The 491,407-nt window shown below is 43.6% G+C and overlaps 7 protein-coding genes across 9 annotated transcripts in view; 3 read left to right on the forward strand and 4 right to left on the reverse strand.

Moving 5' to 3' along the window:
- Positions 1-17,519: 17,519 nt before the first annotated feature.
- On the forward strand, positions 17,520-42,832 carry SEPHS1 (selenophosphate synthetase 1). 2 transcript variants are annotated; one of them, XM_054178253.1, is made up of 9 exons: positions 17,520-17,649; positions 20,721-20,982; positions 24,167-24,270; positions 28,787-28,894; positions 29,758-29,912; positions 30,705-30,795; positions 33,929-34,028; positions 35,603-35,815; positions 41,868-42,832. In XM_054178253.1, exons 2-9 carry the CDS (start codon positions 20,790-20,792, stop codon positions 42,080-42,082), a joined length of 1,179 nt encoding a protein of 392 aa, XP_054034228.1. In that variant the 5' UTR covers positions 17,520-17,649; positions 20,721-20,789; the 3' UTR covers positions 42,083-42,832. The 2 variants fall into 2 exon arrangements, with proteins under 2 accessions (XP_054034228.1, XP_054034227.1); XM_054178252.1 differs by lacking the exon at positions 17,520-17,649 and adding an exon at positions 18,365-18,603.
- Positions 42,833-53,022: 10,190 nt separating this feature from the next.
- PHYH (phytanoyl-CoA 2-hydroxylase) lies at positions 53,023-67,709 on the forward strand. The gene is made up of 9 exons (XM_009900269.2): positions 53,023-53,176; positions 57,467-57,522; positions 58,637-58,747; positions 58,855-59,020; positions 59,692-59,773; positions 61,665-61,846; positions 62,937-63,086; positions 65,661-65,792; positions 66,697-67,709. The coding sequence occupies exons 1-9, from the start codon at positions 53,084-53,086 to the stop codon at positions 66,748-66,750; spliced, it is 1,026 nt and encodes a 341-aa protein (XP_009898571.1). The 5' UTR covers positions 53,023-53,083; the 3' UTR covers positions 66,751-67,709.
- Positions 67,710-72,109: 4,400 nt separating this feature from the next.
- On the reverse strand, positions 72,110-88,014 carry MCM10 (minichromosome maintenance 10 replication initiation factor). Its single transcript, XM_054177844.1, is given in 20 exon segments — positions 72,110-72,193; positions 72,668-72,710; positions 72,902-73,047; positions 73,793-73,906; positions 74,810-74,928; positions 75,669-75,828; positions 76,244-76,472; positions 77,420-77,537; positions 77,646-77,747; positions 78,780-78,880; positions 79,607-79,806; positions 80,962-81,078; positions 82,476-82,643; positions 83,106-83,271; positions 84,065-84,239; positions 84,708-84,842; positions 85,309-85,413; positions 86,187-86,507; positions 87,297-87,348; positions 87,916-88,014. Coding segments are annotated over 20 exon segments (2,754 nt in total).
- Positions 88,015-93,145: 5,131 nt separating this feature from the next.
- Positions 93,146-110,979, reverse strand: OPTN (optineurin). Its single transcript, XM_054178016.1, has 14 exons — positions 110,943-110,979; positions 109,916-110,095; positions 107,982-108,184; positions 106,032-106,187; positions 104,705-104,781; positions 102,609-102,740; positions 101,450-101,534; positions 99,059-99,174; positions 98,322-98,471; positions 97,084-97,177; positions 96,297-96,455; positions 95,466-95,596; positions 94,450-94,529; positions 93,146-94,219 (listed from the first exon to the last, which is right to left on the reverse strand). Exons 2-14 carry the CDS (start codon positions 110,079-110,081, stop codon positions 94,098-94,100), a joined length of 1,671 nt encoding a protein of 556 aa, XP_054033991.1. The 5' UTR covers positions 110,082-110,095; positions 110,943-110,979; the 3' UTR covers positions 93,146-94,097.
- Positions 110,980-137,306: 26,327 nt separating this feature from the next.
- On the forward strand, positions 137,307-179,925 carry CCDC3 (coiled-coil domain containing 3). Its single transcript, XM_054178015.1, has 3 exons — positions 137,307-138,170; positions 139,095-139,269; positions 178,527-179,925. The coding sequence occupies exons 1-3, from the start codon at positions 137,764-137,766 to the stop codon at positions 178,800-178,802; spliced, it is 858 nt and encodes a 285-aa protein (XP_054033990.1). The 5' UTR covers positions 137,307-137,763; the 3' UTR covers positions 178,803-179,925.
- Positions 179,926-201,801: 21,876 nt separating this feature from the next.
- On the reverse strand, positions 201,802-437,009 carry CAMK1D (calcium/calmodulin dependent protein kinase ID). Of its 2 annotated transcripts, none has more exons than XM_054178014.1 (11): positions 436,650-437,009; positions 334,447-334,578; positions 295,460-295,534; positions 246,065-246,203; positions 240,355-240,481; positions 232,781-232,856; positions 223,874-223,986; positions 221,210-221,288; positions 211,290-211,377; positions 210,456-210,594; positions 201,802-202,695 (listed from the first exon to the last, which is right to left on the reverse strand). In XM_054178014.1, exons 1-11 carry the CDS (start codon positions 436,739-436,741, stop codon positions 202,649-202,651), a joined length of 1,107 nt encoding a protein of 368 aa, XP_054033989.1. In that variant the 5' UTR covers positions 436,742-437,009; the 3' UTR covers positions 201,802-202,648. The 2 variants fall into 2 exon arrangements, with proteins under 2 accessions (XP_054033989.1, XP_009898566.2); XM_009900264.2 differs by lacking the exon at positions 201,802-202,695 and adding an exon at positions 204,069-206,380.
- A 27,024-nt stretch (positions 437,010-464,033) lies between these two features.
- CDC123 (cell division cycle 123) overlaps positions 464,034-491,407 on the reverse strand; it is a 38,360-nt gene continuing 10,986 nt past the window's right edge. The window contains exons 7-13 of the mRNA XM_054178521.1: positions 483,826-483,874; positions 481,261-481,336; positions 477,288-477,410; positions 473,673-473,701; positions 468,502-468,630; positions 465,756-465,893; positions 464,034-464,598 (exon numbers count right to left, since the gene is read on the reverse strand). Of these exons, the coding sequence (XP_054034496.1) occupies positions 464,572-464,598; positions 465,756-465,893; positions 468,502-468,630; positions 473,673-473,701; positions 477,288-477,410; positions 481,261-481,336; positions 483,826-483,874 (571 nt within the window). The 3' untranslated portion in view covers positions 464,034-464,571. The remainder of the gene's footprint in view (positions 464,599-465,755; positions 465,894-468,501; positions 468,631-473,672; positions 473,702-477,287; positions 477,411-481,260; positions 481,337-483,825; positions 483,875-491,407) is intronic.

A 491,407-nucleotide genomic window follows, 5' to 3' on the forward strand; every position in this document is an offset into this window, starting at 1 on the left:
CTAGGGTTTGTCCTGCTGGGAAGCAGCTCCATGGAGAAAGATCTTGGGAGTCCTAGTGCCACACCTTGAGTACTGTGTCCAGTTCTGGGCCCCTCAGTTTAAGAAGGACATTGAAAAACTTGAACGTATCCAGAGAAGGGCAACAAGGCTGGGGAGAGGCCTTGAGCACAAGCCCTATGAGGAGAGGCTGAGGGAGCTGGGATTGTTTAGCCTGGAGAAGAGAAGGATCAGAGGTGACCTCATTGCCCTCTACAACTACCTGAAAGGTGGTTGTAGACAGGAAGGGGTTGGTCTCTTCTCCCAGGCAACCAGCACCAGAACAAGGGGACACAGTCTCAAGCTGTGCCAGGGGAGGTTTAGACTCGAGGTGAGGAGAAAATTCTTCACTGAGCGAGTCATTCGTCATTGGAATGGGCTGCCCAGGGAGGTGGTGGAGTCGCTGTCCCTGGAGGTGTTCAAGGGGAGATTGGATGTGGCACTTGGTGCCATGGTCTAGTCGTGAGGTCTGTTGGGACAGGTTGGACTTGATGATCCTTGGGGTCTCTTCCAACCTTAGTTATACTGTGATACTGTGATACTGTGCCCAACTGGGAGGCCAGGTTTACCCACATACTAGACTAGGAGTTATCCATGGGACAGCAATGTGCCCCTGCGGCCAGAGGGCCAATGGTGTCCTGGGATGCATCAAGAAAAGTGTGTCCAGCAGGTGTAGGGGGGTTCTTCTTCCTCTCTACTCTGCCCTGGTGAGACCACACCTGAAATACTGTATCCAGTTTTGGTCTCCCCAATTCAAGGGAGACAGGGATCTGCTAGAGAGAGTTATGAGGATGATTGCAGGACTGCAACATCTCTCCTGTGAATAAAGACTGAGAGACCTGGAGCTGTTTAGTCTTGAGAAGAGAAGGCTGAAAGGGGATCTCATCAACATCTATAAATATCTGAGGGGTGGGTGTCAATGTGAAGGTGCCAGGCACTTTTGGGTAGTGCCTAGTAATAGTACAAGGAACAGCGGGTACAAGCTACAACACAGGAGGTTCCACCTCAACATGAGGAGAAACTTCTTTACTGTGAGGGTGGTGGAGTCCTGGAACAGGCTGCCCAGATTGGTTGTGGAATCTCCTTCTCTGGAGACTTTCAAAACCCGTCTGCATACATTGCTATGCAGTCTGCCCTAGGTGATCCTGCTTTGGCAGGAGGGTTGGCGTAGATGATCTCTGGAGGTCCCATCTAACCCCTAACATTCTGTGATTCTGTGATTCTATTTCAGAGGTGTTAGCTAGCAATTAGTGGACTTCATAGGGAAATGTATAGGAAACCCCCTAATGTTCCCATCACAAATCTTTTTTCCTGCTGGCTCAGATGGAAACCATGGTGCCTGCCAATCAGAATGATGTCTATATCCAGTCGTATAATAACTCTTGAGTATTAAGTGCTGATATGCTTCAAGTCTAATTTTAATTGAATTAGGTGCCTTTATAATCTGCACTTAAAAGGTTAAGCTCTGCTTCTATGGAAACAACACATAGGAAGGACAAACCAATACTCATCATTTGGAGTAGCAAGATGCATGCTTGGTAATTTATTATCACATCCTCATCAAATGTTGTTTAGCCTCAGAAAATATTTCCTGTAAAAACATGTTCCTGGTAATCTTCCATCAATTACAAAGAGCCAGCAAAGTGAGAGAGCAGCTCACCACACCTTTTCTGCTTTATGCAAGGAGTGCTAGGGATGAATTGCTGGTAAAAAGTCTACTGAGACTTTCCTTTCTGCTTCGGTGGCTGCACAGATCAGCATCCATGTGACATAGTGTGAGTTGGCACAGTCCCTCTCCATTGGGGAGTGTTGAAAGAGCAACTAAATCATAGATCACAGAATGATTTGGGTTGGAATGGATGTTTGAAAGTCATCTAGTCCAACCTCCCTGCCATGGGCAGAGACATCTTTGAGTAGATCAGATTGATCAAAACACCATCCAGCCTGGCCTTGTGCACTTCCAGTGATGGGGCATCCGCAGAGTCTCTGGACAACCTGTGCCAGTGTCTCATGTCCCTTGTAAATTTTTTTTTCTCTGATGTCCAACCTATACCTACCCTCTTTCAGTTTAAAAATGTTGTCCTTTGTCCTGTTGCTACAGGTCCTCTCTCCATCTTTCTTATCAGGCCCTTTAGGGATTTAAAAGCTGTGACAGGGTCCATCTCCCTCCAGAGCCTTCTCTTCTTCAGGCTGAACAACCCCAGCTCTCTCAGCCTTTCTTCATAGAAGAGGCATGCCAGCCCTCTGATCACTTTTGTGGCCCTCTTCTGTACCCACTCCAACAGGTCCATTTAATTTCTGTGCCAAGGACCCCAGACCTGGACACAGTACTCCATGTGGGGTCTCACCAGAGCAGTGCAGAGGGGCAGAGTCACCTCCAAAGACCTGCTGGCCACACTTCTTTTGATGCAGCCCACAACACAGTTGGCTTTCCGGGCTACAAGTGCACACTGATGGCTCATGTGCAGCTATTCATCCTCCAGTACTCCAAAGTCCTTCTTGGCAGAGCTTCTCTGAACTCCTTCATCCCACAGCGGTATTGATACAGGGGACTGCCCTGATCGAGTTGCTGGACTTTACACTTGGCCTTGTTCACATGGTCACACTCCTTCAACATGACAAGGTCAACAGCAATTTCCAGCACCCTCCACATGCCTACAAACTGACTTCAGACATGAATGCAACTCATCAATCATTACATCACAGTTAGGGTTCTCCAGCTTGATGGAACAAATTTCATCCTTCTCCAAAGAACAATTTTCACTCACCTGCTCTGTGCTGTAATTCACCCCTAAATGTGTAGCTTTGTTTGGCTGTTTTAAACAGGGGCAAATTCATCCACTTGTGACATCCAGTTGGATTCCCACCTTTAATCTGCAATTGGGAGTGAGAAACACTGGTGCATTCCAAGGATATGCAAGGCACTGAATCTCATCTGTGCTGCAAAGCTACCAGCAAGTACTGCTACAAGGCTGCAGTTCCACCTGTTGAAATGGCTTTGGGTTGCAGCAAGCATCATTACCAGCACCCACACATGGGCTCCTGCAGAGCACCAGCATCTTCACTAGGACATCTGGCCAATGTGTCCCTCTGTCTTGTGTACAGGACACTAGAGATTAATCCTTTGGGTGAAAAAAATGCTTCTGAAGCTTAATAGGGAAAAGGATATCCTCCTGGTAACATGAAAGGAAACTGGAGCCTGGGCTTTATAAAAAATGCATTAATTGTGAGACAAGAAGAAAGCCATCTCAAGTGCCTGTGACATGTTGGTTTAGAAATGGCAGCTGAGTTGTTATGGGGAAATGCATGATGGCGTGTTGGAGTAATTTGAGGATGGGTGGTCATGATGGACCTACTCCTCCTGGAGAGAAAACTGCTCCCCCAAAAACCTCTGATGAGGTTGTGATGCCTCACTGGGAAATTCATTTGCCCTTCACTGGGGAAGAAAGGGGGCACAGTCCTTGAAAAAACCCATGGGGGCACGTCCTCCTAGAGAGACAAGTGTAGCCAGGATTTTGCAAAACTTGTCAGAAATAACCCCCCTGTGCACATTCTCCCCAAATCTAAACCAGCAAAATACCTTGCAGGAGATGCTGAGACAGCTGCTCTCCCTCCACTGGCTCTCCCACTACTCGAACCTCCCCACAGCTGGGCTGGGGTGAGCATCTTCACCCCTTCCTGCCACCCTGTCATCACAGAGACTTTCAAGGGGGGCTTGTACAAGTAGGTCAGGTATGGTTTCTCATCTGCTGAATGCTAATAAAAGCCATCCATGTGAAACCTATAACATTATGTGTATAAATAATTTAGCTCTAGTGCATAAACATTGATTCTGAGCTTTAAAAAAAAAGATAAAAGAAAAAAAATAATCCCATCAGCTTTCCTACTCCCCCTCCATGTATGTGTCATTATCAGGGGCAGAAAATAGCTAGTACTTGGGGAATTTGGAAATTGGGGAGACACCCCCCTGGTATTTCTGCACTGGCTCCTTCCACCCAGCTCTTCAAAGGCATAGAGGAGTCAGAATGAGCAAGGCAGCTCATTAGGAATGAAGATGTGATTCTGGCTTGTCATTGGATGGTGGTGAGTGGAGTAGATGCGGCATTTTGTGACCCACCTTCTCGTCTTTGCTCCTCTTGCTGCCCTGGGCAGATGCAGGCATTGGGCTCACTCTATATAGCATCCATCCAGTCTTTCCAGCAGCTGCATTCAGGTGAGCAGCTTTGCCCCAAAATTGCTCTCAGGAGGAGTCCTTGCAGGGTGTCCAAGCCCACCTCGAGCTGGCCTTGATACTTCTCCAGCCCTGGAAGACCTCACCACAGCAGAGCAAGGAAGGTAACTGCCAAATAGCATTAGCATCCCTTGGAGAGAAAATTCAGCCATCAAGACTGGCTGTAATGGTTGAGCAAAGCCCTGTGACTGGAAACACTGGGCCAAAGACAAGAAGGAGCTGCTTTGGCTCTCCTTTGCCCTATAAGACCCTCTGGATGGATCTTTGTAGAGGATTACAAAGTGGTGTGGCAGCTAGTGCACTATTAGTTGGACCCTGTGCCCAAAAGTTGTAAAAGTGGTCCACAATTTTTCCTGAAGGTCTGGGAACATGAATGGTCAGCTGATGGTTGCTCCCCCATGCAGCTTGTCTCAGCATAACTTTGCATCAAAACATTCACAATGCTGTGGTCGCCCCTGAAGCTACCAACCAGCATGCCCAGCAAGAGCCTTCATGGGTGAAAGGATCATGATGGCTTGTGACTCCTGCTGGATCCTGGCTATGGGGACAGCTTGGGGTGGCCACCACCACTGTGGCCAGAGATCTCCCCTGGTCATGTCCATCACAAGCATGCCCAGGAGAAATGTCATCTTCAGATGCTGCCTGAGCAGGCCAGGGTGGATAGAAAAGCCCAATCCATGTAGCTCTGACACATACCAATAACCAGGTGGCCTCAAGGATCTTCCCTGCCTCAGGGTGATCAAACCAACATATGGACAGCACATGCACACATGCACTCCAGCAAGGAAGTCAGTCCAGCAGGCTTCAAAAAATAACCCTCTCTGGCAACAACACTCCCCTTCCACAGCACCCCTGCTCCGTTTTAGTCCCATGTCCTGCAGTGCTCAGGAGGAATCAAGTGAAAGTGAGTGTAGGCTTGATGTGGGCAAGGGGGACATTTGCATGTGAGGACACTGTGAGCTTTGCCAGCTTCCTGACGAGTCACCGTGAAGTTAGCATGGAGGGATCTGGACTGGAACCAGCATGTGGCTACTGCTGTTACCACAGCTTAGAGAAAGCAAAGATTAATGTAATCATTTAATCCCAGGAGATTTCAGAATTCACCAACTGTATCTCATGTCTCCATTCATCATGGCACAGGCAATGTGTGTAAACTGCTTGGCTCTTAGCTGGACCTCTGTTCCCTTCTGGTTTCCCTTTCCCTGAGCTCCTCACATGTGCACTCAGATGCCAGCTTTCCCTGCTGCCACATCTCTCCTTCCTGCCTCAGGGATGGCAGGTCCTGCCCACAGCACACCACTCACTTTGTGGCTGGTGAGAATCACAGAATCACAAAATACATCTAGTTGGAAGAGACCTCAAAGATCATCCAATCCAACCCTCAACCCAGCACTGAAGGGTCAACAGTAAACCGTGTCCACTGAAGGGTCAACAGTAAACCATGTACCAGGTCCACGCACTGCTTAAACACCTTCAGGGACTCTGACTCCACCACCACTGCCCTGGGCAGACCATTCCAATGTTTGAGAACCCTCTCTGTGAAGAAACATTTCATAATATCCAGCCTGAATTTCCCCTGGTGTACCTTGTAACCATTTCCTCTGGTCCTGTCACTTGACACCAAGGAGAAGAGGCTGGCCCCCTCCTCACTCCAACCTCCCTTCAGGTAGTTATAGAGAGCAATGAGGTCTCCTCTCAGCCTCCTCTTCTCCAGACTGAACAACCCCAGCTCCCTCAGATGCTCCTCATAGGTCATGTGCTCCAGGTGATGCCATCCACCCTTGGTTTTCTTACTTTTGTTTTTTTTGGTCAGTCCCCTAAGCCTGCAGACCTCCTCCACCTCCCTGGAGAACATGTTGACATGTCTGATGTGTGCAGCACCAGTGGGGTATTGACTTCCTGCCTTTCCATTCACCCTGCCCTTACAGGACTGTTGAGGAGTGATTGTGTCTTACAGAAGCCCTGAACCCCATTGCTGCAGTTTTGTAGGTGATGTAGGATCTAGCACTGTTTGAAAAGTACTCAGGTAGTAGCCTGATTTGCCCTGTTACCCTCTCCACTGATCCACTGCAGCTCCCTCCATGTTTGGTCTAGGGGTGCTGTGGGCCTGAGACCTCTTCTCCTGACCCTGCTGGTAGATGCATGCAGGATGTTGCCACCCACCCAAAAGGCTCAGACTCAGGAAAACCCAACCCTTGTATCCATGGCCAGGTCTTAGAGGCTCCACTTCTGGGCGTGCAGACCACCTGTGTCACACACTGCAAGTTTTGCTCCATGAAACTGGGAGGCAGGACACTGCTGGGCTGACCTTGAACAGCTCTCACATCTTGGTCCTCCTTCATCCCAGTCTCGAGGGTGGGAAGACGAACCCACCCAGCCCTGCTTTGCTTCCTTCCTATGTAAGTCCCTCTTCAAGTGCGAAGGTTAATGCACAGGCAGCGAGGAGCCCTTCCAGAGAGAGAGGGTTTGCTGGTGAATCCCAGATCTCTTCCTCCAGAAACAAATTGCTCTTCAACTATTGCCATCTTGTGGCGTTTGTGACCCGTTACTTGTTCCTTTTTATCTGCTAATGGTGTTGGTGAGAATCAGCAATGTACACAGGCAATTTCAAAATGAAATGTAAATGAATCAGAAATGCCTACGGAGAAGCCATTAGCATAAATCCAATCAAAGGGCTTTGTTTAACTTGTTAGAAATGACTAAATATTTAGTGAGTGTGGGTGGGCGAGGTGATTCTGCCTCACACTTGGGAAGTTTTAGAAGCAAACCTAATGCTGATATCTTAAATGGCTGAACTTGAAAGCTATTTTCTACCCTGAACTCTGCCTCTTTGGTTCATAACTCACAGGAATATCATTGTCTGTTCAAAGAATGTCATTGTCTATTTGAGGAGATCACCTCTAAAATACTACATTTGCTTCTAATATTGGGCAACTCAACCAAAAAGGATATTTGGACTCTATGTTGTGAGCACTCCAGGGCTCTCCTGGAAGTGGGGAGTCCCTTGGAACAAAGCCTGCCCATTCCAGACATGCCAAATCCATCTGGGTGGGACGTTAGGAGTGCAGTGCAGCACCACCAACTCCGCAGGACCACCCTGATCTGCCTGTGTTATGAACCACCAAAATCACCTTGGGCATGACAGACTAGATGTAGGGAAGACATTCTTTAGAGTGAGGGTGATGAAACACTGGAACAAGTTACTCACAAAGGTGGTAGATGTCCCATCCCTGGCAATATTCAAGGTCAGGTTGGATGTGGCTCTGAGCAACCTGCTCTAGTTAAAGATGTCCCAGATCACTGCAGAAAGGTTGGACTAGATGACCTTCAAAACTCTTTTCCAACCCAAGTCATTCTATGATTCTATAAGCATGAACAATTCTAATGTGTTTGTCCAGACTGGTAAGACTGAGTTGAATTCACAGCTCTGTGCCTGTGCTCTGTCTGCTGAGTGTCAGGAGAGATGCATGTAAGGCTAATCTTTGATGGCAGTTTAAGTGGCACAAGCAGACCTGCTGGCATACCCCATGTTTCTCCCATCCTGCATCCACTCCTCACATTCTGACATTCATAGCAACTTTTGCAGAGCCACCTAGATTAAACCAACCCCCCAAAAGGGGGGAAAATCCAATTTTTTGGAGCCAATGTCTATTCCCTGACCCATCAATTACACCATAGTTATATGGATAGTGCTACGAATGTTAATCATAGCAAGGTTTGGCTCTACAGCTTGGATTAAACCAAATAACTGAGTTAAAACAGTGGTCAGACCCAGCTCTGCAGTGACTCCTTGCACTCCACAAGCATCACTCAAGCCAGAGGAGGACTGGGCTTGGGGCAATGCTTTGCATTTGGGAAGAGAAGCTTTTTTTCGTGGGTTGGCTCTCCAGTGTGCAGTTATATCAGGATGGGTGTTAATTGCCTTTCTGGAAATCAAAGCAGCCCAGGCAGGGGTTGTTTGCTGGGCTTGGCTTTGCTGCTTTCCCCCAAGCACTGCCCCTCAGCCAGCTTTGCTTTCCCATCTGCACAGGAAAATACTTCACCCAGAGGGATGTCTCTCCCTGGGGAAATCCAAGTGGCCCTGAGCATTCACCTCTTCCCACAGGTTTATCCTGCTGCCCAAACATGATGTCCTGCAAAGGCAGATGCTGCCATGGAGAGCTTACTTAATGCCAATCCTGGGCACAAGTCCTAAGAAAACACACTCAGAGCTGGCTGCAGCATTGAAAGGGGCAATGGGATGTGGGATGTGGGAAGGAAATGGTGAATTGGGAAAATTAAATGGCATAATGATTGCTCTCCCTGTGAGTCTGATGGATTTATTTTTTTTTTAAATGCTGGAAAAATGCCCTTTAAGAGGATGTGGACCACCACATTACAGCACTGCCCACCACTGCCACACATTCCTACTGAGTGAAGGGTTGCATTTGGGGATGTAAGGGCTTTGGGAAGCCTGATGCTCTCCATCATCCATCCCCACACCCCAGCACAGTGGGAGGCCCTGCCCCACCAGAGGGCTCTCACCTCCTGGCAGCTCCTCCAATCATGCCTGTGAAACAGACTTTGCATCTTTCACTGCATATAAATCAAGGGCTTTCTAGGAGGTTCTTGGGGCAGTTGCTACCTATGGGCTCAGCTCAGCAAACTTCGCTTCCCCCCAGCTAGCTGGACTGGATGCAAGAGAGATGTTTAGGTTCCTCCTCTGCTCTGATACTGTTATGGCAACATGCTCACATCAGCCTCTCCAGGAGAGCAAACCAGCAAACCCCTGCTTAGGTGACTGGGTTTGGTTTATTTCTGCTTTTCCAAAAGGAAAATGGTGATCCCTGTGAAGAGAAATGGTCACATCGAGCACATGTGGCCTCTTCTATGACTTCTTGCCTGCAGTCCTGAGAGTGCTTTGTTAATGGTACACCTATTAAACCAATTTTTTTCACATTTACTCAAGTTTTAGCTGTATCACTAGAATGATCCTAGGGTGGGATTCAGCTCTGCTTTGGAAGGCAAGAATTCATGGTGCTAATTAGATGCTCATCTAATGGACACTGCAGTGCTAGAAGAAGGAGCAGAGATGGGGACAGACATGGAGGACTGCATGGCACCCTGTGGAGGGAAGAAGGAAGCTGAAGGCCAACAGTACCCACCACTATCCTGATTTCCAGCAGGCAAAGTAGGCAGGGTTGCTGAGGTTGTTTTGCTCCTTGCAACAGCCATGTTTGCCATGGGAGCTGCTTGCTGCTTTGCTCACACAGCCTGCTAGTCTCCATTCAGCATCAACAAGTACCTGGCACCTCAAGAACCCAAAGAAAGAGTACAACCTGAGGCCATTCAGACTGTTGGTGGCAGAGTGTGAAACCTCTACCTTGATGGGACTCGGGCAAATATCTCTAGATGAAGCCCCAGCCCCTCTGTATCAATCCTGCTGGGAGGTGTGAGAAGTCTTTTAGGCTGAAAGAGAGTAGATTTAGACTGGAGCTAAGGAAGAAGGTTTTTATGATGAGGGTGGTGGAACACAGGAACAGGTTGCCCAATGAAGGTATGGATGCCAAATCTCTTGAAAAGTTCAAGGTCAAGCTGGATGGGGCTAGTTAAAAATGTCCCTGCCCACAGCAGGGGAGTTGAGCTAGATGGCCTTTAAAAGTGTCTTCAAACCCAAACCAGTCTGATTTTGTGATTATATGGTTTTAAAAAGCATGTTTGCCTTCTGCTGTGCTCTGGCAGCAGGACAGCATTTTCCCCATGGGTCCACCTAAATTCCCACCCATGAGTACCCCCCTTCACAGTTACTGGGTAGGGCTGGCAGCAGTGGGAGGCAGAAATCCTGGATGGAGATTAAGTAAGAATACTCCTTGCCAAAGAAATTATCTGAAGCAGGTGGTTCCAGCTCAGAGGAACTCAATTTATATTCCCAAATGACATGCTGGGAGCTGCTCACAGCTCCATCAACAAGTACAACACAGGAGAGGCAGATGTTTGGTGAGTGCCAGCAGCTGGAAGAGGATCACTGGCTCAGCTCAGCTGCACCCATTGCTCCAGACAGCAATTTGGGAAGCCAGTGTTCAAGGCTCATCCCAAGGGAGCCTGTATTGAGCGGCTGCAGGTCTGGCTGGCAGGATCACACAGCCCTTCCTGAAACAAAGTGGGGTAGCAGTGCACAAAGTCAGGAGGGAGGTGAAGCTCCTGGAATATTTATAAGCTCAGGCCTTGGAAAGGATCTGGGTGCAGAAAAGCACGTGGTGCATGGGGCTGGGGCAGCCCCGAAATGGTGACAACAGGGTCATGCTGGTGCTGTGCACATTGCAGGAGCAGCACTCCCCTGATCATGAGCCCGCCAACAATTTTTTTGGCATGGGGAAATAGCACTGTGGATGCCTAGGCTCAATGTGGTGAGATATGGCTTGGGAAAATGAAGCCCTACGAAGACTGAAGAACACAAGGAGTGTGCTAACACAAAATACAAAGCATGAGGCTTGCCCACCTAAGCAGAAGTTGCTGGCACAGGTGAACTTTTGGGGCCTGAAGAGGAAGGAGGTGGCTCATGTACAGGCTGGGCAGTGGCTCTGCAGGGAGTGTAGTAGTGATTGCTGCATTGCTCAGCCCCATGCATGTGTTTTATCTCCCATGTGACCAAATGGCCAGTAACAAAGAGCAGCTCTGCAGTGTCTGCTGCCCCAGCCTGGCAGTAGTGGGATCGATTAAATGTTCCCTAGATGTGACACAGTGAGGATGTCAAACAGGTCAAGAGAGTCAAAGCAGGGGTGGGAATACCAAATCTAATGCAATTTTGAAGAGTAAATTTTGTGGGTAAAGCTAAGGAGGATTCATCAGAAATCACCTCTAACGCTACCAAGAGGCTTTGGGAGAGAACACAGGCACATCGCAGCTGCAAAGTGCCATCCTCCCAAATTGCCCACAAGGTTTCTCAGGGTCAGGCACACTTCCACCTGCATGAGCCCTGTGATGCGCCCTCCATGGCAGGTGTTCACTTAGATGCAGGGGTAGTGGGGGTCAGCCCAGCCTGAACCCACCATAGCTGAGGAGAGAGCACTCAGGTGAAGCGCAAATACAACCAACACAACCAAATACAGCCTGCAAAAATGCAGAGGAAACAGCACTTCCTTGAACTGCTGTAATACACAATAGAAACATTTAATAAAAGCTGCTAGGCAGGTATCATTTATTTGGCTTTTAATAAAATCTCACATCACAGACTATTAAAGCACCTTATCAAAGGTTAAAGGGGCAAAGTTCCCATTTGGTGACAGAAAACAGTGACAGAGAAAATCGGCTCCTTGAAGCAACACAGCACACACCGAGGCACAGCAGAGGCCACTACTGGCATCATTATTATTTAATACTCCTTGCGTATTAATGAGACATAGCAAGATAAGGGAGAATGAGGCAAGGAAAGCCAATGGCAGCACAAAGTTACTTTGCTTTGTCAAAACAAAGAGAAGTGGGGGGAAAGCTGTGCTGTGAGATGTGCTTTACAACATGAGAAATTAAATGATCACACTAGAGTTAAAGTTTTTGTCTCAAAAGCAAATGACAATCCCCACATGCCAGTGGAACTAGTTTCCATGCATTAAACCTAATACTTAGCACAAGTCAGGCTGAAACAGCTGGTCCCATTTTAGCAGCCACTTCATTGTGAATTCTGCAAGGAAAAAAAAACCAAAAATCACTTTCCCTGTCATTTCTTACCCTGGTTTCAATCAGCAGTATTTTCTCATGCTTTTGTGAGGCTGCTCCTTCTTGGTTACAAACATTGCAGGGGGAGGCTGCATTGTTTTTATTTGTAAAAGAAGTTTCTGCTGACATTTAAGAAACAGAAAAGGGAGAGTTCAAACACTGATCCTTCTGTGAACACCAGGGATGCAGAACCAAGTCAGAAGCCTACCTGGCTCGGAAATACTGCTTAAATTTAACCTGGAGGTACAGTACACACAACAACTCACTTTGGCCAAAGAAATCTGAGCTGCTTATAATCCATGCTCCAAGTCATCCAAGTGCAGGCCCTGCACAAGCGAAGGTTCAAGACATGTGTCATGTCTTCATGTCAGCACAGGAGGCAGCCAGCTTTGATGGACCACAGCACAGAGGGCTTTGCCTTTCTTTCTTTTTCTCTTTCCTTTTTGCACTTCCTAAGGTGTGCAGACCAGACTGTTCTCATGGCATCAAGCCATAATGCTCCAGATCATGGAATTTCTGCTGGAGATTTTGCACAAGGACAGCAAAAAAGCCTTTGGGGGCAGGGGGACAAAACCAACTAACCAACCAACCAACCAACAAGCATTTGATAAATTTTAATGCTAGAAAACTTTTATTTAATGCTAGAAAAATGTTACATGAAGCAGGTGGTTCCAGCAGTGTGGGAACTACTAAGGGCTTCTGGATCCATCACTACTCTTAGGGTTTTGCTTATGATCTTGGGGGAGAGTGGCTGGAAAGCTGTCCAGTGGAAAAGGACCTGGAAGTGTTGGTCAGCAGATGGCTGTGTGCCCAGGTGGCCAACAGTATGCTGGCCTCTATCAGAAATAGTGTGGCGAGCAGGATTAAGGAAATTACTATCTCCTTGTAGTCAGCACTGGTGAGGCTACACCTTGAGTACTGTGTTCAGTTTTAGGCCCTTCACCATAAGAAGGACATTTTGGTGCTAGAGTGTGTCCAAAGAAGGGTAATGAAGCTGGTGAAGGGTCTGGAGCACGAGTCTTCTGAGGAGCAGCTGAAGCAACTAAGGTTGTTTAGTCTGGAGAAAAGGAGGCTGAGGGGAGACCTTCTTGCTCTCTACAACTACCTGAAAAGATCCTATAGCATGGAAGGGGACAATCTCTTCTCCCAGGTAACAAGTGGCAAGATTACAGGAAACAGCTCCAAGTTGCACCACGGGAAGTTCAGATTTGCATTAGTGAAAAGGTCTTCACTGAAAGAGTGGTTAAGCATTAGAATGGATTGACCAGTGAAGTGGTAAAATCAGCATCCCTGGAAGCGATAAAAAATGTGTAGATGTGGCGCTTAGGGATATAGTTTAGCAGTGAAGTTGTCAGAGAAAATTGTTGGACTTGATGATCTCGGAGGTCTTTTCCTACACTAACAATCTTGTGGTCCTACACCAAAAGGACTTTGCCCTCGAAGTACAGGACTCCCTTTTTGATCCCACCTGACCACCAGGAGTTATTTTAACTGCGAGACCCCAGCAGAATTATGGGTGGGGTACGTGCATGCTGGGTGCAGAAAGAGTGACCTGAAGGTGCATCAGGTAGGTGTCTCTTGGCTTGTTTTGCTGGCCAAGCTACTGCTTGCCCCTGCAAAGACTCACTCCATCACAGGTCGGAAAGACTGGTGCACATGTCCACCAGGACACACTGCAGGCCCACCTGAGGATGCTCTACCATTGCCCATGCAAAGAAGCATGCCCTTAATTAAACAGTGCAGTCAGTTCCAAATAGTGCCCAACTCTGTACCCTTGTCCTGTTTAGTTTCAGCTCTAGAGGATCACATCTGTACCAGCACTAATGGGTTGCATGGATACTGCTACCTGTGTTTTCCTTCCTGAAGAGCCCTCACCACAATTCTGACTTCAGATGCAACCATCCCACCGCTAGAAACAACTATGGGAAGGGACAGAACAGTGCCTGGCTTGGCACCCACAAGGCATGTACCTCCTTCCCACTCCTGCATGTAACAGGATACAAGGCATTGCCATCAGACCTCCCCATCTTGCCATGAATTTCCATGTATTTGGCATTTCTTTTGGTCATGGAAATCTCACCTTCTTTATTTTTTTTTTCTTGTATTAAAGAAATAAGTGTTTTACCCTCATGGATGTGGAGGGGAAAAAAAAAAAGATGAAAATATGATTTGGTTCCTTCTCCCCTCTAAAAAAAAACCAACAACAACAAACAGGCAAAAAAACAACACAAAAAAACCCCACCAAACCAAAATCAGAAAGGGAAAAGAAGTCTAAGTCAAGGCTAAGAAATCAGCAAAATTAATTTTTTCTTTTATTTCATAGAATAGAATACATAGAATAAACCAGGTTGGAAGAGACCTTCAAGATCATCGCGTCCAACCCATCAACCTATCCAACACCACCTAAACAACTAACCCATGGCACCAAGCACCCCATCAAGTCTCCTCCTGAACACCTTCAATGACGGCGACTCCACCACCTCCCCAGGCAGCCCATTCCAATGGGCAATCACTCTCTCTGTATAGAACTTTTTCCTAACGTCCAACCTAAACCTCCCCTGGTGCAGCTTAAGACTGTGTCCTCTTGTTCTGGTACTGGCTGCCTGGGAGAAGAGACCAACATCCCCCTGTCTACAACCTCCCTTCAGGTAGTTGTAGAGAGTAATAAGGTCACCCCTGAGTCTCCTCTTCTCCAGGCTAAGCAACCCCAGCTCCCTCAGCCTCTCCTCGTAGGGCTTGTGTTCCAAACCCCTCACCAACTTTGTTGCTCTTCTCTGGACTCGTTCCAGCAAGTCAACATCCTTCCTAAACTGAGGGGCCCAGAACTGGACACAGTACTCGAGGCGCGGCCTAACCAGTGTAGTGTACAGGGGCAGAATGACCTCCCTTATTTTGTTTTTAATGAGGTGCTGCTGGTAGAGGTGATGGCTAAATGCTGGAGAAATGTTAGATGAGAGCATGTGATTACTGCCATTCAACTGCTGGTTTGGTGTTTTTTTTCAGATTGAAATCATCTATCAAGGAGCACAGAGACATGATATGAAGCCAGGGCTCAGCAAATCAGCTTGAATCAATAGCAATCAGAAGGCCTTGAGATCTTCTACCCCCTCTCTGAGTGGAGGGAGAGGCACTGAAGAAGAGTTCAAACTCCAGGACAGAACTGTGGGCACCATGTCCTCAGTTCATCTCTACTATCAAAACAGCAGCACAGCTGCTCACAAAGAAACAAATTCTGTGTGTTGAGCTTGAAATAATTTAGGAAAGCAACATAGAGGAGTCTGAAAATCAATTAATTATACAAATAATATTAATGACTTCCTAAAGGTGCTTAGTGCTGGCAGCTCCTGTGCACCTCTGGTCTTCTGCATCACAATTCAGGGGTACTACATTCACTCAGAGATAAAAAGAATAATTAAAATCAGGCAAGAAATATATCACTTTAATTTCTTCTCTTTCTGCTTGTTTTTGAGCAGGACTTTTTCAAATAGGGTTGCACAAAAGGCAGTCTTTGAATTAACAGGCAATTACTTAATTAGCTACTTAATTGCAAATTACAAGCAGCAAAGTGCCTGCTTTATCCATTTGACAATGTAAAACTTGGCCTTATGCTATCTGTAATACCAAATTCCCCTTCTTTCTAGGGAAAATGTGTCTCTCACATAAAGACAAGTTTTAAGTGACAATGATCTCTCTTTTGGCTTTAGTTGGTTAGGAAAAGGGTCTTCTGAAGCACACACAGCACTTTTAGGTAGAAAAATTGACTGAGAAGATGCTGGCAGTCAGACTTTGTTAAAGATATGAATTTAATATATATATCACTGAATTCTGACATAAGAAAAAATGTGTGCTTTGCAAATCAGTGATGGAAAAATGTTGCTTCAGACAAACACTCTCGGACAAGAAGGTGTGTCCTGGCTGTACAGAATAGCTTTCCTGGGTTGTACTGCACTCATCACCAACCACATTCAGAGCAAGATGGCATTTTTTTCTGAAGGATGTTCAATTGCAGATCTTGGGTAAGTCACCAGCTGACACATCCAGACAGGCTGTGGCATTCCTTCTGTAGTTAACTTCAGCCCTCCACAGGCTGCACACCAGCAGGGGCCATTAGAGATGACTTTTCCAGCTTCCTTGGGACAGGGATTTGGCTCTGCATCAATCCAGTCCTGTTGTAATTTCCATCCCTGGAAATATTCCAGGTCAGGCTGGACAGGGTTCTAAGGAATCTGATCTAGTTAAAGATGTGCTTCTCTTACTGCCTGGAGGTTGGACTAGATGACCTTTAAAGGTTCCTTCCAACACAAACCATTCTATGATTTGGTGAAAAATGTAATGTTGGACAAATTTTACCCATTGTCAAGTCCGCCTGACCTCCTGGTTCCTTCTTGCTCAGCTTTTGGGTGCAGTGTGGATAAAATGAGACTTTTTGTCCAGTTTCTGGGAAAAAATCAGCACTAGTGAAGGACTTGACAATAAGGTCTGGGCTGCCTCAAAACCTGTATGGCCAGCAAGTCAAGAGAAGTGATTCTGCCCCCCTACTCCACTTTGGTGAGACCTCACCTGGAGTACTGTGTTCAGCTTTGGAGCCCTCAGTACAGGGATAACATGAACCTGTTGCAGCAGATCCAGAGGAGGGCCACAAAAATGGTCAGAGGGCTGGAACACCTCTCCTGCAAGAACAGTCTGAGAGAGTTGGGAAGAAGTTCTCTACAATGAGGGTGGTAGAAGACTGGCAGAGGTTACCCAGAGAGGTGGTAAGTGCCTCATCCCTGGAAACACTTACGGTGAGGTTGAACGGAGCTCTGAGCCCCTGAAGATGTCCCTGCTGACTGCAGGGAGCTTGGACCAGGTGACCTTTAAAGGTGTCTTCCACTCCAAACCAGTCTGTAAATTCTATGAACTTGTCCCTGCAGCCCAAGGCTGCCAAGGGAACGCGGGCATTGCAGTAACTCGAGACACTTGAACGTGTCCAGAGAAGGGCAACAAGGCTGGTGAAAGGCCTTGAGCACAAGCCCTCTGAGGCTGAGGGAGCTGGGATTGTTTAGCCTGGAGGAGGCTCATTGCTCTCTACAACTACCTAAAAGGTGGTTGTAGTCCGGAAGGGGTTGGTCTCTTCTCTCTAGCAACCAGCACCAGAACAAGGGGACACAGTCTCAAGCTGCGCCAGGGGAAGTTTAGGCGCGAGGTGAGGAGAAAGTTCTTCACCAAGAGAGTCATTAGTCATTGGAATGGGCTGCCCAGAGAGGTGGTGGAGTCACCGTCCCTGGAGGTGTTCAAGTGGGGATTGGACGTGGCACTTGGTGCCATGGTCAAGTCATGAGGTCTGTGGTGCCAGGTTGGACTCTATGATCTTCCAACCTTAGCGATACTGTGATAACTCGCGCCGCAACAGGGCGCGCGCCACCGCCGCACACGCGGGGACGCGCGGGGGCACGGAGGAGGAGAGGCGATGCGCGCGCGCGGCCGCCGAAGGGGAGGGGGCGGGGAGCGCGCGAGGCGAAACGCGTGGAGCAGAGAGGCGGGAGCGCAGGGGAGTGGGGGGAGGTTTAACCCCCCCGTGCCCGGCGGCGGCCGCGGCGGCGGCATTTTTATTCAGGCGGCGCTAAGGGAGCCCGGCGCGCCCGGTGCATTGTGGGACTGGGCTGGGAGTCCCGTTCGCGGGAGGAGGCGGAGGGCGAGGAGGCGAGCCGGTAAGAGGGAGACCTGAAGAGGGAGGGAGGAGGAGGAGAGGGGGGGTGGGGGTGCAAGGCGGGGAGATTTAAAGGGGAATTCGCCACCGCCGCTATGCCGGGCCGGGTGCAGAGAGCGGCGTGGCGCCCCTGGAGCGCGGGCTGCCCGCCTGGCCCCGGGCCCCGCCACCCTCCCTCAGCCCGGCCCCGGGGGAAGGGCGGGGAACGGAAGGGGGGTTGTGCGTGCGCCTCACCGCGCTGCCGCCGCGGCCTCTTTAAAAAAATCCAGCACCGGCAACGGACGGGTTAATTTTTTTGCCCGCCGACATATTTTTTTTCCCTTTTTTCCCTCCTTCTCCTCCCCCCCTCGCTTCCCATCCCATCCTTCCCTCCCATCATGGAGCAGCGGCGGCGGCGGCGGCGGGTGGAGGGGGGGTGAAGAGGGAGGGTGGGAGACGCGCGCGCCTAACGTTCCACCAGCCTCTTCGCGCGCGCCCCGGTGCTGTGGGCTCGTGCGCCCCTCCGTCCCCCGTCCCCCTGCCAGCGAGGGGTTAACCCCGCCCGGTGACGTCTTACCTGCGCGCACGTGCGCCCCGCGCCGGTTTCGGGGGCTGTGGGGGTGCCGCTTCCCCGTGGCAGAGCCACCCCCTCCCCCCGGCACAGATTTGTTCGCTCCGGAGACGGGAAGGGGGGGGGGGAAGGGGAAGGGGGGTTGCTCTGTGCGCGACTGCTCGGCACGTAGAGAGCCCGTCTCCTCTTCCTCTTCGCCGCCTCTCCTCTGCGGCTGCACAAAGAGCAGTAGTGAAGGCCCTGGCTTGCCTTTAAAGGCAGCGGCTGGAATTTTAAGGTGTCCCTGAGCCATGTCTCTCTGCAGCGCGCCTCGACGCACTCCGTGGACAAATGGTTGTTGCAGTTCTTCACCTTGTTGGTCTCGGGCGGTTGGGTTGTCGTTAGTTGCTCTTGGGTTTGTTTTGGGTAGGTACCTGGCTCTGGTTCTTCCTCTCCTCTTTTTCTCCTGTGCTTTCCCTCTTTGCTCTTTAGGGATGTAAGGGTTAAACTTTAGTTTTCAGTATTTGTTATGTTGTTCTTTTAAAGTAAGAAACTTCTGGGTTACAAGGTGTTTTCCTTTGCTGGGGAGGGATGCTGAACGCTCAAACTGCATGCCGCGTAGACTGCCAGCAGTCACAAGAAACTTAGTTCCTCAAGCAAGGCTGCTCCCGTGGCAAGTCTCTGAAATACCTAGTTGCACGCAGCTTTGCTCAGATCTTCATGAGCAAAGTTACTGTGCTCTTGCACAGTAGATGTTTTCCGTCTTGTTTGTGTCGGTGTTTGTTTTCAAAGCCAAGAACGTAATTTATTATGTCTTTACAGTCCTTTGGGCTGCAAATGGTGCTGGTGGGCTCTGGCTTCCAAATACTTGCCTATGTAAGTAGGTGGGGGGTGCTAAGCTTATTGCCATTACTACTTAGATGCAGGAAAACGTTTCCCTTATGGGGCAGGCTGTTTTTTACAAATTTCTGGAACTAATTAGAATGAAGTGTTAAAAAAGAATGAGTGGGGGAACAAGCCACTTTCCCCCTCCTTGAAAAGCTTTTGTCTCCCATTTCTGTTGACAGATTGTTTTCCAGGCACTATCTTTTTTTTTTTTTTTCTTTTTGATTGTAAGTGGTTAGTGTCTCACGTTGGACGACAACAGCTATGAACTGCATTCATTGCTCATCCAAGACACGTTCCTGAAACTCGAGTTTGGATTACTGCCCGCGCCTGGGCTTTGGAAGATTTGTTTTAAATAAGTGCCACGCCTCCTAGAGAAGGAGGGAAAGGCCTGTGGAGGGGCGTTGGGCTCCACATCAGAAGTTCTCAGGGAGCTTAAACTTCAATTCCTAGCAAGTGTAATCAATAAATTGGTAGACTTAAACGTTTATGAAATGGATGTACGTATTACAAAACGCTTTATAGGGGACATCAGTTGCACAGCCTGTAGATTTACTTCTTTATTTAGTGCTACTTCAAACTTCGTGAATACCAGTCACTTCCATTCCTTTTGTTGTTTTTCTGTTTAACTTTGCAACACTGTGACCATCACTATCAGATTTTGTCAGCAATGCTGCTGAACAGGATCCTTGCTCTCGAGGAAACTGCCACAGACAGGTTGTTTTTAGTAATTCCTGAAAATTAAGAATTTCGTTTTATCACAGCCAGTGCTATTGTGAGAAGTCAGTGTCTCACTTAGGCCTCTTATTAGTGTTGGAGTGTGGTGTCTGTGAGTCAGAGTGGAAAAACAGTCTAAAATTAGATGTGCATTGTTAAGAATTTCATTAAATGAGTTGCATCAGTGTCTTTTTGCATTGCCAGTTTAATGGGCAGTTCTCTGTTTTCTCAGTATCATTAGTTGACTAAAAAAGGGCTTGAGAGGCAAAAAAAAAATTTAACATTTTAAAGTCTGCAAACATGCTAAAAGGCAAACTAGCCTGTTTGTAGGAAAATCAGGCTGTTCAAATAAGGCCTCTTTGTTCTTCTGTTACCTGTACTAGCAGTGTTTTCCCCCAAGGAGGACAGGTGTATTATGGAGTTTCAGCTTCTTACATCAGAACTGAAGCAGAGCCATTACTTGAACAACATCTTATTTTTGAGATTAATATGTTAATGGCTAAAATTATGACCCTGCTTTGAGCTGAGTACAAACAGATGCTTCATTGAACATGTTGCGGCTGCATCGGGGCCCAGGCTGCTTTTTGGAAATTGGCCTCAGTGCTCTGGGAACCATTATTTATTTCATTACATCTGTATTAAATGAGGGTGGTAAGTGTGCTAGATTCTTTTTTTTTTAATGAAAAACTTACACAACATACCTGGAAAAGAATTGTAAGTCTCTGATTCACCTGGTGTAAGTGTCAGAATGTAAGAAGAAGAGTTGTTCCTTTTTAGTCATGGAGAAAGGAGCTGTGCAAGATGTGCCCTCCTTGTCTTAACGAGTGAACAATGACATTCAGTGCTTTCTCTTTAACTTGCCCCATGTGGAAAACTTGTTGTCTTGTCGGTCCTAAGAATTTCTAATGTTTCAAATAATTTATTTATTTTTTTTAAATTAGACTGATCAGCAGAGAAACTGATACTGTTGCTCTGGGGTGGGAAAGGCCAGCAGTCCGTGTGGGAGAACCATGTCTGTTCGGGAGTCCTTTAACCCAGAAAGTTATGAACTGGACAAGAGCTTCCGTCTGACCCGATTCACCGAACTGAAAGGCACAGGCTGCAAAGTGCCTCAGGATGTCTTACAGAAACTACTCGAATCTCTACAGGAAAACCATTTTCAGGAAGATGAACAGTTCCTGGGGGCAGTTATGCCCAGGCTGGGTAAGTAGTTGCTCCTCCAAACAGACTCATGTGGTCCTTCTGTTTGGTCTGCTTAGTGACGTGATCTCATTGTGGTTTGTTTAATGAGTTTGAAAACTGTATGTTGTATAATGTCTGCACAGCATCCAGAAATCTGAAGAATGAATCTCATGGTGTTATTTGTTGGCACCTGAGATACGAGAATATTAATTATTTAACATCCTGCAGTGCCTTCAACTACAGAGAAAAATTGTTCAGGAATGGCCATTGTGATAAGCTCGTGCTTAGGCCTTAGTTACCTCCTCCCTTTCCCCAGTGGATGCTTTGCCAGCTGAAGTTGTATTAAGTAATTTCTGGACCTTTTTATATGCATACATTGCATTTGGAAATGTATACAATGAATGCAGTGAATTTTGGATGTCTGACAGATTAAGTTCTCCTCTCCCTCCCCTCCATTCCTGGGTCAGAGAAAGTTTGGAAGAGAAAACTTTCTCACTTCAGTTGACTGGGAGTAGATTGTTTCATGGCTGTCACTTTTCCTTTCAGTCCTTTCATTGTTCTCCACTGTAACTTTTTTGCTCACCTATAGAAGCTACCTGGGAAAGGCTGTTTTTCCAAGACCTCTTTTGTTCTTGCCAGCTTCACTTTCTCTTTGGTATTTGCACAATGATGCAAACAGTAAGGAAAAACAACCAGCACGAGCTACCTACATGGGTAACAGGGCAAACGTATGTATTTTGATACCAGCTACTATACCTAATACTGATATAGATAAATTAATGTAGATAATGTGTTTAATGGCACTTAATTCTGTTTGTCTATTTACTCAGCCCTGCATATTCAATCTCTACTTTGCAGTGCAGAATGACTTTTTTTTCCCCTCAACTTGGGAATATTAATGTAGCATTTATTCTGAGGTTATTTAATTATCAATTTAGTGTACAATAACCATATTTAAAATCATTTTAACATCACTAATTGTGTATTAGCAGACAACAGGTTGCAACCCATTATTCTGGTAGAGATTGAATTCAGAGAGAGATTAGTAAGGAGTCTGTGTTCTTGCTTAAACAATGGACGTCTTTGTATGAAATATCTAAACAGTAATTGTGTGTGGAGCTGGGGTGGCACTATAATTTAATACTCCCTAATGAAGGACACTTGCAGCTTCTTTTATCCCCCAATTGCTATTTATATGTTTTTTTCTAAGTTGTTCACAACAGCATTTTGATTTGGCAAATTTCTAAAATCAGTAGTAGTTTGTTTTAGATTTAATTATCTAGCTGTTTTTTGTTTTGTTTGTTTTTCTCTTATAAACCTACAGGCTCTAAACAGTAATGGAACTGGTAATAGATTTTTCTTCTCCACCTATATGAAAAGGTAAAAAAGTAGACTAATGCCATCAATATGTAGGTGTGATATTATGTAACAGGAAAGCTTGTTAGTAATAGAAGTTGGAGAGTTCAGGTCTCTTAAAAATATGCTTTTGTGGTGAGTAACCCTTTAACAAAGGTGTCTTCTGACAAGTTTGGTGTGATTTGCTTCTGATACTTTGTGCTTAAAATGCATAGATAGGAAGGTAGGTAACTTTACAGCCTGAGCATATATGCACCATGCTTTTGAGAGGCAGTTAGGAGGGAAATTGCTGGTAGTGGGCTCAAGCTCACTCCTTTTCAGTTCTGCAGTTTTAAACATGGCTGCAGTTTTATACATGAGTATATCTGTGAGTAAGAAACTGCAAGTTTGATATTAATTCTCAGAGCTGTCATGGGCCTTGAAATCACTATTTTCAGTCATCTCTCTGAACAGATTAACTTACTTAGTCCTTTCTTGGTGGAGCAGAAACTTAGCCTCAGAAGGACAGTTAATGGCCCCTTGGCCTGTTGGTCACACAGCACTTTTGCTGAAGTTGTGGAAAACCAAGAAATTAAATCAGTCTGGCAGCATTATGGCATGAATAGATGAACTGTGGGAAAACAGCTCCTCTGCGTGAGCCACTTCTTCATAACTGCATATGTGTTCTTCCCTGGAGGCATTTGGCATCATGCAAAGTGGCCTGGTAACTTCTGCAGAGGATGACCATCCCTAAATTACTGCTTGTGAGCTTCTGTCAGTATCCCTTATCTTCCAAGGCAAAATTTTCTGCCTCCTTAGGCTGGAGAGGCAAGGTCCTCTCCAGCTACTATCTACCTACTGCTTGGCAGAGCTTTGGCTCTGTGGCCTCAGTAGGACCTCACATGATAGCAGCTTGCCCCATCCCTGTACAGGACACTGCCAAATACTGGCTTATAGATCTTTCTATGTAGTGTGTTTCATTAATGCATGGGGAAAAGTTACTGTCTGGCATTTACTTCCTGAAAACTGGCTGTTTGAAGCCTCTTGCCCTGCAAGGTATGCAGAGTAATTGTAGGCAGCTTGCCTGCAGCCTGGGAAGGAGGTGAGCTGCCTGCCATTGCACGAGAGTATGGAGAGGGAGCACAGCTCAGCTAGCACGGTGTGAGTTGACACCTACTGCTTTTGTGCAGGCTCTTGCATCTGAGCAAATGCCAAATGGCTTTAGTGTCACTGGAATATCCACCAGCAGGGAAAAGGCTGTGCTTGGTGGGCTGGTTTTCTTGGAGGAGTTTCCCTGTCTAGCAATTTGTCTTGCTGCCTTTCAGCCTCACAGAAGTGAGAGGCAAGGTTAACACTTCCAGAAGCTCCAAGTGGGTGAATCATCTTTCACAGAGGGTCTGGGCTGTGAATTGTGGTTGTTCTCTGTGTGCCTCCTGAAGTGAGGAAATGCTCTTTATGAGAGGCTATGTCCTTTTAAAGCTGTCACCATGTTGAGATTGGAGTGGCAGGAAAACCTATTTGCTTTTGACAAAATTTATGTAGCTCCTCTTAACTCAAAATATGCATACATTAGATATGGATGTTCTTGATGCATTATTATTACACTGAAAAAAAAAAAAAAAGAAAAAAAAGGGCAAAACATGGTTTAATTCTTGCTTTCAGCAATTTACACTGTTCCAGTCAGGAGTTTCTGTTCTCTGCTTTCCTCTTGTGTGCTATGTGCATACCCTAAGGAAAGAATTTGCTGTGTCTGTTCAGGCAGTATTGTGAGTTGTATTTCACAGATGTGCTTTATAAGTTCTCTTTTTAAGAGCAACAGACAATTAAGGATAATGTTGTTCACCTCACTGATAGATTTCTGTCTTTGCAGGAATTGGGATGGACACTTGTGTTATTCCATTAAGACATGGAGGTTTGTCATTGGTCCAGACAACAGATTATATTTATCCTATTGTGGATGATCCTTATATGATGGTAAGTTGGCTAAACTTAGTTACTGTTAGCTATATTGCTGACCTGATTTGTGCTTCTCACTTCCTGATATGATGGCAGCTTCAGCTGATTCTTCTGAATGTGCAGTGCTGATCGTTTGATTAACTGCATTCGGAGTCTTTTCTAAATACATGTGAAGAGGAAAAGGCACAGTTTCATCCTGTAATCTTTCCCACGTCAGCCAGGAATGCTGTAGTGCTGCTGTGAGTGAAAGTTCTGAGAACTGCCACCTTTAATTTAAACTTCCCTCCATCTGTTGTTCTATGGGATTTGTCTTGAAAAGCCCAAAAAGAGAGATGGGGAAAAAAAGAGAGCTGTGAAGCAGCACACAGTAAATTCCACTTACAAGCAGAACCACACAGTAATTGGTTTTTTTGAGGTGCTGAAATAACCAGGTAACATGTTAGAACTGGAAATGCCTAAATGACAGTAGCTGGCAGTAGTAGCTGGCAGTAGTACCTGGCAACTTCAGCATGCTTTGTGAACACCACTTTTCTGGTTGTACTGCCTCTGCTTGCAGATGGAGAAGTTGAAATGTCTTGTTGGAAGCTATGTACACTTTAACTTTGCTTCCTTCTGTGCCCTTATTTCGTTTAGTCTATCCTTTTTGGTGGTCTGTGTAGTGGTTGGTCAAGATTGACTTGAACAGAAGGTCATGAGACTTCAAAAAGACTTATTAAAGCTGTAGGGTACTCGACAGGAGGTGTTCATTAAGTGAAAGTTAAGAAATGCTAGAATTCATGTTTCCTGTGATTTGAATGTGACTGCTTTAAGGCATGCTTTTTCTGCTGTTTATATAGTCAGGTGCTTTATTTGCTATTGGCTCATTGTTCTCTGAGACCTGTCAGGTAGGTTTTGGACACAGTTTGAGATTGGGACCGACTAGTGTTTTGGATTTTTTTAGCATGCTTGACTAGCTGTTGTGCACAAAAGCAAGCCTGGCTCCTTTGATTTCTGTTCCAGAAGAGCTCCCTTTTTGCAAGCCAAGCCAAGATTGCAGGCTGGCCTCAAGAGTACAGAGTTGTCGAGTTCTCCTGAGAAACCTGATTCAAATGGCTTGCTCTAATAATATCATGTGGGAACTTGTCAGGGACCAGAGGGAAGAAAAAAATGTTGTTGGAGAGCTCTGTTCAAGTTCATCGGCTGAGAAGATTTCTTATCTTGTGAGGGATAGTGTGAGGAGGCCATGGTAAAGGGGGAGGGTTGTTTTGTTTGGAGATACAAAGGGGTTGAGATGCTGCAGGAGTAGATAAATGAGCCTGTGCCCAGATGAGGTTTATGCCAGTGTGGTAGGAGTGAAATGTAAATTTGGCCTTAGTCCAGTTTTAGTGATTGCATTGTAGTTCCAGTCTATACTGTGATCCACATGCACCAGCAGCTCTGACTTTGGTGTTTCTAACTCTGGAGCCCTTCACTTTTCTTTCATGTCAATGTTAATTTTAGCATGGTGGCTTGCGACTGCCTAATCTGTTTACAGATTTGTATTTTTTCCTAAAAGCAGGGATTCTGTCAGTTGCCTTCTTGCTGTTTCCTGCAGTGATGATCCAGCAGGGTTGGAGCTGATGGATCCTCTACTTGGACCTGTGGGGACTAGAGTACCTGGGGGCAATACTGATTACCACTTTCTGGTCTGGACCAACATCAGTTTGAGGACAGTCAAATACAATTTGCAATAGGACAGTTAAGAGCAGAGGAATGGTGAGACTCAGGAATTTTGAATTAGTGTGTAAAGCAGCGTGCTCTGGATTTTTTGGTTCAAGACAGACTGCTGCTGCCCTGCTTCTCCAACTGCTTCTTTCCATTTTCAGTCTAGGTGCCCCCTGACCCATGCCTGTTGCTACCACTCTGTTCTTGTTATCAGTCACATACAGTATCACACTGCTTCTTGCTCTTCTGCTTTGTCTCCTCACCTAGTCAGTTCTAGTCTGGTTCTAGACAGGTGTTCCCTGACTTAGAGTCTCTTCTTTTCTCTGTGCATGGTGTCTGCCTGCAGATCCCACTTCATATTTGGGGGAAGAGGACACAAAAAGGGAAAGGCAAAAGTGCAAATGGACTCCAAACTGAGTGCTTTAACAGAAGGCATTTGAAAATGGCTGAGGAAGGCAAAAGTGCATGTGGACTCAGCTGAACTTCAGATTTCTGCTTCAGAAAGCAGCTTTCTCTCACTGCCTATTTTAAGACAAAGTTCTGCATTTACATGCAAACCCCCTCTTCCTTATTTTCCCCTTTCCTATTCTCTTGGCTTCGTTATTGAAAACACTCAATCCATGTTGTCTGAAGTATCCTTTGGATGTACACCTGTAAAATCTGTATGCAGCATACAAATTCTTCATCTTAAATGGTTTGATATTGGAAAAGTTAGAGCCAATTAAAAATAAGTTCCATAATAAATATCAGGCCACTGGTAATAGAGCTGGTGGACAGGAGCAGGAAACTGGCTGGTTTGAGTGAGCTTCTTTCCCCTCTATTCCAGGGTCCTTTTAGGTGGTCTTTGAAGGAAAAGCTTCACCCCAGATTGGGAACAGGGGTCTGATACTCCGTCCTCTGCTCTTATAAATAGTTCTTCATACTGCACATAGATACTTGTGTTTCAGGAGCTCTAAGCAAGCAGTTGGGTAGCCTGAGGGCCCCAGCTAGGCTGACCCTGTTTGTGAGTCCTGTTATCAGTGTTCACAAGCCATGTATTGTCCCCTCTGCTACTTCAGACTTGAGGCTTGCACTCCATGAATTTGTTTCTGTAGTAGGTTTGCCAGTTGGCAAAAGCGGTGTTAGACTGACCTCTGACTATTCAAATAGAGAGCTGTTGTCAGTGTGGTTTAAAAAATTAATCTGTCATTCCAAAGAGGACATAAACTAGCAGTTTGCTTGGTAAATACTGGAGATAGTGGAGAATAGGCTTATAGTCCCCCTTCCAGAAAAGGGAAACAGAAGGCTTTGGTGTTCTTAAACATCTAGAACATTAACAGCTGGTATCTATCAATCCATGGGTTTTTTTTAATGGTTTAAGATTTAAGTGATTAAAACATACTCCAGATTGAAATATAAGAGATTCCCCTAATGCTACTGGAAGATCCTGAATTTATGACAAACTGGATTATATTTAATTGTGATTTGCAGGTGTTACTTCATGGCATCAGCAGGTAAGGTGGCTGTGTGACAAAAAGTGATTTTTGCAGAAGTCTTTTATATGTGAATAGATGATAAGGTTTTAGAGATGGCGGTAATTGTGTTTAGATTCCTTCTTTAAATTTTTTTCCTTCCCCCCATTTGTCTTTCAGCAGAAGCATCTTTCTGTAGTCCAAATAGTGTCAAATAAGCATGTTGTTATTTTTATCATGCTGGTGTTGTCTGCATGAAAAACACAGATTTTAAGTCCTAAAACCAGATGATGGTTGCAGTTCTGTAGCTGCAAACCTAAACCAATGTTAATAAAATGTGTGGAGTCTTGCAAGTAAGACAACAGAATTTGTCCTGTATTTTAAAGTTATGTCATACATTCTGCATCAAAGTTTTGTATCTTCATCAGGAAACTTGGCGTCTTCTCAGAACTGGGTCCACAGCTCAGAAAACCCTCACTTGGCTCTATTAATTTAGCAAAATTAGATGAGCTCGTGTAATCCAAGTGATTCCTCCTTCTTTCTGTCAGCTTCAAGACTTCTTATAGGAATCTTCCACAGAAGAGTAGGTGTCTTGGATAAATTTTTATTACTGGAGATGTTCACACACACAAAAGTCAATTAAAATGTATGTGCTGCTGCAAAGTTCAGCCTTGTCATTTGAAGAATGGCACATGTCCCCCACCATACAAGTGTCAGGGGACAAACATTTCCTCTCAATAGCAATGAAAAGGCCAGCTTCTGGGAGCCCTGAGCTCCTTAATTCTCAGCACATGCTGTTTTCTGCCAATGTCTTCTTGCAGACTTTATGACAGAAAAACTATCCCAGCGTGACTATGTTCTGGCAGCATAACCATATCCTCTGGTAGACATGGCCTCCAGGGTAGTGCAGAGGAACAAACAGCCTACTCATCAAGGTCCCTGTCTCCCATGCATGTCAATGCAGAAGAGGTCCAGCAGTGTACGCTTTTTGGATTAGCTTCCTAGCGGTCGTGCATTGCATACAATGGTTGTCTTCACCAGTGTGTATGGTGTTGTGCTGGAAGTTAATAGGAAAGTACCAGATCACCTAAACTGAGCTTGTTATCAAGGCCAGATTTTGCTGAACTTAGCTTTAGCCTCTAAAGTTATGAATCCCACACTGAGTAAAGGGTGGATGCTTAAGCAGTCAGTGAGAGAATATGTTGACCAAGACAGCTTGGTCTGCTTACCTGTAAAAGGAAGATATATCTGCACTTCTAAATGGGCATGTTGCACGAATTAGATCATACCACATCTCTGGGTGTGTTTCCTAATGCAAGAAGTTCAGTTCCTGACAGGTGTTTGAACATTCACAACAGTCTTGTAGATTACTTTTTTTTTGGTCTCTTTTCTTTTTTCAGGGACGAATAGCGTGTGCCAATGTCCTAAGTGACCTTTATGCCATGGGGGTCACAGAATGTGACAACATGTTGATGCTCCTTGGAATCAGCAATAAAATGACAGATAGGGTAAGATTTTTGGTGCTTGCTTTTGAAGGAAGACCCAAGCAGCTAAACATGCTTAGAATGTATTTACCTTTTGTGTATTTTCTCAAAGTCTTAACCCTCTTAAAGAAGAGATGTTTTTATTTTCAATGTCTCAGTTCATAGCATGGATCTTGCCTCATAAATGTTCTGAGGTAACTTGCTAAAAGTTCAATTTTCTGTGGTGTTGTAATCTGTTGCTGTTACCTCCACAAAAATGGGGTCCCTCTCCTGTCATTTTGAGACGATATTGCTTCAAGGCAGCATTTAATTATCAGTTCATGTATCAAATTTGGACAGATGTTTCTAGTTCAGTTCTGCAAGCTCTGTAACATCTCTGTGAAGCAGAAGAAACTGAAATGGATTTGTGGAGGTTTGGTTTTTTCCTCTTTTCTTTTGTGGAAGTGACCAGCATGTTTGCTTTGCTCCAGCAAAAAAAGAAGAAAGATGTTTATTCTTAGAAGGAAGTAAATTGAAACTTTGCAGGTTAGTGGAGGCCAAATACAGTTTGATTTAACTTTGCCTCACTGCACTGCTGTGGCCATACCTGACTACAACTGGGATTGTTGTTCTGAGTTTTCAGAACTCTGATTACTTTTATATGACCTTTTGATGATGAATGTTTCTTCAGCATAAGAATGTCTCTGCACCTCTTTTGTAATAAAGCTGTAAACCCGTAACTCTGTGGGATAACATGTAACCTTCAGGAGGCTAACCTAAGGCTGGCTTTTCTGTCATGGACTATTTGTCATGAAGGCAATTGTTTTGAGTAATTAAAAGCCCATGACCAGTCTTGAAATGACTAGCACTGCTGTGTATGGAACTCTGACTTCTGTTTTGATCTCTAGGAAAGAGACAAAGTGATGCCCCTAATTATCCAGGGTTTCAAAGACGCAGCAGAAGAGGCAGGAACATCTGTTACTGGTGGCCAAACAGTGTTAAATCCCTGGATTGTTTTAGGAGGAGTGGCCACGACAGTCTGTCAGCCTAATGAATTTATAATGTAAGTTAAATCACTAAACAATCAAAGGCACTGGTCTGAAGGGATGCAGTAAAAATCCTCTAAACACCATGTTGTGATCATGTGATCTGTCTCCTGATGAACGGAGCAGTACCTTCTCTTGCTCGCATTTGTCCTTAGCACTCAACAGATGCTTACATCTCTTTTGTACATATTTGCTTTTTCAAACAGGATGTCCTTCTCCCCACCCCCAGTATCTTTTGATCCAATTCTCATTTTGACAGTAGAGTTATTGAAGACTGTTTTGGGACATACCTTTCTGTCATACTTACACATTTATTTTAAACATCTCCCAGTTACATTATGGTTGTAGAACACTACAGAATTGCTGTTTTTACAGAATTCTGTCCACTTAAAAGTAGCTGATTTTTGAATGCCTCACTGTGGCATGTCATACTATACAAATTAATGTGTTAATGATCCTAGTGATGGTGATCTTATGCCTCTAAGTAACAAAGGTTAGTTTTTTTTTTCCCCCTGTCCTATCTTAAACCTCCAGTAAACTAGAGGAAAAGTTGTAACTTCGTATGTGTCTGACTGCAAGCTTTATTCTGTTCCGAGAAGGAAGGATTAGCACTTCTATATAACTTTGCAGCATTTTGCTCAATAATATCCCCTGTCAATGAGTCCCAAAGGGTAATTCTGCAATTAGTCAGGTTTTCTTAACTGTGTGACAAGATACATGGGGCTGTGCAAACATAATTATCAGCAATTATTGCTAATAACATGTGTGAATCTCCTTATGTAATTAATACATTAATTTCTTGTTTTCAGGCCAGACAATGCAGTGCCAGGAGATGTGCTTGTATTAACTAAACCTTTGGGAACACAAGTGGCGGTAGCTGTCCACCAGTGGCTAGATATTGTGAGTACCCTGCAAATGAAAAAAAGAAATAGGGAAGAGGGGGTGAGCTACAAAGTGACCTTCCTCATTCCCTCAAAATGACAAAGTTCAACAGTGTAGCAAGTACACAAAGGACTCAGCTGGGAAAGATCCACTGCCTCTTTCTCCTTGGTGTGTGCCTTGCCTGAATATATGCAAAGCTTCTAGAGTAGAGCCAGTTTAGTGTTCTGTGCTTAGTATGCTCATCTTAATTGCATCCAATTCTTGGTTAGTTCTTAGGCATTACTGTAATAAAGTTTGTTTACTAACAGAACAACTGACTAGCACCTTGGGTAAAATTATGCCCTATTCCACCTGCCAAAGTAATTGGCAAAAGTTTATTGATGGCAATTAGGCCAAGATTGCTGTCTCTGTTCGTAGGCTTTCTGCTTGTGCACATGGAAATATATCTACATTTCACATGCATTACCCTGTGCATTCAATAAGAATTTTTCTAGCGGCAGTGTGTATGTAGACATGCTTCCATCTGTTAGGCAAAAATGTAACTACTGAACTGAAAAGTGACTGCAAAATTGGCATCTGCTTATGTTATCTGGCTCCCAGTACATGTCTTCAGAATCGTAACTGCTCAGTTTACACTTTAAAAAGATACATCTCTTCTACTTTTGGGACTACTGAGCCAATAGATTGGCAGAGGACTGAGCTGGAATCTACTTTGTCTTGGCTGTTGGCCATTATATTGTTAGATGAATTCTAATTACAAAGCCTGTGTTAGCTGAAATGGGAGAGAACCAGCTTAAACCTTTGTTGGAGTCTGAAGGATGGGAATGAGACCATCACAGGGTCTGGCCTAGCAATTTTGACCTCTGCAATTTTCCAGTGAAGTCTCAATAATCTTGATAATGAAAATAAAGTGGAACAACAAGACACCAATTTTTAGTATGTTTTCTGGACATAATCTTACTTCTTAACATACCTGTTATTGTGCTCACAGACAGACTTGCAAATTAAGGGTATTCTGAATTTCCACATATTTCAAGTACTTTTAATTTTCTTGACTGTCAGCCAGAAACACTTCCTAGTTTGAAAAATGAGGACAGCAAGGAAATCAATCCTCCTATTACATGTAAACAGCATATATCTTTGGTTGTGGTAGGAAAATTTCTGAGTAGCTGTGCTGTCTTTTCTTCAGCTTTGTTTTGTGAAAGAGTAGGGAAAGTGAAGCTAGAATTGCCCATCACAAATCCACTCCTAAATCAAATTTCAGTAGGGAATTTGACTTTGAATTGAAATACAAGAGGAGGTGCATAGCACAGCAAATTTATGCAGAGGCAGGAAAAGAAAACTAATGTAGAGATGTGGCTTCAAAACAAATGAAAAAAGAAAAACCTTAAAAGCTGAGGTATTTAAACAAAGTAGTAGAATATGATTTCCTGGTGACAAGTAGGCAAAATCTGTGCGGCCCCCCCCGCCCCACCCCGCTTGGTTGCTGCCAGCATTGTTGCCACCACATCCCAGCCATGTTGCTGGTAGCAGCTGCCACAGGGCACAAAGTAAGAGACTGCAAAGAGTCCGCAGGGACAGGGCCCCAGGGGCCAAAGTCAGAAATGTACCAGGGTGGTGAAGCTGTTTGCTCTGGTTTTGGCTGCCAGGCTGATGGTGTGGACCAATTAGGCTAGTCCACAGCTGGAAACTGGCATCCCGTTGCCTTTTCCCCTTTCAGCTGAAAGGCCTGAAAGGGCCTTGCTGTGATGTATCCCCTCAGAAGCGATTTTCTAGCCTTGCTGTTATTTACAGACCCTGCCGTTTGAAAGTCTAAGCTTGGTTTTAAATAATGTTTGTGAGCTTTTCTGTCTTTATTTCCCATCTATGAACCCCAGTGTCTGTACTGGAGAGGAATTTGCATCTAACTTGTATCCTACCTGTGTTTGTGGCTCATCTAGCCTCAGTCTTGAATTCTGCTTCCACCTCATTTGTGATTTCCATTCCCATCATCTGACCAGTTTCCATCACACAATCAGCCTCAGAACCATGGTTTTGAAAACTAAGGCAAAATGATTGCTCAGGTTTTTCAGTCATCCTCCCAGTAAGAATAATCACTTTTCTGTCCCCTCTCTAATAGCTTCATTTGTTATTTTTACACTCTCTCTCCCTCTTACTCAATTGGTAGGCCTAGTTCAACCTAGTTTCAGAATCTCTGATCTCAACTGTCTTTCCCCCTCTTGCCATTTCTGGATTCTGCCTTAACACTCCTCAGAGTCAGTGCTTATTTGTTAAGGATAAGAGCCTCTTTTCACAAGAGCCTTCCCCAGTGCAACATCGTATACCAATTCTTAGTAGGTTTTGCACTTTTGATTTACTAAGAGATTTGTCCTATGTGTTTATTCTGTGGAATGGCTGTAGGCATTGTGGCTTCAAAAAGGATATTTTTGTTTTGTTTCAGTTCTCTGTAATTTTATTTCCATTGGGGGGGGGAAGGAGGAAAATTAAACCAGTTTGTCGCTAAATGTTTGCTTTGTTTCATTCTGGATCTGGAATTACTTCAGCCTTGAATGAAACAATTGCCATTTATAAAGGTACTATTTCTGAAATTGTTCTGAGACCCTTCTGGTGTGAAAAGCATTGCTTAGCATGTGATGGAGGCATAAGTCCATACAAGGCACTGGAGAATGGGTGGAAGGACATGCTGGTATTAAACTGTAAAGGAATCTTCTGAAAGTGCCTTAGTGATTACATCCTGCATACAGTCCTCAGACCTGGACTTGTAGATATCAGTTGCCTTTCCTGATCAAAGTGTCCAGATGTGAAATTAAGTACTTGCTCTTAAGTAACCAAGAAGCCAGAGATTACAAATATCAACATCCAGAAACAAAGTTCTTTTCATTTGGCTGTGGAGTTCTTCCTCCTAGATTAGGTTATTCCATTCCACTCTGCTGCTGAAAGCAAGATTTGAAGTGCTTGGTGTCTAATGGATCTTTACATAAGCTTGGCTTAGTTACAGCAGAGTAAGGCACACACCTCCAACTGTTGAATGTTGTCCCTCACTTTTAACTGAGGTTTTTTTAAAGTACATTTTAGATGAGGGATTGGCAAGGATGTGCTTTAAAACATACAGCTAAAAATCTAAAAGAATCATCTTTATTTCATCCATTAGCCAGAAAAGTGGAATAAAATCAAACTAGTGGTAACACAAGAAGATGTAGAACTAGCATACCAGGAAGCAATGATGAATATGGCACGGCTGAACAGAACAGGTAAGAGGAGATGTGTGCATTGTGGGGGGCAGAGGGGAGGTTTTCAAGTGGGCTTTTCCAGTTTTGTACTTCATTTCACTGCCATAGGGAAATGTGACACAGCTGCTTTATCCCTTTCTTCTGTCCCATCTTTCTGCTGTTCAGCATTTGTGAAGCAAGCACATTAAAATCAAATGTCCTCTTTTAATTACACAGCAAAAATACAAAAGTTGTTGGAGATGATTATGACTCATGAGTGCTGCAGGTAACATCTGAGTGAGTTAGAGGATGTTTTAAAGGGAAATACGTTGGATTTACTCCTCATCTTCTGTGCTTGGAGAACTCTGAGGGCTTGACTGTAATAAAGTTAAAAAGAATCAAAATAGCATAAAAAGGAAAAGCTCTTAAATTTTTTTCACTTCCATTGAATTTTTTATTTATTTTTTTTTAAGTTCTGTGTGCTTTCAAAGGGTGGAATATGTAGCACATGATTTATTTACTGGTTTGGTCTTGTTTTTTTTAACCTGGGTTTGGTTTTGGGTTGTCTGTTTTTTTCCTTTTTAACAGGGGGACAGTTCTGCTTTTACCTCAGAAATTTTAATCCAGGATTTCCCTTCTTTGTTCAAAGTATCTTTGGAGGAGCAGAGAATGAAGTTAGGTGTTTCCTTACTTCTCATCTGAAGGAACAGGGATAGTTACATATCTCTTCGCTCATGTATTCAGTTTTCATTTGGTATTTGCTACGTCATTCTTTCATAAAGTCTTCCAGGAAAAATAAATTGCCAGGATGGTCTTAGGGAAAAGAACTTGGGTACTGCTCATGCAATGGGAAGCACCAAAGAAGGGCAAAGCATTCTTGGTTTTACTTTTCTTCACTCACTCTTGTGGGGCACCTTTAACAACACTTAAATATTGTTAACTGGAGCTATTGTCCTGCATGCAGAGGGACTCTCCTCCCACTCAGAGCTCTGTAGTTGCAAATGCCCAAGAATTTCATGAATGTGCAGGTGTGGAGGCTGGGACCCTCCCCCACAACCTGCAAGCTTCAGTCTTAAGCTCATAAACTGCAAGCGTCCAGAACTTGAGTTTCTAGTGTTCTACAGAGTGGCCAGAGAAGAGATGTGAGATATCAGACCCAGGACAAGTCTCAGCTTTGCTTCATTAAGGGCATGGACTAGCTCAGAATGTCTCTGGCCCTCAGCTTCAAGAAGTTTGAATCTGCAGCAAACCTCTGTTTATTTAGACCACTCATATAAATGAGTAGCACATGGCTAATAGAGCATGCTCATGAATACAACTTTGCTGCTGGATTTTCAGCATGATTTAATACCTTAAATAGAAGTTGCACTTTTTGTAGCGGTTACATGCAGTATTGGTGAGTTCCACTTCCCTTCAAGCATGGGTGGGTTGTTTTGTTGTTGATTTTCTTTGTTTGTTTGTTTTAATTAATTAGTACAGTGACCCAACCTGATTCAAATTAAAAGTATGCAGCTTCTTTCAGACCGTGCACAATATTGTAGAAGCATTGATTTTCCTGCCTTTTTGTTTTTCTGATCTGTTTGGGTTTTGTTTCCTCCCCCCCCTGTCTCTTGTAGCTGCTGGACTCATGCACACTTTCAATGCACATGCAGCTACAGACATCACGGGATTTGGAATCCTGGGGCATGCACAAAACCTCGCCAAGCAGCAGCGGAATGAGGTGTCCTTTGTTATTCATAATCTTCCTGTTCTTGCCAAGATGGCTGCTGTCAGTAAGGCTTGTGGCAATATGTTTGGCCTCATGCATGGGACTTGTCCAGAGACTTCAGGTAGGTGACAGTTGTACCACACTCTTCCTTCCCTGCACCTCCATGTTAGAATTTAAGATGATGTCAAATGTACAACTCATGTGCTTTGCATTCAAAATCACTGTTGGTTTGGCATACAGCCAAGCTAATGAGTGTTAGCTACACAACTGTTCACAATTAAATTCCTCAGCTTAACTTCCAAGCCACCATCCTACTGTGAGTGCCTTCTACTTCCTTTTGAAACACTATTATAGAAAGCCTTGCTGTGAAGTTAGTGATGATTCTGAATTCTTTTGAAATCTGTTTCGTGGTGAATGGAGTTAAATGCAGTTGGCAGCTGATCACAAGTGGTGTTCCCTGAGACTCAAATTTGGGGCCTCTTGTCTTTGATATCTTTATCAATGGTCTGAATGAGGGGCTCAGATGCACCCTCAGTAAGTTCACAGGCACCACCAAATTGGATGGGAGCATTGATCTGCTTCAGGGTAGGAAGGCTCTTCAGAGAGATCGGGACAGGGTGAATTGATGGGCCAAGGCCAAAGATAAAAAGATTCAATAAGGTCAAATGCCGGCTCTTGCACTCGAGTTGCAACAAACCCATAAATGCATCAGGCTTGGGGAAGAGTGGCTGGAGAGAGCTGCCCAGCAGAAAAGTACCCAGAGGTGCTGGTCAAAAGCTAGCTAAACATGAGCCAACAGTGTACCCAGATGGCCAAGAAGGCAAACAGCATCCTGGCTTGTGTCAGAAATAGCATGGCCAGCAGGAGTAGGGACATGATTGTTCTCTTGTCACTGGTGACACTGCACCTGGAGTCCTGTGACCAGTTTGGGGCCCTTTGCTATAAGAAAGGCATTGAGGTGCTGGAGTGTGTCCAAAGAAGCATGACAAAGCTGGTGAAGGGTCTAGAGAACAAGTCTTCTGAGGAGTGGCTGAAGGAACTGAGATTGTTTAACCTGGAGAAGAGATGGCTGAGAGGAGACCTTCTCACTCGCTACAGCTACTTGAAAGGAGGTTTAGGCCAACTGGAGCTGTGTCTCTTCTCCCAAGTAATAAGGAATAGGACAAGAGGAAGTGGCTTCAAGTTGCACCAGAGGAGGTTTAGATTTGATATTAGGAAAAAATCCTTCACTATAAGAGTTGTTAAGCACTGGAACAGTGCACTGGAACTGCCCATGAATTGGTTGAGCTTGTGGAGGCATTTAAAAAAGTGTGTAGATATGGTGCTTACAGACATGGTTTAGTGGTGACTTAGTAATGCTGTGTTAAGGGTTGGACTTGAAGATCCTAAAGACCTTTTCCCACCAAAATGATTGTGTGATTCTGTTTTTCTCTTAGCTGTTAACTTCAGAGCAGTGAATATCTGAAAATTCCAGCACAGCTGACAAAGTTTTCTTAAAGATTGTGACTAGCAGCACAAAAAAGAATTTGTTCTCTGGCCCATTTATTACTTGAGATCTCTTAATAAAGCTGCCACTTGCAGTGACAATGAATACAACAGATTTGTACTGAGAATCAGGCTATGGACACCAAGTTCATTTCAGATAAGCATTTAAACAGTCATTAGGTGATAAGAACTTCTGATGCTTGAAAGTTGCCTTATTAAGTGTAGTGACTTTGATTAGCATGATCACTGTCTTCTTCTGGAAATCTTAGTATTTAATTTTTTCCTTTGATCTTCTGTCTTGTTCCGTTTTGGTTTTCTTCTTTAATCTGACTTTTCTTTTTGTTTGGGAAGCAGAGAAGATGTAGCAACAAACCTGTCATTTCTCTTACCTCATTTCTCCACCCTCTTCCTGCTCTCCAAATGTATTATCCAAGTTCTCTGCAGTTCACAACAGAGGGGCCCCTTGAAGAAAAATAGTCCAAAGCCCTGGAAAGAAACATCACAGAGCCATAAACTTTTCCTCTAGTGAATACACAACTTACTGTGATCTGCAGAATTGTTCCTTAGCCATCTGTGTTTAAAGAGATGCTCTGTCCTGCAGAGACTGAATGGCTCAGATGATGTGTAACAGAATTTTGGATGTGAGCCCTTTCAAGAGTTCAAATCAGTCAGCAGAAACCAGAAATGTCAGTAGGGTTGGTAGAAGTGGGCAGGTTCTTACTACCCAAGAGTCAACATAACCAGAGTGCTAGTACCATTGGTTATCAGTGGCAGAATCCAAAGAATAGCAGGGACATGGATCTGGACCAAGATGCTCTTGTAGGTGAGTAGCTGTGGCAGAGGCTTGTATAGCAATCAGCATGGGAATGGTTTAGTTGCAAACCCAGTGCTTAAGTCTTCAGAGCCACCAATCCTGCACCCTGTGGATATCCATTCTGTCTTCATGCTGAAGGGATGTAAAGCAGTGTGGATCTATGTGCTGCTGTGAGAGTACTTGCAAGGGGAATACTGTTGACTTCAGAATATCTTTTGGGGCTGATAGCAAGAGGTATCTTTAAAACATTGAGTGGTTTATGTTTCAATATTGATGATAATGGAAAGCCTAGCAAGGCCTGTGTGAGCTTTGGGTGCCCCAGAACGTGCATATTTGATTTCATCACAGCATTGTATTTCTTGCTAAAACTACCACAATTAGAGGTGGCCATAGAGGTTTGTTACAGAGCAGTGTCTGCCAAATACTGGAAAGATCCATAGCCACATGGAGACAGCGGGTTTGGTCTGAAAGCTGTGTAACTGCAGTCCCATAGGCTTCAGGCTTATGCTGTGGAGCCTGGTATGCTGCAGCAGTGTGCACTAGCTTGGGCATGGTATGCTAGGGTGGCTCGTTAACATTCAGACCAAGGCTGTTGGCCCACTTCATGTCCTGGGACTGGTCATGTCTTGGCCAAGCATCTGCCTTGCTGCACCTCCATAACCAGTGTGAGGATGCCTTTTTGGGGGGCTGCACTGGGCTGTTCATCCCACATTACAGATACACGTTCTTTGTTGTCTTAAACATCCAGGAATGGTCTGTGTGTAGCTTCTTCATTTGTGAACAGATGTCTTTCAGCAGAGTGGGCAGGCAGTGAGAAATTTACTGGAAAACGATTTGAATGGATTTTAAGACTGCTGGGTTTTTTCCAGTGTGCATTTGCTGAGCACCTGTTGACAAAAGTCAGTGTTGGAAAGATCTCTTATGTCATCTGTTCCACCCTTGGACACTCTTGTTAGTACTGTATTTTCTTAAAATTTTAGTTTTGTGTGATTTTGCATTCTCTTTTAGGTAATTCTGTGGTAAGATTAAAGCTGCAATCAGGCAGTCAGCCTCTAAACACTTAATTTTGTTTATTAACCTATCTGTTTTCAGAAATCAATTACCAAATTCCTCTACAAGGGATATTCATACATACGTGTACATGTGCCAGGCCTCTTCTAATAAGCTGTGGACTGGTGTCAGTATCTCAACAACATGGTGTTTGTGCAGATTTTGTGGAAATAGGCAGATGGGCAGAAATGAAGGGCTGTGTTAGTGCCTGACAAGAGGCAAGGCTAATGATCTAAACCTTTTGTTAGTTATTGTGGGAGAAAGCGGTGAGCAGGGGGAAGGACTCCTGGTTTTGATTAACGAACTGTTAGTATCTTTGCTTTTAATTGCAAAGCTTTGTCTAGTCTGCTTTTGAAGTTTTCTGTCCAGTTCCCTGCTTGCAGTAAAACAGTTAAAACCAGCAGTGTTCAAAACCTCCTACCAGAAAAGCTCATAGATTATAAGAAAGGGAAGTCCTATGTCCTTTCAACTCCCAAAAGAAGCAGGCAGCAAGCTCTCAAACCACCATGATGGTTTTCTGATTCCATCTGCAGCCCATTTGTTTTGTTTTCAGCAGTGGCTGATGCAGACCTCAGACTTGGTACACTATGAAATTATGTTTGCCTCAGTGTAGAGTGCTGCTGCCTCTTTGTCTAACACAGGCACGTTGCTGCAGCTTGGAACTCCTGTTGGCCATGTCCTTGCACAGGTGGAAACTTCTTGCAGTTGTCTTTCAGACAAACACCAGAGCAGCAGGGGAGGCCAGTAGTATACCATAGAGTGGAATACATAGTGGAAAACATTGAGGACTTACCCAAAGGGTTAAAGAGATGGGTCAGTCTACCAGAGAAATAATTACAGTCCCTGCAGACAGGAATCCTACTACTGATCAACAGTAGTTTATAGCCTCTATTAGGAGTTATTGATTAAACTGTGAGATTCAGCCAGAAGGCAGGAAGTGATTTTTAATTGGAAAGTGGGATTTTGTACATTTTCCTGATCTTGCAAAAGAATGGTAACACAATGTGTATGAGTATATGGCTATAAGTGATACCACAATGCAGAGAGAGTGTGTGTGGAGGAGATAATTGAGTAAAGATCATTCTTGTGTTCTTTTTTATTTCCCTTTTCACCATATTACTTCTCCTTCCTTCTGGATAGCACATTCTGTGCACTGCCACTTGTAAACCTCTTCCCCGGCATCCTTGCACCATGACATAAGTTTCTTTTCAATTTGATTTAGCCTTCCATGGGAATGGCACATAATTCCCTTGCAATTGATTTGTCTGCTACATCTGGAGAAGGTTAAGTGCTGTCACTCAAGCTTCTTGGTTTTCTTCTTGTTTTTGAAGGAACAAATGCTTGGAAACATCTGAGAGGGATAGGTGTTTTTCTGGGTGGCATACTCATTCATTTCATATAGAACCTAAAAAAGAAATTTTGCACTTCTGTGTTCATGTACTTCAGAAGCTACTTCTTCCTGATGGCCTTGAATGAAAGGTGTCATTACTCACCACTGAAAGGACTGTTTGCTTGGAAAACACAACATAAAGTTGTCCAAGGTGCTAAGAAATTGTCCAAGGGCTGTGGAGGAGGAAGTGGCACTGAGCCCAGCATGGCTGACTTAGCAGGTGGCCTTTCACCCCTAGGGGTTAGCCCAGAGCCAATGGCACAGCTTATGCTGCCGGCTGATGCCCTTTGCCCAGACAGAAGACTTTGGGTCAGCTATGTCTCTAAGAGTAAGCAAGCCTCAACATGTGCCCAGATAGCTGTTTGCATGAATATAGTCTCTTGCATGCATTCTCCAAACATTTTCCAGTGGGATACGATATTTTAACATCCTTTACAAGGGATGCTGTGTGTCAGAGAGCAGTATGGTATTCAGGTGTGAGCCATTTGAGCTGTACAAGTTTCTGCAGATGAGTTTGGTGCTCTGTGTTGCAGTGCTTCACACAGCTGTAACATAGCTTAAATGAAAAAGATAAGGGATAGAGAAAAGCTGAATAGTCAGTAATAAGGAACAGTAATAAGACTCACCAAAACATTTAATGGCTTGGTTGGAGCCTCCTGGAATTTTGTGCCAGAGCTGACAATGGAACTCATTTTTGTAAATTCACTTTTCAGTCCACCATCTTCAGGGCTTAGGGATTCTCAGAATGGAAGTGTTCTTAAAAACCACAAGGTGAGCTTGCTGACTGGTTATTGTGCTGATTCTGAAAAGAATTCATCAGGAAATAAAATATTTTTGAGTTGTCACTGAGGAAAAAAAGCTCTTACAGGAAAGGCTGGAAAATTCTCAAAGAGGTCAAAAGGGTCTGTCACAGGGAGCACTGGATCAAGCCTCTGTTCAATTTTATGCCTCTTGCATTCTCTGGTAATAGTCCCACTGTGATGAATGGTTTCATGGCTTGCAATAGGATTACTTGCAGAACCAGCTGCTACCAATATGTGGTTATAGGTATCTGAATATGACCTTTATCCAAAATGTTTCTGTGTAGAGGCACTTTGCAGTCCCCTATTGGAAGTTTACAATGCCGGTGTTGTTTCAGTATGTCATTTGTTGGCATCAGTTTGATGTCCTTTTGCCAGCATCTTTTGTGTGTATTTGGCCTCATTTACATACTCAGTGAACACTGAATTCGAGCACAAACTTCTTTCTATAAAGCAAGAGCTTGGACTTCCACTGTGTCTTCTCTTGGAGTCCTTGGAGTTCCACAGAATCCACTAAAGTCACCAACTGCTTGTCTAATTAGAGATTTGGCAGATCAGGGCTGAAATGCTTCACAATCAGATATTTCAATGCTCTGCCTCTTTTTTTTTCTTTCTTTTTTTTTTCCCTTCACAGGAGGCCTCCTAATCTGTTTACCACGAGAACAGGCAGCACGTTTCTGTGCCGAGATCAAGTCTCCAAAGTATGGCGAAGGACACCAAGCGTGGATTATTGGCATCGTAGAGAAGGGCAACCGCACGGCCAGAATCATAGACAAACCACGAATCATTGAAGTTGCACCACAGGTGGCTACCCAGAACGTGAACCCAACACCTGGTGCCACCTCTTAATGTAGATGAAATTAGGTGTTTGTTTTTAAATAGATCTATTCCTTTATCATCCTACAATTTAAAGAACTGTAAAAAAGAAAAAGAAACTTGTTGTGTCTGCACATCTGGTGGCCTTAGGTCAGTTTATGAGTGGATACAATAGTGAAATAAAATCCATTGCCTTTTTTTCCTGTTACATTAACTGAAGATGCACCTAATCTTGAGGCAGCTTCTGAGTTGAGAATTATATTGTTATCCAATACTGTTGATTCATTTTGAATCTTTAGACACTTATCTCTTGCCGCATAGGCTCTTTTTAAAGGTGCTTTCACGTAGCACAGACATTACCAGTAGTAGTGTCAAATAGCAGTTTGTGTCCTTTCATTATATGTATATTTATCATAAGTCTAATTTTGATGCCTTGAGTGATACCCAGAAAGGCAATAAATGGATAAGCGGCACAGTGGGTATACCCAGTAGTATGAGGGTTGCATGATTACATTCAATCTTTGATTTATTTTTTGTTTGTTTGTTTGTTTTGGGGGTTTTTGTAAGGTTTAGTCTTATCAAGAGCATTTCCAACCCTGGACATTGCTTGGTAGTGCACTCTGTTAAACAGGCAAGTGCTCACTTTGCATGAAAAGCGCTTCAGAGTCGAAGGAGTCGTTCTTAATTTCATTATTTGTAGACCTGACAATATTTACTGTATTATCAATGATTGGTTTGGTTGGTTTTTTTTTTTCTCAATAGTAAGGAAAAAATTAATTCTTTTTTTTTTTGTTTGTTTGTTTTATTTTCTGCAATGTGATTGGATGTGCTATAGTGCAACAAAAGTTTTGCAGACCAAAAGGAGGTTACTGTATAATAATCATTTACAACTCACTATATAAATAACCATGCAAATAATTTTTAAATATAATCAAACTAAAATAAACCTCTGTTCTGTGGATGGTAGTGTTTAATACCTTTTATATTTTGTATAGTGATTACAGGCTCTTTTTGTTTCTTTAAAATCAGCTGCTGTTTAGTAGAACTCTTAGTATTATTTTGTTACTTGCTCACATACATTTTCCTGCACGCTTTTGTGATCTGTGTTTAAAATCTACATTTGCCAACATTGCAGCTTGGACTTCAGCTTGTTATTCAAAATAAATATTTAAATTTTTTTTTTATTGCTCTTGTAGAAGTGCATGAACTTTTGATTCCTAGCTGAATTACAAACTGGAAAGAGGAGAAATCCTCCTTTTTTATTTTATTGCAGGTGTAACTGTATTCATGGCTGTTACTACTCCTCTGATCAGTTCTGCACACTGGTGCCCGGTGGGAATCTAGAATATCTCCACCTGACTGCCAAAACTGGGGGCACGTAGGTTATTTCCACACGTATGATCCGCTTCACTTTGTTTTTAGCAGCACAAAGTATGCAATGGGTTTTAAATTGTTTGCTGCTCAAGTTCTCCTGGCTGTGCCTGCTGTAAGCTGGAGGAGGGTTCATGTCTGTGCTACATGTTACAGGTGCTGGAACCTCTCCTTTCTCTGATGGCACGGTAGGCTGCTCTGCTGTAGCAGGCTCACTGCTCTACCCAGCACACCGTGGTGTTCTGAGTGGGACTGAGCACACTTCACTCAATCAGCTCTTCTTAAGCTTTTCCCAGGTTATGGAATTCACTCCTTAATATTCAGACCAGGAAGAAGGAAAACATGGATAATCATTACTGCTACCAGCAAGAATTAAGAGAGCTTCTGTCTGTGAAAAATGAGTCAATAGAGATGAACCAGTCATGTGCATCACCCAAGGTTAGATTTCTAGTCTTGCTCCTGCTGACACTGCGGGCAAAACTTGGCTCATGTATTTTCCACTCAGTAGTGTTCTCAACAAGCACCTTTTGCAAAGCTAGATTTTAGGTCTTGATTTCACACCCCCACCCTCACCCCCCCACTTTGGAGTAGCCTGAACTACACAGAACCTTTCACTCCTTTTCCTGGAGAAGTTTGCAAGTTGCGTGTTCACCACACAACCTCAGAGCAGTAACTGAGTTCTTTGACTTTGCTTGGGGGCAGAATTTAAAACATTTATTAGGTTTCTTACAGCAATTCTGAAAATAAAGCCTCAAAAAAATGTTGTCTGTGCAACAAATAGTGATTTAATTCCTTTTTTCTTTTCGTGCTCTTTGAAGTTTTTCCTGTACCCAGATAAAATACTGAAGCTGGCTGCTGTTCACCTTCTTTATGGTCATGCCAGGACTGTCACTACATAGGTTATTTTATTAGATTAGAAACTCCTGAACTAGATCAACAGGTATGCAAAGCATCTGAGTACTTCTGTGTGATAGTACTTGCTGTGAAGATCTGTTGCGTTCTAAGATGGCGCTAGATGTGTGTGTGAAGCTCAACCTAGGCAGGAAAACTGGTGCTCACTCTTTTGGGCTTTTTTGTTTGATTGGTTGGAGGCAGGTGTTGATCTGTTAGAGGGCAGGAGGGCTCTGCAGAGGGACCTTGACAAGCTGGATAGATGGGCCAAGTCCAACATGATGGCATTTAACAAGTCCAAATGCCAGGTTCTGTGCTTTGGCCACAACAACCCCATGCGGTGCTACGAGCTGGGGTCAGAGTGGCTGGAGAACAGCCAGGCAGAAAGGGACCTGGGAGCAGTGGTTGACAGCCAGCTGAACATGAGCCAGCAGAGTGCCCAGGTGTCCAAGAAGGCCAATGGCATTCTGACCTGCGTCAGAAATAGTGTGGCCACCAGGACTAGGAAAGTCATTCTTCTCCTATACTCGGCACTGGTTAGGCTGGTTAGTTTAAGCAGAACATTGAGATACTTGAACACATCCAGAGAAGGGCAACAAGGCTGGTGAGAGGTCTCAAGCACAAGCCCTATGAGGAGAAGCTGAGGGATTGGGGATTGTTTAGCCTGGAGAAGAGGAGGCTCAGGGGAGACCTTATTGCTGTCTACAAGTACCTGAAAGGATGTTGTAGACAGGTGAGGGTTGGTCTCTTCTCCCAGGCAACCAGCACCAGAACAAGAGGACACAGTCTCAAGCTGTGCCAGGGGAGGTTTAGGCTGGATGTTAGGAAGAAACTCTTCCCAGTAGGAATAATTTGCCATTGGAATGGGCTGCCCAGGGAGTCACCATCCCTGGAAGTGTTTAAGAAGAGACTGGATGAGGCACTTAGTGCCATGGTTTAGTTGATTAGATGGTGTTGGGTGATAGGTTGGACTTGATGATCTGGAAGGTCTTTTCCAACCTGGTTAATTTTATTCTATTCTAATAGCTGTGTCTGTCTACACAAATGTAATGTACTTTAATTTGCATACACAGGTACCTCTGTGTGTACCAGCTTCTACCTCTCGGTCTGTATGAGAAAGCTGCTTGTAGAACACTCAGGTTGTGAGAAGAGTGGAGATTACAAATAACAGACTTAATAATTGGGATATTCATTATCCTCATCAATACATTTGGTCAGTAGCATATATTGGAGAGCTGCTATCTCTCTTTAATCTGTTGGCTTAGTCAGCCTTTTGCTTTCCTCCTGCATCTGGGAAAAGTAACATTCTTGAAATTGTCTGTGGCAGTATATAAAATCAGAACATTTTTAAATTTTGGGGGGTGGTGCCTTGTTTGTTTGCTGTTGTTTGGGGGGGTTTAGGTATTATTTTGCTTTCTTGTTGCTAGAAATTCAGGACTGACCCTTTTCCACTTAGGAGATATGAAAATTGATGTGACTGTTGGCAGGGACAGGGCAGCCTCAGTGACCGGAGGGGAGTAGGTGGGTACAGTGTGGCTACTCACTGCTGCACTGATTTTTCACTGAATGTCTCAGGTACAGTTGGGGAGAATCTCCTTTTTGGGTGTACATCTGCATTTTGAGCACAAGATGTGATTGGCAACCTCTGGCTGGTGCTTGAAGAGAGGAAAGGTTAACAGGATATTCTCTTGTTCAGCCTTTATCCCAGGTAGGGTGCTTATGAGGGAGAAGGAGAGCCTTTTGGGGAGCTGTAGGGCCTCTGTGAAGGGGAGCTGTAGGGCCTCTGTGAAGGAGACCCGTGTGTCAGCTCACTAACTGCTGAGGTCAGCTGGCATTGCAAGAGCCAACCATGAAGGAAGAGCTTGGATTTTTTTAAGCTCTTGGTGCTCAGAGCTGGCTATGGTGGATCCAGCTGTCTTGGGTACTTCTGAATGCACTGGTGTCTATCAGTGAGTGGGCAGCCACAGCTCAGGAATCGGGGACAGCTGTAGTCCTGAGACTGTTTCTCACACTGGAGAGGTCAGGCTGCAGTGCTTCAGTAGGTGGATAGGGGTTGCCTGAAGCTTGACATTCATCAGAGACAGGACTTTTGTGGAAAGCAATGCCATAGCATTTGTTTCTCCACACAGTGTCCCCTCCACATGAAGGATTTCCTCCAAGTGTGTCTAAACTAGCTTCAGTCTGGCATGCTCGGCTTCTAGCAGCAGGAGTTTAAAGCACTTCAGCACAGGCTGACCCTGACTCTGGTTCCAGGTATGCACCGCGTTGCCTGCCCCATCTCCAGATCACATTATGTCTTTCCATCTGTCTCCCAAGACATCCTTCAGCTAATGCTGATATTCCAGCTGGTTTGTGCTTTTGCTTGCTATTGTTATTTTTTAAGGTATGAAAAAACTGTTGCCCCACATCTCCAGCCTTCAGTGGGGGGCAAACAGTAACAACAGAGAAATGGTTCTGATACTTCAAAGTTAATACTAGGTTTGTGTTCAGATGCATGTTCCCTATTGTAGTAAGTCAGTGCGGGGTGCTCCTTCCACCGTAGCTGAACTTGCTGAGTAATTTGGTTTGGAACAGATGTTTTGCACTCTCCTGCTCCATAGCAGGGACAACCCTGAGGTCCCTTTAGGTTGCTGAGAGCTATGTGCAGTCAGGTTTTGAGTATCTCCAAGGACTGAAATTTTAGTGTCTGTGCACCCTCTTTCTGTGTTTGGCCATCCATATTCTGCAGAATTTTGTCTTTAATAGCAATTCTTCCTGCAGTTTGTGCCTCTTATCTCAGTTTTGCTGTAAACTTTCAGGAAGAGTTTGGCTGTCTTCTCTTTCTTCCCCCATTAGGTACTTACAGACAGCTGTAGGATCTTCCTGGAGCCTTCCCTTCTTCAAGCTGAGCTAGTTTCTCAGCATTTCCTTGAACACCATGTGCTTCAGCCCCCTCATTTTAGTGGCTCTCCACATAACTCAATCCAGGATGTCAGTATCTGCACTGGGAAGCTCAGAACCAGACACAGTGTCCACGTGTAATCTCACAAAGTGCCTAACAAAGGGGAAGAACCACTTCCCTTGACCCTGCATTCTTGCTGACACACTCCAGCGTGCAGTCAGCTGTCTTCATTGCAAGTGTGCACTGCTCACATTACAGCTATCTGTTGAGACCTTTCCTGCAAAACAGCTTTGCAGGCAGGCAGGATCCAGCTTGTCCCTCAGCACAAGGCTACTCTGTGCCAGGTACAGCACTCCACTGTACTCCCAGGGGTTCCTGCCAACCTGCCTGCAGGGGTCCTTCTCAGCGGCAGCCCTGCCCTCCAGTAGTCAGGACCAACTGTACTTCATACTGTTGATCCCAACACTTTGACCCTGGCAGTTCACCCTGTTTCCACCCATATTGCAGTCTGCTTGTCCCAGGAGGCAAAAGCCTTCCTAAAGTCAAAGTGGAGGCTGCTCATTGCCCTACTCCAGTCTGCAAAGCCATTCCATTGCAGAAGGTGAGGATGTTGGCCAGGCCGAATATTCCCTTAGTAAATCTGTGGTAGCTGTTCCCAGTCATCTTGTCCTTAGTGTACATGGACAGACACAGCGAATCCAGGACGGTTGAATCCATAACCTTTTTGGAGACTGAGATCCCTAGATCCTTTTCTTCCCCTTGGTGAAAAGGGGTGTGACATTTGCCTTTTCCCACTCATGGGGAACCTCTCCTGGCACTAGGAGAGATGGCAGCTTTGCAGTCATGTTGGCTCCTATAGATAAATTCCACGTGGTCCCATGGGCTTGAAAATATTCAATCTGCTTCAGTGGTCTCCAGCTAAATCTGCAGCATAGGTGATACCCTGCGGCCCCAGCCCCCCAATACTCAGCACTGGGAAGAGAACAGCCCATGCCAGCAAAACCCAAGGCAGAGGATTCGAGACCATGCACTTTGTCAGTATGTCCCTGTTACATTCTCTGTTGGGTTTGCATTTTCCCTTGCCTCCTTTTTGCTGCTATGTATCTGTAGAAGCCCTTTTTGAATCTTCTGATGATGAGAAATGAAGCTGCATGTTAGTGGTGGGTTGTGTTGCTTTTCTTGTTATTGTCTCATCTACATCTGTTTTCCCTGGCATCTAAGTTAAAAAAGCTAATTTTGCTGAGTTGGAGCAGCTGCCACTTCCCACCACAGTAAATTAAGCTTTCAGAAGATCTCATCTTTGGAATTACAGTTCTGATCATAATGTGGATTTTAATAGTCAGTTGAGATGCTTATTAAATTATAACACTGCTTTAGGAGCATTCCTGTACTGTGGGATAAATCTCAATCATTTAGCTTGGATTAGTTTTGTGATTTAATGAACAGAAAACATTTAAACTAAAAGCCAAATGCAAAGCAGCTGTATAAATATGTTCTATACAATTCAGGAAAGTGACAGATAGAGCTGTGAAAATACTTTGCTGTGACGGGTTACACCTATCCTGAAAGCAGGGAGGAGGGAGGGCTTGTGAGAGCTTTGCCCTCCCTGGAAGGTGTTTTCCCCTTGGGAAACTGAGTCCATTCCACTCCCCCTCCCTGTCCAGGAAGCCTATAAGAAGGAGGACACTGCAGCCCCTGCCTTTGCCTGGACAAGGACTGCTGCTGGCTCTCTGCTTCTCTGCCACATGGTCCTCCCTGCTACATCCAAGCCTCTGCAAAGGACTGGTTTTGTATTTAATTTTTTTTTCCCCATCCATCCTTGTTCCTTACTCTTGTGAGCCCTACCTGTTATTGTTATACACACACACATATATATATACACACGTTTTGTTTAAAGAAAATTCTTTACCTCTCTACTTCCAAGCCAATTCCAAATTATTTCTTGGTGGATTTGCTCCTTCCCTTTCTTTTCCTCTCTATTGGGAAAGAGGAGGGGGGAGCGAGGGAGGGATTCTCAGCCTTGCCCCCATCTGAGCTCTTAAGTCCCAGTTAAGGCTCAAACCACCACACTTGCAAAGTCACATCTTCTCTTACATGACATTAATTTTAGTAAGATGAATTCCATCATCAGTTTTTTTAATGAAGTTTTTTTTCTGAAGGCCATGAGATTCAGTCTGTACTTCAGTGAATTAGTAGCAATGGATTTGAAAACGATTCACTCAGGACTGCTTTGGGTTTTATAAAACTCAAGATGAAGATGCAAAGGACAGGGTTTTTCACGTGTCCACTCAGTTCTTATAGAGTGTGTGGCTATAGCATCAACTGGCTGTCATGCTATTGATGTCACTGTGTGGTTCTCAGTGCTGCAGCCCAGAGTGGTGCTAGCAATACCTGAGATCAGTCTCTTGCATTAAGGTTTGACTGTGGAGCAGTCACCTCAACCACCCACTCCACTGCATCATCTTGGCACAGAGTCCTGAATAATTTTGAAGTATTATACAATAGGGTGGTCCAGTGATGTGGGAGTTACTGCACAAGCCACTATTACTGGGTATTACTGGTAGTGTTACCAAGATCACCAGAGAAGCAAAGCACTTGGGTCACAACAACCCCATGCAGTACTACAGCCTTGGGGCAGAGTGGCTGGAAGGCTGCCCGGATGAAAAGTACCTGGGGGTGTTTGTTGACAGCTGGCTGAACCTGAACCAGCAGTGTGCCTAGGTGGCCAAGAATGCCAACAGCATTTGGGCTCGTGTCAGAAACAGTGTGGCCAGCAGGAGTTAGTAAGTGATTGTGCCCCTGTGTGTAGCACTGGTGAAGCCACACCTTGAGTACTGTGTTCAGTTTTGGACCCCTTATTACAAGAAGGACATTAAGGTGCTGAAGCGTGTCCAGAGAAAGGCAATGAAGCTGGTGAAAGGTCTAGAGAACAAGTCTTATGAGGAGTGGCTGAGGGAACAGGGTGTTTAGCCTGGAGAAGAGGCTCAGAGGAGATCTCACTTTCTACAGCTACCTGAAAGGAGGTTGTAATGCAGTGTCAGTCTCTTCAAAGCAACAAGCAATAGGACAAGAGGAAACAGCCTCCAGTTGCACCAGGTGATTTAGCTTGGGTATTAGGAAAAACTTCTTCACCAGAAGGGTTGTCAAGCCCTGGAACAGGCTGCCCAGGGGAAGCATTGAGTCACCATCCCTAGAGGTTTCGAAAATACATGTCAATGGTGCTTAGGGCCACAGTTTAGTGGTGGCTTGGTAGTGCTGGGTTAACAGTTGGATTTTTGAGGATCTTAAAGGTATTACCCAACCACAATAATTCCATGATTCTAAACAGGAATAACTGTATTCAATGCACAGAGAAACTAGGGGGTTGAGGCCCCTCTTGTATAAAACTGTGTATAAATATATATGTATGTAAGTTTGCATTATGCATGTATAAAAGCATCTTAGTTTTCAAATGCCAAAATCAGGACAGCAGACTCACTAAGTACTTTTTGTTTATTTTTTTTCAGGTATGAAAGACACCTTTTGCCTAAGATGCTGTCAAACACACACCAGTGGAAGAAGTATCTACATTGCAAACAGGCCTGTGTCAGAACTGGCATGTGTAGTATTGTTTCCCTCTAATTTTGCACTGGGACCATTGCCTGAATTTTGAAACAGACAAAGATTTATTGAGGTTCCTCTTTCCATTTGGATCGTGGAGGCAATTGCAGCATATATCTGAATTATAAATAAGACTTCAATGCAGTTATGACTTCAGTAATAAAACTTACTCTAGGTGCCCTTTTTTTCATCATACCCCTCACTTGAATTTGATTGGAGGGACTTTTATTATCTTTCTGTTTACCTTTGACTAAGAAGTTTCCTATTTAGCTCAGGAGTCAAAGGTCTGATTTTATTGACAAGGAAGAGCTTGGTGCTGTCACTGCTGCTTGTCAGTTGTCCCTTCTCAGTGCCTGTACACTTGCCTCTCTGCACGAAGTTGATTTGAGAGGTGGGGTTTTTTGGGGTATCTAACCTTGTCTGTCCCACTTTTGTGAGACACAGCAGCCTGTGTTTTGTCATAGCTCCCAAAGGGAGTGACTCCACCAAGCATATATGGAACTGCTTACCACAAGAGCCATAAACAGGAATGCAGCTTGGTCCACCTAAACCTGCTCTGCTATATCTTTACTTTAGTCCTTGGGAATTTTGCCACTGAGTTTTAAAGCTTTTAGGATACAGGTTAAGTTCAGAAGCACTTCCTATCCATGCTATGACTTCTGGCTATCTGTAGCACTAACAGGAAGCTTAGTATATTGACAGCTGAATCTATGTCACCTTGGATTGCAGGACAATCCATTGCAAAATGCAGTTAAGCTTCCTGAAGTAGCTGTAATGCAGAGCTTTGGTGCACACCTTATCATCATGAGACTGCCTGGAACAACCGTGGACTTACTCTCGATGGTGCATCTTTGGGAGCAGAGCCTGGCTGGATTGCCCATGAACAAACTGGCAGGTGGTGTGAGGATCTGTTTGGTTAGCAAATAAATAGCAAAATAATATCAATCTTTAGCATAATTTCCCTCCAGACCTCATGCTGCTATACAGTTTATAATATTACATGTATCTGTTACTGGGTTTGCTCCCCTCAATTTACCTCTCCTCTCTTCTCTCCTGGCTCTCTCATCCCCATCCCCAAATTCATCTGCTGGGAGAATAAGTGAGAAAGCAGCCAGCAAACTGCCTTCCTCCTACCTTCACCTTTCTCAGAGCTCTTACTCCTGTCTCACCTCTCTGCTCCATCCTGGTCAGTGATAAGTCCCACCTTCCAGCATCATCTGCTTCACTAAGTAGGGCCTGAAGAATGAACTGGCTGTCACACCAATGGCACAAGGAAGTCTGAACCACGGCAAGGGGGCCTGAACTCCACTTTGCAGAAAGGGTGAGGCTCTGCCGTGTGGTGGCAAGAGAGACCCTATGCAAAGACGATTCAAATCATCTGAACTTTGCTGCAGGTCTTAATTATGAGGCCATTTTCAGTCCCTTAATGTTCTTCTGAAATGTGTCCCTTGATGCACTCACGGTGTTAGCTAAGGCAGATGAGAGTGTGCTAAGGGCAGTGTTATGTTCACAGTGTATATGCCCCTTTCAAGCTTCAAAGGTATACGAAACCTCTACAACTTACTTTTTGCAACCTCGATTTGCAGTTGCCTATTTTTTATGCTTCTTTCCCTCCCTCTACCTCAGATTTTCCCATTTGGGCTTCCCCTCCGCCCCCTTCTCTCCCCCTTCTCTCCAGGTGCTACACTACAACTAATTTTGTTCCTTCTCTTCCCTTTCTGGAAAAAGCACCAGATCCCAAAAGGCTGGCAAGAAAGGCCACCCAGCACAATGCCCTACCTCAGGTGTGGATGTGACACAGTCTGCAGACATCCCAGGTCTGTCAGTGCAAGTGAGGTCCTTGGAAAACATGCTCCCACCACATCAGGGTGACGGTGGGGCCCTAAAAATCTCTCCAAGCTGATTCGTGGAGGAATGAGGCAAGCTGTGACAGTCTCCATAGAGGCAGGAGACAGAAAATAGCGCGCTGGCCTTGACCGTAGTCTGTGACCGAACACCAAGTGCTGCTCTCTGCATAGGGCTGATGAAATCCTAGCAGCTCACAAGTGCTGGCAGGGAAGGAGAAAAATATGGGAAGTGGGAGGACGTGCTGACCTTTCTCCACGTCCGCCCCAGCCTCCGGCAATCCCTCCCATCTGTCAGTCCCAGGCTCCTGCAGCCTCTCCGAGCATGCACAGCCGCAGGCGCATGTGCAGCGGCTGAGGGAAGTTGCGTACGCCAGCGGGACCTGGCTCCTCCCGGCTGTGCGAGGGATTGGGCTGAGGACGGAGCCGTAGGGCTGCCCGGGCGTGATGGAGCTGGTCGGGAAGCGGTCAGGGCCGGCGACTCGGCTGGACACCATCCTCCGGCACCTCTCTCCACGACTGGGAGCAGCCCCTGCGCCGGTATCCTTTCCGTTAAGGGATCGGGGCGGGGGGAGCGGGATGTTGGCTCCATTGAGCTCGGGACTCTTCTTCGTGCACCCCAGCGAACTTTGCCCATCGCTCCCCGCACCCTGGGTGCTTGCGTGTGCCCAGGTGCCAAGGAGGGGATCCGCGGTGCTTTCCCCCACAAGGACTTCGTGTCCGGAAAGGACACGTAGGGAAGGTCCCTGCCTTCTGCCCTAGTTACAGGGGAGTGACGTGCAGGGGGGTCGTGCCCCATGCAGCCCATTAGCTGCATGGGAGCGTTTCCCCTGACCGATGTTTTGAGGTCAGCAGCCGCCCCACCCTGAAAACCTCTTGCTGCCTGGTGCTTTCTCCCTGAGCTTCAGTCCTGCAACCTGTTGGGTGCTGGCATGTGCATCTGATGTGCTGCCCGGCTCCTGCCCGCCCCACATGGCACATCTGCCCCGGCACTGAGCAGGGAGGTTACCTGCAGAAAATTGTCCTACAGATTTCTAAGTTCGGGGGTGCTAAACTCTGCAAGGCTTAGCAGTTGCACAGCAAGTATTGGATTTTGTTGAGAGGCATAGACCTGACAGCAGCAGGGAAAGCTTTAAAAGTGGGCTGTGAGTAGGAGATGAGGTGGAAATGTTGGAGGCTGCCAGACAGATCAGACAAAGGAAACCAGGACTGAAGTTTTCACATTAGCCTATCCCAAAAGTGAAATGAAGATTGCTTGCTGGTTGGATTTGTAAAGCTGCTGCTGTAAATCTTCCTTAAAAAAAAAATTAATAATTTTTTTTGAGATGTTGCTGATTGTGAGTGGTGGCAGGTTACCTCTGAATTACAATAAATTGGTGAAGATGATGTGATGGATGTAGGAGTCTTTGGATGCATGAAAATATGAAGACAGATAGATAGTAGCGGACTCAGACTGCCATAAGACAAAGGTGCAGGTAGTAACACCAAACTGGGAATATGTGCTGGGAAAAGCACCCTGGTTGAAAAGAGAGTATGTAAGGACAGGTGCTGCACACCAGCAACAATGATCCTGATTGACTTTGGTCAAAAGTGTGACTAAGCTGGACTAAAGCAAAAAAAGGTGCATGGATAATGCAAATGGCAGAATTGAATAGGAGCAGCTGTGTTCGATGCACGCAGTGTCAGTGCACTGGTGCTGTTTTAATCTCTGGCATTTGTGATTTGTGTAGGACAGTCAGTTTTTCTCCCAGGAAATGCCTCTGCTTTTACAAAAGGAGAAACATCTTGACAGCAATACCAGTCACTGGCAGAGGCACAAAATGTGACAACCTCCTGAAGCCTGTGGGGGTCTCTGCACCGCCCTGTTGGGGTACAGATGTGTACAGCCACCTCTCTTTGCTTAGTAAGCTCTGCACCAGGGGTTAGCTGCCTTCTATAAGCTCACCTAGGCGTCCAGCCTTCCTAGCCTGGAAAAGAGATCATTCTGATCTTCTCTGTGTAAAACTGAACTTAGAATCATGGAATGGTTTGAGTTGGAAGAGAGCTTAAAGATCATCTAGTTCCAGCTCCCCTGCCATGGACAGGGGCACCTTTCACTAGACCAGGTTGCTCAAGGCCCTGTCCCACCTGGCCTTGAACAGTTCCAGGGAGGGGTCACCCACAACTACTCTGGGTAACCCATTGCGGTGTCTCACCACCCTCACTTCACAGAATTTCTTCCTAATATATAGTCTAAATCTACCCACTTCCATCTTAAACCATTCTGCCTCATCCTATCACTACAAGCCTTTGTAAAAAGTTCAGCCCCCACTTTCTTATAAGCCCCCTTCGGGTACTAGAAGACTGCTCTAAAGTCTCCCCAGAGCCTTCTCTTCTCTAGGCTGAACAGCCTCAACTCTCTCATCCTGTCCCCATTGGGAAGGTGGTTCAGCCCTCTGATCACACAGCACTTATAGGATGGCCAAGGGATCAGGCCCAGCCAGCATGGGTTTAGGAAGGGCAGGTCCTGCCTGACCAACCTGATCTCCTTCTATGATCAGGTGACCGCCTGGTGGATGTGGGGAAGGCTGTGGATGTAGTCTACCTGGACCTCAGCAAGGCCTTTGACACCATCCCCCACAGCAAACTCCTGGCCAAGCTGTCAGCCCGTGGCTTGGATGGGAGCACACTGCGATGGGTTAGGAACTGGCTGGAGGGCCGAGCCCAGAGAGTGGTGGTGAATGGTGCCACATCCAGCTGGCAGCCAGTCACCAGTGGTGTGCCCCAAGGATCAGTGCTGGGCCCCATGCTCTTTAACATCTTTATTGATGATCTGGATGAGGGCATCGAGTCCATCATCAGTAAATTTGCTGATGACACCAAGCTGGGGGCAGGAGTTGATCTGCTGGAGGTTAGAGAGGCTCTGCAGAGGGACCTCGACAGGCTGGGCAGATGGGCAGAGTCCAACGGCATGAGATTTAACACATTCAAGTGCCGGGTTCTGCACATTGGCCACAACAACCCCAGGCAGTGTTACAGGCTGGGGTCAGAGTGACTGGAGAGCAGCCAGGCAGAGAGGGACCTGGGGGTGCTGGTTGATGGTAGGCTTAACATGACCTTGCGGTGTGCCCAGGCAGCCAAGAGGGCCAATGGCATCCTGGCCTGCATCAGGAACAGTGTGGCCAGCAGGAGCAGGGAGGTCATTCTGCCCCTGTACACTGCACTGGTTAGGCCGCACCTCGAGTACTGTGTCCAGTTCTGGGCCCCTCAGTTTAGGAAGGATGTTGACTTGCTGGAGTGTGTCCAGAAAAGGGCAACAAGGTTGGTGAGGGGCTTGGAGCACAAGCCCTATGAGGAGAGATTGAGGGAGCTGGGGTTGCTTAGCCTGGGGAGGAGGAGACTCAGGGGTGACCTTACTGCTCTCTACAACTACCTGAAGGGGGGTTGTAGTGAGGCAGAGGTTGGTCTCTTCTCCCAGGCAACCAGTACCAGAACAAGAGGGCACAGTCTCAGGCTGCGTCAGGGGAGGTTTAGGCTAGAGGTTAGGAGGAAGTTTTACACAGAGAGAGTGATTGCCCATTGGAATGGGCTGCCTGAGGAGGTGGTGGGGTCGCTGTCGCTGGGGGTGTTCAGGGCGAGGCTTGACAGGATGCTTGGTTGTATGGTTTAGTTGATTGGGTAGTGTTGGATGATAGGTTGGACATGATGATCTCGAAAGTCTCTTCCAACCTGGTTTAGTCCTATTCTATTCTATTCTATTCTATTCTATTCTATTCTATTCTATTCTATTCTATTCTATTCTATTCTATTCTATCATCTTCGTGGCCCTCCTCTGGTCCTGCTCCAGCAGTTCTTTGTCTTTCTTGTGCTGAGTGCACCAGAACTGGATGCAGTACTCACAAGAGCAGAGTAAGGGGGTAAGAATCACCTCCCTCATCCTGCTGGTCACACTGCTTTTGATGCAGCCCAACACACAATTGCCTTCTGAGTTGCAATCACACATTGCTGGCTCATATCATCAACTGATACCCCCAAGTCCTCAAGACTTCCTTGAAGCCATTTTCCTCCCAGTCTGTATTTATGCTTGCATAATAGAGAGTTTATTACCATCTTGTTGATACCCAGTTTCCTCTTGTAGTTGCTTTAAAGGATCAGCATATGAGAGATTTGGCCTTTCCAAAAGTGTTTCCATCTCAGCGGTCACATGCATTATATTGCCTGCTTGGTTATCTAACGTGCCTGTGAATTTGTTTTTCCTACAAGGGTGTGTATGAGAGGAAGGGAAATGTTTAATACTCCATGTCTTCACCAAAATGAGTTGCTGGAGGTGGCAGCTCCTTCCCAGCCTGTGTACTTCTTGTGTTCAGTGCACCAGCAGTGCAAGGTGGCAGAAGCAAACCCACTAAGAGGTGTTGCAAAGCTTGGGAGGAAGGTGTTCAAATTTGCTCCAGCGCTTGTGTGCTGCCCCGCTGTTCTGAGAGGTGGAGGTGTGCTGGGGAGGGCATGACAGCTGGAGGTTCAACCAGTGCCTGTGTCTCCACGAGCTGTTTGGACATTTAGAGCCTGAATGGCCAAGAGCCCCATTTGCACTGGAATTTTGTACAGATTTTTCTGTATGTGTGGACAAGGCTGTCCTGAGCTGGTGCTTTATGCTTCTCTGCCAGTCGTGCTGCTCTGAAGGTGGGAAAGATTGATTACTTTTTTTTTAGGAGCAAAATAAACAAGACCATGAACTGAATGTCCAGCACAGCACTTTTCTTTAAGATGAACCATGCTGTAGGATTCCAGACACATGTATAGGTAGTTCTGCTCTATTCTGCATGAGTGTGTATTCCTTAATTTCCACCCCAGACAAGTGTTTGCACTTCAGCCCAAGTTAGTGCTGCTGCTCATCCACGGCAGTTTCGGTAAGCTGTTTATTCTTTCTTTGCAGAGATAGAAAAGAAATAACCTGCAGGATTCTGTCCTTTTTTCTACCCTAGCACATGTATTGATCATACAGTTATAGAACAGCTTAATTTGGAAGGGGCCTTAGCGGTCATCTACTCCAAGCTCCCCAACATGGGCAGGGATGCCTCTCAACTAGACTCAGGTGCTCAAGGCCTCATCCAGCCTGGCCTTGAACACCTCCAGGGAAGAAGCATCCCCAACCTCCCTGGGCAGCCTATTCCAGAGTCTCACCACCCTCATACTGAAGAATTTCTTCATAAGATCTAGTCTAAACCTCATTTCCCTTAGCTTAAAACCATTCCTCCTTTTCCTGTCACTAGACAACCTTAGGAAAAGTCCCCCTCCAGCCTTCCTGTAGGCTGTTGGAAGACAGACCTAAAGTACCCCCAGAGTTTTCTCTAGGCTGAACAAGCCCAGCTCTCTCAGCCTATTTCATAGCAGAGGTGTTTCAGCCTTTGGATCATCTTTGTGGCCCTCCTCTGGACTTATGTCACCACCTGTTTCCTTCTTATGATGAGGACACCAGAACTAGTTGCAGTATTCAGGGTGGGGTCTCAAAAGAGCAGAGTAAAGGGGAAGAACCACCTCTTTTGATCACTAGATACTGTGTTGTTTTCCATTTTGGTAGGCAATTCCCCTTTGTTCAGCTGCAGTTTAATAGAAAAAGCTTAACTATGCACCTTGAACACATCTGAGGGATAACCTTACTGCAGAGCTGTTCTGTCTGCTTCAGTGTCTCTGTTGAGACTAAAGCTGCTGAGGACCAGTCCCAGCTTTCCTGCTCACTTCTCCACTTCGGGAGGGCATGAGGGAGATGCTTTGAGTTCTGTCATATAAGTAATGGGTGGCTGTGGGCAGAAATGGTTCATGGCCATGGCCACTGTGCTGGCTCAACTGAGACACAGGAGATGCTGCATGCCTTCAGAGCTGAGGTGGGCATGCAAGTGGTGAGGGTTTCTCACTGATTCTCCCCAACAGCTGCTGACACCCTCCTCTTCCGGCCAGGTCTCACTGATGCTGCTCCAGTTGTTCTGCCCAGCCTTACTAATGTGTTTCTTCTCTGTGTCTCAGCTACACCCTGGACAATGATGTCCTCACCATGGAACAAAGGCAGTTCTATGAAGACAATGGGTATCTGCTCATCAAGAAGCTTGTTTCTGATGAAGACATTGAACGCTTCAGGTGTGAGGCACTTACCTAAAGTGCTGGAGGGCCCTGTGAGTAGCAGCATTCTGAGGAAGCTCTGGGTAGCTGGACTCTCTCAACACAGATTTCTCTCTGCTTTGCAGGAAGGAATTTGTGAGGATCTGTAGAAGAGAGGTGAAGCCACCAGGAGCTATGATTATGAAAAACGAGTCCCTGAGATCCCAGTATGGTCAGTCTGAAAAAGTTGTTAATAAAGTGCAGGACTTCCAGGAAGACAAAGAGCTGTTCAGATACTGTACTCTGCCAGAGGTAAGATGAACAGCAAAAAAGAGGAGGGTGGTGGAAGAGTCTGTATAGAGTGTATCTATGTTTTAATGCTAGTGTAAAGAAGCTTTCTTTGGTTCTGCTGAAGCTGTGCCCTTTATCCCTTAGAGCCCCTGTATTGCACTCCCGTAAGTACATATGCAAGGAAGGAATACAAGCCATCTTTTAAGAGTGTTCTGCATGAACATGAGATGGATGATGGTCAGGCCAGAATATTTAAAGCACTGCTCCTCCTCTTGTGATGTGGAGCCAGTCAGGAATGCAACTATCACAAACCATGCCAGGATGACTGGACACGAGCAGCATTTTTTGAATGTCTTTTATCCAGGCAAAACATCTGCTGTCTGGGCAGGTCCAGCTGTGTAGCCAATATTCCTGCTGTGACAGAGAGCCATAGCCTTGTGAAATTAGGACCCTCCCAATCTTTTCAACCCCACCCAGCAGCCTGCTGCACCATCTCCTTTCATGGATTCCTGCCACCATGCCTGTTTGTGTGCCATGCCAGATCCCGCCTCCTGTCCTGCATCCTTCCATCCCAATGTCTTCCCCCTCTATCCTAGTCCTGAGCTAAACATCCAGGTCCCAGTCCTTCCTCAGCAATCTTTCCTCTTGTCTTTCATGTTTCTAGTATTCTTACCATGCTTTCTTCCCTGTAGGTCCTCAAATATGTTGAGTGCTTCACAGGGCCAAACATCATGGCAATGCACACCATGCTGATAAATAAACTTCCAGATTCTGGTAAGGAAAACTTGGATAAGCGATAACTAGAGAGACTGTTGTGCATATGCTGTCCATCTGGCCAGAAACAAACTTAAAATCATAGAATGGCTTGGGTTGGAAGGGACCTTAAAGACCATGTAGTTCCAAACCCCCTGCCATGGGCAATGACACCTTCCACTAGACCAGGTTGCTCAAGGCCCCATCCAACCTGGCCTTGAACACCTCCAGGGAGGGGGCATCCACAACCTCACTGGGCAACTTGTACTAGTGTCTCACCACCCTCACTGTAAAGAACAACTGTGAAAATTTATGAGGCCACTTTGGTAATAGCTTGTTGTTGTTTGTCACCTTGGCTTAGTGAGATAACATTTCTTGTCTTTCGACATTCAGTGGACGCTTGTTTGCTAAAGATAGTGGCTGACCTGGCTGCAGCACCCATGTGTTCCAAGCAGGCAAGTAAGCTCCCTATTCGGCCAGCTACTTGCTTAGAGGCTTGAGGTTTAAAAGAGGAGGTGCTTTTTAAGCTCAGTTTTTCACATGTATTGCAAATGTCTCCTTCCTCAGGCCCTGGTAAAAGGCAGTAAACACAGAGCTCATCCTTCACTTGGAGTTCATATGCTCCTGATCTCACTGACAGTTATGTGTCCAGTACTTTGATATGAAGATAATTGAATAGGTGCCAAAAGAAGGACCTGGAAGCCTGGCTTTGGCTTCTGCTGCTGGAAGGGCAGATGGGCAAGGAGAGAGGAAGAGAACCAGGTTAACCATATTACCATTACTCAAAATATCTTTGACTCTGCAGAAGCTGTTTTGGTTTAGCAAAGTGGGCACCTGAACTGTGTTTCTTATTCTCAGGTGTGTAGCTCCTGAGCAGATAGGTAATTCATGGAGGTATTAAAACACTGAGTTTCTTCTGGTTGTCTCCATTTGTCATCTTAATTACTCCACAGAAGGCTGTGCCATTCTGGTTTGGAAATTCAACAGGAGATCTTTTTTGAAGTAAAACCAAACCAGTAATGGACAAGAAATGGGAAGCTGCTCCATATTTGCAGGCTCCACTTTAATGGAGATTGAATATTTCTGAGGACATCTGCACATCTCAGGAGGGTTTTTGAGGTTCCCCAAAATCTAAATAATATGGCAAATGAGGCAAGTGGAAACATCCTAACTCCATTGATTTGAGGAGCAAACTGAATGGCAAGAAAAGCCTTCGTATATCATAAAAAGTGGCTGGTTTGGTGTGGATGATGTTTACATTTCCATGGTGGAAAAAGAAGTAACAAACAAAACATCAGAAATACGTATTTTTGTTTAGACTTCATGGAAAAAAGCCTCTAAGGTGAAGGCTAAGAGCACTGAGGAGGCTGCAGTCCATAAATTGTGATTTATTTATATATATTTTTTAAGAAGGCTGAATAAACACCTTGGGTGTAGCACAGAGAGGGTTGATTCTGTTTGCAACACAGCAGTAGATCAAGTGACTACAGCATGGCTGTTTGAAAGTCTGTTCTGGGACAGATTTGTGCAACACTGTTCTGGTTAAAGTTCACAAAACTGGAGAGCAGCCAGAGCGTGGTGAAAACTTGGCAGGGGTTTGTTGATGGTGAAGGCCAGCAGTAGGAGTCTTGGGTGAGACTGCACAGCTAAGCAGCCTGCTGGAATTCACTGTCCCCATATGCCATTGCTGACCCAAGAGCCACCACTGTGTTTTTTGGCCCATCTTGGGATGGAGTATAAGCTAACCCATTTGTCTTCCAAGGCAGTAGTGGGCTGGAGCAGATACTGAGTATCTAAAATCTGTCCAGTGGCAAGCAGCACCTCCTGAGACATGGTACAAGTGCAATGGTTTAAGAGGAAGGAAAACCCTGTGTCACATTTGATGAGGTTGATGGTTTTGAATGTGTTGCAGATAAGCAGACCTTTCTCCACCCCATGCATCAGGACTTGCACTATTTCCCCTTCCGGCCCGCGGACCTCATCGTGTGCTCCTGGACTGCTATGGAGACGGCTGACGAGAGCAACGGGTGCCTCGTTGTGCAGCCAGGGACACACAAGGAGACTCTGAAGCCTCATGACTACCCAAAGTGGGAGGTAGAGCATCATGAGGAGCTGGGAACGGGCATGCATGAGGGAACCACATTTTGGCTAGGGAGGGCTCACCATGAAGGGATGATCTGCAGGTTATAGCTAAGGTTTCCAGTGCTGGGTTTGCTCTTCATGCGAACACTGAACGCTGACTTGTTAACTTTGGTTGCCCTCGCTCCATGTAACCTGGGTAGATTTGCCTCTGTTCCCACCTTCGTGGCATTACATCACAGTATCACAGTATCACAGTATAACTAAGGTTGGAAGAGACCCCAAGGATCATCAAGTCCAACCTGTCCAATCAGACCTCACGACTAGACCATGGCACCAAGTGCCACGTCCAATCTCCCCTTGAACACCTCCAGGGATGGCGACTCCACCACCTCCCTGGGCAGCCCATTCCAATGACAAATGACTCGCTTAGTGAAGAACTTTCTCCTCACTTCGAGTCTAAACCTCTCCTGGCACAGCTTGAGACATCATAAACTTATCTGATCGTTTTCCACTGCCCTTGCTAAGTCTGAGGACTCTGTCCTGTTCCAGCCTGGTGAGCATGTGTGCAGTCCCAAAGAGAAGTTTGGTAGTAAGCACTGAATGAGATGAAGTATCAGGCAGTGTCTTTTTCTTAAGAATAGATGTTTCCTGACCTGGCCTGGCATTGGTGATGGTTATACTGGGAGCAGAAGGTGGGACCCCAGTGGTAGCATCAGGCCTTACTTGTGGGATTCCCCAGTGCTCTTTTCTGTTCTCTCCAGCAGAGGAATGTTCTTGATTGTCTGAGTCCAGCTTCAGAAAGCAGAGAAAAGTATTTTTTTCTGTACCTGAGGCTTGAAGTAGGAAGATGGGACGTGGCACTTGAAGCCAGTAGTCATGAGGTGTTGGGTGACAGGTTGGACTTGATGATCTTTGAGGTCTTTTCCAACCTTATTGATTCTATGATTCTATGACTCGTAGGCAAGTGGGCAGGCTCTTATCTGAGCATACTGAACACACTGCCCAGTCCAGAGGGGAGCAGATCAGTAGCTGTCCCTCACACTGAGAACTGGCATTGGCTGTACTTTCATCCAAGTGATTTCAACTCGGACTTCTTTTCTAGGGTAAAACCAACAAACTTTTCCATGGGTTGCTTGATGAGGATGAGACAATTCCCAAGGTTCACCTTGTCATGGAGAAGGGAGACACAGTGTTCTTCCATCCCCTTCTCATTCATGGCTCTGGGATAAACAAGACATCGGGCTTCCGAAAGGTAGGAAACATCCCTTCTGATATTCTTAGTTTTTTAAAGCTGATTGTGATGGTTTGAGGCAGACCCCCTGCCCACCACGGGCAGAAATAACGACTCAAACAAACGGATTGCAAAAGTCATGGAAAGTTTAAATGGAAAGCATTGGAATAGGTTGCCCAGTGAGGGGGTTGAGTCACCATCCCTGGAGCTTTTCAAGAAATGTGTGGACATAGCACTTGGGGACATGGTTTACTGATGATGGTAGTCTTAGCTTGATGGTTGGACTCGGTGATCATAGAGGTCTTTTCTAGCTAAATCAGTTCTATGATTCTATGCTGTGGGGCTGCTTGAGGAAAACAGAACAGCAGTAGAAATTAAGTACTGCATCCATGTTTGAAGTCTGGCTGGCTGTACTTGCTTTTCCAGTAGCTCCCTTTCACCGTTCCCCATAGCAAACTCCTGGCCAAGCTGTCAGCCCATGGCTTGGATGGGAGCACACTGCATTGGGTTAGGAACTGGCTGGAGGGCCGAGCCCAGAGAGTGGTGGTGAATGGTGCCACATCCGGCTGGCAGCCAGTCACCAGTGGTGTGCCCCAGGGATCAGTGCTGGGCCCCTTGCTCTTTAACATCTTTATTGATGATCTGGACGAGGGCATCGAGTCCATCATCAGTAAATTTGCTGACGACACCAAGCTGGGGGCAGGAGTTGATCTGCTGGAGGTTAGAGAGGCTCTGCAGAGGGACCTCGACAGGCTGGGCAGATGGGCAGAGTCCAACGGCATGAGATTTAACACATCCAAGTGCCGGGTTCTGCACATTGGCCACAGCAACCCCATGCAGAGCTACAGGCTGGGGTCAGAGTGGCTGGAGAGCAGCCAGGCTGAGAGGGACCTGGGGGTGCTGGTCGACGGTAGACTGAACATAAGCCTGCAGTGTGCCCAGGCAGCCAAGAGGGCCAATGGCATCCTGGCCTGCATCAGGAACAGTGTGGCCAGCAGGAGCAGGGAGGTCATTCTGCCCCTGTACACTGCACTGGTTAGGCCGCACCTCGAGTACTGTGTCCAGTTCTGGGCCCCTCAGTTTAGGAAGGATGTTGACTTGCTGGAACGAGTCCAGAGAAGAGCAACAAAGTTGGTGAGGGGTTTGGAACACAAGCCCTATGAGGAGAGGCTGAGGGAGCTGGGGTTGCTTAGCCTGGAGGAGACTCAGGGGTGACCTTATTGCTCTCTACAACTACCTGAAGGGAGGTTGTAGAGAGACGGATGTTGGTCTCTTCTCCCAGGCAGCCAGTACCAGAACAAGAGGACACAGTCTCAGGCTGCACCAGGGGAGGTTCAGGTTGGATGTTAGGAAAAAGTTCTATACAGAGAGTGATTGCCCATTGGAATGGGCTGCCTGGGGAGGTGGTGGAGTCGCCGTCATTGGAGGTTTTCAGGAGAAGACTTGATGGGGCGCTTGGTGCCATGGGTTAGTTGTTTAGGTGGTGTTGGATAGGTTGATGGGTTGGATGCAATGATCTTGAAGGTCTCTTCCAACCTGGTTTATTCTATGTATTCTGTGTATTCTATGTATCTCATCTCTGGATAGTAGGAGCCTCTATCATCCAATAAATAATATTTATTTATATACCAATATGGCCATTTTTTTCTATTAAAGAGCTGACTACACATCATCTGGTTTTTTTGTATCATGGTAACTGAAACAGATAAAAGTGGCTGCCTGTGGAGGCCTGATCCTTTCTCAGCAGTGGATTCACCCAGGCACGTGAGGGAATTGTAGCTTCCAGCATAGCCACTAATAGCAGTGCAGGGATTTCCCCTCTTGCACTGCAACACAGGCTGCTCTATTTTTATTCTGTTTTGCCTCCATCAGTTACTGTCTGGCTTGTTCTTTCAGCCTCAGTAGCACTAACTGGTATGTAATTCCTTCGTCCTGCAATCCTGACAGCAGAGAGGACAAGTGCTGGGTGTCTCATTTGCTGGCTCTTGCCTGGTTAGTGGGGTAACAGTTGAGTTTAATATCCCACAGAAACACAAGAGATTCCTCTAACTGTGCCAAATCTTAATGTTTGTCTTGGGGGTGAATCAATGAACTTTCTGGAGCTCTCTGAGCCAGATTATGGACCAGGACCCTTTGAGAGCTGGCATGATCTCGTTGCAGCTTGGCGTAGCTTGTGAGTGAACAGCTTTTCTTGTGAGGCGTTTCTGTTTATTGCCTCTAGACTCTGCTTAAGCGAGAACCAATCACAAAATGAGTGGTTTGATGAGACTCTCTGGGTGCAGGAAGTAAGAACTTACACTGAACACAGAGTTATGCTCCAGCCCTGACTTTCCCGCTCTACCAGCTGGTATTCTGAAATCAAGTACAGTTCTAGCTGGAGTGTCTGGCAGAGGAGTGAAGGAAGAGGAACACATCAGCACGCAAGAGTATTTCTCTAGGAAGAGTATTTAAACAAGGGGACATTCTCAGGAGAGCTGGAGTGGAAAGGAGGAAGGACTTAACTGACATGATCTGTAAGGAAGGGGTGGAGTGTCCACGGTCACAAGGTGGTTTTTCCCTTGTAATGGTAGCAAGTGATGTCCTGCTTTCTCACAGAGTATAAGCTGTCACTTTGCCAGCTCAGAGTGCTACTACATTGATGTCAAGAACACAACACAGGAGCACCTGGAAAAAGAATTGGTTGAAATGGTTCAAAAGAAATACGACACGACTTCTGTGAAACTCAAGGTAAGACCATGTGGAGCTGTATGTTCCTTGTGACAATCCAGCTAAGTTCCCTGTCCTAAGTTCCTCTCATGACAGATTTGTGCTTTTAGCTGTGCTCAGTTCAGCAGATCAAGCTGTGCCAAGCAGAGGTGCTTGGCAGAGTAAAGAACCTGATGTTCAGAACATGACCAGCAGGCCTCTTGAAGGCATTTTGCTCTTAAGGCTGCTTCTTGCTATGCTGGACAGTTCCTCTGAGCTCTAGAGCTTCCTCCTCCAGCTTTGTTTGTCAAAATGTGTCTTTTGAACATGCTGTGATCCCATTCAGTGCTAGCTGAGCTCATGCGGATTAGGTAAGAACTTCATTTTGTGGTTGGTGTTGTAGCATAAGTAAGCTTGAGAAGGAGCCATGGATTCTCCTGTCTTGGTGGATCAGCTCTGAGGCTATTCACATGCACTTTACACCAGGGGGTCCAGACTGTGTAGTAGTGGAGAGGGCTAATATGGCAACACAGGAACAGGGAGAAGTGTATGCAAGCTTTGCCCTTCGCAGTTCAGTTTGTTGTGGGGAGTGTGTCTGAACCAGAGCTTTTTGCAGTTGTGTTTGGATTGCACAATGTTCTCTGTGCTGCTCATGTTTTGCCTTCTGCCCTCTTCCAGAACTGAACCACGGGCATCTCACCATCTGTGTTAACACCTGCAAACAATCTGTCTCCTGGGGGTGGAGGGTGCACCTCTCCTTCACTTGGGCTGTATTTTTGTTCTGATGCTTGGGATTTGAAACAACACTCAGTGAAAGTGTTGGTATGGTTTTATGGGTCTGTAGCTAGGCTGAGAATGCTCTGCAGCTTACAGAGATGGAAACAATCTTGCTCACCGTTTTTGCTGGCCCTCAAAGCTTTTCTTTTGCCTCATTTTTGTTTTGCAGGATATTTGGAGCTTCCGAGCGCGGCTTGTGCAAGGGGAAAGGATTAACCTGTAGAACAACCTCTGATGAGCAGAATGAAAAACAACTGCCTGAGAATGAGCTTCTCTGGTTGGAGAGCACAGACCCTGTGCTTTGTTGACCTCTGTATTGGTAACTTAGCCAAATGCTGCACTGCAAAATCATTTTATGCTAATATAAAATAATTACACTGAGGTTGAACAGCTGATGGATGTCAAAGAAAATCTAGCCTAGAAAAGAGAAGTTTGCTGTGGTTATCTTAGACAACTGAATTAAGGTCTTGAAAGAACATCTTCACTTTCTTCATGTTTTCATTCTTGCTTTTTCAAAGTTCCTCATGACCTATCTTTGGAACAATGCTATTTTAACATAAGATTTTATGCAAGAATTCATGTAAGGGTGTGGTTTTTAACGTTTCCAACGTCTTTTTCTATGCAAAAGAAATCAAATTAATCAAGAGTTTCATGCAAGCTCTCAGTAAGAACTCACATGGGAAGTTAGTACAGCTGAGAGGATGAGGATATTGGTTCCAACAGAATCAGTGGTTTAAAGAACTGGGTAAAGGTGAAGGAACAACCACTGATATACGAAAAAGGGACTGATGGGCTGGAACATGGTTGCTAGTAGTGTTCCTCAAACATGACATGGTGTGGCAATGTATTTTACCAAGCAGCATGGTACAAGTGAAATACTTGGCTGGCAGGGTTGGGAGCTGCTGGGCCAACAAATCAGCCTCCCATTGGCCTTGAGCCAGTTGATCCAAGGCTGTGTGAAGTGAAGTGAAAAAGTCCTCCCCTGAGCCTGACAGGTCTGGGAAAGGGAGCCTTTTGGTGCTGCCAGGTCAGGGAGGTGGTGGGATGCTCCTTGGGATGCACTGGTGTGTATATCACTCTGTCTTGCCTTTCACATTGTTTTTCCTTGCTTTCTGAAAGGTTCTTTGGCTTTCAGAATCTATTTTTTTAAAAATACAGATTAAATCCGAGCAAAACTGCATTCAAGGGCTGTGTTGTATTATTTCTGCTGCTCAGAGACTGTGATGCTGGGTGTGTCATTGATACCGCAGTACAAAACAATGATCCTCAGCTACATTCTACTTCCACCTTCCACCTGAAGGTGCTAAAACAGCTCCAGAGGCTGTGCTTGATAGGCTCTTGTGGCTCCTTCTGCTTTGTTGTCCAACAGCTTGGCAGGTCACTCAGGTGAGACAGGAGATCAGGGTACAGTCATGACCTTATCCCACAGGACTGCCTTGACAAGTAGCTGCAAGTTGAAGCTGTTGCAGTCATTTCATGCATGACAGCATAATGCAGAGCAGGCGTTTGTGCCTCTTCCTCTTTCTGCAGCATCTCTGAGTTTTCTTGTTTGTCTTCTAGAAGAGGTGAGGTTTGAGCACAGTTGTTATGCTGATTTTAAACTCTTGGTGCTGGGGTGAAGCATCTGGGCTGTTCCAACCTCAAGGCAGACAAACCATCGCGGTAGAGTTCTCATTTGACCACAGTGCAGGAAGTCTGATGAGGGAGAGACTTTAGAACATATGCTCAGCCCTGCTCAGTGGGCAATTTCAAGTGTCCTATATATAACCCTGGCTGTATTCCTGCTCTTGGAGAGCTATGCCATGATGCCTCTCCAGGCTCGGACCTTCTCAGCCTGGTCTTCGCTTGCTGCATGGGCCTGAGCGTCTGATGTCCAGTGAGCTGGATGCTTCTCCGTTGCCTGTGCTGAGCGCTGGCACACAGCCTAGCTTGTGCTCTCCTTAGGACATTCTTAGTCCTCACAAAAATCCCATCTCGCTCGTAACTGGCATTCTTGGTGTAGCTAAGCTGACTGCAGATGGAGCTGTGAGCACAGACAACAGCTACAGGTGTCCATAAGATTCCCAGTTTCCAGACTGAACTTCTCTTGCTATGGATGGGAGAAGGAAGAACGTTGGCTTTGTATTTTAAAAATGTTCACATCTCTTCCTGTGGATTTAGGCTTAAATTTCCTTTTTCAGTAGAACAAACCCATTAAGGACCTTGCAGATCATCTAAACTCAGCAGCTGTCTCACTTGATGGGAGACTTGTCCTCACTCCTTTCTGCAATAAAGGTGAGCATACGCCAAAGCCTGAGGAGGATTAAGCTTAGGCGAACTCCCTTTGACTCTATGCTAGGCCAGCTTGGCTCCATCCTAGCACTGCCAAGGACTCTAATCCCTGGCCCTCTGAAATGACCCTGGCCAGAGCCAGACCCAGCAGGGCTTCTTGGCTCCTTCTCAGCAAAGCTACATTGTCATAGGTATGGGACCATGTTTCTGGGAAAGTAAGGATCTAAAGCACTTCCTTATGGGGCATTTAAGCACGGGTTGGAGTCCGAAACATACTTCATCAGTCCATGTAAATATGACCTCCTGTGTGAGGGATCTACCTCGTAAGTGCTTTCTTGTGCCCGTTCCCACCCATCCCAGGCAGCAGATACTCTACAGTCACAGGTTTCCAAAGCCTGTGCCCCACCAGTGGAAATTCTTATCTCAAAATTCATCTGTCTCCAGCAGCTGGCATTCTGGGTACAAAACAAAGCCACCACTAGCAGTGCAGGGCCAGCTTGTTGGGGAGTTATGATGGACAAAAGGAGAGGTTCTTTAGCAGTGCATTTACAATGGAAGGGTGATAAGTTTTAATTAAGCTGACTTATGTTACTAAACCTAAACTGATTAGTGCAGAGGGAGAAAAAGCTACAGATTTAGTTTCTCCTCAAAGTGCAAAGAAAAGATAATTTGTGGCAGCAGAGCAAGGTGCTCTCAATCAACATTTCAGCCGTACCTGAGAACCTGACACTTGCTGTGTCCAAAACCCAAGCCTGATGTAGGTTATCTGAAGAAGAGCTGAATATCTCCCTGCCCATTTTAGATATGCATACAGAGCATTCTGCAGCTGAAGAAACAACCTTGCAGCTAGATGACAATTTGGCTGGGGACAGGGCCGATTCACTGTTTGCAGTTCAGTAATGGCTCTGAAAATGGCATTCTTTTTCCAGTACACTTTTGCTTAATGATTTCAGAGAGCTTCAGCACCACCCGTCTTGATTCACCAGCCATGCTAACAGCAGCAGTGGATTAATTAATCCAATTTAATGATTCATACCAACTGGTAGGGTTAGAGCAGACTTGCAGCCCTGGGCCTGCTGGCTGCTGCCTTCCTAATGCAGCCTGGCATGCAGTTGCGCTTCTTTGTTGTAAGCTTGGAGTTGTTCCATTGTGTTCCCAGAATTTGGGCAGCTTCAGCAGCAGTGTAGAGCCAGCCGAGCTCCAGGGCACACTTGAACTGGGTCTCTGCTTCTACTCCCAGGCATTGGCTGAAATGTATTGGTATGGACCAGAGACTCCACGGGCTCCTCTGGACCAGTGCTGGGGCTGTGTGTTCACGTGAAACAGCCCAGCAGGCAGCTCCCCTCGTGCCTGCTTCTGATGGGCTGCAGCCGTCTCTGGCACACACCCACTATCTCTAAATACAGATTAAGGCATGCAAAAACCATTACATCAGTCTCCCCCACTCCTGGTTTACTGTTGGGCTTTAAACAAAGCCTTGGTTTACTCCTCCTGTTTTTGCACACAAGGATGAGCTGGGCATTGCCTTCACACCTTGGCTCCCCTGGAGGCACATACACCCCTGGAGGCTGGGTGAAGATAAAGCAGTGCTTCAATTTTTGACTTCTAATTTCTGCAGAATTTTCCTTTGCATTGGCCCAAAACAGGAACTGGGAAAAGCCTGAAGCTTTCACCGTGCTGGCTGAAGGCTGAGAGCAGTATGGAATGGTAGCCTGGTTTTGTGGAGTCCAGGTAAGAAACTCCTGTTGGTCTGAGCAAGGAAACTGTGGCAGCAGGAGCTATGGACCACAAAACAAGTCGTTTTGGTGATTCACCACTGAACTCACAGGCAAACAAAGCTGTTGAGCAAGCAACTCATCCTCTTCCTCTGAAACATGACACCATACCAACTCAGGGAGTATTTATTCTGATAAGAAGGATCAACAGGAGACATTGCCAAGCAATGCCACAGTTACAGATTGAGTCACCTACCAGTGACACCCGATCTGTCACAAGACTGAAAAGAACATAACCCACTGAGCAAAGCTGCTCAGCCAAAGCACCTGTAGATGAGGGCTGCAGATACCAAGGTAAAGCTGTCCCATTGCTTCAAATGAAGTAACATTGCTCTTCCAGCCCTTGTGCAAGAAAACAAAAAAGGTACCAATAAGGCCACCAGGACTTGCAAGAGCATTGGTTGGTGGCAGTTTCACCAAATCACTGAGGTAGTCGTGGTTTTAGGCACATAAAACTACCCTGTGATCCCACAGGGCATGAGCAGAAGGGTCAGGTCCAGGAACAGCTGGCCAAATGCCACATCCATCCACAGACTGATGTGCTTTCTGAAAAAACACCTGCATGAAGACAGCCCTTCTCAGGAGGTGCCCCCTTGGAGATGTTGTCTTGAGATGATTGCTGTCCCCCAGGCAGCTGTGCCAGCAGCCAAGGTTGACATGGGAAAAATTTCAGGAAAATCTTAAATGTCAGAAAAAGGGAAAAATGCATTGAACATTCTCAGCTCTTCAAAACCACTCACTAAATGGTGCTGCATTCATTACAATGCTTTTCAAAGTGGGAGCTGTGAAGGTGCTATAGTGTGGGTGGTACTGGGAACCCAGGATGGGCTGGGTGATAGCCGAAGGGCTTTCAGAAAGGCTCCTGCTACTTGGCAGTGCCAACACTGCTGCTCTGCAACACAAAACCACTGAAGAGTTTTTCAACACCTAAGCCAAGAAGACAACCCAGGAACTGTTTGACATCTACTCTTAAGGATTTAAAGGGAGTCATTTTGGAGCCAAGAGGCTGTTCTGTGGCTACAATCTTCTTGCATCCCTTTTCAGCCAACAGCTGAGAAATCACAACAGGCTGGCATTTACACATTGTAGTATTAACTTCACAAGTGCTTAGGGAGTCTGTAGTCCTCATAATCCATGATTTAGCACTTAATTTTAGTGGGTCACCGTGCACCTGCCGTTTAACATAAATGGTGGGAGCCCTAGGGATTTCTTGGGACACATTCTGCTCTAAATATCTCTTTGCTAGGTTAAAACCTTGTAAACAAATGGTTAGTAAGAAGGAGCAGGCACCAACATGTATTTCACACACAGCCCCATTCAGTCCGTTTTAAAAAGGCTGAAGATCCTTGCCATGGCCTGGGGGCTGTCCTCATCAGGAACTGATGCTCCTGTGTATTCATTCCTAAAACTACAATCCATTTGCATTCCAGTACAGAAACATGTTTCAGACACAAATCCATCCTTATGTTGGGTGTGGGGGGAAATAAGTAATTGAAAAAAAACAAACACAAACCAAAACAATTTATCAGCTGCAGGTCACTTAAGGCTATTGAGAAATTTTGGCTGTTCCTCTCCTCTCGGTAAAAGTGTTTCTCCACCAATCTTTGGACCTTTTTTCTCCTAGAAACAAGAACCATGGATGAAAAAAAAAGAAGAGTTAAAACGTGTGGTATGAGATCTTCCCTGACATTGTTTGACAGAAGTTAGGGTAGGGCTAAATCATAGAATCAATAAGCTTGGAAAACACCTCAGAGATCATCAAGTCCAACCTATCACCCAACACCGCATGACTAAGTAAGCCACAGCATGCTTATTTCTGATTAAATATGGACAGGCACTCTAGGAAGCTTGAATTCATGCAACACTGGTCAAAAGCCAACTCTCCATAGTTAAACAAAGCAAAGATTCAGGAACAGAAAGCAAGAGAAAGTTCCTCAAAACACAGCTTGCAGACACCGGTATGTACCTGACAACATGCGGAGCTGCTTGGTATTGTTGGGAGTTCACAAGGGCACTGAAGCAAAGTATGGGAATGAAAGGACACAGAGAAGAAGCCAGAATGCTGAACTGCTCAGGAACTGCTGGCTCACTCACCTTTAGCATCCCATCTCGCTCCCACTTGAAGAGGCCACAGGTACTGAAAGATAAATGTGGGAGGTAAGGACCACTGGTGTTTGCTGCACAAGATGAGGGGCTCCAAAACAAGGCTCACACCTTTCCCACCCTGCTTAGCTTAACACTCCTCTTTTAGGGCATGGCTATGATGTGTTACCTGTGAATGGAGAGTACAGAAACCCCAGTCACTCCTTCCTGAGTCTTATGTCTTACCTGCAGGGCTTTTTTGGGAGCCTGTCAAGGGAAATGGCTCGGTTTCCACAGGGACATTTGAAAAATCGCTTGATGGCTTCATGCCAGTGGTAGTCATGGTTATCCTGCACACAGCTCTCCAGAGGCTTGAAATAGGTGTAATTACACTGTCAGGGAGGAAGGAGATAGAGCATGTGAGACCTGTTCTGTAGGTTGGTGACAGCTGAATGTTCAGAGGAAAGCACCTCTGCCTTCTTCCACCCTGAGGAGCCCACCAGTCAGAGATCATCCTGTGCTTTGTCACTATTACTTCAAAGAATCCTCCCTTCTCTGCCACCACCCTGTGGCCTCGCCCTCAGCAACTCGCGGGGCACACAGTGGCCCTATGTGCGGCCCCAAAACAGATAGGAAAGGCAGTGAGGGAAGGTCCAGCAGGGGCTGAAACTCCAGGAATGGGAGGTAACCCTTCCCTTCTAGAATCTGAGATAGTAACAATGCTCCATTGCTCTTCCTGGCCACTGCAAACTCCCTGGAAATGGAGACAGAGGTAGCCCACCCAGTGTTATTTTTTCAAGGCGCTTTGCTTATTTTAGGAGTCCTGACACAAAGCACTTCAGGGAAGAAACTGGTAAATGTTTTCAGGACACCAGCACCCAAGAAACTCACTGGCATAAACATCAAGCTGAGATGTTCAGCACAGCACTAAGCCTGCCTTGCCAGTGCCTTCAAGCCTCAGCCACTGCATGGGCTGCTCTCAGCAGCCGGCATAAGGAACAAAACTGTCTCCACTCCATCCTCGCCGTGGAGTACAGCCAGGAGAGAGGCAGATGGGAGTCTGCAGGATGGTCCAGCATCATTTTGTACTATCCATGTTCCACTGCCCTGCTGTCACCCTGGCTCTGCTTCCCTCACCGTTTTACACGTCACAACTCGACATTTCACTTCTTTAATGCTCCTCATCTTCTCTTCCAGTTCTTCCTTTTTCACCAGGGGCTGAAAGTATTGCTCCTGCAGTTCAGCCTCAGCCTGTGGGAGCATACAAAAAGGATTATGGGGAGAGAAAAACAGGAAAATCCATTCCTTTGGGCAAATTACTACCAGGCCTGCTTGAAGTAGACTGCAGTCTGGGAGGCCAAAGAAACACCAAATAACCTCTTGGTCCAAACAGTTCATATAGCGCACATGCTGTGCCTCACCAAAACTGAAATGGGCCACCCCTGAGACATACAAGGTGGGGGGCTTAACAACAGCAGGGACAGTGCTGAAACAAGCTCATGCCACCAGGGACAGTACAGGGAGAGGCCAGGTAGCTCATGAATGGAATTGGTTCTTAGCCAAAATACTATGCACCTCAGAAGACTTTAAGACAACTAGGACTTCACACCAAGAGGTGTCCCAGACAAGACAGCTGTGCCACTGGAGGTGCTGTACCTCTGGGAACATGCTCAGCAAAGGTGACCTTTGTGGCCTAGTATAGGTGATCCTGCTTTGGCAGGAGGGTTGGACTAGATCATCTCTCAAGGTCCCTTCCAGCCCCTAACATTCTGTGATTCTGTGAAAGGTCCCCATGGGAGAAACTCAGCCTCCTAGCTCTCCTGGGCAGCTACTGGCACTTTACAGGCTCCACAACTTGCAAAAGGCTTTCTTTGATAATTCACCAACAAAGAAACTTCACTGATACTTTGAGAAAAAACACAGGAAAAAAAAAAAGGCAACCTGATGGCACCTTGACCTTATTATGGCTATGCAACAGTGCTGACTTGCAAGCACTCTGCCCTCTGTGCTCAGAGAAACTTGACCTTACTCATCAGGACAATTTGGTGTCTATGACATGTTTGGTGCCTGCCTGTTTCTTGCTGAAATCATCCATGAGGAATCCAGACAGCTCCTAGTTCTGAGCCCTCAGCCATGGCTGGATTGAGGCCATACCTCTTTCAGGACATCTGTGTGCTTGGACTTGGCATTTAGGATTTTCTGGAACTCTTCTGACTCCAGATAGGCCAGCTGCTCACGCCGTTTCTTTTGGGCAGGCTCCAGTTCATCCAGACCTAGGGGGACAAAAAGGCTCAGTCCTACAGAGACCAAGCTTAAAACAAGGTTGTGATCTCTAACCATGATCACTGCAGGAGATTTTGGAAGTCTTGGGTCAGTCAGGCAGATATTCAGGTCAAAGAGCAGCCTTTCATAGTTCAGAAGGACACGAAGCCAAGTTCAAATATGGCTTCAGAAACAGTGCATCCTCTTTCAAAGCACTGTACTAGGAACTTTCACATGACTCCCAGGGAAGCAAGTAGTGTTGCCTCCCTGAATGGAGAAGCTTTAAAAGGAATGAAGCAATTCATCCAAGACCACAGTAAATTACCAGCAAAAAACTCAAGTTACCCCAGAGAAGGCTCTGAGCAGCCTGATCTAGTATGAGGTGTCCCTGACCATGGCAGGGGGTGGGGTGGAACTAGATGATCCTTGAGGTCCTTTCCAACCTTGACAATTCTATGATTCTAATTCAGATAGCTTCCCAGGTGGGACTGCTTCTTGGTTTCATCAGCCATGCACTACAAATGCTCAAGTGCCAGAAGAAAAACAGACAGAGTGCCATCAGAGATTAGATCTCACACTCTCCCCACAGGCTTAGAGATTGTTTAGCCTTTGCAACAAACTCTTTATGCTCTAAACATACCTAACTGGGCCTCTCTTTGGCACAGCCATTAAGACCTAAACCCAGCAAGCAGAGCTCCACCTATCAGGACATGAGCTTATTTTTGCCATTTTAGAAGGCAACATTACATACCATTCTCTGCTTCTGTACCTTGCAGGTGAGCAACATTTTTCTCAACTCTTTCAACAATTTCTATGACCTCATCAGCACTGGATCTTTTCCTCTTCACACGGTTTGGGTCAGTTTTAGCAAGAACCTGGCCTTTTGCTCGCAGTCGGTATATGGCAGCCAGCTAGAAAACAGGACAGAGCAGACAATGCATTGGTTACCAGTCTGGCCTGGTACCATGTTCCCACTTGCAGAAGCAGCAGAGGAAGTCTGTCAAATGGAGGAGACAAGATCCATGGGTCTGAGCACAGAGCTGGCCAAAGAGAGACTCAGCAAGGCTGCAGTCTAATGCCACAGACAGAGGCCCTGGAGCAGCTCTGGAGGCTAACTACAGGCAAGATGGTAACACAGACCTTGGTACTAACGACTGTCAGGAACTGCAAGTTTCTTGTGTGCTGTGAAGTCTAGTCTGATCCCACAATCAGAAACTCAACTAACATCAGGACTAAGCTAGTATTTCAAAGACTCCTCTACTACCACAAACCATGCTTCTCATAACCTCTCTTCCATAATACTTAGAAGATTCAGAGAGCTGTTACCTTTTTGGCTTCTGCCAAGCTGTCTAGCTTTGGTGTTGGAGGTGGAGACCTGTCAAAGAAGAGGATATCTTCTCCTTCTGAGAAGCCCGTGCCTAGCCTGGGCGTTTGAGGAGTTGACATTTTTGCAGCTTTAGGAAACTCTGCTCCAGGCATCGGGGAATGGACCAAGGACTGTCTGGAGGAGGACGGCAAAGCAGGGCTGCTGGCTTTACTTGTGTTCTGGAGAAATCTTGTAAGACAAGAACAACCCATTGAAAAAGGGACAAGCATCAAAGAGGTAAAAAGGTTTTAAAAACCAGGTAAGAATGGAAGGCATGCAGACTGATCTTCCAATAATTGGCCTTTGATTGCTAAAAAAGAAATCATGCATCAACTCAGACATTCAGGAGAGGAAAACAAGACAAGGGAAGGAATGCACTAGGTTGCTGAAATCCAGAGTGACTTGAAGAAGTCACCAGAAGGACTGAATGATTAATTGCTTTCCAAAATGACAACAACCACCAGAGAGAAACATCAAATGAAGCTGGGACATGGAAGCCAAAAGCACAGAAATGGGCTTCTTTGCAGAATGGGTAGAAAAGCAGGGGGACTCCTTGTCACAAGAGTCACATAAATAGATAGCTTCACATAGGTCCTGGTGAAGAGGTTAGACAGGTTTATGGGGAAAAAAATATTAAGAAATCTTCAGAGATACTGTGACAGACATCATCTTTAGCTTGGCAAGTCCCTGGGACTTGGCTTGGCAAGGCTGGGAGAGTACTTTGGTGAAACATCCTCATGATTGTTTCTAGTCTTATTATCCTCCTCCATGTTCTGTTTTGACTCCTGTTGAGCCTTTTGGGTCTACATCAATCTCAGTCTCACCCAGGGTGGCTCTTCGGAGGTTGTTCTTAGGTTTGTTAACAAGGTATATGCAGAACTCTAGGCAAATCTTAAGGTGCAGAAGACCCTTGCAGGCCAGCAGTGAACAGAACCAGGACTTCTAACCCCTACTCAAATTGGCCTCTTCCGGCCTTGCCTTCCAGTTGCTGGGCACTGTGCTGGAGCCCATGGTTCTCCACTGAATGCTGGGGTACTCCCATTTAAATGAATTTTCTATTAAACCAGCAAAACACGTCCCAGAGTTGTACTGAGGGCCACAACAGAACTCTTCCCATCCGTGTCAGTATCTATTACCTCCTCTGAATCTCTTCAGATCGCTTCTTTCTGGCCTCCAGCAACTTCTGTTTTTGTTGCTTGAGCAGTGCTGAAGCTGAGATAGATTGGAAACTGGCCTCTTGCTTCTTTTCAGCACCTGGGAAAAAAACCCAAACAAAATCAAAATGAAAAGCTGCTAGTGTTTGCTCAGAAGGAAGTAGAGTGTTTTCAGGAGTGGGTTTTCCTTCATGCAAGATGACAATACCTGCTTTGGTCCAGTGTTTGCAGAGGTTTCGTGCTCCAAAAGTTGGCTGTGCCAGCAGTTCCTTGAATTCCTCAGAACACTGCATGGGTCTGTTTGCTGCACCTGGAGCATAAAAGGCATAGATACGTAAGATTTGGAGCCAGGAAGGGAAGCAGATCTAACTTCAGAGATGGAGGAGAGTGGTCTAGGTCAGAAGAACCCCCTGAAAGTAATCTGAGTTAGCATTTCCTCAAAGCAAGCCAACTTCTACGTTATATTTGATTGCCCAAGGTCTTGTCCTCACAGAACACATCACAGAGACATTTCTGCCCTGCCAACAGTTTCATCAGTCAGTCAGTTCCCCATTAGCCTTGGCTGTCTGTGGTGCTCCCATCGTTCCTATTTTCAGATTGCCTGGAAGCCCTGAAGCCAGCACATCTTATCCCTGGAGAGTTAAGGGCACCTAAAAGCTAGAGACAGGACACACACTGTCTTGTCTGAAATGGAGGGAACTGAAGGATGTGAGTAGACCTCTAAGTTGCATCTAGGGCACACACAGTTTGACTAATCTGTCATCTACTCTCCAACGAGCACAGAGGGCATAATATTAAGTGCTTTACAGAAACAAAACGGAGGCAGAGAAGATTAGTGACATCCCAACAGCTATGGGCTTTGAAGATCACAAATTAAAGCACTAGAAACAGGCCAGGTACTCAGGAGATCCCCTGCATTGCAGATCTGACTCCAATTTATACTGAGTATTCCTTGGAAGCTTTCAAGATTGGCAGAAGTAATTTATTTTAATCAAATAAAATAAATTCTCTGGTTCAAAGTTCTTAGAATTCCAATTCCCATTAATCTGGCAAAGATCTTCTGTCACTGTCCAAAGACAGAACAGGAGATGTAATTCAGGGGCACTGATGAAAAAAAAAAGATGCATGGGGCCACACAGTTGCTTAGTTACATTTGCCTTGCAGCTGCAGTCTCAAGAGGGAAGATGAGTTTCAATCAATTGAGAAAGCTGCCTGCAAGCAGCTGTCTCTGTAGCAAACCAATGGCCAGATTCATTCAGAGAGTAGCAGGGTCCTGAGACACATCTACACATTAACCAGGAAGTATCTGGAAGGTGAAGAGACTACATGGGTAATTAGGTACCAATTTTCTGCTTGGTCTCCTGGACAATTGCATCAACTCCTCTCACAACCAGGTTGGAAAGAGTGGTTTGAACCTTCCTTTTTGGCATCGCAGCTGCTGCACTAGAAAGAAGAAACAAAAACAGAACATTAGTTTTCCCATGTTTAGAGCAAGGGAAAAGAGCTCAAACACTAGCTCCATGCTTCCACAGAACTCCAACTACACTAAAGGTCTTGATCCAGCTGTGACTCAGGTCTTTCTACAGCTGTCTGAAGGGGGATTTGGATGAAGGACCTGGCCCCTCCATGCTAGTTACGCGATCCATTTTTATCTGCTGTAGATCTTGATCACTCAAGATGTGGGGTGCACTAATGTCTCTTCATTAACACAGAGGTACTGCATTAATTCAGCTGAGGAAGAGAGGAGGAAATACAGAATACACACAGTCTGGGATTAAATGCAATGGGCCCTAATGAAACGGGGCAAGGGAATGGCACTGAAAAGTGCTCATCTGGATGACTCCAATGCTCAGCATCTCACTAGAAAGTTCATTTCATCTACTGAAACACAAAGCTGCTTGGCTTCACAATGCAGTATTAATTTAGAGGTCAAATCACCCCACATCACATCTTAGTGCTGATAAAATTTTCCCATCAAGTAGCAGGTCTGCTACCACAAGAAGCCAGGAGGATTACACCGAATGTGGGGCATTTTTGACTCTTTGGTGAATGTGCTTAGGTCAAAGGGATCTCTGACTAGCCAGACCCCCTGAGAGACACCTTCAGGCTCACTTATGTATTGGGGAGGTAATCTGTTCAAATGCAAGGGAAATAAGTAGTTTATCTTACACTGAGGCTGCATATGCAGCTGAAGAGACACCTCCATAGTAAAACCCATCCTGACACAGCCTCTCCTTCAAGCCGGGATTCTTCCGACCAGCTTTTCTGGGGATGCGGCCACCAGAGAAGGTGGACTGCAGATCTGCCCGCTTCGAGCTGATCTTCTTGTACTGGGACTGTATGTGATACTGACAGTATTCACAGTCTTTCTGCAAAGAAAAGGAAGAGGCTTGCTGCAGAACACTGGCAATGACAATTTACTTAATTCTTCTCACTCATGCATCCTTCTATGGCCAAACCGAAGTGACACCTCTGTTGTAGTACTCCAGCACTGGAGCAGCTCAGCAAACACATGCCCACAGTCCAGCAACAAAAACCAAAAGTAAAATTGCCCACAATAATCACTGGAAAGAAAACCTGTGCATCAAAGAGTTTTAAGGCTATTTCTTGGCTCAAGTCAACTCATAGCCCAGGACCTCTTGCCCAGATTCAGTAGTCTGTATGTGGTTTTCTTACTGGTATGAACACAAAGGAAAACTAACACCAGAGCAAGGTATTTCATGCACTCATTTCAAATTAATCCTCTGTGGGAGGTTAGAACCAACAGTAGTGAGCCTGCTAGTCAAGAGAGAGCAGAGCCATGAACATGCTTATTAAAGGTGTTGTTTAACATTTTACCAAAGAAAGAAAAGTACATCTCCATTCTCACTGATACTCATCTGCCCCAGATTTGTGTAACTGCAATTATCCCACAACCAAATATTTTTGTCACTAATTAGACAGCCTGTTCCTCTGCCAGACAGCCTCCATCTATGGTTTGTTCCAGGTGGCACTGGCACATCTCACTGATACCGAGAGCCTTGTGCACAGCCACCTCCTGCATGAAATGACATAGCCACCACAGCCATGAAATGACATAGGTCATAAGTTATTTAAACTAGTAAAAAAGTCAGTACTGTCCCCATAAAAACAATCTCAAACACTTTTTCACCTCATCTCCAGTGCCCCACATTCAGGTAAAAGTATTCTAGCAGCCTGCAAGGATGCTGAACAAGGGAACTCATTGGGTTGAAACCATCCCTGGAAACCACAACCATTTGGAAGAGAAACCTCCCATTGTTTTATTTTGGATGACCTCTCTAGTGCAGTACATGGAACCTTGCAGCAGCACAAAGTCAGGTGTGGAGACAGCTGCTACTATGTCAGCTGTAGTTTCCTCTGGGTTTAATTTCTCAGTGTCTCCATTCACTTTGGTCAGCTTCAAGTCAAGATCCAGAAACAGGTTGAACAGTTGGAACATCACAAAATCAACAGCCAGATTTCTACCAACAGCTAAAGGATGTCCTAACTACAGAGATGCTGACCAGGTTCACAATCTGTGCACAAGGGTCTCCATTTTTCTTCCTGGCTTTACAGGTGCCCATGTCCAGAGCTTCTCCCATGAGAAGAATCTTCTGGGGATGGTCAACAGACAAACACACCTAAAAAGAAAGCAGAACATGCCTTGAGGAGGACTGGATGGGTGTCTCTCAATGTCACTGGTTTAGCTCTGGTCCAGTTTGGTACCTCTGGTTTTAACAATGCAGTTTCAAAATGCAGGCTTAGTTAAGAAAGCCACATGTCCTGTTCAGATTGAGAAAAGGAAGCAAACAAACAAAACCCAAACCAAACAAAAAAACCCCAACCAAACAAAAAAAAGTCTTTCTCACAAAGAGATGAAAGATGTTGGACTTTTGTGCTCAGAGCCTCAGGAAACCAAGGGCCAGCAAAGGCAGATCTGCACTCTAAATGAGGGTCATGCACAACTGCTTGGCTTTGATGCTATTGTGGCAACCACATTGAGCAGAGGACAGGAAGAGATGTACTGGAGCTCTGTCCCTCTGTGTGTCTAGGTTCAATCAAAACAGACTCCTGTGCAAGGAGAGTGTCCACTTCAGCCAGAGATACTGAGAGTTGAGTCTGTAGGTAAGAACCACCGAGTTTTGATGTTGTTCTAAGTATGTATATGTTATAGACAAGAAGAACTATTCTTAACAGTGAAATCCAACCCTTACATGAAATCTAGAATGACTTTCTACTCACATGCAGGACTGTCTACTGCTTATTCATGGTAATTTAAGCAATTATATAGCTTAATAGGCAATTAATGAGGTTCTTAATCTTTCCTTTTGGAGAAGTTAAAATGCCAAACGCTACATCACCAGCAACTACATTGAAATTCCCCTTGTCAGTAAAAATGGTTTCTATTCCAGAGCAATTAAAAAGATATTAAAAAAATATTAATCTATTAGCAAAATGAAACCACCTTAAATGTTCTGATACATACAGAGAAGTGTTCAGCATGTTCTGCATTTATGAGTAATTGATAAATCAAGAGAACTACTATATATCAATTTACTATATAGAATACATAATTTCTTTAATAAATCAAATACTGCTTCTTCTCAGTCATGATTTTGGAACCAGGGAACATTTTGCAATCACACCTGAGGCTTAAATTAGAAGACAGAAATGAGCTTCCCCACCTTCTTCAACTTTAAGAGACCTTTAGGCTGACATAGGCATTGCCCTGAAGTAGCTAAAAAAACTGAAATACACTCCCTATATCTGTGGTGGAGCCAACTGCTACCAAGAGCAGATGAAACACTTGAACAAACTCCAGTTTTAAGTACTTAATAGGACTTCTTGAAGTACAGTCTTCCACAAAACCAGGAGCAAATACACGCCACACATATCTGAATGCAGTTCAAACTGCTTAGTCAGACTGATGCAATTCCAGCCTTAACGTCTGTTCCAAAGCCAATTCTCAAGCAGATATGAGAAAGCTCATCTCTGGGTTTTTGTCAACAGCTGATGGGCAAGGGAAAAATCCTCTCACCTCATCTGAGCCTTCCTTAGGTTTCATAGGGTTAGCATTGAGCAGCCCGATGACTGTGCCTTGGTCTGTCTTCCAATGCTCTTTGTGGACCTCACCGAACAAGAACAGTGAGACACACTGATTGAGATCCCGCAGGTCATTCAGCCGCCAGATGCTGAAGGTTCTGCCCTGGAACAGACATAAGCTTTTTTCAGTTCTCAGTACAAGGACACTGATTGCATCCCCTCTTGCTGCTTCTGATTTCTAGGGAAATGATGGAAGCAGAATGTACTGGTGCATTTAAAAACAAGAGGGCTATCCAGAACAACTGAGGGTCAGACCCCTTTTTTTTTTAGCACTGGCATTTAACATCTAGCAGTGGACAAATAAGCTAAAGATATATTTATGCTATGGTTGCATTAGCCAATGCTACTGTCCAGGACAATTGCACCAGACAAGCTAAGGACTTAGCCTGAGGACTAAAAGCAGCATCACTGCGTGAAACTAGATGTTGAGCCAAGATGTTTAATACAGCAGCTTTTCATTAACTACATGGAGTTGGTTGATTAAGTTGAAAATCTAATTAGTTTCTCAGGAAAGAAGAGCAGCATTCCACTTGCACTGAGCAAGGGATACAATGAAGTTACTTACATTGTTTGCACTCTGAGGAGTCACCTTCTTCACTATGACTCCAAATGTTACCCAGTCTATTTCCTCCAGTTTCTCTGCAGCAAGTTTGCTCTTCAGCTGGGACAGTCGGATGAGCTTCCGGTTAGCCATTTTCCTGTCCATTTCAGCAGAAGACACACGGGGTTTTCTAGGTCAAGACAAAGTATGCAAAAGAGAACACTTAGAGACAATCAAAAGCATCCAACATTCTCCTGGGGAGACTATGTCTTGCTGCAAAATGCCTCCGTGCCTTGGTTCACCCTGAGGTCACTGAAACAAACCCCCTTGGCTCAGGACACTGTACAAATACCAGAAAGCTACTGATCATGACGGATTTTGTCCAAATAGCTGCACTGCAACTTCAGCCCAAGCCTGCAGTAACTCCGTTCATTTCAGGAATGACCGAATCAGACTCTTCTGTGAGCACGGTTTGGAAATCTAGCTTGGTTTCTGGTGAGGAAACACACCGTGAGTATTCAGAGACCTCTTGTGGCCACAGCGAGTATGGAGAGCACAAGTGGCTCCGGGGTTGCGGGGTGGGGGGGGCTTCTTAGGCTGGAGCAAAGTCCGCTCAGTTGGAGCACAGCTGGCTTTGGACATGCCCATTGCTTCCCTCCTCCACCAGTGAGGACATACCATGGAATGCAAGGCTAATAAAATGCAAGGGATTTTTTTTGGAAAAGAGGAAAGGTAAAAATAGAAAAAGAAACATGGTAATAAGCCGTGGGCCTAAGTCAGCGTGCCCTGTTTACTGATCAAGCAGCTACTTGCTTTGGCTTTGTGTAACATCCCCTAACAACAACTGACTATCAAGACATGGTTTGATGATGTCTATACAGCAAATCAAGAATCCAGTTGTCCATGCACCACGGGACATTGTTGCTTTCTCTCCCATTAATGGAGGGTGATGTCCCCAGAGAGCCCAGTGATGGGCTGCTGACCTTAATCTCAGTCCTGAGAACGTTTCCACAGACACGGGCTGAGTTGTTGTACTGGAGCACAGAGGCACATGAGGAGTCTTCTCTCTGGTCACCTTACTGGGAGTGTTCCCTGCTGCAGACTTGAGAGGCTGGAATGCCAGACTGAGGACTTGCTGAGGAGGGGGAGTCTTGTTCTCTTTAGCAGGAAAAAAAGAATCTTGATAACAGAAGAAAACTTCTACATAAAAACACCACTTACTTGCACCTGACTGAGAAAGGAGTCCATATAATGAACCTAAGAAGGTGTAAAACTGTCTTATCTGTATCAGACTAGTCTTCCAGTCTGATGGGAACTGACAGCTCCACATCAGTTACATGTAATGCAAGCAACGAATTCTGCCTGCTGAGGCGCTTCCTATAGCATTTTCCAGGCAAGCTAAACTGTAGGATAGACATATGCAAGCCAGAGTGCTGTCCAAATTAACCATAGCACCTGTTACAAAAAATACAACAATTGTGTCTGTAATAAGCTCTCTTCTACTGTGACCAGGCTGCTACTGGTGCACTGACTAGTGTAAAACAATCCTGTGTGTGTCCACACTGCTGCTGTGAATTAGACACTTTTAGCAGTGTGCCTCAGTGAAGGACAGACTGAGAATGGTACCTGCTGAAGGTGCTTTTGATTTCTGGAGTCCTCGTTTGGCTGGTGGTAGAGGACTGTCCAGCTGGGCTGAGAAGCATGGTGACTCTTGCAGCTGCTGAACTTTTCTTTCCTTTAACGATGGACAGGCAGATTTACCTGGCCAAGGGAAAAAACCAATTGTATCTAAGAGATCTCAGGATCTGGATTCAAACACTCAGAACTGCTCTAAACTAAGTAATTCTCTGAACAACAAGCCCAAGTCAAATTTCCCATATAATTTTATTGCTACACCTTATGAGCTACAGCAGCAAACATATCTGTATTTTCTAGGTGTATCAACATCTACCAGTAAGAGGGACACTTCCTTTTCTGGAGTACTTCCTTTTCTGGAGTACTTCCTTCATGAAAGCTGCCCTACATAGCATCAATTTAAGATGTAGCTACCAAAACTGTGGCTTGTTGATGTAGCCTGTAGATGCAGAAAACAACCTGTGTGGAAAGATACCACATTTCCATTCTGCCTAGCTACTTAGTGTCCACTTCAGGGTTATCTGGAGTCTTGCCTGCAAATTGCATGTTGGTAGGCCAGCAAATCACAAACCCGTTTAATTTGTCTCATTACCAGGTGTTTTCTTCTCAGGGCCTGAGCTGGATTGCTGCCCAATAGCAGTCTTCTGCAACTGCTCCTGTAATGTCTTCATCTGTTCTTGCAATTTTCTCAGCTCAGCTGGGAAAGAGAGAAAAAGTAAAAGGATTATAATGAAGGCAGCAGGAAGCTATTGTAAATGGGGATTTATGAGTTCCCTGGAAGTCTGGCAGTTTCACATCATCATAGAAAATTAGAAAACAAAGACTAGAGCCACAGTACAGATTTCCTTGATTCTGCATAGCTCACAGTGAAGGGATGCTTTTTCATGCAGCCTGGAGCTAATTGCTCTCATAAAAATATTTGAACTCACTATTTTCCTTGCCATGTTTCACATTATCATTCCTGCTGAACATAAGACAATTTAAATAGCTGATGATTGCAATAATTATTGTTAGCTTCCAATGTAATCAAGCATGTGGCCTGGACACAGGATGGCTCAGTGGCCAGGTCTGCTACCTCACTGACTGGTAGCGAAAAACCTCCTGCTAATAAGTCCTAAGGGGGAAGAGAGAATTGTGCTGTTGACAGATGCCAGGCTAACTGCCCTGAAGACAGAAGCAGCATTGCTCTTCATCAGACAAGGTGCAGGTACATAGGCAACCTTCTCTGTCCTGCTCAGCAGAGCTAGTTTACTTTCCTTAGCTTACTTCAGTCTTTTTTTCCTTTTCTTTTGGGATAACAGGTTTGGTGAGTTTGGCCTCTGAGAACCGAAGACTTTCACAAGGACTTTCTGTATTCTCTGTCTGGGCACCATCCTAAACCGAGAAGCAGCAGACCCTACCTTCTGCATGCTAGCTCTCTAGAGACAAGATATATAGGATAAAACAGATAAAAGATGCTGTTACAGAAACCTTGCAGTTCTTGGTTGGTCTTCTCTTTTGCCTGACTGGAAGTTGAAGTAGGGACAGTTTCTTCTGCTTCCTCTTCTTCTAGCAGATCATCCACATCTCCAAACAGCGTAGTCAAGTTCTCCTTCTGTTCCTCAATCAAGTTTTCCTCATCATTGACCTCCTCGGTGTAGGATGCATCATCTTCTGCATCAAAGAGCTCATCATATTCATCTGGTTCTCTCTCCTCACTGTCTGGGGCATCTTTCTCCTGAGGAGAATTTCCCTCTTCAGTTGCCTCACTTTCTTCCAGCAGGGAGGCCAGCAGATCCAAGTCATCATCAGCTAAGGCAAAAATTCAACTCATCATTACTACTTTCCAATTCAAGGAAAGTTGGCATGAAATAAAGTATCCATAGTACTCTAATCACAAGCTAATGACAACCAAAAGTAAATCATAACAGTAAGCAGCATTCTTTAAAAAATGACTCTAACTTTGTCTAAAGGAAGATAAAGCATCTTCTTGCCATCTGGATGGACAGAAATCTGGTTGTAGATGCTCTAAGTTTATGATTCAGGCTGGCTGGTCAGCAGAAAATGTACAGGCTACTTCATGCTAGCTTTTCCTCCTATTCAACTGCTTGTACAACAGCTGCTGTTACAAAGAAAAGCCTTTGGACCTGTAAAGGTGTATCCAGGAGCTTTAAAGACAACCAGGTGGCTTTTGCCAACAGAAGCTGAAGAGGAAGATGCAAGGCAAGCTATACTAAGAAAACAGAAAACAAACAAAAGGATTAAGGGAAAAAATAATGGGGAGAAAAAAAATCAAAGGAAGAGAGATAGGAATGGGACAGAGCAGAAATTAACATCGGGACAGACCAAGAAATTTATTTAGCTTTTGCTACTGAAGAATACAAAACCAAGGAAAGGATAGAGCAACCTCACAGAAAAGTGTCAACAATGAAGACAAGGGGCAGCCTCAAAGGCTTCCAAAGCCTCAAAGTGAAGTCAGTGCAAGATAACTTCCTTTGATAAAAGGTTTACCAAGTGTTCTGAACACTTAAACTTATTAAGTAACATATTGGTCAGAACATGAACTTCCTACTGAACATAAAAGAGTACTTTCCTCCTTACCATCCATGATTTCACCAGGATTTCTTCAAGAGCTCCTCAAGGAAAAAAATCTCTGTTATGGGGAGATCAACAGTGATACTGTTAAAGTAGATATAGATCAACTAGAAATACACACTGTGTTCAGGCTCCTGATCAGATGATTTGCCTGATTCGTTTACAGCTGCAGATGAAGACTCCATTAAATTTAAAACCTTCATGTATATTTTCCACACCTGGAATCTGACCTGTTGTGAACTTGCTACAGAGTAAGTCCCTTACTTTTAGGAAAAAAGTCAGTAACAGACACAGATTTTAAGAAATGCTTACTGTATTCTTCTAGTAATAACCATTTCCATCTCCTCAGTCCAGTGATAGAATCATAATTAGCATTCAACTGAAGCAAATCTACTGAAAGGGATTCAGTCTTCTTTTGAAAATGGAAGGCAGAGGTTTCACTCTCACACAACACAGTTCTATGCATAGGCAGACAGAAATGGCCAAGGGAAGGCTGGATACCAAGAAATCTACTGAAGATGGATCATTCACAAATCCACACTCTGTGCTTACAGGGCTTCCTGCTGCAGACTTCGGTTTCGCCCATAAACTCCACTTTTAATAGTGCTCTCTTGCTCCAGAATACTTTCAGTAAAGAACACACAGGAGCAGGCGCGGCTTGTGACCGCCACACTGCCCCGGGCTCCCGCTGCCCCTGTCTTGCTGGTGACACTGGCCCAGTCATCCACGTCGTGATGGGAACCATCCCGAGTGGCCGCGGCGGGTATTCCCGGAATCTCCCCCTGCCTCTCTCCTGAGCGCCAGCCCCGGGCTCGGCTGTAACGCGCCCGCCGCCTCCTTCCTTCCCACGGACCCCATCCCTGCCCCAGTGGACCCCCGGGCTGCACATCCACACACGGACAGCCTCAAAGATCCTCCTTCCCCACACAGCTCCTTTGCCGCTCGGCCACCTCCCCCACCCAAGGGACTTCCAACCTCCTCCAGAGTTTCCCTGCAGGGTTTCCGATTCCTCACCCCAGCCTCTATTCTGCTTCGCCACGAAGACCGCTTCCGGGACCCTCGGAGGCGCCGCACCTCCGATCACCCCAACGCTCCCCGGCCCTTCCCTCTCAGGGTCCCGCTCACCGCCAGCCGCGCGCTGCCCGGCACCCGCCAAAATTCCAACCGGCCCCGGCCCCGCCCCCTCCCGCGCATGCGCGAGCGCCCTTGCGGGGTGCGCGCGGCTACGCCGTGCTTAGCCCTGGCAGCACGGGGAGCGAGGGCTGCTTCCTGCTATGTGGTTGTGGGCGAGCGGGGAGAAGGAGGATGTCCGTTGGTGTTTGGACCAAGCGAGCGGGCGATGGCGGCGTAGAGAAGCGCTGCTGTGCTGAGCGAAGTCATGGGTGTGAGGGTGACGCCGTCATGCCCTTGCTGAGCGCCTCAGTGGAGCTCTGTGCAGTGCCACAGCCTGCCTTGTGATGAGAGGACTGTGTACACAGCCCTGGGATGGCTGTGGGTGAGACGGCTGAGCTGCGAACCTGCCTGTGTCTGGTCAGAGTGGCCTCCAGGAGCAGTTACAGCAGGTACCATAGACGTGTGATTTACCTAAACTGTCTCAGCAATTGTGTTAACCCAGCAAACTAAGGTACTGATGTCCTGTGCAGTTGAGAGGATTTTCAGTCTGGTTCAGTATTTCTTTGAGCAAAACCGGTTCTCTGAGAAATAGTATTTCTGAACGTCTTATAAGGCCATTGTTTTAGTCCCATTCTCCTTGTATCAATTACATGCAGAAATCACCACCCAAAAGCCAGATGGCTAGGCATTCCAATCTCACAATCACACAATGTTTTGGCTTGAAAGTGCCCTTTAAAGGTCACATAGTCCAACTTCCCTGCAGTGAGTAGGGACATCTTTAATTAGATCAGGTTGCTCAGAACCCCATCCAACCTGATCTTGAATGTTTCCAGGGATGGGACATCTACCACCTCTCTGGGCACCACTCTCTGTAAAAAATTGCCCCTATGTGTCTAGTCTAAATATACCTTTTTTTTTTTTTGTTTAAAACCATTACTCCTTGTCCTATTACAACAGGTTCTATTTAAAAGATTATCCCCACCTTTCTTACCAGCCTCTCTTAAATATACATGAGGTATTGGAGCTCAGATCCCAAGACTCTTGCACTTAGTCCATCCTGCAAGACAATAAACAAAGAGAGATTGTCTCTGGTATTTGGAAGCCAGCAGTACAATTACCAAGTTAGAGACTATAAATTAAGGACAGAAATTCTGTGGTAACTGAAGGAATTGAGATGGCAGAAAAAAAATCAGAGATAAATGGTTTGCTGAGTAGCTGAAAAGTTCTGCCAAGCTGTATGGTGTGTTTTTGAGTTTTCCCCCAACTGTGTGGGGCAAACTCATTCTGGATGCACCTGCGTGAGTTATGCTTATGCAAAGGTGTTCCAGGAGTCCATGAAATGAATGACAGGGAGGAGCATGTGGGCGCTGAAGGCCCGAGGAAAGTCCTCTGTACTGCTGCTCATCCACAATAGAAGCAGAAAACTGCCTTGTGCCCCACCTTGGCATGGGTGCAAATCCATGAGCAGGCATCAGGAGGCAGTATAATTTGTATTTTCCATCCCTGTGGCTGCTAATTGCTATTGTGACCCAGACTAATCACAGAGCATCACCAACTTCCCCTACTCTCCAGCCACTGGAATAATGATGGCTTGCCTGCTTCTGCAACCTGAAGTTTGCAAATTCAGAGATACCTTGATGCTCCCAAATCTCAAGCCCACCTTGTGGGACTGTTCTGGCCCTTTCCCAGTCTGGATTTTTAGATCTAAAGTGGAATGACACCCTCCTGGTTTCTGTTCACATTAAGACAGGGTATTGATCACACTGCTTCACAGGGAATGTCCTTTGTTAAGAACAGACACGCCAACAAGCAGTATTTCGTGGATGTGTGGCATCTAGTCATCTCAAAACACAAATACATTTTATCTCCTCTTTTGTCTAAGGGAAAACAAGGGAGATGTAACCTTAAATCTGTGCTAATGAGCATCTGCTGGCCATGGCCACCTGTCATGGTAGCACATCTCTCCTCTGGACTGCAGTTAATGATGAGAACACAGGCAAATAATCCTCCCTGTTGCATAAACAGGATTCAGGCGTCTTGGGGTTCTGCTCTTTGCAGTTCTGTGTCCCCTGATCTGTACAATTAGACATACTATCTTATCTTTCTGTGAAGACCTACTCCAGCCAATGCCCATGTCTTCCTGTTAGTATTTCTGTGCTAAGATCCCCTTCTCTTTCTGAAGTCTCTTAAAATGATTAATTTTGACTTGACAGATGCATAAATAATTTCTCCTTTGGCCTTTCACATTGATTTTCTGTGTTTTCATTAAGGCTAATGCTCCTTAGGTGAAATGAGCTCTATTATCATTCTATTAGTTTGATTTTGGCCTACTAGCATTTACATCAGATTTTGATCATTGCAGAATCCATAATTATCACAAAGCACCTCTAATAAAATTGGATTCAGGGGAAAAGTCCATAAATCCTACTGTCACAAGGAACCAATTAAAAGCCAATAAGAGATTTCATCTGCTAGAGGTACTTGTAATTGATGAAGTTGCAACCAAACAAATAATTCTTCCAACAGTTTTCTGTCAGCTCTTGAGTTACCGGAAATTATGGATGAAGCTGTGTGAGAACATGAGATATATCTGACAGAAAACAAGAATCTGGATTCTGCAGGAGATAATCAGAACAGTGACAGCCAGTAAAACAATAGTGACTCCTCATTTTAATTACAAGGGCACAAAAGGAATTGTTTCTCCTGGTAATGGTAGCTGAGAACTCCCTGACAGCATGACATGAAAAAAACCCAAACACTAAAGGAAGATTTTCTTTGGCCCAGGAAACATCTGCAGGTATTTTTCTTGTGGATATCTTATGCATATTTATCTGTTCAGCGTGAAACATAAATCTTACACTATTGAGGCCTTTGATTTGAATTAATCAGGTCTAGAATAGCTTGTTTCAGGTTTAAGACAAAATATTGAGGTAAATACTGAGTCACAAAGTTTTTTATTTCCAATTCCACAATTGATCTGTTCACCAATCCTCTGTGGTTTGGATCTTCATCCACCAGATCATTTTGAGACGCACTTAATTTATGGAAGTAGGCTGACAGGAGAACGTCATGCACAAGCACAAAATATCTGCTCTGACTTGGCCCATTCATTTGTGGTAGCCAGCATCCCTGAGGCTTTCTCCTACAGAGTTGTTCCATTCTCCTTAGCTCACCATCACAATATAATCTATATATACATAAATTCCACTGCACAAGCAGCTCTCTCAGAGGCTGTACCATTCTTCTAATGTTTAGAATGTCAAAATACAGATGCATGTTGATCAGCCACATGTGACCTGATCTTTACTGTCTTTTGGAAGAAGAGCATTCCTGCCCCAGTGCCTGAGAAGCTGTGCTGCTCCCCATTAGCCATCACCGATGGAAAGCAGCAATGCTTGGACTTCGTACCACAGCTTCACTTTTCCTTGAGAATGGCCTGCATGAATTTGTCTGAGGCTGCGTGCCCAGTGCAGTCTTCCATGTGCTAGAACATCTCTCTCTAAACCAGAACCTCTCTTCCAGGTGCACAAATACGCCCTTTCTCCTCACTAGGCAAAACACTGAGCTGGGATAGATGCCATGAGCACAGTGAAGAGAGAACAAGCAATGTCAAAAAAAATAATTAAGAAAAAAAAAAGAAAGCTTCTTTCAGCTAATCTCTCTTAAAATTGGAACACAGCATTTTTGGAAGTGAACCCCTCCCCATGAAGTAAGTCACAGGAAAGGCGGTGGACTGGTTACTGCCAGACACAGAGCATAGTCTCATATTTCTTTCAAACAGATGACACACCTCCTAAGCCATGTCAGGGAGGGTGAACACACGACTCCTTCACATGCACAGCAATGCTGTGAAGGTGGCAGATGTGTAAGGAGATGTGTTTGAACTCTGGGTCTTGCCTCCCTGGTGTAGTGCTTATGGGGACAGGACTGCCCTTCTGTTGCTCAGCACCGAGAGTCACTGTCTCCATTTCTGGTGTACGTGGGAACTGTGAAACCCTAGGGTGTAGAACTAAAAACATTGCTAACTGTAGTCCTATTATAATTTGTCCTGACATTTAAGACCTTTCAATATATATTCTGACTGAAACACAGTATGTGATTACTTGCATAACAGGTACAGAAATAGCTGTAGTTTTCCATTGACGAAAAAGTGGCATTGATGGAAACCTGTTAAGTCTGATGCAGTGCCATCTCCTTTGTCCTTTGCCTGATTTACTGAATCTATTTCCCATAACTCCTGCAATGGGCTAAAACAAACACTGTCATCATAGCTGTCAGTTTTCTGTTTAGAAATTCCCATGTGGGACTACTTGAGGCTCACCTGGTGAATAACTAATGTTACAATGGTTTTTTGCCCTGATTTAGCATCTTCTGAGTAGAATTCATGTCCTTTTTAGTTAATAAACTTCATGGTTTTATCAGACTAATGCTGAAAATCTAGCATTCTGGCCAGACTGCGCAGTAGTAGCAGTTTATGGTGACTATAGTACTATCCTAAAAGAAGCTGGATACCTGAAGAAATCAACCACTTTCACTCATACTACTTCCGTGGGAAGCTGTTGAGCTTCCTTTCCCTGCAGTTTCCAACAATGCAAACATTAGCTATTTGCAAAAGACACAGAACTCCTCATTTGCATGGATCCCAGCAATTTGCTGGTTCATATTCTGTTGAGTTGTACATTTTCCTCCCCTATGCAATGGCAAGCTAAGAACCATTTTTGAGACAAAAACACCAGGGAGGGCAAGCACAGAACTAGTATTCTACAGCTCTTTTTATGCAAGCTTTTCAGCCATAGGGATTGCAATCCTGTTTCAGCCTCCAAAGTATTCACAGACAGATAATTTTACACTTGCAATAGATTTATTTTGAGATGTGAAAATCCATTATATTCTTATTTTTAAATTAGTTTACAACCATCTCAACACTTTCTAGCATAATACTGTACAAGATCAAATAAAATTATTATAATAAAGAAGAATCAAGACAATACTTGAAAAAACAAACATTTCTATAAAACCAAGTGACTTAGGTACAGCAGGAGCTACATATATCAGACCTAAATGATCCATTTTAAACCTTACCCACATCTGGCTAAAGCAAGAAGTTACATAAGCCATCAAAAATTTAACATCAGATTAGAATGGTCACAAGGGCAGCAATAAAACTGCCATCTGGAAAAGGAGCAGGGTTCATTTCAAATGCTCAATGAGTACAGCACTACTCCATTTGCTGAAAGCTTCTCAAGCAGCTTTTTTTAATGACTTGGTTTCCTGATATATAGTATGTGAGAGATGGTATTTACAGACTCAGTATTTTTAATTTTTCAGCATATACCCCATCTCCCTTCTGCCTTCAGTGATTCAGCCCTGTTCTGTGGGCTAGCCCTATGAGCAGAGTACACAAGGGGAACATTCCTTAAAGATTTCATAGCAGCAGACACACCACACATTCTTTAGCGCATCCATTTTGTTAATCTATAAAAATTCTTTTCCTAAAGCAGATTAAAACAAGATTAGTGAGTATGGGGCATGGCAGGAATTTTACCCTTTTCCCACTGAATTAGTGAGAAAAGCCCTGGAAGCCTCCTTCATGGGATATAAAGCTGAAGGTTGTTTGAGCAGGAAGGAAAAAACAAAAGAAACAATAGTGTTTGGCAGGTGAAATTCTGGAAGATTAGGAATTGAGAGTATCACTCAATTAATACAGTCCATAACATGAATCTGCAGTGTGTCCAGATCAGGTAGAATTTCTTCACATTTAGGACATGAATACATTGAGATATTCCGCTGTTCTGGCCAGTCTTGACTACCAGTTCCTGCAAGCAAAGAAGATAAACAATTACCTCTTGTATTACTTGATTTTTCTGTCCTTTTTGTGGAGTGGTGGAAAGAGGACTGGCTTGCTCATAACATCCAGAGAATCAAGGGCTCTGCAGCTACCCAGTTGCCAGAACAGCCACAGGGGAGCTCAGGAACTGTTTGCAGCCAAGCAAAGCTGTTTTAAACTGAAGACAGCCCCAGGAGCTGGAGAGGCTGCTGACAGTACCTCTTTGGACAAGGCGAGGTGAGTGTTCCCGATCTGGTGCCCTGGCTCCGTGGCGATTCTGCATCTCTGCCAAAGAACTCCTGCGGAGAGTTAAGTCAGTCAAGGACTCTAAAAGAGACTCAGTAAAAGGTGTCCTCCCTTTGTCTCCAGAAAAAGTGAGCAAAAATAAAACAAAGCATTTGCAAGCAAATCACATTGACATGGATTTAGTTCACAACTGCTCCTCATAAACAGGACCTAGAAACACCACTGCTTTGTGAGATCATGCCAGGGTCCTGATAAAATCAGGGTCATACAACTGACACCATCAGGATTTGGGCAGATCCACAGCTAGGGATCTGGAGCATGCTCCCCTGGAAAACTCCAGAACTCACAGCTATTCAGGGCAAACCACACATTTGATTCAAGTAGAAAAGCAGGTTACACCATAAAAAGGGTTCAGGGTGCAGTTACTCTGAAATGTAACTTGATTCTTCCAGTCACTCCTCTTGTAGCCACAGCTTCCACAATATGAGTGGAGGATACATAGTTAATGTTTGTTTTTAGTCTTTTACAGCTCAAAGTGCTAAAATAGTGCGATTCCAGGATATCACAGTACTTGACACTATGGGTGGCCCCTTACTGCTTCCACCTGGAGAAGTGGTAGGTCACCCTAGCATGCATGCAGCAAGCTTAGCTGCAGATTCACCACTAAAACTGAGGCCAGAACCCAAAGAAACTCACATAAATCAGCAGGGAGAATTTACTAAGCGTGAATCATCCAAACTGAAAACTTGCTAAGGCACCCAAGTAAGAACTAACACACCTTACAGGGATTCTATTGCAAAATTACAATGAGAAGTCAGCCAATTCTTTTTTCCCCCCCTCTTTTGAAATTCAAATTAACCAAGAAATGAATGTCTGCAAAATTGTTTGCCTTTCTGCTGAGATGCCAGCAAGACAGTGTTGGTCAGCTCCAGCACATGGAGTAACAAGACAGTCCAAAGGCAGCTCAGCCAAAGTAAGTCTGTTCTCACCGGCCAAGCTCTTCAAGGTTTTGCTGCTCTTTAAGCAGGTATGCCAGCTGGACAGCCAACTGCTCCTTCTCCTCATGGATCTTCTCTCTTGCTGCCCTCTCAGCATGGAAATCAGAACAATAAACTTCCATCTGATCAGAGAAATGAAATCACGCTGAGAATTTTTAACTCGGACTGAACCATAGTCATATATTGTATGCCAAACCAGCAAATCTGTATCATAGCCTGCATCTACTCAAATACTCCTAGAGCACCTACACACAGCAAAGCAAAGACCTCTGCTACTTACAAAGTGATGAAGTCTCAGTACTTTCTGGATCTTGTGTCAGACACTTCAAGTGTCCTTTCTGGGACAGTACTATTGCCCTCTATTGTAGAGAGGCAGAAGTGAGGCACAGAGAGGCAGTGAGGAGGTGACTTACCTCATGACATAGACCTGCCTGTGGCACAGAGAGTGGAAATGGGCCATGATGACAGTTCTGTGCCTTAAATATGAGGCAGACTCTTTTTAGTCACTGATGACACACGCTGGTTTGAGTAAAATCATCCCTAAAACATATGCAGTAATTCTTTGGACAGTGGTTTTAAATACACGACACATTTACTCCCAAATTTTGTTTGTTGTGCCAGACTCCAGCATACACAGTTCCACCTACAGAACTGTAGGATAGGCTGGTAAAGGCTCTGCAGGGATCTGCAAAGCAGGCTGGATAAGGACATTATGCTTTGGAACTGAGGAAATCTATTCAGTGTTCCAGAGCAAGCCATTAAACACCTCCTTCTGGTTTTTGAATGGTGGGTGGGGAGCTAGGCAGTTTCTGAAGGTGTTACCTGAGCTCGGAGCACAGCCATGGTTTCAAGATCCTCCTCTTGCTTTGCAATTATCTGCTTCATTTCATCTATCTGGAGCTGCTTTGTTGCAAGAGCTTGTTCTGCCAACTCCACCTTTGCAGTCAGTTGTTGCACCACAACTTTATCCACTCTGTCCAGCTGTTAGGAAGAGCTACAGTTATGACATGAACTCAGCATATAACTGTGGCTGAAGTGAAAGTCCACTTCTTTCTTGCCCTGCACTTGGAAAAGCTTCCAATTTTGGTCAAAGGAACTTGGACGGAGAGAGTGGTGGTGACTGCCATTTTATTTTACAAATCAGCTTTGAGCTTTCAAACTACATTGTATCAGGTTAAAAGAGAACTCCCCGATGGAAACTGGAAAGGACATTTTCCCACTTTTCAAAACCATACAGAAGAATCTGGCACTTCCATGCTGCCTCTCTTCTGAGCAAGACTTCATTGTGGCAGGTATTGTGTTTACAGTTACAGGACTGTTTAGAGGTCTGCCTTCCCATAAATTACACTGCAGAAACACCTATTTGCCTTTGATCATCACTGATGTCTATGGACTGACCATGGATAACCACGGAACTGACCTGTGGATAAAGTTTTCTGTAACTGACAGCACAAGAATCTGTGTTCATCAGAGCAATGCTGCTGTGTTTTGTGCTATATTATGTGGAAAGAGGACATTGTTCCCTGCTCAAATTTGTTCCTAGGTACCTTCTCCCATCCTTTTCCACTCCCCTTTAATTAATTAGGATTTCTTCTTGTGATGAGTTTACCTCTTTGAGTTTCATTTCATCTATTATTTTCTTTGCCTCAGTGAGCTCAGGAAGGAGCTTTCTATATGCATCCTGCAAGGTACTGTATCGTGCCCTGTTTATGACAAGGAAAGAGGTGAAAGTTTGAAACACTTAAAAATTCTTTGAAATTTAAATAATCCAGTAGAATATAGGAAAAAACCCCACACCACCAGCTTCTTGCATATCTATCTGTATTTCTACTGAGGAAGAAATCACGACTGCTCCATGTCTTATTGCCTCTTTTCCAATAAGACCATGCTCCATCCATGGACTGAGTACAAACAAACGTCCTTGCTGACCATTTGCACTTCATACTGAAGAATCCATCACCCAATATTTTAATATCGAGATCACAAATTTTGTTCAATATGTTAACACATCTCTGAGGAAGACAGCCAAGTCTTGACTCAAGAGATATCAAGTGAAGGAGAATTCATCAGAAGACCCAGACACAGATTCCCTAGGTAACAAGCAGCTTCTCCAACAGCTGAAGACGTGTCCTTAGGTTCATAGAACAGTTTGGGTTGGAAGGGACCTTAAAGATCACCTAGTTCCAACCCCAATGCCTTCCACTAGACCAGGTTGCTCAAGGCCTTATCCAGCCTGGCCTTGAACACCTCCAGGGAGGGGTCCTTCAGGAAGTTCAGCTTCTCTCTACAGCTTGGACTGATGTTTTCACTGTGCATGAAAGGGAGTGGCAAGCCAAAGCAAACAGCTCAGCTTAGCTGCCTACTTACCTCTCCTAGTTGCAAATGTACTGTAGGGACTGCATACCTCTTTATTAATGCCATTTTCCCATCACCTGTCACCATCTGACTTGTTCCTGCCCTCCAAGATGTGGATGCACTTACCCCTGACAGTCAGTGAACTATTGTCTCTTTTCTACTTCCTCTACTTTTATGTTGTACCTGACCCTGTTCCACTTTTGACTCTATGACAAAAGGAAGATTCAAGTCAGAGCTTACAGCTCACATTTTCTTAAGTTCAGTAGATAAAGAATACAGTCTGAGCCTAATGTGGAGACTCCAGATTTAAAGTGACACACACACAAGGTAGGTGCAGGCTTCTAATTCGGACTCTACAAACATAACATGGTTTCAGAGGGTGCAGAACACAAACCTCATATTTCAGATTCAATTCCCCTTTGGTCAGGTTCCCTTGACTTCCCTTCTTTGCTGACAATATCTCCCTGGAATAGAAAATCAAGCTGTACTCACTTTTCTTCATGTGTCTTGGCTTGTTCCAGCTTGACCTCTGCCTGCATGCTCTCCACCTGAAGTTCCAGCTTCTTGGTGGTGTACATTAGCTGCTGCTTCTCCTCCAATTCTGATGCAGCAGCTGAGCTTTTCCTTTCCAGTATTTGACACCTGATGGGTTTGGCACACTAGGCTTATTACAAAAAGAACATTTGTGTGGTCCACTTTAAAGGCTTACTTTGATGAAGAACAAAGAAAGATAAAAATGAATCTATACACAACCTACCAAACCAGTTTCTCGCTACTATAGATATAAAAGAACTGGACTTTGACAGAAAACAGTTTGTAACCACTTTTTATAACCTACACAATTTGCCTTCAAAGGCACAGATAGTTCATATTAAAAGGGGCATAATCAGGTGCCCTAAGCTTCTTCCCCTAAGACTGGAATAGGGATTGATTATTTGAGGCAGAAAACAGGGAAGACTTTCCTTCTCATCAGGCAGGGTTAAACCCCAATCTTAAAATTCAAGGCACTGGGCTTGTATTTGTAGAGCGAGGCTGGCAGCTCTGATTTTCTCACAATTACTGTATTACTGTGCTTTCACCTCCACTGACAAAGAAGGAGCAATCTTTTACAGCATTTCTATGAAACAGAGATTTAAGCTGGTATCTGTAGAGCTGGTGAGTTTCCCAAGGTGGGAGCTCTCATACAAACATATGTGTCATGGCAGAACTTTTGTTCTTCTGAACCTTACTTTTCTTGAAGTTTCTTCTGAATCAATTCTGCTTCTTTTAACTTTTCATGGGCTTCCTGAAGTTCTTTAAACAAAGCACAAACTTGCAAATTCAGGGTTTCTACTTCACTGCCAACCTTCTAGAGAAAAAATACAAAAATTACATATGGGCAACTCAAGATGGCAAAGTTGAAGGCTAAGAGAGGTAAGCAAGAAACATAATTCTTTCCCTAGAGAAAACAGCACAAGCCTTCATGATTGCTGCTGCTCCTCTAAGCAACAGTTAGAGTCTATCAGAGAAACAAACACAAAGGACATATCCCTGGCCCACAGTGGGCTTCCAGCCTGCTAGTGTCTATGTATTCTTTAGGAAGAGGTGTGACAGCAGCTATAGACCAAAAGCAGTTTAAAAATAAAGAAATAGATGAGGTAGGCCAAAGGCTCAGATTTTCTCCTCTCAATTATATCCTACACAGGCATTATGCCTTTTATTCTAGTTTCCTCCTTTCTTGTTTTGCACAGAAAAGAGAGAACACTGAAGTTTTTATTCTCTGTAATTTGTTTTGATTACACTTGAAATCTCTTCAGCCAAGTGGCACCCTTTCACCACATACCAGCCTCTCCCATGCCACACACATGAAAACCACAGGTCTGGAAATCTTCAGTTCTTGACTTTTTGAAGGAGAAAACACAACCCCAAATGGTGACTACATTACCACACCTTCATTAGTCAGCTCTGCAAACTAAGAAAATTATTCCAGTAATTCCTGGCCATGAATCTCTTTTTGGTGGCTGGTATAATTTGGAACTACCTCTAAAGATACAAATTGAAATGTTTGAAATTCACTTCCATACCCTGTGCATGGTAACTGCCTCTTGCTCCTTGCACACAAAAATGCTCCCTCTCTGGAGGTGTTCAAGGCCAGGCTGGATGAAGCCTTAAACAACCTGGTCTAGTGGAAGGTGTCCCTGCCCAAGGCAGGAGAGTTGAACTAGTTAATCTTTAAGGTCTCTTCCAGCCTAGACTATTCTATGAATTGGAAATCTCAAGTAAGCCGCATGTTGTTAAATCTTAGCTCAGGACAGGTACTTACTTAGAGATCACCTAGACAAGCTGGACACCCACAAAACCATAGGTACCAATGGGATGCACCCATGAGTGCTGAAGGAGATCACTAAGGTTATTGCTAAGCCACTCTCCATGACTTTTGAAAGGTCATGGAGAACAGAAGAGGTGCCTGAGGTCTGGAGGAAAGCCCATGTTACTCCAATCTTCAAAAAGGGCAAGAAGGAAGACCCAAGAAACTACAGGCCAGCAGCCTCACCTCTAACCCTGGAAGGGTCATGGAACAGTTCATTTTAGAGGTCATCTCTTAAGCACATAGAAGAAAAGAAGATTATTAGGAGCAGTGAGTACGGATTCATAAAGGAGAAATCATGCTTGTCCAATCTGATAGCCTTCTGTGATGTTGTGACCAGTTGGGTAAATGAGGAGAGAGCAGTGGATGTTGTCTACCTCAACTCTGGCAAGGCTTTTGACACATTATCCCATAAATCCTCATAGATAAGATTGCAAAGTGTGGGGTAGATGAGTGGACAGTGAGGTGGATTGAGAACTGGCTGAATGACAGAGCATAGAGGATTGTGATCAACGATGCAGGGTCTAGTTGCAGGCCCCAGTGTTCCCCAGGGGTCAGTACTGAGTCCAGTCTTGTTCAATGTATTGATCAATGATCTAGATGAAGCAGAGTGTACTCTCAGCAAGTTGCTGATGATACAAAACCGGGAGGAGTGGCTGACACACCAGAAGGCTGTGCTGCCATTCAGTATGCTGGTATTCTGAAGCGCATTAAGGAAAGTATGGTCAAGAGAGGTTCTGCTCCCTGTCTGCTGCCCTGGTGAGGCCACAACTGGAGTACTCTGTCCAGTGCTGGGCTGCCCATTTCATGAGGGACAGACAACTACTGGAGAGAGTCCAATGGATGGCCATGAGGAAGATTCGGGGACTGGAACATCTCTTATGAGGAGAGGCTGAGAGACCTGGGGCTCTTTGGCCTAGGAAAGAGAAGACAGAGGGGATCTTATCAATACATATAAATATCTGAAGAGTGGAGGTCATGAGGATGAGATCTTCTCAGTGGTGGTTAGTGACAGGACAAGAGGCAATAGGTACAAACTAAGACACAGGAGATTTCACTTGAACTTAAGGAGAAACTTCTTTCCTTTGACAGTGATGGAGCACTGGAAAAGGCTGTCTAGGGAGGTCATGAAGTCTCCTTTCAAAACCCTCCTGGACATGTTCCTGTGCAACCTGATCTAGGCAAATCTGTGTTAGCAGGGAGGGTTGGACAAGATGATCTCCAGAGGTCTGTTTCAACCCCTACCATTCTATAATTCTATGATTCTACTTACAGCCTCTGAACTCTCCTCTTCTTCCTGTTCAGTTTGTGTCCCACTCTCCAGGCAGCTGATAGTTTCCTTCTCTAGCTTTGACAGTCTGGAGAACAGAGGATGACAATAATAATGGATTTGGCCTATACTTAAAGCAAGATTCAAGAGTATTATGCAAGTGATGTTCTCTCTTTCTAACATCACAAACACACATGCAGGAAAGTCTGTATAACCATGGGGGTTCCTGAAGAACACAGGACACACAGCATTTAATTAAAGTGGATCTACAAGTCTACCGGTATGGTAAAGTACTGCAACATTCAGTCCACACTGACTGATCTTTGGTACAGCCTAAAACTGCTGACCTTTTGGAAATGGGTCAGTCTGATCACTGATTCCAGTAATTAATAATGTTTCTATTTCCCTTTCATATTTTCAGAGGCTAAGATTTCTAAGAACCATTTGGCTATGGCTCATTACCTCTTTTAGGAAGACCACACAGAAGCAGGTAGCCTGACATCAACCTTTTCACAGCAGGTAATGTTCAGGAAGTCTTACCTATCTTACTCTGTGAAGTGGGGATTTGGAAGAGCAACTACTGAGGCAACTTTCTGCACAAGCAGGAAAGCCAAGTTATATGAATGTTAACCGAGCCGAGATGGACCCTCATGTAGATCTCACTTCAAAAACTCTCTCAGGCAAGTTTGGAACTTTAGACTAAGGAGCTTTTCCAAGCTCACACATTGCAGACTGCCAATATCATGAAGAGGACTGTATATGTCCTGCTTCATACACAGCAATTTGCTAAAGGCCCCACACTCGAATGATTCATACAAAACCGCCTATGGAGGGGTGAGTGGAGAGAACATCCTCAACTAGTCATTGTATCATTCTGACACAACCTGGGGAAAGTTTGAACCCAAGAGAAAATGGGTAATTTGTCTTGATGCATGGTGCTGTAGGAAATAATAAAACAGAATTTCCCCCCACCTTGCAGGACAGTCTGTCGTTTATCCCTCAAAGGACTACCACAAAAATAAGTTGTTTTCAGGGAGTACTGGGGATATCCCCCATCCAGGTCACACTGATATTCACTTGTCTCTGATCAGTCACAGACTTGACAACGGCAGCAGCCCTTAAAAAGAACAGCTCCAAATGTTACAGTGCACCTACTCCATACCTCTCTTTGTGATCATATAGCTCCTTCTCAAGTTTTTCTCTCTTCTGAGTTTCATTTCTAAGGCAGCAGAGCAGTTGGCTCACAGTTAGCTCTTCAGACTCCAAATTTTTCAATTCATCTGCAGGTTTGCTCCTGCTTCAAACCAAACCAGATATAAGTAACAGCAGCTATGATTTACCAGAGCACTTCCTGATCCCTAATTCTGGGATCCAGACTGAGAGGTCACTGTTTCACACAGTGCTAAAAAAACAGTGCTAAAAGCTGCTAGCCACAGCAACCCTGTGTGCAAATGCAGTTCTTGCTTTGCAGTGGTTTCCCCTCATGCTGAGGGAACAATTCAATGCTCAAAAAGGAAAACAAAAGCAGTCCAGGCAACACAAAACCCAGTGCATCTATTCTGACCTACTTTGCAGCCCCTTCTGTTTCCAAGATGACATTTTTTTTTCCCAGTGGAACATGCAACATCTTTCATGTTCTACTAAAAATGATCATCAGAAATTGCTTTATTTTTCAGAAATAATTTCTTCAATGTCTCACCTCCCTCATATTCTACAGCTCTTTTCAAAACTGTGTTATGAACCAAACCAAACACACATCTGAAAAATAAGGTAATTTCCTGGTGATAAAATACTGTATTATATTCCTTCCATTTTTATATCCATTTAGACAGAAAGTCAGAATCCCCAACAACATGGTAAGACAGGCAGGTTATATACATTGTACATTCCAGAAGCTCAGGTGTAAAACAGCATGCCTTTAAAACTTTGCTTTTGTAGCTCAGAAACAGAAAGCAAAGCGTGGTCCTCCAGGTGCTCCTAAGGTCTAGAAATCTTTGGTGAGCAGAATTCAATACCCCAAAGCCAGTAATCAGCCAGGATATTTTAAGAAAATAACTTTTATCAGGGGATTTTTAGTGCACAGTTCTGCTCTTACAGAAATAAACCTGTCCTGAGTGGATCACGTTTCTCTGAACATGTTAACAGCACCAGGCTAAAGTTTCAGTGTTGGACAAATGCAAGTGGTGACACAGGAAATATTTTAAGAGGTACATATTCCCCCTCTTCTAGTAGATACGGCCCAGATACTCATTAAAATGTAAGCAAGCTCCACAGATAACTTTTCTCATACTGAAGAGTGTTCTCACAAGGCACCAGCAATGACAAGCTCAAGACTTGCAGCCTAGTTTGTGGTCAGCAACTCTCTTGACCGTAACTGTTTTTCCCCTCCTTCAACTTCTTAGCTGCATGCTGAGGGATAGGTTTTCTGTCATTACATTTAAATACTGTTCTCCCCTACAGGGCTGTAGGGAGTCACAACCTGTCCATATAGCACAGCTTTCTGGCCTGGTATGCCCTTAGCATTTTCTGTATTCTTTCCTTCCAAAAGCAAAGGACAAAGTAAATTAGAGTTCAGTCATAACCATCTAGTTGCTAAATTGGGCAGTATCCAAAATGGAAAGTTTAATAGGATCAGCTGTCTATGTCCATAAGGTGTAAAAGTTCAGCTAAGGGCAAGAAAGTCCCTTGTGTCCTGCAGGTGATGTAAAGATGAAATTTTGAGAAGTAACCTAAAAAGAATGCTGATATCTTAAGTCTTGTAAGTAGAAAAATAAGGACTAAAAATAAGGTGCACTCTCTGCTCCACTGTGATACACTTTATACCAAGCACAGACAAACAGAACTGACACATTCATAGCTGAAAGACTGTAAGATTCTTACCAACATCATTATCATTGGGTGGAAGTCAGATACACTCTTAGATGGTCTCCAGTGACTAGAAGGGAATGAGTCACTGCAGCCTCTGTCTTTATCTTTTCTATCTGACATCCCTTAGAAGCCTGAAAAATGTGCCAGTGTGACTGCCTGGCCAGCTGGCCAGAATATGCATTCCCTTTTGTCAGCTTGTGAAAACTAGAAGGAAAAAACACCAGAGAGCTGAGAGTCTTTAGGACATGGATGGCTGCTACCAATGTGGGGATGCAAGGCCACAGAAAGCAAAGACTTTCTAGTGCATTCCTCATAAAAAAGAGTTCTCTCACACTGCAAACCAAACACATTGCAAAGTCTGGATCACACATCACACAAGAACCTACATACACATAGATAGCAACATTATTGGTCGTTTCACCACGATTCTCTTGATGTTCCTTTGCAGCTCTATTTATTTCTCCTTCCTAGAAAAGAAAAAACCCCACAATTAGCTTGGAATTTGGACTAAGAGGGACATGGCTTTATTTACTAAATTTAGAAAAAAGAAAACTAGGGAAAACTACTATGGTGGCAATAAATAAAGCACAGAATTCCTACAGATCATGTTTGGAAAACTTAAAATACTTCACATGCCTTTCTCTATATCTCTTCCAGACTGATCAGAGAAAAGGAACAATGAGATTTGGCCTTCTTACCAGCAACTTTCTTGGCCACTCCCCTGTAAAGATACCTGGGCATCACACAGCAATGGCAACATCACTGCAGGTGACTTCAAATATAATCCTAAAAGCAACTCTTCTGTCTTCCAAAAGAATCATTATTTTTTCCCCACTACAAAACTCCTTCCTTGATCTTTGTAGCCCAAAGGAAAAATATTCATAGGTTTCCTGCAATCTGATGTTGTCTTTGACAGCTCCCAACAAGCTGTAACCAACTTCTCTTAATTTCTTGCTGCATTTGTACTTTCCAGAGAGGGATCTGCTGTTATGGGAATAGCAGAGACTCACATTTTGCCTGTGAAGGTTTTTCAGATACAAAGAAAAACTACTTTTCAGTAGAAAAAGCCTTCCACTCAGTTTTCTATGCCTGCATCTCTACAAGTCTGATAGTAGAAAGTCAGCCTCATTCTCAAAAGGAAATGCCCCCCTGTATGCATAGGTGTTGCCCTTTAACAAAACACAGCACTGATGCTCCCAGAAATTCCAACTAAAATAGGACTCTCCACATTCTGAATTAGTCTGAAGTCACCTGTGGGACCATGTTGGTTTTTCCAGAGATTTTTTTAGTGTGATGTAAACTACCTATGAAATTAATTTACTTTGAGCATGAGAGTGGAAGGACAAAAGTAGTTTCCAAGTCCTTCACCACTATATCTTGTAGCATGCAAGTGCTCCATGTCAGGTAATCTGAGACCACCCAACTCTTCTCCCAGATCTACCATGCCAGTATATTGTGTTACTGCTGCTGCTGGCAGTTTGCTGTTTCTTCTCAAATTGGCAGCAAGACCTCAATGACATGGGTACAGATTCACTCTTTCTACTACCTGTTGAAGAATGTCATCAAGTAAACATTGTCACCTAATTACACTCAGATCTGACTTCCTCATAGTTTAGCCTGGCATGACAGCAACATTCAGTCTGCAAAACAGAGGACCAAACTGGAACCAAAGTTTCTGGTGGCAGGTCGCTGTGTTCTTTTAATTCCCCTCACTTACAGTCATTCCAATCTCCACAAAGGAATCCTCTGCTGAAATGTTCAGCTTGACCTGCAGTTCTGAAATGATGGCTAACAGATCTGCCTTCTCAGCCTGGAGCCGCTGCACCTGGGATTTCAGCAGCCTCGCTTCCTTCTCAGGAGCCATGCAGCCCTCCTGGAATAAACACATCCTGCATTAGCCAACCAAAAAGGAACACAGGACAAGGAGCATAAAGCCTGAACGTAACAATGTTTATCTCTTCTTCTCTGTTTAGGTTTACCTGGAAAAGCCCAGTGTACAGATCCCTAAATTGTGATCTGGTCCACTGGGCAGCAAGTCTAAACTGTGAAACCAAGTTAATCGAATTATGAGAATCGTACCTCTGGAAAACATGGGCCTGGTTCCCTGGGTGTACAGGTAATTAGGATGTAAATCTTTGCTTGAATTTATGTCTCTCACTCATTTAAAATAAGTCTGTTAGAGGAAAAATGTTCATCCTCTTTCTAAACATCAACAAAGAAAAAATAAAGTAGAACAAAGGCATTCAAGAGAGACAACAATTTTGGCTTAGATGACATTGTCAGCCTGAAAATCATAATCAGGAATGAAAATATTGCTGTTTAAATTACCACTGACTGATAAAACGGTAAAGAATCACAGAACAATCACAGAAGAACCAGGGTTTACTCTATGAAGCTCTTGGAATGAGATAAGAGATTTATTTTTACTTTTGTGGATGTTGGATTACGCAAGCAGGTTGGAATGCTCTGTCAATAACACACTTTGAGTATTCAAAATACAAGAAACTTACTCTAAAACAAGCAGAGGCAGAATAAATCCTCTACTTCCCTTCAGAAGCATTCCAGATTTCTGAAATTCTGAGTTTCCCTGACAATCCTGAAACACAACTTGTAGCCTATGAAGTAAAGTCAGTGTAAGTCATACTTACACAATCGCACTATTTATACGTGACCTTCTACCCCAGTGTAACTTATTAACTAATTGGCCAAGTTTGATTTACACACTCAAAAATTTCCTACAGACTTCCTTAAAATAGGCAGTCAGGAGAGGAACAGGGACTCTGACAGTGTCTCTGCCAAGTAAAAGGCTACTACATTCAACCTCCATCAGGGAACAGAGAATCCACATGTGTCCTGGAGGTACCAAATACCAGGATTCATCAGTTTAGCTCTAAATGAAACTTCTCATTAACCACCTCTTCACATGACCATGTGGAACACAAAACAGATTTTGTTCTAATAAGCTTCATCCATAGATGGCTTCAGTACTACCTGAAAAACATAGCCTGGCTATTAAGCCATCACCTGCAGCAGTAAAAATGGCATGTTACAGAGCCAAAGGTAAGACAGGGAAGACGTTCAGGCAGGCTCAAATGAGACAGCAGAAGTACAGTACAGACCTAATCTGACCTCAGTGAAAGAGATTTCATGAGAGGACAATGATACAATAAAAATAGGTAGCAGGTCACTTGTTTTTTTGGTTTTGGGTTGGGGGTTTTTGTTGTTGTTTGGTTGGTTTCCTTTGTGGTTTTTTGTTTGTTTGTTTTGTTTTTGCTTACATGTCAGCTTCTTCTGGGAAACACAAATACAAAACCAATTAAACAATCATGAGACAGATAATCTAACAAGCAAAGGGAGGGATAAAGTCAAGAGATACTCAACAGAATACAAAATAAAGAATGAAAAGTTATCAAGAAATGTTAACTTCTAATTTCTTACATCAAGAACATTAATTATTGTTAAATAAAATGTAGATTATCTCAGATGTGTTGCAATTACTACACTCTGAGAAGCCTCACTTTATATAAAGTCAGGCTAAAACCTCTTGTTAGAGCATAAGGATAAAAATGGAGATGTTAACAAATCCCCAAACCTCCCAGTCTGTTGATGAGACACAAATGCTCCAGATTTTAAATTTAAAACCATGTAAATCCAATTCCTTACTTACCATTTCATTTCCTTCTTCTCTTTCCTTTAAACTCTGAAGTTGTTGCTGTAGCTGTTCATTTTCAATGCACTTGGCTAGCAAGCATTGCTTAGCCTCCTTGAACTTCGACTCATAAAATTCTCGTTCTTCTTTCTGCTTCTCTCGCCAGATGGAAAGCTCCTCATACCGGTCCTTCATAGCTTGGTTATGCAACTTCATGGCTTCTAAACCATAATCAGAGACAAGGCATTGATTCACATTAACACTCTGTCAATGAAACAGCAGATTTCCACCACATTGAGCTCAGTCTTCTTCAATATCAAATGGGTTAACAATAATTGGCTACAAAATGTGAACCACCTTCTTGTGTACCTTCAGTACCAAACCCAAACTAAACTTAATAGTCTGTTAGCACTATAATAAATAACATTAAATCCACTGCTGAAATGACTTCTCTACACTCCTTCGTTCCTTGACTTATACTAAATGGAGATGTACAAGCAAGAAGTATTGTTCCCAAGTGGTTTGCTGCATGTGTTAGTTACATGATCAACCCAACTGAAACTACTAAACTGAGATTCTGAAACCACTGAGATTTGGTAGGAAAAACTGGCAACTCAGACTGTTAAATGACTGCAAGAAAATGGATGCAATCAAACTGAAAGTCTCAAATATGCCAAACAATGCTCTGCTTGAGCAGTTGTTTAAGAATTGATGGAAAGCACTGAAAAAATGATTCCTACAACTTAGAGCAAAGTCAGTTCCCCCTGGCAGGGCAGCCATGTGTATGTAACATCATTCTTGGTACTGCAAAATGCTTACAAGATTTTAGGAAGAGTCAATGGCAAGATTTCAGACTTGCTTTTTTAAAGCAACAAACTCAAAGCCTGTTGCTTGTTTTCCAGTCACTTCCATTATGTCCTGATAGCATATTATAAACTGCCAACAAATCTTTCAGGTTAGGTAAATAAGTGCAGTTCTGGATAATGATTCTGCAAGCTACGAGTTCCTGCCGCTGTAAATATGGTCCCAAAACATTATTTTATATAATATAAAACCTTTAGCAAAATACCAGAGACACTTCTAGAAACAACTTCCCTAATGGATATCCACGAGACTCCCAAGAGAGATTCCAAGGGTCCAAAAAATTCTTCAGGAGGAATTTAAACACTTGTGCAAAATCACAACACACAAGAAGTGACTTTATGCTTTGCTGCCATTTAAACAGTGAGGTTCTTCTTTGCAAAGAAAGTTCCCAGATCTCTTGGGTTTTGCACCATCCATTTGAAAAATAGTAGTTTGTTTCTGACAACTAAGCTCCTGTGATTCAGAATCAAATCTATCTTACTTGAAAAATTAAAACTATCAGGTATTTTCAGGGAAATCTATCAGTTTTTCCCAGACAGACCCTGCCATGGGCATAATTTGCTTTTGAAGTACAGAGAGTGCTGCCATATTTAAATGTTCATATTCATTACACAGTACAAGACAGCCTGCTCTGATTCTCCTCTCTGCCCAAGAGGATGCAGCTCCTTCAGGGCAGCATCATAACCCAAATTGTTCTAGGCATTTGTGCAGTGTCACTCCTCCTGGTCTGTAATGGAGCTGCTCAAGTCCTAAAATACAAACCAAAAAACCTTTTAGGGGTTGACAGGCACCTCACATCCTAAAACAGACACTTCTATGCTGCTTACATGCATAATTCTAAAGCAATTAAGTTATCCACACAATAGGCTGTTCTCCCTCTAATCTTCCATAATGATTCAGTTTGATGTGTTCTATCAAATTGGTCTTGCCACTTGCAGAGTGGTTTATACAGCAAATGCTACTCAGATCTAAAATGCTATCCAGTAAGGGCAAATGAGCACAGAATTCATACTCATAGGAAAAAAAAATAATCCACAGAAGAAACTTGGGGGTTTTGCATTTCAAGACCACTTCACATGTACATTCACCTTTTAACTCATTGTTCTCAGTGATTAGTTCTTTCATTTGTTGCACCATCTCTTCTGGGGTGTAGGTACTAAGGGTGGGGGCAGCCATGCTGTTGGTTCTATTTTCTATTTTACTCCTGGGATGCTCTCCATTTTCAGCAGGACAGCTCTTCAACTTGCTGGACATCTCTGAAGTGTCTACTACAAGGTTGGTAAAGAGAAAAGTCTCATTTTCTTGCCCAGTGTTTATAAAGAAAACATAATCGTATCTCCATTTTATTAAGACAAGCAAGCCACATGCCTTGTCATAACACATGGGCACCTTTCAATCCCTCTGACCCTGCTACACTGGAGTATCCATCAGTCTCCATATCCCACTAAGCCCTCACAGGCCTGCATGACTAAAGCAACCAATCCCCGAGGCGTCTCTCGGGGTAGCCAACCTTTCCTCGGGAGCCCACTTCTCCTGGAAGGAAACGAGAGCCCTTGCCTCTCTCCCCCGCCCCGTCCCTCCCCAGCCCCAGCGGAGCGCAGCCCGACCCCATGTTGAGTTGCGTGGTGTCTCGCGCCCGAGGAGAGCTGGTTCCAGCACCCACCCGGCCCTGACAAGGCCCGGGGCGCCGCCGCCTCCCCCCGCTCGGCCTCAGCGCGCCCCGACGCTGCATTAACGCCCAGACTCCATTTCCGATGATTTTGAACTTTCATTTTCGCTTTCTTATCCCCCTTTTCAGTCTCCACCGCACACCCGGAACCCCGCCGCGGGCTGAAGCTCTGCTCAGCCACGGCCGCTCCGTCCCGCCACAGCTCCCCACCCGCAGGCCGGGGCCGGCCTCCCGTAGCCGCAGACAAACCGGTGTTTCCCCGCTCGCCCTTCCCCGGCGCCGCGTAGCCCGCCCTCCCCGCAGGCCCACCCCGGATCCGCCGAATCACCGGGTGAGCCCGCCCATGAGGACCCCCGGGGAAATCGGCAACGCCCGCCCGTCCCGCCGCGCCGGGGTCGCCGCAGGGGCAGCCCTCGCCGCTCTTCGCGTAGCGCCTTCCCGCTCACCGCCCGTCACGGCGCGCCCATGGCGACGGCAGCCCAGCTCAGCCCAGCTCAGCCCAGCTCAGCTGACTGCCCTTCCCCGCCTCCCCCTCCTCCGCCGGTACTTTTCGAGCTCCTGACGGCCCAGCGCCCGCGCCCTCCCGCGGGCTCATGACGTCTCCCTGGGCTCACATATACTCCAGTTCTCGCCCAGAGGACACCAGGGCCTGCCAGCTGAGCAAGAACCAAAGCAAACCCCACCCAGGAGATGCAAAAGTCATGTGTGAGCGCACTGCCCGTCACAGGGAGTAATCGTGGGTCTCCACGAGGAAAGAGAAAGACGAGAGGATATGTTGGAGCGGAGCAGCATCAAGAGGGATGCTAAGGAAATTACTCTTGTTGCACCGAGGCTTAAAAAGACCAGGCAGCAGGTGTGATGCAAATGAGTGTGCTTTTTTGCTCGGGTTGTAATGACGGTTTAGGATCAAATCAGTTGGGATCATAGAATGGTTTGGTTTAGAAGTGATCTTCAAAGGTCACCTAGTCCAACCACTTTGCAGTAATCAGAGACATCTTCAACTATATCAAGTTGCTCAGAGCCCTGTCGAGTTTGGCTTGAAATGTTTTCAGGGATGAGGCATCTACCATCTTTCAGGGCAACCTGTGCCAGTGTTTGACCACCCTCACAGTAAAAAGATGTTTTACTTGTTTCTAGTCTAAATTTCCCCTCTTTTAATTTAAAACCATCACCTCTTGTCCTGTTGCCACAGGCCCTGCTTGAAAGATTGTCCCCATCATTCTTAAAGCCCTTGTTTAAGTATTGAAATTGGGATGGTGTTTGCCACACTACGGGGATGTCACACATCGATGACTCAAGCACAGATGCAGTATCTGACCTGGGAGATCCTTAATTCCAAATTCCCAGGGAGGGAGAGAGTTGGAGCAGTTCATCCTGCTGTTTCAGTGCTTAGTGACTGTCCTTAGCAGGATGCCAGGCTGGAAATACCTCATAGTGCCTGTCTTTAGGTAATCGGGCCAACTGGAATATTTTAGTTTTTCTATGGAAGAAAATGCTATTTTAGCAAGAATGTCAGCTTTCCATGTGAAAAATACTGATCATTAAATACCTGCATGGCTTGAAAATAAGCTCTTTTGATTTGTAAATGTTGCTTTGATATCTCCTAGGAGTTTTGAAGCATCTGCTGTTTAACAAAATTGTACCTTTCTATTGACTGGTCTTGCCAGCTTCCCTTCAAGTGTTGCACCCAAGGGACTTCCCACCATGAGGGAGAAAAGAGAGGTTCATAGTGGGTGGTGAATGCTGGCAGGGAGCAATCCTTTTGCAACTGAGAAACTTGAGCATTCAAACTGAGGGTGCAGGTTACAACTCTCCCTAGGAGATAAAAGCAGCAAACACTCAGGACCACCTGTGTGGTAAAGAACATCAGATTTATGCATGCTGAGCCCATAATCCATGCTCTTTCTGTTTACACTGCTAACAAATGGAATCTGGCTCTGTGTAGGTACACTAAGATCTTCTCTGCTTAAGGGAGTGTGACCTCTGAATTGCTGTCATCTCCCATTACTAAATCCATGGCTGCTTATGTTAGATAGGAGTGTGGGGGTGTTAGAGGGGCAGTGAAGGTAGCTTCTGTGACAACAAAGAACAGAAATACTAGCAGCTCATCATGGTTTTTTATTTGAGCTCTGAGCTGAGTTCTGGCAAGCTTCAGGATCTTAGTGTGTAGCAAAGGCAAAGAGCAGCAATAAAGATCAACTGAGTTCTACTTTGTCAGAGGACTTTAAAGAACCATTTTCTAATTTATTACAGTTTGTATAGCTATTTGTTTCCACAGTAATCCCAGATCTGGTTTTGATTCAGAGAATTAATTCTGGGGAACAGATCCTATTTAGACAGCATATATCCCAGTTTGGGGGGAGTAGTTTTGCATTTTGATGTAAACTTCACTGTGAATAAGATCTGTGCATCTTGCAGTTCTTTGAAGAGATCCGACTGCAAGATCGGTCCTTGCTTTCAGTTGTAAAATGGAGGGGGTTTGCCTGGAATCAGGATGTGTCTGATTTTAATTCAAATAAAACACCTTGCCTTTTAAAAGTCAAAGAGAAATGTAAGTCCTTGTAGACAGGAGAGGAAGAGAAATAGCCAAAGAGGCCTTGCCAAAAATAAAATAATGAGACAATTCAAGTTTTTTACCTAGAAGGTAAAAGTTGCTTCTTTCTAAGGAACATTAAATGTTTTCACAAAACTCTTGTTACACGTCAGTGTTGTGAGGATGCAACAGAGGAAACAACTGTTTGGGCCCATCTATTTTATTCAGATTATTTTTTTTTTCACCAGAGTCATGACTAATTTGTTTTCTCTGTACTGCAGATGACATGCAGGAGTGGAGCATCTTAGATCTGTGAAGGAAGGAGACTTCTGTTCTGACTCTCACCTTGAGTGGTCTAAGCTGCTGGGCTGAGTTATGAGTAGCTCATCTGTCTATGTTGTACTGCACAGAAGGTAAATGTTTGGAGGCAGAAGATATAAAAGTATCTAGCTTTCCCCAAACCACTCCATGACACTTGTCTGTGAAAACAGGCATCCGTCAGCTTTGGGTCTGAGGGCTCAGATTCAGTTAAGTTACTTAAGAAATTCCCCTGTGGCAGCTGAACCATGGAAACAGTCTTTGTGTACAGCCTTACTCCCTAGCCCATGTGTGATAATGCAGCTTGGCTTAGTCTGAAGTGACAGAGGCTTGCACTGAATTATTTTCACATCACCCTAGAGTAACAGCTTGGATATTGTTTTATCAGTTGTCCAGGAGCTGAACCCTGAGAATCTAACAAAGCTGCAATGAAGGCTTGAACTTCAGGAAAGCTTTGATACAAAGAACATGTTTCCATGTATATCTCTACATATATACACATAGTGCTTATCTAGCTGTCTTACAGTATGTGGAACTTGTGCTGCTTTTGACTTGTTTGTGTTGGCTCTGCTCTTCCTGTCTTTCCAGTCTCTGTGCATCCTTCTTACTTCTGACAGATGCTCTGGTAGCTGCTGGAAACACCTGATGTTGGCCAGGATCCCATAGATGCTCTACAGAAATAGCCCAAAGAATGGCTTCCCTATCAGGACACTATGAATATATGCTACACCAGTCTGGATTGCTTCCTCTGAGCAGCTCAGCTTCCTAAAGCAGTTTTGTTTTGTTCTGTCCACAGAGGGAGGTCCATTGGTCCATGGAAGGGCTGCCACCCTTGATTAATACCTGGGCTTCTTGCCAACATCGATGCTGGAGTATTTGCTGCGACTTCAGATTTGCTGATTAAGCTTAATTTCCAAGTGACAGGTGATTTGAAAACACTATAAAGATATGTTCTCTGCAGGCTTTGAGCAGATCAAGTGGGGGAGAGGGGATGTTATGAAGTGTGTCCAGCTTCTGCAGTCAGCAGTACTGTGTGATGAATGTCACCACAACCTAGAGAAAAGTAAGATAATGAAATGCATTCAGTTCTTCCAACAATAAATGATACCATGGCCTGGAGAAGGCTCAGAGCCATCTGGTGACATTTACGTTAAACTGTGTCAGACCTCAGATTATCATCTACAGTAAAACAACTACAAAGAGCATGAAAGTCAGGTGTATGATCTGAATATTTATCTGCCATTAACAGATGGTATTGTATGTTCAATCTGGGATCATTATAGATTTTTGATTATCAGTCATGTATTGAACCTATTTCTACTGTTACTGTTACGACTAGGGAGAATCATCATGTGCAACGTCCATGAAGCTGAGAGATGACACAAGTGAAATAGTACAAAAAAGTGACCCAAGATCATGTTTTCAGTCTGACAGCCCTGTCGTGGGCAGGATGTGAGAAGCAAAGGTAGTGCCAAAGAATGTATCTAACTAATTGCTTTTGGCCCATTCTGTGCATTTTAATACAGTGTCATGTACCACTTTTCCTCCCACATACAGCCAAATGGATAACTTCGTTTACAACTGCAATTATATAACATCCCTGTGCAATGACACAGAAAAGTAAAAATAGTACCTTTGGCACAGCTTTTAGATGATCTAATTCAGAGCTCACTGGAATGTAGATAAATTATAATTATTTTCTTTTTCATCTTTTTCCTTCCACAAATGAGTTGCAGCTTCATTGTGCCAAGTTGCTGGAACTTCTCACCATCAGCTCTGATCTATTTCTTGAAACAAACTCATTCCATCACCAGTCAAAAAGATTACCTGTAATTTTAATTTTTTCCTTTTTTAATTTTTTTTCAGTCATTGGAGTCAAATTGAAAAAAAATAAATACAAGAAGTCCCCACTTATTCTGAGTCTAGGAAAAGCAGCAACCAAGAAAAGTACTCCATGCTATTTCCTCTTGGTACATGGCCCTGCATAATGACCCTGTTGACAAAGTAAAGTCCTGCCTATCAGCAGGATGATTTATGCTTTTTGCTAAGAAGTAGAATGAAATATTAACCACAAGTTCCATGGTTTTGTGATTCTGTCTTTGGTGTTTCAGAAGAAATGAACTGACTTGTGACTGCACAAAAGTGATCATTGACAGTATTATAGGATCCTTGTTTGGGCTCTCTTCTCCTTTCTGGTGTTCACTCAAGGAGCAGCACATTTCACTCAACAGCTGCCATGCCAGCAGGTGCTACTTTTTCTGTCCTTACACCCTTGATGATAAAGGAGAAGGAAAAAATAAAATGGGTAAATATACAGAAAAGCTAGGACAGTGATAACTCTCCTTGTCTTCTCTTTCCAATAGATGGCACCAGTTCTCTTTTTAGATTGTCATAGTTTGAACAGGTCAGGAGCTCCAGAATACCACAAGTGTTTAAAAACTCAGACATCTTTGGCCTTTTCTTTTAGTCTTTCTGAGTGAAAACTTTGGACCAAGGAGGCAGCAGACTGAGAAAATGTCTGAAGCCTTTGGAATGTGGCACTGCTGCCAAGTACAGTTATGCCAGGAAAACACAGACAGATCAACAAGTAAATGTGAGCTAGGGCTTGGAGACATGGAAGAGAGGTTTACTTTTGCCTAAGGATGGTCAAAAGTAAAAGTAGGACTATTTTAGGGAATTATTGTGAAGGAATTGGAGAGCCATGGAGAAGGGAGGATGAAACATAGGGATTCTAGGCCAGATGGAGAAGTCTTAGACAGCCAAGGAGCAATGACAGTGAACCTTCTTGAAGGAGAACAGTTGCCTGTGTAACATAGTGTTCTCCTTGTGGAAGAAGTGACACCTGAATCTGCAGAATGGGGCTGAGGAAGCCTCTATTCTGAAAGTACTGTGGCAAAAATCTCTCACAGTTAATACTTCATCCTGAAATGTACCCATGCTCATCATTAAAAGAGAACAGCATCTGTAGCTCCTTGCCACAGCTGCTTGCCACTATATGGGCAATGGGGAGAGATGTGCCAGGCTCCCATCGTGCATTATAATATATAGGAAACATTGCTTCCTGGCTGCAAAGAGACAGTCAAAACAAAAATATTTGGGTGGAAGCATAACATTATTTTTAAAGTCGTAACTCTCAACTGAAGGATGTGGGCAAATGAGATCTTAATGAATGCTGCCAGTTAAATCCTTTAGAAAATCCTCTTTTACTGTTTTTAGTCATACTTGTCCCTGATTTTGTTTTTACCTCAAATGTCTTGCTATGATTTTTGGTTGAAGTGCCCTTTGACTCCACAAGCTGCTTTCCTACTAAATGTGGGAAATACCATCTCTAGTGGGTTGTGTGAGTGCACCCATCACTATTTCCCTTTTTACACAATCTGAAGGAGGGGAATACTGCTGTCATAGTGAACTGAGCTGCACTGGCATTTTTTGAGAGGATGCAGCTAAGACCATGTCAGGTGTTCCAAACCACTAAGAGAACAATTGTAGCAACACTGTGGAGGTGGTGACAGTACAGAGTTTTTGAATGAAGACCTCAGGTAGGAGCTAGCTGGATTTTTTCATGGGCCATCTTCTGTCTCTAAAATCCATGAATCTTTACCAGATACCCCAGAGGGCATGAGACCCATCCTGATTTGAGGCTGGGCCATCCGCTAAATGAGTGACAGACCCTATCCTCATCTTGGTCTTGAGATATTGTCTGCTACTGAGTAGAAATGAAGCTTGCAAGCCCATGTCACAAACTGCAGTATTTCTCTGATTCCTTAGGGGACCTTCTCATGTTGCAGCTTTGGCTTGACTCTTTGATCATTGTGGGAACACTCTGGTTACCTGGGAATGCACCTGCAAGGAGGCTTGGAGTGAGGAGTGTGTATAGTGTCTAAGCCTGTATAAGACAGCACTGCCTTTGAAGGAAGTGCAGGTGGAGACATGCAGACATCAGATCAGAGGGAACCAGACCAGAGACTGTAACTAGGATCACTTTTCACCTAAATCACTTTCCCTTGGTCTGGCTTGCCACATGCTTGCACAGCTTGGTTAAAGACTGAAGAAATGGCTTTGAACCTGTTGGACCCATCCACAGGAGGGTCATAAAAATTATCAGAGGGCTGGAACACCTCTCCTGTGAAGGAAGACTGAGAGTTGTGGTTGTTCAGCCTGGAGAAGAGATGGTTCCAGGGGTTTCTTAGTGAGGCCTTTTAATTACTTTAAGAGATTTTATACAAAAGATGTAGAGAGACTTTACCAGGAGCTGTTGTCACAGGACAAGGGGCAACATTTTTAAACTGAGAGTAGGTTTAGACTGGACATAAGGAAGAAACACTTTATCATGAGAGTTGTGAGATACTGGAACAGGGTGCCCAGAGAAGTAGTGGCTGCCCCATCATGGATGTGGCTTTGAGCAAACTGATCTGGAAGATGTCACTGCCCATGGCAGGGAAGTTGGAATAAATGATCTTCAAAGGTCCCTTCCAACCCCACCAGTCCTGTGATTCTATGACAGAGGGGAAGAAGGGCTGATTCTTTCAGCAGCTGTGCTGGTTTTTGCCAGCATAACCTGCATGAAACTGCAGTGTGTTTTAGAACATTGAATCCCAAGGCAGAGGGAACCTGTGGGATCAAGAAAGGATGTTACCATTTTTAGTGAGGACATCTGCCCCACAGAACACAGAGGGGTACCCCAGCTCTCAGTGATGCCCTGGATGCCAAAGGCACACCAGCCCTAGCTGCTCAGAACTTCTGCTCTGCTTTCCAGGACACAACAGGGGTAAACTGCGTTTCTTGGTAGCAAAGGTGCATCCTCTGCGAAACAGGTCAGAAATCAGAGCCTGCCGTTGCACTTATTGGGAGAGTGGTGAATACTGGGAAGAATTTGATTTGCAAGAAAAAGGAGAATTTTCCCGGGGCTGTTCAAGGCAGTCATCACAGCCTTATTTCTTTCAGAAAATAAAGCGCTTTTCAGACAGCTGAGGGCGCTCAGCACTTCTTGAATGAAACTGGTGTTTTGCAGCTTTGAGCCTTAAGGTACAACGCTAAATGTGTGACGGTTGAATCAGAGATAGTGCTTCTGGTGAGCAAAGCCTAGGCAGGGGCTTAGGCTCTTAACACTGCCAAGAGGTGAAAAACAAAAGGTCCAGAGCTGGTTAAATAGCTGCTTATCTGCCTCTGTACAAGCATAAATTTAATGCCTTAATTTTAACAACACTTTCAAAAGAGCAGTAGCTTAGCAGTGGTAGTGGGATTGTGAGCTCTAGGCCAGACCTTGGCCTTGATGATTGAAAAGGTCTCTTCCAATGTCAGCGGATCTATATTTTCCCTTATGAAGCCACAGAGGTTTATTTATTTATGATGATGTCAAGTATCTCCCTAACAGCAGAACTGCAGAAAGATGTTAGGCTAATATACCTGGATATTTACGTTCTGGTCATCTTCTTGCGGTTTTCTCTCATCATGGTTTTATCCTTGTCTGTGGGATCTACTTCTTAGCATGTTGCACCTTTGACAGAGCCACCATCTATATCTGTCCTGGATTTCCTGAGAAAAGGACCTTTGGTATGGTGGGTTCTCCATTGTGGGCATGTCTGTTCAGTTCTGGAAAGGGACACACCTTACTTCACCCAGACCATGTTACATTATTGTTTTTAGGGATTTTTAATATAAAGGAAGTTTCTCTGGTTTCTCATTTATCTTCTATTGATTTCTGTAGCTTATGCAAACTTCTTAAATTTCTTCTGTGATTTTTGTTCTTTCACCACTCTTTATTAGTAATTCCTTAGTTTTGTAGTGTTTCTAGAGCTCCTTAGGGCATGAAACATGCTTCTGATTTGTTAACTGTTATTATGATTACCAGTAGTGATATAAAGAAAAAATAGAGGATTTTGCTGAAATACACACAGTTACTTTATTTAAGTCAAATAATTACTGCTACTAAAGTCTCCTTTAGCTGGATACATCATGTTCTCAAGAAGAAAGATTAATCTGATTATTAAGGCAATGATTTCTATGCGTGTTTCAGGTCTAAAGGAACATCTTGGCTTAGAAAGTTAAGGATTTTTATGTCTGCTAGTTGCCATGTTTTTCATCCACAGAGACACTGATTTTCAAGCACTCATTATTAAATCAAAGCACCTGTTAATTTCAAAGCCAGTTGACATTGGACATCTCACTCATCTCTCACAGGTACCCATGTGTGTGGTGAGTTTTCTGTACACAGAAGTAAATTGTCTAAGTTTAGAGTTTGTGTACAACAACATGGCTGTAACAGTACTTCCTAACTCAAGCTGTGCAGAGCCTCATGCCATAGCATGGGCTGTCTCATTTGCTTTGTTGTACTTTGTGTCATGCAACAAATGTCTTCCTCTCTTTGTTTTGTATGATGGATCCAATCACACAGCCAGCCTGCAACTGGTGTGGGGCCTTCAGGTGGGATTTCTATTTCACCCTTGAGCACAAGACTTGGCTCCTGAGCTACCCATCTCCATGGTTTCTCCACTGAGGGCTGATGCACAGTGCTGCACAAATGGCAAAGCACTTCTTTCTTCTTCTGGGGTCTCTTTTTATTGAGAAAACATCAATTCTCAGTACCTATAATCTGGAATTCCCAACCATTTCAGTATTTCCAATGAGATAAAAAAAAATGGCTTTAGAAACATGCAAGTTCCTCATGGCACAGCTAGGCAGCCCAGTAACCATCTATTTTCTCCTCAGAAGGCTGTATCTGGGTATAAAAGGGAGAGACACTGGTGTGGATAGAAATCAATGATAAACTTTTTGCTAAATCCTTCTTTGCCTGTAAACTCTGATGGGGATGATTCAGACTGGACTTCTTGAGGGATAGCCTGTGAATGTCCCCAGTAGCAAGTCATCCCTCTCACATGTCTATTACTTAATATATTGTCTGTCTTTGGCCTTCAGGTGCCCTAGGCGGCATCATAACTATCAAATGCAGAGGGCTGTGTGAAGGACATCCACTTAATTGCAGTGTTCAGTGTCTCACAAGTGTGACCCATGAGAACTGCACGATGCTAGACAAGACAGAGCCATTTCTTCCCCTCTGTCAGCCTTTCTGACTTGCTCCACAACTTCAGTATTCTCTTTTGAGCTAGGACCAGATCCAAATTGGGGTTAATGGCTGGAGGCTCTGTAACCAGACATCCTCAGCTACTCCTCTGGAGCCAGGCGGTGTTAATGGCAATCCAGGGAGGAGACAGATGCTGCAGACAACCACTACCATAAGTCCATGCTGCTTTCAAAAGCAAGAGCCAGCCAAAGTACAAAGCAGATGAGGGAGCAGACTTTATAATCAGGTTTACAAGTTGATCAATTATTATCATAGCTGCAATAAACTAGTTACAGAGATGAGAACAAGCTGATGTTGTAGAAAGCCAGCTATAAAAAATGTGTTTCTCAACATACTGAATTCTGTGAGGACAGAGAAACAGCTTATTGAAAGATCTTGTTAACCTCTCAGAGCTGATACTTGCTTTATATGTGTTGTGGGTTTTTTGGTTGTTTGGGGTTTTTGTTGTTGTTTGTTTGTTTGTTTGTGGTGGTGTTGTTGTTGTTGTTGTTGTTGTTGTTGTTTTGGTTAGGTTTGGGTATTCCCCCCCAGAATCACAGAATTGTCAGGGCTGGAAAGGGACCTCAAGGATCATTTAGTTCCAACCCTCTAGCTTTCCACTAGATCAGGTTGCCAGAGCCACATCCAGTCTTGCCTTAAAAACTTCCAGGGATGGGGCTTCCACCACCTCTTAGGGCAACCTGTTCCAGTGTCTCATCACCCTCATGGTGAAGAACTTCTTCCTAACATCCAACCTAAATCTACTCTCCTCTAGCTTGGATCCATGTTTTTCCCCTTCTTCACTTACCTTGCTTTCTTGTCTAAACAAATATTGGGATTTGGGGGCAGATTATTGGTGAATACAGTGCACAGGCAGGGAACACGTGGTTATGTCTGTTTGCTAAGCTCCCCCAAGGTGAGCACGGTTGCACAGGACACAATGGAGATGCAAATGAGACCCCAGACAGTTTCTTTGAAGTCATTCATATGGTGCTCACTGTTCCACTTACAGATGTTTCTTTTAATCTCCTTCCTTTCTTGCTGTCTGTCTGATTCTTCTGGCTCTGCTGCTGAGTTTAGAGGATAAAAAGGGGAAGAGGTACCTGACTTCAACTGTGGGTGCTCCAGAGCAAGAACAGTCAGGCTTACATTTGATTGCCTTACATCATAGCTTCTGAAAAGGGGCTATTTATGCAAGAGACACTGAAATGGGGAGAAAATGTAATGATTTTTAGGGGTATTCTCTCACTGAAGGGTTTGGATACTCATTGAAGATATTAGTTTGACATATCATATTTGCCTTATGCACTTAATAGCATTGCAGTGTCACAGTAGGCCCAGATGAGAGAGTTCCTATCCAGGTCTCATTGCTTTTGTGTAGCCGGTTCTTCCCCAAGGAAAGCATTTGTCACAAAACCTGAATCAGGCCCAGGGTCAAATATCACTAAGACTTGACATCATTTCCAAGAGGGTTTTCCTTGGAGGGATTCTTTCTACTTGCATTTTTTTCTGTAGTGCATCACTATCTGATCTGGGCTCCCCCTGACATCGTGGTAAAACTCTGTTGGTCTCTACAGGGCAAATTATGACTTTTGCAACATGTTTTCTGTGACCTGTTAACTTTACCTGTGAAACCATTCTCTCTATTCATACGCTGTGCTCTGGGTGGGGATTTAGTACAAATCTCTTTAAAAGCTCCAGTAGTTCCTCTCCTGGGCCAAAGTTGGGCTCCAACACAGCTGCTGCTTCTGGAGTGACAGCTGGACGTGGTAGGGTTTGGCTGCAGTACTGTGTTGCAGAGCAGAGAGACCATGTTGGAGGCTTCTTTAAGGTCCTGGAGGATTTTTGTGTAGGGTCTGTAAGCCATGTGGACACTTGGGGCTGGGGCATGGGAAACTCCTGAAGGTAAACTTCGTAAGAGGCATTTTCTCTTCCATATTCTTTGAAAGCAAGGGATCATCTAAGATTTCAGGATGCCTGAGACTAGCCAGTAAAGTACATTTTGGGACTTCAGGGTGAAGATTTTGTTTGAGAGTGAGAGCGGGGTTAATGTATTACTTTGGTTCTGTAACTTGTTTTGCCTGTAAGCACTTCTGTGTAGTATCTACACACCAAATCTCAAAGAGCTTTGTAGGTTACAGCCAGCTTGTGTAAAGGTATCATTTGCTCAAAACTATTGCCCTGAAAACAACTCCTTCTTGAACTCTGGAAATGAAGGATGTGTTCAGTGAAAGTAACTAGAGGAATCTGAGAAGGAAAAAGTAACTTCTGTGGGAATGACTTTTCACAGGTTGACTTAATTCAAATGACTGAACTGTGCTGGAAGCAGATGCTGTTTTCTCCTTGTTCCTTTGCTTGCCACTTCTGTTTTTCAGTATTTGTTTATCACTAAGTTCAGGGAGGCAAAATTAATAGCGCTCCAACATTAATAGTTGAGCAAAGCAGGCATCCAGCTGAGTAAACCCAATCTCTCTTGAAATTGGAGCAGTTACTTCCTAGCTTGAGCTAACATATCTGAGAATTACATACAGACTGAGGTAGAAAATGGGATAAACCCCAACAAAATAGAAAAAAGCCAACCCCACCCTGTGCTGTGCTGTCATAGTTCTCACCAAAAAGAGGGGCAGAAATGTATGAGGATTGGTCTCTTAAATCATTTGAAACTGGGATGCAATCAGGCAGGATGGTTTGAAAGCATCTTTAGTTTGTGGGAATGAACTCTCCAGGGGTCTAAGTGCTGTTTCCAGGTTTCATCCTAAAACTTATATGATGCACTTATTGAGAGCTGACCATATAAAGTACATGAAGGAGAAAAGACCCTGACAAACAACAGCTTTTATCTTGAGGAGTGAAAAAAAAAGAAAGGCAATAAACATGTCACTGGAGGTGCTTCTGAAAGGCATATGGACACTCGTGCAAGGACCCTACTAGTATATAATGATCCACAGCATCTCCTGGGTGAAATGGAAAAGACTGCAATAAACTTCTAACACCCCTGGTGAAATTACACACTGGTTGAGGGACAGGGTCTCTTTTTCCCAGTAAATCATCAGGAAGGGGTGCAGTAGTATGGCACACCAGATTGTTATGATACCCTGGTGATTTTTGCAGTTTACAGGTTGGAATTGGCTGCATGGTGTGTTTCTTGCAAGTAGTGGGTTTGAGAATCTTTAGATCAAACCCATTTATAAATATTGAGAATAAGGGGCTTCTCTGAGGAGTAGCCTTGTTTTAATGGGGTAGACTGTCTATTGATGGACTTGTCAGTAAAGGTATAAATCACATTTGAGACATCAGGATATAGACAGAAAAGAAATCCAATGAGGATTAATGCCAAGATGTCACCAGTCCAGGAAATACATGATAGCATTGTTGCAGAGCCAACAGACACAAAATACAACATAAAGATTTCCTTTCTTTCATGGGATCTCCAGGGATCCTTCTGCAGAGTGTCCAGGAAAAGTGCTCTGAATCCTAAGTAGTGTGAGGAGGTAGACAGGCTGATTTAAAGGGGGTTAAATATTGCTGAGGGGTGGGGGGTATCCATCAGAACAGAGCTCTGTGATAATGCTGAACACTCACTACGTCAGGGCTTCTGGGTGACGTGTTGAGGACATGTGATGCACTGAACAATTATTCCGTAGATAATTGCATGCCATTTCTATAAGAGATAAGAAGAAAGCCTTCTGTGTTGGTTTGTGTGAGAGTCCCGCTACTGTGTATCAGAACTTTCTTTAAAGGAACAACACAAGCTGCAGTTGTGAACCTAGTTTGTAGTTTGGATGAAGCCTGCAAGAGTGGATGTCCTAGAAGTCTCTGAGTGAGTCTCAGCTAGTGCTGCCCTAAAGCAGGGTGGAGTTTGCAATGTTTCTCCCAAACAACAGAGCAAGATCAAGGTCTTTCATTTTCATGGCACACAATGCTGTTCCCCCTGCCAATTATTTCTTTCCAATGGCTTGCATCACAGTAAGAGCTGCAGCATGAAGAGACCACAATATTCAGAAGCCAAGAAACCAAAGTTTTGCTAGATGTGTCCCATCTGTGTCTCCTCTCCTAGCCCTATCTTTCTCTAGTGGCTTTCTGTGAAGCATCTGGCAGTATGTGTGAATACAGGAAAAGCCTTGCAAAGCCAGGAGAAACTCAGAAGGCAATTAATTAATCTTGAAGCAGCACAGCCTTAAAACAGACACCAGTGACCTGGATTTCCCATACACAGGATTCAGTAATTGTGCTACCAAATTGCCACCAGGGCTGGGTTTTTATGAATAACTTTTTGCAATGAACAATAGTTTGTTCAAATATTGCCTTTGAATGTGTCAGTGAAGGAGCAATCAAATAGCTCCTGGCTTCAGACCAACAGAGGCCACTATGTTGGGAAAGAAGCTCCAACCATGAAGATGAGAGCTGGAGTAAAAAAAAGGAAGAGTAGAGGGTTGTTTGTCCTTGATAATCCACTTGGATTTGTGCAGACTGTATATGTATTACTGGAGTGAAAAATAAAACCATGTTACATGATTCAGATGATCCCAAATAAAGGTTAGGAGTGAGGAATTCCTACCTGAGCACAGGGAAGATTCTCAGGGAATTTCTCCTGGCCGCCTCTTAAAGTTCTGACTGCTGCATCATGACCTGCAAGGCATTTGTTTTGTTTGGCTTTTCTTTTTTCTTCCTTTCTGCCCTCTCTCCTTTTTCTGTTTTTGTCTGTTTTGTTTCTGAAAGAATGATGTGCTGGCCCCTAACATTTCTGGAGGCAACACACACATTCCTTGCAACTCTGTGTTGCCTAGAAGACAGAAAATATTCCCCATAATTACACTTGATTTGATCATTCCAGCATTTCCACATCTTCCCAGAAGTTCTATTATCATAATTAATTTATCTGACACCTTCTTGAAGCTCTAGGTATTTTCCCAAGCTGTTGAACACAGAGTTAGCAGTTCTGAACCTTTCACTGCTGTATTTATTTTCCTTGGTTTATTAATTATAAATCTGTTAGAAGTCTTTCCTACCACATGAGCTTTATGCATGTAGCTCCCATTCCTGGTATTGTGAGATTCCAGGACTTCCTTTTCACTACAGCATTGTGATCAATGAAAAAGGTATTATCCCTAGTGACAAATAGGAATCTGGGATGCAATGGAACTAAGACTCATATTTTTAAGTATTTGGCCTTTAATGATTTGTTCAAAGTGTCAGAGCCAGTGGCAGAAAAGGAAATTACACTGTGATGTCCCAAGTCCAAGTACCTGCCTGCTGGGCCAGCTTGGTTTTACTCTCTGTCACTGAATCGCATTTTAGAAAACATTATGCAATTTTCAGTCCATGCAGGACTCATCACTTTCTCAAATGCCAAGAGGGAAGTGATTTTAAGAACCAAGGGCTAGTCTCACAGAATTGTCTTCTGCCACACATTGGATAGAACAAAAATCTTCTGCTGAAGAGATGTCTGAACTCTGATCCAAGCTGCAGAGTATTAGTCATATCATTTACTGCAGGTATAATTTCACCAGTGAACTAGGAAAGGACTTCAAGCAAGCAAACAAACAGCTCCAAAAGAAGAAGAAAAGAACTTTAAAGCATTTAATTTACCTTATTTAGGTCTGTGTCAGCCAACACATACTCAGAAAAACTTATCTCTGCAGCATAGAGCCTGATTAAGGTCTAAGTGCCTGAGAAATGTACAGCCCTTGGGACTGCAGTGGCAAAAGCAATTTCCTTCTTTACAATAGAGCCTTAGCAAAACTCCTCCTGCTTAATGAGATAATGAAAGATTAAGGGACAAAGGTGGGGGTGTGGAGCTGGGCTGCAGTCAGCCAGAGTCTGTGTGGGGTGGCAAGGGGTGAGAGGAGCCCCAGGCAGAGCAAGAGGTACCTGTGGCATCCCTGCCAGTGTGGTGGTCCTGTTGCACACCCTTATGCATATGATTCTCCTTTTTTCCACCCTCCATGGGACTGTGTCTCCAGACTTACTCAGCGTTGTCAGTCCTGGAACACAACGAGGGCATTACTGTCTTGGGCTCAAGCAAAGCTGAACTTAGCCACCTCTGCTCCACGGCAGTGAAATCTGGCCATGTGTTGCTGAAGTATTAGGGGATGACAGTGCTTGGACTGAGGAGACAAGAAGTATTTGTAACAACAGTGTTTCTTTGTTCCAAGTAAAAGAGACAAATTTAATGCAGGATACAAAGCTGACCCTGGGGTGAAAGACAGCACTGAAACCTCCTCAGAGGCTGCCCTCCCACCCTCGAGCAAAACCCAGCAAATCTTTGATACGTTACCATTTACAAGTGAGTGGGAGAGAGCAAAAACCCCTCGTAAATTGTTCCTGGGAGAGAAAAAACCAGCAGAAACAGCAGAGGGTGATTAATGTGGATTTTGTAGCAGATACTCATACAGGACAACTACCCCATTTGTTTCTGGTTTAGAAATACATTTTTTTCTCAACACAGAGGTAGTCCTTGAAGAGCTAACAAAGCTTAAAGCTGAGTTAAAGGAGTCATGTTCTGGGGGCTGTTCACAGCAACTTTGTCTCCATTTTTTTTTTTTCAAATTGGAAAAAAAAATAAGAGGAGTGAACACCTGTGCCTGCTTCACTGTGCCTGCTTCACTGTGCCATTTTTCAAGTTTGCAATTGTTCTCAAGGGAATCAGTGTGACAGATTTATGCAAAGCTTCAGTTTGGATCCTTTTTTTTTTTTTTTTTTTTTTTTTCTGCCCTGGAGCAAGGCTTTTATCCAGCACTCTTCTTCCCCTCTTCATGAGAGGATGGTGAAGAGGAGGAATGTATCACACTTGAAAAAGGTAATGAAAACACTTTCACAGCTGTTCCTAGCAGCTGGGATATATTTAATCAGAACTGGAGATTAACACAGCTCTGTGAAAGAAATGTTTTCCTTCCCCTTATGGTTGTGTTATCACCTGTGCAGCTCTGAGTTGAACCTCAGCAGTGAACTCACAGCAAGGGGACGCAGGGGCTGCAAGTGACTTTGTATTCTTATTGCCAGTAACTCCTGCAATGGCGTGGCCATTTATTTGGACCCTCTATGTTGTGAAAGCCCCTCCTCAGTGTTTCAGACTCCTGGAAGACCTCAGACCGCCTGTGGCCAGCTCTAGCTCCAGCAAGCTTCTGCACAGCAGAATAGTTGATAGGGTGTCTGCAGAAGGCAGCTCTTCTCTTGCTATGGCATTGGAGACGGAAACAGCAGAGAAGGTCTTTCCTAGCATCTCAACAAGTGCTATGTGCACATAGAGGCAAATAAGTAATGGTGGATCTCCAGCAGCCCAAGAACATCTGTTGTCTCCTAAGCCTTTGTTCTGGGAAGTGAGCCCTGAGTGCCAGTTTGGACTGTTCCCTAGACATCAGCTATGTTTTATCTTCAGTGTGCAAACATCCTGAAATCCCCTGGCCTTGAATCATTAAAGAATCAAGAGGCAGAACTATTAACACTTACCTGGGCTTTTCTGTATCTTGCTTGTTTCCACATTACCTGAATGGCACGGACACATTAATGTGTGTGAATTCACAATCCTTCATGTAGTAAGAAGACGGTACCTATGTGACCTGTTATGCTTGTTTTTTTGATCTCCAAGTCTTAATTTTCCAGTCAGCCTCCTTCTCCATCCCCACTCCTCAGCCAGCTATGAAGGTCTTGCCTCTGCTCATAGGAGTGCATACAAGTGAAACAAGACATTGCTCTTTAGCCTTTTCTGTGGGGGAGGCCATTGAACTCTTTTCCACGTAAATCTGCCCAGGATAAACACGCAAAATATGCTCTTTCAGCCAGAACAATTAAACCAACCCAAGGACAGGCAGCTTCACTGACAGGCAATATAATCCAGAAAATCATTTGTTTCAACTCCTGCTACTGGATTTAGTAGCCTTCACTGGCTCCAGCACCACCTGCTTGCTACATGTATCATCAACCCCTGAAGTAGTGGCCACAGCACAGCTGTCCTGGCCTTCAGGTACAACCTTGTACTGGCTGCTATGTGCATGCAAATGCACCAATCTACTGTGCAGCAGTTTGACAGCCAGCGTGTCTGGTGGGTTGGATAAATTTCACTTAGCCAAGGCAGGTTCAGGAGTTGAGATGTTTTCTCCTTGGTAGTGCTGATTGCTTGTGGGAGCATCTCATTGCCAAGGAGGTTAGGAGCAGGACTAGATTACTGACAGCATCAGCAGCATGGCCTTCATCTCTGGCATCCAAGTGTGTCCCCCATGTATGGTCGTGGCATTGCTAACCCAGGTCCTAGGGGAAGAAATTCCCCTGAGTCAGGAGGACAGTTTTACTCAGCAATGAGACAACTAATTGCCGTGACAGGAGGAAGCAATGTCTGGTAGGGGAGCTGGATCAGAGCCCATTTCACTACCTGGGCCACATGCTTAGGTTAACTCACAGAGTTAAGTGTAGCTTTTTCATCATGTGCTGAGGGCAATTTCTACAATCCAAATAAAACTCCTGCACAAGGGCAGGGGGGGTGTGCTTTCAAGTCAAGTGCTCTGTGAACACTTCATCTGTGTCAGAGACCTGGAAAGTCCCATTCAAAAACATACCAGAGAAGAACAAGCCCTACTCAAGACACAGAGAACCTGAGAGCTCACATACTAATGGAGGAGGGCACTGAGCCATTTTTGTGAGGTTTGTCTGGGTGGTTTGATGTCCTCTCAGTAGCAGTTAAAGAGAGAAATTTGCTGCTTGGTGGCTGGGGAGTAGGTGCTTTGTGGGGAATGGACATATCTCATGTGAGTGTTGATGGATGTTGGCAGGAGGGCTAAGAGCCCTCACTCTCCTGAACATAGCTCATAAAACCATCCCAGACAGGAAACCTCATCTTTCTCCTTCACATGGTACTTCATTTGAATGGCCCAGAAGTGGAAGTAGACGTGGGGATGTTCATGAGACAAAAGAGGGAGTGATGGCAGGGCCATGATAGGGAAAGAATGCAGATGAAGGAGAGCAGCTCTTTGGCTGCAGGCAGGTCAGGAGCATGGGGATCAGCTGAGAGGTTGGTCTTGTCTAAGCTAAGCCCAGCTTTCTGCAGGACAGGAGACAATGCAAGATGGCCAGTGTGAGACTGCACAGTGAAAGCTGGTTTTACAGAAGGGCTGCCAGCTCCACATGTCTGTGATGGTGTTTATACTGGACACTTGCAAACAGTGCTCACTCAAAAAACCCAACACAACAGGCTTAGGATTTTAGTTACTCCTTTTTTTCCTTTCTTGTCCCAATTTCAATAGTTTTACCATATGGTGTTCAAGAAGTTACATTCCAAACTTCTTAATTGCTTCACTCATTCTCTCTTTACTAATTTTCCTTGACCAGCTACTTCCCTCACTGCCCCTTCTCTCCTGTCCTGAGTCTTTTGCTTTGCCTTTCTTCCCAATTCCTCTGCCTTTCCCCCACTGCCTCTGTTTTTCTCTTGAGCTCTGCACCACTGTATCTGACTCCTCTGTCACATTATTTCTCATTCCCTTAATCTGTCAGACTTCATGGGGTGCAGGAGCATTTCTTATGCCTGTAGTAGTCTGCTGTAATCTACCATTCAGTAATCTTCACTGCCTTGCCCCATTTTCCCACAGGTCTGCCTCTCCAGATGTGCAGATGCATCAGAGGTTGCACATACTCCCAGAGCCAGGAGGATGGAGTTAAACCCAGTTCAGAGAACTGCCAGTCTCTGTGGGATTCCCTTTTCCAAACCCAGAGCAATTTGGGTGTTGGATGAGATATGGATGGCAGGCAGTTGTGTTCCTTACCACTTCCCTGGAAAATTCAGATATTCCACTGGTTACTGCAGTTTGAGAGAAGATAAATGTACTAAAAATTAAGCATATGTTGTCTTACAATGGGAGACATTTACATAAAACCCCTTTAAATTGCATAAAGTTGTTTTGTAAGAGAACTGTCATATACCATGAGACAACTTTACCGGAAAGAACATCCATAATGAGAAACAAATCACAATGACCATTGCTATAGTGCTTGAAAGCAGGTTTCTTTGGGGTTGTGGAGACTCATTTGCCCTCCAGCAGTGGAAGAATTAAGATGTAATGTTTAACATAAACAAGAGAGGTTTAATCCCAAATCCTCATGTAAGAGCACTTTGTGTTCTCTTAAAAGTTCAGTAACTCCATAAGCAAGATGGACAGCTAGATTATTTTAGGCTCAGCAAAAGCAGGGGAAGGACAGAAGGGACATCAAAGGGAATTAACTCATCAGCGTAAAAACTCAGTTGTGAAAGCTGAGCAGAGTGTGAGTTCAATTGCATTAACTATATGTGATGCCAAGTTCTCTCATTATCAGATGCTCTTCCCCCTTTTGTTTTATTCAGGCAAACTGCAAGAAGAAAGTTTGGTCTGTGTAAGACTATTCCAAGTCAGGGCCACACACCTCCTGGACACACATCCTCATTCCTGCTCAGTCAGTAATATCATGAGAGTCATGATTCTCATTGCCATAGGGGCTCTACACAAGGTTCTCTGAGGTCGGATGCTGCTTTCTGAGTGATGAAAGAAAGGTAATATGGTTCCTGCGGACTGGAAGGCTGCACAGGGAGGGATGTTGTCTCCAATGATCAGCCTTTGCTGGATTTATCTGCACATCATCTCTGTACTCGGCAAAGACAGAGAAGGTTTTGGGTTGAGAACATCTTGTCTCTTTTGAAAGGCAGTTCCTTCCCCATCTTAAGTTTGTCCTGCTGCTGTTCTGCCAGTGGCACAGATGGAAGTCAGAAGTTGGTAATGTTACCATTTAGCAGTACTAAATACACTTTAGAGGAAGGGTGTCAAATATTTTACCTCCAAGTGTGATTCAAAAATTAAATCAGATTTAACAAATTGAAAGCATAGGAGGGACATGATATAAATCCATAAAACCTGAGCTATTAAAGCAAAGGCAAAGCATTTCAGATCTCCTTTTTTATTTTTTTCTTTTTTTAATATCCAAACAAGAAGCCAAAGTCCTACAATATCAGTGCTCCACTGATGTACATCACTTCCTTCACTGCTTCCCTGTGATCCTGCAGCTCAAGACACTAAGTGTGAGTGACTGGAGGAGTGATTGCTCTGACCCAAAACCAGGTCAGAACTGCCTTTAGTTGACTGAACTAGGACTGAATTACAAACTGGACTTTGCTAATACAATTTTTCTTCAGGAGTGGGCATTGGAAATTGCCCCTTATTTGTGTCTGGCCAGCAGAATAAATGTGGCTCTTAGGTAAAGGGGCACAAAATCAACGAGTGATGGTGCTGCCCTCTCTCTGACCAGCCTCTACAATCCAGAGTTCATCTCAGGAGAAAAGGAGGTTGAAAATCTGAAGCAATCAAGATGAAGTAGTGACTGATGGTTTGGTCATCCTGCCACCAAGTAAAAGGAAATGTGTTCAGTCTGTTCAAGGGAGTGCTTGGTTGTCAGATTATAAATGCCAGGTGAGGATTTCTGTTAAGTGGGTTCTTTTTTCCACGTAGAAGAGAACAGCACAACATAGTCTCATGGCTGTAAACTGAAGCCAGGCAAATCCAGAATGGGAAAAAGCACAAAATTTTATCACTGGAACAACTCAACCAGGGGATGAACTTGCTTCTCCACCATCTGAGATTTTAAAGTGAGGGTTGGAAGTCTTTTACTTTCTTCTTGACCCCGCTCTTGACACAGGGGTTTCTAAGTGGTATCTTCTAGCCAGTATAGTCATATTAGATTTTCTTAAAGGTTCCTCTGCTTTTAAAACCTCTAATTTATAAGAAGTGCATTTACCTGCACCAGGGTTCACCCCAGGGACAGGGGAATTAGACATCTTTATTCATGCCTGCACAGCTGTGGGAATGATCTGTTTAGATACTTTTCCCATCATCAGTTGTGTCAGTGGTATGTGTTATGCAGATGTGTGTCTACTGGGAGCTACGCTCAGACAGCACATTTCACATTGATTTATGAACAGACTTCTGAGCGCAGCAGCTTCTGGCCTCTGCTGACTTGGGCTGGAATTGCTTGCACATTGTTGCTATTCTTATTCTTGGACCTGCAGTCATGGCTAACAAACCAGATGCTGCAGAAATGCAGAGCCAAGAAGGTTCTTGCCTCAGAGCTCTTCTGTAAGAGCTTGGTATGGAGCAAGGGGTGGGTGTGGGTAGCCAGTAGAGCCCAGGGTAAAAATGGGTGGTGAAAATGATCAGGAGTAATGAACTACAAAAACAGTGTGCATAGCAGAAGGTTGAGTAGACAGTGGTGGGCCAAGGCTGGATCTGCCCAAGAAAGGATGCTGCAGGACTCCAGAAGTGAGAGGAAAATGCCTGCACAGAACCTGTGTTGTGTGAATGGTGGGAAAGACACATCTGCTAGAAGGTACAGGGAAAGTGTATACATAACCTTGAAAATGTAGAGTCTAAGGTGAGGATGACAACCAGGTTGTAAGCCCAAGTGATGAATAAAAGGAGATGATAGTGCCAGTGATTGTAAAAGGGAGAAATGGTCACTTGGAATGAGAGTAACTGTTAATCTTCAGCCACAGTGGGACTGAGATGAGGGCCAGATGTCCCCAGGTGTCAGGGAGCCAAGCTGAGAAGGGAGTTTGAATAGGAGGACACAGCTAACAGGACAGAGGTCCATATCCAAAGGAAATGGCATTTGAGAGGGGTTAGGGAAGAGGGAGAAGAGAGTAGGAGGGACCCTGTGGGCACAGTGAGAGCAAGATGGGAAAGATGGACAGCCAAGAAGGGTAAAGGCCAAAGGGGTGAAGAAAGGACAAAATGATACAATGAAGGTGTAGACAAAGATCTCCATCCATAACAGTTCTTTGATCCTTCTACTCACTTTTCCATTAAAATGCTAAATGGTATTACAGAAAGTCCTTTTACTGCCTTGCAAACTCCTTGAAACAGCAGTGTATTCCTAGCTGATCCCCAAAGACAGATCCTGTTTCTTCATGGTCAGAATCACTCTTCAAAAGAGGGAAACATAAAGAACTACAGGAAACTTTGGCCAGGCAGTCTGATTCCACCCCCCACCCCCCCAAAATAGGAATCACTCAGTCTAGAAAACATAACATAGAAAACATAATTAAGTATAATGGATCAAATGGACCAAATGTTAAACTATGAGAAGAATTATTTGAATTAGAGAAGCATAGACAGAAGAAGATAACAAAATCATCTCTTCCTGTGGGGACATCAGCAGCCAACGATTAATCTTTGTCGGTCATATGGTTTAAAGAGGAGTGGGCAGAGGGAAAGAGATCTGGGTTTGATATTTTGTGCCTTGGACTACAAAGGAATCACTGTGGATATATAAATAGAAGACATCTGGGCTGAGGTTTCAGATCACCTACACCCATCAGAAAAGCAGCCAGACTCCTAGCACTGTGCTCTTACCTGGACTAATGCTCAGCTCTGTCAATACTTTAAAGGGGGAAAAGAGACAGAGCAGAGCTATATTTTATTAAAAGGCTTAAATCACCCACATTGGCACAGGAATAGCAAAGAAAATGACACAGCCCTGAGGTATCTGCAAAGATGTGTGGAAGAAAAGGAAGAGCTCCTTCCTGGGAAAACTGCGATCCTGTCTCAAAGTCTACAAGACTATCTAAGCAGAGGAAGTGAATGAATAACTGTGGCACATGCATGAGTGGCTGAAAGTGCAGCCTGAACGGTAATTGGCTCTATCGGTGCTCCTCTGATTAACTGGTTTTGGCTACAGCACTAGTCAGACCCATGCTGAGTTCATAGCACAAAAGTATTCATGCTGCACTGAAGAGCCTCTCAGATCAGCCGGTGGATCCCTGCAGAGAAACAGCAAATACAGATCTGAAGGATGCAGTCTCCAGGGAAGGTTTCTAAATCCTTACTGCGTGTCACTAATTTCTTGTTATCCAGGGCTGAAAGAGAAAGGACTCTTGGAAGAATTCAGATGCTCCTGCCACTTTACTCTACCTTGGAAATTAAGGAAGAGAGAAGAATATTGATGGTGCTCATGTGGAGAGACATTTAAGAACAAAACCAGGCTAATCACTGTGATCTGAATGTAGATGGTTGTAATTCTTTATTAAAATAGCGGTCTGAAAGTTGCTAATGAACCCAAACAGCAAATAGCCCAAAGAACTGACTTGCAAGGATGAGAAAGAAAGTTTACACTCTGATAAATCTCCAGAAAGCCTTCTGACAGGGAGTGGTCACAGCTGGGGATGGCTTGCAGGTGGCACTGGAGAGTCACCCCAAGACCTTGCAGTGGCACTGGGCATGGCACCAGCAAAAAGAAATGGGGCAGAGCAAGGAAATCAGGCATTTTTCACATGAGAGGTGTTTTTACTTTTCTATGAAGGCCTGCATACCTATTGCATCTGCTTCAGAGTTATGGCCAAGACATCCTTTCAGCTCATTCAGCTCTGAAGTCAGCTCCATGGACTCCTGCTGTATACTTAAACCACCAACACAATCACTCTGCAGGATGACAGAGAAATTCCAAAGAACATTAATTGCTTGCTTCCACACTCCCCTAACTACCACCAAAAAGAGAGCTGGAGAGCATCACCCAGAGCCAGAGTGCACCAACCAATGCTGTTGTGTTTCTGAGATGGCTTGCTGGTTCAAGCACTCTTGCCACATATAAGCAGTTTAATTTAGACTATTAACAGTAGCATTAAGGAAAGACACATCCATATTTTTTTGTGTGAGCTGCCCATGTCCTCCCCCTCTCCCTCCTTCCCGACTGCTGTGTGGTGGCTAACTGAAATGTGAGGAATAACAGAACAGATCACAACTTAGATATTTCCAAAGTTGTTTGGGGTCACTTGGCCATTACTCATTTGCAACACAAAGTAAACAGAGATGAAACACAAGTATGAAGCTTTTCTGTCCAGAAGAATCAATCACATGTAGAATATACAGAAGAAAGAGCAATTTCACACAAAATAAGAATTTGGTTCCCAGAGCAAAACCAACCAAACTGTGGCCACAAATGTCTCAGCAGCTTCTTGAGGTTCTATCTCCTCAGCAGCTGTCCTGGGGTAATAACATACCTGTATGTTGCTGGCCACAGCTAGTACAAGATTCTTGTTGCTGAAGCTGCCTGGACTGTCACCAGGTGTACCACATGGAGGGAATGTGGAGAGACATGACCCTGGATGGACTGAATATCTCTCCCATCACTTGCATCACTTCTCTCTTCTTCTCTCTTTCTTCACATGACCTCCTTTTAAATTTTCTTTTCCTTCTTCCCTCCCTCTCCCCCCCAACATCTTGAAGCAGCATTTCACAGGAGAAAGCTGAGGTTCATACCAAGGCTTCCATGTACACTGCATTGCACAAAATGACTCGAACACTTCCCCAGCTTTGTCTGAAGCCAACATCACCTCCAGTTCTTTATTTTTCTCCTTAGTTCTTATGTATCTAAAAACCTGCTGATTGAGGCTCCAAAACTTCTCTACCACAGTTTAGTTCCTTCAGTTTCCAAAGGAAAAGTAGTTTTTCCTGATGGTCAACATTAAAAAAATTAAAATCAAGCTTATTGGTTTGTTGGGATTTCCTGAGGATATTTTCTTCAAAAAATTGTTTTTCAGGATTGTCTTTTAAGCTTTTTCCCTGAAATTTGGAAGCAATATTTTGATGTTCAAGAAACAAATTACAAAAATAATTTAGAAAAGCTGGGTCACTGGTTATGGAGTTTTTGTGAGGAAAAAAAACAACCACCAAAATCTATTTCTGATTTAGCAGGAACTAAATCTGCTGTTCTTGCATAAAGGTATGACAAAATAGGCTGTAGGACCTTGCCACCAAGAAATATGAATAATAGCTTTGTAAAACTCTTCAGCACATGGCTCTGAGTCTGATGAAACTATTCCAGAGGGAGACACTTGTCATAGAATAAGTCTTGTCTCACTGTCATGAAGTTGGCTCAGCATTATTTAACTGATGATTCATTATTTTGCACATTATTTTGAACACTAGTCATGCATGAGGACCTTCCCCCTATACTGGGCACAGCACAGATATAGAATGAAAAAGCATCTTTTGCTCCCAAGAGCTCTTAGTCATTGTAGAGGACTGGAGGGGCAGATGGAGACAGACATACATACACACAGATGGAGGATGAGATTAAAGGAACCAGCCAGGACATACTGTCAGACTTTTGGTAACCATCACAGTTAGGGAGAGGCTTAAGTGTGTCCATGATATTTATATTCTACCAAAAGTTTTTAAATGTCCCATGCCCATTCCTTCCTCCATTAATCCCATGAGATCTGATGTAGGAAAAGGAAAATACTGTGAGTGGTACAGCACCCCCCGGGGACCCTCGGGAGAAGCTCCACAGCAATTCATATGTGGGGAGAGGGTCTCTGAGCCATCTGCCAAAAAGCTGGAGAGCCCAAAGCTGCCCCAGCCACTTCTGGGAGGAAACAGTGGGAAGCAAAAATATATCAAGACCTGGCTTTTTATTTTTACCTTGCTCACCAGATGCATTTTGAAAAACGGTTGCAGGCTGCTAGGAAGAGCTGCTCTCCTCTACTTGCAAGCTTTTCTCCGTCCTCATCTTGAAGTGGGAGAAGTGACCAAGATTACAAGCTTCCCTACTCACACATCTGCGGTTTCCCAGGCTCTTTATTCCCAGAGGGAGCTGTGCACAACCCTCTGCTTCACTGAGACCCTTGTACTTTCAGCACCCTAAGAGTCACCCCTTCACCTCTCAAAGCCCTGGGTGCTCTCCTCAGGGCCAGAAGGTGCCTGGCAGCAGCTGTTCTCACCCCGGGGTCTGCTTGCCCTTGGCAGCTCTGCTCAGTTACATCTTGCTTCTGTGCTCCCTGTCCCGTCCACCTCCTCCTTTCGTATTCCTCCTCTTGGCTGCTCTGCCTCCCTCCCCTTTGTATCCCTCCCTTTTCACCTCCCCCTTTGCACCTTTCTCATTTACACCCCTCCCCTTTGCCTCTCTGCCCCTTCGCATCTCTGCCTTTTCCCATCCCTCCCCTTTCCGTCTCAGCTCCTTGCGTCTCTGCCCCTGTTCACCCCCTGCCCCTCGTCCCTTCGCATTTCTTCCCCTTTTCACCCATCTCTGCCTGCTTGGGTCTGATCCCTTTGGGTGTCTGCCTCCTGACACCCTCCATTTCACCATCCCCCCATACGCCCCTTTTCACCCCCTTCCTTTTGCCTCCCCGCCCCTCCCCGCCTTGCTGCCTCTCTGCCTTCTCCATCCCGGCTCCTTTGCACATCTCCTCCAGGGCCCCCCCGGTTCCCCTCAACCTCTGGGGCAGCCTGCAGTGGCTCCGTGCCGCTCACCCCTCTCCAGCGCCTCCAACACCCCCTTAACCTCTTCCCCTCCCTACCTGCCCTCCCGCCCTCTCCTGCGCGCCCCGGGCCCGGCCGCGGAGCCTTCCGCGATGCCGCCTCCTCCGCGGCTGCTGCCGCTGCTGGTGCTGAGCTTGGGGCTGGGGGGACGGGTGGGAGGCGGGGGCGGCTGCCAGCTGCCGACAGAGTGGCGGCCGCTCAGCGAGGGCTGCCGAGCCGAGCTGGCCTCGATCATCGTCTATGCGCGGGTGCTGGCGCTGCACCCCGACCCCTACGGCGCTTACAACTACCTGCCCTGGCAGAGGGGCCCACCCGCCGGCCCCCAGCAAGGAGCGGAGGGACTCTTTTATTCGGCCGAGATCGAACTGCTGTGCGACCAGGCGTGGGGCAGCATGCTGGAGGTGCCCGCCGGCTCCCGCCTCAACCTCACCGGCCTCGGCTACTTCTCCTGCCACTCGCACACCGTCATGCAGGGCTACGCTTATTTCTTCTTCCTGCGGTGAGTCCCAGGGTAGCGGGGGTCCCGGGGAGAGGAGTAGCCGCTCCGGCTCTGGGGCATCACCGCGCCCGCCCCTGCCCTGCAGGGTTCGCTCCGTCCCGCTGCCGCTCTTCCCGCAGCGTCTACCCACAGCTTCATCGGAAAAAAAGCCAAACCCGAACAGATATTATTGCAGCACTACCGGGCAGCAGATGGATGGAGAGCCGCTGCTGAGTAGCTCCTGGGTGCTGCTGGTTTGGTTTTACTGGAGAGGGGCCAGCACCTGCTTTCCAAAGTTTGGCACAGGAGTTTAAAACACATCCCCAAATACTCATCTGAAAGCTTTGTCTTGGCTTTCCCAAGTCCCAGACAAACCCTGACTTTGGGCTTATCAAAAAAGGGAAAAAAAAAAGAGAGAGAGAGAAAAGAAACCACAATGTAGGAATAGAGCCATAGTTGTGAACTTTCAATCCAAGAGTGTTTACAGAAGGCTACTCAGTGGCTTGGATATATTCCTGCACTGGGTGCATAGCACAGCAGTTTGATGATGTCTTGTGCTCAGTCTGTGGCAATATCTTTAAACATGTTTTACATGAGTTATTTATCAACTGCTTGAAGGAGTGCTGAAACTCCAGGATCCCTAGATCCCTGGAGTTTCAGTAGGAACCATGGGCCAAAGTATAGATTTGCCTCATTCATGAGGTTTTACTGATGTTGGCAAGGTGGCAGGTGCCTTTTAGGTCCTTACTGCTGCTGGTCTGTGTGGAAGGGAAGTTGTCATCTTGGCAACGAAATACCAGACAGCTAAGAGCCATATGCTGGCTAGAAGTTTGTCTGTGTGACTTTGGTGGCACTTCCTGAGCCAGACTGAAGTATGATGGGTGCCTTCTGTGGGAAAGTGCTGTTCAGCCTCACAGAGAGCTGCCTGTGCAATTTGTGTTTCAGAATGGATGAGAATTACATCCTCCTGCCACATGGAGTCAACTTCCAGGAGGCAATCTTCCCAGACACCCAGGAGAACAGAAGGATGTTTGCCAGCCTTTTCCAGTTTTCTAACTGCTCACAGGCACAGCATGCCTCAAGTTTCTCCAGTGACTGGGAGATTCAAGAGGACAATCGGGTAAGGGATTTGTTTGCTCTCCAGGGCTTGTTTTCTAAGCAGGCACAGGCATTCCAATGTCGTTTGCGAACATATATGTATCTATATACATGAATGCAGAAGATCCCTGATTTTTTTGGTCCTTTGGCGATATCACAGGCAAAGTAACTCACTGGGGCAAAGTTAATTTCTGTTTTCAAAGCTGACCTCTGTTTTAGCTCTTTATCTTCCCATGGACCTGAACAAAGCTTGGTATCAATCTGTTCATGAGTAATACACTGGAAACAAACGTTGTTTGTGATCCTGTCCTGCTCTGCCAAGTCATTTCTGGGTTTGCTATCTGGACACCCCAAACTTTAACTTCATCTGAAATATTCAGCAGAGCTTTTCTTGCCTAACTTCACATCTGACAGCACAAACATCTACTATCACCCTAAGCTGTCTTTGTAGCTTCTGGTTAAAAAATAGACTGTTGAGGGCATATTTCATCTAAGTGATGAGGGTATGATTCATCTGAACATGTACTTCTGAGCAAGCTGAATGAAATGCCTTTTTCTCCTCTCAAGGGAAGCCATAACAAGTAGTCCAAAGTCTAGGTGATCCTCCCTTAAGAAAATACATTTTTAATATGGAAAGACCAACAATGCCAGTTGTTAGTGGCTTCTGATCCCCTTTAGGGAGCTGTACTATGTGTAATAAATGCAGGATTTTAATAAATAATTCCCTGGCAGCAGGAAGCAACCTGCAGTTATGTGTGTGCAATGTCTGGATGCGCATATACATTTGCAAAAGAGGAATTTGGAGAGATGATGTAGTGCCAAACCTTGCTTGATGAGGCTGCTGGTCTCCACTGGCAGGTGAGAACATTTAAAACATTTCTTTTGGTCAGAAAGGACAGGACTTTGCATCTTCTGTGGATTCATCCAAGGAACAATATTTACATAGAGCAGCAGATGAATTAGTGGTTTGTTGGGAGTTGGATGGAGGGAGCTTGGTAGCTGCCTGAGCCCTTTCCCTTCACTACCAGGCTGACTGCCAGTGTACAGTTTGAACTGCTGCATGACTGTCTGGCCAGTGACACAATCCTGCTCCTTGGGGTGTGCCATGAGTGAGTGTTTTCTTAGAGCAGATATTTTGGGGAGGGAGTGGGAAACGCTGATCTTCAAATACATGACTGGGGATGCCATCAGGAATTGATGTTTAAGAGAAAATGAAGCATCTTACAATTAGATTGCAGAGCCATAGCCCTGGCTAGCAAAAAGCAGGAGGTGACTGTGATGAAGTGGTTATTAATTTATGGATATGAAAATTGAATAATTCACATTAATTTTAAATAAATTTAAAAAAATAATTATTAATAGCCTATTTGGCAAATAAAGGTGCTGCTGCTGCCAAATCCACAGATTTTGCTCCAGGGGAGCAAAGTGGCACTGGAGAACCACCACATCCATCTCTCCATGTCTGCTTGAGATGCCTCTTCACTGCTTATTTAGCCACACTTAGCTAAATGTAAGGGATCCTGATGGATTGGTGCTCATTTATGCCAGAAGTGAACCTCACCCACCCACTGTAATGGAAATCACAAGGCAGAAACCTCCAGGGTAGGTTGGGGCAACCAAAAGTATATGTATCAAAAGTGTATTTCAGCTCTTGTGCTATTTGACCCCACACAGCTGTGAACAGAGTAGGGGGGATTAGAGTGCTGGTCACCCAGGCTGGGGCTGATGGCTTTATATACTTCAACACCCACCCATCAAGGGAATAAATTCAGCACAACTGATGGATACTTTGTCTTCCTTTCATTATGAAAAGCCAAAGCTTCCTCTGCACCAGTTAAAAATAGTTCAGGGTGACTGTGCTCCCATTCAGCTCCTGCATCTGTGTTTGACCAGCTGAGCTCTGGCTCAGCCTGGGAAGCGGATGGTGTTTCTGGCTAGCATGGTATTAGGAATTTGTTCCCCAGTTCTTCCCAATGCAGGTGCCCATGTCCAGGGTGCAGCTCTCTTTATTATTTGCTCCTCTTTTTGCCTTCTCACATCTGATGGTGAGCAGCCCTGCAGAAAAGGACTTGGGGGTACTGGTGGGTGAAAAGCTCGACATTGAGCACTTGCAGCCCAGAAGGTCAGTCACATCCTGGGCTGCATTGAAAGCAGCATAGCCAGCAGATTGAGAAAGATGGTTCTGCCACTGTAGTCTGCTCTGGTGAGACCTCAACCTGAAGTACTGTGTCCAGTTCTGGGCCCACACAAGAAAGATGTGGACCCACTGGAGCAGATCCAGAAGAGGCCACAAAGCTGATCAGAGGGCTGGAGAGTTGGGGTTGTTCAGCCTGGAGAAGAGGCTCTGGGAAGACTATATGGTGGCATTTCAATATCTGAAGGCAACCTACAGGAAGGCTGGAGAGGCACTGTTTTGAAGGGCCTGTAGTGATAGAACAAGGGGCAGGACAGATTTGGATTAGACATAAGGAAGAAGTTCTTTACAATGAGGGTAGTGAGATACTGGAAGAGGTTTCCCAGGGATGTGGTGGAGGCCCCATCCCTGGAGTCATTCATGGTCAGACAATGGCACAACTGAGCAACCTGATCTAGTTAGAGATGTCCCTGTTCACTGCGGGGAGATTGGACAAGATGACCTTTAACAGTCCCTTCCAACCTGATGCATTCTATGATTCTATGATTTATGATTGCCACCACATCCACTCAGATCGCATCAGAGTGAAAGAAACTTCCACTTCCAAATGTACTTGGAGAAGCTGCCCCATGCTGGCTTTTGAGCTGAAACCTGTGCCCACCTTTGTGACACAAAAATTGAGCGTTACTCAGAGGGTTACTCTTGAAGCTTTTTGGAAAAGAGGCTCTTTGGGTCCTTGTGGAGCTTCTGTGATTGTGTCAAGCTGTGGAGAGCTTGGACAGAGAGGGAATTGTCTTATGGTGAGGCTCACACTGCAGTGAGAAGTCAGGGGTCTCACTAGCTGCCTATGTACTGACATAAATTGCTGTGCAGAGGGAAGATATGGAAAGGCTGAGATCCTCAGAGCAGAAGGCAGTTGGGATGAATGTCTGGTTCCAAGAGTTAATAAATAAGGTCCTGCCTCTGGGTCATGAGACAGCAGCATGCACAGATACCTTAAAAAGTGGCTCTGTCTAAAAGCAATGCGCTCAAGTAGGTTAAGAATAAAGGAGTGAGAAAAACTTCTCTTTACAGCAGGATCACATACTCAGGAAGCTTATAAAATCCCTGTATTTGCTTATGGCCCTGTGCCCTACTCTTGATATATTTTTGGGGTGGACATTTCAAGGGAGAATTCAGCACTGAAAGTATGTGCAGTTGCAGTGAATAATTTGTGTTTGTAGTTCTGGAGTGCTCAGCTGGAAGGTGGGAGTGCCCTGGGTCAATGGCTTTAGCCTTTTATAATGCTGCTCCCACAATAGGTTCCTTCTGCAGAGTGTACCTGAGATGGCAGCAGTCAGGAGCCCAAAGGTGACTGCTGACTTGCTAGCCTCTGGCTTGCCTTCTTCTCTCTGCAGTGCTCCTTGCATGCCAGCAGCCATGTCTGGGCAGTCCCCGTGGATGAAACAAGGAAAATCCTGACAGGTCCTTCTTTTCCTCCCAGCGTGAGTGTCTGATGATGCAAAAGAGAGCAAAGAGATGTACAGGAACTTCTTGATGCACTGGGATGTACCACTGCCTTTTCCACTGTAGAAATGCCCTTTTTAATTTTTGGGAAGCCCCATGGCTCATGGTGAAAGGAGGCCAGACCCAAGGCACATCTTGTTGGGGATAACATATTCCTCATTCTAGGCCTGCTGCTGTTGCTGGAAGCTAATTCCAGCTGTGTTTTTAAGCCCCTTGCAGTCTGGGCTGAGGGCCAGATGTAGCTTGCTGTAGTTTTTCAGTAACCTTACAGTCTCATAAACTCACTTAGGTTCTTGTTCTGGCCACTCTGGAGAACAACAGTAGCTCCTGCTGGCATTTCTTTAGGCACTTGCATTTTGGCTTCCAGATTTGCAGAGGCACTAATTAATTTGGCTCCATCCTGACTTTTCTCACAGCTTCTTAGTGGTATTTGCAGACCTTGTGTTTTACTCCAGCTTGCCACAGCAGCAGCTTCCACAAGGTTGTTGCTAAAGCTCTAAGTTTCTACCAGGTTTGGGCTAGGAGCTGGATTTGTAACAGGCAGCTGCATTATTTGTTGAGTTGTGTGTGTGTGGGGGCCTTCTTGCAGCATATTGCAGGTACCTGGGTCCCAAGTTTGGCCCAGTACCAGACCTTATGTTGTTGGAGACAGTAACACAACAGCACTCCTTTCTCCCTCTTGCAATTAGTTTTAGTCAAACCTTCCCACCCTCTGCCCCGGGAGAAATGCAGTATTCACCTATCCAAGGAGACTTGCAGTCACAGCAGTTTCTTTTAATAAGCTGCTTTTATTTATGAAAGGAATAATTAAGTAGTAAAAACCTAATGGAAATTCCTAAAAGCTCCATGTTTTTACCCAAGCCTCATTCTGACACCCTGAGGGAAGACCCACAGAACTATCAAAGAGTTTGTAAAGTCTGACAGCCTGCTACAGGGACATCCCAGGTTGTCCTGTTGCTACCAAGGTGCAGCCTTGCTTTGGGAAACCACCCCAGACAATTGTTTCCTTTACCCTCTGCCTCCCCTCCATGCAGAGGCCCTAATTTCTGTAGGTCAGATAAGGTCAGTTAAAACCTTATTGCCTTGTATTCGCAGGAGGAATGACACCAAAGTTACTTGAAGTCTGGTGATAATAAGGTCTATAGAAGTGACAAAAGGAGCTTGTAATTATTTGTTATTCAGAGAGGTTTTAGCTCCAGGCTGATAGGCAAATGTGGTCTTGTGGCCTCCATTCCACTTGCTGTGAGTTGAGGTGGTGTTCCTGATCTGCATTCCAGGGCACTTTCCTCCCTATTTTTTTCACACAGGAGAATTGTAAGTTTATCCCATATGCATTAGCAGTGGCATGCCAAACTACCTGTGGGCAACTCTGAGGGCAGTAGTGCTAATGCTGTGATAAAGCCCACGGAACTTGAGGAGCCCAGTAACTTCAATTAAGCCTGGCGAGATTGCAGAGAGAAATTATTTCTTTTATTAAGCCTCTCTCCCTGCATTGCTTCTCCTTCTCTCAAGCATCAAAACCACAATGATGTTGTTACTTCAGCTGATTTAGACAGACTTCTGAGAGGCCTCCAGAGATTTATCTGGGTAATAAGAAAGCTTTTATGAGAGTTATCACTGTTCCAAATAAAAAGCAAGGTAATTAGTGGGTTAGTGCTCAGTCTTCCAGCACCTGCTTAGCATCTTTGGGCTTGGGTCCTCTTCTCTGATGACAGTTTGGCTGCTGTAACAAACTGATGACCTGACTGGGACACCTGCAAGACTTTGGAGCAGCTGCAAAGAGAACCAGTAAGAAAAGCAATGTAATTGCATAAATGGCCTTGCTGTTATTGTGTCAAGCAAAATTTAAATGAAATGGCATTCTTCCTCTGTGGAAGTAGAGGATGTAGTATCAGAACTATTTGTATTTTAGCAGTGGCTGTGTGTGTGAACTGGGAGTTACTGGATCAGATAATTTCCTGAACCCATCTATGGGCAGCACCAGCACATTTTGCCAGCAATGGCCCCAACCCATCTCTTCTCTGATGTTCTCAACTGGGTGGATGGTAGAGGGTCTCATTCAGTGACACTTCACAGGACCACAAGAGCTTAAATCACAATCAAACAGCTGTTTGCACCAAAGCTCTTTGGGCTCGCATAGTGTTTGCTGTGGGGACCTGTGTCGATCATCCATCTCTCCAGCTAACATGCCCCTGGAAAAGGGGAAAGAATGTAAGTTGGGGAAATCTCCATAATTTTTCTGCCCGCCCTGATTTTTGGTCTGGACAGTGATTAAATGGTATCATGGCTAGGTACCTGCTGGAGAGATGCCTATTGCATCCCTGGAGAGAGCCTCAGCTACCTTAGATGCAGGGACCAGAACTGTTCCTGCTGTGGCTGAGATGGAATTCAGTGATGGTGAAGGAGCCTTTGCTATATGAATCATGCAAAGCCTGGCCACTAGAAAGACAAGCTGGTAACTGTAATGGATTTCAGCTTAAACTTTATCCATGGTATCCACTGATATAAAATGGAAAAGCAATTTGGTTGTTTTTTTTTTCTCTCTTAAAAGTTAAGAACCTTTGTTCTTGAGGAATTTTTTCTCTGCTCTGACTGCATTGTTTGTGCACTGTTTGTGGAGTCCAGACCCAGCAGTTTTAGGGGCAGGACTGGTTTGGAATAGAAAAAGCAGCATCCTGGCCTTGGTTAAGACAATTTTCTGTAATTCCTATGTACTGGCCCTCTGTGTTTGCTTGTGGCGTGAGCTGTGTAATGAATCCTCCCCTCTCTGGTCCTAAGGCATTAGGGAAACAGAAAATATTCTCAGTTCAAAACAGTGCTACATGACAAGGGCAAGGCCAAAAGATATTGAAATAACTGGAAGTAAGTCTAATATCTAGAGGTCTGAAAATCTTGGTTTACATTCAGTTTCTTGCCTTGCTGTCTGTTAAAAGAGTTGTTGCTTGGTTAGCTCAATAGCATAATAGAAACTGTACAGTGCTTCTGGATTGTTATAGTAGTGGTTTACAGCCCTTAATTCTCATCCCAGAAACCCACCCAGAGTGTATCCTCTCCCCATGAGCTGTGTTTAATTTGAAAACATGCAAGAAATATGAGATGAAATGGAGAAGTGCTGACAAGTGTCTGCGACGAGGGGAGACCACAAGACAGTTGGTACATTTGGGTTAACATCTCCAAGAGTCTTTTGGCATAGAAATGGCATTGACTTGTTTCCAAATCTTCCCACTCAGACTGTGGTAGGGACTGTTAGAGGTCTGACTGGCATCTCCCTATCAGTTTTCTGTCATTCCACATGCACACAGGCTGCTAAAATACAGAATAAAAGATCACAGAAGAGTATCCAATATTCTTAGCTACAAGATGTTTCCATTGCATATGGTCTTTGTCATGTTTATAGAACCAAGAAGGTGTTCTGAACATTTCCCAGGAGGAAAAATGGGGACATTTCTCTGGTTTTAGGGTGTCCCTTAGAGGAACCTTATTTCTGTGTCTGAAGGCAGGTTGGCTGGCTGTTATATACAGTGCAGGAGAGAGAGCCTGAGGTAGGATTGGTTGTAAACAGACTGAATAAGGAGCTTTGCTGCACCCATCTAAGCTCTTGTCCTTACTGGCAGCTGGGACTGGTGAGAAGCTACCCAGATGAGGCCCCCCCACTCAGTACCCTCCTGGTACCAATGTGAAGTGAGGGGAGTCCCACATCGGTGTCCAACCTCCTGGTGAATGAGTCTGAACTGACGTACTTTCTGTCAAAGAACGTAGATTACTCCAGAGCACAGCTCTAGCTGTGTCTCAGGCACATCCAAGTACATGATACCCCTAAAAGTATCTGGTTTTCAACCCACTGAGCAAGGAATGCCTCAACGGCCATGGATATGTGTGTGTATGTATGCAGCTGCCTCACACCAATCCTTCCAGGAACTGGCAATGAGTGAAGACCCACATGGCTCCAGGCTGCTTTTAATTATCCAGAGCCACGCTTAAAAAAAGCTCTGCCAAATGCACTAAATCATTCCAGATTTCATGGCACAAAGCTATTTGCTGCTGTACATGAACTTGGTGCTAAGCAGTCTTCTGATCCTGGCCCCAGCACTTGAAAACACTTGTGCCCATGGCCAAATCATCTTCCTTTGCACTGGTTCCTGTATTCAAGATGCTGCCTGGGTGTCTGGGACCTGGCCCCCAAGGAGAAGGGTTGATGTTGGTGTTCTCATAAGGTGGATGTGTTATCTTACCAATTTGAGGCAAAAGAAAATGTGCAGTCCAAAGAAGCAGATTTTGGTGGGTTTTATTATTCATATTTGTCCCACGATTTTTCAACCTGAGAGAGTAGGGGTTCTGACTTAGCCTGAGAGCTACTGGAAAATACTCAGTGCTTTTATTTGGACTGGGAGCAGGAAAGGGAAGCAAACATCTGAGCTGGGTGCCTGTAGCTCTTCACCTGCTTGGATGTTCCTGGATATTGATTTGGGCCATTTGTTTGGGGAAATGAACTCAGAGTGAGTCTCAGGCAAGTTTTCTGGGACAAGAGCAGCCAAAATGAATGAAGGAGGTACCCAAATTCTGTGTTGTTCAGCCCAGTTACAGGACCCATCAACCCCCTCTGTAAAACTGCAAGTCTATAGATGTGTTAAGCGTTTGTGTGTACAAATCCATGCTTTATGTTGATCAGCAGTTGGGGAGGTGATTCATATGGACCAGCAGTCCTGGGCCAGGATCTGTCCTTGAGGCACACGCTGCTTCTACAGGCACTATAAACAGATCTGGTCTTTCGTTAGTTGCTGGCCCCGGTTGACCTTGAATCTTGGGAGAAGTCTTTTCTTTCCACTTCTGTCTCTCTCCTGTCCCACCTGTTAAATAGATACAGAAAAAGATGGAGCAAAATGTTTATTAAGATCAACAGCCACCGAAATCCAGCTGGCAGCTGGCAGACAGGACACCTGTAAAGCTGCCTGTAACCACATCAGCCACTGCAGCCTGAAGGATGATGAGATCTCTCAATTTGGGATGTATTTTCTCCCAGCCCATGCATTTTGATGTTTGTGTAAATGGCAAGCCAAGATGGCTCTGAGGCAGCAATAGTTCAAATCCCTAATGGAAGCTGCAGATGGAGCTTTTTAAAGCTCATCCTGCCTCCACCAGCCAAATTCCCCCAGAGAATGTCCTTGTGCCACTCTGCTTGGCCAGGAGAGGCCATGCAGTGCCAGTCTTGGCTTTGCCTCTGGCCCTGGAAGCACAAAGCCCTTGCTGCAGCTAATGTGAAGTGACAAACCAGAGAAACTGGTTTAGAGGAACTGGGAGCATAGCAATTGGTGTGACCAGTTACAGCTGGTTGCTGCTCAAATCGTTGTGGGTGCCTCTGGCAGCTGACATGATGATTACCTCCTTTTGCTGTCCATATTTGCAGGTTGGGGTTTTTTGGAAGAATGCTGCTACAACTGTTACTCCAGTTATCTGTGAAATGAGTGACAGTAGGGAAAGATATACTGAGCGAGAAGCAAGTCTCTGTGACACTGTATAAAGTGAAGGGGAAATAATATGGCTAGAGAGCCATACTGAGTTTCTGTCCACAAAACTGAAGAGCAAGCAAGCAAGCAAAAGAATATTTCCTGAGATCTGAAAGCACTTAATGGACTTGTTCTGCTGTATTTTTGCATTTCCCAGATCAGTGGGGACTCAGAAGAAATACTTGCTACTGCAAAAGGGAATGTCATCACAGTGTTTTGTACTGAGGGAAGATGTGGGACTGAAGTGAAAGCCAGTGCTTACATACTGTTTTCCTTGAACAGGCTCATCTTATCACCTTACAGAGGTGATCAGATTTTTCCTTTCTGCAGATGGTAAAAGCAAGGCAGGCATGTTAGGCTCTGTAACCCAGTGGAGACAATTCTCTTTGACCAAGGATTTCTCTCTACTGGAATTAGAAACAGCTGTCTGAACAATTTTTCTTTCCATAAAATGTGTAAATCCTGTGCCCTTCCCCTTTCCTCTCTGTGACTTCTGGCTTTGTTACACAGGCAGTACCACACTTTTGAGTAAGAAGATATCTTCAGATGGGTGACGGACACATAAGCAACTGAGGTTTGGTTGTTGGTTCAAACTGAAGGATGTTGGTGGTATGAAGTCTGGCTTCCTTCTTCAGGTGAACAGTGACATGTGTCCTCTTCATTGCCACAAAATGCAATGAGTTTATCACCTCTGCTTGTCTTCACTGTACACTCATTTCAGAGCACTCTCATTTGTTTGGCTTGCTTTTTGTCTTTCCAGAACCTTTAGACAAAAATCTCAACACAATTATCTTCTTCTGGATGTTTTTGATTACATTTTTTATTGTGGAAAAACATTAAAAATACAGTGAGTTGCTTAACTGGATGGTAGGCAGGGAGAGAAAGGAGGGAAAGTCAAAGTGAAGTAACAGCTTGTCCTGACACTGGCTGAGGATTGGAGTAGGAATTTGGGTGCTATAATTCCCCATTTCCATTAGAAGGGGAAAGAAGCCCTTTTCTGAGCCTTTGAAGCATGAAAATAGAAGTCACATCCACTCAAAATCTTCTATGTTGATGCACAGCAGGAAAGTTCTTTTTCACCTTATAATCATCTTCTTGGAACTTGGAAGAGGAAGGATAATGAAGAAGGGGCTTAGCCACAGTGGCCATGGTGGACCTGTACTAAATGTCACCCTATGCTTTAAAAGAGCTCTGAGGTCCCAAATGGGTCATAAGATTTTATTTGTGGTCTGTAGAAGATACACGTGTGAGAATTTCTGTGTATACAGCTTATTTGTGGGAAGGAACAAGCAGCTTCTTCTTGATCTGTAAGTACCATCGCTGAGGAGATATCTGTAAGTGGAGGCAAAGTAAATAAAGTAAAAATAACAGATGTTATATAACAGAAAAATAAAAACCCCACATGGAAATAGGAAATAAGGAAATAATCAACTGAAATATGTAGCCAGTTGATGTGGCAAAATCTCCATCATTTACAAAGCTTGGCTAAAGCTGGGAGATTGTGATGGATCTCTTAGTCAGAAGGCAGCATTCTTCCTTTGTCTGCCTGCCTGTGGAGGAAGTTTCATGACATGGCTCTGGGTTTCAGAGCACTCTGCCCCTGACCACTTCTTACTCCTCAGATTGGACCGTGTTGACAGTACTGACTTGCTCCCTCTGGAGAGGGTTTAGGTTCCCTGTGCTGTGGCTGAGCAGCTCCAGAAGATACCAGATGGCATCCACAACCTGCCTCCATAAACTGGATTCAAAAAGAGAACCCGTAGGTGAATTTTTCTAAAACCACTTGTAAGTTCCTTGAGTCCTTCAGATAGCTACAGCCATGATAGACATGATGATATTGGGAAAAGCCTGTGGTCTGGAAACAAGCAGTTATAAGAAGACTCCAGGGAAGGGTTGTTACTACCATCAGTGACTGGATTTCTGCCCTTTTTCATCTTTTAGGCATGTTTTCTTTGAGTTCAGTTAACACTTTAGAATCTGTCCCTTGAAATCCTAATTGAGCCTGTCTCTGTTTCAAAGGGCAGGGAAACAAATGTGATTCTTGATTCTTTTCCCAAAGGTGCAGAACTGTAGATTAAAGGTGTCCTGGAAATAATATTTTTTGCTCAAATCTTGTCACCTACAATAAAAATGGATCAAAATAACATCCAGTGACAAAACTCTGCTGTATTTAACCCGTGTGTAGCAGCAGCTGAACTACTGCTGGGAAATGTCTGGTGCTTCCAAGTCAGTGGCACTCTGGATCCACTGGAACGCATTCTGCTCCTTACAAACAGTGGCTCCTCCAGAAACACATTACAGATGTTAAGGATGTGAAGGAGCAGACTCCTTCTGTCACAGCATTAGGACAGAGAAGGGCTAAAATCAAAATTCCAGACTGGAGGCATTTGTCTGCTTATTCTGTGTCTTCAGGATCCACTTCTGGTTCCTGCTCATTGTCAGAAATGCCTGAAATGGGAGAAGCCTCCTGTAGTCGCTGCTAACAAAGTGGTGTTTATCACGCTCTGGTAATTGCATTTGCTATGGTATTTACAGCATTGCCTAGGTTTTGACATGGAGAGAGCTCAGGCTTGCCCAGGGCTAATTGTGTGCTCTAATCTGCTCCCGAGCCCGTGTGGATCTTTAAACATTCACATACACACAGGCCATGGTCAGTCCAAACCTGCCAATTACTGAGCTGGATATGTGGCCATTGCATTGTTAATGTTTGCTCTCAGAATTTATCAGGAGCAAGATCTTGTGCCCTCCTCTCCAGATCCTAGATAACCTTCCCCTCCCCTCCCCTCCCCGAACCTCTCCTCTCCAAAATTGTACTCTATGGAAAGCCTCCTTAAAGATCTGCCAGGTCTTTTTCTGCAACAATTCTGAAAGAGCTCCTGTGTTGCACCCAGTGGTGAGAGTAGCCCTGCAAATAATTGGTTTCAAAATCTGCTTTCCTTTTAGGTGAAGACAATATCTTAATACTGCAAAAACAGAGCTCATCTGAGCTCACATTGTGGTTTGGCCTTGGCCCCCTATAGACTTATTAGTGTCTAAAAGGGACAGACATGATCCTGGACCATTAATGTGACAATACCCTGACCATGACTATGGCTCTGTCTCTCTGTCTGATTTTCCTGAATGTTGCAGTTCTGGGCTTAGATTCAGTGAATTTTGGAAAAGTTCAGATCTTGAAACAAGCCCTGCAGCCTGTCTGGGGTCATGCTTCCATATATCTTGCTGTGCGGAGCCAGTGGCTTGAATTGGGCTGAAGCTTAAGATGCATTTTGAAATCTTTTTCTTCTAGTTTACAAAGCCTTTTGGATAAGGTTTTTTGAATGCATGTAAAATGCTGAGTTTTATTTTGTGGATTTAAAGCAAATCTTCTAAATTCCTTTTAAGTAATTCCTTGCTTTTTGAAATTTCAACCCCCCCCAGGCCCCTTCTTTCCTGATCTAGGAAATGGTGCAAAAGGTTTAAATGAAACTAAAAACATTTTTATTTGTACTTTATCAAAAGGGAACTATATCTCTTACCCTGGAAACCCTTAGACTCCAAAGGTTGCAAGCAACAACTGGAGTAAGTGTTCCAATCCAGGCAACATTGTTGGAACCATCATATAAGAGGACACTTTTTTTTCCCCACACAGGGCTCTTTGAATTATTTCAACATTGATTTTAGGGATTTTTCTATTTGGAAAGCAAGCATATACTCCAGATTGGAATCTGAATGTATTTTTTCCCATGCATTTTATGCATAAATATTCTGGTTTGAGATTGACTTCCTGATTAGATTTTTGTAAGTGGTAGTTGAAAGGAGTTAGGGAGCTTGTCTACTTCAGCATTGCACTCAGAATGTATGAGAGACTGAATTTCATTGCATACGAGACTCTACAGTGCTGCAGCCAATAGCAGAGTGGAGTACAGGAGTCCTTTCATAGGTTCATAGATTCATAGAATGGTTTGGGTATAGAAGGGACCTTTAAGATCATCTAGTTCCAACACCCCTTGCACTAGACCATGTTGTTCAAGGCCTCATCCAGCCTGGTCTTGAACACCTCCAGGGAGGGGGCATCTGTGTCCACCCTGGGCAGCCTGTTGCATGCTACATTAAGATTCACATTTCACCCACTCTGAGCACCTTTGCTGTACTCCCAGCCAGTTCTTAGCACTGCATCTTCAGCACTCCTTCTCCCGCTCTATCCCAACATTCCATAACCAGCAAAGCCAGAAAACAGCATCCATGGTTACAATTAAACTGCACAGAAAAGTCTCCAGTTGTCAAAGACCACTCCTCAGCTCCAAAGGTCAGAAACCTCTATATGGATCCATCTGTGCTGTCAGCAGAAGAGCTACAGACCCAGGTAGGTCTGTAGGGCAGGTGCTTCAGTATCAAAAGCCCTTAACTGGTGCAAAACTGTGATCTTCTGTTGACAAGTGGAGAATATGAGTTGGGGCTACAAAAAGAAGTATGAAGTATGTGATGGTTTAATTTCAAAACTTTGAAATGGAAATCAAACTATATTAAAGTGAAGCAATCCATTGAATAGCTAAATACGTTGTGTTTTGTATTATCTACTTAGAAGAAGTATACTAAATATTTCCACCTTATTCCATTTCCACTGAAACTCCTGCTGACTTAAAAGAAAAAAAAAGTATGTTAAGAAATATAGTCCATTTTCTCCTCCTGTGATTTGAGAAGTGTGTAATCTGTGGTTGTGATGAGGTGTGGTTGGTATGAGACACTTTGGTCTCTTTTGGGCTGGTGGAAACTAAAGATACTGTGCAGAAGAACCAGCCAAGCCAACCAGTGTTGCTTCTGTTTGAATTGCCTCATGTCAGACAGAGGAGACATGCTTTTGTGGAAATCTCTCAATTTCTGGAAAAGGTAAAAGGAGGAGACAGGGTTGTCTCTTGCCACCATGAAGCAAGCGTGGTGCCTGAAGGAGACCAAATGTCCTGGAAAGATTTGCTCTTGGCAGCAACTAAAACACCTTATCTGTTTATATTGCCTCAAACCATTACTTAGAATTTATCATTTCATTCCTTACATGGCCCCATTTCTAAGGAGAGATGAATTTAGAAGCAGAACATCCAACCAAACCTGAGAAGCCTGAGCACCATCTTTCTAAACTGAAGGATTCTTTAGCCCATAGTGGCAGTAGGCTCAAGGCCTGCTTGCAGAGATCATCCTGAAGGGAACAATGAGTCATGCTGTATGAAGACCTACTAACTTAAACTTATCAAGGACATACAGCTAAGAAAAATCAGTGTGATTTGTTCTCAGCACTGGTTTGCTTAGTTGGGCTGATCCTCAGGCTTTCAGCCATTGTCGCCACAGGTAATGATATAGGGTGGTTCCTGCTGATGCTTTCTCAGCTTTCAGTGTTTTGGGATGAAAGACTATCTGCAGTGAAGTTATTTTCATATATTTAGATGTTTCTGTGCATTCAGTGACTTCCAGTGAATTTATTTTCTATGAGGCTGTCCATCTTCCTCTTGAGAATCACTGCTTTTTGATTGATTGCCTTGAACCCAGTTCCTATTATATCATCTAATACCCTCAGTACCTCTGCTGGCAGATGGTGCTATCTTTTTCATTCCCTCCACAGCACTCATGATTGTGTAGACCTCTACTCTAAATCCTCTCATAGCATAGGACTCGAGGTTATAGACCATGTTTTATGTCTGAACCACAAAGAAGGTTGTTTCTGTCCTATCCTGGATGAGGATCAGCTACCACAAATGCTATGTGATGCAAGTCCATGAGAAAAAAGGGAGTAAAGCCCCTTCCCTGATTGTCTGGGACCTCCCACTGCTATTGCCACAGGGAAATTTCAAAAATTTCCCTAGACTCCTGGAAGTGCCAACAGGAAAAGCAAATATTTATGTGTAAGACTTAACCCCAAAAAGATTAAGTGCAGATGGATGTCAGCAGTGCCACCAACCTGCAAGAGAAAGTGAAAAATGAGAAGGATGTAAAACCAGAGTATGGTATGGAAATAAAAGAAAAAGAAAAGGGAAAAAAAAGGCAAGAGTAAAATATAAAACAGATTAGAAGCAAAGGAAGGCTTTTTTCTTTCCTGAAGAAGGGCAGCTTGAGGACCAGCAAAGAGGAGCACTGCAGCAAAGGGCTCAGCACTGCTAAGCAGCTTGGGAGGCTCCAAGGGTAAGCACAAAGTATGGAGTGGGTAGGGCCATCAGCATGAGGAGTGCAGATTGATGGGATGGTACATAGACAGTAGATGGCTTTGGAAATTGGGAAGGGATGTGGAGGTGATGAATATCTTTCATGGCCTATGGTTCCCACCTCGAGCTCTGGAAGTCACTTGCTAGCTGAGAAAATGGTGATCCGTGGGAAGAGGTTTGGATTTGTGAAGCTTGGCCCATGTTCTGTGGGGGGAGAGCCATGCAGTTTGGAAAGTGTCCATCTAGGGAAAATCATAAGTGGTAGGGCTGTCTAGACTAGTCAGGAAGGCGTGAACAAATAACCAGGGGAAAACAGAAGAAAAAGCAGAAGAAAAGAAAGCATAATGCCTCACCTAGAATGAAATTAAAATGCCAGGAAAAAAAATAAATCAAAGCTTCAAAGGATACGAACAGAAGATGCTCTTAACTGACATTCTAATGCTGTGAACCCAGTTAACAAGGAGTGGAAATTAGACATGTCCATAGCTGGGTTTACATGCCACTGCTGGAAGTGGGTGGGGAGCTGTGTGACAGGAATGTTACAATTAATTATGATAAATCTCTTCCTAACAACTGTGTGGGCAGCGTGCAGGTGTGTGTGAAGACCTTGGCAGCCTGACAGAAATGTAATTATGGGTTATGGAGTTAGCAGTGCTACAGAAGAAAACACTCTTTGGCACTTTGTCAATCAGCAAACTGCTAATTATTGACTGCCCCAGGCCACCATGTTTCTCTGGAGAGGAAAGTAGTACCTCCTTAAACACCTGGATGTGGTGTGAGTGGGAGCATGGAGGGAAGTGTAATTTACCTGGGAGGCTGCACTTACAGCAAGGATTTCCTGACTCAGAAATCAAACCAGTTCTGCTCTCAAGCTCTTTTTTTTTTTTTCTTTCTTGACCTGCCCCTGGAAATTGGTAACCATGCATGTCCATAAAATCCAGCTTAAATAGTGTGGCTTTTAAAGCTGAAGTAGATCCCAGATTGGCAGATTACACTGGGTTGGAAAGGATCCTCAAAGGTGATCCTGTCCAACTCCCTTGCAGTGAGCAGGGACACCTCCAACTACATCATTAGTGGCCATGATGGACTTCCTATCACCTGAAAAGGGGCTGTATCCTTTTTCTAGGAAAGATATGCACCTGCTGAGATCTTTAGGTGAGTGTAAAGGATGACTTTCAGCAATTCTGTACAAGAGATCAGATCTAATCTGCTTTAGATTCAGAACTGATTCTTCTTGCTCTCATTGCCCCATACTGGACATGAGCTTTGGGCAAGGTAGTTTCTAGTGTGGCTTACAGAAAATGAGGGGTTTGGGCTATATGCTACATAGCATCCTTCTCCTAAAACCTATCCTTTGATATTTACCTCCTTGTGGGCCACAGGAAAGATTGTACAGCTGTGATTACAAGAGTGCACAAACAACAGCTCAGAAAACAGAGTCTGAAGCTGTCCAAGGCACCATTTTAACCAAGCTCAATTACAGCTGAAGAGTCAGGATGAGAAAAAGCATTGCCTTATGGAGGCTGTCTTCTAAAATCACTTCAGAATAGGAGCCTTTTAAAGATCCCCATCAAATGCAGTAAAACATGCTGTAAAGCAGTTTTAAACACAGAGGGAGAGCAAATACATCTCCATCACTGCAGTGACAGCCAAGTGGTGCTCGTCAGGCCTTGGTTCCTTTAAAAATGTATGCTGAGCCCTTTCCCAATCTTAGTGCTGTTTGCTGAAGTATTAAGGAAATGGGAAAGCATCCAGAAAACTGACACCATGAAGTGTGAAAAAGGAGCAGGAAGGAGATTGAGGTCTGCAGCATGGTGTTGACCTGCCACTGGCTGAGGACATGGTGATGCATAACACTGGTCCTGCTGGCACAGTGCCATGCTCAGAGGTGTCCAGCAGCTGTTGAAAAGGGAATTGGAATAACATCTGCTCACAGCTGCTACGGGTTTGGGGATTTTTTGGTGTTGTTAGAATTAAGGAGATAGATTTTTGAGGTAGCCTCCAGGATGCTTTTGACTCTACAAGGTGTGGAAGTGCCCCATAATGCCACACTGTCCTTGAAGATGTAGAAAAGTAACAGTGAATGGCAATTTGTCAGAGGTTATCAGAGCTGTGTCCTCTTCTACTGAACTTCTGCAAACCTTACAGATGCTGTGTGTGAATTATTTGTGTGTTGTAATGCTTATAGTGGTTTAATGCATAACATACATGCATGAAGTTTAAGGAGTGCCTGTCTGTGGGTGTTACAGACATGCTTTGTCATGGCCATTGCTATAACTTAATTGTTTCTTAGCCAGGAGTTTTGAAGTTCAGGGAACCCACATCTGCATCCACTGTATCACCATACAAGATTCAAAACTCAGCTCTGAACAGGTTAGGTAAAACTGCATATAAACCTTCTTGTGATTTATCATCAAGGGGAGTTGATACTAGAAGACACTTGCCAATCTTACCAGCTAATGTGGAGTTTACTAAGGATCTTTCCCTTTTCCTCTTCCCTAGTATGTGGCTTTGTATAGATCTCATGAAGTATGAGTCGTAAATACAAAAACCAGAGTAACAAGTGAGTTTGAAATCTGAAGCCAGTTTCAGAATTTTGGGGGTAAAAGGATTTGTTAGTTTAAGGTACTGGTCTGCTTCAATAAACAGTAGAGATGGAATGTTGCTTTTTGAGCTCTTTTTCACTGCTATCTGGAGGGGGCTTGCATTTTCAGTAGTCTTCACTAAATTGGAGTATTTAGATTAGCAATTTAATACATGAGTTTACTCCTGGCCAGCAATGATTACACCGATTTCAAAAGGCAGAGGTAGGCTGACAGGTGGCTGTTGGACCAATGGCAGTTTCTTTAGCTGCTACCACATTACTTTTGTTCCCCTTTCTTTGTTCCCCTTATCCAAATTGTTACCTGGTCCTGTAAGCAAGTCTTAGATCCATTGCCTTTAGTCTGTAGCAGAGCATCTCCTCATTTATGTCACTCACTGTCCTCTCACACAAAGCAAAAGGTCAGGGCAAACTCAATTTCTTGGATTTTTTGTGTGGATCTGAACATCTGTGGCTTTTAGTGAACTCAGTCCAGCTCTAGCTTCACGGTGTACCCAAAAAATCATGTTCTAGTTGTGTCTGAGGGACTCGCTGAAGAACGGGAATATCAAAACAACTTTTAGATGGCTTTTAGGTATGGACAGTCAGTAGTCTTGCTTTAGACATCTACCTTCCTTCACACATAACTCTGAAGACACATTCCCTGTCTCTTTGCTGGCATTTCATGTATGGTATTTTTGGGGAAAGCTTATTATAGCCTGGCTCAAGCACTCAGTTACAAGTGCAAACATATCATAAATGTCTGTCTTGCATTAGGATCTTTCCAGAAGGCATTAAAATGTAGCCAAGTTAGCTTCATGGGGTCTATGTTCTCCTAGCACTTGTTGATTCAACTGTTCTTAAAACTGTGGGAGTTTGGGAGAGTGTGAATGTCAGCACCATTAAGGATTTGCAGTGTGTCAAGCAGAGGGAAATAGGCAGGCTATTTTAGAGCCAAGCCAGCCCTCCCTTTTGCTCCTCAAGCTTTCAAATGAAACTTTAGGGAGAGAAACACAGTGAGCTCTGGTGGTGCATGGCTCTTCAGGGAGCTGCCATCTGCTATTTCTGAGTTACAACTGGATTACACAATCCCAGAGCTGCACTGCACATTCATCATCACCTCCTGTCCACAACCAAGATGTGAGGGACCCTGGCCAGCAAAGTGCTGAGACGTCTGAAGGCTGGAGTCAGCCCATCAGGGAGGATGGGAGGCAAGTGTAAAACAAAGGTGTATTGCAGGTTGTGCAGTGGTGGTGAGGTCTACTGTTTGAAGTTTTCCCAGGCCACGGAGTTCAGGGAAAACACCTGTGGGAAAAGCAGCCATCTTAGGGTTGTCAACAAGAACATGTGTTGAATCAGCGCACTCTCCTTCATGACAGAGAATGAAGTTGGTGAGTAGAAGGCATAGTTTTTTTCTTGCCAAATAATGGTTCAGTTCACAGAGAGGTTTTGGTGCACACTGAATATATTTCCTTTGGGGGAAAAACGCCTATCTGGTGTGCACCAAATCCTAATGGGAACACAAGGGATCCATGTATTGGTCCTTCATACACCTTTTGATCCCCATTCTCCACATACATCTAGAGCTCACCCCAAATACATCTAGTTCCTCTTTCTCCAACTGACTTGTTAGTGTGGATGCAACCAACATGCCCAGCCTTTTCACAGTATCTCATATGAGACCTTCAGTTTCAGTCATTCAAGTATCACTGTGGGTTTCTGGCAGGTGCAGTTACTCATCTTTGCTGTCTTTTTGCTCTTCACTTTTAGCCAGTCCATGGACAACTGCTCTGGCCACCTTTCTTCTGTTACACTGGTCTGGCATGGAGAAGTACCACATTGCCTATGGCTTAGTGAGGGATTTCTGTGTGCTTTTAGTGGAAGACATAACCATAACACTTCCCATCTGACCAGCATCGAACTCAACCGACCCAGCAGATTAGGAGCTTCTTCAAGGTGTCACATTGAGGCATTTGCTGTTAAGTTTCCAAAAAGCTTGATGCCTCAAGGAAAACTCAGCTTCATTTTGTCCACTCAAGTGCAATCTCTGCCTTGCACTCAGTTTGTGTTTAAAACATTTAAGAGACACGGGTTCATCAAATCACTGGGGTTTTTTTAGCAAGCTGGGGCTGAGTTTCTGCTTTCTGACGGCTCTGCTTAAACTGTTGTATTTTCTTGCCCTTTCCTTCCGTGCAGGATGGATCTCCTAATTTCCATTTAAAACCTCCATGATATGGAGTCTTCCTTTATTTCAGCACATATGAGAAAGTACTTCATAAAAGTCACTTAGAGAGTTGGAATTATCTTCAGATTTTATAACTTGGCTAAAAAGTCTGGCTGCAAGTTAAAACTTGACACAGAAATCTCAGCCAGGAAACAATTCAGTTTCTCTTTCCATCAAAATAGCAAACAAGTCCTCCCTCTCCCAAGCACTTGCAAATTTCTCAATGGCAAAAGGTTATTTTAGTAAAGGACAAAATAAACTTTATCAAGTGGCAGGATCTCTAGGGTGAGGAGAATAGGGAAGGAAAAAACATTTGCAATTATACACATTTTTATGATTTTCACTCAAAATGCCTCACAAATCCTGAGGGAGCAGTGTAGATCACCAGTTTGATTCGCGTGATGTGTAGGTGCTGTATGCCAGTACAGTGATGTACTTACTAACAGAATTAAACAGACCTAGGCAGAACTGAGAGATCAGTCTAGATGGGAATCAGATTAAACAAATTGGTCATCCAGTCTTTCCACCTGAGTTTATGCAGTTTACATGTATTAGCCTTAAATCACATCTGGTTGATGGAGAGAGGCCTCAAATATCTGCAGGAAAGGGTCTTTATCAATTCCTCCAGAAGCTTAGTGCCATGCTCTTGCTGTGCTTTTCCAGGTCAAACTCCTGTTAATTTCTGTTCTAGACAATGAGTGAGAGTAAGTGTTCCCTTCCTGTAACCCCCTTTGTGTATTCTTCTGCTGTCTTTTCTGATAGTTGATTGACCCTCAGGTCCAGAAGAATATGTAGTGTGACCATTGGCACTCTGTTGCCTGACTGCTTGCATTCATTTTGTTCCTGTTGATGAATTGTGCCTAAAGAACGCTTGTCTTGTAATCAACCCATGTCCCACTGAAGGCAGTTGGTTGAAGTTGTCCCTTTGGTCATGCTTGAAATCTTTGGGTTTGGGGCTATAACAGCTTCCCATCTGCATCCTTCACTGGGTTCGTCTGGAGCCAAGCAGAAGTATAAATGTGTCTATGCCCTTCCTGATGCTTATTGCCAATTAAGGATGATGCACCAATCAGAGGGGACAGTTGGCCTATCCTGCTGACAGATACTGACATGACTGTGTTTGATTAGGTAAAATATAGCCCAGGTTTTAGCCGGTGAGACATCCTTCAGCTCCCAAAAGAAAATATTTTTGCAGCTGGTGAAATGACAGTCCATCATTTTTCAGTCCTTTTCAACCTACCAGGCGCTTGTACAACACCCAACACTTTCATTAGCCTGAGCAGATATGTCCTTGTCCTGTAAACAAATAACATTTGCTATAAACATTAAAAGTACAGGAAAAAACTTTATTTATTGCCACTGAGACTCTTCTTTTTCCAGTGTTATAAACCTGTGAGATTGAAGCCTTAACTGTATCACCTACAGCTCATTCTCCTGTCTTCAGTATCTGAAGAAGTAAGGGTTCAAGATTGCAGCACATTTAACCACCTTACCCTTCTCTTCAAAGAAAACTTAAACTCTTGAGAAAACATTTAGACACCTGGGTGATTTCCAAAAGCATCCAGTGACTTTGAGTGGGATCTGTGATCCTCTCAGCTTTGAAAATTCTTCCTGTCTGTCATAAATGTGATGCAGCAATACCCAAATGCCCGTGGATGTTGTTCACGTATCTAAGCTAAGCATTCACACAGACAGGATTTTCCCCTTCTTGAATAACATGGACTTCAATGCCTTGATCTGTGACCCAGAGAGATGCAACTTTTATATTACAAACTTCTGTTGACTAAATTCATAGCTACTGAAAGCTCAATGAGTCCTATGCTCTAGTGCTGGGCACTTTATCCAGGATCCTTACTGGAAAATGGGTTTCCAGATTGCCAGAATCAGGGCTGCAGTGGTAGAGAATGCTTAACAGTACTATTCATGGAAAACTGGTTTCTGGGCTCATACTCTGAATTTGCAGAGAAGCACTGAGACCATTCTACATGCAAGAGAAGTATCTGACTGTGGATCCTAGCTCTGTTATTGCTCCTGTCCCCTCAGAGAGCTTGGTAAATCACAAGTGTCTTGAATGGTTTGGGTTGGTAGGGACCTCCAAAGGTCATCTAGCCCAATTGCCCTGCAGTGAGCAGGGACAATCTCCATTAGATCAGGTTGCTCAGAGCCTTGTCCAGCCTAACCTTGAATATCTCCAGGGATGGGGCCTCAGCTACAAACCTGGGCAACCTGTTCCAGTGTTCCACCACCTTCGTGGTAAAGAACTTGTTCCTAACATCCCATTTAAATCTATTTTTCTCAAATTTCAAACCAGTGCCCCTCATCCTATCATTACAGGCCTTTGTAAACAGTGCCTCTGCAGCCTTCTTGTAGGCTCCTTTCCAGTACCAGAAGGCTGCTATTAGGTCTCCTCAGAGTCTTCTCTTCTCCCAGCTGAACAATCCCAGCTCCTTCGGTCTGTCCTGGAAGGAGAGGTATTCCAACCCCCTGATCATTTTCTTGGATGGTGAATTGAAACACAGAAAAACTCTCACTGGGACTGCTTTTCCCCTAAATAATTATTGCCTTCTCTGTAGTGGAGACATCCAGTTCTTTTCCTCTGATTAGGACATTCATTTATCTGCCCTCTTTGATTAGGTGTGAAGTGTGCATGTTGCTTAATGAGAACAAGCTGTTCAGATAATGCAGCTCAAAATAATTGAGATTTTGCTCTTCCAAAATTACAGTTGCCAAAAGACAAGGAAATGTCCTAGTTAAATAGTAAACAGAAGCCCAGATCCTAGTTTCTTCACAGGCTTTTTTTTTTGGTGGTGGGTTTTTTTGGGTTTTTGTTGTTGTTGTTTTTAATCCTTTTTTATTTGTTGCTATTATGCTAGGCAATTCTTGTGAAGTTGTGTGGATGGTGACTGTGATTGCTACAGCAGGAGGTGGCTGGAGCAGTTCAGATCATCTCTTTAGGCCTGTCCAGATCCTGTCTCTTGCTAAAGTAATGCAATACAAAGCAAGTGAAAATGTAGATAACTTCTGTGTCAGGGAAATGTGAGAAAAGCAAAAAGAAGAATCTTGGACTGGTAGTGGAAATTAATTTCATAATCAGATTTAAAGGCCTTGTATGCACATGCATACTTAAATGGTAACTCAAGCTTACAAGGGATGCATTTGCTACCTCTCCCTAAGTATTTGGTCAGGAACAGAAACAGATTTTACAGATAGGTGCACATGACAGCGGGATTTGACAAGACTTTGCAGACCACAGGGTGGTTATTGACAGAAGAGCCCATACCCAAAATAGTGTGTGATTGAACTGTAGCTCAGAGGTATTGCTGTCTGCTCGCTGTGCAGTGTTGTGGCACTTGCTGTGTAATTATCTTACTCCAATGCAATTATTAACTCAGGATTAAGCAGTTGAGAGCCACCATTGTAACATTAACCATTACTGGAGTGTGTGCTCTGTAATTTAGGTCCTTGCAGGGAAGAGCTCACTGCAAGGCATCTTTCAGCCCTGTGGACATGCTGGATTTCAAATACAACCCTGTATATCCCTGACCCAAAATTTCTGCTGAGAACTGCAATACTGGCTCAGCAACAGGACCCTGTCTGAGGAGTTGTACTCGAGTGAAGCAGCAGCTTTTGATCCATATAGAAACAGCCATCAGTGCAGCTGTCGGAGCACAGGCAAGCAGGAGGGTGGTCTCCTAAATACCATGTTTCTGCACCTTGAAGCCTGGGTATTTGCCAAACCCTGCCATGCTCAGAGTAGCCTGTTGCCCGCTTATTGCATGCAGGGTGGTCTGGGGCTCTTTCAGGATTTACAGCCCATGCAGCAGCTGGAGCTGTGGACAGGCTGCTCTGAGCTGCCTGGTGGGACAGGAATATCTGTGAGCTCCCGTCAGCCAGATGTTAGTGATTTGAGCTTGTTATTCAGAACTGCTGATTAGCCTCTTGGGCATTCTGCCTCCTTGGTTCCTTTCTTAGTTGCTGACGTTAGCCAGAGAGCGCCTGCAGATTGCAGATGTTTGTTTTTCCATCCCTTTGTCTTTGCTTCTTCAATCTCACCAAAGCTTTTCCACTTCACCACTGTGGCAACCTGTGGTACCTTTGCTCCTGAAAGAGGGCTAAACCCAGTCCTCTGCTGTGCGTGTGTCTGCCACCCATCCCAAAAGACAGAGCTTCTTGCTGGTCTCCTCTTTGCTCTGGGCTTTCAAAGCAGCTCAGGAGCAGATGCAGATAGATGCCCTTTGTCAAGCGCCTGTGCTTCATCCAGTCTGATTTCAGGGCTGCTGCCGTCATTTCCCTCAAGGTTTCACAGATTTCTTCTTGCTTGCAGGGAAAGGCATCAGTAGAGCCTCTTGTCCTGCTCCAGCCATGGCAGGCATGTCTCCGTCTGTGTGCGTAAGCAGTGTCAAGAGTTGTTTCCGTACTACTCAGCTCTGGTATAGTGCCTGCTTCCCTGCTCTAAATTAGATTCTCTGACTCATCCTCTGGAGGAATTTCTATCTCTCCATTGACTGTAGAAATAGATCAGAAAACCAATGTTACTTATGCAGGATCCAGGTTAGGTACATTGAGCAGGGTGAGGCAAAGTCTACACAAAGGGATCCATCCATCCCAGTTAAATATGGATCTGTGTATGCCCTTTTCACTCCTCCTGCTTTCCTGCACCCAACTGCTCTTGACAAATGAAGTGAAGCAGCACTGGCAGTTCCTATAGATGCTCAGGATCAATGTGGAAACCTTCACTCACAGCAGCACCAGAGGACAGCAGGTTGCCCAAGGGCACCTGCATTTGTAATCCAGGAGCTTTGCACAGCAGCAGTGCCATGCTTCCAGCCAACCCTGCAGCCAAGGAAATCCTATCTGTTTGTAAAGGCAGCTAAGCTGCAGCAGATTATATGAAGCATGAAGACAAGATGTCTAGAGTGGAAGGATTTATGGGGCAACATGACTTTTATAGAGTAGAGTAGAGTAGAGTAGAGTAGAGTAGAATAGAATAGAATAGAATAGAATAGAATAGAATAGAATAGAATAGCTGGCAGCCAGTCACCAGTGGTGTGCCCCAGGGATCAGTGCTGGGCCCCATGCTCTTTAACATCTTTATTGATGATCTGGACGAGGGCATCGAGTCCATCATCAGTAAATTTGCTGACGACACCAAGCTGGGCGCAGGAGTTGATCTGCTGGAGGGTAGAGAGGCTCTGCAGAGGGACCTCGACAGGCTGGGCAGTTGGGCAGAGTCCAACGGCATGAGATTTAACACATCCAAGTGCCGGGTTCTGCACATTGGCCACAGCAACCCCATGCAGAGCTACAGGCTGGGGTCAGAGTGGCTGGAGAGCAGTCAGGCTGAGAGGGACCTGGGGGTGCTGGTCGACGGTAGACTGAACATGAGCCTGCAGTGTGCCCAGGCAGCTAAGAGGGCCAATGGCATCCTGGCCTGCATCAGGAACAGTGTGGCCAGCAGGAGCAGGGAGGTCATTCTGCCCCTGTACACTGCACTGATTAGGCCGCACCTCGAGTACTGTGTCCAGTTCTGGGCCCCTCAGTTTAGGAAGGATGTTGACTTGCTGGAACGAGTCCAGAGAAGAGCAACAAAGTTGGTGAGGGGTTTGGAACATAAGCCCTACGAGGAGAGGCTGAGGGAGCTGGGGTTGCTTAGCCTGGAGAAGAGGAGACTCAGGGGTGACCTTATTACTCTCTACAACTACCTGAAGGGAGGTTGTAGACAGACGGATGTTGGTCTCTTCTCCCAGGCAAGCAGTACCAGAACAAGAGGACACAGTCTCAGGCTGCGCCAGGGGAGGTTCAGGCTGGATGTTAGAAAAAAGTTCTATACAGAAAGAGTGATTGCACATTGGAATGGGCTGCCTGGGGAGGTGGTGGAGTCGCCATCACTGGAGGTTTTTAGGAGAAGACTTGACAGGGTGCTTGGTGCTGTGGGTTAGTTGCTTGGGCGGTGTTGGATTGGTGATGGGTTGGACGCGATGATCTTGAAGGTCTCTTCCAACCTGGTTTATTCTATGTATTCTATGTATTCTATTCTATGAATCCAACCTGTCATCCAACACCATCTAATCAACTAAACCATGGCACCAAGTGCCTCATCCAGTTTCTTCCTAAACACCTCCAGTGATGGTGATTCCACCACCTCCCTGGGCAGCCCATTCCAAGGGCCAATCACTCTTTCTGTGAAGAAGTTCTTCCTAACATCCAGCCTAAACCTCCCCTGGCACAGCTTGAGACTGTGTCCTCTTGTTCTGGTGCTGGTTGCCTGGGAGAAGAGACCAACCGCCACCTGGCTACAACCTCCCTTCAGGTAGTTGTAGAGAGCAATAAGGTCTTCCCTGAGCCCCCTCTTCTCCAGGCTAAGCAAAGCCAGCTCCCTCAGCCTCTCCTCATAGGGCTTGTGTTCCAAACCCCTCACCAGCTTTGTTGCCCTTCTCTGGACATGTTCCAGCAACTCAACATCTTTCCTAAACTGAGGGGCCCAGAACTGGACACAGGACTCAAGTGTGGCCTGAGCAGTGCTGAGTACAGGGGCAGAATGACCTCCCTGCTCCTGTTGGCCACACTGTTCCTGATACAGGCCAGGATGCCATTGGCCTTCTTGGTCACCTGGGCACACTGCTGGATCATGTTCAGCCTACCATCAACCAGTACCCCCAGGTCCCTCTCTGCCTGGCTGCTCTCCAGCCACTCTTGACGCCAGCATGTAACACTGCATGGGGTTGTTGTGGCCAATGTGTAGAACCTGGCACTTAGATGTGTTAAATCTCATGCTGTTGGACTCTGTCCATCTGTCCAGCCTGTGAAGGTCCCTCTGCAGAGCTCTCCTAACCTCTAACAGATCAACACCTGCCCCCAGCTTGGTGTCATCTGCAAATTTACTAATGGTGGACTCAATCCCCTCATCCAGATCGTCAGTAAACATATTGAACAGGATGGGGCCCAGCACTGATCCCTGGGGGACACCACTAGTGCCTGGCTGCCAGCTGGATGTGGCACCATTCACCACCACTCTCTGGGCTCGGCCCTCCAGCCAGTTCCTAACCCAGCACAGAGTGCTGCTGTCCAAGCCATGGGCTGACAGCTTGTCCAGGAGTTTGCTGTGGGGGACGGTGTCAAAGGCCTTGCTGAAGTCCAGGTAGACTACATCCACAGCCTTCCCCACATCCACCAGGTGGGTCACCTGATTATAGGAGGAGATCAGGTTGGTCAGGCAGGACCTGCCCTTCCTAAAGCTATACTGGCTGGGCCTGATCCCTTGGCCATCCTGTAAGCGCTGTGTGATTGCACTCAGGATGACCTGTTCCATAACCTTGCCTGGCACTGAGGTCAGGCTGACAGGTCTGTAATTCCCTGGCTCATCCAACCGGCCCTTCTTGTGGATGGGCATAATGTTGGCCAGCTTCCAGTCACCTGGGACCTCTCCAGTGAGCCAGGACTGTTGAAAAATGATGGAGAGTGGCTTGGCCAGATCATCTGCCAGCTCTCTCAGCACCCTAGGATGGATCCCATCCAGTCCCATGGACTTGTGGAGATCCAAGTGGCTGAGCAGGTCTCTAATTGCTTCCTCCTGGATCACAGGGGAACTATACTGCTCCCTGACTCCATCTGCCAGTTCAGGAGGCCAGTTGTCCAGAAGACAACCTGTCCTGCTATTAAAAGTGGAGGCAAAGAAGGTGTTAAGTACCTCTGCCTTTTCCTCATCTTTAGTTACAATATTCCCCTCTGTGTCCACCAAGGAGTGGAGGTTGTCCTTGCCCCTTCTTTTGCCATTAATATATTTATAAAAGCATTCTTGTTGTCCTTCACAGCAGAGGCCAGTCTAAGCTCTAAATGGGCTTTTGCTTCTCTAATTTTTTTCCTACATGACTTAGGAACATCCTTAAACATTTCCTGGGTAACTGTTCCTTCCTTCCAAAGATGAGACACCCTCTTTTTTCCCCTTAATTCACTCAGAAGCTCATCACCCATCCAGGCTGGCTGTCTACTCCAGCAGCTCATCTTCCAGCACACTGGCACAGCCTGTTCCGGTGCCTTCAAGAGTTCTTCCTCGAAGTAGGTCCAGCCCTCCTGGACCCCTTTGTTTTTAAGGGCTGTTTCCCAAAGTACCTTCTGAGTTAGTTCCCTAAGTAACCTGAATTCCACCCTCCAGAAGTCCAGAGTGGAGGTTTTGTTGCTGCCCCTCTTAGCTTGACTGAGTACTAAAAACTCAATTATTTCATGGTCACTGGACCCCAGACAGCCTCCAACCACCACATCTCCCACCAGCCCTTCTCTATTGGTAAAAAGAAGGTCAAGCAAAGCCTTACCCCTGGTAGGCTCACAGAACAGCTGGGATAAGAAGCTATCCTCCATACACTCTAAGAACCTTCTAGACTGCCTCCTCTCTGCTGTGTTGAGTTCCCAGCAGATATCAGGCAGGTTAAAAGTGCTCATAAGAACAAGGTCTGCTGATCTTGAGACAGCCTCTAGCTGCCTATAGAGTAATTCATCAACATCTTCACCCTGGTTGAGTGGTCTATAACAGACTCCAACCAGGATGTCAGCCTTGTTGGCATTCCCTCTAATTCTCACCCACAGGCACTCACTTTGATCATCCTTAATCCCTAATTCCGTGGTGTCTAGAGCCTCCCTGATGTAGAGGGGCCACCCCTCCACCCCTTCTCCTTCGCCTGTCTCTCCTGAAGAGCCTGTAGCCATAAATTACATTGCTCCAGTCATGTGAGTTGTCCCACCATGTTTCTGTGATGGCAACTACATCATAACTTTCCTGCTGCAACAAGGCTTCCAGCTCCTCTTGTTTGTTACCCATACTGCATGCATTAGTGTACATGCACTTCATCTGGGCTGCTGGTTTCACCCCTGACTCCAGCTTACCAACTTCAGACTCCTGTCTGGGGGGACTGGTTTCAGCCCCTTCCCCCTTCAAATCTAGTTTAAAGCCCTGTCAATGAGTCCTGCCAACTCCCTTTCTAGAACCCTTTTCTCTCAGTGGGATAGGCTATTCTCATGTGTAAGGATCTTTCTCCCCCTCTGGGGTGGATGTACTCCATCTGTTGCTAGCTGACCTGGTGCCATAGAAAGTTGCCCAAGATTGAAACCCCCAAAATTCTGTTGGTGGCACCAGCCTCTGAGCCACTGGTTAATTACACCTGCTGTCCTGTTCCTTTCAGTATTCCTTCCTGCAACTAAGGAATTGATGAAAAAATTACATGTGCTCCTGAACCCTCAACCAGTTTTCCCAGAGCCTTGAAGTCCTTTTTGATTGCCTTTGGATCTCTGGTTTCAACCATAACTATCAAGGGATGGTAATCAGAGTCTGTACCAGACTAGGCAGCCTTCTGGTAACATCTCTAACCCAGGTCCCAGCGAGGCAGCAGACTTCCCTGTGGGAAGGATCCGGCTGACATATGGGGCCCTCTGTTCCCCTCAGGAGGGAATCACCAATAACAATTACCCTCCTCTTTTTTTAAAGGAACAAGTCCTCATGCAAGGGGCAGGCTGTTTTGCTTTAGACAACACCTCAGATGGTGTCCCTTCTGTCTTCTCATTCACCTCACCCTCAACTTCTAGTGCCCCATAGTTGTTTTGCAAGGGCATCTGGGAAGGTGAGGTGAGCCGTGAGGGTTTTACTTTGCCTCTCCTGACAGGGACCTGCATCCATTTCCTTCTGCATCTTGGGTCATCTCCCTCTGCAGAGCCTGGGTCCTCAAATCCAACTCCCTTTCTCATTCCCTTACAGTCCTATGTCTAGCAGCTTCTTCCTTCAGTTCAGGCACTAGCTTAAGCAGATAATCGAGCTGCTCACACCTAATGCAGGCGTTATCTCCGTTGCCCTCCATTTCAGGTGCCAGGCTCCAGCACTCTCTGCAGCCAGTTGCCTGGACACCTGCCTGCTTAAGTTCGACCTCAGTCTCGGTCGACACATCTTTTGAAAACAGCTTTGTGGAGAGTTAGAACCATCCCTATCCCTGGCCACGGGACCCAACTGGAGAGCAATTCAGGAACGAGCCCAGGTGACTCAGCACCTCCCTGCCTCTGGTGAAAGCATCGCCGCTGCAGCAGTCTCCGCCCGCGCCACGCTGGGCTCTCGGGAGAGGAAAGCTGGCTCGGGGCTGTGGGGGGACGTGCCGTTCCGCACGGTGGGTGCCCGGGTCCTGCCTCGGTGCCCTGCAGTTGCAGATACTGCAGATATTACAGACATTGCCTTAACTGTAAACATTTGCCTTTCTCAGCTGGGTTGCCCTCGTGTGCATAAAACTTCGTGGGGGGAGACATAGTCTCCGCTGACATTAAATATCCCTATTTCTATACTTTCTTGACAGGCAGCATTTAATGCTTTGCAGTCACACTGTGGCCATTCACCAACACCCATCTACAGCCTGCTGGGGTTTGCTCTGCTTCTCTCTTTCCCCATTTTGACTTAGAGGTAACAGACAAGCAAAGGATTTTTCTTATTATATTTAAAATATATTTTATTACATATTTACAGATCTCAGGCCTTCCCTTCTCAGCAACAGAGGATGTGGGCACTGAGCATTTGCACTCTGAACCTGCTGACCTGCTGAAGGGGTACACAGAGGTCTGGCATTATCTTACCTACAGGAGGTTATGAATTAATTAAGCCATGAATCAACCTTGCTTCACTATTTCCATGCACCCCCGCATCAACCCATGATCCCCCACCTGTTATTTTGTACCCCTAACAGCTACGTTTAATCTAAACCTCATTGTACAGACATCCATACAGCACTTGTGTCTTGGGTTGAGCATTACACCAGAGCATCAAGCACCTGTCAGGAACCCCAGGGAACTCCTATGAGTTGTGACACATTAGATTGAAATAAAGAATACTTAAACATCTCAAACCAGGTTTAAATTAATTTTGTGTCCATGCAAATTAATATTGTAAAGATAACTATGTTTCCTTACCAGCTGATGCTGATTCTCAGCTTCAGCTACATCTGGGGATGGTTTATTTGAATATATTGTACTTCCCTCACTGCTGAACTGCCACAGGGTGTTTCCTGTCTATTTAACAGGACCATTAAATTAAATGAAGTTTCTAGGAGCTGTTGCAACACAAGGTAGAGGTCAGCTCATTCAAAAATCAACACTGACGTTTCAATAATTAGAAACAAAGATGTAAGATGTTGTCCTGCTCTGATCTGCAGTTTCTCATTTCCCTGTGTTCCCATCAGTGAGCAGGGAGGACACAATACATTCTGTTTCTGGGTCTTGCTGATTTTATCCCTTCCTTGGTATTTAATTAATTTGCTGTATGTTGCAGGGGGGAATGGTGACCTAATCCTATTGAAATACAAGCCAACTAAAGCAAGTTTAGATGGAGACAGGGTCACACAGCAACTTTCAGTTGGAGAACAATACACTTGAGGTAAGGTGTATTGGCAAAGTCGTTTTAGGCACATCAGACCTAATTAGTTTTATTGTGATAGCAGTAACTCTAGTTGGGAAAAAGCTGAGCTGGAAATTAAAGTGAAAGCAAGTTTTGGAAAGCTTCTGTGCATGTTATAGAAAAAAACCCCACTTCTCAGAGAGACTTGAAGTTCAGCTGAAATTGCAACCCTAGCTCTGGGACAGAAATTAACAAAATAGAAGAAAAAGTAGTAACAAAATACAAAAGTCTATTAATCAGCCTGTCTTGTAAACTCACATTTGTTTTCAGTGCCTATATTGCTTCTAGAAACAGTGAAAGATTTTGGGTTCTGTTCCTCAAAGCTCAGCACAGGTGAGCTGAGTAGTGTGCTTTATTATGCAGTGCCATTTGCCTGCAAGTTATCAGCTTAATCCATGCTGGCACTGTGTAATCTCCAGGAACAGGACAGAAGTGTATCAGGAGTGTCTATTACCCATCCATGGTACCTAGAAGGAAGCAGAGCAGGCGCTGCATTCATTGCCTTGGATTGCATTTGCAATTCATAATGTGCAGATGGCTGTGTTGCACAGTGTACAAGCTACCTGTTTTTGTGATGAGCCCTGTACATCCCTTGTAATAGAGGTTAAGAGCTGTAAGTAGAGTCCTGGCTTCTGTCTCTGCTTTTGCATGCTGTGGAGGTGTATGCTGCCCCATAGTTTGTTATTTCACTGGCCACTCTTGCATATTATTGGGTGGAGGGAGTCAGAGGAAGGTGGCATGGATCTCAGTGAGGAGGCTGACAGGGTGGCACTGCCTATCCCTGGGTGCTATTCACACCTGGAATGGCTCTAAGGCTCCCCTCTTCCCCCCAGCACTGATCCCCCCCATCTCAGAGGGTACATCTTGCCCAACCTCCAACTGAGAGCGATGCTGAAGACTGGGAAGCTCTTGGAAATGCCTAAAGCACAAGATAATGGGGCTCATGGGGCTCAGCACCAGTGTTTGGCAGCTGCAGCCAGGGACGAGGAGGACTGCTGCTCCTGTTAAACTGCTTAGACATGAGACTTCACTGCCTCTCCCCTCCCAGATCCACCATCACATTCCTGTGGCATCTTGGGTGAATTGCTGGGAGGAAGGTTTTGAAGGGGAACAAGGTGAAGGTGGAGCCCCTCTGCTTCAGAGCAACAAGGGAAAAAGCAGTGGTCTGGCTCTTGGCATTTCTCCTTCACTGCCTGCCTGGTCAGTGAGGAGAAGAAAGGGACTTGGAGATGCCCCAGAGTGAGGTCCTACCCTCTTGATTTCTTTTTCCCTTCCTGGAGACCTTCTGTCTCCCACTAACTGTGAAGGGAATTTAGGGATTTACTGTCAGGACTGACTTATCTGCTCACTTGGCACAAGTGAGGTGCCTGTGGTAGGCAGCCTGGCTCATACTCTAGACCTTTTTTGTTCTTTTTCCTGTCTTCTTGATTGGTGTGGTTTCTATTCTTATTAAACCATCACCCTTTTTTTCCTTCACAAGTATAGGGAATAAAGTGTTGATTCCTTCCTGGGTACTGGTAGTAGCCAGCCCAGGTATTGTGGAGACATTTGTACCTCCTTCACCAGTCTTGGCAGAGAGAAGCAAGTACAACTCCCACCTGATATCTTTGTATTCACCTCTTCAGCAGCATCTCAGGCTTCAGAATTCAGAGTGTCTGAGGAAAGCAATTCCCTGGGACATGCCATAGGCATGGTTTTGGGGTCAGGGACCTCTCTTGAGTCTATTGGAATGGGCTGCCTAGGGAGGTGGTGGAGTCACCATCCTGGAGGTGTTCAAGAGGGTATTGGGCACTTGGTGCCATGGTTTAATCATGAGGTCTGTGGTGACAGGTTGGATTTGATGATCTTTGAGGTCTCTTCCAACCTTGGTGATTCTGTGATTCTTCAGATACCTCCAGGGCTGAGTCTTTTCACCAACTGTCAAAACTCAGGGTTTTAAAATGGGTGCCTGCAACACCCACTGCAGGTGAGAGACACCAGCAATTGAGACACCTTGCCATAAAGGAAGGTCTGGTTTTAAAAAGTTCTTAATCACAGGAAAGTATCTTTTTGAAAAGCCCCTGTTGTTCAGTTTAAGATCATTATTTTTAAAAAAGAAGAAGATAAAATTAGTAAGTTGCAAATGTTTTCCCTTGTGAAAAAGACTCATCCCCGTGTTACAAAGAAAGAAGGGTAAGGCAGGGAATTAATAAAAATATAAATGGCTTATTAATTTAACTCCACCACTCACATCACTATATACAAAAATTATGAAATATTATATGGATTTGGTATGGTTGCTTCCAAAATATCTTCCGAACATCTGAGTGGTTGCAAATAGCTTGAGAAAACAGTAACTGGAAAAGATCAATCAAAAAGCAGTATGTTACCCCTACTCACAAAAGGCAGGTATTTCCTGGAGACTCTAGGAATATCTCCGTCTACTCACAATGCCAATTGTGGGAATTGCTCTGGTGTCTCTTCTTATCAGAAAATCCTCCTAGAACTGCTGCTGCTTATAATCCACATGTGTAGGGGGCAAAAACCCGAGAGGGAGAGAGCATGTGCTGCAGCTCACCCATTTTAAACAGCCGTGCTAATTTGTGTGATAATGTTACCATAAAGCATATCCCAAAAGCTGAAGTGTGCCCAGGCTTGCCCTGGCGTGGGGATCTGTGGCTGGCACAAGGCTTGGGAGGAAGGGCCCATGTGCATCCACTGACCACAGCCTGGGAGGGAGAGGTGCCTTCCCCTGCTCCCTTTACCCGTGCTTCTCTGTTTCCCCCTGTCCCAGATCCACCGGGGGAAAAGGGGTTTTGGATGTACTGCCACACCCAGCACATAAACCATCTTCTGTGCTGAGTAGGTGTCTTGGTAGAGCTGCTGGCACTTGAGCCTTATATTACAGCTTGTAAATACCATTCACATTTTTCAGGTACATGAGCCCTTCTCAGCCAACTGTCACCCAAGAGACCTGCCAGACTGATGTCCAAGAGCTGCCCCTGGCAGGTCTTCCAACAGTTCTTGGGATGTTTTTCCACCAAGCAGCAGTTTCATGCAGGTCAGAATAAACAAGTCTGCTTTTCAAGACTTCTGATTGCCCCTGAACATGGATTTGGGTCCATTTCCAGGGCAAGGGTCTCTAAACTTCAAGAAAACTATCTGTATGCTGCCCTTGCAGGCTGCCCAGGTTAGTCAGTGATGCCAACTATGATTCTGTGGGACTTGGGGTGGGATCTGTCTCACTATGAGCTAGTTCTCTAGGCAGTGGAAGCGGGTACTTAAAAGAGGTCACCTTGATTGGTTGCAATTTAGGAGTTTAAAAGTGAAAATCTGCTTTTAGTGAGCAATGAACTGAAGAAGGAAAACTGCATTGACAGTGCTGGGGCACCTTGGGGTGGGTGTAGCCTGGCAGAGGCTCCCTGCAGGCAGTGCTTCATAACCCAGCGAAGTCTCCATCTCTCAATATTTAGAATGAACCAGAGACTTGTGCTGCAAGACTTACACCTCCTGTAGCAAAAGCCACAATCTTTTCTTTCTCCATCCAGGTCTTTGGTGTCTGGAAGAAGTCATATGAAGTCCTAGGGTGAAATCCCAGCTCATCTCCATTAATGCTGGTGAAGCTGGATTGCCCCGATTTGGTACCTCTGACAGGTGCAGTCTTGTAGCAAGCAGGGGTGGTTTAACCCAGCACTGCCATGACTTCACCACTTCACCTAACATGATGGTTTAACAGTGCTGACAGGGGCTTTTCCATTCTTCAGCAGGAGTGTTAGTCTTGGCTGAAAAGTTCCAGTAACTGGAGGTTAAGTTGCTCCATCCCAAACCAAATAGCCTCTGCTGCCAAGACTTCTCCTGCTATCCTTCATAACACCATCCATCTTTCCATCCAACATGCTTGATTCCATGTACCCCACCCAAAGAGGCTGAAGAAGAGGAGAAAGTGATGCTCAGAGTCTGAAATGTGACCATGGCAAGGAAGGGCTTCAAGGGGACTTCCCAGGCCAGGAGAGGTGAAGATCATCTGCATGAGTTGTATTGTATCTTTATTAGCTTCCCCAGAAGACAGAACCCTTTCTCTTGCTAAGAGAACAGAAGGAGTTGGGGAAATAAATCATGATTGGGTTAAAGAAAAATAAAGAGCTGTATTTGTCTGAGGCTCTTGAGATCATGAATTGTTGCTGTTCTAAGGTACATAGTTTGGGGTTTGCAAGTTTGATATAATTTGAACAGTAGTAAAGCATGGAGCAGTAATTTGGTGTGCAGCAGATAAAGACAGCTTGTAACCTTTTCTGAGGAGCAGATTTATAGTAGGGAAGGGTAAGAGGAGAGCAGCATGGATATGTGGTGAACTTACAGGGAAGCAGTGTGGAGGAGGTTCTGCAGCACAGCAGGAGCTGTGCTCCCAATCTGCAGGGCTTGGGCTGTGTTTCCAGTCTCATTTCTTCCACCAGACACTTCCAATAGGTTGTGCTGTGGCAATGCTGGGTCTGTGATGCTGAGGGCGTATCCTGGCTAGACACTGCTCCAGTAAGCAATATGGGTCAGGAGGAAGATTTGAGGACAATAAACCAAAGTGATCCATGTCCAGTTCTTCTAAATCCACGTCATGTCCACACAGAGATCAGGTCTTGCTGTCACACATTTAAAGATGCTCCTGCAGTCATCTTGCCTGGTAACACCCTATATCTAAATGTCAAAAAATACTGTTTGATGTGAAAGGTGCTTTTAGGAGAGATAAAATGAAAGGTACTGGGGCTCTAGTGCTTTTTAACAGTGCTGCCCATAGCAAACATGCATGAGGAGCTGCCTAGACCTCAGCTTCCTTCCCTTTGGTAGCTGAAGGGCAAGACTTGGGTGCCACTGCTGGGTTTTTAGTGATTCAAGCTCTGTAATGCTGTAATGCTGACTTCATCCATTTATGGACATTTTGTGGAGGATGATCACTACCATTGTGCCTTTATCCTTGAGGCATTTCCTAGCCACTGTCCCATTCAAGCAAAGACAGGCAGAGACATGTGTCTGTCAGTCAAACAAATGCATATATATATATATATATGTCAGTTTGGTGTGTTTGGTAAAGGCCTCACACGACCATAATGTGACACCCCAAAAATCAGTTTGATTTGTCACTATGTTGACTCATTTGGCAGATGGATAGATCTTGTAAATCATCTAGATGTGCTGAAATTTAAAACTGGGTGTATTTGTTACAGGGTGTTTCAGATAAATATATTTACTTTGTAGTTTCACAGCTGTAGGTTGCCTGAGATGAATCCTAAAGAGCTGTATGTTTCTTGTTGTGCTGCCTTTCTTATTACATCTTCTGGTAGTACTCTAGATGAGTTTAACTACTGCTGAGGATGCTTTGCTACCAAAACTGTGGAACAAGCAGACATGCAGAAAGAGATCTCCAGAACAAACAACTTGTTTAAACTGTGGGTCACCAGTGAATGTAACTTTTGAAGGAAACAAGAAAAATAACCCATGAATTTTCCTAAGGAGCCATTTCCTGATCCTTCTCTTCATTTCCCAGGTCTGTGAGCATGTATGACACACTAGGCATAGCATCTCAGAGCTGTTGCTTAGCTGACTGCTGCTGATACCTTGTGGAAATAGAAGCTGTCAGCTATCCATCCTTTCTTGTCCATTCCTTCAGTGGAACCAACTGGAACTGGCTCCTCAGTAACTTTCCTTGCTGGATGGAGATTTTATTGTCCCTTAAACACTGCATAACATGCCTGTCTCCTTTCTCTAGTGTACCTGACATAGCAAGTTGGGATGAAGAATGGAAACAGAAACAGAAATCAGAAACAAAATCCAGTTCTCTATGGCTTTTAGCAATGCCTTTGGACTAAAGTCTGATCTTGGTGGTTGTTAGTCCAAACTGTGCACATTTATGGGTACATGAGACCAGACAAAACGGGGTGTGAAATTCTTGTCTGTAGATATGCTCCACAGGAATGACTGCAGGGATGTCTCATCTTGCTGTACACATGAAGTATTTAAGTAGCAACAGGGACCAAGTGGTGGTTAACTTCTCACCTATTTGTTCAGCAGCTGGGTTAGCTATAAAGGTAGTGCTGAGCTCCAAATTGTCACAGTTACAAAGGCTGTATCACCAATTTGAAAATAATTTGGTTGCACCCCTGTGAAATGCAGCCCTTGCTGTAAAAGCAAGGATAGGAACAGCACTCACTTTTAAACATCATCTGTGGAGAGCCCTGTGAAAAAATGCTGTTTGTAACCAGCCTGTGAGAATGTGAGGGGACTCCACCTTGTTATTTTTTCCCCATGCAGAAAGAGCAAAGAGTTCATTTTTCAGCTGGTAGACTTGAGATTGCAGGCAGGCATCCAATTATCAAGCTGGGCTCTTCCAATCGTCTACCCTTGCTGGCAAACAAAGCTGTGCCTGTCCAGCATTACCTCAGTTTTCTATAACTGTGTTGTTCCACTGACCTGTCTGGGTATCTCCAGATAATATAAGCACTAAACAGGGGGTTTCAAACTGGAAAGTGAGGAGATGGAAGAGGGACAGCACAAGGAAATGTGCTGGTGAGCTTTCTGACAGTATTCAAGATGTTTCTGAGTGGGTCTGTAGAACTGGACTACCACTGCTGTTAGAGGGCCAGCCTCAAAAGATGAGGCTAATGCCACCCCTGATGTCTGCCATCAGATATTACCATTTCCCCACCAGCCAGCCCACACAGTTGGGTTTTCACAAGCTCACACTTCAGCTGCATGAATTGTTTGTTCCTCTGCATTGGACTCTGTCATATGCCATGCCTAGCACTGCATAAATGGAAAATGCAAGAAATCCTTCATGAAGCAGAATTTCCACTTCCTGTCTTCCCAACAAACATCTTTTCCTAACTCAGTGCTCTCCTTTGCAGGGATTTAAAGTCAAGAAGTGTTATGCTTGAGGTTTTGCAAGGGTTTGGCAAAAACAAAAGCTAAAATCTGCTGGCCGTTTTCAAACAGCACTTGGAATGAGCTGTGATCAAAACCAAATTCCCTCATCCTCAGTGCAATTTCTGGACTTCTCTCTGTGAGCTCCTAGTCTCCCTAGTATATATTTACAGAAGAGCCTCAGTGAGATGATGGCCAGGGCAAGCATTTGCCTTTTAGCACAGCCCTGCAGTGCTTTCACACAAGAAATGAGCTTATGGGGGCTGGAAGCACTTGTGTTAACAGGCCACCATTTTCAGCTGCTGGGGATTTCCAAAGCAAATGAAATGTTATTCATCAAAGCAAGTTCCCTCCCCTGCTTTTAGTTGAAAATACTACAAAGGAGGATGGAAAGAAACATTTAATCCTTCACCACATTGAGGATTTCCTTGTTTATTTAGATTCCCTGTCTGTTCCAAACGTTCTGCCAGAGAAAGCCCATGCAGGCTCCAGGAGTGCTTGACATACTTAAAAAAAAAATCAAATCTAAGTGTATACTGGAGATAAATCCATCAGAAGACACTGACTTTCCTCACAGTGCACCAGTGCACATGAAAGCCCCACCAGGACAATAAAATATCTCAGGATGCTTTTTACAGGAAAAAACATTAAGGAGGTGCATGACCCCAGACAGAAATGTGTTTAAATAGCAGCTCCTCTAGATCACAAACCTTTTTGATGGGGGCTGTCCTTTGCAAAGAAAGCCCTCTGCTTTTGAAGAGTGGTGAGGTGTTTCAAGGAACACCTGAATTAACCCTTGCTTTAACAAGTTGTTGCGTAAATCTCACCATTTCCTATTGCATTTATGCTGTCTCCTCAGCTTATGTGTTCCTCAGTCCAGAGAGCCTTGTTTGAGGAGGAGGACAGAGTGAAGAAGCTGCAGCAGAAAGTGGCGACGCTGGAAAAGCGCAACAAGCAGCTGCGAGATCGGGTGAAGAAAGTCAAGAGGTCTCTCCGGCAAGCCAGGAAAAACACCAGGCATGTGGAGCAGATGAATCGAAAGCTCAGTGAGAAACTTTCCTCTGCAGGTGGTCAAATCCCCTACATTAACTCCTTGAAGCAGGAGAACTCTCATGCTACCTACCTTAAAGTATAATGCAAGGGTAAGTGCTCAGGCCAACAGTAACAGTGAGTTTTGCCTGCATTAGGTCAGGATCTGGCTCTCACACTTTGTCTGCACTGTGCTTCAAATCTTGCATGGAAAATGAATCTGGACTTGCTTTAAACACAGTGCTAGATTAAACAGAAAGGCAAACTGTGGTGCTGCAGACACAGCCAAAAAGCCATATCCTCACTGCCCTTGGTGGATGTAGGGCCAGATGATAATCTGTGGTTCTCTGCCCTCACTGACCCCCACCTCCATCACCAGTTTTAGATTGTCTTTGATGAAAGTGCTGGTTCAGTCCCATGGGCCATTGCAGGCACTTGACACAGGAGCTCATCTTGGAAAGTCCTGGTGCCAGTTTACCTCCACCACGTGGGCTGGGTGAGCCAGGTCAGAGGGGTATATGGAGATGGATGTTGTAGGAAGGCATGAGTGCTCTTTGCTCTGTTATGGTTGATCTTTGCTCTATCATCACCCCCAAGCTCTCAACCTCCCTTAAGCTTGATTAAAGTCTGCATCCAGTGTCTGAACAAAGACTATGTCCAGGACACTGTCAGTTTGGACCCTCTTCAAAGTGAAGTGTAGATGTGCCCAAATTGTCTTAAGACTGATTATAAATATCCCTAAATATACTAAATAAAATACCTAATATTTTTTATTTTCCCAGGAAGTGCCTCAGTGGTCTCTAACTCTCTCAGGTGCCTTCATCATTGCCCATCCAAGAGAGTTTTAATTATATCATTTTGGAACTGTAACTAGGACCTAATCCACCTCTTGCAATCAGGAGAGGGTGTAGCCTTCCTGTTAGTGGGTACTGGATCAGGCCCAGCGGACAATTTCAGATCCTGTTTTCAAGCAGGTTTAATTTGCAGTGTGGATAAGGCTTCAAGTTTTGTAATCACTGTTTGAGGTATAATGGAGGTTGCTGGGCAGCCCCACATAGCCACTCAGATACTGTAGAGACCGCATCAATATCTACAGGGCATTAAAAATTAAGGTAGTTTATGTATGTATATATTTTAAAATCCTATGGAAAATATTTTTATTACACATTTGATATAGTCTACTTTCTTTAAATATGAAGCAAATCCTGTTTGTTGGTTATCTCATTAAAAAAAAAAATTAAAAAATTCTATCCTGTCCTTTATTTGGCATTTACAAACTGACTCCATGCTGTGCCTCAGCACTCAGAGTATATCCAGGCTACAGCCCTGTTGGACCACACTTTAGCTATCCCTGCACTAGGAAAAGCCCTTATCAGCTTTCAACCATCAGCTGCGGTCCAAACTGAACTCCAAAGTCAAACCTCATGTTGGTTTCTAGGATGCTGCCAAGTTGAATTACCTTCCAGTTTAGTTCCTTTTGGAAACAGAACTTTCTTTTTTTCCGTCTTGAAATAATATTGGTGTTTCTTATGATTCTGACTCCTTCATGAGCTCCACTGGTTTCAAAGGCTTTGCCTACCGAATCAGCACAATTGGAGTTGTTTTGTGCTGCAGTCAGCAATGCTGTTTCCTGAGAATCACTACAGACCTAAGGCTTCCCTGGAAGCCAGCGAGATATTTTTAACTCTAAAATTTAAACCCATAGGAAAGTAACTCATGGGGGTTTTGTAGTTGTTGTTGTTTGTTTCTAGTTTCTAAGCTGCTGCTTAAATAAGTGAACCGTTCGTCCTGGTATAGGTATCCAAAACTTGTGTTCTAATTGTTTATGAATAAAAATATTCCCTCTGCTATTCAGTCATGTTTTATAAATGCATGTATGAAGTGGAGAAAGTATAATTGCTATAGCTACACCTTTGCTGTTTTTACAAATTTTCCAAAGATGCTGTTGAAATATATTTTTTTCTTTTTGTTGATAGTTTTGTCTCTTGATGCAAAGATTGGAATTTTCTTCCAATTTCACCCCATTCTTTAGCTTAAAAACAAACAAACAAACCACAAACCAACCAAAATAAAACAAACCAAAAATGTATACTATTTTGTTCTCCTTGTCAGTTTTGTGAGAATGTTGTTGCTTTGCAAAGAAAACAGAAGGAACAACCCCCAGAAGCTGAATTCAAGTGTAAGCCAAAAGCTTCCCTCTGGGTACAAAACCAAAGAAAGTTGGTTCCTTTCATTAGCGTCATTAGCCATTGGAATGGGCTGCCCAGGGAGGTGGTGGAGTCACTGTCCCTGGAGGGGTTCAAGAGGGGATTGGATGTGGCACTTGGTGCCATGGTCTAGTCATGAGGTCTGTGGTGACAGGTTGGACTTGATGATCTTTGAGGTCTCTTCCAACCTTGGTGATACTGTGATACTGTAATTCCTTTTTGGTTTTGGATCGTTTCGTGATAAGGACTAGCAGTCAGGTGAGTTCACAAGCCAACCCTCTCAAAAAGTAACAGGAGATGCCAAGCCCAAATGAAAATGCTGTTAAAGTGCCACCACTGCTGGAGAAACCCGGGCAGAAAACATTGCTGTGAAGAGGAATTTGGGTCCATTCAGACTGGTACACATCACATAAGGCTATACATTACATGGGTAGAATAGAATAGAATAGAATAGAATAGAATAGAATAGAATAGAATAGAATAGAATAGAATAGAATAGAATAGAATAGACCAGGTTGGAAGACACCTTCAAGATACCAACTCTGTAGCTATCTCAGGGACCAGTTGATCTGGAAACCCACAGAAAAGGGCAAAACTTCACGTAATTTTCCAGTTTAAGGTGAAAGGTATGATTCTTGGAGAGCGATATGGGAGAGACTGGGGTGCAGAAATTGCAGAGGGGGTTGGCATACCTAGATGGGTAGGAATGGAGTGGTATAGTAACCCCAAAAACATCCTGGGGGAAAAAAAAAAGTAAAAAAAAAAGGCAAATAGAAGTATTCAAGTGAGGAAAACAGTTAGCAACTGGTTACTAAATACAGCAGCCCCCCGATAAGAAGCTCAAAGATGCCTTACAAATTAACAACTGATTTTGCAAACACAACAGGAGCTTGAAGGCTGACAGGATACCTACAGGACCAGTTCTAGGGGTTCCCAGAGCAGATGAAGTCAGAACTGGAGGCAAGGAGGGGCTTTTTCATTCACAGAGATGCTTGTGTCTGATTCATATTTTCATGATGGATCCAGAAAGTGACAAGCAGTGAAGGAGCAAAATTAATAATAACAAATGGCAAGAACAGAGAGAAATGAGTAAGAAGAGTAACCAAGAGTAGACTTAGCTGAGTGATTCTCAGTGAGTGACAACAAAATTAATGGAATGCAATGTAGGTTATGTAAACAGATATTAATAGGGGGAAAGAAAGAACATTCACATGAAATTTCATGCTCTGCGCCAACATCAGCAGCTGATATCAATGTATATGATTAGTAGCCAGTTAGTCAAGTAACTGGATCAACCTAGTGTCATGGTGATAGAAGTAGGTGAAGTGGTAGAAATTGTTAGAGACCATCATCAGTTACACTGCTAAGTATGAGGTATGTCCATGTCTGACATGCAGTGTGCAATTATTCTCCATCACAACAAAAAACTGTCTAATAGGAAATGTTTGTGAAAGTCAAGAAGAAAAATTAAAAATACAGAGTAGCCTTTTATGACAACCATGGAGGAGAGGAGAGGAGAGGTTCAGAGAGGACAGGAGAGGTTAGGTTCAGAGAGGAGAGGAGAGGTTCAGAGAGGAGAGGAGATGTTAGGTTCAGAGAGGAGAGGAGAGGTTCAGAGAGGAGAGGAGAGGAGAGGAGGGGTTCAGAGAGGAGAGGTTCAGAGAGGAGAGGTTCAGAGAGGTTCAGAGAGGAGATGAGAGGTTCAGAGAGGAGAGGTTCAGAGAGGTTCAGAGAGAAGATGAGAGGTTCGGAGAGGAGAGGAGAGGAGAGGAGAGGAGAGGAGAGGAGCAGGAAGTAGCTTCCTATGATAAGGAACTGTATTTTCCAGTACTTTGGCTTTGGAAAAGAGAAGAGAGAGAAGAGTGGCAGTGAGAAATAAGGGAGGGGTGTCCCCAGCTGTGGTTGGGAGGTTGGAGTAGATGATCTCTAGGGTCCCTTCCAACCTAAGCCATTCTATGGTTCTATAAAAAATTGGGATTGTCCTCTTTTCACCACCCCCACCACATATCTCTGTCACTAGTTAAATGGTTGCAAGGTTGTGTGTCTCACCAGAGCTGAAATGGATACTTCAGGTGCTAATTTGCACCCACAAAAACATCTACTGTCCTTAGACTTTACAAGAGGGTTTCCTGGGTTCTGGAATGTGGATATTTATAGAGTAAAGTGCATTAAATTAGCCATATTAGTTTCTCTTACATCCCAAACATCATCCTAATGTAACAACCACAGCTGGGTAGCTTGGGAAGAACCATATAGCAAAGGAGACTTTATGGAGAGCAAACAATGTTAGCAGCTTCTCTCCTTAACACCAAAACTATGGAGAAGAGGACAATTTCCATATGTTTGACCAACAATTTAAGGGCATAGCAGTGCTGTTTTGTTTGAGTCCTAGCAGAAGGAGTTTTTGGAGCAGAAGAACACATCAGTGTTCCAGAGTTTTATCAGTAAAGCCCATTTCTAACATACAAAGCTTCTCGCCAAGCTAGGTAATCTCTCATTAATGAAGCAAAGGAGCCCAAATTAATTTCTGAAAGTGGGAGCAAAAACATAAAGGAAAAACTGTGACTAGCAGATAAAACTGACAAGGTACGTCATTCTTTCTTACAATAAATCCAAGTAATTGCAGGGAAATTTCATTTTTCCTCCCCATTTAACCCCAATTATTTTCATTTAGTCACAGCAACATTGCTCTTTCCCTCCAAACCAAACCACTTTGCATGTGAAACATCATTTCCAACATGTGCTTGGGTTTAGGCACGATCCTAATCCCCTAAAACAAACACAGAGAGCAGGACAGTATGTTCCAGCATACGTGGCACTGCTGGGAGGGCTTATTGGCTCCAGTTGCATCAGCTGTGCAGGAAATCAGGACAAGTCCTCTCAACAGGGATTTCCCAGGTGGCATCAGAGCTCATGCCTGGGGATGCAGGCACAGCACAGATGTAGTAGGGCAGAAGTGATGCAGCTTACTAAGGAATCATCTTAGGGTGAGTCAAGATTTTGTGCACATGACACCAAGTTAGGCAGGAGTGTTGACCTGCTTGAGAGCAGGAAGACTGCAGAGGGTTCTAGAGAGGCTGGATCAATGGGCTGAGACCAATTGCATAAGGTTCAACAAGGCCAAGTGCCAGGTTCTGCATCTGGGTCACAAGAACCCCATCCAAGGTTACAGACCTGGGGGAGGGTGGCTGGAAAGCTGACCAGTGGAAAAGGACCTGGAGGTGTTGGTCAACAGTTGGCTGAACATCAGCTGGCAGTGTGTCTGGGTGGCCAGGAGCGCCAGCAGCATCCTGTCATGTATCAGGAATGGTGTGGTCTGAAGGATGAGGAAGGTGATTGTCCCCCTCAGCGCTGGAGAGGCTGCACTTCAAATACGATGTTCAGTTTTGGGTCTCTCATTACAATAAGGACATTGAGGTGCTGAAGCATGTCTAAAGAAGTACAATGAAGCTGGTGAAGGATCCACAAAGAAAGAGCTATTTCTCGGAACAAAGCGGTGTGAATAATTGTTTTGCAATGTTAAAACATAATCAGTGAAGTGACATTTTTTTTGGCAGACTCCCACTTTGGAGTCATGACAAAATTGGCAGAAGTCCCTCCATGTCCTTATACCACCCAGGGCAGGGGGTAAAATCATCAGGAAGCCTTTGAAATGCTTTGGGTTTGCAATGCACACATACTCGGCAAAGCCTTCACAGTGCTTCATGGCTGAAAGAGCAGTGAATGCCCTCAATGAACCTTCTTCAGCCTATCTTGGGTCTTCATCCCAACTGGACAGCCAAGCTGCCAAAGACAGCAGCATGGACAGCATATGCCAGAACAGATAAAAACATCTTTTAATTGTATCTCCAACTCTAGGATGCCTCCACATTGCCCTGGGGCTGGATCATATGCTGGGGGATGCTCTGGTCTTTGCATGCAGGGAGGCGACACAAGGGCAATAAGTTCAGAAAGGAGATGAGGAGTAACAAAAGGCGAGACATAGCAGCTAGAGCAATCATAAGACCAGAATGGTCTCACAGAGGTGGCCACTTGTACCTGGATGGGGCTCTTGGAAAAGGAAGAAATGATCTCCAGAGGCGCCTATCAACCCCTGCCGTTCTGTGATTTGCTAGGCACTGTCCATCAAGGCTCTGCATAAGGGAGCCTAAAGATTCCCACAGGTGAGGACTCAGTTGTGTTAGTGACATTTCAGTGAGGCAAAAGGAGGTATCGGCTTGCAGAGAACTGGTGTGTGACAAGTGCCTGGGGATGCTGCAGGAGGGTGGGGGATGCTGCAGGAGGGTGGGGGATGCTGCAGGAGGGTGGGGGATGCTGCAGGCAGCACAATGCAGAGGTTGAGCAGAAGCCAGAACATTCAACTTGCTTTCTCCAAGCTCACCAAAAGTTCTTGTTTCTCTGGACAAGTGTTCAATCACCAGGCATGGCTATGATTTCAAAGCTTCTCTTCAAATTGCTGAGAAAAAACCCCAGTAGCTCTACTGAGAATAAACCCAAGGTGCTGCATTAGTGACACAAGTTTACTAAAATTGAGGAAAATCCTCTAACCACAAGCTGGACAGAACTTTGGCTTCAGCTGCTGCTGTGCCCACAAACCAGCCCACAAATAGTACCAGAAAACCACATATTAGCTCAGGTACGTGGATATGTGACTCCCCTGCCACTCGACTCGTCTAGCATGCAAGGAACGCAGTCAGATCCATCAGGCTGGACTGCAGCCACCCATATTGACGTGTGCCTTGAATCCTCCAAACCCCTTAGTACCAGGGTTTAGTCTGAGTTTTGTCTTTCCATGTTTTGTTGGGAAATAAATTATGTAGGAGCTGCAGTTCTGCTTCCAGTTACCTAGAACTGGGACTAGGTTGGAACTGAGTGGAAATTTTCCTACAAATATGAATCTTTCTGAATGTCAGACAGGTGTCTGCTCACTGTACCCTCTGAAAGTCGGATTTATCAGCATCCTGCCTTCCTAATACACATCAGAGAAAGCGTCTCAGAAACTGGCCACCTTAATGAATCATAGAATTGTTGAGGTTGGAAGGGACCTCAAGGATCATCTAGTTCCAAACCCAGTGCCGTGGGCAGGGACATCTCACACTAGATCAGGTTTCTCAGAGCCACACCCAGCCTGGCCTTGAAAACATAGTGAAGTCAAAAACATCCCATCATACACACCACAACAGACAAGCCCTGCAAGCAGGAGGAAGAAAGTGGCCAGGGCCTGTGCTGGGAGAATGGGCTTTGCTTCAGATGAACTCATCCCTTTTCACCAGAATATTCCCTGAGGGTTTTGCATCTAGAATTTGCATTGCAGCAGCTCACAAATTTGGTCACTTCCCAGTTGCTGCCATGTCCCTCTACGGTACCCTGCCACTATCCTTCCTGTGAGTGGGATCATCTCTGCTAACATCAGCCCACACTACGCACTCTACCTTGTGAAGGTAGGGATGCATCACTGTGTACAGGCATCATTTCTCCTGACATTGCTTTTCAGCTGTTGGGCTGACTTCTAGAGAACCCTCACAGTGTGTTGCTCAGTGCCCACTCTCACCAGGGAGGGGGATAATTAGCGTGTCCTTCTCTTCTTGGTCAACAGGGCAGACTATTAATCAGGAATGCTATAAGACATTTTTGTACTTGAGTGTACTTGGCCCCATTCCCCTCGGCTTTGGCTCTGGCTGTGTCCCTGCCATCTGAGGAGATCTGTAGCTGACTGGTTCACAAGAGGCCACGTCAAGTCCTTCAAATTTGTGCATGTGCCCACTTTCACCAGCAGCTCCTCCATCCACACACAGTAGATTGATAGCTTGATCTTTGAAGGGAATGAACAGACACTGTGGGGAGATGCACCCATCTTCAGCACCCATGTCTCCACTTCATATACAGATTATTGACTCCATTCTCCTCTCACATTAGGCAGAAGCAGCAATGACACCAAGTCACTGCTGATAGTGCAGACAAGCTGATTTTTGTCAAGGTTGTGGCAGATTACAGGACCATACTTGCATTAGTGTGAAGTAAAGCTCATCAATGAGGGCTGATCTTTTCTCATCCCAGTTCCTTCAAAAATGCCCATCTCACCTGCAGCCCTTGGCAAAGACCCTCTCTGGGAGAGACAACCTCTATCATGAATGTGTTTGTACCAGTGGATAGCCAGGAGCTGTCTTGCTCCAACTCTAGCTCCAGGTAAAGCACCAGCACAGACAGCAATGAACAAGTGGTTATTTCTGTGTGGGAGTGACCCTGGCAAGCTGTCCTTGAGGCATTGCTTTCAGTGTGGTAAAGAGTAGAAGTAAGCTCAACCCATCACTGGCAGCATCCAGAGCACACAAAGTATCCTGGCTCCCTTTTCCCATTTCTAATTCCCCTTATAGACTTATGGGATCTTTTCTTCGAGGAAGGCAGTCAAAGGAAAACCCAAACCCACATGGATTTGGAGGGTCACCAGCTGCTAAAGTGCAGCCCATAGATCACAGTCTGGGAACAAATGCAACAGAACACTTTGCCTTTCTACTGACTACGCTAAATTCTGAAAATGCTTAAAATACTTAAAGCAAGGCTTAGCATGGTCTCCCTCCACTCTCAGTCAAGCAAAGGTACCAATGCACACATAGATACCTAAAGTCATGAGTCAGTTCTGCATAGGAAAGTTCAGGCATCCTTGACTTTCAGTCCCTGCTTCAGTTCCTAAAACTGCCAGCTGCTCAAGTGGGGCAAAGAGAGTAGATGCCAGCTTGTCAATGAGGAGATGCAGCTCCTTGCAGAGGACAAATCAAAGTAGTCTGCATCAGGTGCCAAAATTTGGATTGCTCATTCAGATGGGAACACACCTAGCTGAAAGTAAGGGATGGCACAAATGTACTCTTGGCTAGAGGAGAGACCAGGGAAGTCTCTTCTGTTTCTCAGCATCAAGAGCTTTTTTCACAGCCTTAGACTATTGAAAGTCTTTACACAGTTCCCAAACATAACCCAGGTCCTTCCCAGGAGCTGCTCTGATTTGGCACTCTTGATACAGTCAGGCTTCCTGGCAGGAGACAAACTGAGGAATCCTACATGACAGGAAGCATGAGTACATCATCTCTTTGCTCTGATCATGCATAGAGGATGACAATTGCTTGGGCTGGTAAGCCACCACCTGCAGCATCTCCCTCAGGAGTTCTCCCAGCACTCTCCATACCCGCAGAGGCTGGAAACCCATTGTTTTTCCTCAGCGTTTCCCTGCAGAGCAGACATGCTCTTTGGAGAGCAGAGATGATTTTTGACATTTCATTTTCCCCTATTCTGTTTACCCTAAAAGATAAGCCAAAATCCCGACCATGATTTTTACAGGACTCTCTCAAATCCTCTCTCTGAAGTTTGAAAGTATCTGCCCACTCAGCTGGCCTATTTCTCCAGCCCATATACACACCACACAGACTCCAAAGGAAATGTTTGCTTCTGCCAGGGCTATGCTCAGCTAAGTCAGGGCTGGGAGCCCACACACTCAGGATTTTCCTCTCTGCCTGCAGTGTCCCTGGCAGCCCTGGACCTGCAGCTGGAAGCCAGTCTTAAAGAGATGGTTTCTCAGTAAGGCAAATCTGCTCTGTGGGTATGAGACCTCAGGCAGAAAAATGACATCAAAGGCATTTATTTCATTAGCTTCCCACAGAGCAATGAGGGAACTTGTGGGTTGTCTCACAAATTTGCAGAGTAGGAGGGGAGTTACTGCCTGATCAAAAAGTACTTCAAGTAATCCATAGAATCATAGAACCATAGAATGGATTGAGTTGGAAGGGACCTTAAAGATCATCTAGTTCCAACTCTCCTCTTCTGCCATGGGCAGTGACACCTTCCACTAGATTGGGTTGCTCAAAGCCCCATCCAACCTGTCCTTGAACACTTCAAGGGTAAGGGTTTCCAAAACCTCTGTGGTTAACCTGTTCCAGTGCCTCACCACCCTCACAGTAAAGAATTTCTTCCTTATACCTAATCTAAATCTATTCTCTTTCAGTCTCAAACTGTTACACCTCATCCTATCACCACAGGTCCTGATAAAGAATCCTTCCCCATTTTCCCTGAAGGCGCCCTTCAAGTAGTGGATGGCTGCAATAAGGTCTGCCCAGAACTTTCATTTCTCCAGCTTGAACAATCCCAACTCTCTTTGCTTGTCCTCATAGGAGAGGTGCTCCAGACCTGCCCATTTTCATGGCCCTCCTCTGGATCTATTCCACCAGGTCATCTTTCTTGTGCTGAAGACTCCAGTGTTGGATGCAGTACTCCAGCTGGGGTTTCATGAGAGCAGACTATAGGGAAACAATCACCTTTGTCAACTTGCTGGCCATGCTTCTTTTAACCTTCACAGCTCAGTTTCTTAATCTCTTCCTCACCCAGGAGGTGAGCATGGTTCTGATGGGCAGAGATACTCCTACAGGGTTGCTGTAGCTTGGGAAGAGGAGAGAAGGCACAGAAGGAAACAGCTGGACCAGCAAAGAGGGGAGGAGGAAAGTTCGGAGTAATAGGTTGTCCCAATCATTCATTTATGTCTCAGATGACATTTCTGTTTCACTTCCTCTGCACAGAGAAAAGCAGAGCCTCCAAGGCAAAAGGAACTTATTTGATGTGCCATACCAGTAAAACCCAGGCAAACACAAGAGAGGATGAGATGCCTGATCTTCGCTCACTGTCTGAGGACAAATACATGACCACATTGCAAAGGGTGCTCACTTGAACGGTTCCCATGCATTTCCATGGGAATGGGGCAACTATTTTTTTCCCCTTCCTAATATTTCTTTTGTGATTATTTTCTGAAATAGCTGGAGGCTTGGCCTCAAGAGATAAGGAAAAGGAAATGCCACAGACTCTTGTAAATAAATTATTTCTCCCATTTCTTGATGCCAGGAAAAGCAGCTCTTGCTGGGAGAAAAGAGATCATGGGTTGTGCTCTCTTTGAATTGTTTGTTTCAGAGATGTTAGAAATTGCCATATGCACCAAAGGGCATAGTGTATTAGTTGGGAGCTGGCAGCAACAAAACCCTTTTCTGTAGTCAAAGAAACCATCTTCTACCCTGGTCTCTCTTCTCTTGTGCATATATAGGTGCTTCAGACAAGCTTTAGGATTATAAGCTGTTATTCTTCAACACACCAAAGAAGGGCTCCATTTTGGTCCCCATGAACACAAGATGAAGAGCTAATTCCTGCCTCAAGAAACAGATTTTAGAATTGTGGATGAAACCAGTACAGCTTGCCAGGAGAACAGGACAGATGCGATTTTACCACACTTCCAGTTTACACTGTTCAGGTTGAAAGTTTCCATGTTGGTGTTGGTCTCTGCCTCAGGTCATGGAAATAATAGTTTCCAAACTGTTCATCTGTGCATCTTTCTGCAACTGAAAAATGCTTATTTTTTCTCTAAATATTTTTTTACCATGACCATCATTGCAGCAAAGAGCTAAACTCTGATTTGGACTATTTTATATCAAGTCTATTATTTTTGTTGAAAATCCACCTTTATTCAGGCAAGTTATAATGAATGGTTAAGAGTTCTTCAGCTGTAGACACTCAGCCAACACTCAGTCTCCCTCTCAACCAGCTTCACTGTCCCAGTCTTATGGACCACGCTAGTAGTAAGATCTCCATCACTGTACTACAGTTATGCAATACAGTGCAATATGATGGTCCAAACCCAGCAGTGGCTAAAAGTCTCTTCCAGAAAGCCTTATCTGTAGTTGCACCCTCATGTCACCAGAGAAGCCCAGCCTATGTCCACAGCCAGCTCAAGAAATCACCTCCTGTTCTCTTGTGTCCTTGTGACATGAGGATGCATGGCAGTATCAACTGCTTTTGCTCACAGCCCTGTTGCTTGAGATGCTCCCTTGATCATCCATGTGCCTCCACAAGCGGGTTATGGCGGCACCAAATATGAACCACCACACACTCAGTGCTATAGCTATGCTACGCTTAAATGGTGTGTCTGCCAGAGAGTGCCTGAGATGTTACTGTCTTCCATCAAGGAAGAAGCTACTGGATGGGCTTGCAGAGGACACTTAAAGATTATGTCAACTAGGTGAACAAAATGGTAAGAACAGTTTGGGAGAATGATCTTTAAATCTCCCATGACAGATGTCTGTGATGTCTCCAATAACGTACTTGGACCTGACCTTTCCTCCTTTCCTGCAGACTTCTATTACCATTGGTAACTATGGCCAGAGCCCTAGGCACATCTGGAGCAGAGCTCTACTAACAACCAATGAAGCTGCAACAAGGTCATATAAGAGGAGAATTTAGAAAATATTTCATATTGATTGGAGACCAGGAGCTGGTTATGGGAGCAGACTGCAAACTCCACAGAAAAGGTGGAGAAGACTGTGGCAAAGTCTTAGTGTTTTTGACAGGGACTGGGCAGCGCTAGGCACATGCATGGCAGCTGTTTGGGCCAAAACATCATCCCAGCAGTTCCTTTATTTCAATGGGTACAAAAGGAAATAAAATGGTAAACAAATAATACTGAAGTAGAATAAATAATAATAGCTGCAATAAAAAGTAAGATAAAAATCAGTATTAGTAAAACAAGGTGTAACAAAACTGACAACAACATAGGTGCTTCATAAAAATCATCAGATTAGAACCAGCCAATATTGCCATTGTGATGACAGTGTCTAGTTTTAAGGTAACACCTAACAGTTTAACACACAAGCTGACCATGGGGGATTATAATCCATGGTTGAACACCCTCCTCCACACCTATCCTTCTCATCAAGGTGTAAACTGTGACAGAAGCCTCAGCTGTGAAAGGACCCTCTGAGAAGACCTGGATGAAAACACACCCAAGAGTATGAGACCTCCTGGACCAGCTGCAAGAAATGTGTCTTTGAAGGCCAGTGCCACCAACACAGACCAAAGGAGGGGGTAAGCCTGGTTCAGGTGCTCATCTTGTGTTTTTTTCATGCAAGACCAATTAAATATTAAAGGGAATGAGCAGCATGCAGACCCCGAACTGGCAGCTTCCAGGTGAGGGTACATTTTCAGGTGAAAATTATGAAGGTGCCAGACCTGGAGGATACTATACACTGATGTGCTGTGACATGCATGGAAGTTTCAGGAGGTATCTGTACTCAGGGCATGTTGGACAAGCATAGACAACAAAAATCAAACCTCTTGAGTTGCAGCCTGAGGCAGAATACTACAGCACTACTAAGGAGGTGTTTGACATCCACCAGGAGCCTTCAGAGCTTGCATGATAATGCAAATGAGTGTAAGAAGGGGATAATATATTGAGAGTGGCTTGACATGGACCTATTGAGCATTAAATACTGGGTTCAAGGGTTGCTCTCCTTGCAGTTATGTGAGTCAACTACAGGCTAGCAGTATCTGGGGAAGAAAAGTTTTCACACATCCTCTTACACTGAATCCCCTTCCTTCACACTCTCAGCAAAGCCATGTCAGTGACAAAGCAAATGAAACATCTAAGGATCAGACCTTCCTGCTTTACTAAGCAACACAGCAGCCCAACCTCCTGGATGTGGAGGTGAAACCACAGCTGCAGAGCGCCTTTGCTGCATGACTAGCCACAGGATGCTGAGCAATAGGCAACTGCCCAAGACTTCAGACATCTCTTGCTTAGTCCCGTCCTTCTGCATGCAAACATGCAAGTCCAGGCTTGCAGCTACATACAACTCACAACATCCAGGAGCCTCCCCAGAGACAGCTGGCACAGATGCTACAAGAAACCACCACATTGTCTGAGCTATCAGCTGTTGCAGTCATGGAGTAAAAGCAAGTCTAACCTCTCCTGTATTTACATAGCTCCCAAACCACATTCAGAAGGTGTAAAATCCATTAAACAAAGGCAGAAAATCTGAAGCCATCCTGCAGTGGACACAGAACTTGCCCACTTTGTTTTCCAGGCAAAACTAAACCGCCATGTGTTGAGCTGGCTTTGTAAAAACAACTTCTCTCATAGAATCATAGAATGCTTTGGGTTGGAAGGGACATTCAAAAGTCACCTAGTCCAACACCCCTGCAGTAAGCAGAGACATCCCCAACTAGAAAGACAAGTCAAGATTTTTTTTTTAAATCTAATGTTTCTTTTATTTCTGCTTAGGTGAGTGGAAGTCACTGAGTTAGTACAGTATAGTGTACAAATCAGAGTTCTGACTGGGCCCAGGGCCAAGGGGCCTCCTTCTGATCTGGTGGGTCTGACCCAGTAGGAAGCTTTTTGTACCAACTGCAAATGTCTTCAGACATGTGTTGTGAATTCAGATGCAGACAGCATGGGACTGCTGACTTCTACTGTGGGGGCTAAGTCTGCATGGCACTGCTGTTACAGCTGTGGGCATCCCAGGGATAGGCTTTTGGGGTTCCAGATCCAGTTCTGGTCAATGGAGTGAAGTTAATGATGCCCTCAGAGCACCAGTGATAGCTGTCTAGTTCTGTGCATTGACTCAGGGGCTAAATGAGCTGAAGAAAGGAAAATGTAATCACACTGTTTTAATTAAAGGCAATGGAAGCTTTCCAGCTGCACCATTACAGCCCACGCGGAGACAAAAATCCCTGCTCTGCTAAAGGGACAAAATAAAATGCATTGTCATGCTGGGAATCAAGCTGATCTGAACTTGGTATTCCTCATCTGCCGTGTGCTTAATTCTTACCATTTTTAATTGATTGCAGATTTGCTTTGTTTTTGCAAATTCATCTTTGCAGCAGATTCTCTGCACTCTTTATAGACACAGGCTTTGGGGTGGATGAGCAGGACTGGTGAGGGATTTTGCACTGCTGATAAGTAATATTTTCTCTGCAGCAGGAGCCAGGGTCAACTGAGATGTGATGTATGATTTTCATTGGTGAGCAAGGAGTGGGAGGAAGCAGCATAAAACATAGAGATGTGAAGAAGCTGCAGGCAGCTTCAGCAACACAGAGCTCATTAGCCCAGGGAGTAGAAATTGCTTTGCAGATGCAGCAACCTTGGTGGAAATCCAGTGAGGAAGAGGTGGTGAGGAACTGTGCAGGCAACAGGGAGTATCCAGTGGTGATGAATGGCAGCCATGACAGCCAAGGCTGCATCTCATGAATGCCACAACAGACGGCTGGGAGAAAATGGGCCTTCTCACAGGTACTGTTGAGTCTTCTGCCGAAATGTTCATCTGGGCACCAAGCTGCCAGGAAAAATAAGGATAACAAGACAAACATTTTGGGCAATGATGAAAGACTTCAAAAACCACAGAGATTTGGGCTCTCAGAACAGGAGGGGTTCTCAGGGTGTGCTCTAGCCAGTGGGCTGAAGTTCAGTTTTGGGATGCAAGTAGGTTTTCTGGTCTTCTCCTAAATGACTTGCACACAAAGCCAAAAGAAGCCTGAAAAGCAAGAACAGGGATGCAGGTTTTAGCTTCATATTTTACTATTTTCTTCCATCCATTCCTCTTCTGTGGGAATATTTGCTGATGTGCTAAGTTTTCTCTTTCTGAGGACATGTATTTAGAGGGAGAACCAAGGGCAACGCAGATTGATTTTCTGAGTTTCACTCAGATTCCATATTACAAGTGGCAATTCAGAAGGATAAGCTCATTCCTTATTTCTTTTTAAAAATGGATTTCACTCAGAAGCATGAACAGGCAACAATTCCTCTAAGCAATCATATTACCAGTCTAATTTGCTAGACTTTCATTAAAGCAATTAAAGATAGAATGATGCAATGACCCAGTTCCGGACCCAATTAAGACTGAATCAATAAATCAGTAGGTTTAAATCACCACCATAAGGCCACAGATAATCAAAACAACTTATGAGGCTGATTCTAAACAGAATTATAGTATTAACATTGCCACAGGAGAATTTAAAGAATGAAATGCTTTCCAGTTGAAGCCCACAGCTCATCTTATTGCAATCAGCTTGGTGCTGATGGACACAGTCTGGTACAGATCTGTCAGCCTGCTGAGGGCCATTGCCAGGGTGCACAGCAAACAGAGTTCCAGGGCCATGTGATAACCCTACAGAGCCCTGGCCACGGTGACTTCCAGCCACAGGTGTCAAGACCTCATCCACTTGCACAGCCACATCTGGGGCTAAATGATCTCATTAGTCTGTCACTGCCTCCTTTACAGATAATTCCAGCATGTGTCCACCATCTGCCTATTGTTCTGTCTGTTTGGAACAGGAATTTATCCACCAGCTCCCACTGAAGCTCAGTATGGCTTCTCCATGGCAGCCTTCGTGAACAAGCGAATTTCTCGCCACACATATTGGCCTAGTGTGGGGAGGGGAGCAGAGAGGCCTCTGGGGGGACATTCACACCTGACCAAGGTCTGGTGTGTGGCTGCACAGGTTGGGAATCAAGGCCTTGGTAGTCCTATCCTGTGGGAGGGCAGGTTGACCTGCTCCTGGGTTGGCTGAGCCTGAGCGGGGGGGAAGGTTTTGACCTAGTGAGGCCCAGGTGGAGAACTAGGATTAATTTGTGTGTATATTCCTTTTCCCTGGATACCTGTTGTATTTCTGTATCTATTTGTAAATAGCATTCATTTACCCTCCAATTCTGTGCAAGTTTTTTTTCCTTTTATTTTACTCTCTTGGGGGTAAAATACCTTTCTGTCCCAGTGCTTTGGGCAGCTCATGGCTCAAAACGAGGACAGCTGTGGTAGGTCAGGGACTGGGAGGGCAAGTAGCATTTCAGATGCTACTTTGAGCAAAGGCAAACTTCAAGTGCTCTGCCATGAATGTAGTATGTTGCCCTTCAGTATGGAGGGTACCTGCCCAGTTGGCCTCCAACAAAATGTATTATTTGTTTGAGATTTGTTATGCGTTTCTGGTCACAGCCAGACAGCAAACTGAGGCAGAGATGTGAATGCAGCTCTTGCTTCTGCCCTAAAGAAAGAAAATGAAAAACAGACAAGAGCCTGCATGGCGCCAAAGAAAGCACAAAGCTCGTGAGTTTGATAGGAACAACAAATTGCCTCTCAGCTCTATTATTATCATTAGTATTACTGATTTCCATAAACAAAACACTTTTATGAAGATGCTAAACAAACCATTAATTGACTGTAACTTTATCAGAGTATCATAAAAAGGAAAAAAACCAAAGGTGAAAAAAAGGAAAGGATACTTTTGAATTCAGGATAAGTAAACTGAGTTTGGAAGTCAGGAATTTATTCCAGTATAATCCAGAAGGCCCAAATGCCAAACAATCTGGAAATACTCAGTTGAATACTTGCAGTGCTGATCCAGACGGTCCTTTTCCCCCACCTCCACAGTTACAAAAAATGGTTGTTATCACAGTCATTCAGCATTGTTGAGGGGCCCCACCAAAACAAGGACTCAGATGTGCTGGGCAGTGCACACACTCACAGAGATGAAGGTGGGCCTTCTCCATGAGAGATTTCCAGAGCTAGGAGGAAACATACTATGACAGGAATAGTGTCCCATTATCCCTATGGCAGCTTGTGGTGTCCTGAGATAGCTTCAGGGCAGGCCCATGTTCTCTCTTCATGAAGTCCTGAAAGAGATTCTCACAAGCCCATGTCTGAAAATATGGTTTTGTGGATGCACAGACAAGCTGGGAGGGAGGTTTGGCCTTAAGGATGAAATTCAGTGTAGGTACAACCAGAGAAGGAGTAGGACTGTCTATGCTACAAGGAAACAATTGCTTTGCCTGAAAGTCCTGTGCAGAACATCCCCACCTGGCTGTGGGGGCCCTGAACCATAGGGGCTCTATCCTTGCTCAGGTTGGATGGTCATTGAAGCTGGGCATCTCCATATAATATGCTTCAACAGATGCTACTCACATAAAAATCCTCTTGGCTGTGAAAGAAGAGCTGCCAATAGTCTAGCATTGTCCATTGGAACCCTGGTTCTGCTGAGGGACAGTGCTGAAGACCAAAGGAGCTGAGAAATGGACTTCATACAGCATGAAGAAAGACCAGTGCCTTAAGCCAGACCATCAATGCACAGTAACAATCAGAGAGCCTTCAAAATAAGGATAATGTCCTTCCCTCCACTGCAAACATGGCTCTTGGCAATGTTGCAACACAGTATTTTTTGTGTTTTGGTCCTGTCCTTTTAACTTCTCTCTACTGACAAGAACTTTCTACTGAGCCCATAACAACGAAGAAAATGCACAAAGATAAGTAAATATTCACTTGACATCAAGAGCTCATCTTAAAGCATCAGGATTTTAATGGCCCTGTGGTGATCTTCTGTCCTGTCTCACTGGAAGCTAGGAAAAGCTTAGTGCCCACTGAGTGCCCACGGAGCATACAGAGGACCCCATGATTTTAAAACCAAGAACTCAGAAGAAGGTTTTCCTGGATGAGATTTTAATTTTATGGTGGAATGTGGGATAAGCCTTCAACTACCATAAGTCTGCAGAACTGGAACCAAACCAGGAGAGCTAACTTAAACAGGTAGGAGTGTGGTACTGAATGTAGACGGAGAGTTCAGATTTGTGTCATAAGGGAGGGCAGTGAAGTCTTTCTGCTGTACCTTCTTACAGTTCAGACCATGTGTCTGTGCCTTCCTAGAGATGTGCTTTTCCAGAGCACAAACGGGAAGTCACCCTCCTGGTGCAGTTCAGCCTCTGACCGTAGTTCACAGTGGTTCTGTGGCCACAGTTGTACACCACCACTTTGAGACAGTGATCAGATTGGTAGACAGTGTAAAAGCTAGTTAAATTATTTGCCCTTCTCTTCATATTGCTGTGAGTTGGCCATGATCCCTGCTGTTCATTTCAGCTCTGTCACGAAGCCAGATGTCTGAAACTACCTGGGTTTGATGTAAAGCATGGGTCCACCTTCTTGTTGGGTACCCATGACCATTCTTGTCTGGGTGTAGTGATTTTGCTAGCTATTTTTAAAGGGAAAGGAATTCTTGTGTGACAGTGAGTGAAAGCCAGAAAAGCAGAAATGAATGTGGGGAAAATTAAGAATAAGAGGGAAAAATAAAAAAGCAAGTCATAATACACAGAGGGAACATTGTCTGGCAGAAAAAGCAGCTGACGATGAAGTGCACACAATAACCTTTGGAGCTCACTGCTGACTGCAGAGGAACTTGGAAACTCTAGCAAAAATCCCACCTCCTTTCATGATTCCCAGAACAAGATTTGTAAGTCAACAGGACCAGCTCAAAGGTGAGGCAGTCTCCCACAAATGCATCTCCTCCACCCAGCTCCACAGATATTCTCAACTCCCAGAAGACAGTGTCTCTGCATGTTGACAGAGTGTCACTTCCAACAGCAACTTCAGGAAACATCTGAAAGACAAATAATCCTTCTGATACATCTCCCTTTGGAGTAAATTGGGGAGGGAAAGAATCTCACTGTCCTTTGGGACACAAAGGGATATTGCTGCATAGAACACAACATTGGAGCAGCCCTAGAAATAACACCTGCTACAAGGACAGGCTGAGGGAGCTGGGGTTGTTCAGTTTGGAGAAGAGAAGGCTCTGGGGAGACCTAATAGCAGTCTTCCAGTATCTGAAGAGGGTCTGCAAGAAGGCTGGTGAAGGACTGTTTCCAAAGGCCTGCAGTGACAGGACAAGGGACAATGGTTTGAAATCAGAGAAGAGTGGATTTAGATTGGATGTTAGGAGCAAGTTCTTTACCACAAGGGTGGTGCAACACTAGAACAGGTTGCCCAGGAAGGTAGTTGAGACCCCATTCCTGGAGATATTCAAGGTCAGTCTCAACAAGACTCTGATGTAGAGAAGGGCAGTTGGACTAGATCCCTTCCAACCCAACCCATTTTATGATTGTATGATAATTCACACCCTTTCTTGCAAGTGGGTGCACTTAGAAACATCAGACTTCACACCAGGGTCATTTAATTTGATTTATTGGAGGAAAACAATTAGTCATCCCTTTAAATTGTCATTATGATAGAAATCTCGATATGTATACATGATTGTCAAGGCAGAGAACCATTTGCAACGTAGCCCCATTAACAATTTGCAGTATTGCAAACTCATGATGCAGATAAAACTTTGCAATGCCTTAATACATGCATGGAGTAAATACATAGTCTCCCTTCTGTTTGGACATGGATGCTGTTATGAACTTGCACCAATCACAAGACCTGCAATATTAGGCACACTGACATTCCTTGATTAAGAGTTAAGCCTTTGTAGAAAACATGCTTACAGTTTCATTAAAAAGTCAACTGAGAGATGTTGTGCAGTTGGGGATATTTGGGGAGTCACTGGTCTGGGCAGTCTGGGCTTCTTTTAATTTCTCACTGACCCAAATCAGATAACTATCTGGAAACAGGGCCCAACTGACCAAACGGCTGTTTCTCAACCAGAGGTCAATGTGTAACAGGGTGTTGATGTTGCATTGACCAGAAACATGAGTCACACCGTATCTCCCACTGAGCTACAGCTTTCCACAACCTTCATTTTGGGGATGATGCCACAGCTTGATCTAGTAAGACATATCATATATGATGTCATGCCATGTTCAGGGCACATAAATGAGAGATGAAAAAGCTCAGAGCTACCCTGAGCACTTCCCTAGGAACTCCCAGTCACAAGGAACCACAACACGCATCCACCTCCTTATGGAGCCTTGCACCACATGCTGCCTCAGCAATCTGAACTCAGGTTGGTTTAAATCCATGACAATTTTTTTATGGTGCCATGTAACACTTTGGCAATGGCACAGCATCCTGGCTGAGCACTAGCCTTGAAGGTGGGCTCAAGACTTCTTGGTGCTTTCAGCCATCACAGAACAATCCCTTGCATGATTTCCAAGACCTGGTACTTGCTCTGCATGCCACAAGCATGGTGCTTTCTCTCCAGCCTGCTGCATGGCATGCCTTTGCCAGGAATCCAGAGCAATTTCCCAGCCCTTTCAGGTGGCTCTGCTTCAAATATTGGGAATTTGAACATCTTTCACACTAATGCAGAAATCACTCAGGAGCTGGCACCACTGCCTTGCTGATGCCCATGGGCTGGAATTATTACAAGTACCAAGTGGCCATCCTGTACCCTGCCTTAGAAAGACCAGCACAAATGAAAATGGATCAATGATTAAGGGAAGAGAAGGCAATGGCACGATTTCCATGTGGAAGAAGGAAAAGTGCCACAATGAACTCTTCCACAGTTAAATGGTGGTACTATGTGGAGGTTCCAGGGTTAACTGCTGGTATTTATGTGGTAATGCTCTGGAAACAATGGGATAAATTGCTCAGCTCTCTGCTCTATCTTGTGCAGGCAAAGAATCACAGCATCTTGGTCCCCAAAATGCAGTTCATTCTGCAACAGGTGAAAAAGAAATATCGTGTAGAAAGAAAAAAATGCTAAGAAGTGAGTGAAGAAAAACAAACCAAAAGAAAAGAGAAAACCCAAAGAGACACACCAACATGCTTCTCTGGTAGTCCTGAGTGTTAGCACCCCAGGAAAGGAATTTTGGACTCAGATCAAATTTTTAAGCACTGTATTAAAAAAGGGATCCTCCCCTCCCCAACTCTCTGTTTCTAGGTGTGTGTACATGACTGCTGCATAGTTTTAAGCTGCTCTGGATGGTGACTCTTCCTGTACATGCTGCAGAGCACTCAACAGAAAGACAAAATAAATTACCAGGCTTTGCAGTATCTTGTTTACAAAACACCAACTTTTGCATTTACTCAAACTTAACGATGGATTTCAAGCTACAGACACACTGAGTCATTTAAAAGCAAAATGTAGAAGTAAAGCCCTCGAAGAAAAGGTTGGGTTGAATGTGCATAAAGAAATGGCTTGGGAAACACAAAACCAGTGAACGGCAGTTTAACACATGCAGCGCAGTATCATGCATTTATTGGACATTTGATGTCGTCATTAATTCAGAAGTGTTTTTTCACAACACTTGTGAGTGTACATACCCTAATGCCACTCTGGAGCATGGACAAAATTTTAAAAGCAGTTTTTCTGACCTTATCATTTATGAAGAGGTGGAAAAAAATAGCACTTGGACAGATCAATAGCACAATTCATGGTGGGTAAGGGATCTTGAAAACCAGAGTCTGGGCTAAAGAGCCTTTATCTCCCATTACAAACACTATTTACACAGCTTTGACCCAACCATGCAAAGTTGGACCATAAAACCTGAACCAACTCCTGATCTCCCACCAGTGGGATCTGCAATCCCCGGAACCACAACACACACACACACACACACACACACACACACACACACACACACACTTGTTACAGAGACTGGACCATCCCGGAAGTCAGGATGCGAAGGCAGGACTTAGCAATAGGGATGCAGGGAAAGACAGAAGGGATTATGTGAAACTTACTGCTGGGCAAGCAACGGAATAGCTGATTCACCAAAGAAAAGTCTGCTCACATTGTGAGGAGGTGGCCATTTCCTCACTCAGCCATTGCTGATGGTGACCTGCCAACCAGCCCTCCCCTCTTCGTTTTGATGCTGTTTTTCTTGTGTTCTATAGTCTCTGTGTGTTTCTGCTTTTTGCTTGAATGAGTCTAATGCTTTGCATCAAGTTTCTGGTGCAAATAAGCATGATAAGGAAAGTAAACTTCCCTTCCCATGGATAATTTCTGGGATGCATTCAGCCCCAACTCAGACAGATAAATGTGCATGGCAGCAAGGACAGAAATAATCCCAATTAAATGAAAATTTCAATGCACTGAAAGGAAGATACTTCTGTACCTTGAGGCTGAGAACAGAATCTGCTAGTTTACCAGTAGATTAATCCCCTGACCCTTTGGAAAGAGCATAAAGCAACAGGCTGTGGTCTACATGAATTTGTTGGCAAAGTCAATCTGGTGTATTTATGCCATGCTCACTCAGCGCTACTCAGTGCTGGAGCTGTTATCACAGAGGGGTAGCACAGCTACCTACATCTGATCTAATTAACACCAAGTTCACATCCAAGGATAGCTGGAATCTATCTGCCTTTCTATGTTGGTGTAGGTTTTTGTGGGATTTTTTTTTTTTTTTTTTTTTAGGATTTTCTTCTTTTTCCTTTCCCCTGCCTCCCTTGCCCCTCCTTAAAAACACTAAAGGAAGAAGCAGCCTTGGATCCATCTACCACTGCATTTCTTGAGCATCCATGAGGTCTGTGTTCTTGTCTGTAGAGGGTATGGGGAGAAAAGACAGAGATCAGGGGCTGTGAAAAACTTTGGACAAGCTCTGAGGTCCCTCAGGGCCAGGCAGGGGTCCAGAAGAACTGGTTATAGAAAAAATACTATCAATAGCCATGGAGGTATGCAGGACACATGCACAGTGGAAACTGTCTAATGCCTACTGCAGAACTACATGGAGGTGTCCACCAGTATGCTGACACCCTTTTTGTGGTTTGATTCATATCCAGAACAAACCTCTACCATTTCTCGATTTTATTTCAGCACCACAACCATAACAGACACACAAGGCATAGGCAAAATCCTACAGTTTTTTCTGCATCCATTACTCTAATGGCACCTGTACAACAGCAACCAGGACAGAAGACACATCACCAGCAGAATGACACAGTCTCAGGAAAGCATCACTGCTAGGTTTGCCCCATACACCTACTTCCCCACACACCTACTTCCCCACTAGCTGCGCCATGGGGCCAGTATCAGTTTCATGCTGCAGAAGGGGTGGTCCAGCAGAAAGTTAGGGTGCACTGGGAATGAAGTCACATGCAAAATCATCAGCAGAAGCCCCTGCCACTGTGATACTGACTTTCAACTCGCAGAATTCACTGGTAGCCTGTCCTCACAACTTCTTCTGCAGACTAAGGCGCCAGCTGGAGGTTTTCTGGATTATTTTTTTTCAGCAAGCACACAGCTGTTGGCATCAGAGATGGCCTCTGTGACTCTGGAGGTAAAAATCAACAATCAAAGCTGCAAGCAAAGAGAAAGAAGGGGAAGGAGCTGAGGAAAACAAGTTACAAAGGAAAACACATAGTTGTGAGTAAAGCAAAGCAGAAAATGGTAACACACAGGTGAGTCCAGGCTGAAATCCTCATTTTAGGAGCAAATCACACATTGCTTAGTAGGACAGTCCATTGGGAAAGAATCCAGAGGAATTTCTGTCTACTCCTTCATGACAAGGCCAGTTGAGCATTTGTTTTCAATCTCCTACTTCGGTGCTAGTAGCCCATTCCCCACATGCACACATTATTCATTCCTGTTTGTGCATTCACATGAGAGAGTGACAGAGCAAAGGTGGATTAGGGCAGAAGGACATGCAACAGCACTAAAGCATCCCCAGGTAGTGGTGCTGGAGTGTTTGCTGGAGCAAACAGCTCCAGTCCTTTCTATAAATCTGGCCTGGGTGCTGCTAAGTCATCCCAGTTAACAGATTTAAAATGAGAAATTTTAATCAAGAGATACTTCAGGACTCAATGACAAGAGAGCTCTCTAAGCATGTGGTGAACCCCCGGTCAGGTCTTCAGCTGTGTTTCTCTGATGCAAAAGAAGAGCTTCCCACCACCCGAAATTGTACCAGAAAGAAACAATTTTGCTTTTAAGAGCTTCTGTTTCTTGTCTTAAGATCCCAGCAGTTGACAGCAAGCCAAAAAGAATGATGATAAATTACACAACTACAGCAGAGTATTATCTGCAGGAAGGGGACCAAATCATCATAATTTCAAGTGTGGAAGGAAAGAACACCCCTCCCAACACTCCCCCCAGTAAAAACCACAGAAAGCATCCAGCATGGAAGGGCAGCCAGACCCCCCTCATCTGCAGGACAGCCTGTCTGCCTGTGCTCCTCTTGCTGCTCTTGGTTTTGCAGATTGAAATCCATATGCTTATCTTTTTTTTCTGCAAGATGATGTTTGGTTGCTGTATTTTGATTAGTGCCCTCAGCAACTACATCATGTTCAAACCAGACCTCAGGTTTTAGAAGCGAAGGCAAAGGGGGGACATATGAGCCCTAATCTTTGAAACAACTGTACAAGGAGAAAAATATTCCCTGACTAAATCTGCTTTTGCTTGCATGTGTGTAAACATGGATAACTCTACTGAACCCAAACTTGCAGACTGCCTATTTATAGTCCTGCAACTGGAGCAGAATAGATCAGCTGAGCTTATATGGGTTCAAAAGAGCTCTCCTAAACTAAAGTTTCCTTACTCAGGCTAGCAAAACAAAGTATAATTGTATTATACTCACTTTCAGACACCTTTGCAGCAAGACATAAGTAGCTCCCAGAGTAAATACTGATAAAGTTCTTCCTACTCTTTGTCAGTGGGGTGGGAGTATATGGTGGCCAGGAGATGGGGTCAGTTATGTGACTTGCAGCAAGGAGACTCCCTGCTCTGCAGTCTGCCCAAATCTTGGTCAAAAGTCCTCACAAGGGAAATTCTATGGAGTCTTGCTACCAGCCCCGACAAGACCAATATCTGTCATCTTTGCCAAAATGAGAAGCTGAAGTTGAAGCCTTTCCATGTTAACATCCATACCAGCTGCAACATGATGGGAGATACCATGGGTCCCTCCAAAAATGGGGAGCATCTTAATACCAAGGAAAGCAGGGCTCTATCTGGTGGAATGGCTTTATGTGCCACCAAAGGAGTAGCCGTTTCAGAGTTAGTGCTCACTGTCATCTGTTTTTCCAGCTTTTAGCACTCAAAGCACAATGGATGAAGTCCAGGCTCTGTCAGCTGAGGTCAACTGACTGAAGTTGAAGGAAGATTTTGAATCCTCAGTGAAAAAATATGCATTTCATGTTTTTTTCCCTAGCATATTGCCCAATACATTCAGCTGTGCTTGTGGTTGGCTTTCAAAATTTCTTGTGCAGTACAGATGACACAAGTGTGGCAATCAAGAGAGGTGTAGTGAACAAGTTGTGCCTCTGGCAGCAGATGGCCCTGTTCAGGGTGTGGGAGGCTCAGAGCAGCTAGAGAAAGGTGCCTGCCTCTGCCCCCTTTCTCGTCATATCAAAGGAAAATCACTGCTGAGAATGGCATAAAAGACACCTGAAGCCTCTTGGCAAATCCAGGAAAATCTGCTTTCCTCTCTGTTTCAAGTGGCTTTGATGTCTGGCTGTGTTACAGTCATGGTTGCTCTTTCTAATTGATGCACCAGCAGATGTAGCCTGGGAAGTGCATATATTAATTTTAAAAATGGGGGAGATTGATCTTACTTTTGTATATGAGCTTCTGGAGGAGGGAGAGGCAAGTGTCGCCACTGCTCCTGCATATGTTCATGCCTTTCACTGACACTTTGCTTTCCCAGGTCAGTGGTCCTCTGCAGTCCTTGGTCAGATCTAAGCATGATGGAGCAACACTAGACAAGATCCTGCACTTTGCACCTATGAACTTGCCACAGAGGAGTGCAAGCATCAGCCTTCTCCCTGAGGCTGAAACCCAGAAATACAGAGATTAACGTCCAAACTGAATTTTGGCAAGTCTGGGAGGTGCTGAGCATCCGCAACACCAGGCAAAGCCCTGAGAAACTCCAGGTGCTCAGCACCTCTGACACAGAGCCTGTGGGCTGGATGTGCCCTGTGCCAGAGGCCAGGCTGGGAGGAGGCTGGTGGATTAAATGTCTTGCTTGAGGGCAGAAGAGAGAGTTCTTGGACTCCTGGTCTCACATCTTCCTTTTCTTTCACTCTGCTCCTAACACACAGAGACTTGAAGGAGATAGGAGCTGCAAGATGAGCCTGTGCTCTGTCATTCATTTGCTCAGCTCTAGTTGGCTCCTGACAAGCAGCACCATGTATCTGCCTCTCTTCTGAAACATGGGTGCTGCAGATCCCCAGCTCTACAGGAATGAGGACAAGGATGAACTGAATCCCAGCTGGTGGCAATTTAACTCTCACCATGGCTTTCAAGAAGGAGGGTAAGCAAAGCAGCAGTTCCTTAATCTGAACAATAACAGCTCTGCTAAAGCCAGACAGCCTTGCAATCTGATTTGAGGAGCAAGAAATGGCATGCCATTGAAATCCTCCCATGTTGCAAAGTTAACATCAATTCCTACCTACAGAAATAGCCTACCCCCAGCAAACTGGAAGGAGGGACATTACTGGAAGTACTTCTTCAAAGGGAAAAAAAATAATGCTCAGAAAAGCATCTCTATTTAAATAATCCAGTTGAGATGTTTGTAGTTAATGGAAAAAAAATACAACATGTATGGTTACCTACACTGAGAAAAAAGTAGATCACTGGGGAAAAGAATGAGTGTTCATTAGTTAGAACATTGCTAGACTCACATATATATATATATATGTATTTCTATATATGTATATATATGTACAGCACCGTTAGAGACTGTTAGATCCGTTCCCCCTGGAGTCATTGCAGTTTGTGATAAATGAAACATTTCAGAATTGCAGTATAAAATATGGCCATAAAAAAATCTTCTTTCTTCTAGTCCTTCACTGAGCGTGCACTGCAGGGTGGGATGGCGCAGAGGCAACCTGCCAGCCCAGCCAGCTGCCCGCTTCTCGCTGCCCCAGCTCTCACTTGCTCCCTGTGTGCACCGTGGTCACTGTGGTGGGTCTGGGTCTCCGGTCCCCTCCTACTGCAGAAACGCCTGAAGAAGCAGATGAAACAAAACTACACAGAGTGGATGGAGACATACCTAAAAGGAAAGCCAGAAACAGAGTTAGAAATGTTATTTTAGGAGGTAGGAATGTGGGCAAAGCTGAGTTTCTTTTGCAGCACACTAAAGAGCAGAGGGGACCACAGCTGGGGATGGCGTTCCTGCTCTTCCTGAAGCAGTGGGTTGGCTGGGTACCTCCACAAGGCATCTTCTGGCCCATGGCCCTTCACCTACTGCCACCACCAACGGTTGCATATGCCTGCTGGAACGAATAAATGTCCAGCTTTGGTACATGTTCAATCAGACTGATTCCACATTTCTAGGGCTGTAGATAAAGAGTTGTGGGATTAAAAAATCCCTTCAGAATTGCTCAGAATAATTTTCCTCGTGAGCATGTTAAAGATGACTAAACTCCTCATCATGGCCATCTAGCTAAATGAACAAGCTGCCCACCTGGACTAAAAATATTTCCCAAGGCATCCTGAAAAGCTGCTGATAAGAAATTACAGTGAGTCAAATTCATTGCTGAGTTCCAGAAAACCTAGAGGGAATACAAATTTGTGTGACTTAGATATCATTCTAGTGACAGCTCATGTCACTCCAAGGTTTGCTTGTATGTCTCCATGATGTCCAGCTAAGAGATGTAAGTTGTTATAGCTTGAGTAACTGGACTCAAATTTTAATCAGGTAGTTAATTTTGAACTAATCAAAGACTTCTGAAAAATATTTCTTTTAGGGGAAAAAAAAGAGGGGGGTTGGGGAGTGGAGGGAGAGTTTTAACTAAATTAAAAAGCTTACAGAAAGTATCTACTTCCAGTAAACGCTCCACCATAGCTTTTAAACCCCAAACCTTCCAAAGCATAGCCTCTGAAACAAGAAAGTAGGCTGGGTTTTGAATGACAGATTCAAGATTGTGCTGTTCCTGTACAATGTCAGCAGTTTCTATGGAAAGCATTAATGAAGAGAAATAAAACATATCCTTGCCAGAGCTTTCCATGGACGAACTACTCCTCTTGCAGCAGCTGTTAAGACCCCAGAAAAGACCCTTAGATTTTGCTGGGACAGGCAGCTCTCCATGCAGCTGACAGCAGCATTGTAGGCACTGATGTGCAAAGGGAACTCCAGTGTGAGAAAGGCTGCCAAAGGTGAATCCGGCATAGCCACCTCACTCTGATAAACACAAGTGATCTGAAACACAGCTTGTTTTTCTACCCTGGTGAGTAAAGGATGAAGAAAATTATATTAATACATTTTCAGACTGGAGTTTGCTATAGCTCCTTGATTACTTAGGACATTTTTGATGATTCTTCCAGGCAACCAGCACCAGAACAAGAGGACACAGTCTCAAGCTGCACCAGGGGAGGTTTAGGCTCGAGGTGAGGAGAGAGTCATTACCCATTGTAATGGGCTGCCCAGGGAGGTGGTGGAGTCACTGTCCCTGGAGGGGTTCAAGAGGGGATTGGATGTGGTACTTGGTGCCATGGTTTAGTCATGAGGTCTTGGGTGACAGGTTGGACTTGATGATCTTTGAGGTCTCTTCCAACCTTGGTGATTCGGTCATTCTGTGATTGTTACAGCCTTCAGCTACTTTTCCTTGCTTCAAGGTAGCATTTCAGCCTCAGGGATGAGCATGCTGTACTACACTTGGCCACATCCTGCTTCCCACCATTTGACACCTTGCCTTCACACTGCAATTTATTGATTACCTTAAAAAGACAGAGATCTAGGTCCCATAATTCATCTAGGCAGTCCAATCATGTCTAAACAGAATAAACTAGGCACAGACTGAGAATCAGACCAATACACTTGAGAAATCCCAACTGATTAACTTAGACTTTCCTGATAGGTAGCATTGTCCAGCTTAATGCATCATCTCTGCTCTGTCTTAATACAGGGAACACAATTAGGATGCAGCCTGACATAACCTACTCCCAGGCGAAGGCTGTATTTAATTGTCTTCAGTGATGTGAAATTGCTGCATTTGAAACTATTTGGAGAGCTTATTAAATGTCTATTAATAGCACTAGGCAGTGTTGTATTTTGTAATGGTGGCACAGCTGTTTCATGGAACTTGCTGGATGGGATCTTTCTTGTGCAAGAAATCTGTCCCCAGTGAGAACCACTGAGAAAGTGGCAGGACAGAGACCTCAGAGATTTCCTTTTTCCCAGCAGGAGATATTTGATGAAGTGCATTTGGTATTTCAGATCCTTCTTAGTGTCACTCTTGGTATTTGCTGCTGGCTCTCCTCACTGGTTCTCTGGGGCTCCAGCATCTCATAGCCCTTTTGTTAATTTCTTGGAGGAATGGAAGCTCTTCTGTACTGTCTGCCAGTAAGCTGGACTTAACCTGAGGTGCTTGGAAAGTTTTCATTACTTTTCTGCTTCATGTTTCTGATGTGAAAAACACTTGACCTGTCTTAATACATTTTGCTTTATCCTTTGTATTCTGACTTCTCCACCACTGCAAAATATATAGTTGGATGCTCTACAGGGTTCTGCTGGATTCTGTAGCAGTTGAGCAGACTTTGATCTCTTCTTGCCCTTCTTGTTCACAGATGTTTTTCCATTATTATTCAGACTATGCAATGCTGTCAATTAACACCATTTGAGATTAATGAAGTGGATAGGTAGAGATTAATCACCCATCAGTTTTAACAGCAACGCATGCCATTAGATGCTCTAGACCTACCAGAGTCCATCTTAACCATCCTGCAGCAGGAACCAAAGTAAAGGCACATTTCCCCACTGTAAGGGGTTTTCTACATCATTGCACTGCACTGGAACTGCTTTGTGGCTGGTCAGTGCTACGATGCTCCTTTGCTAGATGTGTGCCAGGAGAACAGTGATGCTTTTTCAGCAGCACCTGTGGGATTCGGGACTGGACATTGCAAACTGGGAACTAGGAATGAATCCCCATCAGGCCCAGGATGCATGTGGAAGGGGCTCTCCTCTTACTCAGCCACAGTACAAACTGGGGAAAAAATATTTCATACAGTAGCCAGAAGCAGATCCCACCCCAGCCATGGGAGAAACCATGCCCATGACAGCAAGAGAAACCACAATTCCATATAGGGCCACAGGGACTGGGGCATGTGGCATGTCCTCATCAAGGAGCAGAGGTTGGCAGGCAGAGGGTAGCAGTGCCGTCCAAAATCCATACCAATCAGCTTTCGCTTCCAGAGCAATGCAGGGTATACTTTAGAAACTACTTCTTTAATCCCCAGTGAAGTAAGCAGTGGCTTGCAATGCCATCAGCTATTAATATTTCTTTTTGGTTCCACACCTTAATATAATTTCATGCCATTGTAAGCCCACATCTCTACATTTCATATGCGAAGATCTCTACAGATGGGCAGAAAGGAACAAAGGAAATGCTCAGAACCCAGAGATTAAAGGCTTCATTGCAAAGGATGTATTTCTGTATTCCAAATGATCCCTTTGCTGCCATGTCTCCTTCCCTGGCATTCAGAAAAAATATATATCCCAAACATCTGACTCCATTGGACAGCTTGCAATCTCAGTTATAGCACATAACAAAGAAGGCAGTGGGCCAAGTCCTGTTGTGGTCTACAGAGCTGAGCTCTGCTCAGACAAATGATCTTCTTTGTACAGGAACTCAATTTGGCCCAGGAAGAGGGAAGCTGGGTCAGACTGGCAGGATCAGTCTCCTCCATGGAAAATGGAAATGGAAATAAACCAATTTTTACAGAAAAATGTCTTATCATAATACTGGAAACTCAAACATAAACAGTAGGAGTAAACTTTTTCAGTTTTCAATCAAATACAAAGCTTTTGTTGCTGGGGGGTGGGTCTGCATCTTTTTCCCAAGTGAAAGCCCTTTTTCTCCACAAGAAACAGTGGTTTTCTCTCAAAAATGCACTGAGCTAAAACTGATTTTTTTAGTGGATAAACTTTTCCAATTGATTTGGGTTTTTTTGTCAGCTTAAGATGAAGTCTTTTATCCCTCTTCAGTCCTTATTTTAAACACCTACTTGTACAAAGCCAAACCTAGTGGCAGTGAGGACTGCAGCCTGGGGGGCAAGAAGCGAACGAGAATCCCATGAATTTGCTCAGCTGCCACGGCAGGAGCTTTGCTGGGATCTCAGCTACTCACAATCTTTCCGTGTGGCTGCGTCAGGAAGCGGTGCGGCGAGGCTGAGGGTGCTGGAGACGCTGGCACTGGCGCTGTCCAAGCTGCTGCCGAGGTGTAACCGCCTCATGTGCCGTACCACTGCTGTGGCGTTAAACGCTTGCTGACGAGAAAAAAAGAAAACAAAAAAAATTTTAAAGGTGGAAGGCTGGCTTCTGCTCCTCACCTGGCTGCTCAGAGCTGTCAGAAGTGAGTGAGCCCATCATGTCTGAGTAACCCCACCTGTCAAAGATGTCCCTGCTCACTGCAGCAGATTGGACTAGATGACCTTTAAAGGTCCTTTCCAACCCATATCATTCTATAGATAGGATAGGATAGGATAGGATAGGATATCTTTCAAAATTCTCGCAGTTTCTAGTTTCTAAGCTAGAAATGACAATATCAAACCATACATATTTCTGCCATGTTCTTGTTCCCCATTGTTCTTTCTAGCATTCAGCTGGGACACAGCAGCCTACAAGGAAAGTCATATTTGACATATCCTTCCCTGCCCCAACACACAGAGTGTCAACATTTTTTCATGTCCCCCCATGCTGCTGACCCAAACTCTACATAAACCATGGGTGCTTTAGCAAAGAGCAGTCCCAGCCCCATCTTTCACAGTTGTTACATTTATAAACTTGGTTAAAGGCATCCTCTACAGAAGCCCCTCAGGGCCACATAGCCTTAGTCTAGACCAAGTGTTTTGACCAAAACTTTGGGCCACAAAAGCACTAACACATTGAAAGGATGGCAGTATTGCCCCTGCATTAGCAGACCTATGTGTCCAAGTGTTGTCCCTGAAGACAGATGACTTACTCTCCATTTGCTTTTTGCAAAGTTCTTCCGGATCTGAGCACTGACTGACTCGTGGATGTTTTTGTTGAGTGCTGTATCACCAGCGATCCTGAAACAGACAGAGAAGAGACTTTTTAAGAGATCTTTTGCTCTCCTTCAGTGTTCTTTCTTCTCCACAACAGAAGGCTGGTCCAAGGTGCGATTGCTCCTGCAGCGATAAAGTTTTCATTCACACAAGGGGCTCAAACTTCCCACCATTGTCTCTGCTGGCAGCAGTGGTGGAAAATCTCAGGCAATAAAAGCAAGTATAGATAAGGCTTGTAGGTCTGACAGCTACAAAGAGGTAGAGCTTTATTTTGTTGGTGCATGGCTGCTTTCTATCACCATTACAGCCCTAGATGAAAACATTCTACCTTTTTTTCCTTTACATCTAAAGATTTAACATCAAGAGACTACATTTAGCCTCAGCCTTGTGCAGCTCCCAGAGCCACTCCAACCTGTCTGATTTCTGTTTGCACTGGAGATTTTCCTGCCACCCTGCAATATACATAGGCATTCATCATGATTAATGTAGATTTACAGTACAGGACATACATGAGCACTCACTAAAGCAGCATAGGCTGCACAAATACCTTAAGCTGAACAGCACTCAACCTAAAAACTTGACATACTCTACAGTTTCTTCAACACATGAAGACACATTCAAATCTTCATTACACACAATCATTTCTAGATAATTTTATTCCTTCAAGGAATGTGATCTGTTGGAAGAGTAGGCACCACAGTGCTGGGCCACATGCTGGGCTAATTAGTACTATCTTATCAGGAAGCAAATATTGCCTCCTATGTTGTATGCGATGTCTTCAGAAACCATCTTTTCAGCCACATTGTAGAGTCCATTAGCAATAAAAAACATATAAAACTTGAATAATCCATCAGTCTCAGAGTCTCCCAGTCAGGGCACCTCCAATACAATAATCAGAGAGCCAGGGAGACTCCTAGTCCTCCCTGCTCCCCCCATGCCCTCCCCGAGCCCTCACCCCTCTCCCCTATCCCCTCGTCCCCCAGCTCTATCAAAATAATTTTGACAGATATTTGGCTAACCAATTGCTAAAGATCTCCAAAAGATGGAGACTCTTCAGGCAACCTATTCCAGTGCCTCACTATCTCCCAGAAGACATGGAAAATAGTTTACTCCCTTGGTCTTTGAAGCATCCTTTCACATATTTGAAGACTGTTATCATGTCTTCTCTCTCTCGTCTCTTCTCTAGACTAAACAAACTGATTCTTTCACTGTTTCTTCATAACTCATATTTTCTAATCCTCTGATCTAGTGAGCTTCTTTGGATTTTCTCCAACTAGTCCATGTCTTCCTTAGAGGGTGGTACCCAAATTGTTCACTGTTTTCCAACTAAGGCAGCAGAATGGCAGCATTGCTTTGTGCTTCTTAAAAGATGAAACTCTGCTTACATACCCCAGTCTGCTGTTTTGATTTATGTGACCCCTGAATTGGAGACATTCCTTCCATTTTGCCCAGATCTTTACAAAGTAATGCTGTTCTTCAAAGAACATGCAGCTTTTTGTATTTTTGTGTCAATGTCACAAATGCTCTTTGGGGCCAGTTTTCTCCAGATGACTCCCTTCCTACTGGCCGTGCTCACCCAAGATGTCAGAGAGATAAGAGGAACTACTTACTCATGAAAGGAAGGTAAGGGACTAATCCCCATCTCCCAGTACTGGAGAGGCACTAATTTCATTCCATTGCAACTGAGCTTATCTGCACTGAGTTATTTAAGAGTACTGGAGCCAGCGGGATTGTGGGCAGGAAGGAACAGGTTTCCCATTCATGTGGCTCACTTGGTATTGGGAAAGGTACTTGTCTGACCAGCACTATCACATAACACCTATCTCAAATAGTACTGGTACCCTGATCAAAGCATGGCTTCCAAATGTCACTGTGTCCCCATTTGCCTCCATGTCTCTTCTGTGAAGAGCTGACCAGAAGCCTGAGAAGACTCTAGTTGTCTGCCTGCCCTGCACAGCTTGTTAGCTTTGGTACACAAGTGTGTGCAGATTTGTGTCTGCTCTACTTGTACTGCTCAGCCTTTCAATGCAGACAGGTCCTAGCAGTTTCCTGATGGGAATGCAAACTGCCAGTCAGAGTCACTCCAAAATGTCATGAGCACCCTGCTCTGTCCAAGAACATCTCTTTGGTTGAAGACAAATGCCCTCAACATGGTCAGAACAAGTTCTTGGGGTATGATATCCTTGCCAGCTCTTCCAGATCTTTCCAGCCAGTGTCCACAAGGACTAGCAAATGCGCTTTTGCTGTATGAAACTTTTTCTTGGGTGTGTAACTCAAGTACTGGCGCTCTCTCTCTCTCTCTCTATATATATATATTAGAGTTTAGGGATCATTTTCTGAAATACTCATGGTTTCAATAAGAAACTGTTGGCTCTGGTAGCTAATAAACTGTCTTGTGCCACCACTAACTCTATGCTTACTATGCAGTCCTCATAGATCCCATAAAAAAGTCTTGGTATTTGGGTGTTTCCTAAACAGGCAGAACAGTACTTTTTGACTTCACAAGGGGATAAACAGACACTTTGTGAAGCCCTCTGATGCTACAGTGGTGGGGACCAGCCTACATCTGAGGTCCTTTCAACAGCATTAGCACCTTGCAGATGCCAGTTCTTAATCAGAGCAAAATAACAGCAGTGCTGGGGCTAATCTAGCACAGCAGGATCCATTCAAAAACATGCTGGTATGCCAAGCAGTGTGGTTCAAAATGCAGCCCCAACTGCCAAAGCCTAGTGTGGGATCATTCTCCAAGCCACTTCTGAAGTTCTATCCTCTTAATGGTGCAATGCTGTAAAGTGAGAACTGTGCTTTTATACTGTACTTTGCACTTGGAGGATATGGAAACTTTCACAAAATACTCGTGGCATTATAGTGTTTATAGTAGAGTTTTACTTCTAGGAAAACAAATCATATTAACATCCATTCTCTGTTGGTGTTTTGCAGGAGATATGGTGGCATAAAGACACAGGCAAGAGAGCAAGGAAGTGAGCAGGTAAAAGTCGTATCTTTTATATGATCAGCTAGTAGAATTTGAAAAGTGAGAGAAGCTTTTGGGCACGCAAACCTACACTGAGATGGGTATCATGAGCATCATCACATCTATACTGAATGTATTTAATCACTAACTTCAGTTCTCATGCTGAGAAGATAATGCATGGAATTCAGAAGAGATACTGGTTTTAGAGCACATTATAATCACCCTTCCACCTTTTCCTAACTCTCAAAGTTCACAGGCTATAAACCATATTGCTTTTCCTTTGAGGATGAAAATACATTAACATTTTTCTTTCTTCTTTCCTCTGCACCATATATTTTCTCCTACAGGAATCAGATCAATTTCCCCTGAGAAACAGACATCTTCTGTTTCAGAGATTATCAACTGATGCATATCTAGTCAAACCCTCAGCAATAGTTCTTGGCTTTGCAGGTAACTTTGAAGTTAACTGTAGCAACTCTGAAACTTGTTTTTACCAATTATAGCAGGTGGCCCAGTAAAAGATATTCCTTCTACTTACCACACATGTACACAACCCCCATATTAAACAAATCAGAATAATGCATGCTTTGTTATGGTGCTGAACATCACCCAGAACTGAGCAAGAACTGCTTAGCCTAACTGGAAACTGGCTTTTCTCCCGGCTGTCGACATTTTGCAGCGAGTGAAACCAGATGCGTCCTAAGAATGGTTTGGGTAAGTTTGTGTTGAGGCCGGTCTCACATTTGCACGTGTACCCTTGTAAATACAGAAGTGTCTCAACACATATAATTGCGTATCGAAGGCCACAGCCTGGTAATTTTCCATCACAAATGCTTCCACTGAAGATACAAAGGCTGTGTCTCATCAATAACCATAACAAATCTAGCCCTAAACATGAGAGGAATCTAATCTAATGATCAAATAGTATTTCCTAGCATCTAACTTATTTTAGCTCTCTAGCTGAGTTCAAAGCTATCAGAGCAATTTATCTGGCGATACCACTTCTAAGTTTTGAGAGGAACCTCCAACAAAGCAAACCCAGTAAATTTCCTTTTGGAATGTTCTTTGTTAGAGTACTGCAAGCATGTCTCTCGCATCCTCCCTGCCCACAATGGCAGGCAGTGTCTTTTATCTACCATTATGTTCTGAACCCTCATACTGATGGCAGCCAACTCAAACTCTGTGCTGGCCAAACAGTGCTTGGATATGATGACAGGAAATAAAGAGTTAGCTGTGATGGATAGTGCTGAGGGATCGTAACTCTTCACACACACATATACACACACATACACACATGCATGCCTACAAATATACACACCACATACTGTAACAGTGATGCTCCAAAATAAATAGAGTGCAGGGATAAACTTGATAAAGAGTTTGATTTAATGTTGTAAACATCAGTGCTTCCCTTCAGGGAGCCCTTTTCACACTTCAAACAACATTGTCTGAGAACTGAGCTCTTTGTAAACCATGTCCTTTGCCTGGGTGGAAATTATTATCTGCCTTACGCTCTCTGGCACATAATAAACACTCCAGGTCATGGTCACAATTTGCAGAGGCTTAATCCTTGCCAAAGTCTTGTGACTGTTTGGCGTAGGCGGGGATGGACATCAGCATGCTCCAAGTATCATCTGTTCTCCTGTACAAGCAGTGGGGAAAGGAGAGGGCCACATTTGTACCCACAGACACTGGTGTCTCATTTAGGTACTATAAGCTCCTTCTCCTCTGCACAATGTATACAGGGAGATGATACACACATCACCCTGTCCCAAATTGCCTTTGATGCCGTAACCAGCTTCAGCACACAGCTCTAACCCCTGTTTAAGGTCACTTGGGTAATGCAAATAAATTCACAGCACATCTTCCAATTCCTATACTAGCTTCCGGACTGTTGGACCTTCTCCATGCCCTTGGAGGACTGTTTTCCTTCTCTCTGATTTGAGTCTGGAGGCTGAATTTGGGGTGGCAGGACCGGCTTGACCTGGTGAGGAGCACAGTGTGATGTATAACTGGAAAAAACAGGTTCTTGGGTTTTCTGCTGCTTGCCCTTAATCCCTGCACCCCAAGCAGCTGCACTAAACAGGATGTGGTGCTGACGTGGCAATATAGTTAATAAACTTAATTAATATGAGCTAGGGAAACATTAAAATGTATCAAGCTGCAGCAAAATTACGTTACTGTTTTGTTACCTTCACTTTCCACATCCTTTTTGAAAATTCACAGTGGAACAATTAAGCAGAACATTGTACCTCTGCAGCACACCATAAACAGTGCAAATCTCAGTGAAAGACACACCTTAAAATAAATACCTTTTCCAATGGAAAGCATAAGTCACTTGTATATTAAACTGGAGGAATCTGTGTAAATGGACAGATTGTGTAGGCTGGGGTGTAATCATTACACCAATGAGTCTTACATGTACTGCACTGTTTCAGCTACCATTCTTCACTGCAATTATTAGCCTCCTTTTCTGCCAGCTTCAAGTTTAACATACCGTCCCGCTGCCAAGGCCATTTGATTATAAATAGCAAAACAGCACGTAAGTGCAGGCATGTGGGGAGCAGATACAGCACTGAAAAGTGGGCCATTGGGAAGAAGTATTTACTTTTTTTAGGTCTGATCCTGTACAAACACTTAATCATGTGAGTAGCTGGCTACTCCAGAGCACTTTCCCGAAATTCATGAAGATTATTAGTCTTAAAGGCACAAATGTAGTATCTTGCAAGATCCAGCTCTTACAAGCCTTGTTTGGAAGTTCTCAATAAAAACTCAGTAATGAAAAGAAATATGTTTTGGAAGCAGATCTTCATAAATGTTACATATTGAAACAACAAAATCTTACAGCCGGGTAGCCATATCAATAACTAATTTTATCTCAATTATAACCTATGTGTTAAGTATTCATGATACAATAGATTTCTTCCTAATGATCTGGTACTGTAGAGACAGGTTTCCCAGAAAGAAGAGAAAGCTGGAAAATGTCACTACATGGAGCCACTTCACCATGTGTATTAATTATCTACATTTTGCACAGCACCAGTGACTTGGGAAGATGTTCTGTGTTCCACTGTTGCAACAAGGAGGCAGACCCTACCCTTCACTGAAGTCAGGATTTCACTCCATGTGAGCTCTAGTGTTTAAAGATGCTTCTCCAGTTATGTTTCTCTATAGAACTAGTTGTGTAGACATAAAAAACCCACCAAAAAACCAACCCACCAGAACCCAAACAACCTTTAATGAGGTGAAGCTAAGGGATACTTGAAGTGTAGGTACTCTGCAAGTGGGGACCATTTGAAATCTGCTCTGACCCTCTATTCCCACTAAGCTTTAAACACCTAATTACACCTAAAGATGTATGGTAAAAAATACATAGTTTTATGAAAAGGTGGTTCAGGATGCCCTCATAATAGAAGTCATGATAGCCTGTTTCCATTGGCTAAACACTTTCACCTTTATTTCCAACTGCTGCAATGCTGAATGTGACTGTAACAGAGAGAAGTACAAGCCTGGGCGTGTTGGAAGCTTAAATATGTCCAGGTGGAGGGAATGATATAGATGATCTAGAGGAAGCACCAAGCTCTCCTCCTTCTCCACCAAAAAGACCTTCCTCTCCTTCAAAGGGTGCCATTGACAGCAGATTCAATGGCTAGAATGAGAAAAGAAGTAGTAAATCCCTCATTATTTCCTGGCATAAACAATCTATGTAGAAGATGCTTCTGGAACAACGATGTGGCAAATGGAGATCTCATCACTAACTTGGAAATAAAAGATAATATCCAGGTGAGTATACCTTATCCAAAAAATGGGTTTAGTAGCAGGATTCAAACACTTAAAAAAAATTACCGCAGCTCTTTCCAGAGATGTCCATAACTGTAACATTTATGTTACAGGAAGCTTTTCAGAGCAAGGAGGAATGAGATACTGAGTTTTGCTCAAGAGCTCATTGGGGAAAACAGAGGCAGGTCTAAAGCCATACCTTTGTAAGCCTCTATGCTTTGCTGTAAAACTGTTCTTTTGTAATCTGCTGATATGTATTGTCTGTGTGTTGGAGGGAGGTGGATTTGGGATGTGGGGTGGAAACATGGTGAATATTTTAAACTTCCCTATTGCAGTACTATTTGCATGTCAGACATCTTAAAGTCTGACCCTGATCCATGTTTTACAGGGCTGGGAGGAGCTCTGCAAATGAATCACTGCCTTGCAAAGCCAGCCTGGCAGAAGATGACTCCTGGCCACAGAAATGGGGGAAAACCCTTTCTTGGGTGTTGTTTTTAAATGGAAGATTAGCTTCTGTAGACAATATCCACAACTAGGAGTAGTCTGTGAATTTTCATTGGCCCTTGGCCATGACATATGAAAGAAAAAATATATTAGAAAAAAAAAGGGGTGGGGGTGGGGGGTGAGCAAACCCACTTCTTATCATTTTGTTCCTTTAGGTGGAACAGAAGCTGTGTGTCTTACAAGTGCCACATTTCTTCGTTGCACTCCAGCAACCAACAGAGATGTAATGGGGCCAAAAGCTGGATGCTTATATTTTGTGTATCTTGGATGTATGGTTTTGGAAAATCTGCCTGCTATACAAATGGTCAGCTCATTCTCTGCTAGGAGCTGCATTCCTATTGTTATCCTGTATTTCTAGTAGTGACTTTTGTAACTTGTTTAACTTCCTGAGGTTCAGGTCAGTACCATTTAGAAATGCTGGGTTTTTTCCAACTCGCAAAAGCTGAATTTAATTTCCTAGATTTCCTTTTTCTCACACAGACAATGCAGTTATTGATGGGACACTGGGAAAAGGGCAGGCTCAGGCCCTGACTTTTCCTCAACTCTCATTTGTATTGATGTCAGCCACTGATGCAGCTAATAACCATCTGCAAAATGTATCTCATTGTCATTGGAATGGAGGATGAAAAGCAAGAACTTTGCTCTTCTCAGTGATGTACATTACCTTCTGCATCCCAAGCCTTTCCTAAGACTTTTAATTGTAAAGGCTGAGCCTCAATCTTATCTTCAGCCTAATTTGTAATCACAATGACAATTTGCTATCAGACATTGGTACGTCATTCCCACTATGAAGAAATCAGTGACATCTCACTGTACTCTCCAACTTTTATAGTCATAACTTACTGACTACCTTTATGAATGCCAAATCATTCATTAACAATGGAGGTAATTCATCAGCCTGTGTATTGGTAAAACTTCATTAGCAAGTAAGCCAGGCTGGTAAAGACCTTTGAAAGGATTTACTTTCCATCTAGTCCCAGGACCGGAAGCAGCAATAAGATGAGAAAAACCAGTGAGTGTCAGAGAGGAGCATAACCCCCTTGAGGTCAAACTGAAGTATTTGTTCTAGAGCCAAAGCCATTAAGTTTTACACTGCTTTGAAATGTAACTCGGTTTTAAGCTGAGTACCGAGTTGTGTTCCTACAGAGCTGGAAAAGTCAAGGAGTGCATCCAAAACTCATGTCTGTTGAGGAAGCAGAGGTGACAAGAGCCCTGCTGATAAAGCTCCCCAACCTCAAAGGGATGCAGACTCCAGCCTCTGAATGAATGTCTCCAGACTGCAGCAAAAAGCAGTGCTACCTTAAAACTCACTGACTACTTCTATGCTGATTTTTTTTTAAACCAGGCATTTTAAACCCCACTACACTGCTTGAGGCTGATCCTGGGGCTCAAACTGCATCACTAGGACAGCTTTGCAGTCCATCAAGGTGTTGAGCTAGCTGTAAAACCGGCCCAGGACTATGTACACTCAGGGAAAACTCTTCTTTCCTTGCAAATGCACAGTCTAGTGCTTTTATCCAGCCATTGCTCCAGAAACTGCAAAAGGAAATGGCATTTGTGATAATTGTGAGAGCATAAAAACACAGCCTAATGGTTACCTGGGGTGAAAATGTCATGCCACTGACTCCTTACTGTTGCAGCTATTTTAACCAAGATAACATCTTGATTCATATATAATAGTTCCTGCTTTAAAAGACTCAGATCCCACTTTTGGATGCAGCTGGTAGTGTGGGGTGATACTAAGTCATTCAGAGCTGGTCAAAATTACATGAGCCACTCTTGTTTCAGCTGCATGATCCTTGGGTAACATTGTTGAAAACATCCCTATGCAAAGGAATCATCTTATTTAAAGCACTTATCAGAGGTTGAAATGATTAATACAGTTGGGTGAGGTACTGGTTTATTCTATTCCTGGTTTATACCTGGTTTATTCTATTCTATTCTATTCTACTTGCAGTTCTGGCAGATCCAAATATTTAGAATACTGAGAAATGCTTCTGAAACTTCTTTTTGTATAGTCACTACAGTGAGATATCACTGCTATTGCCAACTCAGACCCAGCTTATCCCTCTCTAGGATTTTCCATCTCTTCCACTGAACAAGAAAGAGTAAACAGTATGTGAAACTAGGTCTTTACTGCAAGCAGGAGGTAGGCTATCATCTGTGAAGCAAGGCTAAGAATGTCCTAATTCATGGAATGCTCTTAAGCACTCTTTTATCACCTTGGCAAGGGCCTCATGAGCTGGTTGATCTCCAGCTTTCTGCACACTTGCAGAATTTGACTTTTTGTCCCAATATATGATTTCTGAGTTCAATCATTTTTGGTATATCCTACTGCTGCACTAGAGCAAACACACATAATTCAACATTTCCCTGAATCCTGATAGACAGATACTCAACAGCTTGGTGCATGAGATTAAAGTCCATCACGGTTTCCAGGAAAATCTGGAAGGACAAACTTGGGAGTTGTAAGAATAAGAACACAGAGGTTTTTAGCAGAGGGTAGTATACTACACAACAAAAGCCCTATTTCCACCCATCAAGGTAAAATGATGCTCTTTGAACTGAGTGCTTCACACAGCAGTGACTGTTGCTTACCAAGGGTGCCGTGCGGCTTGCTCACAGGTGTATCTTTTATTAGGGTCCTTTTCCATCAAATTCCGAATGAAGTCTTTAGCTGTTAGAAAAAAAGAAGAAAGAAAGAAAAGAGATATAATAATTTAAAGCAATAGAGTTGATGCCCAGTTCTGTTGCAGGATGATCAGCCAACAGCACTGACTAGGCTATCAAGTGCCCCCCCCCCCCCCGCCGTGGTATGTTTGCTGGGTTGATGCATTTGCTTTCTGGAGGCATCTGGGGCCAATGTGCTGAGGTAATTTGTGCACTCTCTGTGGTTCTGTTTGTCACTTCAGGGAAATGTCTTAAAGCTATGCTGTTGCTGAGCTGATTACTGGCATGTTATGAGATGATTACACCATTAGCCACTCAGTTTAGATGCAGTTTCACTCCTTTGATGGGGCAGGTTTTGTCCAGAGTGATGCAGGTCTATCTCAAGAATACCACCTGGAGATCTGCCCCAAGACTGGATAATTCTGAGTGACAGGGTATGTGAGCGAGTTTGAGCAAGTGTCTAGGACAGTGATAATCACCCCTGGGCAAGGGCAAAATCCCGACAAACTGGTGAAATGTTTGGGAAAAAAACATTGTCAGCCTGGAACTTCCTGAGAGACAGAAATCATTGTGATGTGTTGGGTCTTGGCCCATGCTTATTGAGCTCTTCTCATCACTGGTCAGAGTGAGCATGGCCAATGGAAGTTCTCTGGACCTAGAGGCAGACCAGCAGGCAGCATGGCTACTCAGACCCCAACAGCAGGCATGGCAGCTGCACCAGAGAACCAGCCTGTGCCAGGATCAGCTGCCTTGGGTCATTTGTCATTTATTAGTATAACCAAAGTGACTTAGGACTAAATCCAAGTTGTTTAGTATGGTAGATATAAGCTGAAGATGTCTACAACTGCAGATACATTTAGGAGTGGGATGGATAATTCAAATTCAGCAGATTCCAAACCTCCTAGCTCTCAGGTCAGCCAAGTGGCTCTGATCATCTTAGTGGTCTGAATATAGCCACATGTGTTAGGGATGCTGAATGTGAAAGGCAAGGAAGAAGTCAGATGCCACAGTAAGAGGAGTTTCTCACTGCTCACTCTAAGCCCACACATGGGCAGCTGTGAGGATGTATTGTGCATTTAAAAACAAGTTATAGGGGAAAATGTATTCCCCTGAGCATAAGCTAATGTTGTTTTAATTGACACTATAATGGAAAGAAGGGAGATCACAGCATGGCATGTATCCAGCAGTTGTAGGAGAGAGTAGCTGAAGGAGCCACAGTGAAGCCAAATATGGCAGGAAAATCTTTGTGTTGATTTACATGATGGCCTTTCTCCTAAAATGCAAAGGGGTCTGCCAACAGACCTTCATATTTTCTCTGAAAACTCTTACGGGCTTAAAAAAACTCTTCTCATCACATATACTTTTAAGCAATCCATCGCAACGATATCTGGACGGCAGATGTAAGCGGCATGAAGTGTTCTCCGTGGAGATAACATGATATATAATCATCTTTAATATATAAACCAACATTGTTTATATCTCCTGTGCTTTTATCAGTAGTACTAATGAATCAGAAAATTGCATTTCTAGGGACATTTCTGCATGATAAAATATTCCTAGCATTCATTTCTTCTCCTGCATGAAATGGCAGAAGATCCCCTGGGTTGGACAGAGCAAGGACACTGAACTTCTGTGACCTCTTGGAGACCATGCAGCATGTTGGTGGCACATGTAAGCTGTAATGCTGAACATGTCCCTGCTGCCACCTAGAGACTCTGGTGCTGGCAGACCATGAGCTATGCTGCAGCCAGAAGTCTTTAGGCATATCTGTCTGTAACAGGTTGATCTGTCTGTCTCTCTGCTTGACTGACTAGAGTAGGGACAGGCAGGCACTATATGTTAAATGTCCTCTGCGCTGGGTGGGGAAATGGGCAAGCACTGGGCAGCTGTCTGGATTAAATCACATGGACAGCACTCCCACTTTCTGAATCTGCTTACCCACCTCATTTGGACATCATTTGGTTTCTTGGGTTCTTTGCGGGTAACACTTCAGACTGGTTTTTGGACCTGCAGTGCAGCACCAATAATAGAGCCAGACTAGTTTGCCACCTTATTATCGAGGAAGTTCTTCAACATGAGAGTGGTGAAGCCCTGGAATGGGGTGTCCAGGGAGGTGGTTGGGGTGCCATCCCTGGAGGTGTTTAAGACCAGGCTGGATGAGGCTCTGGCCAGCCTGCTGTAGTGTGAGGTGTCCCTGCCCATGGCAGGGGGGCTGGAACTAGATGATCCTTGTGGTCCCTTCCAACCCTGACTGATACTATGATACTATGACACAGAAAAAAATCTGCTTTTTATTTGGATATCATGAAGAATTAAACTGCTTTGTTCTCTTGGGGTACTCTTGTGCTACCTTCATCTTCTGTTCCAGCTACATTTTCGTGCTTTGTGTGTGGCTGGACAAAATGGTACTTAATTTGCTCTCCCACAGAAATAAACTCCCATAAATATTTGAACTGAATGAAATGCACATTCCCAGTGTTGTGAGTTAAAAAGAGCTCAGCACGTGATGGATGGTTCTCACACCTAGAGGAGGATACCTGCGACAGGTACACGTGCATGGTTGCTGCAATTAAATGAGCAGTAGATTCTTACCTGACTCGGAGATGTCATCCCAATACGGAGAGTCAAACTCATACTCTGCCTTAAGGATCTGCTCAAAGAGTTTAGAGTCATTTTCATCATAGAAAGGGGGATACCCACAGAGCCTAAAGGACAACAAGAAAAGAGATATGTGACTTTTGGACTTATCTGACTGACATGAGAAAGAGGGAGGGAGAAGAGGGGGAAACTCTTCTTTAAGACTTGATCCAATAAGTTTTCAAGCAGGCAAACCCTACCATGAGAGAAGTTTGTTCAGGGACATGTAAACCCTGATTGGTACTATTCTGGGCAAAGGAATTCTGCATGAACATGTGGTGTTGTTGATACTGCATGGACTCAAGCAGATACCTTGGTCTGTCTTCACTGCCAGTTCTTCTGGACTGCTCCCACTCAATACCTTGCACAGGCCGTTTAAACTGGCTTTATTTTCTCCTAGAGATTGGAGAGGCAGTGGAGTGGCTCTGCAGACATGCAGGCACAGCAGAGCCTTGGGAACTGTGGACACATGAGAGGTGACAACACTTATCCAGTCACCTGCTTGGCATCAGGACAGGCTTTGAGCACAACCTGTGGTCTCTACAATATGCAAAAGACTGCAACTCTATAGGGGGATTTGTTGTACAACTGTGGAGCCACCAGCCACCTTCATGGACCTTTTCTCCAGCACAGCAGGCAGGAAGATGGTGCAAAGCAGAAGAAGGAGCACCATAAAGCTATCAGGCAAAGGGCAGGATGCATCCGCAGGTTGTGCTGTGCTCCCAGGCAGAATGAGGAGGACATCTGGGAGTCACTCCACCCCCGGCAGCAGAGCATGAACTGGGTGCGCACAGACCTGCTACTGTTGCAGAGACACTTCTGCAAGTGATTTTGCTGCCCACATCAAATCACCAACTTTGCCTAAAGCTAATAACAGCCCTGTCCTGGTTTTCAGGACTCACAATCAGACTTCTCAGAAAACCTGGTCTCAGGACAAGCAAGCTATTGGACCTTTTTCTCCAGGTTTGAGCTAAACCATGCAGGGTGCATGCTCCCAGTGCTGAGGACAGCAGGACAGTCATTCTGCAGGACAGTCACTCTCCTCCAACCTTTCAGATGCTTGGCATGGGAAAAATCACATCTGGCACTGTATGAAGCATAAGCGGCAACAGAACTCATGTGTCAGAAATCCTCCACATCCAGCTGATGCTGCCTGCCCCTCTGCCTAGACGTGCTGGCAAAGATGCCCCTTCTTCAGGTTTTAACACTAATGTTATAAAGCTGGTATGGCTGGTCCATACCAATTCTGGCCCAAGGTTTTAGCAAACCCACCCTGCTCACAGCCAAACAGGTCTTCCTGTCTCTATTGTCTCTCTATAGACACCTTCCCAATTTTTCCTCTTGTCTCTGGTCTGTGGTGGAAAATATTATTTCACATACTTTGCTGATATTGAAATGGTCTTTTTTCCTACCCTTTTCTTAAACCCTGAGTCAATCAGCCTGAATTTAACTGAGAGCCAGACATTCTAAACAGACTGAAGATCTAACTGAAACACTACACTGTAGCAACAACAGAGCAAGGAGGGGGGGACTGTACGAAATGAAATATTCAAGTTATTTATAACCTAAAGCCAGCCGGATGCCCTGGAGGTTATTTGAACCAACTCAACACTTGAGGGTGAAAGGAGCAATGTTTTGTTAGCTCTGAAGAGCCAGTGTGCTTGATAAATAATTTAAATGCTGAGACGTTGATCTGCGTCACATCCATATTGACCTGGAAGAACTCTACTGAAGTTTGCAGTATGACAATGAATCCACTGTGGTTCAGTTGAATCAGAAATATCTCTCTTTATCTTGCAAAGCAGATGAGCCAGTCTGCCTTTGTATCCTACTCGATGACTGCCATTATCTAAAGCAAGTAAGATAACCTCATGCCAGACAAGTGTTTGCATTCAGAGCAGGACTGCATACCTACCAAACAGGCACATACTTGTGTATGGGCTTGATGTAGCAACTTCCACATGAAATCCAGAGGTGGAAGTCGTGTATGAGAAGGGTCTTTAAAAATTGTGCATTTCAGCAAACCCCCAAAAGCCACTCTGCATCTTGATGATGGAGGAAAAACATTTGATATGTGACTGCAGAAAATGGATCCACGATCAGTCTCCCAATCTACTAGTATCTAAGAGGAATGTTTATATAACTTGCTTTAATGTAATAAATATCAGTGTTTACATCCCATAGTCTTGAGGGGGATGCACACAAACTGATTCACATTCTTCCTGTTTTGTCACAACCCTCAAACCCCTTAACTGAGCAGGCTGGAAAGGATGGAGTTGACAGCATCAGCACTGCAACTGTTAGGATGGCTGGCACTGGGGTAGAGATGTCCAGGCTGGAGGAAAACTGCTCCTCTATAGGCACTCAGAACCTTCACTCTGTCCCTCTTCCCCGGGGGACACATCAGGCTCTGTATAAGCCTGTCAGCCCTTCATTAATTTCTTGCCTCCCTCAGCACTTTTTCTTAAAACCAAACTGCTCTGATAAAACATTTTAGGGCAAGCAGACAGTGCTGTGCATGCCAGGGCGCTGGCAGGCTGCTCTGGAGAGAAAAATAACTCTCTTAAAATGTGCATTGTACTAATTACCTTGGCAAAGGTACAAGAGCACAAGTTAGAACTGCTGTGATTTATACATGCTCATGGCAGCAAAAGGCAGGAGCAAACTGCTCAGCAGCAGAGAGCTGGAGGGCTATAACCCTGCAAGGGGAGGGAGCAGAGAAACCCAGACAGAACCCCAGCCTCTCCAGAGCCTTTCATTCCCTCTTCTATCTACATCAAGCTCTTCCCATGCTCCTCTGCATTGCTTGAGTATCTACATGTCTGGAGTATCTAACTCTGCATCTATGAATTGACTGCAGCCCACTGCAGAGGTGCATGGTGGAAGAGCTGATGTACGAGGAGTTAGTGCCATGCAGAAGGATGCCAGAACTACTGGATGTTGGGCACAGGGCAGAAGACAGACTCTTGACTCTGCTTTTCCCTTGCTGGTAAGACCTTGAGAAGTGTTAGTCTCTATTACAGGTTGTGGGCAGGGACATCCGCACAAACCAGTTTGCTGTTTGAGAGAGAGGTTGAGTGCAGGGCAAGGCCTGGTCCTGGCTTGACCAGGGGCAGGAATGAACCTCCTACATAGGAGGACATATACCAGAAAACATGTGAGAAGTGATCAAGCTCCTCAGGACAGAGGAGTTGGCATGTGGGAGGGGAACACCAGGTCATGCCGGCACAGGGAGGGGTTGGGAGCCAAAATACAGGTGATCTTCTTGTTCTTTCCCTTAAAATTAGAGCTTAGGAAGACATTGAATTTTTCAAGTTTCTTACTTCAATGTTTTAAGATTACTGGCTTTGTGGTAAGGGATGAGAAAGCCCCAGTAAAGTATCATGCAATTTAGGGCTGGAGAAAATCTTTCTGGACTTCAGCAACTGGGCTCCCTTCCAAAGTCCATAATACATTTTTTATTTAATTCTTAGCCAATCAAAATCCCACCCACTTAATTTCCATCTGCTGGGACATTTCTGTGTGAAAAAAATGACCTCACTATCAGAGGTTCTGCTGCTTGTCTTCAGATATGCAGAAATACAAAAACAACCCCCTGCTTTCAATGTGAAAAAATCCTGCATTTTCCTGGGGGAGCTTCAGGCAGCTATTAGTTGTCGTAATTTTCTCACAGTTTCACCAAATAAAAGCCTTTCAGAACTATTTAGCAACCTTATCACATCAGCAGCCTCCTATTCCCAGTTCTTGCCTTAAAGAGAATGAGATGCTGCTAAGAAAAACACAGGTGGATGTACAAAGGAAAGATATTGCCAGAAGTAATTTCTAGAACCCATCAGGAGAGCACAAGGGGAATACCAGGCACATCTTTTCCTCACCAGGAAGAGAAAGTAAATCCCTGAATCTCTTGCTACATATTGAGGGTGATACCAGAGGATCAATAAGCCATTTGCATGGTCAGTGTACAGCCTGTAACACAAGGGGCACCAGAGTTAGTTTTACAAGCAATTTTTACAGTGAGATTAGAGCAAAGAATTCAGTAAGTGCTCAAGGACTCAACACATATGGTGTGGGAAGTCATCCAAGTGCTATTTATAGGAATAAACACATGTATTCATTCTTACTTTGGGAACAGACCCTCACACTGGCTGACATTGGTGCCCTCACAAAACCATGCAAGGACATATTAGCATGGGGAATACAAAATAAACAAAGAAGAAAGAAGTGAGGAGCAATCATTTGGGGTTGTCTTTCCAGTTTTTAACTGAGCTATCCTGAGTAATCCAACAAGTCCACATGGATTTTGCCATCACAGATTCCCATTCCAGAATTGATCAAGTAAGTTACTCCTCAGTTTCTTGCTAGGCCTGTGTGTGATGTCAATCAGGTGAGATGACTGACCACCTTTTCCCAACATATGACTCCAGGGTGAGGTGGAAACTTCTTCTGGAATGATATACTTTGTACAGTCCCTGGTTAACTCTTCCATACAAACATTATTGATGATTCATACACATCTGCCTGAAAATCAAAACTAACTCAGTATCAAAGTGTGAAAATATGTCCCAGGATTTATCTCTAGTAATTCACTTGACCTACTAGAGAATAGAATCAGAAGAACATTCAAGGCAAAGTGATGTAGATACAGGAGGTGTTCATAGTGGCTTTCCAGTACTTAAAAGAGGTCCTACAGGAAAGATGAGGAGTCCTCCTCTTCACAGAGGTAGTGACAGGATAAAGGGTAATGGTTTCAGTCTGAGAGAGAGTAGATTTAGATTAGATATAAGGAAGAAATTATTTACTGTGAGGGTGGTGAGACACTGGAACAGGTTGCCCAGAGAAGTTGTGGAGGCCCCCTCTCTGGAAAATGTCAAGGCCAGGTTGGGTAGGGCTTTGAGCAAGCTGATCTAGTGGAAGGTATCCCTGCCCATGGCAGGGGGCTTGGAACTAGATGATCCTTGAGGTCCTTTCCAGCCCTAACAATTCTATGATTCTAATATTTGTAAGGTCCCTTCCAACCCAAACTATTCTACAGTTCTGTGATATGATTATGAATAACCAGTGGCTGAGGCAGAGTATTTTGTGGTCCCAATTCCTTTTTCAGTTTTAGAACATGATTTCTCCCCCCCCCCCCCCCCCCCCCCCCTAATATATACACATATATATATGCATACTAACTTAATCTTCATTATATCAAGTATACATGCAATCAATATTTTAGCTCCCCAAGCTTGTGTAATCTCTTCTGTGACCCAGGCAGGTCCAAAAGCCATTGAAGTGTCTTGCTTTTCTTATGCAGTATGCTTTTAAGCTGATTCAATGCCAAAATTACCTTGTGATAAGCAGAAAGCTGAGTACAACAATAGGACTGCTTCAAATTGAGAAATATTGCAACTGGAATAACAGGAAATTTCAGGCTGCTAAAATTAGTTTCTGTGAATAATGACTTCTCATGCAAAACAGGTTTTGATAAAAACTCCACTGGTGCAGCCTCTGCAATCTGGCTGTCATTAACAAGAAGCATTAGAGACTGGCACTGAAATAGAGATATTCTTTCCCGAGACATCCTTCACCTTGCATATCACAGAAACAAATATTTGTCTAGAGCATCGGTGCCACAGGAACAGTTTGTTCTTCCAGTGTCATAAACTGAAGGCTTTCATGTGAAACAGAGTTTGTGTCTGGAGGCACTCAAACCACTTGCAGTAATAATAGCTCAAAGCATCTTTAATTTATGCCTGGCTTCTGTGTTGGATTCCCCTGAGTTTCCATCTTCTTAAGTGACAACAGACTGCTCAGAGTGGCTGTGCGGATTCATGCGAGGGGTGGGGAGGTGATGGAGGATGATGTGCCTGGATTGCCCTGTGCATAAATTCCTCTCCAACTGGTCTGAATATGTGCAAGCAGCTCCAACTGTGTTGATGGTGGGGCTGGAAATGGTATGTCCAGATGGGTGCAGTGATATATTGCAATTAATAACTCCTGCTCAGGGCAGGATTTACTAGCATTGTAGCTAGTGCTCGTGGCATCTCAGCACCATGCTGACCCTGGCTCTGCTACCTCTGGTGCTATGGCACTGCCAAGACACCAAAAGTAGATGTTAAACTCATGCTCGTTACTGGTGATATTAGACTCCCCAGCAAGGTTACTTCCTTCCATTTAGGGAAGGACCCTCTTCCTCTCTGTCTTTGTTGTGCCCTTGACATCCACTTTCTTATGAGGCCACATCTGCAGTTTCTGCCTATTCCTGGCAGCAAAGATGAGATTCAGTTCATAATAAATAGAATGTTCCATCTAAACATGAGGAGGAACTTCTTTACTTTGAAGGTGATAGAGCACTGGAACAGACTGCTCAGAGGTGGTGGAGTCTCCCACCATGTGTCCCAGACACCTCACATGGCACTAAATAGTCAAGTTTAGGCAACAGAATGAAGCATCCCAGGGAAAGGACTACTTACATCAACCCTGGCTGTGTTGAGGTGCCCATGTGTAAAGCCCAGTGGAGCTACTGGAGAAGCTGCTGAGTGCACAGGACCCCTATCCACAGCTGGCAGGTACACCATGTGACTATGGCAGTCTGAACGATCCTGCTGCCACATCTTGAGACCAGGTGGGACACTGCATGTGACTGAAACAGCACTGAGCACCTATGCTAAGGTAAGCAAAGTGAACCCTGGAGTGCCACTGACTGTTACAGGAGCTGAAGGATGGTTCACATGCAGAAACAGTCAAGAAGGCGATTTGATCTCAGATCAAATCCCACCTAAGCAGTAACAATCTGGCAAATACATTACCACACTCCTCCCAGAGCAAGGCATTACTGACATTAATTTTGACTGTACACAATATAAATCAAGTCTTTATTACAAGAAGCACAGAAACCCTGAAAAAGTTTCCTTGTCCTGCAAACAAAAATTCACTCTTACTAACCTGATTTAAGCCTTCAGGGTTTGGAATTCCCCATATAGCAAATGGGGAATTCACATTTGAGGAGTGTATATGCCTTGTTTGACAAACTCAGCACATGCTGATTTGGGAAACAGCAGGAAACAACCAAGCTGAATCTTGCAGAAAGAGCAGCTTGGCTTAGGAAGAGAGAAGAATCATTGGTGAGATCAAAACCTTCACCTATCAAAGATGTGTTCACAAACTGGGTATGTAAGACACATTACTTAGGACTGTCTCACTCATATCCTCAGTAAGTCACCTAACAACAGGTCTACCTGCAAAAAAAAAGATCTTTGTATGAGCCATGGGTGAATGGGACTGAACACTTGGAGGAAAGCAGAGCCAAGTTTACCTCCTGGCAATCAGGATGCAACAACTCAAAAATTCCCTATGGGCTGCCAGATGGACACATATTTTCATGGTGGACATTTGACAATAAACTGAACCTAGGCAGCAGATGAGCCTGGAAGTGAGGCAGCAAACTGCTGTCTTCCACCTGCAGCTTCATTCACACTCTCTGAAGCTGTTCCTCAGCAAGGTAGTACAAAAACAACAGAAAAGGCTGTACCTGATTTTCCTGCCATGGCTGGCAAGGACCAAAACTCAAAACCCCCAACTCCAAGTCTTTCTGTACTCAGGTTTGCTTGTGGAAAATGGTAATCTGGGTCAGCACACAACCTCCTCATCTAAAAGAGCACTAGAAAGTGATGTGTGAAGCAGCCTCTGAGGTATTTTGGAATGCCTGCTGACTTCCTCACTGCTGTAGCACATCCTGCTGGGCTTTGCCATAAAGTCAGAATCAACACTGTTGATTTTTGCTTTGTTATGCAAAAGCTTTTCGCACCCTGCTGTTGATGGTTGCTCCAAGATAAATCCATTCCTCTGCAAAGTTTTGTACTCAACAAGTTTTCAAATATTCATGGAGATTGGAAAGCCAGCCATAAAGCTAATGTTTTTAGGCAAGACTTTGTTTCAAAGAAGTAAATGTACATGCAAATAAATCAGGCTTGCCTAGGCTATTTTAATATTAGGAAAAAAGGCTATTTGGGGTACCATATAACTTACCCTCCAGACTAAATGAAAATGTAAAGAACTAATATTGCACAGAGTGGATAAACAGCAATGAGGTGTGTCCTGGCAAAAAATAGTTCTACTACGTCATCAAAAAGTTATTCATGTTGAGAAGCCATGAAATGTTTGCATAAGGAAAAAGGGAACAACGTAGGAATGCTTTAATGCTGTGCCTCTTTGGAGCTGCTTTTCCCTTCAGTCTTGTTTAACTGCGACAGTAAAAGGGAAAATTGAAAAAAGGAAATGCTGGTGTGAAAAGACATTTGTTTCTGCAGCAGCCAACAGCTACACAGCAGCTCTGTGCTCTCTTGCACAGAAGGATCAAGGTCATTGTTCTCTGCATGGTCACCCTGAGTCAGTCCATAGCAAAGGCTCAACCTCCTCTCAAAGACCTGCATTAATAGGTCCTGCTAGGCTGTGCAGATGCAACCTATGCAACTGTTATTTGAATGACACACAACTGTTATTAGAATGGCACACCTGGACTCACAGATCTCTGCCCTATGCACAGACTACCCCATCAAGACAGGCCCCTAAGCTAGATTGAGTCTTCCTACAGGCACACAGGCAACAAGTTCTGCATTTCTTCCTCAATCCAAATATTAGCAGTGGTTTCATAAACTCATGCACACAGAGCTGGATGCAGATGATGGTTCTCAGAAGGTCCCGGTTAATTTCCTACCACTTCTGCCCAAATTTCAGCCTTTATGTACCTGGGAGCTGTCCAGACTTCATGTTATCCTGGGGTAGAAATGTCAGAAATTAACTTTGTTTCCCTGGACTGAGTGGGCAGTTGTACATGGTGGGAGAGCATGTTGCCAGTCCCAAAACTCAACATATACTCACAGGATGTAAGCAATGACCCCGATGGACCAGCAGTCCACAGCTTTGCTGTAGGGTTTCTGGGCCAGCACTTCAGGAGCTGAAAAGAAAAAGACAAACAAGCAAATGTTGTAAGACCAAATGTTTGAAAGTGGTCAAAAGGTAGGACCCTGAAACTTGAAGCTCTTTGAGATGCTGTGTTGCCCTTTACATACATACAGATATCCTGATGTTTCTGAAGGTCATATTCTCACAATGAAGGATGACTCCTAAAGTGAAGCAACCCCCTTCCCCCCCCATGTTCTGACTCAGAGGTCAGAAAACAAAACTAAGTACAAAAAAATGCCAGAGAGGCAGAGGGCCATCACTTAGCTGTCAGAGGAATTTCAGGAGACTTTGAGGAAAATGATGCTAAGCTTTGCACTAGTGCTGAGATGCACATTAACCTGGCTGCCTCTAGCTCTACCACATCGTTCTGCCAAACCAGGGATGTGAAAAGACAACTAGGAAAGTGCAGTGTGTCAGGGAGGTGATAAGCTACATCTGCAGGAGGGGAAGGAGAGCTGTCACCGCACCTGCAGCTGCTTTCCAAAGCCTGCTGGATGTCAGAGTGAGAGGGAGTCATTTGTCCTTCTGCCTCTGGGCAGACGCACAGTTCAGACGGAGAAATTAAAACAAGCAGGGACTGGAAACATGCAGAAAGGAACTTCTGCCTCTACAGCTTTCAGACAGCATAGCCTGAATTTTGCTGGAAGTGAGAGCCTGGGCATTTATTGAAACTCTTTGTGGGTCTGCTTTCCTATCTTAAAATCATAGAACAGAATCAGAGGATGTTTAGGGTTGGAGAAGACCTTTAAAGGTCTAGTCCAAACCCCTCTGCAGTGAGCAGGGACATCTTTCACTAGATCACATTGCTCAGAGTCTGTCCAACCTGACCTGTTCCCAGGGATGGCACACTCTACCACCTCTCTGGGCAACCTGTGCCAGTGTTTGACCACCCTCATTCTAAAAAATGCCTTCCTTGCATCCATTCTGAATCTCCCCTCTTATAGTTTAAAACCACGAGCCTTTGTCCTGTCACAACAGGCCCTGATCATTCACATCTTTCTTCTAGCACCCTCTACATACTGAAAGGCCACAATAAGGTCTTTCTGGAGACTTCTCCAGGCTGAACAACCCCAACTTTCTCAGCCTTTTTCATAGGTGTGGTGCTCCAGTTCATACACCAGTGAGAGTTAAAAGTGATGTTTTTTTGTTTGAGAGCCTGGAATATTATGTTTTCCTTGTTGGGACTTTTCAATTAAAATTCTTGAACCTAAATTTTAAAAGCCTGTGACTGATTTTTTTTTTTCATTGAAAGAAGCCTTTTCACTTTTTTTCCAAAGAAAATGTCCACAGTAATGCAAGAAATCACTGACTGGGGCATTCCTGAAGCAGACTTGCTACACTGGGTTTTAAAAAACACAGTATTTCCTCTGAATGCTCTGGAGTTCAAATGCTGTAAAAAAATATGAATGGGCAAGTCCCAGCAAAAATATTTCTTTAGGGTTACATCTTCCTCTGCTAGGAGTCTTACCAACATCAAAAGAGTTGCTTGAAGAACAGCTAAAATTAATGTGCAGCACATAAATGTATTAAAACTTGAGCCTATGCTTTGGTGTACTGGTAAGGATTCTTCAAAGAGTCATCTTGTTGAGGTAGACAAGTCAACAAAACTAAAGTCAAAACTGCCAGAAAGGAAGGGAAGAGGAAGCAATAATCACAAACAGGAAAGACTTTCTGTTGCTTAGCATGGGAGTTTATAGAAGAGACTGAAGGGAAGACAGTGGTTGTTGGAAGGGATGCCAAAGGTCATCTACTCCAACCTCTCCACCATGGGCAGGGATGATGAGGGCATCCAAGTTGTGTTTCCACAAGCAGCAGAATGATAGGAAGTGTCAAGCCACACTGGGAACATATTGTAAGAAGGAAGAAAATTCAGGGGAGTGGGGGTGAAAATATAGCTAGGTAAAAATGCAACTGGCAGCTGGATTATGAAGACTCTGGAAGATTGGGATATGCCCCTTTCTGCAGCACAGGGTAAATATTACCCAGTCTTCAAGTCATCCAGCAAACTGGGCCTACTGAATTTATAAAAAATTAAAATTATGGTTAATATATTGTTAATGTTAACACACTGTTGTAATATGTGAATACTCCAACACCTATCCACTACATGGCAAAGGAGGTTTCTTTCCCTTGTACCTAACATGTACAGCTCTTAACCTGGCCTTAGATATTCCCAAGAAGCTTCTGACTCCTTCCAGGACATCGGCATGCTCATGCACAGGCACACATAATCTATCAAAATAAAAGTTAAAATGTTCTTATTACAACAGGGGTCAGAGCTGTAGAAGTCTAAAAGGCATCTGCAAGATCTGTGTGTCAGTTTGGTACTAGTCAGTCTGGCAGGGGTGAATTTGAAGATGAACTTGGGATAAAAGAATAAAGTGCTGGGAAGGCATCCTATTTGGCCAGTCACTGCCTCCCAGTTAATCTAAGAAGCTGGGACAATCTGTAAAATTTAAATTTCTCTTGTATAAAGCAGTTGTTCCTCAAAGGTACTCAAGACAACCTTCCCAAGCAACTTGTGTCCCTTAGTCTGACTTTTTTTCTTCCTGAACCCTCCCAATTTGCCTCCAAATTATGCTGTAAGAAGAATCCTTTTTTTTTTTGTTCAAAATGTGCAACAGAGGGTTTGTGAGACTTAGTTTCCTTTATCATTCCCTCCCTGTGACTGAATATTGCAACAAAATATGTGGAAGAAAGAAGTTAATTCCCCCCTGTCTTTAGGTGATTAGATGTCTTCCAAATCTGTAGTCCTTCCAAATTCCCAACATTTTGTTTGCATATCTCTTCTGCCTTTGACTGTCTGCTCCTGTTTGCATCATTTTCAAGAGTAAACATTACATGTCTTATATCCCCCAAAGAAAATTTTACACAAATGGCTCCTGAGCACCAGGGATTCTAGTGAGCTCCTGACATTACACAGATATGCCACATTAGCATAACAGAAAGCAAATCTGAGACAAAGGGATGTGAACTATATGAAGATTCTCCCTCCTAAAACATCGAAGTTGTGCTGCTGCAGTTGCTGGTGCTTGTAGTAGCTGTGAAGCAGGTAAGAACACCATAGGATCAAACCAAAGCAAATGTGAGGCTATTAACTTCCCTTTGGTAAACTTTATGAAGAAAGGCAGGAGGTTTAAATAGTTAGTTTAAGATCAAATGGCTGCTTTTAGTTTTTGTTCCAAAAAGCAGACATGCAACAGGAACAGGAGAACATAGTTAAGCATCATCTGTCTCTGATACATGGAGAAGAAATATTTAATGAGCTGAAAAACAAGTCAGAGGAGCTCTCAAATATCATAGCAGATTGGTGCCAAGAGGCGAAAGTAGGAAACGCAACGAAAAAAATCCAAGACCTGATGGCATTAAAGGATCAACACAGATGGCTGAGGACACAAAACAGCAGTTAAGGAGAAAGGGGAAAGTCAAAGCTCCCATTTCTTCTGCTGGGGAAATGCCAGCTGAGTAAAAGCTTCCAGTAACAAACCTCTCCAGGGAATCACTGTGGGCTTAAATCCTATACAATGATCATTTGGAGACAAGGAAGTCAATGAAGCAAACCTGGACCATTCTTCCACATCCAAGAACTGTGTTTCAGGCCAAATCAGCATTGCTACCAGCAACATGTGGCAGGTAAAACATTTGGTAATGAACCCAGGGCCTCATCTCACCTTCAGGTACATACAGATATGCTTCATAGGCCAGATGATCTGCTCTTTTGTTTAGGGATTTTTTGATTATAGTAACTGAAAGAAGTAAAAGTCCTGTTTCAAATGGACGTTTAAAGAACAGGTACAGAACAGGCATACTTGACCTTTCATAAAAGCCCTACAGAGGATAAAAACCAGTGAGTGAGGTGGGGTGTAGAGGGATCAACCACACATGCAGGGTCAAACCCAGTTCCTACACTAGGGAAATACAACAAAATTTTCCTTGAGGTTGTGTTGGGAATCAGAGTATGAATTTTAAATCTTAGTAGGATTGAGATATTGGTCAGCCGCAAACACAGTTCATAGTTCATCATTTCTGCAAAAGGAGATCAGATTGCCTGAGACAGGCTTTCTAATACTTTTTTCAATGTTTTTTTAAAGTGTCTTGCAAGTCTAAGTTCCATCTGCAGAAGTAACCAAAGCCAGTAAGATCTAATTCCTAAACAGCCAAAATTTCTTTAGAATTTGCTGAGTGACTGGAATGACCTTTTGGTCACTTTCAGGTAGTTTTGATCACCTCCTTCACCAAAATCATGGTCTTATAAACGGCCTCAAGCTGAGTAACCCAAATCTATGATGTTTAAAATGATACATCCCTAATGGCTTATACAAATCTTGGTCACAATCACACAAATCAGTCAGGGGGCTGAAAACAGCATTTCAGTGTAGGTGATGGATGGGATCCATGCAAGCCAGTTCAGTCACCTAATTCACAATGAAAAGAGCCACACAAGCTGCCTCACCTTACCAGTTTAGGTGTTATCTCAGAGCTGGGCATCTAGTCCCAGCTCATCACCTAGACTCCCTCCGTAAGAAATGGAGAGAGAATTAAGAGTGGTAAGAAGATAAGAAAATGTAAGACCATTTCATTACAGAAGGTTGTATTATCAGACCTTCTCTTCCATAAGGAAACATTTAGATTCTTGCATCTTAACAAAAGCAGGTTAACTAATCAGGTTAAATTATCCTAACAGTCAACTTTTCACCAGAGGACCACAATCTCTGACAGAACTCCCAAAGGAATAGGATCTCTGAACTGTTGACAGCAATTTAATCTGTAAGGCAGAATGCGCTAATGCACTGCTGGATATGCATATTTTAGATATACTCAGAAAACTGATAGTTATGTAGAAGTTTAATAACTACACCCTCCATTATTCAATGAATATCTGAACCACATCTCAGGTACCACTGCTCTTTGGACATGAAACTAAGAAAAGTTGAGGTAAAAACTGGAACATAACAGGTTGAAATTATATCCTAATCAGGGAAATCAGATAGACACAACAGAAGGGTTTGCAAAATTGCAAATACTTGGGCAGCAGACATGAAATGAAATCAGGTCTGCTACTGAGAGAGAAGTTTGACCAGCAGTTTGCATAGCAGGATTTGAATAGATCCATTTCTGGAGATAAGTATAAAGAACAGCAGGTGCTAATGACTTTGTAACAGAGCCTTGGGTGCTTTTGACATGATATGTGGCTGATTTTTTTGTTCTAGTAATTTCAGTGGTTAAACTGACAAAAATAATTAATTCCTCTTAAAATCCTAGAAAATGAGATGTTCTGCAAATCTTTAAAGAAACTACCACAAGCACCAGGAAATGCATTGTGAGTGATGGCCCCAATGCAGATGAAGACAAGTATTCATACTGTGCTATTTTGAGGAAGGAACCTCTGAAGATGTTCAAGGTCAGGTTGGACAGGGCCTTGAGCAAACTGGTCTAGTGAAAGGTGTCCCTGCCCATGGTGGGGCAGTTGGAGCTAGATGATTTTTAAGGTCTCTTCCAACCCAAACCATTCTATGATTCTGTGACTCTACATTTATTTGAGGGCATTGGGCAGGTGCTGCAAACTGTAGTGGTGCTGGAAGGGATGAAAGCTTTTGGATGGGGAAAAACTGCAGACCATGCATGCAGAAGCCATCAGGTACAATGCTCATGGAGGCCCATTTGTGAAGACTGACAACAAAAATTCTCTGTGCTTGGAAAACATTGTCTGGACAACCAATTCTATATAAAAAAAACCCACAAATCAACAACAACAACAACAAAAGCAGCACTTAAGAAGAGCTGTCTCCTGTGCAAAAACAAAAGAGAAAGAACAAACATTTAAAGAGGTTTTCTTTGTGAGAGAGGGGGAAAATCTGCTTTCAGCACTTCAGCAATAAGCAGTTGTGACCTCTTGAACTATGATGAGTAAATCCTGTGTTCAGTAAGGTAACAACAGGCCTGGAGGCACTTGTGGAGCTATCAGTGCCCAGATCATGAGTTATGGGAGCTCTCAAACATCTCTCAAAGCACTACAATTTCTGTTACACTTGGAGAGCTTCCTCTCCAAAACAGGAGGTTTCCTTATGCAAATAGCTACACGAGGAGACCATACAAGATCTCACAGTGCCCAAGCAAAGACACACTCCCTCATTTTCATCAGCGCTTCAGCAATCATCATCTGAGCTTCCTAGTGTCTCACAGACTTATTCACAAAATAAAAAAATGTTAAGCATAGAAGGGCTGACAGCAAAAAATATGAAAATTGCTGTCTCAGCCCAATTCTTCTTAGTGCTTTGGAAGACTTCCAGTCTGGTGTGATAACAGAAGACAGCTATTCAGGATGCATCCTGACTCGTATGTCTTAAAATAAAGAAATGATGGGCTAATGGCTCACAATCATTGGAAACCTAAGAAATCTGTTCCTTTCCCTGATGTATCAGGATAGAGTGTGGTTGTGCAGTGTGAAGACAGTGCCCAGAAAAAGGTCTTCCTGGGACAAATGCATATCACTGTGTCATAACCCCATCATCTCTTTGAGTTCTTACATCATGAAAGCAATGAAAACAGGTGAAGGGGCAGCTGCAAAGCAAAAGGAGCCTCTCTCTGACCTGCTGGAAAACCTCAGGTCTTCCCTGATGGTAAAAACAGAGACAAAACCACTGTCATTTTAGTTTCATGAATTTCTTGGATACCCCAAAGATTAGTTTTATCATCTCATCTGGCTAGCTAGATATTGCAAGAGGCATAGGCTTACTGAATCCACCTCATGCATGAAGTGAGCCTTTTAAATAGTGTTTGCTCAAATAGACCCTGTCAGGACCTGCCATATAATCTCACATTCAGTCACTTTACCTTTCTTTAAAAAGGATGCTGGTAAACACATTGCTGACTGGTAGCCTGGTACAGTCACTACTCAATGGACTGAAGAGCATAGGCTAAATGACAGGAAACAATTTGACACCGTCCAGGAAAGCTCAAGGATCTCTGAAGAGCTTTTGCATACTGATATCTAGCAGTCAGTGACTTAATGAGCTTGTATCAAAGGATTACTGAACGTGTCTGAATAAATGTAGTTCATTCATTTTACTGTCTTCTGTCAGGGGAAATCTGAAAAATGTTATCCTTTGTGATTAAAATAATATGTGTTACATTAGGTAAAGCTTTCTGGTTTTACAGGTGCTTGTAGAATCAATGCATTTGAGGATATTCTTCATGTGTTCCTAGTTTATCTACAGGCAGTGTCTTTGAGAAAACGCATTTTGCAAAGGATTAAAATAATGAAAGTGAACCTCACAAACCCTGAGCTGGATTGCAGGATGGGGCCCCAAAGGAGAACAACACACAAACCAGAGCACCACCAACTTCTGAGATCTCTATTTCTAACAAACATCTGGAAAATCTTATGTGCACTATGTAATGGTACTGGAAAACAAGCATTGTTCCCCTTTTACTATGTGTCCGTATTGCAGCTGGGAAGAGTGGATGGACAGTATAAGTAAATCTCTTACCAACGTAGCCAGGAGTCCCGCAGGCTGTGGACATCACATCTCCTTTACCCTCCATCTTTGACAGCCCAAAGTCACTGATCATGATTTTTGACTCTTCATCCTGGCTGTAGTAAAGCAGGTTCTCAGGCTAGAAAGGAGAATAAGCAAAATGAGTTTTGAACATGTTAAGTCCAACAACTTCTCTCAGTTGATGGGTTGCATTTGATAAAATCCTTTGTTGCATCATGCACTTAAATACTTTTGTTCCCCTAAACCAAATGCTCTTACAACCTATATGGAGATCCTCTCCAGACTCCTGTATGGCAACTATTGGAAGAAGCTGACACCTTGAGCTTTGAGCAACTTTCCTGGGATAACACATTTCTCCTTTGGCACTGCAAGTAAGAAAAAAAGCTCATCCCTTATTTGTGAGATGCGTCTGCATATCACCGCTTCAGAGTGACAAAACTGAAGGATTCATTTGAAGGCAAGTAAATATAGTAAATCCAGGCAGTGTTATGGAAAAGTTTTATGAAGAATTTAGAAAAAGGAAAGCAATAGGCATTAGATAAATTTTATATCTTCTCCACTGAAAGTAAACTGTTATAAGAAATAACAGAGTTGCAGGAGGATGTTTTAGTTAGAGATGATTAGGAAAAAATGCTGCAGCACTAAGCACAATGACTTGTTTACATTGTAAGAAACAAGAGTCACTCCACAAAGCCCAGTGACTTTATACCAACATCAGGAGGGTTGGAAAGCCCAGCAAACTCCACCTGCTACAGCAGAGTCCTCCATCCATATGTTTTGAATGTGCTGCTGCTACACAGCAAATCTCTTGCTAAGTGCTGTGAGAGTACTTCCCCTACTTAATATCTGGGCTCACAGAAAGGTCCAGCAACTGCTGGCATGCTGACAGTCATGGGTAATGGGAGGCCACTGCACCACCTCGACCTTGTGGTCTTCACCTATAAAAGTGTCCAGAACCTGGTACAAATGCCCACCCATATGCAACACATTTTGTCTACCAGCCTGCTGTGTGCTCCAGGAAATGGCAAGAAGCAGATGGCAGCTATGGCCACAAAACATCATCAAACTCCTTGGAATACATCCAAGCTTGGAGCTGTAAGAAAGAGCAATTGCCCTGGCAGGGCTGGCTTCCCTACTCCATGCTGGAACCTCCTGTTCTGGGAAAAGTGGGTATAAAGAAACACTGGTGGGAGAGGAGACATCACCTCCACCCAGAAACTCTAGAGGTTTCTGTTTTATCCTCAAGTTGAGTTTAAAGCATTTTCTGGCTCTCTGTCCCCAGTTTGAAGCCACGTGGTGATGTCTTTATCCATGGCCATGAGAGGAACTACAAGCTGCATCCACAGCTGTGAACCAGCTGTGACTGAGACAAAAAGGGAGCCAATTCTGTTCATAAAAATACCTACAAAGTTGTACCATATATGTATGGGTTTATGAAAGGCAGGTCCTGCTTGACTAACCTGATCTCCTTCTATGACAAGGTGACTCACATAATGGATGAGGGGAAGGCTGTGGATGTAGTCTGTCTGTACTTAGTACAGCCTTTGACACCATGTCCCACAGAATCCTCCTGGAAAAACTGGCTACTCATAGCTTGGATGAGTATCTTAGATGGGCATATGTCCTGATCTAGCTGGGGATGTTCCTGCTTGCTGCAGAAGGGTTGGATTAGATGACCTTTGAAGGTCCCTTCCAATCCAGTGCATTCTAGGATTCTAGCATTCTAGGATTCTAGCATTCTAGGATATGCTTTGCTGGGTAAAAAATTGGCTGGATGCTTGGGCCCAAAGAATAGTGGTGAATGGAATTAAATCCAGTTGGTGGTCAGTGACAAGTGGTGCTCCCCAGGGCTCAGTACCAAAGCCACTTATCTTGAATAACTTTATCAATGATGTGGACCAGGGGATTGAATACATCCTCAGTAAGTATGCAGATGACACCAAGTTGGAAGGAAGTCTTAATCTGCTTTAGGGTAGGAAGGCTCTATTGAGAGACCTGGACAAGCTGGATTGATAGGTTGAGGTCAGCTGTATGAGATTCAACAGGGCCAGGTGCTGTGTCCTGGACTTGGGTCACATCAACCCCATGCAACACTACAGGCTTGGGGCAGAGTGGCTGGAAACTTGCCTGGTGGAAAAGGACCTGGGGGCGTTTGAGCTAGCAATGTGCTGGGTGGCCAAAAAGGCCAACAGCATCTTGGTCTGTATCAGAAACAGTGTGACCAGCAGGACCAGGGAAGTGATTGTGCCCCTGTACTTGGTAATGCTGAGGCTGCACATCAAATACTGTGATCAGTTTGGGGTTTCCGTACAAGAAAACATCAAAGGTTTGGAGCAGGTCCAGAGATAGGCAACAGAGGCAGTAAAGGGTCTAGAGCACAGGTCCTAGAGAAGCAGCTGAGGGAACTGGGGTTATTTAGCTTGCAGAAAAGGAGGCTCAGGGAAGACCTCACTGCCCTCTACAACAACCTGAAAGGAGCTTGTAGCAAGGTAGGTGCTGGCCTGTTCTCCCAAATAGTGAGTGACAGGCTGAGAGGACACAGCCTCAAGTTTCACAAGGGGAGGTTTAAGCTTGGCATAAGGTAAAATTTCTTCACCAAAAGGGTTGTCAGGCACTGGAAGAGGCTGCCCAGGGAAGTGGTTCTATCAACATCTCTGGAGTTAAAAGATATGTGGATGTGGTGCTGAGGGACATGGGCACTTGGTTGGACTTGATGATTTTAAAGGTCCTTTCCAGCCTAAATGATTCTCTGATTCTATGTATCTTTCTCATGATACTTCATAGCTCCAGTTCTCTTAACTGCCCATTATAATGCTGTCATTGTTTTCAGGCAGCATGTGTGTCCTAATTTTCACTAGTGCACTTCTGATCTGCTGAGGGCTTGGTAGAGCTGGTATTAAGGGAAAGACAATTATTTCCTAATGATTTCTGCTGACTCACCTCAGGCTCCCACTTATATTTAGCAAGGCCAAACCCCATCCATTAAAAACATAAATTTCTTTAAAGCTCATTTAAAAGAATTCTGGTTCTTCAAACTGGCTAATTCAGAGAGTGTTAATGAGTTGACTCTGTATGAAGTGAAGCTGCTCAAGCCTTTCAGTCCTTGGACTTTATCCACTGCCATCTCTTGTTATCTGCTACTGTGTTACTTAGATTAGAGACTTGGAGTCTAGATCTACTTTTCCCAACTACAGCAAGTACTATTTTGGTATATGAATAACACATAATTACAATAAATAATTGTTATGGATGTTTCAAGGGTTGTATTTTTATAGAGTGGATTCTTTCCCCAAGTTTCTTACTGGGGATCACAATTTGAAATTTAATCTTATCTTGATACTTTGAGACCATAAAAATTCTTATTATATCCCTGTTTTCACCATCATGGTATATTTGTGGTAACAGAAATTCACAGCAAGTGTTCCTCACATACCATATTTTATGAGCCCTTTAAACAAGCCCTTGCAAACAAAGAAAGAGAAAAAGAGAGAGCCTTCACCCCAGAATGCCACTGGGGAAGGTTGGTTTGATCTAAACTCAGCATGTCCTTACATAAACTCCAAAACTAATTTGTAGATGAATCTGCTTCCCAATGACCAGATCTCAGCTTTTATGATGGGGGATTTTTAATAAGACTAATCTGTTTTAAAGTGAGCTCTACAGCCTTCCTTTAAAGAGAGCTTGTACAATAGGGTGTCTGAATTAAGAGGACTCAGACCTCCCTCCAAAACCACTGCTGGCAGAAAGAAGCTGAAGTTATTCTCTACAAATTGAACTTGGGAGAAGGTTGGTGATGTTAAAATACTAAACTATGCTTCCATGTTGAAATGTGCTGGAACTCCAATAAATATGAGAATATTTCTACATACTTCAGCATAAGAGGAGGAAATGAAGGTGAACCGAGGGCAACACATGAAGACTGTAGGAGATGGAGAACTAGCCAGTGCCCCCTTAGAGAAAATCCATTATTTGGAACTGTTAGGACTCAACTGTACAACATGGAGGAGGAAATATTATGTGTGGACATCAGCGTATATTTTCCTGCAATGGATTCAAGGTTTTGCCTGAAAAATGTGTTAGATCAATACTTAAAAAAACCCAACCAAAACCAACAAACCCCCCAACCCCAAACTCCAAAATTTCTTCTTTCTATTATTCAACTCTGTCTATTGAAGTAAAGACAGTAGGATGTTCACTTCTGGCAGAGATGAACAGGACTGCAGCAAGTCCCTTGCAGCAGTAAGGTGTGGAAGAGCTTGCAACCCTACAGAACAGCCCACACACAGCTAAAAGAACCTCACGCCTGGAGTCAAAGAACTGCAGAGAGAAACGCCTGCATTGAGTATGTCACAAAAAAGGGCCATCCCCTGCCTCTTTTGGGCACTGTTCCATCTTCAAGAATTCTGGTGCTGGTGATTACACCAGTAATGGGCTTTAATTTGGCCCCACTGCATTGTGTTTTGGCAACAATCCTGTCATGTCTTAATGCATACCACACAATATTTCACATCAGCAGATAAAAAGTAAATAAAAGTGTTTGTCATCACCATAATTTTTCATCCATCTTGAGGCATAACACTCAGGTCCCATTCATGGCACTACAATCATCACTAAGAGGAGTTGCCAAAACTTGCAGCATTAAACTGTATTAACAATGCAATTAATTTTAAAACACATTTTGGGGGAAAAAAAGGTATTTAAGAAAAACCAAACAAAAATGCATTTAAGAAACCAAACCAACCAACCCACCCGACCTAACTTTGTGAGTTTTGAATGTATCAGTGTTTATTCAGCCTTTACATAACATGATTCATTTAGTCAAATTCCATTCTTTTCATATGGTGACAATTCGTTGAATTGCCCTTGAATCAACACCCAAGGAAACTCCTATTTGGAGCGCGCCTCCGAAACATAACCAGACGTGTTAGGCAATTCACTGAATTCTGCATTTCCACAGTAAGCTTTGGTAGAATTAACTAGCTCAGGAAGAGAACCCACAGTGGGGTTTTTGACATTTGTATCTTTTTCTAATGTCTTCTGATGATCTATTATTGAAGACACTAAAGATGGGGAGGTTAGCTGTGTGTTATGAAATTCAAGCCTTTCTGTTTATCCTAGTTTAAGATATTGGAGGGAAACAAGACAGTAATAATGTTTGGGTTTGGTTTTTTTCACCTTGTGCTGAGAGTTTTTGATGTGATAACACTTTACAGCTGAAAGGAAAATTATCTGAAAATCACATTGGCATACAATGTTCCTTAGAAGAATCCTTGCTGTTAATAGTGTCTCCAAAAACACTGTTCCAAAGATCATGATAGGAAATCATTCAACTTTCTCACACTATTCATTGTTAGTAATTGTTATTAAGTAGAAGTAAATGTAGCACAGCAATTCTGCAAGATACAGTAAACACATTCCAGCTGAGATGAGTATCCTGCCCTAATGGAACATTTTGGATCTTAATGAACGACTATTTCTCCACATCATATGTGCAAAATTGCCCCTGTAACAGCACTGATTGCAAAGTCCTTGTTAAAACCAATTACAATGGTAGGAAATGGAGCCCTCAGAGCATCCCTCTTATGGTAAAACCTTACTGAAACAGCCAATCCCAGTGGAGGCTGGACTTAAACTGTTAGACTTATAATTACGCAACCTTCATTAACACTGCCCAGAAGATCAAGTCATGCCATAGTCATACCTTGAGGTCCCTGTGCACGATGCCCATTCGGTGCAGGTAGTAGACAGCATCCAGGACCTGCCGGATCAGGGTGCTGGCATCCTTCTCAGTGTAGAACCCTTTCTCAACAATGCGGTCAAAAAGCTCTCCCCCAGACACTCTAGAAAACAGGACAGGATGCAGAAGTGTGAGAACATGCTTGGAAATCCGATTTCTATCTTCTTAAATGATGGTCAAGGCCATGCACTAGCCACAGGTGGTATAAGCACACATCCACACATCCAGAGCATTTGGCTTTGACTTTTCTGTAGTCCAAGTGCTGATCATCTTACAATGGAAAATAAAATCCATCACACATCAGAGAGTGGTCAGGCTCACCAGAACTTTCAGAGGGAAATCACAACTGTGCCCCAGGAGGAGTCAGGGGAGAAGACATGTTTCCATGTTCTCTGTAGGGAGCTTTGTACAAGTGAATTGCATCTGCCACTCTTGCTGGTGCTGGCCCACTGAGGTTGTAAGGCTCCCTACTAGTGTGATCCCCTACACTTTTCACTCCACCAGTGAAGGCATGGGTTTCTCCCTGGAGGAATGGTCCCATTCTCCTTTCTGCACTGGCAAGTGAAATGCAGACAGTAGTTGCTGCCAGTACCTATAGATTGTTAGTTTATTGAAGGACTCTGTGCCTCTGGCAACTTTAAATGCTCTCAAAGGTCCCACCCTGTACTTGCACATTCATTTATCAGCAGCCACAAACCCTTTAGGCAGTGCATGGCCTCTGCCCAGCACCAGTAGCACAGTTATTGATGAGGCAGTGTGGCTTATCAGTGCAATTAATCACCAGACGACACAGATGGGGAAAAGAATCCACAACTCAAAGAGGAAAGAAAATAAAACCTTGACATCCCACTATTTAATGTTTTCTATATTACACTCTTCCTCTGCCCTGTTAGAAATAACATGTTCTCAACCCAATTTTAAATAAAGAATGGACACATTAAAACTCCCTGGAGGAGCACATGGGGAAACAAAAGAGGAAAGAAATGTCAAATTAAAATAATAAAACTATGAGCAAAAACTTGCCCTGATAGGGTAAAGAAAAGATTTCTATTTTGACAAGCAAAACCTATTTAAAAATAAAATATATGTGATTTTTTTTTCAGCAAGTTGCACCTCTTAATGTATCATAAATAGCACTGTAAAACTTTCTTCAAAAGCAAACCTAATAAAAAGAAAATAATAAATTATTAGAGTCATTAAATATATATGGGCAGAGACCTTGCCATTATATGAGCACTAGGTAATTCAGCCACTCCAAGAAATAATCTGCTTGAATAATTCCATGAAATCATTTCCTAGGGAAGTTTGGAGCCTGAATGGGAGAGAAGGCTACTGCTAAATCAAACATATTTGACTCTGAAAATGAAAAGCAACCTTGGAACCAAAAAAACCCAAACAACTAGATAATCCTCCCATTAAGTGCCAGGCTACAAACCAAATAGCTTGCTAAAATATTAGCATTAAACTGAAATTCTGCAGCAAAGGTGAAGTTTTCCCAGGGTCTGAAGTCCACCCAGGAGACCACTGCCTATACCATCAGCTTGCTGGAGCAGCAGTGCTGGGTTGATAGGGGATAGAGAAAAGTCCCAGATTCTGTACTACTTTGGAGAGCCTGTGACTTAGGGCACAGCGAGGAAGGAGGCATGAAGTGGCAGAAGTGCCATCAAAAACAACCTGCTCTGCAGTGACACCCTGAATATGGCACAGGAAAACTTGAATTAAAACCCGTTCTTTCCCAGTCTGTCACAGTAAGAGTTGTAATTCTCATATATATATATGTGTGTGTGTGTGTGTGTGTGTATGCATGTATCTATATATTTATATGTATATATTTATACATGTAACACAGAGTGTTACTTCAAGCCCCTCTCAGCCTTATACTCTGCCCGACCCACTGCATGCCTTGCCAAGGGCGAACAGGCACACCTCTGCCTCACTGTTCACTGAAACCAAATGTGGTTTTATTGAATCTGGCTCCTATTAGCTGTCTTTTATATTTCCCCTACAGCCTTTTTGTTTCCCATGGATTGATTGGCCTGAAAATTGAGCCCACACAGTAATTAATATGGCTGAATACAGCAGATTTCTCCATGAAAACGCTGTTCTGCAATTTCATACAGTTACTTTGGTTATATTCAAGAGATGGACTCCTTTAGGAGGTACTGAGTTGCACCACACACTTTGCTGCATTTGCAGAGAGTATACTTCCACAAAGACTTTTGCATTAAAGTGATAAAATTTCCCTCCATGCCAGTTCACTCCCTATCCCCCTTAAGCCTCATTCTTTAATCAAAAGCTTTTCTTAGTCATATTTAGTCCAGTGGATCAACTGTACCCAGGCTCAATCTATTTATCATTATTTTTCAACACATGGAAAATATTTGCAGCCTCTTCAATGATGCTTTGCAAATCAGATCTTAATCCAATGACTCAGGAGGAGCAGCTGGTAAGTTTGCACCCATTTGGTTATTCAGTGTCAACAGCATCCCAGGTACACACTGAGATTCAAGGGAGCCATGCTCCTGTTTATTCATATGGTGATTGTGTTATGGTACCTGGAACTGGCCTTACATGTTTGCACTCACCTATGGAGACTCCCTGCTGTGGGCAAGAGTTATGGCTGGCATTCACCTCCCAGGGATGCTCTGCAACTCAGCACCCAAGACTATGGCTACTTTCCACATGGAGCTTATGTCCATATGGCTTTTCTCCTCCCAGAGAGTATTACCTCAATTGTAATGTCACTGGGAATGCTGCTGCCTCTATGGGCCCAGTACTGATGTAAGTCAATGCTGCTTCAGGAGGAAACCAGCAAGGGCAGCTGTGAAGAGGATCTGAGCTAAACTCACTGTGGAAACGTGACCTATTTGTCTAAAGCTGGTCTTGATCGCAGTCACCTAAACTTGCCGTGACAGGACTTGGCATCCTACTCTGAGCAGAAATGGGCACTCACAAAGCACTGCTGAAATTTGTTTGCCCCAGGATTTATTATTCTGGGATTAGGGTGGGTGGGGGTTTAGTTGATGGTGGTTTTCATTTTTTAGTGGCTGTGTCACCTTTGCCCTCTCTATGGCAATTCTGCACAGGAGACGAGTTGAAACTGCAGGCAGTAAGAGTAAAATCAGGTCTTTGTCTTAAAGAAATTTAAGACAAGGTTTTCTGACCAGAAGGAGAGGGTAGGAGGGATTTCTCATTAGTGGAAGAGGGCTGCTCCTGTCTTGCAGCTGGCACTGGCTCATGGAGCTGGACACACTGTCCCAAACAATAGCACAAGGAACCTTTTTTCCCTGCTGATTTCAATCTTGGTTCCCAGCAAAGAAAAAGTCAAAGGAGGAGTAGCCAAGTGCAATTACTTGAAGAACATTTAACCTTGGAAACAGGTCAGGAGTCACACTGCGATTCAGAGTAGCATTAGCCCTCTCTGGGGACTCAGCTGGGCAAAAATCAGCAAGACATGGATGTCTGCTGGAAATGTGTGCAGGTCCGTCTCTTGGTCCTTCCTCAGCCACTGAACAGTGGCTCTTCCCTGGTTCAACAAGCAGCATTGTGAAAGTCCAGCACCTGGAGAAGGAGCTGAACTGGCTGCCCACGTCGCACATGTCACCCCAGCATATGGCCTGCCTCAACCCAGCAATACAGGAAACAATTTCAAAACAACGTCCAGAAGATTCATTTAGTCTAGAATGAAAAATAAACCAAACTTCTCCATAAATATGAATACTTTACACTTGCATTACATGTTACCTGAGGTTATGTGCCTTTAGTACACATTAGCGACCACCAGCATGAAGAAGTCCAGAATAACATTACTTCCATTTCTCATTGAAAAATAGAGAAAGACAGAAGCTCTCCATCTTGACCCGATGGAACATTCAGGACATATATCAATGTTCTCTTTCACAAGCCCTACCCCACTAAGAATCACAGAGTCATAATACAGGTTGGAAAAGGCCTTTAATATCATCAAGTCCAACTATTAAACCAGCACTGCCAAGTCCAGCACTAGAGCATGTCCCTAAGAGCCACATCTACATGATTTTTTAAGTATCTCAGAGACAGTGATACAACCAGTTCCATGGGCAGCCTGTTCTAGTACTCAAAAGCCCATTTGGTGAAGATATGTTTCCTAATGAGCAATCTACACCTCCCTTCATGCAACCTGAGGCCAATTCCTCCTGTCTTGTCACTTGTTACTTGGGATAAAAGACTGTCCCCCAGGTACCTCCTTTCAGGTATTTGTAGAGAGCAGTAAGGTCACCCCTGAGCCTTCTTTTCTCTAGGCTAAACAACCCCAGTTCCCTCAGCCCTCCTCTTAGGACTTGTTCTCTAGACCCTTCCCCACCCTTGTTTCCCTTTGGTAATGCTCCAGCACCTCAACCTTTTTCTTACAGTGAGGGGCCCAGTGTCAGGTACAGAGGGATGATCACTTCCCAGGTCCTGATGGCCACACTTTCTGACACAAGAAAGATTCATTGCCTTTAAAACACAGTTTGCAGAGGGGCAGTAGATCCAGCTTGACTGTAATTCTGTAATTCTGCTGGGGAGACTCAGACTGCACTCTGGTTCCAGAGTTTCCTGAGGTAAATGCTTCCAGATCTAGTGTTCCAATAAGGAGACTTCATAAATCAGTCACGCAAATGATGCAAGTCTATCAGAGCATCTAGCCCAATGCTGGAGTTTGCAATAAGCTCCTACAGTCCCCTGGTTGGGGGTCAGCTATAGAGAGCTTGCCCAGTTCTAATGAAGATGAACAAGGAAAGAAAGACAGATGTTAAAAACATAACTTGTGTTCATTGTTATGTTTTCAATCTTTTATTTTCCTGGCTGTATTTGGGGATTTTTCCTCTTGTTTCTTCCTAATTTGATGTTTAATGTGGATCCAAATCTCCAGCACAGGCTGCCACACTCGTGTCTAAGTTTAGCATATGTTTCAAAAAACTTTGAAAATTCCAATGGTTTTGTGTAGAGGAATGAGCCACCTCTTTTTTGGGCTCTGTGTGTGCAGCCTGTTGGCTGAATACCCTCACAATCCTCCTTAGAAGCAAAGGAGAGAGATCAGGAAAAAAAATCACTATTGGAATCACACTTTTACTTTACATTAACTCATTTCATCATCAAGTTCATTAGGAAAGAGCCAAACTGATAAGAACAAAGCAGCCCCTACTGCAGGTAAGAAGAAAGGATGTCATCAATCTTTTTCTGAAGCATCCAATTCCTTTGCAGTACCACCAGGAAAGCAGAACATGCAAAGTTTCAAAGAAATGTTTTGATTGCAACCAGCAGCGAGAACAAGAGGAGACAGTCTCAAGCTGCACCAGGGGAAGTTTAGGCTGGAGGTGAGGAGAAAGTTCTTCATGGAAAGAGTCATTCATCATTGGAATGGGCTGCCCAGGGAGGTGGTGGAGTCACTGTCCCTGGAGGTGTTCAAGAGGGGATTTGACATGGTACTTAGTGTCATGGTCTAGTCATGAGGTCTGTGGTGACAGGTTGGACTCGGTCATCTTTGAGGTCTCTTCCAACCTTGGTGATACTGTGATACTGTGACTGAAGATGAGCACCAAACAAAAACTCCTTTCTAATTTAAGGCTCTTAAACTCATAAACACAAACCAAGAGCCAATCTCTCTGGACTTCTGATGTTTTTGCCAACACTGTGAAACCTGCACTCACATATTGCAGGCCACTTTATCAGGTACCTGCCAGACCACCCCCACAGCAGGCCTGGCTGGTAGGGAACATCCTTACATATGTTAGCCTTCAGGTAAGAGAATACATGAATAACAGAACAACTAAATGCTGAAATTAAAAATATGTTAGTCATATATTGATACTTATGTATTCGTGTTCCCCTTTTGTTCTCTTGCTGGTACCATCTGTGTGTACAGATAAATCCTCTCATTCATTCATTCACCCCTGCATCCCCCACAGTTATCAAGTGTAGGAACCTTTCTGCTTGTTTTAGGAGCTTGAAAAATAACGTTCTTTGAAATATCACTTTGACTTCTTGCCATTTGGCTAAACATTGATATTTTTCTTTTCTGTCTCTTTTGGAGTACAGGCTGGAACCATTCTGGGTTGTTTACTCCTTGATAGTTTAATTGCTTTTTATCAAAAGTCTCACTGATGAACTCATTGGTGGTGGATTTAAGCAAAGAATCCCATCAAAGCTACTCAGAGCTTGTACATTTTTCTCTCCAGAAGAATATGAAGTTCATGTAATGCTTCACTGCTGTTCAAGTCATGATCCAGCCTCCCCCGGACAAGTCATCAAAGCATCACCACTTTGGGTTAGCAGAACCAACAAGGAAAGGCAGAGTTGTCCCTAGAAATTCACTAATACTGTTTAAACCTGCAGATTAGGGGTGCCTAAAGAGAATAAATTTGCAGCAGGAGGCATCCCAGGCCAATATAAAAAAATAAGTTAAATATGAGCAATACCCTACAACTGTGAACAGCTTATGGAGCAGGAGTTACACATTCACAGTGTCCTGCAATATAAATCAGTAAAAGCTCGTAACTCAGCTGCTGGGGTGTGAGGCTGGAAGTGTGAGGTGAGATAAGGAAGACTGAAGGGACCATTCCTGGGAAGTCCTGGGTTTATTACTTTTCTCTAACGAAGGAATTCTTATTAATACAAATATTTCCATTTAAAATTTTTATTTTGTTTTTAGTGTGGAGTTTTTCTGTTTGGCTTTAAGCTTCCTCTGCATTGTGAAAATGCATGAGAATCAGAAAGCAAACCTGGCCAGCTTGCTGTGCGAAAGGAAAAAGAAATTGGCTGCCCTGGTCTCATTGTTCAAAGGAGGTAACACATAAAAAGAAAATGAGTAAACAGATTAATAGATTTTAGACCCAGAGAGGAACACTATGATTATTCAGCCTGACCTCTAGCAAATATAAATATGTGATTAAAATTGTCCTTGTGCCAGTAATCTATGGTGTTAACCACGCAGTGACAGATATTGCTGTTGAAATTCTCTATGTCCTGCAGAGACTTGCCTTATTCAGTATACATCTAGAGAACTGCATCAGCTTTCTCATTTGCAGCACATCATAAAACATGCAGTTTGAACAAGGCAAGGACTTTCCTTGTTATTGCAAATAACATTTTAAATCACTTCAGCTTTATATCACCCACCTTAAAATCTGATGATAACATAAATATATGCTCTAAGGCTACCGAAGAAAGGATGCAGGATTGATTTTGGCTTATTTTTCTAGAATACGGGGGGCAGGTGTGGTAGAGAAGGATAGTGCTGCTCGATGCAAGGGATTTATGCATTTATTCTGGAAGACCAATGGCTTCTCATCCTTTCATGAGTGTTGTGATGGTGCCTGCACCAGAGGGCTGCCCCCCACCCTGAAGGCTTCGTTTGGAATGTTTGGGGGAAAATGGTGTGGTCATGTCTCAGAACCAAACTAAGCAAACTAAAACAAATTCTTCCTTGCAATAGAAGTTTCATATGACATTTGCTGAGCAGCTGTAGTTGTGCTTTGAACATAATTCTGTTTCCACTGGGACAAGACTGCTAAGTCTCTGGGAAGCTCAGGTCATGGATGTAATGTAGTTTGGCACTTAAAATCTTTGGATACAAAATTTTCCTTCAGAGAATCCCTGCTGTGGAGTTTGTTTGAGATCCACGATTAATTTTTTTTAGGTCAATGCTGCCTTGTTTTATTCAACATTTTACTCCATATTGAAATATTCAACATTGTTTTCGAATTTTTCTCTGGTTTCATCAGTTGTTAGAAGTGTGACAGCACTAATAGCAACCAAATGACAACAGGACCTCAGGTTTTTAAGTTTCTTGTGACTAAGCCTTACTGACTGACAGCTTATGATAGCCCTTCAAAAGCCAGCAGCCCACTAGCCTCCATCTACGCTTGTCCCCACAGAAATCAGTGCATGGAGGAGACCTAAGACCTGCAAGCTACAGCAACCTTTGCCCAGTGTTGCCATCACTACTAATAAGGTATGTATTTGTAGTAAAGCAACCTGCACTGGTAACTCCACCACACAATCAAATCCCAAGGAAATACTGCAGCAAAATGCTACATCTCTAGTGCTCTGCTGCTGTCTACATATATCATGAAAGGCAGAAGGTGGGCATACCTTTTTTGCCGCTCTTCTGACTTCTTACAATTTTATTGGCACCTCCAGAACAGCCAAGAAATCATCTAGCATTAGCAGCTTGAGCACACTCAAGTGTGCTTTTTTGTAATTTTAAAAATAACCTGTGGAGGGTGGTTGAACACTGGCACAGGGTGCCCAGAAAGGTGGTAGATGCCACACTGCTGAAAGTATTCCAGGTCAGGTTGAATGGGGCTCTGAATCACCTGATTTAGTTGAAGATGTCCCTGCTCACTGAAGGCAGGGTTGAACTAGTTCACCTCTAAAGATCCCTTCCAACCCAAAATATTCTATGATTCTGTGATATATGTTGGCTATTCCCTAGTTTTCTTCATGGTTTTGCATTAAATTAAAAAGCAAAGCTGAAGCTCAGCAATGATGACTTTCACTGGTGCCCACCATATCAGGCAACAGTTTGATATGTACAGTGTTTCACCACAGGTGAACCACAAGTTTCACTATGAAAATAACCAGCACTTTTAAAAAGCCATTAAAATATACACAGTATGCACTAAATAACTCAGATCTTTATTTTTAAAGAAGCAATTACTCCATAATTTATTAATTTCCTTATGTGAGATGTCAGTAAATCAGTTGGCCCGATTACTCTTGCTCATTGTGCAAGATGTGTGTATGTGTGTGATTTTTTTTGCCTCAACCTTTTCCATTTTGCTTATAGAAAACAGAAAAGTAGAGCTCTGTTGACAAACCACCAATCAAAATACTTTTTCCAGTATCTGAGGCCTGGAACAATGTATTTTCTAAATGCTGTCATATTCCTCCAGCTCTCCATAAAATAAGTGGACAGTTAAAATCTGGAGGAGATTCCTCACCTGACAGCAATTTAAAAGTAGGTCAGGTTTCAGCACTAATAGATTTGTTTGTTTTTCTTCTAGCTTGTTTTCCAGTGGAAACCAACCTCAATGTCCTGCCAGCATTGACTAGAAAGAACAGACCTAAAAATAATGAGAACCATTGTAACTGAAAATGGATATCATAAATTACACAATGTATATTAAACAATATGAAATAGAAGATGAATACAACACTAGACTTTATTCTAAGTATTAAAAAAAGACCACAGAAAAAGGAAAGTTGCTCTGAGCTGGAGCTTAAATAGCCCAGCTTTTCTCTCAATGTTGGAAACTTGCTTTTGTGTGTATACTCCTTTTTCTGAATCTGATTTCCACATGCTTCCTCACAAGTAAGTTTGCAGGCAGATATCACCATGGAAATAGCTGATGTTGAGATATTTGCCTCAATGCAGAAAGAGCGTTGAAGACACAGATCACCTGTATCTCATATAAAATCCACTCTTTTGAAAAGCTTTTTTGTATGGTGTACAACTTTGAGTTGTCCCCCTGGTCTAGACAAACACAGCCAAGGAAAATTTATTTTATACCAAAACCAGCCAGCTGGTCAAGACATGCTGTTTCACAAATCAACTTGCCTAGCAGTTAGTAGAAACAATACATTGGGAACTAAATATTAAACCCAAATAGACTAACTTAACTCGGAATGATATAGATACATTGTTTTATCAAGCTGTTATAATAGCTACATATACATTTAAAGAATAATTAATATGCTCTTCAATTTATGAAAAAGTGTGAAGAAACTTCCAGAGAATGGATGAAGAAACCCATCAAATCCTAGATGATTATAATGAAGAATTTCTTAAGAAGCAGCAAGTAATTGAATCAAATACAAGGGGAAAACCCATTTTAGGTCAATACACAGTATATACAATGTATATAAAAATCAGGAAATAAATGTTGGAGCTATTAAAGACAATTCCTTGAAATGCTCTGTGGCCATGAAAGAGCAAGCAGAAGGTCTGGGAGAAAGCTGAGTGAAATGAAGAAAATAATTTGTCCCCCTAAACACCCATGGTACACTCACACCTTCAAAAATTTTGACAAAAGTTCATCAGACCCAATCTTGCAAGTCTACAGAATAAACACCTATATGAGTACTACCACCCTCATCTCCTTCAACCAATGCAAGTGAAGAGGCACTTCTAGGGTGTGATGCTGCTATGGGTGTGAGTTCTGTGTTCAAGTCTGTGTTCATTCAGTCATATGAAGACCAGGCTGGATGAGGCTCTGGCCAGCCTGATCTAGTGTGGGGTGTCCCTGCCCATGGCAGGGGGATTGGAACTAGATGATCCTTGTGGTCCCTTCCAACCCTGACTGATACTATGATATACTACCTTGATGACCTTTATGGAAAAGAGTCCTGAAGATGCTTTGTCATCAAACTTAGGAAAGTGAAGAGCAAGAAAAGCAAGCAGGACCAGAGCTTCTCCATGAAAAGAGGTATCACATTTAGAAAGAAAAGAGATGACAGAGCAGATATGAGAATGCTCTACTAAATCTTGAGAAGGATGGAGCATAGAAAAGGGAAATAGAATTATTTCACACCACAGATGACAAATGTGGGACCTAATGGAATTAGCAGGTGGTGGATTTAAGACAAAAGCATTTGTCATCTGTGAGGCAAACCTAAAGCAGATGAATCATTGGAATGACCCAATAAAATGGTGCTCATGTTCTTATGTTTGTGCTCACTGAATTAATTATTGAATGATTGACTCAGCTTTGGTTTTGATGTGCATACTTACATTATGGGAGTCTTTTAACTCATTCACTTAAAATCAAATATGACAGATTCATAGATTTTAAAGCCATTATGAAAATGACCCCAGACAAAACATAGACTGTACAATTTTTGCCTCAGATCCATAGCTCCTGGACGAACAAAACACTATTGTTTAGCAGCATAGCCAGACTTGACTTAGAAGATACCACTAATCCCTTGTCTGCTTTGTCCAGGGCTTACTTACACACACTGACTAACTACACTGAGGTTCTCTTCTGATGTCCTGTGATTGGATTCCTTTCAACACTGACTGCAGCATCTTTAGCTATATTAAAGCAACCTTACTCTTTTTAGGTTTTGGTGACTTCAATTTGTCCTGCTTCTAGCTGACATTCCTCTCTCAAAAAAAAAAAAAATAATCATATTTAACAGCTACTTTTGCAACCTCTGTGAAGACCTAACTAGAAGCTGAGTGCATGTACAGTGGTGCTCATTTCCAGTTCTCCATTTGGACACTCAGATTGTTAAGTTACATACCTTCTGGTGTCCCCATCATAGAAAGGACACAGAGCTGTTGGAGCAAGTCCAGAGGAGGGCCACAAAGATGATCCAAGGGCTGGAACACCTCTGCTATGAGGATAGGCTGAGCAAGGTGGTCGTTGTTTAGCCTAGAGGAGATTCTGGAGGACTTTAGAGCTGCCTTCCAATACCTGAAGGGATCCTATAGGAAGGCTGGAGAGGGACGTTTCTTAAGGGTGTCTAGCAATAGGAGAAGGGGGAATGGTTTGAAGCTGAGTGAGCTGATTTAGACTGGATCTTAGGAAGAAGTTCTTCAGTATGAGGGTGGCATGACTCTGGAATAGGCCGGCCAGGGAGGTTATGGATGCCTCCTCCCTGGGGATGTTTAAGGTCAGGTTGGATGAGGCCTTGAGCAGCCAAGCCTAGGTGTGAGGTGTCCCTGCCTCTGACCGGGAGGTTGGACTAGATGGTCTCTGAAGTTTCTTCCAACCTAAGCCGTTCTGTGATTCACTTACATCTTCATCAATAATGATCTGGCCACTCCTGGACAGGATATGGAACAGTACTAAGTATCTGTATTTCAATACTGAATCAAATATAATCTAAGTAGAATACAGAGCTTCCCATCATTGCTGTCTTCTGAACACCACCTGCTCAGTCTACTACATCTTATGTTCAGTCAAGTTATCTCCATTCTCCACAGCAGAGAAGTGAATTTCTCCAATTTTCAGCAGTGGAGAGAAACACCAAACTGCATTCTTACAGTTTGGGTGCAGTCTCAGCTAAATAAATCTTACATGACTGTTTAGTGCAATAGTCAGTAAATTCAGTTCCAACTGGAGCTGCTAGGGCACTTGCAATGTCACTGAAAGAACCAGGAGGAATAGCTATTGAATTTGGAAACCTCAGGATGGTATGTAAGTTGATTAATTTCTTTAGAGTCATCTCTAAAGAGGGACAGTGGACACTGGACATAGTGAGTGAGGACGAGCAGCAAGCACGAGCAGATCATAGCTCTTAAAAGCAGTTTATGGCAAACACACTGCCACAAATCCCCCTGCTTCAGCCCCAGGGCAATCTGTAATGCTGAGCACACCTTACAATATCCCACATGAGACTTTCTTCCCACCTACCCTATTAGTTGCAACTTTTCACACTACACATTCTTTTCCAGCCCCACGCATGAATCCTGTGAGTGGATGTGATTCATGATGCTGTGTGTGGATTGCTGAGAGGTCAAGAGCAGCACTCACAACTCTATGTTTACATTCATGTTTATTTGCAGATCACCAGCTGCCTTCTCCCATTAGCAGCAGCTAATCTCCAAGCTGGACCCTTTGCTCAGATTAGGCACAGCAGAGACCAGGAGGACCCACTGATTTATTGTGGTTTGGCTGGAGGGTGGACAGACAGCACAGATGTTCTCTCACGGCATCAAGGGAAGATTTATTATATACAAAGGAGGCATTTGGGAAGGGGAAGGGAGGGAAGTGGAGAGGAGGGGAAGGGGAAGGGGAAGGGAGGGAAGTGGAGAGGAGGGGAAGGGGAAGGGGAAGGGGGAGGGGAAGGGGAAGGGGAAGGGGGAGGGGGAGGGGAAGGGGAAGGGGAAGGGGAAGGGGAAGGGGAAGGGGAAGGGGAAGGGGAAGGGGAAGGGGAAGGGGAAGGGGAAGGGGAAGGGGAAGGGGAAGGGGAAGGGGAAGGGGAAGGGGAAGGGGAAGGGGAAGGGGAAGGGGAAGGGGAAGGAGAAGAGACCATCTAGTCCTAATTCCTTATATTCTCCGAAGCACCCATAAATTGGTCATGTGAAGCACCAAGGCTCATGCGACTTCTGCGCTTCAACTACCATGGGATGAGATCCTCAAGGAGATGCTGTCCCCGGCACCTCCATGGGTGATGGGAGGACCGTGGTGCCACCAGCAGCCAATGAAGTAACCAGGCAAAGCTGATCAGACTAAGGACAGCCTCCAACAATTCTGGGAAATTACACGTAAAAAGAGATGGGCAGAAAGGATGATCCTGCCAAATACCCTGTGCTTGCTCAGTCCACATTAGCTGCCTGGCACTAAAACCATGGGCCACAGCCAAAGATTTTTATTTTGGTTCTATTTGGTGAAATAGATGAATTTACTGTCATTTAATAATAAAATAAAGAGCAAAACCAAACCAACAAAAGCAAACCCAACAAAAAACATAAACCCCACCACTATTCCTAGAGGGAAAGTGTTTGTTAAAAAATATAGTAGGAGCATAGTGCACAAAAGAGAAAGTTTCTAGAATGTCCTACCTAAAACAAATGTGCCCCAGGGCTTATATTAATAATTCTTCAATTACTGCCTTACTGGTGGCTGATTTAGTCCAGGCCATTGAGATGTTTCTAATGGAACTTATCAATTCATCACAGAGATGACTTCTAAGAATCTAATCAGGCATCCATTATTTCTAAAGGTAGCTGTTTGCTCCTGCATCTTAACAAACCAGGCTGGCCAACTCCAGCATTCTGCGGTTTACTGGTTCTGTCCCATGGCCTTGGGAGAGATTTTAACTATCCACATCTATTTCAACACTTTACACACTTGCCTGGGCACAGAAAGTGGAAGTCTCCAGATAATTCTTCATTAATCAACACAAGAAGCTCCATAGTAATTTTATTTTCAAGACAGAAGAGTATATCAATGCCAACAAGCAAATGCTGATAGCTCATACTCAATATTTTAGGAGTGTGTCTATTTCCATAATATATTTCAATAGGTGAATTAGTGTCAAACTGTGAAAAACAATGTTTCAAAAAAGCAAACCCATGGCTGATAAAACCAATGATCAAAGTCAGCCAGAGGAATGGAGAAAAGCTAAACTGGGTTGTCTCAGATGCAGTAATCTGTGGGAGCTACATCCAGTACCAAAAGCCCAATATAGCATAGTTCAAAGACTCTTCTCTCACATACAGCAAATGCCTGAGTCATCTCAAAGTCAGATATTAGCATGTAGCTGGTAGAGGGGCTGGGGCTGGGGCAGAGCACAGTGACACTCCTGCACATCGCTATCATAGCACCATAAAAATCTCCCTCCCATTTGCGGTGCCCCAAAGGTAGCACCACCCTAAAGTGGAGGGAAAAGAATAAGGACACAGCCCTCATTTCCCCTCAAGCACCCCAGCCTCTGAAGCATCCCACAGAATTATCCCAAACACATCCCAAACTATTTGCAATGTACCAAGTCCAGTTCTTCCCTGAGCTCTACCTAACTTTATACTTAAACTGCCTTACAAAATCCCATTCATGAGCAAGCCCCTAGCAGCAGAAAAATACACCAGCTTCAGATTACAGCCATCAAACTGCTCCTTCCAGCTTGACCTTGGGGAGGCCCAAGGCAGAAGATGATTCAAAAAGTGTGCTTCCTGCCAGGCATTCTGGTCATGGATGAGGTGTAAGCCAACACATGCGGTTTGGGACATTATCCCACTAGCAGATGCAAAGGGCATGATGTTGAACTGGCACCATAACAGCTCAGCAAATCCCATAGGGAATCCTTGACATTACCACCATTAATTACTTAATTTGGCCAGTATAGGATCTGAGGAGATCCTGGGCATTCCAGCCAACAAAACAGCATGCCCTCATCAACAGCTCTCCCTCCATCTCAAGCCAAAACTAATGATTAGATGAAACTCAATAATCTAGCAAATGTTACCCCCACTGTGCCCTTGGGCTATGTCATTTACACACTGAAAACATGAAGCAGTTTAGAAAATTCCTGGGTTGTTAGCCATTGGAATAGGCTGCCCAGGGAGGCAGTTGAGTCACTATCCCTGGATGTGTTTAAAAGCCATGCAGATGTGATACTTGGGGATATGGCTTAGTGGTGGACTTGGCAGAGTAGGGTTAATGGTTGGACTGGATGATCTTGAAGGTCTTTTCCAACCTAAATGATTCTATGCTTCTGTTACTCTATGAAAACAGACAGACACTTGGTAGTCAAAGCACATTGCAAAAACTCATGGACAAAACAGGAATACAAACTTTTGCTGCAGGGCTCACAGTCCCCTCACAGTGATCATGAGTGTCCTGCATGGGCAAACACCAAGTGGGACAGAACCAGACATGCTAGTGGTGTTGCACTGATTACAGCAGTGCAGGATTTCACCCAAACACAGTTGAAAAGGAAGAAAGCCCACAGCCAGTGCAACCAGTGATCACCCTAAGATTACAAAGAAGGACAGAGCAAAGTAGCGGTGCAATTTTTATAGCCGAGTAATTAGTTCAAAGTGATGTTTGTTCTGGCACAGACACCAGCTACTCCAGTAGCTGACCAGCAGAGACATGTGAGCATCACAGACTGCCCAATGAAGAATGTTCCTGGTTTAGCTTTGAAAGAGTCTGTGCCTTGAATGTGCATTAACATGAGAGAGCTTTTGTAGGATTCCTGCTTTTGCCAAGCAGTTGTCTCCCAGCACCTTGGAGCCTGCACACTGATGCTTAAGTACTAGGGCAAAATGATGTGTGCAACTGGTTATCTGCATTAGAGTGATTCTGAGACTGAAAATAGAGAAAACAATATTAAAACTTGGCACCCTCAAAGAGGTACTGAGTCTCCCTAAACCAATGCATTCAAGTCAGTAAACTGCTATTATTCTGGTCCAAAGGAAGAGACCAAAGAAAAGTGCTAGGAGGGTAAATGTCCACAGCTAGATGGTCTGACATCTCTACTGATTAGGCAGTCTTTGGCTGTCTGCTTACCATGCAAGGTAACATCAGACATGGCAAAGAATTAAATTAGTATTACTGCAGTAATGTTGATATTGAATATGAGTATGAGTCAGTGGGCAAGGGAGTGTAAGATGTGCAGGATAATCTCACTCTCCTACAAACTCCAAAGCAAAAGCATGGCCACAGCAAGAGCTTCAAGTCAGGGGAGGTGTTTCACCTTTTCTCTGCCACTGACTTCCTCTGTAATCTTGGGCAAGTCACTGAAGGACTTAGGTCCCCTAAGAGGGAATTAGGCATCTATGGTACTTTGATATGGTAACCCAGGTACTGCTGCTGCCAACAGGTCAAGAGTTGCCATGCAGCCAACAGCAAGCAGCAAAGCTCCCATGACATGGGTACAAACTCCACTCCCTGCTCCAGCTGGAAGAGAGAGGGGAATTCAAGTCAATAGCTCCAACTCTTGGAAACTTTCATAAACTGCAGGGTGTTTTCCATACTTCTGAAAATGTTCCACCATGCAGAAAATAACTCAGGACTCCCTCAGCACCATAACACTTACTCGGCACCATGACTGCCATACTGATGCTAATGACTTGGAGCAGTAGTGGGGTTCATTAAAATGAGTGTCAGTTGTTCCCTTAACATTTGTAGGGAGCTAGATTCAACACTTTAAGAAATATGTTCATCCTGTCATGCTTTTGGGAGATGGTAATATTAGCCCATATCTTCCATAGCTAACTGAAAAATCACCAAGCCAAGTTTGGTCTTGCAGAGGAAAGCACTCCCGCCTCTCCAGCAGGCAAACCAGGTGCATTTGCACAGTGGAAGCAGCCATTCACTTTAGCCATTTGTTACAGACCAGTATGGAAAATAGATTTCATGCTGATGATTTATGAAGTGCTTGTAGACAGACCTTAAATAATGAGTTATATCCAGGTATGAACATCCAAAGCCACTGTTGAAAATGCTCTCCTGCTCTTGTTGCATTATTTATGCTGCTCCAGTGACAAGAACTCAGCTCCCTAGTCTGGCTTCTCAGCCCAAATCCAGGATTGATCCATCTCAGCACCACAGATGTCTGTTTTCTATTTGGCTGTGGTATTCCCCGTGCAATATTAAAATGTCATCAATTTGCTTTAATAGGCCAAATAAAGGCCTTAGTCAACCATTTAACAGCTAAGTAAAACATATGGCAAATGCATATCAGTCCAGGGACTGCATTAAAAGTTTAAGGGCTCAATTAGGAGGAATCTTACTGGTGTGTTCTCAGGTTAGGAAAACAGAAACGCCAAATGTTTCTCCTCCTTGTAGCTCTTAAGTAGCAGGCTGAAACCCCTTTGTTACAGTGCTATTCCAGGATGTTAAACGCCCCCTGTATAATACTCAGTAAAAATAAACTATTTATTGGGAAAATATAAGATTTGTAAATTTTTTTTTTAATAATGGTTGCTGTCTTACCTAAGGGCCCCATGGAAATGCCTACTCCTTCTACAAGGCAATGCCTGATATCCCATCACTCCTGAGGCTGAAAGCTCAGACACAAAGCCAGCAGAACTTAACTTCCAGAGCTGGCTGGAGCTCTCTTTGAAGATGCAAACCCAAGTGCATTATTACAACTTTTTCCATGGTTCAGCTTCCTTAAGGACAAAGTGACCCAGCAGAAAGACCATGTTAATTAGGTAACACATCCTGCACACATCAGTGTCTCTGAATTCAAACAGGTATTAACAACGTAATGGACTAACAGTGTCACTGTGTAGCAATAAACACATCCCCAAACACCTCAGCTAGCAAGAATAGACTTCCCAGCTTCCTAGGGCCTACCAGAAGAGACTCCTACAGTTGGGTTTCTGATAGTCTAATGTGTCCATCACGTGACCATGGTGTGCATGTCCTATACAGATAATGCAGGCACCACCACAAACCTAGCCCAGCAATGTGGAAGAGGCAATGAATACGGATTGCAGCTGCAATCAGGTTGCCCTTGCCATGCTCTTTAACATCTTTATTGATGATCTGGACGAGGGCATCGAGTCCATCATCAGTAAATTTGCTGACGACACCAAGCTGGGTGCAGGAGTTGATCTGCTGGAGGGTAGAGAGGCTCTGCAGAGGGACCTCGACAGGCTGGGCAGATGGGCAGAGTCCAACGGCATGAGATTTAACACATCCAAGTGCCGGGTTCTGCACATTGGCCACAGCAACCCCATGCAGAGCTACAGGCTGGGGTCAGAGTGGCTGGAGAGCAGTCAGGCTGAGAGGGACCTGGGGGTGCTGGTCGACGGTAGACTGAACATGAGCCTGCAGTGTGCCCAGGCAGCTAAGAGGGCCAATGGCATCCTGGCCTGCATCAGGAACAGTGTGGCCAGCAGGAGCAGGGAGGTCATTCTGCCCCTGTACACTGCACTGGTTAGGCCGCACCTCGAGTACTGTGTCCAGTTCTGGGCCCCTCAGTTTAGGAAGGATGTTGACTTGCTGGAACGAGTCCAGAGAAGAGCAACAAAGTTGGTGAGGGGTTTGGAACATAAGCCCTACGAGGAGAGGCTGAGGGAGCTGGGGTTGCTTAGCCTGGAGAAGAGGAGACTCAGGGGTGACCTTATTACTCTCTACAACTACCTGAAGGGAGGTTGTAGACAGACAGATGTTGGTCTCTTCTCCCAGGCAAGCAGTACCAGAACAAGAGGACACAGTCTCAGGCTGCGCCAGGGGAGGTTCAGGCTGGATGTTAGAAAAAAGTTCTATACAGAAAGAGTGATTGCCCATTGGAATGGGCTGCCTGGGGAGGTGGTGGAGTCACCATCACTGGAGGTTTTTAGGAGAAGACTTGACAGGGTGCTTGGTGCCGTGGGTTAGTTGCTTGGGCGGTGTTGGATTGGTGATGGGTTGGACGCGATGATCTTGAAGGTCTCTTCCAACCTGGTTTATTCTATGTATTCTATGTATTCTATGTGTTGGACCCTCTGAGAGCCACAGCTTTGTGCAGTTGTCCCTCTTGGTGACCCTGACACCAGGACACCCCAGCAGCACAGGCAGGAGATCAGGTTAAAACACAACATATAGCGAGCATGCAAAAAAGGAGCAGCTCTGTGGTGGAGCAGTTAGATCACAAGACTGGGATTGCTCCAGGGACAGACGGCACAACAATAGTCACGATTGCTTCTGCTGTTGTTATTTATAGGCACAAAAATGTAGATAATTTAGAAACTCAGAGTGAGCTGCCAAACTAGACATGGCAGCTGAACCTGCTGCCTAGCAGTCAGATGTGTTTTAGGATCTTTCCTCCTGCAGCAGCAGATGCAAACCCTGCAGAGCAGCAGCTCTGGGACAGGAGGACACAGTTTGGCTCACACCTGGTTCACACTGGTACACAAAGCACCAAACCAAGGCAAGATGGCAAATCTCAATATTCATACTGGAAAGAGTAGTGAGATGCTGAGGTCTGAATCACTGCAGCCAATGGACATTTTCTCCCTGACTACAACTGAGGTCCTCAAGCGACACATTGTACATGGGATAAAGATATGATCACACAGCCATAATCATTGAATCGTTTCAGTTGGAACAGACCTTTAAGACAGTCTGTGAAGGACCCCAGCTGCAGGGAAGGATGACTGCAAGCCCCTAGAAAAAGTACACACAAATGACTTCAGCAGATTCCAATACAGTGAGACAAGTATCACAGAATTCCCAGGTCTCTTCTCTGCCGTGCTGCTCTCCTCTTTTACTCTGACGAAGGTTTCCTCCTTCTGGCCTTCCCTAGTTTAGGGTGCTAGTGATGCTCAGAGTTTATCTGACAACTCTGCTTCTGTACCATGCTCCATCTCTGCTCATAGCTCACTGATTTGGGGAGCTCACCTTGTCCCCCTGCCTTCATCACTCAGGAAATAACCATCTCACCTCCAGCAGCACTGGAAGAGTTCAGACCACAAACTGCCCCTGTTCTCATAAGGGATATAACACTAAAGCTGAGAACTGGGAAGAATGAATTTACTTTTTTTTTATTTTCCGTACTATGCTGCAACAAAACCCAAACAAAAAGCCATACTGAGAACAGATCAGGGGGCACAGTGCAAAAGCAACTAGTGATCCAGACATTAGTGCTTTTTATTAAACAAATAAAACACTCCAATGAATGCCTCAGAGCCTACAAATTATTCTCACAACTATGCAAAACTACATTCTGTTTCAGCTTTGGGGCATTGTTTAAAATTTACTCTAGCACTGTTTTCAAGGAAAGTCAATTTATTTCACCCAAGTGGAGATTCAAGACATCAGAGAGCCATCTGGTGGCCTGATTGCCTTCTAATTACAATTCGTCTCTTGGGCTCTTAACTTCCTCTGATGCTGAGCTAAATTAGCTGGCCTGGAGCATAAATGTAGAGAAAATAAGCATTGTAAGATGTATGAAAGTACAATTTAAGCCTATAGAATTTCAGACAAGATTTTCCCACTACTTTGTAAATATGAACCCGAATGCATGAATGATACATGTACTGTCTGGTTTCTTTTATCTTTTTTTGGAGTTTTTTTTTAAGTTCAGCAGTGGAATACAGTTTCACAAATAACCCCACTGTGATTAAAAAAAAAAAAAGGGTTAAGTAAACTTTAGTTACATTTCTAGCAAATTGACATTTTGTTTGTTTGAAAGCTTCCTCATATTCTTCCATGACTTCAATCATTTTGAAAGACAATTTTATCTGTGGCATTGGAAAGAAAGAGAGAAAGGGAGTGAGGGAGGGAGAGAGGGAGGGAGGGAGGGAGGGAGGAAGGAAGGGAGGGAGGGAGGGAGGGAGGGAGGAAGGAAGGAACGGAGGAAGGGAGGAAGGGAGGAAGGGAGGAAGGGAGGAAGAAAGAAAGGAAGAAAGGAAGAAAGGAAGAAAGAAAGGAAGAAAGGAAGAGAAAGAAAGAAAGAAAGAAAGAAAGAAAGAAAGAAAGAAAGAAAGAAAGAAAGAAAGAAAGAAAGAAAGAAAGAAAGAAAGAAAGAAAGAAGAAAGAAAGAAAGAAAGAAAGAAAGAAAGAAAGAAGAAGAAAGGAAGAAAGGAAGAAAGAAGAAAGAAAGGAAGAAAGGAAGAAAGAAAGGAAGGAAGGAAGGAAGGAAGGAAGGAAGGAAGGAAGGAAGGAAGGAAGGAAGGAAGGAAGGAAGGAAGGAAGGAAGGAAGGAAGGAAGGAAGGAAGGAAGGAAGGAAGGAAGGAAGGAAGGAAGGAAGGAAGGAAGGAAGGAAGGAAGGAAGGAAGGAAGGAAGGAAGGAAGGAAGGAAGGAAGGAAGGAAGGAAGGAAGGAAGGAAGGAAGGAAGGAAGGAAGGAAGGAAGGAAGGAAGGAAGGAAGGAAGGAAGATGCCTAAACTAAGCACTACTGCTGGTTCAGGCATTCTCCCGGCATTTTTTTTCTAAGAGAAAATCAAAGCCCAGTTACCAGTTTCTGGAAAAGTACCCACCCTCAAAGGTACCCACCCTCAAAGCTACTGTGGAAAGGGTGGAGATCACAGTCCATCACCATCTCCTGGGGCACAGGTCTGAAACTGGCAGAAACTGCAGCTCCATTTGTTGTTGGACCTAACTGTACTGGTGCACATTAAATGTGCTGAGTCTGCCTGCCAAACCAAGCTCCTCCAAGGCTCAGCACAGGAAGGATTCCCTAATTTGGCTAATTAAGTTACTGTTTGGTTGCTCATTTCTGTTCAGAGACTGGAGCAAATAACAACAGGCAACTTAGGAAGCTCTTCCCACCCTCAGGGATGACAGCAGCTGAGTGGAAGTCCTCATTAGGACAATTTTGGATGTTGACATTTATATTTCAGCTAAGTGTAATTTTGGATGCCCAAGTCCCTCTTGGCATTTGGCCTTTATCTCTCTACTCCTGCACAGACATGCCCTGATCTCCCCATCCCTGCATGGGCATGTCTCTACAAGCTTTATTCTCAGGTCTGAGCCTCCTAAACAGAAGTTCAGGCAGGGCCACATTGGATGTGTAATTCCACTCCCATGATAAATCTACAGGGTCACCACTGTCATTACTGAGTTTATATGACAAACAAATCCATGTACTTGGGTTTTTCTACTGTACCAAGAAAAGTCAGTTTCACAGAGCTTCATTGAAAAAGGTCTCATTGGTAACTGGGCAAACCTTCTATTGGGCTTTGTTGGAGCATTAATTAAGAGCAGGGAAAGATGGTGACAAGGCAATGTGTCCTCTCTGGGAGGACAGAGTAGATGTCACTCCTGGAAAAAGACACAGGAGTTACACCTGAGCATCAGCAAAGCAATGCTCTGCTGCTCTCTGGAAGGCAGCAAAGCCTGAACCTTGGGATGTCAGCACTTTCCTAGAGCTCAAACATCATCAGGAACCTGCTCAGGCTTCCCTGAAAAACCCCAGACCAAGAAGAGCCTCACTTCAGCCTGAACCAGTGTTACTGCTTCCAACAAAAAAATGCCAAGAAGAAAAGTTACTCAAAACCAAAGCAGCAATTTATGCAGCTTTGTAGCAGGGGGAGCACAGATACTGGCTTTGTTTTATCCTCTCAGTAGGGACATAATTTGAATTAATTGCTAAGACTTTCATCCTTCACTAGTCAGATGGTGTTCCTCCTTCTACTCCTCAGCCACTTTTTCTACTCACTTCCAGTATTTTCATCATTTGTATTTCTCTGTGATCCCCACAGGAGGAGCCTCAGCACCACTCTAGCAGGCAGAATATGAGATCGCTGAAAAACTTTTGCAGTTTCACCGTATATACACAGCTCTCCTCTCACTTGTTTAGCCAGGAAATACTTTTTTTATATACATACATATAAATTTTTCTGAAAGAGCCTATTGATCAGTCTGGGTCAGATTTCTAGGGACATTTTCCATGCACTGACATGTCTTTAGTCACAGGCACTTGGTGCGCTGGGAACTGTAGCTTGCAAACATGATTCTCAATTCCTTGCATAGGGGATTATTTATGAGGGCAAAGTTAGATCAGAAAGCATCTGAAGGATCACAAGATTAAACGCACCTGTACAACATCTCTGACAGCAAACTACAGATTTCTGAAGTGCTGGAGAGCAGTTGTTAAGACAGCTTCCTCCTGGAAACAGGCAAAACTGGGTTTTGAAAACAGTGTGTTTCTTTTTGAATACCACCACTGGCTCCTTCTATGCCCTAAAGCACATTGTCCTCCTCCAAATGGTTCATTTAATCTTTTGCTCTTTGTCTTATCTATGAGCTCTAAAGCTTGTGAGATCTCCAAGGCTAAAGCAATGTAACCATGCCATTGCTAACATCTCAGAATAGAGCATCAGAGCATCCCTCATAGCCAGGCTGAGAGCACAAATGGATCCTTCCCTGTCTATGCTCTCAGGTTTGAGGGAACTGGGATTCTTTAGTCTGGAGAAGAGCCTGAGGGGAGCTCAGCTACCTGAAAGGTCTTGGTCTCTGTCACTATGAAGTGATAGAACAAGAAGAAATGGCCTGAAGTTGTGCCAGAGGAGGGTTACACTGGACATTAGGAGAAGTTTATCTATGGAAGGAGTGGTCAGGCATTGAAATTGGCTGCCCAAGAAGGTGGTGGAGTCACTGTCCCTGGTGGTGTTCAAGAAATGTGTGGACATGGCACTCTGGGACATGGTGGTCTTAGGTTGACAGTTGGTCTCCATGATCTTAGAAGTCTTTTCCCACTGAAACAATTCTATGATTCTATGTTTTCCAACCAGCAGAGGATGTAATGCATCACTCAGCAAACCAGAATCCACCTGGGATGGGCCTAGCATGCTGGGAGATGCTCCATGGTTCCCACCTTAGATGTGGCCCTCGTGCTGAGAAAAATCTGTTGGCCTGTGGTCTCCATTGTGGCACAGAACACCAGTTAGGCTCTGTTTAAAGAGTCCAACTCTATTTAAAAATATGTTTAGAATAGAATAGAATAGTCCAGGTTGGAAAAGACCTTCAAGATCATGAAGTCCAACCTATCATCCAACACCATCTTATTAACTAAACCATGGCACTAAGTGCCTCATCCACTCTCCTCCTAAACACCTCCAGTGAGGGTGACTCCACCACCTCCCTGGGCAGCCCATTCCAATGGCCAATTACTCCTTCTGTGAAGAACTTCTTCCTAACATCCAGCCTAAACCTCCCCTGGCACAGCTTGAGACTGTGTCCTCTTGTTCTGGTGCTGGTTGCCTAAGAGAAGAGACCAAGCCCCACCTGGCTACAACCTCACTTCAGGTAGTTGTAGATAGCAATAAGGTCTCCTCTGAGCCTCCTCTTCTCCAGGCTATGCAACCCCAGCTCCCTCAGCCTCTCCTCATAGGGCTTGTTAAGCTGCCACTAACATTTTCTAGTAGTAGAAACAGTATCTGGAGGAAACTGCTTCTGCTGCTTGCTGCTCTAAACTGGTTAATTAGAAATCTATAAATTGATGTTACATCAAAAATAACAGAGCTCTTATTTTTCAGGTGTTTAATTATTAATAAATTAATGAGATGGAAACTGAAGTGCAGGGGAAAATGTTTCTGAAAGGCGTTAATATAAAATCTAAAATGCATTCTCTTCCAGCTTATTAACTTTGAGATTGATGTAATAAACTGAAGAGCTTGCTTTTTTTTTTTTTTAAGATTGTCTGTTCTCTTAAGTTTATATCAGATTTGCACAAACATAGTTTGCATATTCAGACTAGATCTTGAGCAAGTTTTCCTAATTGGGAAAAGAAAACAGAACAAAGCCATTTATAAAATGTGGTAAAACCTGAAGATAAATGTTACTCAGAAAAATCTTACTCTTCAGTGAAGAATCAACCTGAGCTCAGTTTTCCATCACTACAGTACAAAATGTGCTCTGCAAAATTTCAGGAGAAAATTCATTATATGGTCCATTACTGATCACACACAACTATAACCAATGCATCTGCAATACTGGCCAGTTTTCTGTTCCAGTTATCTTGGTATTAGAGGCAATTTCAAACTGCAGAAACCAGAACTGGGGAGAAAAACTCTTCATCACCCTTTCGATTGTTTCCTTTGAGGTTGCAGATTGTTCCCTACCTCTCTGTCCTTTTCAGCTTTGAGTGACAGATTTGTTCACACTTCATTCAGAGGATAACTTAATTGAAGCACATAATTACAGAATCACAGGATCGTAGGGGTTTCAAGGGACCTCTGCAGATCAACAAGTCCAATCCCTCTGCCAAAGCAAGATCACCTAGGGTGGCTCGAACAGAAACACATCTAGGCGGGTTTTGAAAGTCTGCAGAGGAGACTCTACAACCTCTCTGGGTAGCCTGTTCCAGTGCTCCATTACCCTCACAGTAAAGAAGTTTTTCCTCATCTTGAGGTGGAACTTCCTGTCTTCCTGTTTATGTCTGTTGCTCCTTATTCTGTCACAGAACACCACTGAAAAGAGACTGGCCCCTTCTTCTTGACACCCATGCTTCAGTTATTTCGACATTGATAAGCTCTCCTTTCAGTCTGCTCTTCTCCAGGCTAAACAGCCCAAGATCTCTGCCCCTTACTTGTCCTTGTAAGCCCTCCATTGGACTCTCTCTAGTATCTCCCCACCCCTCTTGAACTGGGGAACCCAAAACCAGACACAATACTCCAGATGTGGTCTCATCAGGGCAAAGCAGAGGGGAGGAAGAAGGTCCCTTGACCTGCTGGCCACACTAGTTAATGAATCCCAGGATACCGTTGGCCCCCTTGGCCATAAGGACACACTGCCACCTCATTGTCAACTTATTGTCCACCAGGACTTTAACATCCATCTTGATGGAGATGCTTTCTAGCAGGTCAACCCTTAATCTTTACTGGTGCATGGGTTTATTCCTCCCCAGGTGAAGGACTCTACACTTGCCTTTGTTGAACTTCATGATGTTCATCTGCCCAACTCTCCAGTCTGTCCAGCTCTCACTAAATGGCAGCATAGCCTTCTGCTGTGTCAGCTACCCCTCCCAGCTTTGTATCATCAACAAATTTGCTGTGGGTACACTCTATCCCTTCATCCAGGTCATTGATGAATATGTTAACCAAGACTGGACCCAGTACTGACCCTCTGGGGAACACCACTAGATACAGGTCTCCAAGTAGAGTCTGATTCATTGGTCATAACCTTCTGGACTCTGTTGTTTAGCCAATGTCCTGTCCATCTCACTGTGCACTCTTTTAACCCACACTTCCTGAGCTTGCCTACAAGGACTTTAAGAGAGGCAGTGTCAAAAGCCCTGCTAAAGTCATGGTACACAACATTGGCTGCGTTCCCTGCACCCACCCTGTGGCAGTTTTAGGCTGTACCTTTAACATTTTCCACAGATCTTGAGCAGAAAGTGGCAAAATGTAAGTAAATCACTATTGGGTGTAAAAAGAAAAAGAATGATAAGTTCTAAACAATCCATTGGACAGATAACCAACATAAGATAGTAATGAAAACTATCTCTCTCTTTTGGCTTCTTTGCTCTGGGAGACACTAACTTGCTTATGCTTGACCTTGTCTGTGTTCATTGTTTTGTCTGAGTATCCTAACAAGACAACTCTCTGCTCTTTTCTCCTGTCCCTCTGTGTCCAGAGGAGTAAGGAGGTGAGGCAGGAAGTGGGAAGCTATTAGCAGCTCCCCTGGTTTTGGCCAGGGGGGGGTGGGTGGGTGGATGTCTTGTGCTGTTTATAAATACCTGTAAATATTGTAAATACTGTATATTTTGTACATACTCATTGCATTCCACTGTAGATTGTAGTTTTTCTTGTAAATGCAGCTTCATTTGCTTCCAACCTGAGCTGGTCTGGCAATTTAATGTTGAGGGAAATTTTCAACCCACCACACACCTATTCAGTCACGCCATCATAGAAGACTATCAGATTAGTCAAATATGACTTCCCCTTGATAAATCCATGGTGGCTACACCTGACAACCTTCTTTTCTCGAACTATTAGGGAAGTGCATCCCCATATTCCTTGTAGACATTTCCTTTTCTTTAATTATTTTCTTACTTTCACATCATTGCTACCCTCTCTGAGGCAGATGTCTCAAAACCAGTACCATCATGAAAACCTTAGCTTCGAAGTCCTTTGGGCATGTGGCCATTTCCTAACATCTTGCATACAGCAGGACCCTTCCCAAATTCTGCTCCTCCTCTGTTGAGCTACTGTTGGAATCCCCACTGCTGCTGTAACATAAACCCTGTTAGAATCTCCTTGTAGGTCTATAAGGAAATTCCATCACTAGTACCAAAATCACAAACACCTCTCTTCTCTGGCACTGGGAAATGTTGAGCTGTTTACAGAGCACATATTACTCTCTTTTAAAATTCAAAGGAATATGTTAAAATTACCACAACTTAGTTCACAGGAGAGAGGAGCTCCAAAGTTTTCTTTGGAATTTCTTGCTGAATAGAAGTTTCTGCAGACAGTATTTGTTTTTCCCTGAAAAAAAGTTGGATACAACCTTCTCCCCACTTCAGCAAGAGCCTGAATCACATCTCACTGAGCATATGGAAAAACTCACAGTGACTTCAATGGTTTTGAGCAACATCCCACATGCACACGTAAGCTATTAACCTAAAAGTCCTTCCAGAGCACAGTTTATCCTAGACTGGGTGCTTGCTGATGTTTCCTCTCCAGAAATAAAGAGGTTTACAGAGCTGTACTTGCTGATGCAGGTTAGCAGAGCTGCAGAAACCCATCTCCTGGCTTTTGGAACACCTGCAGTTAGAGTGAGTAACCAGAAAAGGTCTGCCACAGTTTTCCAAGCAGCAGCCAATTTCTCTCCCCTAGCAGTCTGCATCCACCAGACACTGCACATAAAATATACAGTATTAATCATCACTTGGTCAAATAACCCCTTAGCTCTTTCAAACTCTTCCCCAGTGTTTCTGCCAGCCTCTTAAATAATTTCTCTACTTCTTGTCATAGATAGTCTCAATATCCTAGTGATTTTTCAAACATTGCCTGAACCTCTACATTCCCCTGTCAAGCCCTCAAAATAACCACTCTATACTTAGAAAAGGAAACACCTTTCTATTTGAGCCACTGGGAAATGCTGAGCTTTGTGGGGCTCATGCTACCACTTCCAAAACTCACAGGAATACATATTTCCCCACTGTCGAAAGCACTTGTAGGCTCTCTCTTTATCTGGGAGATATCATCACAAAACATACAGGGATCCACTTACATCCAAGAACTCTACTCCTCCATCAAACACATCTCAAATTAGCCAATGTTTCAAAAATTACTATGAAAAACGTGGGGAAGGAACAGACAAACCCATGTTTCCCTCTGGAAAATCAACTTGAAACGGATGCTAGAAGCAACAAATGCAAACATTCTTTTTTGTGTGTGTGACAATTTAGTTTAGATCTTAACTGTTTAACTAAATTACTTTCAAAATGCATAGTAAAATAAACGACTGCAGAAGCCTAAATGTACAAGTACAAATACCCTTTTTTAACATCATGAATTTTGAGAGAGTGAATCAATGAGAAAGATGAAGTCTTATTTTTAATCACTTTTTACTACTTGAATTATAAGAAACAAGGAAATGCATCACAAGAGACATCTTGAGATATTTTGGCGTGGTTCTAAACTGAAATTCAATGGCTTGACATGCTGTCTCAGATAATTTGACTTTGATGTCTTTGCTAATTCTTCTCTGGATTATTGCCGAACATAAGCTTGATTTCAAAGCTCTCTCTGGTTTTGCACATCTGAACCAAGAAAGACATGAAACATTTTAAGTAGCTCCCAGAGAATTTTTTGAAAACTGTCATTGATGAGAACAGTGTTTGTGTGGGCTGAGATGGCCATGTGAGTGCTGGTGAGCCCATGATGTGAAGGCTGAAGGGCAGCAAAGAGGGAAACTCAATGGATGTTGTGGTGATCACATCTCCTCACTCATTTGCTCTTAGCAGCTTGTATGTAGTGGCTTGGTCCAAGCTGAAGGCTGAACCTCCCAACAGACAACCATGCTGATGAATTCATGGTTCCCAGGGGTGTGAGACAGCACATTAACACTGCCCATCACAGCCTTTCATCACAGTCTTCCTCACCCTCATCTTCTCTTAACACCAGTCACAGCCCTTTGCAGTCCTTAGACTGAAGGTCCTGTTTGCTCTTCCTCATAAATCTGGTTTTGAGTGTGGACTTTTCCCAGAGACCACTCGTGTGCCTCGCCTTTCCCGCCAGCTCTGACTCAGCCAGCGTAGGACTGCGAGCAGAAATGAGAGGCAGATCCGTGACAGCTTCCTCCCAACATAGTCCCTCCTCCTCTCCTTCACTGCCGAGCAGCTCTTCACACCGCCAGGGAAGCACAGGATGCTGCCTTAGCACTGACTCCTACCCACCAGCTGGTATGCTTAACATGAGATCAGCAACGGCCTCTCTGCCTTGGTAGAGTAGCAACAAGCCTCCAGGACCAAAGGCACCAAGACCAGCCTTAAGATCCCTCTGCCTGATCATGAAATTCACTGGGATGGGAGACATGCTAGTCATCTAGAGAAGGTTGTGGATTTGCTTGAGAATTTGACTATGCAGATCCACTTTCAGCATTTTGGGGTCTCCTGCTGGTGGATGTAGGGCATACCTACAAATGCCAGCTAAATGAAGGTTACGAGATGAGCATAAGCACTCACTGAAGCACTGAATGCCTGAGATCCATGGATCCCCTCCTAGCTCTGTTCTGGATCACTACAATAAGATGTCTCTCCAACAACTCTGAGCTTCGCATGCTGGTCACCACAAAATGTTCACACCCTCAGGGTCACACTATAAAAGTGCTGTTTTGGTGGACTGCAACATGGTCCTCCATATCCTCAGATACTCTGAACCAAGAAAAGTCAAATAGCATTACTGATCATGTGCAAGGACCATCATGGCATCATCTTAGGCCTCAGGGAGACCAAAGGTAAACACTCTGTGGTGTGGGTGTAACTGAGATGAAGAGCAGACTGGTCATAATCAGAATACATGCAGTGGTGTTCTAGACATTGATCCAGGGGTCATGAATGTGCCCCTTACCTTCTTTGCTTAGCAAACCCAATCCAACCAGGAGTGGGAGGAATTCTTTGCTGTGAACATCAAGTTTGGTCCACTCTCATAATTTCTCCAGATATTTTGTCTGGGAATTTTGTTTGCCAAAGTATTGTTTACTTCCCTAGTTTATCAGAAGCACTCTACCATTCCATGAATGTTGAAATTCCTTCAATTATTAGAGATCTGTCCAGAGGCAAAACCTAATCTTTCACCTACATGACTGATCCTATCAAAGTTAGCAGGAAAATTCTACCTTCCTTCAGCAACAGCATGTTGTGCCCCGAGACATGAGCACAGACACAGGGTCTCTGCACTCCACAGCATGAAAAAAGCCCCAGGGGATGCCAGAACAGATACCTATTCCTCAGATGAGCACAGAAAGTAGATCAGTGCTGCTAGTACCCATCCTCATCCCACTAGTCTTGTTTCTTCCCTGACTTGCTTCAAGTCCTTCCACACAGACCTGGAGGATCGCTTTGAGGCATTTGGGTTGTACAGTAAAGGGAGGAGGGAATTGCTCAGTGAATGTGGATTGACATTATCAAACAGTCCCAGATGGTTTGATGGTTGCTAATTTCCATCAGTCCATTACTTAATGCCATTTTGATGGGAGAGGCAAGCCTTTGCTCAGTGCAGATGTGCCTAGGAACCAGACCAGGGCAGAAGTCACTGGGCTGATAGGGTTTCAAGATACAGCTTCAACCATTCCTGAAACTGATGGTAAGCACTGGGTTGTCATAGTCACAGAATAGTGAGCTACCATTCCCTAGTTTATGAGGGCAAGCCCTGCAACTATGCAGACACATACATGGTACTTCCTCAGCATCACACAGTACCTGTGGTCACTTGTGCTGGTCATTGAAGAAATTACCTTCCCAGATGTACTACAGCCTTTAAACCTTTAACTGATTATTATCATACTGTAGTTAGAAAGTCATTCACCAAAATGCTTGTAAACCAACTAAGAAGGAGCAGATTTCAGGAGAACTGAAGCAAGTGTAACTCAAAATAACCAAAGAGGGAATTCACAGCCCTCCAGATCAGTTTTGGGCACAAGTGTGAGGTCTGGTGGGTCTGTGGTATCTGTCCTGTATGCACCCTACAACTCCACCAATGTGTGGCTTCACAAATGTGCAGTACCACCAAAATGCAACACCACTTCTCAACAGCACCTCCATTTATTTTTGTACTATGACATGACTATAAACAACTTCCCTACAAAAAACATATCCAGGGTATTATGAATCTTGATAATCTATGATTAGTGAGATTCTGTGATTAATGAGATGGTGGGAGTGGGTCTTTTTTTTCCCTGAACAGTTAATTTTTCACATGTAGCTTTGACTTAATAAAGCACCAAGCAGAAACAAGCTTATTCACTATACTTCATATTTGTAAAGATCTTATTGAAATGCTAAGTGAAATGTTTAGAAAACTGCTGAAATAAACAAAGCCATCAAAATCTCAGTTAATTAAGATTGGCTAAGTAAGTGCAGGAACAACTGAATTAGTCTATTTTGTAGCTGTAGGTAAAGATTTAGAAGTATTCAATTTATGGTAGTTTTGAAGTTGCTAAGGATTATGAGAACAATGCACACTATTTTCAGCTCTCCAAGTAGAGTGAATCAAATGCAAGAACCCAATCTTTCAAAAACAGCCCTTCAGATGATTCATCTGCAGAAGCAAGGCCTGACACCATCGCATTGCATCTCTGTGGCACCCAAGGAAAAGTCCCCACCACACACACACACACACAGACAAGTAAGGGACCGGGCTTGAAAGGGAAATCTTGTATGTGTCATGCATATCAGAGGAACTCCAGGAACACACAGATCCCTTAGCCCAGCTGCGTGCAAAAGCTTCCCTCTAGTAAAGGAAATAACTGGTGAAGGAACTTTGGACAAGTCTCATTATGTCAATTTTGGCTGCTGGTGCTGGCTAAATTTTGTTTCTTTGTGTCTAGAGCAGAACATTTATAGCACAAATTTCATTACCTATTATTTTTATGTGTATGTATATGTGTGTATATATATATATATATATACATATACATATGTAAGGAAAGGAAGGAGATATGTAAGAAAGGAAGGAGAAGTAGTGAGTGATTGCACAGAGCTGCCTTTGAAAACCAGTGATGCATAATCCAAACCAAAAGAGAAATTGTTGTGGTTGATGTTCACAACAGACCATCCAACCAAGAGGAAGATGTTGATGAAGCACCCTTACTTCAGCTACAGTATGTATCATGGTCACAGGCTTTGATCTTGCTGGGGGACTTCAACCACCCTGACATCTGTAAAAGCATCCAGAAAACTGTAATTGGTCAAGGATGCTCTTAGAATGAGCTGAGGGTACAAGACAGACATGCACCTCGTGGAGTGGGTCCAGAGGAAGGCCACAAAATTTATCAGAGGGCTAGAACACCTCAGCTATGAAGAGAGGCTAAGAGGGTTTGGTTTGTTTATCCTAGAGAAGAGAAAGCTACCAGGGCAATTTATTGAGGCCTTTCAATTTATAAAGAGGAATTGTAAGAAAGATGGAGAGAGAGACTTTGATTGGAGCGTGGATAATGGCAACAGTATGAAACCAAAAGAAGGCAGGTTTAGATTGCACATCAAAAGGAATTTCTTTACAGAAAGGGTGCTGAGACACTAGAACAGGTTGCCCAAAAAAATTGTGGCTGCCTCATCACTAGGAGCATCTGAGGCCAGATTGGACAGTGGAAGGTGTCCCTACCGTGGCAGGGGGGTTGGACTAGATGATCTTTAAAAGGTCCCTTCTGACCCAAACCCTTCTGTGATCCTATGAGTCATCAGAAAAGAGATTTTTCTGAACATATTGGCAGAAGTAAAACCTTAGAGGGAACTGTGGTGTCTTCCCTCTCTCTGTACTGAGAAGTTTTACAAGGCAAAAGCTTCATAGGTTAATTGTGCAAGACAGAGCGGCACTGACATCTGATGCTGTCTACTGAGTGAGAACTCAATATGACGGAAGGTAGGGTCCACCTTTTGTTTTAAGAATTTCTCTGCAAACCATAAACAATGCTGAATTCTCTAAAATGGGTCATTACATGAGGAATAATGCCTTGGAAAGGAAATACATTTTCTGAAAGCAATGTTAATATTCACATTCTAAAGGTCACTTGCGTGTTCAGACTGAAAAAAGTCCTCTTTAATGCATTCAAAGCCCAAACAGAACAAAACCAGTATGCATTCCCTTTGCCTTGCAAATAACCATTCAACAGGACCAGAGCCCAGAGGCCATGAATATAATTTACTACCAAGAGGCTATAGGTTAAGTAAACATCAAGAAAGTAATTTTTGTATGAACAGCCACATGATGTGGTGTATACATGACACTTTTTGTGTACAAAAAAGAGTGCCCTGAAGACAAAAGTCAACTCTCCTGCCTCTAGTTCCCTCTCCCATTTCTTCTTCTCTTTGTCCTGCATTTGGGATAGACCTAATCACCATGCAGAGGTACTCGCGGCTAAATATAAATGCCAAAATAAGGGCTGACATCCCCAGGTGGGAATTAAGTCACAGAATACAACTCTGCCAACTACTTCTGTAACCCTTGTGTTCATGCCACTGCTGAAACTGTAGACAGATTGAAGTTTGTATCAGAAAGTTCTGGAAAAGTGAAAGAAGCAGCTCTTGCCTCTGTAATTTGTGCTGCAGGCTGATAGACAGTGGCACCAGCGCCAGACCAACAATGTTTAATGGATGAACAAATGTCCTGCTCTGGAACCTAAAATGTCATATCAGGAGAAACCTTTTAGCAGCTTTGCTTTCTTTGTTTGATTGTTGTGATTTTGTTTTGTTCTGTTTTGGTTTTAAATGGCATTTTGAGAAACCCTTTGAAATCACACTTAACCAGCCTTTAAGCAACATCATCATGCCAAAAGTTGTACTTTAAACCACTTGGTGTTTGCATAATATATTTGTCTGAGGCACTTTGGAATTTAGCACATTTATCCTCACAGCATTCACATATGGCAGAAGGGGGTCTTACTTCCACTTCCAAAGGAGGAGCAGGGGCACAGAGACTGTGACACATCTATCCCTGAATAGGAACAGGGCACTGCTCCACAGTGGCCCATACTGCCAGGGCTGCTGGCACACTCCCCTGGCCTGGTTCATCCCGAGCCAGCCATCCTCCTGGTAAGTGCCTGGGCACAGCTCGGTGGATAGCACCAATACAGACCTTTTTTTATTTACTGGTAAAGATGTAATCAAAAAGGTCATTCATATCTACCTCCCAGAGTGGGAATAAGACCCCCAAGCACACCCAGACATCTTTCCCAGCAGAATCTATGAGTTTGAAGACTTATGTATCAAATCTAATTATTTCATGCCCCCAGTGATCCTCTTTCAAAGGCCCTTTCTGGTGTTTATTATTGAGCCCAATATGTATTTCAAACATAGAGCTGATCACTAGTTATTTCACTCATTATTACAATGTGTCCTGGGGTATCCATCACTTTGAGCTCATTCTTTTGCATAAAGAGAGGGATGGGAAGAGACCCAGTGTGCCTTTCTTTCCAAACTGGAGAGGGCCTGGACACATTGGGGAATCCCAAATAACCCGCAAGTTACAGAGTCCAAAGTTGAGGGAGATGATGGAGCTAGCCTGATTGACTGCTTTGGCACATCACTTTTTCATCCTCATATTTGTAATAATCATTTCCACCTACTTGCAGCATAAATAAATGGATATTAAAAACAGATACTGCTGTTCGGTTTCTATCCAGACTGGGTTCAAACTGCTGTTTTACAGCTCTCCCTTATCAAGTTTTAATTGATGCCTCATTTTGTTCTCCTCCATCGCTGGTATGATACATTTGACTGCATCAACATCTATGCACAGGAGGTGAAATACTAGCTTTATGTAAGTGGATTTTTCATTTCAAATGTCATACATACCTTCCACACATCTATACCATAAGGATAAATAAATCTGTGCAGTAGTGATGACCAGCACCAGCCATGCTGTTACACTGAGTCACCAGATTATGTTTTGTGTAGGTTTCTGTACAGACATGGATGGGATGAAAGGTTAAAGCCACTGTACCGATACTGTGCAGCATGAGGTATCCAGGGAAACATTGGAGATGATCAAGGCACAGCTGAATAAGTTTTTCAAAATAGTTAATAGGTCCTACCAAACAAGCCCATTCACTTTTACTTATTCCCAGGTGGCCCATGTTGTTCCTCAATGGACCATGCCAGAAGCCAGATTCCAGTACTCTTGTTTCTTTTAACAACATGCTGCATGAAGAGTAGCATTGACTTGAGGGGGAGATAAAAAAAACCCAACACAACCAACAAAACAGAAACCCAATTAATCTTACCCAGAATTAATTAGGAAAGTATTGTCTTTCTGTGGGCATGGAAATTACAAGACAAAATTATCTGAAACCACAATGAAAATCAATGACAGAAAAAGACAAGAGCTGAAGATTTTCAGACCTGTGTGCTCTAACCACAAAAATGTCCTTGCAGGGCTCTGGAGAGCAGAAGCCCCTGGTTCCTGTTACACACTGCTGGAAGAAAAAAAGCTAGAATATCTTTCACTAGGTAAAGAGACTAGTCCCTTACCCACTCCACTCTACATTTTTTAGCATACAGAAGAGCAGTGCAACTCCTCTAGCAGATACACAGCTTTCCCTGCACATCAGAGACAGTCTAATGAGCACCTACCACCGAGATACTGTATCTGCTTCTACTTTTTAAACCATATGGCTCAGCTTCTGCTTCCCCCTCCTCCTCTTTCAAGCCATGAGCTGTCTCCTCTGCCCTGTCCCTATGGCAGCAGTAGGTGCCCCTGCTCCGGGGGCTGCACCAGCAGCACACAGAGCAATGTATCAAAATTTAGAGCAAGTCAATCCTTCCTGACTCTGTAGTGGCTGACGGGTATTTGCACTAGCACTTAACAAGGTGAAAGGCACACCATTATGTCATCTGCCTTGCCAGAGGCTGAAATGCCCCAGGGAAAACAACCAAGCAATAAAACATGCCTGCCTGCACCTACCTCCTGCCAGCATCCAAAAGGTTGTAACGTACAGACTGGCTTTAAGTGACCTAAAGCAGAAAATGAGTTATGTATCAAGTACAGTCCTGACTGAGATGCCTCTGGCACACTATGCTGCTGCAGCTTTGGAGAGTGGTACATCCACCTGTGTGTCAAGGGAAACCTGTATCAGAACACCCTGAATGAATGTACACTTGAGTGGGGCTGAGAGCAGACACGCAGTCAAAAGAGAAGTTCAGCCACAGTGACAACCTGTTATATAAAATTATAGATTTTTTTTTTCACTTGGTAAAGATCTCTAAGATCATTGAATCCAACCTGTGTCCTAACACCACCATGACCATTAAACTATGTCCTGCAGTGCCATCTCTACATGTTTTTTGAACACCTCCAGGGACAGACTCTACCACCTCCCCAGGCAGCCTGTTCCAATGCCCAACCACTCTTTCAGTAAATACCTAAACCTCCCACGGCACAATTGCAGGCCATTTGACTACCACCAGGTCACATTTAAGAAGATACTCTGAGGAAAAAGGATATTCAGGCCAGAGAGCAGCTCTAGAGCTTCAGCTAAGTGCACAGACAGCAGCTGTACTGTCTTGGTTTTTGGTTTTTAATTTAGCTCCCCTTTGGTTTTTTTTTGCCTGCACTGTTGTGCTTTTTTGCACTAAACTTTGGAACATAAACAGCTAAAAATGCACTAGCAAATTTCTTGAGTGAATTAAGATCAGGTGGAGTCAGAATTAAAGGAAAGACTCTGAGAGTGGCCACGTGTCAATAGTAAGGAAAGGCACTGCCAAACAACCATCTCTTGAACTTCTGGTGGAGGAAGGTGCTAAATAAAAAGCCATTCCCCATGAAATTTGTTTTAAAAAATATATTTTGTGGAATGTAAACTATGAACTGACAGAAATCTAAGTTACATTTCCCTCACCACCCTTCAAACTCAGCAAGACAGCACCAATGTGAAGTAAAACCTCTACATAGCAAATCCAGCTATAAAACCCCCTGAAAAGAGAAGATTTAGAAGCTTCTGGCAGAGACTTTCCAGCATCCAGAAGAAAAATGTCAGAAGCACTTTCTGCAAGCAGCCCTGTGCCGTGCTCACAGAAAAATAAGCATTAATCAATGGAAAAGACCCTGGGCTGCAGTGAGATAAATATTCCTGTAGATAAGCCTGGTGACAATCGGAGCAAGGTGATTTCCCTCTTTTCGGCTCAGTATCACGTAATTATATTTACCCTTCTGTGCGGTGGCACTGGGTAACCTTTTGCAACAGAGTGACCATGAACTCTAGGACTGAGTGTATATATAACACCACTGTCATGACAAGCTTCATAATGATGTCAAGATGGGTGATAGGTTCTGTGTTTTCCTAAAAGAATAACCCCTTTTCTGAAGCTGTAATGGAGCTTTAATGGTGAAACCCCTAAGGCAGAGATAAAGAGTTGCATGAGTTTTATTTTGATAATTGGCTTTTAATATTAAGAATGTTAACTCCAGTTTTTAGTAATGCTGCTTCTCTGTGTGCTTATGTAGGTCATAAAATCTCAGAATCACAGGATGATAGGAGTTGGAAGGGACCTCTGGAGATCGTCTAGTTCACCCCTCACCCCACCCCTTCCAGAGTAAGTTCACCTAGAACAGGTTGCACAGGATGGCATTCTGGTGGATTTTGAATGCCTCCAACTATGGAGGCTCTACCACTTCTCTGGGCAGCTTGCTCCAGTGCTCTGCCACCCTTGAAGAACTTCCTCCTCATGTGTAGTTGGAAATTCCTATGTTTGATTTTGTGTCCATTAATCTTGTCCTGTTTTCAGTGGATTTCAAATGGTGTATCTGACTTGCATTTTGGGGAGGAGTATATTCTTTTTCCAGGGACATATGGATATTCAAAGGCTCCACTGCATCTTACTCAAGGATATCAGTGCTCCTTACAGTATCATCATTGAAGCATTAAAGAAAATAGAAATGCTACTAACCAACAGCATAATCAGACAGAACAAACACCAAACTCCTCCAAATCATCTTCAATACTCTGGTACAGAAAGCCTTTTACAACTAAGCCAGAATCACACAGGAATTTTTGTCTTGGAGAAGAAAGGAAAAGATGATGTAAGTATTTGGGTCTAGAACACACACTTCCTCCAATTTAAGGGGGAAGATGGCCTTTACAGGCTAAGATATAACTGTGTGGCATGAATCAGAATAAAATGAGCATATATTCTATAAATGCATCAGGGAAAGGCTTCACTGTCAGCAGTATTTTATTTTTCTACAAAATGCTTTAAAAAGTAAAAGTTTGGCTAAAGCACAGCTAACCACTGTTTCAGAAAAAAAGAGAAAACCCAACCCCCTCCAGATTTTCCACTGAATAAATTTCCAGGGAGCATGTTTAAAGCAGAAAACTATTGCAAGAACTTCTGCAGTCCTATGTTTCTCCAAGAAGCAACCACAGCATTACAAAAGGAAGTCAAAACAGGATTTCAAACAGCAACCTGTATTTCCATTTAAAAATCTAGGTTTTGCACAATCCTGTTTAGAATCCTGGCCCTCAGCCCAGCCACAGAAAACCTGGTTTTAAAAATATGCCCTGCGTAGATTTTCTGGGGCAGGTATCAGACAAAATTTAAGGCAAGAAATCTTTTCAGTGTGAATATGAATGGGACAGCAATGCTTCATCATCGCCTTGCTTAATTGACTTCTACTTTAAGAAGCTGTACATAGAGTCCCTTGATAATACAATAAAAAATTAAGTCCATGTTAATGCAATATTGACTTCAGAGTCACAGACAGACTCTTGACCAGAGTAACCTGCCTGACTGTGCTACCTAGAAGAGAGGTAATGATCATGCTTGGGAAACTGACCCTATTTTCTCTTTGACCACAAAATCATTACTTGTCTTCTGGTACACATTTATATGTAACAGTCATAAGCCTGCTACTGTTCCCTTCACCACAGTATGTACAACTTTCCTCCAGAAGAAAAATAAATAGGAAAAACCAGCTTTAGTAATGATCTCAGCATGTAAAAGAATGGACTTGTGAATGCCAATGCTCATTTTGAATCTTGCTTCAATGGCTTGTACTTCATTTCAAAGCTTTCAAGGTTGTTATGAAAGTCCTTTTCTGTTTAAATGCATGTAACCGTTTAATCAGACTGCCTCCATGTCCTGCCTGAGAGGGATCATACCCGATCATAATGAATTCTCATGCTGTGGTATATATGGATTTAACATTCATTATCTGCCTTGCTGCAAAGACCCTTCCTCCTGAATTAAATGCCAGCTATTTAATTGATTTCAGTGCACCACAGAGTAAATTACCATGTACTGAGAGATGCAGAATTAAATGTGAAAGACTTATTCAGTGACTATGCAAGCATCAAGTAACCAGCAATGAAACTTCTGGGCAAGACATGAAAGGAAGGAGATGGTTATCCAAAGCCAACAAAATGGAGAGAAAATTGCTAGGGCTCTAAATAGCCACCTGCCTGCTGTTTGGAGAGAAAGGTCTCACTCCTGCTTACAGAGAAGCAGGGCTGTTACACAGCATTACTGGCAGATACATTTTGCTGCCCCATAAACTGCTTATGACAGACCAAACTATACAACACAGGTATACACAACTGTGTCCAGTTTGGGGCTCCCCAGTTCAAGAGGGACGGGGATTTGCTGGAGATGGTCCAACAGAGGCTACGAGGATGATGAGGGGACTGGACCATCTCTGCTATGAAGGAATACTGAGAGACCTGAGGCTGTTCAGTCTGGAGAAGAGAGGGATGAGAGAGGATCTTATCAATGTCTATAAATATCTGAGGGGTGGGTGTCAGGAAGAAGGGAGGTGCAGGCTCTTTTCAGTGGTGCCCAGTAATAGGAAAAGGAACAACAGGTATAAGCTGGAGCCCAGGAAGTTCCACCTCAGTGTGAGGAGAAACTTCTTTGCTGTGAGGATGCTGGAGCCCTAGAGCAGCCTGCCCAGAGAGGTTCTGGAGGCTCCTTTGGAGATTTTAAGGACCCATCTAGATGTGTTCCAGTGTGGCCTGCCCTAGGTGACTCTGCTCTGGCTGCAATATTGGACTGGATGGTCTCTGGAGGTCCCTTCTAACTCCCACCATTCTATAACTCTGTGACTCTATGATATATGCCCCTGTGCCCAGCTGCAACTGGGAGCCCTAACTGGGAAGTAGTTACCAAGAGAGCTGCTGTTGGGTTGAAGGAAGAAACTCAAGTTGATGCTGCCAAAATTTATTGTTGGTAAAACCAAAACAACAAAACCAACAATGCAGGCACATACTCTCACCCCAAGGACTTGGTACCAGCCCTTGCTGGGGGACTGCTTGTTACATCAAATAACCCTCAGAAAGTATTTGTTTACTGTATTCATCAGTACAGGAAACCTGTCAGATATTGTCTGATTTAAGAGGCCCTCAAATCTTTCTGTAATTTTACAGAATAATACATTAGAACATTTTTTTAAAAAAATTTTGGCTAAACCTCTTGTTTTCCTTATTCACAACAGCAGCTTCACAATAGATACCTTAAAGAAAAAATCTGTTTTGGTCTGAACTGTTCACATACATTTCTGCAGAAGCAAACATCATTATAATGCTGTCTGTTCAATGAAAATGTGGAAATGTTTCTCCATTATCTCTTTATTCTCAAGGCTACAGGGGAAAAAAAACAACCAACAAATCACTCTCTATCAAATGTAGCATAGAGCTTTGATTAAAAAAACACACCTCAGTGTTGCCTTGGTAATGAGTCCATACTGGGACACTTCAGACTAAACTAACAATAATGAGTGCAAGCTTTGGAGCAAGGATGTTGGCAATCATCTACACCTGTTGAAGGTGCTTGCATGTAAGTGGCTTTGGAAATCATCATGAGAAACTCTTTCACAGTTCTCAAGGTGAAGAAGATTCTCTCTATTCCTGTGTTGCTGTAGCAAGCTTGGACTGATGCCCATGAACTTTAATACACCTGCTCCTAGCCACAGCTAGGAGCCATTAGAAGCCCTTACACATAAAACAGCATATGGAAGCAAACAGGACTGCTGTTCAGTGACATTCCCAGGGGAAGTGTTTGGATGGGACATGGGAATAGGAGCTACCAAAAGTCCCACCATAGCCTGAAAAAAAGAAGAAAAACCAAAGTGCTAAGAGGCAGATAGGACCATCCAATGAGCACTTCAGAATTCCAGAAGCATACACAATCTAAACAATTACAGGTTCCTAAAAGTCACCTTGGTGATCACTCTGTTGTCTAATAATCTGTTACCAAAAAATCTGCCCATGCCCTGATCTCTACCCCGACATTAATCTTTCCTAGTCAACTTATAACCTCTCAGCCACTGGAAGAGGGGAGATACTCCTTTGTACTGAACACTCACCAGTAACTCAATTGATGTAATACTCTTTCTTCTTCAAAGAATAAGATGTGAAACTGATGCTGGATTAATAGCTGCTGCCCAGTTCCCAGGGGCATGAAGCCACGGGTCAGTTTATTATGTGGTCAGCAGCTTGCAAAGCACTAGTGGGAAAGTACTGAAGTACAGTGAGATTAACTCCTTTAGCCTTTTGAACAGGTGGCCTGTGTTGTTCAGTCAATATACCTTCAAAGATTTTGATAAGGCATGATTTAAAAAAAAAAATTAAGATTCCTTTTATCTATGCTTTGCATTAAGCACTAGAAACAGGGTAGAAGCAAAACTTGTATTGCACACACCCAAATAATGAGTGTGATTTCAAAATCTAACATGCCAGCTCTGCAGTTTGGGCCCACGCCTGCAATATGTCCACACTGAAGGCTGTGATGGGCACAGGGTTTTTTGGAGTGCTTCTCCCACCATCATGGGCTGATGCTCCTCGTCATGTCACACATGATGAACCCTGTTGCTGCTGTCCCACTTTGCTCTCCACACACACTCACCAGACAGATTCATCCCTGGAGAGCTGCGCCTTTCATCCTACCCCCAGTTCAAAAAAAACTCTTGTCCATAAGCAGCAAAACACTTTTTTTCAAACACAAGCTGTAGTTGCTGCCATTTCTTGTTCCATTGCAGACTAATGAATGCTGCTTTGCCCAAATCACTGATGTTCCACTCCATCAGCTGTGATGAAATGAAGTCTTGCCTAATTAGAGCCCCTAAGTCTCTGCTCAGCTGTGTCAAAGCCCAAGCAAATCTTGACAGGCTCCTTCCTAGCACGCCCAGATGTGCATCAACCTTCTTCATATTGTTCTTAAGTATCCTTTGCTCAAAACAACCTCAAACCAAAAAAACAGCAAAACCACACCTACAAAAATGAACAATTTATGCAGTAACTGATTAACATAAAATTCATGAATATTTGCTTGACCAGGAATTTGGAACAGGTCTTCCTCTAACTCATCCATTCAGTGTCCTAGCCAATAAGCCCCATGACATCCATCTACCATGTACAGCTATCACAAGTCATATTCCTGTGCAGCTCAAGAAGGTGCAGGAAGCATGGGGTCCAAGACTTTCAACACAGACCCAGTGAGTGCTGGGCACTAATTTTGTCTGGGCCTTTTGGCACACCTTGTCCAAACCAGGAGTATTAGAAATATAAAGAAGAGTCAATGGGTATGCAATTGAGCTCCCATTCTGTGAAATAGCCTGAAGCCCTTGTCTCATGGTCATCAGTTCCACTGTTCCTTACTGGTGGTGTTTCTCTTGTTACCATTACTGTTACTACTAGGAATAGAATAGAATAGAATAGGATAGAATAGAATAGAATAGACCAGGTTGGAAGAGACCTTCAAGATCATCATGTCCAACCTATCATCCAACACCACCTAATAAACTAAACCATGCAACCAAGCACCCTATCAAGTCTCCTCCTGAACACCTCCAGTGATGGTGACTCCACCACCTCCTCAGGCAGCCTATTCCAATGGGCAATCACTCTCTCTGTGTAGAACTTCCTCCTAACCTCCAGCCTAAACCTCCCCTGATGCAGCCTGAGACTGTGTCCTCTTGTTCTGGTGCTGGTTGCCTGGGAGAAGAGACCAACCTCTGCCTGTCTACAACCTCCCTTCAGGTAGTTGTAGAGAGCAATAAGGTCACGCCTGAGTCTCCTCTTCTCCAGGCTATGCAACCCCAGCTCCCTCAGTCTCTCCTCATAGGGCTTGTGTTCCAAGCCCCTCACCAACTTTGTTGCCCTTCTCTGGACATGATAGTAGCACCTTTCATAGTGAAAGATGATGCTGAGGGGCTTCTCTCAGATGCTTGGACATAAGTATTTTCTGCTACTAAAGAACCTAGCTTGCTTTTACCAATCCTATAAAACCCATTGTGAATGCAGAGATATTTCCTTCTGTTTTTTTGCATAACACTTTACAGGCACACACAAAAAAGTATGAGAAGAAATCTAACTGAAGGAATGTGGTGAGGCAGATCTATGTCTTGCTTTAATTAGCATCCTGAAGTGATAGTGACTTGATTTGTGTGTGGCTGTTTCATAACAAAGTGTGTCCTTGCTAGACTCCTTAAGGAACCTGGCAAACACAGCACTTCCCTCCATTGTCTGTTGTTTTTCTTGGAGGTTGAATATTTTCATTGAAACGTCATTTGCATACCCCGTCCATGCTCGGCTGCTCTCAAAGTGCACTCAAGCATTGGGCTTTCAAAAAATAAAGGGAATTCAGCACTTAATCACGGCTTAGCACTTTGCCTACTTATTTGCAAAACATACAGGTGAAAGGCAAAATCACAAGGAGTCCAGTCATAATAAAAACTTCTGCAGATTTTACTGCAGGTAGGTACCTGCCTGTCTGAGCTGCCTCCCAAGCTATTACAGGGTTATAAACTGCATGTTGCTGGGGAGAGTTGATAAACAGCAGGAATGGGACACACTGGGAGTCTGAGCCTGCAAACTTCTGGGCAGGGCTACTCTCAGTGTGTGACTTGCACCCAGCAGGAAGGAGCCTCCGTCATCTTGGCTTTCCTGTGATGGAAATCATCTGAATAATTCAGCAGAGTTAAGATGCCAAGCTGGAAAAACCCGAAGGCCAGGGGTTTATGCTCAGTTTGGGCTGGGTATTTTTTGCAAAGGTAGGGAGAGGCATTTCAGGGTTGGCTGAACCAGGCTGCTCAACCTAAAAGCTTGATCTCAGCAGAGACGTCAAAGCCTCAAAAGACCTCACACAGTAGAAACACTCTGGTTTCCTTGGAGAATCAGAAACACCAGCTGACAGGATCAGGGTAAAGCAGCACTCCTACTGAGAGAATCAGACCCAGTCTTCAGGATCATAAGCCCCTCAAAGAAATGAAAATATATACCAGACTGGCAATAGGGTTTTCACTTTCCTTAACTAGATCCTGATATTAATAGGAATTTCTCCGGATTTGGCAGTATTTTTGACTGGGATAAAAAAGGGAGAGAAACAGAGAGGTGGGTGTTCAAGTTCAGTCATTACTTACCCAGCTACATGATTATCAGGGCCTGCTCCTGTAACCTTTCCCCATTTCTCATTGCCTTCAGAAGAAATTAGAGAAATAAGACTTCCAGCACAGCAGGTCAAAGTAGAAGCCTGGAAGACTTAGTTATTAGGAAACGCTCTGTAACCATTAGGACATTAAGCGGTGGTATTGACTGCTTGAGGAGCACACAACTGGAGATTTTTTACAACAGGTTTGAAAAACATCTGTTAAAGTTGATTGGCCAGTTCAGGAAGCAAATCCTAACCTGTGACAGCATTAGAGGTGCCTTTTAGCTTGTTTTCCATAAGCAGTGAGGCAATGGCTCACCATCCCAGTTTACCAGCCCTCAGTAACATATGACCCATTGGGTGAATTTCAACCAACTTTGCCAGAAAGTACAAATAGCAAAAATGTTACACTCCTACGTGTTTTCAATAAATATGGATGAATAAAGAAGAACAAAGAAATTAAAGCATTCACTGATTTTTAATGTGCCACCACATCCCTTTGGAGAGGCAACAGCCCCAGCACCTGTGGCTCTGACTAGCACAAATTTGCGGGAAAACAACCTTTGGTGCTCCATGCTTCAATGCAGGCAAACAATACAGATGAGATCAGAGTCAAGCTTTGGGAGTCTGCTCTGACCTGCCCAGGCAGCATGCTCAGAAGCAGCATTTTCAAATAGTCCCATGACACTCAGACAAAAAAGACATGTTTATGTAAATCCATTTTTGCACATGATTTTCCAACATGCAGACAATGAATCACCAATACCCAAGGAGGCTGATTATACCAATGCAATATTAGTATCTGACAATATTAATCACAACAGGCTATCAAGATATTTCCCTCCCCAGACAAGGTGAAGCGAGGCAGATCCCACAGAAGATATGTCAGGATAATTCTTGCCAAGTGGCACCAATAGCAACGAACACTAAATGCTCACTAACAAAGTTTATTATCATGCTGAGACATAGTTCTATAAAACATTTATTTCTGAAAGTACTTCATGTTCTCCTGTCTCCTACAATCTCCTGTGGGGAAATCTCACCCAGCATCCAGAAAGAATGGAACTTTCAGGATATTGTAGTATTTATCTTCAATGCCTGTGTGGATCTTAACAGTACTATAGAAAATCCAAGTTGGGAAAGAAGCAGGTGTTGTCTTGGTTTGAAAGCACATCATCATAATGGAAACATGACAAAATCTAAACATTCTACAGTACTTTTCTACAGTGCCTGCAAATTTTTAGCAGAATCATCATAGGAGAGGCAGTGATTATCCTACATCTGTATTCTACTTTGCAGCAGTGCCAGTAACTCTACCTCATACCAAAGCTAAGCAGTACTGCTTGGAGCAAAATGCAGCATGGAGCTGTCCATAATCTTGTCAAACTGAGTCACTGGGTTGGAATATCCTGTATTTTGGGAAAATAAATGAAGAAAAAGTTGTCCAGCCATTTCTGAGGAACAGGTTAATGTTTTGAGACAGACTGCATGTGAAATTCTGGCTTTTCAGATCTCCAAGGTGGAGTTCTGGTCTGCCTTGAACAAAGAGGATTTGGTACTTTCAATAGTTTTATGGTGGCTTGTATAGAATGTACATAAAAACAAAGGGGTAAAACCAAAGCCATAGAACAGATTTCCCCATGAACATGCCAGGAAACACAGAACAGATTCACCAACAGCTAAAGATTCCTGGGAATAGCTCCCAGAGGGACTGGCAGGAATAAATTGTCAAGAAGGCACGGACAGCTGCCTCTTCACCTCCCTTCCTGCCAACCCCACCACAGACACTGAAACTTGTGCTTTGCCTACATCCTTGACAAGACAAACACGGTGCAATATTTATCTTTTAAGCTGTCCTGCTAACACAGAGAGCTTTCCAGTAAAAGTAGATGTAGAAGAGGGCAAACATCAAGAAGGAGGCTTGGTCTGCCTCCAAAAGTGGTCTCCCACAGAGGTGCTGTGAGACGCTCAGCAGCTGTAACATGGATTTTCCACACCACTTCCAGGAGTGCTCTAAAGGCTGGTAATAAAAAAATCACAGAATCATAGAATATATCAGGTTGAAAGGGACTCTCAAAGGTCATCTTGGCAAACTGCCCTGCAGTGAGGAGGGACATCTTTAACTAGATCAGGTTGCTCAGGGCCCCAACAAGCCTGACCTTGAACGTCTCCAGGGATGGGGCCTCCACTACCTCTCTGGGCAACCTGTGCCGGTATTTCACTGCTCTCATTGTAAAGAACTTCCTCCTAATGTCCAACATTTTGTCTGCACTACAAAAACACTCCCTTGGGAAACATTAGTTAGTGCTCAGTTGGCAAGCAATGAGCTAGGGAGAAGAGCATATGAATTTAAGGTTTGTTGTGCCCATGATACTGATCTTTGAGTGGCCCTAACTTTACTTCCAATTTATTTTAATCTAAATGCTGTTTTATGGAAGCTGCTTGACCAGAACCACTTCTACTTCATATCAAGCCCCGGTTTTAAACGTACCCAACTGTTGCCTTGCTTAGGAGAAATAAATGAGAAGCTAAAAAAAATCATAAGGAATCTAATAATAAATAGTGCAGAGATGAAAACAAATAGATACCTCATGCCGTGCAACGGTTCACAGCTATTGTATCAACAAGTTGGTGTTACCTTGGAAACAAGAGATTGTCTGCTATGCCTTCCCCAGACAGAAACTGGGAAAGGAAGAATAGAGAACAGATTTTAAGTATTCTGGACTTTGAAAAGTTGGTTCCCAAGGGTTGATGCCAATCAGTCCCAAATACAACCATTGATCAAAGTACAGAGGCAGTGCGGAGATTGCACCATCCTTAATGCAACATCCACTGTGATAAGGGTGAATAGAATTATAAAACCATAGAATTCTTTTGGTTGGAACCTGAAATGTTTCAAGGAAAAAGGCATCTACCACCTCTCTGGGTAACCTGTGTCAGTGTTTCACCTCATTGTAAAAAAAGGAAGTTTCCTTATTTCTAATCTAAATCTCCCCTCATCACCCCTTGTCCTTTCACCATCTGGCTACATTGTCCTCTCCACCATGGAATAACACAACCCTTTTCCAAGAAAATGCAGAAAGGTTATTCCCCGGAAATACTCTGCAGAGCAGAGGACAGCATGGTCTTGCCTGATTCAGAGCAATAAGGAAGACTAACAGCAATGGCTTGGAACAACATCAAATAACTTGAATAAAATAAGCTTAAACTAATGTGTTGTAAACCATAGCTGAGGCAGATTAAGAGCATACACGCACATGGAGTTTGTCACACAGACTCCCTGTGTCAGTGGGAGTCTTTCACAGCGCTGTCACTTGATTGCATTTAAGTGTGTACCCATATTCAAATAACCCTGCAGTTTTTGAGGACTTTTTCTTGTTTATTTTTAATAGGAATGATAAAAAGAATTGATCTCACTCCTTGGCAGATTCAGTTCAATGCATTTGTACACAGGATATCTTGATCTACATCAGAACCTTCACAGGTTGGGGAGTACTCAGAGCTGACACCCCAAATGCTGCAGGATGGGTTCCTGGCTGCTGCCTTCAGCCAAGCACTCCACCCCAGTGGGCATCAGTGAGGCTGTGTCCCTCTGGAATAGCTAAATGCTTGGCCCTTGGAAAATTAGTTGGCTGGGTTTTCAAATACAGCTATAACAGAAAGGATCATTCTTTACTAATTGTGAGCAAGAAGAGATTCATAGTAATATATAGCCAGTGTCACCTGTGATTACAGACCCACATTTCAGATAACCCAATGATCTGGATGTAAGAAATTTAGAAAAGTGAGGGTTAGACTACAAGTTGATAACAAGTAGAACTAATAGTGATTTATTTTTTTTCTAAAGAGATTAAACAAAAATAAGGATTTGTAAATTGGCTGATCATGAAATTGGAACTCCCCACAGCCCAGCTGTTTTGTTGGAATCTGCACAACACTGATGTTCCTGTGCAAGTCTTTTTGCAGCACTCTGGGCTGAAATGTAGGGCTACAAAACCAGGCTAAAAACATACAGGGCACTATTCTTCCCATACTGCCAGCAGAAAAGCTTCTAATGACATCTCCATGCCTGGATATTATCAAGGGACAAGGGACTAGCTTAGTCCTCAGGGGCTTCCCAAGGATTATTTAACCCCAGAGTCACCTCTATCAGATGTTCTAGGCTTCCCTACAGCACATCTGGCTCTTCCCAGCTGTGATTTATCCCTTTGCCCTGTCCATATGCTCCACTCTTGTTTGAAGTGACCTCAAAATTGAACAGGAGACACTGAAGTTGGTAAGAGGAAATTTAAACTTCCAATCCCATTTTATAATGTATTTCAGAAGAAGGGAGGTAAAAAGCATGATGAGCATGTGGTTGTCACTTCCCTCCTCCCTGTTAGGTGGATGTGATGGGAGGACCAGATCAGCCACAGTGTATCATGTGCCTAAAGGGATCCTGATCTGCTCAGGTTCAATGGGGAAAAATGAGGAAGAAGAAGGGCTCTGAGATATGTCAATAATGGTATGAGCTACCACTGATGCTGAGACAAGGATAGTGCTTTCTTGCCAATACAGCACCCAGGTACCAACACATGTGGTGGCAATTTGGGTCACCTCCTGCTCAGTACAGAGCAGGTATCTGTTAAGTCACAGAAAACTAAACTGTGGCAACTCCATACAGGGGGAGCCAGTTCAGATTCCTTTAACATTTCATTTTCACTTTGGTTTGATTTGAATACAACTGTTCATAAAACAGCTTAGCTCCTGGTTTCATAACAACCCAACCCAACATGCCTGGGGATTCACTTTTGCCCACCTGCTGAGGATTTTGCCAGCCACAGCACACAAGATAAATACATATGATGTATCCCATCATTTAGATTAAAGAACAAAACCAGAAGAACACTTGGCAATTTGAACACAAAAATATTATTAGGTTCAATACTTACAATTGCATGACCAGGTACAAATGGTTTGGACTCTCATAGATGTCTTCCAGGGCAACTATATTTTCATGCTTGATCCTGAAAAACCACAAAACAAGAGAAGATGTAATAGTGATTTTTATTTAACTGCCTGCAAAACATAAAGCCATTTTTGGTTAGTCACTACTTGTCAGTGCTTTTTTCAACATCATGAAATAAGATTTTGACCAAAGTAAACAGTAATAAGTCCTTCACAGACAAGAAAACTGTTATTACTCACAGAAAATTCCTTCAGCCCTCTTTGAATGCAAAATGTTTAACAGTTAAGTACCTAGGGCACTAGCAGTTTACAATTCCTGTGTCAGAGGAATGAAGATGGTTGGTCGGATGCTGAAGTCTCAGGACAGCACCGAAGAAGGGTGTGCAGAAGTGTTGACAAAATGGTGACAAGGTATGTATTGGCTGCCAGGGAGAAGGCAGGGATTTGCCCACACACAGAAGCCGGCACAGATAGGCGGCAGCTATAAGACAACCTCACTCTCCTCACCAAATTCACCCTGCTCCCATGTCACATCTGGTCTGGATGCCTGAATTTCCCTCCAGTGTTATTAAGCACTGTGTGCTTTCTGTGCAATGGCTCCAGGCATCTTTACAGGTTTTCTACACCCTCACTATTCCCACTGATGATTCCCACTAAACATCTTGTCAAAATGTAGCTTTAAAAAGAAAAATTATCTCTACAAGCATACCTCTAATTAACTACTAGAGTAATGCCTCTCTGGGTTTGCTCCTTAAATGCTTACAAACACCTTCCAAAGGATACAATTTAACTTGTGCAAACCCTAAGGAGACTACCAATACAACACCAGGGGCAGAATATTAATTACACCAATTGCAGACAATCACTTTAAGAGCAAGACGAAGCTGGGAAATGCTAAGCAGAGACCACTCATTAATCAACAGATGGACACATTCAGAACAAAAGTAAGAGTGCATCAGCAGCAAAGGCAAAACTCTCCTCATGTTTCAAGGTTCCAGTAGCTTCATTAAGATGCTTGACTGTGTGTCAGGACCTCATCCTCAAAGTTCCTGGGTGCCCTAACATCTGTGTGAAGATGGTCAGAGCAGAAGGTCCCCTGTGCCTGACAGGATCTTTCCCGTACAAAGGCAGACTAATCCGATTTTCTTTGAATTCAGTGGAAAGATTATGACTGACCTGAATTTATGCCCACAATCAGTCATTAAAAGCTCCATTCATATAAAGACCTTCACAAACAGGAAATTTAAGATCAGCAATGTAAATATAATGCACTACAGGATGTTAGAGATACAAATACATGAGTAGGTTCCTCATTTGCATAAATATCTGGAAAACCCCATAATCTTTTGACAAAATTTCCAGGTAGACTGCATCACAAATTAAGTTCTTAATGTGGACATCAGGGAAAAAATATGTTGTCCACTTGGCTTCACAGAGCAAATCTTTGGAAACCTTGATTTTGCTGTGCAAGTCTAGTGCCAGGTACCTTAAGGTTACAGTCAGGGCAAGGGCAGTTTTGCCTTTTTGTTTGTACCTGAAAGTACACAAGAATCCCAAATGACATTTTAAGCAAATAGTAACTTTAAATGGCAATTATTACATGCATTGATACATTTTCCTTTGTGCACACATACATTTACATGACCATTTGTGTACTTCATGATCAATAAGGCGGTTTCAATACTAATCATCTACTATAGAATTATTTGTTTGAAGTTTCCAATGTAGTCTGTCATACAGCTTTTACTGTGCACATATTAATGGTTTGCATTTTTATTTTTCAGAGACTCAGAGGTTCTCCAAACCAACTTAACCCCCTCTGAGACAGCTGCCAGTGACACAAAGACAAACAGCTGGAGAGGCAGAGGCCAGGAAAGAGCTCATCAGACATGCAACACTGCACACTGAGGGTTGCCGCAAGACCCTCTCCTCTATCTGATTTGCAAACCAAATGGGCACTGCACCACTGCGCTCTCTGAAGGCAAATAAACATGCTCAGCCCTGAAGAGGAAAGGATTCAGTCCTTCCACTGTGGAGTACTTCTGTCTTTAGCCAGTTTACCCCCCTCTGAAAACAGATATAGGATGTGAGCAAGAGGGATTCAGGCAGAGCACAAATTTAAAGTGTAATCTGGAAGAAGGTAGCAGAAGAAACTGAATCACTTCCCAAATACAAAAGAATCTGAGGGTGTTTGGAAGAAGAGGTCCCTCTGGGAGGTGATACACACCAGCCACCTCAAACACCGATTGCTGCTGCACTCAAGGGGCTTACTGGGACAGGAAGGAAGCAGTTTTTCCCCCACTTTCTCTCACCCTCCTCAAGGCCAGCAAGGTCTTAATCATGGCATTATGCAGTTCTTAATATTCCCAGTAAAGCGCACAGAACAAGCTTACAAATGAAGCAGCTGGTCCTGCACAGCATTTCTCTGCTCAGATGGACTTTCAAATGAAAAGTTGTTTAAAGGAAAATGGAATTAGAAATTGGGGGGTGCAAAACAAAACGAAAAAAACAACCACAAAACCCACTATGGTTTAGATCAAGTTGTGGGTTGTGTTGCTTAGCTGGACCAGAGCAGCTGTGGCCTTCCCAGCAGAGGTCACTGCAGCCAGCATCAGCCACCCACTCCTTTTCTCACTTAAAGGCGTGAGCCAAGCCATCACCTACAGCCCTGATAGGACAGTAAGTAACCTTCCAAGGCTGAACGGTGCTCCTTACAAGAACACCCTGGGGTTTAGGAAATCAGTGCAGTAGCATCACAGCATTTTGTCAATACCACAAAGACCAACAAGGACTGGAATAAGTTTGTTCTCATCGAGCAGATGCCAGACCCAAAGGTAAGAGACAGACACTTCTGGCTTGCATGAGTGCTTGGGTACATGGAGAGCTGAGAAAAGCACTGTGCAAGCATCAGCTGCTTGATGGTCACAGATCAGGAGGGATTTGGGAATGGCTTAATTAACTCCACTTTTATCCCTCTCTAGAAGCACTGAGTGAATCTCAAAGGTTCAGAGGATTCATTCTGCTAAGCCTCCAAATGCCTCCACACAGCCATGCCAGTGCTCTCGCTTATCAGAAATACTCCCCAGACTATCTGATCTCCTCAAGACCTGCCAGGATTAATTTTTTTTAAAAGGTGCTGCTCTCATTTTACGAAAAGGGGAGCAGTGTGCAGAAAAGCCTCCCTAATTCCCAGCCTGTCTCCCATGCTGCAACAGACAAACCTGTCCTCAATTAATTCTGCATAAAGCAACACATTGATGTTGTTGCAATTTGTGATGGTGCAACACTAAGCCTGTAGCAGAAGGAACGTGGACATGGGCTGAGGTGAGAGCAGGTCCCAGTTAACTGTTTCCAAAGAAAGAAAAAAGGCCCCAAAAGTAAACATCAAAACATGGGCTTGGCTAAAGCAAATTAGATCAGATTACATAAATTGTTATGAACCAGGAAACATCCAGCTAAGGAACTCTCTCTTGCCACCCTTTTAACTTCCTCTTCACCACATTTTCTGTTTTCCCTGGTGTTCTTCCTGGTGAATCCCATGTGCTGCTCACCTCTCTCACACCCTGAGGTGAAATCCCTCCATCTGTGACATGAAGGGCAGATGCCACCCCTGTCCACTGCTCCTTCATTCATTTTCAGGAATGTTTTGAGGGAGTCTGACAGAAAGAAAATGTCGAGAAATAAAAAGACAAATAAAGAGAGACTTTAGCCGATTTACTTAGGTCTCTTTACCTTACAAGACCCATGAGGTGCTGCAATCTAAGGGACAAAGAAGAGGAAAAGAAATCTAGAAGTGAGAATCAGGGAAATGTAAGCATACAAAACTCCATGAAGAGTTATTAACCCTGGTAAGAAACTACAAAAAGGAAGAATGGATTAATTGTTTTCAGAGCAGCACCAGTCTGGATGCATTACCACAGATGCAACCATGCAAAAATATCACGATCCTCCTCCAGCGTTTCAGCTCTATGAGTTTGCCCATGTGCCCTTATAAAGGTGTCAACAACACACACGAAGGGAGGCAATGTTGCACCTGAACAGCATTTTAACATAAGAGAAAACTGCTTGCCAAGCAAATGAATTGGGCAACCAAGGGTTTCAGGTGACTGTTCCAAGCATGGCAGCTGTGCAAACAAGGGCTGACAGGAGAGTGTTTGATCTGCTGCAGAGCCCCAAGCACAGAGTGGTTCCTTTTGCTTGCTGTGAAGTTGTTACACAAGAGCATTGATAGGGGAACTGTCATTTTTCCCTGACTGCTACAACATTCAGCACTGCTGAAACACAGAAACTGTGCAGCAGGAGCTGAAACCTGTCCTTGAAACAAGACTCAACTTGACCAGGAGTGGCATTTGGCTCTACATGGCAGTTTCTATCACACTAAAATGGGTGTGCTAAGGTGTTGGGAAAAGGAAAAGTAAGTGATGTGGGACTCCAGTGATGCTAAAATCCACCCTCATCACTGGCCAGCACAGACTCACCATGTCCTACTCGCTACCACCAGGAGGGGACAAGCCCCACAGATCCACAGCTAGCCCTAATGGGAAAACTCACTTTAACATTTTGGGGGAAAAAATTAAAAAATCACTATATTCCATGGACTTTGGCTGGAGATTGCTTTTAACGAGCAAAGCATTAAAGTGTGGAGTTGATGTACGATTAGGGAAACTAAATCCTTTAGTGACTGAGCTTCCTGTACATCTGGTGGCTCCTGACCACCCCAGAGGCCAAAAAGCTGAAAAGTAAATTTGATGCGTATTGCCGCAGTTAACTGGAGGGGTAACAATCTGCACAGATGAAAGCAGAGGACCCAGGTTTTGCTGTTGCTTCGGCTGCTGATGCTAGGGGAGCATGTTAAATAACCCAGCTGTTATAAACTACATCTGAATCACTTACAGAACCATAGAATCGTTACGGTTGGAAAAGATCTCTAAGATCATCAAGTGCAACCATCAAATATAGCTCTTCTATTCACATCTATCATATTCAACAGCAAAAACTAGGATCAGTTAACAGAATTCTTTACAAAACCCTTTGGCAAACATGAGAGCCATTTAAGTAGGGCAGGTTCCCTCCGTAACAACTCTTTCTGAGTCAGAGTGCTACATTTGCAAGACATGACATTTAATGCTGCACCTCCATGAACAGCACGTGTCACAGATAAAATGCCACAAGAAAACACATATAATTCTGTGAAAGGCAGAACTAACAAAGTCTGAGTCTGTAAGGATTTGTAGCTTTGAGTAACCAAATGTCTTTGAGAATAGATGTTCTATTATTTCTACATGTACACTGCAGAAAGTTTAGCCAGCAGCTTAGGGGTTACTACGCTCGATGACCAAGGGAAGTGTTTACATCACAGCTTCTGCTATGGGGGACACCAGAAACTTACCTCTGCTCAGCTGTCTTTCTCAGTTGAACAGAGTCCAAAATTTCAACAGGTATTAGAATAGTCACACATCTTCACACAGTTGGTAATGATGTGAGAACTCATGGGAAGAAACCAGCCTGTTCCCAAGGCAAAAATGTGACTAGTCTGCTAAGAAGAGAACAGGGTGAGATGGCAAGGCTTGGTACAGGGAAGGAAGCTGATGGCTATCCTGGAAAGGGCTGCCAACTGACATTGCCCAAGGGATTTTAGTGTCTTACCTCTTAGAAGTCAGACCTTTGAAAATCAACTGGACATGTATGATGTGAAGTACCTTATCTCTACCACCTCCCTTTCTTATCCTGTAGCTTCTAAACATCCTCCAGGATGGCTATTTTACAGACAGATAATCCCCATATAGCCTCAGTGATGTCTGTATGAACAGAGTTCAGGATGACACTTCACTACCCTCCAGGCTTCCCTCCCACATGGACTTTTGGTGTGAAAAGAAGAAATGTGAGCTCCAGTTCAAGCTGGGTTTTATTCTTTTTTTGCACAGTTGGTATTTATCAGGTCTTTCTCATCCATTCACTCTCTAATATATCTTGTAAAAGGTGACTTTATAGCAGACTTTTCCTTCTCAAATAAGGAGCTACCTTGTGAGATTTTATATCTCAGATTGAAACTTTTTGTGTCCTTGATGATTTCAGGCCACTCGATAGGAATGCCTTTTATATTACAGTTTCATACTTAGCAAATAGTCTACTGACAGCACTGACCAATGGCTCCAAGTAGACACAAGAGGTGGCCCCAAACAGTTCACAAGAAGCAAGCAGGAACTGCACAGGATGGGTTTGCTTGCAGTAAAGCTGGGGGTTCATTGATTTTATTTTCTTTTGCACACAAAAGTGAAGTTCCCGGTTGGAAGAGCATACATTCAAAAATGCTCATGCCAACATGGGGATGTACCCTTGGATTAGTATCATTCAATAGTTCAGCAACCCATGGTCAACAAAAGGCTACCAGATTCATATTACCAAGTAAACCACTCTCTCCTGACATGGACATCTTTGGAGACAGCTTCAGAAATAAGGCAGAAGGCTTAATGGCACTGAGATTAATTACTACTACTTCCACACACTGTTCCCCGCTGCTGCAGCCAACAAGTACATGGTACTGCAGTGGTGAGAGAGAGGAGCTTCGGTCTCCACCATGTCAAATCAGCAGCATCCCTCTCACTCACAAAGACACATGAGAATAATGTGAAAGTTAGCAAAACCTCAACTAGACACAGCAAAGAGGTGTGAATAAAACCAGGTAGATGTCAGTTCTCCTTATCAAAAGTGGATCTACAGAGCTTACAAAGCCAAAACATATGCTTTTTCTCTCTTACTGCACTCAGACTGCTTGGCTGTTTTACAAGTTTTATGCTTAATTTGCTTATTGCAGTGAGCTGGTTTACTGGATTTATTTTTGAATATTCCCTTGCATTAGAAATTAAATAGGAGTCTTTATGAACAGAAAGACAGAAATGGCAGTAACCTGGTCTCACAGTCAGATGGCAATTTTGACCTCCTCTGATACCCTTTGTTCCCACACACATTGCTCATCTTGGCTTGCTTGTGATGATGACTGGACAAGGGAGAACTAATTCCAGCTCAAAGCCAGATAGTTCAGTGCCTATATGTTGATTGCCTTAGCTGAATCTCCATGGCTGAAAGGCAAAGAAATTAACTTTGGGGTCACGTGCGGTCTCCAAATTTAACCTCTCTCCATTTCGTCTTTCAGATCCTACCTATCACCTCTTTGATCTCTTGTCAGTCAGGTGTGAAGACCCAGAAACCTTTCCAACAATTTCAACAGCCTTTCTTCCCCAGCACTATCATGAATGCCAGCCTTAGGACCCACATTCATAAAGCACTCTCATGAGATTTCATGGTGACAATGCCAAGTTGGAGACATTTCACAGCTGGAAACCTGAGCTGTGTAGTTAAGCAGCTGTAACACCAACTGGATGTGACAAAACCTAACCATACACACTTTACAAGTTCTGATCCATGGCCTACCTCATGTTATACTCCCTAGCAGTGTAATCCTTCTCTTCATTTCTAATTTCTCTAGATCCTGGCCTGGCTCCTTCACTGACAGGGACATCTGCAGTCTGTGCGTTGGTATGCCTTCCTGCACCTCTGCACACTAGTGCAGCTTGAAGAAGGGAAAACTGTTTGCTCTTCTTAAAAAAATAGCTCGATTCCCTCCTGGGAAGGGGACGGAGATGTATGAACCTCTTCTGGCTCCAAACGTGGGTACTCTCCTCCTGAAGGTATTTTTTTAGCCATCAGGCATGTTGCCATCAGAACACAGTGCTGCTGGAGTACAGCATCCAGACCCTTTCTGAAACAATAGCTGACTCCAGCTGTTATGCTGGGCATGCTGATGGGTCCATCAAACAATGCAATGTATGAGCCCACAGGCTTGTTGCTTCCCCAGGACAGACTGAGGTTGTGTCCTGTTCTGCTTTGTATCTGGATCACAACAGAGCTCAGACAAAGCTGAGCATCTCCGGCACAGAAGCGTTGGCTTTCACTAGGCACTGGTGGAACTTTGTAATCCCATGCAAATGCAATAAATGATCAGAGGCACTTTGAGAATAAAAATAAGGGATTCCTAGATTGCATATATGGAATTGCATGCTGACATGTTAGTCTCAAGGGCCTGAATGTGAATGCTGATCAGCAGCCTTCCAAGAGAAAGAAATTAAAGTTCTGGGTCTTCTATTAGAGTATCTCACAGCTCTAGAGGGAAGACCAGGACTAAAAATAACCTTATGAAATGCTTGGATTCCTACAGTATGCTCTGCACCCTATTTAAGGCAACAGGAATATCCCTGTGTCAGTGCCATCCCTGATTTCCACAAGAAGCAGACCAAGCCATCAGAATGATGGCTTCCAAGTGGTGGATCCCAATTTCCAGTGTTCAAAAAGGCTTACAAAGCATCAGCAAAAACCTCCAGACTGTTTAATTTGAAACACATCAAAACAAATATTAATGATGAATTAATCATTAAAGGTGAAAAAGATAAAAGTAGTGACTCCAATGAGTTAGCTCAGCCAAAAACAGTGAACCATCTTTCAGTTGTTGGCAGCAGCCCTGTCTTCCCAGTGTGGAGGAGTGTGGATTTACATGTGCAGCCAGTAATTATAGCTGATTCCCACTCCCTTGCCTGGGAGACATGAGGAGCTACATGCAGTTAAAGGTGGTGAGCAGCTTCTGGACTGCAGCTGGTTGCTCTGTAGGGATTTCATGCAACAGCAGATGAACAAAAAGAGAGGCTTTACTAGCAAATACCTTGAGAAGCATTGCCCTAAAGAGGAAGATTAACACTTCTGGAAGGGTGAACTGGCTGCATGCAGAGCAACTATCCCCATACCTTACCTCACTGAATGAGAAGCTCTTATTTTTTTACAGTGAATGAAGACATGAATAACTTGTGTAATACTCTTTCTGTAGCCTCTTGGTTCTCAGGTGAGCACAGTATGTACACATATCATAGAATCAACCAGGTTGGAAAAGACCTCAGAGATCATCAAGTCCAACCTATTACCTAATACCTAATACCTCATGACTAACTAAACCATGGCTTTATATGTTCAGTCGTATCTGAAACCTGGCAGCAGACACTACACTTCTGCAAAGACAGCTCTGCCATCCATGAAATGCTCATTTGACACAGGCAGAGGGATCTTGCTTATTATCTCCTTCACTGGTGTGAATACATAGTAACAAAGGGTGAATGTTATACCACCCACACACCTGTACAGGTAAGTTACACAAAAATGTCTTTTTAGACGATCATGGGATTGAAAGAAGTAACAAAACTAAGTATTTCATTCCACCATATGAGAAATAAACATAGCTATCCCTCAGGAGATGTGACAGAACTGGGACTTCCAGCTGTGGCTTTAGTTATTGGGTTACCCCAACAGCTAGTGCATATGGGTGAGGTGGAGCCATGATGATAAGGGCACATAACAGTACAAAGGTGAAGATTATTTGTGTACTCAAAGAACAATGATGTAATCAAAAATACTCTTTGTCTCACAGCGTGAAGCAGGGATATGCACAACAATCATATCCAAAGAGGTTTAGTCCTCAAAACTGCATCTACTCTACAAGGGAAGTGGAAATGCAAATGGGGATTTTTTTCTCCCCAGTGAGGTTGATGAGTCTGTCACAAGCTCAGCTCTACCATATATCATTGCTGGACAGTCTAGAAAAACACAAGCCTCAACAGACTCCAATCAGCTTAAGCGTGCATGCAATAATTAAAGTCCATTACAGTTCCTCGGTGCCATAATAGAAACCAACAGTTTATGCTTTCCCAATTGCAGTTGTCTCCTACAGTGATGAACAACAAATATTCTCCAAAAGCAGTGAGAGATCCTATGGGCATAAAGAGGTACAATGATAATCACTCTGCTTCTAGCATGTGTGTTTTTGAGTCTCGTTGAAGTCTTGATGCACCTGTGTCATTAGGGCCACTGTGCCTCAGCTGTGTTTGCCTGCAATCTGCCCACATGGCTGGCCCTGGAGCCATGTGCCCAGAAAGCTGTCAGGCCCTGCAGACCAGGATGCTGGAGCATAGCTCTCTGGGCAGTCCCTAGCTGGCATCTCAGGAGTGGTCTGACTCAAAGGCTTGTTCTGCTGGGGTAAGTCACATAACAAACTCATCAGCAGCAACATACCAGAAACCCCTCTCCTTTCTATGAAACTACAGGGAAGACAGTTTATTTTGTTTATTGAGAAAGACAGAAGGATAAGTAAGAGGCTAGGCAGGTTTCCATGTTTCATCATCACTGTATTAGGACACTCCTACACAGGAGACTGCTCCCCCAGTTGCCTGTGGGAAGTGCCAATAGCCCTCGGGTGAGTCATATACACCCTACACCATAAAAGAATAAGTGGGAAAGCTCTGCACAGTGGGGGATTGAGCTCAGAGGACAGCCAAACCCCTCTGTGTTCATTATGAGTTACTGTCCTCAGTTAGAGCACAGAGAAAGACAAACTCAAAGGCATATTCACTTTTCCTGACACATGCGTGAGAGCAGTGGGACAACTGGAGTCAGTTCTCTACATAGCTGGTAATGACAGGAAATACGGCTTCAGTCCTCTGCAACCTGTCATTTTAAAGCTTAAGTGAAGACTACTGATGTTCAAGCTTTTATTTTCAGTCTTCCCAGGTACTAGATACAAAAATACATCTTCTACTTCCACTGTTATTGGGCTTGCTTTGCATGTGGTCATCAGGAAAGAAGTAGAGGGATAGAAGAGAAAGAAAACTCCCAGCAACTGGCAGAATTAATCATGGCATAATTGAGCTGGGTTGGGTCTTGGAATCTTTTATCAGGCAACACTGCTGGGGTTCTCACTAGGCTGAATTCAACTTGGCAGCATCACTACAGAGTCCAAAGTAGAGCTGAACTTGACACACCAAGTAGCAGTGAAGTCACTTAAGCAGAACACTATAATTAGCAGAATTTCATGCTAATAAGGATGCATTTGGTTGTGTATAACAGCTAATTGGTTTTTAACCAGGTGAGAATAAGTTTGAGAAAGTTAATCTCCCCAGTTTTACAAAGAATATGATAACCAGAGTCTAATTAAAAATTAATGGTGCTTAAGTTCATTTACTCCAGCAACTTGTGTTACTGTGGAGCACAGGGACCCTGTGTATAGCTTTCTATTTTTAGGAGAGAGAAATGTGGATTCACAGAATGAACAGAGACCAGGAACAGGAGAGTTTAAATGCGAAGCCAGGTCTACCCTTATAGCCACTTGCCCAGTAAAAAATACTTTCATAGAATCATAGCATCAATAAGGTTGGAAAAAACCTCAGAGATCATCAGGTCCAATCTGTCACCCAACACCTCATGACTAACTAAACCATGGCACCAAGTGCCATGTCCAATTCCCTCTTGAACACCTCCAGGGATGGGGACTCCACCTTCCTGGGCAGCACATTCCAATGGCCAACAACTCTTTCTGTGAAGAACTTTCTCCTTACCTCCAGCCTAAACTTCCCCTGGTGCAGCTTGAGACTGTGTCCTCTGGTTCTGGTGCTGGTTGCCTGGGAGAAGAGACCAAGCCCCACCTGGCTACAGCCTCCCTTCAGGGATTATAGACAGCAATAAGGTCTCCCCTGAGCCTCCTCTTCTCCAGGCTAAACAATCCCAGCTCCCTCAGCCTCTCCTCATAGGGCTGTGCTCAAGGCCTCTCACCAGCCTCATTGCCCTTCTCTGGACACGTTCAAGAGTATCAATATCCTTCTTAAATTGAGGGGCCCAGAACTGGACACAGTACTCAAGGTATAGCCTAACCAGTGCTAAGTACAGGGGCACAATGATTTCCCTATTCCTGCTGGCCACATTATTCCTGATACAGGCAAGGATGCCATTGGCCTTCTTGGCCACCTGGGCACACTGCTGGCTCATGTTCAGCCTACTGTCCACCACTACCTCCAGGTCCCTTTCTGCCTGGCTGCTCTCCAGCCACTCTTGACGCCAGCCTGTAGCACTGCATGGGGTTGTTGTGACCAATGTGCACCACCCAGCACTTGGACTTGCTGATGTCATCATGTTGGATTCTGCCCATCTGTCCAGCCTGTCAAGGTCCCTCTGCAGAGCTCTCCTACCTTCTAACAGATCAACACCTGCCCCCAGCTTGGTGTCATCTGCAAATTTACTGATGACAGACTCAATCCCCTTCTCCAGATCATCAATAAAGATACTGAACAGGCTTTCAGTTGCAAATCTCTCTTTTCCTATGGCATGGAAGTATAATTTTTTAAAATACCCATTTATTAGTCAAGGACCAGGCTTCTAAAGATTATTAGATACCTTATGATGCAAGCAACTTCCTACAGTAACTGAGCATCAAAGCACTTTCAAACATCCTCCTGGGTATGTTCAGACATCTAGGTATCTTAAAAATATATCTCTAAATGGTTTCTAGAGGTGATAAAGACATGAAAGAGCTGGAAAACCAGAATGTTTCCATAGTTTTAAACCCCTAATAACCACTGCAGATGGAATTTATGGTTTTTAATATGTCACTGCAGCACTGTCCTGCTCTAGAGCATGGAGGTTAACAATGCAAATACTCCAGACAGTAACAGGCAGAATGTTAATGTCTTAAGTAGTGATTCATGTTAAAAGACAGAAAATCCTTCATGAAAAATAAATACATGTCTAACTGTAGGAACAGTAGGGTTAAAGAGCAATATTACATAATCACACGTGGGTTATTTTCTCATTATTCTAGGTTTCACCATTGCCCATTGACTTTTTGTGTGTTGTGGTGAAGCAGAAATGGGAATGAAAATACTTTTAAGACATGAGTTTATAAACTTATTTCAAAGGACAATGATAACACATTTGTCTTTGTAGATTCCTTGTTTCCATTTCCTGAGTTAAGAAGACATCAGTACGAAAAGTGAGCTGCTCCACCCAGGGCATTTGAGAGAATGTTGTCTAACCAACTGGCTTCTAAACTACAGTGCTATAGATTTCTAAAATTTTATGCAGCCAAGTCACACATACAAGTCACACGCAGTGACTCATTCTTTCCTAAGCAATACATCTAATTAATTCAAGGTATTTAGAATGAAAGGTAGCTATTAGATGAAGTCTAAAATAAATGGTACTAAACGCAGCCTTAGCACTGACGGACACAGGGCATCCTAGTAACATCACCCTCTCCCCTACTGTGCTGCTCATCACAAATGATACTGATTTAACACTGTGAAGCTGTATACTTTTTAAAGTACAACTGCCAACAAAGTTTGTAGGGATGACTCTAGAAGATCCCTAATAAAAAAAAAAAATTAAAAAATCCTGACTTACAATGAGTGCATCAATTTTGAGCTGTGTGGACCATGTGCTTGGGAAGAAGGCAATGTCCAGCTCAGACTCTGAAGCTACTCAATGCTTAGCTTCCCCCACAAGGAAAAAACAAAAGAAAAAAAAAGATTAAAAAAAAAGAGCACCACAGCAAGGGGTGTGATTTTGTAGCATTCACTCCTGTCTGTTGTCTGCTTCACTGGAACAATGCCTTCATTTACGACACACCATGAAACAGTCATCAAACCTGCCTCTTTTTTTATCATTACCTCAGCTTTATGTGGGTCAATAAATCCAATCTCTTGTCACAAATTGCAAGTGTATTATTGCTTCATAGATGCTGAGCACAATAAGTAAAAGCTGCCGGGAAAGTAATCGGTGATGTGATTAGCATCACAAACTGAAGAGGTTAGAAGATTATTTCCAGATGAATGTATACATTCTCATGGGTCTTATCATCTGTGATCTGGTGATGTCTCAAGAGCTGGATTTGGAATAAAATTTACAGATCATTCCCATTCCAAATGCAACACAAATACAGGCACAGATGTTCCTATACAAATCCTAATTTGTGTCTAAGCTTAAAATCTAGAACTGCACAGGTCCATGTCAATTATGTGTCTTCTGACATTTCACACTCTCCTGAGTAATGCCCCTTGAAATTTAACTCCAAATTGTATTGGGGCTGCATCATGAGAGGCATCCCATCCTGGTCTTTTCACCCTGATTTATTGCTACAACCACCTAGTTATACTTCAGCTTGTATATTACTGCATTAGCATGTTACTCTCTGTTTTGGTGGGACTTCAAAATAGCAACTGATTTGATGCAAATAATTATTTCCTCCAGTCAGAAGGACATTTGTGTGTTTTCAACAGGACCATAAGAGAGAAGAACCTTCCTGCTGAGTTAATGCTTTCCATTAGCCTCCTATCTTCCAACATTTTTCATTATGAAATCATGACCTTCAAATTAAGCATAAGGAAAAATCTACTGTGCTGGTTTTGACTGGGATAGAGTTAATTTTCTTCATAGTAGCTACTATGGTTCTCTGTTTTGGATATACAAGGATATTTCAGCTGCTGCTGAGCAGTGCTTACACAGAGTGTAAGCTTTTTCTGCTCCTTAAGTCACTAACCCACCACACCCAACTAGAGAATAGACTGGGAATGCACAAGAAGTTGGGAAGTGACATGCTGGGAAAGCTGACCCCAAGTAACCAAAGGGGTATTCCGTATCATAAGATATCATGCTCAGCATACAAAGCAGTAGGGATAGGAAGGAAATGGGGAGGAGACATTCAGAGTTACGGTGGTTTTGCTTTACGTATTTAAATGTCTTTATCTCAGCCAGTGAATTTTCTTGCTTTTACCCTTCCAATTCTCTATCCTATCCCATCCCATCCCATCAGAGTAGGAAGTGAGCGAGCAGTTGTGTGGGGCTTAGTTGCCAGATGGGGTTAAGTTACAAGAGGTGCATTTCTCCCAACTCATCTAGCTCTGAAGTGTGACTGGAAACATTGTTCTCACACTTTTAAACAAATCCACCTTTGAGCTAGGATCAAAAATGAAAGCTCTCAAAGTCAATGGAATTCGTTTAAGAAGTTATGAGCATTTCAAAGAGAGCCAGAGTTAGCAGGGAAACATGTTCAGGCTTCAAGCTGGCACAAGCTACCAGCAAACATTATGAAAAATACTTTGGAAATATTTAGAGAAAAAAAATAAATCATGAATTCACATTTCCAAAATACACTTAGGCTCAAATGTGTGACTTCATGCCAACTAAGAGGCACATGGAGAGGCACGAACTTACTGTCAACAAACCAGTCAGAAACCTCCACAGATACCAGACACCAAGGAATGTCTCTTTGTCACTTTATATATCTTTCTGAAAGATATAACTGAGTGGAGCTGGCTGATTGGAATGGGCAAAAAAAAAATGTCAGTTCTTACTCCAAGGACATACATTTGTAGATATCCAAACCTTGTGTCCTTATTCACACCAGATGACACAAGAGTGAACAAAGCAAGGGAGTCGCAGACTTCCCAGGGCGTATACAGGTTTTCAGCAGCCTGGAACTAGGTCTGTAACACCAATAAAGTCACACAGTCATCATTCCATGTGCAAAATTTGCTGACCAATTAATATTGCATCAGTCATGCATGTGTTTAACTCAGACACAATTCACTGTTGTAATTTTGATTAATACAGGTTGTTGAATTATGCTTTACAAACTTCATACCAGATACAAGTGGGAAAGGTGAGACTCTGTTTCTAACATGTCATTCTGCTCTTGACAGGCATAAATACACTTCTGAGTAAATAATCAGTCATCAAATCTCACAGCCCTTAATCACTCAGCATGAATGGTTAAAACACTTTAAATTAATCTTGCATTAGTTTAATTGTTACTTAGTTCTTCCTGGTTTTCCCTCCATTTGGGGGTTTGTTTTTATCTCTTATTTTCTCCTGGTTTCAGCTGTGTCCTCCCCATCCCTTTATCCTTTGCCAGAAGCCCACCCAAAGATGAAAAGCTCTCTTCTCTGTCGCAGGCTGTTCTGAATCTCTGCGGCTGTTGTTTGTGCCAGCCACACTGTGTAACAACAGCAGATCACATACAGTTTCCAAAGGCTTGTTCTTCAATTACTGTTGCCTGTGCCACCCTGCTCAGAGGAGCAATCAGGTATAAGAGAAAGGGAAAGGAAGAGTCCCAAACATGCATGTTTCTGTTACTACAATCTCCTCCTCTCTGCCTTTGTCATTCATTCAGATTGCTGCAAAGCACGTTCCCTAGTCTATGGTTTTGACTGTGCGCATCTAAGTGCTGTCCATTTGCTCTTACACCGTATACTCCCCAGAACATAACACATTCATCTCCATCTTTTAGGACCTTCTTCACCTGTCTCCATCTTACTTATGACACTGAATACTTATTTCTAACCTCCAACAAGCTGGCAATGCTCACCATGACATGAAGCAGATTTTCAAACAAGAACCTTTAAGCTGCCTGTCACAGGCACTGGATGCCCACATATTTTGGAGCTGCTCCTTATCTTTGGGGCGACTATCACCAAAATCTTCCTCACAACATTTCTAGGTGCCCAAAATCCTCTCCTAAAGATGACAAGAGGTATTAGCCAGTGTTTTATGTCCCTACCCATGGTGGGGGTGGGGGGGGGTAGGGAGGGGAGTGGAATAGATGAGCTTAAAGGCCACGTCCAATCCAAACTATACCATGATTCTAATGACCTTCCTGATTTTTTTCTCTCTCATACATGTTCCCCTACAGCATGAACTCCTTTTGCACCATGTGTGAACAGCTTTTAGCTATCATGAGGCTTTCTGCTGCTGATCTAATGTCTATAAGGAGGAGGACATCATCACAGGGTAAAGCAGAACAAACATTTCCCTGCTCCAAGCCCCAACGAGGTTATGACAGTATAGTGTGGTTGTCTTCTGTCCCTTGCTTTCCACACTTCCAGTGCCACTTTTGTTGGGAGGGGGTGTAAGCAATTAAACCCAGGAGGGTTTGTTTGCCCCAGTGGCAAGCAGAATAGCCACCTAGGAGTGGGACTCCTATGCTGCCAGGTGTCTTATCACCTAGCCACACATCCCCACTAAAAAGGAGAGTGTACAAGCACAAGAAGCAAACTCCTCACAGCTGGATACCCACCTCCAGAAAGGGCTGCAGGGACTGGCTCCAGGATGAAGAGAGGCAGTTAATGTACTGCCTAGAGGTAAGTCTCTGAGCTCCAAAGAGGGACAGGAGCTCAGGCATTGCCCTTGCCCACAACTAGGCAAATCTCCATTTTGACTTTCTAGAGGACTATTTTCAGGCTCCCAGCTCTCTCTGTAGATCATTTCCACAGGCCTTGACCATGTTAAGGCAGTTTGCATTTTGTCCTGCCTCTCAAAGTTTCCTTTTCCTTTCAAATAACAATATTACATTTTGAAGGTGGGACTTGGCTGAAGAACTCTGCAGATAACCAACTTCCATCTCTTTTTTGCCAGAACAACAGTCCTCTTGGGAGGATGAACACAGATGCCTAAGGGTCCAAAGGAACTCAACTTTCATTGATTCAAGTATAAATGGCCCTTGAAAGTGGAAAAAATTCACCAAGGGAAGGGACTAAAGGCCTGGGAATGAAGTGAGAGCTCTCTCAGCACCCATTGAGAGGGATATGCCATCTGGGAACAGGCCTAAGCAGAGCAGCCTGAGGATATGCTGACTCTGCAATCTGCAAGCACTGCTCCTTTCCCCTGCAGAAACCCTGAGGAAGGAGTTTGCCTTCTGAAAATAACTGTCAGCTGTCTCCCAGAATGAATCCACCACTGTGCAAGATGCTTCCTAGTCCCAGAGTTCACCCATGTACATGCCTGCTGAGGACATTAGCTATGAAAAGCATTTTGAAAGGTGGTTAGTAAAAGCTAGAACACAATTCTCTGGAAAATGCTGCTAACCCTCTTCCAAGACTAACTTGTCTCCTTGGTTTCTTGATTGTCCAGTTCAACCACAAAAAAAAGAAACAAAAATTAAAAAGACCTTTCAAACAAAGGAATCTAAAATTAGCTACCAAACATCAAGCAGATGCATGTATGAACTGTATTTTATATCCCCAAAGGCAAGGTGATTAACACCTCCATTAAGTTTACCATAGACCTGGCAATTCTTAATCTAGTTGATGCATTTCTCAGACATCATGGTGATGGCTTGCAGTACAAAACAAGAGGACAGATGTGTGTACATCTTCTCTGCTCAGTGCAGCCCCTTGACTACATTAATCCTCCATTTCAAACAGGATTTACTTTTCATCACTTTATAAATGGGCTGAGTGGTGTTGTGTGGATGAAGTATTCATTCACAGCAGGGAGTGAAGCCAGCAACTGAAATTAAAAGGCCATTTTCTTGACTGAGCTTCAAATCATGGTCCAGAATTGATGTAGAAGTGCCTACTTTCCTGTCCCTCTGCACATCTATTCCTTCCCAACTATCTTGAGAAATCTCATCCATGACCTGATTTGTTTTTAATATTCATGAATTTCTAATGCAGAGACTCATAATTTCCCCTTGAAACAGGAACTGTTAGACATTTTACAATATTAATTCATTTTGAAGACTAAAAGATATTTTAAACTTAAATAACTTCTAAGGATACAGTATGACTAAATACATTGTTTGACAGAGGATCCTTCCCATGCGTAGTGCCAACAATGATGCCACCTTTCATCCAATGGATCCATGGTTCATATGAACCTGGTAAGACAGTACAACAGCTGCTTTCAGGCTTTTGTTCAGAAAATATCTCATTGCTTCTCACAATTGTGAGTTTCTTCAGCATCCCATTGTCACTGTTTGCAAGCTGCTCATGTTAATAGCTTATTAGAGTCAGTCAGATTCTAACTCAGAAACAACCTTGTTGAACCAAAAAAACTCAAACCAATGTAAAACTAATGTAAGGAAGAGATGTAGAGTCTAATTATCCAAACAAGTTATGCTATTCGATAATTTAAAAGGAAGGTGACCCAGTGTTTCCTCGTTGTAGCAATTATTGCTTATTTAACTAAAGGTCAGGTGAAATACTAAAAAATCTGTCATCTCAGTCACTACAACGGCAGATTACAGGGCTGTGAATTTGCTCAATTTCAGAATAAATAAATTTATGTTGACATCCAGAGCACTTTGCCAAGCACTTCTTTCACTTCTCCCACCTCTCTCAGGGCTGAGGGCTAAACCCTCTAGGCCCCATGACTCTAATGGGCACACTCCATGATTTCCTGGCACCTTCACACAGATGGCACCCCTAGGCTTTTTTCTGTAGCCACTGATTATAGGCAAAACCCCTCACCATTTATTTCCCCAAAGGTAATTGCTAAACAAGAGAAAGGCTGAAGCCTGGATCTAATCCATCTGGAGGACCTCCCTCCCAGCACCTCTCTATCTCATAGATTTCTAGACATACTTCCCCAACCAATTTGTCCCTTCCACCATCAAAACCAGGACTGTCAGGTATGTAGTGGTGTAATGGGTTGGGGCAGGTCCCCTCCCCACCACAGGCAGAAATAACAACTCAGGCAAACGGATTGCAAAAGTGATGAAAGTTTAAATAGAAAGCAGTGAATGTTACAGAACACCCAAAGCGCAGTGACAAAGAAAGATCCCATCCCCACCTGAGGGTGCATCCAAAACCCCCAGGGCTCCTTCTTCCCCCTCCCTCTGCTGGGCTAGTCTCAGCTGGCCAGGCCTGAGACTGCCCATCCCCCTGTGGCCTTGGGCCCAATCAGGCCCATGGCCGGGAGATCTCTCCCCCCGTTACCAAGTCTCGGAGAGGGAAGGAAAGAGGAAGTGCCAGACTCCGCACTGGATCTTATAGTGGTGCAAAGAATTATGGTAGGAAATACACAATTTCCTGTGTCCATCCCTCTGGGCTGGACTTCTGGACACAGGAAGTGAATGCACCAGGGGGGCACCCAGCTCAAACTACAACAAGTGGCCTCTTGGCTTCTCATTTTAATCTGAGAAATTTTAAGATTTGCAAATCTATAAAGAGTAAGGGAACCCATATTTCTTCACCAAGAGCTCCCTCCACTCCCTGTTTATTCAAGGACAGTTTCCCCCCCTGGTGCTTTATCTTTGCCATTGTTTTGTGGTCTAATTACTTCCTTTCTGAGACCTTAATTTAATTTAACTCCTTTGAGTCAGACAGGGTCATATCAAATATGTAAACTCAGCTGTGCATGATAGTCATACAAACAGCAGCTACATCTCTCAGTCTGCACACACTTCTTGCTGTATCATGAACAATTTCACTTAGAAAAGGAAATGTTTGTTAAAATCTCCATTTATTGCCCTTACAGCACATGCAGCATTTTATTGTGCAAACTCAAGTTATTGCTAGCTGAAGCTTGCTACAGTTCACTCTGATGAAACTCAAGTATTTTTGGATGAAGAATAAATAACCATCTCGGAAGAGTCTGAACAAAGAAGCCTTTGACTGAATTCTAATGAAAGGAAATTGTTTAAGCTAGTGTTTGTTTTGCTTAAATTTAATCAGGTTTCTCGTCATGAACTGTACTGATCCATATAGTGTAGTATCACTAAATTTCCCCCCTTCCCCCCCTCCCCCTTTTAAATTCTTGATATTCCTTTGCTCTTTGCTGAGTATCTGCCTGGGTATTATCTCAAGCGTTGGTGCATGTGCCCTATTCCCAGCCACATTGCTGTGACATGTGGCTGCAGGCGGTGGTGATGTTACACGTGTTTTGTTGAAACATGGAACAATCAGATGACAGGGACTTCTGATGAAATCTTTATTCTCTCTGTGTTACTAATATGGACTGCAGAGATCTTGAGTGTTGGGATGTTTTCTAACAGGTTGCTTTTTTCCAGGCATGGGGCTTTCCTGCTAGAGTGTGAGAAAGGGGTTTTATAATATACAAAGTGCATTAACAGAAATGACAGAGAATTTTCATACAAATAAGAAGGAAATAACCTCAGCCTGGATCACTAGAAGGCAATTTCATTTAATAATGCAGATATTTTTTGATTAAATACTATCAGTTTTGATTTGCTTTGAAGTGAAATCATAAAGAGCTTTAATTCATAGAGACAAATAATACAGAGTAATTATACAGCCATAATTTCCAACATGCTGCATGGGAGACCTAACTTCTCTAGTCAACACCTGGATTAAAAAAGCAAACTCAAGTTGAAGTTGCTGCCATTATTATCCGTTTCAGAGGGGAGCAAAGAATGATGTTGCCCAGGGCCTGTAACTCATGCAGCATTACTGCCAGGGGCATGGTAAAGGCAGGGGATGGCAGCTTCAGAGGGACACACAGAAGTGTTCAACAAACGCCAGCTTGTCTAGTGGTTTATCATTAAAACCAAATTCGATTAATTTCCTTTTCACTCTGCAGAACTCAGATCAGCTGATTTCTAAATAAATATGCCATCTTTGAGGCCAATTAAATTTTGCAAGCTATGATGAAAGGAAGAAGAGAGGATCAAATGCTGGGCTTCTTAATGCAAGTTGACTACAATCTTAATCACTAAGAGATTTTGGCTTTGTGCACTCAATATGCAAATCTGATGTCTGTGTGCTCTGGACCCCCACCCCCCCCCCCCCATCCCATGTGTGGTTGTTATGAGCCTATTACAACCCTTCCTGGAGTTCTGGACTTCTTCTAGCTTAGGCTATACCACCTTCTGTCTTTGCCACAGGAGAGGCCTCTTTGGTACCCAGCTGACATTACAAGCACTCACCTGTTAAAATATGCATGGGAAAAAGGAAATAATAAAAGCACAAAAAACAAAGCAGAGGCCAACTAATGAGATAAAGATCTTTCTGGCAATTTGGACAGACACTGATACCCACAATAATAATCTTCCCTAGGGAATATCACATCCAAGATCTTACCAAATTTGGGGCAAGTGAAGCTGCACACCAAGGATAAAGACAAGTCATTACAACCTCACTCCAGTACCAGTTTGACATGTGTCCCACCCTACACAATTATTTGCTACTGCTTCTTCCTATGTGAGATCACCTTCAAAACAGTAATTAAGGGATGCGTTTGTTTAGAAGAACAGAAATTACTGCTTTGCTTCAGGGCCTGCTTAGCATGTCGGGTTATCCTGGAACCACACCTGGCTACCAGAAAAAAATCATCAAGTGAAAATATATGGTCCATGTACAGTTTCATACAGAACATAACACTTCCCTCCAACGGGGCTCACGCATCATTTAGTGGTTAACACATTCACCAGAAGGAAAAAGCTCAAACAACCATCAGTGCTTAACCATGTGAAGGCAGGCATTCTACTGCAGTGATGTCTTGAGCGAGGTGGGACCATTTCCAGTTCCCAGAAAGGAACAAAAAGACTTGATCACCACCTTGACACCTGGTGAGCATATTTGCCTTGCCCATTTCTGACCAAAGAGTTCACAAAGGAATCGGGCTTGCTGCCCGTTTTCATTCTCATCATGTGTGCTGCATCACACCACAATATTCAGCCTGTGCCTGCCTCCTGATCCACAGGGCATTCAAGAACAGTACTCATGTAAAAAACTCTCACTGAGTCAAGCTTATGCTGTGCCAAGGAGCATCCAGCTTTCTACTAGACTCAGATATTTCAGCAGTAACAGTAAGATACAGAAGGTTTAACAGACCCAGAAGGAAGGAAGAAAAGATATCGCAATGGCTCTGGAAGAGCTTCCTGAAGGAGAGCAGAAGGGGACACAGTACATGTTGAGAAAACATTTTGGGTTTTTACAGGAATTACTCTTAAAGGACTTCAGTCCAAGATGGGCCCTTAAGCAGCACCACGATCCAAATGATTTCTACCAATACGCATGTCCTCGCCACCATCAGTTCTGCTGAAAGACCTGTTTCTTCATGGATACTTTTCCCACAGACCTTAAGAAAACCCTTCCACCTCTTCACAGGCCAAGGAGGATTTTTTTGTACTTCATTGTTTGCAGCGTTGCAAATGCAGTGTCAAAATCCTTTGGGGCTAACGGATGTATGCTCAAATGGGTTTATAATATGGTCTATGCACAATGCACATCAATGACAACTTGCATGTAGCCTTTCTACTCATAGCAGACAAGTCAATTGTGTGAGGAAGCCCTTTAAATACAGCCAGCAAAAATACTACAGTTCTTCCTGGGACAATCACTGAAACAATTTGGTTTAGAGTAGAATTACCAGCCAGATCCTGGATAAGAAGGTGTTAAGGTATCTGGTGGGGAGTGACAGCACTGAAATGGCTTAGCCTTTCCTAAGTCAGAAATACCACACACAAATTACAGAAATCACAGTGTTGTCTGTTGGTGAAGTACATGTCCTCAGGGCGTTCTTTTCAAGCAGACTGCACCATGGTAAAGGTCAGCATCATTTACAGACAAATCTATTTTGTAATATGTGGTGCACACTGTGCTCTCTCTGAGACAAGATACACACAAAACCACCTTTCTCAGATTGACACAAATCCTCGTGGGCATCTCGCTGCAGAACAAAGAGGAACAGGAAGCACTGGTTCAAGCAGAAGATTGCCATTCCTGCATCATACACTTCAGGCAAGGCAGATCTGGGTTAGTCCATGGTGCAAGCACCTGAAAACTCATTCCTCTGCATCTCTGAGTGCTTATCAATCTCTGATCTTGTTTTGACTCAGACAACAAACACTGAGGAGGCTCACACCCTTGTCCGTGCACTTTCATGACTATGGCCAGCGTCTGGCCTTGAGTCTCAACCACAGGGATCCATCCACCTCTAATGACATTTGAAAACTACTTCAAGTGCAAGGATGATCTGGAACATAATTTCACTTGGCTTTTTAGAGCTTCTAGAGCTTACCCAGCTTCACTATCTATGAAATACTAAAGGTAAATTAGAAAAAGCTGCAAGTTTGCAAGAGGGTTCACAGTTCCCATTAGCATTCCTAGCACTTGTTCTCATGGGCAGTTTCAACCTGCCTGATACCTGCTGGGAACTCAACAAAGCAGAGAGGTCTAGGAGGCAGTCTAGGAGGTTCTTAGAGTGTATGGAGGATAGCTTCTTATCCCAGGTGCTGTGTGAGCCTACCAGGGGTAATGCTCTGCTTGACCTCCTTTTCACCAATAGGGAAGGGCTGGTGGGAGATGTGGTGGTTGGAGGCTGTCTAGGGTCCAGCGACCACAAAATGACTGCAGTCAAGCTAAGAGGGGCAGCAAGAAAACCTCCACTCTGGAATTCTGGAGGGTGGACTTCAGGTTATTCAAGGAACTAACTCAGAATGTTCCTTGGGACACAGATCTTAAAAACAAAGGGGCTCAGGAGGGCTGGACCTGCTTCAAGAAAGAAATTTTGAAGGCTCAGGAACAGGCTGTGCCAATGTGCTGGAACAAGAGCTGCCAGGACAGCCAGCCAGCCTGGATGGGCAATGAGCTTCTAAAGGAATTAAGGGGAAAAAAGAGGGTGTGTCATCTTTGGAAGAAAGGTGAGGTAACCCATAGAATGTTTAAGGATGTTGCTAGGTCATATAGGAAAAAAATTAGGGAGGCAAAAGCCCATTTAGAGCTTAGACTGGCCTCTGCTGTGAAGGACAACAAAAAATCCTTCCATAAATATACTAATAGCAAGAGGAGGGGCAAGTCCTTGGTGGACACTGATGGAAACGTGGTAGCAAAAGATGAGGAAAAGGCAGAGGTACTTAACACCTTCTTTGCCCTAACTTTTAATGGCAAGACAGATTGTCTTCCAGACAACTGGCCTCCTGAGCTGGCAAATGGAGACAGGGAGCAGTATAGTTCCCCTGTGATCCAGGAGGAAGTAGTTAGAGATCTTCTTAGTTGCTTGGATCCCCACAAGTTCATGGGACCGGATGGGATCCATCCTAGGGTGCTGAGAGAGCTGGCAGATGAGCTGGCCAAGCCTCTCTTCATCATTTTTCAACAGTTCTGGCTCACTGGAGAGGTCCCAGATGACTGGAAGATGGCCAACGTGATGCTCATCCACAAGAAGGGCTGGAAGGAGGAACCAGGGAATTACAGACCTGTCAGGCTGACCTCAGTGCCAGGCAAGATTATGGAGCAGATCATCTTGAGTGCAATCACACAGCGCTTACAGGATGGCCAAGGGATCAGGCCCAGCCAGCATGGATTTAGGAAGGGCAGATCCTGCCTGACCAACCTGATCTCTTCCTATGATCAGGTGACTGCCTGGTGGATATGGGAAAGGCTGTGGATGTAGTCTACCTGGACCTCAGCAAGGCCTTTGACATCATCCCCCACAGCAAACTCCTGGCCAAGCAGTCAGCCCGTGGCTTGGACAGCAGCACTCTGTGCTGGGTTAGGAACTGGCTGGAGGGCCGAGCCCAGAGAGTGGTGGTGAATGGTGCCACATCCAGCTGGTGGCCAGTCACTAGTGGTGCCCCCAAGGATCAGTGCTGGGCCCCATACTCTTTAATATCTTCACTGATGATCTGGATGAGGGAATTGAGTCCATCATCAGTAAATTTGCAGATGACACCAAGCTGTGGGCAGGTGTTGATATGTTAGAGGATAGAAAGGCTCTGCAGAGAGACCTTGACAGGCTGGACAGATGGGCAGAATCCAGTGGCATGTGATTTAACACATCCAAGTGCCAATTTCTACACATTGACCACAACAACCCCATGCAGTGCTACAGGCTGGTGTCAAGAGTGGCTGGAGAGCAGCCAGACAGAGAGAGACATGTGGGTACTGGTTGACAGTAGGCTGAACATGAGCCAGCAGTGTGCCCAGGTGGCCAAGAAGGCCAATGGCAGCCTGGCCTGTATCAGGAAAAGTATGGCCAGCATGAGCAGGGAGGTCATTCTGCCTCTGTACTCAGCACTGGTTAGGCTATACCTTGAGTCCTGTGTCCAGTTCTGGGCCCCTCAGTTTAGGAAAGATGTTGAGTTGCTGGAATGCATCCAGAGAAGGGCAACAAAGTTGGTGAGGGGTTTGGAGCACAGCCCTGTGAGGAGAGGCTGAGGGAGGTGGGGTTGCTTAGCCTGAAGAAGAAGAGGCTCAAGGGAGACCTTATTGCTGTCTACAACTACCTGAAGGGAGGTTGTAGCCAGGTGGGGGCTGATCTAGCCAGGTGGGAGCTGGTCTCTTCTCCCAGGCAACCAGCACCAGAACAAGAGGGCACAGTCTCAAGCTGTGCCAGGGGAGGTTTAGACTGTATGTTAGGAATAAATTCTTCATAGAGAGAGTGATTGGCCATTGGAATGGGCTGCCTGGGGAGGTGGTGGAGTCGCCATCATTGGAGGTGTTTAGGAGGAGACTTGATGGGGTGCTTGGTGCCATGGTTTAGTTGATTAGATGGTGTTGGATGATGGGTTGGACACGATGTTCTTGAAGGTCTCTTCCAACCTGGTTTATTCTATTCTATTTGAGAACACTTTCTTTTGTTTTTCTATTTTAAGTGAGTAGCACAAAAAATGCATCAGAAATTAATTGTTTAGGGATCAGTCTCAGTGTGTAAGACTCTTATTCTCAAATCTTCTCATCTTTATCCCATACCTTCTCCTATTCCACCTTTCTCCTGCATTACTCAATCACAAAAGCATCCATGTCTCCAAGTGCCATGTTTAAATATATTTTTTTTATTTAGGGTAATGTGTGTATGTTATCCCTCCTAGGGAAGTGAATTACTAGAAGTGTAACAATCCCAAGCAAGGAGCATATTTGCTATGTTATATAGGACATGTAAGTTCTGTTCGCAGAGCAATGGAAAAGCTTCTGGTCCCACCATAGCAGACCCTATTCAGCTTCTTTAATCAACAGCATAATTCCTCAACACCATCAAAAGTAAAGAGGAAAAATTGGGGTAGGGGGGCAACTGTTTACAAAACAGTAAGACCAACTGCTCGTGATGCTCCACTTTATTTTTAATACAAGGAAAACCACAGCACTGCAAAGCAGTTTTTAAGTAACTGCTTTCTCCCAGCAATACTTTTGGCTATGTGTAACAGAGCCAACTGCTGATATTTATATAACTCAGAAACGGTTACCATTTTGCTTAAAAAAGGTTATTTCAGTGGAGCTCTGTCACCACCAAACAAACTCTGGGGTACATGTGGCTACAGAAGGAAGTTTGGGGAAAAGATGCTCTTTTAGCATCCTCAAATTAAAAGTTTAGTCTGAAAAAGACTCAGAATAATCCTATTTTCTGAGCTTCTTCCTCCACATTGGAGAAGGAAAACCATAAACAGGACCAAGAAACAAAACAGACACCAACATTGTCAGTGATACCAACATCCCATAATACCATCTTCTCCCTTGTAGAGTAGCCATAGCATAGGAAGAAGCAAAGACTGACTGAGATTCCTGAAAGGCTGATGAAAAATGCTGTGAGCGAAGTACTTAACAGGAAAAAATTGTTAATAAATAGGGATTTCTGGAAAACTGTATGCAATACTAACTCCTTCCCAGCTGGAGTCCTTCCTAACTCATTCCCTACTGGAGTCATCCAGCATGGCTCCTCTGTATTAGTTTAAACTGCCATAGTTAGCTTCTGGTTTTCCCGTGGTTTGGGGTTTTTTTAAGTATCTATTCACTTCTCTGTGTTTCAGAGGCATGGTTTCCACAGTGGGAAGCACAGTCCCCGTGGAATCTGTGGGCTTCGCAGGGTCTGCAAAGGATAGCGAAAAAAGTAAATCCATCATGCATGATTTTCAAATTAAATTGCTGCTCAGAAGCTGACCCTGAACTGTAAAAAAAATAAAGTACCTGCCTATTCAAATTATTATAAAGCTATTTCCAGAGTAAGCTCTTGGGTTTATGCTCTTTCATCTTCCTAAACACAAGCAACAAATGCCCCACAACAGTCAGGAAGCCAATTCCTCTACCAAACTCCCTCCCTTTCACACCATTTCAGATATTTCATGTCCTTGGCTATCTGTCTCTGCTGTGTCTCACACCTATAGTGTCAGTGTGCTCCTAAAATCAGCTCTTCCTACTTCCCAGTTAACCAAGCCTCACAAGGGCACTTAATAAATCAGTAGGGTTATTACCAAATCCAGTGCTCTTTTCAGGACAACCATACACTGAAACTAAACATTTTTTTCTCCTTCTATGGTCCCATAAATCACTACATGCCAGGAGAACACTTCTAGCTACAATGTGCACATGAGGAACAAGTGAAATATTCTCCATGTGCCAAAGTGTGTCTCTAAGGAAGAGCCCCACTTAACCCTGCTTAAGAAAAAGCAGAGAAATTACACAAGACTAGTACCTACACAGGCAGAAAATTTAAGAAACATCCGTTTTTTCAATATCTCAAGAAACACATCCACAAGTAAATGGAAGTTAAACCCAGACAAATTCTCAGACAAATGGCAATAATAGAGTATTTTTTTGGAAGGAGTGTAGGAGAGGTTTTTGCTATGGGCTATGGCCCTTTTTTTAATGTATAGCAACTCAGGAGGCACTGAAAACCAGGAAAGGAGCACGTCTGCTATGTATAAAGCCCTGAGTCCACATTGCATGACTGCTCAAGACAAAGCCCCTCAACTCTCATAGGTGACATCAGTTTCAGCTTTCTTTCCACTTCTGCTTCGGCCTGAGATTCTCAAGGGATCCTCAAAGAGTCATGTAATCAAGTTCAATGAGTTTGAATTTTCCTATTGACCAGAATAGCATGAGATCACATTACTCAAGTCTATTTGTTAATGATGAGCACTAGTTTACCCATGCTGATGCCACATGGCTTGGACGTACGTTTTGCACACCATAAATGGCAAGGATGATGCCTTCAACACAAACACTGTGGGACATGCAGCAGCTTCACTCAACGCCATTTTTTTCACAAGTCCATAAAACACGGAAGGAAAACTTTCAAACTTCGCCAAGGTTTTCAACTTTCTTCCCATCAACCCAGTTTTAGTACCACAAGCAGACAGCCGTCACTATCACAGCAGCATTTTTATCTCCAAACAGGGAAGAACTGGTATCTCTCTCCATAAATGTCAATAAAGCTGCATCTTTGTGGGTCATGCCACATCCACTTACTTCTTATGACCCACACGAGAGAACATTTACAAAATCATGAAAAAGCCTTTTCAAGTTTGGTTAGAAATCCCCTATTATCTATTTGAAGAGTAAAATTGTGAACAGTCACTGTTTTCTGTTCTAATTACCATGCTTACAGCAGACACAGGAGTGACTGGATTGTTTTGCTCTGGAGAGATACTTCTTGACAAAATGTATAATGCCAAATATTGCTGCTGCATGTGGACTCTTCTGGTTTTGGTAGAGATGAAAAAGTCTTAAACAGATGAAAAACACCCCATGCTGATGGGTGTTTTCCAAACAAGTCTTCTAGCATGAGTTAACTATTGCACTTGGTGTCCAGACCACCAAGGTCTAAATCTGTTCCAGTTGCCTTCAGGGAATTGCTGCTTAGCTGAGGCTGTAAAGATATGTATGTGTGAGTCCAAAAAGGTCCCACTTTAATCCCTGGTGCGTCAGTCAAGACAGGGGATATGGCAAAGGTATGAAGATATTTGAAGCAGGCTGTTATTCTATTTGGTGGGAATCAGATGGATTATATATAGAAATTTTGGACTAATTTCAGAAAGAGTCATGGCTGGTCTGTAAAACCATATCTGGTACTCTTCACTGCTATGCATTTGTCAGTTGGTTTTGATTCAGTACAGAAATATAATATGAATTAAATTACTTGCTAGAGCTTCTTAGCATCCCTTCACAAATTATGGACCAAATTTTCAAGATGAAGAAAGCAATTCTGCTATTTATGTTTTTAAATGCCTTCAAAAGAGAAAGTGCTGTCTCTAAGAAAGTTTGAATTCATCTGTACCTACTCTCTTGGAACAAACAAAAAAGGGCAAGTAAAGGAGACAATAACATTCCTGCTTAGTGTAATGCTCCATAATATTAATTTGATAAGGTATCTGGCAAAGTAAAAGGTAGATGTCACATAGTCTTAGGGAAATTCACAGCCTGCTCACTAATACAAATTGTCAATATTGTAACTAACCCAGAGGTTTCTACACTTACAGAGATTTAAGACCTGAGTGATACAGGCAGATGACTCTGATAGCCAGAGAAATAGAAAAATGGATGCAATCAAGGAAAATATTAAGCTTTACTTTGAAAACTTATTTGACTAATGGGTTTAAAGTCCTATAGCTACAGAAGCACAGACTCCTACATGGTCACTCTTGATTCAGAACAAAACCAATCTATTCTGATTAAGCCAATGCCTTACAAATATAAGGCACAATGTAAAAATTATAGTTTCTGATTTTAAGAAGACAAATCAAAGTTTAATTTGGAACAAAACTGTCATCACCCTTTCCTTGGTCAGAGTGAGAAATAATGGCTGTCCACAGACTAAATCAGCATCTTGTATGTCTGTCTTGGTTAAAAACCAATGTCCATAACAAGAAATCTATTTTTTTCCTTCAAAACTCCTACTGAACAGAGTGTTGTATGAGTAAGCATTACAAGAGTGAATCAATATGTGTTACAGATGACAACTATAGATTTGGTTGGCCAAATACTAATTAATTTATGCAGCTGTCAGTTCAGGATACATTGGCTACATTCCAAGCACAGAGGTTGCTGTAAGGTTTGACCTGGTGCAGTTGAAAGTGAAACAAAGTGCAAATATTTTCCCATTTTATCATGCTAAGAGTCAGCCCACATCTGCCAACCTCTGGTTCAAGACACATGAAGAAGAGACATGGTCCAAAGATTGCAACCGTAATGAGACACAAAATACAACTATGATTCATCTTGTATGAATGCAAACAAGAGGTAGAAGTTGCCAGTGGAGTTGTTTTAAATTCACATTGTGGTCACACATCTACAAAACCATGGCCACCAATAACATCATTGGTCTAAGTTCATATAACGGAGGCAAAAAATGCAGCAACTTGTATTCATAAAGCATTTTGCATGCAGCTAAGAGCAAACAACTGCTTTAGACACGGAGTGCTCAGGAAAACTGTCATTTCTGTTAAGATTTCAGTTTCTGCCTTCTTGAACTGACAGTTTTGGAATACTTGTTTTTCCTCCTTGTACATTCTGATCCACTTAGAAATGTATATTTGATGATTTCCACAGCAAGTGAGATTTGAGCTCAGATGTAGCTGCATACCTTGAGGATGCTTCCAGCTGGCTGGGTGAATCCTACCTTGCATTTTTGCTTGGGTTCTTTTATGCAGTGCTTCACAAACCGTAACTAATTCACCAGTCGAATACTCCAGTGTTTTATGAGTTAATGCCATGGATTTTATTAGCACGAGAATAAGATAAAGGAGTTTCCATCAAGGTGTTTGGACTGTGGATGTAAATAGCTCACCAATCATCAAAGCATGATCATGCTGTAGTTAGAAATTAACTGGCTCCCAACAGTACATCACAGCAGTTTAGTACAAAAAACCCCTGAATTCCTCCAGCTGATTTTTCAAGATTAAGTCAGAGAAGACAGGCAAAATGCAATATGCTGATAATATTTTGACAAGTACATCTTCACTTTGCTAATGCCATGAAACCTTCCAACAGCCTTTCATACTCTTTACAAATGAAGAAATTACTTTCATGGGGAAAAACCAACAACTTAGTTTTGGGAAAAATATTCCAGATAATTTTTAAAGAATCTTGTGCAGAAAAACAGAAGATGAAGTGTTTTGCCCAGCAAAGCCACCTAGGACTGCAGCAGCTTTTAGGCACCAATACAACCTTGAAGATCTGGGCTGCAAGCACATGTGAAAATGCTTTCTCTAGTACTACTGCACCTCTAGCATCTTCTAAACACTACATTGTAGCACCGCCATGTACAGAACCATTACAATCTGTAACTGCCCATGCCTACTGTAGTTTGGGACAGATAGTTTCACAGCTGTGTGTTCTCCCATGCAAAGACTGCCTTACTTTCTCACTGACTCTGAGCTCCATAATCTCAAAGCAAAGCCATGTGCCAGCAAATTAAATAATTCATAGCTTTAAAAAAGTGTGTGTAACAAAGACAGACCTTATGCATCCAGATATAATGCTGAGTCATTTATCAAACTATTAGACATTATTAAATAGCCTTTATACATCTTAACAATTATTTCCTTCTGGGTAACAGACATATAACCAGATACTTGTAGCACTGAAACACAATTGTAACTATCTTCCTGAGTAATAAGTACTGGGAAATATCCATGGATTCTTGTTATTTAGCTAGAAGCTCTGAAAGGACCCTGGCTTTATTATTTTAGCTATGCACAGGACAGTATCCACGCAAAACACACATCTGCCACATAAGCAGACTCCAGCTAAGCCTGAAAAACACATTCTGCTGATTTGAACGCATCTTAGAGTGACTATTTCAGAAAGCAGCTGTTTCTTCCATAACACATAAAATTATTTTCCAAGATGGAGCTCTGAGCACCGATGTACTTTCATTCCCTCTTACTTGCACCCTCCTCCCAACACAGCTACATAATTTTTTCAGTTGAGTCAGGGTATGGGGTGACCTTGAAGAACAACAGTTATGCAAGTGAGATTTGGTAAACCATCACCAGGGAGGAGAGAGGACAGCTGCATTGTCACCCAGCAATTACAGCGAAATGACTTCTCACGCTATAACCTGCTTGAAGGCACAGAGCCATCCGTCCGCACAAGCACCGTGTGAGGGAGGCCACAGCCCACCCCTACAACTGACATAGGGCATGCTGCCTGCGAAGCAAACTGTGTAAGACAGAAGAAGAGGCAAGGGATGTTGTTTGTGTTTACTCTTTCAGAGGGGATTTTTCTCTCCCATTTAATGTATTTAAGATGCCTTGATCTGCTTCCCTACATCTGCTTACATCTAATCTAGCATGAAATACAATCCAGGCAGTCCTGGCTGCAAAGTACTCCCTTGTAAAGTTTCCAGCATCTCAGTAATCAAAAATGGTGTCAGCTTTGTTTCAGGTTTCACTTTTTCCCCACCCCACCCCACTTTTTTTTTCACTCACATGAATTCTCTGCAGCTAAATGATGTGCTTAACAAGTAGTCAATTGCTAGTGCCAAGGCAGAGCTGCCCTGTGCCATACCCACACATGTAGGGTCAGATTCACTTTTGCCTGAAACCTGAGAAAGGCAATTCATCCAGTCTGCATCTCCTTGATTCAGGAGATGAGCTCATGGTCTAAAGCTGATGTCAGCCTCCAGGCATGCCCAACTGTCCCCCTACCCTGAAGTGTTTTGTAGATTCTGGCTCCTTTCCATGCCTAACCTGCCTCCCTAGCACAGATACCTGCAGCAGCATCCAGCAGTAAGGGTGGCTCCAAGGGTGGGTACTGAGACCCCACCAGCCACCCAAACCAGCCCAGCAGATGCATGGGGACAACAGTTAAGCATATCCATGTGGGATGCCAATAAATGTATTCTTGGAAGGATCCTACTCTTCCAGCACTGACATCAACATCATTAATAGTACCACGGGGTATCATCCCCTAACTGGTTGCACTCTGAATCATCATTGGGGCTGCAGGGCCCTGCTGGGGTTTTGGAATGCCCTGGATTTTGTAGGCGGCAGGGCTTGGGCTACGGCTGCGTGGGGATGACAGAGTCAGCCTTTTGTCACCCCAGCGTGACTGCAGTGGCATGAGCAAGCCAGATTTTAACAAGTAAATCTACATAAAAGCTTTCTCTGAAAGTGATTACTTAATGTAACAACCAGCTGTCTCTTCAGTTCTTGCTGAGGCAGCCTATTTTCTCACCATTATTCACAGAGGGGAAAAAAACGGGGAAGCGCGGGGGGGAAGGCGAGAAGCCTGTTTGTCCCTAGAGCGAGCAAAGCTTCAGAGAAACAATGTTACCTGACAGACGCGCCAAGTGCTTTTTCTCTTTATTCCTTTCCTAAGCATCCCATTCATTTCTTTACAAGAAAAAGAGCTCTCACTGCTGAGGTGTAAAGAGGTAATTAGTTATTAACCCCTTAAATCTCAAGCCCACAGCTTTTTTTACATCAGGACGCAATCTAATTACCAATGCTTTTATGTTAGCACTTATCAACATGGGATCTGAGCATCTCCCAATTCCACTGGCTCTATACTCTACCTGTGTGACCTCACACAGAACAATAATATCCATAGGAGAGCATTAGTGGGCACCAGCAGAATCTCCAGACTGGGAAACTGGAGTACAGGACTATCCAGGCCAGGAAGGGCTGTGTTTTTTGACCCAGAGAGAGCCATGGCTTGAATAGATGGATCTGCCCCACAAAGCCACTCAAGAATGTTTACCTGAATTAATTAAATGACAACATTTATGTTAGGGCCCATTAAACTTCTGCACAGCCAGTTTTATCCAGAATTAATATAGCCTTCGATTATGAGTTAAATTGTGCAGAAAAGTTTAATAAGAAGTAACTAATGGGTTTCAAAGCTAAATTTGGACTCATCTTACTAAAAGCTCTCAGGTTAGCCCCATAGGGATGTGTCCTTACAAAGTGAAGAATCTGGGACAGAGAGATTTTAAGGGGATTTTGTCAATGGGACATCCTTTTGGAATGGAGCAAGGGACCTCTTTGACCAAAATCTGATTTATGGGAGAGCAGGAATGCCTACATGTTCACCCACTTTAGGAAAACCTTTCATTGTTGTTTTCAGTTTAGTTTTGAGATGGGTACAGCCCTGACCTCTCAGGGCTTTGCAGAAGGATGCCTCCATGCCTCTCTCCCTCCTCCTTACTATAGAAGCAGTTCATGGCTTCAGGGGCAGGCATATAAGGAGTGAGCAAGTACCAGGGCATGAATCACTGCCTGAATACCCAGTCAGCCCATCTTCCAAGGAAACAACAGTGGAAAGCACCAGCAGAATTTTAGCTAACCTACTAGAAACAGTTCAATCATGCTGTTTAACAGGAAAAATGGCTTCAATATGCAATTAGGCATGGCTCTAAAGATATTTAATGGTGCCTTCTCCCAGAGGATCTAGGAGAGCGAATAGGAAGGGGTGAGTGTAGGAGATACCTAAATAGTGTAGAAATTTATTTTTTAAATCTCTGTTCAGCAAAAACCAACCAAAGCAGAGTATTACTTGTTAGCTGAACAGTAGTTGCTTAACCAGACACTGATTTGTGCGCTTCACTGCTATTAAGTAATCAATACACCAAGGTTTAGGCTTATTGTTCTTCCCCTTGCTTTGCTCCAACTCAGCACCAAATCTGTATGATTGCGCAGGTATTACCCAGGAAGCTAGAAAATTTCTTGTGATCAGTGAGGTGCAGCCAAGAACAACAAAAAGACCAAGAAATCAGGCATATTTTTTTCTGACTCTTGCAGAGTTGGGGTTTTGGTTTGGGGTTGTGGTTTTTTGTTGGCTGGTGTTTTTTTAATTATTTTTTTAAATTGTTTTGGTTTTTTGTTTAATTAGAACCTCAGACTGGTGCTTCTCTGCAGGCCAGTTCCTCACATCACCTACTGCCTTCAGAAACCCATCTAAAAGACAGTTCATCTTTCAGCATGTTCACACCTGCACAATTACCATAAGTGGGAGAAATTTCCTCCATTCTACAACAAACAATGGAAAGGATTGCATTTACCTTTCTGCTCAAACCCAGAAAATGGTTGCTTTCAGAGCAGATTATGAAACTCCCCACATCTCCAGCCAGTAAAAGTCACACTAAAGTGACCATGTGCCATTGTTCCACACAGCCAGTTAGTTAATAGAGCTGTCATAATCCTGTTCTAGAGACTCAGGTTTCTTCTTTAAACACATTTTAAACCACAGAATGTTTCATACTATACTATAATAATAAAAAAAAATATTTAAAGCCTAAAAATTCCTGTGGTCATCCTTGCGGTCCTCCTCTGGACCTGCTCCAACAATTTCTTCTTGTTGTGTTGGAGGTGCCAGAACCAGACATGGTACTCCAGGTGAGGAATGATGCTCAGACTCTCACCTGATTTTGTGATGAGATGTAACATTTTATCCTGTGCCCAGCTACAGGAAGCCAGCACACAACCAGAAGAAAGAGCAATTGTTGGGCATCAGTGCATCATCTAACTGAAGAAATTAGGAACATTCCCCTCCTGATCTGATACCAAACACAGGTTCTTAGTGGGACTTTCACCATGCTCTGAAGCATGTCTTTGGGCCTGAGCTCAACCTACTCACCAATTTCACTGGAACAAATAACTGCCTAAAATTAGGCACTTGCTTAAACACTTTGTCAGGCTCAAGCTCCTGGATTAACTGCAGACTTAGTCTCTCCTGGCACGCCACTTGACAGCAAGCTCCTTCCCACTCCGTCCCCACCCATCTGAGTCTCGGGGGAATGTTGCCATGGATTTCCACGGGACACAAAAGAGTCCATATTGGAAGAGCCCTGTTAAGGTTGCTAGGCATAAATATTGACTTAGCGGCTCTTCCGCCTTTTTTCTTTTTTGAGAACAGATCTGTTGGCCACGGCTGGAAAAAATAAAATGATGGAGTATGCATGATTCACTCTGGCACTCACACAAACATGTAAATCAGTTGGCTGGCAGCTCGCTCCCCTGTTAGCAGAACATCGCTTCTAAATTGGCTCTTTTTTTATTTTTTTTGTCAGCAAGAGCCTCCAAGCCCACAGACAGGGAGATAAAATCTCCTACCTTCCATCTACTTCACATGAGGACTGCTGACCTCCCCCAACATAGAACATTTGATTAATACTTCCAACAGCTTTTTAGGTTAGACACTCAGAAGGACTGATGGGAGACTGCAACTGCTTTACCCTGGAGGTGTTCAAGATTTGACGTGGCACTTGGTGCCATGGTCTGTTCATGAGGTCTGTGGTGACAGGTTGGACTTGATGATCTTTGAGGTCGCTTCCAACCTTGGTGATTCTGTGAACTGCAAACCAAACTACAGGTAAAACTTCTTAGTCAAAAGTCTTTTGAATAAGGGCTGTCTCACAGAGAATAAATACTGAGACAGACAATGAATATTGTGACAGAAAGTCACACGGGAAGTCAGCAGCAGAAGTGAGAGGAGACCCAACAGTTTTGGTCATTGGATTACTGCTTTCACCACCAGGTTCTACTTCCTATAGATCTTTATGCATAGACTTTTAATCCTGAATGTAAGGAAAAAAAAATGGTTGGACTTGATTATCAAAATTGTTCTCTGAAAAGTTACTTAAAATACAACTTCAACACACAACATCATTCAAACCTTTTTCCATATTGATTCTGTCAGATCTGGATGATTTGGCGGGTTTGGCAGTGGGACAAAGCTCCACCAAAGCAGCCTGAATGTACATACATAGAATAAACCAGGTTGGAAGAGACCTTCAAGATCATCGCGTCCAACCCATCAACCAATCCAACACCGCCCAAGCAACTAACCCACGGCACCAAGCACCCCATCAAGTCTTCTAAAAACCTCCAGTGATGGCGACTCCACCACCTCCCCAGGCAGCCCATTCCAATGGGCAATCACTCTTTCTGTATAGAACTTTTTTCTAACATCCAGCCTGAATCTCCCCTGGTGCAGCCTGAGACTGTGTCCTCTTGTTCTGGTACTGCTTGCCTGGGAGAAGAGACCAACATCCGTCTGTCTACAACCTCCCTTCAGGTAGTTGTAGAGAGTAATAAGGTCACCCCTGAGTCTCCTCTTCTCCAGGCTAAGCAACCCCAGCTCCCTCAGCCTCTCCTCGTATATGAGATGCTTGTATGTACCTGGACATCTCCAGCACAGTCTGTCTGTCCCTAAAAACCTCCTCACCACACACAGGGACTTGAGCCACCTAAGAGTTCACAGAGGCTGCAGGGAGTATAATCAGGATTCCCCAGTAGAACCCTGTTTGACATACAACTGCAAGAACACAAGAACAGTTGCATTTCACAGCACTCAGCAGATGTCTACCAGAAAACAAGTACCTCATCAGGAAGAAGACAAAAATCTAATGATTGAATATAGAAGGAGAAAGTCCAGCGTTAGACAAGAGATCTTTCTTGAAAGGATCACAAGGAGTTTGTCCAGAGGCATAATGCAAAGCCAGAAAGGGAGACCTACATATTTAGATTTGCTTTGTATCCATCCTCCATGGCTCTACACCTTTCTCTTAGAGAACAGAGACCAGTTCTCCCTCCCAGGCATCCTCTGTGCACATCTACTTCAGAAGCAGCAGCTCAGTACATGGCACATTGAGGCCATGGCACCTCACAGTTCTGCAGGGCGGCCCAGGGCTCTGGCATCCTAATCACTAACTGGATGACACACAAGCTAGCCATCCCCACTCTGGTTTATGTTGCCAGAAACAAAAACAAAGATACGTAAATACCTTTGGAGCCTAGCAACAGCTGCTTAGGGTCTGCTCCACCTCTCTCAATTCTGTTTTTACAGACAGCTTTTGAAGGAGATAATTAATTGAACAGAGAAACAGGTTGGTATCCCATCTCCTCAACTGTCGTTTTCTAAGCATTTCCTCGGTGGTACATACAACTTCAATAGCGTGTCTGATAGCAAAGACGTCTGTTTTCAGAGTAAATACAATTACATGCAAAGCTTTTATTTGCAACAGCTAAGTGAAAGGCATCAGGAGACCAAAAAAATAAATAAATCTCTCTTAAGGTCCTAAAGTGCCCAGGACAAGAGACCAAGTAGATCTAATTGTATGAAATTAAGGAACTTTCCACCCATTCATTCTCCTGCCCTTGCAACTGGAATTGCAGCCTGGGTGCTGCCTCCTTGTTTCTCAGGAAATTGTTTGCAGAAGACAGAAACAGTTTACAACACAGAAGCAAGAAATTACCCAAATGATTTCTCTGCTCTGCTAGCTTAGGGTCACGGCTGATGCAAGGCAATCCTTACTGCAGGCCAATATTGCTGCTCTTATACCCACATATGAGTATCAGGGGACAAACACATACAGACAAAGACTGTTTCAAGCTGCCAGTTATTGGCCACTGTTACCTGTTATGGACATGGTAATGGTTGAGTTTTATGACATGTTCTCAATAATACTACACAGCATGCCAACATGTTGCATTTATCACCGGCTTTACATTTTACTGATTTGATAGTGGTCCAGCAATTGGAAGGCAGCTGCAACAAGTCCTTTCAGCTCTGAAAGTATTTTCAGCATCATTTAAATTCAAGTGAGCTTGTCTGCCTGTAATGGGCTGAACAATCTGCCAGTCACTCTTATCAATCACTGCTCCTACGTCTTAAAAGCAGGAGCTTAATCAAAGTGAAGGTCTGGTACTTACTTCTTCAGGACGGCAATTTCATTCTCTATGCTGCTTTCCTTCCCCTTCAGTGCCTTCTTGGGAATGCACTTGACTGCGAATAGTTTCCCGCTCGCTCTCTCTTCAGCCAAAACAACTTCAGAGAATGCACCCCTGAAAGAAGAAAAGAAAACGCCAAGCATTAAGTGGTGCTTTTTGGGAAAGCTGTTAACTGAAACATAACCACTGAATAGAGTGTGTCTAGTGTCTTTTGAAAGCTGCTCTTGTTAATTGCAACAACAGTGTGGCAAGCATCTTTCTTTGCCTCTACAAACATACACAGACATTTGCAGTCGCACAAAACACTGAAGGCTTACCAAATACAACCATCTTAATAGAGAACCATTGTCCAGCAGAGGTATGAGCAAAGCCTGAAAATCAGAAAGTACCATTTCTGCACACATGGGCTGGCTCTTGATTTGATGGATGCTGAACTTTTCCACTTCCTGAGCTTTTGGAGGTTTAATTCCCATAGCAACAAAAAGTCCCCAGGACTAAGTGCTGCATCAGTCCCAAGAATGCTCCTGGTTCCTCAGTGGTGACCACAAAAGGTCAAGACCTCTATTTTGGTCTTCCCCAGCAGCCCAGAGCATGTTCTCACCATTGGCTCAACCATGACTCAGGGTAGCAGAGTCAGAATTTCTCTGTATAAACAAAATTATTCCACAACACAAACTGCTGTGTATGTAATCACTAAAGCCAAAGAATTGGCTTAAATCACAAGTCCAAATGTCAGCCTTAACAGCAGCCTACCTCTGGTTACCCCAGAGAGGATTACACAAATAAACAAACTTCAGCATAGCAGCCAGTTGCTAATTGCCCAGAGTGGGCAGTGTCACTTCATTAGGTTATTACATAACTTTGTATGATTCCTTGCACTCTCATTCTTTCCTCCAAAGCATCTGGACTTCACTGGGGAGAAGCCAGGAAAACTTACAGTCAGTACTATACACACATTTTTTCTGAGTATTTGAGCATCACTCAGACAATCTTGGTCTGAGCAGACCTTTGCTCTGGCATATTAGGGCTATTCTCACGTCCCAGTGCTTATCACTTGTTTAGCAGTAAGGTGCTAGGTAAGACAGAGCATTGGCCTGATAAACAACAGCAAGTCTTTGCTCCTATTCACCAAAACCTCCTCCTGAAGCACCCACTTTGTCAAGAGTGATCACAGACAAGAACTTGTCAAACCAGGTCACAACTGAAGGATCCACCAGCTGAAAGTTCCTAATCTATTTATTCAAAAGAAGAAGGACACTTTCCCTTATTATTATTCTGCCATCAGTATATCATTCTGCTCTTCTACACACCTCTCTGCAAAAAGAGCTCAGGAGCACACTGAGCAAACCCAATCATGCTCCAGCCTGCTCCTAAAACTCTACTGCCAACTTTCTCTGACTTTCATTGCCCACAACTGCTGCTTATCTAAGATGTTTGCAATAAACAGAGACATTTACTTTCCTGGCCAGGCTCTTCCTTTTTAAGTCATGCACTTTGATGACACAACCAAGAGGCTGTGACCTCACCAATGGTTCCCAAGTTGCAAAATGACTGAATGAATCATTAAGCCAGTGGATAAGTGGATAAGCAATGGGAAGAGGTTGCTGATTTGGAAAGAAAAGTTCATGTTTACTCATAAATGCTTTTATAGCCAGCAGTGACATGGAAATAGTGACAAAAGTTTAGGAATGGATGAAAACACCACAACAGTTTGCATGACAGCTTGTCTACATGTGTCAGTGACCCTTTGAACCAATAATGTTTTGCCTCATTTTTGCCAGGAAGGACAGACTCTGACCACATTTACATCACTCCAAGTATAGCAGTGATGCACTGTGTTCTGCTTTGTCTGTAATCTACCACAACATGTCAGAGCATCATGGACTTCAATTTAGAGTCCACGCAATGGATGCTAATGGCTTGTGCACTCAAGGCATCCAAAGTGTTTTTAAAGACCTTTTCTTGGCTTTCCTATTATCAACAATCCTAGTCATTCCATTCACCTAGTAAGGTTTCCATCCTGACCCTCATGCTTGGGACAATCAGACTAGAACTGCAATAAAATCCTTTTACTGTAAAGCGCTGAGACCTCTCAGTGTTTATCAGCTTGGGCTGCAGACCTGCCCTCAGAAACACACAGGACTGGTCCCAGCTATACTTCATGAACCCCTTAAGCCCCACCTGCTTAAGCTTCCAACACTACACTTCACTGCAGCTGTGTCTTGAAGAAGCTTTTCACCTTCAGTTAAATGCTGTTAAAAACATCATATTCATACCAGTTGTTTACTGATCACAGAGCTCCCCCAGTGTTTATGGTGTTATAAAAATACAGAGAGCTCCCATACAAAATTGGACTTCATTGCTGTTCTCACTCAACAAAATAAAGGAAATCTCTTTATATCACTCTATGCAATACGGCCAACTTTGGGAAATGCCTCTGTTTCAGCCGGCTTCACCATTTTCCCGGATTTCTTCTCCACTTACCAGGAGAGCAATGAGGTTCAATGGCTGAAAACAGCTTCTGTGAATTTAAATTAAATTCTTTTGGAAGCTCCAAGCTATCCATAAACCTCAGTTCTGTATCTTCTTAACAACCTTTCTCATTAAAGCATGAAATAAGCTGAACCACAGCTACAGTGTTCACTCACATGTCAACCCTGGGCACTGACAGGGTGCTTTTTACATCAAGTCATATAGGAAGCTATGGCGTGAACTTGCTGGTGCTGGGAAGAGCCCTCAGGCAATAGCAGTGGAGGTGGAAGGGAGGAGGGTGGAGGGGAATGCTGGGGTGGATCTGCTGGGAAAGCAGGAGGAAGATGCAAAGTAGCTTGCAGTATCCTGTATACTATATGTGCTCCTGTGTTTACAGAGCAAAGGGTGAGGAAAAATCAAGTAAAAAAAAAAAAGAAAAGAAAAAGAGAGAAAAAGAGAGAGAGAAAGAGAAGGGAGGAAACAGATGCAGACAGGGATCAAAGAGTTAAACACAGACTGAGAGGAATGAGGGTTATAGGGCAAGAAGAAAGAAACAGTAGCAGGGAGCATCAGCAAGGAAGACAGCAAAGATACCCCTGGAGTCTGCTGGAGTCAAGGGAGAGTCAGAAATAACAATGAAAACACAAGCAAGAAATTGTCATAATTTCAAACACAGAGTTGAAGTCAACCAACCTTAATGCTCCAGTCCAGCCCCCACAAAACCTCTCTTGACTCACACATGAATAGATAAACACCAGAGAGCGTGTCAGAAAGACAAGGCTCCTCTTTTTCTTGCTAATAGCAGTATAACTCACAGCAAGCTCTCCACCTCCTCAAAAAAGTTCCACAGAAGCACCAGCCTGGCAGGCTTGCTAAAGAAGATTTCCCCCACAGCCCCCTCAAAAAACCTGGTGTGCCCATTAAAATTGAGACATTAATGAAGTAATTTATCTCTTGAGAATTTATTACAATTCTTTATTTAGGGTTAAAAATCAACTAAAATCATTATACAAAGTTGTATAAAGATGTATGGGCTTGCATTTTACACCAACAAAGTGGCAGAACGTGGTTTCCATTAATCATCCTCAAGTAGTGTTACATAATAAAAGGGCGGGAAAAAAGAAAGGATACAGAAGATGACAGAGAACCAGAATGCTGCATGTCTGCAGCTCAGATAGGGCTCCAGATTAACACTACTTCTCCTAGAAAGGTACCACACGTTCTCTACAATGATGTGATATTCCCAAGACTCGCAACTCACGTGCCAGTAACCCCATGATCATCGACCCAGGAAGAGATTCAGAAACCTCCGGGTGAATCTTGTATTCTGAATTATGAAATCTTGTTTGAAATTTTGTACATGGAAACACACCATTTCTAACAAGTACACAGGTGAACTGAGGTATTTTACATTCAGTGAAAGAATGAGGAAGGTGGAACCATTCAGAGTGGTTTATTCTCCTTTTCCCCAAAAATATGGTCCAACAATTATTTCACACACTGATACAGACTTTATTTTTTTAAGGGAGAAGTTAATTGATTAAGAGGTGTGATTTTAAAGATGCCTTCAGTGGTTAGATGTCAGAAATAGGTAACTGCAAACTCTCCAACATGTTTGGGGAACCCAGTCTTCATCTCTCTGAAGAAGGGCTTCAAGCCCTTTCAGCATTTTTTCCTTATCCTGCCAAGAAATTGTAAAATAAATAAAAAAGCATCATGGTTTTGAGGAAGTAGAACAGTGGTGGAAGCAGGCAAGTGAGAAACTTCTGCAAAATTAAACCACCTAGATAGTTGTTGAAATAAGTGTTTGTCAACTAAGCCTATTTTTGAAAGTCTTGACCATGTTATCACTTATCAACTCTCAATCAACTCTCTTCAAACTTCCAATTAAAGTATAGAATAATTTTATGATCTACGTCATTTTCATATGAATTAGGAACCACATAAGAGAAAAAAAATATAGTGGTTAAATCATTTGATTTAAAAAAAAAATAAAAATTGATTTAAAAAACTTTAGGCTCAAGGTGAGGAGAAAGTTCTTCACTGAGAGAGTTGTTAGCCATTGGAGTGGGCTGCCCAGGGATGTGGTGGAGTCACTGTCCCTGGAGGGGTTCAGCAGGGGATTGGATGTGGCACTTGGTGCCATGGCCTAGTCATGAGGTCTGTGGTGACGGATTGGACTTGATGATCTTTGAGGTCTCTTCCAACCTTGGTGATACTGTGATAGTGTGATTTTTCATATTGAGATGATGGCACATTCTAGAAGGTAGTTGAGATGTTCTGACTCCTCACCCCTTTGCACACAACTGGACCATGCAGCATCCTATGCGATGTCCATCTTTCATAGTTTAAATTTGTTCTAATCCAGTTATTTTCTTTATACTTAAAGATTAGGATTTCAAGATTATAAAGTGGAATAAGAATGACATTCACACCCAAACAGATTGGATTTTGTATTAGAAAGCACTGCTTGCAAGGCTAGGATACCCTGCAGATCAAACCAAAATAAAGGCCAAATAACTTTTTCCTTTATATGTTTGAACTATAATTTCATATGAACACAACTTCTGAACTACAATGAACAACATATACTCTGACAGCATATCAGTTCTGATTCATCAAAAAAATAAAATTGATGTCACAAAAATACTGACAAAAATGAAGACAGAGTTGATGGAGAGAGAATTTTTTTCCCTCCTTCTCCATGTTGAGCAGCTTTTCACTGCATTAGCAGGTGCTCTGTCATACCAAATCAACAGACACAGTCAGGAAACGGATTTCACATCTTCGGGCTGTCTATAGCTAATGATCTTAATTATGACACAGTTGGCTTTCTGTGTACTTTGCCCCAGCCAAACCATGGGGAAAAAAATAGTGAACACTCATCACTTGAAAATTATACCATTCACAGATTTCATTGGGTTGGAAGGAACCCTCAAATGTCATCTTGTCCAAACCCTTCCAGTGTGCAGGGACACCTCCAACTAGATCAGGCTGCCCAGGGCCACATCAAGTCAGATCCTGAATGTTTCCAGGGATGGGGACTCAACCACAACCCTGGTCAAGCTGTTCCTGTATTTCACTGCTCTTATTGTAAAGAACTTCGTCCTGATGTCCAACCTAAATCTACCCTCCTCCCATTTGAATCTGTTACCCCTCACTCTATCACTACAAGGCCTTCTAAACAGTCCTTCCCCAGCCTTCCTGTAGGTCCCCTTCAGATATTGAAACGTAGCTATAAGGTCTCCCCAGAGCTGCCTCTTCTCCAAGCTGAACAGCCCAAATTCTCTCAGCCTGTCTTCATAGAAGAAGTGCTCCAGTGCTCTTATCTTTGTGGCCCTCCTCTGGAAACACTCCAGCAGATGCATGCCTCTCTTGTTATGGGGGCCTCAGAACTGGACATAGTACTCCATATTGAAGATCACCAGAGATGGGAGACTAACTGAATCAAAGTGAGACCAAAAAAATTAAAGGTCATTCCTGTAGCATGGCTTTGGCAACCACATGCAAGTTCTGCTCCTTGACTCCTCAAAGAGAGGTGACTTTGAACTGCACCACAAGCAGAGGCAGGTATGTTAGGAAAAAAAAATCTTCTCTGGAATTCTCACAGCTTTTTCTAGCTATTTTCATTCATCAAACACAGCACCAACCCTGCAGTCCCTTCTATGGCAGTGCTTCCTCAACCTGGGCAAGAGCAGAACAACCAGGATCACTGTACTAACACTGGTATTTTTATCCTCTCTACTCATTTAATTTCCACTAAGCCATCCAGCCACAATGAAAATGCTCTCTTCTACTTTGGACACTGATGAGCATCCACTGTAACACCAGACATGGCCCTGCCCTGGGCTGTATCTGACCCTGATTCCCCTCCACAGGGCTGATCCTGATCCCTGCTCATAGTGATGTCCCACATCAGGAGATGCCTGATGCCTGAGGCTGCTATTACTCGTTACAGATGATGAACAGCACTTTCAACTGTGCCAAAATGTTGTTTGTATAGCCTGACAGACACAGAGACAACAATGGCAAGGGGCAAAAAGATACTCTTTGTGGGCTTTCCTGTAGCAAGAAGCTCTATTTTGGACCATTGACATGTTTCTCTGTGCCCTGAGCCAATGCCCCATACCAATAGTCTCAGCATTTTGTCTAAGCTGGAAGCTATATTAAGACCATTGGGGTATTCCAACTAGCAGCCACTTCCCCAGTGTGAGAGAAGCCCAGGAATCATCAGTGATGGGCAGCACACCTCCAGCTCCAACTAAATCTCTTCAGCTAGCTTGCTGTTATTATTGGGGAGAGAGGATATAAATATCAATATCTCTGCTGGGACTTACAGCTGAAACCATAACAGAGACACTTATACATAGAATACATAGAATAAACCAGGTTGGAAGAGACCTTCAAGATCATCGCGTCCAACCCATCAACCAATCCAACTCCGCCCAAGCAACTAACCCACAGCACCAAGTACCCCGTCAAGTCTTCTCCTAAAAACCTCCAGTGATGGCGACTCCACCACCTCCCCAGGCAGCCCATTCCAATGTGCAATCACTCTTTCTGTATAGAACTTTTTTCTAACATCCAGCCTGTATCTCCCCTGGCGCAGCCTGAGACTGTGTCCTCTTGTTCTAGTACTGCTTGCCTGGGAGAAGAGACCAACATCCGTCTGTCTACAACCTCCCTTCAGGTAGTTGTAGTTGACAATATCATACTGCAGGCAGAAGTTCTCCCCACCGTAAACCAATTCGGTTTTGTCCTACTATTACAAGGCAACTTACTGCAGCAGAATGAGCAGCACAAAGCTATTGTTGTACAGAGTCACCAAAATTGTTTGGATTTGAATGTAACAACTTTTCTTTTTTTTGGGGGGTGGGGAGGGGTGGGGAGTGCTATTATCTACAATTGCAACAACTGCTTACTGTTTTGACTGGTTTTATCACCAGAGTCAGCTTCAAGAATTTTAATGCCAATTTGAGCCTTATAATTTCTTCTGGTTTAGCTACTCAATATTTAATACTCTCATGTAAAAAGAAAAACAATAAACCTCAAACAAACAAATAGAAACCAAAGCAAAAGCACACCACAACAAACAAACCAACCCCCTCTTCCCTAGTAAAGTATCAAAAAAGCCTAGAATTAAGACTGAAAATCCATGTCATCTAGTTAAAAGGAAGCTACTTGGAGAGGAGAGACTTCTGTTGAGCTAGAAAACACCAATTCAAAGTTCTGTATTATAAAGCATGAAATTACAACAATATAGTCAAGGTTGTTTTGTTTACACCTCTGCCTCTGCCCCTGGACCACCGTCACCAGATTACAACCACATCCTTAATAGGAAACAATCATTTTTATTCAAGGAAAAACTGCTGGAAACCAATCAAACTGTTCTGCAGTTGAAATGAGTTCCTATATTCCTGGATGAATTTCAGATTCATAGCAGGGCATGGCACACACTACTAGCAGCTCTTGTCGCTGAGAAACTCCCTTCCCTTTCTTGTAAAAGTGAGGTTGTGAGGCAGCATCAGCAAAGGTGCTGCACTGCTCCCTTGCACCTTGAGCACTTTCCTCTGGCAGCTCAGCTCCCACTTTAAGGGCCAGAACGGAAACACTAAGTCTGAAACCTATGTTGCAATGCAGGCAGCAGAGCAGTGCTGGGATGGCTTCCAGCTCTGTAGATGGGAAATCCCCTGGTGCCTGGGGCACTCCAATTCATGCACCAGCAGAGTGAAGGCACCAAAGAACACAGCCAAGGAGACTCCAAGGCAAGAAAACCCATTACATGCAGAGCAGAGAAGGGCATACAGGCTTCAGTGCCATAAAACTTAGGTTCAAAGATGAATAAATCACTTAAAGCAGAAGTGAAAAAGAAGCCAAACAGAGAAATTTCTACAGATCTCTTTCCTTTCTGAGATTAACTAATTTGTTTTAGCTGCTGGTGTGTGCTAATTTAATAGGATGCTATGTAGTCTGTTCTGAGACAGTGATATGCATGGATGCTAAAAAGGGAAACTGTCCCAGTACAGATCCCCAGTCATGTTTGTTATTACTGTCCTCTTCTTTCCTGAACTGTTTCTCCATTCTGATTAATCCTGACCCTTATTAGAAAGGGAAGTACTGTCTTTAAAAGCTTCTTACATTGCATCCTCCATGGCAATCACAGTAAAGCTATCTAGAATCAAAGGCAAAACACACAGCTTTCAGTACTGAGCTCTTCCTTCCATTACATACTTCACAAATGAGCTGTTCAGCAGTTTATTTTCTACACTGATGATTGCTTTTTTCCCAAAGCAACTATTTAAGAACCCTTTTTCTACTTTCATCTTAGAAAACAAAAGGAGCTCATTGTCTCCCAGGGTTTATCTGATGGCAGCATTCTCATAAGCAAATAACCTTTCTTCTAATAATCTCAAATCCTTCTTGAGGCGCATGTGATCTCCATAATCTTTTTCAAAGCACTTCCCTTTTCTGACACTGATATATGCAAGATCTGCATTTCTGGAGATTCTGGAGACAACACATCTGATTTCTGATGTCCTTATCTGGTCATATAAAGCAGATTACACTGATCTGATAAAGCAAGTTTCCTCTTCCTTGACACAGAAGAGATACAGCACTCCATGGCCCTCTCCAAGAGGATGAACTAATTAAGGAACATCTAGATGACATTGCATCTTCTAAAGTAAAGCAAAGACAATGTAGACATATCTTTGCTTGCAACAACTCCCATGTTCCCCCTAAAGAGAAGGTCTTCAGTTAGGATGATACTATCAACTGTCTAAAGATTAAGCAAGTTCGCAGTTGTGCAAATCTAAAGCACAAAGGAGTTTTGTCCAAAGGTGCCTGGACTTTCACAAATCCAAGGTGCAAAAGTGTACAGGGCACCTCATTCCTTCAGGTGGCATTTATTTCTCTACAAAACAAAACCGAAGTATCAGTTCTGATGGTCTTCCTCAGTGATCATAAGCAAACAAATGCATTGCTTTACATGTGATTTTCAAACACCAGCTCTGTCTTCAATGAATTGTATGGCCTGTTCCACAGATGAGGGACCTGAAGAACAGGAGCCACGTGGACCGACTCACCTTACTCTAATTTTAATTTTTTTAAAGATGGTAATTTTGTACAATCTAAAAGCACACACTCCTCCTGTACTCAAAGAATCATCAACAACAGATTGTTATGTCCCATCCAAATAATATATTGAAGGCAGCACACTACCACTCTGTAGGGATCCATAAACCCTCACAACCAAAAATCTCCTGCTCCATTTGCTTCCTGTCTCTGGTCAAAGAGATCATCTGAAACACGCAGATGTTAGTGCCAAGATGTCCATCAGGCAGGTGCAATTAAGTTAGATGAATTTTCAGCCTTAGGATTTGGTCTTGCTTCAAGAGAAACCAGAGTCTGACCACCAAAAATGAAAGTCCTCTGACCATATCTACATGACTAATGATAACTTCTAAACTATTCCCTCACAGCTCCTGTCACACTCGAGAGATGTCCAAGAGAACAGTGCTGGGGTAACTAACACTGGTCAAAAAAATCACACTCTAAACACACCTCTTCTTCTTCACTCAGAGCAAAAGGAGCCTAGGGGAAGAGGTTAAGATGTCCATAGTGCGGACATTTTGAAGGCTAAGGCAGACAAATCTCCTCCCCAATTCACAGGACCACATATTCATAACAAAAGAAGGATTAGAACTTTTAAGGCTTCTGTGTTCATGATCACAGCACAGTGCTTGCCTGTTGCAGGGAAAAATTTAGATTTCTTGATCAACCAACAAAGCCAAGGTACAGCTCCTAGGATGTGCCTTGTCCAGTTTCATCCTTTGGACTTAATCTACAGTCCCCAGTAAGGAAACACTATCTGTGATCATGATGAGCAGCCATCAAAAGAGGAGGCCACAGGATTTACATAGAATACATAGAATAAACCAGGTTGGAAGAGACCTTCAAGATCATCGTGTCCAACCCATCAACCAATCCAACACCCCCTAAACAACTAATCCATGGTACCAAGCACCCCATCAAGTCTTCTCCTGAAAACCTCCAATGATGGCGACTCCACCACCTCCCCAGGCAGCCCATTCCAATGGGCAATCACTCTTTCTGTATAGAACTTTTTCCTAACATCCAGCCTGAATCTCCCCTGGTGCAGCCTGAGACTGTGTCCTCTTGTCCTAGTACTGGCTGCCTGTCACAAGCACATCTGAACAATTCCCAGTGTGTAAGAGCCCTTATGTGCTGCTCTGAAACTCTAATTGGCTTGTTCTTATCTTGTTGCTGTCTGTCCATCCAGTCCTGCATATCTGCTTTAAATATTTGGACTAAAAATTGTGTGTATTCTGTATCCTTGGCCACTGTAAATTGTAGCTTAGAATTTGAAAAAAAAAAAAAAAAAAAAAAGAGAGAGAGAGAGAGACACAATTTGGTACAATGGAATACAAATTGTGAAATTGTGCAAATTGTTTCATAGCTCAGAACTGAGCTTTGAAGGGATAAACCACTGCAGGATATCCTCAACTCCATCTGCAGCCTTACTTCCAATGCCCATCTCTTAAAACACTAGAAAAGTGTTTGCTTTCCTAATCCCCAGTCTCCTCACTCATGTGAACAAGCAGTTTCATGTCTGAGCTGAGGTGCATTAAGAGGTCTTAGCTAATTGGTTTGCCTAGTAACCAGCAAGCTTGAAAATAAACATTTTGGCAAAGACTAATTTGGTGTATACCGAAGTTAGCAGGCCCTTCTGAAACTCACAGATACTCCTGCCAAAAAATGCCATGTTTGCCATGTGTTCTTATTTCAGTCTTTATGACTCAAATCTCAGTTCAAAACCAGCTTTCCCTCTAGCTTCCATTGACATGGAGTTCCTCCATGGCTCCATGTTTACAGTGCTATGTTGAGACTATTGAGGTTACTCACAAAATAGATGCAGCATCAGCACAACTTTCCTCTTCTAAAATTATTGTTATGACCCTCCACACACTCTGAAGGAACATTTTTTGATGTCACTGGAATTGGCCAAAAGAAAATTCCCTAGGAGATGTAAGGAACCAGAAGCAGTACTAGCTTCCATGCAAACCATGCCTAGCCAAAAAGCATTAATCTAGATGAAGCACAGAGCAGATGAGGCCTGGCAGCACAGGTGCTCTGGGTTTATCCCATGCTTTTAACAGCAGAGAAAAATCAGTGACACATACAACCCCATTCTGAGGATGGGAACCATGTCTGCCTTCTGGTGGCTTTCCCTTATGATTGTAGAAGACAGCATCATGAGGGAAGGAGTCTCTCCAGCATGGCAGACCTGCGCCAAAGCAGCTGAACCCATTGAAGAATTAGAGAGGCACTGGTGTTTCCTGCATTTCATCTGAAAGTAGGACACAACTCCCCAACCAAACTGTTTGGTCTGGTCCATGACAACCATTAGCAGTGAGACAGACATTTACACCTCTGTCATCCATGAAAAGGCTTTAGATTGCTGGTTTAATAGCAACCAGTTTAGTCTTCATAGAAAGTAGTCACTATTTATGAACCCTGCTGGTAAGGAGATGAAGAGTTAAGGCTTCCAGATCTGCCTAGAAAAGCTGCTTCTACTGAACTTACACCTGATTCATCTGAACCATGACAGACTTCATCTACCCACAGCTTCAGCAGACAGTACAAATACATGACAGTGCTGGGCTACTTGTGCCCTCAAACTTCAACTCCCATTCTTGATGGAGCAACAGCACAGGAAGAATCATCTCAATGCTCCAACCAGCTTTACAAACACCAAACAAAGTGAACTGCTGCACAGGGAGGACCTTCTGTTATTGGAAAACTTCAGCAAAACCATCTGACAGCAAGGCTGGTTCCCTTTATCTGAAATGTAATCACAGCACATTAGAGTCTCATAACACAATGCTGAGTTTCCTAGGAGATGACTGCCACGTGCCCTGATGAGTTTTAAGAATTAAATTTCTCAGAACTCATTTCCATCTCAGGTTGATGTGCTACACACATATCGACAATCACCACCACCATGCTTCTTAGCCTTTATGTGGGTCCAGGTAAATCAACCCAGACTTTGGATGACAGGTGTGAGCAGTATCATGATATGCCTGATGAGATGAATGAGGGTGGTAAGACACAGGTCTTCAAACCTGGCAGCAGTAATTTCTGTCTTTTTTTGGAAGCTGTTGCATAATTCCAAACATGAATAAAAAGGAAGCAAAATATTACCGTCCCAAGTAATGTGCAACCCAGATGAAAGTCCCCCAGAAGGAATGCAGCAAAACACTGGCAGAGTGACAAGGAACAGGGAGAACTGCAGGAATCTCTCTCCCAGTGCATGGTAAAGGTTATCTGAGAGCCAACTCCCAAAAATACAGCGTTGCAGCAGTCCACTGGCAGTGAGCTGAGGAGCAAAGCCAAGCCTGATCCAGCTGCCACAAGTTGTGTGTAGTACAGATGTTCTGTGGTTTGCATGCCAGCCCACAGAAGAGATGGGCTGTGGAGTATTAAAAGTTGATTAAAACCAAAAAGCTACCAAAAGTCCAGAAATTTGGCCTTCTGGGGAACTTCTTTTTATTGTCATTGAGAAAGTTTGGAGGGGAGGAAGGGGTGAACACTTAGACCTGACAGCAAGTGCACAAGTGGATCCCTGGGGTCATTTTAGGAATGAATCAAAATGAGACAGTTCCTCCCCACCATGATCAGAGGAGGAGGTTCACTATGAAGAAATAAGTTTAGAGCCCTTTGAAACATGACATTTCAAAAGGATGTATATGAAATTGTTCAAGTAGCAGAAAAAGCATGAGACTTCCTTGGGGAAAACAGTTTTGCTTTCTGTTATGCGTAAGAGCCTAATTTGATTAGAAACATTATGGTCCCTTTGAAACAAAGTTCTTTCCCATTAAAATATTTCACTTCCTAGGGGGAAAACTCATTCAAAGCAAATAGAGACTGGAGGATCCTGGAATCAAAACTCCTGTGGCTTGCCCATGAAATTTACTGGTTTTATCTGGTTAAAGAAAGGCAAGAAGAAGGCAAAAATGCTCAACAGGGTTTAGCAGCAGGGTCTCCCCTGTCCAAGATTCTTCTTCAGTAACAGCCATTAGCATCTATTTAAAGAAAAATAAATAAAGGTAAGAAATGGAGCTCATGCAGCATAAGACTGGACCCTCCCCTCTTATCTCCCTAGCCACCAACAGTCAGTGATAAAGGAAAGGGATCTCTATTCAAGTAAGTTTGTAACTTAGAATCATACAATGTTTGGGGTCAGAAGGGACCTTTAAAGGACATCTAGTCCAACCCCCCCGCAGTGAGCAGGGACATTTTTTCACTAGATCAGGTTGCTGGAATGTCTCCAGGGCTGGAGCATCTACCACCTCTCTTGAAAACAATGTTGCACCAATAAATTGTAAAAAATTTATTCCCTATTACCTAGTCTGCATCTCCCCACTTTGAGCTTAAAACCATCACTCCTTGTCCTATCACAACAGCTCTTTCTGTAAAATCTGTCCCCACGCCTTGACCCATCATGTCTTAATCCCTTTCCCTTAACACATTTACACTTCAAATTTCAGACTCCTGTAGAACTGAGTTGCACTGAGTACAAATGGCATCTAAACCCAGTTCTTCTTGTTTGTCCATTATACATTTGCTGCTCGATAATTTCTTTCTATAACTCTCCAGCAAAACACGTTGTAAGTATGTTAGGTAACCAGCTGCTTTCCCATATCACAAAATGGGTTTTAATCACAAATACACTGAATGGTTTCTAAACTGGGACTCCACTCTCAACCTACCGTAGAATATATGTGAGACAAAAATAAAATTCTTAGGAGAAGAGTTATAACCTCATGCTCTGTGCTAAATCTTCAGTATCGTGTTTAATTTTGAAAGAAGAACTTTAAAATGAGGAAACTTGTTAAACAAGACATGAGCAGGCCCTAGGAGACAGAACCAGGAGAATTAAAACTCACCGGATGCATAAGGACTGTTTGAAAACATTGAGGCTTGAAACTCAGAACAAAGACATACCCCATGTCAAGAGACTCAAGAAACAGAGAAGTCTGGCAGGCCAAGCAGTTGGGAAGTATGAGAAGACAGGCAGAAGTAATAAAGATTATTTTGCACATATCTGTGGTGGTGTGCTTCCCACTACCCCTTCCCTGCTCAAGCCACCAGCAGGGGTTGTGATGACTGTCTGAGGCTTACTCAGGGCTTTAGGGGATGGATGGCAATGCAGTAGCCAAGGGCTGTCTGAAACTGTGACCCAGGTGTCTTGCTGATATGCAAATATGACTATAAATCAATCATGTTACTCTATAAATAGTGGACAGCCCAGGGCTTGTTGAGCTCTCCAACACAGCAGCAGGCTGCATGCCAGGATCTCCCCTTGCATAGGGACACCTCTCAAGGTTACTCTTTGAGGTTGAGAGATAACTTGCAGCAACAGATTTTAGGTGACTAATAGCATGCTAAACTCTGAAATCTTAGCTAAGTGATAGAAAAGATTTATTGTGCATAATTTTTTGACATAAACCATTGACCAAGTCTGGGACAAGGATTGGATCCAGTCATATGTGAACTCCTCTCTGAGAAGTTTAGAAAGCAAGGGGGTCCTTTGCGAACTTCATAACTCAGTTGGAAAATCTCCCTTACAGTTTTGCTTGACCCTCTTCTCTATGCAGTAAATAATCTAGTGTAGCTTGCCATCCAATCTTCTTAAACCACTGCCCCATTTACCCATTAACTTTGTTAGCACTTTATATCAATAAAGTATACTGCTACTTCTCTCTTACTAGTGAAGTTCATGACTCCATCTGTGACAGTATCAGAAACCAGAAGTGCACCAGACTGCTGACAGACCAGGATGCAATCAAGTATAGAACCAGCATGAATAAACCCACATGGCTATAGAGGAGGGAAAAAAAAAAACCAACCAAAAAAACCCCAACAACAACAAAAACCAAGAAAACTACTTTTTTGTGTTCATGCTCACTGCAGTTTGGTTTGTGGATATTCTTACATAGGAAACCTTCATTACAAGGTTGGTAAAAGGGGTTACAGACTGCACTCCCCCAGTCATTCTAGGGGAACTTGGGTGTGAGGCTACTGGAGCTCCAAATACAAGCTGAAGACAAAAATCAGAAAGCAGCCTGCATGACACAATTTTTTACAAAAGATTCAAAGTAACAACTGAGGAATTACAGGGAACTCCAGATGAATGAATCTGACATCAGCCGGTCTGTAAAAGCTACAATGAAAAATGTTCTTCTGGGAAAAAAACAGAATTCATGAATACCTGCAAGAATGAGATAGATTAAAGACGAAAAACAGTGTGGCTTTTGAGAAGGGAAACCAGGCTTCAGAAATGTATTGGAGTGCTCTGCTCAACATGTACGATGGGAAAATCCTGGTGATGTAGTTGGAGTGCCTCAATGCAGAATCTCTGAGAGGATGAGCTGTTAGGGGATTAAATGGTAAATCAATTTAATACCTGGTCTCAGGGATTGCTAAGAAAGCAGTTTGCCACGCCCTGATTGTTTTGTGCTGTTGAGATCCTTCTTGCTTGCCGCACATGGCAGAACCAGGGAGGGCAACAGGGATGATCAAAACTATGAAACAGCTCCATTACGATAGCATGAGGAGCAATGGATGTAAACTCAGTCACAGGAAATTCCATCTCAACATGAGAAAAAACTTTTTTACTGTGAGCATGACAGAACACTGGAACAGGCTGCCCAGAGAGGTTGTGGAGTCTCTTTCTCTAGAGATCTTCAAAATCTACATGGACATGTTCCTGTGTGACCTGCCTTAAGCAGATGGGACTTCACAGGTTGGAAGGGGCAACTGAGCAGGACAGAATAAAGCTCTGAATGGAGCAGGGAAGGCAATCACTTTCCCTTCCAACACAAACATGTGAGGGTAGCGAGGGCCCACTTCAAAATACTTCATTCAGCTTCTTTCCTTAGGACACTGCTGACACTAACAATGATTGAGAAAACAACTAGAAAAATACTGGTGACAAAGTTCATCCCAGATGACTGGAGACACCACTTCTGTCTCAGAAAATGCTTGCATATATCTCAATGAGTGCTAGGGGAGTACTCACAGTATTATAATAATTGCATTGTTGTTAAATACTGATCTATATCTTCCTCCTCAGGCATCTGGCACTGGCTGCAGGGATGGGTCACTGGAAGAGCTGCATTTATGGTCTGACCCAGTACAACTGTTCTTATGGTCAATTAACATGGTGGAGCCAGCAGCAGCTGACAGCAGCTCATGGGAAAAAAATGGGCATGCAAAAATGCATGGAAAGTCAAGTCCATCACTAAGACAAATGGGAGCTTTTTAGAGTTAACCCATGGCAAAAAGCAAGGAAAATTGTATGTAAAACACTTTCTAATTCCAACATCAGCATTTCCACTTAAGTAACCCAGTCACGACACCTGGAGGAAAAGACAAGCTGACTTGAGAGGAATTAAACCAGCAGAGAATTATCACAAGATGTCCAGGGAAAACACAGCTTTAAAAGATGCATCACATAACCATGGAGGAAATAGTCTTAGTGATCTTCTTGCACTGATCTCTCTGCCTTCCTTTAAGTGAATTATATGATGGGCCTTCTATTGCCACTGCAGATAACAGTTGTCTTTTCCTTTTGGAATTAGAAGGTAGCTAACAATAGTTAAACTAAAGCTTACATACTCCACTTACTTATGGCATTTTAAAAGGCATGCAACAATCTTTGCATCCCTACAGCTAAAATAACCCAAATCATCAAGATTTCTCATGCATTTATCTATACGACATCCTTATGGGATTGGGCAGTGCTGCCACATGTATGAAATAGGCAAAAACTAAGGGCAAGGAGAGCATAAAGCAGACAAATCCCAAGTCCCTCCAGTCCAACACCCATTAGTGGACTAACTGGAATATTATCTCCACATGCAGTTAGATCATACTGCAGTAACAGCCTCTTTTCACCCTAGACCATTTGCTTTAGCCCTCCCCTCCTCCTGTTTCACAGCCCGCAGTCCCCACATGCATATCATCCACACTAAGAGCTAAAGCTTAGTTTGCTAGAAAGTTGGTATTATTCCTTCCCATCTTGTCACGAAAATTCAAAATTTCAGAAGTGCTTTTTGCTTTCTTCAACAAATGCTACTAAATCTGCAGTAAACCAGCAGCATCAACCCAGTGAGCCCTCCAGTCAAGTAAAACTTGTTTATTGGACCCCCATGTTTGACAGTGAACCTATTTTCCTAACCTTAGCAATGTAAATACACTTTGGTTGAGCTGCCATTTGAGTTTTATAAGGAAGCAAATCTTTTCTATTTGTTGACAAAAGCCTCAGAGTAGCATTTAGCATACAAGAATGTTAGCAGGTGTTCACATTTAACTTGTTTTTGTGGGTTTTTTAAGCCTGAGATGCATATAGTGATTGAGAATTACTGTTTATTCATTTCTGTGTAATAGGAGAAGCAGCATTTCATCTGTCTCATCCATATTTAATAGCTCTAGGCACAACAACCATGAAAGGTCTATTTTTCACTCACTAGGGAAAATACTATTATTATTACTAGTAGCATGACTACATCTATATTCTGAAATTATTCATCCCCAACTTTCTATATTCTATTCTATTATATTTCTATGTTATCTGTGGGTCAGGTACTTTCCTGGCACTTACCTGAGTTACTGAGCTGATGGAGCTATAATGATTTATGGTATGCCGAGTCACATGAGCTAAGGACAGCGTCAATTCAAAGCTTCTTGGCACTATGAGCCAGAATGAATGTTGCTGCCCTCAGGAGGGCAGAAACCCCTAGAAAGTTACCTATCTTCTGCTTCTGCTGTTACCAAGAAGGTGGTTTAGGGAGGTATCTGCTCAGGATGAGTTCTGCTGCATCCATGCTTCTCAGTCTCAGCAAACACACAAAGTAAATGGTGAGGCCATGGATGGTGTCTACCTGCTGCTCCATGTGTCACCTATGCCCAAAGCAGCCCCTTGCTCCCAAGATGGCATGTAAATATGAAGGATAGCATGTAATTTTTCCAGCGCATAGCAGAGCTGCTCAAGGTGTGTTCTGACAGCTCAAGTAAAGCCCAGACTGTACACCACCCTGTCAATTCCAACCTCAAAATAGGATGCAACCCCAATAATCTAGAGGCACCTCCCCAAGCATAACCCAGTAAATGACAACACCCTCAACTAATAAATGGTCCAGGATTGCGTTTATCTAGGTAAACAGAAAACAGTGGAGATATAACCATGCAAGCAATTTTATCTCTTCCTAATAGTAAGGGAGGACCTCAATGAGCAACAAGGAAACTTCTTCTTCCTTACCTGAATCTAGACAGCCTCTAGAGCACCTAATGAATGTGGAGTGACAACTCCAACCAGAGAAACAGTTCAGAGATGAGTTTTTCTAGGTATTTCTTCCTGGGAAAAAAAGTTCCCTGATAGCATGCCATTAAAATATTAATCATAAAACTGCTGAGGGCCCCTTTCCCCAGGACATCACTTGTTCAAAAGCAGCCAGTGTCAGCAATTTCTGGCACATTATCACAAGGTAGTGTTTACCCAGTGAGTAACAAATTTGATAGATTCAACCCAGTCACATGCTACAAAGCCCACCAGCAGGGACTGAGACTTGACCCTTGCAACAGCAGATCTGCCAGGGAGCTGCAAACACTCAGGTGGCTTCACATGGAAGGTTTCCTCGTCCCTGTGCAGGTCTGACAAGTGCTAGCAGCAGATGGGAGAGACCTAGAGCGATCACCAGCAGGAAGTTTTATGCCTCCAGAGCTGCCTATTTGGTCTTAAATCCAATTCAGGAAGGGAACATCCACATTCAGACTCATATGCCTATGAAAAAAAATCTCATGTTAAACATATTCAGGGGCCAAAGGTCATGATAAAAGCAACAGTGATGCAGAGGATATGTAAATATATAAAAGAGACATCTCTTTTTTTTCATGTTGCATGTAATTTGGAGATAGAACAAGACTGGGGAGAGAAATACACATTATCCCCTTTCCTCTGCATGTGTAGTTCTCATTAGGGCCAATTAGGATGATAATCACATCTGAAAGGAGGCTACAAGCCAACCTGTGTGATAAAGGCAGAAGTAAACACAGCTCTGGTGGGCTTAGGGAGCATACAGTTTTCCCTGTCAAGTTCTCCAAGCTCAGATCTAACTCAGTTCAAAACAGAAATCTCAGCCCTTCACAACCTTGCCTGCAAGAGCATCCCACCTTGGATGCGACGAGGTGGTAATATGGGGCTTCAGGGACCCACAAAACTGTGCCCTCCAAGGACTTGCCCAAGTAAAAGGTCTTATTAGGTGGAGATAAATTAATTGTTCCTTCTAGTGTTTTCTCCATGCCTAGCATAAAGCATCCAAGATTTCTACATTAAGAATCAATACATTGCTCAGGATGAAGTCAAACTGAGAATCTCATGAGTTCAATGAAAGCAGGCCCTGTGCTCACCTCTCTAATGCCTTTTCCACCCTCACTCCCAAGACTGCACTCCCCAAACTGGTGAGTGCAATCCTAATGGGATCGTCTGGGCAAGTTTTCTGCTCATCAGTGTTACCTTCCGTCATCCTCATCTCTGATATCTGCAATGCCTCCCCCATCCCAGCTGCCTCCCAGGTGACTGCGCAATCACATTTCTAATTGTACCACAATGGTGCTCTCTCTGGGATGCTGCGCCACTGCTTAATTTATAAATGTCAATTTGGAAGCACAATACAATGAAAAATTGCCCACATTAGGCACAGAGCAGTTCCCACTTACAAATAGGTAGGAAGGCAACAAAAATAATTAAGTACTTAACAAACAGAGAGGATGACGGAATGCAGGCAACCCTTTTACACATGATTGATTTTGAGCCACCTAAATGGAAGGGGACAGGTAGCTGAGTGGCAAGTCCGATATCGGACATGACACTGCACAGTCTGCGCCTGTTTGGGAATCTATTTAATATTTAAATCTCAATTAACCAGTAGGACTGACTTGACATTTCAAAATCTAAACAAAACACTTTGAGTACAGCTCTTTAGAAAGCATCTGCAAAACCACTTTCTTACTCCACAAATCAGCTCACTCTTCATATTCTGAAGAACGTCTCCAGAGAGTGGGAAATAAAAATAAATAAATCAGGACTTGTTGATTTTTTGCTCCCATTCTCTTTACATGGCCAGTCAAAATAAACAAGAGTGGGCTGAATTCTCTCCCTTTTGTATACTGTCTGCAGAGCAACTGCAGAGATACCTGAGGTAGTTCAAAACTGGGCAAATTTTGCTTTGCAGGAGAAAAAAATAAAAAAGAAATAATCAGCTCATACCAAGCTCAGAATTGCCAAAGCTGCTGCTTTCAACTATCTCCTCCTTTATACAGCCAATTCCAAGTGACATAAAACATGAGGAGAGGGCAGGTGCCTGGAGTACTGCTTAGGGAAATGGGGAAGGAGGAGCTGCATGGAGCATCCTTGATTCGGGCAAGAGACACAAATCAGTAACAGTTGCCCATCAGCCATCCAGATCTGCAGTAGGCAAAATCACAGCAGTGGCTGCAGCTTGATCTGGATCAGGGATTCACAGTTTCCTAGACTGCCAATGCTCCTCCCATATCAGCCCTGCAGGCAACATGGGGAAGAATGTAAAGATCACCAAGGAAATGTACCAAGCACAAGGCAGATCACTTTAGGTACCAACACTTTCTCTGTGGCCCCAACATTATGGATATTCCTGCAGCATGGATGCCCTTTCACTTCTACTTGGTCAGACTGGTGCACTCCACACTGTCTGCATGGACCCACCCATGTTTCAGCAGGGGCTTCAAAGCTGTACGTCAGGAATGAACATAAGAACCTTTGCTTCAAGTGGGCACTATTAAGAAACTCCATAATTAAACTTACCTACTGTCCAACTCTCAATAGCATCACACTAAAGTTGGTGGCTGCCAGCTCAGCTCTATGTATCTAGTGCAGGGCTCCTCACACCACCTGGTAGGCCAGGTGACCACAGCCACTCTTGGAACCAGCCCCATAAGATGTGACTGCTTGTCTGCCACTAAAATCTCAGACTGAATTTCTAATCATTTAGCTGCACAAACACGATCATCAAGAAGCTAATACTCAGCAGATTTCAAGCCCTTTGTTTTTCAAGTTTACCTGTATATGCTACATGCAATTGGTAAGTCTGACAAGGCTCTCTTGCCTGTACATTGAAAAAGCACTAATGGAGACCAATGTGCCCTGCACGGGGCAAAACGTCCCTTGGTTTGTCACTAACATTTGCATAAAATGCAAGAAAGAGAAACTATGGAGAAATCTTTCAACTGACTCACTATCCCGACCTCCCAGGATCCCAGGGCATTCCTGGGCACAAAGATGCACTGTGACCATTGTCTGCCTATTCATGCAGTGACCCATTGCACATAGGCATAACCCTGTCCTCATACACATGACATGATGGTTACATCCATCTCCTGACAGCTGACAGTCAAGCAACCCACTGCAGCTCTGCAGAGAAAAGCCATATGAGCGAGTGCCTCGGCTGGCACAAGCAAGATGCCACTGATGTTAATAGCTTTGTTCTTTATACCAGATGATTATCTTCCTCTTTTCCCTCTCAGCTGATTTTCTGATGTCCAATGCAGAAGTTACCTGTTGAGAAGGTGGATCTAGTCCATTGAGTGCTGCGCAATGCCTGTGTCAATGGTTTACATCCACTCTCTTAGAAGGTGGTATATGAGCATTGTTATAACAGAGCTGTAACTGGCCCTGGGAAAGCCTCGTGCTAACCCTCATTACTTGAATATTGGCTTATTCCTTCAAGATTGCTCTTTCTATCCTTTGAAACCCCCTGGGTTGTTCTAATCTCTGCTAATGTAATGCCTGACATTATGCTAAGGGAAATAGGGTGGGACACACTATAGCCCTTCATCCCTATGCACACACTGACACCACTCTTGGCACTGCTTCTCCGTCTTGCTTTAAAGAAAGCACCTACAATTATTCCCAGAAAAAGACAATTTCATTTTAGATCTCTGATAGTGTCAGCATGCTCTATTACTACCACCCTTTCTAACAAATCTCTGACCTCAGTGGGAGTTGAAGGAAAAATCTGAACTCATTTGGAGATACTACTCCAAATTTCTCTTTCCATCAGCTCTGTGTGCCTCTTGTCCATATTGTCATGTCCTGGCTGAGAGGAATGCAATAGCCTTAATCAAAATGGAACACCAATGGCATCCTGAACTGGCAGGCACATTTCAGCAGTGCCATCACTTGTGCAGCAAAACCATTGCCTTGGCTGAGTCTATCATTTCAAAACGAAGTTCTGCAGGCAAGCCATGCTAAATGTGCTCACTGGAAAGTGTGTCCCCCATGAAAATAATCCAAAGAAATACATTACCTGTCACAAAAGCAGCATTCTCATCTATGCCACCTTATGATCAGGGAAGCCAGTTGCAGACCCCACTCTGATATATGATGTCAGCAGGACAGCTATTAAATATTTAGAATGGGAATCTCCAGTACTAACCAAAATACTTCTGTGATGGCAGGACTTCCAGGATCAACCAATATCTGGCAGCCCTACAAATCTGCCCCAGAGTGGGACAACAGCAAATTAAAGACATTTCCTTAAATTAAAGATTCAGGGCAAAGTTCCTGCTTTTGTCAGCTGCTGGGGAGCCAAGTTCCTGTTCTCACACTGATCCATGCTGGGTGAGAGGAGTGAAGCAGCTTTATATTTTTTCTACCCTTTTTCTGTGTGTGATTAGAAGTGAGCCCATGAGATACAGATTTGCTGGTGAAACGCTCCCCTTTGACCAGTTTAGTGGATTGTGAGAATCTGTGGTTAAAACCTCACAGTCCAGCACATCCCAATTAGAGATATTCCTAAATACATGGTTTGTATGAACATGTGAGCTTTTTCTGGTATCTGGAAGGAGAAAAGGGGGAGTTTCTTGTTTTAGCACTGTTGCTTATCCTGTCATATTTCATACCAACAACTGAAGTCACATGCTGCTTTCCTTTCCCTTATTTTCTGAAGAAGAAAGAAATAACACTTTTAGAACATTGGGGGGGGGGGGGGGGGGGGGGAGAGGGTGAGGGAGGAGGGGAGAAGTAGAAGATGGGTCAAATGAAGTCTGATGCCTATTTTTCCCCACAGGAAAATTTGCCAAAGAAAAATCAAAGTACATCTAAGAGGCAAATCTGATACTCTACAAGATATATTTTCTGGCTACTTCCAAGGCATAGTTTCCTTATGCCAAAGGAGAAAAAAGAGAGAACATGTCTTTCTTTACTCCATAGGTCTGTCACTAAGAAACATTTCAGCAAGTTTATCCATTTTAAGGCTCTCTCCTCTTCCTTTCTCCCTTTTATTATCTGTGTTGAGGCTGCATTGCTACTCACTCATCACTGAGCTGCAAAGTTGACTCACTACAGCTCCTTTCTTTCTGCTCACCAATCTCATTGAATTATTGAAAAGGGCACTGTCAAGATGGAAAGAATTAATCTTCAAAAATAAAATAAAATAAAATAAATGTTCTAAGTTCCAAATGATACCTTGAACTACAAATTTAAGAAGAAGAAAAAAAAATAAAATCTGTGAAACTCATTTTCTTATCATTAATAATGCTCTTCATTTTCTTTCTGCACATTTCATTCAGGACAACCAAAGTTCAACACCCGTTTCTAGACTTCATTCTCTGCTTTTTCTGTACTTGCAGCAATGATATTGCCAAGTCACCCAAGTTTGTCTTCAGTCTTGGTTATTTGTTGCCTCTTTTTTGGTAAAGCCTAAGCACGTAAGGCTATAAGTAATGCTGTTGCTCACTGCTCATTCTTACTTGCCTTTATTCTGGTGTTTATTAGCCTTCAGGGTTACAGGGGAACAGTTTGACTGTGTTGCTCAAGTACACTCTTCAAAGACACAAAACCAAGAACCTAACTGGAATATTCATATAATCTCACTATTTTTAGGGTGATTTTTCTGATTTCAGGGAGACTGGACAAAAGGGTTTTTTTGGCTGACTCTCACACTTGGCTTGCCTACAGTGTCAAGATTTAGCATCTGAATTTCTTTTATGCTGCAGCATAAAACAACATGTATGTGCAAAATTTCCATAGTTCAGGACCTGTTTTGTTTACCCTTCTTTTTTGCTAGAAGGGCACAACAGCTCTGTGGTTCATAGGAGACCATCTACCAGAGCAGTACAGGTGACACTGATGAGGTGCCTCTATCATCCATCCCTACTGACCACTGCCCCAGGTCAAGACTGGCCACTACCAGAGCATGTAGGCCCTATCAAATTAGGTAAAAAGGCAAATTCCAGTATTGCATGTACAGCCATAACCTCTCTGCAACTATACTTGTATAAAATCAGCAAAATCACAGTGTTGGTATCCAATTCATAATCAATATTTGAAGAGCATACTGAAATTCAGGATCTATGGAAGAAGGCGGGAGCTTGCCACCAATGCTTAACCCACTGGCGACAACAGAAAGGAAGATGTTAGGCATTAGCAAAGACAGGCAACTAAAAGCTAACACGAATTGGTCAGGAATCTTTATATGAAGCTCTTACAAGGAAGTGTGTGGTTAAATAACAGAACCTGAACTAGATTCAAGCAGGCAAACAAAAAAAAAGCCCCACCCACACTTAGCTCTGTGTTCAAATTTCTGTTATAAAATCCAGCAGTGCATCAGCTCTCCCACAAAGACTTCTCTCAGAAGACACCAGGAATTAAAAAAATAATAATAATACACAGTTCAAGGAGCCTACCTCTAGGGTATATTTACACAAAGGTTTTTATTTGCCTTTCAACTTGACATATATTTTGTAATACCTAACAGAAAGGTAAAGGTATTAAATATACATCACAATGCAGTTTATTCCAGAAGAACTCTATGGTGCCTCTTGGGCAGCACATATGAAGACATCCAATTACTGCTCAGGCCAAGCCTGACCCCGGCTGTGTAAGCAGGGCTAAAATTTCAAGCACACAGGATAGGATTATTTTCTTCATTTTCACAGAAAAACTGATGCAGGAAAGAACATTTAAAGCAAACAATTTAGCCTGATTTGAGAAACTTTAGGCTAGACAGACTCTTAAGTCCTTTATGTGAACTGGGAGTATGAAGGTGATTGGAGAGAGAAAAGAAAAAAACTGCACTGTTTTCCAGCAGCTGTGTGTGGAGGGCTGTGCTTCCCTGCACAGTGCTCTGTTCTGCTTATATTGGGGAGTATTCAGAAACAGAGAAAAACTTCAAAGCTCTTGTTTTACCTATGAACAGTATGGTCTTCAGAGGAAAAAAAAAATCAAAAACTTTCATTTCAAATTTAGACAAAATGTGAACTGAAAGCTCACCGAATGTCAGTGAAGACCTGATGCCTCCTTTAACGTGCTCACCTCCACAAGCAGCAGACACAGCTCCACTAAGGCTCTCCCACGAGAGAGTGCAGGTTATAACATGACAACACACCTTCAAAGGGGATTAATCACCGTATAATCATAGTCAGAAGGCTTAAACAAAACCAGACCTCAAGCACTTCAGCCTCACACCAACATACATTTTTAAGACAAGGTGTTCAAAATCTCAATATTATGGCAAAACTTCTTGCTCTCTACAACTACCTGAAAGGAGATTGTAGCAAGGTGGGTATTGGTCTCTTCTTTCTAGTTACAAGTGATAGAACATGAGGAAATAGCCTCAGGTTACACCAGATGAGGTTTAGATTGGATATTAGAAGAAACTTCTTCAGTGGAAGGGTTATCAAACACTGGAATAGGCTGCCCAGGGAGGTGGTTGAATCACCATCCCTGGAGGTGTTTAAAAGATGAATTGATGTGGTGCAGGGGGACATGATTAGACTTGGTAGAGTTAGATAATGGTTGGACTTGATGATATTATAGGTCCTTTCCAACCAAAACAATTCTATATCCCAAGAGGTGGTTCATGGAGCAAACTCGAAATATGATTGTTACAGAATTAAGGCAATTAATCCCTGGAATGAATGCAATGCAGCTGCTGGACTTGGGAGACATTCACCTCTCTAAATCAGGAGGTAGCGGCCTTTCCAGAAGAGCCCCAGAATAGGCATCTATCCTATCTGCTGCACAGACTAGACTGGCACAGACAAATTCATCTTCTTTAAAGTGGTAAAGCGGTGGAGTAAATAAAGACTGGTCCCTGACTTCAGTGCAAATAGCTATTGAATTTGAAGGACCAAGTGTCATGGTAGGGCATAACAGTCCCAACACAAACCCAGACAGACGTTCATGTGTCTAGACATGGTCCCACTCACCTGCAGAAAGTTGGGGAAACGAGGGAAAAGGAACAAAGGGGACAGGACCATGCATGTCTGGTAAACAACCCTGCTTCTGGGGTAAGGGCATGTGTACAGCTTCTGCCTGATCAGGTCTATGTTTTGCCTTTTATGGCCACAGCCTGGCAGAACCCCTTCTCATTGGGTAACTACGCGCTGGCTTCAGTTGCCCTGTTGGCCCAATTGAATCTCGGGCAAGATATATATACAGTCTGATTTCTAGTCACCTTTGCCTTGCCTTGCTTGAACCTGTCTGGTTTGAAGTTGCCTTGAGTTGCATCACCTTGAGTGCCCAGTCCAGAGTCTGAGATAAAGCCACAAGCATACACAATGCAAGCTAGAGAAGCCATGAGCCTTGTAGCTGGAGCCAAGCCTTGCTTCCCCTTGCAACTAGAATTTTTGCCATGCCTCAGTTTACCCAGGACAAAGCAAGTGCTCATTGCAAGAAGCATCGTTAATAGCCCACCATCTGCTGAAGCCAGACCGGCCCAAAGACCACGTGGCCTTTCTTGCTGGCAATCAGCTGTGCCAGTGCCTTATGAGAGCACCCCAAAAGCCTCAACAGCCAACACACAGCAGCAGCACTCCCCACTGGGGTGGAATCAGCTGTAATTAATTCATTGACTCTTTGACTTAAAGGTTCTTGTCGAGTCTCCCCCCCACTGTGGGCGAGCGCTGTTTTGCTCCTGGGGACTCTCTCTTTCCATGTTATTCCCTCCCGTTTCGCACAAAATTGTTATAGTTGCGTAAATACTGTACATTCCCATTGTAAATATATACCCTAACTGCACATTGAACCTATTTAATACATTTGAGCAATTTGTTCCTATTAATAAAGAGTTAGTAATATTTTAATATTTGCTGTATCATTTATAAATTAAACAATATTCCTTAACACCAAGATCTATATTTCTTGTTAACATTCATGTTAATACACACTTGGCCCACTTGATCCCACCACTGCTTGCAATTAGAAGCTCCCAATTAGATGGTCCCAAACCAGAATTTGGCATAACACAAATTGTAATATTTAGGGGACAAAACAAACAAACAAAAAAGCTCTTTCAGTAACAAATAGCTGTCTCTTTTTGTGCTGTCTCTCTGCATAACCCTCCACAGTCTGCTGGCAGCTCTCATTATGTCTGGTCTCCTCGTTTTAATTGCAAGCACTGTACGATAAGGACATTCAATTTGATTTTTCTGTAGTACAGAACATGCAGGAAAGTTGCTCACAAATGACAGAGAGCAACATGCAAACATGAAGCATTTGAAAAATGAGTAGGCATCAAAACTAAAAAGATTCTTTAGAGAATAACTGGCTACTGACTGGATGAATCCTGTCACTGTTCAAGCTAATAAAACAAATCTCTTGACAGGTGTTAGGTAATTTTTAGCAGAGTTACAAGGGCGTCACTAAAGCTAATGTTATTAAAAGCTTTGATTAGTTATGAGAACAGGCTCATAGGTTTAAAATCAGAGCTGCTAACTGAAGCTGATGGGATAATGGATGTTCACAACTAGAAAAAAAGCCTTTATTTCCAAGAAAACTCTATAAAAGGAAAAGGGCACATATGCTAGAAGATGAGATAATACATGTGAATTTTTACATATTTTCTGGTCCATCTAAAACTGTGACCTCATCTGAGCAGAGAGGGCCCCTCAGTCTATGCTCAGGCTCCAAAGAGATGGCTCGAGTGCTGATCATCCAGGAAACAGCAGCTGGTGAGTGTGGTCCTGCCTACTGCACTTGAGGGATAAATGGTGTCTGCTTTAGTACACCTACTCTGGAAGGGAAAGAGCCATGTTTTCTAGGTGCTATGGCAGCAGAAATAACGTTACACATAATAAGAAAAAGCAATAACAATAAACAAATATATATGAAATAGGCACTGCCTGAACCACTGGCAGCAGAGGGGACTTTGCCCAGTATTTAGATGAAGCTGATTCTCTTTGCTGTATTTACATGTGAAGATTATTTCCTACTTTTCAGATGTTTGCATTTCTCCACTTGGAGAAGAGTAGAACGGAACGGAACGGAACGGAACAGAACAGAACAGAACAGAACAGAACAGAATAGAATAGAATAGAATAGAATAAACCAGACTGGAAAAGACCTTCAAGATCATCAAGTCCAACCTCCCACCCAACACCATCTAACCAAATAAACCATGGCACCAAGCACCCCATCCAGTCTCTTCTTAAACTCCTCCAGTGAGGAGGTGACTCTACCACCTCCCTGGGCAGCCCATTCCAATGGCCAATCACTCTCTCTATGAAGAATTTATTCCTAACATCCAGCCTAAACCTCCCCTGGCGCACCTTGAGACTGTGTCCTCTTCTTCTGGTACCAGGAGAAGAGACCAACCCCCACCAGGCTACAACCTCCCTTCAGGTAGTTGTAGAGAGCAAGAAGGTCTCCCCTGAGCCTCTTCTTTCCAGGTGTGGTGGTTTGAAAGGAAAGGCTCTGCTTTCCCTCCCCCACTGAGAAAGAGACCACGGCTAAACCCAGTCGGAGAAATGAGATTATATTTTACAAGGAAACAGATTCTATGTAACACAACAAACACAGGTATTTTACAATATATACAGGAATATACAGCAAATGAACTCAACCAGAAACCAGACCCCCCCACAGAGGGGGCTTCCCCCTGTGCCCCCCTTCACCCCCTACCTCCCTTCTCCCCCAAAGAGGTAGAAGAAGAGACAAGGATGGTTAGCAGGACAGGGGAAGAAGCGGACAGGCCTGTTATAGGGATGAGTTAGTTCTTATCTCTTGGCAAGAAGCCCAGAAGCAGATCCAGCCGAAAGGGACAGCGAAGGAAGGAAGACTGAGAGAAAGTTCCCAGCTCCCCTGGGTCCAATCTCACCTCCCCGCTATACTTGGCCAATGAAATTCGTTTAGAATACCAAAATATTTTACAAACATTTAGCCAGTGTGCCCCTTTCTTAAAGGCACAGCGTCAAACGGCCACACCAGGCTACACAACCCCAGCTCCCTCAGCCTCTCCTCATAAGGCTTGTGCTCCAAACCCCTCACCAGCTTTGTTGCCCTTCTCTGAACATGTTCCAGCAAGTCAACATCTTTCCTAAACTGAGGAGCCCAGTACTGGACACAGGACTCAAGGTGTGGCCTAACCAGTGCTGAGTACAGAGGCAGAATGACCTCCCTGCTCCTGCTGTCCACACTGTTCCTGATCCAGGCCAGGATGTCATTGGCCCTCTTGGCCACCTGGGCACACTGCTGCCTCATGTTCAGCCTACTATCAACCAGTATCCCCAGGTCCCTTTCTGCCAGGCTGCTCTCCAGCCACTCTGACCCCAGCCTGTGGCACTGCATGGGGTCGTTGTGGCCAATGTGTAGAATCCAGCACTTGGCTGTGTTAAATCTCATGCTGTTGGACTCTTCCCATCTGTCCAGCCTGTCAAGGTCCTTCTGCAGAGCTCTCCTACCCTCTGGCAGATCAATACTTGCCCCCAGCTTGGTGTCATCTGCAAACTTACTGATGATGGACTCAATCCCCTCATCCAGATCATCAATAAAGATGTTAAAGAGGATGGTGCCCAGAACTGATCCCTGGGGGACACCACTAGTGCCTGGCTGCCAGCTGGATGTGGCACCATTCACCACCACTCTCTGGGCTCAGCCCTACAACCAGTTCCTAACCCAGTGCAGAGTGCTGCTGTCCAAGCCACGAGCTGACAGCTTGTCCAGGAGTTTGCTGTGGGGGACAGTGTCAAAGGCCTTGCTGAAATCCAGGTAGACTACATCCACAGCCTGCCCCACATCCATCAGGCAGTCACCTGATCATAGAAGGAGATCAGGTTGGTCAGGCAGGACCCACCCTTGAACTAGTACTAGAAGGGCTTTGTGTTGGTGGTTTTTTTTTAATTTATTTATTCGTTTTGTGGTTTGTTTGATTTTTCTACTTTGGCTGTGGGCTCAGCCCTTCAGCCAGTTCCTAACCCAGCGCAGAGTGCTGCTGTCCAAGTCACAGGCTGACAGCTTGGCCAGGAATTTGCTGTGTTCATCAGACACAGAAAGTCTCACTCCTCACCCTTCCTAGGAACAGCCCCCACTGTGAATATGCATGCTGAGGCCACTGTGACTGCAGACCCAAACTAGGTCCTGGGTACATTCCAGTCCAAGGCCAGTGCTAAAGGGGATTATCCTCGTTCAACTGCTGACCCATCCTTCCTCACCTCAGAGCTTGTACAATGGAAGCAAAGAGAGCAAATCCATATGGAAGAGGGAGTTAACAGTGGCTTGTAGTCTCAAAAAATATGGGTTCTTTTTCACCCAGATGGCAATCCCAGTGCCCAGCCACTGTGACCCTCCTGAGGCCCTGCCTGCAGCACCACAGAGGACAAGCCTCAGGATGCTGACTTCAGACTTCACACAGCACCATCCAACAACTACTCATAGAATCGTAGGGGTTGGAAGGGAACTCCAGAGATCATCATGTCCAACTGCCCTGACAAAGCAGGATCACCTAGGGCAGGCCACACGGGAACAAATCCAGATGGGTCTTGAAAGTCACTAGAGAAGGAGACTCCACAAACTTTTCTGAGCAGCCTGTGCTGGCGCTCTCTCACCCTTACAGTAAAGAAGTTTTTCCTCATGTTGAGAGGAAAGCATTCTGCATACACTAACTAGGCTATCAGCCATTTGCAGCTGCAGACAGCTGAACTTTTCCCACAGTGATGCATCTCTGAAAGATGAACACAGAACACCACATTGCAGAGAGACAAACCTGATTCTGGGAATCGCTCATCCAACGAGCACAATTATTCTCAGCCAAATTGCCTGACAACCCTCAGTTTTTGTGTTCTTCTGAAGGGGCTGTTTGCCATCAGCATTTAGGTCTACTTGCTCTACTCTGGACAGATGGGGAGAGCTGCAGTATTTGTTTCAAACAAAACCACTAAACCAATGATTTCAGAGGCATCTCTGCTCTGTTGGATTTGATCTGAAGCTCACTAGCAGGTACAGGCCCAACTACTTGCAGCTATGTGCTAAAGTCTAACATGCTGGATCAATTAGCTGTACAACTGCGGGATGAATTTGGCCCCAGCTACATTTAAGCCATTTTTAGACTAAACAAGTTTCATTAAACCTCAAGCAAGGAGCGTTCAGCCAAAGGCAAGTTCACATCAATGTGCTTGCTTATCCTGAATTACATGATTATTCTGTAACAAGTTATTACACTCAAATACAGAGTGTAATAAAAAAGGATAAACACAATGAAGTAATATTAATTTGTACTGATTGATATAATCAGTTACTTCTCAATAAATGTGGAAAGATTAAGAGAATCACACTGGTTTGTTCAGTTGGCAGATGGAAACTACTGCTTCCTTTCACATCTCCAAAGAAATTACAGCAGCTACACAGCTTCCTAAACCCATTTGCCTTGATTCAAACAGACAGATTAAGTAATTAACTAGAATTGGAAATAACATCCAATATGAGCAGAATAAGGAATTACAGGTGTTCTGTGTTAGCCATGTCTGCTCTGATTTTAGGATGCCCATGACATCCAAAAGTCAAATCCATATGCAAGAGTGTACATGGTGCATCTTGAGACACATTCTTGTATACAAGAAACAATACTGATGAGAAATAAAATGAGCAACTGTAAGTCACAGGCTGAAGAAGAGAAAGGCAAACCCTCCACATCTGCAGAGTTCCTGCACCATGGTGATGCACACCTGTTATAGGAACAGGATTTCAGAAAATAAATGTCATATCCTCGGGCTGACTGGACTAACTAAACAAAGATTGGTCTAAGAACTAGAACTAAGAAGCCACTAAAAAGCAAGCAATATGAGTGCAAAGCCCAAAATGAACAGAGAAGGAACTGAAATCATCAACCCTGCACTTTTGTGTGCATCCACTCCATAAACAGCTATTCAAAGAAGCAATAGCTGTATTTTGAGTTTTTGCATTCTGGTGAAAAATCATAGGGACAACTTCTCCAGAACAACAAAAGCCCATCATTCATATGAAAGATGCCATAAGGTTCAGAATCCACATGTACAGAGGTGATGAGAAGAAATATGACAAGCGTGAGTGCACACAAGAATGAAGGAAGAAGTAAGGATCTGCAGGTGAGGAACCCCAGATGGGGCAAACACTCCCAGAAAGGAGATTCACTCTCAGGAACAGCATCTAGGTGAACAAACAGGCTGTAGCCCATAAAGCCAGAAAGAAAAAAACACAACCAAATAAATCACAAAACACTTGATCTTCCAACATGTAGCATCATCTCAGCAGAGCTCAACAAAGAGCATTGATTAATTAATATAGATATAAAGACCATGAAGATGGTCTATGCAACTGGACATCCGATCTTTGCCTTGAATTAATACCATACTGAAGAAGCATACGTCTCTCAGGGCATGTCTGAGCCAACATTTTATTTATTTAGTGTCTAGTGATGAATGACCATGTCAAAAACTGTATTTTGCTTCTGGATATATCTAGCTTCAGAATTACAAGACACAAGGCTGTGATTCTGTGATGTATCTGATAGGCCAAAGAATCCTCTATTATTCCTTGCACACCTCTGAAAAACTCTCAGCAAGCCTTCCAGGTCCAGACTTTGGATAGATAACAAAGGAATTCAATTAACTTTTAAAACATATTTTAAAAATTCCTTATTGCAATAATTTTCAATCTACCCACATAGATACTGTATGCCAAACCCTACAAATAGGGCACAAAGGCAAGATAACGACATTCTCCCATGCCTAATCTTGCTTCTTTCTGCCTTAAGATTCACAAAGGCTCAGCACCAAACCAAGCACCCAGACAAGGTCTACAAGCCCATCACAGCACTGGTAAGAGGCAGCAACAGCTTCCTGCTGCCTCTGCAACAAGTCTCAAACTTCTTTTGGCAGTTGTAAAAAGGCCATTTTCTCTGTCTGCTTAATCTTTAGGCTCTTTGTTGAGACCTCCTACAGAGATCATGCTTGTCCTCCTGGAGATGGTGGCTTTGCCTTGTGGACATTCCCATCCTGAAACAAATTTGACTGACAATTGTGACATGGTCATATGGCTTCCAGTCACACAGTACTAAATGTAAATCAATGTCCTACACTAAGCCAGCCAAGGAGACCAGTTATTTAGAAGATTGCAAAGCCATATATTGAAAGCAAAAGAAAACATCTATCTAAATACTTGGCTGAGCTGAAGATCAGTTTGTGCACTCTATCTATACCTCCAGTGTTACATGTTCTAAAAAACCAAGATACCAGAAGCAGTCAGACTTGACATAAAATGGATTCTGTTGGTCTCCCATTCTGTGTACAGAATCACTGCAAACCAATTATCAACTGTAAGTCCAGTAAAAAACCCAAAGCCACCACTATAATAAGATGATTTCAGCAGGTCACTTGAATAATGGCTCATCAAATCAGCAGAATAGAGGAATATTTGCACCAGATACTTACTTTCAAAAACCCCAGGTTTTTAAGGGACATTAAGAGCAATATTTCTAGCAAGACTTCTTGTGTCAAAATCCATAGACGTCTAATTTCAGAAGCCAGTCTTCCCTTAATATAAGTTGAAATGTTAGAAATTGACGCTGTTGCTTGGCCACAAGAGCAGAAGGGCATTTTGCAAAGGTTTTTTTTTTGTAAATGTGTGTCTGTCCACACATACATTGATGCATGCATATACAACAGCTGAGCTAATGTTTGCCAAGCACAGCCATATTCACATCTCTTTCATTTGGTTACAGTGAAAAATTTAATGCAGCCTACTTCACAGAGGAGCTGTAACTACCTTAACTTGTCAACATTGTTTATTTTAATAAGTTACATTGAATCACATCTGGATCATAAAAGGATAAACCTAAATGCTGTTATCAAATAGAAACACTCTTCACCCATTCGACAATACACATGGTAGCAAAAGTTGGTGAGGGATAGTAGCATTATTAGTGTCTTGGCACCTCCTCTCTCCCAAAGCTTAGAAAAGAGCCCAGCATATGCTTATCCTATGCGGACACCAGTGCAGATTCAGACAAAAAAAACCCCACAATTTCTCACCCTTGCTCAGTTCTTCCATCTGTAAAATAGGACACCAAAGACTGCCTTGTCTGGAGTCAAGCAGAAATGGAGACTGTTATTACTCTTCACTCAGTCCAAGCACTTTGTCCTTCTTATGGCTCTTCTTTATCATTTATCTGGTTTTGGACTGAGTGCTTTTGTTAAACGGCTGATTATAGGATAATTTGAAGAGTGCATTAATCTCACATTATGCCTAATTGCATTAGCTTCAGATGTATCCTGTAAGTATGATTTACATTTTGAAAGATGTCTAAGACCCTTTTCTATCATATTCTTTAACAAGATCCAATCTCAGAAACATTTTTTTCTTTTTCTTACTACTTAGTTCTCTGTGAATTGTCTTCCTCTTGGAGATACTGAATTTCTAGGAACTCTCCCAGGGAATCATCAAAGTTAACAGTAAGATGGCATCAAATCAATAAAACACTAAATAAAACAATCATAACTGAGAGCACTTGGATTTTCTCTCCTCTTTCTTTTTTTTTTTTTCCCTTCTCTTTAAAGCACTTTGCCAAATAATGCAAATATTGTTCCACTTAACTGATGGGAAAAACAGAGGCACAGACAGACCAAACATTCCATATTAGTACCAGAGGCTACACTAAACCCCAAATGCTTCAGGCCAAGTGAGCCTCCATGAGGAGAGAAGATAGGTGCATGCCTAAGGTGACAGAACTGCACAATAAAAGCAGTAATAGACACCAGTTTCAGCTTTTTAGCCTTTAGTTTTTTCAGCATATTATTTCTTTATTCAATAGCTGCTAATAGGTGACAGACTTTTCAAGCCTTTAAAATTACATAACTTCCAAATCTGTCAGGTTGAAGTATTGTTCTTCCCACCACCTCGTTACTTTTAGTAACTACTTCCAAACCAGCTACCTATGTGGGAGCAATCAAGTTCAGTTAAACAGATTCAGTTAAACAACTCATCCAATACACTCCTGCAGAAAGATTAAGTCAGTAAGATCTATTGGGTGACTATTTTCTGGTGGTTTGTGAGATCCTGACTGAGTTTGTCCTATGGAAGCCACAAACTCACAAAGTCTTCTCAATCCTCATTCAGAGAAATTCACAGATAGTATTCAGAACATATCAGACCTCACTCATTTCCAACAAAAGGTCAAATAGAGAAAATACTTAGAGTATGGCACAGAAATACTAGATCTCAATGTCATCAAGTAGACCAAGATTTCTCTACACCCTGTGTAGATAGTACAAATCACAAATTGGCTTCAATAACCAGGGATGCCACCAGAATCCACAAAAAGCTACACAATCATTGAACAAGCACAGTAGGCATGCTGACAGCTCCAAGAGGAACAACACTATTTCACAACCCTTATCTCACTATAATTAATTCTGAAGCAAGCTATCATTCCCTGTGACACTTCCGCACAGCTCCAGTCTCAGAGAATGCAACCTCGGGTGCCTACCAAAGAAAGATATAAAATAAGCTCTCCCAGGTCAAATTCCTCGTAACATGTGGTTTAATTACATAGGAAAGATGCCATGGTCTGCTTGTCTTGTTTCAGCTGTTCAACCAATTTTTACTGCTGGGTAGATGCTACCAAATCAATGTGAACCCAGACTTGATGATTTTACTCAAAATTAGTAAACAGACTAATAGCAGAGCAAGTCATACTCAAAGAGCTCCCTGGCATACCTCCAATTTCCTCATCAGATCCTGCATCCGTCTGCTTCTACTTTTTGTTTTGTTTTGAGTTAGCTCAGCACTGAAAAATCTGGAAGGAAAATCTACAGTCTCACTACAAAGCATTAGACCATGTTCACCGTGTTACCAACAGTATATTTTTTTTCAATTTACCATAACTTTATGATGAGTGGAGCAGCTACATGAGACTCTCACTCTCCACAGGGCCGTAACTCCTGTGAATCAGATATTGGGCATGAAAATGAGCTTTTCCCTATCATGTCATTAATTTCACTTCATCTCTCCATCAAGTATGTTGTGACCCCTGCCAGTGATTAGCATGTTTCAGAGCTCAAAAATGTCTTGGGGATTGTAAAGGTCAGGTTTTATTTTTATTTTTTCCCTCTTTCTTTGGATGGTGTAAGAATAACTATTTCAAAGCATGCAATACTCAAAGCTGGTGAAAGAAAGATAAAAACAGGAAGGAAGATAACAGCACAACTCTGAATGGTCACACGCTACATGAGATACGCACAAAGCCCTGTGCCACCACGACCACGATCATCCATCCTCCCAAATAAGGCTCCAATAAAGATCTGGATGCCCCAAATTGGAATCACCTTTTGTCACCAATTTCCTCAGAAATCCAGGTGGTTAACTGGATCCTGATCCTCCCTTCACACACACAGACAGACACAAGCACAAATCAGGAGAAACTCTCCCAATCAATGAATATTCATAGCTGAGGAAAACACCAGTGTTTCTCTGTTACCAATGATACACACACAAAGAAAACATGAAGCACAGCTGCAGAACCAAGCATGGGACTGAACAGGGTTTACAAAGAGATAAGCAACAACCTAGAGCCTGAGAAGAAGTTAAAACCTGTTTTAAAAGCAGCATCTGCAGGCACAGGGGCTGTGTATCTATAAGCACATCTTGACTGTGGGGAAGCAAAGGAACTCAACATTAACCTGGCAGCAGATAAGCCTTTTTTCTTTTTTTTTTTACTGCCTTAGCAAACAAGAGCAAGTGTGAGCATCCAGCTTCTTTAACTTGTTAAAGAGATTGTGCTCTGTCAGAACTAGCAAAGCACTAAGGATTGCATGTTGCCAAGCCTCCAGATATGCCAGGCAAACCAGATACAAGGGATGTATGGGGCAACAACTGCTCTTCTGCAGATAAATGAATAAGGTGGGCGGGGAGGAGGCAGAACCATTTGATATACTTGGGACGTGTTCTGGCTGAAGTATGCAGTGGGATGCTGATACTTCACTCTGTCCCAATGTGTAATATATTCTCCCTACCTCTGACACTCCACCAATGACATCCTCTTGATAACAGATATTTCTCCAATTGCTCTGGTTAACAAGAAAAGTCCAATTTTCCCAACACATCTCTTCATTAAACTCATAGGGAAAATAAATGGATTAAAATCTTTAGTGTTCACTCAGGTAAAAAGAAATCAAACCAAATGAAAACAAAATACAAATTAAAAAATTAACCCAAATTAAACCAAATCCCAACCAACCAAATAAATAATCATGTAAACTTTTGTTAGATAACAATAAATTCAAAACATTTCAAGGTAAGACACTGGCCAGGAGATTTGTAACCCACAACCTAGTTCTGGTTCACTCTTGTTTTGCTGAGTGATTTTGGACCTTTTGGGTGTTTCTCCGTCTGCAGAACACGCATAAATGAACAGTTTCCTTTACAAATCCCTTGGAGAGCAGGGAATGAAAAGAACTGGATAAGAGCAATGCCTTTCCCCCACACACACACTTTTTTTGCACTGAACTTTCGTGTTTTTCTTGATCAGAAATATTTTTCATTCAGAAGTCATTATGTGATATGACTTGGAGGGCAGCACTGTCTGAGTCTGTCTGAAGGATATAGCCCAAAGGCACAATATCAGAGATCAGCTTGTAAAGGAAAAAGCAGCTTCTAAGGGGATATAAGTACAACTGATAGATGCAATTTGTTAACAAAAAACCTGACTGCCTTGTAGCTGAGAAAGTCTGCTGGAAATGATCACAATATGATCAAGAGGGGGACTGGGTTTGGTGGGGGGGTTTGTCATTAAAAAAAAAGAAAAACCATGCAGCAGCTCTTGTTATTGGGAAGAGGTGGATGTTCAGCATTTAAAGAAAACTGGGCTAAAGTTTTAAATCACCATGCTGGGAAGTGAAGAATGGTCTTGTGGTTGGAAGACTGAACTCAAGAGACCTGGCTCCAAATGCATCGGTGCTACAGGCCATCAGCAAGACCTCAGCATTTCTAGCAAAAACCTACCTAAAAATGGAGATTTAGAAAAGGTTCATTGTTCTTACTACCAAGCAGTTGAAAGAGTTTTCTGTCCTACAGGACTTAGGCCACAGGGACAAACTTGTCCTTCACATGACCCCAATAAAATCACTGGATTCATTTGTCTTCACCTTCCTACAATGCTTTTATGTGCCAAAGAAATCCAGTTTTCCTAAAGGTTATTGGCCAGTTCCTCCCCTGGGACTGCACTATTTTTACACAACACAGTCACAACGGCAAATTTCTCCCTCTCCACATGACACTTTTCCCCCTTGCATGGCCCAGAATGCTGTCTGCTACTGCTTGCCCCCGGTAGTGTCTCACATCATTTTCCACATGGGTCAATAAGGAACCAAACTCTGCAGAAACACAATAGTGCTAAGTTCCAGCTTCTGCACAAGCCCAGGTCTCACAGACTGCTTTAGGCCTTTTATCACAAAAAACTGTGGCTAGGGCAGATCAGGACTCTACTTCCTTCTCAGAAGCCACAACTCAGGACCGGTGAGGCTGTCACATCTGTCTGACATGGCAAAGCATTTGCTATGTTTTAGTGGTGGTGTCCTGTCAGTCTTCCCCTTTAAAGGCATCGATTCCCCATCACTGCAATATCTCAGTTCCGAAACACAATTACAATAACCCTCATATAAAGGCCCATGCGTGGGCTGGTTTCTTCAATACTCCTGAGGAAGGAAGTTCATCTGGAGCCAAAAGCTTAGTCCCAAACAAAACCCTCACAGGCCCCTAAGCCACAGAGTGAAAATACACAGGCTAACGTCAGAGCTGCACTCAGCAAAAGCTGTGACAGTCAAAAGGGAAACTATCCTATGGAGTCCACACCACACAGTTATTCAGACCCAATGCAGGCATTCAGGTAAGGCAAATGGGAACTGAGTCTTGCATTGAGGATATTACTATAAAAAGCGGTTTGCTGCAGCACTGTATCTGGGTAGCAAGATTACAGGAGGGCCTGCAAACCCGGTGATCAGATCTCATCTGCCTCACCTACAGCATAAGGCAGTTGCATCCAATTGCAGCTGCAAATGAGGATATTAAGGCTGTCTAATTGTTATCAGATAGCTGGATTGGAGCTTTGGTTAAGGCTCAGCAGAGACAGATTTATTTTTTTTCCCCCCTCACAGCTTTCTGCTGCACTGTTGCTTCAGGAAGGAAGAAAAGAACACAAAAATTCTCAGTTACTCAACTGAATGTGGAAGAAGCTTTGAAATCTTGAACCTTAAAAGCTGGCAAAAACTTTGTCATGTCGTGTCTGCCACTGGGCAAGCATAAAGGAGTCACTACCAAAACTGAGTCCTCTAATCTGTGCACATAAGCCTTTGGGATTCATATAAGAAGTAGCCTTAAGGTAAGTCTTATAAGGAACTTGGAAATACTCAGATGAAGTACAGGTTCAGATGGAGCAGGCTGCCCAAAGAGGATGGGCAGTCTCTAGCCATTAAGACCCAACTGGACCAAGTCCAGAACAACCTGCTCTGATCTCAGAAATGACCCTCATGTGAGCAGAAAGTTGGATGAGAGACCTCCTGAAGTCCCTTTCCATCTATTTTACCCTTGATACTAATACAGAAGTTGGGGGTCAGTTTGCAAGTGTAAATGTCTAAAGTTGGGTGTCTAGCCTCCTTTTCCTGATTCCTCTTTTCTGCTGGGGAGGGGTCATCAGAAGACACAGCAACTGCTAGAGTTCAGCCCCAGATATGGGCTAAGTGTAGACTCTCCTCCCACTGACCATACAAACATAACCTGCTTAGACTTGGACAGCAAGCTGAGATGTCTACAGCAGAGGAGTGAATGCCACCAGACCACTTGCACTACCAGTAAGAGACCAATATTCAGTTTCCTCAGCTTGAGTGATTCACACCCAAACTTCTCCGGGGAGCTTCCACAAAGCCAGTGCTATGACAGAACTCTTCACCTCCCATCCAAAAACTCAGACACTGAACATTGGACACAGCTCACCTGACAACTTAGAGGAATCAACGCTGATCCTGTAACCTGATCTGCAGATTATCTTTTTTGTTTGACTTGACTTGAACCCAGTGACTGTCTCATGCAAAGAACATAAACAGATTTGCTTCAGCTCTGTTATACTTGGCTTATTATTTATGGGCAGACCTTGCCTTTCCTCACATCAATAGCTGTCATTCACACAAGCTGCTCCTTTGAAGGAAGGATTTACATGAGAATCAGCTTAGCAGGCCTGGGAGCCTAAATAACCCATCTGCCAGCCCAGAAACAGTCTCGGGTGCTCCCTGAAGAACCACAAGCGCTACAGAAAATAAATGAGTAATTATAGGATGTGACAGCTACTGGGACACTGGGTGGTGGAGAAAGGGCTGGGACACCCAGCCTCTACATTTGCTTTTGCTATTGTATTGCTTTGCAACTCGGCATTTGTTTATCCACCTCCTGCCTATTTAGACCACAAGACCTTCATAGCAGGGACAGCCTCTTACTATGAAGCTGAGTGTAGTGGTTTGAGCCTTAACTGGAGTTTAAGAGCTCAGATTGTAGAAAACCAAGAATTCCTCCCCCACCCCCCACTTTTTCCTGATAAGGAAAAAGAAAAGAAAAAAAAAGGGGTATGGGGAAAGAGAAGGAGGTAAATCTACCAAACAAAATAATCTGGAGTTGGTTTGGAAGTAGAAGTAATTTTTTTAACAAAATATAAATAGCTATAACAGGGAGGATTTACAAGGGTAAGGAATAAGGATGAATAGGAAAATATACAAAACCAAATTTGGATGGCCTTTTATTTCCCTCAGTGCATGTGGATTTTAGTGGATGCGGCAGGGAGAAGACCAGGCCTGATCACATGGCAGAACCAGGAGGCCAGCCGAAGCTGTGGGTCCTTTCAAACAGGTGAGGCAGGAGCAAAACCAGCAAATCACTGCAGTGTTCTGTTTTATAGGCTTTCTAGGCAGGAAGGGGGAGTGGAATAGACCACCTTTGACCCAGGGGACCCCTCCTCCTGGCAGGGGGAAATGAAGTCCCTCTCTGTTCACCTGGATCAGGTTTCTCTTGTTCCCTGGGGAAGCAGGGCTCTCACAGCCCTCCCCCAGGATGGGTATAACCCAGCACAGTGAAGAAAGAAATAAGGATTTAAAAAAGCAAGATTTCAAAATGACAAATAAAACGAAAGCAAGCAATATCCTCAGCAAGGCTCTGCTCAGCTCCTGCCGACAGAGGGCTGCACAAGATGAGTTGGCATGATAAGAACCCAAGTTTTACTCTTGTAAAAGAGTCTGTGTCAACAGTATTTTCTAAACAACTGACACTACCAATTCCCCACTGAAACATAACAACTGCAAGCTGAAAATCATCTGCCCATGCAAATGTTATGGATTTTTCTTCTCCTTTCCCTCTGCCTTCACTGTTCAAATATTTGTTCATCAGACTTCAGAACTAAAAGCTGGAAGCATACCATGCCGCCCTTCCAATATTCTATAGAGTACTGCAGTCATATTCTTCAGTTAAAAAAAAAAAGTACCAGCGTGTTGCCTCAATAAATCTTCCAGTGAAATTTTATGCATTCTGGCTAGCTATCTACTGCAGAATTGTGGTCGTAAATTATTGTCACTTGCAGCCTGACCTTTATAATTTTCATAATGCCAAGTAAAAAAATACGCTCCTTCACAATCTGTTCACCTTTCCTTTCATCCACACTTTGCAGCCAACAGGTATCATTGAGAACAGCTGCTATGCAAGCTCCCAGTACACTGACCTAGGAGTTTAAATGGTAACACCTGAGCTTCAGGTTTGAGGGGAATCTTTTATACTTCTATGCAGACAACACACTGAACATCAACAAGGTATCTACACTGCAAGCCTCAATCCAAAGATTACTCCTGATCTACTCTTAGGGCCATACTAAAGCTTCAGGCTTATTCAAAGGTGTAAGTCACAAGTTGTTTAAAATGCCTTTTATAGCCCATCAGTCACTGAGGTTCTTTGTATCACCCTGGACACCACCTGAGCTGAGAGACACAAAGCAACCCTTTTCTTATCATGGAGGAAGAAAGGACACCTCCCAGTTCTAGCAGTAAAGATATCTGTATTTTGAGGTCTGTGGTGACAGGTTGGACTTGATGATCTTTGTGGTCTCTTCCAACCTTAGTGATACTGAATACTGAATACTGAAGATCAATATACTGATAGCACATGAACATAGAATCATAGAATTGTTAGGGTTGGAAAGGAAGCAACCTCAAGGATCATCTAGTTCCAACCCTCTGCCATGGGCAGGGACACCTCACACTAGTTAGGTTGCCCAGAGCCCCATCCAACCTGGCCTTAAAAGCCTCCAGGGATGTGGCTTCCACCACTTCCTGGGCAACCTGTGCCAGTTTCTCACCACCCTCATGGTGAAGAATTTCTTAACATCCAATCTGAATCTACCCATTTCTATTTTTGTTCCATTCCCCCTAGTCCTATCATCACCTGATACCCTAAAAAGTCCCTCACCAGCTTTCTGGTAGGCCCCCTTCAGATACTGGAAGGCCACAATAAGGTCTCCTCGGAGCCTTCTCTTCTACAGACTGAACAGTCCCAACTCTTTCAGTCTGTCCTCATAGGAGAGGTGCTCCAGCCCTCCAATCACCCTCATGGCCCTTCTCTGGACACATTCCAGCACATCCAGATTCTTCCTGTAATAGGGGCTCCACAACTGGACCCCACTCCAGGTGGGAGCCCCAACCCAGATGCAGGACCTTGCACTCGGTCTTGTTGAACTTCATGAGGTTGGCGTGTGCCCACCTCTCCAGCCTGTCAAGGTCCCTCTGGGTGGCCTCCCTTCCCTCCAGTGTGTCTACCGCATCACACAGCTTTGTGTTGTCAGCAAACCTGCTGAGAGTGCACTCAATGCCACTGTCTATGTTGCTAACAAAGATGTTAAACAATACTGGTCCCGGTACTGATCCTTGAGGGACTCCACTTGTCACTGGCCTCCACTTGGACCCATTGACAGCCGCTCTTTGGGTTTGGCCCTAAAGCCAATTCTTTATCCACTGAATGGTCCATCCATCAAACCCATGTTGCATCAGCTTGGAGACCAGGATGTCATATGTGTCAAAGGCTTTGCACAGGTCCAGGTAAATCACATCAGTTGCTTGGCCTTCGTCTATTAATGTTGTGACCTTGTCATAGAAGGCCACCAGGTTTGTCAGGCAGGATATGCCCTTGGTGAAACCGTGACGATTGTACCAAATCACCTTTTCATTATTCTTCTGCCTCAGAAGTGCCTCCAGGAGGATCTGCTCCATGATCTTACCATGCCCCTTAAAATGCCCCTAGATTTGCCCTCAGAGGATTATTTTTAAAAGCATTCATCGAGGCACCAGAAATTATTCTACCTGCACCACCAGGGGCTATAGCTGAGCAAATGTAGAGTAACCACAAGGGCTTGTTTGCCTCAGCTGTATCTTCTGGCAAATTGGAGGAGGAGACATGATTTTAAAACTGTCCTGTAGAGCTAAGTTTTCAAAACTGTAAGCATTTATTTAACTGTTCGATAATAATTAATGCTTTCTACAACTATGTAATAATTTATGTGTGCACCCCCCAGAACAAAGCATATTTTTGTAGCCAGAGGGTTGGACTTGCAAAATTAAATGTTTCTGCTGACCACTGAGTTTTCAGTCAGACCCACAGAGCAGATCAAGACACTCTAGCTGTCTGGGTATGCCTTCATTGGAAATGGTTTTTATTTATTGCAATATTTAAGAAAACTATAAGGGTTTGTGTGAAACCCATGCAAAGTGATGACTGACACACTTTCATATGCTCTAATTTCCTTCCTTCAAAGCTTCCCCCATTTCTCTCTCAAAAAGCAGCAGCCAGTGCAAAAAAATCAAACAAACCACAACACAATAACAAAACAAAGGAAGAAAAAACAAAAACCAACACAAAGCAAGCCCTTCTAGTACTACTTCAAGGGTGGGTCCTGCCTGACCAACCTGATCTCCTTCTATGATCAGGTGACCGCCTGGTGGATGTGGGGAAGGCTGTGGATGTAGTCTACCTGGACTTCAGCAAGGCCTTTGATACCATCTCCCACAGCAAACTCCTGGCTAAGCTGTCAGCTCGTGGCTTGGACAGCAGCACTCTGCACTGGGTTAGGAACTGGCTGGAGGGCTGAGCCCAGAGAGTGGTGGTGAATGGTGCCACATCCAGCTGGCAGCCAGGCACTAGTGGTGTCCCCCAGGGATCAGTTCTGAGCACCATCCTGTTCAATATTGGTATTGATGATCTGGATGAGGGGATTGAGTCCATCATCAGTAAGTTTGCAGATGACACCAAGCTGGGGGCAAGTGTTGATCTGCCAGAGGGTAGGAGAGCTCTGCAGAGGGACCTTGACAGGCTGGACAGATGGGAAGAGTCCAATGGCATGAGATTTAACACAGCCAAGTGCTGGGTTCTACACATTGGCCACAACGATCCCAGGCAGTGCTACAGGCTGGGGTCAGAGTGGCTGGAGAGCAGCCTGGCAGAAAGGGACCTGGGGATACTGGTTGATAGTAGGCTGAACATGAGGCAGCAGTGTGCCCAGGTGGCCAAGAGGGCCAATGGCATCCTGGCCTGGATCAGGAATAATGTGGCCAGCAGGAGCTGGGAAATCATTCTGCCCCTGTACTCAGCACTGCTCAGGCCATACCTTGAGTCCTGTGTCCAGTTCTGGGCCCCTCAGTTTAGGAAAGATGTTGAGTTGCTGGAATGCATCCAGAGAAGGGCAAAAAAGTTGGTGAGGGGTTTGGGGCACAGCCCTGTGAGGAGAGGCTGAGGGAGCTGGGGTTGCTTAGCCTGGAGAAGAGGAGGCTCAGGGGAGACCTTATTGCTGTCTACAACTACCTGAAGTGAGGTTGTAGCCAGGTGGGGGTTGGTCTCTTCTTCTGGTACCAGAAGAGGACACAGTCTCAAGGTGCACTAGGGGAGGTTTAGGCTGGATGTTAGGAATAAATTCTTCATAGAGAGAGTGATTGGCCATTGGAATGGGCTGCCTAGGGAGATGGTGGAGTCACCATCACTGGAGGTGTCTAGGAAAAGCCTTGATGGGGCACTTGGCGCCATGGTTTAGTTGATTAGATAGTGTTGGATGATAAGTTGGACTCAATGATCTCAAAGGTATTTTCCAGCCTGGTTAATTCTATTCTATTCTATTTTCAGTATTCAGTATCACTAAGGTTGGAAGAGACCTCAAAGATCATCAAGTCCAACCTGTCACCACAGACCTCATGACTAGAGTAGGGAGGACAATAGTGCCCACTGCAGGCTTGAACTCACAAGCTTCCCATTAAGGGTCTTATGTGCTACCAACTGAGCCACACCACAGGCCCACTATCAATGTCCAGTTTTAATTCTTGGACTCTCCTACATAGGAGTTGTATCTGCCTCTACAGAAATGAATTATTAATTTGCTGTCTTTGCCTTTAAAATCTTGACTTGGCAGTAAGAAAAGCCTGACCCTGATCATGACAACTAATCAGAATAAAACATATTTCTGAGCCATACAGACTATATAGAGAATGTTCCCTGCCCAAGGAGAGATGAAAGGCTGAAGCATAGCTCAAATCATGATACTGACACAAAGCTTGTCATTTTTGCTCTTCTAGAGCACTTTCCTATGGGTCTCAAAGTACTTTGTCAAAAAGGAAAAAAAAGAAGGTGGATTTTAGATGTAAGAGATGATAACAACAAGCTTAGAAAAGTAAAATGACTTAATAGAGATCAATTCTGGGAACAGCACTCAGGGTTTACTAACACTGCCTTAGATCATTGCTGCCTTTCAGAAAGCACAACTGCCCTATCAGCAACAAAATAATAAACTTAATCATTAGTTTGTTCCACATTAGTTGTTTCTGATAAAGGAAAGGGCATTTCTCAGGAAAATATTTGGGCTAATTTGTTACATGTATCTTCTGTCATGTTTTTTTGGCAAAAGATCAGTGAGCTCATTAATTTCCATATCTTACTTAAGTTTCCGCTTCAAAATACTATGAAGCAGAACCAGATGCCCATGCCAAAAAGTAAACATTAAAGAGAATGATAATATAAATGGTCCTTTTCTAAATTGATTCAGATACAACAGATCACAAAAGGCCATCTTAAAACAAAAGTTGAAGACCTCCTTACACTGCTTCAAGTAAGTATTGAAGCTAATGAGAGGAAATCAATGAGTGGTATTGAATTGCTGTCAAGCTGGGCTTCAGACACATTCTGGTAAACAAACACAAGCCTAAAAATAAGTGTGCAGGGTGAAATTTCTCAGGAAATTACATATTTATAAGCAAAGACAGGGGGAAGAGCCTGAAAAGAGATACAGTAAAGGTAACTTACATGGAAGAGATCACACTTAAGATTTTTTTCATCTATTGGGAAATCAGCTATCCTTAGATCAGTATCCAATTTAATAACTGAGACACATTATTGTCCATGCTGAACCTCTGGGCTACGTGCCATGCCCTTGGCTCACATCTGCACACTCATCTACAGGTATCTAGAACACTAGAGAAATCAACTCTCAAGAAAAGCCAATGTGCATGCAACTTACTACAAAAGTTCCAAATGTAACTAATGCTTCTTGCTCTGAGACCTGCTTAAAGTTTCCTTTAGCTTTGTTTTTACAGAACCAGTGGTTCCACTGAGGAATTCTGGTGGTTTTGAGAGGAACCTGCATTTATGCTATTACAGGAGAATATTTTTATTATTATTATTATTTTATTTTTATAACAGCATCTACTATCACTATTATGAGTTTAGCAAAATTCTTCACTAAGCTGAGAGTTTAGACATCCCAGAATTGTGCCTGCACGTTCATAACTTCTCTGGTGCCACAGTAAATTGTTCTTCCCCCCACCATGAGATAAATTTTGGTTGGTGTCTCTGTAAATACCAAAAGTGCATGGATGAGTGTTGCAGGTGGAAACACCATTAGTAACTGATTTTGCTCCTGTGGAGATAAAAGACACAAGCCAAGTTTTGTTGCCTGATCTTCATTTTGGCAGCTGCACATCCCAGGGATGCCTATTTAGGGCCAGATTTTACTTAAAACTTCTGCAACGTTGCGTATTGAAGAAACAAGAAGAAAATGTGTCCCATGGACATGTACTTATTTAGAAACTTGGAGGAAGTGAGCCACTTGTGCAGCTCCCAAGCTTCTGTTGTTTGGTTTTGATTTCCTTTTATGGTTGGACTCATAATTTGATTCTTTTAACTAATGAAATACAATAAACATCACTTCACTGACTTTATTATTGTGTTTGGTTTGGTTTCTTTAAAGCAAGCAGTAAAAACAAATCACAAAACTATAACACATTGATAATGTAAGCAAAGGTAGAAATGTAAGTCCAGGAGGAGACAGCTACACATGAAAGCCACACCAAATGGTCTGTGTCCTTCCGTGTCCCTGGGCTAGATGAGCAATGCTCGGGAAAGACTCTTCACTGGGTGTGCAACACCCACTGCACTGGTGATACCTACAGCCTGTTATGGGGACATCTCACCCATCCTCATCTTACTTGGGTGGCTGGGACCACCAGGGATGCTGCCATCCACGGGTGGGTGACACCATCCAATGAGAAGGGTACTGAGGCCATGCAGAAAACATCTTCTAGAGATGCTCTGAAGTTGCCATTCCTTATAAACCATGTGCTTCAAGACCTGTAGTTACTGCAGTCAAGAATAGCTGAGGATGGGAACACTTGTCCCAGCCAGTCTAGTCTCCATGAAAAGATCTACCAACTTACAAAGGCCATACTGTCACATTGCAACAATACTCCTGGACTTCCACTCCACATTATCTATTTATTTGCAGTCCCTCATCAGGGTGACCCTAAAGCCCTTCTTTATTTGGGGACACTGAATCCAACAGCTATCAGCTGTTGAGTCACCAAACCCTGAACAGTCTCCACAAACTTGAAAACTTGTAGCCAGTGACTTGAGCCCAGATCCTTCAATTACTTGTGAATATAGAATTGTTTGGGTTGGAAGGGACCTTCAAAGGTGCATCACCTGCAGAGATGCTCCATTAGATCAGATTGCTCAGAGCCCTGTCCAGCCTGACTTTGAGTATCTCCAGGAATGGGGCCTCAACTACCTCCCTGGGCAACCTGTTCCAGTATTCTACCACCCTCATGGTAAAGAACTTGTTCCTAATATCCAATCTAAATCTACTCTTCTCTAATTTCACATGTTATGTGTGGCCTTATCACACACAGTGGAAGTGCTTCTCCAAGCCAGACTCAACTAGCAGAGAGTTTTCACTCCCAGTGACCATTTTGAAGATCAAGGCAGCAGCGAGCCAGAGCTATACACTGTTTGCTTCATGTATAATCTCATGCAGAATTATGTAATGAAATTAAGTTCTGTAACTACAGAGTCCAACCATGCATTTTTCTGGTTGAACTGAAAGTATGCTTAATGGTGTCTTTATAGGTAAAAAAATGATCCCATGACTAACTGCATCCATAGGGCAGCACGCAACAGAAAGCTTCATAGTGTAATATTAAGAATGAATTACACATTTGGTAGTTTTCCTTCTTATTCAAGTACAGCAGTGTAAAATACTACTGTCACGTCCCACATCTCCTTGTGCCTTCCACTGTGCCAGGATTATCACCAACAACAAGCCCATAAAGAGCAAAGTCTTCTGAATAACTGTCAATGCCAACTGACCTTCATGCTGTTCAGGAATGATTCCACTGCACCCCAAACAAGTAGAGATACAGCACTGTTGAGGCGTGAAGGCAATGATCATCATGGTGCTACACAAGCAAGTTTTCAGGTGACTGATGGGGTCCTCATCCATACCCCATGTGTGTTCTGAATGTTCAGTTTTCCTATTTGTCATGTTCTCTCTCTCAGGTCAGTCAAAGCCATAGGGTAAATTCAAGCAAAGAAATGCTCTTTCAGGATCAACTGGCACTGTTGTATTGGCTACCAATCTCTCCAGGCAGCAGCTGTAAGAGGATAATCTTGGCTGGTCAGCTAGAGTCACATCACAGACCCTGTTACGTAAATCCAACTTTTGCCAAGCATCTACACTAACCTCCCATCACTTCAAAACCACTAACAGGAGAAATTTGCTCCAATCTACACCTCCCTGCCAACCTCTTCCATCCCTCTTCACTCACTAACTCAGGACAGACAGGGATTTGGCTTAGGCCTACCAAGAAGCCATCTCCTCCACCCTATCATTGAAACAATGAAAAATACAGAACTATCCAAAACATGAATCTGAAGCCAAGGAACTGTTAAAGCCTTCTTCAGATCCATTTGTCTTACTGCCTGAGATGGAGTTCATTACTAGAGTGCTGTGACACTCAAGGATTTATGGGCAATGGGCTCACTCTATCCCAGAAAAGAGGGAGAACAATTAAGACCATCCTGTTCCCTGATCCTACTCCCCTCTGCTTTTGGCTGTCTCCTCCACTCTCTTTCTTTATCCTCCTATTATAGCAATAGCAAAGAGCAACCAGAATTTGTCTCTTTTTCCAAACAGCATTTAAGGAAGCAGACAGTTTCTCTAGGATGGACACTAGCTGTCTCCAGCTCCAGCCCCAGACTCTTTATGTTCACCTCCACACGCATTAAACTGAGATCTGCCAGGTTATACCATTTAGCTTTTCTAGGATGCCTCCAGTGAAGTTCATAAAATTTGGAATCTTTACTGCTTAGCAGAATGACTGAGTGGTTTGCTACCAGACCTTTGATATCCAGCCCCACCTCTCACCCAAATTAATTTTACAAGCTCTACCTAATGTCTACAGCGTCCTCTCCCATTGGCGCTGTGCAGCTGAAATAACCCCCTGCCCTTTTGTTTTAAAGGGGATATTGAACTGCCCACAGTCAGAACCAGAAAAGGCTCTTGCATTTAGATGAGCTATATAAAGAGCAAGTTCGGTAAGCCTAGGAAAGCATCTTGAAGAAATGATGGTTAGGTGAAAACCAAGAGCTGCTCAACTGATGACTTCAGATAACAGCTGTTTTGTTGAGCATTGTTTTTGGTAAGTAAGCTGAATATTGATTTCTTTTTGTTTCTCAGTAGGAGCACTGGCTGCTGCCCTCTGGGGCTTCATTGAATTAGTTGAGAAATGTGAAAAAAAAATTCCCCCAGGAATAGGAAGAAATGTGTCCAAAAGTCAGGACACTTCTTTTTGCTGTGCTGGAGCTTTATTACACTGATGCCAGGCCAAGTAGCCATCACAAGTGCAGGACAGCTCAGGTGGAAGGACAGGACAAATGTTTTGGGGGAGCAAGGAAGACTGGGTTTGAAATTCAAAAAGGAGAGGTAAAAAATACAGGTGCTGTGGAAAGGGAGGAAATTTTCAAAACCATTTTTTTCTCCACCACTTCCTCTGCTGATCTCAGCTGTAAGTGAATGCACAACCCTGATCTAAAGAATCCTATGGTTGAAGGCTGGAAGGGACCCTCCCACAGTAAGCAGGGACATCCTCAATTAAATCAGGTTCCCCAGAGTCCTGTCAAACTTTGACTATCTCCAGGGATGGGGCCTCAACTGCGTCTCTGGGCAACCTATTCCAGTGTTCCATCACCTTCATGGTAAAGAACTTGTTCCTAACATCCAATCTAAATCTACTCTTCTCTAATTTCAAGCCATGATCCCTTATCCTAGCACTCCAGGCCTTCACAAACAGTCCCTCTGAAGCCATCTTGTAGGCTCCCTGCAGGTACCGGAAGGTCACTGTTAGGTCTCCCCAGAGCCTTCTCTTCTCCATGCTGAACAACCCCAGCTTCCTCAGCCTGCCTTCACAGAAGAGGTGCTCCAATCTCCTGATCCTTTTTGTGGCCCTCCCTCTGGACCCGCTCTGTTAGGTCCATGTCATTCCTGTATTGAGGGTTCCAGAGTTGGATGCGGTAGTCCAGGTGACATCTCACCAGAGCAAAGTGACAGAATCACCTCTCTCAGTCTGTTGGATACATCTGCTCCCAATCCCAAATAAATTTTTTGAGGTTTAACTGCTTGGTGCCCAAACTGTTTTGAGATTTTGAAATACAGCAAATTACAAAACTCCAGAAAGAAAGCATCATGGGAAATGCTTTTGCTTTCTGAAAGCACTGGCTGCATGTCTCTGTGCCAGCTATGAAGAAGCAAGAGGAGATCATAAAAGGAGACATAAAGCAGGTAGACAAGAACATACATGTCAAATATTTTGGAGCACTCATTTGAGGATGAGCAAATGGTTTAACATGGAAGTAAACTAACTGCATTTCCAAAATATGTAAATTCAGGCTGTGGATATTGATTTCTAGGCAAGCCTGGTTCACTCCATTCCCTAGGCTTAGCTGCCTTTGAAGATCTTTAAGAGCCCATTCAGAAACCATCCACTTACTTCAGTGCTTTTTTAACCACATGTTAATTCTTTAGTCTGAGAGCAAATTAGCAACACACTGACTCCAAAGAGATGGTCTGGGCTTCTTTGAGAGCCTCCCCCACTTTGACTCCAATATTGTTTTCCTGGACAGATTTTAACAAGCACATAGTGGGACACAGAAGGCAGCATTCCCAGCAAGGACAAAACTTCCACCTTTGGTATAGAGAAGCTCTCAACTTATTTTTAAAAATGGGGTAAATTTAGCTCAGGTCTCTCCTCCATGCCAAGCTCCATGGTCTCTGTGCACTGAGCTACATCCATAAGAGGCAGGAGAGTGGGTGTGAGCAGGAGTGTTGGGGGAGCAGCTGACAGGTCCTGGCAGGCTTGGTAGTGGGGGATGGAAAGACTGTGTGGCTCCACTGGTGGGGTGTCAATAAACTGCTGTGACATTAAGCAACACGCTAGTGTTAAGGGTGGCAGCTGGAGGCCAGCTCAAGGACTAGGGCTGAAGAAGTGATCAAAACAAGCCAGAAAGTGCAGGATCCTTCAGCTATGTGAAGATTCCAAGAAAGCAAAAACCACCAGATTCGGGCATGTTGGATAGCCAGTAAAAACACATCACCTATGGCCTCAATGGCATCAGTGTACCCTTCAGCTCATATCTTCAGCTCCCATCTGCCCCTGAGACACCCACAGCTGCCTTAACCTAGATAACACTGTTCACACTGTGAACTCAGTCTCACAACACAAGGTAGGGGAAACAACAAGAGAAAAGTTTATTCATCTCCTAGGTTTTGAGCCATCAGATGGATTTACTACTCTTCACAAAGTAGTTTTGTTTGGGAGGAATCCCTACCTGTCTCCAGTCTACCCCATCACGCAAAGGACATCCAACTAGATCATGCAGCTCAGGACCACATGCAGCCAAATTTTGAACATCACCAAGGTGGATATCTCCCAGACACACTGGGCAACCTCCACCAGCCTTTGATCACATTCATGAAAGAAAAGTTTTTCTGGAGTTTCCCACATCACAAGTTATGCCTGTTTCTTTCAATCCTGTCACCACCCAACCTCTGAGCAGACCTGAACCGCATCTTCTCTACACCCTCCTATAGCTTATAAACAGCAAAAAAGGTCATCTTTGAGTCATCTCTTCTCCAGGCTCAACAAAAGCAGTCTCCTCAACACCACATGCTTCAACCACACACTACCTTAGTGGTCTTTGAGTTAACCAGTGTTTTAGGGGAACATAGACATCTGAGGAGCCAAAAAACCCAAGTATTTTGTGAGCCCAAAACTGTGTTTTTTCCCTATGGCAATTCTAGAGCACAGATGTACACCCAGAAGTTCTCCTTGGGGAGTACTCATAGGGGAGCTACAGCTGAGCTGCAGTAACCAGCTGTGTGTGTTCACTTCTCCTCCCACAATGGGAAGTGAAACCAGTCAGAAAAACCCTGAAGCCACCATACAGCTGACAATAGTAAGTCACAAAACTATGGTAACACAGCCACTTCTGGTCACAAGCCACAAACTGCATCATTTTTTGGTCCTAATTCATGGCTCTTAAACAAGGACCAATCTGGGCAAATCTTCCCCAAACGCCAGCTCTTACTTATTTTTTTTCCTTTCCTGCAATCTTCAATCTACCAACTAGCAAAGAGAGTCATTTTTGCACCTCTTCTCCAGAATCTACAATTGAAACTAACATCACATTACAGTAACTGTGTGCCAGGCAACTGTAAAAGTACAATCGGAAAGAAGAGCTCCTCTGCTCAGGAGGAAAGGCCTTGGAGGAAGCAGCTCATGGCTATGGAACCTTCTTCACTAATTCAGAACAGGTACTCCCATCTCTTTCAAGCCTGGTTAGACTTTCCCTGCAAGTTCACACTGAGCTCTAGGGATGTCAGGACTTGCTGTGTCAGAGGACACGTGATTGTTGATGCTGTTGCTCTCCAGAAACCAATGCATCTTCATTTGCACCACAAATGACAAAGGGATGCCATTATTTGGAACAAATGTTTAAGAGCATGATTAGCACCAAGCAATGATTTGGAGACATCAGTTGGCTTAATGCAGTGAGCATGACAGAGCAGTCACTGTGCATAAAAGGAGAAAGAAGGGTGAGACAACAGCACTATGCATCCCATAGTTAAAGCAGCAGGGCTAGGCTTTTTCTGTGCTCAGTTTTTTATTTCTTTCTGGTATCAGTGCAGTCTTTCTTAATGATTAGAAAATACAATGTGAGAATAATTCACAACATCCTCTTACACTTATGTGTGACCATTAATGTGTCTAAGCAGTAATTTCTTCTTTCTTTCCTCCATTTTTTGATCTATAATCATGTCTAAAGACACAGAATGGAGGTATTGAGAACATTAGAGAGTACCTGGCTTAAAAGTTGTACTGAGTTAATAAAAGTCATTTTCCTAATCTTGAAGATACTTTAAAAACAAAAGCTAATATTCATTCTAGGAATAAATTTCACCTGATTTTGCCACTTTCAGATGTGACCCAGGTCCTTGACTCTGAGACCACAAATAAAGATCAAAATAGGGCTGACCCTAGGATTTGTTGTGTTTACAAAGAAGGAGGAAGAGGTTATTTGTCATTGTGGTGTTACTTTCTTTGGTTAATTGTCTGGATGGCCTTCATTGGGCTGGTTATTAACATTCAGTTTCCTTGCTGAAGGCATTCCACCCAGCCCAGATCTCCTCCAAAGCTACTGTAAATGGATTTAATTCAGACCATGATATTGAGCTCTGCATAATGAGCCAAATACTTCAGGGGACAGAAGATTTACAAAGCCCACAAGGTTTAGTTCAGTGGCACACTGGCTCCTAGAGCAGAGCTGCTTAAAAATGGGCACTTGTTTCTACCCCAGGGGAGACCTTCTTGCTCTCTACAACTACCTGAAGGGAGGTTGTAGCCAGGTGGGGGCTGGTCTCTTCTTGAGGCAACCAGCACCAGAACAAGAAGACATGGTCTCAAACTGCGCCAGGGGAGGTTTAGGCTGGAGGTTAGGAAGAAATTCTACACAGAAAGAGTGATTGGCCATTGGAATGGGCTGCCCGGGGAGGTGGTGGAGTCACCATCATTAGAAGTGTTTAGGAGGAGGCTGGATGGGGTGCTTGGTGCCATGGGTTAGTTCATTAGGTGGTGTTGTATGATAGCTTGGACGCAATGATCTCGAAGGTCTCTCCCAACCTGGTTTAGTCTATTCTATTCAATTCAATTCTGTTCCCTTGCTCTCTCTTACACACAGGTCCAGTGATGGTGTAAACTGCTATTAGCCCCTGCCAAAAAGATTTGGCTGTCTCAGGAGGTAGCGTTTACAGTGTTAGCTCTGCCTTGGGTCAGCCAGCAAAGTGGACTGAAACACATATTTGTGCATACGGTATAACCTACATAAGTGATCTGTTTTTTTGCTTTGCCTGGGATTCCTTTGGTCCATGTCTTGCTTTGGTTTTGTATCCTTTCCCTAAGAAAGAACAACTTGGTGCTGTTTATTTCCCTCTTGTAATTTCCAGTCTGTAGGAAATGACTGAAACAGGGCTAATCCATTGCTAGATTCTCATTTATAAAACTATGGATTCTCTGAGCAGGAGTAAATTTTACTTTTCTAAGCCTATGTTGGGCTGTAAAAGTCCCATCTTCATTTTGCCTAATGTTAAGCTGTTGAGTCTTACTATATGATTTTTTTTTTTCTGGTTTACAAGATAGGTCATCATCAAGCTTTATATAATCAATAAACTCTAATCCTCAGTTAATAAAGAATAAGAGTACACAGATTTATAGGTGGCTGAGTGTACACTCCACTAATTCTGGCTCTGGCAATCAGTTTGCTTCTGCAAGCTGTGATCCCTGCAATACCATCACAGCTCATAAATACAAGATGCAAGACTCCTTGTTGACCCACACGTCGCGATCTGCTGCCAGTGCTCCGTGCCATTGCTTCTCCTCATTACTTTGATGCATATTTCTCATTATTTCATAAGTAACATGAAAATTAAACTGAATGTGAGGCAGCAGGGAAATAAATCTTCTCCAGAGAATCATTTCAGTTTAAAAAAAAAAAGTCAGTAAATCTTTAATCCATTCAGATGATACATTAAAAAAATTAAAAATTGTGGCAAGAATGCACTTAAAAAGAAGGCAGAAAAAAAATGTATTCCAAATGGCCAACATCTCTGCTGCAATAATATTCTCCTTAATACATTCAGACAAGTGTTTTCAGGAAGACAGATGATGTCTAAATGTTCTTTCTTGATAATTTCTTGTGTGCTTTCAATTTTCTGGAGATAATTAGTCATTGTAACAGGAGCATTTAGACTTTTAAACACACATTTGTTCACTTAAAAAATAATTCAATCAGGCTGGTAATGTGATAACCCTTCTCTGATTAATTAAATTTTCAGTGTGAGGTATTCCATAAAAGTTCATCCAGAGACATGGTGCAACACTGAGCAGTCTTGCAGCTAATGCTGTGTTGTTGTAGATCTGAATGCTCTTCCTGAGGCTGCCATGCTTTCTGATTCTTGAGCTACAATTTTCAATTCTGTTTAATGAGAAACCCCCACTCATCCCCACTACCCACACAAACACCAGTTATCAATGTGCCTCACTCCAAGAAGGCACTTGACAATCCTGATCCATTGTAAAGAGCCAGGAGTGAAACAAAGACATCATCTAACCTGATCAATAACAGACATAATATCAGACCATATTCCTCTGCTTAATTTAAAAGTTAAGTCAGGAACCCCTGAAGATTCAGCTGGAGGGAAGGCAACTCGATGGCTGATGACAGAACTCGGGGTAATTAATTCATATCCACCAAGAGAAGCCTGAGTGTCCACAGGTTTAAGTTGAGTAGTGGTTTTAAGAGAAACCATCATGCCCTCAAAATGGCAAACCCTGAGCATGTTGCAATTGCAGCTGTGACATCTACTGTGTGCAAAGCAATGGCCTATCTCCATGCCCTGAGGTCATATTGTACTAAACAGAGAAAAAGCAACCTATGTAATTTTTGCCAACTACCCCTGTTGGGGTGGAAGTCCCACCCACGAGGATCTTGCTGCTTCTGACCTTCCCCAAAGGGAACTCAAGATGACTAGTTCTCACCCATGCTTGAGCAGATGAATCTGATATTAAGTCTCTGGAAGTTCCCAGACCATCACAATATGGCCAAGGCTACCACAAAACTGTTGGATTAGTGAGCTGTAACATCCCCTTTTGCAGCCTCACACCTTTCAGAGAGGAAATCAGAGTTATTTGTGTACACTGATTTCAGTGGGATGAAATGGATTCAGGGGAAAAGAGGTATATCCAAAAACACAGCTGTTGCTTTTGGTCCCTGAATAGCCACAGTCACATAACCTCAGCATTTCTGTGCACGCTTGCATGACTGCCACCAGCCTAGCACCAAAGCCTCCCAAAAGATACAGGGACATGTTTTTATCTTGTTTTTCCAGAGGGAGCTGAGGCTGACAAGCTATGCCCCTGTCAGTAAGACTGAGGGGTAACAGTGGCATGAATTGGGCTGTGGACCATTCCCAAGGCACAGTCTGGATTATCGTTTTTCCATCTTTTGCAGCATTCACAGTACCTTTCATGGAAACTTTGCAGCTAAAAGAGACCCTTATCTTTCCTGGTAAAGCTTGCACATTTTTAAGAGCCCGCTTAGTGCGAAATGTGGGTATTTTCTCTCCTTTCACCTTGACAGCTGCAAACTATCGCACTCATTCCTGTTCCATTTATCCCACTGGGAACTCTTAGATTAAGTAACTCTTAGATAACAGTGGGAAATTAGCCCTCATAAACACATGAGCCCTGTGAAGAGCTCCAACTTTCAAACAGCAAAACAGCTCTTGCAGCAGTATTAATGCTTTAATGAACTCCATATCCACAACTCCTGAGAAGATTGCTATCTTTTGTAAGGTAAAAAGCTTCCAATCAGTAAAGAGGAGGTTTTCCCAGAAAAAGAGCTCCTCTTCATAAAATCTAAGTAATTATTTTTGACTGGTAGGATGCCTTTAAAAAAAAAAATACATCATTCACATGCATGCATTTACCATGGTTTTGGACCAGCCCTGTGTTATTATGCACACAGTCCTATTGGTTTCAGCAAGCATTTGGCAGAGTCTGATCCTGATTAACTCAGCAACAGGGACCTGAATTTGCAGATTACCTGGTGTTGCATCAAGGCCCAGAGTGTTTAGAAGAGAAAGTGGCTTCACACCTTCCTAACCTCAGCAATCACTGCACAAAACCACTTTCTAGCACAAATCATAAGCTTTCATTAAAAGACTTTGCACCTACCATCAGAGCGCTGAATTCAGAGACATTAATTCTTTCAAGCTTGTAACACTCCTGTGAGATAAGTGATGTGGTGATCCCCATTCTATTGGCACAGAAATAGAGATGATGAATCATCATATTTTTGGGACATAGAAATCCAGAGAATTGTTGCAAGAAACAGCAATAAAGCTAGCATCTTCTACCACCTAATCTGTGCCTTCTACCTTATTAAAGTCTATCCCTTTAGATGATGCAGCCAAAAGAAAGGAGATGAGTTTCATTCTGATAACCTCCTGTCTTTTTCACATGTTGGAGCCACAGAACCACATCTTGATTTTTGTACTCACACGATACGCAAAACTCCCAAATGCTCAGCCCTAAGTGCTTATGTGGCAACACTGAAGAGCATCTCCTGCTAACTGGAACTGGCATGTTTTTGTTATTAATCATCTGTATATGCCACTGGTTCCCAGGAACTATCTGGAGTATTTTATTTATACAAAGAGTCACAGTGCAAATGACACCTTTCTGCTGTGGCTGCTCATCTTCTCTGCCTATACTTTGTTTTTTTTCCATTAAACAATCAGATTATGCCTCTCATTAACCTACTCCTTAAAAGCTGTTTCTTCCTTCTGCAACCAAATGCTTCTATTAGAGAGTCTGTGCAAAAAAAAAAAAAAAAAAGAGAGAGAGACCAGGTTGTGAACCAGCAAGGAGGGATCACACTGCAAAGTAATCCACTGCTGAGTCATGTCTCCCCTGTGCTCAGACAACAGGGTATGGGAATACTGTACAAAGATCTCGGCTGCTTAGCTCAAACAGCAAGGAATGGCACAGGTCTGTCTTGGAATTGCTACTACAAATCCCTGGGGTTAATCCATCCTCAGCTACATCTCTGCTGTGAAAAAACATCCACTGCTTTGACATGAAAAGCCACATTCTGACTATTTTTGTTCAGCATATGTCCTGTTCTGCAGGAGATCCAAGGGAGGTGCGAACCAGGGCTAGCGTGGCTTTGTTTGCAGGACACAAGGATACCCCAAATTTGTTTGCTCCAGATACAATTTAGCTACACCACCTTTGAAGGGTGCCCAACACTGCAAACCCTTCTGGAAGCTGGAAGCCAGCCAGATTGAGGTGATGGTGAGACTGGTGGCCCTGCAATACTTGGCCCTGCTCCCTTTGTGACTCCCACAAATGATGGTATCATCTCTGGAGTGCTAGAGCACCAGCATTCCCAAAGGTGTGAAACCCATAATAAGAGAAGTTCTCTGTGCTTGATGAGAAATGTTCCTGTTCAGCTTGCAAATTGAGCCCTGTGTCTGCAGCATAGACTTACAACTTAAGGATGTGGTTCTCTTTCAGCATGGTTATGTTATGCCAAAAGGGACTTTTGGTGACTGAAAGCAACTCATGGGAACTCAGAAAAACAATAAAAGGAGGAAATCTCGTTCACGTGCCTCCCTGAAGAGATATGTATAATCAATAGCCTCTTGACCTCAGTTTTTAGTGGGTTAGTGGTTGATGCTTTCCTCTATTAAACAAAAATGGGTGTAACTAATGACCTTGGGAGAATATTGAGGTCTTCACCTGGTTCTCAGCTGACCTTGTTCAAGCCGTAAGCACTCCAGTTTTCTCAGTTGTAGAGCACCTCCAACAAGTGAGCAAAATATCAGTGCTCTCTACAGTACTGCCTATAATGAACAGCAACGTATCTGTGAGTCCATTAGACCATGTTTTCCTTTTTACTGTAAATGGATAATTACAGAAGTAGAGAGCAGCTTCAGAGCTGAGGCTACACTGAAGCTTCCATTTAAAACAAGGGCTCAGCCTCTAGGTTGTTTAGTAATTTTATAATAAAACTCAAGAGACTTCGTGGTTCCACTACTGGTTGGAAATGAGTGCAAGGCAGGAAATGAAGAAGGCCTTTGTTCCCACAGTCGATTTCTCTGAATTTTGCATGAGTGAAGCAAGAATAATTGGTCCAGAATTCATGAGGCCGTCACAAAAGCCTGTCTGCACTGTACTACAGGCAGTGCACAGGAGGGAGAACCAGCCCCTTTTTTTCCCCACAGACCTGCGCTGCTACTAGCCTGGAAAGCAAGGTCCTGTGATGACTTGCTGCATGACTGACAGCAGCAAAGCATCTTCCCTCATGGCCTTCCCTCAACGGCTCTGGCAGTGAGGTTTTTGCTGTATTGATGTCCACCTGCTACAAGTACAGTTGTGACCTCCAAATCATTGCACAATGGCCATCAGCTTGGGATGGGTGTTGTCTTCTGCCAGACTAGCGCATGCTGTAATGATTTGAGAGATGAAAGGTTCAATACCTCAACCCCAGGCACCCTTTGACTCAGTCCTTTGTCCTGTGGATATATCAATAAAACAAATGATCCACACTTCAGTGAGTCGGCACAAATGCGCTACGCAAAGAAGCAGCTTGAAGCTCGAAGCTCAAAATTTGCAGCTAAAGACACTAATGACTCAGCCTAGTGACTCTGGAAGCAGCTTTTGTGGGTGGCAAGAAATGGATGCAGGCACCAGAGAGCTTGGCAATGATGGAAAATAACCCGATAGCCTTCAAGTATTTTTGCTTAATACGGAGAACAGAATTTTTGCACATTCTTCCCATATCATTCAGTTATTATAAAGCCAAACTCTGATGAGGACTGAAGCGTGTACTCTCTTGTTACAAGAATTAATTTTAACACTTGGGTCAAGTTTTTTAGTTACAGCACTCTCAATACTCAAAAGGGCTTGGAGTGAGGTAGGTGGTCAGTTTCTTCCCACGTGCAAGCAAGCAACAGGACGAGAGGAAATGGCCTCAACTGGTGCAAGGAGAGGTTCAAGCTGGATATTAGAAAAATTTCACAGCAAAGGTTTTCAAGCATTGGAACAGGCTGCCCAGGGAAGTGGTGGAGTCACCATCCCTGGAGGTAAGCGTGGATGTGGTGCTTAGGGACATGGTTCAGTGAGTGTCTTAAGCAGCAGTGGTGGGATTGCAAGCTTAAGATGAGCAGTTGGACTTGATGTTTTCAAAGGTCTCTCCCAAACCCAACAATTCTACAACTCTATGAACCAAACAGGGACCAACTTATAAAAGCAGTCTGTAGGGCTGCAGCTGTCTTTTTTATGTCCTCTGAAAATAATTACACAATAACATTCTACTGGGCAATTGTTACATGCTTTATAGAGACAGCCCCTGGCCTGAGGAATTCATAGAGAAATAAATGCAAAGAGACAAAAAGAAAAGTCAGATGAATATATGAAGATTGATGTGAGTAAGAAGGGGGTATATTGCTAGCAGGAGGCAGACATAGAGGAGGAAGATAGAGCTAAGTCCTGGTGATCAGAAGCAAGACAATCAGATTTCACTAAAAATACTGGAACCACAGGATGGTTCTGAAAGGTATTTTTCACTCCATACCTCTTCCCCCCAGTACATGATGAAAATGAGCCAAACTTGTCCACTGACACAAGAATCTCCTCCTTTCTCCTAGCACTTGTGCATCAGCATCCTGTAATGGCTGAGAGGGGCTGCACCTGCCCTGCACAAAGCTCTGGAATTTCAGTTTGTCTGGGATCTGCTATCACACACAAAAGATCCCCTTGGCCTACATACAGACTATGGCACTGAATTACCCGGCACAAACTTTGTGTGTAGCCTGAAGCCATCTCAGACATCTTGGATGTGTCCCACAGAGCATCTCTTTAGCCATTGTAGCTCCTCAGAGGTGGCGACTGTTGTCTTCCGTAAAGCTTGCCCAAGGAAGATCACAGTGAAACCTCATTTTGTGATTTTTGGCTGTAAATTTACACTTTCCAAAGATGTTCAAATCTTACTGAAAACAAATGAAAGAAACTGGGCTCAGAAACCCAGGAAGAAAATGATCAATGTGAAAAAACAAAAGGACACCCCACAAGTACCTATTCAGTCAGTGCCAAGAGAGCTGTATAGGCTCCATGTACTGATGTGTTTAACTGCTGCAGTGAAGCAAGAGCTGGATCCTGCTAAGTACTGGCAAAAAATCTTTCCCTGGTATTCACTTTTCCTGCCAGAGCTCAGCACAGAGGTTTCCATTTCCATTCCTGGGGGACATGAGAGTGAGATGAAGCATACAGCTGTGCCAAAGCAGGGAGCTAGCACACAAAATCCCCACCCTGCAGATAGAGATTATTTTCTTTTCCAACATGTCTATAAAGTCTGTTATGTAGGGAGTTGGATTTTTGGCTTTGTTGCCACTGCAATTCTGTATTAAAAATAGAGCGCTTGATGACGTTACAGCACTTGTTAGCAGAGGTTCATTGTTTGCAGCATCTCAGACATCACAAGGTTCAACAGAAGAGTTGGTGTCCCCAGCACCCCTGCCCAAGAGCCTGAGAAGATGGGCATGTTGAGATGGTCTTATCCAGCTGTTCAGCTGTTCACCCACTTAGTGCAGCTCACTCCTGATCAGCAGGAATTTTTGACTTCCTTGATAGGAAACACAGCTGGACTACCAGCCCAGCAGCAAGTGAGATATTTCAATGAAATAAAAACAAAAAAATGCCTTGTCTGTGCCTCAGAGGGAAGGAGAACAGGCAGCCCTGGGCTACGATACCAGCTATCCTGCACCACTTCTGTGACACTGGTACAACTGGAGAGCCCCGGGACAATTACGTGGGGAGTGATTACAAACTCATCCCATTACAGGTGGCTGAGCAGCCTGCACTCAACTCACAGGATGTCATCTCATTCCTGCGCCAGGCTGGGTATAAACAGCAGGAAACACAGAAACACTCTTGGGGAGTTGAAGTTGGATAGGCAGGTTTAAACTGAATAAAATTAACTTTGGACTGTAGAGTGAGGATGAGCGAGTCCTCCCTGGCACGTTTGAACACATAAGAGTCTCCCTGTGGAAGCATTAGGATCTCCCTCACTTGAGTGAATTTTGAGTGCTTTGGACAAAACAACGGAGAATATTTTGAAGGGAACCATCCTGTGGGTGGAAGGGATGATCTCATAGGTCTTTTCCATCAGTGATTTCCAGGGTTTTTGTGCCTCTGACGTAAAACCCCTAAATAGCAACCTTAGTCTAAGTCAAGATAACACTAAAAGCATGAGTTTACTTTTACATCTGGCTAGGAGCAGATGTGCTATACAGTGGTTGTATGAGTCATTCCCAGACGCCATATACTGTCCTCATTGCAAGCTCCACAACAAGGGCTTTCCATCAGGCTGATGGGAACCCACAGCATACAGCACAGTGACCAAAGGCATAAATATCAGCACAGACACTGCAGAATAAGTAGGAAAGCTCCTTGACAAAATGAGGGCTTAGCAAAGCCTTCAGGCTGCCAGGCACTCCCTCAGTAACTGCTGATACCATTTCTGACAGTTCTGGGAAAGTATGGGCAGGTGCACAGGCTTAGGCCCCAAATCCATGGAGATCTGAGCATGACACAAGCCTAGCTGCTACATCTGACACCAGAGGCTTAGAAACACTCATGTTACAAATAACCTCATAAGGGAAGTAATGAGAAATGTGTGCACAGGTAACCTTACCTACATCAGCATGGTGCCCTCCCTGGATATGTTCAGTACAGGTCAGACAGGGCTTTGAGCAACCTGATCTAGTAGAAGGTGTCCCTGCCTATGGGATGATCTTTAAGATTCCTTCCAACCCAAACCACTCTACGATTAACCACCTCTCATACAATGGCATTTATAGAATCATTTAATTCTCTCAGGCTAAGCTCACCACCCTGGTTAAGAGGACCCTCCCATGGCCTTTACAAGAGCATGGCTCAGGAAAATTGACTTCTTGCACCCTGAACATATGTACAAGAAGTAACTTTACTTTGCAGCACCTCACATCATTTACCCACCAAGCAGGGAACTATTCTGTTTTCCCATCTTGAAAGGAAGGCAGTGATACTTGAGGCACATCCCCAAAGCACTCAGGAAACCACCACATAACAGTAGTCCCTGAAGAGCCATGCCCTGGTGGATTGTGAAACACGGGTCATTAACTAATCCCCTCCATATGTACAAATAACTCTTACTATTATGAAAGGAGTTACAGACACATCAAGGGAAAGCCAGACTCCTGAGGGATCTCTCTCACTGCAGTCTTGTGGCTAATACAAATGACAAATATTAGAAGGGATTCAGGCAGATCAAACAAACTCAGCCTTTGAGTGCTGCCACCAAGAAAGCCAGAGAAAGCTCAGTGAGTTTTCTTAGATGTCATGCAAATGCAGTTCTGAATGTATACAAAGGATGAAAATGTTTATTGAAATCATTAATCCAAATAAAACCTTATAAAAAATTTACTTTTACAATCTGGCTTCGGTCACTGTGTTTATTACCAGGGGATTCAAGGCAGTGCCAGCACTGCCCACTCCTGTGATTCGTGATCCTTTTGTGAACACCCTGGCTCCCAAAGGCAGCCATGAAGTGAGCTTCTTCAAGCAGGGTGAGGGAAAGTGGGATGGAGCGCTATATTATTTTCCTTTTTTTTCAAATAAGGTTGTGAGCTCAAAAGAAAGCCTACAGCATGGAAATCTAGCTTCCATGGCCTAGAAAGTTAGTTTAAAAAAACCCCAAAAAGTCAAAATGTGTAATATTCAATCTTGAAGGCATGAGTCTGATCATCAAGGCTTGCCATAAAGAATGCACTGAGTCCCAGATCAAGCATTCTCTTTTTTTTTATTGTGTATTGAAGGAGCAGAGTACCAGCAGAAAAATCTTTCTCGGTGATCCAAGGAGTTATGCTCTAGGCTTCTGGGCTGGATCTGAAGCTTGACAGGACTCATGGCTGAGTTCTGCCTGTAGTCCACCATTTGTCATTCCATCTGTACATGATCTTACCTCCTGTGGACAGTGGTGGACTCACCACTGTGGAGATACAGGGCTCATTTTCCTATTGGCTGTGCTTCAACAGCCCACACATGCAATACTGGACTTCCACCTAATGATGACTCACTGGTTGACATGTTTGCAGCCCCAGAGCCTCAGAACTAAACCCTCCCTGCTCCCTGATGTCTCAGTGCAGGAGAAGCTGTCAATCCAGCTTGGCAGACAAGGGGGACACCCAAGGAGACCAAACATATTTCTGGCAGCTCTGCACAGTGCCATCAACCACCGACAGCCATCAGACTTTACATGCCACTGCAGCTCCTGCCTTGAGTCATCCCTGTGCTTTACATACAAGGTACAGGCTGATGCAAATTTATGTAACTGCACACCTGCTGGGTTTAGTCACCCTCTCATCATGGCATATCCTCACACACACCACAAACCTTTCTATGTGCTCCAGAAAACCATCGTAGCTCAGGAAGTCAGGGTTGGGGTGCAGCTGGCCCCATCCCAGGTACGAGGGCAGCACACACATGGACTATTTTTGCTTGGGATGAGAGGGTTAAGTTCAGAAATAGGCTGACTCCAAGCACATTCCCCAGATTGCTTTAAGAATTGAGAGGAAAACAAGTATTCCTTAGAGAGGCCTGCCAATTTGTCTCACTGTTTGCTAAATGACCTCCATGAGAGATCTTAATCTGGCTTTTAATAGGTTTGGCAAAGAAATTTCTTCTGTTGAGGTCAATGTCAAGTTGGAGGGGGAATTTAAACCCACCTCATAGGGATGGGCAGACGGATCCCTGGAGATCCTCCTGCCTTTGGAGATGCTGCCATCGTCTCATTTATGAAATGCATCAGTCCTTGGGGACCTAAGCTTATCAACCACTGTTCAAGTGAATGTCTGCCAGACTTGTGGTTGCAGTTCAGCAGAGGAAAGAATCAGTAAAGCCAAATACTGCATAATGAAGACTCTGGTGCTTTTGTGTGTCCCTATCTCCCTTCCTATAATGAGGGCTCCAGACCTGGGTGCAGTACTCCAGGTGAGGTCTCACCAGAGCAAAGTGGCAGAATCACCTCTCTGGATCTGCTAGTAATGCTTCTTTTGATACAGCCCAGGATCTGATTGGCCTTCTGGACTGCAAATGCACACTGTCTGCTCACATCCAGCTTCTCATCCATCAGCAGGCTTTCTATGATAAGGCAATTATGGCAGTGAATAAGGGACAACCTATGGAAGTGATCTATCTGGACTTCTTCAAGGCCTATGTAACACTTTCTCTGCCAAATGCAGATTTCAAGGTTTTGGCTTAGTGGAAATCTGCTCAACTCCACAGGGAGACAGAAGCACTATGCTGACTGGCACCAGTCTCTTCTGTCTTGGGGAAACCAAGCCTGGGTCAGTATAATTTGCCTATTTAAACTCTGCTTTTTATTCCATTGGAAGATTAAGTTTTTCATCTCTTTCTACAACCTAGAGATAAGAAGGCAGTGTTAAACATCTGCCTACAGTGCACTGGGCTGAATTCATGTGCTGGACAAAGCTAGCCCTGTGTAGTCTGGCACTGGTATAGCAAACAGATTCAATTCCGGACCCTAAGATCACATTTCCAATTCTGTATCACTACCTGTGGTTCCTCTGTAGTCTTATGAGAGTACCAATTAAACAGTTCCTTCATTCTATCCCTGACCACCACATGTGGACCAGAGATACCATTTCATTTTACAGTCTAGGCACTAAGGTTTAAAGAAATTGAAGTTTGCTGTATCCCCCCCAGCATTTCAGAGTATAAATCCCACGGATTTATGAGCACCATGAGTTAGTGAATCCAGCTCAAGTGAAATCTTCAATCTTTTCTTAGTGTGTGTAAATGAATTAACAGCAGAGCTATACCAGCTTCCAAGTCAACCAAAACCTGAGCCTGAAATGTAATGATAGAATCAGATCCAAAAGTGAAGTTAAATGAGTAAGCAGCATCCACAATCAAAGACTATATAAATAGATACTGTGACACATTGCTTTCTGGAGAGGGACAACCATTCTCCGTGGTTAGGATATGTTTACAAAATGAAAGGTTACACAATTTGCTGCATCCCCTGGTTTCCAGTGAAACTGGTGAGGTAGCCTCTGAAGACATGAGAGGAACAGCTCTTGGGATGGCCAAAGGACCCCATTCCCTAAGGTGAAAAGCAACTTAGCCTCCGCCTCCCTACCACAACTGAACACGTCCTAGATTTGATGCATGCCACACTCTTCAAACTCTCATTCCTGCATTTGTTTCCCGAAATAAAGACTCTTGATTGTGGGGCTCTGGTGTTATCTCCATCATGGAACAAGAAGCACTTGCCACAGGGTTCATCCATCTGTGACCCACAGATTGACTCACAGAGGCTACATGGGGCAAGGTGTAATGGAGCATTGCTGCTCTGCAGTGCACAGAGAGGATGGGTCCATGCAGGACCCCAATCAAAAGACATGGAAACCCTTCTACTGCCATGACTGCTGTGTTTTTGTGTGGCATTTCTCAGAGCAGATCAGAAAAGCACACAAAAATGAGTGTTCCCATGGAAGAAGAGATGTCAGATCAAACTAGAGCCTCATCAGGTCAAAGTTGTGGAGTCTGCTTATGCAACCACCCAGTTCTAAGGTAAAGCAGAAAGAAATTCCATGCTTGCATGACTCATTAGTTTATTATAAGCAAGCTGACTCTTACAGGATGGCTTCCACCAAAAACCAGACAGCTGCCAAAGATCTAAAAGCAGCCAAATACCACAGACCTGGAGCTCAATGTCAGCCATGCCATGTGGGTTACAGGAGGCCTCCCACCCTTTCAGTGGAGAGAGGGGGGCATCAAATACGGGCTCCTACAGGCTCTAAGGATATCCCTAGCCTCAGTACCTTTGCCCTTGCAAGGAGTGAGGCTTGCCAATATAAATGGCTGCAAACTGAGAGGAAGAAATTAAAAACAACAAGGGAAATGCTGAGTTTCCTGGAGGCTTTCTATCCCAGCTGCTTGGCCTGATCAAACACGGGGACAGACAAGTGGGAAATGAGATGTCTCTTGACTGGAAAGGCATTTCAGAACACTGCAACACCAATAAAAATGCACCCATGCCCACATTCTACTCTCTCTTGCACTAGCTGGCCAAGTTGGCCCTAGCATCACACCAGCAATGGCCAGGAGCATTGCTATTCTCCTGCTCTATACGACAAGCAACCACTAAGGCCATCCACCATCTCCACAGCCACAAAGCAAAGGGGTGTCTGCTGCAGCTTGGTCTTGGTCATCCCAGAATGCTGTCCCCTCCCTAGCCACTGAGGACAACCCTTCAAAACACCAGTTTCCTTTAAATTCCCAGCATGGTTGCTAAGCTACACCTGAGCCCACAATCCTCTCCTTGCTGTTCACTATTAACACACTCTATTAAGAGTTTTCTCATCAGGAAATTGCTTTCCTATCCATATTAAAATTAGGTTTGGGGTGGGCAGATTTCTCATGGCTTCAGCATTAGGCAGGACTCATACGTTTGCTTTTCAGATTTGACTGAGCATCAAAATAGTTTGTTTTAGGAGTCTCTAGAGTATTCAGTCAGCATGGTAGCAAAATCCTGCTTTATTAAGGAATAAGCTAGATGCCCCTTCTCTACACAATGTAACATGCTATGAATGCACTATAGTCTAGCGTGGAAGTAAGTGGACCTAAATGCACACCATAGTGGCTTCTGCAGATGTAGTAGAATTACCCCCACTACACATACCTCTTGCTCCCACCTCCCATCAGCCCCTCATCAGGATTCTGTGATTTCTTCCACACAAACTTCTTTCTCACTCTACCCTTTACACAGACTATTTCCACTGTACCTGGGGCATTGCATTTGCCTCCATGCTATCCTAGACGCTCTGTACTTCTCATATTGATGAATAGGACTCTCCTCATAGTCTATCCCCTACCACCTCCATCCTCATTTCCTCTCTGTCCTTTAGGGAAATAGGAGTATCAATATCTTAATTTGCATAGAACTGTTGCATAAAGTAAAGCTGATGCGAAGTCAAATGATGCTGCAAAGCATCAACAGCTGCCTTCATCTAGTAGTTTCATTTTTAGATAAAGATTGGCTGTTAGCCCATCACAGATTACAGAAGTTCCATGCATGACCCATTTAACCCCCTTTATTGTTTTCCTTTACAATCAGAAGATTTCTGCACACTTAAAAGATGTCATTGTCTTGGAATGATACAGCTTCAGAAGCTAACAGAGCAGAAGATAGCAAATAGACCTAGAAATACCATCAAGGTGAGGGTTTCACATTAAGAAAATTTAAATAATGTCTTATTGGGTGAGAACAGAGGTTCACCGAGGCCAGGACTCTCATCAACAGAGTTACTCCTCAGGAAAAGCAGGTGAGTCTGGTCTCTGCCTTCAGTTTCTTCCACTCTTACTCTTCTAGTACTTGCATATTTTGGTTACAGGACATTACCAGGAATATCCCTGTACTTCTAGTATCATAGAGCTCTTGTCAATTAATTGTTCCAATTCTTTTTGAACCACCTCCTGGGACAACACACTCCCAAAGATCACTACCTGCCAAGTACAAAAAATGCCTTCTTTCACCTGGATTACTTGCTTTTCTTTCTTGCTTACAGCTGGATACTTTATTTTTAGCTGGATTAACATTTCTTGATATTAACCCAACCACCGACTAGTTTCAACATACCCCCCACTACCACACAGAATGGCCTAGGCTGGAAAGAACCTCAGAGATCCTCTACTCCAACCTCCCTGCTTCGTGCAGAGATGCCCTCCCCTTGTCCTGCTGAAGTTCCAGCCTATGCAATTGAGATCTCCTCATAGGGAGCTGCTCAATCCCTTTGGTCATTTTAGCTACCCATCCTGAATCCACAGACAGTAATGCCAGGGTATGGGTGTACCACACCTATCTACACTGGCAATATGACACCCTGTACCTTGTTCTCAGCAACCTCCCTGACCACATGTAGGGGTTTGCCTTGAACATGGAGCCAGCAATTCCAAATGACTGTCAACCAAGAAGTGTCCCACAAGCTGTAACTTCCAGTTCTAGAGTTCAGCATCTTGAAGGCATAATTTAATTTTCCCTTGATGGATTACCTTACATTTATCTACACTGAAGCTCATGTGCCCTCTTCTTGACACTCAGTCATTTTTATGAGGTCTTTCTGGAGTCCTTCACCATCTGCGCAGCATCTGACTACCCAAGGAGGTTGGCTTCATCTGCAAACCCAATTTTCTGTTTACATTTCACTTGCTCTATTTTACAGCCTTTCCTGTTCTCTTCATTTGAACAAGCTTTCCATTCCTCAGATGCCAACCATCTCCTGTGATGTGCTGTTTAATTTTCCTACTGAGTCTGAAGGGAATTTGGGGAACAACTTTGTTTTCTTTTTGAATTGCAGCACACGTTTCACCTTAGCTTCTAATACACTCTTATTAACAGCCTCCAGGATGCCTGCAGGTTTCTCCATTTTTTTTTTAACTGCTCCTTTTAAAGTCTGCCTCATATTTACCTTATCCTCATACAGGATTTATGTGCCCTGCTTTTTCCTGCTGTGATGTTAAATCTAACTGTATTGTGTTCACTGCTAGGGAGCTCCTCTGCCTCTTGGACCAGATCCCGCACACCAGCCTGGGCCAAATCCAGAATAGCATCATTTCTTACAGCATCTAGGATTAATTGTTCTAGGAAGCAACTATTTACTCCATCCAAAACGTCTCATCCTCCTGAGGCATTGATCCAATCTATGTATGGATAGCTGAAATCTCCTGCTATTAATACCTGTCCTGAATTTGCAGCTTCTTTAATCTCACATCATACTTCCTGGGAGGGAGGGGAGATAACCAGTAGTACAATCCTAGTACTACACTTAGTATTGGAGTTGGAATTTCCACCCACAAGAATACTACAGTGCTTCTCTTTTCCCATAACACTTCTGTGCTGCTGCACTTTGTATTATCTTTCACTTGTACTGTCACTCCTCCGCCTATACATCCTCCTCCAACCTATACATCCTACTCCAGCACTCCTATAAACCTGGTAACTTGGCAACAATGCATCCTTCTCACTACCTCCTTCCCACCAGATCCCTGAAGTACCTCCTATACCATGGCTGTCACTTGACACCAAGCCCTCTCGTTCCCCTAATTTACTTTTCCAGGCTTCCAGCACTGGGGTATGAGCATTGGTACATTTTATTTTCACTCCAGCACCTAATACTGTGCATGTTATTCAACTGCTTTTGTAGGCAGTTTGATTTGCCTTTTCCCATTTACTCTAATTTTGCTTTGTGCAAGAGCAACCATATCCAGCTCAAAGGATATGGTCCAAACCGGGTGCTTCTCTGGACCTTATTCCATCTCCCAGACTGAATGCTTCTCTATGACCAATGTATTTTTCAGTGTTAGCAGCCTTGCTCCAAATCTTAATCTGTTTTGACAAAGATATGGCCTGTCTATGGGTTATTCTTGTACCTCAAAGACACAAAGAGTACCCTTGGCTCTTGGACACCATCTTGTCCAAACACTGAGACTGCATATCTTTTCCCACCTCTCCAGACTCACCTATGGCATTCGCAGCATGGAGTTTCTGGACTTCAGTTTCCCACATAGCAACCTCAATTTATCCTGCAGAACATTCCAACCATCCTCCTCTGTGTCCTCAGGACTAGCAAAGTCTATCTGCTCCTCCCCTGCATTCATCAAGAACTCAATTAGACACCCACAACATCCACCTTCATGTCACATAGGCATGCCACCATGCCAGTCTTAGGCATAAGACTCAGCTCCCTCTGCATCTGAAAGCTACATCTGCCACCGTCACCACCTTCTTATTCCAGCCCCAAGAGATCTTCCCCACCATTAGAGCATATTTGGTACAAGATGACACTCACATGGAGGAATAATGATACCTAAGAGGTGAGCTCCCTTCATATCAGCAGTGCGTGATGCTTTCCTGAAGACTCCTGCAGCAAGGCAAAATGCCATACTGGCACCCTTTTTTATCTCTCTGGCCCTGTAATTACAACACACTGGGTTTCTCATACAGCTGTTTCTTCTACTATTATATTCTCTCCTCTTCCTAGTAACCATTACAGAATAGAATCATAGAACATTCTGGCTTGGACTAGACGATCTTCAGAGGTCCCTTCCAGACCCTACCATACTGCGATCCTGTAACGCCATGACCTTAAAGATCATCAAGTTCCAGCCTCCCTGTCATGAGCAGGATGTCTTCCACTAGACTAGGTTGCTCAAAGCTTTGTCCAACCTGGCGCCATGGTTACACTAAAGTCCCAAGAGTTAGGTCTGGATTCTCATTTAGAGCCAACTGAAAACCTATGCTAATGCAAAGCCAATTCCAGATTCATATTTACATTTCCCTGAAGATCAGGCAGCTTTGGAACTGCTATTACTACTTAACCTACTTATCGAAGAAGGAGACAATTTAGTGGGTGTGGTTTTTGACATTTTCTGGATACCTACAGCTGCCAAATGCAGTATAAGGAAATAGCTCTGTACTCCATTTTTATCAAGTCTATACCAGTTCAACTCTTTTTTTCCTACTGTCTTTCCAGGAGAAGAGGGGAAAAAAAGATAGGCCACGTATGCCAGAAATTCACTACATGATTTGTACTGCTAGGATACATCCAGCTACAACATAAAGAGACACAGAATACACAGAATATTTGAACCATAATTTGAAGCACTTAACTTGGGTACTGGAGACAGAGTGCAGAGAATCAACTTTGCTATAGGTTTATATAGTTTTAAAATACAGCAGAGTTACAGACCACAGATTAAGTATCTGCTTGCTGAGTCAAATGGTAGGACAAGCTCTCCTGAGTGGTCTCCCACTTGCAACCCCTAAGCACAACTGAAAGTCTCACCTTGAAGGCCTGGTCTTTGCAACCAAATTAAGCAGTGTGAATTATGCAGCAGGACCATAATATGTTGGACCCAATGATCTCTGGAGGTCCCTTCCAGCCAGCTAACATTTTGTGATTCTGTGATAAGTCATTGTGGCAATGAAGACTGAAAATAGAGACTCTAGGGAGTAGTCTGGTCACCCATGACAATTTTGTGAAGCATCTGCTAAGTTCCTGAATTCCTCCTCACTTGAAGGAAACCTCTCTGACAGGTACTCATAACTTCTTAATTAAAACAAAAAACAAACAAACAAAAAATCCACCACAAACACCCACCAAGCAACAAAGAAACAAATAAAATCAGCATTATCCATTCAGGAAATCCAGCACATTTAAGCATGAGTGAGCTACAGCATCGCCCAGTTCTTCCCAAGATGCTCTCCCAAACATCGCATTGTAATGGTTAATGTAAAAGGAAAACCTGACTGAAGGGAAATCATCCAAAAGTCTGGGCATTGTTGACAGACCATTTAAGAGAAATGCAGAAACACAGAAGCTACAAGACTTACATCATCCAAACTGTCAGCACCTCTCCTCCTCACAGTATTTTTGTCACCTACCATATAATCCATATGGACTTCAACTCTCATGGTACAAGACATACTTGGTTCTCTCTTAACAGAGTCCTTGAATATCAGAGAAGCAAGTCTTTTAAAATCTGCTCAACAAGTGGCTTTACAGAACATGTGTGAGGAGATGAAACCACTCTTTGAACCATGCAGAATACCTCATGTTTCATGAAGCACAGCTTCAACTATTTCTATAGCCTATACAATTTCTATAGCAATCCCAATGAGACAAGACAGAGACACTCAAATAAAGGATCTTGAAGCACTCCAGGGAGAAAAACAGCCACCTGACTGCATAAGTCACCAGCAAGCAACAGACCTCAACAGACAAGTCATTAATGTCCCCAGTGACTGTCTCTACCTATTAGTCTAAGCTGCATTAGGGGGGAACAGAGCTGTAGGGAAGTCACAGAGATTTACTAAAAATAGTCAGAGCCACAGAGGAACAGTCTTGTGCTAAACTCTTTATGCCACTTAAGATAAAACTGACCCAGATGACCCCTCTGTGAAGTAATTCAGCATCTCCCCATCAGTAGGGAGGATGAATTCTGCTGCTGGTAAACACACAATAACTTTCACATGGCATCATGGTCTGGCCATGATCTGAAAGAGGCCAGCTGGGGGAAAGACTCTTGTCTCATTCCAACCCAATGTATACAAGAGAATATCTGTTTATTTAGAGGATCATTCATTGGTTGCAGTGGGGAGGGAGGTTAAAGCATTATTTGTGACTCTCTGAAACCACTTGCTTTTAATTCACTGCCTAATCCTCAGGAGGCGTGTAAACCAGACATTTTTTTTTACATAGAAATAGAGGGGGCCTTTCCATTACATTCAGGCTGTGTTGAAAACAAACTGGAACAGTATGAAAGAGCAGACTGCTAAATAAAGGAAATATCCTCCAAGTGCAAGATTAATAGTTAAACACAGCCCAGGGAGCAGCCAAAGCCCACTCTCACAGGTGCCTCTCCATGTGCCATGTGCCCAAAAGGCACATCCGTGTTGTATATGTATGCATGGATTGCAATATGTTCAATGAGTATAAACACACCATGTCTACAGTGAGAGAGGTAGACCATGTCAAAGACAAAAAACACTGATCAACTAAAAGCATCTGATGTATTAAAATTCAAACATAAAGCATATGTCCAACTTGATAGTACTGTATGATACCACTGAGCTTTTAGACTAAGCAGAGTAACACATAATGATTAAACATCTTTTGAATGCATATTAAAGGTCACAATCAGGGCTTAAATCACTCTTTGAAGTGTAAGAAATCAAAAGGGACCTGTATTAAGGTCAAGGAGGTCTACTCAGCCCTAGTTAAACCACATCTGGAATATTGTGCACAGTTCTGGGCTCCCCAGTTCAAGAGGGACAGGGAATTACTGGATAGAGTTCAACAGAGGGCTATGAGGATGATTAAGGAGCTGGAGCATCTCTCTTATGAGGAAAGACTGAGAGACCTGGGGCTGGACAAGGCTGAGACTTTATCAATGTCTACAAATATCTGAAGGGTGGCTGTCAGGAGGATGGAGCCAGTCTCTGTTCAGTGACACCCAGCATAGGATGAGGGGCAACAGATGTAAATTCAATCATAGGAAATTTCATCTCAACATGAGAAAAAAAAATTCTTTAATGCGAGGGTGATGTGGCACCGAATCAGGCTGCCCAGAAAGGTTGTGGAGTCTCCTTGTCTAGAGATCTTCAAACCCATCTGGATATGTTCCTGCATGACCTTCCCTAAGTGGTCCTGCTTCAGAGGGAGGTTGGACTCTATCTGTGCAGGTCCCTTCCAGTCCTCACATTCTATGATTCTATGGCAGAGTTATATCCCATACAAATGCTTTCTGTGCTTCCCCCCACAGCATTTGGTGGAGGCCACTGCCAGGAAAGAAGAAAGAGGAGAGACAATGCTGAGACTGCAGTGGCAATGAAATTAATAGCAACAGAGCTCATTTGGAGATTATGTACATGGCCAGGTCTTCATCTTCCCCTCCTCTCTCACTTGCTCATGTATACATATACAACTAACTTCCTACTAGAATTACAAGCATAGCTTCATACCTCATCACATTTTTTTAAAGTCTTTGATCTGTGTCACAAGAAGGAAATTAAGGAGAATGATACCAAGGAGAAAAATCTTTTGTTCACAAAGATGACAGCTACTGCTCTTGTGAAAGGCCAGACTGGTGCCTCCACTGATGGAGTCAGAATGTGCCACCACGAGCCAACAGTCACGTGCTAGCCTTCTTGTACAGGAACAACAGCTTTGTCCTTTCCTTCTCGTTGGGTCTTTATCATCCTGGATAGAACAAGCATGTGTCTCATCAAGAAGCATCTGACAATACAGCATATCTTACCAACAGCTATGTGCATAGCTCAGGATGGAGAAGCAGCTAGTATGAAAGAACAAGAATTGTGACTAAAGCCCTAGCTTCTTCATTAATATGTGTGGTACACACTAGGAAGCAGTGGGTCTTTTCTAGCAATCCTGGAAAATGAGAAACCTAAACCTGTAATTGTGGGCTTGGGTATTGCAAACTCGTGATGGGTTTGTTTCTGCTCATTTCACTCACTCTGTGGCTTCTGTCCAAAATCAGCTGTCACTTACACAGTTGTGAAAATTAAAAGCATAAACTCTATTAAAGTCAGTAAGCCACAGTGAGATTAGTTGCTCGTGTTTCAGAAACCAGCCAAAATCATGCCCATGAAACCAAGAGAATGCTCCAGCAAACCTGGCAGCACAGAGCTCACAGTGCTCCTCAGAAGTGTTTCCCAGACAACTCTAAACTCAGCATCTCATTATCTCCTTGGTCATTTCTACCCAATTTGAAACACATACATGCTCCAGCATAGAGAGCAGCTGAGACCCAAACACATGCCTGGAAAGGCTTTTAGGCTTACAAAATCCTTTCTGAATCCAACAGAAGATTAAAATTCCTTGGGACCCATGGAGGTCTTGAACATCACAAAGTACCAGGGTGAACTGCTGGCATTTTTGCCTTGCTGACAAAAAGGACTTTCCACCAAGATTTACAAATAGTTATATTAATTTGAATTATTCCTTCAGCAAAAAGCTTCTATGCCTACACTTTTTGTCAGCATCCCACAATAATAGGAAAACATTACATGTACTCTTAATCAGTGGCTTCCAAAGCATACTAAATCCTTAAAACGAAGTTCAAATTACATAGGCAGTGATGAGGTTTTCAGATAAACATAGCCACATGCTCTAAGCAATGCAAGGGAAGAAAATACAAATGATGTCATGGTCCCAGCTCTGCTATGTATATTCCCCCTCATCTCTCCTTCCACCTCTGCCCCAAATTAGCCCACTCTCTATATATCATGGTAGGAAATTAGGAGCAGCAAACAGCCCTTAGTCCTGCAAGAAGTCCTTTTTCCACCACAAACTTTCGTACTTTTATCTTTAGCTCTCACAAGCCTCAGGCTGACCCTTGGGCAATGTTTTCTTCCCCAGGAAGGTTTCCACAGGGGTATCTCCAGTCAGTCATGCTGCTGATCTCTAGTGGGGAAGGATTAACCTTCATGTCAGGCGTCTCAATGCTCGCGGGAATAACCATGCAATAGGCTGGGAGATGCTTGTGCAAAGCCTGAGCGTGCTGGGTGAAGGAAATATCACAGAATAGGGACTAAACACACTCCATAGCACCCCAAGGTCCTTTGCACCTCTTTGCTCCATCTCCCACTGAAAAGCCAGCCCTGCTCAGCCTTCAAAAGGGAGCTGTTGAGTGTAACCCTGTCTATCAGATCCCTAATGCATCCTCTCAGGCTGAAGTGGAGGAGTCATACAGAGCAAACACAGCTCAACAAGCTCTCAACAGGGGCACATGGCACCAGTGCTGCTTCCAAAGGAGACGGTCAGTAGCAAGCTACAGTCTGGATTTCAAACTTACCCATGTGTAGCACAGCTGTAAACCCTCTAGGTATAGACAAGAAATCTAAATTCATCCCTTTGTGCCTGGCCATGTATATTCCCGTTGATATAAAAGCACCTGGTAATGTCCTGAGCCATGTATCACATCTGAGGGTGGCAAGAAACACAGACCCATTTTGCTACAGGCTACAAGAGATCAAGCAGCCATGCCCAGAAAATGGGTATTTGCCAACTTCTCAGGGTAAGACATTACTCCCATATCTGTATTCCCACTGCAGCAGATAACTTCTGCAGTCTACCCACAGCATGGGAGAACAGAGGCTGGGCACACCTCTCAGCCAGCACCTACATGAACACATCTTTCAAACCCAAACTCCACCTCAGAAAGCTTAAGGGGATTACAGCATGGAATAGCAGATCTGAATAGCTGGGCTGAAAGAGCAAGGCAGTGGATTAGGCAAAGGCCAGACTCTGATTCCCACAGTTAAATGGCCAAGAGGAACCAGCACAGTTGGCCAACATGTCAGGCCAATGCATATTTTTTACAGGAGGGATTACAGGTGGTTATAGTTGGCTGCTGCTAGCACAATATTGACGTAATTTCTGCCTTGCTATTTAATATTCAAAAGATTTGCTAATCGCCCACCAACGCTTTGTGAGTTACCTGGAAATGGAAACTTAATACAAATTGCATTCAAATTTTCATAGCAAGCAGCTCTCCTGCAGAATCCCTCCTTGCAGTGAACAACAGCAGACAACGCTTGCCTAGAAATTTTTTTGAGTGGATTTTAAAGCAGTGTTGAAAAGAAGAATAATCTGGGTTTTATCCCCAGCTTTCAGATGGAAAAAGTTAGATTCAGAACAGTTGCAGGGTAGGGAAAAAAACCCAACAAAACACAACACTACATTCCTTAGATGATACATTTCAGGAACCATCAGAACTAGTTTCAGTTTGGGGAAAAACAAACAAACAAAAAAAACCACAAACCACAACACTGCTTTTTTAATAAACAAAACACAGGATGGCATCCAGGTGGGTTTTGAATGACTCCAGAGATGGAGACTCCACCACCTCACTGGGCAGCCTGTTGCACTGCTCCACCATCCTCAGCATGAAGGAGTTCCTCCCCATGTTTAGGTGGAAATTCCTATGTTCAAATCACTGCAGAAGCACTGGCCTCCCAACACACAATAGCTCTGCAGCACATCAGTGCAGGGGGAAAGAAATACAGAAACTGACAAAAAACAAACACTGATGGATGGTGAAAATTACTCAGTGTTTTTTAAAAGACTGCTGTGTATGAGACAAGCCCATCCTCTTCCCATGCTTCTCACTAACTTCGTGGGACTCAGGAGCAGCCTCAATTTTGCAGCCTCTAATCCCATCATGTCTGCAAAACAAGTCTGTCTCTTCACACCTGCCTTGTTAAATGCTGCAGAAGCCTTCAGCAGCTTCACCCCACCAATAGCCTCTTTTTTGGACTTGATTTTCCTCAGGGTATGCAGCCTGACACTTGCACTATGTACATTTCCCAGACTAAACGGAAATTTTCCTGCTTGAGCAGAGGAGCAGAAGGTCTGGAAAGTGCTCAGTGGTTACTTCTGAATGTGGAAAATAATTTTTTTTTTTGTTTCAGCTGCTGCTGCTTAAGAGATACACGTGGCTGAGGTGTTCCTACTCCCCAGCCCCACATGATGGGAATTAAACCTCCCCAAAACCACATTGGCAGGGGACCAAGCTCGGGCTACAGGAAGAAGGTCCCATGGACCCATGACCGCCATGCTACAATGTTCAGACACTGTCTACTCTAGTCTTTCAGATTATTTTTTTCTTGTTTCAAGAGTGGGCTGTGCTGTAAAGTGAGGAGTTTGTGCTTGACTGGTGTGTGGTGCATCTATGCACCGCTTCACAGACAAAGAGATCTTTCGGCCATGAGCCCTGCCAGCTGGACATTGGCCAGCCCTGAACTGGAAACCATCTAATGATGTGGACAGGGCTTGAACAGCCCTGGAAATGAGGATGCTGATCAGTGTTTATCACTTTTCTGTAATCTAAGAAAGATCAAACTTCATTCTCTGGGCTGTTTTGCTTTGTTGTTTCTTTTGCTTGTTTGTTTGGAGGTTTTTTGGTTGTTTGGGTTGTTTCTCTGTATTTCTCCTTTCATTTATTTGTTTGTTTATTTCGTGCCGTAATTTTCCTTTAAAGCCACCTAAGGAGCAACTTAAATTCAGTACATCCAGCTATGACTCATATTTCCCCCACTCTCTTACTCAGTTCTCACCCTCTCTGGCCCTTAACCATCCACAAACTCCAAGCAGCATAATACCAGTACAGCAAGACTTCATGCAAGAGACAAACAACAGTAACTCAACTTGAAACCCAATGGGGCATCAGGCAGCCAAATCCCAGGCATCACTTCTATGCCTGACAGTTCCCTCAACACAGATGAAGGAAGATTTTTCCATCTGGACGATGGTTCAGAGAAAATGGGGCTGAAGAAAGCCCCACTATGGAGCTGGAGTCTCTGCTTTTACCAGATTCACTGTCTGATGGCAGAAATGAGGTTCTTCCCTCACCCACTAAACCAGGAGGGGGGGAAAAAAAAATAAAATAAAATGTTTTTCTGCAAAATGACCCAGAAGTAATTTCAAGCAGACTGGCCATACGGACGTAGCATCACAGGATCCAAATCACCTTTCAGTGTAAATACCAACTGAGATAAAGAGTAAGCATGTGTTTTAAAAGCTTATAATCAAGTGCGCACACACACAAAGCATCTCACAACTGCAAAGAGTAATGATGACAGCTATTTGCAAGGGAAGGTAGAGTTAATGTTTAATTACTGTGGATGCTGCTTTTGCAGAGCAGCAGCAGTGGATCACACGGGTTTCCCACTGGGTTACAAACCCAATATGAAACTCTCACAGCAGAGGTTTTGCAGCACCACCCAAGTGATCCAGGCTGGGATACATGTGCTTTTACTTTTTCTTTCCAGGAGCTTACTTGCCAATGGCCAGCATTAAAGGAACGTCTTATTTGTGCCAAATTCAGGGGAGAGAACAGTGCTACCACCACCCTCAGAGGGTTGAAAAAGGTCATCTTAAGTTTCCAGAGATAACCAGAAATCTGTCAAGGAAAGGAAAAAAAGAAGAAAAACAAAAAGAAAAAGGTGGAAAAAATAAAATTAAACCCAAACAAAGTAATTTTGACTTTTACCAGAATTACTTCATGGAAGATCTTACATGCAGTAAAAGGTTTGTATCCAACTGAGAAAGAAAGTTCTACACCCACATCATCCCTAGGACCCAATTCTACACAAGCTAAACTGCCATTAACTTAATTGCCTAGTGATAGTCCCAGCAACGTGCTGCAAGATCAGAAACAAAAACAGAAACAGTTTTTTCATGAGTGAATACAGATAAATCACATACCCACATTTTCAAGCTGACTGTTGATCAAGGCAGCCTAGTTTATGGCACCTTTGGCCTAATTTCAGATGAATTAATCAACCGCTACTGAGCACCAGAGCTATTAAAATGTTTACTCTCTCCTGTAAGACCATGAACTGTCAGGAAAAAACCTTATGGCAGCAGTTATACTACAAACAGCCTTCGCCCAGCTCAGTCCTCTAGAAACCATTAGATCAGCGACCCTACCCTGATGCAACAATTCTTGGTCTATGTCAACATTCAACTGGTGATGAGATGTTTCCACCAGCACCCTCAGTCATGCAGGATCCTGCTTTTCTGTTCATCTCAGGACCCAAATGTCAGTGCCCAGAGATGCTACTGAGCTGCCTATGGGCATTTAATGCCATTTAAATGCTATTTTCTGCTATTGCACACAACTTTCCGCTTCCACAGGGTGTCCATCTCCAGCACACCTGGAGTGTCACCCCTGCTATATTCATGTGGCTATTTCAGAAGGCCTGGGACAGGCCAGATGAATCTCACCCTGTCTTTTTACTGCCTTGATAAAGCAGTCATTCCTGGGAAACAATAGTTTTGACCAGAGAAGTAGCACTTTTCACAATCTTTGCAGATTCTGCAATGCACAGGGTAAGAGATAATGTGTCTTTTCTTGTATTTCCTCAAGATTTTGAATGATCACTAAGCTTTATACAGTCTACCTAAAGCAAAGCCTCAGATGAAAATAAACCCAAATTACAGGCAAGGATTGGTTTTATTCAAGACCCAATTGATTGCCTTGTGTTATTCTTTCTGCTACAATACTCTTTCCAGAAAAGTTAAAGCTATCCAGAAACCAAGCACAAACAACACAGTTCCTTTGCCTGTGATAAAGGAAAGGTATTTTTCTGAGCAGCCACCAGTTTAGTTTATTTTTTTTTAATTGCTTTTAATATACTGAGTTTTCTTACTGCATTTTAAAGGTCATTTCATGAAGGTTGATGTTCCCTTATTGCAGTTTTCATGAAACTGAGAAAAATATTTATGGTGCACCAACACTGCTACGCTAAATGCCTTTTTTCCCCTGTCATCCTGCCAAGATATTTTGCAGTGACATTTAACAAAATGGCTTAAGAAAGCTCTGATTCCCAACATCTTAAGAGGGCTCTGATTCATGCTTGTTGGACACAAGACACCAAGGGAGAGGAATCCCCAACAGATGTGGCCACTTCTGCAATGGCCTCCCCACAGTTCAGGCCGCCCTGTTGGCGATTCCTGCTGGTATCAGTGTCCTGATAGGGTTGAGGCTTGAGCCACAGCTCTCATCTCACTCGGCCGCAGTGGGTAGAGGTTTCCCACCCAAAATCATGGGCTTTACAGCTACTGCAATGAACTCAGCAAATCTGGTCCCTTGCTTTAGGTAGAAATGTAGGGAAATACAGGAGGCTGTAACTCAGGAGTATTCTCCTTGGCCATCTTTTAGCAGTCCATACCTACCAAAAAAGCAATTAAGTGCTTAATATTTTATCTTCTACTGAAGGCCCTTTGACTTCACACCTCTAATAGGACTTTAGCATGTGCTTGGGGATAAGCACACATGGCAGTATCCATATGCAAATTAATCACTCACTAAACAGGGTGAAGCTTTAATAAACTGTGAACTGTGATTTTTCCTGAATCACTAAGGAAAATTCACTTCAGAAAAAGCTCTACGCTCATGTATAAATGCAGCCATTGTCTGCTTTGCTAGTGGAGCAGTGGAAGTGTCTTGTAAGAAATATAAAGCTGTGTTAATAAAATCTAAATGGAAAGATCCAAATATTGGTACCTTAATTCATGAAGATGTCAAGGATTTGCTAATTCTCACTTTGTGCAACACATTATTTCCAGATAATGAGCAGAGCTGCTCTCCTACTCTTGGCCTGGCTAAACATTCAGGGCTCCTTGCTTATAGCAGCTAGGGTTTGACAAGTGAGACCCACAGCTATTCACCTTCCTTGCAAGCATATGAGAAATTTGACAGGACATCCATCAGCTGGCACTGTTCTTCAAAGTGGAAAAAGACAGAATGTTTTATCTTCCAACTATATCACTTTGCATAATAAAACTGTTTAGACTTGGAGATATTTTTTCTGATGAATGTCAAATACTCTGCAGCAGCAGCCTTCACCAGCAGATCTAAATCATGCAGCTTAAATGAAGGCCTGCTCTCCTATTTATTCACTAACTCTACTTTTTGTCCAGAAACAGAGAAAAAAAAAAATTAACTCACTCCGCCTACAAAAAGGCTTTTGAAAATAGTAATGCTGCAGTGATTAGAAACAGCTCTATTCCCATTGCATCTCACAGGTACCACCTTTTTTGCCAAGACAACGTAGAAAAAGAGACATTCCTCCAATTGCTTTAATTGGTTTTTGAAGGTGTTTCAAAAAGGTTATCACTTCAGTGTCACTGAAGCTGTTCTCCATGCTGACTGCAGCTACTGAACTGATTTTCAAGAGGCACAAATATTGTTTGTCATTAAAAATGTCATTAACAGATAAGCAATACGTCTAATGCTCCAGATGTATCTTTGAGGCAACACCACATTGTCTTATCACTGGAGGGCTCTTCAAGGCAATATAAATTCTATCTACTGCTCTGCAAATCCCACTCTGTTGGCAGCATGAAGATAAAACTACTGTCATTTTCTGAATCTCACTTAGAACTTGAACTGCACAGGAAAAGAAAACTGCCTGAGATTGACAGTCGTATTCCTAATGTCCATCCACCACAAAACTCATCAGGAGTTGAGTTCAGAGACACTTTTGAAAGTTCTTTCTGCTATGCTGGGATTCCCAGCACAATGAAATATAAAATGCATTTTAGCTGGGTTTGCTCTCTTGTCCTATTTCTAGTGATTTTGAGGTGTGGCTCTCTACCTCTTTGTGAAGTCAGTGATATTTTTAGGGAAAGGAACAAGTTCTTGCACAAGTGTGTCCCACACAAAGCATCATCTGCAAAACACAAGCACTGCAGCTGAGTTCCCAACATACTTAGGTACTAGAGGGGAGATTCTTGCCATATTACCATGACAAAAACACTTACATAGTACATTTTGAACATCTCACATAGCAAGCTTTAATTAGTTAGATCTCAAAGTGACTTACAAAGTAGGTCAGTGACCGTTTGACAGATGGGAAAACCAGGCCAGCAAGGTGCTGCAACTTTTCCAAGGTCATAAAAAGGCCAGAGACACAGTAAAAAAAACCCCACAAGTCTTCTGAATCATCATCTAGCACTTTTCCACCCAATAAACGCCTCTACCACTAGTCCACATCATCTCCAAAGCTCATGATTTTACAAATCCCTATTCCCAAGAGGTTATCAATATGGGGGAATCAATACCAGTTCAGTACTGGATATCAATAATGGGATAACAGCAACGACACTGAGTCAAAGAAACTGCTTGTCAACGTGAAAAGACAACCTGTGTTTTTGCAGTTACTTTCATGTGAGTTCTAATACATATGGACAGCCAGGAAATTTTCTACTGAATCCTGCCCATAGGAAGTACCACAGAGACTATTCCAGCTGAAGGACAATCGAGCCCTGCTGGGACACCAGATATTTCAGATCAGTGTCCCACTTCTATTAAAACACTAAGCATGCCATCTCCCTGTCTTCAATGTTATTTGGAGGACTTATTTCCCTGCATGACCCCACTTCTCCTCCCTGTCGCCACAACATGTGAGTGGTGCAGGGAGTGCTAAAGGCTTCATAAGCATCTCAAAATTGGTTTAACACTGTCTTATTAACATCAAAAGCCAGCTCCTACTGTTTTTACTGGGAGTAGAGTTAGGCCACTACAGAAAATCATGACCCAGATACTTTTTGACACTTGCTCACACTTGTCATGACCAGAGATGGAGAATGCCGGGAAATGGAATTTCCAATGCATTTTACAGTTTAGACAGATATGGCAACTGGTGAGGATGAAGAACTTACCTAAACATGACAGTGGGCTACATGAAAAGGAGGATTTTGTTCTAGATTCTCAGGAAGCAGCACTTATTTTTCCAGTTGCATCCTCAGCACACATCTCATCCAGTGTCTGTCCAGTACTGCTTTTGCCATGAAAAGCTTCATATCGCAACATGCTTGGCTATGTTAGAAGCTGACAAGAAGCCCATCAACATCACAGATAAACTAAATGAGTTCAAAGATGACATATCTTGATTGACCTTGTTAAACCCAGTTTCGTGTCAAAGCATCAGGCAAATCTAAAAGTTTAGTTCACATTGCTCCATGATCAACGGCAGCCAAATCGGAACCCAAAGGCTGCTTTTTTCCTAGTCTGGGAGTTCTGACACACTGATGGACATGCCAATAAATTAAGAGGCCAACATGGACACAGGGATTGATTCTTGCCTGCAATATGCCTTTAGGAATAAATTCTATTAATAGAGATATTAAATTATTTATATTTTTTTAAAAAAATCAACATACTACCTTGCTGAAACTCTATAATCTTTCTTTATAGACAATGATACACACAAGTATTCAGCAAGAGCCACAGCAGAAACAGAAGCCAGCAGATGGTATTATCCTGAACAAACTCAATTAAGGACATGTACAATATGTCAAAAGTGCAGCTACAAAGACAAAGTGTAGACCTGTACATCTGTTTCTTAATGAAGTCAGGAGTATTTGACAGTTAAGCAACTAACCACAAGTTAAAGGCTGCAGCAACACCAATAATAGGAAAGAAAATACTGTGCATACTCAGATTCTTCAGCAGTCACCAGAAAATACAAGATGTTGAGCAGGAACAGAGTAATCATACATTGGAAGTCCATATGTCATGCACAAATGTAGCAAAAATATAAGCATATGAGCTTTCAGTATCACAGATTTTGTAAGCACTGTGATTTCTGCAGAAATCGTAGTAATGGAAGTCATGTGGCAATGATAAGAAATAGGATTCTCTTATATGACAGACTCCTCTGGGATATTTGAAAGGTAGCTGGGAACCTTGTCACCTTGTCTGAAATAAAAGCTGCTCACAATTCCCTAAAAGCTGTTTACAACACCTCTGTTGAGAACCTGGTGACATACAAAGTTAAAGGCACAATAAGATAGGCAGCAAGATACCTCAATGCATGTTGTAGGCTATATAAAACAAACGGACTGAGGGAATCCCAGAGTTATTCGCACAGAGAACAAAAGTCTTACATCTGTAAGCTTCCCTTGGAGAAGGTGGAAAATGAAAGATGGAGATGGGAGAAAGATGGAAGAAGAGGGAAGATAAAGGGAAAAAAAAATAATTTCTTCAGTACCATCCCTTCATTACACCACACTCAAAGTAAGGGCACTTGAAAAGGGTAAGACCAGTGAACCTGCTGCTGAAGATACAATAGAATAAACCAGGTTGGAAGAGACCTTCAAGATCACCGCGTCCAACTCATCATCCAACACCATCTAATCAACTAAACCATGGCACCAAGAACCCCATCAAGTCTCCTCCTAAACACCTCCAATGATGGCACACCACCTCCCTGGGCAGCCCATTGCAATGGCCAATCACTCTCTCTATGAAGAATTTATTCCTAACATCCAGCCTAAACCTCCCCTGGCGCACCTTGAGACTGTGTCCTCTTCTTCTGGTACCAGGAGAAGAGATCAACCCCCACCTGGCTACAACCTCCCTTCAGGTAGTTGTAGACAGCAATATGGTCTGCCCTGAGCCTCCTCTTCTCCAGGCTAAGCAACCCCAGCTGCCTCAGCCTCTCCTCATAGGGCTTGTGCTCCAAACCCCTCACCAACTTTTTTGCCCTTCTCTGGACGCATTCCAGCAACTCAACATCCTTCCTAAACTGAGGGGCCCAGAACTGGACACAGGACTCAAGGTGTGGCCTGAGCAGTGCTGAGTACAGAGGCAGAATGACCTCCCTGCTCCTGCTGGCCACACTGTTCCTGATACAGGCCCAGATGCCATTGGCCCTCTTGGCCACCTGGGCACACTGCTGCCTCATGTTCAGCCTACTGTCAACCAGTACCCCAAGGTTCTTCTCTGCCAGGCTGTTCTCCAGCCACTCTGACCCCAGCCTCTAGCACTGCATGGAATTGCCGTGGCCAATGTGTAGAACCTGGCACTTGGATGTGTTAAATCTCATGCTGTTGGCACTTAATGTCCACTGTGATGGTCCCTGCAACTTTTTATCAGTTATTTGTTGCAGATACCCATTGCTCCCAATAGGAATGGAGCCATCTCAGCACCAGTCTGTACAATGTCTTGAAAGGTCTGGTATTAAAACAGATGATTGTATCACCTTCATGTAGAATGCTTGTTACTTTGCTCCTAGGGAACTCATACCAAGTTTCCCCTACATTTGCTGCCAAATGAATAAAATATGCAGAAAGGTTTACATTAACAGTTAATAAAGGCTGAGAACCAGGGTTTCTTAAGGACTCTGGAGAAATTCAGCCTTAGCACTAAGTGAAAAACATACTTACACTGTGTATCAGAACAATGCATCATTCATTTCCACCCAGACCCAGACGACAGACTCATTAGAGTAAGGATGGATAAATGACAAATGATCTGGTGAATAATATCACTGTGGGCCATGTAGGACTTCATCCAAGCAGTGCCACCGAAAACAGATGACTGGGCAGGAATTGTAAGGATAAAAAACATACAGCTTTAAGAATTACCTTTGGGGGAGGGGGGAAGAGGGGGGCTGGTGGTAGAAAAAAGTACTGTATATTTATATTTTATCTGCTTTGTAAATTGCCTTTGTCATGTTACCTTGTCAAACCACTGAACAAACTGAATAACTGCTTAAGCAGCATTGATAGATGTGTGACAGATTATTCAAGCATTGTGATTCTTTGTTCTCATATATCTCATTAAGAAATGATGACTGGTTCCATTTACAGCTCTTAAGTTGAATTCAGTACCTGCTGACACACAAATTCAATGTAGCATCTACCGGGGTGTTTTTTTTTTGTTGTTGTTGTTCTCAGTCAGAAACTGGTCCTGGAGAAACAGCTCTTGCAAACTATTCCAGTGCAGTGGCTGATGATGTTTTAACAACATAAGATAGAAAGAAAAGAAAGAACGCAGTTGACTTCCCTGCTGATTTAGAGTGTCTATGGAATGAAAAGAAATAAAACTTCTTGTACTTTGCATTTCTTCCCTTTCCCCACCTCCTTTTTGGAAGACTATTTTTAACTTGTATTGTTTCATTAAATAAATACACAGTACATCCCTGCAAAGAACTGGGCTGGCAGAAGATGCAAACTGACCCATAGGACATGTTCAGCCCCTTCCTCTTCTGTCCTAGAATTGCAACCAGTTCCTCCACAGCCTTGTAACTTTATATTGATGTTTGAAACCTGAGTGTAAGGAACATAAAATGCTGCTATTCCAATGTGCTGATGAGTAGTGTAGGCTTTTCTTGATTCCAAAAGGGAAGAACTCCAAGCTGTGCACATCAAAGGCAGAATTTTACAGACACTTTGCACTACTACAAATGAGTTCAGAGAAAATTAGAAGAGAAACAGGCTTGGACTGCCTTTGTGTGCTAACTTTACAAAGATCTACTTGGAGCACAAAGCCAATGCATGAGGAGACATTTTATAATGTCTAGGGAGACATTTTATAGGAACCTTCTAAGACCAAAACCTTTTTCAAATATTTTTACTACCAATCTCCTTATCTTCCATATTTTGCCTTAGCATTAAAATATCAGAATATGGTTAATATGTCCCTGGGCATATTGCTTTGACAACATCAGAACAGGGAACTGATTTCAGAAGTTATTGTACTCACCATCACAATACCATTAGCAGGGTGATGTTTTAATTGAAACAACTTAGCAGGCCATAACTACACAGTGGCAGAGGGCAGCAAGCAGTTGCCATCACCTGCAAGCAGTGGTGTAGACCAGAGTTAAATGGGGCTTGGTGAAGATACTTCAACCACCCCATCTGCAAAGGGGGCTATCCAAGAGAGACCTCCCAACATCAAACACAGTGTTGGTTAATTCATCCTGCACTTGCTGTGGTCAAGTTTACATCCAAAAAGCTCTATCAGGCTCCATCTGCTCTGCACTGCCTTAATTTACCCACGGGAAGTGTGCTTTATCTAAACACAAAGCCCTTAACTGACCTGAGGGAAGAAGCTTTGACATCTTCCAGCTGTGCATTCCTGTGAGACATGACTACAACACCCAGTGGAGGGGCTTGTGCAAGATTTAGACAGGACATAGAAATCCATGATTTGTCAAGCAAAATTAATGTGGCTATGAAGGAGATCACCATGTTCTTACTTCTTACGTGACTGGGTTTATCCCATTAGCTAATTGAATAAGAAGGTACCACACAGTTCCTGTTTAAATCTTAGGCAATGTGAGCATTTTCCTCCCAATATTTCAGAGAATGTATCAGAAGTGTCTCAGCATTAGAAGGCCATGGGGTAGGTACATGAGGCATCACAGAGCCAAGACAGAGCCAAGCCTCTGAGATCTTTCCATGGTCTTCGATCACAAACCGACCAAGGTCCAACACCACTCAGCAGCTGAGGAGTACTACCAAAGTCATTCCTCATAAAGATGACAAGACAGGGAAAACACACTATCACCTTTCCATCACTGAAAGCAACTGCCCGGTGAACAAGAGTAGAAACAGGGCCATTGGTTGGGGTCCAGCTCCAGTCTTAACTCAATAGATGGAAGGACGCAACAGAGCATCAGAAAAAACATCTGTCAAGAAGTCACTGCATATACAAAGGTATTTAGAAATTGCCTAAAGCCAGTTTACATCCAGGGACAACCTCCTCCTCACCACTGGAGATATCCTTATACTGAAGCTTAGATAATATAATCAGGCATAACTCTCCTGTCCTCACCTAAATGTAACCTAAATATGAAGAGAAATTCAAACTACAGAATAAATTAACAACGTTCATGATGCTCTTAAACAGTTTTTAACCAAACAGCAGAGGCCATTCTCTATGCATTTATTAACTAAGCCAAACATCATGCTTTATGGCAAGAAACTAGCACTGGATATCACTATGCATCACTACATAAATAGTATTTGTAATGTGTGGGTATATATACATTAGATATATATACACACATTCTGACTATAGCTACTTATATGTACATAAAGGGGTCCTACACCTTCCTCATAACCACGTGGCAATGCAAGATGAAGATGCCACAGCATCATACCATCTCCAGAGCAAACACTGGCCCTGAAGCTGCCAGTCACTTCAGGGGCCCTGGACTTAAAATTTTTAAGTCTGGTGCAGTGTACAAGCTATCCTGTCCAAAGGACCCATTGTCTATGAACTTTTGCAGCTGTATATCTCATCAACTAGCAGAGGAATCTAACTGTTTCTAAGGTAAAAGCACCCCACCTAAACAAACCTTTCTTGGCACTGACTTAGAGTTGAATCCTGTTGCCCTGCCTTGCCCCAGACTTTTGCTTTTCAGCATTCACCTGCAGAATGAGCATGCTTCAGTACTTGTTCTGTTCTCTTTCAGCAGTGCCAAAAGGCCACACATTTTCTTTCTGGACACAAATCATCTCAGCTGTCACTCAGAAATCCTAGAATCACTTTATTTTCTTTCCATTAAAAATATAAGACTCAGAGGTCATTCAAGGGACTTGGCTACATAGCTCTGAGATTTTTTTTTCAGGGTTTCTCTCTTAAGAGGATAGGATTTATGTCCATAACATAGATTACATGGCTACAGCCAGGAAAATCAGTCAGTAAAATTACTGAGATGCACCTTAATGTGCCCAAGTGCAGAAGCCTGCCTGCAGCCCACAGTACCTGTATGTCCTTTGTCTATGTTCTTTTGAGAACTATGGAGTTTCAGCTTGTTTCTTGGTACATTCTGCCCCAATATCCTGCTTTCTAAAAAGCATGAGCCATAAGTCAAATCTATGACATGAGATATTTCCTTTCCTTCCAAGCTATTCCTCTCGTGTCCCAGTGCCTAGGTCACTTGGCCAACAAGAGTCATACCATTATTCTGATCTGTAAATGTTTTTATCTAGGCATCTTCTCATGGTGCATCAAGCAACTTGGCTAACAAGCCACATGTTGTTTGGCTCCCTCTTCTCTCCCTAAAGAAGGGCACGTAAGTGCATAAGCCTTCTTGCAGGGGGTTGTTTTGTTGGGTGTTTTTTATGTTTGGGAGCATTTTATGTTAGGAAGGAAAGCTGGTTTGCTTTGCAGTATTCAGGTTGCTATGTAATTATGCTAGAGGAGGTGTCTCAAAACACCCTGGCTTGCACCCAGAGAGGGAGGTGGTGTTTTTTTGATAATGATCATCAGTCCATGGAAAAGCCTAACACTGCCAGATTTTCCCCTCAAAAACAGGTTGTGCCTCTTGAAAAAATTACACTGCTATGGCAAGAAATCCCTTTAGTGCAAAAGTGTGAGGCTGAGGATGATCCCAGAACTTTAGGTGTCTTTAAGATATCTCAAGTCTTAACTATAAAATGTCCTCAAGTAAGAGTCAAAGGCATGAATTTGTTCAGGTACTCTGCAAGTAAACAGGCTAGGGAGCACCCAGTAAGTTAATAGGTTCACAGTATCTTCCTTTTGCCATTGGCACCAAGCATGCTGCTGTGCTTGAAATTTCCAAAACACTGCAGGCTTCATGGCCGGGCATATTGTACTAAATTCACTTATGCTGAGAGGCAGGAGAAGGCAAGAGCAGGTAGCGGGAGGAAATCTCCAAGCCAACTCAATATAACAATGAAGGATTATTCAGGGATGCTCCAGCAGCCTTTCTCAACTACAGCTGAATTTGATTACTAACCTGTGCCTTTCCCAGAGGGGTTTTCCACATGGCTGCAAATCCTTCAAATGCTTTTCTTCACACACACACAACCTGCTTCCCAATCCCCCATCACAGCTCCCTTCTGTGTTGTTTGGAGTTTTTTACATCATTTTTGGTTTTTTTCCCCCCCAGTTTTTCATCCAATAGCTTCATTTCAGCCCTTGCCCATCACAGTGGGGATGGCCCAGTCACAATTAATGAGTTGAGGTTGGACTCAACTATCTCCAGAGGTCTCTTCCAACCCCTACTATTCTGTCATTCTACCATTCTGAGTTGGGTTGGTAAGTGGAAGCTTGATTGAAGCCTGATTCCTTTAATTATTTAAGCCAGTATGGCAGCTTGGGATTCTGCTGGGAGCGATCCCACATCACCAAGAACAGCCTGGTCTGCTGCATCTCTTTATAGCTCTGGGAAGACCTCAGTTCCTCTAAGCATCTGTGAAACAACACAGCAATAAGGTGCCCATGCTGTTACCAACAGCATACAGACAGCACTTTCATCTTCAAACCTTACATTATAAGTAGAGCTTTTACTAGTTAATGACCATGGGTGAAATCACATACATTTTGGTGCTGACACTGTGCCCAATATTAAAATAAGCAGGACAGTCTACTTCATAAGGCTGGGATTAAGATTCAGGCTCAGCTCTGGCTTTACTAGTGACACAGTTTCTCATCTTTAACAAAATAGTGTTAGCATTTTTGCCTTAATTATTTAGATTATAAGTTCTCTGGGTGCAGTCTTTTACTCGCACTACTCTGACCAAACACACAAACATCGCAGAATGATTCTGAAGCACTGTTTAGCACTGTCTTAAGGAAAACACCTGTCACATCTGAGGCACCCTAGAAAGAAAGCTGCCTGGGAAGACCCACAAACCTTCCTACTGCACCACTGATGAACAAGTACAGTATAACTTTCCTTACTCTCCAAACTCATACACAAACCCTCGCCAAAACAAATACAGAAGTTCAGGGCTCCCAGGCCTCAAACTTTCCCCATGTTGTAACCCCACTCCCACCAGCCACACATGAAAACCCTATGTCCTCTGTACTCTGACAAGTGAGCATTAGATCTAGCTTCCAAATTTTGAGTGCTCAGGTACAACAGAACATGCCTTCAAACATTCTAAATTAAGGGGAGCATTAAGAGCAGGGCAATAAGAATATACGTTGAGCATAAAGAGAGTAAAAGCAAAGGGTGAAGAGGAGAAATGCCGCAGTGTTGCACTTCATTGATGCTGATGGTAAATGCTCATGGTAATTTGCATCGTTAAAAGCACCTCCCTTTCGTTCCTCCTGGAAACTGTAGGTAGACTGAAACTGTTCAGCTTCTCTCAAACTGGGTACGTAAGAAAAATTAAAACAAAAATCAATACATGCTGCTTCTTCTTTCACCTCTTCAAAAAGGTATTTTAAGAACTACCTTCATGGTAATGTAAACCTCTTGTCCAAAAATGTTTATGATTTAAATATGACCTATGATATTGCCCAGGAAAAAGAGCATGCAAAATTAGATCTACTGTTACAGAGGCTCTCCAGCCCTGTGTTCAGTTGTTCTACACACAGATCAGATCCAAAAGAGAGCTTCCCAGAAGCTTTTTCTTAGTATGTCCAGTGTTTAAATGAGTACATAACCTTTGAAAAGCTTTTTATCTCAGCCGAAACCCAAATCTGCTAAAGAGTACTATTTTAATGCAACCTCATACAATCTGTTGGGTAACTCTGGCATAGACTTCCATACACAGCTTTCAACACAAAAACATCAGCGAAGTGCCTTGAAAAGTTTATTAACAATCTGTTATTTGTAGTGTTATTTTTTAGAAATGATTGACAACATTCAGAGGAAAATTACAGCAACTGCCAAGTTGGATAACAACAACAACAAAGTTATCAGTGTTAAGATTTGCTATAAAGGTTTTAAGGAACAGTATTTCTGGAAAAAAATATATGTTCTGATTGCTAAGATGTTTGTCATTCAAGAACAACCCATTCACATGTTTGCAAATTGTTGTTGTTGTTATTGTTAATTATTATTTACAGAGAAGCACTGAAATGCAAGGTGGTTGAAATTCCAATGAAAATGACAGATTGCTGCCCCAAGGAACTCTTTATCCCACCTTTGACTCATTACCTGTTTACTAACAGTACTTGTTTAGTTCCAACTTGTTTTCATGAGATCAAAAATGACTAGAAAATTAGGTCCTATTAAGTAATCATCAATATAAACTATGACTCACCAGTTAAATGAATACCATTACTGGCAATAAATTCAGAATACTGTTATTGTCAAACAAACCAAAACAATACAGCTTGATTCAATATTAATCGTATCCTTGGATGCTTCAGAGGATTAAATAACTCCAGCTAATATTCTGCATGTAGTCAGGAGAATTGTGTTTGAAGGGCAACAAAAATAATTGAGGTCAGTCACCAAGGTAGAGGGAAAAAGATAAAAAAAGAGGGGGAAAAAAAAAAACATAAAGAGTTATTTCAGCTCCTATGTGAAAGCAGATGGAGGGTGAAGGAAGCAGACAGGCTGCTCCAGATGGTAGGAGCGGCAGCGAAGAAGGCTCTCACACCCACTGTGTTGTGGCTGTGATGGGAAGAATAAACTTCTGGTTAAAGGATTACTATAGGACTCTTTAGAGTTGGGCTCAGCTCTATCCACTACCCCTCCACCAGGGTCTTCAGATCCTCTGGGTTTTGCTTGTGGCAAGCTTTGGGGTGCCAGCTACCTCTACAGCTGACAAAAAAACCCGCTATTTTTATGTATGCTTTGCCCTCAGCTCGCATCCACACAAAGAGCAGCTGTGAACTCAGTATTTGTTACATTTACAGAACCCCAGAATGTTTTGGGTTGGCTGGGACCTTTAAAAGTCACCTAGTCCAAACCTCCTGCAATGAGCGGGGACATCTTCAATCACATTAGGTTGCTTACAGCTGTATCCAGCCCGACCTTGATTGTTTCCAGAGTCGGGACTTCTACCACCTCTCTGGGCAATCTGTACCAGTGTTTCACCGTCCTCATTGTTAAAGTAAAGAAAATAAAATTCTCGTAGATCTAGTCTAAATCTCCCCTCTTTCAGTTTAAAACTGTTACAGGGTCTGTTGATTTTCCCCATCCAGAGGTCCTGAATAGTAATACGAGTCAAAGCTCATGATCCTAGACAAGGATCCCATGCAAAACAATAGGGGGTAAAAAAGCCTGAATATCCTATTTCAACCCTACCCAGGCATCTGACTGTCACCTTGCCAAGCACACCTCTTGGCTGCAGAGGCATGGAGGTGAGCAAGCATCCTCAGGTAGCAAGGAGCTCAGGAACTGCAAAGATGTACTTGAAAGCAAACAGCCATGGAAAAAGAGATAAAGCAAAAAGAGGCAAGTCATCAAAACTGGTAGAACATAAGGCTCATGGAGTGCATATGCAAGCTGACATTACAGCAAACTGGGAGTTTCTAAAAGTATATTTTCACCTAAAAGCCATTGATTTAGTATTTCAAAACCCTATTTCTAGCCACTGAAAGAAAATTAACCTTTATACTACAGGGTCACACCAAAGAAGCACTGCCCAAAATGCCCCCATGAACTATGCATAGAAGAGCTATTAAAAATCCCTTCTCACCAGTGGCTGTAGATTTATTTTTATCCCCCAGTCCTCTATCACCCTTTAAACCCACTGGCCATCTTGCTAACAGAGCCACTGCTTCTTGCTGGTGTGTCCTGAGAGAGAAGCAGAAATTGCTGGTAATGTCATGAAACATGAAAACCAGATAAAATCTCCAATCTTCAGAGGGCGTATGGAGCAAGAGGAATACCAACATGTTTATTTACATCTTGAGAATTTCCAAAATCAGAAGGAAGGAAAAAAAAACCAAACAAAAACCAACAACACACCAACAAAAAAAACCCACACAATTGAGCAACCTGCATGGTGTTTCAAGTTAAACAGCTAAAGAGTGATGATATGTTCTGTTGAATCCAACACAAGTGCTTTTGGCATGCAGTTGATGAAAAGGGAAGATCTTCAACCAGAGACAAACAGATCTTGATTCCAGTGGTGTGTCCTCTGTACACAGCAACTCAAATGCATGGGGCACTTCTGCCAGGACCTGTCCTCACAGGACACTGAGTTGAGGCTGACTCTCTGGCCTGAGGCACATCACCTCCATTAGCCTTGCTCTTCATGAAGGTCTGAGCAATCAAGAACAGGTGAGAGCGTGAGGTGGACCAGCTTACAAAAAGCCTGAGTGTTAGGTGAGACTGTATGTAGAGGAAGATACCATGAAGGACATGAGAGGGCAAAAACACTGTAGACAGCACATAAGAGTTTGTGACAATGTACATGTGAAAGAAAGAAAATGGATGTGAGAACAGGACACAGTGTGATTTCATTTCCCAACATGAACCACCACGTATGGCTGTAGAGAAAAGTTATGAAGAGAGACATCAAATGGCTTAAGAGTATGGAAAAGACAGAACAGAAAAACAGAACCACCTACAGGTTTTCTCTGTATCGTATTTTAAGTACTGAACACACAACTGAAGTGTATTTATATTCTTATCTGGGAACTTTTACTCTGTTATGGCTATATCCATGCAACATCCTGTGTTATCAGTACTAAGCTTTCAGGAATCTATCACATCATATTTAAGCACAGCATCAATATCTCCATAGTTACTAAGCTTGAGACTTTCTAAATATTATAACTTCATCATAACTCTAATGTCAATAAGGCCTAATAACAGGTATCTTAGAAATGCAAGGCTGATCCAATTAGGCAGTCCAAGTGATTGGAGGCTTTCCTCTTTGGCTGGTGGATGACATGTTGTATCTTATTACTTCTGAGAATCTCAAAATCTGTGTTTAAAAATGCCTTCAACATAATTTTTTTTCCTCCATATGTAAATGATATTATATTTCAGTGATCATCTTACCAGATTATTTTATCAGATATTTTTATCAGATTCGTGCTATTGTTAAGCTGTACATCTTTCAAGGGCTGAGGCAGAAATCCCCCTCTCCAGGCAGGCCTGTGAATTGAGTAGAGCTACTATAGGAGAACTTGTGAAAAGTAAAAAAGATGAGCAATTAATCATATCCTCTTCTTTCCTTGAGCCTACCCATCCTAACTTGGAACTCCAAATTTCATCAGCTGAGGATCTGGCCTGCTACTTTGATTTTCTTTTACTCTTTATTTACTCTGTGTGCTTCTTCCTAGTTACTTTTTCAGGATCTGTAATTTCACTTTCAATGGCTCACTAGTGAACAGGTCCAGTTTCTAGAAGAGGTGCCCACTGACTCTAAACATACAGAGTGTGGTTCATTGCCACGTTACTGCACTTTGACATGGAACAGCACCCTCAAACTTCAGCAGACCAAAAGTGGAACAGAACTGTAATATGTATTTTGTATATAATAATACATTATAATACTCCATTATAATGGTCCCCAACCAGCCAAGATACCACACAGAGCAGCTCAGCTCCAGTAAAGAGGCCCAGCCAGCACCCATGGATGATATTGGAGTGGCAATCAACTTTCTTCCTATCTAGCCGGGGGGCCACCAGGCCCCCCGGCCTTTGTTGTCACCACCACCATCACCCAGTGTGCACCATGAGCACTCACCGGTGATGAGAGGAGGATCCCTCAGCCCATATGGGCTCAGCTTGGGGCTTCTGCCCTTCCTGGCAGGGATTAAATAGGGGAGTGGGTGAGGCAGGCCAAGTGGCCACACCTGGGGTAGGAGGAGACTCCAACAGAGCCCAAGTGCTCTGGGATTTGAGGCGGAAAAGGGGGGGGGAAGGGAGAAAATGGGGTGGGTGGGATGGAAAAGGGGCAGATATGGTAGGAGAGGGGAGGTGGTGGTGAAAGAAGGGGATTTTAAAATAACTATTTTCCATAAATCTTTCATAATGTACAACTCAGTTCAAGGTTTGCTTTGCCTCCACGCAAAAAGAATAGACCCATCTATACTTCATAAAATAAAGCACAATGGTGACTATTACAATGAAATCTTTCCATAATTATCATTTTGCTTTGTAGGAAAATCTGATTTTCAGATCAAGACAAGTTTTAATAAAACAAAACAAAAAAAAGTCCTGCAAGAGTGAATTTTTACCCTTGATACCAGCAGACAGCACCAGGATGACTGAGGGACTGGAGCATGTGCCCTATGAGGAGGGGCTAAGAGCCCTGGGGCTTTTTAGTCAGGAGAGGAGAAGACTGAGAGGGGATTTAATAGATGTTTATAAATACCTGAGGGTGGGTGTCAAGAGGGAGGGGACAGGCTCTGCTCACTTGCACCCTGTGACAGGACAAGGGGCAACGGATATAAACTATAGCACAGGAGGTTCCACCTCAACATGAGGAGGAACTTCTTCACTGTGAGGGTCACAGAACACTAGAACAGGTTCCCCAGAGAGGTTGTGGAATGTCCTTCTCTGGAGACTCCATCTGGATGTGTTCCTGTGTGACCTGTGCTAGATTCTATGGTCCTACTCTGGCAGGGGGTTTGGAAGTGATGATCTTTGAAGGTCCTTTCCAACCCCTAACATCCTATGATCCTATGAATACATTGTAGCTATGAGGAGTGGCTGAGGGAACTGGTATTGTTTAGTCTGGAGAAGAGAAGGCTAACGGAAGATATTCTTGCTCTCTAAAACTACCTGAAAGGAGGTTGGAGTGAGGCTGGTGTTGGTTTCTTCTTCCAGGTAACTAGTAATAGGATGAGATAAAATGGATTTAAGATGTGCCAGGGAATGTTTAGATTGGATATTAGGAAAAATTTCTTTACTGAGAGAGTGGTGAGGCATTGGAACAGGCTGCCCAAGGGAGGTGGTGGAGTTGCCATCCCTGGAGGTGTTTGGGAAGCATGTTGATGTGGTGTTTCAGCCTATAGTTCATCAGTCATGGTAATTGGGTTATGGTTGGACTTGATGATCATAAAGGTCTTTTCCAGCCCTAGTGATTCTATGATTCTATAATATATTATATATAATATATTACACATAACCTATTTTATCTTTTATTTATATTCTATTTTCTTGATGAACATTACCAAGGTATTTTGTTGATGCTCTGGTACCCAGGAGGCTGAAGCCACAAACTAAGATTGCACATGCTTAGGGACTTACTGCATCAACATAGAAGAGGTTAAATACAGATTTGGGTACCAGCTGGACCAGCCACTGCATTGTTGGTAACATCTTCAGGAAAACACTGCTGCCCAGGAGCACTGAGCAAAGAGAACAACAGAGACCTCAGACACTAAAGGAAGCAATTGTTTAGGTGGAAAAGGCTAGTTTCTTATATCCAGAGGTGATATCAAATTCAAGATGCCTATTTCCGTATCAGTGTGGCTGGACATGATTTAGAGGGACATGTAAATAATTAATTCCAGCTCTGGAAAAGAGAGCTGGGTACTCACTAAAGAGGTTCCTTGAAGCCTAAATGATATAATAATTAACTGAGTAAGGATCTTTCTAGTAATTCCAGCAATTTCAGCTCTCTCATGTTAAAGATCTGCAGAAAAGCTTTACTCAGATGAAAGAATTCCTTCGCAGAACAAATCATGAATGCAGTATACAGGCAGATTAAAATTCACAAACCAATGCAGCTGAAATAAAATAAGTTTTTAAGGTTTCTCTTTCACTTTCTTCCCTGATTTGGAGGTTGAATGCTTTTCCTTCTCTAACCAATTTTACCACAGGCAGGTAAGACTGCTGCAAGAAAAAGGGCTGCTTTTCTGGTAAAAGTGCTTTTGGCACTTTAGTATCCTGAAATGGAAGGTGGCAGAAAAATGCAAAACACAGCTACTACACTAATCCAGTGCATTGCATCTGACACACCAAGTTGGTAAAATCAAGCTGATCCATGCTAAAGAAAAATCTATTACATGGTGAGATCAACCAATAGATGTCCAGAACAGTTCAGTCTTACAGTACAAGAGTCAAAGCACATTTTATAGCTGCTCAAAAAAAAAGAGACAAGAAGCATCTTGGTTCAGATGCTTTAAAAAGTATTTACACTTTTGCTTAATTCCTGTTTAAGTACTTCCCTTTCAATAACTAAGAATGGTCCCATTACTTGGACTCCTGCATCCTGTGTATCTGCCTCTCATTGCCTTCAGTGGGAATGGAATAACTACTTTAACGACTTGCACAGTGATGGCCTAAATTTTTTTTGAAGTTTCACACCCTGGTAAGTCACACCAGAGCTGGTAGGAACTGCAGGTTCTGTGCTGGTGGGTGGGCAAGGACAGAACCAAAACTCCAATTCAGATCTTCTAATGATCAGCCTGCTCTCCAGAACTAAGGAATGCACAACCAGAGGCAACCAATGTGTAGGCTGTTAAAAGCACACAACAATTAATGTGGTTAATGTTTGTAAAAGAAAATAGCTCTGTTTTCTTTATACAGGCCCAGGTTTCTAATCCAGGCATTTTAGTTTTAAAAAAACTTTCAAGATGGACTAAAAACTTCACTGCTTCCATTCTCATCAGAAAGGAGTTATTAACCAAACTGTGAGGCTAAGAGAGTGGTTAATAGTTTGAGACACTAATTGGCCACAGTTAATGAATTTAATTTGCAACAGCCCTGCTAATATGCATAACTATTAACTCTGACCAACTTTACCTTCCTTGGGACCTACACCTGTTCCAATTAACTTCAGTGGGATAGGGATCAAGGCAACAGCATGAACTGTTTCTGGACCTCTTCAGTGGCACAAATGAACTCTCACAGAGGACTTCATACACAACAACCAGGAAAATTATAAAGATGTATAATGAAAACCAAAGCAAACTGTCCCGCTGCTCTAGCAAATCTCTTAGCATTAAGACGTTCCTCCCAAACAGCTCAGGAAGGAAACCACACACACAAGGTGACAAGCAGGGACACGTCTCTCCCAGAATGAAATTCCAGCAGCAAAATCTCAATGAAGGCAATGAGAATACACCATAACACTTAGTTGTTATGCTGTACTTTGCTGCTTCAAGGACCTGGGCAGACATTAATTTGATTTGCTAGGTCAGTGTTTTTCTGATGGCTATCTGCTCATCACAACAGTCGAGTGACCCACCTCCATATTAAATGATCAGCGTGATCCTTACTCGCAGTTTGCTCATAGGAAACCAATGAGTCTGTGAACCAGAAATAGTCTGTTTATAGAGAGCCCTCCCTTGGAAACTGACAGAAACTGAAATAATACAGTCAAAACTTGGCCATCCATATTTTGGAAGTGGCATACAGAGTATGAAAAGCACTACTTGGGATTAATGACGCTTTGTTTTGAGACATGCTTAAAGTTGCAATTAAAGCAGGGAGGACAGAGCCGCAAAGAGCAATTCCCAATACAACTAAACTTTAATTACAACCTATATACACACAGCAGCCCATATGCTGACTTCCTTCAGCACTCCCCCTTCTCTACCTCTACAATATCCTACATGTAAAAATTGGTTTTAACAAAAATAAAACTCTCTGCTCAGCCAAAAAAGCATCAGCCTGCATCCCGCTCCCTTACACCATCTGCGCATGTTTATTCTCAGCCTTCTGATAAAAAAAAAGACTCCAATGTTTTACTAATCTTTATGCCCCGCCACTATAAATAACAGAAATAAACCCCAACAACACTTAAGCATCGTAGCTAAAACACATCCAATCCACTCCGATTATTTCTGCTCGTCTGTCCATGAATAGACACAGCCATTGGCTTTAGGGGGAAGCGTGCAAGTCAGACCGCATTTATTTACAGTTGTGCTACCACGAGAAAGGCTTCCCCTGTCTCCTCACCGCATGAATATTTTAAGATACTTTTTGCCACCCCTTCCCCCCCCCCTTTTTTCGGGGGGGGGGGGGGGGGGGAGGGGAGAGGGTGAGGAGGATGGGACGGGGGATGGGGACGACGGACGGGGACGACGGACGGGGACGTCGACTGAATTTAATAGATAATAACTCCCCTAATTATATTTTCCTTCATGCTCCCAGATCGTCCCGACTTCTTGCTTAGATGGATGAGTGGGGCACGGAGCAGCACCTATGAGTGCACACGAAATTACACCCACGCACGCACCCACCCGTGTGGCAGTCCGCGCATCCCCGTGGGGATGGGATAACACTACCCCTACCTCCCCCAACCTCGCACTCGCTCCCCTCCACCTACGTCCCCAGCGTCTCCTTGAACTCGAAGATCTTCTTGATGTCCTCCGCCTGCTTCTTCCATGAGCCTCCACCGTCCCCGTTCTCCCGGGCCATGGCAGCGGCGCGCAGCTCCGCGGATACCGGGCCAGGCGGCACAGAGCCGGTGTGCGGCTTTTGGTTTCTCTTCTGCCGCGGCAGTACCGGCTGCTGCTCCTGTTGTGTTTTCTTCTTCTTCTTCTCCTCCTCCTCCTTCTTCTTCTTCTTCTTCTCCCCTTCCTTCTCACACTTCCTGCCCGCCGCTGCTTTTATTTCCTCCGCGCTCCGGCAGGCTCCGCGAGTGTCACTTTTCCTGGGCTATTTCCTCCCAACTTTCTCTGCTACCTCCCCCCCACACCCCTTCCCGGCTCCTTCCCTCCTCTCCCCTCCTCCGCGCCCCCCCTTCCCTCCCCGCGAAATCACTCCCGGGGCTGTCCCGTCCCTCCCTTTCTCCTCCTTCGGCGCCCCGCGCAGGAGCTGCGCGCACCCCAGGCTTGAGGTCACTTTGGTCCCCGACAGACCCACCCCGCGAAAATGTCTTCTCTTTTTTTTGTTCTTTTTTCTTGTTTGGGTTGCTTTTTTTTGTTCCCCTTTTTGGAAGGATGTCACTATTTCTCTTCCCTCCCCTAACCCCACCCGTGCGGGGCCCCGTGGGATGCTCAGCCCTGCGGGCGCGGTGCGATGCGGAGCGGCTGTGCGCGGTTGTTATGGCAATGGCGGGAGGAGGAGGAAGAGGAGGAGGAGAAGGGAAAAGGAGGAGGCAGCCCCGCCGTTGCTCTGCTGCCTGGCGCTGCCCCTCCTGACTGAATGACTGGAGATAATTCGCATTGCACCAAAACCGCGCACGTCAAACGGGAGGGGAGGGAAAGCCGAGAGGGAAGGAAAAAAAAAAAAAAAGGGGGGGGGGGGGGGGGGGGAGGGGGAGCAGCAAGGAGAAGGATAAAAAAGGAAATTTTAAATGCCACATCGCCTGGCCGGGCACTGAGCCGGGATGCGCCGGGATGCAGAGGGCATTGTGGTGCCCACCTGGCCTATACACACACACACTCCTGGGATGCAAAACCCCAACCCTTGGCAAGGACTCCCCTTGCCCAACACAGCAAAGGGCACCCAACCCCCAGTGTCACTCCCTTGAGCAGCACCAGGCCCAGAGGCAGGTGGATAGGCACCGTGCAGACTCCTCAGCCAGAGGCCCAAGCCCCGGCACCATGCCAACCCCGCCGCATAGGGCTCCCAGCCGGGCACACACACGCGTGGCCCCGCTGAGATAATGGCTAAAAGCAGCTTTTTCTCGGCAACACTGAGACCTCTAGCGTCGTTATAACGGGCATTGCCTGAGCTCTGGTGCAGGAGACAGGCAGGAGGCATCAGAGAAAGTTATCGTCCAGCCTGAGTTCTATTCATTGTTAACATCCCTGGGATTCAGTTTTGGAATATGTTAGACGCCAAAAGAGAGCAATTCTCTGGGAACACCCAAGTTAGCTGATTGTATCAGGCAACTCTCTGCCAGCAGGTACAGGCTGTCCTGTGCCTCGAGGGCAGCTCCAAATCTAACCACCAAATTAGGTGCCTGAAAATAAATCCTAATACAAGTGACTAAACAACATTTTCTTCAAAACCGATGTGACTGCACACAAGTGCATTGTGTTCTTTAACAGATTCCTTGAAATTCTACTTTTGAAGCTGGTTTTCCAGATTTATTGTAACTTCTAAGCATAATTTACAGGGTAGCAGCCAGCAGGGGTTTCCCTGGGCTTGGGCTGAGCTGTGTCTCCCATCTTAAAGGAGGTGTGGCTGGCGTGGGAGTTAAAAAGTGTGTTAAGGTGAAATCACGGAAAACAGGCTGGGGTGTTTGGGCAATGCTACCCTCTGCTGGGCAGACGCCCTTGGCTTTGCATATGCCAGCTCCTGCAATTTATTGCTGCACCTCCCAAATTTGATGCTTTGGTGCCACATGGCAGCCCACACAGCCCAGGATTTCATATGATGTATGTTTACCTGATGTCACAGTGTGCACTTTGAACAGCTTTCCTTCTGTTCCTGACTTATTCCCAACCTCTCTCTACCCTCAGGATTTCCTTCAATGCATGATTCCTACAACCTGCTCTGTGATAGTGACACCAGGAGTCTCCAGCCAGGTTCTCCATGCTGCTGCATACCTGGGAAATGAAAGATGTGATCAGGTACATCCAAAAAGATGCAGCTTAACTACCAGATCTAAGTTTCTCTTCAACCTGCACCACTGTGATATTTTCTCTCTCTTTCACACATAAATCACTTGGTACCAGAAATGCCACATTGTGATTTGGATTTGTTGAATGGAACAACTGAATGTAGCCTTCTGTCTTCAGGAGAAGACTGAGAGAGTTTGAAGCCAGAAAGGGCAAGTGTGATTGTCTGCCCTGACCTCCCACATGACAGAAGCCAGAGAGCTTCATCCATCCAGAAGAAAAGTGATGTAACTTCTCTTGGCATACCAAAACCATCCACCACTATTATGAAGTCACATTGGTCCCTACAGCATCACGTTAAAATCACACTGCACAGACAGCATCGCCCACTTTTCAATTTCTGCTTTCAGCAGGAAAAAATTGCACTTAAAATTGCTGAAACCCTTGCCAGTGCAATTTCTCAGTATCAAAATCACATAAGGTAAAGGTACATGTCAGCCTGTAAATCTAAGTTCTCTTTTCCTTATTTAACCTGCACCTTTAGAATCACATGAATGTGGGGGATGGGGGAGTATTATGATAAAATTACTCATATTTGACATAACTGGTAATACAGAAATCTCTGGAGTCACTACACTTTTAATGAGGAGTGTAGGCAATGCTCCTATGAGGCAGGGACCACTGGCACAATAGACCATAACAGCCCCTTCAGAGTCAGTACAATCTGTCATGTTAGGACAAATTTAGGGAGCCTGTAATCTTGCCTGATTGACAAGCTCCTGCAGAGCTATTGTAGCTATTTGAAGAACAGGTATTTTTAAAGAATTAAAATTTACATGAAAAGTTCTCTCTGGCGTGGCTGCATATAGCAGGGCAAGCTGCAGCTATGTGTGGCTCTGTGTGGCTCTATTCAGGGCTTAATTACATACAAGTAGATTTCAAGAACATTAATAGAGTGGTAAAACAATGCATGCAGGTAATGCCAGAATTCAGAGTACTGATAAAACATTAATTTCAGTCTTTTTAAATTTTTTTTTGGTGGCCACATAGTAGCAATCTCTCATTACCTGGGCATGCCCTGCAACTCTGCCAAAGGCTAATGAGCAGAAGTGGCTGATGTGTTATGTGCACCCGGTCACTCCATACCACAAACCCCTGAATTCTTATCTAGGGGATGCACAAGTTCCAAGTGTCTTATAAAGGCTTCTATGGAAATATTGGAAATTCAGAGGAGAAATTTAAGATCAATTTCTATATGTGATATTTGATTTCAGAATAAAGTGATAGCATTTTTGGCGTAACCCTTAAAACTACGCATTTACCACTTTGCCCCTTCCAAATGACTCACATATGGTACAACTGTGCTCAGCCACACTCACTGCTGAGCTTAATACGAGCACTGTGCAAACTACCTTATAATGAGCATAAAGGAGTCATGTCTACTTTCCAAGCTTGTTTACTTGCAACCTGATTTTCTTCTGCCTAAACACTCTAACACTGCATCTCTTTCCTAGTGTTGTCTCTGAGTCATACAATATAATCTCCTTTTTTTTTTTCAATTACAAATCAGCACTATTGATGCTTTTCTGCATGAACAGCAGAAACGTGCCTGCTGCTCAGCCGCTCAGGTCCAAGCTCGACGCATGACCACAAGTCCGTGTCCATGTTTAGGGTTAAATCCCCACAAGCAAGCTGTAGTTTGCAAGGCAACAACCTTCAACATCTGGGCCAGGGCAGCTTCATTGTAAAGCAAACAACACTCAAGCACACAGCTGTTCTCTGCTGCCATTGCTACCACAGCAACCTCAGATAGTGGCTTTTCTGCGTGCGACAGAAAACACTGGGCCAAGCCTAGTGAGAAGATGGATTATTGATTTCACACACATAGGTACCAACACACACAAGCTGTCATACAGCAGGAGCAAGGTTATTTGGTGCTGGTCTCCTCCTGTGGATGCTGATAGTAATGCTGTCATGCATGAGTGTAGAGCTTGGCAAGAAGTTCAAAGCAAAATGACATCTCTGAAGCCTCATCACCTCTAGGACAAGCCTAAGATGAAACAAACCCCTGTGGCAAGGCATCTTCAAATGTGGCAGCATGGGCTACCTGGGACCAAGGTGACCCATTAGGAAATTTGGAGGAAACCTACTTGGGTATCATGCAGAGTCATGTGAAAATGAACTTATGACAAGAACTGCTCACTTTAAAAAGAGAGAGAAAATTGCTTGTTTTAATTGAGGTATTTAAATGCTTGTTTATATGAGAAAATTGCTTAGTTAAAAAGAAAATATTCATTGGATAGCAATTTAAAAGAACTGCAATTTGAAAGGTACACTTTGGTAGAAGATCATTGGTTTGGGGTTTTCACCATAAGTTAAACTAGTGCTTACAGATGGGTTTTAATATTTTGCAGGTTCATTTTGACACCATGATCTCAGTACAGAAAATTGCAAACTCGGCTCTAAGGGTGTCCACAACAGCAGCTGAACCTGGTGGAGCTGGTGCCAACAGCAATGCTCCTCTGAGCTAAATGAAGACTTCTCAGTGACTTTAGGGGACTTTGACTTGGTCTGTACATCAAGAGGCTAAAAGTGAATAAAAGAAAAAACACCAAACAACATCCATGCCAACAAGAGCCTTCTGCAAATCTTTGACACGCAGTGTTTTGTGTTCTTTTTAGGGTTAAGTATAGTCAATGTCCTTGCACCACCCTTAAGTACATTAAAAGCTGAGATCAGTTTAAGCTCTTTAAGATGACTTAAGGCCCCTGCTCATGTTAGGTAGTTAAAACACTATCCAAACCCACACAAAAGCAAGGGAGAGATGGTAAGTGGCTGCTGCCTGTGCTACTTTTCTTACAGGGAGGAAGGACTTTAAATTGTCAAAAGGGTTTTAACCATATCTGTAAAGTGTAATAAGCAAGTGCTGATACAGATGTGAATCCTCAGCCTGCAATTCGTTAGCAAGACCATCTGGTGCTTGGTTAAGCTCCCAGGTGCTTATACTGTTCATGAGGTTTATAATGCCAGTGAACCTCTTAAAGACAGGACTTTTCTTCTCTGCTTTGTATCTCATCTGACTAAATCTAGGAAGTTAGAGGACAAAAGTCTTGACAATGTGATGCAGAAGCCACTTACTTCACTATGGAAATATTGGTATTTCAGAGAGTAATAACCAGGCTGAACACATCACTTACAGTCTGTTGTGACATGTATGCATTACAATAAATACTTAAACTCAGGGTCATAAATCACTGTCATATAAAAGTGTAGTGGGAGAAAAAAGCTATCACTGCCAAAGCAGAAGACAAAGGAGTAACATGGATGTTGAAGATGGATGTGAGCAAAGAAAAACCTGGCAGGAGCCAGGCAGTAGAGCAGGGAATAGGTAAGAGTTGAGCAGGACAGAAGGATGAGGGACAGAAGACACACCCAGAGGCAAATGTTACAGAAAGCAGACCTTTACACCCCACTCGCTTCCTTGTGTTGAGTTGAGAGTCCCAAGTTTTGGCGTTCCCCTGCTGCTAAACACCTAGTGTGCATTCTCTGGACAAACATCTCTCATAACTTTGAAGAGCTGCCTGGGTGACACAAACCCTGCTCACGTGACTCCTCTCTCAGTTCCTCTGTGGCAGAGGTGGACGTCTGGGCTCAGGCCTGACCCGACAGGCTGAGCCTAACCAGTGAGCCAGGTTCTGGTCAAAATAAATTTGATCATTCAGGTTGGAAAAGGCCTTTGAAGTGATCATCAAATTCAACTGTTAACACTGCCAAGTCCTCCAGTAAACCATGTCCCTAAGTGCCACAGCTACATGTCTTTTAAATATCTCCAGGGACGGTGACTCTGTCACTTCCCTGGACAACCTGTTCCAATGCTTGGTAATCCTTTTGGTGAAGAAAGTTTTCCTAATATCCAACATAAACCTTACCTGACACAGCTTTAGGCCATTTCCCCTTGGGAGAAAATGAAAAAAACTCCACAGTGCTACAACCTCCTTTCAACCAGTTGTGGAGAGCCATAACGTCTGCCTCATAAGACTTGTTCTCTAGACCCTTCACCAGTTGTGTTGCTCATTTGGACACACTTCAGCAACTCAATGTCTTTCTTGTAGTGAGTGTCCCAAAACTGAACCTCACCACTGGTAAGCACACCAGTGGCAAGTACAGGGGCACAATCACTGCCCTACTCCTGCTGGCCACACTGTTTCTGACACAAGCCAGGATGCTGTTTGCCTTCTTGGACACCTGGGCACACTGCTGGCCAGTACAGGTTTATTTGTGTTTGTTTTTTCCTGCAGAACTTCTGACTTGTTTGAACAGTTCAGCACAGGGAATTCAGCTGCACAGTGAAGGAGCTACCCATAAGGGTCTTCTTCCTATTCCTGCTGCCCTATGTAAGGCACTCAAGGCTGGCTTTGCATTGGAAGACAGGAAAAAAGTCAAGAGGAGGTGTGCTTCAGGCACACACAAAGTTGTATGGTGAAATGCCATGTGCTCTGGCAAATCAGATCCCCCAGTGTTGCAAACTGAGCCCCCAAAAATAAGCAAGCACATTTGATCATTTTGGCCTTAATCTCTCTGTGCCCTGGTTCACCAGCTACGGCAGGAGCACTGTGAAGATAAACTCATTAATATTGATCAGAGGCTGAAGCATTACAGAGGCGCTCACAAGGAAATTAATATTGAATTCAGTGTGTGGTTTGAACAGCATGTGCTAATCTGGCCTGGAGCAATTCACTGGATTAAAATAACCCCAAATGAGAGGTGATCAGATAATTAAAGGCTGCATCACATCCAATGTGCACAAAGACCCAAATTGTGCATGTGCAGGCTGTTTAAATCTGGAGTTTCCTAGCTCCTGAGAGTTTAGCTTTACAACCTTACAGACTCCAGCAGGGTTTCTAGCCCACACCCTGAGGAAGGAAGGTTTACTTGATCACGCTCTCTCTTTGCACCACCTCCATGCATGTGCCTGTTGGTCCTGTCCACCTCCGATAACTTTTGACTCTCATACGTAATTCCAACCACGTATCATGTTACTGTAGGGAAGCCCAAAAAGAGAAGTTTCTTGCAAATGAGGAGGCATAATAGAGAGAAAAGACCCAGTTATTCCTCCTAAGAAAGAAGGTAATTTTGCTTAGTCATCAGGGAGCCTGCAGAAGATGCAAGTGCAGCTGGAGATGCAAGTCTGTAGGTCATGTGGTTTAGCTGCCCACCACACTGCTCTTTTATCTGATGGATATATCTATTTGGGAACTGGGCTTGTGAACCTCAATGAGTACAAGCCAAATCATACTGGCTGTGAAGCAGCTGGTGGTCACAGCTATGCTGACTGGCACCACGGAAGAGCCTCTTTTTCCTCTCCAGCCTGGCATGTGCTTGCACTTGGTCCATGTTCACCCTGACAATGGATCACAGCTCCATAGCTTCATGCAATTTTACTCTTAAGGCTGTACATCTATCATGAATTTTCATCTTCCTGAGCTTGTTGTGTTCATCTGAGATGTGCGAATCTTGCATTGACACAAATCACTTCTAGGGGTGACAAGTCAGAGTCATCCCCTCCAAAGAAGGTGACTTATTCTTGATGGCTCTTCCACTTGCACTGAGGGGAAATGTCAATAGCCTCCAGCACCATCTCACCACACCAATGGAGTCAAATAATAAGCAGAGAGCGGTGGAAAACAAAATTAAATGACACAGGCAGGAGAAGAAGATATGGAAAGCTATTCACTTGCTTGTGAAGTAATCACTTTTTCCATTTAAGCAGAACAGTCAGCTGTCTTTTATATTGTTATTGGTAAAGTCCTCTCAGAAGCTGGAAATTAATTTATTTTTTTATCTCTTCATTTTCTCTTTTTCCCATTTGGTGAACATTGCCATTTCCCGTGTTTCTCACAGCACTGAAATGAACTTGGCTCATTTTGTTCTTTCCTTCCGCAGACATTAACATTGCTGAATAATGAAGGGAGAAGGAGATTTGCTAATTAACTGCAGCCTCCACGTGAAGTCCAGACTGACGTTACCCTCACATACAAGAAGCAGTACAGTGCCACCAGCCAGCAATGGGCATCTAAGGAAACAGCCAGAGCTGAGTCTTGTGGCCCAAACTGACCCAGAAGAGATGTGAGGTGTTTTAGTCTTTACCAATGGGCAGATTCCCTATCCCAATCTGTTATTCAGTCCTGCTTTCTGTGGTTTGCCACTACTTTTAAAGCATTACAGGATTCCAGGTTAAAATGGTTACATCTATTTTCAGTCATTATATGACACAGAAATACTTAAGTGGAGCAATCTCTTCATTCTGGCTTGCTACAAAAACTTGCTGTCCTTAGGACATAGACTAGTGCTCTCTGGCAGGCAAACCCCAAATTCAGTGGGTGCTTTAGAAAAAGACTAAGAGTGTCATTCCTCTGGAACAGGGATGTCAGGACTGCCCTGAGCTGTGCCTCAAGCTCAGCTCTTCCTGCATGGAGGGTAATTATCTGAAATTGAAGCTACCAGATGGATTGATAAAGGGCAACTAATGCAGGTGCTAACCCTGTTCATGAGACCAGGCTTGACTCATGGAGTAGCTGTAAATTTGATGCCGGGCACTGGGATGCCTTTTGGATCCAGGCTTAAACACTTGGTGTGCACAGTCCTCATCCGCAAACAAGTGACTGAGTTGAGCCCAAGTTGCCCAAGGGCTACATCAGTGCCCTCCACTCTTGCAAGCCATGTTCCATTTACACAATATAACTACCAGATGAGTTGCCAAGCACAGAAAGAGTCTGACTTTGGAGTTGCAGCCAAAAGTCTCATTTGCTGCCAGAGCTGCAAGTGGAATCTGTCAGTGTTTAGCAAAAGCAGACATTTTTTGGAAACTTTTACTGGAAATGGTGACTTTCAGGATGCCAGGGCCAGTGTCAGCCAGTGTACTTCTTCCAACTGTCCAATTCCATGTCTGCTGGGATGTGAGCAGATTGTGACAAGATCTCCAGAAGGTGAGTTAGCAGAGTTTGGTGGTGAGGGAAAGGATTTTAGCAGAAGGTTCAATCTCATTTTTCAGAGCTCTATAACACAGCTGGGATAATGTGCTTTTGTCAGCTTGATATGAAAGCTACAGCCCCACAAAGGTTGTTACATGGTGTTCAATCAAATGGGTGTCTCTAAGCCATGTGGCACAATGCAGGTGGCTTTCACTGATGGAACTGAAGTTCACTTTGTGCTCTTTGAAAACTCATTCAATTGAATGGCAAATTTCAGTCACTCTCCCTTAATTAAGCTCACACAGGCACAGGAAGCAAGGACAGCCACAGTGCTTTCACAGAAACACAGAATATGTCCAGTTGGAAGAGAACTCAAACATCAGCCAGTCCAATCTCAGGCCAGCTATAGGATGAATTACACTTTCACAGGCTCTTGTCTGCTTGCCTTGCCTCAGCTCCCACACATACACTGGGCTATGAGAAGTGACTTCCACAGACAGTCTGCTCCACAGTCGCATCAAACCCCAGCAGCTGTCAAAAAGAGCAGATTCATCTCTGCATGTTCCTTTGTGATGGTATATGATGATCTCTGCCACTGCTTGTGTCCCACTGGGGAGGGATTTGGCCACTCTTTTTTCCCATGGGTCACTCTTTGAGCAGAACCGCACTGTATTTTGCCACGTCCATGTGTTTCCAGTGCCCACTGCCTGTGCTGGCAGGAAAACAACAATTAATGCAAGGTTCTACATTGTGCACCACTTCAGGGCTTGGCTGCTGCAGAGTTCTGTCATGGTCCCATCTCCATGGTAAGACTTTGAATACCTGAGTGATGATGTCCCTTCTGAAATGGACCTTGGTGGATATTATCTAGAAGAACTGAATTATAAACTTCACATGTCCAACCTTCCTAAAGTATCAGAGCCTGTAAACTCCAGTTTCATTTGCAGTGATGGTTTGACTTGATTCATTTCTATACTCAGAAGTCAATGAGCAGGTTGAGTCTTGACTGTTAAGAAGCCAGTTGTCAGCTATCGCTATCAGGACAAACCTGCCAGGGTTACCTGTGCCAACCCAATGCAATGTCATTGCAATGATATATATGCTTAAAAAAAATAATTAAAGAGAAGTGATGGTGCCCACCAGCATAACTCACATGTAAGATGCTGTGCTCAAATCTTTTTTATTTAAAGCAAACAATGCACCAGAATGCAGTGTGCAGACCCTTGGGAACTTTATTCGTCCTTACCCAGCTGGATTGTGTGCACTACAGGCATGGAACACAACTGGTTCTTACAGGCTTAATTAGCCTTCACTAAGAACCCTGGGCCAGGGTCAAATGGCAAGGAGGTGACAGAAGGCTTTATTTATCTGTCAGAGGTAAATTCACTCACAGCCATGGATCTATAGCCAGATGACTTCACCAGTGTGAGCAATGCCTTGCAGTTCGGGTGAGCTCATTCTGCCCTTGTACAGCTGCTTCCACCTTTCTGCTAACTTTGGAAAACAAACAAACATCACCAAGCATTTCAGGGACTATGCAGAAAGATTCCAACATCTCAAGGAGACTATGCACACATTTCTCATGTTCACCCTTAGGTTTTGGATGCACTTGCTGTGCAGGCAAGGCCATTACTCCCCACCAGTGTGGTTTAGCTGGGGAATCACACTGTGGATAAAGACCTGGATAAAGCACAATGCACCAGCTAGTCTCCCTAGAAGCCCATGACAAAGACCTGGACTTATCTTACCTACCCATCTCACCTACCCTTAGCCTTTAGCACACACCATGTCTGAACTTGCTGTCTTGTTTAGGTGCATCCGGTCCACCTTGGACACCTACCAATGAGATGAAGGTGCCCATTGCTGAGAATCATAGAATCATAGAATCAATAAGGTTGGAAAAAAAGTCAAAGATCATCAAGTCCAACCTGTCACCCAACACCTCATGACTACTAAACCATGGCACCAAGTGCCACATCCAAACCCCTCTTGAACACCTCTAAGGACAGTGACTTCACCACCTCCCTGGGCAGCCCATTCCAATGGCTAACAACTCTCTTGGTGAAGAACTTTCTCCTCATCTCGAGCCTAAACTTCCCCTGGTGCAGCCTGAGACTGTGTCCTCTTGTTCTGGTGCTGACTGCCTGGGAGAAGAGATCAACCTCCTCCTGGCTACAATCTCCCTTCAGGTAGTTGTAGACAGCAATAAGGTCTCCCCTGAGCCTCCTCTTCTCCAGGCTAAACAATCCCAGCTCCCTCAGCCTCTCCTCATAGGGCTTGTGCTTGAGGCCTCTCACCAGCCTTGTTGCCCTTCTCTGGACATGTTCAAGAGTCTCAATGTCCTTCTTAAATTGAGGGGCCCAGAATTGGACACAGGACTCAAGGTGTGGCCTGAGCAGTGCTGAGTACAGGGGCACAATGACTTCTCTGCTCCTGCTGGACACACTATTCTTGATGCAGGTCAGGATGCCATCAGCCTTCTTGGCCACCTGGGCACACTGCTGGCTCATGTTCAGCCAAGTGTCAACCAGTATCCCTAGATCCCTTTATGTTTGGCTGCTCTCCAGCCACTCCAACCCCAGCCTGTAGCACTGCAAGGGGTTGTTGCGGCCAAAGTGCAGCACCCCGCACTTGGACTTGCTGAATGTCATCATGTTGGACTCTGCCCATCTGTCCAGCTGGCCAAGGTACCTCTGCAGAGCCCTTCTACTCTCTAACCAATCAACACCTGCTCCCAACAAAGTGAGTTTGCTAGCTCAGTACCTCACTTCATCAGACATAACCTATCCAGAAGCTTCTCATGGATTCCCTCTCATTGCACTCTAAAAGACAAGGGGGCTTCTTGTCCTCTTGTCCACCATCATCAGGGCAAGTTAGATGGGTGGTTAGCTTCCAGCAGGGCCACTGTTCTGGCACTTTCAGACTGCTAAAGCAAAGCAGATTTACCAAGGTGATGAACTGAAAAATCACAGCACAAGCAAGAACAGATCTAAAGCAGCCCCTGTGCTACTATGCTACTACCTGAAGAGTGCTGCCCCTTCCTTAAAGGCTTTGCTTATTCCCATCAGGAGGTGGATGGAAAGAGTCAGTTTGACCCAGTCTATTTGATTCTTTATACACCAAAAGGAAAAATTAAGATTTCAGCAAGCTTGTGTTTTGTTTTGTTGTTTTTTTTTCAAGAAGAGCTTCTTTAGTTAGTGGAGAGGGCTGTTCCAGAAATGCCTTCTGTTCCCCTGTTTCTCCTGATGCCACATGTCTTATTACAGCATGGTGACATGGGTCTTCTTGTCCCTTCGGTTACTGTGTGTTTGTCATGGATCAGAGCGCACATGATAGCTGTTCAGACAAACAGCTCTCTTCCAGGAACCTGTTGCACCAGCAAGTCTGTAACAGCCACATCTGTGATGTTTTCAACCCAGCACAGGCTCATTAGTTTTTCCTCTTACATCCCAGTACAACAACCCCACCCACCCAGTTCCATGCCACTTCTTCCTCCAAGAGGAGTGCCTGAAATGACACACATGATACTATGCTCCCCTTAAAAATCACCTCCCAGCCAGAACAAAAAGTTCTTGCCTGCCTGATGATGGTAATTTTCAGAGTATATCCTGGATGGGAAATAGTGGGGCGAAGAGCTGTTTCCTCTTCTTTCCTCTCTTTTCCTTCTGGTCTTTAGGCTTTAAGCAACCTGGTCTAGTGGCAGATGTCCCTGCCCATGGAAGGAGCTTTGGAACTACATGACCTTTAAGGTTCTTTCCAAGTCAAAACATTCTATGATTCTATGGATTCTGTTGTCTGCCTCCATACTGCTCTAAGAAAATCAGCAACAAGGTCTCTTTGCCTTCCCCTTTGAGAGGAATCTGGATTACTTTGGAAAAGCCGGCCTCATAGCCATGTGGGCATGCAGGTGTATGAACAGCGGGAATATTTTCCTCATAAGAAAGGTTTTTTACTGAAAAAAACAATAGAGTGGCTATAGTTTGGGAGGAGGGATCAATTCAGGTCTGCCTCTCCTTATAGTATTTCACAGAATCACAGAATGAACCAGGTTGGAAAAGATCTTTGAGGTCGTCGAGCCCAACCTATCATCCAACACCATCTAATCAAGTAAACCATGGCACTAACTGCCACAAGCAGTCTGTTTTTAAACACTTCCAGTGACTCCACCACCTCCCTGGGCAGCCCATTCCAATGGCCAATCTCTCTTTCTGTGAAGAATTTATTCCTAACATCCATCCTAAACTTCCCCTGGTGCAGCTTGAGTCTGTGTCCTCTCATTCTATCACAGATGGCCTGGGAGAACAGACCGACCCCCACCTGGCTACAACCTCCCTTCAGGTAGTCATAGAGCATGATAAGGTCTCCCCTGAGCCTCCTCTTCTCCAGGCTAAACAACCCCAGCTCCCTCAGCTGCTCCTCACAGGGCTTGCACTCCAGAACCCTTACCCTGAGTGGTTATATATATAATAATTATGTTATATATATGATACTTACAATATATATAATAATATATAATAATTACAAGAGTTATTGGGTAGGAAAAGAGGTTGTGAATGAAAATATATGAAGATATATTTGCTCCTGATACTGCTATATTGCTAACTTCTCTTTAAGTGCACCCAGAGCAGACAGGCTGGTGGCCAAGGCAATTTTAATGCCAGTTTAATACCAGGCAACTTGACATAAAGATTCCAACAAGTCTGAAGGTGGCACGTCACCATCGTGATCCCTTCTCCAACATCAATTTGAAGCCAACACAAGGTGATTCAACAGACAGTGGAAATGCAGCTATTCCCAGTTTGATATGGGGGAATTTGTAGAAATTGTAGGTGTTCCAAAAAGGATTGGATGTGGCACTTGGAGCCATGGTGTAGTTGTCATGAGGTGTTAGGTAATAGGTTGGACTTGATGATCTCTGAGGCCTTTTTTATACAAGGCAGGTGGCATTGCACACAAATTATAAAAAATCATCCATTTTAGTGTTTTTATAATTTTACATAGCATGAGTAAAAGTCTGTAGTCACAGCATCACCCAGACCATGTCTTGACAACAAAATACAAGCAGCCAGGCACTAGCACCAGCAGAGGAGATGCCATGGCCATCCAGGCACTTGGGGCAGTGGTTCCATCACAGGGGTGGGGAAGGATGGATTCTAAGTGGGTTGCTGGAATTCATCACAATTTGCTTTGTATTGTTTCAGATCACTTAGGAGGTGGGTAGGAGCACTTAAGGTATGTCTTTTTATGCAGAAGCCCCATTTTGCATGAAGAGCTGCCCCAGGCAGCACTGTGATACAAACATGAGTTGCTTCCCAACACTACAGCTCCCTGCACCTTCCCTGCTCCCCATCAGCCTCCAGCTAACAGTAAAAGAACCACAATGCTACTCTTCAAATCATTTCTGCCTGCAAAGCTGTGGGCAGCATCTCAGACAGTATAAATCTGGAGCTGTACTGATTTCTGTCAGCAGATAATGTGGTTCTTTGGGAGTTTTCCTTTTTTTGTTTTTGAATGAAGATATGTGCAAAGAGGCACATTTGTTTCCACTTTCGTGTCTGAAATAAAACTATTCTTGTTTGGGGATAAATCCTGAAAGTATAAAGGCCTGATGGCAGCTCTCCCCCAATGCATAAAGTAATAATTTATTCTTCTAACCAAAAGAAAACATTGGGTTTTCCTTCTTTTTTTTTTTTTTTCAGCACAACTGAAAATGTGAACTAATGACTCATTTCCTACATTCTCAACTGAGAAGTCCAAAAGCTATTTTTGCCTTTATCCTGAGTGCCCAGTCACAGTACAGTCAATAAAACAACAAAACTACACAACCTGCCCCCCAACAACAGCAGGGCTGCCAGCATTGCCCATGCACTCATGAAAACATGCTGCAGGAAAAACATCTTGCTGCTGCTGATGCTCTGCACCCAGAGCTCTGGAAGTCTGCAGCCCCAAGAAACCACGGCAGTGTTTTGCCCAACAGGGAACAGTATTTCTTTCTAGCTCACTTCAGTTTTTCAAAATGTTTTAGAACCTAGCTAAGGAATGATGATGCTTTAGTAGCTGAAGGAGTGTAACTGAAGCAGATTCCAGCAGGACTGATGCAGAAACACTTGTTAATTTAGAAGCCACTTTATTTTTAAAGTTATTGGATCCTGAGTATCTAAAAACCTGTGACTGCTTTAGTCATTTAGTCCTTATTCAGAAAGAAAAGCAGTGCAACTGGTGCAATGGTACAACGTCATTATTTATATGGCGCACAAATTTGTGAAGCTTCCCATATTTTGGGGGGACTGGAACTAGATGATCTCTAAGATCTCTTCTAACCTAAACCATTCTATGATACTAACATCACAAAGACAGGGGGGGGAAAACCCCACTAATCTGAAAACTTTCATACTGCTATATAAGCTGAGAGCAAGTTTGTGAGCTAAAACTGAAACCTCCATTTTCCCAGCCTGCTGATGAGATCTTTCTGCTGCAAGTGCTGTGATTTCGCCCCATGGTAAACATGCGCCACTAAGTCAGACCAAGTCTTCCCCCATCCCCGGCCCCCGGGCACCTTTCTGCTCCCCTGGACATGGTTTTGCAGCAAGACACTGTTGTCATCTCCCTTGGTGTCTTAGACTGGCAGATCCCTTAAAAGCAGGTAAGGATGTGGCTTTCTAAAAGGTGCTTCAAAGAGTTCTGCACACAAGTGTGCTCAGGACCTGTCTAGATCAAGCCTCACATGTTCAGCACAGCTTGCTGGTACAAGGCTTTGCTAAATGAAAGTCTTCCAGATTCAGGCAGGCTTCTGCTTTTCTTCTTCAGCATTCCAGCTTTAATGGCTTTTCACAAGGAATATTGGGTTTTGTACTCCCTCAGATGAATTGGCAGGGCTAATGAGCAATTTAATGAAGTTTGCATTTGGAGGACGGAAATAGTTCCATGGAAGGAAATGAAGGAAGGTGGAAAGGGAGGGGAGGGCAGAGGGGTGCATGGCCTTGGAGCATGAAATGGCCAAAGATTAAATTGTAAGGACTTGCAGTGTCTTCAAACTTAGAAAGAGCCAGAACAGAATATCTGCTTCCCTAATTTTGTTTTTGAGAATTGCACCTATCTGTGCTAACTCACTGGTCCTCAAATATGCCCCAGAAGCTGGGACAGGAATGATAAAGGTGAAAAGCTGGTCTGGTACACCTGATACCTTCATAAACAGGCTTGATGCTGAAAAGGAGGCCACAGAGAAGTAGACTGTGCCAAGAGTGTAGCTTTACTCCAGAATGATATTTGCCTTGCTATGATGCAAGCAGCCACACTGCAGCACCACAGATTGAGGGTCTCAGGCCACATCAGACTGCAGGAACCTGTGTGAGATGTCCAAAATGGTGGAGTCATCCCACTATGGAGCAAACTCAGCCCCAGATACTGATGTCCTCCTCCCAAAACACCAACCTGCAGGCAACACCCAGGCCAGTTCAAGACAGGAGCTATGACACCTACTGTTGATAGCTTCAGAAAGAGGTCCAAAACATATCCCCTTACCGTATTTTCTTTGGCAGAATCTTTCCTGCACAGCACAGACTGATGGGATGTACATCATTGCTTAGGTGGCTTTCTTTACTGTAACCGGAGCACTGGGTTTTATAGCTCCATCAATGTCCTCTCCTCTCATCAGTGCTCAGTGCAAAAGCTGGCTCCACACATACCTAATTCACCTGATCATGCACTGAAGATGTTCTGAGAACCAAATTGATCCTCTGAAGAATGTTTTTCCTCCACCTCAAGCACAGGTCAGTTTCTGAACCCTTTAAACTGGACAATGCCATCTCCTGGACAGCTCCTCCAGGCACTGGAAGTAAAGCAGATTACTGCAACTCTCATTAATGCCACATGGTATGGTACTGTGTAAATCTGCCTCCTTACCCTCATTCTCCCTTGGGGATGAACCTTGAAGAAAGTGTGAGATCTTTGCAGAGGTTTTCAGTGCTCCAGGGTTTACAGGGCTGCAATCTCTGTCTTTCCTGGGATCCTTATATATAAGAAAAATGTTCTTTCATAACTGTGCATGAAGCTAAACACATACATATTCATAAAGCATCTCCACCCACATACCCAAACCACAGCTCAAACACTCAAGCTGGAACAAAGACTCACACTGCCCAAAAGATAAATAATTACAAGGATACAAGGGATATTGTCAAACTACCAGACCTGGAATACTTCAGTTTGTGCTTGGCTTGAAAGGAGTCTCACTGTTGGAAAGGCTCAGCTCAATATATATAAATTCATCACAGTAAGAACACAGTGTCATTGTTTACAGGGGATCCAGCTCAATGGAAATCCTGAGCAAAGTTAACCTACATGGCAAATATTGGTTGGATCAAGGTAACCACCTCTTTTCTGTTTTCACCTCTATATGCCCCCCTGCTAATTTTCTGCCCCGTATTTTCTATTTCTCCTGAAGAGCCTCTCCCAAACCTAATAAACAATATCTGAACTTCAAATTAATAGAATTTACTGAAATACGACATTAGACAAAACTCAGCATTAAGTCACCAGGAACCCTAAATCATTGTCTTCATTTTCCACAACATTATTATATGATGATAAGGGCAACAAAATCAGAATCACAGAATACATCTGGTTGGAAGACACCTCAAAGATCATCCAGGCCAACCTTCAACCCAGCATTGAAGGGTCAACACTAAACCATGTCCCTAAGCATCAGGTCTACATACTGCCCGAACACCCCTCAGGGATGGTGACTCTACCACTGCCCTGGGCAGACCATTCCAATGTTTGAGAACCCTCTCTGAAGAAATATTTTCTGATATCCAGCCTAAGCCTCCCCTGGTGCAGCTTGTAATCATTTCCTCTAGTCCTGTGATCAAGGAGAAGAGGCTGGCCCCCTCCTCACTCCAACCTCCCTTCAAGTAGTTGTAGAGAGCAACAAGGTCTCTCCTCAGCATCCTCTTCTCCAGACTGTAACAACCCAAGCTCCCTCAGATGTTCCTTGTAGGCTGTGTGTTCCAGATCCTTCATAAGACTCATTGCCCCTCTCTGGACATGCTCCAGCACCTCAATGTCCTTCCTACGGTGAGGGGCCAACAAAGCTGGTGAAGATCCTGGAGAAAAAGTCTTATGAGGAGCAGCTGAGGGAACTGGAATTCTTTAGTCTGTAGAAAAAAAGTGTGGACAGGGCACTTTGGGAGATGGTCTAATGGCTATGGTGGTGTTAGGTCGATGGTCGGACTGGATGATCTTAGAAGTCTTCCAACCAATTCTATGAAATATTTACCAACAATTATGTATTTATTTTTTAAAAGCCCTGAATGTTATTGTAAGAAAAATCATCAAACAGGAGAAATATAGGCTAGGACCTGAATTTCATAAATTGCTTTTTAACTAGAGTGGGAAAGAAACTTTCTAAAGTTATCAGGTGTATTATTATCTGATGGTAAGAGCGTACTTTGTGGTTTTCATTAATTTAAGATTCCCTTCACTTTTTTGACAGCAAAACATACCCAAATGGGGAACATTGCCTTTAATTAGGAGAAGCAAGTGCCAGATCTAGGAACAGAAACATTTGTAGGAAGTATGCAGTTAGGACTACCTTGTTTAACAAGCTGTCAGAGGCTCATGGAATTGTGAAATGTTATGCGTAGAGCACAGCCTCCATACACACACGCCAGTGGGCAGGCAGCATCATGGATGCAACTCTAGAAGGAGCTAGAGATGGAAGAAAGATCTGTACAGATGCTGAGATACAAAACACACTGCGTATTTTAGCCTGGTAGTTTAAGAAGGACATCGAGACTCTTGAACGTGTCCAGAGAAGGGCAACAAGGCTGGTGAGAGGCCTTGAGCACAAGCCCTGTGAGGCTGAGGGAGCTGGGATTGTTTAGCCTGGAGAAGAGGAGGCTCAGGGGTGACCTCATTGCCCTCTACAACTACCTGAAAGGTGGCTGTAGCCAGGAAGGGGTTGGTCTCTTCTCCCAGGCAACCAGCACCAGAACAAGAGGACACAGTCTCAGGCTGCACCAGGGGAAGTTTAGGCTGGAGGTGAGGAGAAAGTTCTTCACCAAGAGAGTCATTCATCATTGGAATGGGCTGCCTGGGGAGGTGGTGGAGTCACCATCCCTCGATGTCTTCAAGAGGAGATTGGACATGGCACTTGGTGCCATGGTCTAGTCATGAGGTTTGTGGTGACAGGTTGGACTCGATGATCCTCGAGGTCTCTTCCAGCCTTGGCAAATACTGTGATACTGTGACTGTGTCCAGTTCTGGGCCCCTCAGTTTAGGAAAGATGTTAAGTTGCTGGAATGCATCCAGAGAAGGGCAACAAAGTTGGTGAGGGGTTTGCACAAGCCCTGTGAGGAGAGGCTGAGGGAGCTGGGGTTGCTTAGCCTGGAGAAGAGGAAGCTCAGGGGAGACCTTATTGCTGTCTACAACTACCTGAAGGGAGGTTGCAGCCAGGTGGGGGCTGGTCTCTTCTCCCAGAGAACCTATGACAGAACGAAAGGACACAGACTCAAGCTGTGCCAGGGGAGGTTCAGGCTGGATGTTAGGAATAAATTCTTCACAGAAAGAGAGACTGGCCATTAGAATGGGCTGCCCAGGGAGGTGGTAGATTCACTAGAAGTGTTTAAAAATAGACTGGATGTGTCAAAGGCCAAAACCCCTGGTTTTCATAGGGGAAAAAAATCATTCCTGACCCCAGAGCAGGGCACCTGTATTATTTTCACACCGAAAAAGAAGCATTTAATTGCTGCAAGAGTAGCAGGCAGGAACTTAATTCCAACAGTCCAGAGCAGGGCTGGCAAGGAGCTGTGCTCCATGCTGCAAAGGAAGGAAAAAAATCCCAGGGGACCAGTGCCAATCCTCCCTGGGGCAAAACCAAAATCTTTCCTGACCACAGATCCCACACACCCATGGCACCTTGCTGCTTCAAGAACAGCAGGCAGTCACTTACCAAAAATGGCCCAGAGGAGCCCTGGCAAGGGGCTGTGATCAATGTTGCAGAGGAAGGCAAAAAAAAATCCCCAGAGACCAGCGCTAATCTGCCCTGAGGGGGAAAAGTCCTTCCTGATACAAACAGCAATCGGAGATCGTCTGTTCCCTGAGCATGTGAGCAAGACCTGCCTCCTGGCCCCACCAGGTGGTCACACCTTACATAGATAGCACCATTGTCCAACCCCTTCCCCTCCTACAACCCAGAGCCATCTCAAGGTCTCCCAAGAGTGGCAGAACAGCCCTGGTCAGGTTGACCTTGGCAGCAAGAATCCTTCAAATGGCTGGCAGGACATCAGTGAAGGTGCCAGCCATGGGCTTGGAAGTGGCCTGAGAGAGCCAGGAGGATTGGTTGGTCGTCCAGCCCTCAGTGTGAGGTGGCATTTGGAAATGGGGATGGACAATGCACCTAGTCATACAGTTTAGTTTTAGTTAGTCCTGAAAGGAGCAGGGATTTGGACTCAAGGATTTTTATGTGTCTCTTTTAAGTTGGGATATTCTATGATTCTGTGAGTCAGTCTTTGGCCACTCTCCAATGACCAACATACTTGAAATTTTGTGCCTAAAATGAGACATCACAGTACACCATCCCCACATCAAACAAAATAAGATTATTTCTTGCATCCCTCTTTCCTGCTAGCCTATAATGACACCTGCCTTTTTCCTCCCCCAACAGTCTTGCATTTAATGGCCTCTTCTCCAACTTACCCACCATACTGCTGCTCTGCCAGATCCTTCCCCATTCTGTACTTGAATGTCTGATTTCTCCTTCTAGCTACAGCACTTTGCACTAGCCTTTATCAAATTTCTTCTCATTCTTTCAGGCCATTTTTCCTGTGTATTGTGGCCATTTAAAATTCTGATATGGCCCTCAGAAGTGCCTGTGCACATTCTCAAGTCTGTGACAACCACAGATTTTTTTTATATGGGATATTTCACTGCTCTGGTCATTAATGAAGTTACGGAAAAAGACAAAACCTGTAATAAAATGTACAGTGGTCTCAGAAAGCTCTCTTTTGCTACCTACCAATAGCTATTTCAAGTGCAGTTTTTCTGCTACGTTGTGATAATTTAGTTCACTTGGTTCTTTTGCTTGTAAAAAGAGTATGGGGAAGCAAAACATTAAATGCATCAGTTTTCTCTGAATCATCCATAATCTTTTCTCCATCCCCTCATCTTTTCACACTTAATCATGCTCCTTTCCCTCCAATTTCCTGCAGTTTCATTTTGATTGATCCTTACAAGTCCTCGCTGTGCCATTTTCCCTTCACATTAGGAGATTGCTCCTAGGCCATTCAAAAAAAGCACCTCTCTTCAGTTATCCCACCCATCATCTTCCAAACAGACCCAGGCATCAACACCCACACTTGCTGAAAATGCCTTTTGAGGTCCTTATTCTGCTCCTCTCATTTCCCTGCTTTCTGAAGAGCACCAAATGCCAATTCCACAGCCACTTTTACCTGAATTACATCTGACTAAGATTTTTTTTTTAACCACTTCTAATAAACCTGACTGTAACCCAGAAGAGCCTACTCTAGAATAAAACTGTACCTTCTGAAACACAAATTCTGTCCTCTAAAAAAACAAACAAAAAAACACAACAACAACAACAACAACAACAAAAACCAAAAAAAACCAACCATTCACTCTTTGTCTTCTCAAGTCTTCCCAGCTCTCAGTGTGCACTTGCAGCCCGGAAAGCCAATCAGATCCTGGGCTGCATCTAGAGAAGTGTGGCCAGCAGGTCAAGGGAGGTGATTCTCCCCCTCTACTCAGCTCTGGTGAGACCCCACCTGGAGTACTGCATCCAGTTCTGGAGCCCCTATTACAAGAGGGATATGGACATGCTGTCCAGAGAAGGGCCATGAAGATGATCAGAGGGCTGGAGCACCTCTCCTATGAGGACAGACTGAAGGAGTGGGGCTGTTCAGTCTGAAGAAGAGAAGGCACTGAGGTGACCTAATTGTGGCCTTCTAGTATCTGAAAAGGGCCTACAAGAAGGCTGGGGAGGGACTTCTCAGGATATCAGGTAGTGATAGGACTAGGGGGAATGGAATGAAGCTGGAGGTGGGGAGATTCAGGCTGGATGTGAGGAGGAAGTTCTTCACCAAGAGTGGTGAGGCCCTGGCATGGGTTGTCCAGGGAGGTGGTTGGGGTGCCATCCCTGGAGGTGTTTAAGACCAGGCTGGATGAGGCTCTGGCCAGCCTGATCTAGTGTGGGGTGTCCCTGCCCATGGCAGGGGGGCTGGAATTAGATGATCCTTGTGGTCCCTTCCAACCCTGACTGATACTATGATACTATTACTTTCTGAGCTAAGTAGCAAATACTTTCCATTTATACCAGGCTTCCTGATTTGGCAACATTGGTAAATTTGAAAAGCTGGACATGAGCCAGCAATGTGCCTTTGTAGCCCAAAAAGCTAACTGCACCCTGGGCTGCATCAAAAGCAGTGTGGCAAGCATGTCAAGAGAGGTGATTCCAACCCTCTACCTTGCTCTGGTGAGACCCCACCAGGAGTACTGTGTCCAGGTCTGGGGCCCTCAGCACAAGAAAGATATGGACCTTTTCACACAGGTCCAGAGGAAGGCCACAAAAACTGTCAAAGTGACAGAACACCTCTCCTATGAAGAAAGGCTGGGAAGTTGGGAGATTTCAGCCTAGAGAAGGTCTCTGGGGACACATTCTTTGAGCCTTTCAATACTTAAAGGGGGATTATAGGAAAGACAGAGAGAGGCATTTTAGCAAGGCCTATAGTCACAGGACAGGGGGCAGCAGCTTAAAATTGAAGGAGGGCAGAAACAGATTGACATTAATGAAGAAACCTTCCATCAGGACTGTGAGACACAGGAACAGGCTGCCCAAAAAAGTTACATATGCCCCGTCACTAGAAATGCTCAAGGTCAAGTTGAAGAGGGCTTCGTGCAACCTCATCTAGCAAAAGATATCCCCTGCCAATATTTAAGTTTCCTTCCAACACAAACTCTAGCATTGCTCTATGATTCCCAAGCTCTGCAGATACAGACGCTAGTAATGCCTTCAGTCCTCGCTGAACCTCAGGTCTCTGTTTCAGTTCATCTCCCAAAGTCTCTGCAATGCCGATCAACATCATTTTCAACATATATTGATATTGAGTTCCTCCTGTGCATTCCTCCTGCCAGATGTTTTAGCTTACCAGGTTGCTTCATTCTCTCTGGCCCCTGCAGCTCTGATGAATAATTCATTTACATCAAGGAAGTGCAAATTCTGTCAGGATAAGAGAGTTTCCTAGAAGAAGCTAAGACAGAACCAAAATCCCAAGCCCCCTCACCATTTGGATTTAACCCCAGATAAAACTCCAGTCTTACTGCAGTGCCAATGTCTTTACTACTATAAAAATCTATAATCACACATTCTGCTTAAGGACCCTGCACCTTTAAGAAAGCTTCAGGTTTGTACAAAATACCTCAGCTATAGTACTAGTCTTATTTTAATTCTCTATAATTTCAGGATGACCACAAGTTGGAGACTTTCTCTTTACAGAGATCAAATTCAAACAGAAATAAGGACACCATTAATTCAACATCCGGACAAACCTTTTTTTCAAGGCAGATTTATTAAGCTTCTAAATAGCAGCATTGCCATTAATTCATCCATCATGAATCAAAACCTGGTCTGTTTCTTGTATTACACCTTAAGGCCCATCTCCTCTTAGCCAAAGACACATAATTTCACAGTTGAATAGTATTTCCTTAAGTGACACTTGCTCTCCAAACACAATCTGAATTGTTAACTCTTATCTTCTAAGGTTGAAAATCTTTATCAGCTTACTAGCTGACAGATACCCTGGGGTCTTCTCCAGCTATCTGACCCTTCAGATGTGGGACAGTTTGTGAAAGTCAAGCTAACTCAGCCATGCACAAAGGTACCAGAAATATTTTTACACAGGTTTGTGCCACACTACTACCATTACCCATGCTACCACTGAGCTATTTTAGAATCCTTCCATCTAGCAATGCTTTCTTGAAAGCCTGAACCCTTGACCATTTAGTCCAATAGTCTATGTTGCTTAAACAAGCATCATTATTTTTTCCCAGCCAGCACTGCACCCTGGATGTCTGCAACAGGTGAGTGCATAAGAATGAGATGCATTACATTTCTGGCTAAGGATGTTAGATGCAGCCATCTGGATTTTTACAAGCCATACACTGTGAGCAGAATCCAGCAAGTGGTATTTATTTTCCTGAGACTGAGAGCTGGCTGTGATTCCCCTGCTTTTAGGGTTTCTTCAGGTATTATAGAGCACCACTCCAAAAAAATCTCTTTCTGAGAGGGAAAAAGTGTTTAAAAGTTTTTAAATTGAGATCTGTATTATATGTGCTGCTGTTTATTCTCATCTTAACATTAATCCAAGTACTAGATTGGTGGGTCAGAGAAGATGAGGACAACAATGGAAAAAGAAGAGCCAAAGGAACACAAACAGAACAGTCTGCAGCCCAGAAGTACAGGAGCATTATTGTAAATCCTGAACTAACTCAGTACATGTTAATAACTTACAGGGCTACTGGAATCCTGATCCTCATTATCCACGTGGGAAGTGAAACATCTCAAGCACTGGCTGTGAAACAAGGACTTTCTCTGGTGCTCCTGATAGAGCTGCAGTCCAAGAACTGAGCCCCAATACACCTGAGCCTTTAGACACAGACCGTTTGGCAAGTGTATGTTCTGTAAAGAACAAATGCACACTCCCCCCCTGTAAAATTTCTCAGGTCTGTCATCTAGGTGAGATAACAAATACCTCTATATAAAGCTTTCAGCACTTAACCAAGAAAAATGCATGGTATCCATAGTATACAGTTACATCTTACTCAGCAAATGGTGGTCATATCACTGAACAGCACGGCCAACTACTTGCAAAATTGGAATTTTGCATTTTCAAATTTCTGTGATGGCTAGAAGCAGAAACTGGATTTATGACATGGAAGAAAATTACAAGTATCATATACTATTCAATTTAAAACTGATCTGAAGCTTTTTTTTATGCATCACCATTAGCTTCCTCACCTCCCCAAGAGAAATACATTTGTTAATTATCCTCACAGATGAAAAGGTCTTCTAAAAGAAGAGGAATCTTTCATCTAGTGGACAAAAATTTCAACATCTGGTTACCTGAAGTTAGAGAAAGAAGCAAACTAAGTGTGAAGTACTCATTTAAATTGTAAGGACACACATTTTGGGGAATCAGATTATGTAGAACAGATTTTTATGGTGGGGACTGTTGATCAGGACCTGAACATGAGACTAGTATTTTTGCTTTATTCCCTTTTATAGTTCTTTATTAAGACTAAGCCCAGAGGAAGTGTCATAAACTCCTGGCAACTCTGAAATAAAGTTAGTTATCAGTGTTTGATAGCTTGGCTGAGTAGACCATTAACTCAGATTGGTCATCTGTTAGCAAATCACAGCGGGGAACACAACAAACTTTGAATTCACTTCTCACTAGCATATGACTATAAAGAGAAGTCTGAGTATGTTAAACAGCAATTGAATCTGATGAGGGCTGGAGAGATGTAAGCTGTGACAGAGAGCACTGGGGAGACAGGAAGCGCAACATGTTATTACGGTGGTCCTTCAACCAGAGGATCAGCACAGGCTAACAACATATAAAACCAGGTGCTGAGCCGGTGTATGATTCCACTGTGACTTCTCCTAGAAGAACTCAACTATTAATGCAGAGCGCCCACAGCAGGCTGCACTTCTTACAAATGTATGAAAGACACCAACAAGAGTAAAAGCTCTACAATGATTATGGTCAGTTCACTTGGTGATGCTGTTTTCAGGATAAATAATGTCAACAAGCAGAGGACTGTTAAAAGGCTACTGGCTCCAGCTTACTCACCCAAAGGGACACTAGAATGTAGAGGGTCCCATCAAATTGGTCCCAGTGTTGTATATGTTCTGGTGAATACCCAGCACAGAAAGCTGTGATACTGGCTGTCAAATTAATTACTGGAGTCCACAAAAAAGATGCAGGAAACTATCTTAGAGCTTTAAACCAAGACTTGGTATTTTTTTCAAGACAATAATCTGTAGTTCAGAAGCATTTAAGAATCTGCTGGATATTCCAGGGCTTTATCTATGTAAAGGAAGTGTGGTTAGATCATCACAGTAGTTTTAAATTATGCTAGAAACTTTAGAAAAAAAATAAAAGCTTTGTTGTGTTTTTGGTGTTTGGAAGTTCCCATTTGATTTACAGCCATTTATACTCAAATAATCCCAAAATATACTCAAATATGAGAAAAAAATCACCAAAAGTCCTGCAATGTGGCAACATTAAGTACTGCCCAACCCTGAGTTAATGATCATTCAAATTTGTGCACAAAAAGGTACTGAGGAGTTTCAATCATTTCAGGGGTAGGACAGATCTTGTACTTGTAATTCAGGAGCTTTGATCTGTGATACTTCATCAATAGATGTGGTAGAACTGGATTCTTAATCTGCATAATCTATAACTACAGTAAGTATTCATTCAAAATGGAAGTTAAATAAAGACAGTCAGTAATAATTTAAATTCTCAGAACAGATTGTAATGGAGCACTGTATCAATTTGACAGCCAAGGCAAGGCAAAGAAACATGAACAGCTTTAAACACACACACAAAGCATCACATAACTGGTTTGAAATAGGAACCAGTTTCCAGGGTCTATGAGCACCTCCAAATATGCTTTCATTTCAGCAGGACACTACTGACAAATTACTGATGCCATGCAAACACCTACATCCAAGGTAGCTGGTTCTTCACCAGAAACTCTGTCTTCCCTGCACCTCCCAAATTTGTAAAGAGAGCTTCTGTTTCCCCAAATTTAGTTGGCCTTCCTTTTATACAAAAAAGGTACCTTATGAATACAGCATTTTAAGAAAATGATTACTCTTTCAGCTCTTAAAAACCTCAGAGATGCAATACAAAAGAGTAAGACAGTCTGCATATAAAATTACATGCTGATGTTAACTAATGTTAAAGCCAGATGATGTATAATATGTAATCACATTAAATAAGTTTCAAGAAAGCTTTACTATGAGAAAGAAATTAAATTGGGTGAAGTTTAACAAATTTCATAGCTTTAGCTACTGTGAAAAGATTCCTTTATTTGAAAGGCATTCAGAATTTCAAAGTCCTGAAGTGTGAAGTTTTTACACCTTGTCTTCTATAGCTGTTTTCTGAAATGAATTATTAACCCTCATTAAAAACAAACAAACAAACAAACAAAACCTTCTCCACTTTTTTCTAAACAGAAAAGATGAAAAATCCTTCCAAAACAATTCACAATTTTAAAAGGTTACTATAGAAAACAATAAAAATGTATAAACACAAGGGAAGAAAGGAATGTACCAGATTTCAAGCAAGACTGTGCCTAAATTCAGACAATGCTTGATGTTTTTCACTGCACAATCATTAAATGTTGTCACATGTATCACTGAAGAGTCCAACAGCATACTGGAAGGGCATCAATCTTCACACTGAGATGGGAAAGCAGTTGCTCAGTTGCGCTCTGATTGTTGCTTGCAACACAGAATAACTTCATTTAACCTGGAATCCAGTGAGAACTCACTCTGACCTTTCATGTTTCCCTGTAGCTTTTCTACACTTTTATGTAAACCAACAGACATGGTATGAACAGCTCTTCAGTTCTTTCATTGACTATAAAAAGCAGGTTTTCTTTAAATTGATAGCTTAATAGTTATGCTAAATATAGCTTTTGTCACATTTCTTGCTTGTAGTTCAATGTAATGCTTGATACCTCACTCATCATCTTGCTGATTTCTTTTCTGTCAACAGAACAGGAGAGTTAACAATGTTAGGACACAGTTATCTGAAGAGCACTACTAAATCATGATGAATGTTTCCAGATATAATGGATATTAGATGAGGGCTGCATTTCTAAATCATTTTCTGAAAAGTAAGAGATAATGTTTCCAGCAAATGGAACAGAGCAGTATCAACCCTCTCCTGCACCCCAAACTATAGGATTTTATTTCTAGGAAAGAACAAGATTTGCCATGTATTTTAACCAACAAAACATAGGAGAATGAGAAAACATGATGCCATGTGGTGGTAGAATTCAGGGATCAAGATGAAAGCAACTTGTCATCCCTTCCCTAGCTCACAGAGATACCATGTTTTCATGTAACTGTTTATCAAAGGAACAATTAAACTGTATCAAAAAAAGAAACAAGCATTTAAAGTCTTTTCCCAATATACTTGTAAGTTTCATAGAAATTCTTAAAAGCATGAGCTTCAGTCACTCAAAAAAGGACTATTTATACTACATTTGTATTTGAATTTCTATAAGAAAGAAAACAGCTAGGCCCCTCAGTAAGAGCTGTCAAATAACATTCAATGCTTCCCATGAAGCTAAAATTAACTGAAGGGAGATCAGTATGGAAGCTTGCTCTTCATCACATAAATTTTTTTTCAACCCAAAACATATCATAGTCATAGAAAGGCTTAGGTTGGAAAGGTCCTTCGAGATCATCTACTCCAAACTCATGGGCAGGGATGCCTCTCAACTAGACTTGGCTGCTCAAGACCTCATCCAGCCTGGCCTTGAACACCCTGAGAGAGGAGGTATCTACAAGCTATTCTACCCAGAGTCTCACCACCCTTGTACTGAAGAACTTCTTCCTGAGATACAGTCTAAACCTACTCTTCCTCAGCTTCAAACCATTTCCACTTGTCCTATTGCTAGACAGCCTTATGAAAACTCTTTCTCCATCCTTTGTGTAGGATCCCTTCAGGTATTGGAAAGCAGCTCAAAGGTCCCCCCATAGTCTCCTTTTCTCTAGGCTCTAATATTGTATGATGGCTTCACAGATTACACAACCACAACAAAAAGTAAAGTATGTTAATGACAAAAGCACTATTCCGGGCACTCTGATGTTGCCATTTCACAAAGATTACAATTTTTTTCCCCACTTCCTCTTACCAGTTTAAGAAAGTCAATTAATTTGTGAACATCCTCTCCTGTAGAAAGGTCCACAAAATCCTTTGGCAGTCGGTAACTCAGGTAGGGACTAGGCTGGACAGGAACTTTACTGTTCGTACAACGGAAAACTGGATAGTCCTTTGGAGAAGATATTGGATGAGACAAGACAGCATGTGAATAAAGCTAACAATGTTTTTTGAACTCCTCCATGAGACTGAGTCACTTGGACCATGAGTTTATTTGGCATTCCTTCAGCTAAAGCTGCACTTTCTAAAAATTGTAGTGTTCTTATTAAAAACTCTGCCCACTTAAGGGTGAAAGTTAAAATGTTAATGGTATTATATGACTGTTATTTATTCCCTCACTTAAAGTTCCTACAATGTATCAGTTACTTGTGCATTTAATATACCTACACTTATAACAGTGCTGCAGTAATGCAGCTACAAGGAATTTAGGGTAATAGTATCCACATAAACATGTACATATAGAAAATCTTTACAATAGAATCCCTAAGCCAGTCTTGTTTAAAACTCATGTTTGCAAATATAACTTCACTGAAATTATGATCTAAGCATTCCAACCAGTTGACACACTGAAGGAAATAAAATGTCTCCATGCATTATGCAAAAATATCTCTAAATGTCCAATTGTAGCAATGGGGTTTGGGTAATTTGATGCAGTTTTCAGTTCAACACACTGCCATGCAGCATAATTGCCCAGCGCATGGTAATCAACAGTTTCATTTTAAAGGCAGAAGATTGGTAACTTAACACCAGATTCTGACAGGCTGTAAGCTGAAGCATGAAGACAAGTCATCCTACATTTCATCCAGTCTTCCACCAGAGGTAACTGCATGAAGCATCTGGTGCTGAGGACAAAGAAATGCTCAAAACAAAATTCAGGTGTCCCATGGACAACTCCAGAATTGGAAGTGTGTTTTAACACAGGAAACACAGCTTTTAGGAGGAAGTTTCATTGAATGGGTTTTCATACACTGATAGCCACATAGTGAGACTATAGTAAAACGACATGAATGACAGCCGGCAGTGGTTCATTTCCCTTTCAATGTGTTATCAAAATGGCAACAGAACTAAAGCAAAGTTCAAATGCTCAAATCAGCTCAATAAAGCAGGTCATTCCATGTAGGGCTAATGCAATTTTACAGCTAGAAAACAAAGAAAAGCCTATGCTATCTGCCTGGTCACCTCTCCTCAGACAACTGCCAAGTGTTTCCCAATATCAAGTAACAGGCTACTTTCTATCTTCTGTCCAGCTGTCTGAGGACTCTTTAAGATGTGAGGACTCTGTCTGAGGCATGCAGTGAGAAAAAAGTTGGAGTACAAATAAATGAAGACTATTCCTGCTTCTCTGTACTTAGAAGTTATTTGTTTTTATGGAAGAAATGCAGCTTGAAGAGAGATGCATAGCAGGGCTTCTCTAAGTGCAGGGAGTTCAACCAGAGGACAAGGCTTCCCTGAGGATGTTTCATATAAGGGAGACAGAAGTTAAGCTTCTTTTTGCCTCCCTCCAAACATAAGTCTAGAGGTCTGGAAAACTGCATGACAGGTATCAGGAACAAAGCAGAACCTTGAGGATTAAATAGAAAAGCTACAGATTTTAAAATAAATTGAAAAGAGCACCATCAAAACTAAATAAAAGCAAGTTTCAGGGCATCTTCTTTGCAATATAGCCAAAGCTGCAATATAAAACCTGTAGTGGTTGAACTAAAAATTGCCTTGCAGGCATATAAAACTAGCATGCAATATCTGTTGAGATTAACTACTGTCTAACAGAGTACATAAGCATGGCATAGGCATAGGCATGAGCATAATCCAGGTTGGAAAAGGCCTTTGAGATCGAGTCCAACCATTCATCCAACACTGTCTAACCAACTAAACCATGGCACCAAGAGCCCCATCCAGCCTCTTCCTAAACACCTCCAGTGATGGTGACTCCACCACCTCCCTGGGCAGCCCATTCCAATGGCAAATCTCTCTTTCTGTGAAGAAGCCTAACCTCCCCTGGCACAGCCTGAGACTGTATCCTCTTGTTCTGGTGCTGGTTGCCTGGGAGAAGAGACCAACCCCCAACTGGCTACAACTTCCCTTCAGGTAGTTGTAGACAGCAATAAGGTCTCCCCTGAGCCTTCTCTTCTAAGCAACCCCAGCTCCCTCAGCCTCTCCTCATAGGGCTTGTGCTGTAAACCCCTCACCAGCTTTGTTGCCCTTCTCTGGACACATTCCAGCAGCTCAACATCTTTCCTAAACTGAGGGGCCCAGAACTGGACACAGTCCTCAAGGTGTGGCCTGAGCAGTGCTGAGTTACAGGGGCAGAATGACTTCCCTGCTCCTGCTGGCCACACTATTCCTGATGCAGGCCAGGATGCCATTGCCCTTCTTGGCTGCCTGGGCACACTGCTGGCTCATGTTCAGCCTACTATCAACCAGTAGCCCAGGTCTCTTTCTGCCTAGCTGCTCTCCAGCCACTCTGACCCCAGCCTGTAGCTCTGCATGGGGTTGTTGTGGCCAATGTGTAGAACCTGGCACTTAGGTGTGTTAAATCTCATGCCGTTGGACTCTGCCCATCTGTCCATTCTACTTACAGAGAGGGTACCTTTCATGAGTCAAAGGCATCCATTTATTTAAATGGGATTTGCATCACAATTTGATGATAACAAAAAGCAAGAAAGAAAATAACAAATCCTGCTGGGATTTCTTAGCCAGCCTCCCTCATAACAACACTGTACCTGTTCTGCTGCTTCCCCTTCACCCTGGTCTCCTTTCAAGTTTTTCCCAGAGGTCAGTTCTTCCCATGTAAAGAGGAGGGAGTCTGTCACTTCACCAAAAGGGTTAAAATCTATTAACCAAATCTTACCCTGCAATTGAATAACAGAAGAATTAAAACGAGCCACAGAAAATAGAATTAAATAACACACATACTTCTGATATGTATTTTTTATTTAGATAAAAAGATGTCAAAAATTAAACAGTGCAGTTTTAAGCACTTAAAATATTCTAACATCCCTTACATTAGACAATTTTAAAGCATACCAAGCTATGACTTACTAATTTCTTTTATTGATTAAACAGAAGATCAGGCAGAACTCAAACTGAATTCAATTCTCTGCAAGGTGGTTTCAGATGAGACCACAGCAGTTCTAATTCCAATGGTCCTCCAAGATCTCCAGACAGCACAAACAAGGAATTAAAACGATTAAACAAAACACTAAACAAACATAAAAGCCCACCCAAACAGTGATTTGATTTCCCTCAGAAGCCACCTTAGCTACTGTACATTCAGCAGTCTTCAAGAACTGCTGTTGTCTCAGAGGGAACTCTAAACATACAGAGCAGGGTCTGCAAAATGGAGATTATGAAAGCTGAAAAATACATAGAGTAACTTATAGGGATTTTTAACAGAGTTATTCTTAGTAGTCTAGAATAGTTTCTTGTGTCTCATCTTAAAGACATTTGCTTTTCAAACACTTTTAGTAATATGCACACCAGTTTTACAATTGAAAAGTTAAAGCAGAGAAACTAGTACAACATATTAAAGTTAACAGAGACCTTTGCAGTGGAGCAAGGAATAGTTTGCATTCCTTGAGTCATCTCAAAGTAAAATCCCCAACACAGGGCCGTCTTTTCTTACCCAAGAAAGTAACATCTATTTGTGAAAAACAAAGCATCATAATAAATTACAATGAAGCTCTATGATCTTAAAGGTCTTTTCCAACCTAGATGATTCCATGCTTTTATGAGAAACAGCACAAATTACAGAGTCATTGAATGGCTAAGATTGGAAGGGACCTTAGAGATAGATCATCTACTCCAACCTCCCCAGAGTGGGCAGAAATACCTTTTAACTAGACTCAGCAGCTCAAGGCCTCATCCAGCCTGGCCTTGAACACCCCCAGAGAGAAGGCATCAACAACCTCCCTGGGCAGCCTATTCCAGAGTTCCACCACCCTCATACTGAAGAACTTCTTCCTAAGATCCAGACTAAGCCTCCTCTCCCTCAGCTTCAAACCCTTGTCCAATTGCTAGACAAAGTCCAGCCTTCCTGTAGGATCCTTTCAGGTATTTGTGAAACAAGCATTACATCTGGAAATCAGATCTATCAAATATGGAATGAAAGAGGTTGCTGCAACATAAGCAGGGCTGAAGAGGTTTACTCTGTTTATTAAAGATCAGCTGTAATTGGAAACCAAGCCTGAAGACTGTAGCTACTAAAAACTAGTTTTACTTTCTCTTTCTTTCCCTCATTCCTGAGGGATCTTTCTTTAAAAGATCTTCCCTATCCTCAAACAAACAGCAAGCACACCTTCAATGATTTACACTACATCCATATGGTTTCTAACATACAAAGATGGTTTAGAAGCCTTCAGTCACAGAGGAACATGGAGACTTCCTCTCACACCCACATAGCATAAGCCCACCCCCACAGGCACTAACACACTAGAATAGGAACCACATGGAAACGTGCAATGGAGACCAGAAATGCTCTAGCTGGTCCGTTGTCATCCACAGTAAGTTACTCATGCAGGTGTGAGAAGTCCCAGCACAGATGAAACCAGTGAAAAACTACTGTAAACTGGAACTGAGCCAGCACTCAACTGTTGCATGCAGGCTTTCACCAGTCTCTCCCTCTCTCAGGACAGATCCATGGGGTACAACTCTTGCAAAGCAGGTTTTAAGAAGCCAATGCACTGCAAGAGCACTACCAAAACCAGACAGCTACCAAAGAAACTGTGAAATGTGGGGACACAGACGGGAGTGGTTTGTTTGTTTCAAAGGGTGAAGAAGCACAAAGCTGCACAGCTAAGTCGCAACACCTCTGCACTAATATTGACACCATTGGTGCAGAGAGCGATCAGGGGCAAGCTCTGCTATCATTTTCCATCTCCGTTCCTCTTCAAAAAGCAGTCACAAATTCTCATTATAAGTGATGTTTTACTTTTGCTAATGGGGACATCTTGTTAGCTCCAAGGCAGCAGGAGGAGGAATCTGTAATTTTAGATTCATGCTATCACACTAGAAAAACAAGCTAATGAACCAATTTAAGCACCGACAGAGGCAATGGATGGTAAAGTTCCTTCAGCAGTTCAGGGAATCTTTCCTTGCATCCTAAGTGTTTTTACTTGATAAAGGACTTCCCTATGAAAGGCTTTCATATAGACTCTTCCTAACCCCAAATGCATGGAACTCAGCTTTTTCACAGGCACTCAAGAGACCATTTATCCCAAAAATAAATGTACCCTGAAAAAAAAGCTGAAAATTGGTTTTGAGGCCACTGAAAACAACACCTGTTTTTTGTGAGCACCCAGCAGTATTTCTCCCTCCCTGCAGACAGCAGGGCACCATCTACAACATCACCATTTCCATGAGATGGTCCTAAATCTGCACTGAGCTTTGGTAGATACCAAAATAAACTAAATATTCCCTTCTAAGGTTCATTAAAGGCAATGTATATAACTGGCTCAGCCAACAAATTATCTTTTCTCAAGGTTAAGTGCTCTTTCAAGTCTTGCATGCAATGTCATGATTTAAATGGAGTTTCAGATGTCCTGTACTGTGTATCTAAAGAGCAGTAGTAGAGCTATTTATCTGCCATCTTCTGGTATTAGTAATCTTTATCATGTGAGAGCACAGAAATGCACAAATCAGGAAGGCAATGTTGCACTTATCTGCAGAGGGAAAAAAACCAACCTGTGTTATGCAAATTTTTTTTCTCTCATCCCAACCCTGGAACCAATACATTAACCATATGGTGTGAGTTTCATGCTTTGTTTTGCTAAAGCATTAAGGAACATGCTGCTGAAAGGAAGTACCTATGACAAAGGCTGTTTAAACAAAATTAAAAGATAAACAACATACAAAACCAGCTGTTACACCTCCCCAGCTCCAGCTGCACCTCCAAGCACAGCTGATAATGCTCTCCAAGGCAGAGACACAAGCACTAGTTTGCACATTAACAAGGCCAGCTGTGAGCTAGCAGTGGTCTGGAGCCACTGACTGTTTTATCTTACCACAGTGACTTGTCTTGAAAGTGGTTACAAGTTGTTAACACCTGGGAGACTGACAAAGAGCAACAGCAGAGCTGGTTCTCAGGCTTGCCAGCTGTTGCACAACTATTGCGTACTATTAGCAGCAGGAAAAAAACCCAGAAGTGGATCCGAATTAAGCAGGCTACCCGTCCTGCAGCATCACCTCTTGAGGACTAGACAGGGTCTCCAACTTGGAAGACTGTTTGCCAGTGTTTCTTCCTTAAAAGATTACTTATCTGCAAAGCCAGGCACTAACTCAGCTGAGCTTGGTGAATAGAGTGTAACAGGAAAGGCAGACACATAAAACCTTGCTCTCAACCAGGCCACCGCTGCTTTTATGCAACCCTTCAACTCAAAAAGTAGGACCTGTAGGAGCCCACTCCATGCAGTCTCTCAAGTACCTAAAGCAAGCATGGGGAGGAGGTTGCTCTCATTCACAAAAAAGCTTCCCCAAACTGAATAGTTAGAGGTGAAAGAATCTAAGCAGACACTGGACATTTCTCTTATTCTGTAGGTGAGGTTCCTGTGCAGCCACCCTGACGGGGAGCAACAGGCTCTGACAATTAATCACATTCAGCAACATTCAATGTTCTTTTACTGCCTATAACTCACAAAGGGAGTGATGAACAATACAGCTGCAAACCATGGAAGCATGTGTGAAAGGAGGAGGATCTGACACACAAAGGGCTATCTTCACTGTACAAGACCTGAGGGTAGAAGGCACTGTGAGATATCTACAAACAGTTTTTTATCTTGACAGATGAAGAAACACTGCTCATTTGAGATCACACAGGCTCAGACCTTTTACTTAAAATAATTTGCCTTCATGCTTCAGCTGTGAGGAAGAGTACCTGACCTGGTTTCAGCTGGGACAGAGTTAATTTCTTCCTACTAGCTGATACAGTGCTGCATTTTGGATGTAGTACAAGAAGAATGTTGACAACACAATGATATTTTAGTAGTTGCTAAGTAGCATGTATCCTAAGTTGAAAGGTTTTCGGTTTCCCATGTTCTGCAAGTGAGGAGGTGCACACAAAGCTGGAAGAGAGCATGGGCAAGGCAGTTGGCCCAAACTAGCCAGGGGGATATTCCATACCATAGGATGTCATGTTCAGTATACAACTGGGGAGAGTTGGCTGGGAGGGGCCAACTGCTGCTCAGGGACTGGCTGGCCATCTGTCAGCAGGTGCTGAACAACTGCACTTGTCTTTCTTGGATTTTATCTCTTTTAAGTTACCTTCCTTCTCATTACCATTATTGTATTTTATTTTATTGCAATTATTAAACTGGTTTTATCTAAACCCACAAGTTTTAAGTTGTGGTTTGTTTGGGGGTTTTTTCCCCCCCATTTCTCCTCCCCATCCCACCAGGACTGTCCCATTTAAGAGGCACTTGGACAATACCCTTAATAACATGCTTCAATTTCGGTCTGCCCTTAACTGGTCAGGCAGGTGGACTAGAGGACCACTGCAGCCCCTCCAACTGAAATCTCTATTTGAAAGTATTTCAGCAAAGATTCTCTGTGTCATAATGAAAATTAAGTTGCCTCCAGTAGATTCATAGAACCAACAGAATTGCAGCTGAAGCCAAAGTTGCATGCTTCAGGACAGACTAATGCTCTGGAACAAATAATTACATCACTGGCACAGACATATTTACATCTCTAATCCTATTATTCTTCTACTGCAGACAGTCTCGGTCATAGAAAATAACCTGGGAAACATAACAAGTTTGATTTTGTTTTTGGTTTTCTTTTTTGTCAGGACCTCTTCTAGGCAGATGAAGCTATTATTTGCTCCATCTCTGTAGCATTTCAGAGTTTCCACAAAATCAACAGAAAATAAACAGTTGTATACAACCTATTGTTCACTTACCCTGCTGTCTCTGTATACATCAAAAACAACTGCAAAGGAGGAAAAAAAAAAGTTAATTTAAAAAGGTATTTCACAGATGTATAAATCCAAATAGATACTTGTGTACAGTCTGCAAAGTCAGTATGTCTAAAGAACTGCAGGTCAGAATTAGGCTCATTTCCAAGAAAAAGCCGAAACATTTCAAGAATCATTGGTAATGAAGTGAGAGATCAGCTGCCGAGTTTTCCCACTGAATGCTGGTTGATTTCCCCCCCAGTGAAGATCATCTGATAACTGTTAACCCAGAGGGAAGCTTATCATTGACATTACTGCTGTTTGGTTTACAATAGAATGGAGAGACTTCAAGGAAGGATCTAGACTCCATTGTACTAGACACTGCACAAACATTAAATAAGAGAAAGTTCCTGCTTGGTGGAGATTAGGGCTTCAGCAGATAACAGAAGAAACACGTTGTAGGAACAAAGGGGTTGGTGGGTGTACTGAGGGGGAGGCAGCAGTGAAATGGCTGTCACCATGGTTTACTGTAACCCAGATCAGCTACAGCACACCTACAGATTATAAACAGCTCTTTCAAGCAGTCCCTCTGCCACTGGGTGATTGACACAAAGCTGCTTTCTGTAGCTCCATTGTTATCCCTTGACTTAATTAAGCATGAATCTTTCTACAGCATCTTTCCATTAGCTTCTGTATGGTTAAACTAATCTTTTCTTTCTATTCAGCCAGGGAAATCACCAGATAAGCATTCAGGCATGACTACATGCAAAAATTGTACCAGTTTAGCAGAAAGAAAAAGAAAAGTCTGATCTGTAAAAAGCTCAGACAATGCTGTATTGTCACTTCCTTCACTAATAAGGAAGGGAATATTCCACTAAGAGATTTTCCAACACATGTGGGATAAACTGAACTCAGGATGTGACAGAAGAACACTTGAGCCTCTGAGGATATTCAGAAAGCTGCCCATCAGTAACAGGGATGTTGATTGATCACATTCATGCATGTAAAACTACACAGCAGCTTAAACTAATGTTTCATGCAAAGTTGGCTGGGTGAGGGGCAAACCACAACTCAACAGCATCAATACCACAGCTTTTTACACAAGCTCAGTTACGTCAGTTTAAAATGTCAGTCCAGAATTAAGTGCTATGTTTGCTCAAAGTAACAAAGTTATCAATGCAAAGAGAAGCACAACAACCCTAGATTTTTTCTCCAGCTGTTCAACTGAACTGCTTGCCTGGAGTGTGTACTCTTGTTAGTCACATTTCATTCATAGAGAACTTGCATCTGAGCTTTACTATAAAATTACACCTGCAGCTTAAAGCAAGCCTGTGTCTATCAAGGCTAACAGCAATCAGAGGGATTTACATCTCCATCAAGACTAGCTGCACTTGGGTGACTAGTTAAACACTTACAAACACTGAATAAAGAAGACAATCTGAACTGTTCCCTCTCTTTAGGGACCACCTCAACACAAGTGTTGCGTGCTAGTGAAACCACAGTAGAACTTTACCAGCAGCTGCTCAAAATGGATGGTAAGTCAAGGCTTGCCTCTACAGTATCATTACCTCCAGAATGCTGTTCTTACTGGGCTCTTATGAAAAGTGTTTAGAAGTATTTACAAAGCATTCACCCATCTGTTATCCTACTGCTCTGACTTTACAACGCTTCAGCTGCTCTGACTCAACTCTTCCATCTGGAGATGCTACCAGACCAACTGGAAAAAGCAGAGCAAACAGCATCAAAATGCCCAACAACACAAGAAGTCAGGGAGGAAAAAGAAAAAAAAAAAGCTGTAATACCTTTCCTTTAAAAAGCAAACAAACAAGTAAACCCAGAGTTTTATTTTTAACAACACATATGCTACCAGACAGCAGATCAAGGGATATGATGGGGTATGAATGAAGGGTGGCAAAAACCCCAGAATACTTTCTGCGTGGCATTTCTCTGTAGATGGACGAGACACTACTGCACAAGAACAAAAGGTTAACAAACCTTCATTCCAGAAGGTCACCCTGAAACCTCATTTTCCCAGAAGGTAACTCAGATGGCATAGTTTTATGCTTTTACATAAGCTGACACTTCAGACCTTTCAGTTCACCAGACAGCAGTTTCAGAGCCTAAATCTAGGCATCAATTTCCAAAAATAGTGCCCTGAATTCTTATCTATCAGATGATTACATACCAGCTAAAATTACTTTGGAACACAGAGGAAAATTAAGACACTAATCAGAATGTCAGATCTATATGACTGATCTTACTTCAAAACATTAGGGGTATGGACCTATTCAATTACTATCCTGATTTCCAGACTAGTCTTCTACAAGCTGTGGCCCTTGAGATCCTCTCTGGACTGAAATAGAGGAACACAGCAAATCATTACAAATTTTAATATAATGCAGCCTGGTATTAAAAGGTATGGGTTTTAGCAAGTCAGGCTGGACTGATCTATTTGACTGCTCTGGTGGTTCAGCAAAATAATTCACCATGTTCAAAACCCACTAAAGGTTAAACAAACTAATACTCAACCTAACAGTTGATTATTTAAAGCTTTGTGTAAGACAATGCAACTGATGGACAATTCTTATGTATTTTAGTAAATTGAGATTTGGTCTATGCCAAACCCGATTCAAATTCCTTCATCATATTTTTTACCACCCATTTCATCCATCACAATGGAACACTGCTCAATTCTTGCTAAACCATGTCAGGAAACTACTTCTAATAACATTTGCAAAGGACCTCACAGTTAAAGAACAAGACAATTGACTTGGTTGTTTAGGAATATCAGCAGCTAAACTTCTGTGCATCAATATCCTGAGAGAAATTATTATAACTTCTTGAAAAGAAATTGACAAAGCCTTTTTCTCAGGGGCTATGTGAATAGTTTAGCAGGAAATATTTGACATCTTTACAAACAAGCATTCTTCTTAACTACTGAATGCTTTTTATTAATCATTTCCTACCTTACCTCCCAGGTTTAGAAATTTAACTAAAAACAAGGGTAAAGGGAAAAAGCCTTAAGCCCCCCCCAAACTCCAAAGTCATTATGCCTTCTGACGACACCTCTCACTCATTCACTGTATTTCTCTGGAAAGCTCCTGCCTGTTCCTTCAGGGTTGTTCCCCCCACCCAGTTTTGTTGTCATTCAAAACTCACATTGCTCTGCATGTTCTAGCCACAAGAGCTGTAAGACTCTCCCAAGTTAAAAAGAACCAAGTCCTGAGAAAGCAATAGTTATGAGAAGATGCATATGCACAGACTTAAAATATTTGGGATGCCAATACTGGAGAAGCATCCAATGGAGAAGTGTCCATTTTCCACTGATTTCCAGCATCAAACTGGAATTTAGCACAGTGCAACTCAGTGTGCTGTGGAGGAAATGAGCCTGGATCAGCAACAACAAGGGGGCAGGAGGACAAATATCATTTCTATGGAGTTTGCTCTCAAAGTCCTTTCAATTTCAAACCTCCCAGTACCCTGCAAATGAGCATCAAAGAGGCAGACCTTTCATTTCTGTTTTCAAGTCTCTTTGTAACTATGTAAGCACTATGGATTTAGAAACCTTCATAAACAGCTTCCTTCCCTCCCCCTTGCCAATTAAAGCCTTCAGATACTTACAGTCTTCATCCAAGAACTTATACTGTATGTGCTTCTTGAAAAACTCCTGTATTGATCTACAGATCTCCTCATGTTGCTTGGAGATATGATCATAATACTGTGTGTAATCCCTCTGTGATATACCTGTCAACAATTTCAGCTGATCAAGAAAGAGCTTTAGGTATGCAAAACCCCCAACCAGACAAAATGCAGGTTATCTGAGACACACATGTTACAATCTGTATTCCAGAAGACAGAGTTCTCCCAGGTTTCAACCATTGCCAATGACTTACTGTTGGGCTTAAAGCATTTCCATTAGGAAACTTTTGTACAGTTCTGCCCTACATTTTGTGAACCTCAGGGGGAACCTTTGCCCACATTTAATTTCCAGTTCTTGTCTTTTCAGTTTTATTTGCCCTGGTTACTCTGGTCAAAAGACACTTCTGTTCTACTCATCTGATGTAAGGACCAAAATTTGGAACCATGAAATGAAAGGGGTAAAAGCTAAGACTGCACATTAGCAATGATGATACATCCTGGTGTGCCACAAAGATTCTCATTTAACTGGTTTTTCAAGAGCATGAAATCAGAGAATGTCAGGGGTTGGAAGGGACCTCCAGAGACCATCAAGTCCAACCTCCCTGCCACATGCCTGTTTGAGAAACCTCACATTCTAAAAGCAACCAGGTGGCATGCAGTCTAGTACCCCATTTCTTCCATTTGTCTCTCTCAAGTGTTATTTTGCATATCTGACATTAGATAAACTCTTAATTAGATACAGTCTTAATTTCAGACATCTCTTTCTCTACAAGACAATAGTTTAAGACAGCATCAACAGGATTATACACTTGCATGCATCCTAAGTGACAGAAGTCTCATACAGGATGTGTCAACATAAAATGCTACACCACCCTGCTGGGCAAATGTCAAATCAAGACCTGCCCCATTAGTGAAGAATGAGGAAGTCATGCTATTTAGGGGAGAAAAAAAGCCAGAATCTCTCAAGAAAGATGTATCAATGATGGCATTTTGCTGTTTTAACCATATGCAAAACTCAGGGATTAAATTTTACTGTATGGCAAAGCTGACTAAACTCAAAGATGTGCTGTTTAAAAAAGTTTATGAAGTTTATGATGCCAGTGGAACTCTGAATTATTAATGCTATTGCAAAGCTTAACTCAGGTCTCAAAACAAGAACCAAGAATGGTGGCATCTCAGGAGATGCAGATGTGTAACTGGAAAATCATTCACTACATGGCCCAAGTATCTCCTTGGTTTGACTGTCAGGCTATTAGTTTTAAGAGCGTTGTGAAAAATCTTGGAATTGTCTTCAGAAACGCAGACGGAATGCCATCTGAAAAGCACCCAAACACTGGTAAATCTACCTGTTTTCAAAACCAAGTAATGATATAGAGTCTTTGATTAGCCAGAGTACAAATGCTTTGAGGTATCTGAAAATAAGTATCACTAGATAAGCATTCTGTAATACAGCTATATTCCAGCGTTTAGAGGTTATTAGTGATGCAGTTTTCCAGCAGCAAACAGCAGGATAGGATTCAGCTGTAAAAAAAGCTACATTAGTAGCCACTAAGCAATACCATCTTAATGGAGAATCTCTGCTACTAGCAAAATAAACTCTGTAAAAGAGAACTGCAACAAAGCCTGCAAATGGCATCAATGGAGACAGAATGGCAAGGTAAGTGTGGAAGCACCAGAAGCACCAGTAAAATAAAAAGCACCAGATTAGTGCATACCGAAAGATCTATATGCAGTTCCATAAAACATCCAGATTAGGAAACAGAGAACAGGGAAGTGTGCTCCTAATGACTCACAGAGGTGGGACAGGAGGGACAGACACTGCTGACAGCTCATAACAGGTACAAAAAGGCACATTCAAAACAAACATGTAGTCATCAGGCTGAGCAGACATCAGGAGAAACAACAAGGACTAGATAGTTAATATGCCTTCACCTCCAGATCACTGCAAGGAATCCTTAACAGACCACTTACATCGTGGTGCTTGTGAGATTGCAGGTATGAAATGAACAAAAAAGAGAAAATTTGGATTTGTTTTAAAGAAAAAATAAAATTTAAAAAAATCACCATCCTTCCTATAAAGTCTGAATTTAAGCTTTGCCACATTACTGCTGTAACATTTCCTTGTCAGAAGAGTTTAGGCAGAATGAGTCAATCTTACTTTAAAAAAATGTGCACCAGTCCTGTGCTATTTCCATCTCTGATCATCTTCAAAGATTGGCTCAATGTCTAAATGGAGACCTGTGATGAGCAGAGTCCCTCATGGATTGGTACTGGGACCAATGCAATTTAAAAACTTTGCTGGTGACATGGACAGTGGGATTGAGTGTACCCTCAGCAAGTCTGATGACAACACCAAGTTGCATGGTGTGGCTGACACACTGCAGGGAATAGATGCCATCTAGAGGGACCTTGACATGCTGGAGAGATGGGCCCATGCCAAACTCATGAAGTTCAACAGGGCAAAGTGCAAGGTCCTGCACCTGGGTCAGGGCAATCTGAAACAACAAATGCAGGCTGGGTGCCAAGGGGATTGAAAGCAGCCCTGAAGCAAAGGGCTTGAGGGTGCTGGCTGATGAGGCACTTGACATGAGCCAGCAGCATGTTCTGGCAGCCAAAAAAGCCAACAGTATCCTGGGCTGCATCCAAAGACACATGGCCAGCAGGTCACGGGAGGTGATTCTGCTCTTCTACTCTCCTCTTGTGAAACCCCACAGGGAATACTGCATCCAGCTCTGGAGCCCTTGGCACAAGAAGGACATAGACCTCATGGAGAGGTCCCAGAGGAGACCCACAAAGATGATCACTGTTGGAGCACCTCTCCTACAAGGACAGGCTGAGCAAATTGGGTTTGTTCGCCTTAGAGAAGGCCTTAGGGAGCTATTCTAGCAGTCTTCCAGTACCTGAAGGGGACCTACAGGGAAGCTGGAGAGGGACTGTTTATAAGGGCCTGTGGTTACAGGACAAAGGGGCAACGGTTTTAAACTAAAGTAGGGTAGATTCAGATTGGATATTAGAAAGAAATTCTTTACTATGAGAATGGAATGGGTTGCCCAGAAAAGTTGTGGATGCCTCATCCCTGGAAGTGTTTAAGACCAGGCTGGCTGAAACTTTAAGCAGCCTGGTCAAATGGGTGTCCCTGGCCAAGGCAGGGGAGTTGGAACTAAATGATCTTTAAGGTCTCTTCCAACTCAAGCACAGTCCATGCCAAAAAATAATTCAAATAACAAAACAGTATTTAGCCTGAAATTAAATCACTCTAGTCAAGCACCTGTATGTGCACTACATGTCTAAGCTCCTGTTTAGTCAGCAAAGAAAGTCAACACATCTAAGAGGCAAATAATTCAGCCACATGTAACCTAGAGCTGCCTAAAATACATGGAGTAGCACAATCTGCCTGTCCTCCAGCTGTCACAGGTCTCCTGATGCACCCACTTTCGCAAGCTGTAGACACTCCAGCTGTTCAGTGCCGCTTGAAACATTGTACATTCAAGTTTTTGAACCAGAGTAACATACCCGGAGGTTTTCTGACTGCGTATGAGCTCAGGCACCTCATACACCAGTGGACGTGTTCTGACCTCCCCAACTATGTGCATATAATATCCACATGTGGTCATGTTTTATCAGCATTACACCAAACTGCCTCTGCGCTCATTCTGCAAGCTGGCTACGATGCCATTTGGTCATTAATCAGAGTAATTTACAAAAACACCTGTAGATGAAGTTTCTGAATTAGCAATCAACATTAAGAATACTTCAACTGTAATAGTGAGTATGCCTTTGGAATGCAGGGGAAAGATAAATGCAGCACACCACATACTAAATTACAGAAAGAAGAAAAAAAATTATCAGAAATCAGGTGTGACAGGACCGGTCTTCAGATTTAGTTCCAGCTCAAGGAATCAAAGAAACTCTTTAGAACTTAATCTAGTAATTTTATCTTTAAGAAAACCCTTACCTATAAGCTTGTTCTCCTTGACAAAGCATCTGAATTCTGCACCAGGGATGAGTTCACACCATTTGCGAAGGACAAGCTGTAGAGGAAAAACAAACGGGAAAGTAATGTTTCAGAAAGGCAACAGGTCATGTTTTGTTAGAGGGTAAACCTTCTGGATCTGCAGTTCCACTGTAACGAGAAGATGACCTCTGAAATTATTCCTGATACAAGAAAACAAAATAATCTTAACCTGCAGCTCACATAATCATCTTAACAAATACTTACAATCATAGAATCAGTCAGGGTTGGAAGGGACCACAAGGATCATCTAGATCCAACCCCCCTGCCATGGGCAGGGACACCCCACACTAGATCAGGCTGGCCAGAGCCTCATCCAGCCTGGTCTTAAACACCTCCAGGGATGGCGCCCCAACCACCTCCCTGGACAACCCATGCCAGGGTCTCACCACTTTCATGGTGAAGAACTTCTTCCTCACATCCAGCCTGAATCTCCCCACCTCCAGCTTCATTCCATTCCCCCTAGTCCTATCACTACCTGATATCCTAAGAAGTCCCTCCCCAGCCTTCTTGTCAGCTCCCTTCAGATACTGGAAGGCCACAATTAGGTCACCTCAGCGCCTTCTTCAGACTGAACAGCCCCAGCTCTTTCAGTCTGTCCTCATAGGAGAGGTGCTCCAGCCCTCTGATCATCCTCATGGCCCTTCTCTGGACACCTTCCAGCACGTCCATATTCCTCTTGTAATAGGGGCTCCAGAACTGGATGCAGTACTCCAGGTGGGGTCTCACCAGAGCTGAGTAGAGGGGAGAATCACCTCCCTTGACCTGCTGGCCACACTTCTCTAGATGCAGCCCAGAAGGCCAATCAGATCCTGGGCTGCAAGTGCACACTGAGAGCTCATGTAGAGCTTCTCATCCACCAGCACCCTCAAGTCCCTCTCCTCAGGGCTGCTTTCCAGCCAGTCACTGCCCAGCCTGTATTTGTGCCTGGGATTGCCTTGACCCCGATGCAGGACTCTGCATTTGGTCTTGTTGAACCTCCTGAGGTTGGCTGGTGCCCACCTCTCCAGCCTGTCAAGGTCCCTCTGGATGGCATCCCTTCCCTCCAGCATGTCTGCTGCACCACACAGCTTATTAGACTTAATATTAATTCCATAAAGACACAGAATGATTTTGTTTGGAAGGCACCTTTAAAAACCATCTCATCCAACCTAAAGTAGAAAGGTTCAAACTGGGCATAAGAAAATTTTTCAGCATGAGGACTGTCAAGAATTAGAACAGCTCCTTCACAGAGGTTGCAGAGCCTCCATTCACTGAGGTTTTCAGATCAGGTTTGATAAAATGTCAAGCAACCCAATTTGATCTCATTGAGCTTGGCAATGGACTAGAGATGTCCTCAGGCACCTTCTCACCTCCATTACCTCGTGCTCTTCCATGGCATTTATAACTGTGAAATTATTTATGAAACAACTTCAAAGTTACATTAATGATAAAGCAGAAGATAAAACTCCTGCTGTACAACACAACAAATCTGTCATGGAATTGGCAGAAAGTCGCTCCCTAGTCAAAAGAGCTGATGAGCAGAATTAAATTTAACCAAATCAACCCCTATTCTGGTATACACCCAAGCAGAATTCTGTGACGCCTTTGAAGGCGCAAACCAGTTAAAATAAGGACACAGGACAGAAATAGAACCAGTAACCAAACTATTATAGTCAATAGGACAGACTGCCTGGTAATTAAAGCATATCTCTGGCACTTGCAGGCTTCTGCATTTCCTGAGCTGAAGTATTCAGATGGACCCATTATTTTGAAGGCCTCAATTACTGCTGCGGGATATTGGAAAGTCCCACCATCTATCAACTGCAGTAGAAAAACCTCAGTAATCGAAGGTGACATTCCTAACTACAGTGTAAACATGAAACTCTTTCTTCTAGCTTTCAGATGTCCTTTATCTTTAAAGCAGATTAGATAGTGCTTTAAAAGCAGACAGGGTTCATTCACTTCTCTGAAGCACTTCAGGACCACAGGAAGATGACAAACGCTGTATTTACACAAAGAAACATTATTAAAGAAATAACTAGAAGCTATCCTAACAGTGATAAACCACACGAACAGTGTAAAGCATTAATAGCTACATAGATAGCTTAACATTTTCATCTGGTAACAAGGACATGAAACAAGATATGACAAACCACTTCGGTTCAGGATGTCCCAGTTGCTACAGCTAGATTCTCCTTTAGTAACCTCAGCTGTGACATTCACAAGCGGTACACTATCAGGAATACACAACTTTGAGCTTTTGAACTTGGCCTTCTTGGGAAAAACCCAACTGACATGAAAGGAAATTGCAAGGAAGTTTCAAAAGCCTGAATTTCAGCTCCTCTGATCCGTAATTAAGTGAAGGCCATGACCAGTAGTGCTTAACCAGACTTCCCCACGCTGCCCAAGCGACACAATTAAAACAAACAAAACAACTGCTATGGGCTCATACCCAAGCACAGATGGCATCCTGCCCATGAGTCGTATGTCATTTAAATTACTTAGAAATCATGCATAAAGTTTTACCTCATAGTCCAAGGAAGGATCAGGGGAATCATCAGTACAGTGAATAAATCTGGGAAAGTAAGACATAGGCATTAAAATCTGCTTTTACATAGCTATAGTGACAAAAATAACCCCAAACTGTGAATCGCAAGAACTACTGTTAAATTCTCTCCAAGACATACAAACCAAGTAAATTCATTACTTTGGTAACAAACCTCCTCTTGGCAATTATCAGGGGTGGGGAAGAAAAGCAAAAGAAAATTAATCTCATTTCATCACTTCAATCTGGACAGGGACATGGCTGAAATGTGGGAGGTTGTGTTACTGTTGTTTTTTGTTGGTTTTTTTTCCTGTTTGAATCAGTAGGGCTGCTCTTTTCCTCTTTATTGTTGCATTGGCATAACTGGATTCCCCAGGAGCCAGACTTGAGCTGTCTAATCTTGTTTCACAGCAGCATGTTTTCCCTGGTACTTTTAATGTTTAACTTCCTAAACCACACAGAGACACACCCCCATGCCTTACAGCAGTTCATTTCCATGAATAAGGGATGCAAAACAGCACCACACAGCACTTCTGATTCCACAGCATGGTATCTTTCTAAACTGAGAGCCTCAAGAAATCACAGAGCATTAGGATTTGGAAGGTACCTCAAAAGATCATCCAGTCCAACCCGCCTGCCAAAGCATGATCACCTAGAGCAGCTCACACAGGAAAGCATCCTGGCTGGTTTTAAATGTCTCCAGTGAATGAGACTCCACAACCTCTATGGGCAGCCTGTTCCAATGTTCTGCCATCCTTGCAGTGAGAATGTTTTTCCTTATGTTCATGTGGAACCTCCTGTGCTCCAGCTCACACCCATTGCCCTTTGTCCTATCACTGAACATCACTGAGATGAGCCTGGCTCCATCCCCCCAACACTTGCCCTTCACATATTTATAAACATGAATGAGGTCCCCCTTCAGTACCCTCTTCTCCAAGCTAAAGAGACTCAGCTCCCTCAGCCTTTCCTCAGAAGGGAGATGTTCCACTTCATCATCTTTGTGGCTCCGTGGCAGACTTCCATGCAGCTCCCTGAGGTCCTTCTTGAACTGAGGGGCCCAGAACTGGACACACCAGGGCAGAGTAGAGAGGGAGGAGAACCTCTCTTTCCCTACCAACCACACCCCTTCTAATACAACCTTGTAATACCTAAATACTTATACACCTAAATATGCTTTCAAATCTCTTGAGAGTGGGAATAAACAAAACTATTTCTACAACTGCAATCAAATGTCAAGGCTTTGTCCCTGCTGTGTAGCTGACTGTGTGTGTCACCTTCCAGGAACTATCAAGAATGGTGGCAGTTACAACCAACTTCTATGTACCTTTTTGTGGGTTTATAGCAAACCCTGCAATAAATCCTGTCACATTCAAAGGAAATTAGCAAAAGAACATGCATTTTCCTTCCAAGTGTATTCAATGACCTTATTGGCAACAAACTACTTAGATGCACAAAACTGTGTAAAGGGTCACTGCTGAGAAACAGTCTTAAATGACAACATTTGTACTATCTCCTTTTGGCACTAAACTTAATCAAGCAATCCAAAAGTTTAACAGCTCGAATGTAAGCATTGTATTTGTAAGATGTGGCAGCCTAGCCTTCAGTTTGAAGTGAAGAGCTATCCTAAGATTTCATTCAGCATGCTGCCAGCAGAAATAAATTTCACATGTCTTAGTTTAGACTTCAGTATCCACTGCACACAAAAAAGAAGGGTGATAGCTGGCATGCTTTCCAAAAGTACTGTTATCAAACAGATCATACATATCTGTAAGCCTATGTAAAAAGATAAGGGCCCTCAACTACACTTTATATTCACTACAAGTTAAGATCTGTAAAGACAACAGAAAAAAAAACTCATGAGAGTTTGCAGTTTTGCTAGGCTCAGAGTTCATAGACTCACAGAATGTTAGAGGTTGGAAGGGACATTCAGAGATCAAGTCCAATCTCCCTATCAAAAGCAAGATCACCTAGGGTAGTGCACACAGGAATGCATGCAGCTGGATTTTGAAAGTCTCCAGGTAAGGATACTCCACAGCCTCCCTGGGCAGCCGGTTCCAGCGTTCCATCACCTTCACTGTAAAGAAGTGTCTCCTCAGGTTGAGGTGAAACCTGATCCCTGGAGAGCACCTTTTGCCATAGGCCCCCACCTAGACTCTGCCCAACTGACCACAATTCTCTGAGCTCTGTTTTTCAGCCAGTTCTTAATCTATCTTACTGTCCAATCATCCAATCCATACTTGTTAACCTTGACTATGAAGATGCTATGGGAGATACCACAGCGTTTAACAATACCAGCCTTCCATGTTGGTTCTGTTCTCAGGAGATACAATTTGAAACTGAGCATTGTAAATGTGTTTATACATTTAACACAAGTAGTAGCATAGTTTACTTGATTTTCATAAATTTAAACCTGGATGCATGGTAATGGCATCTCTGGTTCCCCTCTTCCTAGCCTGTATGTCTACCACACTCAAGAAAATATCATGCACGCGTCCTAACCCAATCATAAACTATACGTAAAAGACAGCTGAAGTCCAGCACATGGACCCTAGCATCTGTGTTACCTTTCAGACTCCCATATGTAAGACTGGGGTACCTGCAATCTGCTTCACTCCAACACCATGCAGTCTTCCAGCAGTCAAAAAACAGCCTTAGCAACAACCAAAGGTATCCCTGTCTCAACCCTCAAATATTCTGAGTAAGAGTTACATGAGGAAATATACTTCCCATTTGCTTGTAAGTCAGAAAATTAAATCCTTGTGTGCCATCTCAAGCCACACAGACTGCTCAGGTACCGCTGCCAAATCAAGCAAATAATTCAGACAAAAAACACTGCAAAAAGCACTAACATTATTTTTCTTGAATAGAATAGAATAAACCAGGTTGGAAGAGACCTTCAAGATCATCATGTCCAACCTAAGTGGGAAGAATGCAGTAATAGAAAAAATAAACTCAAGGTTTTGTCGTCCCACTTTCCTTCTAAACAGTATCACGACCTTTCGTCAATGAAACAACATTACTACCACCCTTTTTGGGGGGGTAAGATTTTGTGCAGCTTGAGGTAGTTGTAATTTGTATTTTTCACCACTAACTGTTCAGACCCAGCCCTCTGATCATAAGAGGCAGAAGGCTTAGAGCAGTTTCTCTAAACTGCATCCTATTTAGGCTTGGAGGTACCTGAAAGAACAATTAGAAAAACCTCAGGAACCCAAACTTGAGAGACACCTGGGCTCTCTTTTTTGAAGTCTTTGAAACTTTATTACTAAGGGTGAAGGAAATAAAGTCTACTGCTCAAAGGCCTTGTGCTGTTGTCAACAGCCTGATTACATATTTACACACAGACATCAAGAACAGAAGGTTCAAAGTCTCTCCATATGTAGCAGCTGTATGTCAGTCTTCAAATGCATGCACTTGGCAACAGGTCACACTACATGAAGTTGTTATATGGTGCAGTTTTCAACGCTGAAAAGAAAGCAGCTTAAGAAGGTCTATAAGACCTCCAATACCTATCCTGCTAAGGGAACCATGGACACATTGGCAAATCACGGAGATCATTCTGTGGGTAATAAATCCTGTGGAATGAAGCAGGAGGTGAGGAGATTCAGGCTGGTCGTGAGGAGGAAGTTCTTCACTGTGAGAGTGGTGAAGCCCTGGAATGGGTTGTCCAGGGAGGTGGTTGAGGCCCTGTCCCTGGAGGTGTTTAAGACCAGGCTGGATGAGGCTCTGGCCAGCCTGATCTAGTGTGGGGTGTCCCTGCCCATGGCAGCGGGTTGGAACTAGATGATCCTTGTGGTCCCTTCCAACCCTGACTGATACTATGATACTATTAAGAATATAATGAGAATTGTATAAGTTATTCTGCTCCTGATAGTTCCCCTTGTATTTAAAAATTTAAATTAAAAAAAAAAAAAAAGAGAGAAATTTCTATCAGCTTTTGAACTGCATTATATTTGTTGAGTATTGAACATTGCTGGAACTTTAAGGACCAAAAAGAAATAAGAAATTCATGCACCATTCAATCGAAGATCTCATTGTACACTGTAAATTGATAGGAAAAGTGGGATCTGAACAAAACCTCAAAAGGGGAAAAAAAGAGGAAGAAAAACAAATAAAAATATCAAAGGCTTCACTGTCCACATCCTCCCATGTGGAACTGTCCATCTCAAAACTGATTATACTGAAGTCTAAACCAACAACTACTGTTCTTGCAGAAAAGGTATGCTGAGTGCCAGGTCACATCTTCATGAGCCAACAGTGCCTCCTATCTTCTGTTAGGAAAACAAGCTGCTCTTGCACCACACCTCAGAAAAACTGGTTTGTTTCTTTATAATTTGCAACCCAGTATTTAGAAGCATTAAGTCTGGTATCAAAAACATAGAACATTAGCTTGAACACAAAAAGGATGGAAACCATCTACTAGCTAAGTTAAACAATGGGCTTTAGGAGCCTAATAGGCTAGACCTCAGTCAAGAGCTGCTCTCAGAAATAGGCACTGAAATTTTATCCAACCCCTCCCATGAACATCTTAAAAAACAAATATGCATTTTTCCCCATGTTCCTTTGTATCTCACAGGTTAATGCATTTAGAAACTTAGTCTTTGCTCAGTGGGAGTTGTTTCAACTGCTCTGTTACCCTAGTAGATATTTCTTACCTACTAAATGTGGCATTAGATGGTCCCTTCACTCTGTTTCCTGGGCTTAGGCAGGGTTGAGTGGCTACTTTTAGATTCTTTACTTCACCTGCCCAACCAGCTTCTCAAGATGTGTTCAGGAATGATCTTATGGAAGTAACAGGTCCATGGCACCAGCTGGTCCAATAAAATACTGAGAGTCAATTTACAACAATCAGAAAATAGCTATTCTTGCAAGTGACTCAGAGTCCTATAACAAGTCACAGGGTAATCCCTGCAAAAGATGTTCTGCATTGGGTTGCTTTTCAACAAGGCTGAACTTATATGATTTCTTATTTAATGAATTAATTCATTAATGAATTAAACAATAATAATTGTGATTATTAAACAACTGGAAAACTAAAAACACTTTTAGTGTTCAAAATCCAAATAGTCACAACTGTAGATTTAAAACATCCAGTAGAACCTGTAGAACTGCCCTGTAGAACTGTCAGACTTCAGAGGTTGTTCCTGAATTTCCAAGGTTTCTTAATGAGCATGATCTAGCAACAAGCTTATAATTGAAAGGGCACTGTTGCTGATATTTATACCAGTCTCAAGATGGGCAGTCACGTCTTAAAATATAACCCACACATTCTTACAGTAAGGAAGAAAACTGTCTTCTAAACCAATCCACAGAATAGGTCTTTAAAAGGATTTTTGTTCCAAAGAAGAGCTTTAAACTTAACAGAAATACCAGCTAGAAATGGATTTTTTTTCAATCACATATTCACAACCCTAAGGTTTTGAAAGCCTACATTAAAACTTGAAAAGTTTAGGATTACATATGTTTTTTTGTGAACTCAGAGAAGTAAAATGCAATGCTTACTTTGAAGCAGTAACATCAACTACATGAAGTGCATCACTCAGGAGTTTTTAATTTACACAAAATTAACAAGGAGAAAAGTTCACTCATTCTGAACATTTCAGACAAAGTGCCAAAATCATGAGAGAACCCAAAGATTTAAAATAGTCAGAGCTCAATGAGTTGTGCTCAGTATGTCTGCATTAAGGCCATATTTTTAATGTTTTGTATTGAACTATTGCATAGCTTAAGTTTTCTTAGAACTTGGAGCAGTGGAGATTTATTTCTGCAAGGGCAGCTCCCTGACCTGAACGATGTATAAATCGGTATTTTATACCGGCAATAGGAGAAGAAGGAAGAGGTCACATGTGACTGGCAAAACTGGATTAACAAACAGATTTCCAAGTTGCCATTGTAAATTCTTTCCCACACTATGACCCATAGGTTTTGAAGTTAATACAATTTAACAAAAGACCAAACAAACAATGTTTCAGCTGTTGCTTAGACAGGCAAGAAACTTTTGGACGATACTGTGTATTAATCAAAGTAGAAAGATGGTGTATTTATCCTCCCCTAGAGTAGCCCTTCCAAGGGATTTGGATGTATTATGTATCCAATTCTCATTTGTTCACCACTTCAGGTTCTTATGTCAGCTATATTTTTAATTTCTGCTTGCTAAGGACTAGGGAACGGGCAGCTAATCAAAAGTATAATTAAGGAACATCACTGTTCTGATTCAGCAGCAACCATTTCACTGTTTGCATGGGGACATATTGTACGAATAACTTAGTAAATTAGAAGTACCATGCACATTATGGACACAATACCTGCTTTCATCAAGTACAACATAAAATACAAGATAAAAACCCGAGTGATTTTACACATGTTCTCCTAGCCATGAGTACAACTTCCATTCACACAAGACTGTGCTGCCCGTGTTAACTCTACCTTAGCAAAACCACAAAGCCCGTTCTGATGAAACAAACAAACCACCATAACCCAAATTTATAGATAGAAAACATTGGACTAGACTTTACCAGAAGGAAAATAAATACAAGATTTATCAAATGAAACTTAACCTTTGTATTAGGTGATGATCCCACAAACACATCACAAGGTTTGCTTACTTATCTCCCACTACCTGAGCTGTACTTTCAGGTAGCGTGTGCACACTGGAAAAGGAGTCTAAATGGATTTGGCTCCAACAATTTGAGGTGGCACCTTTCTGCTAGAGGTTATTCTCCCACAGCAGGATCCGCAGAAGAGAGCATGCCTGCTAGAGGCTGTTCTCAGTGTGGTGTGAACCTAAGGTGAAATTACTGATGGTTCAAGTTAACACCCATCCTGTGAAACCTCACAGCATAGGAGCCAGAATGCACTCACTGCTTCTGCCACCAAACCTGCACTGTCTGCAGAGAGCAAGGTGAATAGCTGAGAGACTAACTTTACCCAATATGAGATAAAACTTGACAGAAAATGCATTGATTTCAGTCTCAGTGAAGATAGGTTAACCAGCTCATTCTGCCACATAAATGGCAATAACTAAGAGCACAAACACAAACCCCGTATCTTCTAAATCAAGTGGTGCTTGGGACGCTTGATTGCATCCCAAACTAACCAGACAGGAATTCTCCAAGGGTACTTTTTGCTGAACTTCTTGATACATAAGGATAGTAGAATAGAAACCCCATATTGTTTAATATTCACAAAGTTCTGATACAATGTATACAGTTGTTTTCAGCCACACAAGATTCAGTCCTGAGAGCAGTCAGAACCCAGGACACATTACAATTTAGAGCTCAACCCTCTGAGCAAACAGTCCTCAAGACACCTGGCTGAGTCACCCAGCCTCCTATTAGGGAAAAACCTGAAAAAAACCAAACCTCCTTGCAAGGCCCTAAAATCCTCTGAGAATCATTATTTCACTAACCTCTGAAATGTAAACTACAGATTTCTCATCTCTCCTACCCCTTTCATTTTCCACAATCTCACAATCAAGAATTCTCAATGCTCACAAATGTTTACCTCTATCAACATACTTTTCAAACTGTTTCCTCACTCCCTTCCTTCTGTCACTCCATAATGTTG

This window comes from Dryobates pubescens, chromosome Z (genome assembly GCF_014839835.1).
Source record: "Dryobates pubescens isolate bDryPub1 chromosome Z, bDryPub1.pri, whole genome shotgun sequence".
NCBI classification, from domain to species: Eukaryota; Metazoa; Chordata; class Aves; order Piciformes; family Picidae; genus Dryobates; species Dryobates pubescens.

What these genes read in the sequence shown, in the direction of transcription:
- CCDC3 (XM_054178015.1), top strand. Translation starts at nt 137,764, where the DNA reads ATGCCGCCTCCTCCGCGGCTGCTGCCGCTGCTGGTGCTGAGCTTGGGG. An exon ending in GCTTATTTCTTCTTCCTGCG is followed by an intron (nt 138,171 to 139,094) that starts GTGAGTCCCAGG and finishes TTTGTGTTTCAG; the next exon opens with AATGGATGAGAATTACATCC. An exon ending in AGATTCAAGAGGACAATCGG is followed by an intron (nt 139,270 to 178,526) that starts GTAAGGGATTTG and finishes CTGTCTCCTCAG; the next exon opens with CTTATGTGTTCCTCAGTCCA.
- SEPHS1 (XM_054178253.1), top strand. Translation starts at nt 20,790, where the DNA reads ATGTCTGTTCGGGAGTCCTTTAACCCAGAAAGTTATGAACTGGACAAG. An exon ending in TGGATGATCCTTATATGATG is followed by an intron (nt 24,271 to 28,786) that starts GTAAGTTGGCTA and finishes TTCTTTTTTCAG; the next exon opens with GGACGAATAGCGTGTGCCAA. An exon ending in GCAATAAAATGACAGATAGG is followed by an intron (nt 28,895 to 29,757) that starts GTAAGATTTTTG and finishes TTTGATCTCTAG; the next exon opens with GAAAGAGACAAAGTGATGCC.
- CAMK1D (XM_009900264.2), bottom strand. Translation starts at nt 436,741, where the DNA reads ATGGCCCGGGAGAACGGGGACGGTGGAGGCTCATGGAAGAAGCAGGCG. An exon ending in TTGTACCTGGTCATGCAATT is followed by an intron (nt 246,204 to 295,459) that starts GTAAGTATTGAA and finishes CCTGTTTTCTAG; the next exon opens with AGTGTCTGGGGGAGAGCTTT. An exon ending in CAAGCCGCACGGCACCCTTG is followed by an intron (nt 211,378 to 221,209) that starts GTAAGCAACAGT and finishes TGTCTGTTTCAG; the next exon opens with GATCGCTGGTGATACAGCAC.
- PHYH (XM_009900269.2), top strand. Translation starts at nt 53,084, where the DNA reads ATGGAGCTGGTCGGGAAGCGGTCAGGGCCGGCGACTCGGCTGGACACC. An exon ending in GCTCATCCACGGCAGTTTCG is followed by an intron (nt 57,523 to 58,636) that starts GTAAGCTGTTTA and finishes TCTGTGTCTCAG; the next exon opens with CTACACCCTGGACAATGATG. An exon ending in GATACTGTACTCTGCCAGAG is followed by an intron (nt 59,021 to 59,691) that starts GTAAGATGAACA and finishes TCTTCCCTGTAG; the next exon opens with GTCCTCAAATATGTTGAGTG.
- OPTN (XM_054178016.1), bottom strand. Translation starts at nt 110,081, where the DNA reads ATGTCCAGCAAGTTGAAGAGCTGTCCTGCTGAAAATGGAGAGCATCCC. An exon ending in TTGTGGAGATTGGAATGACT is followed by an intron (nt 104,782 to 106,031) that starts GTAAGTGAGGGG and finishes TTTCTTTTCTAG; the next exon opens with GAAGGAGAAATAAATAGAGC. An exon ending in ATGAAATGAAACTCAAAGAG is followed by an intron (nt 96,456 to 97,083) that starts GTAAACTCATCA and finishes TCTTCCTAACAG; the next exon opens with CTGGACAGAGTGGATAAAGT.